The sequence below is a fragment of the Toxorhynchites rutilus genome, chromosome 3 (genome assembly GCF_029784135.1).
Source record: "Toxorhynchites rutilus septentrionalis strain SRP chromosome 3, ASM2978413v1, whole genome shotgun sequence".
Classification (NCBI taxonomy): domain Eukaryota; kingdom Metazoa; phylum Arthropoda; class Insecta; order Diptera; family Culicidae; genus Toxorhynchites; species Toxorhynchites rutilus.
Genome location: NC_073746.1, coordinates 115,124,590 through 115,701,305, shown reverse-complemented (window position 1 = coordinate 115,701,305; position 576,716 = coordinate 115,124,590). Strand labels below are relative to the sequence as shown.

The 576,716-nt window shown below is 37.8% G+C and overlaps 5 protein-coding genes across 7 annotated transcripts; 4 read left to right on the top strand and 1 right to left on the bottom strand.

Annotated features, from left to right (window-relative positions):
* Positions 1-31,450: 31,450 nt before the first annotated feature.
* On the top strand, positions 31,451-35,707 carry LOC129773445 (uncharacterized). Its single transcript, XM_055777052.1, has one exon. The coding sequence runs from the start codon at positions 31,451-31,453 to the stop codon at positions 35,705-35,707; it is 4,257 nt and encodes a 1,418-aa protein (XP_055633027.1).
* Positions 35,708-140,469: 104,762 nt separating this feature from the next.
* Positions 140,470-433,043, bottom strand: LOC129776734 (homeobox protein aristaless). 3 transcript variants are annotated; one of them, XM_055782554.1, is made up of 7 exons: positions 431,726-433,043; positions 411,064-411,099; positions 322,849-322,911; positions 218,798-219,233; positions 208,924-208,969; positions 142,985-143,247; positions 140,470-142,906 (listed from the first exon to the last, which is right to left on the bottom strand). In XM_055782554.1, exons 4-7 carry the CDS (start codon positions 219,106-219,108, stop codon positions 142,504-142,506), a joined length of 1,023 nt encoding a protein of 340 aa, XP_055638529.1. In that variant the 5' UTR covers positions 219,109-219,233; positions 322,849-322,911; positions 411,064-411,099; positions 431,726-433,043; the 3' UTR covers positions 140,470-142,503. The 3 variants fall into 3 exon arrangements, with proteins under 3 accessions (XP_055638529.1, XP_055638528.1, XP_055638530.1); XM_055782553.1 differs by lacking the exon at positions 411,064-411,099 and having other exon boundaries at positions 431,726-432,092; positions 432,561-433,043; XM_055782555.1 differs by lacking the exons at positions 411,064-411,099; positions 431,726-433,043 and adding an exon at positions 357,222-357,247.
* A 47,342-nt stretch (positions 433,044-480,385) lies between these two features.
* On the top strand, positions 480,386-482,245 carry LOC129773444 (uncharacterized). Its single transcript, XM_055777050.1, has one exon. It carries the CDS (start codon positions 480,386-480,388, stop codon positions 482,243-482,245), a length of 1,860 nt encoding a protein of 619 aa, XP_055633025.1.
* Positions 482,246-482,430: 185 nt separating this feature from the next.
* On the top strand, positions 482,431-485,565 carry LOC129773443 (uncharacterized). The gene is made up of 2 exons (XM_055777049.1): positions 482,431-482,983; positions 484,229-485,565. Exons 1-2 carry the CDS (start codon positions 482,431-482,433, stop codon positions 485,563-485,565), a joined length of 1,890 nt encoding a protein of 629 aa, XP_055633024.1.
* Positions 485,566-511,355: 25,790 nt separating this feature from the next.
* On the top strand, positions 511,356-524,360 carry LOC129773441 (uncharacterized). Its single transcript, XM_055777048.1, has 3 exons — positions 511,356-511,426; positions 519,771-520,127; positions 523,715-524,360. Exons 1-3 carry the CDS (start codon positions 511,356-511,358, stop codon positions 524,358-524,360), a joined length of 1,074 nt encoding a protein of 357 aa, XP_055633023.1.
* The last annotated feature ends 52,356 nt before the right edge of the window (positions 524,361-576,716 follow it).

Sequence of the window (576,716 nt, the reverse complement as noted above, 5' to 3'; positions counted from 1 at the left end):
TCTCCGTACAATTACCGGCACATGGTGGGGAGCCCACCCCGAAGATCTTATAATGTTGTATCGAACAACTATTCTCCCAGTGATGGAGTATGGCACTTTCTCCGTACAATTACCGGCACATGGTGGGGAGCCCACCCCGAAGATCTTATAATGTTGTATCGAACAACTATTCTCCCAGTGATGGAGTATGGCAGTTTCTGTTTTCAATCAGCTGCCAAAACACACCTCATTAAACTCGAGCGAATTCAGTATCTTTGTCTCCGTATTGCGTTGGGATGTATGCCCTCAACGCATACCATTAGTCTCGAGGTTTTGGCAGGCGTACTCCCACTAAAAGATCGCTTCAATTTATTATCTCTTCGGTTCCTCATCCGGTGTAAGGTTATGAACCCATTGGTGATCGGAAATTTTGAGCAACTGATCGAGCTAAATTTTCACTCTGGATTCATGAGTTCATATCATGAATTCATCTCCATGCAGGTTGTTCCTTCTTCGTATATTCCCAACCGTGTTTGTTTTCCTGACTACATCAATTCCTCTGTACATTTTGATCTGTCCATGAAGCAGGATATCCATGGAATTCCAGATTATCATCGATCGGGGATCGTTCCTACGATTTTCGAAGCAAAGTATGGGCGTGTCAATTGTGATAATATGTACTTTACTGATGGGTCCTCTATGAATGAGACCACAGGATTCGGAGTGTTCAACAATTTTTTTAGCACCTCACACAATCTTCAGTATCCTTGCTCAGTGTATATTGCTGAATTGGCAGCAATACACTGGGCGCTGGACAGCGTCGCCTCACGACCTGTTGAACACTATTACATTGTAACGGATAGTCTTAGCTCTGTCGAAGCTATCCGTTCAGTGAGGCCGGAAAAGCACTCGCCGTACTTCCTTGAGAGAATACGAGAAATTTTGAGTGCTTTATCCAGACGCTGTTATGTCATTACCTTTGTCTGGGTCCCTTCACATTGCTCAATTCTGGGTAATGAGAGGGCTGACTCATTAGCAAAGGTAGGTGCAATTGAAGGCGATATTTATCAGCGTCAAATCGCCTTCAATGAATTTTATTCTTTAGTCCGCAAAAATACCATAGTTAACTGGCAACGCAAATGGAACGAAGATGAATTGGGCCGGTGGCTCCACTCGATTATCCCTAAGGTTAGCCTCAAACCATGGTTCAAAAGTCTGGACTTGAGCCGGGACTTTATTCGCACCTTCTCCCGACTCATGTCCAATCACTGTTCGTTAGATGCGCTACTCTTTCGTATTAATCTTGCCGACAACAATCTTTGTGTTTGTGGCCAAGGTTACCACGACATCGAGCACGTTGTTTGGTCGTGCGAGCTGTATCTTGTCGCCAGATCGAATTTAGTAGTCACCCTTCGGGCCCGAGGAAGGCAGCCCAATGTGCCGGTGAGAGACGTGTTGGCTCGGTTAGACCTTGATTACATGTCCCATATATATGTTTTCCTTAAAGCTATAGATCTTCGTGTGTGATTGTCCTTATACCCTTAGTTTTTCCTTTTCCTTTTCCTTTGTGAGAGATCTGATCCCTTCTTAAGAATAAGATGAAATGTAAATACATATTAGATATAAGATAGGTTTAAGAATTGAGTGTGATGAGTGTGATTGAGAGTGTGAGTGTGATCATTGTCAACATATCCTCATATCCCCTCCTTTTCCTGAAGAAAATATGTCACCCTTCTAAACTCGAGTTGACCGCGAGTAATCGGTTTCCTATATTATTAACATTAGAATTAAGGAAAAATGTATATATACTAGTAACAATACAGTAAGGAGTTCGGCTCCTTTAAACCTATGTAACTGAGCCTGTAAAAATAAACGATTTAAATAAAAAAAAATAAAAAAAAAAGCTTTTCGGAAACGTGGAACTCCTGAAAATTTTCAAACGTATTTAGCCCTTGAGAATCAGTTCAAAAATTTGATCAAAGGGAAAGAACGTGCTTATTGGCGAAATATCGTGGGAGGTTTGTCACGAGAAACGTCAATGAAAAAATTATGGAAAGTGGCTCGAAACATGAGAAATCGCTCTTCAACGAATGAAAGCGAAGAATATTCACATCGATGGATTTTTAATTTTGCACGGAAGGTTTGTCCCGATTCCGCTCCCGTGCAGAAAATTGTTCGAGATATACCACAAGATAGGTGCGATCTTGTTTTCGATGGTAGAATTCTCTCTTGCTCTCCTTTCATGTAACAATTCTGCTCCGGGATCGGATAGAATTAAGTTCAACTTGCTGAAAAACCTCCCTGATGTGGCGAAACATCGCTTGTTGAATTTATTCAATCGGTTTCTGGAACATAATATTGTTCCAGATGATTGGAGACAAGTACGAGTTATAGCTATTCAAAAACCCGGAAAACCCGCGTCCGACTTCAATTCGTACCGCCCAATAGCAATGCTGTCTTGTATACGGAAATTGTTGGAGAAAATGATCTTGTTTCGCCTTGATCGATGGGTTGAAACGAATGGCCTACTCTCAGATACACAATATGGGTTCCGCAGGGGCAAGGGGACGAATGATTGTCTTGCGTTGCTTTCTTCAGAAATTCAAATGGCTTACGCAAAAAAAAAAAAAACAAATGGCTTCAGTATTCTTGGACATAAAGGGGGCCTTTGATTCTGTTTCAATAGAGGTTTTGTCAGACAAATTACACTCTCGGGGACTGCCGCCTCTATTGAATAATATGTTATATAACTTGCTTTGTGAGAAACATTTGAACTTTTCTCATGGAGATTCGACAGTAAGCCGGGTCTCCTACATGGGACTCCCCCAGGGCTCATGTTTAAGCCCCCTTTTGTACAACTTCTATGTAAGCGACATTGACAATTGTCTTACACAAAATTGCAGCCTAAGACAACTTGCAGATGATGGAGTGGTGTCTGTCGTAGGATCAAACGAATCCGACCTGCAAGAACCCTTACAAGATACTTTGAACAATTTTTCAACCTGGGCCATTGGGCTAGGGATCGAATTCTCCACGGAGAAAACAGAGATGGTGGTTTTTTCTAGGAAGCATAGACCAGCAAAACCAAAGCTTCAACTTTTGGGTAAACCGATCACTCATGCTATGTCATTCAAGTATCTTGGGGTCTGGTTCGACTCCAAATGTACTTGGGGGGCCCATATTAGGTATCTGAGTAAAAAATGCCAACAAAGAATAAACTTTCTCCGTACAATTACCGGCACATGGTGGGGAGCCCACCCCGAAGATCTTATAATGTTGTATCGAACAACTATTCTCCCAGTGATGGAGTATGGCAGTTTCTGTTTTCAATCAGCTGCCAAAACACACCTCATTAAACTCGAGCGAATTCAGTATCTTTGTCTCCGTATTGCGTTGGGATGTATGCCCTCAACGCATACCATTAGTCTCGAGGTTTTGGCAGGCGTACTCCCACTAAAAGATCGCTTCAATTTATTATCTCTTCGGTTCCTCATCCGGTGTAAGGTTATGAACCCATTGGTGATCGGAAATTTTGAGGAACTGATCGAGCTAAATTTTCACTCTGGATTCATGAGTTCATATCATGAATTCATCTCCATGCAGGTTGTTCCTTCTTCGTATATTCCCAACCGTGTTTGTTTTCCTGACTACATCAATTCCTCTGTACATTTTGATCTGTCCATGAAGCAGCATATCCATGGAATTCCAGATTATCATCGATCGGGGATCGTTCCTACGATTTTCGAAGCAAAGTATGGGCGTGTCAATTGTGATAATATGTACTTTACTGATGGGTCCTCTATGAATGAGACCACAGGATTCGGAGTGTTCAACAATTTTTTTAGCACCTCACACAATCTTCAGTATCCTTGCTCAGTGTATATTGCTGAATTGGCAGCAATACACTGGGCGCTGGACAGCGTCGCCTCACGACCTGTTGAACACTATTACATTGTAACGGATAGTCTTAGCTCTGTCGAAGCTATCCGTTCAGTGAGGCCGGAAAAGCACTCGCCGTACTTCCTTGAGAGAATACGAGAATTTTTGAGTTCTTTATTCAGACGCTGTTATGTCATTACCTTCGTCTGGGTCCCGTCACATTGCTCCATTTCGGGTAATGAGAGGGCTGACTCATTAGCAAAGGTAGGTGCAATTGAAGGCGAAATTTATCAGCGTCAAATCGCCTTCAATGAATTTTATTCTTTAGTCCGTAAAAATACCATCGCTAATTGGCAACGCAAATGGAACGAAGATGAATTGGGCCGGTGGTTCCACTCAGTTATCCCTAAGGTTAGCTTCAAACCATGGTTCAAAAGTCTGGACTTGAGTCGAGACTTTATTCGCACCTTCTCCCGACTCATGTCCAATCACTGTTCGTTAGACGCGCTACTCTTTCGTATTAATCTTGCCGACAGCAATCTTTGTGTTTGTGGCCACGGTTACCACGACATCGAGCACGTTGTTTGGTCGTGCGAGTTGTATCTTGTCGCCAGATCGAATTTAGAAAACTCCCTCAGTGCTAGAGGAAGACAGCCCAATGTGCCGGTGAGAGATGTGTTGGCTCGGTAAGACCTTGATTACATGTCCCAAATCTATATTTTCCTTAAAGCTATCGATGTTCGTGTGTGATTATCCTTATATCCTTATATCCTTATATCCTTTGCGTGCAATTGGTCCCCTTGCTACAAACAGTAGAATAAGTTGAAATGTAAATACACAATAGATATACGAATAGATTTAAGAATTGAGTGTGTGAGATTATCATTATTGTAACAATTTCCTTATATCCCATCCTTTTCCTGAACAAATATGTCACCCTACTAAACTCGAGTAGACCGCGAGTAATCGGTTTTCTACCTTACTTACCTTAGATTTAGAAAATGTTTATGTATAGTAATAAAAATATAATTAAGAATTCGGCTCCTTTAAACTTATGTAACTGAGCCTGTAAAAATAAACGAATTTAATAAAAAAACCACCAAAATATTCACTAGAAATAATTTATTTGGCAGAACAACGTGTGCCGGGTCAGCTAGTAAAATATTCATTTTTACTGTACTGAATTGTTATGAAGTGCCCAAAATAATTGATGCAAAACTCTCGTGAATCTATCAGAAAATGTCTGAGCAATAATTGTGAGTACAGGAGGAAGCTTGTATCTTCGATTTCGACCAATCAGAAGGAGGTATTTCCGTTTAGATGACGGTTCGGATTTTTTAATTGTTCGATAGTTAGTTTCGTGACATATATTATTTTATTCGGTGTAAAACATTGTTACGGAGTGTCGAAATCGATTGACGCAAAAATCTCACCAATCCAAATGACTGAGCAATAAGCGCTTGAAATTGGACATTTTCCACGATGCGATCGATTTTCGTTTTTTAATTTGTACCCCCAATATGTTCCCGAAAGACGTAATCCTACGTCAACAAAAAACGACAGGGTAATCACGAAATACTTTTTGAAGATGCAACACGATCGGAAAAATATTTACGGGATTTGTCAAATGTGAATTTCTGGATAAAAATTAGAATAATGCATCATTTTATGTTAGTGAATATTTGGAATAATCGCCCAAAAACAACCATCGGTAAACCGATTGTACAAAAATCAGCCGAAGTCAATATTGTTACTTTTTATTTCTTCTTATGAAAGCAACATTAAATTCAATAATAAAAATACACATTATTTATGACGCCTCGGTAAATTAGCTGCCGAAAGCGTAAAACGAAAGCTGCCACAAACTCGGGTGAGCCCATCCCAAATTCCACTCACACTCAAAAAAAAAGAAGGAATTTTTATTCGTCAACAACAGCGTTTAATTCAATAATGGAGCGGGGGATACAGATTTATGTTCGTGTGTTCAGTAAACGAAGCTCGCGTGAGGGCCTCATCATTCGAATGCAATCAGATTGGGTAATTTCATTTTAATAGACTGCACACCGCGCGATCGGGATATATGATTTCTATTTTCAGCAGTTGATTGAGGCGACAATATTTTCATAATCGCCATTAATCTTCCGCGGGAGAAAAATATCGTCAAACAGCGGGGTGTTCCATGGTACCATCAGACGCGACTTGTGGCCAATGTGGAAAGAGTTGTGACCACTGAGTTGTGATGGGTGTAAAAATTGGGTGGACATTGTCTCTCAAACTGTTTGCGTTTGGGGCCATAAATAAAATAGCTACAAACTATAATTTTACGGCTGCTTCAATAATCTTCAAGGTGACTTTTTAGTGCAAATGATGCTAGGTAGTATACGTTGATGTAAAGCGTAATGATAATTGTTCCCAAACGCACCGTTCGCTGGTATTCCGAAATGCATTTACGAGGAGTGCAAGGCAATGTATGCACATCACCATCGTGCTTAATCAGTAGCCCCACTCGAGAGCTACACAAAATGTAATTTTAGTTCCCATCAATCACTAATTAGAATATGCACCGTAATGCGCGCGCTCCGTTGGCCAGAGATGGATGCGCAGTTGCAGGCCGGGATCGGCGGAACCGGAGCCTCACATTACGCGATTCGATTTCAGCCTTTTTGCAACTGTATCCAAAGTACGACGGCTGAACTGGCGCTGCGGTAGGCAATTTAAAGTGTAATAAATTGCAATTCATTTATAATCGCGCGTCCGATATTGCCAGTCCGTTTGCCGGGTGCCAGCTGAGCTGAGGCCCCCCATCAAAGTTAGTTCGCAGCATAAAAAGCCCCCGGTCTCATTAAACATGGATCCAGCGTGGTTGGATGAGCGGGACTCCGGGAGAATAGCTCCCGCTTCTTCTTCAACTCACCGGTGTCCATAGGGAATGACTGATTCGATCATCTAAAGAGGATTACTTTCGTTTTTGTACCCTTCGTTGGCCGGCTGTCCCGCTGCTACCTTCATCACGGACGGAATAGAATGCTTCGCGGACAGGACTTCATCGCGCGATCGGCTGCTAAATTCAATTTGTTAGCATTGAAGTTGAAAGGCTGACATTTGATTGAGTAAGCAAAAACATTCATCATATTTCATTCACTGATTGCTGTTAATGTTCTTTTTATGCTGTGGTGTTGGTTTGACTTTTTGCTTCTTGTACCGTTTTGTCTCATATTCCGAACAGTCTCAAATTCCGAACACTTCATTTTTAAATGTAAATTTACTACACTTTAATGTTATAAATGATTGAATAATGGAAGCCCTGACATTCTTTGGGGTATAAGCTTCATTTTAACATCATTTGCAGGCATTGATATAGCCTATAATTTGAAATATTAAACATTTGCAAAAAAGTGACAGTTTTTTTTTTGACGTAGAACTACGTCTTTCATTAAGGGTGCCAAATCAGAAAACAGGTCACGTTTTTATGAAATAAAGTTAACATCAATAACTATTTTTGCCGCGAACGGATTTTGGCGATTTCCATACTAAACGAATCGGAAATTCCTTAAGATTTGTTTAATATGCTATACATTAGAATCCCCTAGTTTGTAAATGGTTAAAATTCATGAAAACTTTAAGCGTTTCCAATTTCCCATACATTTGTTCTGTCCATTTATGTACTTTCCCGAACAGAGCTGACAATAACGAGCAACTTATCGACGACCAACGGAGGGGAAATCGTAGGATTTAAAGTCTCCGTGAACAAAGGAAAAGTAGAAGAATGAAGGGGAACACTTGCCTAGAGTATAAACAGTGGATCTCGCTGAGGCAAACTTTCATTCGGCATCGGACTGTTGAGTAATCCAGTTCACTTTGCTTTCTCTGCGCTTCGATCTAAGATTGGACCCCACCAGTGGTAATCCAACTTGGATATCGTCGTTTGGTTTTTCTGTGTGTTTTTCTTTCCGCGTCATAATTTGGACGCTTCGCCTAGTGTGTGATGAGCAAGAAGAAGAGGAAGGCAAGCTCGAGCCCTGCAAAAAACGAACGCATTGCCAGGGGCAATAAAATTTCGAGGCAAGCGTCATCTATTGATGCACGCGATGTTGGTGCAGTGAAAAGCGCTCGCACTGAACCGAGCCTTTGCGAGTGTGAGACCGCATCGAACAACAGCGAAGTAGGCGATCTCCGCGCGTCGGTCGAAAATGTAACCGCCGTTACCCAGGCAGCAACCAAAATTAAGTTCCCCCCGCTGGTGATGAAAGTGGTCGCTCTTGACAAACTCATCATCAGCGAATTCGCATCGATGGGTGTTACAGCAGAGTACAAGATGTGTGGCATAATTCGGTCTTTTTCCAAGCAGTTAACATTGTTTATTTTCCGTCTTCATAAGAGCTTCGTTTGTGCATTTGAGAAAGCATTAATGCATTAAACTGACGTTATGGCGAAGCAGGCGTGCACCAAAAAATTATTTGGGAATCATAAGCATCTTGAATATCTTACTGGAATGCTATAAGTTATTTGGGTTCGCGTGCCAGTCGCAAAACTGCCTTCAACTAGGATTGCATTTGCGCTAATATTGATCATAATGAAGCATTGCTACTGTTTTCGAGGTTGTTATTAACAAAAAGAGTTTATTTCTCTTGTTAAGTCATCAAGAAAGTAAATGTTCTGGAATTTTGTATGTGATTAGGTTTTGCTTGCCAGTAGCAAAACTTCCTCCACTAAGGGAGACAGCTGCGCTTATCTCGAGCATGAGAAAGTAATGCAACTCTTTTCGAGGCCAGTAATATTAACAGAAGCGTTTCTTTTGATAGCGCAAAATGATGAGAAATGTTTATATTTCTAGTAGTTTCAAGCCACCAATGTATGGCTCTATATGCATACTATGGTGAACGCTTGGTTGGCGCTTGGTTTACTCTTAGTTTTTACGAACGATATCTAGAGGTGCGATTCCTTTGAGGCAATACTAAATAACATGTAGCATGATATTTGATACTTGCAAGTGTTGTCATTGTTGTTGTTTACATGCGGTGCCAAAGATATATTGATGTAGTTATCAGATATGGAATAATGGTGCTGGTGCAACATGTATATAATCGACTGTAGCCGAGTCTATGTCAATTTCGAAAAAGGCCACCGGAATAGCGTTCGAGGTAAATTTTCAATGCATTGACGTGAAATAAATTGCGACATACGATTGTTTTGCGAGGGCAAGAATGAATAATCAATCAATTATCGTCAACTGATTCTACAATGAAAAAATCATTTCAGAGATTATTGTACTAAGCAGTTGTTTCTAGAATTTCACAGTATTATAGAATAATATTCGAAGGTATAAACAAGCGACTTATATAAAATAACAGCGTAGTTCTACGTCAACAATGCGGTCGTATCTTGGACACAACCTCCTATAATTTTTTAAGCACCCATGTTTGTATATAAAACAGTGCTAATGCAGAAAAGACACAAGCGAATGATAAACAAGTGATAAGCAAGTGTCAATTAAGTTTGAAGTAATAGATAGTTCAGAAGAGAAGAGTAAAGGACAACTACTGGAATGGAGGAGCAACTGAGTCAAATTTTCTTTTGCTATGCAACTACAACAGAGTATGAATGCAACAGCGTAATGAACAGTATTCGAAAGCGATTACTTTTCAAGGAACACAAAAATACCATTCATTTATTTCAGCATTCCAGCATAATTTAAAATAAAATAAAATAGAAGTTAAACAATTTTCAAACTGTAATGAAAGTAAACAAAATTGTAGACATTTTGAAACAAAAAGAGATTCAAATAAAGAAAAATAGAAAGTCAAATGTGTTTGTAAGCGTAAAACCCGAAGAAGGAATGGTCCGATTTGAGCTGTCTTTATTTTGTTGTATTCGTCTCTGTCCGTAGATCAATGTTACGGAGCGAAAAATCGGAAAATTTTCGGAAAATTCTGAAGGAGTGTGGGAAAATTCGGAAAATTGAATATATATAATTTCATTATCAAATCTATCTACAGGTCGGACTCGATAATATACAGAGTCGATTATATATTAACTCGAATATATATGATTCTATTATATACAATTTTGGACTCAATTATATACCCTATGATCAGAAAGTACCGGAAATTTTTAAATAAAACAAAATAGAGTTAAATCTCAAGCAAATTTATTTTATCTGCTTCAAAATATGATCCATCTGAAGCAACATACATGTGTCAACGCTAGACCTAGTCCTCCATGCATCCCTGGTAGGCCGACGTAGGGATGGTCTTTAGCTCCCTCGTCGCGTTCTCTTCGATCTCCTCGATCGACTGAAATCTCTTTCCACGAAGTGGCAACTTCAACTTGGGAAACAAAAAAAAAGTCTCAGGGAGCACTATCAGGTGAATACGGTGCTTGCTCTATGGTATTCACTTGATGTTTGGTCAAATAATTCAATACTATGGTGCGATGGTGCGCTATCATCATGCAAAATCCTAACAGATGAGCGTCTTAAGGTCATAACAACATAAGAAAAAAAGTAAAAAAAAAACGTTTTAAGTTAAACGGTTTTATTGTTATAAAACATAATAATAGTACAGATAATGTACTAGTAGCAGCCTAATACAAACATACATACAAACAGGTAAAGTTGAATGAAACCGTTTAAAAAAGTAATTGGCTATTCTGTTACTACTGCCATCTTGGATTTGAATTTTCCATAAATAGCTGTGATCTCCTAGACAAGCCCTTTCATTTGATACCCATTCTGATGGGGTTTTGAGAAAATATGTAATACGCCACTATCTTTTAGGTTTTTCACTTCTAAAATGTTATTTAAATCCTGAATACGTTAATTTGTTTCACAACTACATCCTGTGGTAAATTTTCTCATCTTCCAAATGAACTTTCAACAGAATCCTACGTAACGCGCTTTTTGAAGTAGAATCGGTTTAAGGCAAACAGATCCCGGAACAATAAAGAAGTTCAATAACTATGGCATTGTTGAAATTGGAACATATGCGTAGGGGAATTTTTTGTATCAAATATGAACATCTATCACCCCCTGAGAGATTTTGGATATTTTTTTTTGCGAGTAAGGTGTTTTGTGACTTTAGGACTATGAATCAAAAATTAAATTCTTCTTTCACTTCTTTCACAACTTGATTGTATACAGTGAAAAGAAATCGGAGACTGTATATAATCAAGTCCGCCCTGTGTATAAAAATATGGTGTAACGATGTTCGTGGTCGAACTCCTCCGAAACGGTTCGACCGATTTTCATGAAATTATACTCAAAAAACTTGATAGGCATGAGAAAAGGTCGTAAACTATACGAGGTCTGTTCAGAAAGAATCACGACTTTCGACGCGGGTTACGTATATTCGATTCTAGTTTTTTTTTGTGGCATTATGTTGGTACTCATGTCTCTCACTTATGCTGACAATTAGGGCTTTTTTGAATGTTCAGTTAATTTTTGCCAACTGCTTTTCTTACATATGTTTTGGTTCATCTTCGATTTTAGCCTATGTGATCGTGATTTAATTATTTTTTATATGCAATATCCAACTAACTCAACCGTCGTTCGTTTTTCAAACGGATTTATTTACGATGTTAAATGACAGATTGCGCCACGACCACTTCATCGAACTTTTATCCACACATACGCAAGTAATATCAATTCGTCTACATACAAAAGTCAGGTGCATTGCCTGAATGGAAACTGAACGAGCACAATGAATTATTTAAATACTTGAAATCACACGAGGTTGGATTGCAAAATCATACTCACGCTATTGTTATTAATCGTGATAGTATACCGGCTGGAGAGTACGTGTGTAGTGCAATGTCTATGCTGTAGAAAACACTGCTAAAGTCACGGTAGACGACTGCACGGTCACGCGAGAAATTGTGATTCGAAGAAGAACTAATAATCTGGAGTTCATTGACGACACACTTCGTTCATACGACGATCTCCATCTTCTTCTCCATAACGTTCATAACGATCGCCATATCAACGTAGTATACCTTGTGTCAATTTCATTAGTACTTAGTTGAGAATTGTAAGTTAAATAACATACCTAGAATGTATTCAGAGTGACATTGTAGAGTTTTTTTAGAGTATGTGTGACTGAAGGGCAAGTCAGAAGAAATTTCAGAACAATTTTTTTCCGGTCGTTTTGAAGAGACAACACATATATTTCATGAACATTAAACAACGAGATATCGTTACAGATACTTTATTCATTATGATAATCATTTCTCACTTTGAACTAATAAACAAGAGAGTGGATGGATTTTCACACAATCAACAAAAGCGGAAGAATATATTCACTTGCGAGACGCTAACATGAGTAGCACTAACACAGCCTTTACTATTGCCATGCCAAAACGCATTACAGCACGTGTATTCAAACAAAAAATGAGTCTGCAAACCTGCATTATATTCCGTTTGATTCTGTACCACATCTGAAAAGCTCCCCACTCACGTGTTTTTGGAAGCAGCTAAAGATGGTTGATTATTGATTGATTCTTACCCTCACATGAACAAACCACGTTCACTTCAGGTGACGATATCCATTCAATTTGATTTTATCATTTAATTCTTTCACATCAGCAGGCCCGATAATCTGATAGATATTTCCACATCAAATAATATAGAATATTTCATATAATACAAATATTTCATGAACATTAAACAATATTTTCGTTTGTTATTCGATGATTAGTCAAGACGTGCCCTTAAAAGTGAAATTGCTCAGTAAAGAAATCCATGTCACAGAAACATACATGTTCAAGATTAGTAAAAAATAATATGATGCCTGTGAAAAATTGACCGTTCAATCGCTTTTTTTACTATGCCAATACAAGTCCGGCTGTGTTTCAAATTTAGAACACCAAAGTGAATTATCCTCGATTGATTGACATCGACAAAGTAACAGCAGATATAGATTTAGCCGTCCATCTTGGAAATGACATGCGTGGAATTTTCATCAACGAGACAATGATTGAACGAATTTTTGTTGATATTTTTTATTTAACTTTTCTATATTCCGACAAAAATATTTTATTTTTGTCACTTTACATTTCACTTTTATAAGATCCAACATGTCGGTGAAATACAGGGTTTTCCATTTCGGGCTTCCAAATGTATACAGCCCTGTGCTGACAACCGTTTGACATAGCTGTCAACCAAAGCGTCATATCGTTAGTTGAATGTCTGCCATTTTACAATATGGATTGTTTTAGCATCGCACAACGTGTTAATTTTGTTAAATTATACTATAAAAATGATGAAAAACCCGCAAATGTTTTTCGAGCATTACGGACGGATTTTGGTCGTCATGGACGGCCTACAGAGTACACAATCGCTAATGTAGTGCGTAAATTCGAACAAACTGGATCCGTAGCGGATATTGTGAAACCTGTACATCATCGTAATGTGCGTTCGGCCGAAAATATTGCTGCTGTTGTGTGGAGGATGACCCGAATGTTTCGATTCCACGGCGTGCTCAGCAATTGGGCTTGTCAAACACATCATTGTGGCGAATTTTGCATTTGGACTTGCACCTACATCCATATAAAGTCCAACTGGTACAAAAATTAGAGCGTGGTGACCATGGAATGCGTCGGCCTTACGTCGATTGGGTGAACGAACAACAGCAGCAAAATGCTGAATATTCGCATCAAATTTTCTTCAGCGATGAGGCACATTTCGAGCTCGGTGGCTATGTGAACACCCAAAATTTCCGTATATGGGGCTCAGAAAATCCACATGTGATTGTTGAGAGGCCATTGCATCCGCCAAAAGTCACTGTTTGGTGCGCATTATGGTCTGGTGGAGTCATCGGGCCGTATTTCTTTGAAAATGAGGACGGCGAGACGGTAACTGTGAATGGTGAGCACTATGGCCGCATGTTAACCGTTTTTTTTGCCACAAATTGAAGATATGGATACGGATGATATGTGGTTTCAGCAGGACGGCGCCACGTGCCACACAACACGACCGAACATGGCCATATTGCGAACGAAATTTGAGGGACGCATAATTTCGCGTTTTGGTGATGCCAATTGGCCGTCCAGATCATGCGATTTGTACCCGCTAGACTTTTTTTTCGTGGGGTTATGCGAAAGACCGTGTCTATGCCAACTCTCCGCAAACTCTTGAACATTTTAAAGACAACATTCGTGAAGTTATGACCGAGATACCGCCCCATATGTGCCGAAAAGTCATCGAAAATTACCTGTTCCGGATCAAGGTGTGCGAGGAAGCCCTAGGTGGACATTAGAATGATGTTGTATTTCACACATAATGGCATAAACCAAACTTTAATTTGAAATAAAAGTTTCATCGAAATTCGAATTCTAAGTGTGTTTTATTTCAATTTACTTTCGGAATTTAAAGTTGGAAAACCCTGTACATTGAATTAAGGAAAGTAATAGTTTGTGTTTTTTTTTAAATTTTTGTTGACAAACTTGCTTAGCGCTCTATTCCTCGGCATATAAAACAGAATGAACACAAGAGTTACGAACGTTTCACGTTTGATTATCGAATGACAATGCACACCATCATTTCAGGCAGCATAAACATCAAACTTTCGTTCAAATCGTTTCATTCGTTCTATTTCATCGATCACATTCGGTTAAAGATTGTTAAAATGTTTAAACACACTTACAATACATTAGTATGTATCTTGGGAGTGCTAACATTTAGCTATATTTTGCCGTACACCTTTTTTTATTGTTAATCATGCGTACTTTCTTAAAATCGAATCTAAAAACATTCATAGAAATAATTTCAACAGTTTCCAAAAATCCAAGTAAAAAAAAATATAACTTTTTGTCCATTATTTTTCCATCTGTGCAATAAATTTCATTTGTTGAGAAAATTGAGTTTTAAGTGTTATATAACCTAATACATTGCGGAAGACAATGGCCAGTCGAACCAACCGTTTCTAAGTTACCTTTTTTTTTTAAATATTCAAGCTATATTTTTCAGACATTTTTCATAAGTATGGCTAGAGTCAAAATGGAAACACAAATTGTCATTTTTGGTCATAAAGAATGCGTCTGTAAAATTTTAGCCAAATAAAAAAAAAATCGATCGTCAAACTCAAAAGAATCGCTCATAAGTTTAAAAAATTTGCTAAAAATAAATAAGTAACTACGTTGATATCTTATGGAACGGCGGGAAACTTGAAGGAAGCCGATTTAATTCGGGCAATTAGTAAAATCATGTCGAAAGAGAAAAATCGCATTCTTCCTAATCAGCTTATTTCGGCACGGTTCGCCGAACTTAACCTGTTGATACTGATAGCCTGCGGACTACTTCTCTACTGAAACAGCTAATGTGAGAATGACTAGATGAAAGCGAAACAAATACATGTTTGGGTCGTTTATTGTGCCTTTCTTAAATCATCTCAGTAATTGAATTTGAAAATAAAAATCCCAATTTCCAAACATCTGTGATCCTAATCAATTGATTGCGCAAATATCAAAACAGCAACATTGTAAGTCACAATTATTATTTCTTATTTTCATTGCAATTTGAGCGCAGGCATTCTCATCATTCGAGTGCCAGACATGCAGGTATTTTCGGCAGCATTCGGCTGGTCAAACATAATTTAATTAATCGCTCTTTCCCCTCCCCGTATAACTTTCTGATTCATCTGCTCGCGTTCGGCTGATCAACTTGTTGGTCCACTTTTAACAGTGTGTTTAACAAGCCATGAAACATTCAAATGCCGCCGAAGGTTAACTTTGACTAACGGGTTGAGTGTGGAGCTTATTAACGGGGGGAATTCCGTTTTCGAAAAGCCGCAACCGCGCAGAGACGAATCTTCAGCCCGGCGATAATATTCGTTGGCGCCGCTTGTTATTAGTGAATTATAGCGGAATGGGGCCAAAACGAAGCCGATGCCTTCGGGAGATTGGCTAGGATTTGGGATGTCAGTACACACATCCGATGTTATGCCAACTATAGCGATTTGTGTTTCTCTTCCCTGCTCATCATCATTACTTCTCGCATTGAAGTGCGTTAACAGAACTTAGGTATTCAGTCACGTTACCTTTCACCATCGTGACCACTTCGGTAGCGAGCCTTCAACAAAATCCTCAAAGCTGTCTTCCATCCCGAACAAACAGAGAAAAAAGGTCAAAAAGAAAAGTATTAATGTAATAAATAAAAGCGCTACATCGTTATCGAAATATAAAATGTCTTTAAAAACGCATTTAAATTAATTTACGCTATCTTTGCGACCATATTAACTACATTATGTATATTTTTGTCGCCGTTTTGTCCATTTGACAGCCTGCGCGTATCGCGTTTCCGTTCCGCCACTCTGCGCAAGTTTACGGTAACTGGTTGTTTAGTGGGCCCAGTGTCGCTCGTTCAACTGTTAGATGTTGATATTTGTTTTCACTCTTAGTTCATAAAATGTGACAAAATTTGAAACATACACTGTGTTTGAATGAGTTTCGAGAATCATATATATTCAACTATTGTGTTTTTGTATAAAGCGGTTACTCAAATATCACAATCCAGAAAGTTGGACCCATCCACATTATGTCGCGAGAAGTCACATGTCATTGACCCGATATTTTGCTCAACATCGCGTATGTGTACTAAGTTATAATACGTCGTATCCACCTGATTTAGCACTTTTCTCTATTCCCAAAAAATAAACCGTAAGAGAGATATTTTGATGACATTATGGTCATTCGACCATTCTTTAACATTTTTCGTATTTTCTACAAATCATTCATCGAGCCAAAGCACTAAATAACAAACACGTGTTCCGTCAATGCAAATAAGTATTGATTGGAAAACGTTGTAAGGTGTGTGTTTCATCAGGTTACAATTTATTACGGGCTTAAGATTTCACATAATCACGACAGTTTGTAATTCAATAATTTAATTCACTAGTATATTTCCTTCAACAATTCCAAATTTATTTAAATAGACGACCGGTTCGTCCACCATAATTCCTTTCACGAAGTAAAAGCTACGTGTACTTCCTTCGATTGTTCAAAGCCAAGAGACCCTTTTTTATATTCAATGCTATAACAACTCTTTCTAAACTCAACTATAATCATACTCTTTTTCGATCATTAAACGGTTTAACGTAAGACAGGCATAATATTCAGCGTTGCCAGACTTCTACCTTCCTACTTCTAACTATAACATAAACCGGCCACCTGAAATAGCTATTTCACTACTACATAAAGCTAAATTCATATACAAGGTATATCACACAAGTTCATCAATTAGTAAATATTGGTTTAGGCTGACGGTAGAAGGCACAACTTCGTCGCTGGTCGCTTCAAGAATCCAGTGGACGTCCGTAGTGTCACAACACGCACGATATTGTCAGGTCCGGGATGCAGTTCTACAATTCGTGCGAGAGGCCAGCGAGTAGGTGGTAGCGATTGGTCTTGCAGAACAACTATTTGACCAACGTGGAGGTCGGTTTTCGATGGATTAACTGCTGTCTGACGTTGAAGCTCCTTGAGATACTCATTCTTCCAATGTTGCCAAAATTGTTGAACCTTTCTCTGTATTAGCTGAAATCTGTTCAGCCGGTTGAGTGGTACTTCTCCTTCATCAGAATCGGGAACGGATTGCAAAGATGATCCCACAAGAAAGTGCCCTGGTGTGAGAGCTTGCAAATCATTGGGATCCTCCGAAAGAGGAACTAACGGACGAGAATTCATACAACCTTCTATCGGTGCCAGAATGGTTTCAAGATATTCCCTCAGTAGTATTGTGCTTCCAAGTTGGCGTACAAGGTGAGGTTTAGCCACCTTGACTGCGGACTCCCACAATCCGCCAAAATTAGGTGCGCGTGGCGGTATTGTGTGCCATTGAATTCCCTCCGTTGCGAGGCTAGTAGCAATACGTACGTTTTCATTGCGGTCGTTCAGCATTCGATAAAATGCATTTAATTCGTTCTTCGCACCGATAAAATTCGTGCCGTTATCGGAGTAGATGTGTTCCGGGCATCCTCTCCTAGCCACGAAACGACGTAGTGCACTTAGAAATGAGAAAGTCGATAAATCTCCTACTAGCTCTATGTGTACCGCTTTTGTGCAGAAACACACAAACAGCGCAATGTACGCCTTCATGGGAGCTGTTCGACGATTCGGAGACTTGACAAAAATCTGCCCACAATAATCAATTCCCGTAGTTGAAAAAGGTCGACTCGGGGAGATGCGGGCGGGGGGAAGTTGACCAACTGACTGGTTGACTAATTTCGCGTCAACGCGAAAACATCGATAGCATGTTCGGATTACGCTTCGAACTGCTCTTCTGCCGTTTATAGGCCAATACTCGTTACGAACTGTTGCGAGTGTAAGTGATATTCCTCCATGGATAAGTTTCAGATGTGTGGATATCAAGAGCAATCGTGTAAAGTGGTGGAAACCTGGTATCAAAACAGGATGTTTCAAAGTGTATGGTTGACTTGACAGTCTTAGCCGACCACCGACTCTTATTATGCCAGTAGAATCTAGGAAAGGATTCAACAGTTTCAGAGATGATCGATTCGATACCGCATTATCCCTTTCCAGTTGCCGAATTTCCGTACTAAAACATTCACGCTGTACTAATTTAATCAGAGTTATCTTCGATGTGTGTAATTCTCTGAGTGAGAGTACATCAGTTGTTTCCCTTTTCTTCCTCGTGCATTATTTATGAATCGTAAACAATATGCAATCGTGCGAATCATTATTTGATACGATGAAAATCGAGTTATCAGCGGATTTGGTGGCTGAGAAGTATGTATCACTAAGCTATGCGTTTTACGTTCCAGCTCTTCATCGGAGGCTTCAATGTTTATATCATTCTTCGGCCAATCATCCCCTCCCTCTCTCAACCAATAAGGACCGTGTTTCCACAGATCGCTTGTCAGTAACTGTTCTACTGTCAGTCCTCTGGAAAGCAGATCTGCAGGGTTACTTGCTCCTGGTACATGTTTCCAACTTCCGTGATGCGTCAACATTTGAATATCGGCTACCCGATTCGCTATAAATGTTCTCCAGTTTTGCGACGGGGAACGAAGCCAATGAAGTACCACCATTGAGTCAGACCAGAAATGAATTGACGAAAATCCATATCTAGTGCGGCTTTAACTTTGGTGAACAGATGCGCAGCTATTTGAGCAGCACATAATTCCAATCTGGGGATGCTGCGTTTTTTGAGCGGTGCCACTCTTGATTTAGACGTCAATAATTCAATCCTTATGCTACCATCCATTGCTTCCGATCGGGCATAAACACATGCGCCATAGGCCATAGTTCTGATGCATCTGCAAAGCAGTGTAATTGCACCTTTCCGGGCATAAATGCATATCGGTCGATACGAAAATTTGTCAAGTTTGGAAATTCTTCAATTAATCTTCTCCACTTCTTTCGGATTTCAAGTGGAACCTCTTCATCCCAACACAGTGAAATCGCCCATAGTTGTTGTAGCAATATGTTTGCACGTACTAATATTGGTGCAATCAATCCTAGAGGATCATACAAGCGGCGATACTCGACAGTATTTTGCGTTTCGTTATTGGTTCATTGTTGACGCTTGGATCAATGTCAAATTGAAATTGGTCGGACTTTGGATCCCAACATATCCCCAGAGTTTTTATCATTTCTTTCGAATCGAACGTTTGGCAAGATTGTGTAGCCAGATTCTCTTCTGGGATGCCATCCACAACCCCCGGATGATTAGAACACCATTTCCTCAAAGTGAAACCACCACGCTTAAGAAGATCATCCATTTGTTCGCGAAGTTTGATAGCTTTATCTATACTGTCTTCGCCTCGAATAAAGTCGTCTACGTAAAAATCTCTTTTCAAGGCTCTCGCAGCGAGAGTAAACGATTCGCCCTCATCTTCGGCTAGCTGGTGTAGTGTTCGTGTCGCTAGAAATGATGATGACGACAGGCCATGCGTCACAGTGGTCAGTTCATATTCACTGATCGGATCATCTTTATTAAACCGCCACAACAAACGTTGTAGAGGACGATCTTCTGGATGTATAGAAATTTGGCGATACATCTTCTCGATGTATGCTGTTAGTGCCACTTTATATTTGCGGAATCTGAGGATTAAACTCAATAATTCGTGCTGGACTACAGGACCGACTAACAGTGCGTCGTTTAAGGTATAACCTGTGCTAGTTTTCATTGAAGCATCGAATACGCTGCGTACCTTCGTTGTGGTACTAGAATCCTTCAGCACAGGATGGTGCGGGAGATAATAGACCACCGGTGGAATCGTTTCGTTCGTTGATACCTTTCGCATATGTCCCATCTCGATAAATTCAGCGATAAAATTATAATAATTCGTCTTCAGTTCGGGAGTTTTATCCAACTTTCGCTCAAGGCCTTCCATTCGTTGCAGGGCGTGGGAATATGATTCACCAAACAAGTTGGTTATATTGTCTTTCTTAGGATATTTGACTATATATCTACCAGTAGTATCTCTGGTGGTTGTTTCTCGGTAAAACTGCTCACAAATTTGTTCGTTCGGGGATGGGATAGTAGCATCAATGTCCTCAATCTGCCAGAATTTCTCTAAATTGCTGGCAATTGATTCGATCGTGGAAAAACAAAATGTTTGGCATGCGACAACAGGATTGGGATTTGCATTAACATTTCCTGTAGCAAACCATCCGATCACGCGGGTGAAGGATTACCAATTTGTATCCGGCTACCTTTCAGGAACGAGAAAAAATGTTCGGCTCCGAGGATAAGTTTAATGCCTTTGGACACGTGGAATTCGGGATCGGCCAGGTTAATATTCCTTGGGATCATCCACTCATTCGATGGTGTAGTATGAGTGGGTAAATTCGTGGTGATTTGGCGTAGTACTAAAAACTCAAGTGGGATAGAGAAATTGCTACATCATGAACGTATGTTGGTGGATACACTTCCGAGAGTTTGTGTTTGTGACGCTCCGATACCGAAAATAGGTTGATTTGGTCGTTTTCTAGCTAATCGTAATCTTCGACAAAGTTGCTCGCTCATCAGGTTGCATTGCGAACCCGAGTCCAGTAGTGCCCGAGCCAAATGTTCCATAACTGTCTTGTATCATTAGTGGAACTGTTGATAGCAGTACATTAGCGCCAGTTGATATCGTCTCGGGATTAGTTGATCGGATAGAATTCGCTGTCATGACATTCAAATCATCATTGAAACATGTCACGTTAGAGCTTGTGTTATGTGTCATTTGGGGCATTGTCGGCTCAAACCCAGGATGGAGCATAGAATGATGTCGTTTTTGACAGATTCGACAAGTGAATTTTCACGTGCATTTTCGAGCAAAATGATCATTTCTGAAACAATTGCTGCATATTTTCTTCACGTTAACTAGGTTGAGACGATCCTTCAGTTGCATCTTCTCGAAAGTGGGACTAAAAGGTGACGTTGATTACAAGCCAAACACTCTGGCGGAGTGTAGTCTGTTGATGCATAACTATTCACTCGTGAATTTGTAGGTGTGGAAATCCGCTTCAGTTGATTAGATTGTTTGATAGGCGACGACAGCTGCGCACGTTCCGAAGTTATTGATAACGATTCGAGTGTGCGTATTTTCCTGGTTAAATATTTAATTAGATTTTCGTAGGAGGGCTCTTCATCTCCGGACACAAAATCTTCCCACTCTTTCAGAGTTATTTCATCGATTCGACTGCTGAGTAATTGCACAAGCAAGCTACTCCATTGGTGGGTAGGTTCACCTAGTTGGGATAGTTGTTCGTGTTTGTTAATCATTATTATCCAATAGTTCTAGCAATGCTACATCTTCGAAAGGTTCCGTGTTCCTCATTTCCTTTCATCCATAGCGTTATTAAATTCAAATTAGGATAGTGTTTTTGCTGTACAAACCATTGTCTGCAGAGTGCTCCCGCATTGTTCAAAATTGACAACTATTCCTTTGAACCCTTATTCCTCAGCGATGTTTAATGAAGGCTAAAACTGGAGGAAGACGACTAACCCGAACCTCTGTTTTTTCAACCTCAGTCGGGTTATTAATTCAGTGTTGATGTGAATATTTACGTTGTCCTGCTAGAACATGAGCTTCGCGTTGGCTCCCCTCTGGATAATTGACTTGTTTTTGTGGATAGGATAGGGACCGCACAAAAAAATCGTACTGAACTTCACCAGTAGCTTTAAAAAATCGTGTTCGCTACACAATTTGAAAAAAAAAATTATGCGGTGGATAAGGATCGCATAAAAAAAGTTTCCTTGAGAAAATAACACAAATCCTAATGATTCTATTGGTGATCAACATTCGAGAAATGTATAGAAAAAGGAAAATTTATAGAAAAAGGAAAATAACAAACAAAAAAAGTATTGTAAATATTGAGGATAGATTTCAAAAGATAATTTTTTTTAAATGATGCACCTATCACCCAAAAGGAAACCCGATAATTAAAATCTCGGAAGCCTTGGTGGATAAATCCACCTCCAAGGAGGGGAACCATTCTTATACCAAATAACCAAAACTAAATGTAAATTGTAAATTGTAAATTTGGTATAAAGTGTGAATTGTAAATAGTTAATATTGTAAAATAAGGTAAAGTGATTAAACAAACTGAACGAAGTGTTTTTTTTTTCAAAATATTTTACCAGCCGAATGATTGAGAAGGAAAATCCAATCCGCAGGGCAAGAGCCCAAGACCCAGAGGAAAGCAAAGGGTTAGTTTCGTGAGATTTGATTTTGATTTGTCATTGGAAAAAATAGTTATTAAAATGAGGGGCTTAGAATACAAGGGATGTAAGAGATTTGATCGACTTCTCTTCATCAACTTTTTCTTTCGTGAATAACTCAGCGCACAAAAACGTTCCAATTTGATAGAAACCGATAATTGAGGTTCTGACCTATCGTCCACATTGTCAAATAAGCTTGGAATGTGTTTGCAGTTAAGTTATGATCAAAAGAGGAAGTCGATAAAGAGAAATCGATCAAGTCACTTACACCCCTTGCATTCTAAGCCCCTCAAATATAAACTGTGAATGAAAATTACCTTTTTTATAAAATTAATAGGTAGTTTTATTCCATATATGTAATATTGGACCCGCATTTTTTAGTTTTTCATTAGGGTGTCCGTTTACGTTTTAGGGTGGGTCGAAAAATCAATTCTTCTCTTCTTTTTTCCAAAACTGACTTTTTTCAAAAAATCATAATTTTTGAACTGTTGGACCGAATCGGATGTTCTTTATTTAAAATTGAAGCCAATGAAGTATCCATTTTTGAAGAAAACGGATTTTGTTTTCGTTATTATTTATTGTATTTGTTTTTTATAGTTGACTAGCTGACCCGGCCAACTTCCCAAAATTATTTTTTTTATCAATACCTTCAAACATTCACGATTTTCTTACTAAGCGCACGTTCATGGGTCCAATCGCAGAACTGTTCATTGATTAATCTTTCAATCGACCCTTTAAAATTACCTTTTGATAAAAAATTCCAAGTTCTTCTACCAAAACTCGTCATTTTAATATCAAATTATTTCACAATTCTCGTTCAAGATTTTTCAACCACTTGCAAATAACGTGTTTCTCCGTTAAATGGAATAAATGTTTGATATAGAAAAAATTATAGAATAAAGACAGCCCTCAATCGGACAATTCCTTTCTTGAGTTTTGCTCTTATCAACTCGGCGATCCATTTTTATTTATATAGATAGAAGAAGATATAGGGGTGCGTTTTATCACATTAAAATCCATTTCAACTTTCGAATAAAGATCAATTTCGCTAGCGCAAACATCAAATAGACTAACAATGCTTGTCACTATGTAATTGTAGAACTATGTGGAATTTTCCGAATTATCCCATTTTCCTTCAGAATTTTTCCGAAAATTTTCAATAGTTTGGTTGAAATACATTAATATTTTTATGGGATCCCCTCGCCATTTCAGTCCCTTAGGGGGAGGGGGAGGAGTGTCTATTTATCATAGCAACATTTCGTGCCTCCTAACACCTTCACATGCCAAGTTTGGTTCCGTTTGCTTGATTAGTTCTTGAGTTATGCAGAAGTTTATACTTCATTAGTATGGCATACAAATAAATAACGTTTTTCGGATATACTAATAGGGTAAGTGTACCAATTATGGAGGACATACACAGTGCATTCAAAGAGATTCAAAGAAAAAACGAGATACTCAAACGATTAGATATTAGTTTTCTACATATAGGCCTTCTCTTTCCACACACATTTTTGAATGTTCGTAGAGGTGTCGGAAGGCGCGTTTCAACTGCTCAGCCAGTATGGAGTCCATAATACGCGTCACATTTCGTTGAATGTCTGGAAAATCGTCAAAACGGTCCCCTTTCATAGCGTTCTTTGGCTTGGGAAACAAGAAAAAGTCTGCCGGGGTGAGGTCTGGAGAATAGGGGGGATGGGTGATGAAAGCCACCTTTCGTTTGGCTAGAAACTGCACTACCAAAATCGCGGTTTGCGCGGGTGCATTGTCATGAAGATAGGTACTGGTCGGGCCGCACGCGCCGTATCCGCGCTTCAGGACACTTTTGTATAAGACCACATTCACTGTTTGTCCTGGAGGCACAAAATTTGATTGCGGCTCTCTGCTCCATAATTAAAATTGTGACGCGACAAAAAATCACTGCGTTGCTCTTATCAGCCAAAACTAGCTACTGAATCGAGATAGCGGTTCACGGTAGGAACGGTAGCTGGCCAGAAGTTGTCGGAAAGTAGCTCGCGTGTTGGAGCAGAGATAGCGCCACTTGCCGATTTTAGCGAGCGGTAGTCCCGGAACATTTTGAATGCAATATGTATGTCACCAACATGCACAAATTAGCGAATAAATACTTTATTTTAGTTCAAAAGTATACAAAAGTATACTTTTTCTAGCAGTTTGAACTCTATTTTTGAAGATTCTTATTGATATTTCGATGATTAATTCACTAAATTGAATGAAGAACATGTTTGAAAATACCACTTCCATGTTCCCATTATGGTAATAGTGTTCCTGCAGTTTCGTAATAAGTGTACCAATTATGGTAATAGTCGGTGTCACATGGACAAAGTGTTAATAGGATTCAAAGAATACTTCAATAATATTTTTTAAATAAAACTATGCCTCTTAATCTTGTTCCTAGTATGCAATACTATGTCGTTGATTCTACACTCGACAAAAATAATGGGAACGGAGCTCGAAGTCGAGTTTTTACGTGATTTTAGAAATGTTGTAACTTTGTGAAAAACCAACACATGAAGATAGGATATACATTGTTTCAAAGCTTCATTTAAAATTTCAAGCTTTGAGATGTAATACTTCAGAGCTTCTATATTTTTGTGTGTAGGTGTAGTGGATAACAATACTGGAAAGAAAAAATCGATTTTTTCTGTTTCTGTTGTTTTAAGATTTTGTAGATTAACACAGTGTTGTATAAACCAAGTCAATATTAAATCCAATTAACCTCATCAATCAACATTCATTTGATTCCAAGAACGCTCCTGTAGGTCATTTTACTACAGGAAAAAGTTTTGATAGAATGAAAAATTTCCCTTTTTGTGATGGATACTTTTTCAATAATGCGATTATCCAAATCAGAAGGCAGTTTTGAAAATTCCAATAAATTCTGTACACGACTCATTATTTATTATTCATTATTCGGCATTTTTTGCCTAATTTTTGCTTCTGCTTTGATTGATTCTCTTAATTGACTTTCTCTTACGATAACAATAGCCTTCCAGACAGATTTTGTGCCACATAATTTCAATATGAAAATAACATCAACCAGTCATTTGTATTCAAAATTTTAAAAATTAAGAACTACCGGGGTGATAATCTGAGAGAGGGTACACTTAACTAATTACAAATAAAAAAAAACGAATTAACAAGCATTACAAGTCCCGGTTATGATTTATCTTCTGTTAATGAGAATTTTTTTTTTGTTGTTCTAATATCCGGTATCCGGCCTGAGACCAAATATTGACCGGATAGACAGGATACCGAATATACGTACCATCTCCAGATTAGACTGTTCCCGGTTGTGAAATAACTGCCTGCTCCTCGTTGCTAGGACTCTCTGCTAGCTGACAGGAGAATCACAAAGGCGTGAGAGTTGTTATTCAGTTTTCGCTTCTCTTCAGGAACTGAACAAAGGATATCTAACACACAGTCATTCCATGCCAAACCGATATAGGGGTTCTCAGATTTTCGTCAAAAGTGGTAATTTTGTTCTTTATCGCAAAACATTAGACTCGTATATTTTATTTTTCGAGGACTACGTCTTACATTAAGGGTGCCACATCAGAAAACAGATCACGTTTCTATGAAATAAAATTAACGTCAATAACTATTTTCGCTGCGAACGGATTTTAACGATTTGCATACCAATCGAATCGGAGATTTTCTATGATTTGTTCGATATGCTTTACATTACAATCCCATAGTCTGTATATGGTTTGAAATAGTGAAAGTTGGAAGCATTCCCATTTCCCCATACATTTGTTCTGTCCATTTGTGTGCTTTCCCGAACTCATGCAGCCGCTAGAATAAAAACAACGGAGGGGGATAGCGAAAAGAGAATATTTCTCAGAATCTTTCTGTGCCCGAAACAACAAAGGTCGCTTATTCTGCTCGTCTTGTGTGTTATGTTTCCTCTCGAGCAGTGAACGCTAGCGAATATTTCACATGAAGTGCATCTCTCATTCCATTTAACACAACCATCCGAGCCACGGCAAAGCAGGCGAAAAAAGAGAAGTGTGCAAATGATTATAGGTTGCTTCTAGCCATCAGTGTTTTGCTTTGTGTGGGTTGCTTGTTTTCGTTGCGCGAAACTTAGAACTTCATTTCCTGTACATGTGAATAGCATACCTTCGATAAATTTGGTTGCCATTCGTATTTGCTCTCGTGTGTATCGGCTCTGTTCTGATGCAACAAGCTCCTAGCTTTGTTGACGGCTTTGACCGAGAGTCGAGAAACTATTTTTCATAAACGGTCATTCTCGCGATGTTTCATTTTTATCGCTGCAACTGTGTGTATCTGTTAGACGCGTGTTGGATGCTTGCTGAATGGCGATACACGGAAGATGCCTCTCGTTAAATACTCAGTGCAATGCGTGCATTGATACAAAAAAAGACGGGTGGGTAATGTCGGGGACATAACCGGAGTGACGTAGGACTATACAAAGGGGACAGCTTTTGTTAAATATATATTTCAAATATATTGTTTTATTTTCTTCTCCTACGTGAATACCTACCTATCTACCTGAAAAATGGATTAGTTTACTGTTTAATCACTCGATATCCCCATCTTGTTCGGTTTCACAGTTGGAAAATTTCTTCCCATCCAGCTTGTGACATGTTGGTCAGTAAATTAAATTTAATGGCACGTCGCATTACCACCACTCAGTATCGGATTGGAGGTAATTTTAACCTGTAATTGAACATTTCCGATGACAGTGGTACAGTGTCGACTTTCAATGTGGGGTCATAATTTGGACCCCGAACTCTATGTTTACAAAAATGTCGCATTACAGATCCATCCAATTAGCTCAATGTCGAGCTAAATATAAATTACTGTACTTTCAATCTAGAAGCAAATTAAGAATTGGTGAAAATTGGATAATCGGGAAAGTCCCCAACCATCAATAAGCTCAGAACAACTGCCAAATTCACATACTCATCATATCCTGGCAAACAAATTATAAAAAAATCAATTTGTGTTTTATTATTATTTTGGATATTATTTTAGAATGCATTGAACTGTATTCCGTAAACTCTTTTTTGAAAGGTTTAATGGCCCTGATAAGCGCCGTGTTTTATGGAATGGTTCCAATTTAGAAAACTTAGTACTCGTGGTTTAAAAAAAAACCATTTCGAACGCCCTCGATGCCGCCTTGTTCTGGATTTGCCGCCAAAGCAGTTTGTATAAAGAACAAACTTTTTTCTTCTGCTACCTGATGCCGTTTTGCGATTGCGTTTGCCACTCGCCACTCGCTGCAACTGCCTGTTGTCTTGATGTCCACCGAACCGAATGTGTTCTGTTCCGAATGCAGGTTTTCTTATCGTCGCGAGCAGCTTTGTCAGCTAACTCGATCACTTCGGCGGCCGAAGCTATATAACGCCGGCTAGGTGGACTGGTACACTGGTACTAACGCGCTCGGCCTAGCTACCCTTGCGGGGAACTCCAGATCAACACGGTTCGAGCGGGATTTTGCCTTTCCCTTCACTTTTCCTCCTTTACCATGTCCAGGTATGGCTGCTTGGGTTGGTTTGTTGATGTGTTGTGATGCGAACCGAGTGGTGTACGGTTTGGATGAGAATGATCGTTACGGCAGCGGAGCGGGGATTTTTAAGCTGACTGGCTGGCTCGAGAATTACGCATGTGTGAGACTGCGACCAATGTTTCCCTCATTTTTTTCTTTTTCCTTTCCAATCGTGCTTCATTCTATTTCGCTGCTGCTCTGGTTGCCCGTTTTGGTCGGTACGATTTGAGGAGCACAAAATGGACCAATCAAAAATGGGCACATAGTGTATTTGGACAATGCTTGATATTTCACAATTATTCAATTATTTATCTCAAGAAAAATGAAATGTTATTCGTTATGATAGATGCGTAGATATATTTCCTATCAATTGATGCAAAAACCTTTGCGATCTATTGAGAAATGCTCGAGTTATAAGCGTTCCAAATCTTGCATTTTTTCCTACTTGTTCAGTGCCTAGATTTCCATTTCACCCCCTATATCTTCCGGTTAGACGTAGTCCTACGTCAAAAAAAACAAATTGCGGCATATGACCAATTAGTGTATTGTTCTCGCAAAGGCAAGAAAGAATCGTTGCTTCTCGAAATGATTCTACAAAACCACGCAACCCATTAAACCCTTTCAGGGTCCCCGGATTTTTACTTTTTACTAAAGAGTAATTTATGAAATTTCGACGTATTCGCAAATAATATCCAACAAATTAAAAAAATATATATTGCGCGGTCCTACGTCCTAAGCGGTCGTGTCTCGGATACAACCCCTCGAATTTTTTTTTATTAGGGTCCCCATTTCCATTGAAGGGTGGTCCGAAAAATCCATTATTTCCACTTTTTCCCCGAAAAATGCCTTTTTTTCAAAAATTCATAACTTTTGAACAACTTAACCGATTTAGATAATCGACATATCAAATTGATTTTTTGAGCTGAGCTGTTATTTTGTTAAAAAACATTGAACTTGCAAAGAAAATGGTTTTTGTTATCGTAATTATTGATTGTAGTCGTTTTTTATTGTTTTCATGGCTTTGGACTTGTGGTCGCTATATTTTTCTATATTTTTTTCTTGAAAGCTGATGATTTTTTAAGTTTTTTTCATTTTCGAGTTATGATTTTTCAAAGTTAATAAAAAATAACATTTTCCTCATTTTTTCCACTACGAAAACTCATAATTTTTGAGCTAATGGACCAATTCATATGATCGACATAGCAAATTGATTTTTTTTATTGAAAAATATTACTTTTGTGAAAAATTTGGATTTTTGTTTTTTTTAATTATTGATTGAGTTAGTTTTTCATAGTTTTATCGGTTTTCATAGTTTATAGAGGGTGTTAGAGAACGCTATAAAAACTAAATAGATTGGTGCTATCGGGCACATATAGCGGCAGGAAAATCGCGCTACTAGTGTATATTGAGAAATTCTCATTTAAAATCTCCCGCTCGCACAAATCATTGTAATCGTTGTATAATCAGAACAATAGTCAGTTGGGAAATATAGTTTGTACAGAAAGGACACGTTGTTACTCCCGATCTTCAACTGTTAATAAAGATAGTTTTTACATTTAATACCAAAAGTTGTTCCGCGTTGAAGAACTTCGGCTACCGGAAATCCGGAAAAAGTGGTCACCCCTGTGACAAACATTTTGGTCCTTCGAGCCGGATATATTAACCGGTGGACCTGGTGAATAGATTTCGCGTGGAACAATAAGTGTTGGGGATCAAAAGAAAGTGATCGATCAAAGGAAGCCATTGTACGTTGACAGTGTGGACAAAGGGATTGAGACGATTGGATCACTAGGAACGGAAGGCCATCGCTGTACATCTGTGGACTATAAGGATCACACGAAGCTTCGGAGGAAAATCCCATTTCCAGCATTTCGCAGGAGGAATTATTAGAGAAGTATTGATTGCATGTGAGTCGTGGTGAGACATTGCATGATTAGTCCACCATTGACAATTGGATTATCCAACAATTATTGAAAGGTTGTTGCATGTACCGCCGCCATTGTTGGATGCTGCATGATGTTGATTGCATGAAAATCAAATTGATTGAAAACCGAAATAAAGCGCTGCATGAAAGTTGAGGAAAGGTGTTGGATTTGCATTGATGAGCCCTTATTCCCAAATGACGGTTTCTCCGAACTTTGTTGGCATTTGTTGGTTGGTCTTTTTCGCCGAATTGAATATATTTATTTCACCATTGTAATTTTATACATATTCTGTCAAGAGGTCGCGCGCGTGAACCGGTCTGTCATAAGTGGTTCTAATAATACAAGATGCCTGAATCCACGTTGAGGGATCTTCAAAAGCAGGAGAGACAATTGGACAATACCCTGCAATCAATAAGGAAATTTGCGACGTCCTACAGCCATGAACGAGACCATATACAAATCGAGGTAAGGATGAATATGCTTGAAGATGCTCTGAGCAAATTTTATGCCGTGCGGAGACGTATTGACGTTCTAATGGATAATAGCGACGAAGAAACTGCAGGGGGCAGTCAGAAATCAACAACAGAAGCGGCACGGTGCAGCGAGAGTGCTCAATCGCTATGGAACTTTGAAGATTCTTATTGTGAAGTGAAGGCACTTCTAACTCAAATATGTAAACGAAATGAAACATCATCTATGTCAAGGTCAGTTTCCTCGATGACATCGCGAGTTAAGCTTCCGGACATTAAACTTCCTACCTTCAGTGGAAAATTAATGGAATGGATCACATTTCGAGATACCTTCCGGTCGTTGATTCACGATAACTCAACTTTATCAGAAATCGATAAATTTACATACTTGCGCACCACTTTAACGGAAGAAGCTTTGTCAGAAATTAGCTCGGTGCAAATCACCGCGGCAAATTATGAAATAGCATGGACTACACTTGAAAAACGATATGAAAATAAAAAAATTATATTGAAAGCTCATCTTGATTCTATTTTTTCTGTGGATCCTGTCAAAAGAGAAAGTTATGAGGCGCTCAATAATTTATTAACTACATTCGACAAAAACTTACAAATGATAGATAAAATTGGCATCAGAACAAGCGAATGGTCTGTTCTTATGGCATATATTTTGAGTTCCAAACTGGATACAAATACACTTAGAGTTTGGGAAACTCAACACAAATCAAATGAATATGTGAGGTACGAGGATATGAATGAATTTTTGCGTAGTCATTGCACAGTTTTGCAGTCGATTGCAACGAAGATGAATTATTATGAAAGACAATGCTTCAAGAATATATCAAGCCATTCAGTTTCAACGGAGTATCAGGGATGTCATTTTTGTAACGGTCCACAGCATAACCCATTCCAGTGTTCTACCATTCGTAAAATGAAATGTATCGAACGCGTTGCTGTTGCCCGAAAACATATGCTTTGTTTCAATTGCTTGAAGACGGGGCATAACATGAACAAATGTACGCGTGGATTCTGTACAATATGCAAGCGAAAGCATCACACCTTGTTGCATGAGCACTTTAACACATCCAGCCTCAACCAGTCAATCGGTTCACCCAATACGACGCGACCTCGAACTGCGAATCAGTGTCAGTTTCAACCACCACAAAGAAGGCCACAAGGTCTAAACCGTAACACGCTCACTCAATCCACACCACACTCCACACCCACACCGGATCAAAGCAATTCTGCGCAGCAAGATCAGCTCACCACAGATCACACGGCCACATGCAATCGATCCACAATTACAACTGAACACTTACGAGAAGTTTTATTGTCAACTGCAATTATTCGGATATGTAATCAACATGGGCAGACGTTATTTGCGCGAGCACTATTAGATAGCGCTTCTCAGCGAAACTTGATGACGAAGGAGTTCGCTCAGAAGTTGAAATGCAAACAGTTATCAGATTATCTCAAGGTTAAAGGAGTAGGGTCGTCAGAGTCAGTGTCGACAGTCGCAGTGGTTCCTATGGTTCACCCACGTTCCTTGAAATTCAATCAATTCGCTGAGTTGATGAAATTTCACGTGTTGAACAAAGTCACATCTAATCTTCCGTCCAAACACGTCACCATAGAGAGTTTAGGACTCCCAACGGATGTAAATCTTGCTGATCCACACTTCAATGTTCCCGGACCAGTCGACCTAATAATAGGGGCCGAGCATTACCATGATTTGTTGGTGGATGGAAGAATAAAGCTTCCTGGCAACGGCCCTACCTTGCAGAACACAGTTTTCGGTTGGGTCATCTCGGGAGCAGTCAATATAGATTCAACAAGAATACCACGCGTCATAGCAAGGGCATGCTCTGGAGGAATTGTATCAACTAATGATCTTCAGGATCAGCTGGCGAAGTTCTGGGAGTTAGAGTCATGCCACACAAAAGAAGCCTTCTCAGTTGAAGAAACCATATGTGAGCAAATCTTCAAAAAAAACACATTTCGCGATAACAACGGAAGATTCGTTGTCACTTTACCGAAAAAAGAGGCAGTTCTCTCCAAAATTGGAGAATCGAGATCAATTGCAATGAAGCGCTTTCTAGGATTGGAGAAACGTTTGCAGGCCAATCCAGAAATGAAGGCTCTATACCATGAGTTCATTCAGGAATTCATAAATATGGGGCATATGGTAGATGTGACAGAAGAAATAGAGCCGATATTGACATACTACATGCCGCACCACGCAGTGCTGAAGCCTGAGAGCACTACTACAAGATTGCGAGTAGTATTTGATGCATCATGCCCCACTTCTACCGGTGTATCACTAAATGATGCATTGATGGTAGGTCCAGTTGTTCAGCAGGATCTACTCTCAATTATTTTGCGCTTCAGATTCAATAGAATCGCGGTAGTCGCAGATATCGCGAAAATGTATAGAATGGTGGCTGTACAAATTTCTGATCAGGATCTTCAACGTGTACTATGGAGAGAGTCTCCAGGAAAATCTATCCGGACATACAAGTTGACAACAGTCACTTATGGAACCGCTTCGGCGCCTTATTTGGCAACAAGGTGCCTGCAGACATTAGCTGAAGAAGGAAAAAGTTCGCATCCCATCGCTGCAAAAACAATAACTGAAGGGTTTTACGTAGATGACTTATTATCTGGTGCTGATTCCGTTGAGAGCGCGCAGAAATTAGTGTTAGAAACCATTGATCTCATGGATTCGGCAGGGTTCATTTTACGGAAATGGAGAAGTAATGCTGATGAAGCTTTGAAAAATGTTCCGATACAGCTAAAAGATAACGGCACTGCAAAGGAGCTGGACTCTTCCAGTGCAACCATCAGAACCCTCGGACTTTTATGGGAACCATGCACCGATAATTTTCTATTCAATATACCCAACTGGAATATTGGGCCCAACGTAACAAAGCGAACTGTTTTGTCAGATACAGCTCGCATATTCGACCCACTCGGACTAATCACACCGGTGGTAATTACAGCTAAAATTTTTCTACAGGATTTGTGGAAAACGAAGCTTGCGTGGGATGATGAATTACCTACTGATATGTATCGCTACTGGATAGAATACAGAAGGGCCATGGCGGACATTGAGACCATTACCATTCCTCGCTGGATAGGATATCGGTACCAGCCAAACGAAATAGAGTTGCATGGCTTTTGCGATGCCTCCGAGAAGGCATACGGGGCATGCTTCTACATTCGAAATATCTGGGAAGATGGTACTAAAATGGTTCGGCTGTTGACGTCGAAATCGAGGGTAGCCCCGATCGAAGATACCAAAAGAAAGGCGAGAAAACAAACGATTCCTCGGTTAGAACTCGCTTCTGCACTATTGTTGAGTCATGTGTACAATAAGATAAAAAATGGATTTCCAACAGATGTACCCGCACATTTTTGGACAGACTCCATGATTGTCAAGTGTTGGTTAGAATCGAGTCCATCTCGCTGGCAAGCTTTCGTAGGAAATCGTGTTTCCGAAATCCAGCATTTGACTAGAGGAAGCGCGTGGAGTCACATTTCGGGCGCGCATAATCCTGCGGATATTATAACAAGAGGAATGAACCCAGCATTTTTGCGCGATTCGTCACTATGGTGGTGTGGCCCCACATGGTTGATTGAAGATAAATCCATGTGGCCACCAACAGTAAACTTAACCGCAGGAGACATGGAGATCGCACGCCAAGAGGAAAGGTCTTCGCTTACCTGTAGTCAACAAGTGGTGTTAACAAATGAATTTTTCTCACTACGTTCATCTCTACCCGCTCTTATTCGCATCACAGCACTAATATTACGTTTTGCCCACAATGCTAGGCGCATTAATCGAGAGAACAAACGCTTTGGATTCATCACACAAAGCGAACATGATGTTGCACTCATGAAACTCATTCAGCTGTCTCAGACGGAGTCGTTTCCAGAAGAAAGGGCGAGTCTTTTCGAAGGACACCAGGTGAAGGAATCTTCCAGGATGAACGCATTAAATCCAGTGTTATTAAACGGCATCATACATGTGGGCGGCCGGTTGAGAAATGTGGCCATTTCTACCGGCAGAAAACATCCAATAATTTTGGATCACCATCATCCCCTGACAAAATTAATCCTCCGATATTATCACCTCAAATACTTTCACGCAGGTCAACAGTTATTAATCTCCACTGTGCGAGAACGATACTGGCCGCTGAACATTCGACGAGCAGTGAGACAAATTATCCACGATTGTGTAGCGTGCTTCCGAAATAAACCGAAACTCCAGGACCAACTAATGGCAGACCTGCCGCAAGAGCGTGTGAACGCTGCACCTGCTTTTCTAAAGGTCGGTGTGGATTATTGTGGACCATTTTTGATGTCGTACCCAGGAAGAAAGGCCCGACCAATCAAGTGCTTTGTTGCAGTTTTCGTGTGCCTAACAACCAAGGCCATTCATCTAGAAATAGTCACAGATCTAACTACTCAGGCATACATTGCAGCGCTAAGGCGTTTCATAGCTCGCAGAGGAAAACCAACATTGATTATGTCCGACAACGCCAAAAATTTTGTCGGAGCGAGGAGAGAAGTTGGGGAGTTGTCGAAGTTATTTTGCAGTCAGCAATTTAAGGAGAGCTTAATTAAAGCAGCGATGGAGGATGGCGTGGAATTCAAATTTATTCCTGCCAGGTCACCAAATTTCGGAGGCCTTTGGGAGGCTGCGGTGAAGTCCTTTAAGACTCACTTCAAAAAAACAATCGGGCTTAGAGTACTTCGACACGATGAGCTCGAAACAGTTGTGTTTCAAATAGAAGCCTGCTTAAACTCAAGGCCGCTGACACCTTTAAGCAGTGACCCTAATGACTTGGAGGTACTAACTCCAGGTCATTTTCTCATCCAACGGCCACTCACAGCATTAGCAGAGCCAAGTTTAGACGGAATCCCGGAAAATAGATTGTTGATCTGGCAGAAATCACAAAACTTCGTACAACAGATTTGGAAAAAATGGTCAACGCAGTATTTGTCCGATCTCCACAATCGTACCAAATGGACCAGGCAACGGAACAACATATTTGTGGGTACAATGGTACTATTAAGGGAGGAAAACTTGCCACCCCTGAAATGGCAATTAGGTCGTGTGATAGAGGTACGAACTGGAGACGACGCCAACGTTCGCGTAGTGACTGTCAGGACGAAGGACGGCTGTTATGTGAGAGGAATCTCGAAAATATGCATCCTTCCTATTATCGATAACCAGTTAGGCAATCAAGGGAAGAATTAATTTCTTCTCCAACGGGCGCAGGAGCGCCGGCGGGGGTCGAGAGGCCTCCGCCTTTCAGATAAGTCTTTGTGTATTAATATTAGAGCAAAAAGTAATTTCCTATCTTTTTCTCTAGCGTGCTCCAGTTCACTCCAGTTGAATTAGAACTATTGCCGTATCATCCAACCTAAGGTCCGTATCCATCATTATCAGAAATTCAAATCCAGGACATGAACGATGAAGCTTAAATCCCATCTAAAACGCAATGAAAACATTCAAGTGCTGCACTAGAGTTGGCGCGCAAGGCGCCGTGGAGACGCATGGTCTCCACACGTTGATAAGCCAGTAATGCTTTTTATTTTGAATCGTCAGGTCACATTCTCCATGCCATCGGGCATCTCATCACGATGAGTCGTATTTCGTCGCAGTACAGTGACTGCGTAGTTCTTGCGAGCGATTTTGGACAGTTTGGCCAGCTGTCTTGTCATCACAACCAGGATCACCAGAACATTATATCATCCAAAATCAGGAGAAGGAATTCTACATCGTATGTCAAACATAGCAGCATAATTGAGTAGCACTGAAATAATCGCTACGGGGTAGCAGCAAGGGTGCCAGAGGCACTCGCGGAGGCCAGAAGGGCCTCCGCTTCAGGAAAGTCTTTTACTTTCAAAATATAACAGTTGAAAAAGCCGTCTCTCATATTTTTCAGAATAATCAGAACATCGCCAGGGATAGCATTCGGATCGGTCGCACAGAAATCCGAGAATAGGATATCGACATCGGCATTCATGGAAAGGTTGTTAATCATGCACAGTTACTGAATAAGCCATTCAGTGGAATGCAGCATAAAGCACAGTAAAGGAAAAGGAAATGTAATTAGAAAGAAGTATAGAAGAATATAGTATAAGGATTATATAAAGAATCGGCGGTTAAAAAAGAAATTGAATTGGCATTGAAAATTCTTTCAAGGCGGCCGGGATGTTAGAGAACGCTATAAAAACTAAATAGATTGGTGCTATCGGGCACATATAGCGGCAGGAAAATCGCGCTACTAGTGTATATTGAGAAATTCTCATTTAAAATCTCCCGCTCGCACAAATCATTGTAATCGTTGTATAATCAGAACAATAGTCAGTTGGGAAATATAGTTTGTACAGAAAGGACACGTTGTTACTCCCGATCTTCAACTGTTAATAAAGATAGTTTTTACATTTAATACCAAAAGTTGTTCCGCGTTGAAGAACTTCGGCTACCGGAAATCCGGAAAAAGTGGTCACCCCTGTGACAAACAGAGGGCGCTATATTTTTTTTATATTTTTTATGAAAAGCTGAGAATTTTTTAACATAACATATCTCGATATCAGAGATGCTATATTTTTCGTTTTTGAGTTATTATTTTGCAAATGTTAAAACATGTTTTAAGTCTTCGTTCAATATTCCTATGTGACTAGACTAGACCTATGCGACTAGAATCTAGTCTCCCCACGCATGTGATATTTTTTCAAAGAAGGTTAGCTTATTGGCTTCAATTTAATATGTCGATCATCTAAATCGGTTCAGTAGTTCAAATGTTATGAATTTTGGTAAAAAGTCATTTTTGTAAAAAAGGGAAAATGATTTTTGAACCTCCAGTCAACTTTGAAAAATCATATCTCAAAAACGAAGAAATAGCATCTCTGATATCAAGATATATTATGAAAAAAATAAAAAAAATATAAAAATCATGGCGCCCTCTAGTCCAAAGCCATGAAAACAATAAGAAACGACTACAATCAATAATCATGAAAACAAAATCCATTTTCTTTGCAACTTGAATATTAAATACTAGCTCATTGGCTTTAATTTGATATGTCGATCATCTAGATCGGTTAAATGGTTCAAAAGTTATGAATTTTTGAAACAAGTCATTTTTGGGAAAAAGTGGAACAAATTGATTTTACAGACCACCCTAAAATGAAAATGGGCACTCTAATAAAAAAAAAAAAAAAATGCGTGTCTAATGTTTTTGCGATAAAGAACAAAATTACCATTTTTGACGAAAATCTGAGAACCACTATATCGGTTTGGCATGGAATGGCTGACATTCACCTAAGATTTAATTTCCAACAGAGTGGACTAAACAAATATGCTTTGGTAGGACACGCATAGTGCTATTTCACAACACTGCTGAGCGCTCAAAATGTATGCAATTGCTATGATATGCAATTGCACAGCGTTAAAACGTGAGGTACAACCATAATAGCATAACAACCATAACATAACGTACAACCATAGTATGAACAGGGCAGCTTTCGATATTGCGATAATTGGCACGTGGATGTAAAATTGCACCAATTATGGTAATACAAAAATACATGTTTATTTCGATAAAATCTTATAAATTGGTCGAATCACAACATCAAGAAGGTTGTAATGTATGCGTCTACATAGTGTTTGCATCAAAATGGCCACTTCACAGCATGAGAATCTCATTATTTTGACCGCATATATTCCTTAGCAAAATGCTTAGAAGCAAGCATCAATGAGACACACTATTTTCAAACTAAATTTTTCAACAAAACAACAATGTTTTGTATGGAATCAAGTACCAAAATCGACGAAGAAAAGATTTCTAATGATTTTTAAACATATTAGAGCCTTAAAAAAAGATATGTTTCCTAAATTAAAAAAAACTCACTCGTATTACCATAAAATGTGCTATTGCGATGACCTACCCTACCCATGAACAATATTTTTACTATGAACACAACGCTCTCGTTCGACACATTACCTTTTGGCAGCCTGTTTGCGAATGGATACATTTTTAGCAAATATATGAAAAGCATGTTGACAATATGCAATGTAATGTTTCCAGCGCTTCATCAGATCCAAAGTAAACACATTTAGGATACAATGTATTTAAAATAAAATTGTTCGCAGTAAAAATTAAAAACAGAAGAGCATAATGTTAATATAACTTATTTATTTTGTAGAAGAAATTATTATTATCGCGATTGTATTGGTAGCCAGTATATGAAAAAAAATCCGCCTGTGGTGATGAATAGTTTTTTCTTTTACAGGCAAACCTGTTTTTGTGCGGTCCCTTTTCGCGTGATTCCCCGTTTGTGCGATTTTATTATGACATCGGGTCTTGAATCACACAAACTAATCGCACAAATAATAATATCGCACCACACACAAATGAGAAATCGCACAAAAAGCAACCGCACAAAAACAGGTTTTCCTCTATAGTGACTTTCAACACATTTTGGCTGGTTCGTAACTTTTGTTTCCATTTTTGGAATTTTTCTGTCGGTTATTGTAGACTATCTTCTTCGTTCGAAAAGGCTTGTAATCCGGCATCTTCAAACACAGGTTTCGGACGTTTCTAACATCAAAATTACCAGTTTTGAACTTTTTGAATTCAAAACATTGTAATCATAACGTTGCAATTTAAAATCTTTTTTTTTTTATCCCATTCGTTTATTTTAATGAGGCTAATTAGCATTTTAGCTGTCTGTTACAGACGGATTTTAATCGTGTATATGTCACATGTCTTTGTCGTATCTATGAATAGCACATTACACAGCTGCCATTTTAGTCGTAAGAGTATTCTTTATGTTCTTACATTGTTCAGTTAGACCACCGGACGGTGGAGACAGTTGATATGATTTTGGTTCTGTAGTTAATAGAACAACAGCCCGATGTTTCTTGCAGAGCAGAGCAGCTGTATAGATGAAAGGATCTCCATTCGACCGTGAATCGAGCTCCATCGCTGATGACTGTGGCGAGGACGTAGTTGTTCTGTTAAAACACAAAGATGGACAATGCCCTGAGTTTTGAACTCACGATCGATCGCTTACTAATTCAAAATCTTTATTGTGAATCAAAATTTGGTTTCTATTATTTGGATTACGTAAGAGGTGGTTGAAGGCGAAAACGAACGTTCGACGATAGCAAAATCCCAAACCAACGGGAAGACCATATTAAATTTTCAATCTCCGCCATGGTGGGTGATTGGGTGAAAATAAGCACCAGACGGCTACGATGGAAGAACTGAAGTACAGTTTGAAATGGTAGGAAAATGGAACGGTTGAAAGGGAATATTTTTGAAAGAAGGGGAAAAGGAGGTTCGAGAAAGGAATTGAGCTATCTTGGATTTCGCGGAAGCGTGCAAACCAATCGAACCTATCTAAGTTTCTATACAAGTTTTCGTTTTGATAATATCACGTTGTATCAACCGATTTGTTGAGCGGTGAAATCAACTGAAATAGCCCATAAACACCAAGAATCAGCGATAAGAGTGTGCCTGCCTCGCCCTCATTAGTCCCGTGCTGATACGGCTCACCACTATAAAGGAGCAACGCAAGCCTGTTGTCGCGAGTTTCTCGCCACGTTTCACTCGTTAATCGTCAAGGACGACACGGAGGAAGGGACCTTCCACTGGATCCAATAATCAGAAAAAATCATCACGACATAACCGTTGCCGAGCCTATTGCCGATAGTCCACACCACTCCGCCTAATTCCCACCACGCTGTAGCCGATCACCACCCCACCAGCCCGAGCGTTCCCACACAAATCACACGACGACCCTGAGACCCGAGGACCCAAAAGAGGCCTTTCGCGCCGACTGCACAGTCATAGTTAAGGCCAAGGGGCTTTGGTTGCGTTCCTTTTCGAAACCAGCAAAATCATCCTCGGGGGCTGATAGCAGTCGCACCAGAAAGTAATTCGCAGCAACATTCTGTTTCCGGACTCCGCCTAGGATCTCTATAGTAGGATGTCCGAAAAAGAACTTCAAACTATTGAGAACCAGAGCAGAGTGTCCAAAGCCCGTTAAAATGATGGTTGTAATTGCTATTGTCCATGGTTATTTGGTTATGAAAGATAATGTTTACATAATATTTGCCCTCTGTGAATCCTGATTCCACTTCTACTCATTAACACTTTAAGGACCGGGAAGAAATCTGTAAGACATACGCCTGAGACCGCACGTTTTGAATTGTGCGAAGTTGCTTGCTTTGCTTGAAAGTTTTTAAGAGGCTTTAAACTTTGAAGTTCGTTCGCCTCTATGTGTGAAGTTAGCGGATGAAAGTTTTTGTTGCGTGCAAGTTTATGTTCAACGTCTTGATGGATTTAATGAATAATGAATTATTTCAGTTGAAATAAATTGATTGTTTATCAAGTAACAACCTTCAAAATCATGCTCATTAGATAGAGAATTGAATCATTCATCTTTCCATATAATTCATTTTATTATTGATAGTGACAGAGAAAAGTTAGAGACTGAAACGTGAGCATGGGCCAAATTTCCATTGGTCGGAATAGGGTCTAAGAATAGTTATAGGCCATATCCTGTACAACTTGTGTGGATGAAATAATTTAATTTAAAGAAAATTGAAAAAAGATGTATGTTATTTTTCTACATACATCGAAAAACAAATTTCTCTATAAAATATTCCGTGTAAATCCATGTAAATTATGCTTTAAAATGATTTGTATCCCATCTCCATGCGTTGATATTTCACAATTTTAAAGCATTTCAAAAATCGCCTAAAAATTTCGACTTCGCACTCTGTTTCTTCATTATTTTTTTCGAGTGTGAAATAGTTCTATTTCCATTTTCGTTAATTTTATTAATTTTCCTCCTACAACTTGTATACATTTTGGCCCATACATTTTCTCAGACTCTTTTTCGGCCAACGAAAAATTGGCTGAAGATGGATAAAAGTATTCTCTATTCAATGAGTATTATCTCAAAAATGTGTTTTGGTTCCCTTCAAATAACTTTTTTAAATTTTCTTTAAATTAATTAATTTCCCCCATTCTTAGACCCTATTCCGACCAATGGAAATTTTGCTAAAGATAGATAAGAATATTCTATATCGAATAGGTAGGGTAAATGATCTTGGTTTGTCCAATTTGGGGTGTTTTAAGCAACTTGTAAATGCAAATCGATTTTTCTTCATGAAAATCACATATAATCGATACGAGTTTGGGTTTGTTGAAAAGCCCCAAGTCTAATGGTAATACTACCATAAAGCGTTGAAATTATTCAATTTTATATGTTTTTCAACGATTTTCCTCAAAGGGGAATCATGATCATGGTTTGACCACCTCTGATCATAGTTTGTCCAAAAAATGATCATGGTTTGTCCGGCTTTAGAAATCACAATTTTTGAATGAAAACATTCGAATTCTCAAGTAAATGTTGCATTTATGATTACTTGAGTTTACTGTCATCATATTGATCCATTCATAATTTCTTCAGAATATCGCGTTTTTTTGGGCATTTTAAAAGTGTTCACCTCAAGACACTCACCATAGAGAAACTTTATTTCTGCTATCCGCGAAGGGCACAATAAACAAACTGCAGCGCTCCAAGCGGTTGCCATTGAAATCATGTGGACAAAACAACATTATTGAATTGGACAACTCATGATCAGAATTGAGTTCATTAAAATGCGTTAATTTAATGGTTTAGCTATGTAAATCTGATACAAATGGTGTGCAAGAATGATGTTTACAATATTTGTAAATGTTATAATCCAGAAATGGTCTGAATACGTGCCAAATAATCATCTGTTGGTTGATTAAAAGTTAGCTCAAGTGAGGGGCGCATTGACACCAATAGAATGTGGATCTTATAATCCTTTAAAACATGTGAATCCGTAAAAAATATACTATATAACTACTGTAAATCATGAAGAAGACAATATTAAAGGGTGTGTCACATCAAATTGCATCACGGAAAAAACGCTGTAGAAATTTAATTTTTAGGAATTATATCTTTAGCTTTCGCTTATAATCAGATAAGAGTGTATAGATCACGTTGGCCATGCTTCATTGTCAATTTTTCGTAAATTTGGAAAAATGTCGTCGAACAAAAAAGAGCGTCGTGAATTAATCCTGTGCACTCATTTCGAGAATACGGAGTTGTCACATCGGGACATCGGTAAGATGCTGGGAATCGTCCAATCCACGGTCAGCAGAGTACTAAAACGATACTTCGAGAACCTAACCATCGACCGGAAGGTGAAGAACGGCAAAAATGGATGCTCCGTCAGTGAAAAAGATCACAAGCGCGTAGTTAAGCAGTTTAGACGTGATCCGAGAAGTTCGGTCCGGGATGTCGCCAATAAGCTGAATTTGTCAAGTTCATTCGTCCAGCGGACCAAGCAGCGGGAGGGCCTGCGTACATACAAGGTTCAGAAGGCTCCTAACCGCGACGAAAGGCAAAACATGGTGGGGAAGACGCGAGCCCGGAAGCTGTACACCGAAATGTTGACGAAGCCGCATTGCCTGGTAATGGACGACGAAACCTACGTCAAAGCGGACTTTCGTCAGCTGCCGGGACTGTTGTTCTTCTCCGCAGAGGACAAATTCAGCGTTCCGGAGGAGATTCGCAAGCAGAAACTATCCAAGTTTGCCAAAAAGTACATGGTGTGGCAAGCGATCTGCTCTTGCGGAAAGCGGAGCGCCCCCTTCGTGATGACCGGCACGGTAAACGAGCAGGTTTACCTTAAGGAGTGTCTACAGAAGCGCTTACTACCACTATTGAAGCAGCACGAGGGCCCGACCATCTTCTGGCCGGATCTCGCTTCATACCACTATTCAAAGGACGTGTTGGAGTGGTACGAAGCCAACGGGGTCACCTTCGTGCCAAAGGAAATGAACCCGCCCATCGCGCCGGAGCTTCGCCCAATAGAGAAATATTGGGCGATTATGAAGCAGGCCCTCCGGAAGAACCCAAAAGTTGTCAAATCGGAGGCGGACTTCATGAGAAAATGGATTTCTGTTCAAAAAAAACTACAACCTGACGTTGTACAGAACCTTATGGACGGGGTAAAGAGGAAGGTGCGAGCATACGGGCTTGGGCTCGAAGTATGAATAAAAAGAAAATGCCAAAAGTTGTTTAATAGTTTTTATTTTACTGTCTAAAATTTTCAAAAGGATAGGTCTACTGGGCGAATTTCTACAGCGTTTTTTCCGTGATGCAATTTGATGTGACACACCCTTTATTTATATGTTTTGAAATATTCGAATACCTAATTTGACACATGTGCGCTGAACTAGAGCATTCAATACAGTGGACAAACCATGATCGTATTTTCGCTGGATAAACCAAAATCATTTACCTTACTATCTCGAGAATGTGTTTTGGGTCCTCTATTCTACTCTATTCGAATAATTTTTTTTGGTTTTCAAAATTCTGTATTTTTTCCTATATTGACCCATGCTCACGTTTCAGTCTATAACTTTTCTCTGTCACGATCAAGAAAAAAATGGATTATGTGGAAAGATGAATGATTCAATTATCTATCTAAGGAGCATGATTTTGAAGGTTGTTACTTGAAACATGATCAATTTATTTCAACTGAAATAATTCATTATTCATTAAATCCAGCAAGACTGGCAACGCAAGTGGAACGAAGATGAATTGGGCCGGTGGTTTCACTCGATTATCCCTAAGGCTAGCCTCAAACTGTGGTTCAAAAGTCTGGACTTGAGTCGGGACTTTGCTCGCACCTTCTCTCGACTCATGTCCAATCACTGTTCGTTAGATGCACTACTCTTTCGTTTCAATCTTGCCAGCAACAATATCTGCGTTTGTGGTCAAGGTTATCACGACATCAAGCATGTCGTTTGGTCGTGCGAGGAGCATCTCGTCGGCAGATCGAATTTAGAAAACTCCCTTCGGGCCCTACGAAGACAGTCCAACGTGCCGGTGAGAGATGTATTGGCTCGGTTAGACCTTGATTACATGTCCCATATATATGTTTTCCTTGAAGCTATCGATCTTCGTGTGTAATTGTCTTTATATCCTTATACCCCTCTTTTCTTCCATTGCGAGTAATTCGTCCCCTTGCTATAAACAGTAGATTGAGTTGAAATGTAAATATACAATAGATATACGAACAGATTAAGAATTGAGTGTTCATCAACATTGTTACAATTTCCTTATATCCCATCCTTCTCCTAAAAAAATATGTCACCCTTCTAAACTCGAGTACACCGCGAGTAATCGGTTTTCCACCTTACTAACCATAGATTTAAGAAAATTATTCATATGTATAGTTTTAAAATTATATTTAAGAATTCGGCTCCTTTAAACTTATGTAACTGAGCCTGTAAAAATAAACGAATTTAAGAAAAAAATCCAGCAAGACGTTGAACAGAAACTTGCACGCAACAAAAAAATTTATCCGCTAATTTCACACAAGTCCGTAAAGAAGGAACGCGAAAACGAGAAATCTCGTGCGCGGTCCGTAAAGTGTTAACAACTGTCACTTCCATGATAACCGCAAGGGAATCACGCTATAGAGGCGACTGGTTCCATATGCATACACCTGGTACAAAAAACAAAATAATTAATCGAAAACCAAAACCCAAGAGCAAATATCCGCACGGTTGTTATCCCGAAAATATGCGTCGTACTATAAGTGATGTTCATCCCATTCATGAGCGAGGTATCTGCACTAACTGCTACCGATTATTGAACTCTCGAAGCGATGTATAGGTGAATTTTGTGTGCTAAGGACATCATAGGGAAAATGATCCGAAATTCAACCTCATTTATTGCTTTGGTATTTGGAAATGACAGACAGATTCCTGATAAAGTACTTCAAAAACCGTGATCATACTAGTGGGAATTCATCCCTGGCCACTGATTCGGGACTCAACATTTTTTTCCTTTCTTCCTCCCGCTGGTGCACTCCCGACCCCCAAGGAATTAATTTCTTAATGCTAAATGCATTCGGAATTAAAAATTAACGCACCGTAATTTTGATGGCGCTCCGAAACGGCGAAGTTCGGCAGCAATAGAAGTTTGAATGTAGGAGAGCCTCTCGCATTCGATGGCATTATCTAAATTTCACGCTCGTTTCACATCCCGCTTTGCGCCAGCGAAATTTCCAATGTGAGAAATGTGGTTCTGGGGAAGGTAAAAAACGGTATTTAACTTTTATTATTATATTTATTTAATTGATTCTTTACTTCGGCCGGTGATGTAAGCCTCGGGTAAGTGCATGAGTAGCGATTAAAAGGTGCCTTGGGTAATGGGACCTTTCGGGTCCCATTGGTGATCATTGGCGAATGTTGTTAAAGTTCACGATCGCCTTGTCGTTGGCCGCGCGATGGTTTCTACGTTTTACGCAGACATTTAAATTCGAACGATCATAAAATGGTTAATTTTATATTGGAAATGATAGCGGTTCATGCGAAAATAGCCATGCATATCGGCGAAGTGCAATTGGTATTTAAGTAATTTCTTAAACGCTCGGGATGTTATCGAAAAATCCTGCCGTTAATCCAAGACGACGGCAAGTGGAGGGTAATCGATGAAGTTGTACAAACAGAACAGATTTTGTGAATTTGATCTTCCACAAAGTGCGATTATGACCATGTTATTTGAGTTTCGAAAATGCTATTCACGTTTGCGGATGCGAGACATTTATGCGGAACCGAGCAAATCGAACTCCCTTTAATCAGCGTCTGGCCATTATTGAATTATCGTCGATAATTTATGTACATTATCCCTGTGCAGTCGAAATGATGAATTCTTTGATTCGTTTTCTGATTTTCTACCGAAACCGGAGATAATTTAATAAAAATGTTTCTTTGTTTTAGTTTACGGGCCGGTTCGAAACGAACCACGGTTGGAATCGGGATCCAAAACTCAAAATTTTGCGGTCCGTACCATACAATTACGCTAATTTAATATTTTTTCCGTAAATGTCCAGTCTTCCTGCGAAGTTCTTTGTTTCCCATTTTCCCTACGTGACTGTTGTTTTTGACCGGTCTTGGTACGTGATCCGTCGCGGATTACAGTTTCGACAAATTTTTCGTTTTTGCATCTTTCGAAATCAGGTTGACTAAATAAAATAAAATAATAATAAATAGAAAGCTTCGTGCAGCTGAATTACCTCTGACTGTCTCGAATTCTCCGGTCAGGTCGCAATGAGTCACCCTCGTCGTTTGGGGCAAACCGTAAAGAAGACAAACAAGCGTTAATTTCCTCTAATGTAGAACAAACGGCCGTTCCTGCGATAAGTAAATGTTTCCTATTAGTCTTATCTTAAGTCTGGTTTTTCGAAATTAGCTTTGACATATGTCTTCTATTCCTTTGCGGCGGTGTCGGTCCCAGAAGGCACGTGCACGATATCAATAACAGAAAAAAACAAAACCTCAAAAACGGAGGAATGCTTTGGGTTAATGATTAAAAGGCACTCAAATTTAAATGGATTATGAATAGTACTGATTCTCAAATTTAGTGTCCATTATTTTCCCATAAAATTCTTCTTTCCTCGGACACGATCGGTACATTAGCGGGCACTGAGGGCATTTCGTACCATAATATTCATCGGATGTGATGGGTTTTTGTTCGCTGAATAAATATCCCAATCACGACAACGCTTTCGAGTGGCTCACGATTTTGAAAACTAAAAACAAATCCGCGCCTCAAAACTGCCAATCTATCGATTCGAAGTTATCACTCCATAATTGTATCGTCAGTGCAATCGTTTGCCGTCCGCAAACGTATCATTTCAGATCTGGCTACGGATGGAACGAATCAGCACTCTCTTCTGATTTCGAAAATGCTGATTACATAGGATCTTCAAACATTCACATCTTTTCTTTCACGGCGAATGTAAAAACACATATGTTTATATCATTTGCATAATTTATTTATACTTCGGACGGAATCAAACTTCCACCTTTTGTTCGTTGATTAATTTGATAGCGTTTAATCATAAGTCGAAAACAGGTTTGTGATGGGAATAAATGCAGTTCGATGGAGAGAATTGGCATTCAACTGATTAGACGGAATTATCTCAGTGCGGGAAACGTTTTTGTGGTCGCAGCATTGGATAATTTTTTATGGCATTGGAAGGGTCGAATTCGATTAAGTGAACGACAAAGCAGATATTTGAATGTTTCTTATTGTGACGTGTTTTTGTTAGAAATAGATAAAGTATCATTTAATATATATATATTTTTTTATATTGGCTGTGTGAGTCTTTTTCCCTTTTTATATGAAATTGCAAATTCGCTTGCTCGAAAAAGAAAATAAATATTTGTTCAAAGTATGTTTCACCAGATCTACGATTCTTTTGCCTGGTGGAGTGATTGCCTTTTATAGCAATCCAATTGACAGTGATAAACATCCATGAGATCTTACTGCATCGCCCGGAACAAATGGTAATTAGATTTCACTGAATACATCTATTTAAAAAAAACTAGGAGAGGGTTATATCTTTGATATAACCGCAATGTGGACGTAAGACTAACGTTGACTTAGCAATAAATAAGTAACAAGCATATAAATCTTAGACATTTCATCTTTCGGATTAAGTGATTCTCATACAACTTCGTTTAGCGAGAAAAGAATTATTAACGCTCAAAGGAGGAATCGATTCCACCTCGGAAATACCCAGCGCGAATTGTACCCACTCCTCAAGCCCCGACAATTGGAATCATTGTTGATCCGGGGCAGGATTATTAACACTTGAAAAGGAATGGATTCCTACTCGGAATTACACAGTAAAAATAAGACCCTCTTCCCAACAACGTCGATCGATTGCAGCATTCGTAAACAAATAATTTTATAACGCTGCTTTCATAAATGTGATTTCTTCGATATGTAATATAATATCCACTACACCATATCATATCGTGTTTTTCATTATCAAATCCATAGTCAATAGCACCCATCGGAATCGGCATTATCATCGACACCACGATTTTCGCCAAATGCTCCTTTTAGTTCGGCCTCCTGCAGTGCCATAACCGCGGAACTTTTGAAGCGCAACTCGGTTTTGAAGTCCTGGACAATACCACGAACCAAACGCTGCAAAGGTAGCTTGCGGATCAGCAATTCGGTCGACTTCTGATAGCGACGAATTTCACGCAAAGTGACGGTTCCCGGTCGGTAGAGATGTGGCTTCTTTACACTTCATGGAGCTGGTACGCTATTCCGAGTTGCTTTCGTGGTGCCTTACCATCGGTAGATTTACGAGCTGTCTGCTTGGTCCCAATAGAACGAATCCTCTCGGTACGAGAGTTCAGGTAGAAATGAATGAAAGCAGGCAGGCAGGTGATGAATTATAGAGACTTTAAACTTAAAGGTCCTTGTCAAACTTTACTTGACTCCTGCACTACACTTCCAGCCTTAACGCCTTGAAAAAGTCACTCGATCCCTTGCCGTCCAGCTCGTCCAGCAACGATATTGTCCCGAAAGCAACTTTTTTTTTGACGTAGGATTACGTCTTTCGGGAACATATTGGAGAACAAATTGAAAATCGAAAATCGAGCGCACTGTGAAAATTGTCCAATTTCAAATGCTTATTGTTCAGTCATTTCATGATGGATTGATGAGATTTTTGCGTCAATCAATTTCGGCACTTCATAACAATTTTTTACATTGAATATAATAATATATGTCATGAAACTAACTATCGAACAATTGAAAAATCTCAACCCATATCCTAACGGAAATACCCACTTCTGATAGGTCGAAATTGACGACATATGCGGCAGGTCCCAAACAGAGACATCAAAACCAAGCTGCCTAGGGGAAATTGGCATTGCAGATACATGAAAGTAGAGGGAGCTTTTTTCCCACCGACATGTATTCCCTAACAGAGATTTCAAATCCATGGTTTCTGGGAGAAATCAACATGTAAAAACCCTCGATAGTTTAACTAACGACGCGTACAAATGGATAGTGCTCATTGTAACTAGCGTGGGCATTGCTGATTGCATACGTGCTGGCGAATAAGTTGGGAGCGATGAACAAGTGTTTTTTCGTTCCAATAAGAATCTTTCGATTGAAGAATGATGTTTCAATGAACTGAATAGTAACGGATAGTCTTAGCTCTGTCGAAGCTATCCGTTCAGTGAGGCCGGAAAAGCACTCGCCGTACTTCCTTGAGAGAATACGAGAAATTTTGAGTGCTTTATCCAGACGCTGTTATGTCATTACCTTTGTCTGGGTCCCTTCACATTGCTCAATTCCGGGTAACGAGAGGGCTGACTCATTGGCAAAGGTAGGTGCAATTGAAGGCGATATTTATCAGCGTCAAATCGCTTTCAATGAATTTTATTCTTTAGTCCGTAAAAATACCATCGCTAACTGGCAACGTAAATGGAACGAAGATGAATTGGGCCGGTGGTTTCACTCGATTATCCCTAAGGTTAGCCTCAAACCATGGTTCAAAAGTCTGGACTTAAGTCGGGACTTTATTCGCACCTTCTCTCGACTCATGTCCAATCACTGTTCGTTAGACGCGCTACTCTTTCGTTTTAATCTTGCCGATGGCAATATCTGTGCTTGTGGCCAAGGTTACCACGACATCGAACACGTTGTTTGGTCGTGCGAGGAGTATCTTGTTGCCAGATCGAATTTAGAAAACTCTCTTCGGGCTAGAGGAAGGCAGCCCAATGTGCCGGTGAGAGATGTGTTAGCTGGTTTAGACCTTGATTACATGTCCCAAATATATGTCTTCCTAAAAGCTATCAATCTTCGTGTGTGATTGTCCTTATATCCTTATATTCTCCTTTTCCTTTCCCTTCGCGAGAAATCAAATCCCTTCTTTAGAGGCGAATGAACTGCAAAGTTTAAAGCCTCTTAAAAACAAAGAAAGAAGAAGAAATCCCTTCTTACTAACAATAGAATAAGGTGAAATGTAAATACATGTTAGATATAAGATAGGCTTAAGAATTGAGTATGATGAATGTGAGTGCGAATGTGAGTGTGAACATTGTCAACATATCCTTATATCCCATCCTTTTCCTGAAACAAAATGTCACCCTTCTAAACTCGAGCAAGCCGCGAGTAATCGGTTCTCTACTTCATTAACATTAGAATTAATAAAAAATGTTTATATATACTTGTAACTATACAAATAGGAGTTTGGCTCCTTTAAACTTATGTAACTGAGCCTGTAAAAATAAACGATTTAATAAAAAAAAAAAAAAAAAAAAAAATGAACTGAATAGAACTTATGCTTAATAGAATATAAATAAAATTTAAATTTGGCACTTTTATTTTGGTTGCTTCGTAAAACTTTTAGCACAACTGTAAGTGTAAAATTGTGTATGGTAGCTATTGTTTTAAAATGACTTGAAATATGAAACGATTTTTTTTCTCCCAAGGAAAGCTCATGCGACGAGCAAAATTGGAAAAATGAAGGAATATTCGAAAAAGTGATTTCACATATGCTCTACATATCGTATTGGGTGCTGTTAGCCCAATTGAAATTCGCATTGAGGCATGTAGCATCGTGTTCCGTTGGATTTAAAGCGAAAAGGAGATGGGATGAATAAACACTCAGAAAATCAAAAATTATGAATGAAATTACTTTCCCATTTCAAATATATTTTCTCTATACTTAAGTAACACTTTTTTCTGGTGAGAAAAATTGGGTTAGATAATGATAATTATCTTATATTGCTTTGATGAGCTTTTTTTCTTTATTTAATACATATATAACACAGGCGCCATCTCGTCCAGGACCACAGAGGGCGGCTTTGGTACGTGATACGCACCATCTAATGACTAATCACCATCCTTCTATCATTATCACTCGGTTATGGACACTGGTGGAGTGAACAAACAATACCTAACAACCAGACAAAACGGACCCAAATCATTATCGAAGAGTTTAACAATGTAATTCTTCAAAAAATATCCAAAATCAGCGTGCAGCAGATTGCCTAACGGAATCCTACGTCAACTATGCGGTCGTGTGTTGGACACAACCCTCCTGTGACTTTTTTTACTTAAATTCTTTTTATTTCTTAATTTTGTTTACATTATAACATAATACTACATTTCAAGTGATCAAACCAGGGTTCTACATCTTGAAGTTGGAACGAAAGCAAAAGGAAGCGTCATGTTTTATACCTATCCGTTCGGTTCAACTGCAGAAGAGGAATGAAATTGGAAAAGAAGACCATAATGCATAGGCGTCTGAGTGCGACCGTCCTCATCTCACATCGCCGCATCAACTGAATGGAATTTCTGATTGTATGCGAGTTTATATACGGTTTCAATATCCTGTTTTCTAAGCAATTTTAAAACTATTGAAACAAGTGCTCGGGTCAATAACTAACAATCATATAACTCGTGGACATTTTGTCTTCCGAATGACATGATTATCATACCACTTCGTTTAACCGGCAAAGAGGTATTAACGTTCAAAACCTTGTAGTCCAGCGTCACTCTCTTGTTTTCGAAACTTCGAACTTACACCCCGTTACAGAAATGGAAGACGTAGTCCTACGTCAAAAATGTAGCTTTTGAACCGTTAGATCAGGGATTTTCAACCTTGTTTGCTCAATTCTCCCCTTTACGAGAATTAATCCCATTGCTTCACCCCTATCATTATTTTGTAAGAAAGTCTGTAGCATAACAGTAAGGTAATGTAAGAATACGAACGGTTTTCAAGTTATATTCGCAACAAACTTGATTTTATACTGTGGAGGCGATCTGGCGTAGTGGTAACATCCATGCCTCTCACGCTAAAGGTCAGTTCAATTCTCACTCCCGACATTCTTCCAAAAATGGAAGTAAAAGTGACGAACCAGCCAAATGAGTTGAAAGTCACTATAATACAGTTAAAAAAAAAAAATTGATTTTATACTTGTATCTGATTACAAAAAAAAAAGTATATTAAGTTTGGCAAGTCCGAGTGGCACGCCTGAACGATCTCCAAAAAAATCGTAATTCTTGAGAACTTTGTCGATGAGCACACCCTCTTGTCTTCGATATCCACTCTGTTACGGTGCTTTGTTCCCATCAGCAGCATTGTAGGAAATCCAGATTCACATAAATTCTACGCAACGGACAACAACACTCGCAACGCTTATTCCACATATCAGGATAAGAATCGATTATTCGTAGATCGATGATTTTGTTCTGAAATTGATCCGAATCTTTCGTCACAGCCAGTCGGAAGGCATTTCAAACCATGCCCAAATTTGTACTTTGGAAAAAAAAATGTTTCAAGTTTAACTTGTTGTAAAAACTCTCGACAAATGGTATACAATTTTCTTTTTATGGTCTTCTGTACTGTTTAGTCGTCTGTTCCATCACCATTCACTGACGAAAGTCTTTCAAACATTGCGAAGTTGTTCAATTCAACATTACATTTCAGGTTTGGAAATGTTTGCCGAGGATCGCAAATTTTAGTATATCCAATAATGTCATTGTCATCTTCCAAGCGAAGTAAATGTGCAATATTCCCTTGCACAATTCCCCCCTTTTAATGACCAAATTCCCCACTAGGGGGGAATTACCCACCGGTGGAAAAATCACTGCGTTAGATCGATCAAAGCGATTCCGTGGAAAATGTCTTACTGGATTTGAAATATTCCAGTCGAATCTTTTAGAACAATGTTTTTACGGTTTTTGAGATGCCTTCTTGAAAAAGCAAATTAGTAAGCATATCGTATCATAAGCGTACATTCTGTTTTTAGGTGACTATTCTATATTTGAATGGCTTTAGTTGTGATGGGGCTAAAGATATTTTTTAGTGTGTTTTATGGAAAAAAAAAATCATAATTGAGAAAGATATACCTTTCTATTTGAGTAGGTCTCTCTGATCTTACCATCTTAAAAAGCATGAAAAACATTTTGTAAACAATTTGCTTTGTATTTTTGAAATGCTGTTTGAAAGAATTCCAGCTTTCCAAAAATGATATAAATGATCTCTTTGTTCTCGAAGCCTAAAAAATGATTGAAAATAAATGTTTTTTTTTAAATGAATTTTGGACAAAGTTTATGTTTTAGTTTTAATGAAAGGTGCGGATTACGAAGCATCAATGTTCACTCGACCAAAACGTTGTAGTGAGACAAACACAACGACACGGCACATGTACCGTAAACCGAAGGCAAATTGGTCACTGAAAAATAAACAATGTGAATATTTCCTAATTTTTTTTTGTTAAAATTATTATTAGAACTGGTACTGATGCTGAAGTTAAAGCCTGTGTTAAATTTCGGACACCAAGATGATGCCAGTAAAACAAAAAATCACGTAATACAACAAAACCGATTGTTTATTTCAGTGAAATAGACTTATATCTAAAACAAGGAAAGCTTATTTCGATGTTAATTACGTTGTCTGTAAAAATTACAAACTTTTTGGGAACACCTGCCATTAGGTTCCGTACAGTATCCTCAGATATACTGGCGGCGGCGCTTTTCCATCTTCTCTTGCAATCATTAATGCCATTCGCTTTCTTCTTAGTTTCGAATAGTTTTCGTTTAATTAGAGCCCAGTACTTTTCCACTGGGCGAAGTTCTGGGCAAATCGGTGGATTGGCTGTTTATGGCACATATTTGACCTCATGTGCATTATACCATTCCAGGATGGATTTTGCATAGTGACAAGAGGCCAAATTTGGCCAAACCAACGCTGGAGAGTCGTGGCTTCTTATGAATGGTAGCAACCGCTTCTGGAGACATTCCTTCTCGTAGACATCTTTGTTGATAGTGCCGGTAGAGACGAAATATTTTGATTTTTGGCTGCATATGGCCTGCAAACCATGTACTTTTCGGGGAATTTAGACTGCTTCTTGGTCCGGAAACACTCGGCTACTCGCAATGCAGTATTAAAAGCGAGACCCGGAAGCTGTTTGAAGTCTTCGAGAACATAAGTTTCATCGTCCATTATGGTGCATGAACATTTTTGCAAAAACTGGGTATAGAGCACCTTAGCACGGCTTTTTGCAGTGAAATTTTGCTTATCATCACGATTGGGCACCTTTTTCATTTTGTACCCCTTCAGTCCATGCCTCTGCTTCACTTTTGTACAAAAGATTTTGATTTTAAAACCTTTCGAGCCACTAACTGAAAGTTTGGGATGTTTCTCAATAATTGCGACCATCTTTCGGTTCATCTGTCAGGAGCATACTTTTCGATTTGTTACGCTTCCAACCTTCCGATCCACGGTTAAGCGCTGGTCAAACGATTTGCACACACTAAACACGGTACTCTTCGGCAGTTTTAGCTTTTTGGCGAGGTCGCGTACCGACAGTGTTGGATTTTGCTGCCGTTCGCGCAAAATGCGTTTGCGTACTTCCACTTGATTCGACGCCATTTTACCAAACTGAAGAAGAAGAACACAAATTAATCTTATTAATGATGGTATTGAGTATACAAAGGACGAAGAAGTGTGTGAAGTTTTTAACGAATATTTTTCAAGCATCGGAACTCAACTATCTCGTGAAATTCCTAAGCGTAATAATGGTAATCCATCGATGTACACTCGTTATGTCCCAAACTCAATTTTTTTATATCCGTCAAATCCAGCTGAGGTGCTAACGATCATACAAGATCTGAACAGCAAAAAAGGTTGCGGATCTGATAATATCCCAGTGAATGTAATAAAAACGAACGCAGTTGCCTTTTCTAGAATTTGCTCGGAAATGTTCAACATATTGCTGTCTACAGGAAGATACCCAAATTGTCTAAAAATTGCTAGAGTCGTGCCAATTTTTAAATCCGGCGATTGTACGAATCCTAGCAACTATCGACCGATATCAACCCTATCAGTGTTTAATAAAATATTTGAAAAGCTCATTATTGTCAGATTTCTTGATTTTTTGAATAAAAATAACGTCTTCTACCAGCTACAGTACGGATTTCGGCGTGGCAGCAGCACTGTAACTGCCATCACTGAGCTTGTGGATGAGCTGATAGATGGAATCGGTCACAAAAAGGTAGTTGGAGCACTATTTCTTGACTTAAAAAAGGCCTTCGATACAATCGATCATAATGTATTACTAAAAAAATTGAATATCTATGGTATTCGAGGAATAGCCAACGACCTCGTGCAAAATTATCTCACCGATAGATACCAATATGTTGCATTGAATAATGCCAGAAGTATCTTGCGTCCGATAAATACAGGAGTACCCCAGGGTAGTAATATCGAAAAATATAAGAAAACAGCAGAAACAGCAGATTATGTACATTAATGATATAGGTAACCTTCCGTTGATAGGAACAGCTAGACTATTTGCTGACGACACTGCATTATTTTATCCTTGTTCTGAATCAAAAACCGTCGTCTCAAATATTGAAAATGATCTAAATGTTTTTCTTACTTATTTTCAAGACAATCTTTTGTTACTTAATCTGTCAAAAACAAAATATATGTTCTTCCACTCACCTAGGAAAAAAAATCATCGTTTGTCCCGACCCAAAGGTCGGGGATATTTCAATTGACAAGGTTAACCACTTCAAATATATTGGAATTCAGCTAGACACGACCTTATCATGGACACAACAAGTAAATTCTTTGGAGAGAAAGATTTCTTCACTCTGTGGTTTATTAAAGAGAGTATCCCATTTTTTGGCCAAGAAAGCGTTAATCAATTTCTACTTTGCATGTATACACTCACAATTGCAATATGGAATAATAGTATGGGGGCATGCATGTAAAACAAAACTAAAAAAATTACAAGTGTTGCAGAATAGATGTTTGAAAATCATATACAGACTACCAATTCTTCATCCTACTTCGGACTTGTACTCTGACGATTCTCATAGTATACTGCCTCTTATTGGACTGCGCGAATTACAGACTGTAAAATTTATTCACAGCGTTATAAATGACAATAATATCCATCACAACCTGACAATACCTACAGCAAATCACCAACACTCCACACGACAAGCCCAAAATTTAATGCGAAGTCGGGCAACAACCAATGTTGGTCAACAGCGCATTTTGTTTTATGGACCGTCCCGTTTCAATGCTTTGCCACCGGAAATCCGAGCAATAACACGTTCAGATCTTTTTAAAAATAAATTGAAGCTATACCTAAAATCGATCATAAGAGTTTTCCTAGTATAGATTTCGGTCAACCACAATAATCCACCTCAGTGTTTGGCTTTCTTATGTTTGTATACTTGCCAGTTTTTCTTATAATCTTGTACAATCTATGTTTTATATTCAAATTTTTGTTGTTTCTATTTATCTTTTTTACTATGTTGAATTCTTATATTACATTGGATCCCTTAAAAGAAATACTATTTTCACTGGGATCCATACATCTTTGCTTTACATGTTATTGTCCGCTCACCTCGTTCCTAAATATCTTATTTTGTCCTGTGAAATTGTAAATTGTCTTAAAAAAAATGTTTTTTTTTCAGCAAAAAATAATTGGTGCCCAACTCTAGGATTCTCGAATAAGAGTTTCTTCGAGATGGGGGTGAGTGGAGGGGAAAAAAACATGTTGAACATCGAAAAAAAGAGGAGGGTTTCAACTGTCATGTAAGTGAAATATTTCATTGATTAGTGAAATATTTCATAAACTACACTGAAAGAAAAGTGTCCGAAATTTGACGTAGACAGGCTTTACAAAACGTTTTGAAAATTCTCGTTGAAAAATTCCTTAAACGTTCGTTTCAAAAAAAAATCAGCAAAAAATTTCAAACCATATTTTCGGGGTGAAATTGATCAATCTATTTTTTCCTGATTTTCCTTGGTGATATGCACAAAAATGTATAGTAATCAACCGATTTCTTAACTTACAGTCATTTAAATGATAGTTCAAGGGTTTGATGATACAAAAACATGATTCAATCCACTCGAAGGTGTAGTCGTGCCTTTCCCATAACTCGATCCAAACATCATCCGGAGACCGTCCGGCTTTTCCTTATGTGGCTAGAACCCTCAACATGGTCACAAATGAGCTCGTTTTGATGAACCACGAAGTTCGATATGTCACATGATGGGATTCGGTTCTAGTCATATAGTGGTCACTTCACTCGAAACCCTGGTTCGGAACCTATCCTGGTTATGCCAATGAGATGATGTAGGCTTGAATTCATTACAAAAAAGCTAGTTTTGAAAAATCCATTTTGGGTATCAAATATGAATAATTTTGGGTAAACTTAATACTTGTGTAGTTTTGGGTACAAGTAAAAATAACTATTGTTTCCCGTTTATTTCTCTGATCACTAGCGTACCGACAGACTATTTGGGCCCCACAAGAAAAATATCCGAATAGCTCTAGGCGACGAACCTAATAATAGAAATTTTACCCTCTTCTTGTCAACACAACTTTATCTCTGCTATGATTATAATGCGTATTCCATTGTATTGAGAACCCAAAAAACGGCGGACTGCATATTTTCTCAAAATCCCATCAATATGGGTGTCAAATGAAAGGGCTTGACCAGTAGAACACAGTTATTTTTGAAAAATGCAAATCCAAAATGGCACCATATATATTTTTTTCTAAAGCCCCTCAATATGGGTGTCAAATGAAAGGGCTTGACTAGTAGAACACAGTTATTTCTGAAAAAAATGGACGTCGACACAAAATGGCGCCATATGTTTTTTCAAAACCCCATCAATATGAGTATCAAATGAAAGGGCTTGACTAGCAGTTATTTATGATAAATGCAAATTCAAAATGACCACCACCACAAAATGGCGCCATAAATATACTTTTTTTTAAACCCCATCAATATGAGTATCAAGTGAAAGTCGTCGAATATACAGTATATACAGACACTGGAACACCTCCAACGTCGAGTTTGTCTTGATAGAGGTAACCTGGCGCCAATAATATTGCAACACGACAACACTCGTTCACACACTTCGCGTGCAACTGAGATTCTGAGAAACCTGAAATTTGAATTAATTCCACCAATTCCCCGTATTCTCCCGATCTTGTGTCTTGCGATTTCTTCCTCTACTAGAAAGAAAGACCTTAAGGATAATCATTACAGCTCTGACAATGACGCTATGCCGTCCTGGATTCCAGAAAATCGGATGAATTTATCAGTGACGGTATGAAAAAACTTGTTACACGTTGGGAGAAATGTGTAATGCTTAAAGGGTGACTATGTCGAAAAGTAATACATGTTTTGAAGGTTAAGATTTGATTTTTTTACCCAATATTGCTATTGGTTTTTGTTCGTTTTCTACAAGCGTGTATGTGCATCATTTATCAGCCTACACCCGCATGTTATTGAAAAAATCCTTTTGCGTATATGGTCGAATTTCAACAATGACGGAGTTATTATAAAACTACATATTAACAATTTTCCTTACTCTATGGTTAGTAACAGTTCGGCTGAAAAGATCATAAGGTTGACGTCTAGATGGCGCCTCTTGCAAAAAAATACTTGACTATCACAAAGCATCATCTTTCAATGGATACGCGTCAAAATTTGACAGCAATCGGACGATTGGTTCGTGAGTTACAGCATTGAGAGTGAAGCAACTTTTGCTATTGTGAAAAAATGCGTATTTCGTGTGCAATTCATTAACAGCGACTATTTGCTGTTCGCAGACCTGAAGAGAATACTCGCTGGCAAGAAATTCAAGACCGATGATGAAGTGATTACCGAAACTGATATCGCTATAAACGCTGTATCGCCCTCGAATGCAATTATGATGAATAATAAAATTGAAATATGCAAAAAAATAATTTTACTGTGTTATCTTATAAACTTTTCAGCCGAACTGTTAAGGTGGAAAACCGATTACTCGCGGTGGACTCGAGTTTAGAAGGGTGACATATTTTTTGAGGAAGAGTATGAGATATAAGAGAATTGTTACAATGTTGAGAACACACTCAATTCTTAAATCTGTTCGTATACCTATTGTATTTTTATAGTTCAACTTATTTTACTGTATATAGCAACTTTTTTTTATACATTCGGCTGTAATTTTCCAACGAAATCAAATATCGAACAATTCTTTCAGGACAACATTTCTGAGGATATAAGCTTCCCAAAACAGCAAAAATGGCACGCCATTTCTGTGTGATTTTTGTTTGGCACGGCACGGCTCCTGTGTCAAATCGCACGCCTCTACTGGCCGGGTAAGGGAGTAAAAAGTACCCCCAAACCAAATCACTAGATGTTTGGCAAATATTGTATAGGATATTGAATAAACAATTTTTGACGGTTTATTTGAACCCCTATGTGGTTTAACATAGGATCTATAGTGAAAAACATACTGTTTCGTTTATTTCACGCCATTCTCAAATGCTTCGATATAAACATTTGAAAAAAATACTGAATGTGCATCTTACTGCGGTGTATTAAGAAAAAATATAAAAAAAAATCATCGAAAATTTTAGTACTAAAAAAAAAACAAATTTTGAGTTTTTTTTGGGGTTTAGAGATTCAGTACTACTCTAATTCATATTTAAATGTGTTTCTAAGGCTTATCTAGATATGTGTGATATTTTTCAGATTTTTTCCAGTGTTGCGTGGTACAAATTTTTTTTTTATATTTCCGAAGAGTATGGCTTTGTAAGGGAGTAAAAAGTCCCCCAAACCAAATCACCAGCTGTATGGAAAATATTGTATAGGGTACAAAATAAAACATTTTGGCAGTAGTCCCATATATTTGAGTCCTTATATTGTATACCATAGAATTTACGGTGAAAAATGCACCTTTTGGTTTTTTTCACGCCATTCTCAATAGCTTTGAGGCCAAAATATGAAGAAAAAAATACTTAAAGCACATCTTACTTAGGTGTATCGATCAAAATTTTCAAACAATTCTTTCATCAGAAAATCAAACACTTAAATAATTTTCAAATTAAGTTTTGTTTTTATTTTAAATAAAATTTTATTTTTTTTTGTTTTGATATTCAGTACTACTCTAGTTTGTATTCAAATTTGTTCCTACGTCTATTTTAGGTATGTGTGATTTTTTTTCATAATTTTTAGAGTGTTTTTCGCGGTACATAAAATATATACATATTTTTAGGCAATTTGAAATTTTGAGAAAAAATATTGCTCTGAGACCCAATTTTACTCTAATTTTTATTTAAATGCGTTCGTATGTGTTGTTTTTTTTCCGCATGTAACGTATTTTTTTCTTGAATTTTTAAGAGGATTGCGCGAAAAATATATTGTTTTTTGGCCTTTGGGCATTTTTATTTTATTTTGAATTTAGAGACCCATTACTGCTCTAATATTTTTTAAATTTTGTTTTCCATATGTCTAAATTTTTTCGGTATATTTAGAGTATTGCGCTGTACAATTTTTTTTCTCGTATCTTAGAATACATGAGATTATCTTTACATTGGATTTAGATGGTTTACTAAATTGATAGGAGTCAGCAGTCCGATAGAGCTCTGTGAGAAAAAAATAAAGTCCTTGTGGAAAGATCATTCGGATTAATGAGAAGAACACTTATCCGAAATCCGAATTGTTTTAATTTTTTGTTAATTTTAATCTTACAATTTAAAACCACGAAAACCAGAGTTGCCAACTATTTTTTTGAAATATCAGGGAGAATGAAAAAAAAATCAGAGAAAACCAGGATAGCTCATATTGGGTTGTCCGGAAAGTTCGTACCCATTTTTGAGAAAACAAAAGTATTATTTTTTTTTATTTTATATGCACAGTGTTGTTTTGCAATCAATTCAGGAAGTTCTGAAATCTTTCAGGTAGCCTAATAATTCTAAACATCAACTAATTATGGAAGCTAATTTGTCCTGTTGCGAGCAGTATTTGTGGGAATGTATCGACTGGTTGCTTGGTAGAAGCTCACAATACAGAATTCCTCTCCGATACCACCTGAATCAGATCATAATTTTTTTGACGTAGAACTACGTCTTTCATTAAGGGTGCCAAATCAGAAAACAGGTCACGTTTTTATGAAATAAAGTTAACGTTAATAACTATTTTTGCCGCGAACGGATTTTGGCGATTCACATACTAAACGAATCGGAAATTCCGTAAGATTTGTTTAATATGCTATACATTAGAATCCCCTGGTTTGTAAATGGTTAAAATTCATGAAAACTTGAGGCGTTTCCATTTTCCCATACATTTGTTCTGTCCATTTGTGTACTTTCCCGAACAGAGCTATCAATAACGAGCAACTTATCGACGACCAACGGAGGGGAAATCGTAGGATTTAAAGTCTCCGTGAACAAAGGAAAAGAAGAAGAATGAAGGGGAATACTTGCCTGGAGTATAAACAGTGGATCTCGCTGAGGCAAACTTTCATTCGGCATCGGACTGTTGAGCAATCCAGTTCACTTTGCTTTCGCTGCGCTTCGATCTAAGATTGGACCCCACCCGTGGTAATCCAACTTGGATATCGTCGTTTGGTTTTTCTGTTCGTTTTTCGCGTTATTCGTATCGTTTGTTTTTCTTTCCGCGTCATAAATTGGACGCTTCGCGTAGTGTATGATGAGCAAGAAGAAGGGGAAGGCAGGCTCGAGCCCTGCAAAAACGAACGCATTGCCAGGGGCAATAATATTTCGAGGCAAGCGTCATCCAATGATGCACGCGATGTTGGTGCAGTGATAAGCGTGACACCGCATCGCACAACAGCGAAGTAGGCGATTTCGGCGCGTCGGTCGAAAATGTAAACGCCGTTACCCAGGCAGCAACCAAAATCAAGCTCCCCCCGCTGGTGGTGAAGGCGGTCGCTCTTGACAAACTCATCAGCGAATTCGCATCGATGGGTGTTACAGTAGAGTACAAGCTGTGTGGCATAATTCAGTCTGTTTCCAAGCAGTTAACATTGTTTATTTTCCGTCATCATAAGGTTGTGCGTCAAAAAAATATTTGGGGAATACCAAGCATCTTGAATGTCTTACTGGAATGTTATAAGTTATTTGGGTTCGCGTGCCAGTTGCAAAACTGCCTTCAGCTAGGATTGCATTAGCGCTATGAAGCATTACTACTGTTTTAGAGGTTGTTATTAACAAAAAGAGTTTATTTCGCTTGTTTAGTCACCGAGAAAATAAATGTCGTTCTGGAATTTTGTATGTGGTTTCGCTTGCCAGTAGCAAAACTTCCTCCACTAAGGGTGATAGCTGCGCTTCTCTCGAGCATGAGAAAGAAATACAACTTTTTTTCGAGGCCAGTAATATTAACAGAAGCGTTTCTTTTGAGAATAGCGCAAAATGATGAGAAGTGTTTTATATTCCTAGTAGTTTGAAGCCACCAATGTATGGCTCTGTATGCATGCTAGTGCGAACGCTTGTTTGGCGCTTGGTTTACGTTGTACGAACGATGCCTAGAGGTGCGATTCATTTAAGGCAATACTAAATATACAATAACAGCGTAGTTCTACGTTAACAATGCGGTTGTATCTTGAACACAACCTCCTATAATTTTTTAAGGTGAAGACCGGGTCAGTCGGATTGTTTCAAATGACCCGTTTTCATCACCCGCCACGATTTGCTTTAAAAAAATGGACGCATAGATGAAACGCACAAGTCGTAACGATTTACGTAACCATGTTTCAACTGATGCACATGAATGGAGATTTTAAACATATGTAGTGAACCTGCTAATACATTTGTCGTGTCTCACGGATCATTCTTGCAATTTTTTGCTTTACAAACATTTTAATATATTCTTCAAGAAATAAAACACTTTTTAATAATAATTACATTTTAATAAAAAAAAGATGTTATACTTGGATGTTATTTGCTGCGAAAATGTAATGAAAACTGTATCGTTTTTATTTTACTGTACATAGTTTTTGGTCGCTAATATTCCTTTCATCGTTTCCGTTCCTATTCTGATTCTAATCTTCGTTTTATTGAGACTGAATTGCGAGAACTATCGGGCACATGATTCTTATAGATTATATTTCTTTCGCGTTAACTTCAAAATTTAAAAAATGTCAGCACTGTACCTTCGAAAATACGAACAGATAGAGTATAATCGAAAGAAAGAGTAAGCATTATATAAGCGCGGACCGGAAAGCTTTTTAATGTAGACTATTATAACAGTTCTCATAACTTCTTCTTAACGTTCCCTGTGGAACTTTTGCTGTCTCAACGTATGCATTAACTAGCGTCATTTATTAATACTTAGTTGAGATTTTCTAAGCCAAATAACACGCCTTGAATGTATTCCGAGGGGCAAGCTCTAGAATACGCGTGATCACAGTGCAAGGCGAAGGAAACTTCTTTGACGAAAAAATCCCCCGGCCAGAACGGGAATCGAACCCGAACACCCAGCATGATAATGTGAGACGCTAACCACTCGGCCACGGGTGCACCTCACCTCACCTCAGATCTCATAAACAACCAGCAAAACTCCCAGTATTTTTTTTGCTTTAGCAAAAAGTAGGAAATCAGGAAAAATCAGGATCATTTTATAAAAATCAGGGAAAATTGAGTGTTTGTCAGGTTATCAGGGAGCGTACCAAAAAGTCTGGGAAATCCTGAAAAATCAGGAAGGTTGGCATCTCTGACGAATACAATAAAATAATCGATTTTAAGAAAAAAAATGATAATGCAGACGATGAAGAAAATTATTTTTGTGTCTCGCATTGCTCTTAAAGATTCAGGAAAAATTACGCCACATGTGGAAAAAAAGACACAGGGTCTCATAGTTATATTTTTTCAAAATTTCAAAATGCCAGAAAATATATAAAACTTTTGAGGATGGCGTGAAATGAACGAAAAAGTACGTTTTTCACTATAGATTCTATGTTAAACCACATAGGGGTTCAAATAAATCGTCAAAATTTCTTATTTACCATCCTATACAATATTTGCCATAGAGCTAGTGATTTGGTTTGGGGGCACTTTTTACTCCCTTACCCGGCCAGGCCCATTAAGGAATTCAAGGGTGGAAGCAGTGAATCTCAAGAAGAATCATCAATGTGTGATGAGTTTTCATTGTAAGTCTGCGATGATGGATGTGAATCACGGAGACCTTTGATATATCCAGCAAGGGAGAAGAAACTAAGACTGTGTGAAACATTCGCAAAGTTCTATGGTCATGTGCTTATGAGAAAAGATTTTCTACCATAATATATATTAATTTTTTGTTTTATTAACCCATTAACGACCAAGCTGTATAAATTATTTTTTAGACGAAAGCCATTGTTGTATTTTCGATTATTAACGCTAAAGGAACTCCAATGTTCAAGAATTATTTTTTTCCCATCTTCCATTTTCCGGGAAATAACTGTTCGAAAAATCGAACATTGACCGAAACCCGCACTTTTTTTGCAAGTACAAACATACTGCGAACTAAAAGTCACTTCAATTAGCAAATATACGGTATAAATGCATCAATTTTGGATTCCTGGAAGAACAAGAACAGGATAATGGAGGTCTCTAAGTATAAATCCAAATTAATCCACCTAAAGTGAGATGTGGATTATTTCATAAAATTTTAACTTATTAATGACAGGCTTTTTCTTTCAAACGAAATCATATGCTGTTATTTTTATTGTTAACTGTGGAGAAATGTCAATGGTTAAAAAATAGTCTCTTCAATGATCCATTTCTTGAAAAAATTGAACATTTTCCAAAACCTTCAAAGTAACAGAGTACTGCTAAAAAACAATGGCCTAGAGGGTTGGGAGGTTATTATTCGGTCCGGCGGAAGAATATTCACACAAACAATATTATTAGAATCCTTGTTACACGAACTGATCATTTCATCCAGCTCCCCCACAAAAGAAACCCGTAGACCGCCATCACCTAAGATTGTTACGGACAAAAAAACATACAGATTTTCAATAATATTTGCTAAATTAACCGATATTTGCAAACATTCACAACTGAAAATGCAAGAATAAATGAAAAACCTTCCGTCTTCTAAAGTAAACAAATCAAAATGCGCAGCGGAGGTTAGATGTGTTGGTGTTGATTCAGCAGAAAAAAAAAGTTCGTTATGGCCAACGTTCGATTTTTCGAACACTCAATGACCCCGGCTGTTATTTTCTTGTATGCGGCTCAATCGAATGATTTTCGCTCTATATTACAATGTATGTTCTTTTATCAAAGCAATACTGTAGAAAACTTCACATATTTTTGTATTTTATTGAGGTTTTTAATTGAAATTGAAAACACCTTCCAAACATACTTGCTTTAAATCGAATTTATTATCCAATAAAGTTACTCAAAATTGAATGAAATCGATATAAGTGGTAGCTAATAAATTAAGATATCTTTTGGTGCAAAAACATTACCATATGGTTCCTGTCCAAAGACATGAAAAATTATCAAAGTTGCTGTTCGATTTTTCGAACGCTTGGCCTAAAATGGGTTAATACCAGCCATAATGGATTCGAGGCATCTCTAGATTAAAAGTTAGAATAAAAAATAACATTTTAAAATTTTCTATTCTGATGAGAATTCCAAGTATGGCTGGTTTTGAGTATACCCAGTTTGCTCATTTAGAATTATTATAGAATATGGGGTGACCGGAATAAATCGCCACAGTAAACAACTGCAACAGAAACAACCGCTTAGAAAAAGTGTAGTAGGCTAGAAATATTTGGCGCGGGAAAAACATCATGTGCCTCACATTTCTATTATAAATTTATTCTCTTGTTCTCGTTTTTCGAAATTTATTCTGAGGACAATGTAATGGGGACGAAGTCCCCATTTGGCGAGGATAAGGAATCGAGGCGGCCCATGCCGCCAAGATGACGCAATCCGAGTCCACCGCCGACCCGCCGTCGGAAGCGGCGGTGTCTCGCACGCAAACCTGGGATCCACTGATTGCCCGGTTAGTTTGAAACATAGGATACGATCCTTTAGCAATGTCCGACCGAGCTCTAGCGAGCGTCGGACGGTATACGTCTGCCCGGGGCGTTACGTTTGCCTGGGGCGATACGTTTGCCCGGTTAATTCTTGTTTTGAAATACAATACCGCGCCACAATATTTATAGCCTACTACACATTTTATAAGCGGTGGTTTCTGTTGCAGTCGTTTTCTGTGGCGATTTATTCCGGGAACCAGAATATGGATAATCCATGAAAAACGACAAAACATGTTATTTTGCCTTTCAAAGTTGCATCGACAAAAATCATCGAAACAAAGTTCCATTTTCACAACATTATAAGCATCCAAATTCCATTCAAGGAAATCGACTCCCTGCAAATCAAGCAAATGATCACGAAGTCAGCGTAACTGCCAATTCATAGTTTCACTCAGCTCAGCCCCAATCGGTGCCCGGTAGCTGCGGACGCTATCAGCGCTAATGTCCATTACGGTGGCCGTAAAGTTTTCCATATTGCGCAGCTACCGCACCTCCCCCATCCGGCAATGGGTTATGAGCGAGCGCTACAGTCAGCATCGTGTTTATGAATATTCATCACTCATAACTTCACCATCCCCTCGGATTGGTGCTGACGGCCCGAACCGGTGGCACTAATCGTTCACGAGGCGGAGCATGGATTGCGGGCCCTACTAGCGGCCTATGTTGGCTTATGTTGGTTTTGTTTTGCCTTCCGACAGTTTGCTTTTTTTCCTCGCTTCGCGTCTCGTTTCGGTGCCTGTTTTTTTTTTGTGTGTGGCTTCGTATGACTGAGGGTTTCACGTTACCGTTACTACGAGGCGTACCCCAGCGCGTTAGGTACAGCATACCGCACAGGGTTGATCGTGATGGCCTGATTAGCTGACTGTTGGTTGGATGTGTTGGAGAAGAACTAGACGGGTTAACATGTTGAGCAAATTAAACATTTCCAATCCGTTAGATAAAACTTTCGTTTGATCAAAAATACCAGCTGGTGTGCAGTCATATTGAAGAATCCCTAAATTATTCGAACTTCATATTTTCATTTGATTTTTTTTTTCAAACTTCATGAACAATACGGGGGAACTTCGATACAACGTACCCTCGATATAACGTCACTTGATATAACGTACATTTTACCTCGATGTAACGTACACATTTTCAATGGAGGGAGGCGATCTGGCGTAGTGGTAACATCCATACCTCTCACGCAGAGATCACGAGTTCAATTCTCACTCCCGACATTCTTCCAAAAAATGGAAGTAAAAGTGACAAACCAGCAATGTGTTGAAAGTCACTATAATAAAGAAAGAAAAAAATTCAATGGAGGACTTTCTAAGACGAGTATGCAGAACCATCTCAGATTGCAGTGATACGTTGTGGGTGTAAAGACATTGGTTATTTTAGCAATTGTGCAAGTATGTGCAAGTAAATCTCCAGAAAAAGATTATACTACTTTTGAAAAAAAAAATCCAACAACTTCTATCTCAAAAACTACCTACAAAATTTTGGTTAAAGACTAAAGTGTAGGAAATTATTCAATTCGTTCAGTATTTAAAAAAAGTTTTTGAGAAAAACGAATTTAAGTTTTAATAGTATTTCTAGTTGAAAACTTGTTTGCCATTTCTTAATAATACAGTAGAACCCTGATTATCCACGGAATAGTCTGGCTAGCACACCGTGAAAAACCTAAAAATGAGTTTCAAACACGAAGAAAGGATATTAGGGACTGTCCACATACCACAAAAGCACGATTTTAGACACCCCCTCCCCCTCCGTGGACAAGCATGGACATTCCTGATACCCCTCCCCATCTTGTCCACGTGGACATCCCTCCATTTTTTAGTGAGTGAGTTTTACTATTAAATGGTTTGTTCTCATTTGTTTTATTTTTTACCGAGCTCGGGAAGCTTTTTAGTTTTTTTTTTGTCTGATGTAGTCTATATGAATATATTACTCATGGATCTAATCCTCACACATTTTTATTAAAAGCCAATGCAAGTTTGCTGAGGTCTTTGAGTTTTCAATTCACTCGCAAGATTTATCATAGCTGTGATAAACTGCGGATCTGCTAAGTGGACGGCGTCAGAAATCAGGCACTGACTAACATCTATGAGTTTGACTAGCAATCCACCCGCAAAGCGAATTGAAAACTCAAATGCAAGATTAGTGTATTAATGTAGAATATTTTCTCTTCTAAACACTCACAAAACTTGGTTGGGTAGTGCATGGCGGCTACAATGAACCTAGTCAGAACTAAATACCTGCAGTATCATCGTGAATGATGATTTCATTAACCAATATTTTCTGTACAGCTTTCTTAATCGTGGGAAATATTTGGTTGCCCTGAAAACTCGTGCCGATTTTATGAAAAAATCAAAAGCATCATCTTTATAGACATGAATTTCTTCAATTATATATGCACCGTTTTGTATGTTTATGCTGTCTGGTGAGCCACAGTTTTTACAAGATACTGAACAAGTGATAATCTAAGGAAGGAATATCTGGTGAATATGGGGGGTAGCGTCCCAGCCAAACTACAAAACATGTTTGCCGAATTGTCAAACAGACATTAGATTTGACATTGTCCTGGAGGAATTCGACCCCCATTATATTGGATAATTCTTCGTTGATTTTTTTTTTTAGATAATTGTTCTTAAACTCACCTCAGAAGTGTTTAGGTGCCATGTAGGCCCTTGGACAGCTCTCCAACTGCACTGGAAGCTGAGATTTAGGCACTTCAACAGTTTCTTAAGCCAACTAACAATTGAGATATTAACATTTTCCGAGCAGGGGTGTAAGATAGGGGATTCCATCTGGGAGAGTAGAAGCTCGTAATATAGATTCTTTCCAATCCAATCAGACACAGTATATGCTTTTTTCGGAGCAAAACACGATACGTGTTTTAGTTTTGTTAATGTAGTGATTCGCAAATGGAGATGCGTTCAATCAAATGTTTTTGATCAAATAATATGTAACTCATCCTTTGCAGTGAATCTGTATTGCTAAAATTACTCAATTAAAAAAGAGTATCGTTGTTAACAACACATCTCCAGAGATATGGCTGTGTTGTTCACCTTCCATTCTCGCAAACCTCAATAAATAAAGGGTGTGTCACATCAAATTGCATCACGGAAAAAACGCTATAGAAATTCGCCCAGTAGACCGATCCTTTTGAAAATTTTAGACAGTAAAATAAAAACTATTAAACAACTTTTGGCATTTTCTTTTTATTCATACTTCGAGCCCAAGCCCGTATGCTCGCCCCTTCCTCTTTACCCCGTCCATAAGGTTCTGTACAACGTCAGGTTGTAGTTTTTTTTTGAACAGAAATCCATTTTCTCTTGAAGTCCGCCTCCGATTTGACAACTTTTGGGTTCTTCCGGAGGGCCTGCTTCATAATCGCCCAATATTTCTCTATTGGGCGAAGCTCCGGCGCGTAGGCACTCCTTAAGGTAAACCTGCCCGTTTACCGTGCCGGTCATCACGAAGGGGGCGCTCCGCTTTCCGCAAGAGCAGATCGCTTGCCACACCATGTACTTTTTGGCAAACTTGGATAGTTTCTGCTTGCGAATCTCCTCCGGAACGCTGAATTTGTCCTCTGCGGAGAAGAACAACAGGTCCGGCAGCTGACGAAAGTCCGCTTTGACGTAGGTTTCGTCGTCCATTACCAGGCAATGCGGCTTCGTCAGCATTTCGGTGTACAGCTTCCGGGCTCGCGTCTTCCCCACCATGTTTTGCCTTTCGTCGCGGTTAGGAGCCTTCTGAACCTTGTATGTACGCAGGCCCTCCCGCTGCTTGGTCCGCTGGACGAATGAACTTGACAAATTCAGCTTATTGGCGACATCCCGGACCGAACTTCTCGGATCACGTCTAAACTGCTTAACTACGCGCTTGTGATCTTTTTCACTGACGGAGCATCCATTTTTGCCGTTCTTCACCTTCCGGTCGATGGTTAGGTTCTCGAAGTATCGTTTTAGTACTCTGCTGACCGTGGATTGGTCGATTCCCAGCATCTTACCGATGTCCCGATGTGACAACTCCGGATTCTCGAAATGAGTGCACAGGATTAATTCACGACGCTCTTTTTCGTTCGACGACATTTTTCCAAATTTACGAAAAATTGACAGTGAAGCATGGCCAACGTGATCTATACACTCTTATCTGATTATAAGCGAAAGCTGAAGATATAATTCCTAAAAATTAAATTTCTACAGCGTTTTTTCCGTGATGCAATTTGATGTGACACACCCTTTAGAAGCGAAGGAGCGAAGGAGCGAAGCTGGAAAAAAGAGCGGAACCTAAAAAAATAATGTCGTGCTTTTAATACATTCGACAAAAAAAAAATTAGGTACAGAGTGTTAAGTCGATATTTTAAAATAATTTTTGAAATTACTTGAAAATCAGCGCATGAATAACACTATACAATAAAACACAAAAAACTGTTTTTGGAACTTTTAAAAAATCGATGCAAAAGAAAATAAAAACACATTTAGTTCGTTTTTCGTCGAATCAACGAATTAACTTTGCACACAATTTATTGGAGTTTCCAGAACTGCCTATCGATTAGCAGTGCGTTCATCATTTATTGAATTTTTTTTTGTTCCTATATTTTTATTCACTACATTCACACACAGCAAGATAAGAATGTGTCCGTTGTATATTCCAAAAATTGAAGCTTTGAAATATTGCAGTTTAAGTTTTGAAATGATGTATGTTGGATTTTGTTACAGCTGTTCAAAAATCGATTAAAATTTTCAACTTAACACTCTATTCGTCTAATTGCTTTGTAGAGTGTATTATAAAATTGTAACATTCTTCGATTGTGTCTTCATCCTAGTGGAATGCGTGATTCTCTCCTATCAATGGAAACAATTCGATCGCTCTCAGTTCATATGGATGAATTTCAGAATACACATTCCAGGGAAGAAGTCCAGCCATATGAAAAATAAGGATGTTTGACGCACTCAAGGAGCTCAACCCTTTTTTTTATAAACACAGAATACTAAGAGTGGGCGGAAAGTTCAATAGTTTTTGTACACCAGTAGATAGATAATGTGAAGGCCATGACCAAACCAAAAGTACATGAACCTATACCTCACCGACAAATTCCGGGAAGGTCTAAAAATTTACTATGGAACTCGCTGTCGCGAATAATCCGCACCGCGGTTCATCTGCTCGCGGATAATCGGGGTTCCACTGTACCTTGAACAATATCCTATATTTCATTATCCTGTTTCAAATTCTGTAGTTGTTATAGTTTTTGAGTAGGATTTTTTTGAAATTTTAAGTTTTTTAAACTTAAAAAAAAAAGTTACAAACTTAAAGTCTTACAAAATAAAATTACTCAGATAATTGAATATAGAAAATAATTTTATCTTCCATAAAAAATCCAAAAAAAAAATAACACTGAAAAAAAATACGCGTTTTTATCACGTCTCGTTTATATCACTCTCGATTTATTCACTGAAAATGACTCGTTCATATCACGTTTTTCGAAACATGAGAAATAATATGCAAATTTCAATTCATCGTTGAATTATTGATCCAAGAATGGGAATCAAGCAGATAAAATGATTCTTAGGTATTCATATCGCCTCTAGTAATCAGCCATATTCACGTTTCTTGCGAAATGTTTTTTTTACTGTGGGATTTGTAGCGAGTATTGCGTAATTCATTTGAAGCCCCTCGTACTACTTTCATATGCACAAAATCAACAACTTTATGCACGGGTATTATTTGGTTTATATTTTTAATAAACTAGTTCAATATGCTTTTAAGCTTTCTACTTTGGTACCAATTTGATTAAAAACATGAAAAAGTTATCGAATAAAATGCTTTTCAAATGAAGCGAATAAGAATCAAACTTCGGACACTAAATCAAATTTCACACACTTTATTTTGTAATTTTTTGGACGAAAATGACATTACACTTGATTATATTTTATAATCAACTGCGAAACACTTACCAAGCAATCACAGTAAACTGTTAACGCTGATGAGAACTGATGAAACACGGGAGAAATTTAAATATTTATGAACGGGTAAATTCTACGTGCTCACGCTAAGGAAACGTCAAACATAAACGATAATGAGTAGTGTTGTACGATTTCTGCCGATTATGTTATAACTCAAATGTAGTTCTCATATGAAATGATAGTGAAACCAAGAGATTACTCTAAAGAAGCAATTGTGATATTAATTAAGCATTTCAAGATATTAGAACAAAGTGTCCGAAATATAATTCAGAACGGTGCGACTTAAGCCGTTTCTCAAGTTTCATCCGTGAAAGAATCAGTAATACAGTATTCTATTTCGTCAATTATTAAAATTCCTTTCGAATGTAGCCGGTGATACATTTTTATGAGAGCTATTGGAAATTGAAGCTTTTATTTATTCCTTTGGAACGTCAAATAGGCGAAATGAAAAATCCTCCAGAACGTGAATCGAATCAGTGGAAGACTTGTACCGACTTGTACGCTATAGGAAGTGACCACATCTAAGCCAAAACTTACGTGACCAGAGAAGAAAGCTGGACATAAAAGATTATAAATTATTCAAGTTTATGAAACTAAAAAATGATTCACTTTGCAAGAAATAACCAAGAAATTTCTACGTAATTTTGGAGCACATGCAATATTCTAGTTTAGTAGTGTCTTAATTTTGAAAAGAGTTTCGCCATTCGTGGGCTTAAAATATTGTATGTGGCGGAATGTTCTCGGCCATGTTTCGGGTAATAGATAGCTTCAAGCAGGTATATAAATGCGACTAATCTAGTTTACATTTCAAAACCTTAAAACATCACATTAAGTCATTAGGAGAAAAAAAAAGTTGCAGGAAAATACTGGAAAAATCAAATAACTTTCATATCGTGTTCCTATCTCTCTGTTACTCTAAAACTGCCATTGATAATAATTAAAAGATCGAATAATCCTCGATATATCAAAGATTTGCCGCTTCCAATGTACTTCCAAAGTTCGTCAGTTTTTAACATAAAAAAACTACAACCTAAAGCCGTTTTGTTAATTTGGCGGATAATTGCACTGCGCACTATTGAGGCGATTAAATTTTCTCTGATAATAAATAATTATGTGTTTTTTTCTACAAATGCCGAATGCAGTTTTTATTGCTCAAACAACGGACTAAGGAACAATTCGGAATATAAAATTTTTCTACCGAGAAACGACAATAATCCTAAACTCAGAAACAATGAACAAGGCACTAGAGAACGCTGAACGGTGTATTATTTTGGATTTTGTTTTAACCATTCGAGTCTTGGCACCCTGTTTTATCAACCACAATCAACACATCTTGAAAGTGAGTAGGTGTGCTGCAGTTGATAATAAGGATTTTTTTTCTGTCCAACTTGTTTATAATAACTGCCCCTGAGACTCAAATAGTTGTACCGGTACTCGAAGAAGAAAGAATGTGTCACATTTTATCAGTATAGAGAATTGGCAATTAAAAATGAATGAAAATATTGATTTTAAGGAAGATGAAGAAGTAAGTGAGTGCATACAGATATCGAAATAGGAAATAGCAACTCTGAAATATGTGATCGAATATCAGCATGAGAAGGCAATTCACACACAATGACAGTAAATAATTCGAGTTTTAGGATTGAACGCACAGAACAAATCACTTTTTTTTTAGTTTGTATACTGTTTTTAAGAAATATACGAGAAATTGCTATGAGAAACGTTCTGCAACCATAATTTCGATATATTATGTTTCATAATGTAATACTATGTTGTATTACAGCTCGTAAGATAAATAATGCAATAAATGTTTTTCTATATATTATGTATGTCACACGAAAAAAAGTGTTCAAATTATACATATTGGAGAAAAAAAAATTTGTTATCATAAAACCAGCTGACTCGGCAAAAGTTGTTCTGCCATATACATTATTTCTAGTGAATATATTGGTTGTTAAATAAAAAATAACTAATGTATCGAAGGTATGTTTGAATTTTCTAATTGATGTAGGACACTAACCACTTGGCCACGGGAGCACGGAAGTTTTCTCAATCAATGTACCTAAAAAATGTAAAAATGTTAAATGTAGAAAAAACACGATCCCGAACCCGAAGCAATTTTGCATTCTGAAATCCATTCGACTCAGATTTGTGCATTTATTTTCAAAGTATTCAAATACTTAGAAGTCATACTCCTGACCCTGATTCAACTATTTCTCGATAAATTTCCTTGCATCTCAGTCAAAACATTATCAATAATGTAAAATCATTATCAGATACAATTTTCGTTCAACATTTTCCCCCACTTGCAGTGAATGTGTTTAATCTATAACATAGGGCACATACGGGATGGATGGATGGTGTATGAGATAATCCTCACGTTTGTCATTCAACTGTGTAATGTTTAATATGTGTAATGTTGTAATAAAGCTTATTAAAAACCGTTTGAACATCGTGCTGTAATGTCATGTGTATTGCGTTTTGTTCTGGCAACAGCAAAGGCTGTGTCGGCATTTCTCATGATCAGTGATGGTAAAAAATCACATTAAACGATCAATGAATAAATATATCCCTCTAGTCGGATGTTTTTAAATCACCCCCGGCAGGCGATGCTCTTTTATCCTTCATATGTACAAAGAGAGATTACTTAGAACGATGAGCTACCAAGATCTCAAAAAAGCAATATGAAAAAGGAATCCCTACTGCAAGCACTCTCGAAGCATTACTTCTACTACTCAAGGTTTGTCGTGAGTTCAAGCCACAAACGATTCCAATCCCATCCCATAGAGCGGATGATGAGTTCTTGATCGGAAAGTGTACAAGAGACGATCAACTGAAATCTTACGGCACTCATCGAGGGATTTTTAATTCTCTATTGCACTGGCCGCAGTTAGTGGCTGACTCAGTCTCGTGTCGATTTCATTTTGTTGTCGTCTCCCGCCCGATAAGCAGCAGACGGGTAATGGAAGCAATTGAATAATTTCATTACCAGCAGATTTGGGCGAATCCCATCCGGCCCGAAATCGTTTTTTAGATTCCAATAATTCTGAACATTCACATTTCTCTTCAAATATTTTTTCTAATAATAATTCAATTATTGATTTCACGAAACACTTTTCGAATTCAATGGAATTTAAGATCCTTTTGACGTAGGACTACGTCTTTCATTTCTGTAAAGGGGTGTGAGTTCAAAGCTTCAGAAACGAGAGAGTGACGCTGGACTGAAAGGTTTTGAACGTTAATACCTTTTTACCGGCTGTAATGGAGTGGTATAATAATCACTTCATCCGAAAGATAAAATGTCAACGAGTTATATGATTGTCACTTATTGGTCCAAAAAATCGTTTCAATAGCTTAAAAAATGCTTTGAAAGCAAGCTATTGAAATCATAACAATCTAGCTCATTGACGATGATTGGTGATCGCAATGTGTTCACGAACACGGACGCAAAATCTAGGCACCTGGAGAGACCGTCATAGCGGATACATGCAAGCTGTGATTTGTTTTGCTCGCTTGCCTGAGTGCTTGGGAAACCATAGCGGATATACGCAAGGCGTAAGTACTTTTACTCGCATCAGTTTCTGCTCTGCTTTCGCATGGAACAGTCATGAAAAATTGTTTGCGTGTGAATGCGTCCGAGCAAAGGAATATTCGCACCCATTTACTCATTCGGCTTGGTGTTCCCGTGATGCAATCTAATAGCATCAGTTTCTGTTCTGCTTTCGCATGACTGTTCATGAAAAATTACCACATCACGTTAAAAACGAAATGAATTTTATGCAAGATTATGAGACTTTATTTCGTTTTCACCGTGAAATGGCGCCCTCAGTTTCTATTCTACGTATGGAGTGATAATGAAAAATCTCGTGTTATTCTCATGAAAACAAAAATGAATCATGTATCAAACATCTTCAGTTGCTTTTACAAGGCCACTCAAATTCCATCGGTTCGTTTCGGGACCACCAACAAGTTCGAAAAAGTTGAATTTTTTGTTAATAACAATTCCATACTTATACTCATTCACCCACACACTAATAAGAAAAACATTCAGCAATCTTTCAAAATATTCATTCATTCATGCATTAAGAATCGATTCAGATCCAATTTCAAATAAATGATTACCGAGCCAACGATAGTCCTACGTCTACCTTGCGCTTATATCACAGATATAACCCACTTCTTGTTTTTTATTTTGTAGATAAAACGGATCACATATTTGATTAATTCAATTCTGTGTGGTTACGTTACAAATAAATGTAATGAATTAGTATGGACATATAATATGTTATTCATATATCGTGGACTTCCGACATATGTGGCAGTAGATGTTTTGTTTTTTTTTTTCATATCCCTCCAAACTTGTTGCATCTCTTCAGTGTACATACTGCTTTGTCCGCAGATTTGTTTGGTTGAATCTGGTTAATTTCAGGTATTCAATCTCCATATTGTCGAATAAATACTGTTGGAAAATCGGTATCGCAGAAAATATCCTACCTATAAGTGAACTGACGGCATTAGAATATATGCTTTGTGAGGACCACACAATTATACGGATAAACGTCCGACTGGAAGTCATGAACATCAATTTAATGTTCCCAAAATAAATTTATCCTTTGAAGGTCGTTAACCTTCCTAAAGATTATCAGATGGAATATATTCCAATGTCGTCTGGAATAACCGAACCAACACCTTATAATCGTGAGGTTGTTTTTGCTATTGTTCTGATGTTTCATAACACGGCACTCTATTGATTATTCGCCGAAAATGAATAAAAAACATCCTTGAGGTTAGCCTACGGTTTTAGTAGCAGTGCAATATGGTGAGCCAGTCTCAGGATAAGAAAACAGTTAAAAAAAAGCTTTTTTTTTTAATGAATCAGTAGTAAAACAATACGTCAAAAAATTTCTCAGCTTTGTGATAGCAAATAATCATTACCCATTTGAGTTGTATGAGTATTCCCCCCACAAACTGTGGATAGTCTATCTGCATACAAATTATGTAGAGTTCCAAAATCCAAAAATTTTATGAGTAAATATTTACGTTCATCTTTGGTCCTCTAGCTCGGACAGGGCTTAGCGTTCTAAATAAGCCGGAAGAACTAGTGTATACTCGACAGGAGGAGGCAGAGTTGTTTGATGAAGTATCGTAAATGAAGCGCTGGGCGGTCTTACGGAAGTTAGCCGGAACCTGAACCATGGCCGATGGAACGATGTATATCGGCGTATTATTTTACCTTTTCGTGGCTTTGGTGGTCGTCTGTCTCTCTATTCTGGCCATTCGCCCAAAAGTTTTCTATAGAGCGAAGCTGGGGAATGTTGGGAAGGTTGGTGGTCTTCGCGACAATGTATATCTCCAACCGAGCCATCCTCCAGTGATCTTTTGGTATAATGGGCTGATCCCAGGTTCAGCATAAAGACCACATCACCTTCTCAACTCTGGCAAGTACTTCGTACTATATATCTCACCGTTCACCATATGACTCGAAAGAAGAGCGGCTTGGACATTCCCTTCACGTCTGTCAAAGAAGGACCTTCTTCGAGAACTTGATGTGAATGATATATTCGACGTCATCGGATACCTGGGGAACGTAAAGTACCCGGTCCCCTGCCATTCGTTGAATTCTAGCATCAAGTACGTCTCGTCTTTCAATATGAGCACAAAAAGAAGTTTTTAGCTTCTTTCGCCGGAAAGAAGTTTTTTACCAGCACCTCAAGCTACCCCTTCTGTGTGATTGCCTGCTGCTCAGATGTGGGGTGGAGCTTGCAGTATGGAAAAATCATCAAGTTGCTTGACAGTGCTGCTGCTGCGAATCAACATCCTTGAATCATTTTCGTTGTAGACTTAATAAACGTATGATATAAATAAAATTTGTTCCCATAAATGATCTTTCATCGCTATCCGAAATTTTTTTTGAATGCATACGTTAAAATTAAAATCGATGAAAAATAAATTGGAATTTTCGAGCATTCCATTCGGTAATTTGAAGAAAATTGTAGAATTTGAATCGTGCTTGCCAGGCGTAAATGCTCTGATTGAGCGAGTGATTTTCGGGCGTAAACAAAATCTAAACCACCGGAAAATCACAACTGAGTGCCGATACTCAGAAAGAAATAACACTGATCAGTTTAGACTCGCTAAACTATGGTTTATGTTCACATAACGTTTTGTTTTTTGTGTCCCGCGTTAGACCTCTGACCATCTGGTCACTTTAGCCTTTGCCAATAACGCATTTACATTAACTCATAAAATTAGTGATTTGAGAGGGATTATTGTTTGTAGTCTATTGTAAATGGATTTAAACTCCATCTGAGAAATCCTCTGTGGAACATTTAACATTAATGTCGTCCTATCTGCTGAAGCGCATTTTTTCCTCACACAGTTTCATCAATGTAAACGCGCTCGGAGAGGAAAATTGAACGCCCGGACGAGAGAGCGAGAATCGTAAAGCGCACGCCATAGAGATACTCATTCCCATTGAGCAAATTATTATTACGAGATGTAAACAAAACGAGGAAGGAAAGTAACTCAATTATTCGAACTAGATTCAGTCTAGCAATACTTTGGTCAACTCAGAGTCACCAAGAGAAAATCATTTGGTGAGGATTAATCGTTAGTCGCAGTTTGCACAGATTGCGATCTGTGCAGTTTGCGATTAATCGTAAATCGCATCATGCTTCCTTGTTTTCCATCCTTGCTCATGATAGCGTCTCGCAGGTAAATGCATTATTCATCACGTCGCTCCTATTATTGTGCGGAATCGCAGTCGTTCACTCTCTAACTTTACATACATGTCGATCATGAATTGTTGGCTCTGCTCACGACATCGTAGAATTACAGTGTCACGGCGCGTCGAATCATCATGCGATACACATAAAAAGTCGTCAAGCTCTATCCACTCTTTTGTTTGTTTCGTCTCATCTGACTGCATGTTTATAAATATTTATTCAAAATAAGAAATAATGTTCCTAATAAATGAAGGTAGAACGACCGGGCGATTTTTCGTCAAGGAATTTTCTTCTTACTTGTACTGTGGTCACATATATTCTAAAGCCGGTCACTCAGGATATATTGAAGGAGTGATGCTTAGTATAAAAATCTCAACTAGATATTATTAAAAATGACGCAAGTAATACTACTTTGAAAAGGTGAACGTTAGAGCCATTGAAGAAGATGGTGAATAGCTTGGTAGGAACAGTGTTTGTCGCCGTTAAACTCCATATTATTGTTTTATCTTCGAATCACAATTTCTCGCGTCGCTGTACACCTACTATGATTCTAGCAACGTATTCAACAACATGCGCATTGGATCTGCACACATGCTCTCCAGTTAGTGTTTTATCAGGATTGTGGACAATAGCATGATTGTCATTCTGCAATTCGAGCATATGTAAATTAAAGAATTCAATAATTCATTGTGCTCATTCACATTGGCTCGCCGCCAATGCGTTTGATTTTAGGCGAATTGAGGTTGCTTACGCATGTGCAAATGGAAGTTCGATATAGCGAACGAAGCACTATTTGTCACGAAGCGCTATTTGTCATTGAACAACGTGAATGAATACGATCAGTTTGAGAAACGAACAAAATTATTTGGATATTGTTTATACAAAAATACTAAAATCACGATTGGTATTCTCACGCCTACCAAGTTTTTTGTATATATATATATATATATATATATATATATATATATATATATATATATATATATATATATATATATATATATATATATATATATATATATATATATATATATATATATATATATATATATATATATATATATATATATATATATATATATATATATATATATATATATATATATATATACACTATTTCCAATATATCACGTTTCAACCAAAACTCGACTATGCGACAGTGTGCATACCTCTATTTCTATAAAATAGATGCGATACAGCAAGGCGCTGTAATTTTGAAAATTGAACCAACATTGTCATTTGAATGATAAAAATGCTAAAGAATTTTATTCTTATTATCATACGGAGAAAAGTTTCAGAAAGAGTGTCGAAGTGGAATTTCTTTTAAGTGGATTCAAGCCAACAACTCATAAATGACCATGCCCTGTTGCAAATTAACATTAATCCGATGTAAATTCTACAATTACTCAAATGTGTGTTTGATATTTGCAAAAGTGCACACGAATAATTGAGAAAAAAAATCAGTGAAGTGCACAGGAACGCCAACAAAGAAAAATCCAATAAACCGAACACACAGTATACAATATATCAACCAACGAGGGAATGATTCATTTTCGCCGTATAACACCATTATATTCGCCGCTAAACTTGAGCTGAAAAATGATACAAATTGTATGTTTAAGCCACCTCGCCATCGCCGCTCGGAAGCTTCCCTTCCCCCATCCGAGAGCTTTACCAAAGCATCCCCGTAGGATAATTCCGCATCCAATAAAATGTTAAATTATTGAAAAAATGCTCATTAATTTGTTTATAGAGGCGAACAGAAAATCCAATTTGCAGTAAAGCATATTTTACCTTTATGCTCGTTTTGTAAGTCGACCACATATCGGACGGCGTCTGGAAGGAGCTACCGCCTCCGCCTCTCACACTGTTGACAATCCCAACCCAACCAAACCGGCAACGGGTGAGGAGAGACCGTGTGAGCCCAAGATATGATCCGCGAGGGAGCGTTTTAAGAATGAATCCCAGGGATGACGCGCGCCCGCGCTGATGCGATCGTAAACCATCCCGGTTAGGGTGGATCGACCAGATTTTTGCACTGTTGTTTGGAACACGCTTCTCGGAGGACCCTCTACCACCAACATACCTCCCTTTTCGAACAGAAGCATTTGCCGAAGAGGGCCCAGCTATGGTTGACTCGCGACTTGGAATGCAATAAATAATACGACTGATTTTTGTTTGTTTTGTGGATTTGCTCGTCTTCAATATTGCATTCGTTACGGTTCGTTATCGGCACCATCGTTATGGTTATAATCATCGCCATTGCCTTGCGGTCGGAAGTGCGAGTGCCGACCGAGTTAAAGTTTTGCGGTAAATGGACATATGTACTAAGAGCAGTCTAAGAGCAGAGAACAACGCAATACTATTCACGTGTGTTAAATATAGTAGAACGGGATACTTTTGGAATAGGTCTGTTTAAAAAGTATTGCCATTTTTCAATTTCTGAGGGTTACGTATTTTTATTTTTTCTTGTGGCGCCATGAACTTACTTATGTCTCTTACTGCCTGTGAGAGTCTTTCTCAGCCACTTTGAATATTCAGCTAATTTTATTTTTTGACAGCTTGTACGTGTTATAGCTCGTCTTCGACTTGATACTAATTCAACCTTAATGACAATGGTTTCAGAAGAAGATAAACTTTCTCATCTTCCTGACTGCATACTGATTTCTTGTCTGAAGAACTGCTGACCTTCGGAACGATCCACGAATTTACCCATTTTTTGCCTCTTCGGAAGTCATGCATCATTCCATTCAGTCATGCATCATTCCATTGAGGGTAATATGAACGACTTGTGCAGCATGTGACTCAGCGTTGTTGTATAGTTCAATTAATACCCAACAAACATTAAATCGTATAACTATCGTATATACAGCAACACATATCCCATATTTTGCGTGGTATATGAAGCGCCTAAGTGGAATGTACATGCAAAAATTTAGGTAATATACACTCATTACATGTCAAACCGATATAGTAGTTCTCAGATTTTCGTCAAAAGTGGTAGTTTTGTTCATTATCGCAAATTATTATACCTTTATTTTTAATTTTTTTTAGGGTGACCATTTCCATTTTAGGGCGTTCTGAAAAATCAATTTTTTCGCATTTTTACCAAAAATGACTTTTTTCTAAAATTCATAACTTTCGAACCAATTCAGATTGAAGATTAAAGCCAATTAGCTGATCTTTTTTGGAAAAATACTACAGTTGCAAAAAATTTGAATTATTTTTCCGTTATTATTGATTGTATTTGTTTTTTATAGTTTTCATGGTCTCGGGACCAAAGGCACTATATTTTTTATATTTTTCCTGGAAAGCTGAGATTTTTCACATAACATATCTCGAAACCACGGAGGCTTTTTTTTCGTTTTTGAGTTATGATTTTTCAAAGTTAACCAGTGGTCCGAAAAATTATTTTTTTCCCATTTTTTCCACTACAAAAAATCATGACATTTGATCTACTGAACCGATTCAGATGATCGACATATCAAATCAAAGCCAGTGAGCTAGTCTTGTTTGAAAAAAAATAATAAACTAATCAGGAATAAAGAAGGATTTTGTTTTCGTAATTATTGATTCTATTTGTTTTTTTTTTGGCATCGTTGGTCCCGAAACGATGCCGAAAAAAACAAATATAATCAATAATTACGAATATTTTTTATTTTTTATATTTTTTAATATTTTTTCCTGAAAGCTGAGGTTTTTTGACAAAATATATCCGAATACCAGTGGCACGGCTACAGAGAAAAAGCGTTTAACATGTTCTTGAAATAGAAAAAAAACAGTTTGCAGAACATGGAAATCGCGATAATTTACATACAAAAATGTTATGAGTAAATGAGTAAAATATAATTTTCTTAGAAAACATGAAAAAGTTGTTGTTAGAAAAATTTATTACCTGTAAAAGTGCCCATCTGCTATGTATGGTCTAATTTTTTTTTTCAATAATTCAAGTTCCCAAAGTTGCTTAAATTATCATTTTTTTACCCCCACAACACTGCACTGCTATCTGAGATGGTGTTGAGATGGTGCTCTTAAGAAGAGTTGCCATTGCTCCGAAATCATTGCTTCGTTCTGGGGAAAATACCATACAATAAAAACATGTAATACTGTTACTTAACATAGATATTTTATTAAAAGCAAAAACAAACTGGTAGAGATCGAGCTTAAACTAAAATAACATTATTTCATACACATGATAGACCGATCGTACTCGTTGATAAGTTTTGTTACTGTGATTAGATTATTTCGCAGATGCTCAAATTTATCTCTGGCCGGCTCGAATTGCTGCCACTCTTTATAGATATCGTTCTCAATGGCTTTGCGCATCGCCTCATCATCCCGCTTTCTTATCAACGATCTTTCGAGCATGACACACCTTTTCTTTATTCCATCGGTTACATCTGCTAGCTCCTGGTATTCTTTGGAAAGATCATCATAGATGGCTCGATATTTACGCCGTTGTTCCAATGAAGTTATCATGGTGAATTGAGCATCCGAATTCTGTCGCTTCAATTTGATTTGTTCATTCTGCTTTGTTTCTGACTCTGACAATTTGCTACATTTGTCTTCCAGTTGCTTCGAAGGTGCACGAGATTTCGAATTACTACTACTTTCTTCAGATTTATTCGAAGAAGATACCACCGATTGTTGATATTTCTTCTTATCACAATGGTCAGTGGTACGAGGTCTCTTTGCGGGTTGTACTACTGCATTTGCAGCCGTTGGTAGTGAAGTATCACTGTCATCAGATTTATTTGAGCTTCTCTGATTACAATGGGATAGTCGACGTTTCCTTGCGTTTGGAGCGGTCGGCTGATCGCTGGAATTCTGTTGTGTCGTATTTTTCGCATTCCCTACTTTGTGATCATTCAAAGCAGCATCTTTTGTAGTCGCAGAAGAAATGCGACATCTCTCGACTTTTTTCGATCTAGACATCGCTTTCGGTTCATTATTCTCCTTGCTGTAATGGGATACCCGAGTTTTTTTCGCATTTGGTATAATGCAATCGGTGGAGTGTTCTGTTGTGGTTGAAGAAGCTGGTCGGTTATTCTTGGGTGGCTCTGACGATACCGAGGTTGGAAAACTGTTTTTCATGTTTTGATGCGCTACACGAGGTTTTCTGGCATTTGGTACAGTAAAGTTATCGTCGTATCGCTCAAATGATAATCCTTCCACTGATTCCGTTGGTGATATAGTATTAGTGTTCGATAACACTGGTAGTGAAAACTCACCTTCGTTAGTCGGCTTCTTCCTTGGGACATAGCTACCAGGTGCTGTGAACGAGTGCACCCGAGTCGCCACTCCTGAACTATCAACGGACTTCAATGATGACTTTTGCTCCGGAAATTTATTCACTACCTTCCGACCAATATCCCTGTCGTTTGGTTTAATTTCCTCCACATATTTGGATCTCCTCTCTGTTATATCAGTCGTCATTCGATGGGTTGTTTTTTGGTAGACGTCTTCAGTGCCGTGTATTTGCACCTTGCGCTTCAGATTACCCATTTTTTGCATATTCATACCGTCGCTCTGCTTGATACACTCAACCTGGTCACCAATATCGTTGCCCGAGATGGTTAGATTTCCCGAAGGAAATGCTAAACGGCCCTCTCCATTGGGGAGAAACTGAATCGTGGGCTTCGAGGATGTCCGGTTTCCTTGTTGGTTTCGCAAATATTCTTCGACCATTTCCGGTGCCGAACCCGTCAGCTTTACGTAGACAAGCTCAACATTGGAGTCTTGTTGGTTCTGGATAATTTTAGTGTTTGGATTCATAGTGTTCTCCTTTTTCTTTCAAACTATATTATTTTCGAGGCTACTTTAGAGCTATAGCTATGATCGCACTGTTGTTGGTTCATTTATAAACTGAACTCCGAAAAGTTCAACTCGTTTATATATACTATCAAGAATTGCCCAAGAATTGCTACCCTCGGAAGAATATTGTGTTCTCATGAAGCTACCTGAGCAGGCAGATAGTTACTTTCATCACAATATTTTTAATTGGATGTTTTCCATAAAGTATCAGAGTTTCAGCGTTGTAACTGCAAAACAGTACAAGTAACGTTAACAAATTTTTCAACAGAAGCATTATTATTCCAAAATTAAAAAAAAAATCATTTTCAAAAATTCATTTGGTGCTATTTTTCGTTTGTAAGTTATGATTTTTCAAAGTTAACATGTTTTCAGTTTTCGTTCAATATTTCTATGCGACTAGACTGGATGTATGTGACTATAATCCAATTAATTATTTTTGACGTAGGACTACGTCTTTCATTTCTATACCGGGGTGTAACATCAAAGTTTCGAAAACGAAAGCGTTACGCCGGAGACCGAGATTTTGAGCGTTAATAGCTCCTAAACAACTGAACGAAATGGTATGATAAACACTTCATTCGAAAGATAAAATATCTACGCGTTATATACTTGTTACTTTTTGTTCCAAAAACTTGTTTCAACAGTCTTAAAATTGCTTTCAAAACAGGCTATTGAAATCAGGCATCATATAAGCGAGCGCCGCTCGGAAATCCACTCATTTATAATTGAACAGCGATTGGAGCATGTTGTCGCTGTTGTGGTGAAGCTCTTCATTTATCATGAAAGCGCGGATGAACGGTGTCACCTTAGGCCAGAAGGGAATCCATCAGGAGGAGAGTGATGCCACAAAGGGTTCCCCGGGAAGAGATCGGAGCAGCCGCCACACACACGCATACACGCGCGGAATTTTTTTTCGTTTGGATGCCATTCAGCATCGAGAAAATTCCGGAAAGATCAAATCGCTGCTGAAAAATAATCTGCCAGTTTCCCTGGGAATTGAAAAATACATTCATGCGAAAGAGTTTATTTTAATGTTTTCTAACCATATAACACAGCGACCAAATACATTTGATTTTGTAATTTTTCAATCAAGTGTAATAAGCAGGAAAGCTTCTGAAGATTATTCTTCCCCATCAGTAGGATATTTTCGTATCCAATATTGTGTGCATAAAACCTTGTACCTCCAAACAAATGATCACTAAATCAACGATAGTCCTACGTCACCATTGCGGTTATACCATAGATATAACCCACTTCCTGTTTTTTAAAAAAAGGCTAGCTTTAATTTAATATAATGATCATCTGAATCGGTCCAGTAGTTCAAAAGTAATAATTTTTTGAAAAAAATCATTTTTGGGAAAAAATGGAAAAATGATTTTTTTGACCATCGGGCAACTTTGAAAAATCATAACTTAAAAACGAAAAAAAACGCCTCCCTGGTTTCGAGATATGTTATTTGAAAAATCCTCATTTTTCCAGAAAAAAATATAAAAAAATATAGCGCCTTTGGTTCAGAGACCATGAAAACTATAGAAACAAATAAAATCAATAATAACAAAAACATAATTCAAACTTTCTGCAACTGTAGTATTTTTTTCCATAGGACCAGCTAATTGGCTTTAATTTAATATGTCGAACATCTGAATTGGTCCAGTGGTTCGAATGTCATGAATTTTAGAAAAAAGTCATTTTTGGCAAAATTTTTGGCAAAATGGATTTTCAGACCATCCTACAATGGAAATGGTCACCCTAACAAAAAATAAATAAAAAAATACGGGTCAAATATTTTTTCGATAAAGAACAAAACTACCGCTTTTGAAGAACATCTGAGAACCACTATACCGGTTTGGCATGGAATGGCTGCATACATATATGATAATTGCTTGCAAATTAGTGTGGATAAATATACGACTTAGATATGCATCTAGTACGACTATTGTCATACGTACGAGGGCAGTCCGATAAGTACTTAGCTTACAGAACAAAAAAAAACAAATATTTTGGAAAAGTGGCGATTTATTTCTCAACATAGTTTCCTTTTAGCTCGATACATTTGACCCAGCGATACTCCAACTTTCTTTAATCCATCTGAAAAATGGGTTTCTAGAGGTCTGCAAAGTATGCCTCCTTGGCGGCGATGACCTCCTCATTCGACTCAAATTTCTGCCCGGCGAGTGGCTTTTTTAAGTTTGGAAACAAACAAAAATCGTACGGGGTCAAATCTGGAGAATACGGGGCAGCAGTTCGCAGTGCAATTCGACCAACTTGGCCATGGTGACGGCGCTGTTTTCTTCGCCAAATGGGGCCTTTTTCACTGCAATTCGGCGTCGAATCGGCCCAATAATTCGGCATAGTAGAGCCCTGTGCCCGTTTTGTCCTTCTCAGGGTAGTCGATGTAGATCACATCTTTTTAATCCCAGAAAACGGTGGCCATCACCTTTCCGGTCGATAGGACAGTCTTCGCCTTCTCCGGGGCACATTCGCCGGGTGAAGTCCACTGTTTCGACTGTTCCTTGGTCTCTGGTGTGTACCAGTGGATCCATGTTTCATCGACGGCCACGAAACGACGCAGAAACTTCTTCGGATTGCACATAAACAGCATCAAACACTGCTCTGAAATGGTCTCACGGTTGCGCTTGTTGTTTGGAGTGAGCAAACGCGGCACCCATCGCGCCGACAGCTTTCTCATGCCGAAAATTTCATGCAGGATATGACCCACGCGGTCTTTTGAGATACCTACTGTTTCAGCTATCTCGCGCACCGACGTGCAACCACGTTAAAACTCGTTAAGCAAATTTTTGACGGTCGCCATCGAAGGAGAAGAGTCACCGTATACAGCATCTGAGTGCTCTTTGATTCCGCTGCGCGTTTTCCCTTCCAAAAAACATGAATCGAATCACCGACCGATATTGCTCTTTTTCCATTTTTCTAAAATCCGCGGACACGCCCGCTTCCACACACGGTTTTGAGTGTAAAGTAAAAATTTTGAAATTTTGACAGTAGCCGTTTACGAGAATGTACTACACGATAGTAATCTCTCTTGCGTTACTGACACCATCGGGTGATGAGGCTAAGTACTTATCGGACCGCCCTGATATGTACGATTTACTACAGGCAAGCAAAAACAAATGGCGGAAAATGTTCGTAAGGTTATAATTATTTTTCGCTTTCGCTTCACGAATCGCCATTTGTGTATATGACAACATTTATGTTTCTAAAAATAGGAACTATACAATTTACTTTTAGTGGGAGGGAGTATAAATATAATATTTGAAATGAGTGGTGGCGATGGTTAAGAAAATTTGTTCCTATGGGATTCAAGCTCCGGTTGTTTGGATGATAAGCAACAGCTATCTCGCACGTCCATCTGGAACATAATTCTAAACAAGTTAGAACTCGTACATATACATTGCTGTGTCAATGAATGTATGGGAACAAATCGACCCTAAAATTTCAAAAAGTTACCCTATACAAAATATTCACCACCTTGAAAAAACACCCTATGCAAAATATCAGCTCAATCGGGCTTTAGGGAGAGTGGCGCAAAGCGGTCAAAGTTTGAGCAATTATCTCAAAAAAAATTGTCAAAAATCGACTTTTCAGACAGAAAAACGACCAAGCGACAAAAAACAAAAAAATTTTCAAGATAACAGTAAATCTCGACGAGTAATGCAATTTTAACACTTTACCAACCGGCCGTCGATTATTCGACTTTTGCTCCACAGCGCTTACCGACCGGTTGTCGATTAATCGACTTTCGATCTTTCTGTTAGATTTGGTTAGGTTAGGCTGACAAGTAGCAAGCAGCAAGCATTTCGTATTCTTTATTCAGATAATCGGTGCTTTTCTCTAAACTCAAGCTTTAGCAAACACTTAGTAGTGTTTCGGACGATCTGCGGCTGAATGGGCGGTGAAAAGGGCATAGTATGTTCGAGCCGGTCGGTAAAGTGTTAAAACATTCGGCACTAACCTTTTTTTTTTTTGAAAACCTCGATTTTCGGTGATCTTTCGTTTTTCAAAAAACTCAAATTTTATCGTCTGCGACACTAGAAAATGAAGTCCGATTGAACTAATATTTTGCATTGGGTATATTATCGTGCGAATCAACATTTCGCCGCGAATTCCAAATGAAAAATCGAGATAACTATTTTTATCGGCACCCAAAACCATGCGTTTCGTCTCGTTCTCCGAATAAAAAGTCCCAGAGTGTCGATTTTTGACAAGAACTCGTATATCGACGTTTCAAGCAATTTTGAGACATTTGGCATAAAAAAAATCCAAAACACCCGATTCCCTTAATTCCCCCATTCGAGTGATTTTTCGATTTTCAAAAAACTCAAACTTTTACTCTTTGAATTCGAGATGACCATTTTTATTGGCACCCTAATATACATACATACATATGAAAAGATGCAATCGGATACATACTTCCTGGTCGTCTATTGTATTCTAGTAGAAATGCCTTGAAATTAGTATAGAAATGGTCAAGTAATATGAAGTACTTTGGCCTCGATTACGAATTTGATTCACTGTTGAACGATTTTCCACAGCATACAATACAATTTTTCGCAGTACTACATTGATTAATTTTATATGTTCATGCGACTTACAAACTGCATCAGCCTTTTCTGTATATATGATTTTGTATAAATCGATTTTACGATAGTGTAAATCATAAAACCGATGTGTGTTACACCGAATGGAGACTTAATCTGTACTGATGAATAAAATCCAGGTTATCGCATTTTATACGATTTTAGTTGTACACAATGCATCCTTTGATCGACATTTTACAGTATGCACAAAAAGTTTATCCACCCCCAGTGAAAAATCAGATTTCTTCCAAAAAAACCCACCAGAAAATTAAAACACGGTTAACTGTTGTTCAGTTCATTAATATTTATGTAAAAACAAAGCCAATTAATCCGAGATCAAAATAAAAAACAATTCCCGTGGCATTTGAGACATGATTAAAAAAAGTTAGAAAAAGTTGATGGGTCTGACCTAGGGGCACGGACGGGATCTTGACATAGGCAATTGCATTTGAATTGAGTTTTTTCATTGTTCAAAATCTGTATTTTTCCACTTTTGATACATCAAATGGAAGCCCAGAAAAAAAACATTTCCTGTATGAACTAGTATTCTTCAACGGGTTAGAATCCGGAAGCACGTTCGTGTAACTGCTGTAGTGAATTGATTTTATAGGGGGCTAAGTTCTGCTTATGTATAAGGAAAGGAAAGGAGAATTGGCATGTGCATTCGAGGAAATGAAGCGGGTTCCTTAGGAAGCTATATATAGAGAGCATAATATTAAAATCGCGACTACTCAAGCTATCATAATCCTCACGCATATCAGATTATGATATGCGTGAGTAGATTATGATATGCTTGAGTAGATACGGACGGGATTGTTACTGTATACCCTTTCGATCTTCTAAATCAGCAGTCAGTTAAATTCATTGATTGTATTTTTACATAACATGCTCGATATTATGACATCCTGGACCACAATTACATGAATTGTTAGTAGCAAGACCTACACAATAAAAACGTGAATTGAGCACGAATTGATTGGGTAACAATTACAATAACTGATAAATGTCAATTATCGGTAAATGGAGAATAATTCATTATACAATTCACATTGTGAGCGCAACGCCCGAATTCAGGCAAAAAGATTCCTCGTTGCGTCGAGGAGGAGTGCGAGGGGTAAGTGCAATCGAGAGAAAATATCCCCTTTTAATCGTCAAATGGTTAACTTATTTCTCTATATTCACAGTTCATGTTTTAAGCAAAAAAAAAATGGGTGGGTTATATCTATGATATAACCGCAAAGTTGACGTGGGACTAGCTTAGCTTAGGATTTCATCGAATTCAATATATTTGCTTTGTGAATAAAGAGATTGATTAAATACCATGTAAGGTCAACTCATGCATTGTGATAGTTCCTCGTTACAAATAAATTGACAAATAATGACAATCCTTTTACGTTTGAACGGAAGAATCATCAAACGAATATTTTATTTGCACTTTCATCTGAAGTTTGCATCTCTCAAGTGTACGTACTTCTCGAACCGCGAATCTGGCACTCAGTGCCAGAAATTTAATGAGCAGAAGATATGAAGGCATATCCTTCAATACAATCTTGAATAACCAAACCAAAGCGTTGTGTTCGTACCCATTTTTGTAATCCGTGTTAAGAAAAAACTTTTCGGAGTGCAAAAAAACATGCGGGTGCAAAAGTTCCCCCGGCTTGCACGAAGCAACAACTTCAACTTATACTTTTTATATTATAGAGCCTTTAAACTTGAAAGTTCATTCGCTTCTAATATCTGCAAGATTTTCCTAGGTTCCTAAGTTTAGAAGAGCATGTTAAGGAAACATATTCTAGTCTGCACAAAGGCAAGCAAGTTCGAAAGTACTCGCAGTTTGAATTTATTGGCAATGCCGATTTTCCCAGGCACCGTGGTTTAGAAGTCTGTATTAGTTAAACACATTTCAGTCGAAACAAAAATACCCCAGACCTGCATGAATTTGCAATGCCAATTTCCTCAGACACCTTGGTTCTGAAGTCTGTGTAGGGGAAACACATTTCAGTCGGAACAAAAATACCCCCGACTTTCATGTATTTGCTATGCCAATTCCTCCAACACTGCCAACACTGTTTCGGTGAGAACAAAAATCCCCATGCTTTCAAGTGTTTGCATTGCCGATTTCCTCAAAGCTGCTTAGTTATGATGGCTGTGTTGGGGAAACCGTAAATCGGGCCAATCAAAACGAGGTAGTTAGGGCGTTTAGATAACGCTTAACATTTTACAGTTATTTAATTGTTTATCTAATGAAAAATAACATTTTATTAATTGCGATAGATGCGTAGAAATATTCCCTGTCAATTGATGCAAACATCTTTCCGATCCAGTAAGAAATGTTCGAGTTATAAGCATTCGGAATCTTTCTTTTTTTCCTGCATGTTCTTTGTTTAGGTTTTCATTTTACCCCCCATATATTCCGGTTAGACATAGTCCCACGTCAAAAATGCTCGATAAATTTCCTGTCTAATGGTATATAACACAACATATGTCGCAATAACGTTTTTGAGTAATATGCGTTCGAAAACTCTTAATGAATCGTTATATTTTTCGTAGAGTGACCCCCCTATATATAAATCAAAGACATAGTCCTATGTCAATAACGGAAAAACTATATATCCACCCCTCTGGCTCACATAGTTTTAGTAGCTTAGCAGTTGTTTCCGGGGTGATTTTGTCTCATTCATTGCCGCAATTGATAGATGCATGTTGATTTTTGCTCCTGGAGCTCAATTTTCGAAATTGACCAGAGATGCTCGATCGGATTCAGATCGGGAGACTGTGCTGGCCACTCCATAGCCCTGCTACGCTTTTCCTTGAACCACTGCAAAACCAGCTTTAAGGTGTGCTTCGGATCTCCGTCTTGTTGGAACGTATATCTGCGCCTCAACTTTAGCTTTTATGCAATTGTTGGTAGTTCTCGCTTCAAAATTTCCAAATAAACCTCCTTGGTCATGATTACATCGATGAACACAAGTTCTCCAACGCCGAAAGTAGCCAAGTTATGCTATTATGTTAAAAAAATCAATGTTGGTAAAGTAACTCACCACCACCATGCTTGACTGTAGGCCGCAAACACTACTTTTTCAAACTTTAACCGATTTGCCGCCATTTTCTTGTGATATCATCAAACCCAAATAGCATTGCTTTCGTCTCGTCTGACAGAATCACCTTATTCCAGTCAGCAATGGTCCATAAAATGTGGTCCTGGACCAACGTCAATCTTTTTTGATATTTTTTGCGGACAACCATGGTTTTTTAAGTGCTACTCGGCCCTTCAGACCTTTCTTATGAAGATGTTTTCGTACGGATTGTGATGTCACTTGAATGGAAAACTCGCTTTCAATCTGTTTCGCAATTTTCGGAGCTGACAGTCCCCGGTCCAGCTCCGCCTTCTTCACGATAGCTCTGTCAATTCGGCCAGTTGTCTTTGAAGGACGCCTCGGTCGCTTAGCTGGTGAGATAGAATCACGCTTTTTGTACATCTGCACAATCCTAGCGATCGTATCTTTGTGAAGCTGGAAAATATCGGCAATACTACGGTAGCTTTTGCCAGTTTTGTGTTGTTCAATAATCAAATTTCGGAAGCTGATCGAAATTTGTGCATTTTTTGGTCATTTTGCAACGAATAACTTCCAATTTTAAACACGAAACTATTTTTTTTTTTAGCTCGAAAACTTTAAAAGCATTACATGACAGCCCGATACAATGTTTACATTCGAGAAAGTTGCTAAATACACACTAAATCTCTGTAAAACACACTTAAATCGTAGTATCCGTTTGGGGATGGATAAACTTTTCTTTGCATACTGCATATGTTAGTCATTTTTTGCTGAATTGTGAGGAAAAATGACTAGTTCAAAGGCTGATTCTCAGCCGAGACGAAAGACAATTTGTTTTAAGGACTTCGACCAAGATGGCGCACCTTGTAGTATGTATTTCGTTCTACGCAGAGGATAATGCTCGTTTAAACTCTTCCAATCACTCATACTGCTTGTAATCTGCATCTACTATTCGTACGATCACTCCTCATAAGTTTTTATAGGGTTGTGATCTGGTAGAAAAGCTAACCTGTCCAGAATCTGAAGCCCCTATTCATTAAACAATGCCATGACCTTCCGGATTACATGAATTGATGACAAATTAACCAACTTTCAGAATGTTTTGATGCAAAAACAGCAGTGAATGATTCTTAAATACACCGTTGTACTTCGGACTGTTCATTCGTTTTGATGGTAAGCTTTCTGAACCGGGCCTTTTTGAGAAAATTCTCCCCAAACCATTGAAATCCCATCTACAAAGCTGCGGGTCCAAAAACTAATGTGAAAGCTAATCTCATCGGTTTCACTATTTCAGGTGAACTTCTCTGATAGTATAAATCCAACTTGAATAGAATTTCTCCACAGGGCTAACGAAACGTGTTATGCCATTTTTCATCTCGTAGTATGAAGTATAAGATTCGTATAGTTCCTTGTTGTGTTGGTTGAGAGCAGAAATTTCTTAAATAATTCTTCAGTAAAAAGTTCCGGGAACCTTGAAAAGGTTTCATGGCTTGCGTGGTTTTGTAGAATAATTTCGAGAAGCAAAGATTCATTCTTAACTTTGCGAGAACAATACACTAACTGGTCATATGTCGCAATTTGTTTCTTTATATCAATGCACGCATTGCACTGAGTGTTTAACGAGAGCCATCTTCCGTGCATCGCCATTCAGCAAGCATCAATCACGCGCCTAACAGATGCACGCAGTTGCAACGATAAAAATGAAACATCGCGAGAATGATCGTTTATGAAAAATCGTTTCTCGACTCTCGGTCAAACCGTCAACAAAGCTAGGAGCTTGTTGCATCCGTACAGAGCCAATGCACACGAGAGCAGATACGAATGGCAACTAAAAGTATCGAAGATGTGCTATTCACATCTACAGGAAATGAGCGAATGTTCTAAGTTTCGCGCAACGAAAACAAGCAACACACACAAAGCAAAACACTGATGGCTAGAAGTGACCTATAATCACTTGCACTCTTATCTTTTTTCGCCTGCTTTGCCATGGCTCGGATGGTTGTCGTAATTGCAATGCCAGATGTACTTCAAGTGAAATATTCGCTAGCGTTCACAGCTCGAGGGGAAACATAAACTACAAAACGAGCAGAATAAGTTACCTTTGTTGTTTCGGGCACAGAAAGATTCTGAGAATTTTCCTCAGAGGAGATGCAGTACTTATACGCTACCGACAGCTTACTTACTATGCAAGGGTGGAGTTTACTTCCCAAAAATCCTTTTTTCGCTATCCCCATTCGTTGTTTCTATACTTCTTCTTCTTCTTCTTCTTCTTCTTCGTCTTCTTCTTCTTTATTGAATTAAAGAGACTTTAAAATTTTCAGTTCATTCGTCTCTAGTCTTCAAAAAGACCCTTGGGAAACATTCCTACTCGTTCACCATTGCCTTGGGAAAGACACTCGATCCCTCGCTGTCCAGCTCCCCCAGCAACGGTGTTGATTTCTATTCTAGCGGCTGCATAAGTTGCCCGTTATTGACACCTCTGTTCGGGAAAGCATACAAATGAACAGATTCCGATTCGATTGGTATTTAAATCGTTAAAATCCGTTCACAGCAAAAATAGTTATTAACGTTAACTTTATTTGATAGAAAAGTTACCTGTTTTCTGATTTGGCACCCTTAATGTAAGCCGTAGTCCTACGTCAATAAGAGTATCGCTGAAGGAAGCTCCGTAGAGCAGAAAGAAACAATAATACAATTTTTTCGATGCAGATCTCGACATTTTCCACATTTCAATTGCCATAGTTAACACGTTGACTACCACGTCAGTCATCGGTGACAGACACCGAGCTCGTTCAGGCCTCGTCAGTCACCGGTGACTGACAGTATAAAATATGATGATAAAGGTAGAAATTAATTTATTTTTTGACGTAGGATTACGTCTTTCGGGAACATATTGGGGTACAAATTGAAAATCGAAAATCGAGCACATCGTGAAAATTGTCCAATTTCAAACGCTTATTGCTTAGTCATTTCATGATGAATTGATGAAATTTTTGCGTCAATCGATTTCAACACTCCATAACAATTTTTTATATTGAAGAAACTAATATATGTCATGAAACTAACGATCGAACAATTGAAAAATCTCAACTCTATCCTAACGGAAATACCCACTTATGATTGGTCGAAATTGACGACACATGCAGCAAGTCCCTAACAGAGACATCAAAACCAAGCTGCCTGGGGGAACTCGGCATTACAAATACATGAAAGTAGGGGGAGCTTTTGTTCCTACGGAAATATATTCCATCAAAATCAAGCTGCCTGAGGGAAATCGGCAGTGTTTTTTCATATCAATGACCGATCGTGTATTGTGAAAAATTTGGCACAAGTGTAAGTGTAAAATTGTATAAGGTAGCATTTGTGTTAAAAATGATTGATATATGAAATGATTTATTTCAATTTTCATAAATAAAAACCAAGATATGTTCCCGCTCGAGAACGGGTCATTTGGTTTAAGCTGTTTGTTTTGTTGTGTTCATTTTCACCCAAGGAATGTGAAAAATTGGAGAAAAATTGGAAAAGTGAAGGAATATTAGATTCCTGTATGCTCTACATATATTTTTTTTTATTCTTTATTTGAGAGGCGTTCAGCCTCCTGGGCTGGTTCGCCTCTGTGCTCTACATATAGTATTAGGTGTTGTTAGTCCAATTAAAATTCGCATTGGGTTGAATAAACACCCACGAAGTAAAAATTATAAAAGAAAATTACCTTTTCAATTTCAAATATGTTTTCTCTATATTAAAGTAACATGTTTTTATTGATGAGAAAAAATGATAATTGTGTTGGGTATTGGTAATTATCTTATATTACATTGGTGAAGAGTTTAACGATGTAATTCTTCAAACATATCCAAAATCAACCGATATCCTAACGGAATCCTACGTCAACTATGCGGTCGTGTCTCGGACACAACCCTCCTTTGACTTTTTTTTCGTAGAAATTTTACTGCTTTCGAGCAGAAATATGGTCTTGCGATAAGAAACGATGGCCCTAATACGTTCAAAAATTTCCGTCGAGTAAATTCTAATTTTCCAGTATTGCGCCTCGCATTGTTGTACAACGATATCAGTGTGTGGCCTGATGGGAAAGTCGCTACAAAACCGCGTGGCACTCAACGTGTTAATGAATTTATCTTTGACCCATTTTGAGCTTTCAGTAGTTATTCGATAGTAAATTCGTATTAACCCATGTGAGTGTTTCTGTCAAAAATTCTGGTTTCAATAGCTGAATCATTTAATATTGCGAACCACTCAGAATGCACACCAAATTCTTCAACAATCCCTCCCTCTCTATTATGTTAGCCATGGGGGAGATCTCCGAGCGCATGGAAGTGTACGGAAGGATGGGAATGAAGGAAACAAGGCGGTCCAATAAAATCAAAATTTATTTACTTTTATAAAACGAAATATAAAATTAAATAATAAAAAGATAATTTATGTCATTTTAGGAAATTAGATAGACACTGAAATTATGACTCGGCTGGATGTTTCGGCCGGGAACCTTAAAGCGGCAACGGTCAGACAGTGGATGGCGAGGGTCTAGCGCGAGGGTAATTTTATTCGTCATCGCCAGTATTTAATTCAATAACGGCATGGGGCTTTTGAGTTAAAATTTATGTATTATCAACTCATTCAAAGCGTAAATATCTGAACGAGCTGGTAATTCATTGTGCTGCTTGAGAATGAGCCTTTAATGGCCCCGAACCCATACATTGCTGCTTAACTTGGGCAACGCAAATCACCGTCGAGATTCGACTTCGATTTGAATGAGAATGAGAAATAGAATTATAAAATGCATAAAAGAGTTCATTTCCGATCGGGACATAAATCTAGCCGGACAGTCATCTCAGGGGTGCCGTATGAGGACGAACGAGTGTCTATCGTTGTCATAACAGTGTGTACCCACAGTGGGCTTCAACGGGGGCGCCCCCGTCAGTTACCACGGTCTGCCCACGAGGGGTCATCAATAATCCGAAAATCGGCTTATCGATGACTTTTAACAGACTCTAGTTGGGTGTTAAATGAGGTGTGGAATGTCACTGGATAACCGAAAAACGACCGCTGCTTTCATCCCATTCTACCGTGTGTAAACCAAGAGTGTCTTCTGATCTCGACTTGTGATCCGCTCGACTCGACTCGCCTCCCAGCAGGTTGTCCGAGTTAATAGTTGTAGGTACACGTGATTCCCCTGCTGGCATTGCATTGGCGGTCCTCTGCGCAAGCGAAATCCCAGACCGAAAGAACGAAATCGATTTTATCTTTTGTGCTGAAGGAACTGGGCGTAGGAGATTTATGTCTTGATTTGTGGTTCAATATGTTTTTGACGCTACACATTAGCTTGAATAGCGTTCGAGAAACACACGGGTGTCTGGTACGAAATGATCGAAGAGTTATGGCTCGGTCGAAATTTATTGTGATCTGCATTTCCGGTGCAATGATTCGCCCGTCAATCTCGACGACCAAAAGTGCGATCGTAAAAATTGCGACTGAGATGCAAATTATAAGCAAGTGTGTTTTTGTTGCTTTGAACTCGATGAAGCGTGGGTGAGGTAAGTATAAGATTATAATTCATGTTTTGATTTCGTGCCCAAGAATATGTATCATCGTATCATCGTCTGGAAGGTTAGGAAAAAGCATTTTAAGAATTCCAAAAAAGAAGCATTTATTGAATTACGTTTTTGTTGTGTGCTGAAACTGAAACTGAATGTCAGAGCACCACAATAGATCAAACTAATGGTCATCATGATTCAACGCTCCTTCAGAAGAGGAATTGATTTCAGTATTTTTTTTTCATGGAATGAGTTTATCTATCACTATGTTAGGAATTATTACCATTAGTCATATTTAGGATTAAAGGAAATGTTCTGTAAATATTTATGTTAAAGTACCCAATTCTTCCAAAAATTTATGCAATGAACAATTTATACCTAATCTTTCAAAGTTTTATTGAGTAGTTTTTATACAGCCATTTTATTCTAAACCGATATAGTGATTTTCAGATTTTCGTGAAAAGTGGCAGTTTTGATCATTATCGCAGAATATTGGACCCTTATTTTTAATTTTTTTAATTAGGGTTCCCATTTCCATTTTAGGGTGTGCTCCCGTGGCCGAGTGGTTAGCGTCACACCTAACATGCCGTGAGTTCGGATTCTATTCCCGTTCTAGTCGAAGGGATTTTCCGTCAAAAAAATATCCTCTGACTTGCACTCGTGACCACGTATTCTAGAGCTTGCCACTCAGAATGCATTCAAGGCGTGTTATTTGGCATAGAAATCTCAACAAAGTACTAATCAAAATGACGAAAGTAATCTAACGTTGAGACAGCGCCCAAGCAACCAAAAGTTCGTATAACATTCTTCTTTTGAGTTTAATCAGCTCATCAGAGATCAATGAAGGGAATTCTATTCAGCTCAATTTTTAGGTAGTTAACCGAACTTTAAAGTTCACATTCACTGAATAAGCTGCTTATAGCATGCAAAACAACTTCTCTTGAAAACTAGAGAGTTCACAAAAAGTTCGCTTAGGCCGCTCTAGAGCAATCTAACAGTAGCTTTAAAGAGCGTTCCAAAAAATACGCCCAAAATAAATATTTTCCACTGATTATGACGATTTTAACGATTTTTGTGATTCTCTTGGTTGCCGAGTTATTTTATTTTGCTCAATATTTTTTACATTTTTATGACTGTACTTACCAAGCCTCGAACCTAGATCTTCCTCTTGAAACCCAGAATGCATACCTCTGCTCCACGCGAACAATATGAGTTATCATATAATTTTACTTCTTGTGTTGATGTCAAACATTATTGCTTTTTAAAGTAATCAAATCCTTTTTATGGAACTTTTCGGTACCTTAAAAATCCTCACTGAGTTCTTTAAGAACTCCATCTGAACTTGAAAGTCTCATGAAGAACTCCTTGTGAACATGAAAGTTTCATGAAGAACTCGTTATAATATTATGCGGAACTTCATGTGAACGTGCGTCATTTGACATTTCAGTGTTTGTTTTGATTCCCGTCGGTATATTTTTCCGAAATTTCATCAGTTCGCTTGAATTCCTGCAAAATTTCGCAAAAGTAATAAGTATGTACTTAAATTTGACTTAAAAAAGGGAAACTTAATAATCGAATGCCTTTTTCATCCAGACATGCCGTTCATCGTCGTGGAAACCGATAATGCTCAGGGCGGGAAGGAGCTTTCCGTCGTCCCGGGGAAATGTACACGGGATACCAAGAGCGGAAAAATCATTTTCTGGCCGAATGCGAAAAACATCGCTGAGCAGGAGAGATTGCTTCGGGATGAAAACAGCTGCCCGAAAAAGTCGTGGCTGAAATATAAGTGCACGGTAAGGCGCAGCCCGATGAAATCCTTTGCCGAAGCGAAGCGTTTATTGGAAATTAAAATTATACAAATTACAATTATACAAAAAAGTAAAGCGTGAATGTGAATAGAGAAAAAGCCATGAAATTGTTTATATTACCAGTCCGCGATCCATTTTCCTTTTTCCATTTTGCAAGCAGTTTGTTCCGATGATAATAGAATAAACCATTCTTTTTTTATTTCTTTCGAATAATTCATATTTTCTTTAAAAAGCTTGAAAATAGCACTGTAATGTTCAAACGTATGCACAACATTTGTTTTGAAAACAATAAAGTTGCTTAGAAAAAAATTGGTGACCTAATTCTGAACTAGAACATTTAGAGAACATTTAGAGCTCACACCGAACTTATTCGGAACTCACATTATTTTAATTCTATCAAGTTGTTATAAAGTACCCATCGGAACTTAAAGAATACTTTCAAGTTGGAAAATAGTTCTGACATAGATTCATTATGAACTTTCAAGCTGATTAAAAGTGCGAAAAGCACTTTCAATGGAACTTGCTGTTTGCGTTTTTTTTGAAGTTAGAATCGAGTACAATCGATACTTTTTTTTTAACTTCAAAGTTCCAAAGAAGTAGAACGAGAAACCAATATTGAACTTTCAAGTTTCTTTGAAAGATTGGCTGTACTTTATTGAGATTGAAGTTCGATATGATGTTGTTATATCTTATTAATCAGCAAGAAAGTTCCATGGAACTTCATTCGAACTATATGTGAACTTGTAAGTTCAGTTCTTAAGAAAAAAACGAACTTCTGGTTGCTTGGGCGATGTTCCTCTAGGAACGTTAGTTATTAGAACGTTATTCATAACTTTTGAACTACTGAAAAGATTTAGATGATTGATACTAGAGTTGCAGAAAATTTGAATTTGGTTTCGTTATTATTGATTGTATTTTTGTTTTTTATCGTTTTCATAGTCTCAGGACCGAGGGCGCTGTATTTTTTATATTTTTTTCTTGGAAAATTTTCTACATGACATATCGAAAAATCATTGAGACATATTTTTTTGTTCTTAAGTTATGTTTTTTTAAAAATTAACCGAATTTTTGCCACTTTTTTCACCACAAAAATTCATAACTTTTGAACTACTACAAATTGAATTCAATGAGCTAGACTTGTTTAAAAAAATATTAAACTTGAAAAAAATTGGATCTTGTTTCCGTAATTATTGACTGTGATTGTTTTTCATAGTCTGAATGGTTTCGGAACCAAGGGCAACATATTTGTTTTATATTTTTCTTGAAAGCTAAGTGTTGGCAATAGGCCAACGAGACGGTGAGGAAAAAGGAAAGTTTACGGGTAAACAATCTGTTCATCCATAAACAGGATTAGAAAATTCCTGCAATACATCCATTCTGGAACTAGAACTGGAAACTAATTCCCTGTTATTTACAGAAAAATTATAATACATCGCCCGAATATAAAATCCCCACCGTCTGTTTTGCAGCGTTGTTATTATTTTGGAAAATCTTTATCCGTGAATCTGTTGGCAAGGCCCAGTAGTTTTAGAGTTATGAATAAAGTCATTTTTGGAAAAAGAAAAAGGGGGAAAATTATTCTTCGTACCATCGGTTAAATTTTGAAAAATCATAACTCAAGAACAAAAAATTGCCCTTCCATGCCAAACCCATAGAGTGGTTCTCAGATTTGCGTGAAAAGAGTTATATTTGTTCATTATCGCAAAAAAAAAACTAGAACCGTATTTTATTATTTTTTTCATTAGGGTTCTCATTTCCATTTTAGGGTGTTCCGAGAAATCCGTTTTCCGTCGTTTTCCCAAAAATGACTTATTTCGAAAATTCATGCCTTTGAGCTACTGAACCGATTCAGGTGATCGACATATCAAAATAAAGAGAATTATTTGGCATAAAGGGTGTTAAATAAAAAATGAGAATTTTTTCAATATCTTTCAGTAACTCAAATAAAGAGCGTAAAATTTTCTTTCTCCAAGAAAATTGCTCTTTGGGCTCCCTAGAAACAGTAGGCGTATTTGGTTTTGCTAGTTTGAATTTAGTCAAAGCAAAGATGGCGTCGAAACAGCACGTGCTCCGCTAACGCATTGTACGGTTCTACGAAACGCATTTCCAGCAAGGAAAAAAGTTCACGGCGGCACATTTTAAGGAAGAAAATATACCTGTCAGTACGGTATATCGTATCCTGGGTTCCCTGAACGTAGAGCGGAAGAATGACGAAGCAGAGGAAGACATCGTTAAAGAAGCTGTTTGACAACAAGGACGCAACCAGCCTGCGTGACGCCGGTCGGAAATATGGCTGCTTCCACGTATTGATCTATCGGACCCTCAAGATAGAAGGAATCGTCTGCAGGAAGAAGACGAGGTCGCCGGAGTACACGGAGGAGCAGATTGAGACGGTTAAATCACAGTGGTCGGTGGATGACCAAAAAATACCGCGGGACGTCTTTCGTTCTGGACGACGAAAGCTATTTTCCGCTGTCCAAAACGCATATTCCAGGAAATGATAATTACTACTCCAGCGATAAGTCATCCACACCGCCTGAAGTGAAATACAAGTTCAAGCACAAGTTTGAAAAAAAGGTTATGTTGTACATCGCCATTTCCGACCGGGGCATTTCAAAGCCTTGGTTTAAGCCGAGCGGTCTGGCAATCAACCAACAAATCTATCGAGAAGAGTGCCTCGATAAAATCATGCTGCCGTTCCTGAACGAGCATCACGCGGATGGGAAGTACGTCTTCTGGTCGGACAAGGTGTCTTTCCATTACGCCAAGAAGACGCTGGCGTATCTTGAGGAGAAAAAGATACCGTTCGTGCCGAAAGATCGTAACCCAACAAACTTGCCCCAGTGCCGCCCACTAGAGGATTTCTTTGGCTCACTCAGTGCCCTAGTGTATAGAAAAAAATGGAGGGCCAAGGACACGAAGCATTGACAGTGAAGCATGGCCAACGTGATTTATACACTCTTATCTGATTATAAGCGAAAGCTGAAGATATAATTCCTAAAAATTAAATTTCTACAGCGTTTTTTCCGTGATGCAATTTGATGTGACACACCCTTTAGTCCATCATCACTAAAATCATGACAGACATAATAGAGACGAACACAAATTAAAAAACAAAAAATATAACATAAAAGAAATTTTTTTCAAAATTGCCTAAATAATATAATCCTTTTAAAACCAGCCTATCATTCTCAGAGCAATTAATAAAACTTGTTTTTGTACTGATTCTATTCGATTGGAGTGCAGTTCTTGATAGGGTTCCTATACAACACTGCAATATTCTAAAATAGATCTCACAAAACTTATATACAATGTTTTTATTGTGTATGGATCACTGAAATTGTAACTAAATCTTTTTATGAAACCGAGCATACTATTTGCTTTATTGATCATTGTATTGTAATGTTCGCCAAAAGTGAGTTTCGATATTTTTTGAACATCTTATAATGGCTTGACAAGTTTCAGAAAAACGTGTTCACTGAGAATCATTGATGATATTTCCCCCATATTTGGGATGTGGATGATTTAGGGGGACTAAGTGTTTTTATGTTATGGATAGTTAAAATAAATTTAGGGCGGGACGAAGTTTGCCGGGTCAGCTAGTGATCAATAGAATTATGTTTTATGGGAAATTTTTCCCATTAAATTATCTGAGGTAATGTTTTTGTAATTTTAATGCAAGCGTTTCTTCCTCATTACCAATTTACTATTCGGAAGCAGCTGTGCTCTCGTTGCCGAGTGGTTAGCGTCGAACCTAACATACCGGGGATTCGGGTTCGATCCCAGTTATGGTCGGGGGAATTTTTCGTCGAAGAAATTCCCTCCGTCTTGCACTGTGGTCACGCGTATTCTAGAGCTTGCCACTTAGAATGCATTCAAGGCGTGTTATTTGGCATAGACATCTCAACTAAATACAGGTCGGACTCGGTTATATACTGACTTGCTTAAATATGATTCGATTATATATAATTTCTCGATTATATACAGTTCGAACTTTTTAATATTTTATTTTTAAAATATGATTAATTTCGAAAAAAATGTAACCTTTCAACATTAAGGTGAAATTTAAGTGGCTATTATTATTACAGTGTGGTGAAAATCGTGAGCTTTTGAGTTTTTACCAGGAATTGTTTATATCGATATTGCAGCGAAATTAGGAAAGATAGAAGTTGGGTGTCAAAGAACAAATTGTAGATCGGTTAGAGAGCTTTAATTTGATTGATAGAAGCAATCAAGTTTAATATTAACTTTTGAGATGAAATGAATAATAACACATTAAAAGTTACTAACTTCTAAGTTTTTCACTTAGAAATGTTATTCAAATCCATTAATTTTGATGTTCCACTGCTATATTCTGTACTAATTTTTCTCATCTTTTAAATGAAAGCGAAAGAATCGTCTTACAACAGAGTCCGTAACGAAAAAAAAGTTCAATAACTCCGTCATTGTTGAAATTCGAACATTTTCGAATGATTTTTCACTATCACTTTCTGAATGATTCCGGATAAATATATTTTTTCCGTGTTAGAAAGGTGTTTTCTGACTTCTTCCTTTATATTCAGTAAACGAAAAATCTATACTTATAAATATGGATTTTTATTTGTCTTTCTGTCTTTACTGAACCGGTCGGCGTGAAAATTTGTATGTAGGGGTTATTGGGGGCCGGAGAAAGTTCCTACGATGATTCGAGACCCCTTCCCTTCTCTGAAGGGGAGACTGCCATACAAATGGAACACAAATTTCTGCATAACTCGAGCAACAATCAAGAAAATAGAGCCAAATTTGGAATGTGCCGGTTTTAAGGGGCCATAAATGTTTATATGGTGGTTCGACACGCATTATTTGGCCGCGGCCCAGACCGAGATGGATATACAATCTATCGCCAAATTGAGTGTACAAATGCTACTTGACGATACTTTCCATTTATTCGGTATGACATATTCTGAATACATTGATTCTTTTCATGCTTATTTATTACTCACACATTGACCTAGCTGTATGAGCAGTAAAATTCCGAAAAAGTTTTCTGCTAATTGTTTATTCCTAAAAATTGAAAACAATCTCTATTCTAGGCATCTCAAAATTGAGTGTACATCTTAAATTTCTTGGGCAGTGTTGGTTTTAATTTTTTATTGATGTTTGCACTTTTTTTTTATAAAAACGGCATGTTAGAGGAAAGAAATATATATTGTTACACGTGCAATGATAATAAATATGAACTGTCGTGGAAATACATTGCAGGAAATAGCAGATATAGTCGGAAGAACTCACTTTACAGTTATTTACTGTCATAAACAATCATAAACAAGTGGAAATACTAAGGAACCATGGAAAATCTTCCGAGTTGGAGACACAAACGTATCCTGTCTTCTGATGGATCACCTGTCAGCGTAGATACTGTCTGGAGAGCAGCATACAGGAACAATCTGAGAGGTCGTATTGGCCGTGAAAATTATTTCACCTCAAATGTGAATATGAAAAAAACGACTATAGTTTGCTAATGCATGTGTGAACAGACCTAAGGAGTTCTGGAACAAGATGTTTTATACGGATAAGCCGAAAACCAATCTCTTTGAATCGGATGGAAGACAGATGGTGTGGAGAAAACCAGTATAGGAGCTCCAGGTTCAGCATTTGTTTCCCACAGTAAAATACGGCTGCGGTAGTCAGATGATGTATGTGTGTGGATGGTGAATATAATCTTCCCTTTACATCTAATATATTCCGCTCGAAATGCGCAGCCCAATCACGCAGCACGAGTGCTCTGCCTCTTTCGTATTTGGACTGCGGACAAGGTAAGTTGTGTTCGCTGCGACCGTCTAAAACATCTCCAAAATGGCTGGAGTCAGAATGGTATAACTGCACAGTATGGTACATTAGCTGCTTCTGGATCTGGAACCATGAAGTTCCTCGATTCGGAGGCGGACAAAATGGCTTAATTGATCTTCCTGAAACGTAACCTGCAGTCTCCCATTCTGAAATTGGGTTTCCCTCGTGATTACTACTTTCAACAGAATAATGACCCGAAGCAAATTGGCCTCATCGCCCGGGAATACCTGCTCTATAATGTCCCAATCAACTCAAAACACCTCCGCAATCACCGGACTTCAACACTATTGAGTATTTATGGTGGGAAATAAAGTACAATCTGAAGAATAAAAATCCAGGGGACAAAGCGGAACTCAGAACGACGATTATGGAAATCTGGGATGCACTTCCGTCGTCAGTGTTCAGAAATTTCGACACGGCGCTTGCAGAAAGTGCTGGACCCCAAAGGGGGACCATACCAGATACTAGCGGATTTTTAAGAAAAACCTAAACTGTACACTCAATTTTGCCACGTCTTAAAATGGAGTTTTTTTGTTTGTGTTCGAAATATGAAGTAGAAATATGACAATTTCAATTTTTTCTTATCACTACATGAGAGTAAAATGGATCGATTTTATGATGAATATGTGTCGCATTTAATTATTTACTTTTTAACCCCGAAAAACTCAAAAATAACAAAGCCGCATGAAGTGTATACTTAATTTTGCTATAGACTGTGGATCTCCTTCGTGCTGGGAAGTGTTTTCTAGGAATAACATGTGAAAACACTTTCCAATTTCAATTTGTAATGAGATAAAATATTATCACGCTCCTCCCAAACAGCATCATTAGCTATGTGGATAGCGTGATCGAGTAAAACAGTCTTGCATTACAGCTTTCCATGGTTCGATTCCCGTTGACGTCGTTTGGACTTTTTTTTTTGGTGCAATCCAATGAGGTACATATGAGTTGGAGCAGTGGGCAGAGTATATTTGTATTGGTAAACAATATATGGTGTTGTCATTATTTGCATTCAATATGGTATGTATATGGAAGAGACGGAACAATATTTAAATAACTCACAATTTGATGATGTCACGAGAAAAAAGGCTCGTGAAATCTTGTAACTGATTGTTTTTTAATAACGGGTGTTAAATAAAAAATGAGAATTTTTTCAATCACATATAAAAAAAATTTTTTTTTCATCGATTTCAGTATTTTTTATTAATAACATAATGTATTTTCTTCAAAAAAATGTCAGTGAATATTTGAGTAAGGGCCGTGGTCTGCTGTTCGACGCAACTTTGTCGCGATGCTCTCACAAGAACGTTGTACGGCACTTGCGTCCATTTTCCGGATACAATTTCGGATTCTTGTAGTCAGTTGCTTCGTGTTCTTGGCCCTCCAATTGTTTTTATACACTAGGGCACTGAGTGAGCCAAAGAAATCCTCTATTGGGCGGCACTGGGGCAAGTTTGTTGAGTAACGATCTTTCGGCACGAACGGTATCTTTTTCTCCTTAAGATACGCCAGCGTCTTCTTGGCGTAATGGGAAGACGCCTTGTCCGGCCAGAAGACGTACTTCCCATCCGCGAGATGCTCGTTCAGGAACGGCAGCAGGATTTTATCGAGGCACTCTTCTCGATAGATTTGTTGGTTGATTGCCAGACCGCTCGGCTTAAACCAAGGCTTTGAAATGCCCCGGTCGGAAATGGCGATGTACAACATAACCTTTTTTTCAAACTTGTGCTTGAACTTGTATTTCACTTCAGGCGGTGTGGATGACTTATCGCTGGAGTAGTAATTATCATTTCCTGGAATATGCGTTTTGGACAGCGGAAAATAGCTTTCGTCGTCCAGAACGAAAGACGTCCCGCGGTATTTTTTGGTCATCCACCGACACTGTGATTTAACCGTCTCAATCTGCTCCTCCGTGTACTCCGGCGACCTCGTCTTCTTTCTGCAGACGATTCCTTCCATCTTGAGGGTCCGATGGATCAATACGTGGGAGCAGCCATATTTCCGACCGGCGTCACGCAGGCTGGTTGCGTCCTTGTTGTCAAACAGCTTCTTTAACGATGTCTTCCTCTGCTTCGTCATTATCGTCACCGGACGACCACTTCCGACCTTCCGCTCTACGTTCAGGGAACCCAGGATACGATATACCGTACTGACAGGTACATTTTCTTCCTTAAAATGTGCCACCGTGAACTTTTTTCCATGCTGGAAATGCGTTTCGTAGAACCGTACAATGCGTTCGTGGAGCACGTGCTGTTTCGACGCAATCTTTACTTTAACTAAATTCAAACTAGCAAAACCAAACACGCCTTCTGTTTCTAGGGAGCCCAAAGAGCAATTTTCTTGGAGAAAGAAAATTTTACGCTCTTTATTTGAGTTACTAAAAGGTATTGAAAAAATTCTCATTTTTTATTTAACACCCGTTAGATGATAATTGCCTTGTGACTTACTTCCATCATTTAAGGAGCAAAAAAGCTCAGAGAACAATATTATTCTCACTCCTCGGAAATAGCAGAATTTTCAATGAAATGTTGCTTAATTGTAAACTATTGTACTGGGAGCCTTCAAAATATCATCATATCACCGCGAAAATAACGAAAATTTGTTTGTTTCTATGAAAGTGAGAGAGTGAAAATGACGAACAAAAATATCACTTATATTCATCTTTTCCGACATCATTTCACGAATATCCACCGCACACTGTCACATTATATGCATATTCAGTGGGAACTCCACGAAAAGATCTGTTTTTAATTGATAACAAACTTGCCGAAAAAAAGCGTTTACATATGGATGTGGAAGGCAATTGTACTTAAACACAAATATCAACGACACAATGTTTGTATGTGCTTCCATACATACAAACATTTCAAAGCGTTGGGGGACATATGGCATTATTTGCCTATTTGACGCTTCAAGGCACGAAATGACATATTTTCTGTCGAAAATGAAATGCTTTCTGACAACGCTAGTTTGGGTGTACCATACAAATGATACACTAACTTCTGCATAACTCGAGAGCGAATCAAGCAACAGAGTAAGCGCAAAACTCGAAGAAGAAATCGTTAGATTTGAGATGTCGTCATTTTATTATATTTTCTGTATCAAACATTTATTCCATGTAAGGAAGAAACATGTTATTTACAAGTGATTGATAAATCTTGAACGGGAATTGTGTCGGAAAATAAATTGATGTTATAATGGCGAATGTTGGTAGAAGTACTAGGAAATTTATAGTAAAAGGAAATTGTAAATTAGTAAGAATACGTGAATCTTTGAAGATGTTGATAACAAAAAATAAAATTTTGACGGAACGAAGTTTGCAGGGGCAGCTAGCAAATGCATAAAAAACGAATAAAAAAACATTGTTGACTCAATTACAAACAGGATTCTATTATATACAGTGAAAAGAAATCCGAGACTGTATATCATCGAGTCGGCCCTGTACTAATAAAAATACGGCGAAGTTCCTCTAGAAACGTTAGTGCCATTGAAGAATAAGAAGGAGAAGTAGTTAGTTCTGTGGTTGAAGTGAAGAACTAGCGATTCTTGCTCGATAGTTGGCAACTGTTGGCAGGTAATCGCCTGTAATTCTCACGATCGGACACGAGCATGCATAGATGAAGAATCGCTTTGCGCTAAGGTGAATGTGTACCTTCATACATCGAGTGGAATCTTCCTATACACATTCGATCCGAAAAGTATCAGTCAAACACAAGTTTAGAACTAGAAATACTACAGTCAACTAAAGTCGCCCGAAACAATGAGCTCATTTCCTAATTTCGACAAATCCTCTTCCAAACATTCAGGATTACATTTACGATATTGGGTAAAGCGTATCGATTGAACAACAAGAAAAAATCACCTCACCGCCATTCACGGCCAGACTTGGACCCCAGCAAGGGGTCCAACGTTTAATCGCACAATCTCTTTAGGAACGGCTCTTTAATTCTCCCTCTTCGGGCAGTCGCGCCGACAAACGGCCAACCCGCACTAGATATACATTCTTAGACTCACTAAAATCATCTGTCAAAACACATAAAAACATGGAGAGAAAAAAGTTGAGGATGAAAATTTTAATGGCGCCATAAATTTTCATTAACAATTTTCTTTTCTCTTGCGGTTGGTTTTATGAGTGTTTTGAGAGCAGCACACCTTTCCCGTTTTGTTGAGCTTAGCGTATTTTTTTTTCGATTTCGAGCGGTTAATTCGATATACATTTTTTGCTCTTGTTAATGTTCGCAACCATTTGCGTGGCGTTCGATATTTGATCGATCTGATCGCTAGTCTTTCTTCACGTTAGGTCAATCTGCACTTCGGCGATCGACCGAACCGGGTCATTTCTAGCGTAACTAATAATTATCACTAATGAACGGCAAAAATATTAATTTGAATAATGATAGGCTTTATTCCACAGGTTCGACCCCCCGAAGGGGCAGCGAACAGAACCTAAACCTAAACAACCACAGGTAATCTCTTGCCCCGCGCGATTCATTTGTTTAAAAAAAAACAACCACAAGAAGTCAAGTGAAACCCATTCATTAATTACATCCAACGATTACTTAAAATTAGAAAAAAAACGATCCTACATTAGGGCGGTCGATGATTGATTCCGATAATTTCATAATATGATGATTGATGGCCCACAGGTTGGCAATTCATTAGCCGAATGTGTTGGGTAATAGGAGTATTTCGAGACTCGGGAGACATCAGCAGAAAATTACAAACCTTGGAGGTCAAATTGTGGTATTGTTAATGCAAATAACAAGTTCGAAATGGAAATGCACAAGCCGCGATGACACATCTGGAATGAACTCTGAAAAATGCATACGCTTTTTTCTGTATTTGTAAGAATTAGTGAATTTCGCTTTCGAACGAACGCTGCAACTTCACGTTCGCATCCGCAGCGGCTGATTATGGCGCCTCGGCGATCATTTATTATCAGCAACATCATTTGCTGTCAAAAAGCACCACGAGGAAAAAATCCAATTATGTTTTTCGGCCATTTTTTTCTCGCTTTCGCGTATTCATGTTTTTGTGAGAGTTTTGTGGAAGCGCAAACCTAACGAAACGGATTCCATTGAACACTGTTCACCTGCGTGTGATATTGTGGATCCCGTGGAAATGCGAGAGGCTTTTTTTTCTTCACCAAACAGTATTGAATAATTAATCAACAAATGAAACGATGCAAAATCATCGAGCCCAGCTAAGAAGCCAGCAATGTTTCCACTGATTGCAAGCGGTTTCGCGGTCTGCGCCGTTCCGCGAGCGAGTTCAGGTAATTAAACCTTCGACAGCCGGATCGTGACCGTGACTGACTACGTTAGAGCGAGATGCTGCCCCTAGAATCTATTATTGGGCCGTTAAGTACGAGCATTAACTGGGCAGACAGAGATTCATCTAGCTTGGAAGCCAAACGCTAATTGATTCTAATGGTAATTGCCTGAAATATGGGTAGAAAATTTGAAGCGTAGCTGTCGAGGATTCATTACTTAAATTTGATTTATTATCGTTAAATGGTCTGCCTATGATGGCTTAGAATATGTGTATAGCTATAGATCTGAAGTTTCGGTGATGTAAGTTGATGGCCTGTTAGGTATAACAACCTCAACCTTCCGTCGAGAAACACTTCTTCAATTTTGGATGCATGTTGTGTATTGAAATGGTGAAGATTACTAGAATAGTCATCCGTGAGCGTCTGATAATCTGCGTATCCTAAAGGTTAGCGGATTGTTCTTTATGAAAAATCAATTTTCTTCAAGCAATTATTATCTAATCTTTTATGTTATTTAATAATTCCATCTGTAAAGAAAAAACAATTCTCGACAGTTCTTATATCGGTCAATATTTTTCCTACAAGAGTCTTCTGCAGAGATCGAAACAAATAATTGTCAGGCGGTGCAAGGTCCGGGTAATACTTTGAATGCTCAAAAATTTTCAACCAAGCTCCTCCAATTTTTCAAAGATGTGTGTATCGTCAAAAAAGGGCGCGGTTGTCATGGTGGAAGAAAACACAATTTTCACAAAATCAATTGGTGGAACAAAATTCCTCTCAAACTGGTACAGCGTTTGTACAATATAATACCTAATAGTTACAAGATGGTGAAAAATCCTAGTAGCCCAAACTTGACGAATGTCTATAATTTATTTATTACAATAATCAACAGGCAGAATCTATGCCCTAATGATATTTAAAAGGGTTAATATTCTCTTAAAATTACGTTTAATAGCTACCCTACATAAATTGAAATCAAAGCCCTCTGCAACTCTGTTGAACATTCTGAGCAGACCGGATATACTACCGTAGGTCGCGTAATTTGTTCGCCGGACCGGTATACGCAGCAAATTTTTCTATAATAATTATATAAGAACCAGGCACTCACATAAACCCAGAAACGAGAGGAATAAGTGCAGAGCCGAATGAGTTTAGAGTTCCGAAAAATTTGGTCGTTCAGTCTGTATCGTACTAGTGTTGAGTTCAGAGTACTTTGAATAAACGCGCAATTTAAACTGTATTTCCTCATATTTAAAATTTCAATGACTCTGAAGAAAATTAATATCCAATAACTTATATATATGCCAAAGCAATATGAGAGCAATCCAGGAACCCAACGGTAGTGATCACTTGCCAATCAAAATTTCCATCACCATTGGGTCGAATTCTTCAGAATCTATAAACATGGCTTATGACCTCACATTGACTGGAAAAAATATGCGGACGCGATTGCTCTAGTCATCAATTCCAGAGATGGTTTGCCTCCATTGGGGGAGTACAACTTCCTTTATCGTTTGATCTATGACAGCGCGGTTCGCACTCAAACGAAACCCATCCCAGGTTCCACTATTCATCGAAGGCCTCCCAACCTATGGTTGGATGGCCAATGTTCCAAGCTATTTAAATAAATCGAATGCATTTAAAGCTTTTCGGAAACGTGGAACCCCTGAAAATTTTCAAACGTATTTATCCCTTGAGATTCAGTTCAAAAATTTGATCAAAGGGAAAAAACGTGCTTATTGGCGAAATTTCGCTTATCACGAGAAACGTCAATGAAAAACTTGTGGAAAGTGGCTCGAAACATGAGAAATCGCTCTTCATCGAATGAAAGCGAGGGATATTCACATCGATGGATTTTCAATTTTGCACGGAAGGTTTGTCCTGATTCCGCTCCTGTAAAAAAAAAATGTTCGAGATATACCACAAGATAGGTGCGATCTTGTTTTCGATGGTAGAATTCTCTCTTGCTCTCCTTTCTTGTAACAATTCTGCTCCGGGATCGGATAGAATTAAGTTCAACTTACTGAAAAACCTCCCTGATGTGGCGAAACATCGCTTGTTGAATTTATTCAATCAGTTTCTGGATCATAATATTTTTCCAGATGATTGGAGACAAATGCGAGTTATAGCTATTAAAAAACCCGGAAAACCCGCGTCCGACTTCAATTCGTACCGTCCAATAGCAATGCTGTCTTGTATACGGAAATTGTTGGAGAAAATGATCTTGTTTCGCCTTGATCGATGGGTTGAAACGAATTGCCTCCTCTCAGATACACAATATGGGTTCCGCAGGGGCAAGGGGACTAATGATTGTCATGCGTTGCTTTCTTCAGAAATTCAAATGGCTTACACCGAAAAAAAACAAATGGCTTCGGTATTCTTGGACATAAAGGGGGCCTTTAATTCTGTTTCAATAGAGGTTTTGTCAGACAAATTACACTCTCGGGGTCTGCCGCCCCTATTGAATAATATGTTATATAACTTGCTTTGTGAGAAACATTTGAATTTTTCTCATGGGGATTCGACAGTAAGTCGGATCTCCAACATGGGACTCCCCCAGGGCTCATGTTTAAGCCCCCTTTTGTAAAACTTCTACGTAAGTGACATTGACAATTGCCTTACACAAAATTTCAGCCTAAGACAACTTGCAGATGATGGAGTGGTGTCTGTCGTAGGATCAAACGAATCCGACTTGCAAGAACCCTTACAAGATACCTTGAACAATTTTTCAACTTGGGCTATTGGGCTAGGGATCGAATTCTCCACGGAGAAAACAGAGATGGTGGTTTTTTCTAGGAAGCATACACCAGCAAAACCAAAGCTCCAACTTTTGGGTAAACCGATCACTCATGCTATGTCATTGAAGTATCTTGGGGTCTGGTTCGACTCCAAATGTATTTGGGGGCCCATATTAGGTATCTGAGTAAAAATGCCAACAAAGAATAAACTTTCTCCTTATAATTACCGGCACTTGGTTGGGAGCCCATCCCGAAGATCTTATAATGTTGTATCGAACAACTATTCTCTCAGTGATGGAGTATGGCAGTTTCTGTTTTCAATCAGCTGCCAAAACACACCTCATTAAACTCGAGCGGATTCAGTATCTTTGTCTCCGTATTGCGTTGGGATGTATGCCCTCAACGCATACCATGAGTCTGGAGGTTTTTGCAGGCGTACTCCCACTAAAAGATCGCTTCAATTTATTATCTCTTCGGTTCTTCATCCGGTGTAAGGTCATGAATCCATTGGTGATCGGAAATTTTGAGCAGCTGATCGAGCTAAATCTTTACCGGATTCATGAGTTCATATCAGGAATTCATCCCCATGCTGGTTGATCCTTCTTCGTATATTCCCAACCGTGTTCGTTATCCTGACTACATCAATTCCTCTGTACATTTTGATCTGTTCATGAAGGAGAAAACCCATGATATGCCAGATTATCTTCTATCGAGGATCGTTCCTACGATCTTCAATGCAAACTATGGGCATATCAATTGTGATAATATGTACTTTACTGATGGGTCCTCTATGAATGAGTCCACAGGATTTGGAGTGTTCAACGAATTTTTTAGCACCTCCCTTCAGAATCCTTGCTCAGTGTATATTGTTGAATTGGCAGCAATACACTGGGCGCTGGACAACGTCGACTCACAACCTGTTGAACACTATTACATTGTAACGGATAGTCTTAGCTCTGTCGAAGCTATCCGTTCAGTGAGGCCGGAAAAGCACTCGCCGTACTTCCTTGAGAGAATACGAGAAATTTTGAGTGCTTTATCCAGACGCTGTTATGTCATTACCTTTGTCTGGGTCCCTTCACATTGCTCAATTCCGGGTAATGAGAGGGCTGACTCATTAGCAAAGGTAGGTGCAATTGAAGGCGATATTTATCAGCGTCAAATCGCCTTCAATGAATTTTATTCTTTAGTCTGCAAAAATACCATCGCTAACTGGCAACGCAAGTGGAACGAAGAGGAATTGGGCCGGTAGTTTCACTCGATTATCCCAAAGGTTAGCTTCAAACCGTAGTTCAAAAGTCTGGAATTGAGTCGGGACTTTATTCGCACCTTCTCCCGACTCATGTCCAATCACTGTTCGTTAGATGTACTACTTTTCCGTTTCAATCTTGCCAGCAGCAATCTCTGCGTTTGTGGCCAAGGTTATCACAACATCGAGCACGTTGTTTGGTCGTGTGAGGTGTATCTGGTCACCAGATCGAATTTAGAAAACTCCCCTCGGGTCCGAGGAAGACAGCCCAATGTGCCGGTAAGGGATGTGTTGGCTCGGTTAGACCTTGATTACATGTCCCATATATATGTTTTCCTTAAAGCTATCGATCTTCGTGTGTGATTGTCCCTATATCCCTATACCATCCTTTCCTTCCTTTGCGGGTAATTCGTCCCCTTGCTATAAATAGTAGAACATGTTGAAACGTAAATACACTATGGATATACGAATAGATTTAAGAATTGAGTGTTCACCAACATTGTTACGATTTCCTTATATCCCATCCTTCTCCTAAAAATATGTCACCCTTCTAAAATCGACTACACCGCGAGTAATCGGTTTCCCACCTTACTAACCATAGATGTAAGAAAATTGTTTATATATAGTTTTAAAATTATATTTAAGAATTCGGCTCATTTAAACTTAGGTAACTGAGCCTGTAAAAATAAACGAATTAATAAAAAAAAGACCCACCCAATGCACAGCATAACCTTCCTGACCGTTAGTCTGGAACTGTTTGAGCTGCTTCACCGCGTTTTGACCACGATCATTTTCGCAAATTAGTGTCGTATGTGAGCCATTTTCAATTCCAATCACTATCCGTTTAACCCTTTCTTTACGAGCGTCGTCTTTAGACGACATGAAATTCATACTGCTCTTCGATCACACCAGTGCGATGTGCATACTTTTCGGCGCAGTGCTCCTTACAGGGGTAGCACTTCGTAGGAGCATACTGCCGTAATGAAAGGGTTAAGAAATTGGTCGATTTCATGGACATCCAATTGAAGTTTTGCTGCTGGATGATATGAAGTAAGATCCTGGACGAGGTACAACCAAAAGACGACTCATCTGGGCAGGAGCGGGATCATCCCATCACCAGAAGTTGTGGTTTGATTGCAGCAAATTAAGGACGAAAAAAGAAATAAAGTTTTGATTAAATTGAATTGAGAATAGGATAACAATTTGATCTTTTTTGTGGTCGTTGTTTTTTTTCAATTTCAATTTGCCAAAAAATTGCGCCTCTTTATTTCGTTACAAACACTCACTTACAAACACACACATACTCAAGTTCAAGAAATATATGTGCACAGCTGTCGAAGCAGAATAAAACCGTCAACTCATATCAGCTCAGAATTATGAATAGCTCATATGATAAATTAGATGTTAAATAAAGATTGTAAACTGTGAAACTCCTCCAGAGTTTAATCAATGTAATCAATTTAGCACATACGAAATACTATCATCTAGAATTGAAGAGCCTCATAAAACCAACAATGTGGGTCTTCGTATACAAAAAAATTGATCATTTGTTGTGCTCAAACTACTAACGAACCAGTACTCATTAACATTCCAATGCGCACGGAGTCTTAATAATCTATTTGATTATTCTAGATACCTAATTGAATATTTCTCAAGACGAACATGATCTACATCAAAAGTACTTTCAAACGTGATCGCACTACATATCCTACATCACACTTCCTCCCATACGAAAACCCACTGATCTTCGGTCTTCCTCAACAATTCAAAGGCTATCAGAACCAAAACCAGTCCCTCGACTCGGATCGCTAACGTATATGGAAACCTGCCAACAGTAATTACCGCCGCACTCCAAATAGCAATTACGAGTTATTAATTTCGCAAACAAGCATCTCATCCGCGAGAAGGACGACAGAGTATCCGTTTGGGACACAAACGGGAACGGGCAGAAATCCAATTAGTATCAACCTTTTGAACTCATTCAGTTTTAATTAGTTCGCTGAGTGGCCCACGAAGTTGGGGCTGAGTACGCGCACCGGGTGAACAGGGGGGCGTCATCCATCTTTTTAATCGAATAAGCGTAACTTGCCAAGTGCCAGCCCGGTGAGCACTCGCAGAGAGGAGGCGTTTCGAGAGTCATTTTCTCGATGAGAACCTTCCTGTTGCAAAAGACGTACGGTGAACCGAATGCAGCATCAGCATCAGCAGCAACAGCAGCAACAACAGCAGAAGCGGTGGTAATATTGTGAGAGCTCTCTGTCAGCACCTCGTCTGTCAGATTCGCTTCCATTGGGGAAAATTCAATTAAAATTGTTCACCGGAGAATAATTGTTTCGAGTCTTCACTGTCAGAATCGATCATTCTACAATGGTAGGTCTACAATAAGATTTATTAGATTTACTTATGAGTGTAATTTGTTTGCACAGGACGAGAGACCAACCGAAGTCCAACCCAGCAAACGCCAATCCGGCAGTTAAAAACACACGCTTCCAGTCTCATAATTTCAATTAGCGAACCTCGCCGGAAAGGGGAAAAAATAAATTAATTTCATTAAAACAAGCTTTCCTTCAGTGAACGACGACGTCATCTTGATCCAGAATTCACACCCAACCCTTCCGCAGGTAAGGCTCGGAACGCCCATTTTCGTATTTGATTAAGAATGCTGCAGAAGCACACACATGCGCCTTGCTTCTCGCTCTCGCTCGCGAGGCTCACTCGAAACTGAGAGGGTAATTTGTTTTTTTTTTTTCTAAATATTCATCCCGGTGGAACTGTGATACTGTGCGATGGATACGATGGTGGCGAAGAAAGACCGGAATTGCATCTCGGTTGCATACTAAATGCTTGTTGATTCAGTTTGGGATTCTGGACCCATTTTGCCAATCTCATTCACAGCATGCTCCGGACGTCATTTTTTCCCTCATTTGTTACGTTCATCGAGGTTATTTATGGGTTTTGCTAATTAATTTTTGCAATAAATATTTTGTTCTAGCAACATGAAATGTATGGTCAGTAGCCCTTCTGTAAGATAAATAAGTTGTTTAACTGGTTTCCCATATTCTTAAATTGGTCGGATTACTACTCAGATGACAATTGATTGTTATGATGTAAAGTTTGTCCGGAATAAAAAAAAAACATCCACAAAAACATATCTTAAAAGTAGAAGGGTCTGAGCCTAGGGGCCTAGGTTCAGAACACTTGGTTATTTTAAATGTAATTCTTTTCATTGTTCAGAAATCTGTTAGTTTAACTCCTTTGAAGCTCTAAATAGTCATTGATTACCTTGAATATGAAATTTATGGCGGAGAAACTAAAAAAAATAAATTTGAAAATACTCACGATTTCGTGCTATTTTGAGGTAAAATACACATGAAATCATGATGTTGCTTTATTTTTAATGGTTAGCTATGATATTATGATTTCTTTCCATTGTCTTATTCTTATTATTAGACATTGGGAGCAGTAGATTTTTCGGTGAAATAATGTTCGTTTGCAGACTATCACAATCAAGTCGAATTGGTTCTACTGCTCAATCTACCATAGAAGGAATTGAGTCACTTGTTTTATTATTTCCACTATTGATGTCTCAGGCGAAAAATATGCTGGGGTAATTTGCCGTCTAACGCTATATATTATAACATATATCGTTTGAACGATTCTGCATAATATGCATTTGAAAACTCTTAATAAACGTTACATTTTTCGTAGAGTGACCCTCCTATATTGTGCTCCCTTGGCCAAGTGGTTAGCGTCATAACTAACATGCCGGATGTTCGGGTTCGATTCCCGTTCTGGTCGGGGGAATTTTTCGTCAAAGAAATTTCCTCCGACTTGCACTGTATTCGACTTGCGCGTATTCTAGAGCTTGCCACTCAGAATGCATTCAAGGCGTGTTATTTGGCATAGAAATCTCAACTAAGTACTAATTAAAATGACGCAAGTAATACTACGTTGAGACGGCGAAGTTCCTCTAGGAACGTTAGTGCAATTGAAGAAGAAAGAAGACCCCCCTATATAGAAATCAAAGACGTAGTACTACGTCAAAACTCTTCGGTATACTGAAGAGTGCACTGAAAGATCGAATTAAGGAACGCATTTCATTCACAAACAAAATGCAGCAGAATTCTTTTCAACGGAGAAGAAAGAATTAGTAGGACTAGAGAATTCTTTACACTAGAAAGACTGAAACTTTGTATGTACCTAGATTGTATGATGTGTAAGATGTTCATAAAGAATGTACATAAATTCGATTTAAATCAATTTTCTATATTGGTTTATATTATTTACAGTTATAAGATAAAATATTAGTAAATATAGGCTGTCAAAAAAGTCCTGCGGTATTTCCGCGAGGTGTCGTTGTAAGCGCGTAGTTCTAGTTGTATTCATTTTATCGAGTCATACTATAGCTTGTTGGAAAGGTATTTTTACGCGCTATAATGTAGTCCTTGACAGTGTTTTGTTTGGTTAAATCGTTCGTGAGTTATAGTGTCGCAAATATGGAGCAAAATAAAGAGAAAATCCGACATATTTTACAGTACTACTATGACAAAGGAAAAAATGCATCTCAAGCTGCCAATAAAATTTGTGCAGTTTACGGACCCGATACAGTTTTCATTTCCACCGCACAACGATGGTTTCAACGTTTTCGTTCTGGTGTAGAGGTCGTCGAAGATGCGCCACGCTCCGGAAGGCCTGTCGTCGAAAATTGCGACAAAATCGCTGAATTAGCCGAGAAAGACCGGCATAGTAGCAGCCGTAGCATCGGCCAAGAGCTGGGGATAAGTCATAAAACCGTTATCAACCATTTGAAGAAGCTTGGATTCACAAAGAAGCTCGATGTATGGGTGCCACACACGTTGACGCAAAAAAAACATCTTTGACCGTATCGACGCATGTAAATCGCTGCTGAATCGCAACAAAATCGACCCGTTTCTGAAGCGGATGGTGACTGGCGATGAAAAGTGGGTCACTTACGACAACGTGAAGCGCAAACGGTCGTGGTCGAAGCCCGCTGAAGTGGCTCAGACGGTGGCCAAGCCCTCATTAACGGCCAGGAAGGTTCTGCTGTGTGTTTGGTGGGATTGTCAAGGAATAACCTATTATGAGCTGCTTCCCTATGGCCAAACGCTCAATTCGGACCTGTACTGCCAACAACTGGACCGCTTGAAGGTAGCACTCATGAAGAAGAGGCCATCTTTGATAAACAGAGGCCGCCTTTGCTTCCATCAGGACAACGCCAGGCCACACACTTCTTTGGTGACGCGCCAGAAGCTCCAGGAACTCGGATGGGAGGTTCTTTTGCATCCGCCGTATAGTCCGGACCTTGCACCAAGTGACTACCACCTGTTTTTGTCCATGGCGAACGAGCTAGGTAGTTAGAAGCTAGCCACAAAAGAGGCCTGTGAAAATTGGCTATCCGAGTTTTTTGCCAATAAGGAAGCGAGCTTCTATAACAGGGGTATTATGAAGTTGGCATCTCGTTGGGAACAAGTCATCGAACAAAACGTCGCATATTTGACTTAAAACAGATGATTGTAACTAATTTTATGAACAAATGAAAATTTAAAAAAAAATACCGCAGGACTTTTTTGACAGCCTAATATATAGATGATTAGTTTAGGAAAAAAATTTGCTGTTTTTGCTGTTTAAAGTAATACTAAAGGACACAGAGAATGTTAATTTTGTTGTAGATTGGATCTCATTAACAAAGTTTCCAGAAGAGGAAAACGTCCGTTCAGAGTCAAATCATGTTGGGTAGAAGGGTTTCGAATACCATTGTCATGTCATGTATTTGCCTCTAATGCCCTCTGTACGAAAACTCTTGTCCGAAAGTTTCCATCAATCCGTTCATAGACGTTGATCTTGGGCTGGACGTTGATACCTTTGACTGTTGTAATCGTCGTTCAAGTTTGATGCTCCATGATGCTCAACTGTTCTGCAGGTTTCCCATTGTCCAGTGGATTTTTTTCCTCCTGTTGTCCAGCTACTGAATCAATATCATCATCGTCAAAGTTGATCAAGTCAGGAACAATTTCAAATGTATGCTTGATCAATGCAGTCCGCGACGTTTGATAGAAAACGCCAAAGTCTCCATAATTGTTTCACGGCCACGAGCAGAATGAGTATTCATATACAGGAACAAATCTGCATATACAAAACGTCCTTTTGCAATCCTTCCAATCAGGGCTTCAAGTTGCTGCTTCGAATTTTTTTATGATTGACTCCGATAGCTGTTCTAGCGTAAATTGCAATCTGACGTCAGCTTCAAAAAGGGTGAATTTCTTCCGCAATAACGACCAAAACTGGTTCGAGGGCATCAACCAATTCCTATATCGCTGTCAGTTCTTAATCGCTGAAGCTTATATTGTGTTTCGTTTTCAGATCTAGCAGCGATTTTTGAACTGAATTTTGGAGGTCGTAGAATCGGCGCAACACTGCCAATTATGTTTTGTCAATCTTATTTTTATACAGTAGAACCCCGATTATCCGCGAAATAGTCGGACTAGATCACCGCGTATAACGAAAATCGCAATAAAGGGCTAAAAATGAGGTACTAACACGAAAAAAAGATATTTTAGCATGAAAACTATGTTTTATCAATACAGAAATTGTTGAACTATCCATCTGTAAGGTCGTTTACATCATTGATCAGATAATGTGAAAGCCATGGCCAAAACAAAAGAGCAAGACTCTACCACTCACTGACAAATTTCGGGAAGTTTTATAGAATTACTAAGTAACTCGCATTCGCGGATAATCGAGGTTCTACTGTATTTCAAAGCGGCAATAAAAGCAACTATTATTTATGGTGTAAAAATAAAAATTACCGAAGTTACCGGTTATTGATTGTAAAATTACCGATAATTCGGTAATGGAAAATGACCCGGTATTACCGGTAAAACCGGTTAACAATCCCTACTATTGAGAGAAGAATTTCTGTTTTTATTTATATTTTGACATGCGACAGCTCTATTGAAGTACAGGGTGACTCAAAAGTCATTAAATTCTTCAAACATAAGATGACTATCAATACGGCATCTATAGTCAATAGTTATACCATCAAACAAGCAGGTGACCACTTTGCCCCCCTTGACCAATTTGCCCCCGGTTGAACCAGCCTTTGGCTGAAAATCTCTTTAATAAAGATAAAAAATTGCCCCCACTACCCCTTTTATTCTAGTGTAACAAATTTCCAGAAATTTGTTGGAAAGCTACTGTCATTGCGCGTCTTTTTTAGTATATGTCAAAAAGTTGAAGCGTAAACTACATAGTTTTTTGCCGCTTCGAATATGTCGAGTTTCGTACCAACGCGAGTATTTTTGCGTTACTTCTAATTTCAATATGAAGAAAGAAGCTGCGGAAAGTCATCGCATTTTGGTGGAAGTTTATGGTGATCATGCTCCAGCTGAGCGAACGTGTCAGACGTGGTTTGCACGTTTTAAAAGTGGTAATTTTGACTTGGAAGACGAAGAACGTTCAGGACCGCCAAAAAAGTTTGAAGATGAAAAATTGAAGGTGTTACTCGATCAAGATCCGTCACAGACGCTATAATAATTTGCAGATACACTTGGAGTAGCTCAGCAAACCATATTCGATTGTTTAACAGCAATGGAGATGATCCGAAAGATAGGACATTGGGTGCCGTATGAATTGAAGAAACCGGCCACAATGCGAGCAAAGACACGATAAAGTTATTTTGCAGCACGACAATGCTCGGCCCCATGTCTCGAAACCGGTCAAAACAAACTTGGAAATGCTGAAATGGGAGGTCCTATCCCACCCGCCGTATTCTCCAGACATTGCTCCTTCCGATTACTACCTTTTTCGATCGATGCAACATGGCCGGGTTGACCAGCACTTCTCCAATTTTGATGAAGTTGTATTGTTGTGACTAGCGATGGGCAATACTTTGAATATTAAATTAGTAACCTTTTTTGCAGAATAAAGCATTAATTTTTGAGAGAAAAACGAAGAAACTTACCGGTACTTACCGGTCATTCTCCGAAGAATGGTAGTTGTAGCGGTATATGGACGTATGAAATGGGAATATTCCTGAGGGTGTTCATTTTACCAACCCTACCACTATAGGAAATTAGAAGCTCCAATTTGAACCCTATTTTACCATATTGACTATTGAAAAGTTCATATTGATTTGTATTGCTATAAATTGTTAGGAATCGATTGGTGCCAAAATCCTACACCAAAAGACCGGGGTTGGGTAATGTCTTGTGCACTATCGCATAGTTGACGTAGGACTTCCTTTTGCTTCAGTAATCATTTGTTTGATGCTGAATCTGAATGAATTCTCAATCAATGGATATTTTAAAAGATTTCTGAAGAGTGCAAGCTCTGCTCTATGCTTCTTTTGTGCATGCATTCTGAGGTGAAATATTTTGCACGCCCGCCAACACGATAGTTAAAAAGAAACGGGTGAGCAAAATTGACCCATCGAACAATCATGACTTAGTAGATTTTCAAGCAGGTGCCCGCATTCATAATATTGCGCTATCAAAGTCATGTTTGAGCTGTTGAAACAATTTTTTGGAGTATTAACGGTATTAACGCTCAAAATCCTGCAACGTAACGCTCCCGTTTTCGAAACTTTTAACTTATACCACAGTATAAAAATGAAAAAAGGTAGTCCTGCGTCAAAAAAATTACACGACATTTTTTTCCGACCCATACACATAGATTGGTGGCCTGTTAGATTTTTTTTGCATATCTTTTTATGCACCAATTTCTTTTTTTGACAACCAAATTCGTTATTCTTGCATGAAATTCAAGTAAGATGTTTTGGTTTGTCCTGTTATGGTTCCAATATGCTCTGTTTTGTTGTATAATGAGATTTTAAAGGTCCAGTGGTCGACAGTAGAGATTTGAATTTAGTATTTGGCCATATGAAAGTAACTCATAATAAATAGTTCCTTTCAAGTCCCACCAAGTACACAGTAGAACCTTCCTGGCCGTTGGCTACCGTTTGAGCTGCTTCATCACGCCTTCACCAGGCAGTTATTTGCACGAGAGGCAATATATCCTCATCCAAAAAAGCTGATGAATTATTGAAATAATTCTAAAAATTATTCTAAACACACACATGCTCGGAATGCGAAGTAACAATCACGCCATTGTGGTCAATCCTGATAAAAAACCAGTTGGAGAACACGTTTGTAGAACCAATGCGCCATAGTTCCATCAATCATTAAGAACATAATTACTCATTTTGAATTAATATTTATAAACATGTGGTTGGAAGAGACGGAACAACATATACGCAAAGGTAGACAGCAAACGATTGCGATTCCTATGACACAATCAACAGAATACATTCACTTGTGAGACGCTATCATGAGCAACACCGGCACAGCCTTTGTTCAAACGACAGCACGTGTGTTCAAACAAAAGAAATGATGTCTTTAATGAGCTCCATTACAAAATTACACGTGTTTGGTCCAAAATGTTGCTGGATGTATTCGGTTGAATAGCAAAAGCAATAATTACTTTATACGCACATTTTTAGTTTTTAGGATACAGTGATTTTCTCAGGAATCCCAGATCCATCTACTAATCAACTGTTCTCCTGTATTCTGAAATCCGATCGAATCAGAATTATCTGTACGGAACGGAACTCAATTTCAATCGAGTTGTGCAAATGTGGCAGCCTTGTCATGCAATTCGACATTGAGCTAATTCTGTAAAGCGAAAATGGTAATGAATTCTTGGGTGAAATGAACACACTTTTAGAATAAAAATTATGAATTAAAAATCCCTTATCCCCATCCAAATCACACCTTTCAGTTCAGAATGAAATGTGTGGTCTACAACACAACGACAGACATCAGCATATACCAACTTACTGCATGAAACGCATACAAACGAATATGTGCATTAGAGTGCCAATGAATGTATGGGAAAAAATCGACACTAAAATTTCAAAAAGTTACCCCATACAAAATGTTCTCCATCTCGAAAAAAAAAACCATATGCAAAATTTCAGCTCAATCGGACTTGAGGAGGAGTGGCGCAAAGCGGTCAAAGTTTGAGTTTTTTTGTAAATCGAAAAATCACCCAAGGGGGAAGATAAGGAAATCGGGATTTCCAAAAACAAATTGTTGATGCCAAATGTCTGAAACATGGCATGAAACGTCGAGATCTAGTGTCATCTCGAAAATTATTTTTCTCTGTCAAAAATCGGCATTCTGGGACTGGGATTTCTTCGGAATACAAAACGAAAAGTATGGTTTAGGGTGCCAATATAAATAGTTATCTCGATTTTTCATTCGGAACTTGCTACGAAATGTAGATTTGCATGATAATATACCGTATGCAAAATATTAGCTCATTCGGACTTCATTTACTGGTGTCACAGACTTTAAAATTTGAGTTTTTTTTTGAAAACCGAAAAATCACCGGAAATCGGAATGGACTTATGTCTATCTGATTCTTATGGACTCGGAAACTACTAAACCGATCGACGTAAAAATTTGTATGTAGGGTTTTTCGGGACCGGAGAAGGTTTTTACGATAGTTCGAGACCCCTCTCCCTCTCTAAGGGGTGGCTACCATACAAATGAAACACAAATTTCTGCATAACTCGAGAATTAATCAAGCAAACGAACACAAATTTGGCGTTTGAACGTTTTAGAATGCAATGATATTTCTCTGCTGGATAGACACTCCTCCCCCCTCTCTAAGGGGGGCTGCCATACAAATGAAATTTCAGTATAACTCGAGAATTAGTCAAGCAAACCAACCCAAACTTGGCATGTGGAGGTTTCATGGTGCAATAAATGTTTCTATGCTGTATAGATACTCCTTTCCCATTTCTAAGGGGGGTTACCATACAAATGAAACACAAATTTCTGCATAACTCGAGAATTAATCAAGCAAACGAACACAAATTTGGCGTGTGAACGTTTTAGAATGCAATGATATTTCTCTGCTGGATAGACACTCCTCCCCCCTCTCTAAGGGGGGCTGCCATACAAATGAAATTTCAGTATAACTCGAGAATTAGTCAAGCAAACCAACCCAAACTTGGCATGTGGAGGTTTCATGGTGCAATAAATGTTTCTATGCTGTATAGATACTCCTTTCCCATCTCTAAGGGGGGTTACCATACAAATGAAACACAAATTTCTGCATAACTCGAGAACTAATCAAGCAAATGAAGTCGAATTTGGGATGTGAGGGTTTTTTGGGTACGAGAAATGTTTCTATGATGATATGACACCCTTCCCTCCTCTGGAATGAGGAGGAGATCCCATAAAAATATTACACATATTTCAACCAAACATTGAAAATTTTCGGAAAACTCTGAAGGGAAATGGGAAAATTCGGAAAATTCAATTACTATATGTTCTACAATTACATAGTGACAACCGTTGTTAGTCCATTTGATGTTTGCGCCAACGAAATTCATTTTTGTTCGAAAGTGGAAATGCATTTTAATGTGATAAAACGCACTTTCATATCTTCTTCTATCAACATCGATAAAAATGGAGCACAGAATGTGTTGATAAGAGCCAAACTCGAGGAAGGAATTATACGATTTAGGGCTATCTTCATTCTATCATATTTTCTGTATCAAACATTTATTCGATGTAACGGAGAAACATGTTGTTTGGAAATGATTGAATATTTTTTTTTGTGTCTGAAAATAATCTGATATTACATTGTCGAGTTTTGGTAGAAGTCCTAGGAAATTTATATTAAAAGTAACTTGTAAAAGGTCAATTAGAAGATGAATGGACACTTCGGTTGAGCTCATGCTATGATACAATATACAAAACAACTAAACACATCTAGGATTGTTGTTACAACATGATTGAAAAATTCAACTCAACCATGCAACCACAATGCGCCACAGCAAAGCGTGGCGGGGTACAGCTAGTCTATATAAATAAAAATGTAAGGCAAAATCTGTTGGTAAGCGGAAACCCCGAAGAAGGGATGGTCCGATTTTAGCCTCCTGTATTTTGTTGTATTCGTCTCTTCCCGTAGATAAATATAGTGGAGAGAAAAACCGAAAATTTTTCGGAAAACTCTGAAGGAAGGTCGGAAAATTCGGAAAACTGAATTCCCACATGTTCGAAAATTACATCATAATAAGCATTGTTAGTCCATTCGATGTTTGCACTATCGAAATTGATCTTTGTTCGTAAGTGGCAATGGATTTTCATGCGAAATAACGCATTTCCATATCTTATCTATATACTAGCAAACCTTTTTGTGTGCGGGGGATAGGGATCGCATAAAAAAAATCGTGCAAAACTTCACCAGTAGCTTTAAAAAACCGTGTTCGGTAAATATTTTGAAAAAAACTTTTTTTGTGCGGTAGATAGGGACCGCATAAAAAAAGTTTCCCCCAAGAAAATAACTCAAATCCACGCCGTTCTCCGTTCAATTTTCTTTTGTTTCCCTACTTTGCGATGGGACAGTTTGCATTTCGGTTGCGCGTGACTGTTTTGTTCTTTTAGTTACATGTCGAAACGTTCTGCTGTTAGATATCATGTCATGCAAAAACTTAGAAAAACTTAGAGCATTTGATGGGTGGAGGGGATTGATTTCAGAAGTGGATAATTGATACGAAAACATGCTTTTTTCGCACTGAAATGCATATGAACCATCGAAAAAAACTAAATGGACGATAACTTCGTCAAATATGCTTCTTTTCATTTACCGTATAAAAAAACAGCACAAAAAAATCGCACAAAAAAAATTCGCACGAAAAAAAGCCGCACAAAAACAGATTTTACTGTAAATAAAAATATAAGGCAAAATCTGTTGGTAAGCGGAAAACCCGAAGAAGGGATGGTCCGATTTTAGCCTTCTTTATTTTGTTGTTTTCGTCTCTTCCGGTAGATCAAAGTAGTGGAGTGAAAAACAGGAAAATTTTCGGAAAACTCTGAAGGAAGGTCGGAAAATTCGGAAAATTGAATTCCCACATGTTTGAAAATTACATCATAATAAGCGTTGTTAGTCCATTCGATATTTGCGCTATCGAAATTGATCTTTGTTCGTAAGTGGAAATGGATTTTCAGGCGAAATAACGCATTTCCATATCTTATATTCTATAAATAAAAATGGAAGGCCAAATGTGTTGGTAAGCGCAAAACCCGAGGAAGGAATGCTTCAATTTGAGTCATCTATATTTTGTTGTATTCGTCTCTTCCCGTAGATCAATATAGCGGAGAGAAAAATCGGAAAATTCGGAAAATTGAATTCCCATATGTTCTACAATTAGCTAAGCGTTGTTAGTCCATTTGATGTTGGCGCTAACGAAATTGATTTTGGTTCGAAAATGGAAAAGGATTTTCAGACGGAATAACGCATTCCTATATCTTCTATCAATATAAACAAAAATGGAAGGCCATATGTGTTGGTGTGCCCTAAACCCGAGGAAGGAATGGTCCGATTTGAGCTGTCTTTATTTTGTAATACTCTCTGTATCAAACATGTATTCCATGCAACGGAGAAACATGTTATTTCCAAATGCTTGAAGAATCTTGAACGAGAATTGTGTCTGAGAATAATTTTATATTATAAGGGTGAATTTTTGTAGAATTACTAGACAATTTATAGTAAAAGGAAATTGTAGAGGGTCAAAGGGTAATCAATCAATGAAGAGTTCAGTGATTGGACTCACTACGTTCACTTAGTAAGAAAACGTGGATGTTTGAAAGTATTCAAATCGAAAAATCTATTTTGGGCGGGACGAAGTTCGTCGGGTCAGCTAGTAATGAATAATAATTTAGAACAATTATCACAAATTATGGAAAATTCTAATTTTTGTATGCTGAAGGGTGAAACGAACAAATAATAGCCAATTTTTCAAGGGTTTTAAAGTGTTTGTATGGATGGGAGCAGACCTTTCTTTCTCTCAGGCTGAACGTCGGCTTGGAATTTTACCAGAAAAAAAGTTCAAACGAAGTCAGGCGTAGATCGAACAAAGGACGGCTGGAATGCAAGGCTGTTTAACACGACTGCGCTACCCACATAGCCACTGGTGCTGTTGTACAAATAAGTGAGAATATTACATTACATTTTGAAATGAAGTTGGATCTTAATAATATACATGGAAAGTGTTTTCTAAGAGTGGAAAGGAGAGCATAAACGTGAACCTGTATCCTTCTCGGACTTGTATGTGGCAAAGTATGCGAAAAGGGTTACTGCGTGCTTATTGGGAATGTGTCTCTTGTTCTGCTCTCTCATATTGCTCTTATTTTTTTTTATTGATTCGTTTATTTTTACAGGCTCAGTTACTTAAGTTTAAAGGAGCCGAATTCTTAAATATAATTTTAAAATAATATATATAAACAATTTTCTTACATCTATGGTTACTAAGGTGGAAAACCGATTACTCGCGGTGTACTCGAGTTTAGAAGGGTGACATATTTTTGAGAGAAGGATGGGATATAAGGAAATCGTAACAATGTTGATGAACACTATATTCTTAAATCTATTCATATATCTATAGTGTATTTACATTTCAACTTATTCTACTATTTATAGCAAGGGGCGAATTACCCGCAAAGGAAGGAAAGGAGGGTATAAGGATATAGGGACAATCACACACGAAGATCGATAGCTTTAAGGAAAACATATACATGGGACATGTAATCAAGGCCTAACCGAGCCAACACATCTCTCACCGGTACATTGGGCTGTCTTCCTCGGGCCCGAAGGGAGTTTTCTAAATTCGATCTGGCGACCAGATACAACTCGCACGACCAAACAACGTGCTCGATGTCGTGATAACCTTGGCCACAAACGCAGAGATTGCTGCTGGCAAGATTGAAACGGAAGAGTAGTGCATCTAACGAACAGTGATTGGACATGAGTCGGGAGAAGGTGCGAATAAAGTCCCGACTCAAGTCCAGACTTTTGAACTACGGTTTGAAGCTAACCTTTGGGATAATCGAGTGAAACTACCGGCCCAATTCCTCTTCGTACCACTTGCGTTGCCAGTTAGCGATGGTATTTTTGCAGACTAAAGAATAAAATTCATTGAAGGCGATTTGACGCTGATAAATATCGCCTTCAATTGCACCTACCTTTGCTAATGAGTCAGCCCTCTCATTACCCGAAATGGAGCAATGTGACGGGACCCAGACGAAGGTAATGACATAACAGCGTCTGAATAAAGCACTCAAAAATTCTCGTATTCTCTCAAGGAAGTACGGCGAGTGCTTTTCCGGACTCACTGAACGGATAGCTTCGACAGAGCTAAGACTATCCGTTACATTGTAACAGTGTTCAACAGGTCGTGAGGCGTCGCTGTCCAGCGCCCAGTAAATCGCTGCCAATTCGGTAATATACACTGAGCAAGGATACTGAAGACTGTGTGAGGTGCTGAAAAATTCGTTGAACACTCCAAATCCTGTGGACTCATTCATGGAGGACCCATCAGTAAAGTACATATTATCACAATTGATACGCCCATACTTTGCATTGAAGATCGTAGGAACGATCCCCGATCGATGATAATCTGGAATTCCATGGATTTTCTCCTTCATGAACAGATCAAAATGTACAGAGAAATTGATGTAGTCAGGAAAACAAACACGGCTGGGAATATACGAAGAAGGATCAACCTGCATGGAGATGAATTCCTGATATGGACTCATGAATCCGGAGTAAAAATTCAGCTCGATCAGCTGCTCAAAATTTCCGATCGCCAATGGGTTCATGACCTTACACCGGATGAAGAGATAATAAATTGAAGCGATCTTTTAGTGAGAGTACGCCTGCCAAAACCTCGAGACTAATGGTATGCGTTGAGGGCATACATCCCAACGCAATACGCAGACAAAGACACTGAGTTCGCTCGAGTTTAATTAGGTGTGTTGTGGCAGCTGATTGAAAACAGAAATTGCCATAATCCATCACTGAGAGAATAGTTGTTCGATACAACATTATTATTCTATTATGCAGAAGAAGTCAAGAAGTCATTATTTATCATTTTGGAACACAAGTCTTAACAACTGATCTCATTGACTAAGTTCTGGTTATGCATAGGAAAGGGAAAGGAGAATGGGCAAGTGCATTGGAGGAAGTGAAGCTGGCTTCAAGGGAAGACATATTTTGAAAATATTAAGATCGCGACTACCCAAGCTACCATAATCTGATATGCGTAAGTATACCCTTTCGAACTATTAAATCATCAACCAGTTAAATTCATTAATTGCATTTTTTACATAACCGAACAACATGCTCGATATTATGACATCCTGGACTACATGTTCTGCCATGCAAATGAAACACAAATTTCTGCATTACTCGAGAATTAATCAAGCAAATAAAACCAAATTAGGCATATGGAGGTTTTAGGGTGCAATAAATGTTTCTATGGTGGATTGACACTCCTTTCTCCTCTCTATAGATGAGGAGGGGAGGGTGCTGAACAACTCGAGAACTAATCAAACAAACGGAATTAAACTTAGCACATAGAGGTTTTAGAAATCGATAAACGTTTCTATGGTGGTTAGACACTCCACCCCCCTCTCTAATGGGAGGTTACCATACAAATGAAACACAAATGAGCTCCCCACCAGGTGCCGGTAATTGTACGGAGAAAGTTTATTCTTTGTTGGCATTTTTTACTCAGATACCTAATATGGGCCCCAAGTGCATTTGGAGTCGAACCAGACCCCAAGATACTTGAATGACATAGCATGAGTGATCGGTTTACCCAAAAGTTGAAACTTTGGTTTTGCTGGTCTATGCTTACTAGAAAAAAACACCATCTCTGTTTTCTCCGTGGAGAATTCGATCACTAGCCCAAAGGCCCAGGTTGAAAAATTGTTCAAAGTATCTTGTAGGGGTTGTTGCAGGTCGGATTCGTTTGATCCTACGACAGACACCACTCCATCATGTGCAAGTTGTCTTAGGCTGCAATTTTGTGTAAGCCAATTGTCAATGTCACTTACGTAGAAGTTGTACAAAAGGGGGCTTAAACATGAGCCCTGGGGGAGTCCCATGTAGGAGATCCGACTTACTGTCGAATCCCCATGAGAAAAATTCAAATGTTTCTCACAAAGCAAGTTATATAACATATTATTCAATAGGGGCGGCAGACCCCGAGAGTGTAATTTGTCTGACAAAACCTCTATTGAAACAGAATCAAAGGCCCCCTTTATTTCCAAGAATACGGTAGCCATTTGTTTTTTTTTTCGGCGTAAGCCATTTGAATTTCTGAAGAAAGCAACGCAAGACAATCATTCGTCCCCTTGTCCCTGCGGAACCCATATTGTGTATCTGAGAGTAAGCCATTCGTTTCAACCCATCGATCAAGGCGAAACAAGATCATTTTCTCCAACAATTTTCGTATACAAGACAGCATTGCTATTGGGCGGTACCAATTGAAGTCGGACGCGGGTTTTCCGGGTTTTTGAATAGCTATAATTCGTACTTGTCTCCAATCATCTGGAACAATATTATGCTCCAGAAACCGATTGAATAAATTCAACAAGCGATGTTTCGCCACATCAGGGAGGTTTTTCAACAAGTTGAACTTAATTCGATCCGATCCCGGAGCAGAATTGTTACATGAAAGGAGAGCAAGAGAGAATTCTACCATCGAAAACTCGGAATCAAGATCGCACCTATCTTGTGGTATATCTCGAACAATTTTTTGCACAGGAGTGGAATCAGGACAAACCTTCCAAGCAAAATTAAAAATCCATCGATGTGAATATTCTTCGCTTTCATTCGTTGAAGAGTGATTTCTCATGTTTCGAGCCACTTTCCATATTTTTTTCATTGACGTTTCTCGTGACAAACCTCCCACGAAATTTCGTCAATAAGCATGTTTTTCTCCTTTGATCAAATTTTTGAACTGATTCTCAAGGTCTAAATACGTTTGAAAATTTTCAGGGGTTCCACGTTTCCGAAAAGCTTTAAATGCATTCGATTTATTTAAATAGCTTGGAACACTGGCTATCCCACCATGGATAGGGAGGCCTTCGACGAATAGTGGTACCTTGGATGGGTTTCGTTTGAGTGCGAACCGAGATGTCATAGATCGAACGAGAAAGGTAGTTATACTCCTCCAACGGAGGTAAGCCATCTCTGGAATTGATGGCTAGAGTAATCGCGTCCGCATACTTTTTCCAGTCAATGTGTCTTGTGAGGTCATATGCCATGTTTATAGATTCAGAAGAATTCGACCCAATGGTGATGGAAATTTTGATTGACAAGTGATCACTACCGTTGGGGTCCTGGATTACATTCCACTTGCAATCTAACAATAGTGAATTCGAGCAAAGCGATAGGTCAAGAGCACTTGGGTTAGCAGGAGGTTTAGGTACACGTGTTGTTTCCCCAGTGTTGAAGCTGTTACAAAGATCATATATCAACAATGAACGATTGTCGTCGTACTGTTCCCCCCAGGCAGTTCCGTGAGAGTTGAAGTCTCCCAAGATCAATCGTGGCTCAGGAAGGAGTGAGCACATGTCAACAAGTTGCTTGCAGCTAACCGCAGCTCTCGGAGGCCAATACAAGCTGACAATACAGAGGTCTTTGCCTCTGATGTTTGCATGACAAGCAACAGCTTCGATCCCTCCAATAGATGGAAGGTCAATTCGAAAAAATGAGTGGCACCTATTGATCCCCAATAGTACCCCTCCGTATCTGTCATCACGGTCCAAGCGTATGGTATTAAAATCGTGGAAAGAGAGATCATCTTGCGAAGAAAACCAAGTTTCGGACAGAGCAAAAACATCACAATTGAAGTTATGAATGTAAAATTTGAATGTATCCAATTTAGGGATAAGACTACGACAATTTCACTGTAAAACAGTGATATGTCCGACCTCTGTATTTGAATTAGACATCAAGAGAGATAATCATTGCAAGGAGGGGCCATGTTTGCATAAATTGCTGCAAATTTGTCTTTAATACTGGAAGCATTGCGGTGACAATGGTTCTAATGGAGTCGGAAACATTAAAACACGTGAAAATTTGATCCACAAGGTCAAACAACTTTCAAAATCCCGATTGGGAAGTTGAACTTGACGGAAAAACAGGGACATTTGGGGTTTTTGATGTTCCCTCGAATGCTGGGTCGTTCGAAGGTGAACTATTACCACGGAAGCCAGGAGGAACCTGATTTTGCTTGTCCGCTGCACTCGTTTTTTTTAGGAAAACTAACTGGGGGTATCACCGGAGGGACTTGTGCTTGAACGTTGGGAGTGGTCACATTTTTGCGCCGGGGATTCCCTTGAGAAATAGGCGGCGTGCCCCCGTTAGCTGTATCCGCTTCCATTTCGTCAACTGGCAACGTGGCGTAAACATTATGTGTGCTGATTGGTGATCGTTGTTGTTGAGCCAGTGGAGAAGCGCCCTTCAAAATTTCCGCGAAAGTGCGTTTAGAGCGTTCCCTCAAAGAGCGCTTCTGTTTCACCCAGTGTGGGGTTCTCTCGCAATATGGACGCTTTTTTATCGTCGCACTGCAGGATTCGCCCACATGTTGCTCTCCGCAAGTGGCACAGCGTTCTTTATTGGCACAATAAGCAGCCGTATGACCAACTGACTTGCACTTTTGACAAATCATTGGCTTCGGAATAAAAAGTCGCACGGCTAACCTCAATTTCTCTACCATCACGTAGTCCGGGAGAGCTGAACCAGCGAAGGTGACTCGAAACGAGTCGGACGGCGTAAATTTGGTTTCACCCCCTTCATGGGAAACTGTTCCGAGCTGGCGGCAACCCAAGATCTTAACAGTCATCGAGGGCAGTTTCTTAAAACGGCCAGTACCTTCACTCGTAATGTATTCGCACGTCAGACCCGTTTCGGTTATCACACCCTCAATTTCAACTACGTGAGAGAGAATGCAAACCCGATACTCAATTGTAAAATGCTGGTCGACAACAATCTTGTTTGCGTCCTTTCGATCAGTCACGACAACTCGCAATTTGTTTGGTCTAACCTTCGAAATTTCCGACACGGAGGTATACCTTGCCAGATCTTTCGCAATCTGCATGACTTTCAAAGCTTTTCCATTTGGTTTGGGCCGAAAGAAAATAACCCAGTTCCAGATGCTTCTTCTGGATAGACCTTGACACGGGAGAGGAGGTAACAGAGGGGGAAGACGAGGTAACAGAGGGGGAAGACGAGGTAACAGAGGGGTAATACGAGGTAACAGAGGGGGAAGACGAGGACAAGGATTGAGTGGGAAGGGAGACAACATGGGGAGTAGGCGAAGGTAAGGATTGAGTGGTAGCGGAGATAACAGGAAGGGAACCCGAAGTCGAAGGTAGGGTGGGAGCGTCAAGAGGTGGAGAGGAGAGATTTGCGATTTTTTTATGAGGGGGCTTATTAGCATGAGCTGGTTCGTCCCCAGAAGAAACATCTTGCGATTTAGGAACACGTTTAAGTGTTTTTCCTTTTTTACCTAATGGGTGGGATTCATTGGTTTCATTGTCTCCGAATGATTTAATGTAATGTTTCGATATTTTGAAAAGTAAACCAGATTTGTCGTACCCGTACCCGATAATCAGTTGAAAGCTTACCACCACAAACAATATTTAGGGCTTACGAATTCCGAAACTCTTTTTGAAAATAAGGCACCACTTTATTAAAAAGACGCAGGTGCTCAAAGTTACGTTACAAGTTACGTATGAGAACTTAATAATGATTTTTTCTGTTTAATCCTCATTTTATGTTCAATAACTCAACGACGAATTGAATTTTGCATATTATTTCTTTTGTTTCGAAACACGATAAACGATAAACGAAATATTTGCAATGTTAAAATCGAGAGTGATATAAACGAGATGTGATAAAAACGCCCAGTGATAGAATCGAGACATTACTGTACTTCGAAAAATTGTGCTTTCTGAAAAATTTGTCTTATGATCCTTGGCCAAAACGGGCCCCATTCATAAAACCACCGCTAGGGATCACAGTGGTCAAAGAAAATGATCAAAATGCAGAAAAATTTATAACTCCTCAGGAATACTTTATAGAAACATTGTATCTTCTACAAAGTTGATCCTATGATCCCTGACCATAAGAGGAGCGCTGAGGTAATTTTTTTCCAAAACAATGAGAAAAAATAAAGAGAATTTTTTTTCATCTCATCTATTTATTAATAAAAAGCTCATTTAGCAATTCAGCTGTAACAGAGCGGAATCTATCGTGTACATTTTTTCTCATGTTGTATATTACCAATTAGCCATTTCTTTTCTTTCTTTCTTTGTTTTTAAGAGGCTTTAAACTTTGCAGTTCATTCGCCTCTAATTAGCCATTTTTAGGCGTAAGATTATTATACCTATCTTATCGATACACAGTTTACCTGTTACTGTTGATATGAGACTTCCATTGTTATGTTACAAATAGCACTAACTACCGATGCAGCAGACCGTAATGTAAGGGACTGGGATTACCGACACATGATGATTGTTGCGTGGACTTAGTAGCTAGAATAACACACAAAGATGGTCAGTTGAGGGTCCTGAGTTATGCTCATGATTGTTCGCTTAGTAGCGGACACGCAACCAATTAGGCTATGAAGACCCTCATAAAGAGAAATTGTTATAAATAAAAAATACTGTGTAAAATCCACAATTTGGATCTTTGTTTTTAATCTGTGTTGAAAAAGAAAAGAAAATGAAATAGGAGGAATATTCTTAAGTGATTTAATTTTATTTACTAATACAATGAATATAAAAATCAACAAATCAGTAATCAACTTTCTCAGTATTCTTCGGCATAGTTGCTCTGTTTGTAGAGAAAGCCACATGGGAAAGTCCACTACTTTTATCGCAATCCCACTTGTATGGAAGCTCGAAATCTATTTCAGTCAAATCATTTAGTAATCCGTTGTTGTTCAAGGCTTCAACACGCTTTACTTCCGCTCTCACTTCAGTATTTTTGATGGATTCCGAAGACAGATATGCTTTTTCTTTAGCCACAAGAATTGTGTTGATAAGGAAAGACGTCAGCATGATGATTTTTAGCAGTCGATCCAACCAAAGGATACTGAGCTTTGCTTAGATTCGCTTCAATAATCAAAGAAACACCTTCTTCAGGGTTCAGTTTTACAAGAAGAATAAGTTCTTAGTCGTACAGATGGCTGCCAACTTTTTGGATACGTTTAGTATCCAAAAAGTTGGCAGCCATCTGAGGATAATTGAAAGTGATAAAGAGTAGTTTTGAAACATGTTCCTCACCATTCAATATGAATTTAGTAGCAGCGACATGCAAAAAATCAACAGAAGAGTGCTTTTCTCGAAGCGTTTCAGTTTTCTGCCTTTTCGACCGAAATGTCGAATCCTCAAACGATATCGAAAGTCGATCAGCTTTAGTCCGCCACAGTTTTTTATCGTTCATAAAATTTGGAGGAAAAACGCGAAGTTTCCCTTTGAACAACAGTAGTTTCCAAATCCACTTTCCAATGCTTCCGGTTAACAAATTTCAAACACCACGTCTTGTAATAAACGTGAACAAAACAAATAATATAGGAGAAGTGTGTAATACGCACCCCTAATGGAGAATGGATTTATCTTGACAGTGCTCTTAAAATTTAAGGTAACAACTACGTCAGTACGTAGATTTGTTAACCCTCAGTCATCTGTAATCGTTTTGTATTTTAGATACTAAATAACAAAAGTGCTACGAATTTTATTTTGTAAGGCGCCCAAATTCTAAATTTCAAAACATACGGTGTTAAATGGTTATAATATGCCCATGAGTTGTTTCTCTCAGAGACTATGAAGCTCAGAAAAACAGCTTGTATGAATGAGAGATTCCATCAACCTATTCCCTTCATGCCCACCAGCGAAGAGAAGAAACCGTTCCTCCGGTGAGCGTGTTCTTCCAGTATTCGTGCATTAATTCTCCAGTCCGCGCTCTTGTTTTCCTGCATTCTCTGAGCACATAATAAAAATGCCAGATGTGAAGACATGTTTTCGTTTCGAAGACATTTAATTTCGTGAAAACATACTGAGGTCATTTCAAAGTATGTGAAAACAATTGTTTGTGTGATTTACCGAACATGATTTAGAAATATCGTGATGGTTTGCTCATTATGATTACATTTGAAGACATTTATTCGTGCCATGCAGAGATATTTGAAAAAATTATCCGGCATCCCTCACATACAAGCCATTTCTCTCGTGAGAATGTTTACGGTCGAAAGCGAGCAAATTGTCCCGATCGAGGGTATGCCATACTGCCCGATGGTTAGCTGATGCGGAAAATATCAAATAGAGAAGTCAATGAATCCTTTCTTACCATTTTCTTCATCTGAGATATTCACTGAGAACTCGACTCAATAAATATGACCCACAGTTATCGCCTCTGAATCGGTTTCAAGCAACAAAAACCTTATAGAAATGATGTAGAAAATTACATCGAAAATTGCTTCCAAAGAAAATTATTTTTCTTATTTTTTTGAAGCATGCTACAAATGTAAAACTTGCATGGTATGATTCTATCATTGACTAGCACGATTGCCTATATCCATTGCATTTCTATCCTTGCTGGTTTACGAGAAAATCAGGCGTGTCAAATTGCCCGGCAGGCGCGTTTTAGACACATCTCCTCTACAGCTGCTTGACTTGAGTCAGGCGCCTCGGTGCGCGCGATGCTTTGACTTAAGCGGTGCAGCAGGTAAACAAAATGGCAGTTGTGCCGTTGTGCGTCATACCATTTTTTCTTCTTTTTGATCGTATCATCGTTTAGGCGGAAATTCGTGATGACAGTGCGACAGTGTCGATGTCTGGTGGCGACTTCCAATTAGGGGCATAATTTGGGTCCCAAACTCGTTAGTGTAATCCCTATCAGACTAGAAGACAAAGAAGACACTTTTAAAATGTTAAAATTTGAAAGAATATTCTCACATCATGTTATTTAATTACTTGAAACATGTATTTCTGAGTTTTATTTGACCATTTGTCTATACATTTCCAAAATTCTTACTGAATCTTTTCATTATAATACAAAGTTGTCCTCGAAATCAATTTTCGTATGAAATTTTTTCACCATCTGCAAAAAAAGTGTTTCTCATTCAAATAAAATACTAATTTGAAACGGAAAAGTTAATTTTCATTCATAATTTCACTTTTAAAAATGTGTTCATTCCGCCTGAAAATCAATTATTTTGGACGCTCCTCTAAACTAGTAAACGTAGATCAATACCGTCAACGCGGATTGCTCAGGTCTTTTTCAGACCCTCTTAATACACTGCGTTTCATAACTATAGAACAATTCCATTTTTCTCAGTTTCCAGAGATATATAAGAAAACGGTTGAATTGAAGTATATAGTGTTCTCAAGATTAATTTGCTTGGTTTAAATAGCTTACCATCAACACGAATGAACAGTCAGAAGTGCAACGAAGTACTTCAGAATCATTTACTTCTGTTTTTGCTTCAAAATTATACTGATAATTGGGTAATTTGGTATCAAACCATAAAATCTGGAAGGTTATGGCATAGTTTAATGAATGGGGGCTTCAGATTCTGGACTGGTGAGCTTGTTTACCAAATCTAAACCCTGTCAGGAACTTATGACAAATGATCAGACGAACAGTAGATGCAGCTTACAAACAGTATGAGTCATTTGAAGAGCTTAAACGAGCAGTATCCTCTGCGTAGAACGAGATACACACTACAACATGGCGCAGCATGGTCGTAACTACTTCGAATGGGTTATTTGAACTGATTGAGAACTAAATATGACTTAAGAATTAGAAACTTATCGTAACGGAGTGAAATTTCTTCCATCTGGTTCTTCAATTATGAAACACTGGAATTTTAGTTTTTTGAATGTTTCGCCCCTGCACACAACAATAAAGTTGAAATTGTATTTGTATTATTGTATTTTACACTATATACTTCAATTCAACTGACTCCTTACATATTTCTGGAAACTCAGAAAAAATGAGTGGTTCTATAGTTGTGAAACGCAGTGTTCAAATCGAGTCTTTGTTCACTAACTATTCATGAAGGGTCACTCGACCCGCTATGGTTGGAATAGATATACATGAAACAACGATAGGTTTAGTATCGAAAGCTTTCCTTCTCATGTTACCTAAATATAATCTATGCCGCTTTTTCAGACGCATGAGATTTTCGGATTTTTGTTCTGTCGAGTGGTCGATAGCTCGCGGTTACATAATCACATCACTTACCTTAGTGAACACTAACAACTATCCCTTCCACGGTATTCGCTAGGGAACCACGCTATAGAGACGACCTTGTGGCCATACTAACATTCCTTCCCTCCCCCTGGTGACTGTAAGGATGTGGCCGATGTCGCTATTGACCTTTTAGAGCTCGAATCACAGAAACTTGCACAATGAGAATCATTTGCTACTCCCAAAGATCATTCAGTGTGTTCTTTGTGCAATTTCGCTGGTTCAGGTCAAAACGGAGAGCAACTACGAATTTTACCGTCTCCCCAAGCTCAAGCACTCAGTGTGACTAGTTAAAATGCAATAGGAAATCATGCCACTTATGGAGGTCGTTCATTTCCGGAAAACCTTCATGTATACTTATGTGCCATTTTTCATGGCGAAAGTTTTTGAATTGCGTTGTCCCGTTGATTAGATCAATTCGAATGAATTACAGTGTCGACAACAAAATGTCTGGTTAATGATAGCCAAATATGATGATGTCAAAGGATGTGATACTTATAAGAGTTCATTTCAAGCAATACACCACTTTCGATTGTTTCTCGGTTTATTAAATTTACGCCCGGCAATTTACATACGTTTCGCTTCCACTTCGATAAATTATCAATCAAGGTTCAATCGCCTGTATTGCTTCGAATCCTTACGCATAACTTTAAGCTAATTGCTGCTAAGTGTTTGGATGTGGGAAGAGAGCTCGTGGAGTTTTAAATAAATATTCCATAGTTGGTGTTAAAGGTGATATGAAAGTTATCAAATTCGTATATACTCCATTTTGTTGTACGCAGTACAATCTTTTCAACAACAGAGAGTCGCAATACATAAGTTGATGGAAGTTAGGTATCCTCTCTTGTATAAATGGTCATGAAATAATACAAATATTACATTTTAGTCACTTTTTCCCACATCCAATACGTTTCTCTTACGAACCAAATCCTAAGGGCTAAGGGGTTTATAAATTAGTGTTGTATACAATTGTTGCGTTCCATTGCATGTTTCTGTGCTGAATCCTGCTTACAACATTAAGCAATTTCTTTGAACTAATGTATGGGCTTACCAATAAATACTAATCGAAGAACAAAAATATCTACCAAAATATTTGTTCTCATACTATTTACAGTTTTATGCTATTCCGAGCCGTCTTATCCTTATTGACTCTCTGTCAGCGTGTTCGTGAGCACCGCAATTCTGAGTGTTTTAATTACATCCTGAGGCAGAGGTCACATGTTTTTTCATCTCTCTCCGCCCAAAGGCAGTGCTGCCAGTGTTTTGAGCTGCCGTCTCGCCTGATTAATCTCGCGTTGTCGATTAATGAAAACCTTCCCCCAACTCGTCGTCGTCATCGTCGCGTGCAGCAGCCGTTATTAGTGTCAGACCAGGGGAGCCGACAGTGCAAAAATAAACCTGTTCCATCGATCGCACTCTCGGCCCTGGAACCTACCATTAGGCGAGACATTTGCTGCCGCTAAGTATATGAATTAGGTGCAAAATAAGCAGAAAAAAAATGTATAAAATAAAATTAATCTAATTCGACCCGTTGCGTTTTCACCAGCAGCACCACAGCGCGCCTCTAATCGCATTTTGCCGTCGGACAGCGCAGCGCGGCCTTAATAAGCCTCTCACTCGGACCGCACGGGACTTCACCGACAGAAAGGCGGAGGAAGGAATTATAACTAAATGTATTTTTCCAGCTAATATGAGAAACACTGGGTTCCCGGTTTCTTCCCTCCGGCGGCAGAGATGAGGCTGTGGGTGTGTGTGTGTGTGTGTGTGTGTGGAAACGAAAATTAGCAGTTTCTCCGGGAGGCGAAAAACCAGAAGCTCTTTTGCAGCGCGTTCTGTCGCCTCCCCCCTCGGCCTTTGAGTTGATAATGATTATGGTGCTGATGCCTGATGCTTGCTTGATGATGGTATAAACCATTTTGATACTGTCCACGATTATGAGGAAGTTAACAGATATTCGGACGAAGGATGAAATGATCACCGATCGAATACCCTGATAAATTGGGACTCATGTCCGTTTGTCTGTGGGTCAAAGTTGCGTGTCACAGTGGTTGGTTACATTCGTATTCCTCGAAGCAGATTTCTTTTGGTCCGAAAATGGAAAGACAAAAAAATAAGCGAATGTCTCGCGCGAATTAGGCTAAATTTACGGTTGCCAAAACGACAGCACGCAACTGACACAGGTCGAAGTGAAAGCTGTGGACGCACCCTCCGGGGAATTCTTCATCTGCGCGTGACGTTTCGATTAATCAAAGTGACACGAGCGGAGCGACCTTGGCAGCACTGTCGCTAATTAGAAATCAAATTGACAGGAGCGTTGTGTTTTTTGTTTGCTAAATGTGTTTCTGTTTCTTTTTTCTGTGTAGTTTATAATAATTGTTTCTTTGCAAGGCACTATGTGTATATCCTAAGGCAATTGAGTCTTGCTAAACGCGCTGCGAGAGTGTGTGAGATAGTTGTTTTGCTGTTGCAGTGTTTCTAGATCAATAGTAATCAGTGTTTTCAGAAGGTGTTGAAAAGTTTAGGGTGTGTTTGTGTTTATCGAAGTACGGAGTGAAAGTAAAGTATCTAGGGTTTAATCTTAGCTAATGATATCACTGTGCCCATTTTGGCGAAGCATCTCAAGCCGAAGTTCGTGCTCCCGAGCCTTGAGACGAAGGGCGGCTATCGAAGAACTGCGTCGATCCTGGGGCGGAGTTGTAGACCCGGGAGCAGCTACAACGCCCGGACCCTGCGAAGGAACAACTGGTACTGAGGTGGGTGAAACCGGTGGAGACGCTGGCGTTGGAAGACTCGATGGAGGAGGTGGTCCCCCTTGCGAGAGGTAATCCGAACTGCTCACTCCACCCGGGGGCGAAGGTTTCGACTGCATTACCGGTGGTGCACGCTGGGCAGCGGAAATATTTGCCAACAGTGTCTGGAACGATGCTGATGGAGTGTAGAGAGCGCCAACTCCCGGCGGCAGCATCGGCGGTGGTGGCGTTCTAAAAGAAAACCGAGACAAAATTAGCTCCTCCAAAGTTCTGCGCTGTAGTCTGGAAGTCAATTACAATGATACCCACCGATGAAACTGATTGAAGTAGGCTGAAGGAAGCACATGACCACCTCCGAGCGTTGGATAACGGAACGCGGCCAGGCTTGCAGCGTCGAAAGGTTTCCTCAGATTGAAGCCCAAATGCGTGAACGGGTTCGGAGGTAGCGAAGGCGCAACCACCGTTGCCGACGGAACTTGAGCTCCCGAAGCCAGGTACGGATTGTAAGGGTGTCCCTGCGGGCCCACTTTCTCCTGCTTGCGCCACTTTGCTCGACGGTTCTGGAACCATACCTGAAATGAATAGAAAAAATGTTCTCATGAAAAACATCGTCCCAAAGATGTCCAGATCAAGCGCCACATGTGTCACATATAATTTTGATGATAAATTAATCCATTCAATCTGATCGGTCGTTGATATTTCGGGTTCGGGGTCGGTTTCATTTCCAACCTTTCCAACCGCAACCCGAGACAGAGGTCGCTGGCGGCCCCTTTTAGGAAATTCAAATTACGTGGCGGGAACTAATTGAGTTTAAGAATGTTTACGGAGACGTCAATTTATGAATCAGATGGGACAATTTCATTCCAAAATAATTGCCGAATATCGCACGATCAAGGCTCTCAGGTGCAATTGCACTGTTTCCAAGAATCCCCGGTTTCGCACAGGCTTTTTTTTGTGTTGGCGCACAGTGCGATCGGGGCATATCATCGAGATCTTCGGCAGACATGCAACGCGCGGCGACGACGATCGACAAACCGAACCCACTAACAGGTGATTAGCGGATCGTCACAAAGGCAAGCCCCCCTAGGGCGTATTAGATTAACAAAAGCGCCATGCTGGGACCAAAACACATTATTTTAAACATTTTCCGTTGTTGTTGTCTTTCTTCGGCGTTTCGGGTTTTGCCTTCCTTTCCCCTAGTTCCACACACACACACACACACACACAATCGGCAATCGGTTTCCTTGACCTTCTGCGCGAGGAGGTTCGGCCCTCTAGAACGCGCGTTTATCCTGGAAATGAGGTCTGGCCTGCTGCCCGAGTGTGTGTTTGCGCAAGAGATACGACGAGATCCCAGGCAGGCGGGTGTCCGCAAAAGGAGAACAGAACCTATTAATACTCAATCAATTCCTAATTCCCGCTCTATTCTTTACGGTCGCTGGGCGATCAGCGCGAGACGTTGCTTTTTTGTGTGTCAGTGTGAAACTGGCGTTTGGAGGCGATCTGACGCAGAGAACCCCGAGGAGACTAACGGGTGGGAGGGCATCTGCTTGAGGATCGCACGGTTATAACCGAGGTAGATGTTGATTTTTATGTTTGTAATAACTTTAGTTACGGATGGTTAGGAAATCCCGTTCCTGGAGCCTGTGTGGGTAGAATGAATGGTTCACTCGTCGGAACATATGAGGTGAGAATTGTTGTTGGGTTAAGTTGAAATGCCAAACAGTGAATTGGATGAACGAGAACATGATATGTGTGATGATAACCGCTCAGCCAAGGGAGTAGCCAAGAATTCTGGTCCTCGAAAACTCTGTATTCTGTATTCATAACGAATGCAGTTCTCAAAACTCGACACTAAAACACTGAGTTCCAAGTATTAGGTTTTTCAGTTTTAGCAAATTTACATCTCCATCGGTCGCAAAGAAATCATTCTCTAATAAATAATCGACAAATTATACTATGCACCTTATACAGAACGGCAACAGAAAATCCGAACCGAATCGATTGTGTCAGGGTTGCCAACCATAATTTTCTTAAATCAGAAAGAATGAAAATAAAAATCAGGATTGCTCTCTGGATAGGATTGTCTGAAAAGTTCTGCCGATTCTTAGGGAAACAAAACCATAATATTTATGAGCAGACATTTTTATTTTTATTTATTTCTATAAAATTCATAATACCTAATTATGGTTCTCAAAGTATGTATTATTACCGCTATCTATGACGAATCTAATCACATAAATACATTTACCATTTGAATTTATGGAATGAGGTTGTTGATTTGATCGTTCGTGGCAGGCTGTTCCATAGCCTTATTGCTCGATGTTCGAAAGAAACTCTCAAAACATTTGTTTCACATCTTGGGAGTAACAAATTATGGGTTCGTGGAAGTGATGACGCAACGAAAAGGTTTTCCAAGGATTTTGGGCCATTTCTTAGTATTTTAAAAGTCATAGTGCACGTTCGGTAATCCAAATATTCACTGTACCTACAGTTCAGGATTGATTTTGAAAATTCTGGGATATGGTCAAATCTATTGAGTCCATACACAAATCTGGTAACTGAATTAAAAGTCAATTGCAATTTGCGAACATTTTCGCTCATTGATTTGGCATAAAGTACATCTCCATACACAAATAGTGGAATGATTAATACTCGAACAAGTTTCAATTTGATATGCTGAGGGGTAAATTGTTTGAGTGCCACCAAGGTCTGCATCGCATGGTACACTTTCTGACACACAGCATTAGTCTGAGCTTTCCAGTTTAGGCTACTGTCCATTAAGATGCCTAGATTTTTCACAACTTCCGAGTAACTTATGTTCTTAGTATCCATTTTGACAGACGGAGTTCCATGTACATCCTTGTGTCTTGATTTAAAAATTAAAGCTTGAGTCTTACAAGCATTGAGGATAAGTCCATTGTTATTGCTCCAAGAAATAATATTTTCATTATCAATGTTGACCATGTTTACAACGTTCGTTAAGTCATTCAGCTTACCTGATAGGTATAACTTGCAGTCATCGGCATACAGGTGAACCATGCAGTAGTTCATATGGTTAGGTAGGTCATTTATGAACATGGAAAATAATAGAGGGCCTAAAATCGACCCTTGAGGTACGCCACTTTCAACCTAGACAATATCAGATTTTGTACCGTTAAAGTTAACATATTGAGAGCGGTTCGACAAATAGCTTGATGCAGCATAAAACAGCGTGCAAGTTTTTTGTAAAGTAACAAATGATTTATAGAATCAAACGCTTTACAGAAATCATGCAGCACTAAAACAGTTAACATCTTTTTGTCTAGAGCGCGTCGAATATCGTTATCATTTTTTATAAAGACGGTTGTGGTGCTGCAATTTTTACCACCGCCTGATTGAAAGCGACAAAGTAGTTCATTCCTATATAAATATTCGTTCAACTGGTTTGAAAGAATCTTTTCAAAAAGTTTAAAGATGGCTGGCAGTATGCTAATTGGTCGGTACTCTGACTCGTTTACAGGATTATCAACCTTTCCAATCGGAACTACTCTAGCAATTTTCCACATGCTTGGGAAAGTTGATATCGTGACACAACAATTGAAAAGATCAGTAATGTACGGTAGCGTTACTGAGAAAGACATCTTTAATATTTTTAGTGAAATTTCATCATTTCCAATCGAGTTACATGAAGCACACGCAGTTTCAGTAAGAACCTCATCTGTGGTAATACCTGGGAAAGAAAAATTTGTAGTAAAACTATTTTCTAATGGAAACTCGGTGAAAATACGCGGTACGTTATGAGAGATAAAAAGTTATTCAAACTCGTTGCTAAAACGTCAATTCTAGCTGATCCAGTTGGAGTTCGTTTGAGGCTTTATATCGTGCCATAATTTATTTGCTGGAAGGTTTGCATTCAGTTGAGAAGTGAAAAACTCTCGTTGAGATAAACGAATATGACGGTTTGTTATATTTCTCAATCGAACAAAAGTGTTCCATTTTGTTTCATTTTCTTTGTCTTGCCTCCAACATTCATAAGATTCAGATCTGTTCTTAAACAATCTTCGAATTTGGGAATTGATCCACGGGGCACAAGGATCATGAATTAGTTTTTTCTTAATTGGTGCATGTCTCCTAATCACTGCTAGGAGTGAATCATTGAAAACAGCCAATTACGCAGCTCAAAAATTCTATCCAAGAATATGCTTGCTTTCTCGTCGAAAGCTGTTCAGAGCATTTTTCATGCTGCCCATAAAGTCGAAGCTCTTGCACTTAAGTTTTTGGCAGACTTATCTCACTTCTTAACTAGGCGAACCTAGCCAGAATTTTCACCTGCCCCCGGGCTTCTGAATGCCAAAGGGGGACTAGGCTCTGCGGAATGCACGTATCTGCATGCTCGTGCTGTTTCAGTCCTGACCGAGAAATTGTCGGACAATCGCGCAGGTGCTAAGGATGACCGACTTTTGGATGCCGGCCAATTCCTTCTCCATGTTCAACACCTTTAGCGCTTCCAGAAGTGTCTTCGGGACAATTCCAGTTCCAGAGAGAACGACTGGAACAATTCTTGGGACCTCCCTTAGCCCCCACAGTTCCTTGAGCTCCACAGCCAATGGTCGGTACTTGCAGATTTTGCGACCGTGGGTCTCCTCCAGATTCTGGTTCAGTGGAAAAGCGACATCGATGATGGTGACTTTGCGGTCGCTCTTGTCGTAAACCATTATATCTGGCCGGTTGTGGTGGATCGAGAGGTCGGTCAGAACAGTGCGATCCCAGTACAGCTTGAAACGGTCATTTTCCAGGACAGGTGCAGGCAGGTACCGGTAGTTTGGTACGTTGTCTTCCAGTAGAGCACATTGGAGCGCCAGTTGTCGATGAACAATACGGGCCACGTTGTTGTGGCGCTCGGTGTAGGCTGCGTTGGCCAAAACGGGACAGCCTCCCATAATGTGCTCTATGTTTTCACCTGGTTGATGGCACATCCGGCAAATGTCATCAACGTCTTGATGCCAGACGTACCGCCTGCAGTTTCTCGTCGGCATTATCCTGTCCTGGATGGCTATCATGTCGGCTTCTACTACTGAAGAGAGTTCACCACGCGTTAGCCACAGATTAGATGCGGCCTTGTCGACGTGTGGCCGATCCAGTTGATGGGGGTGGGCACCATGCACTGCCTTCTGCTTCCAAGCTGCAATCTTCTCCTCCACTGTCTGCAGATTGCAGTTGAGTTGGTACTCCGCTTGCGCCAAGTGCAGAGCGCTGTATCCTCTGTCGGCGGCGCAGACAGCCCGGTATAGCGCGTTTTGGTTGGCGCGTTCTGCGAAGTACTCGCGCAGTTGTCGTACCTGGGCAACACACAGTGCAGATATGTCGACTATTCCAAGTCCCCCTTCTTTGCGTGGCAGTGAAACTCTCTCCAGTGCCGATTGAGGATGGTGCATTCCGGCCTCTTTAAATGCTTTCCTCATCCTCCTCTCAAGGTCCTCTAGGTCAGTTTTGCTCCATTTGACTACACCAAAACTGAAGGTCAGCAGGATAACCGCGAATGTGTTGATCCCTGCTGACCTTCAGGACACAGTTCACTCGACTCAAGAACTTGTCTCGCAGCTCCGTCTTGATGTCGGAGTGGCGAATCCCGGTGAGCTGTCGGAATCCAAGATATTTATAGGATTCGCCACGAACCATGTCTCTTATGAACTCGCCGTCATAGACCTCGTAACCTCCGGATTCGGTAAGCTGCCTTTTTTTTTTTTTTTTTTTTTTTATTCTTTATTTTTGAGACTTTCAGCCTCCTGGGCTGGTTCGTCTCAGCTTGCACTTAAGTGAATTTTGTAAGGACTTGAACCTGTGATAATCTGAAGGTGCAACATCATTTGTATGGGAGCCCCTCTTAAGAGAGAGGGAAAGAAGTGTCAAACCACCATAAAAACATTTATTGCTTCCTAAAACCTCCACATGTCAAATTTGGTTCCGTTTGTTTGATTAGTTCTTAAATTATGCAGAAATGTATGCTTCATTTGTATGGCAGTAAGAACCCCGTGTCCCCTGAAACCTTCGCTTGACAAATTTGGTTTAATTTGCTTGATTAATTCTCGAGCAATGCAGAAATTTGAGTTTTATTTGTATGGTACCCCCCCGTAGAGAGGGAGTGGAGTATCTTACCACCATAGACACATTGATTGCACCCTAAAACCTCCACATGCCTAATTTGGTTTCATTTGCTCGTTTGATAAAATTGTTATTAACATGAAATTCAACTATTGCGAACTTGTTGGTGGTCCAGAAAAGAACCGTTGGGTTTGCGTGGTTCTGCAAAAGCAATGATGAAGTTTGATTAGTAGTGTATCAAAAATTATTCTTAAACTTTCAAACATCAATATAAAACTGAAAACATTCAGAAAGTTTTCCTAAAAGCGAATTTTGTGAAATAATAAAAGGAGTACCGGTAAGTTTCTTCGTTTTTTTTTTTCAAAAATTAGTGCTTCAATATGCAAAAATGTTTACAAATTTAATATTCAAAGTAATGCCCATCGCTAGTCACAACTTTTTCCCATCTTTCTAGCAATTCACGGATCCCTTTGCGGGAATAATCGGCCGGTTTGTCGACTAACCATGAATCGATCCCATTTTAGACTCCATCAAAAAGGTAGTAATCGGACGGAGCAATGTCTGGAGAATACGGCGGTGGGATAGGACCTCCCATTTCAGCATTTCCAAGTATGTTTCAACCGGTTTCGCGATATGCGGCGAGCATTATCGTGCTGCAAAATTACTTTCTGGTGTCTTTGCTATATTGTGGCCGTTTTTCCTTCAGTGCACGGCTCAAACGTATCAATTGTCGTCGGTAGAGGTCCACCGTAATGGTTTCAATCAGTTTTAGCAGCTCATAGTACACCACACCCAGCTGGTCCCACCAAATAGACAGCATAACCTTCTGGCTGTGAATATTCCGCGCGGCCGTCGATGTTGATGCATGGCCGGGATATCCATACGTTGCCCGACGTTTTGGATTGTTGTAATGGACTCACTTTTCATATCCAGTAACGATTCGATGCAAAAAACCCTTTCTTTTATGCCGTTGGAGCAGTTCCTCGCACATGAAAAAACAGCCTTCGACATCTCGTGGCGTCGATTCATTCGGCACTCAATGTCCTATCTTTCGGATCATTCCCATTGCTTTTAAACGATCGAATAATGTTTGTTGAGCTACTCCAAGTGTATCTGCAAGTTCTTGTTGCGTTTGTAACCAATCTTGATCGAGTAAAGCCTCCAATTCTTCATCTTCAAACTTTTTTGGCGGTCCGGAACGTTCTTCGTCTTCCAAGTCAAAATTACCGCTTTTAAACCGTGCAAACCACGTCTGACACGTTCGCTCAGTTTTAGCATGGTCACCATAAACTTCCACCAAAATGCGATGACTTTCCGCAGCTTTTTTCTTCATAAATATATTGAAGTAATGAAGTAACACTCCCCGCAAAAACACTCTCGTTGGTACGAAATTCGACATATTCGAAGTGGCAATAAACTATGTTGTTTACGCTTCAACTTTTTAACATACACTGAAAAAGACACACAATGACAATAGCTTTCCAACTAATGTCTGAAAATTTGATTCACTGGAACAATAATCAAGTTACGCCATCTGTTGTAAAACCGAAGAAACTTACCGGTACACCTAATATTAAGTTTACATTGCTTACATCCATGATTTAGAAAAAATGATCTAACCTTAGATTTAACTCGTCTCATCAAAGTCTGCACCGTAGTCTTTGTGCACTTTCCGGACGCTACAGACTAATTCTTCTTGAACTGTGACATAATTTTAGACACTACACCTTCCTTCTTGAACTTGGCCTTGACAATTGCCCAGTAACGTTCAATTGGCCGCAGCTGGGGACAATCAGGTGGGTTGAGGGCTTTTTCGACGAACATGATGTTGTTTTCCGAAAACCATTGTGGAGTTGATTCGGAATAATGTGTCGATGCCAATAGAAGCCAGAATAGAAGAGGAACCTCGTGCTTTCTATAAAGTGGAAGCAATCTCTTCTTCAAGCATTCTTCCACATAAATTTGAGCATTTATAGTCTCTTTTGTGAAAAAAAAATTGTGATAGGCTGTATCTAGGACACGACCGCAGTTTCCGAATGTATCAGTTGTATCAGTTGCTCGTTATTGACAGCTCTGTTCGGGAATGCACACAAATCGGCAATACATATATATAGGAAAATGAAAAAGCTTCCAATTTTCATTAATTCATTAAATTTCATTTTCATAAACTGGTTTTTTGGTGTACAAAGTATCAGAATTTGTTCACTGTGAAAATAGTTATTAACGTTAACCTTATTTCACAAAAACCTGACCTGTTTTCTGATTTGGCACCCTTCCTGAAAGACGTAGTTCTACGTCAAAAGTTGACGATCGCAGACCACACGTGCAAATGGCTTGCTAAATGAGCACTTTTTGACCGAATTGTTCCATTGCAACAGTCGTATCCACAAATGGTACACTCTCTCCAATTGATTTGGTATAACATTGAAGTCCCCGCAGCATTCTGGGATCCTCTTTGAAGTATGTTTCGTCATCCATGAGAATGCACTGGTTGGGATTGTTCAAAATACGCTCATATAGCTTTCGAGCTCGTGTTTTAGCGCGATCATGCTACTCCGGTGTTTTTTTTTGCTACTTTTTGCTTTTTATATGTCTTTAGACCATGTCTCTGTTTAATCCGCTTGAATCATTCCAATACTGGTTTTGAACTTCATTTCAGTTAAGAAACGTTTTTCAGATGAACAATTCTTACTGGTTTTCGGAGACGGTCCACGAAACGAGAAAATTTGGTTGCAGTCCATTGTGGTATACTGTTATTAACCTTAAAAGGAAGATTGTTTAACTGATGAACGATTTTTGAATTTGAGTAACTTTATATACAGAGGTACCTTAAGGATACCTGACTTTAGGTACAATCTAGGCATAACGCAATTATTTTTGAACCCAACGAGGTGTATTTGTGTTCTTGGGATTTCAATTCTACTTTGAAAGCTGTTCATGTTTTGATTGTGTGGCACGAATGACAATTTAAAAGTTTGTTACAAGATTAACAAAAAATTTATTTTAGTATCGCTACGTTTTGTATTAACCCACATGTCTCTAATGTTTTTTAACGGAACTCCCAAACATATATTTTTACCATAATGATGTATTTGGAAAAGTTGTTCGAAATTATAAACAAATTCAAAAAAAATTACGAAAATGACGGTAAAACACGACGAACATATTGGAAAGGCCTATTTACTATTACAAAGACAATAATTTAGAAATATTTTTTTAAATATCTCGAGAATGGCTGCATTTAGAAGGAGATTGATAATGAGCTTTTTTTTTAAATCACATCAGGATTCATCATTTGTGGCTAAAAATGATTGTTAACATACAAGAATTCGAAGTTTCAAAAATTCATAAAAATTCCACCAAGTACGTCAAAAATAATTTTACCATCTTGGACTTATTTTTTTGAATGTATTTTAGATAATCCAAAATGAAGGTTTTTTTTGTAAATAAAAAACCTAATACTATTTTTTTTCTCAGTGTATATTATTTTCACGTTTGAACATCGATACTCTATAACTCTTTCTTAGACACTATTTCAGTAGTGTTCGAGACGACACTAAGAAAAATTCGCGAATTTCGAGTACGAGAGGAGATTTATCCAAAAGAACGACAAAATTCTAAATTTCTGTAATTCCAACGCTGGAAAAAGGAGCTGATCGAGAACGAGATGAAAAAACGATGTTGTTGCTTTGAGATATTTATTGAGACTGATTGTAATTACATCTGTGTGGTGACCGGCTGATTTAAACAATAGACATGAAATATTTTGTTCTGATGGCATATCTGGCTTATGTATTTGACAACAACAAATTTATTTGCTATAAAATGTATTTTACAGGTAGGACTCATAGTTTTTAAGATATGAATTATCAAAGATCTCTCTTATTAAAATCGATACCCCCTTTTCAAAAGTTGATCCCAATAGCTGTGGAAGACTCATATTTCCTCCAGCCCAAACGGAATACAAACTTTCATTCGAATCATAAATATATGTTTTTAAAATTTGTATTTTAGGACGATTTCAAAAAGGGAGGTGTAACAGGATTCGTGAGAATGCAACATAATTTTCCCATCATCTTATCAGTTTCTTTTAAACATTCAACTTATCCTGTGTGTCCCGATAATTGCAGCCAGCCTCCATTATTCGCTTTCATCATGGAGTCCGAGCTTTTGTGAGCTAGATTCCACGGAAAGCCAGCCCCCGAGTAATGGTTCCCCACCCCGTGATCATTCTCAATCGCACATTCCCGATGGCATCCCACCAGCAGTGTACAGAAATGCAGTGCCTTGGCTAAGTGTTGACGATAACCAGCCGGGGATCGTTAGCTAGTTAACGCCAGCCACGACCATTTCCGAGGCGATCTTCCGTGGCAGTACCGCGGAACGAAACTGCCCGCGGGCTCCCTGTTCAATTAACACTCTTCCGCGTGGTGGTTGTTTTCTTGGGAAGAATAAAAAACAGATCTTCCCCGATGGGACGAGGGCGAGGGAAAATGATCACCTTCAACATTCGCTCGCCGCGCAAATATTCGCCCGGTGAAACGATCCAATTTACCCCATCCTGATTTATGGCCTGTAAATCATAAAAAAGCAAACATTACACGTTTTATTGAATTTGCACTCGCCCCGGATGGGCGCCCAACGGGTTCGCATTCTTTGTAGTTTATTTCACCCCCGCATCCGCGAACACGCACACACCCACTTTAATACATGCATACATACACACGTATGCACCGAGCGCGCGGATTATAAAATCGACATAAACATATTTTGCATTATTATGATAATTGGGAGCGTTCGGTAGAATGGTAGAATTGTAGACGCGAAACGAGAAACCCATATAAAGTAGTAAATGGTATCCCATCGCCTCGGGCTTTCGGTGCAACGTTTTGTTGGACTATAGTTTTCTTACCTTTTCATCGCCCTAATGGGACGCGTTAATGTGTTTTTTGTTTGCACTAGTGCAACAGTGCCGGGGGAATAATTAGCTGAGACAGTGAATGAATATGTGAGATACAATCTGCGGCCTCAATGAATCTCGATCAGTAATTGTGCAACTTTGTCTAGGTATTCGCGTCAACCTTAGTTTCGCTAAACATTTTGAAATGATTTCTTCAAACGAATTCATCTCAGGACGTTTCTAAGAGTCAGCGATTCTTTTCTAAGGGATAGAATTTATTAAATATTATCGAAAACTAAAATGAACCAGCCGTTCAAGATAGAAGGTATGAAATCATATTGTTATAAGCGTCGAAATAAGAATCGAAATTCACACAAATAATTAAAATCTCCTCTAATTCAATTCAATACTAAAATAATTTATTAACAGATCGTCATGTAACAGTATTTCAGAAATTTGAAGAACATATCGTAAAACATCCTAAAACAAAACATGTTCTTTTCTATTTTCTTACTAGCTGACCCGGCAAACTTCGTCCTGCCCAGAATTTATCTTTCGTTATCACAACCACGTTTTCTTACTAAGCGCACGTTCATGGGTCCAGTCCATTTTTTTACCATAAAATTTCAGAACTTCTACCAAAATTCGACATTATTATTATCAGATTATTTTCAGACACAATTCTCGTGCAAGATTCTTCATCCACTTGCAAATAACATGTTTCTCCGTTACATGGAATAAATGTTTGATACAGAGAATATGATGGAATAAAGACGGCCCTAAATCGGACAATTCATTCCTCGAGCTTTGCTCTTATCAACACATTCGGCGATCCATTTTTATTTATATACATAAAAGACGATATGGGAGTGCGTTTTATCACATTAAAAACCATTTCCAGTTTCGAACGTAGATCAATTTCGTTACCGCAAACATCAAACGGACTGACAACGCTTGTAATTGTAGAACACATGCGAATTGAATTTTTCGAATTTTCCCATTTTCCTTCAGTGTTTTCCGAAAATTTTCAACTGTCATGTTTGGTTGGAATATGTTTGGTTGGAATATGTGTATTATTTTAATGGGACCCCACCTCCATTCCAGAGGACGGAGGGGTGTCATACCATCATAGAAACATTTCTCGTACCCAAAAACCCTCACATCCGAAATTTGGCTCGATTGGCATGATTATTTCTCGAGTTATGCAGAAATTTGTGTTTCATTTTTATGGCAGCCCCCCTTTAGAGAGGGGGGAGGAGTGTCGAGCTACCATAGAAACGTTTATCGATCAAAACCGACAAATGCCTAATTTGGTTCCATTTGCTTGATTAGTTTCCGAGTTATACAGAAAGGGCCTAGCCGGCTAAAAGAGTAAAAAGTGCCCCCAAACCAAATCACCAGCTGTATGGCAAATATTGTATAGGATATTAAATAAGAAATTTCGGCGGATTATTTGAACCCCTATGTGGTTTGACGTAGGATCTAAAGTGAAAAACGTACTTTTTCGTTTATTTCACGCCATCCTCAAAAGCTTCGAGATAAAAATTTGAAAAAAATACTGAATGTACATCTTGCTACGGTGTATCAAGAAAAATTATCAAAAAAATTTTTTATCAAAAATTGAAGTACTAAAAAAATATTGAAATTTTGAAAAAAAAAATTCGGGATTTATAGATTCAGTACTACTCTAATTTATATTTAAATGTATTCCTACGGCTTCTCTAGATATGTGTGATTTTTTTTCAGTGTTGCGCGGTACAAAAAAATATTTTTTTATATTTCCAAAGGGTCTGACTGGGTAAGGGAGTAAAAAGTGCCCTCAAACCAAATCACCAGCTGTATGGAAATTATTGTATGGAGTACTAAATAAAACATTTTGGCAGTAGTACCATATATATGGCTGTCAAAAATGTCCTGCGGTATTTCCGCGAGGTGTCGTTGTAAGCGCGTAGTTCTAGTTGTATTCATTGTATCGAGTCATACTATAGCTTGTTGGAAAGGTATTTTTGCGCGCTATAATATAGTCCTTGACAGTGTTTTGTTTGATTAAGTCGTTCGTGAGTTATAGTGTCGCGAATATGGAGCAAAATAAAGAGAAAATCCGACATATTTTACAGTACTACTATGACAAAGGCAAAAATGCATCTCAAGCTGCCAATAAAATTTGTGCAGTTTACGGACCCGATACAGTTTTCATTTCCACCGCACAACGATGGTTTCAACGTTTTCGTTCTGGTGTAGTGTAGATGCGCCACTCTTCGGAAGGCCTGTCGTCGAAAATTGCGACAAAATCGCTGAATTAGCCGAGAAAGACCGGCATAGTAGCAGCCGTAGCATCGGCCAAGAGCTGGGGATAAGTCATCAAACCGTTATTAACCATTTGAAGAAGCTAGGATTCACAAAGAAGCTCGATGTATGGGTGCCACACACGTTGACGCAAAAAAACATCTTTGACCGTATCGACGCATGTAAATCGCAGCTGAATCGCAACAAAATCGACCCGTTTCTGAAGCGGATGGTGACTGGCGATGAAAAGTGGGTCACTTACGACAACGTGAAGCGCAAACGGTCGTGGTCGAAGCCCGCTGAAGCGGCTCAGACGGTGGCCAAGCCCTCATTAACGGCCAGGAAGGTTCTGCTGTGTGTTTGGTGGGATTGTCAAGGAATAATCTATTATGAGCTGCTTCCCTATGGTCAAACGCTCAATTCGGACCTGTACTGCCAACAACTGGACCGCTTGAAGGTAGCACTCATGAAGAAGAGGCCATTATGATAAACAGAGGCCGCATTGTCTTCCATCAGGACAACGCCAGGCCACACACTTCTTTGGTGACGCGCCAGAAGCTCCGGGAGCTCGGATGGGAGGTTCTTTTGCATCCGCCATATAGTCCGGACCTTGCACCAAGTGACTACCACCTGTTTTTGTCCATGGCGAACGAGCTAGGTAGTCAGAAGTTAGCCACAAAAGAGGCCTGTGAAAATTGGCTATCCGAGTTTTTTGCCAATAAGGAAGCGAGCTTCTATAACAGGGGTATTATGAAGTTGGCATCTCGTTGGGAACAAGTCATCGAACAAAACGGCGCATATTTGACTTAAAACAGATGATTGTAACTAAATTTATGAACAAATGAAAATTAAAAAAAAATACCGCAGGACTTTTTTGAAGCCTAATATCTTCAAATAATTTGTTCATCAAAAAATGTAATTATAAAAAAAAATTAAATATGCGGTGGAAATTTTTTTTATTCAATTTTGAAAGAAATATTACTTTGAGACCCACTTTTGCTCTAATATTTATTTAGAAAAATACGGGTTTAATGTTTTGTGATAACGAACAAAATTACCACTTTCATGAAAATCTGAGAACCACTGTATCGGTTTGGCATGAAATGGATGTATATTAGGGTGCCAATGAATGTATGGGAAAAAAACGACCCTAGAATTTCAAAAAGTTACCCTATACAATATGTTCACCATCTCGAAAAAAACACCATATGCCAAATTTCAGCTCAATCGGACTTAAGGGAGAGTGGCGCAAAGCGGTCAAAGTTTGAGTTTTTGGAGAATCGAATAATCACCCAAGGGGGGAGTGAAGGAAATCGGGGTTTTCGAAAAAAATTTGTTGATGCCAAATGTCTTAAAATGGCATGAAACGTCGAGATCTAGTGTCATCTCCATTAAAATGCCAATAAAAATAGCTATCTCGATTTTTCATTCGGAACTTGCTACAAAATGTTGATTTGCACAATAATATACCCTATGCAAAATATTAGCTCATTCGGACTTCATTTACTGGTATCACAAACGTTAAAATTTGAGTTTTTAAAAACCGAAAAATTAGCGAAAATCGGGGTTCTTAAAAAAAATGAAGCCAAATGTCTTGAAATTGCATGACACGTTGAGATTTAGTTATTTTTTTTTTCAAAAATCAATTTTTCAGACGGAAAAACGACCAAGTTTTTTTGAGATAACTGTAAATCTCGACGAGTAATGCAATTTTAAAACATTTGGCATCCAAATTTTTTTTTCAAAACCTTGATTTTCGGTGATTTTTGGGTTTTAAAAAAAAACTCAAGTTTTAACGTTTGTGATACCAGTAAATGAAGTTCGAATGAGCTAATATTTTGCATAGGGTAATTATTGTGCAAATCCACATTTAATTTCAAACGGAACATGATTAAAAATGCTGATTCCCACGAAAAACTATCCTTTGCAAAATATTAGCTCAATCGGACTTGAAGGAGAGTGGTGCAAAGCGGTCAAAGTTTGAGTTTCTTGAAAATCGAAAAAAACACACAAGGGAACCGGAGTTTTCAAAAAAAAAAAATGATGCCAAATGTCTTCAAATTGCATGAAACGTCGACTCTCGTTTTTTGCGGAATACGAGGCAAACCGTATGTTTTAGGGTGCCAAAGAAAATAGTTATCTAGATTTTTCGTATGGAACTTCGTGCGAAATAGTGATTTACACGATGAAATACACAATGAAAAAAATTAGCTTCATTTACTAGAGTCACAGACGTTAAAATTTGAATTTTTTGAAAACCGAAAATCACCGGGAATCGGGGTTTTAAAAAATTGTTTCCGTGATTATTGATTGTATTTTTTGTTTTTTTTAGTTTACATGGTCTCGGGACCATGGCCGCTATATATTTTTTTAAATTTTTTTTCTTGAAACCTGAGGTTTTTTTACATAACATATTCAAAAACCAGAGAAGCGTTATTTTTTGTTCTTGAGTTATGATTTTTCAAATTTTACATGTTTTCAGTTTTCGTCCGATCTTCTTGAGTGATATAGTACAAATAATATTTCAATCAAATCATTATTTTTAGAAACATAACGGTTTTTTTTATCCCTTTTGTTTATTTTAGGCTCATTAGCATTTTAGCTGTAACAGAGCCGAATTTCAATCGTGTACATGTCACATGTTTATCATATCTATAATTAGCACATTACACAGTTGCCATGTTTTCGGCGTTAGAGTATCCCTTCTATACCATTGTATATGGTACACATTTACACAGTTGCCATATAGGCGTAAGAGTTTTCGTTCTGTTCTTCCATTATCTAGTTAGACCAGACAGCGGAGACAGTTGATTGATCATTGTTGAGTTATTTATAGAACAGCAGCCCGATGTGTCTTGCAGAGCAGAGCAGTTGTATGGATGAATCGATCTTATTATGCAACCCGTTTATAGGGAGCACAGAGAGCAATTCTCTCGGTGTGAAAAAAAAATTACGCTCTTTACTTTTTTTTACAGCAAGGTATTGAAATCTTTCTTATTTCTTATTTTTATTGAACGCCCGTTAGTTCGCTGAGGTATGCTTCATTGGAACATGATATCAATTCTTTCTCAGTGCATCTTCCGCTTGGATCGATATGTACATCGGAGGTTGTAGCCTTGCTTTGTTCAGCAACCTGTCCGCCTCAATGTTACCCCTACTACCCGCATGTCCAGGAGTCCAACAATATTACACAGATCCTTTTCGAGTCGTGGTTTCTACTTCTAGAATCCGAGGGAACTTAAATATACCACTTTCTAATGCTTAAGGGCAAGGAGTTGAGCAGCAAGAAGTAGTGAAAGCGATAGACAATACTTCGAATGACATGCGCGTATCTTTCCATCGATCCAATGATACCACGAACGGTGTTTTGTATTTTATTTTGCTTCAGTTCGTATGGTAAAACTTTCTAGTCCTACTCACCGCACAGCTTCATTGACAAGTCTCGCAACATCATTCCTTTGTCACACAATGTCTCAATAAACACCTACCAAGAGATGGAGGGTATAATCATTCTCTGGTATGCCAGAGAATCGGAATTCCACCGAAATGACTCACTTCCACTCGCAAGGTCTCACGAAGCGAACAAATTACATCCCAACGGAACGGAAATAAAACCCAGGCTAATAAAACGTAGGTGGCGCTATTATCGATGATTAATTACACGGCTAATCTAATAATGGAGGGGTTCAACATTTGTTTTCACCGGATTCGAGAAAGACGGACAGAGGTAACACAAAGTGCGAGGGCCTCAGATTTGGGCGTCTCTGATTCATCAGCAGCAGCAGCCGGTGCGGATCAACCAAGGCGACCCAGGTCGTAAAACATCTGATCTTCTCATTCTCTTTCTTTTTGGACCCTATTCCCAATGTTCTTACCGACGCACCAAGGTTCAACATCAACAACAGCTGACGAGTGAAGAAATATCCACTCGATATCAGTTTGCTGAGAACGACTTCGACAAATGCAACACCTTGCGGTCGGTTTATTCTGAGATTCATTTAGACCTCACCTATTCTGAGTTATTCAACGACTGCCATTGCTGACCATCACCACTGACACTGACTACATGATTTATGCGAACGCAGTTGCGCTCACAAGCGCAAATCACGCGGGTGGCAAAACATGTTCACAGAAGCACATGACAAACAGCATCACGAATGCAGAATGGGATTTGAAAACCGACGTAAAACATTTTGACAGTTGGTGTTACGGTACGGTTCATTTCTTATGCTTCGCTTCCTGATGGAACCACAAGTCTGCCAGGCCGTACCTGGGAACTCACCCCGAAGGCATCCAGCTGGGCGAACAATCGTGAAATCAATCTCCGATACCAGAGCAAATATTTGCCTACGGAATTATACGCTGGAATGCAGCTCCTTTCTCTGCCGGAGATGGTAATAGATCTCCTCCATTCACGGTGTCTGTCAAAAGTGGAACGAACATGAGAAGTGGGAAAGGGGGACCAGCGCTGGAATGACAAGCCATAAAATAGTGAGAAGAAATTAAAATTTTCGTAGATCATCAAGCTAAACGATTATGGATGATCACCGTGTCGTTTGGGATACCACAGTTTACGGGACCGGGCCGCGTGAGGCGCCCCAAGAGATTCGGATAAAAACAAAGGTCTGCAATGGTACCTAATGGTAATACGAGTGTGGCGGGACCACCCACTGGGGGCTGCGCGAGCGGCGCAGATTGGATGTAATCAAAGGTGAAACAATCTCTCCACCGTGTTGTGTTGTGTGCTCTGGCTGACTCGTTCGAAGCCCATCGTGGTGTTTGTTTTATTTTGGGTGGGAGACTCGTTTCCACGCTCGAGAGAAGGTTTTGCTATTTATACGAGGAGTTAATGATAATGACACCGGCTGATTGGGTTAAATATGAGAGATGGGTGCTGACAGATTGATATTTACGAGTCTGCGTCTGTGTGTATCCTCGGTTAGATCTGGACTGGCCGGGTAGTAAAGCGAATGTAACCGATAGATTTGATGATTATATTTTATATAAATTTTGTATATTTGCATTCAACATTTCAATCGATTTCACATTCACACAAATAAATTTGAGTGACTTTTTCGTCATTATTCTAACCTAACGCTAACTTTTATACTGTTCTAAAAATGAAACTCTACCTGTGAATGGCGGATCTCAATAGTAGCATACCCAGCTCAATTCCGGGTAATGAGAGGGCTGACTCATTAGCAAAGGTGGGTGCGATTGAAGGCGACATTTATCAGCGTCAAATCGCCTTCAATGAATTTTGTTCTTTAGTTCGTAAAAATACCATCGCTAACTGGCAACGTAAGTGGAACGAGAATGAACTAGGTCAGTGGTTCCACTCAATTATCCCTAAGGTTAGCCTCAAACCATGGTTCAAAAGTCTGGAATTGAGTCGGGACCTTCTTCGCACCTTCTCCCGACTTATGACAAATCACTGTTCGTTCCCGTTTCAATCTTGCCAGCAGCAATCTCTGCGTTTGTGGCCAAGGTTATCACGACATCGAACACGTTGTATCTAGGAGTATATTGTTGCCAGATCGAATTTAGAAAACTCTCTTCGGGCTAGAGGAAGGCAGCCCAAAGTGCCGGTGAGATATGTGTTGGCTAGGTTAGACCTTGACTACATGTCCCAAATATATGTCTTCCTAAAAGTTATCGATCTTCGAGTCTGATTGTCCTTATATCCTTATATTCTCCTTTTCCTTTTCCTTCGTGAGAAATCAAATCCCTTCTTACTAACAATAGAATAAGGTGAAATGTAAATACATATTAGATATAAGATAGGCTTAAGAATTGAGTGTGATGAATGTGAGTGTGAACATTGTCAACATATCCTTATATCCCTTCCTTTTCCTGAAGAAAATATGTCACCCTTCTAAACTTGAGTAGACCACGAGTAATCGGTTTTCTACATCACTAACATTAGAATGAAGGAAAAATGTTTATATATACAGGGTGGGCCATTTAAAGTGGAAGCATCTGGCAACCCCATAACTTTTGACAGAGATGTCAGATTAACAAATGTCATACCGCGTTGGAAGCGTCATTTCAGTACAATTTTAACCATGGAACAATACACACCTAAACAACGCGCTGAAATTGTTCAGCTGTACATTCAAAAAAACTTCTCAATTGTGTTAACTAAACGTGCGTGGAAAAATAAAAATAAAGTTAAAACATCGCCTGGAGACAACACTATACGTCGATTATATGCCAAATTTATATCGTCTGGTAGTGTTGGTAATGCCAGTCATCTGTCCAGACAACGACCAAGACGTTTCGACGAGAATATTGATGCCGTTCGAGCCAGTGTTGCAGAGACTCCATCGACATCAGGTCGCCATCGTTCGCAAGAGTTAGGCATCGCTCGAACCACTCTCCGACGCATAATTCGTGTTGATTTGAAAATGTTTCCGTATAAAATTCAAATGGCTCAACAACTTAACCCATCTGACTTACCACGTCAACTTGATTTTGCGAAATGGACCATCGAAATGGCCAAAAATGAACGTGGCTTTTGGCAAAAAATCATAATGTCTGATGAGGCGCAATTCAACTTGAATGGAGGAGTGAATAAACAAAATTGTCGGTTTTATGCTACTGAAAACCCTCAATTCATCGAAACGCAACCTCTTTACGACCAAAAAGTTACTGTGTGGTGTGGCATTTATGCCGATAAAGTCATCGGCCCGTACTTCTTTGAAAACGAAAATGGAGCAACGGTAACCGTTAATGGGGAGCGTTATCGGACAATGATAACCGATTTTTTATTGCCATTTGTTCGTGAAAATGAATTGGACAATTACTGGTTCCAACAGGACGGCGCTACATGCCATACAGCGGCTGCCACGACCAAATTATTGCGCGAAATGTTCCCCGGAAGATTAATATCGAAAAACGGCGATTATGACTGGCCACCGAGATCACCTGATTTGACGCCTCCTGACTTTTTTTTATGGGGATATTTAAAATCCAAGGTATACACTGGTAAACCAAGGACCCTGGCTGCGCTGAAAGACAATATTCGACAAGAAATTGCTGCCATATCGGCCGAAACATTGGGCAAAGCGATGGAAAATGCCGAAAAAAGGGCACATTTTGCGGTTAAGACCAGAGGCGGTCATTTACGAGATATCATAATCAAAAAGTAGTTAGAACAAATCTCCTTGGACCAAAATAAATGAATTTCAAAAAAAAAAATATTTAAAATTCCACTTCCTTACTTTGCTATTGCAAAAACAAATCCCCACCCTGTACTTGTAACAATACAGTGAGGAGTTTGGCTCCTTTAAACTTATGTAACTGAGCCTGTAAAAATAAACGATTAAAAAAAAAGATAGTAGCATGTCCAAAAAAGAACCTGAAACTATTGACAACCAGAGCAGTGGGCCCCAAAGCCTCTAAGGAGGATGGTCTTAAAACTTACGTCGCCCAGCGCGATTCGGTCGAGTTTCTTGCGGGCCTGAATTCTACTGTTGGTGCACTAGACAAATAAGCGGGGACGATGATAATGAATTCGGGTTCGATTCAGGACTACTTTTCTGTCGAATCCAAATGCCATCAACCGTCTGCTGATTAGAAAAGTTATAAAAATAATTTTTCAGTGAATTATACAGTGTTGCCAATCCAATGATAATAAAAAATGAAACTCACCGAACGTACTTGCTCTATATACCAGGGGTGGCCAAACTTTTGGTCGTTGCGGGCGACTAATAGTTCAAATATCACGTTGCTGTCTACCAACGTTGACTGTATCAGCGAATTATTAGAAGATGAATTTAATGTCGAAACCTTACTATTAAATATCGGAGAATGTTCGAATGAAATTAAAAAAAAAATACAGTCATGTAGAGTATTATATTAGTCAAGGTATGAGAACTATCGGAAATAATATGGCGTTGTTGGTACGATTGAAGATTGAATTTAAAAAAAAAAGGGGGAAATAGTCCCTTCTTCATCGATATAATGTCGATCGCAATAGAAAAAAAATATACGTATTTCCGTTTCAATTACATTCTTACGAAAATATAGAATTACTTCCTTTGGTACCGTCAACCGGGGACAAATTGATCACGATTTTTAGAAAAGTGTAAATATTTCTGATTTGTTTTTTGTTCAATTTATACCGAATTATTTTTAAAACCAGTACTGGTGCAAAACTCACAGAACGTTATGCAATGCTTTGTTGAAGAATTTCCTTGAACATTAGTTTGGAGAAGGATTAGCAGAAATTTTCAAAACATAGCTTTGGGGTGAGATTGATCAATTTATTTTTTCATTATTTTCTAGTGTCATATGCGCGAAAATGTATAAAACTTCTCTGACCGTTTATTCAATTTAATATAGTTCAAGGGATTTGAGGATAAAGAATCTGTTTTAACCCACCCAAAAATGTCGTCGTACTTTTCTGGTATCTCGACCTAATTTTGGATGCTGGTCATCCGGAGTTCATACGGGTTATCTTAATGTGTGTCCTAATGTAACTCTTGAAATGATCACCAATGAGCTAGTTTTGACAAATCATGAAGTTCGATATGTCGCATGATAGGATTTGGTTCCGGTCATAAAGTGATCTCTTCCCTAGGAAATCTGATCCGGAACAAATCCGGTTTATGTCTATGAGGTTATAAAGACTTGAATTCATCATAAATAAGCTTTTTCTCGAGAATCATGAAGTTCGATGCCTCCAATAATGGGTTTTGTGTAGTTATGGATTCTGTAAGTTATGTTCCGGTCATATGTCCCGAAAAATCTTATTTCCTAACAATATAAGACAACTATTGAGTGTTTTGGTCGAAAAATTATTCAAGATTACCTTAGCATGGGTTCCCTCTCATTGCTCGATTCCGGGGAATGAGAAAGCGGACTCGCTAGCTAAGGTGGGCGCTTTAGAAGGCACACTTTTTGAAAGGCAAATTGCTTATAATGAATCTTTCCACATTCCTCGTCAGTATACGCTCGTAAGTTGGCAGCGCATGTGGAGTGATGATGAGTTCGGTCGTTGGTTACACACGATTATCCCTAAGGTCTCGACGAGTGCATGGTTCAAGGGATTGAATGTAGGTCGTGATTTCATTCGCGTGATATCTCGGCTTATGTCAAATCACTACAACCTCAACGCGCATCTCTATCGCATTGGGCTCGCAGCAAACAATCTTTGTGATTGTGGCGATGGCTACCACGACATCGAGCATGTTGTCTGGTCGTGTATATGTCCCGAAAAAGTGGACCGATTCCGATAAAACTTTAAAAGATTCTTCTAAATGAAACTTGTAGCGTCTAATTCGGTTCAACCGTTTCCGAGAAAACTGGGGCGCAACATTGGTCGTCTGATTAAGAGAAAAAAATTGGTTTTTCGTCGTGCTGTTTTGTAAAATTGATTTTTCATTTGTCTCACTTGTGTTAGTAGTAATTGTTATTACAGGTCGGACTCGATTATCCGGAGTATTGATTTTTTTTCACTCCGGATAAACGAATCCTCCGGAGTTTCGAGTCAAAAAAAAATCTCTCGGTAAACGTATTATAATTATGATTCGCACTTATTTATTAAACGGTTTGATCTAGGTTGACCCGTTCGTATGTTTGTGACTTTGTAACTTTGTAACTTTGTAACTTTGGTTGAAGTGCTGTGCCACATTAATAAAAATTTAACCCCCTTCCTGTAGACCGATTGATCTGAAGTTTTGAACACATCTTTATCTCTGGTGCCATTATAAAACTGCTACAAATTGACGGATTACATATGTTCTCATATATATCAATATGGGTTTTCCCAAAACCCCATCAATCGAATGAAAGGGCTTGACCAGTAGAACACAGTTATTTATGAAAAATGTAAATTCAAGATGGCGGCCGCTACAAAATGGCGAATTACATATTTTCTCAGAACCCCATCAATATGCATATCAAATGAATGGGATTGACTAGTAGAACACAGTTATTTTTGAAAAATGCAAAACCAAAATGGCCACCGCCACAAAATGGCGCCATATATTTTTTGCCTATCCTCTTCAATATGGGTATCAAAAGGAAGTTCTCGACTAGTAGAACATGGCAGATCATGAAAAATCCAATTCGAAGATGGCCGCAGTCCCCGAACAACTAGTTACTTTTTAAAAGTTTTCATTTAGCTTGACCTGTTTGTATATATGTTTGAATTTTTTGTAGGGTTGTCCCATTTTAATAGAAAATTGAACCCGCTCCTGTTGACTGATTGATCTGAAATTTGGAAGACACATTTAATTCTACTGTCATTATCAAACTACGTATTCCATGATCTTGAAAAACTCAATTTGGCTATCACTAAAAAATGGCTGAATGACTTGACATGAAGAACACGAAATATAATAAACAACATAAATTCAAAAAGGTCGCCGCCACTGAATGGTTGACTTTGTATTTTTTTTGCAATTCCCTCAATATCGATATCAAAAGAAATGATTTGACTAATAGAATACAGTACTTCATGAAAATATTCCGAAGAAAATTAGGTAAGAAATAAACGTTGGATTTCCATTATCCACAGTTAGTTTTTTTCATTATATACCCCACAATTTTATGTTAGTCTCATCATTGCCCTAGATCAATGAAGGAACGGACGTGATAACTACTAACTGCTGCTTGCTGAATTATTTTCTAGCTCTTAGTACAGGGTTTTCCAACTTTAAATTCCGAAAGTAAATTGAAATAAAACACACTTAGAATTCGAATTTCGATGAAACTTTTATTTCACATTAAAGTTTGGTTTATGCCATTATGTGTGAAATACAACATCATTCAAATGTCCACCTAGGGCTTCCTCGCACACCTTTTTTTTCCCAAAATATATATTTTTATCAAGGCTCATATGGCGTTAGCCTCACGGGGCCGGAAGTCCAATACTTTGACAATTTTTCTTATTATCTATGTTAGTAATATGTAACCGATTACTCGCGGTTGGCTCGAGGTTAGTATTACAAGTGTTTTCGTAATTGGGATGTTGTTGTCTCCAATGCTCTGTACGTGTGCCCGACACGGGATACTTCCTATTGGGATGCAGCTGACCATTAATCAGCAACGCCCCCCCTAGTCTGTAACCCATATCTAGCGTGGTGCATCTTTCTCGACTCGAGGAATCCAGGATAGAATGGTCACTAGCCGGCGCAATCATCAGTTCGTGTAGAGTTGTCATGAGCGTTACAACCTTGATCCACCTTGATCCGGAACAGATAACTTTGGATGACTTTTCGGCACATATGGGGCATTATCTCGGTCATAACTTCACGAATGTTGTCTTTCAAATGTTCAAGATTTTGCGGAGAGTTGGCATAGACACGGTCTTTCGCATAACCCCACAAAAAAAAAGTCTAGCGGGTTCAAATCGCATGATCTGGACGGCCAATTGGCATCACCAAAACGCGAAATTATGCATCCTTCAAATTTCGTTCGCAATATGGCCATGTTCGGTCGTGTTGTGTGGCACGTGGCGCCGTCTTGCTGAAACCACATGTCATCCGTATCCATATCTTCAATTTGTGGCAAAAAAAATCGGTTAATATGCGGCCATAGCGCTCACCATTCACAGTTACCGTCTCGTCGTCCTCATTTTCAAAGAAATACGGCCCGATGACTCCACCAGACCATAATGCGCACCAAACAGTGGCTTTTGCGGATGCAAAGTCCTCTCAACAATCACGTGTGGATTTTCTGAGCCCCATATATGGAAATTTTGGGTGTTCACATAGCCACCGAGCTCGAAATGTGCCTCATCGCTGAAGAAAATTTGATGCGAAAATTCAGCATTTTGCTGCTGTTGTTCGTTCACCCAATCGACGTATGCCCGACGCATTCCATGGTCACCACGCTCTAATTTTTTTACCAGTTGGACTTTATATGGATGTAGGTGCAAGTCCAAATGCAAAATTCGCCACAATGATGTGTTTGACAAGCCCTATTGCTGAGCACGCCGTGGAATCGAAACATTCGGGTCATCCTCCACACTGGCAGCAACAGCAGCAATATTTTCGGCCGAACGCACATTACGATGATGTACAGGTTTCACAATATCCGCTACGGATCCAGTTTGTTTGAATTTACGCACTACATTAGCAATTGTGTGCTCTGTAGGCCGTCCATGACGACCAAAATCCGTCCGTAATGCTCGAAAAACATTTGCCGGTTTTTCATCATTTTTATAGTATAATTTAACAAAATTAACACGTTGTGCGATGCTAAAACGATCCATATTGTAAAATGGCAGACATTCAACTAATGATATGACGCTTTGGTTGACAGCTATTGCAAACGGTTGTCAGCGCAGGGCTGTATACTTTCGGAAGCCCGAAATGGAAAACCCTGTACTTCATATGAAATTGACATTATTTTGCAAAGGAGTGAGAGTTTTCCATCTGGTTCTATAGTTACGAAACACTGGAATTATAGTTTTTTTCTCAGTGTTTCGCGCCTGAACACAACAATAAAGTTCAAATGGCCAGTCTTTTAAATGAAGATAATTATTATATTCTTAACTATATACTTCAATTCAACCGACTTCTTTCATATCTTTGGAAACTCAGAAAAAAATGAGTGGTTTTATAGTTACGAAACACAGTGTATTACACCACATTATAAAATGAAGCTGGAAAATGTTTTCTAAGAGTAAGAATGAGAGCATGAACGTGAACCTATATCATTTGTGGTCTAGGCCGTGTATGTGGCAAAATATACGAAAACCTTTAACGCGTGCTAATTTGCAATATGCCTCTTGCTCGCTCGCTCATATTGCTCTCATATTGCTATGGCATATATATATTATGCAAATGCTGTACCAGTACGGGAGAGTAGCACATTTTTTTGTTATTTTAAGCTCATTTAGTGCTCATTTATGCTAAAAATTTATTGTGATTTTTTTTTTTTATTTTTTATTAGAGATTTATCAGAGGAATATCATAGCAAGGTCGAAGAAAAGGCATGGATGGAACAGCATGCCTCGATATCGGCGATACCAAAATCGTTAACATCACAAGAATATGAGTGCTTTATAGATTTGACATCGGATTCCAACGTGAGAAAAAGATTCAAATGCAAGAAATCATTGGAAGGGTTTTGGTGTCAGCAAAAAAATGAATTTCGAATTTTGTCCGTCAAAGCGAAACTAATCCTTTTACCATTTTCAACGAAATATATTTATTTAACTGAAATAAAGTGCATATTTTACTCGTAGAATGAAAACACAATAATCGAGAAGTAGATTTACTTTTATTACTACAGTTAACTCTCTCTAACTCGATATCCAAGGAGACTATCGAGTTAGGGAGGTATCATCGAGGTGCAGAACATTTCTTTAAATTTTTTGTCATAAATGTCATAAATTGCAAATATATTATATTAGAGTAAGTGTCCCAATTATGGTATGAATTTGAATTATTGATTCATCCCTTCAAAACACCTTTCTTACATGAAATTTTTTCCAGAACCTCTTAGGAGTTGATAGACGGTTATATTCGACGAAAAAAATCCTTCTACGCATATGTTCGAATTTCAACGATGACAGAAACATAGAACTTTTTTTTTTTTGTTTCGGACTCTGTTGCCTCAAACTGGTTCTGCGTTGAAAAGTACGCTACCTAATCCGATTATGTTGCTTTCATTTGAAAGATGGGAAAATTTAGTACAAGATATAGTAGTGGAATATCAAAATTAGTGGAATTGAATAACAATTTGTAAGCGAAAAATTTAGAAGTTAGTAATTTTTAATGTGAAATTATTGATTGTATCCCCAAAAATCATACTATACTTGATTGTTTCTATCAATCAAATTAAAGTTCTCTAACCTCTCTACAATTTGTTCTTTGACAACCATTCTATCTCTCGTAATTTCGATGCAATATCGAAATAAACAATTCCTGGTGAAAACTCAAGCAAAACCTTCAAAAATCGCGGTACTTTACTGTCAACATCAGCAAACTCACGGCGCATTCATTCTGCCAGCGGAATATCATCATCATTATTGAAGGAAAATTCGGTTTTCCTGAAGCAATTTTAAATAGCCTCAGATTTAATCTTATTGATCTTAGAGGATGAAGGTATTTCAATTGCACCCAATACCGGTATATCTGAAGGATTCTAGAGTGCATTCAAAAACAGTAAGAATGCTTGCAGTCTTCGTTTAACTAATCGAACTAATTAATTGATTGTCTTCTGCTATCCAATTGCATAATGGAGATTGAGTCGTTGAACTTGACTGTGCCGAATTATTCGCTAATTTCTCTTTCAAGAAGGAATTCGAACCGATAAAAGATTTTTTTTTAATTATTTTGGTATTCAAAATTTCAAAGGATTTCACATTCACACAAATAAAACAGAATGATTTTTTCTTCATACCTTTGACCTATTGCTAACTTTTACCCAATTGTTGTAAAACTGGATGAAAAAAGATCCAATGCCATTACTGTGTGAATCATGCCATGCCCGGATACTTTATGATGGTACAATAAAACAAATGATTTATGTTCTAACCCGTAGCCATTCATTACCTCGGACAACGATTTTTAATGTTTCATCTAATTTTCGATTAGTTTCCTAAATTATTTTGACAGGTTAATTAGCGCGGTCCGTATAAATTTTATCGCTAATCGATTCGAAAAAAAAACTTGACTCAGTCGTTTTTGCGAAGTTCTTCCACCTTTTCGTCCCCTTACAGCCGGGGGGCTGCTGGTGCCGCCAATCTCGATCACGGCTGGCCGGGGTCAAATATTTGCATATTAAATTTTAGATAACACATCCGACATTCTTCCCGATCTCCGACGCCCGAGACGCCCTCAAAGTGAAAAATAAATGCTAATTTACCAAAGAGTTATCATCAAACGGGGCAAATTTAATAACGTCCCATTCCAGTCTTCCCTTTGGGGGCAAACGTAGCAAAACGTTAGTCATATCGCGGAACGAGACTCGGTGACACCAAAGCACTTTTCGACTTCGACGACGACGACGACGCTGACACTTAATTGAATGCGGATTAAGTCAAGGCAGTGTGTGCTTCTTTCCATCGCTCGCAGTTCGAATCTCATTCCAGTGGTCAGTCACGAAACATTCAAAAGTGCTGCCGACGGCACCACTTGGAATCCAGCCGGGGCAGACGAGTCTGGAATCAATTGGTTGGTTGCCCGGCGGGGGCAGCGGCACTCTGGCACTCGAAAGTTGTCCACCCGTCTAGGCGAGACATTGGCGGGTATTCGGTGCCATAACCTATAATCAGTACTTCCGATTCTCGTGCTTTTGTTAATATTTTTCTTCTTTCTTCTCCAACTGGCCGATGGCTTTTGTGTGCTTTTGCGCAATACGCAGCCGGCGGAAAACGGAACGGGTGGTAATTCCCGGGAACCAGCCAAATTGCCGTGGAAAAAATTGGGATGACGATGTCGAATAAAATCAAATCAACAATACCAATAAAAATATGATTAAATTATATGACTGGGACTGGGCGGCCCGAGGAGCCGCGAATCGCAACAGCCAGAGCGCAGTGGTCAGCGTGTGTTTGTTGTCCGTCATAATCAACTTGATCGGTCTCTCGTTTGATGAGTCTAAAAACAAAGAAGATAACACCAAAATGTGGACTCGACGGAACCGAAGAAAAGACATAAAAATTTGTTTTTTTTCGACAGTCGTCGCACAGTTGTCGTTTGCGTTTTTATTCTTGTTCGCCCGCAGCACATAAGCTGGATCGCACGCAAAAAGTATTGCAATCCATTCGACCGGCTGGCGGGATTATATTGAATGTTTACTTAATAGTTGTCATCTTTCCACGGCGATCAATCATTGGGATTGTTGTGACAGAGGTTGTGTGAATCGAATGGTGACCCCGTGGTAGGAGGTTAATCGCGTGGAACAAGTGCATCCGACATGCCGCCCCCAGGGATGCCAGATCTATGAAAATATTCGTACGGATTTATTTAATTTTAACGAAAACGTGGATCCATTGGCGAAATCTACGGATTTTACTACAATCTCTACGAATTTATGTGCAGTTTTGTTCGAGTGTAGTCGAGTAACTCGACTGGACCTCAGTCACTTTCGAGTTAATCAAAATTTAACATTACAGGAGACCATTGTCATTGGATTGTTCACGATGTAGAATATTGGAGGCTGTGGAGAATTCTTTGTCATTTTTGATGAATCGGAATAGGGTTGCCAGATGCGAAAGAAAGTTTTAATGTTGAAAAGAAAAAAACAAAGATCGAATAAAGGTTTCATTCTATAGCTTCTTAATTTCTGTCTAACAAAAATAATCAACCGCGGTTTTTCCCAGTGCCGAAAACCTTTTTTTTTTTTCTGTATTATAGTGACTTTCAACGCTTCTGGCTGGTTCGTCACTTTTACCTTCCATTTTGGAAGAATGTCGGGAGTGAGAATTGAACTCGTGATCTTGAGCGTGAGAAGTATGGATGTTACCTCCACGCCGAAAACCTAAAATCGTAGCACCAGGTAGTTTTACATAAGTATCATTTTTTTCTTATTCTATCGGTATTATTTTTTTCAGAATATGATTAGATCGAATCAATATTTAGGTAATACTCCTTGGAATGGTATACAGTGTGAGAAATGTAAATGTGACGTATCATAATTATTTTTTCATCGATCATCAATGTTCATCAAAATATACTTAGTATGTATCTAGAATCGTATAAAATATTCAGATATACGACTTAAACCGACAATTATTCATAGAGTCGTATTTTAGCATTTTACACGCTTTTTGATTTATTTTTTAAATTGTGAAACAACTACGTCCGATACTTTATTCGTACAGCCCGTTACACCCCAAAGCGCGAAAAAGTTCGTGAGGTACTTCGTATCCGCCGGATTAGCCGATCCGGCATTTACAACATCCACTTTCTTCAGGAGAATAACGAGAGCGTTGAATGAAAGCCAGACTTTGATCGTCCAACAGTACTGCGCAACCGTAAAGTGCATCAGAAGCTAAAGAGTGAGATACAGAGTAAGGTAACCTCATCGTCGCGCGCATTGGGCCGGGAGGCTAAACCGGCTAAACTGTGAACAAGTTCATGGCTGAAATGGACATTGTTATGCGGAAGCGTCAGTCCAGGCCGGTCATATCTGAGCAGCAGGAAATCCTCTAGCTGTGACCGATAGAAAACTGCTGGACGAACCACAAACGGAGGATCTACTCCAATAATTTTGTGGTCAAACAGAGCAGCAGCTGATCGCCAAGGCCACGAAAGATCTGAAGAACATGCTGAAATTTACCTTTTATCGATCATGGCTAAGGTTTCGATCAACTACCTTAAGGCTGCCCGGCAAGGCGTCGAATAATATTTATGGAAGGCCTCATAAATGTATAATTCGAGGAAAATTTAGAATAAAAAAATATTAGAATATTGAAAAAAAAAGTGGAAATTAAAAAAAAATTCTCTAAAAATTTTTTTAATATTTTCGTGCCGCGTAGTTCCCGAAATTTTCTGAAAGAGAATCACAAATATCATGAAATGCATATGAACATATTTAAATATAGATTAAACTTGTATAGGGCGGACTCGATTATATACAGATTTTTTTTTGTTTTTTTTACATATACTATCTGACCCTGCAAACTTCGTCCCGCCCTAAATGTTTTTTTGTTATAAATATATTTAAACATACACGTATTCTTACTAAGCGAACATCCATAGGTTCAAACGCAGAACTGTTCATTGATTAATTTTGACCCTTTACGAATTTCTTCTACTATAAATTTCCTAGTACTTCTACCACAACTCGTCATTATAATATCAAATTATTTTCAGACCAAATTCTCGTTCAAGATTGTTCAATCACTTGCACATAACATGTTTCTGCCTTACATGGAATAAATGTTTGATACAGAAAATATAATAAAATGATGACATCTGAAATCGAACTACTCCATCCACTAGCATAAAAACCTCCCCCTGTCCCAAAAACCACTACAGACAAATTTTCACACAGATCGGTAGTTTCCCGACAGATGTATAAAAAAAAATCAGCTCTCAAGAAAAAATATATTAACAAATATAGCGCGCTTGATCCCGAAACCGTGTAAGCTATAAAAAATAAATACAATGAATAATTACGAATTAATTACGGTTAACTTTGATAAATCATAACTTTAAAACAAAAAAAAAATAGGAGGTTGTGTCCAAGATACGACCGCATTGTTGACGTAGAACTACACTGTTATTTTATATAAGTCGCTTGTTCATACCTCCGGATATTTATCTATAATGTTGTGAAATTTTAGAAACAACTGCTTAGTAGAATAATCTCTGAAATGGATTTTTCATTGTAGAATCAGTTGACGATAATTGATTGATGATTCATTCTTGTCCTCGCAAAACAATATACTAGCTGATCGTATGTCGCAATTTATTTCATGTCAATGCATAGAAAATTTACCTCGAACGCTATTCCGGTGGCCTTTTTCGCAATTGACATAGACTCGGCTACAGTCGATTATATAATCGAATGTTGCACCAGCACCATTATTCCACATCTCATAACTACATATATATATCTTTGGTGCCGCATGGAAACAACAACAATGACAACACTTGCAAGTATCAAATATCATGCTACATGTTATTTAGTATTGCCTCAAAGGAATCGCACCTCTAGGCATCGTTCGTACAACGTGAACCAAGCGCCAAATAAGCGTTCGCCATAGCATGCAGACAGAGCCATACATTGGTGGTTTGAAACTACTAGGAATATAAACACTACTCATCATTTTGCGCTATTCTCAAAAGAAACGCTTCTGTTAATATTACTGGCCTCGAAAAAAGTTGCATTACATTCTCATGCTCGAGAGAAGCGCAGCTGTCACCCTTAGTGGAGGAAGTTTAGCTACTGGCAAGCGAAACCTAATCACATACAAAACTCCAGAACGGCATACACTTTCTTAGTGACTAAACAAGTAAAATAAACTCTTTTTGTTAATAACAACATCGAAAACAGTAGCAATGCTTCATTATGATCAATATTAGCGCAAATGTAATCCTAGTTGAATGCAGTTTTGCGACTAGCACGCGAACCCAAATTACTTATAACATTCCAGTAAGACATTCAAGATGCTTGGTATTCCCCAAGTAATTTTTTGGCGCACAACCTTAACGCTTGCTTCGCCATAACGTCAGTTTAATGCATTGATGCATTCTCATAGGCACCAACGAAGCCCATATGATGACGGAGAACAAACTATGTTAACTGCTTGGAAAAAAGACTGAATTATGCCACACAGCTTGTATTCTGCTGTAACACCCATCAATGCGAATTCGCTGATGAGTTTGTCAAGAGCGACCGCCTTCACCACCAGCGGGGGGAGCTTGATTTTGGTTGCTGCCTGGGTAACGGCGTTTACATTTTAAACCGACGCGCCGAAATCGCCTACTCCGCTGTTATTCGATGCGGTGTTCCACTCGCGAGGGCTTGGTTCAGTGCGAGCGCTTTTCACTGCACCAACATCGCGTGCATCATTAGATGACGCTTGCCTCGAAATTTTATTACCCCTGGCAATGCGTTCGTTTTTTGCAGGGCTCGAGCTTGCATTCCTCTTCTTCTTACTCATCACACAATACGCGAAGCGTCCAATTTATGACGCGGAAAAAAACACACGATACGAATCACGCGAAAAACAAACAGAAAAACCAAACCACGATATACAAGTTGGATTACCACTGGTGGGGTCCAATCTTAGATCAAAGCGCAGCGAAAGCAAAGTGAACTGGATTGCTCAACAGTCCGATGCCGAATGAAAGTTTGCCTCAGCGAGATCCACTGTTTATACTCTAGGCAAGTAATCCCCTTCATTCTTCTACTTTTCTCTTGTTCACGGAGACTTTAAATCCTACGATTTCCCCTCCGTTGGTCTTCGGTAAGTTGCTCGTTATTGACCGCTCTGTTCGGGAAAGCACACAAATGGACAGAACAAATGTATGAGAAAATGAAAACGCTTAAAGTTTTCATGAAATTAAACCATTTACAGACCAGGGAATTCTAATGTATAGCATATTAAACAAATCTTACGGGATTTCCGATTCGTTTAGTATGTAAATCGCCAAAATCCGTTGGCGGCAAAAATAGTTATTAACGTGAACTTTATTTCATAAAAACGTCACCTGTTTTCTGATTTGGCACCCTTAATGAGAGACGTAGTTCTACGTCAAAAACGCCTCGCTGGTTTCGAGATATGTTATGTAAAAAATTCTCAGCTTTCCAAAAAATATATAAAACAATACAGCGCCCTTGGTCACGAGACCATGGAAACTATAAAAAAGAAATACAATCAATAACAACGAAACCAAAAATTCAAATTTTGTGCAACTCTGGTTTTCCAAAAAAGTTCAGCTGATTGGCTTTGATTTGATATATCGATGATCTAAATCGGCTCAGTAGTTCAAAAGTGATGATTTTTTTTAAAGTATTTTTTTGAAAAAAGTGGAAAATTTGATTTTTCTGACCACCCTGGAAATGGAAATAGTGACCCTAACAATAAAAAAAAAAAAAAAAAAAACGGGTCTAATGGTTTGCGACAAAAAACACAAAATTTCCACTTTCCGCGAAAATCTGAGAACCACTATATCGGTTTGGCATGGATTGGCTTTATATATATAGATTTTTAGTTCTTTGAATATAAAAGAAAAAAAATGAATCATTCTCCTAAAGTCATAAGATACCTTTCTCATATTATAATTCCGAATTCGTTCAGGAGGTGATAGAGGATCATATTTAATGAAAAAAAAAATCCTTCTACACATATGTTCGAATTCCAACAATGACAGGGTTATTGAACTTTTTCTCTGTTTCGGGCTCTGTTTGTCTTAAAACGGCTCTAATTTATAAACTACGCTACGTAGCACAATTCTGTTGATTCCAAAAGATGAGAAAATTCAATACAGAATACAGTTGTGAAACTTTCAGAATTAGTGGATTTGAGTAACATTTAAAAGTGAAAAACTTGAAAGTTAGTGGTTTTTAAGGTGTTGCTCTTAATTTAATCGAAAAAAAATCAATTCAAAACTTGACCTCTCTAACCACTTTACAATTTGTTCTTTGACACCCAACTTGTAAGTTTCTTATTTCGCTGCAATATCATTTTGAACAATTCCCGGTGAGTTTACAACTAGAATCTATATAAATCACGATTTTCAATCCTCTGTATTCATAAAAGCCAATTAACTTTCATTTTAACGTTGAAATATTTCATTTTCATTTGAAATAAGTCATATTTGAAATATAGATAAATGTATTTTTAATAGTATATAATTAAATCGCAAACAGCATCAAAAATGGAACAAAAAAAACAAAATCAATTTATAGAAATAATTGCTAAATGTAAGTAATTTGAACAGTGGCGAAAAAGAATAATTTTTTGAAGCCCCTTTAATGAAGCAAAAACAACAGCAACACGGACTAGAAAGCACCGAGTCGATATAATCAATCTCCTGGTACCTTGTGTCTAAAATAGAAGATATAAAAGAGCTCGTTTCGGGTAGAATGCAGAAGGCAGTAGCACGGTCCTTGCTGCGAGTGGCCATTTGCAGCTGTGACATTTCTTTTTCGAAGATAATCAGAAAATAATATTAATATGTCTACTATGGAAGGTAAAACAATAACGTCTTACGTCAATTATACGTGTATCGGACACAAAGCCCAATTTCCTACCGAAAATTGCGGAAAGCATTCGATATACTTGTCACGCACTTCGTCCATAAATGTCTTGTTTAGATATCACAATTTAGATGATTTTTCAAATGCTTGAAGTGGTTTATTACGCAGCTATTCAACGCCAAATTAGTCGATTTTGTCAAACCGCAAGGTAGTAGGTTTATTAGAATATTGTTCAACTCCACCCAAACTGCTTCGCGTGGACTGTATTCCAATGGGTGGACGAACATTCGTAATATCTTTCCGGTGTACGAAATTATCGCACAATTCAACGATTAAATTGAACGACAAATAAATGCCCGCGCACTTCGTAACAACAGCATAAATAACGTTTAATATATGACGAAACTGTACAAATAAAAACACTGGTGACTCGTGAACTGAACTGTCTGGACAAATCTTTCTCGGACACACCCGCTTCCACACACGGTCGAAACAAAACTACGGGTCCGATTCGGCTGAAATTTTGACAATCGTTGTGGAAACCGATAAAATCGTTGAAATCTCCCAAGTAGACCGACATGCGAGCACTCGCTTGATTGGCCAGGAACTGGGTATAGACCATAAACCCAAAGTTGTTTGGAATGGAATAAATGTTTGATTGGCCAGGAACTGGGTATAGACCATAAAACCGTTTGGAACTATTTGGAGCTGGATGTATAGGTGCCACACGAGTTGACGCAAAAAAATCTTTTATACCGAATCAACGCCTGCGATGCACTGCTGAAACGTAGCGAACTCGACCCAAAAAGTCGAAAAAAGTCGTGGTCGAAGCGCGGTGAACCGGCCCAAACCATCGCCAAGCCCGGATTGACGGCCAGGATGGTTTTGGTGTGTGTTAGGTGGGATTGGAAGGGAATCATCCACTATGAGCTGCTCAACTATGGCCAGACCCTCAACTCGGTTCTCTACTGTGAGCAACTTGACCGTTTGAAGCAGGCGATTGACCGGAAGCGGCCAGAAATGATCAATAGGAATGGTGTTGTTTTCCAGGACAGGACAACGCTCGGCCTCATACATCTTTGATGACCCGCCAGAAGCTACGGGAGCTTGGATGGGATGTCCTATTGCACCCACCGTATAGTCCGGACCTGGCTCCAAGTGGTTATCATCTCTTCCGGTCCACACAAAACGCTCTTGGTGATACTAAGTTGGCCTCAAAAGAGGCTTGCGAAAACTGGCTGTCTGAGGTTTTTGCAAATAAGGAGGGGGGGTTTTATAAGGGGGGGATAATGAAGTTGCCTTCTAAATGGCAACAAGTTTGCTAACAAAACGGCGCATGTTTGACTTAAATTGGATAATTTTAAGTATGTTAAATAAAGCGTCAAATTTCGATCAGAAATACGACATTTCTTATTCCCCAACCCAATACATAGGTGCTGTCCACATACCACGTGGACAGAACGATTCCAAACACCCCCCTCCCCTTCCGTGGACAAACATGGACATTCCTTATACCCTTCCCTTCTTTGTCCACGCGGACATTCCTTACTTTTTGGAGAAAAAAATCGAAGTTTGTTTCTATTTTCTGTTTTATGTTTTTTTTGAAAACCAAGAAAGTTGTAGGGTTGTATCCGAATCATGACCACATAGTTTATGTAGGATTACGTTACGATATTTGTTGTATGTTTATTTTGAATATTTTCGAACAAGATGAGATTCGAGATACGAACGACATCATCATGACGTAATCATGGGTCGAGATTATGTTACTTGTTATATTTTTGGGGTATGGCTTGCGTTACGTTTGGGAGGAAGGAAGTCCAAAATCCATATTTCTTGGCGTTATGCAATTTGTGAACAATGTCATAGTAGTGATTTATTCTCTATTCTTTCATTTCTTCAACATTACCCGGTTAGTTATGTGTATCACTCTTCAGTTTCTTGCGAACTTCATTTATACTGTTATGATTAACTTCTGTGCGTAAAAACAAAATAATACTATAACTGCTCCTGACAGTGTTGCTAATGGTCACCATCGTATGACTGTTCAAGGAGACGTATGTGCTGTGTCATTAATGAACATCATAAAATGAACAGTCAAACAACCGTCGAACTAAAAATGTCATATGACATTTCGGCTTTTTTTCGTCCAATACATTAGATATCCATCGCCCCGTAATTAAACAACAGTGTTCACTGGGAACGCTCACCGCTGAAAACGTTCATTCAACACATTCGCACTTGATAGGGGAGAGGAAGGAAGGAAGGTATTGAATTAGAGAGACTTTAAACTCTGAGAGTTCATTCGTCTCTTAGGGGAGAGTTCGACGGTTGCTTTGATATAGCAATCCGTCTGAATACCATCCATCGTGTATGGATGTGTGAGTGAGCAGGTGGATGTATATGTGCAGCTACGCTTGAATGCAAAATAAAGGGAGAAAAAGAATGCACACCACTGCAGTTTTAATGTCAAATGACATTAAAACTACAGTCATATTAGCCGGAATTGAGGGATGGTTATGAGCACGAATGGTAGAATGAAAACAGCATATTTTCATCGCTCTTCTGTGTACGGTCGACAGAAAGAGAAAACATATAAACGTTCAATTGATAGTCGTGTTTGCGGCTGTGCGTTTATTTCTGATGTGACTGTTAGAACCGAGCAATGCGTTCTTGGTTACATTCGCAATACATATTGAGCCGTAACTCTTGAGCAAGGGCAGTATGTGATGGTTGAGAGAAATGTCGACCGTTTACAACACTGGTTCCTGATAATGGGTATAGCATCTCAAAATTGTTCAGTCATTTCATTATGAATTTTCGAAATGGTCTGCAGTGGATTCCTCTACTCTCGTTTTTTTTTTTGCGAAGCTCCCATTTTACCAGCATCCCAAGATCAGAAAAGTCGCAAACCAACTCAACTCCTGATCACACATTCTTATAACTCACGTTAGTCGAATGTCTAAAAATGCTACAGTAAGGGTATTTGATAGGTTCGACAACACGGTTGTCGAGCCGTTCTACATTGCGAATCTCAAACAAGTTACATCACGCACATTCTTTACATGGAACTCAATATCCCGACAGCATTGCTGGTTCGAAAAGTCTCATCATGTTGTTCTAGTTATGAAAAAAGATGCTAGATTGATTGATGTAATTGTGGACTGCTCAACACCCGAGTTGCCACTCAATATCAAAGTCGTTAATCAGTGGTCACTTTCGGATCCCATTCACTTAGCTGATCCGTAGATTCACCCTCGCTTTTAAAGAACGCAAAACAAGCATGAGTAGTGTCTGGTGGCTTCAAGGAATCTTGTTAAAACATTACCCTGGCAGTAGTTTTGTGGTTGTAATAAGTTCAACTAACAATGCTCTTGATGGGTTCGCCGGAAAGCTCGTACCGATTTTGAGGAAAAACTTAAAATTATAATTTAAACTGGTTTGTTCCGCAATCTTTCATCAAAAAACTGTCATTGTGTTTCTTTATACTACTAGCTGACCCGGCAAACTTCGTCCCGCCCAAAATTTGTGTTTTTGTTATCAATACCTTCAAACATTCAGGTTTTCTTACTATGAGCAAGTTCATGGGTCCAATCGCAGAACTGTTCATTGATTGATCTTCTAATCGACCCCGTTGAATTTAACTTTTACTATGAAATTCCTAGTATTTCTAACAAAACTCATCATTATAATATCAGATTATTTTGAGACACAATTCTCGTTCTAGATTTTCCAACCACTTGCAAATAACATGTTTCTCCGTTACATGGAATAAATGTTTTATACAGAAAATATGATAGGATAAAGATAGCCCTAAATCGGACAGATTAATTCTCGAGTAATGCGGAATTTGTGTTTCATTTGTATGGCAGGGAGGGGGGGTGGAGTATCTAACCACCAGAGAATCATTTATTGCACCCTAAAACCTCAATATGCCTAATTTGGTTTCATTTTCTTGACTAATTCTCGAGTAATGCAGAAATTTGTGTTTCATTTTTATGGCAGACATTTCCACATTTCAATAAAGAGCGATAAAAGGTATCGCTGCAAGAAACCCTTCACCAGAGATACAACCCGTGCACCTTTTAAAGTATGTGTTGTTCGTCTTTCATTTTTGCAAAATCTCGAAGGCTCTAAAGATTTAGAAAAGAAGTGGTTTTTATAATGGACGGAAATTGCATCAAAACTCGCATCTAAGAAAACAATGTCGAACATTTTTAATATTACGGTACTAACGGCCTGTAGTGTTATCTTCATCCTGGAGAAATAAATTATCCTCTACTAATAATGGAAATAAATCAATCGCTCACAGTTTATGTGCATTATTTTCAGAATATTTATTTCAGCGAAAAAGATCAAGAGAGAAGTATGGATGTCCGGCTGGCACTCTCAGAGTCTCTTGACACAATGCCAGCAAATGGTGAATCTGTCGAACCGTTTAGAAACAAGTGCGAATCGGTTCTGAAAATTGTACTCTAGCTTCCTAAAGTTTTTTTTATATAATGGATTAAAAAAATAATGTGTCCACGTGGAAACTATCTATACCCCCTCTCCCCTCACCGTGGACAAGCGTGGACATTTTCGTAACCCCTAGCCACCCCCCCCCCCCCCTAAAGTTGTCCACGTGATATGTGGACAGGCCCTTATCGGACCGCCCTCGTATACAATTTATTCACTACTAACTGTACCCTGCCACGCTTTGCTGTGGCACATTGTGATTGCATGGTTGAGTTGAATTTTTAATTTTTTTATGTTGCAACAGCAATCCTAGATGTGTTTGGTTGTTTTGTATATTGTATCATAGTTTGAGCTCAATCTGTTCCGTACTTTTCGAATTTTTAACGGGCACATAAACGAACAGAATTTTTTTATATACAGTAAATCAAAAAATTGCCCGTACAGTTGCTGTTCTAATAAAAAATAAGCTTAAACACATATTTAATCAATCAACAGAAATGTCATATTTATTTCGTTTTAGAGTAAAACACTCCCTTATGCATATGCATAATTGAAAGCATGTTAGAATTCATTCCACTTATTGAAAAACGATAAAAACAAAAAATTGTTAAATAAAGACGCCAAAAAATTGTCCGTACATTTTGAAGAATCGTACCAAGTCGATCGGAAGTACCAAGTCAATACTTGGTATGGCCTCCTTTCGCAGCAATCACACTCTGTAGACGCCTTTTCATAGACAGTGCCAACTTTTGTGTTATTTCCGGAGAGATCTTCTGCCATTCTTGCATTAGAACCTCCTTCAGCTGGTTCTTGTTCTGAATCTGGTGCTCACGGATCTTCCGCTCCAAATGGTCCCACAAATTCTCGAATGGATTGAGATCGGGTGACTGGGGAGGATGAGGAAGTGTTGACTTAACGTTTTAGAGGAGCCATTCCTTGATAAGATGCGACGAATGTTTTGGATCAATATCTTGAACGAACTGAAAATTGGATCCATGACCTAACTTTTCCGCGCTAGCCTTCAAATGCGTCTTCAAAACGTCCAAGTAAACCAATCGATCCATAGTCGATTCAATAAACGTCAGGTTTCCAGGACCACTTGCACTAAACGCACTAAACGCAAATTTTTTGATTCCAATTCGGCATTCGGTTTACGCCACACTCTAACTTGTCCATCAGAACCAAAAATGTTAAACATGCTCTCATCCGTGAAAATCAGGTTCTTCCAGAGCTTCTCTGGTTTAACCACGTACTTCTGGGCATACTCCAGACGCTTCTTCTTATTTTTAGCTGATATGAATGGCTTCTTTCGTGCAACGCATGCTCGATACCCTTTGTCATGGAGCACATTCCGTATTGTTTGAGGGTTAACCTTGATGTTGGCGTTTTGTGACAAGCTGTCAGCCAACTTAGGAGCACTCAACTTTGGATTTTGTTTGATTTCCCGCAGAAGTATGCGATGGTGACGGTCTGTGGGCTTTGGCTTGCGTCCTCTTCCAGGAGTTGTTTCCAAAGAATTAGTTTTCTTGAAGTTCTGAAGCACATATTGAACAGACGATCGTGGTCGATTCACAACATCTGCGATTTCGGACAAGCTTTTGCCTTCATTTCTCAGATCCACGATCAGTTTGCGAATCTCAACTGGGATTTTACTGTGGGAAACGGCCATTTTTCTAAAAACAAACGTAGAAATCGTATTGTAACTTAAAATAAACACCAAATTTTGAAGATTGTACCGTTTTTGCAACTAAAAACACTGGAGCGCACTTCTTTGCTACGTAACGGATGCTGTTTGTGCTGAGTGACAGATTTACATTGCTTATTTTTGAAAAAGTCGTAACTGTACGGACAATTTTTTGGCCCAAATTGTTGAACTTTTTTAACTATATTACGATTTTATCGAGCTCAACATTTTTTTCGGTTATTTTGATGGCTGGGCAATAAAATAGACATATTTGTTTATAAAATGAAACAGATTAACTGCTGCATAGATTACATTTTATACATACATTTTAGTGCTGCAATATTTGAGGCACTGCTGTACGGATAATTTTTTGATACAGTGTATATAGAGATAGATGAGGGAAATCGATAAATGTTTAATCACTTCGAAACACAATTTCAGTTCATGATTTTGTCAAACACGTGGAAAAAAGATGTTTCCATCACATATTCATTGCTGAATAGTCGATTTTCATTAGAAGCTCAATTTCAGAAACGCATTCTGGTCATATATAAAATCTTTTTTCTTCCAATTTTCCAATTTTTTATGCCGTAACAACACTCCTTGAAGTGGGTTGTATATTGTGTACAACTTTAAGCTCAATTGGTTCCGTACTTTTCGAGTTTTTGACGCGTACACAAACGAACAGAACATTTTTATATATACAGGTAAACTTCGATATAACGTACATTTCACTTTCAAAATTGTACGTTGTATCGAATTGTACGGTATATCGAAGCATAATAAAGTACTCACAAACGTAGTCTATATTACATTATTGTGTTGCTGTTTTAGTAAAGTTAATAAATAACTTCAATCAGAAGACGAAGCCAGCCTTTCTCATGATGTTTCCCTTCGTAATGTTGATTAAAGATTGATTCATTTAGAATCCGGAATCACAAAACCAGCTGTCACAATAAAGATAATTCATTGTTCTATCAAAAAAAAATATTGAAAAAAAATTTCCCTTACACTTTGGAAATGTGTACGTTATATCGAGGTAAAATGTACGTTATAACGAGGGTACGTTATATCGAAGTTTCCCTGTATAGAGATAATACCATCTATGTATCATTACAGGGAATTTTTCAACAGTATACTTAACTTTTTATTCGTATTGCAATTTCGTATTATATGTATTGCAACACATGGGAAATTTATCGAAATCCATAGAATTGAAAAAGTCCAAAAATTTACATTCGATAAAATCTGGCATCTGTGTACGCCGCACAGCACTCGAAAGCCCCGGACAAATCGGAATGAAAGCGGCAGCAATCAACAAAATCGTACCGCCACAGATTGAGACGCTCGCCGCCGGATCGCCATGCCAGCGACAACGACATCGGTACGAAAGGAAGATCTCCAATCGAGATAAGCCCGGACTCTGTTTTGGTGGCGTTTTTTGTATCGATTGTCGTCCGGAATAAATCTGTTGCCGCTGACACGAGAGTGTCACATTAAGACAAGCGTGCTACCGAACGCATTAGTGTCACTTCCAGCAGCCAGACGGGGTTACCGGAGTCGTTCTGCGGTAGGTGCGGTTTAGTTTTTGTGAGAAGTTGGATTTCATGGCGGCGCGAGAGACTGCTGGTACGATATTGAACTTATATAGGAAATATGGAAACGCGCCAGACGTCAACCCACAATATCCGCGCTACCCAATCGAACTTCGCGGACTTTTCTTCATCACAACCACAACCGCAAAGTAAATTTACTCCCAGGAAACGCATTCGACCGCTGACGGGCCTCTCCATTTAAGTAAGTAGAGTTAATATCTTGTTATCCAATCACAACGAGTCGTAACACGAGATAAAAACGCTCCCTCAGTTTCCTCGCCAGCCAGAGCTCTGTGACGACTCGTTTTGCGGTTGATCTTGTTAACAGATGATCCTCCTTCTGCTGTCCCGCCCCGCCTTCGCGTTCCTTGAGCACAACAGAACACCAACGGAAATGAGATCCGATGGTTACGGAGAGGCGTGAATCGCAAACTCAACGACAGCCGCAGAAAAGAAACTGAAACAAGCGACGAACCCTCACCCCATCCATCGGTTTGCACTTCGAAGCGTTCCGAACGATTCGAGCAAATAAAATATGACCGAGTTAATTTATTTACTTGTTTTGCTTGTAGCGCTTGCTCGATCAACCTCGACAGTTCTCGGCTAGCAGTCTGTGAAACGAGTTGATAAATACGGGTTTATGAAAGTGACGAAAGAGCGAAAGCGGCGTCCGCTCCAACCCAGCCCCAAGGTTTGATCCCTTCTGGGGATCGATTCCTAGAACTTTCACCCAATCAACAACGGTCAGCAATCAGTCTCCCGTGTGACATAGTTAATAGCTTCACTGGAAATGATTTATGGCTGCTAATTGGGAATAGGATCTCCGAAAGCGGCATTCGCCGAATTTTCGACCGATTCGTTCAATTATCACAACCAAGGGTCCGAGAAGCCAACTGTTCTTCGGCAAGTGGCTGATGTCTCTGCATGCGAGAGAAAGAGAACCATTGGCACAGAACATACTTCCGCCCATTCGGAGCAACGCACAACATTTAGCATTCAGTGCGCACCATACCGCCCCTAGAGGAAACATGGACAAGGCCACGCAAGAGTCGGGCCCCATATCGGTCGGCCTAAGCGGACAAACTTGAATGAAAAAAGAAACCAAAAAAAAAAAACAACAACCCAAGAACATCGCAAAACTCGAATGTCATTTGCATCGGAATCGAATCAATCAAATGTGTTCTGCATCATTTACCGGTTTAATGTGATATTATTGCTTTTGGAAGTTTTGCGCGACTTGGATCGGCTGGGGCTGAGGGGCGCGCTTTTTGCGCTCACCCCATGCCGGATGCCCTCCGTTTTTTTTTTTATTCGTTGCCCTCTTCTTTCGGTTCCACAGAACCAATTAGCCCAGCCAAGGACAGGCGAGATAGCGAGTGCGGCGGTTGAGTGAATTGGCAGCACCGAATGGCTTTAGTTGAAATGTTTTTCGCAAAATGATTTGCCCGTTCCTGCAGCAGCATGAGCAACGGGATGAGTAGCGAGTTTGCAGCCAAGAGATGACTGAAGTGAGAATTTAGCGGAATGATAACATTTTTTTTTAATTCAATGTAGAATGAAGGTCACGATATTTGCAGATAAGTGTTTATTTTGAGGACACATATGAACGAGAGAAAATATAATTTATTTATTTATCTTTGGATGAAGTGAAATGGTAGTTCAAAACTTGTTCCAAATTTTCCGATTTATTGGGATTCATTTACTGGTTTTGTCCAAATCATGAGTACACCGACGGCTCTGAACGCTGCCCCTTAGAAGTCACCCAAGAATCATACAATTTTCTGATTGTTTTTCTTTTCTATTTAGTGTCTTACTTATTGAATTATCCGTACACCTAAACTAGCGTTGGCTGAAAACATTTCAGCTATTTTAAAAGCTTAAAAATGGTTTGTTTATATGTGAGCAAACATCTCTTTCCGTTTCCTTTCCTCATTTAATTTGGGATTGTAAAAAACAAGTTCATACGACGTCAATGGGGATCGAACCAAGGCCGGCTGGAATGCAAAGCTATTTCACACGGCCACGCTATCCATATAGTTGCCAGTGCTGTTATTAAGAAGCGTGATAATATTACACCTCATCATAAAATGAAGTTGGAAAGTGTTTTCTAAGAGGATAAAGAAGAACATGAACGAATATATCTTTCTCTGTCTGGGCCGTGTATTTGGCAAACTATACGAAAAGCTTTCATGTGCTTTCATTTAAATGTGTCTCCTGTTTCGCTCGCTCATATTGGCTCTAGCACATATACAGGGTTTTCCATTTCGGGCGGTGCCATACAAATGAATCACAAATTTCTGCATTACTCATGAATTATTCAAGTAAATCAAACCAAATTTGGCATGTGAAGGTGTTAGGGTGCGATAAATGTTTTTACGGTGGTTAGATACTCCTCCCCCTCTCTTAGGGGGGGGGTCTGCCATACAAATGAAACACAAATTTCTGCATTACTCCAGAATCATTCAAGCAAATGAAACCAAATTAGGCATATTGAGGTTTTAGGGTGCAATAAATGTTCCTATGGTAGCTAGACTCTCCACCCCCTCTCTAAGGGGGCCTGCCCTGCCATACAAATGAAACACTAACTTCTGCAGAACTCGAGAACTAATCAAGCACAATTTGGGATGTGAGGGCTTTTGGGTATGAGAAATGTTTCTGTAATGGTATGACACCCCTCACTCCTCTGGAATGGAAAGGGGTTCCCATAAAAATATTACATATATTTCAACCAAAAATATTCCAATCAAACATGACAATTGAAAATTTGTCAAGGAAAAAGTGAAGGAAAAAGTGAAAATTCGGAAAAGTAAATTCCCATATGTTCTACAATTACATAGTCCATTTGTTGTTTGCGCTAGCGAAATTCATCTTTGTTCGAAACTGGAAATGGATTTTAATGTGATGAAACGAACTCCTATATCTTCTTCTATCTATACGAAAAAAATGGCCGGATGTGTTGATAAGCGCAGAATAAGCGAGGAAGGAATTGTCCGAATTGGGGCTGTCTTTATTCTATCATATTTTCTGTATAAAACATTCATTCCATGTGACGGAGAAACATGTTATTTGCAAGTGGTTGAAAAATCTTGAACGAAACTTGAGTCTGATAAAAATCTGATATTCTAATGATGAGTTTTGTTAGGAATACTAGGAATTTTATAGTAAAAGGTAAAGTCAACGGGGTCGAATACAATGAACAGTTCTGCGATTGGACCCATGAACTTGCTCATAGTAAGAAAACGTGAATGTTTGAAGGTATTGATAACAAAAACCAAATTTTTGGCGGGACGAAGTTTGCCGGGTCAGCTATTATTAAATAAAATTACGGAACTGGGGGAATACGGACGGTTTTAGAAGAACTTCGCTTGTATCTGTAGAAGCTTACGTTTCCCAACACTGAAATGCAGTTTCTCATACTGTTCAATTTTCTGTTTTCCGATTGAAGTTGTCAAATGTGCACAGAAAAGTCTATTACAATGTTACAATTACAATAGAATAAAAACCAGATCGGAATATTGAACTTTTTGAGGTGCTGATGTAATGTACGAATCGTAGCGGTTTCTTATTCTTTTGCATTTGTAGGTAAGATTTGCTGTTCACTCGTCTCTGAATTGTAAAAGTTTATCGCTTGCGAGGGGAATAATTTTATTCGACTACGCGGGGCTTTTCAGATCTTATTATAAATATTTGACGGAGCGTCTACAATAATGAATAACTTAAAAAATCAATTCAAGTGTTCATTACATGTTGGAAAACTGAATTAATCCACCTTAAAATGGTATCGTGTATTTCTCATACCACAGAACATTATTTTCTCATATCTCCGGAACCTGTGAAGTGATTTTTACATCTGGCGATTAAATCTCCGCTTATAAACTATAGGTATTTCTTATGAATAGAATGAAAATATGTACCGAAAATGTTTCACTGTCCATCTTACTTCCACTGTCCGTTTCGCCCCATATCCATTTCATATCCTTTTTGATTGGATTCAATATTTTGATAAAACAATCTAGCAGGTTCGGATTAAATTAGTACATTCATGAAGCTACCTGCGAAATCAAAACATTTTTTGAATAAGAAGTTCGCAAAATACATTCAATAAACGAGGTTACGGAGAAAGAAAATAGTAAAATTGAAGCATTCCACCAATAGAAAGTCGAAATTGATTATTCCCATCAACTGATATGCAACTACTTGACGAATCCGGAAGAATGCGAACAAACTAAAATTATGCCAAGTAAACCTACGCAATCTAAGCATGAAATAATACGTATTGGTTCGAATTCATCAAAATCATACTTTCATCTTCTTACAGCGACAAATGATTGACTACAAGTCAAGACATTCTTCAATTTATAGCTTTTCATGTCATTTTTAGCAAAAAAAAAAAGTTCAACTTCAATAGTCCTGACGGATTTATTGGATTCTGGGTTGATTTACGGGAGGTGGAACTTCACTTCATTTGCGGATGGTAAGGGAAATTTTTGTGCAGCTATCCGCTATCCGCTCAAAATTGTTTTCGAATTCTTCAAAATAGATAGAAGGGTTACATTGATGGAAATAAAAAAAAACGTGAACGACAGGCACCCTTTGTTTCAGGTGCTGATTAGAAGCTGATTAGATTTTGGTCATTCATATATCACACAAATAAACTATATATTCACGCATACTCAAGCGGTAGAAATATTCTTCTGATAATCTGTTTATAATCGGAAAATAAAAAGTGAACAAGTCCTTTTTAGGTCGATCTCGTCCGAGTATTCAACAGATGATCTTGTTGTTTCTTCGACATTAATCGCCTTCCGTATCGCGGAAGTGTTAAAAACATCAAATGCCTTTGAGTTATAACAGTTCCTGTTCTAGGTGATGGGTTAAATATCAGTGGAAAATCGGAAAATATGATTGATTACCTTTGTTTCCTCTTAATCAAGTATGTCGATTGAAGAATAATTAAAAATACATACATACGAAATTGATTTATTTCTAAATGACTGATTATTGAAATATTTCCCTTGTGGATTTCAAGTCTCAGAGAACGATTTATGCCCATTTTCTCTTTCAAACCGTAACTCAAATCAACATGACAAGTCCGAATCATCGTCGGTATCTATTTCCAATATCATAAATTGACTAAACAACCTGAAAAGTAGCCACTGTAGGCGCATTTTCCAAAACCACTACCATTCCCATTGAGCCTTTCACTGGGAGCGAAATCCTTCCCCAATAAACCGAAACTCGGCAGCAGGTCAGTAGGATTGGCAGGGCCTGTGTTCGAAGCGGTGGGTTCGCAGCGCCGTGGATTGATTGCATATGATTGAGTGTAATCAAATTAATTAACGACCGGGCGAGAATCGTACCTCGGCCGAGTGAATTATGCAAATAATACCACCATATTCCCCTGCAAGGTTCGCGCGATTCCTGTTCCTCAATTCACTTTATTCGATTTCCGCCTCTCGAATTCAATCCAGTGCCGGATTGAAATGATACCTGTGCGTCAGATATCACTCGGTTCGGTGCTTGTTTCTTATATTTTTTCTGTTTTGGTTTTTGCATAGCTATCATCGATTGATTTCACTGGTTTTACTGGCGGCCTCAGCAGGTTCGTAAATAACGGATAGCTTTCAAAATGCAATTTGCACTAAATGATAACCTTCCTCAGTTGTAGGATAATTTCGCCCGAAACGGGCCCAATCGTGAATCGTTCATAACTGCAGTAATTCAGCGATAGATGGTTTGGGCAGCGAACTGTCAAAAATTGCGACTCAACAATCGTTACAATGGGAACAAATCGTGACCTGTCGAAAGGGAGTGCTTCCCAGCAGCATGAAAAAATTCTGAGCGTGTCAATAGAGAAGCGGAAATTAGTTTTATTTTCCTTTGGTATTGGCTTATTGTCATTGCCAGGATAACTTTTCCAGCCACAGCTCGTTCCGTTACAACAAGATTATTTTCAATAATTGCATATTATTAGAGCGAATAATTCCGTAGAACATAGTCATGAAACTAATTAAAGTAAACAAAGTCCGACGTGTAATGTACAACGTATTACCCAAGACGGTAGTAAATTTTAATTAAAAATCATAACCTGCACATGAAACCCTGCGTTTCGCTCTCTCTCCGCGCGGCTATTACCAATCATTAGGCGACCCTCGGTGATCAACTCCCTCCCGGTCACCGCCATCACACTTCGACTGCTCTGAGCGGGAAAATCGAACCTCGGTTATCACGAACCCTCCGGGCATTGGATCATAATTTATCGACACGCCAATCTATGAATTAGATCACGCGTAATTAAGCTTAATTTCTTTAGGGCCATTTACTGGGTTGTTTTCTATTAGCATAATACGGAATGATAAAAATGGAATTCAATTAGTCCATTCTGGGACTCCTCGGAGTTATGTTTTTTTTTGGGTAGAACTAGGTTTTTGAAGCCGTGCATCCGTCTCCGGTTTGTATGGGTGTTTGTATGCGTGATTCCGTGCAAAGTGTAAAATTGTAGGTCGTAAAAATGCTAGCTAATTAAGGCTATAAATTTAGGCTAACTCAACTCAAACTAATCGAGTTCCGAGAAAAGTAGCAGCGGGGTAAGTGTGAGACATTGGAGTGCGGAAGACGACAAAATGGCTGCGGAATTGGGCTGAAGAATTGTGACCGTGAAGTTCATTTGCTGAACGCGACAGTCGTTGCTGAAATTTATTTGGGGAAGTGGAGTCCGGTGAAAAGCAAAACCCTGAAACACAGTAGGTGCCACTAAGATAATTTAGCTGGCAATTAAGATCAATCTGATTTCATTATACTTGCGTATATTATGTATTATCGACTGAGCTTGTTGCTCGAGTTGGTTTGTACACTAAAAAGCTTTTATTTTCGACAACGACTGTTTGGAATTGTTGTTCAGCTCGAGCTTTTTTAATTCATACAACTAGCTGACCCGGCAAACTTCGTCCCGCTCAAAATAGTTTTTGTTTTCAATACCTTCAAACATTCCCGTTTTCTTACTATGAGCAAGTTCATGGGTCCAATCGCAGAACTGTTCAGTGATTGATCTTCTAATCGACCCTGTTGAATTTATCTTTTACTATAAAATTCCTAGTATTTCTAACAAAACTCATCATTATAATATCAGATTATTTTCAGACACAATTCTCATTCAAGATTTTTCAGCCACTTGCAAATAACACGTTTCTCCGTTGCATGGAATAAATGTTTTATACAGAAAATAAATCGGACAATTCTTTCCTCGAGTTCTGCTCTTATCAACACATTCGGCGATACTTTTTCATTGGTATAGATAGAAGAAGATATAGGAGTGCGTTTCATTACATTAAAATCCATTTCCAGTTTCGAACAAGGATCAATTTCGCTAGCGCAAACATCGAATGGACTAACAGCACTTGTCACTATGTAATTGTAGAACATATGGGAATTTAATTTTCCGAATTTTCCCTTTTTCCTTCAGAGTTTTCCGGAAATTCTCAATTGGCATGTTTTTTTAACACACTGATAGATATTTTTCATTATCTTCTCCTACACTTTAATCATATTCGCTGAACTAAATGTTAGTTTTTTTTTTCATATTTATTCTTTCTATTTTGGTCCACATGCCAAATTTGGTTCAGTTAATTTTAAGTTCATTTTAAGTAACAAATTATGAATGCTGATGTGATTTAAAATAAAGAAGAACTTTATCAATCTCCTTTTAAATGCAGCCACTCTCGAGATATTTAAAAAAATATTTCTAATAAATTTTTCTAAAAATAATCTTTTTCAATTTATTCTTTTTTTTAAATTTATATATGTATTTCTAATTTTTTTTTTCAATTATTTATATAATATAGAAGTCATGTAGAAAATTTAAAAAAATAGTCCAAGATGGTTAAACTATTTTTGACGAACTTTGTGGAACATCCAATTTTTATGAGTTTTCGAAACTTCTAATTTCTGTATGTTAACAATCATTTTTGGCCACAAATTATGAGTTCTGATGTGATTTAAAATAAAAAAAAGTTGTTTATCAATCCCCTTTTAAATGCAGCCATTCTCGAGATATTGAAAAGAATATGTCTATTTTATTGTCTTTTATAGTAAATAGGCTCTTTTAATATGTTTGTCATGTTATACCGCCATGTTCATGAAATTTTAAGAATTTGCTTATAATTTTCAACAACTTTTCCAAATACATCATTATGATAAAACAATATGTTTAGGAGTTACGTTGAACAACATTATCGCTGCGTTTTGTTTTTACCCACATGCCTTCAAATACGAACAGTTTTATAAGGCAATCACTCGAAGAGGAACCCTGTTACGGCTAATTTCAGATTCATATTGAACAGCAGTATGCGTTACGATTGATTCTCTTCAATACACAAAGAGGAAATAAGGGAACTTAGCTTAGCCTATAAATACGGACGAAAGATAAGACTCATTCTCTCTTATCATCACCATCGGTCATCGGCAACACATCAGTGAAAATAAATTGTGTGAGAAAATATCACCTGTTAAAACGCGTCTTTTTATTCGTTCGATTCACACGGGTCGCCGCGGGTTCTTGCACCCAGTTAACCTGGGAAAGCCCGGAACATTTTCTGGTCCTTCGAACCGGATCGCTCAGATCCGTGGGACCGCGTTTTCGACGCGTTCGAATAGTGTGCGCGTTGCCTTCAGTTAAGTGAAAAAATCGTTGAATTCCACAAACGAGTGGAAAAATATCGAAAGTATTTCTCGATGTCGCGGCATTCCTAACTCATAATCGTTGCGCAGTGAATATAAGGCGCACTTCCGGTGTTCTTTGCGTCCACGAGAATATTTAACGCGCGTGTTGGGACACTGCTAGAACTGCAGATATCGGTGATTTCACCATAGTGGAGTGTTAATTGCTGATTTTGTCACGGGATCCACATCGAAGAGGATTGACCATCGACTGGAGCAACACGAAGGATGTCTATTACAAGAATTATACTCAGCTAAGTACAAAGAGCGTGTGTGTGCGTGTGTGAGATCGAGTGGTTGAGGTGGCTTAGCTTGCATGATACGCTAGCCACAAAGAGCGCAATTTCTATGATACTGATTATTTAACGAAACAATAGCTGGTTTAAGTGAAGCTGTGCTGGACGATTTTGAGTTTCTCCGGTTGAGTAACGCTATGTGCCGATAGCACAATTTGATGATTGCTAAAATTTGTCCTTTATCACGATCGTTTGCAATTTACTACAATTCGTTTGGATGCTTGAGGTCTAGGGAGCAATCTATTATAAAATTTTGTTATAATTTGTGCTCTGTACTATTGCGCTGACACAATGCCGTCCACTGACTTGAGACAACTTGCGAAGCAAGAACGCCAGACAAGGGCATCTTTGGAGAATGTTGAAGAGTTCCTATCCAACTACCAGGAGGAACGAGATAGAGATTCGGTTGAATTCAGAATTAAAAGATTAGATGAAATCTTTGAGAAGTTTTGTGATGTGAGGTTACAAATTGAACTACTCACCGATGACCACGTTGCTGAAAAGGCAATGGATGATGATGAGCAGTCCAATGCGTTGTTAGATGAGACTCAATTGAAGAACGCTAGAATTTACAAGGAGTTTGAAAATCAATATTTTCATTTGAAGAAGGCGCTCAGTAAAAAATGTGAATCGCAAGGGGCGACAACTTCTGCTCAGCACACAGCAGCTGTTGAAGTTACACAGCAGTCTCGAACGAAATATCCGGAACTTAGACTCCCCACATTTTCTGGCAAACTTTCAGAGTGGATTAATTTTCGAGATAACTTTAAGTCACTCATTCACGATAACCATCAATTGAATGCGATGGATAAATTCAACTATCTGCGAGCATCGTTAAAGGATGAAGCATTATTTCAAATAAATCAAGTACAAGTTATAGCTGCAAATTATACTCTTGCCTGGAGCATTCTCGAAACGAAATACGAGAATCACAAATTGATTGCACAGGAACATTTGAGGGCACTATTTAATGTCTCTACAATGAGGTGTGAGAGTTTTCAGGGATTGAACACTCTAACGACTACATTTAAAATTCATCTCCAACAATTGGAAAAGTTGGGCGAAAGAACGGAGAATTGGAGCACGCTTTTAGCGTTCATGCTATCGCAAAAATTGGATGACGATACTCTCCGTCATTGGGAAACGCACTACAACTCGAAAAATATACCCAGCTACAATGCGATGATAGAATTTTTGGACAACCATTGTGCAATACTACAATCAACAACCACACGTAAGAGTATTGAAGCAAGAAAATATTGTAAGAGTTCAGCCATACATACTACTGTGACAACCAATAAAGGTTGTGTGATTTGCAATGTAGGATCACATATGGTGGAACAATGTCACCGGTTTAGCAAGATGAGAGTCATCGATAGGAAAATGCTAGTGAGGAAACATGGGCTGTGTTTAAATTGTTTAGTGGCTGGGCACTTCGCTACAGAGTGTTCGAAAGATATGTGTAAGAAGTGTGGACAACGTCATCATTATTTGCTTCATCTACCCACAAGTAACAGCGAAGACAAAGGCCAGATCACTAGTGATCATGCTCGTATCCAGTGGAGTCCTCGACGACCTCAAGCCGCGAATTCACCATTGCGCTCTCATCAATTAAATAGTCAGACACAATTCCGGATGAATAATACTCACCAGCATTCACAGCATACGCCAGTTTCACACAACACTCTACCACATGAGCGCTTGCCACCTCCCACTGCCACACCAACTACCATCCACCACACCGCTACATTGTACAACACTCAACGTAATCCAAACACTGCAATTTTGTCAACTGCATTGATCAAACTCAGTGATCGCAACGGAAACACAATTCTAATCCGTGCGTTATTAGACAACGGTTCTCAAATTTGTTTAATTTCCGAAAACATTTCCCAAAAGCTTGACTTCAAACGTTGTCGAGAAAATTTACCCGTTAAAGGAGTTGGAGATTCGCTAACAATAGCTAAACAAGCCGTGATAGCAAAGGTTCATTCACAAGTTTCGTCATTCACTACTACGGAGATCAAGTTCTTCGTACTGCCACGCATCACTCTGAAATTACCACAACATAGTTTCCATATTACTTCGTGGAATCTGCCCGATGGAGTATGTCTTGCTGATCCTTATTTCAATCAATCTAATACCGTCGACGTTATATTAGGTGTATCAATTTTCTATGAATTGTTGTTGAACGATCAAATAAAGCTTGATCAACACGGTCCTATTTTGAGAAACACTCAATTAGGGTGGATCGTAGCAGGAGAATTACCTTCAGCGAATACCTTCAGTGCTATAGTCGCCACTGTTTCTACAGAGGAAATTTATGAACAACTAGCCAGATTTTGGGAGTTGGAATCCTGCCGTACGAAGAGTTGTTTTTCAATTGAAGAATCGACATGCGAGAGAATATTCGAGGAAACCACAACTCGAGATACAGATGGAAAATTTCGTGTAAGACTACCTAAAAAAGAATTTATGTTGGATCGATTAGGAGAATCGAGAACTATTGCAACCAGACGATTTCTCACATTGGAAAAACGGCTAAATGTAAACCTCGAAATGAAGGCTTTGTATACAGAGTTTATTCGCGAGTACTTATCAATGGGACATACGATAGCGGTAGATGAAAATGAAAATGAACCACCACATGTATATTATATGCCACATCATGCTGTAATGAAGCCTGATAGCACAACCACTAAGCTGAGAGTGGTGTTTGATGCTTCGTGTGATACTGATTCTGGAGTATCACTGAATGACATTTTGATGGTGGGACCAGTCGTCCAGGACGATATTTTGTCCATACTCATTCGTTTCCGATTGCACAAGTTCGCAATAGTCGGGGACGTTGAAAAGATGTACCGCATGGTCAACGTACATCAACTGGATCAACCTCTTCAAAGAATTTTGTGGAGAGACTCAATCGATGAACCGATACGTTCATATCAGTTAACGACGGTCACATATGGAACGTCTTCTGCGCCGTATTTAGCAACAAAATGTTTGAAAAGGTGTGCCGATGAAGGGAGTATAAGCCATCCGACAGCAGCAAATGTCATCAAGCACAATTTTTATGTTGATGACTTGCTTGCTGGGTCTGATACAATAAACGAAGGATTAAAATTGTGCAAGGATGTTCACACTCTCCTCAGATCTGCAGGTTTCAACTTGCGCAAATGGCATTCAAATAACCCAGATATCCTGAAAAAGATACCAGATAACTTGAGAGACAATAGAATGTTACTCGATTTCGATGCATCAAGCTCTACTATTAAAACTTTGGGTTTATTCTGGGAACCTGCAACAGACAGTTTTCGATTCAAGACGCCATGCTGGCTTCCACGTGCACAAGTTACACACCGTACGGTATTATCGAACGCTGCACGACTTTTTGATCCATTTGGCGTAGTGGGTCCTGTAATAATAATGGCAAAGCTATTTTTGCAAGTTCTTTGGAGGCAAAAATATTCATGGGATGAGCCACTTAACGATGAATTAACCACACAATGGCTTACCTTTAGAAGTAACCTGAATGATCTTGAAAAAATTTCCGTACCCCGATGGATTATGTACGATCAAACCGTAGTCGAATGTGAATTACACGGGTTCTGTGATGCCTCAGAAAAGGCATACGGCGCCGCAATGTATTTAAGATGCGTTACAAATGATGGCAAAGTGACTGTTCGATTAATAATGGCGAAATCGAAAGTCGCACCTTTAGACGACATTGGTAGAAGAAATAAGAAACAAACTATTCCACGATTAGAGTTATCTTCAGCGCTACTTCTTGCTCATCTTTATGAATCAATTACTGATAGTTTGAACATATCAGCAAAAGCGTTTTTTTGGACTGATTCCATGATAGTCAAATGTTGGCTATCATCACATCCATCGCGATGGAATATTTTTGTTGGGAATCGAGTGTCGGAGATCCAGCATCTCACCAGAGGAGGAGTATGGAACCATGTGGCTGGAGTAGAGAATCCAGCTGATGTTATATCGAGGGGTGTGACACCCAATCAGCTACTTGAATCCACAATATGGTGGAATGGGCCATGTTGGTTGCAAGAAAATTCGAGTTCATGGCCAATTAGTGAGTACGCGGAACAACAATTTGATTCCGCTATCTTGGAGGAAAAATCAACGGTGTCTGCTGCTATCCAAATTGCACCTCGAAGTGAAATTTTTGCGTTACGATCTTCCTTGTTAAATCTTGTGCGGTTAACAGCATTACTACGCCGGTTTGCACTAAATTGTAAAATGGGAATCCAAGGGCCAAGAAAAACAGGAATCCTTACGGCAAGCGACCACGAGAAAGCCTTAATAGCACTAGTAAAATTAGCCCAGTCGGAATGCTTTCCCTCAGAGATTTTAGACCTCTCTAAAGGACAACAAGTGCGACCCACGTCCAGGCTGCACTCGTTGAATCCTGTCTTATTAGAAGGATTATTATGCGTTGGCGGCCGGTTGCGGAACGCTCCGGTGTCGCATAGAAGACGGCACCCTATTGTATTGTCTAATCACCACCCTCTCACCAAGATGATTTTGATCGATTACCACCATAGACTTCTACATGGCGGAGCACAATTAATTATCGCATGTGTACGAGAACGATTTTGGCCGATTAGCGTGAAAAATCTTGCTAGAAGAGTAGTGCAAGAGTGTGTCACATGTTTCAAAGTGAAACCACAAGTACATGGACAGCTCATGGGAGATTTACCGATGGAGAGGGTAACACCCGCACCCCCTTTCTTGAGAACTGGAATGGACTATTGTGGTCCATTCAATATTCAGTATTCCCAACGAAAGGGATCCGTTGTCAAATGCTACATTTGCATATTTGTTTGCTTAGTTGTTAAAGCTATTCATGTCGAGTTAGTAGCTGATTTGACTGCAGAAGCATTTCTAGCAGCCTTGAAAAGATTTGTAGCACGGCGTGGAAGACCTGAAATTGTGATGTGCGACAATGCTACAAATTTCGTAGGTGCCAGAAGGGAATTAAGTGAGTTGAATCGATTGTTCCGAGCAGAGCGATTTCGCGAAATAGTTGCAACTGAAGCAGCGAAAGATGCAATCAGTTTCAAATTTATTCCCGCAAAATCCCCAAACTTTGGAGGATTATGGGAAGCGGCGGTAAAATCCCTCAAAGGACACTTGAGAAGGATAATTGGAAACCGAACTCTTAGACACGATGAAATGCTGACTATTGTTACACAAATTGAGGCGTGCCTCAATTCGAGGCCGCTTACTCCAATCAGCAATGACCCACGAGACTTGGAAGCATTGACCCCAGGTCACTTTTTGATTCAGCGCCCACTCACAGCCATTCCAGAGCCGAGCCTCTGTGAAATCTCGGAGAATAGATTGAGCAGATGGCAGAGAGTTCAGAATTTTTGCCAGATTATCTGGAAACGTTGGTCATCTGACTACCTGTCAGATCTACACAATCGCAACAAGTGGACTAAACGAAGGGACAATGTCCACATTGGAACAATGGTTTTATTGAAGGAGGATAATGTGCCTCCTCTTAGATGGCATCTAGGACGCATCACAGAAATTTACCCAGGCACAGACGGGAACATTAGAGTCGTCTCAGTTCGTACCAAGGATGGAACATATCGGAGATCGATTTCAAAAATTTGTATCCTTCCTATACTGGATAATCAACCGGAATCAGCATCATCGCATTAAATTTCATATTTCTAGTTATTATTTAAATCAAGTAATTTAGCCCCCATTGGGGCATTTTTGGCAACATACGGTACTTCCTGCCGTAGAGGCCAGGGGGCCAACATTAAGGTTACGTTCAACCCTATCAGTTTGTTCCCGGAGCCTACTGCTTTCTTTTCTCCGACAGATTCATGAATTTCAATCATCTGTCTTGGATGTATGCCTCATCACCACGATACATTGACGTCAAACGGAATGCAAAGTTCGCTATTTGGACGACCGTTTTCTACAACACGTATAGATAAGTATAGCCCCCATGTGGGGCACTATTGGCCATTAACGGTGGTAGCAACGCCGTGAATGCCAGGGGGCGAAATTAAAGTTATGTTGCCCCAATTCAACATGAGTTCAGAACCCAATCGCCTTTTTTTTGTTCACAGTAGGATCGTAACCATCATTCCCCCTGGATCTACATTTCATCTCCTACAGCGGATATTCATCATCAACATGAGATGGCCCCGGTGGGGCATTTTGGCAGATAGCGGCATTTCCGGCCGTGTATGTCAGGGGCCGAAGCATAAGTTACGTAATTTATTTGAGAGAAAAAAAATGGAGCTCAATCGTTTCCTTCTCGACAGAGCAACCGTACCAATCATCTGTCAACGTCGAAGAAAACACCAAAGAACGTGGTCATGGAGCATCAGCATAACCAGGTGGACCGGAATCTCGACTTTCGGAGCGATGTTTGCCACATCTCTGACCAAGAAGGTTACAAAAAATGGACGAGCGATCAAGTGTGAAATAAGTCGTCGTCGACGCAGTATGGGACAAAGTTGTGAACAAAAAAAAAAACAAACAAACAAACAAACAATTGTAATCATTGTGAAAAAATAGCTTCAGGATTCTCAGAATGTTAGAATTTACACATTATGATAATCATTCTTTAGTTTATGTTGAGTGAACTCAAGGCGGCCGGTATGTTACGGCTAATTTCAGATTCATATTGAACAGCAGTATGCGTTACGATTGATTCTCTTCAATACACAAAGAGGAAATAAGGGAACTTAGCTTAGCCTATAAATACGGACGAAAGATAAGACTCATTCTCTCTTATCATCACCATCGGTCATCGGCAACACATCAGTGAAAATAAATTGTGTGAGAAAATATCACCTGTTAAAACGCGTCTTTTTATTCGTTCGATTCACACGGGTCGCCGCGGGTTCTTGCACCCAGTTAACCTGGGAAAGCCCGGAACAAACCCCAATCATGTTTAATTTTATTTGTTGCTGACCAAATTGCTTAAAAGTTTCCGTTCTGGCATTAGAATCTGGAATTGATTATTGCGACTGTCAAACAAATTATGATATACAATTTAATATTTCAGGAAGCAGTACACGATTATGAGTTTATTTGCTCTCAATATTCTTCAATAAGCAGGGGCGGACTCGATTGTATACAGTCTCCGAATTCTTTTATATATAACGTATATAACGAATAACGAATCCTGTATGTAATCGAGTCAAAACAAATTTATTTAATACTTTTTCATACATATATATATTTTTTTTAATTTAAAAGAAATATTTAATTTTTGACTCACCCCCTCGAAGTCAGTAAACACCTTTCTCACATGAAATAAATTTCCAGGAACTCACAGAAATTAATAGATGGTCATTAGGGTGGCATTGGATGTATGGAAAAAATTCATCATCGAATTTCAAAAACCGACTATGTACATTTTGTTTATTGGCTCAAAAAAATTATCTGTGCAAAGTTTCAGCTCAATCGAACAATCGGACATGACATGACCAATAAATAAAATGTACATGGTCGGTTTTTGATATTTGACATGACCATTTTCGCTGCCACCCTAATGATCACATTTGATAAAAACAATCCTTCCACACATATGGTCGAATTTCAACAATGACAGAGTTATTGAACTTCTTTATTGTTCCGGAGCTGTTTGCCTTAAACTGGCTCTACTTCAAAAAGTACGCTACGTAAGACGGTTCTGTTGTTTCCATTTGAAAGATGAGGGAATTTAGTACAGAATATAGCTCTGAAACATCTAAATTAGTGAATTTAAATAACATTTTGGAAGTGAGAAACATAAAGGATAGTGGTTTTGAAGGTGTTATTATTTTAACCCAAAAAAATATTACAGACTTGAATATTTCTCTAAGCCAAATTAACACTTTGAACGCCCCGTCACCCAGATGTGGGTGACACTTTTCTCATTCAATTTGAATAGGATTTTTAAACGGAATTTGATAGAATAGGCACTTGAATGTAAATATGGGTTATGTAGAATAATCAAAACAATCAAAAACATAAAAATATAGTTTCTATACTATACTTTTACACGGTTTTATTTAGCATTACCTACTGTAAATATCGGAGTTGCCGAATGTGTTATAGTTTGTGATGATTGTTTTCCCACAAAAGTGACATATGTTGTTAGTATGATATATTCACAGAATCTTCGAAACATGGATTGAACAGAATATTCCATATTCTCCAATAATTCCCCATTAGTACATTTATAGAGCAAGTACGTTCGTTTAAATTTCATTTTTTATTATCATTGGCAACACTTTACAATTGGCTGAAAAAATATTTTTATAAGTTTTCTAATAAGCAGTCAGTTGAATTCATTCGGATTCAACAGAAAAGTAGTCCTAAATTCATTATTATCGTTGCCCGCTTATTTCTCTAGCGCACCGAGAGTTGAATTTGGGCCTCGCAAGAAACTCGACCGAATCGCTCTGGGCGACGAAAGTGTTGAACGTGTGCAACCACACTTACAGAATTTAAGAGGCCGATACTACTTCACACGTGGAAGCTGCGTTTTATGACCAGCCGAACGACTTTTATAAATTTTGTGGCGAAGATTTTACTGATGAAGTTTTATACGAACGGATAATTTACTGTAGACAATTGTTTTGCAGTTTGTTTTAATATTTTCAATGAATCTGACGGAGTTAACGGATTTTATCATTTAGACTACTACATGGGCTGAAAAGTCCCGGGATTTTTCAACAGATGGCGCTACTAAAAATGAACAAGATTCATTTCGAGAGGTTCATACGTCACTAGCTTATGAGTGAAGTTTCATGACATTTCGTTAATTTGTTCACAAACCACGGTTGTTTAACACGTTAAGCCCAGCGTCGATCCCTAGGGACCGACGTTGAGCTCTTTGCTAGGGAAGTGCTGACTGACTGGGACTAACAGTTACAAAATAATAAAATAAAAAAATATACGGTTTGTTTTCAGATGTTTTACAAAATTTGACTACTTTCTGGTCGAATTGCTGACTATTCTCTATTTGTACAATAAGTATCTTTGGGAACTGGGACCGACACTGATATTGTGCAAACGCTCTTGATGCGGGCTGAATGGAAAGCGCAATAAGAAAAAATCGGGGCTTAACGTGTTTAGTGTCACTACGTGAGCATTCATATAGAAAATGGAAAAAGTATTTTGATCAAACAGTGTTTTTGATGGGAAGAACTCCTGAACCATCAATGCGGTGCTTGACGAAATGTTATTCCACTACTGCTCCTCCGAGAACAATGGTTCATCGGTGGTTTAGTGAATTTAATATGGGCCGTAAAAACACAACAGATGCACCTCGCACCGAAAGGTCAAAAGAGTCTACGAATCCAGAAATCGTAAAACAAGTGCATCGATTCGTTTTGAACGATCGTAGAGTGAAGTTACGCGAGTTAGTTGAGGCCGTAGGCATTTCAAAAGAACAAATAATTTTTTCATGACATTTTGGACATAAAACGTCTACAGAGTGACTGACAAGCCACGAAAGCCGGCCAAAGCGGCCTTAACTTATTCCTATTTGTCATGATTTTTTTTAATTTTGGCACTGAGAAAAGATCCTGAGATGTAGATTAAACAATTTCAGAATGTTTGTTCTGTTTGTTGTTTTTCTCAAAATAAAAACAGGTTTTCACATCTGAGGTCACTGATCATTCCGATGAAAAGCGACAGAAGTCTTTCCAGTCTACCGAAAAAAAACTAACTGTTTTTCTAAACTACTTGTAGTGGTTCATTGTTGATTTCAAACTTATGTTTCAACAAAATAACAATATGTACATACCGCTACTAGCACTGAGAAACATTTAGCCTCTTAATCATTATGTCCTTTTGTGAAACAAGTGTAATTCAGGCGCAATTCGTCGGCAAAATGACTCTTGCATGCAAAGAAAATCAACTTGGAATATCGAGACAAAACACAAAAACAACACCTTGGCTAGTGAAACTCTAAATGGAAACAGATGGAATATCTCGTGGAAGATGCAACTGGCACTCTTTACGCTCTCCCAAATTTTTAGTAACCAATAAGAATGTTTTTATTCAAAAACAAAATACATTAAAAAAATAAGAGTCGTCAACAAAATTGAATTTCCTATGAAAATCAGGACAAATGCTGGAATATGAAAAAGAATATTAGAATATTGTTATTGATTCACAATAAATGCATTCGCTGCCGAACATGACTCGTTCATCAGTTGTTTTCGCTCTTAACGTTCGTCAATTCATTTTAAGTTGAAGTGAGTGGTTGTTTCAATTGGGATGGCGAATGAATATAAATCTGCCTCTCCATTCAATTTGACTACTACCCCACCTCAACATGTACTTCGTTGCTCGCGTATAAAATCTTATTTGAACGTCCATATAGAGTGAAACAAAAACTTGATTTCTGATGCAAAAAAGTAGTTAGACCATTAATGGATGGTTCCATTTTGCACCTACCGGGAACTCATCTACAATTTGAAAATGAGAGAGAGAAACGAACAGTCCGAGGGGTCATTTCAAAATGCCGTGAAGTTCATTTGACGGAATAATTAAATGAACACGGACAAAGTAAAAGCAGATAGCATCGAAAGCTCCCGTATGATTTTTGATTTATGTTGACACAGAAGCTGATGGAAGAAGCAAAAATACATTTCCAATTAAATGCCGAGGGTAATAGTTTCATAATCCCTTGGCGACTTTCAGTTTAATATGACTTTGCCGTGCCCTGAATCCTATTAAAAAAAATCCAACACGGAGGAAAAGCCAAATATTTTACAACGTCTTGTATCACATGATGTCATAGCATTCATTAAAAGGTTGATAACGGGGTGCGGCTCAACGTGTTAATGTTAAATAGAGCTAGGAAAGGCAAGTTATAAACACGTACAATGAGTGCCAATGAAATAGAGTGTATCGAACAGAAAAATACGAAAATCCTTTCTCAAGGTTCAAAACACATTTCTTTTTTCTTATGATTGGAAAGCCTCCAGAGGGATGCTTGGTGGTAAACTTAAATTTTGCATTCTCTGAAACAATCTTTAGGGGTCAAATATTTCTAACCGTTCGAGGATTGAATACCAGATCAATCGGATTGAACTGAGACAGAAAGCGATTCGAGCACTCAAGCCGCAGTGCTTTGATCAGTTCCGTTATCAAATGGTGCTTCCCCCTTGCCGTGGACGATACTTTTGAGTCATCTTCGATCAATCGATGTATGAGTAATTTCGACGTCTTCGCATCTTCATCCAGCCTTCGGATTGATCTTACTGGACTTCACATTACTTCCTCCTTGACCGGTTTCACCACTTTTACAGTGGGTGCGGATCTTGGTCGTCTGCTACCCGGTTTCCGTGGACTTGGTTCAATAAGAAGAGAATGGTTCACGGGGTAAGTAGTAGCCAAATGGTGTCGTACAATCGCGTCAATTTGTTCTTACGGTTTTCGCGAGAAGCAAGCGGGTCACTACTTTTTTCTTTGCGTACATTCTACTTATGTAGCGTAAATTGCACCACTACATTGTTTACATCACTTGACAGCCAAACATGCAAAAAAAAGGGCAAAAACTGCCCATAAATGATTAAATAAAATTTTCGCATTTTTTATTGTATACTGTAGGGTAAATGATCTTGGTTTGTCCAATTTGGGGTGTTTTTACGCAACTAGTAAATGCAAATCGATTTTTCTTTATGAAAATCACACATAATCGATACGAGTTTGGGTTTGTTGAAAAGCCCCAAGTCTCTAGTTGCTAATACTACCATAAGGTGTTGAAATTATTCAAATTTTTATGTTTTTAACGATATTCCTTAAAGAAGAATTATGATCATGGTTTGACCACCTCTGATCATGGTTTGCCCAAAAAAATGATCATGGTTTCTCCGGTTTTAGAAATCTCCATTTTTGAATGAAAACATTCGAATTCACAATTAGATGTTGCATTTATCATTGCTTGAGTTTACTGTCATCATATTGATTCATTCATAATTTAGGCTTTCTTCAGAATATTGCCTTTTCTTGGGCATTTTAGGAGTGTTCACCTCAACACATTCAACACAGAAAAACCATACTTTTGCTATGCGCGAAGCACACCATAAACAAACTGCAGCGCGCCAAGCGGTTGCCATAGAAATCATGTGGACAAAACAACATTATTGAATTGGACAACTCATGATCAGAATTGAGTTCATCAAAATGCGTTAATTTAATGGTTTAGCTATGTAAATCCGATACAAATGGTGAGCAAGCATGATGTTTACAATATTTATAAGTGTTGTAATCCAGAAAAGGTCTGAATACGTGCCAAATAATCCTCTGGTGATCGATTAAAAGTTAGCTCGAATGAGGGGCGCATTGACACAAATAGAAGGTGTATTTTATAACATGTGACCATGTGAAGGCCACACAGGAGCACTGAATTAGAGCATTCAAAAAAGTGGGCAAACCATGATCATATTTTCGACTGGACAAACCAAGATCATTTACCCTACATGACACCAAAACAAAATCACTAATGTGTCAAAGCAGCATGTTCACCTTCACCTTGCGTATTCGAAAACTTTTCCCAATTTCCAGATTATTTCATCAAAAACTACAATAGTAATTTCATAAAATTGCATATTAACTATTACTCTTTGAAGTAATCAACAAGTTCTCCATTTTTGTTAGATTTCGTTTACTTTCTTACATGTTTCCTCAAAGTATGCAAATATGCGACGACAAAAATAAAACCCCACCCCTAAAAATACATTAAATATAAAACATATAATTTGATTCAAAACCTTTGAGTAATCCCTCTTTTCCTCGTGTTATGACAGGTAGGGCTGTGCGATATTATTTACAATTTTACAGTGATTCTGCTGACGCGATATTAACAAGTGTTGTTTACGTTCGCACATCAAAGTCGATTGTTGTTGCCTACAGAAAGAGTTTTCAGAAAAACATTTTCACGGACTGCTTCTCGACCTATTCCGAACTTCTCTGCAATCTTCCGCTGTGAAATCTGCTGCAAATGATCCTGAACAACAAGATTTCGGACTTGCATACTGATTTTCATTCCACCCGTTTTGATTTTGTTGAAAAATCTTTTGCAGACAACAACAGTCGACTTGTATGTGCCAACGAAAACAACACTTTGTTCATATCGCGTCAACTGAATCACAGAAAGGTTGTAATATCGCACAGCTCTAGCTGTCATAACATGTAGAAACGAGGTACTTCTCAAAGGTTTTGAGTGTTTTTTATATTATTTTTGGGGTGGGTTTTTATTGTTGTCAACGGTTACTTGTTAATTACAATTATAAATTTTTTTTGAGTTCTTTTGTATTGCGATTTAACAAAACTACAAAAATGCTACATTATGCAATTCCTGATTGAGAAATAATTGGTGGAAAGTGTATGTTCTTATACAGTGAAACCCCGACTATCCGCGAGAGCGAGTTCCATAGTGAATCTATAGGCCTTTTTTCATTATGCTCATGACTTTCAAATTACCTGACCACTGGTGTATACGACATTACGGACGGATAGTTTAATCATTTTTGTGGTGATAAAGTATAGTTTTCATGCTGAAATATCTTTTTCTCGTGTTTTCATCTCGTTTTTAGTCCATTATTCCGTTATCCGCGGTTTTGGTTATGCGCGGTGACCTAGCCCGACTATTCTGCGGATAACCGTGGTTCTACTGTATTTATGAAACCCAACCGGAACGGTGAGCCAATGCTTTGATTGGCCACAATTTTTCGAACACACAAATCGACGGTTCCATTTTACCCTATCTGTGTTAAACAACAAATCAATCCACATATCACAATACCCTCACACCCATTGCAGACTCATAAAATCTATATTTTCTCAACCCACCAGATGGGGATAGGCTAGAGGTGCCAATGTATGTCCTAAGTGCAGTGGACACACACACACATACACCCAAAGTGAGGCGTTGCGCTGCTGAGAGACCTACTCACTACGTATCCAAATTGGTGCTAAATTAAGAGTTAATCGCTTCGAAATAACATATTTTTGTGTCGAGACTGTGCGAGCGCTTAGAAACGTTACCGAGGCTGGGTTGGCTAATTAGTAGATATTGAGCCGATCGATCACATAACGCAGAGAGCAGGAGAAGGGATGCGCCAGCCGGGCGTTTATCGAGCGGTCCCTGCCAGCTCAGGGGGTTCAGTTCGGACCTAAGCCGCCCGGAGTAAGTGTATGAAATATGGATTTTTGATTGGGAACGAAAATGGCTAATAAAAACAAATTAATTTAATTTATACCTTTACGGACATGCCGTGGTGCATGCGAGCAGAGCGATGCCGTCTCCTGCTGGTGCTGCCCCTCACTTATTTTGAAAGAACGAAATGGAAGCGATGGACCGACAGGAAGGCGAATGATATTGTTTTCCCTCATTCCCGATAATGAGTTTGCGTGTTGGCGGGGTACTTTTTTTTCACGAAATTGTGTTGCTTTGCGTTTTTCAATCTTCTTTCGTCGCTTTGTGGGTGGGGTACAATTCAGTGGGAAGAAAACGGTCATTCCCGGAACTTACAAAACGATTTTCTCCGAAAACAAGAATTGCAACTAGCTGCACAAATAATGAAGAATGTCTACCAAGTGTGAACCGAACCTACCTGTATCCGAGCTTCGGTTAGTCCAATTTTCATCGCTAGCTCCTCCCTGCAAGTGAAATTAGAGAAAAAAAAACATTAATGAATTAATTTCCAAACAATTTTTCACAGCAAAGTCTAACCCAACACTGCCTTGGGTGTCAAACGCCATCAGAACGAGTTTCTTCCGCAATCCATCAACCCATTAAAAATCTCAACCGTGTGTTGGAAAATTTCCATATTCGATTGTATCAAAAATCAAATCACACTTAATCCATTAAGCACCACCAAGCGTCTGATTATAAATTCAAAGCCTATAAATTTGCCTAATGAGGTGAGTCCATCAATAAACTAATCGCGTCTCGTCGCGGAAAAAATGGTGCCTCCGATGGGCTGCTCTAGAGGACTCCGAAAAAAATTAGTATCGCCTCGAACCAAACCCCGAAAATACCATTATCACTATATTAAATGCGATATTCTTTTGCCTGATCTCGTTCAGAAATCGGAACTTGGTACGAAAGGGGGAATTATAAGATCACCTCAAAAAATATCCCATCCGCCGGTTATGATTGTGGAACAAAAGCTATAAAATTATGAATATTAAATTAAACGATGAAATTTATTAATCTTGAAGCGTGTTTCGAAGCACGAATCGCGTACTAAAACTTTGTCATGATTATTTTCCGCTAAAATCATTTGCTGGAGAGTTTGTCGTTTGTCGTGTTTAGCTGATTATTTATACCCCTTCAAAAAATTCACTAATCCTTTTATGGAACCATTTCTTTGTCATCTCCTGCAACCGGTTGACTGTTTTCACGCGTCATCAAATTAAAATTTGCGATTTGCTAATGCAAATAAATGCTGATCCCCGTCCTCTTGCCTGCCGGTTCGCCGAAACCCCTTGAAGAGGACCGGTACTAAATGATAGAGCATTGGCGAAATTTATTCGATTCCCTTTGGCGAGCCCATGGAACACTGCACGGAAAGTAATTCGAAATTACTATCATCGAGCCCACACCGCTGGCTGTAGGCTGTGGGTTTGTTCAGCAGACGTGAAAAGTCAGCCACAAAGTCATTCCGCCCGCCGTAGTCTTGCTGCTTCCAGGGCGACAAAATGCGGAATCCAGAGGGGCTACTCAGCGCTCTCACAATTTTTTGTCCGAGCGAACGCTTTTGTGGTAATAAATTTACCATCAGAGCATAAAATTGCCTACATTCGTACACCTTTCCGCGCATATATGGACGGCTAAAAATATACATTTGAATGGCACGTAACAACGGGAGCGCGGTTCAACTTGCAACAGCATATGTTAATGGTGGAATTATGCGGATCCATGCGCTGGTGCTGGAGTATACCAAGTATTGATTATTATGTGTTAATTAGTTATTGGTATGTTTGCATCTTATTATGTCACGAAGATTTTTGAATTGACGTATGAATTTATAGGGGAAGTGGGTCCTAAACCAACTCCCTAAGCTAAAAAGGTGATTTAGTACCTCATATATTTTTGGTGTTCGGCGGCTTCATGATTGGCATGTATAACAAGATAGGCTAAACCAGAAATACTTTATTGACGTGTTCGATAAGGGTGGTTCTATACTAAAGGGTGTGTCACATCAAATTGCATCACGGAAAAAACGCTGTAGAAATTTAATTTTTAGGAATTATATCTTCAGCTTTCGCTTATAATCAGATAAGAGTGTATAGATCACGTTGGCCATGCTTCACTGTCAATTTTTCGTAAATTTGGAAAAATGTCGTCGAACGTAAAAGAGCGTCGTGAATTAATCCTGTGCACTCATTTCGAGAATCCGAAGTTGTCACATCGGGACATCGGTAAGATGCTGGGAATCGTCCAATCCACGGTCAGCAGAGTACTAAAACGATACATCGAGAACCTAACCATCGACCGGAAGGTGAAGAACGGCAAAAATGGATGCTCCGTCAGTGAAAAAGATCACAAGCGCGTAGTTAAGCAGTTTAGACGTGATCCGAGAAGTTCGGTCCGGGATATCACCAATAAGCTGAATTTGTCAAGTTCATTCGTCCAGCGGACCAAGCAGCGGGGGGGCCTGCGTACATACAAGGTTCAGAAGGCTCCTAACCGCGACGAAAGGCAAAACATGGTGGGGAAGACGCGAGCCCGGAAGCTGTACACCGAAATGCTGACGAAGCCGCATTGCCTGGTAATGGACGACGAAACCTACGTCAAAGCGGACTTTCGTCAGCTGCCGGGCCTGTTGTTCTTCTCCGCAGAGGACAAATTCAGCGTTCCGGAGGAGATTCGCAAGCAGAAACTATCCAAGTTTGCCAAAAAGTACATGGTGTGGCAAGCGATCTGCTCTTGCGGAAAGCGGAGCGCCCCCTTCGTGATGACCGGCACGGTAAACGGGCAGGTTTACCTTAAGGAGTGCCTACAGAAGCGCTTACTACCACTATTGAAGCAGCACGAGGGCCCGACCATCTTCTGGCCGGATCTCACTTCGTGCCACTATTCAAAGGACGTGTTGGAGTGGTACGAAGCCAACGGGGTCACCTTCGTGCCAAAGGAAATGAACCCGCCCAACGCGCCGGAGCTTCGCCCAATAGAGAAATATTGGGCGATTATGAAGCAGGCCCTTTGGAAGAACCCAAAAGTTGTCAAATCGGAGGCGGACTTCAGAGAAAATGGATTTCTGCTCAAAAAAAACTACAACCTGACGTTGTACAGAACGTTATGGACGGGGTAAAGAGGAAGGTGCGAGCATACGGGCTTGGGCTCGAAGTCTGAATAAAAAGAAAATGCCAAAAGTTGTTTAATAGTTTTTATTTTACTGTCTAAAATTTTCAAAAGGATCGGTCTACTGGGCGAATTTCTACAGCGTTTTTTCCGTGATGCAATTTGATGTGACACACCCTTTATATATGAACAGTGTGGCATATGTATTTTTCCCTATATTGAAAATATCTGTATCGAATTTTTTATATCGAAAAATAGAAAATCAAAGCACGCTCATTTTCGACGTAGAACTACGTCTTTCATTAAGCGTGCCAAATCAGAAAACAGGTCACGTTTTTATGAAATAAAGTTAACGTAAATAACCATTTTTTTGTTTGAAGTGCTATTTACAATTCCCTGGTGTGTAAAAGATTACAATTCATGAAAACTATAAGCGTTTCCATTTTTCCATACATTTGTTCAGATGATTTGTGAGCTTTTTTACCCATGCCGTCAAAAACGAGCAACTTATCGTAGAGCAACGAAGGGGAAATCGTAATATTTAAAGTGAACAAAGGGAAAGAAGAAGAAGAACGAAGGGGAATATTTGTCAAAAGTATAAACAGAGGATCGCGCTGAGGCAAACTTTTTTAGTATCGTTCTAGATACGAAGCAATGAACATCGCTTGTTCTTCCTTATTTTGCGCCACCACATGTCTTCGTTTCGGACTGAGCTGGGGACGCGACCAAATTACTCACAAAATTAATGTTTCGAGCTACACAATTGTGTGGGGAATCATCAAGCTAGGCTATGGTCGGCTCGCCATGAAAATAATTGTTCTGGAATTCTGCCATTGATTTGGTTTCGCATAACGGTAACAAGACTCTTTTCACCAAGGATAACAGCTAAGCTAATCTAGACAGGCAATATTAACAGAAATGATTTCTGTTGAGAAGAGTGCAAAACGGAGATAAGTGTGAGTATATTTAGATGCTCCAAGCCATCGATATATGGATATTTGTGTGCGTACGTGCGGGCTTCATAACCCGTACGTAAAAATAGTCCATCTTCGCTACGCTGAAACCCCATTTGTATCTGCTCCCAGGTGCATTGGTGATGCAGCCGTAATGATAAATGTAAACATGGAGGGGAGATAGCGGGAAGGAAATATTTACGACAGGGTATTAGTAATGAATCTCTGCTGAGGCAAATATTCAGTCTTTTTCCAAGCAGTTAACATTGTTTGTTTTCCGTCATCATAAAGGCTTCGTTGGTGCCTTTGACATTGCATCAATGCATTGGACTGACGTTATGGCGAAGCATGCATTAAGGTTGTGCTCCAAAAATTATTTGGGGAATACCAAGCATCTTGATTGTCGTGCTGGAATGTTATAAGTAATTTGGGTTCGCGTGCCAGTCACAAAACTGCCTTCAACTAGGATTGCATTTGCGCTAACCCTGATCATAATGAAGCAATGCTACTCTTTTCGAAGTTGTTGAGATTAACAGAAAGAGATTATTTCGTTTATTTAGTCACCATGAAAGTAAATGTCGTTCTGAAATTTTGTATGTGATTTGGTTTCGGTCGCCAACAGCAAAACTTTTTCCACTAAGGATGGCAGTTGTGCTTATCTTGAGCATGAGAAAGTAATGCAACTTTTCTCGAGGACAGTAATATTAACAGAAACGTTTCTTTTGAGAATAGCGCAAAATGATGCGAAGTGTTTATATTTCTAGAGGCCACCAATGTATGGCAATGGTAATGGTCATCAATTAATTATCGTCAAATGGTTCTACAATAAAAAAACCCATTTCAGGGCGATCCAACCATTCTACTAAACAGTTATTTATAAAATTTCACAGCATTATAGAATAATATCCAAAGTTATAAACAAGCGACTTATACAAAAAAAGAGCGTAATTCTACGTCAACAATGCGGTGGTATCTTGGACACAACCTCCTATAATTTTTTTTGTTACTTTTTAAAGCAAATGCTCTAACTGCTCTCTAGGAGATCAGTTCACGGGTCCGTTATGCGAATATGTTCTTTCGCCGATAATCTTTTGCAATAAATCTATTGTGACATGTGCGATGTGGCATGTTGCACCGCCCACAACCACAACTCCTCTACATTAACGGCACTACATTATGGTTCATAGAAGTCAGTGATCATGGCTTTATAGCAATCTCCATTAGCTTCTACGTTCTTGCGACATCATATTTGAAGACTAAAACACATCAATAGTGCCTTCTCAGAATGCAACGGTCTTCCGACAACGGTACGAGAATTCTCTTCACTCCAAATGCGGCAGTTTTGCTAAATTACGTATCTCCGATAAACGATTATGTTCATGGTAAATTTAACGAAGATCTCTATAAGTTTATCGAAAGAAACTATGGTTTCTCATAAAAATTAGCACACGTTATAGGCATTGTTCAGGTGGTGAGATGATAAATCAAACTGACTTAACACAAGTGATAACGGCGACAAAAGTCAAAAGGTGTTGCCAACTTGAAATTCCATACTTTTTTGAAAACACCTTGACTACACTATTAAAATCGTTAAAAACGTTAATTGTAGCATCAAAAAGCTTATAGAATTATTTTTTTAAACAAACATGTTATCTCACAGTCTAATAGTTGGCTTATAATACAGAAATCTTCTAGCGGAACCCAACTACGAGATAATGCACTCACATCGTTCACATGAAGCTTCGAAATAACGTGAAGTTGGCGACCTGAGTAGGTAATCAATATAGGGGAGGTGGGGGTAAAACGGACATGTTAGGAAGAACTTCGAATTATATCTTTGGAAACTCATATTCCCCAAAACTTTGATACAGTTTCTTGCATTTCAATATACTGTTTTTCTACCTAATTGACCAAGTATTTTAACAAAAAAGTGTTTTTCAATGTTTTTTACTAAAATAAAGCAGACCGAAAAGTACAACTTTTTTTTCGATGCGTGTATAATTGACATGTAGTGGGGGTAATATGGACCGGTTTGTAATACATAAAGCGTAGAGGTTTATCGATCGCGAGAGGAATAATTTTATTCAACCAAGGTCTGAACCCATCCCGAATGTCCGTTAAATGATGGAAAAATCGAATTAATCCATCTAGAATTGATATCGTGCTTTTCAGCAGTATAAACGGACAGACCCTCAACAATTTTGCTTTTGGCTCCAGCCAGCTTCTAAACAGTCCACATTTGGCGATTTAATTTCCATTCATAGACGCAGGGCATTCCTTAGGAAAAGATTAAACAGACTTTTCACAGTTCATCTCACTCCCACTTTCAACTGTCCGTTTTACCCCACCAGTACAATTATTTCAATAATTTCAATTTTCCACTCAAAAATAAATTTACTTTTCCGAACATACCTGATATCACTTCTCTGCTAACTCACAAACCGAAATATAACCATTAGCTAATTGAATGTTGATATTAAACCACTGAAAATGCTTAATATCGAAGCAGCTAAAATTACATCCATACACGGAATCATGTATGATTTTGGGTTTTTGTTTCCCTTTTCCACTTTTGATCAGTATTCATTGACATAGGGTGGCTTAATTATTAAAGAATAACATGTAGAAGGTGTTCTCATTAACAGACATCTGAAATTCAAAATGTAACCATACAAATCAACCACCTGTCCATATTACCCCCACTGTCCGTATTACCCGCGGTTCCCCTATACGGTATAAGATCAGATAACTAAAAAATGATTTTAATATCAAAAAACGTCATAAGTTTTATTACATTTGATTTAAAATGTAATAAAAACCTCTAAAATACTCATTCAACATTTTTATTATTATTTTTCTTTTTAAATTTTGGGTTGGCTTTCTGCACTGAAAAAAAAATAAACTTAATAATTTCAATAAAATATTGAAAAAATTATTATTAAATAAACTTTTTTGTCTTAAATATGCACAAGTTGCAATGTATGGAAAAGTTGTAGGGCACATATTTATCTACCATTCATCTACTATTTATCTACCATTTTGAGAAAATAGACTTTTAGTTTTTAAAATCGATTTTTTCAGTTTCGGATTTCAAACAATTTTGTCAGTATTTTTTTCTGATAATTTTTTCAAATTAATAATAATTTTTTCAACAATTTTTTTAAAACACTTCCATAGATCACTTTTTGTAGGACTTACTTTTTTCGAGTAGAAAAATTTTATAAAAAAATGGTCAAAAATATTTGGCTCTTTCCATATGTTATTCTAGATAATTTATTGGAAAACAAAGTATGCCAAATTGCTTAATTAAGTAAGGTCTTTACGCTCAGAAAGTTTAAGTTCTGAGCGGGTCATGCCAGTCCCATAGACGAGTTGGCCCGAAATCCGTCTATTGTACCATATTATGTGTAGAATATTTCGCGATTGACAATTTAGCCATTTTGTTTAAGCACCGGTAGTGGAATGGATCTCTATTTCTAAATATCCTGATTCTCGAAATTGAAACCCATCGATATGTTTCTGCGTATGAAAACATTGATTTTCCTGAATATCACACATTAGATAACATAAGTTTATCGAGATACACTTTTTCGTTCCAGCTGCTATAATATAACAATCATTCCAACGAACAAATTTCATGCCAACTCGTCTTAGGAGTTGGCAGCACCATCTCAGATAGTAGTGAAACGTTGTGGGTGTAAAGACATGGGTCGTTTAAGCAACTTTGCATACTTGAAATATTCGAACAAAAATTAGACTTATTTTTGGAAAAAGACAAATGTGATACCTACAAAATTAATGTCAAAAGATGAAATGTAGGAAATTGCTTAAATTTTTACAAAAAAAATTATTTTTCTCAAAATCTATTTTTTTTAAATTCCCATATTTATTTTATTTTAAATTCCCATATTTATTTTTTTTTATATTCCCATATATATATATATATATATATATATATATATATATATATATATATATATATATATATATATATGAATAGCCCTAACAAGTTGTCCATACATCGGAAGATGGTCACTTTTACAGGGAAAAAGTTTTCCGAACAACAACTTTTTCATGTTTTCTTTGAAAAAAATACAACTAACCCTTATTTCGTTTAAAGTCAAGATAGCGATATAGTGTATTCGACAAAGTTTTAGATCTTGTTAAAATATAAACTTTTGTCGAAGACATCAACTTTCTATCTTTTATAGTTTTTGGAATATAAGTCATTTTTGTATGAAGACTCCTGAAAAAAATAATGTTTTGCTCGTAACATTTTTGTGTGTAAATTATCACGTTTGACATGTTCTTGACATATTTCTAAATAGCGAAAAGTTAGCAGAGCATGTAAATTGCGAGAATTTATACATAGAAATGTTACGAATTAAACATTAATAGTATTTTTTCAAAAAAAAAAAAATAGAAAAAATTTTGTTCGATTAACTTTTTCAATGTAAATGTACCCATCTTCCGATGTATCGAAAACTTGTTGGAAAATTTAAGGGCTATTTATATCTATCTTTTTACAGAATTTTAAAAGAATATGTTTTCGTGAAAAATGAATTATAATTTTCAAAATATTTTTTTTTCTATAATTTTTTTTTTCCAAAAAATTCTTCGATAATTTTGATGAAAACCAAAATAATTTCCTACATTCCATTATTTGATTAAAATTTTGTAGGTCCGATAGATTTTTTTGTAGTTTTTTTTTTAATTTTAAGTTTTTTCAACTTTTTTTGGAAAATCTTAACTAAAAAACTATAAGATCTACAAAAAGTTGGTCAGAGAATGAAATGTAGAAAATTACTTAAGTTTTCATTAAAAATATCAAAGAATTTTTTGGAAAAAAAATTAATTGCAAAAAAATATTTTGGAAATTATAATTCATTTTTCTCGAAAACATATACTTTTAAAATTCTGAAAAAAAATAGATATAAATAGCCCTTAAAATTTTCAACAAGTTTTCCATACATCGAACGATGGGCACATTCACATGGAAAAAGTTGTTCGAACAACAATTTTTTCATTTTTTTTCTTTGAAAAAATACTATTAAAGTTTATATTTTAACAAGATCGAAAACTTTGTCGAATACAGTATATCGCTATCTTGACTTTAAACAAAATAAGAATAAGTTTTAAAGTTTCAAAATAACTTTTTTTGTCAACGAAATTTTGTTTCCAAAAAGAAGTTGGTATGTTTTGTGAAAATTTAAATAATTTCCTTCATTCCATCCTTTGACAAGAATTTTGTAGGTATCATAGTTTTTAGATTATAAATTTTTGTAAAAAATTAAGAAAAATATTTGGCTTTTTCCAAAAAGTAGTGTAATTATTTTTCGAATATTTCAAGTATGTAAAGCAGCTTAAATGACCCATGTCTTTACACCCACAACGTTTCACTGCTATCTGAGATGGTGCTGCCAACGGCCAGTCGAGTTGACAAGAAATTCGTGAACGATTATTTTCATATAAGCATAATTTGAAGGACAACTCGCGCACCGAATCATTTTAATAACTCTCTTAGCAGTAGTCTAAACCACATTCATTCCTGTTGCATTATGTAGTTCGCGCGCAGTTCGTGCAGTAATACCGGAGCGCACACACACACACGCACACTTAATCCCCCTCAGCCGCAGATATGCGCGGAAAACAGGAAATTAATTTTCAAACGCGCTGAAAAAGTGCTAAACCATTAAATTACTTTAATCTCTCCTTCTGGTGTTGATTACAGTAAAAACAAAACGCGTGCACACTCACAGACTAACAGATTCTGGTTGGTGCTCAGAGGAAATTATAAAAAGTTGAATCGCTTCGCAGTAATAAGTCTCAACTGAGTGTGAGAGTGAGAGAGAGAGGGAAAACCAGTTAGTTACCGGAAAATCACGTGTTCAGGTAATTTTCTGCGTCCGTTTGGGTTGTTGGTCGGGAGAACCATACCCGATTGTGGCGGAATTGTAGGGCTGCGAGATAGAATAGCTGTTTCCCCCACTAAGTGATTATTAATGCAATTTAAACTTTATTTTGAACTCGTTCCATGGCGTTGTTCGTGTTCTGGCTCGCGATTGGTGGAGTTGGGGTGGAGCAAGTAAACCACGCGCAACTTCTCATTGTTGCTCTGCGGGACAGCGATTGGCGGAGGCACGATTAGGTGTTAAAGATTAATTGGATTTAGCTGGCGAATGATTCCGGGAGCTATGGGGAATCGTGAAGTACAGAAGCACTCACCTCGTGAACACATCCGGATAGTGGGTCCTCGAGAATGCCTTCTCGAGTTCCTCCAGCTGAAAGCTCGTGAAGGTAGTTCGGTATCTCCGCTGCTTTCTCTTTGGTGTGAAGTCATCGCCCCCGTCGTCACTGTGCTGATCCGACAGGGGGCTGTTCGGGTCTCGGCCGGGACTGCTCATCACATGGTGGGACGATGCGCTCGACGCCCCCGGTCCGATGCTGCCTCGCTCCAGTGGACTACCCTGGGGTGGCCGAGCCTCGTGGGGCATGTCCTCGGCTCCTAGCAGCTTGCCCTCATCCGATATGCCCATTGGTCGGTGACTACCGGGCTGATCTAGATCGGCAAGCCGTGCGATGTTGTAAATTTTGAACCGGTCTAACGCGCACTGTTCCACCACGAAAATACTACACAATTTACGATCCACCGGATTCTCAACTGAAAAATAAGCAGAAATACAGAGAAGAGAACAATCAATATCGTAATTTAACTAAATTTAATCAACTGATAAAAAAAAGATAATTTCCACAATACAGAATTAGCTGTAGAACGGATTCCGCTCTAAAAGCGTAATAATACCCTTTCGAGGCTGCTTTGACGTAATCGTTTCAATCGATGAATGAAAATTTGACGTTGAGCTTCTATCGCTAAATTTATCAGCCATTTATCACACCTCGAAACGCTTCAGCGAAGGATGTTTTCCATCAGATTCCCGCTTGCTTGTGATCATTATTGAATTTGCTCTAATTATGGGGTTCACCATAATATTCGGTCATTAAATTAATTTCGTTTGATTATAACTCTCATCTCGAACCCAACCAGATGCATCGAACTGATCAATTCGATAAGAAAGCTCGCAGCCCAATCAGGGATGCTCAAAAGCGACCAAGATGTGCCAACAAACAAATTAAAAATGTCATCCGGAATGGGTAACAAATTGTTAGAATTCACATGCTAAATTCCACGCATTATTTATGTCCGATTATTTGCCAAACGAAGCGAATCCAAATTCAGCCGCCACGAAAAAATAACCAATGCTCCGCATCGAAACAACAGCAAAAGACAGAAAGTTAATGAAATTTAGCACGACGTCGCGGCATTTTCACGTTTCGCCCCATCAACCGATTCTTCGGCTTGTTTTTTTTTGTTTTCATTTCTTGTTATCCTTATCCTCTTCGCAGCATTGCTCCGAACTCTTCACGTGATTCTATTTCGCGGTTCAACGAGTTTGTCGCTTCCCGTCGTGGAGCTGATAGTGATGCACGAGATCTCCAGAGCCACATTCGACCAAGAGGCTTGGAATGACAATCGAAAAGCGGAGAAAAAGGGCAAAGACGTGTAAGCAACAAAAAGAAAAAAAAAAGGAAAACGGACAAATATTTGGCTCGTTCCCGTGGTCTGATTTGATTTTGAACGTTATTTTTATAGGTTTTTAAATTGAACAAAACGTTTCTTTAATCACTCAATTTAGATTGGTCGCGCAGATAAAGATGTCACGTGAACGCGCGTATGTGTGGCTGTGTAGAAAGAGCGGGCAGTCAGCGATTATGTTTTTACCTGGCTTGTCTGTGAAAATGTGATTCGAATTCGAAATCGAATTGTCGAAGAATTTGTTTTTTTTCTTTTTCAAATTTAGTAACCGTGGGATTTATGGAGGAGTTCATTGAGACTGATCGTTTAAGAATTACTCAGAGCTAATTACTTCATCCATGACTTAGAAGTAGTCGTTAAAGTCCAGCTGCTGGAATATTTAAATTGCAATGCTTTGCTAATACCAGAACAATCGGGATATCGGGAAGGTCATTCCTGTGAAATCGCATGGAACTTGGTATTAGCAAAATGGAAAGAGAAACTAGAGTGCAAAGAGAATATCATTGCTGTTTTTTTGGATCTAAAACGCGCTTTCGAAACAATTTCTAGGCCCTTGTTGTTGAATACGATTAAGCGCTTTGGATTCACGAGTACTGCATATAAATGGTTCGAAAGCTATTTAAATGACAGAACTCAACGGACTATTTTTAATGATACAATTTCGAATCCCCTAGGGAATAATCTTGGAGTACCTCAGGGAAGTGTATTAGGGCCCCTTTTATTTATTATGTATATCAATGACATGCGAAGAGTTTTACGATTTTGTGATATCAATCTTTTTGCAGATGATACTGTGTTATTCATTGCAGCTCATGATTTAGATCAGGTCGTTTTACATTTGATTGGAGATTTACATTCTTTAAATAGATGGTTGAAGTATAAGCAATTGAAATTGAACATAAGTAAAACTAAATATATGGTAATCTCGCGAAATCGTTTAAATGAAAACGTCTCCATCGTTATTGATAATGAGACTATTGATCGAGTTCGGGACATTAAATATCTTGGCGTGATTATTGATGACAAACTCAAGTTCAACACTCACATTGACAATGTCATCAAGAAAATTGCCAAGAAGTATGGAATCTTATGTCGATTGAAAAACGATTTAACTATTTGCAGCAAAATACAGCTATACAAATCAATCATCTCTCCTCATTTAGACTTTTGCTCTTCCATTTTATTTTTAGCCAATGACACACAAATATCGTGATTACAGCGCTTGCAAAACAAAATAATGCGGTTGATACTAAAATGTAACAGATTCACTTCCTCATCTTTAATGTTGGACGCTCTGCAATGGTTATCTGTGAAGCAAAGAATTGTTTATTTAACTATGGTGTTCATTTTTAAAGTAATTAACGGTTTGCTGCCTAGATATTTGTGTGATCGAGTTGAAAGAGGAAGTGACTTTCATAGTTATAACACTAGAAACGCGAATGAAATAAGAACACTTAATTTCTTGTCATGTGCTTCACAAAATTCGTTGTTCTTCAAAGGAATAAATGTGTTCAACTCGATGCCAAGACATATTAAATGCGCAACAACACTTACAGAATTTAAGAGGCACTGTATTTCACATGTAAAAGCTGTGTTCTCTTAACAGCTGAACGAGTTTTTGTTTATTTTTATGACGAAGATCTTTACTGACGAAGTTTTATACGAACGGATAATTTAATGTGGACAATTTTTTGCAGTTTGTTTTTAATATTTTCAATTAATCTGACGAAGTTTTTTTTTTTGAACGGATTATATTATGTAGATTATTTAATTTTTTTTAAATCATCTTTTTTTAAATTTGTATTGATCTCTATTATGTCTGTCATGATCTTGGTGATGATGGACTATTTTTATTTTTATTTTGTCGTTCTTATAGTTGTATTAGTTTTTAAAAAAATAAAAGTAGTCTACAAAAGTTTGAGCGTCGCGCGCGAGACACAGATATAAAGGATATTAAATTGAAAGCTTTTTTTAAGTGCCGGTCTAGGAATTTTTCGTAAAGGAAATTTTCTCGATTTCTCTGAATGAGGGTATTCACAGTCAATCTAAAACAAGGCTGGCGGTTGGACTTGTGCTCTGGTGGACCACTTGGCTGCAAGGGCCTCGTCGGGACCGTATCGGCTATGTGGCGGACATGACTGAGTATTGGCTTTTTTGGACATTGCAATTTTTTGAACTTATATCTGTAAATAAAATCAGTTCGTTTTTCATGTTTGCTAAACTGATTTCAATGTTTTTTTCAAAAAATTTCAAAAAATTTCAAAAAATTAATTATCTTTTAGATAACTCGTCTTGCTCAAACCTCTGTAGGGGAAGGAGGCGGGACCATCATCATCATTAAAAAAAAAAAAAAAAACTTTTGAACATTGAATGTATAAAACCGCGAATCAAGCGACTAGAATTTTGATCTAGAATGTACTTGGGAATATGCCTTTTCTGGGTTATCCTTTTTCGTTCGTTTTCGGCACGCGTTCAGGACTTCATTTGTACCTTTTCATGAGATGGGACCCACTTTTATTTCACGCTCAAGCCATACTGTTCGACAATAGATATACAGATGCATACAGATGTTTTGTAAATAAACTTGTAGGATCATTCTCAATAGTTTTTGTGTTAGTATATCATCTGATATGGCAGCGAAGCGATATGGCAGGAAGGAATCCACGGTACCCTACGCGCCCATAACTTTATTCATATTCCATCTGAAAATCCATCATTATTTTCATAATAACGAAACATGAATCTCAATATCGTAACATTTTAGTTCCAATTAAAGAAATAAACTCCGGTTGGATAAACTTTTCAATCGATTTACGTAATTGATTTGTTCGTAATCGTAATCGAATCGTTCCAATTCTTGCAGAACACGGATACGTTGTCGATGTTGTTTTTTTTACCTTTATTTGATATTTTCAAAGGTATTCTATCATTCTAATTTGGCTGGAAAGAAAACTCAACGATATATAGACGACGCACATCTGATCAGCCGTTCTCCTGTAATGATGAGTTATACGTACGTGGGAAAAGCCTTGTTTTATATATTAGATGTCCATTGGCATTGCATGCCACAAGCCACTCGTGATGCTGTTTATTCATAGTTTTTTTCAAAATTTATATTGCATACCATCATTCAATAAAATTTTCGTGCGGCCACGACGTTTAATCAAATCTTTTCATTTTAAAACTGCGTAGCTTATTCCCGTTTTGATTATATTCAGATAGAAGTTGATGGGTCTGAGCCTAGGGACACGGACGGGATCTTGACATAGGACTGTGGTTGTGTGTAGTAATTACATTTAAATTGAGTTCTTCTGATACATCAAACGAATGCCCTGGAAAAACCGTTTTCTGTATGTGCTTGTATCCTTTAAACGGGTAAGATGACATAACGTGGTAGAATTCAGTACCGCATTCTGTTCAAAAATGTACACAAAAATACCATTAAAGCCATTACTACCCTTTCTTCTGTTTATTCAATCATGCAGAAGAAGACAAAGAGTCATCATGTATCATTTTTAAACACAAGTCTAAATAGTTAAGACCTACATAAATATGAGACTGAGTCAAATTAATCTATGACTACAAAAATATATTATATTATGGATAAAAATAGCTTATCTCCTTCGTTACCACGCTGTCCGGAACATTGTTTGTAATAACTTTATAGCCCTGTAAGATCGCGACTACTCAAGCTATCATAATCTGATTTACGTGGGTATACCCTTTCGATCTTCTAAATCAGCAGCCATTTAAATTAATTTATTGCATTTTCACATAACCAAACAACATACTCGATATTATGACATCCTGGACCACAATTACACAAATTATTAGTAGTGAGACCTACACGATAAAAACATGTATTGAGCACAAATTGATTGGACAACATACAATATAATATAAAAGTAAGGCCTATTATCGGTAAATGGAGAATAATTCATTTTACGCATCAAATCACATTACGAGCTAACGCCCGAATTTAGGCCAAAAGATTGCTCGTTGCGTCGGGGAGGAAGCGAGTGGATAGTGCAATCGAAAGAAAACATACCTAATTAAATCGTCAAGTTGAAAACTTTTTTTTGCTGTTCATTCAAAAAAAAAAAATCTGGATAAATTTCCTGTCTAATGATATATAACACAACATATGTCGCAATAACCATTTTGAGTAATATGCGTTTGAAAACTTTCAACAAATCGTTACATTTTTCGTAGAGTAGAGCTATAGAAAATCACTCGACAGTTGTTGATGAGTGAGGCATGGTAAGAACGTTAGAAACAAGGTATCGAAGCGCAGAAAATACGAACGAATTTTTCTTTTAAGGATTCCGAATTCGTTATTTAGATCTTTTAAATTCCCATCGTAGAACCCTGGAAACGCTTCTTATACAATGCAAGAAGAGAGAGAGAGAATGAGAGAGAAAGAGAGAAATAGAGAGAGCAGGTTAGTAACAGAAGCATACATGAAGCATAAATCTGTTCAAGCTTCACAGCTACATTATGTTTTGTTTTCATTCATACCAATAGATGCATCTCCAATGATTTCAAGTACAGGGAAACCTCTTTTAGTGCGTTTTTCTTTGTGCGGTTTTTGTTCTTGTGCGGTTTTTCGGGCTATGTTTTTACTAATATTAGTTCTGGTTTAGGTTAATTTTGTGTTCGAGTTACTTTTAAGTTGGATTTGTTTTGTGTGTTGTTTTTTATGGGGTTTTAATAGGGAGTATTACATTTACATTCCTTCTCGAGATGTGCGGATAGACGGCATAGTCTCTGACGTGAGCTTGAGTGTCGATGAACTGAAAAAAAAGCAACGGATTGTTTTAAAACTAGAGGTGGGTTGGATCTGTGATATAACCGCAAGGTGGACGTAGGACTACCGTTGGCTTAGTAATGATTTGTTTGAAGTTGCATCTGAATCAATTCACAATGAATGTATGGATGGTTTGAAAGTTTGCTGAACGTTCTTCTTGTAAATGTGTGAGTGGATGAGTATAAGTGTTGAACTACAATTGTGACGAAGAAGTACATAAAATTCAACTCTTTTGAAATTGATTACTGGTTTTAAAATTGATCGATAGTTGACTTTGTAGAAGTAACTTGTTCTCGTGAGAACAATACACTAGATGTATGTCCTTATTGCCAGTACGTATCCCTTCTTCTAGACATTTATCGCCTTCACACACGATTTTGTATTTACTCAAAGACCACAATTATACATATTTGTCAACGTATAAAACCAACAACCTTTACATGCGATTTAGTCCTCAAACTCGTGACACCTAACGGCATAACAACGATGTACAGAGCCCATTTGAGATTCCGCACCAATCTACTCAAAGCTTTCGTGATCGTTCAACAATGACACTGTTGTTCTTATCAAACAATGCGGTCTCTTTGATATGGTGGAATATACCCTATACTAAATGACAATGAATCTATTTGTACGCAATGTATAACGAATTATCATCGATAGTTCGTTTTTCAGTTCAGTTCCGATCAGTTCGACAGTAGAATAGATACGGGAAATCGTGCTTTGGTGAGTGAGTGAGAACATTCCACACCAGCTTCACAATTATGAGCAAATGGATTTCCGAGCGAGCACCCGCTTATATACAGATTTATGTGTTTTCAATAGTCTGTTTTCAAAGCTATTTGTACGCTATTGAAACAAGTTTATTGGGCTAATAAATAGCAAGCATATAACTCTTAAACACCGGAATCGATTCCTTCTCGGAAATACCCAGCGCAAATAATCGCTAAAGCCTCCGTTCAGTCCGGCGGCAGAAAAGAAATGGGATTGGGAGAGAATAGCATAGTGCTCAGACGGATGAGCGAGACCATTCTCCAATAGCTTCGCAATCACAACTAAATGGACTTCCAAGCGGACGCCAGTCTTTATACAGATTTGGGTGATTTAAATAAAGCATGTTTTCAGGTCAATAATTAACTAGTATATAACTCTTGGACATTTAGTCTTTCGAATGAAGTAAACATCATACCACTCCATTCAGCCGGCAAAAATGTAAAGGGGTAAATTGCATCACGGAAAAAACGCTGTAGAAATTCGCCCAGTAGACCGATCCTTTTGAAAATTTTAGACAGTAAAATAAAAACTATTAAACAACTTTTGGCATTTTCTTTTTATTCATACTTCGAGCCCAAGCCCGTATGCTCGCACCTTCCTCTTTACCCCGTCCATAAGGTTCTGTACAACGTCAGGTTGTAGTTTTTTTTTGAACAGAAATCCATTTTCTCTCCGCCTCCGATTTGACAACTTTTGGGTTCTTCCGGAGGGCCTGCTTCATAATCGCCCAATATTTCTCTATTGGGCGAAGCTCCGGCGCGTTTGACGGGTTCATTTCCTTTGGCACGAAGGTGACCCCGTTGGCTTCGTACCACTCCAACACGTCCTTTGAATAGTGGCACGAAGCGAGATCCGGCCAGAAGATGGTCGGGCCCTCGTGCTGCTTCAATAGTGGTAGTAAGCGCTTCTGTAGGCACTCCTTAAGGTAAACCTGCCCGTTTACCGTGCCGGTCATCACGAAGGGGGCGCTCCGCTTTCCGCAAGAGCAGATCGCTTGCCACACCATGTACTTTTTGGCAAACTTGGATTGTTTCTGCTTGTGAATCTCCCCCGGAACGTTGAATTTGTCCTCTGCGGAGAAGAACAACAGTCCCGGCAGCTGACGAAAGTCCGCTTTGACGTAGGTTTCGTCGTCCATTACCAGGCAATGCGGCTTCGTCAGCATTTTGGTGTACAGCTTCCGGGCTCGCGTCTTCCCTACCATGTTTTGCCTTTCGTCACGGTTAGGAGCCTTCTGAACCTTGTATGTACGCACCCCCTCCCGCTGCTTGGTCCGCTGGACGAATGAACTTGACAAATTCAGCTTATTGGCGACATCCCGGACCGATCTTCTCGGATCACGTCTAAACTGCTTAACTACGCGCTTGTGATCTTTTTCACTGACGGAGCATCCATTTTTACCGTTCTTCACCTTCCGGTCGATGGTTAGGTTCTCGAAGTATCGTTTTAGTACTCTGCTGACCGTGGATTGGACGATTCCCAGCATCTTACAGATGTCCCGATGTGACAACTCCGGATTCTCGAAATGAGTGCACAGGATTAATTCACGACGCTCTTTTTCGTTCGACGACATTTTTCCAAATTTACGAAAAATAGACAGTGAAGCATGGCCAACGTGATGTATACACTCTTATCTGATTATAAGCGAAAGCTGAAGATATAATTCCTAAAAATTAAATTTCTTCAGCGTTTTTTCCGTGATGCAATTTGATGTGACACACCCTTTATTAACGTTCAAAACCTTGCACCCCAAGTGTAATGCTCTCTTTTACGAAACTTTGATCTTATGCCCCGGTACAGAAATGAAAGACGTAGTCCTACGTCGAAAATTTTACTAATACATAAAATCGTACTAAAAATATTTTGTTCATTCATCTGTATTGACTCTTGTTCTTATCTTGATAGATTCAGTGTTAATATTTTGTTAATCAACAAGTTCATGAGCTACTCAAATTTTGAAGGATGTTTCAACGTTTCAATTTCCATTGATATGGCAACTGTTAGGTGTTCGAACCCGTTTTTTAAGGTTTCTCATCTTTTCCATGTGATGACACACATAATTGCTTCGACGATTTTAATGAACTTTTAAAATGAATCATTTCATTGGTTTCTTCGAAAAATAAAAGACTGTGATTATGTAGCCTTGATGAATAAATTTTATCATGTAATTAAACTAGTATCGAATAACATCGAAATGGCAACCTACTATTTCCTTTTGAAATACGCTATTCACATTTGAACAACAGAAAATCTATGTTCAAAACCTCATACGTTAAAAAACAAGACATCCCACTTAGTTTTTACGTAGGACTACTTCGATTTCTATATAGGGGGTCACTCTACGAAATTGCGGATTAGGCATGTAACGATTCATTGAGGGATTTCATGCGTATATTAGGTAAAATCGTTATTGACGAATTTCATGCCAACTCGTCTTAGGAGTTGGCACCAGCATTTCAGATAGTAGTGAAACGTTGTGGGTGTAAAGACATGGGTCATTTAAGCAACTTTGCATACTTGAAATATTCGAAAAAGAATTAGACTACTTTTTGGAAAAGCCAAATTTTTTTCTCTTAATTTTTTTCAAAAATTTATGACTTAAAAACTATGATACCTACAAAATTCTTGTCAAAGGATGAAATGTAGGAAGTTGTTTAAATTTTTGCAAAAAAAAATACCAAAAAATTTTTGGAAAAAAATTTCGCTCACAAAAAAGTTATCTAAAAAATTAAAATTTATTTTTCCCAAAAACGGTTTTTTTCTTACATTCTAATATATATATATATATATATATATATATATATATATATATATATATATATATATATATATATATATATATATATATATATATATATATATATATATATATATATATATATATATATGTGAATAGCCCTTCAAATTTCTAACAAGCCGTCCATACATCGGAAGATGAACTTTTACAGGAAAAAAGTTTTTCGAACAACAACTTTTTCATATTTTTTTTTGAAGAAAATACAACTTATCCTAATTTTGTTTAGAGTCAAGATAGCGATATAGTGTATTCGACAAAGTTTTAGATCTTATTAAAATATAAACTTTTGTCAAAGACGTCAACTATCTATCTTTTATGGTTTTTGGATTATAAGTCATTCTTTTATGAAGACTCCTGAAATAAATAATGTTTTGCTCGTAACATTTTTGTGTATAAATTATAACGTTTGACATGTTCTTGACATGTTTCTAAATAGAGAAAAGTTAGCAGAGCATTTAAAATGCGATAATTTATACAAAAAAGTGTTACGAACTGAACATTAATAGCATGTTTTTCAAAACAAAACATGAAAAAGTTGTTGTTCGAAAAACTTTTTCCATGTAAATGTGCCCATCGTCCGATGTATGGAAAACTTGTTGGAAATTTTAAGGTCTATTTAATAGTTTAAGCTTTTAACATTCTGAAAAAATATATATAATTTTTTCAGAATTTTAAAAGCTTATGTTTTCGAGAAAAACGAATTTTAATTTTCAAAATATTTTTTTTTCAATGAAATTTATTTTCAAAAAATTCTTTGATATTTTTAATGAAGTTAAAATAATTTCCTACATTCCATCCTTTGACATGAATTTTGTAGGTATCATAGTTTTGAAGTTATAATTTTTTTGTAAAAAATTAAGAACAAAAATTTGGTTTTCTCCAAAAAGTAGTCTAATTCTTTTTCGAATATTTCAAGTATGCAAAGTTGCTTAAATGACCCATCTCTTTACATCCACAACGTTTCACTGCTATCTGTGCTGCCAGCGGCCAGTCGAGTTGACATGAAATTCGTCTATTGTGATATACAGGGTTTTCCATTTCGGGCTTCCGAATACAGCCCTGCGCTGACAACCGTTTGACATAGCTGTCAACCAAAGCGTCATATCGTTAGTTGAATGTCTGCCATTTTACAATATGGATCGTTTTAGCATCGCACAACGTGTTAATTTTGTTAAATTATACTATAAAAATGATAAAAAACCGGCAAATGTTTTTCGAGCATTGCGGACGGATTTTGGTCGTCATGGACGGCCTACAGAGCACACAATCGCTAATGTAGTGCGTAAATTCGAACAAACTGGATCCGTAGCGGATATTGTGAAACCTGTGCATCATCGTAATGTGCGTTCTGCCGAAAATATTGCTGCTGTTGCTGCCAGTGTGGAGAATGACCCGAATGTTTCGATTCCACGGCGTGCTCAGCAATTGGGCTTGTCGAACAAATCATTGTGGCGAATTTTGCATTTGGACTTGCACCTACATCCATATAAAGTCCAACTGGTGCAAAAATTAGAGCGTGGTGACCATGGAATTCGTCGGGCATACGTCGATTGGGTGAACGAACAACAGCAGCAAAATGCTGAATTTTCGCATCAAATTTTCTTCAGCGATGAGGCACATTTCGAGCTCGCTGGCTATGTGAACACCCAAAATTTCCGTATATGGGGTTCAGAAAATCCACACGTGATTATTGAGAGGCCATTGCATCCGCCAAAAGTCACTGTTTGGTGCGCATTATGGTCTGGTGGAGTCATCGGGCCGTATTTCTTTGAAAATGAGGACGGCAAGACGGTAACTGTGAATGGTGAGCGCTATGGCCGCATGTTAACCGATTTTTTTTGCCACAAATTGAAGATATGGATACGGATGACATGTGGTTTCAGCAGGACGGCGCCACGTGCCACACAACACGACCGAACATGGCCATATTGCGAACGAAATTTGAGGGACGCATAATTTCGCGTTTTGGTGATGCCAATTGGCCGTCCAGATCATGCGATTTGAACTCGCTAGACTTTTTTTTGTGGGGTTATGCGAAAGACCGTGTCTATGCCAACTCTCCGCAAACTCTTGAACATTTGAAAGACAACATTCGTGAAGTTATGACCGAGATACCGCCCCATATGTGCCGAAAAGTCATCGAAAATTACCTGTTCCGGATCAAGGTGTGCGAGGAAGCCCTAGGTGGACATTTGAATGATGTTGTATTTCACACATAATGGCATTAACCAAACTTTAATTTGAAATAAAAGTTTTATCGAAATTCGAATTCTAAGTGTGTTTTATTTCAATTTACTTTCGGAATTTAATGTTCGAAAACCCTGTATGTTATGTTGTAGGATATAAGTTGATAAACGTAACTGTCTTTGCAGGACCTCCATTTGATGTATCAAAAGAATAAAAATTTCAGATTTCTGAACAACGAAAAAACTCAATCCTAATGCAATTACAACAAACAATCACAGTCCTACGTCAAGCTCCCTAGACCCAGACCCAGCTACATTTTTCATCATAAATTTGATCAGAACGCGATAAATTGATACTTCAGAAACATTCAACATTCAATACAACATTTGTTTTGCTAACACCAATTTTGTTTCATTAGTTTAGCAAAAGTTCTGCGAGACTTGAAACAGATCTCGAAAGTTCAAGCTTCTCGCTCGATACCTCTTTCTGCATCGATGTGGGAAACACGCTGTCACCTACAGAGCCATAATCTAACTTCTAATCGTTTGTAATTCATGAACTTTTGACAAAACACCGATGATAGGCAGACCGTCTCAGTCCATGGGCAGTCTTTGATAGTTGTAGCTAATATGAAGAAAAGTTTAGTTTTTTTTTTCTGAAGAACGCACATTGTAGCACGATTTCGCCACTATCGTATGAACCAAGTAAGAATTAAAGATAACTCTACACCCTAAATGCAGCAACTTAATCTCATCAACATGCGTCTAGCTTAGGGGCATGCGTCTTAGTAGGGGAGTTGCATTGGCATGCTCACAAATCAATTGATTCATTAACAGCCACAGCTAAGTGAAGTTAATGTTCGACCCGCTCTAGCGTCGACGGAAAAGTATGAAGCTATTATACCGGATGACGAAGGGAGCCGGGGGGGATGAAGCGATGTTACTGCTCACACAGCAATAAAACGAGAACAAATCAATGCTCATTAAGCTTATTAACACAGTCATCCATCTGACTTCGATCGCTATTTTATTGCTTGGCCTTGACATTCTCCGCTTGATTGCTGTTGATTCATCGGGGTAGAGCTTTCTCTATTTTTGCAACAACAAAATTGAAGAGCCGTAAGTATTCTCATGTGGTTAAATTTATTTCGTCGCGAATATCTATTATGAAATGGCGCCATAAATCTTCGACTGTTTAGCTACGTTGAGTTTTATTTGCGTTAGACATTTATTGGCATTTGAACCAGCTGGAAAATATCTCTGTCCGAGCGACAGCTCCGATGGATTATCAACGGAACAGACAAGTGAACATGACAGGTGAATCGTTCATGAAATAATTGCAGAACAATGAAGATTGGTTGCATCTGCAATTGATCTTAAGTATCTTTTATTTAAGAGCTATCAACTGCTGTTACTGTGGCAAAAACACGCCGTTGACATGCCTTGCTTGTTCGACACACTCTCGATATTTCACGCTTCACTTCGAATATCCTTCTGGCTTATTTCAATTCAAGTTACTTGAAAAATAATTTATTGCCCTCCCATTTACCGGGCTTCCCTTACCACAAGCGGCACTTTACCCACTAGATAAAGTGCAGCACCAGCGAGAAGAAAGAAACTTGACGAAACGCAGTCAAACAAATGGTACCCCTAGCCGGTCCAGATGGTTTGTTTCAATTCAAAGCATAAGATCGTGTTTTAATAAATGTGCTGCAGTATGCAGCTTAAGTTTGCTGTACGGGCGGAAAACCGATACCGGTAGCCCCCGACGAAATTCTGCGTGATCAAGATCAATGGTGAACAGGCATGAAAAGGTTAAAGGGTTGCTATTCGCTGTCACGAGCAACATGACTCGGTAGTCGTAATAAATTAATCAATAAATTCAATTAATTTTTGTTGTTACGAACACAATAATATTCGGCCGTCACGAGCCGAGTCACGAAAATGATTAATATCACAAGCCCTAGTCTAGGGTCCAATTTGGGCAGAGGAACAAATGATAAACACAAACCGGGGTTGATCAATACATTACACCGTTGCAATAAATCGATTTTTAATTTACTCGCAATTAATAAAGCTCCGTTTAAAGTTTCCAGCTCTCGTTTCGATCACAGCCTCCGGATGGGGAAAGACTCCAATCAGCGCTCTGGCGAGGAACCTTGCTTGCTGCTGCTGCTCTTCCCGCTTGCCCATTCCTTATTCAATATTTCGACGAGAAGTAATTTATCGATACCAAATCTGAAAATTGCTTCCACTTCCACTTGCGGCTCGCGCGCACACACATCAGCTCGATGCGAATTGACGAGAGCGATCCTCCGGTGTTCCGCAGACATCGTGTAACACAACCCAAGTGAGCCCCACATTTTGCTGCAGCCAAGTGGGACCGGAGTGATATGTTCATTTTTTAATTTATGGATATTTATAATAGGCCTCTGAATGAGAAGAAACAAAAAAAAGCTGACAATGAGAAGCTGTTGGAAGTATATTTGTCACATATACGACCAAAACACGTCGTCGTCCCGATCGGTTGTCGTCGATCGAGCCTGGTATCACAATATCGCATCACCGTTAAGTAATTTTGCTCCTTTATTTAATTTCCTGGTCGTCGATCGCCGCGCTGATCGACGGTTCGACGGTTGCCCCTTCCGTCTGCCGCGCGTAATATATTTGTTAAACGGAATGTGGCTTGGGACCCGGGGACCTGATTTGGTTGAAAATGCAAAAGCCGGACGGACGGTGGCATGAAAGTATGCGCATTTTTAGTCTTGGGTGATTCTCTGGAGAACTACTCGCAGCCTGTGCGGAATCGGAATGTGGATCTTATGGGTCCGTTCGAGTGCCTATCCGGCTTGACCACGGGACTGATTGAGATGAGTACTGCACATTCAACCAATGTGTTCAACGTGCGGTTTCTCCCAGCTATCTAGAGTCCCATGGGGCCCATCGATGTCATCGTTGCTTGTAACAAGCTTCAAATTATTCTGCTCGCACTGATCAAACTATCAATGAAACTATAGTGAACATGGAATGAAAATTTATAGAGTACTAGCTGACGCGGCAAACTTCGTCTCGCCCAAAATGTATTTTTCGTTATCACATCCACGTTATCATAGCGCACGTTAATGGGTCCAATCGCAAAACTGTTCATTGATTGATCTTTTAATCTACCCTTTAAAATTACCTTTTACCATAAAATTCCTAGTACTTCTACCAAAACTCGCCATTATAAAATCAGATCATTTTCAGACGCAATTCTCGATCAAGATTTTTTAACCACTTGCAAATAATATGTTTCTCCGTTACATGGAATAAATATTTGATACAGAAAATATGATAGAATAAAGACAGCCCTAAATCGGACAATTTCTTTGTCGAGTTTTTCTCTTATCAACCCATTCGGCGATCCATTTTTATTTATAGACAGCCATTCCATGTCAAACCGATATAGTGGTTCTCAGATTTTCGTGGGAAGTGCAAATTTTGTACTCTGTCACAAACCATTAGACCCGTATTTTTTTATTTTTGTGTTAGGGTGACCATTTCCATTTTAGGGTGGTCCGGAAAATCAAAATTTTCCACTTTTTTCAAAAAAAGACTTTTTTAAAAAAATCATAACTTTTGAACTACTGAGCCGATTTAAATGATTGACATATCAAATTAAAGCCAATTAGCTGATACCAGTTGCACGAAATTTTAATTTTGTTTTCGTTATTAAAGATTGTATTTGTTTTGTATAGTTTTCATGGTCTCGGGACCAAAGGCGCTATATTATTTTATATTTTTTCTTGGAAAGCTGAGAATCTTTTTACATAACATATCTCGAAACCAGAGAGGCGTTTTTTTCGTTTTTAAGCTACGATTTTTCAAAGTTTACCGTAATTATTTCGTAATTATTAATTGTATTTGTTATTTATAGTTTTCATGGTCTCGGGTCCAAAGGCACCATATTTTTTTTATATATATATATTTTTTTGGAAAGCTGAGAATTTTTTACACAACATATCTCGAAACCAGAGAGGCGTTTTTTTCGTTTTTAAGCTACGATTTTTCAAAGTTTACCGTAATTATTTCGTATTTTTTCTCGAAAGCCGAGTTTTTTTCACATAACATATCCAAAACTTAGAGAAGCGTACTGAGCATTTGGGCTCAGAAACGGTTACTATTCTGACCGATAGGAATGTTGAATCCTCACAATTTTTAACAATGGCGTCAAGCTGACCGTTGCATCATGGATTTAGTGCAATTGGAAACTCAAGAATTCATAGAATTTTTTTTTTATCCCATATATTTATTTTAGGCTCATTAGCATTTTATCTGAAACAGAGCCGAATTTTAATCGTGTACATGTCACATGGTTATCATTATCTATAATTAGCACATTACACAGTTTCCATTTGCCAGTATTCCTTTTATACCATTGCATATGGTACATCTACACAGTAGCCATTTAGGCGTAAGAGTTTTCTATCTGTTCTTCCATTATCCAGTTAGACCGGACAGCGGAGACAGTTGATTGATCATTGTTGAGTTATTTATAGAACAGCAGCCCGATGTGTCTTGCAGAGCAGAGCAGTTGTATGGATGAATCGATCTTATTTCGACCGTGGATCGATCTCCATCGCTGGTGATTGTTGCGTGGACGTAGTTATTCTGTAACAACACAAAGATGGTCAATGAGGGCCCTGAGTTTTGAACTCACGATCGATCGCTTACTAAGCGAACGCGCAACCAATGTGGCTACGGAGACCCCCCAATTCATAGAAATGTTTCTGGATAAATTATCTGATTTATCACCACACGGAATGTAGGAATGTGCAATAATTTGTGATTTTTCTGACGCAAGACGCTGTAAAAGGTTTTCATTGGGCAAACGCACAGTGCACTATTCACACATTTGCTATTTATTATAAGGATGACTTCAGATTTAAAGTTTAACAGTTTCACTGCAATCGCGGAGTCTTCCAAGCATAACCACGTTGCAGTTGGTTTATTCATTGTATGTTGTGTTAATTTTATCAAAAGGAAGTTGCCTGACCTTAAGAAAGTTCACTTTTTCTTAGATTGATCAGGTAGTCGGTACAAACATAAGATGACAGCCCTCAATTTGTGCCAAATGAAAAAAGAGTTTGGTATAGATGCGGAGTGGAACTTTTTCGCCACATGCCATGGGAAAGGTCCATGTGACGCTTTAGGAGGAGTTTTGAAGCGGAATGCTGATACTGAATCGTCAATATAAATTCTTTACTGATGTCTGGATACTGAAGTATTGGTGACATTAAATAGTTGCGTAATGTATCAAATAATTGTTGACATTATATTGGTCAAATAAATTTTGCATTCTTCATTAATAAATTGTTCAAAGGATGGGAAATTTTTGCAAAAATAGGAACAAGTTTCCTGTAGTAATTGCAGAATGCTACAAATCTTCTAGTCTCATCAGCATTGGATGGAATTGGATAATTTTTAATTGTATCATATATTGAACTATCTGGAAAAATACGTTTATCAGTTATTTTATGACCAAGATATGTTACTTCGGTTCTAAAAAACTTGCATTTGCTCAAATTAAGTTGGAGTATATAATGTCTCAAACGGTTAAAAACTTTCGTAAGGTTCAGTAAATGGTTATTAATAGAACAACCAATTACTATGATATCATCAATATATACAAAATCTAATTCAGGAGTTAAGCCTGCCATGGCAATTGTCATCATACGCTGAAAGCTATTTGGACTTATATTTAATCCAAATGGTAACCGTGTAAAATGATAATGACCGGATTGCGTAGAAAACGCTGTAAATTTTCTTGAATTTTCACTCAGCGGTATTTGGTGAAAACCAGACATTAAATCCAATGTGCTGAAGTATTTAGCTTTACCTAGCTGATCTAAAATTGTATCTATTCTAGGCAAAGATAATTTGTCTGCCAATATTTTCTTGTTCAGTTGTCTGAAATCGACAACTAAACGCCATTTCTTATTGTTTGTGTCCGATTTTTTCGGAACTAGTAAAATTGGAGAATTAAAAGGTGATACTGAATGTTCAATTATATTCTCACTCAGCATTTTGTCAACTTGTCTCTGAACTTCATCTGTTTGGGAATGTATCGTTTTATAGTTTGATATATAAATTGGACTATTATCCTGTAATGGTGTTTCTTGTTCACAAAAATTATTTACACTCAATTCATCATTCGGTAAACTGAAAATGTCCTCAAATTTTGTTATGAGGTTTCTTAGATTTCCTCTTGCATATATAGGTATATCAGAAAAGTCTATTTCACCTAAAATATCTTCTTGACGTTTTCTCTTGCTATCTTTGTTATTTATTTTCATAAAATAGTAATTGTTAAGTGGTTCAAATACTCGATGAAATTGCGAATTTAAAATATATACAGGATTATCTGTTGTATTTACAAACTTAACATAAGGATTTTTATTTGATATGATAGTGTTTCCACAGAAAACTCCGCACAATCCGAAGATTGTAGGTTCGAGTCCTGTCACGGTCGCCATCTAACAACTAACAACTAACATCTAACCACCTGGGCAATGTCAAATAACAACACTTATGAAATTTCACGTTTGCGATCAGAATCACAATATTTCTTACGTCTACATAGAATTTTTTTTAAAGGGAGGTGCTTCGATTATCGAATTGTCTATTTATTAGTTTCGGTTGAGGGTTTCGGGTTTTACAAATATGCTTCATATACACTTGAAATATGTACAGCCTATATATTGATGCGTAAGCGAGAATAACCGATTGGCCACTTGTGTCATGGGAACGATGCGCGGATGCGCGTATGCGCCCAGGCAAAAAATAGAGAGATCGAATTACGCCTCGCACTCATCGATTGTATGGGAACGCGTTTGGCTTTTTGTCGATAGGTGACGATGACATGGGTCATCGTCTCTGGTGAAATATAGAAAGGTTGGCAATTATTTTATTTGGAATGGTTTGCACTTGACAACAGTCGTTTGATTGTCAAGCCTATACCTACATTGGAAACATGATTCGAAATATTTTAACTCGAAGCATTTTTGCTCTGTGGGAAAACTAAACCATTCAAGTTTGTGAGAAATGATAGGGGTTTAGCTCTAATATGTTTTTCTGAAATTTATTGCATGCTACAAAAGCAAGTTTACAGGGTCATCACATTACAACTGCAAAAGAACTTAATACATGGGCAATTTCCAAAACAGATTCGAAAATGCACTATGGTTTTTTTTCAGAGACAAGTTATAAAGCAATGGAAAGAAAACTTAAAACCCGTTATAATCATGTGAAGCAAATTTTCGGAACTCAGTTATATCATAGTTTTGGACCGGAAAATGAAAATTATATTACCGTAGAACGATTCTCGTTCTCGGAAGAAGAACATTCTGTGAAACTGTAAAAGTAGCTTGAGGCATGCTTTATACGTAGAATAAAAAATATGAAAAATATAACAGCTGAATTTTAATTCCTACCCACTAGCCGTCTTTACATTTCTTGCCTTAACTAACATATCTTTACCTGATACATATTTTTCATTGTCCTTAATCTCTACCGATAACTATACCTATTCCTATTTTCTACCAATTAAACTACTTGCGCAAAAAAAACCATTTTAACTTTGAGAAATCATAACTCAAAAACTAAAAAAACGCCTCTCTGATTTTTGTATATGTTGTTGAAAAAAACTCTAAAAAACATAGCACCCTTGGTCCCGAAACCATGTAAGCTATAAATAATAAATACAATGAATAATTACGAAATAATTACGATAAACATTGAAAAATCATAATCTAATTAAAAAAAACGCCTCTCTGGTTTCGAGATACGTTATGTAAAAAATTCTCAGCTTTCTAAAAAAAAATAAATAAAATAATATAGCGCCTTTGGTCCCGAGACCATGAAAGCTATAAAAAACAAACACAATCATTAACAACGAAGCCAAAATAAAAATTTCGTACAACTCAGATATTTTTTCAAAGAAGAGCTAATTGGCTTTAATTTGATATGTCGATAATTCAAATCGGCTCAGGAGTTTAAAAGTTATGAATTTTTGAAAAAAGTGGAAAATTTGATTTTTCGAACCACCCTAAAATGGAAATGGTCACCCTAACAAAAAAAAATACTCTAAAGCTATTTTATCCTTCCTGTACGAATTTTAGTGCAATTCAGATAGAAGTAGAATGGAAAATTACCTAACACTAAGAGTTGGTCTCATAATTGAGTGTTCTCATCCTTCCTGTACGAATTTTAGTGCAATTCAGATAGAAGTAGAAGGGAAAATGACCTAACACTAAGAGTTGGTCTCATAATTGAGTGTTCTCATCCTTCCTGTACGAATTTTAGTGCAATTCAGATAGAAGTAGAAGGGAAAATGACCTAACACTAAGAGTTGGTCTCATAATTGAGTGTTCTCATCCTTCCTGTACGAATTTTAGTGCAATTCAGATAGAAGTAGAAGGGAAAATGACCTAACACTAAGAGTTGGTCTCATAATTGAGTGTTCTCATCCTTCCTGTACGAATTTTAGTGCAATTCAGATAGAAGTAGAAGGGAAAATGACCTAACACTAAGAGTTGGTCTCATAATTGAGTGTTCTCATCCTTCCTGTACGAATTTTAGTGCAATTCAGATAGAAGTAGAAGGGAAAATGACCTAACACTAAGAGTTGGTCTCATAATTGAGTGTTCTCATCCTTCCTGTACGAATTTTAGTGCAATTCAGATAGAAGTAGAAGGGAAAATGACCTAACACTAAGAGTTGGTCTCATAATTGAGTGTTCTCATCCTTCCTGTACGAATTTTAGTGCAATTCAGATAGAAGTAGAAGGGAAAATGACCTAACACTAAGAGTTGGTCTCATAATTGAGTGTCTCATGGCTTCTGTGGGCAAAAAATCTGCAAATGATAAGCGAAGATTGTATCTGCAGATGATGCTTGCTTTTGTGTCATGCTGTATATTTTTGTATTTATTTAAGTTTACAATAGACAATGTACCGTGTTGTCTCATATTCCGAACAGTCTCAAATTCCGAACACTTGATTTTCAAATGTAAATTTACTAAACTTTTATGTTATAAATGATTGAATAATGAAAACACAGACATTCTTTGGGATATAGGCTTGGTTTTGGCATCATTTACAGGTATTGATACAGCCAATAATTTTTAATATTACACATTTGCAAAAAAGTGACGGTCAAAACCAAAGATAAAATGTTTGCGTTAGCAAATTCCGTAAAAAACGAGAATAATTCATTTTTTATTTTTCGTAGTTGCTTCAACTATTTTGTTTGTTGTTTTCATGTTAAGTGCTAGAGAATGTAAGAATCTACAATAAATGGATGAAAAAAATATATATTTTTTATGCAGAAATTTTCATTAAAATTAGTACTGAAGTAGTGTTCGGAATATGAATCAAGTTTCTACGCATGATTCAAATTCCGAACACTTCATTTTCAAATGTAAATTTACTGAACTTTAATGTTATAAATCATTGAATAATCAAAACCCTAATATTCTTTGGGTTCATTTTAACATCAATTACAGGTATCGATACAGCATATAATTCATGATACTAAGCATTTGCAAAAAAAAATGTTACTATCAAAACCAGTGATACAATGTTTGCGCCAGTAGATTCCGTAAAAAAACGAGCATCGTTACCTTTTCTATGAAAAGCAAGTACAATCAATAATTACAAAAACAAAACACAAATTTTTGTGAGCATTATTACGAAAAAGACTAGCTAATTGCGGCTAGCGAATTCCGAACAGTCTCAAATTCCGAACACTTCATTTTCGAATATAAATTTACTTACCTTTTATGTTATGAATAATTGAATAATGAAAACACAGACATTCTTTGCGGTATAGGCTTCATTTTGACATCATTTACAGGTATCAATACAGCCTATAATTTATAATATTTAATTATAATAATTTACTGAACTTTAATGTTATGAATAATTTAAAAAATAAAACCTAGACATTATTTTGGTCATAGACTTCATTTCAACATCATTTATAGATATTGATACCGATATAGCGCCCTTAGTCCAGAAACCATGTAAACTATGAAAAACAAATACAATCAATAATTACGAAAGCAAAATCCATTATTTGCGAGTATAACTTGTTCCCAAAAAAGACTAACTAATTGACTTTAATTTGATATGTCGATTATATGAATCGGTCCAGTAGTTTAAAAGTTATGATTTAAAAAAAAAGCATTCTTGCTGTTCGGAATTTGAGTCAGTGACAAAAAATAGTGTTCGGAATTTGATACAAAAGTGATTGAACATATTTTTAGATTTTCACCATGAATGTGTATTTGTAAATCAATTTTATTGTAGCCAAATGAAAAAGAAGGCTCTATTGTATCCTAGAATCAATTGAATTTCGCGAAAAAGTACCATTTTGAGTAATGAGATACTGTTTAATGTTGATGGCCAGCTTAAGTGTTCGGAATTTGAGAAAAAACGGTATACAGGGAAACTTCGATATAACGTACCCTCGTTATAACGTACCCTCGATATAACGTCACTCGATATAACGTACACATTTCCAAAGTGTAAAGGAAAATTTTTTTCAATATTTTTTTTCTGGTAGAACAATGAATTATCTTTATTGTGGTGCTAAAACAAGTTTTGTACCTTCAATCAATTCTGAAATACAGCTGGTTTTGTGATTCCGGATTCTAAATGAATCAAGCTTTGATCAACAGTACGAAGGGAAACATCATGAGAAAGGCTGGCTTCGTCTTCTGATTGAAGTTATTTATTAACTGTACTAAAACAGCAACACAATAATGTAATATAGACTACGTTTGTGAGTACTTTATTATGCTTCGATATAACGTACAATTCGATACAACGTACAATTTTGAAAGTGAAATGTACGTTATATCGAAGTTTACCTGTATCGATCAAATAAATCCGTCCAGTAGCTCGAAAGTTATGATTTCTTTAAAAAGGCATTTTCGCTGTTCGGAATTTGAGACAAAAGTGTTCGGAATATGAATCAGAGGCAAAAATGTTGTTCGGAATTCGAGACAAATGTGGTTGAACATTTTTGTAGTTTTTTACCATAAATATGTATTAGTAAATCAATTTTATTGCAGTCAAATGAAAAATAAGACTCTATTGTACCCAACAATTAAATTAATTTCGCGAAACAGTACCATTTTGAGTAATGAGACACTGTTCAATGGCCATCAAATCTTAAGTGTTCCGAATAAGAGACAAAACGGTACAGAAATTACGATGTGTCAATACATTCATGTTTCAATTGCTCGGAATAAACGAAATACCGAGAAATGTGTGATCATTTCGATTTTGCGAAAATGTAAACCGCTGGTTGCTACAGAAACGAATAATTGAGTCATGCGACAACTCAGCTTCTTGGGAACACAGTTTAATCTTGCAGAGCTGTACCGTTTCATTTTACATTGAAACTGTTTTTCTCGGAAGCTTCATAATCCAAAATACTACTGAGAGCGGATATCTTTGCTCACGAGGAATACATTGTACTAGAAATTTCTTCCCACTTCATTTTTCTCTTTCCTATCACAACTGATCTTCGGACGGAAATGAAACTCATATCCTCTCGATGTTGGCGTTCATTGATTACAGAGTACACACCGCGTAACTATTCAACTTACCGGTAATCCAATAACCGCGTGGTGCTAAAATACCACATTAGCTAACTGACCAACCTGAAGATGTACATCGATGATACGACGCACATATCGACCAAGTGGAAGCTAACATCACATTATCACCGCCGGGATGCCGCCTCAACTTCCGTTCCTCACCTGGCCTCACAAAGCCCGATTCCAATAACATCGAGCACAGTAATAAGACGTGTGTTATTTAACGAAAATTACATTCATTAATATTTAATTTTCATTAAAAAAAATAAATTCAGCCATGTCCCACCGACACTTAGTGGCGTTCCCTGCCCAATTGGCAAAATGAAAAGATCCGGAGGGAAAATGATTGATCCCGAGCGACTGGCGAAGGCGACGAACCTTCCGGGCGCATCGACGGTTTCGCTCCTATCAGCAGCACTGACCATCATGCATCATGCTAAATCGTTGCGATGCGTTTTGCGAATGGTGAGCGACGACGATAATAATGATAATGATTATCGTCAATGTAATTTTTATAATAATTTAGTTTCACGCTTCCCATGCAAAAATCGACGACCCGCGCGTCAACAGAGAGACCAGCGTCGATTTCATTATGCGCCGATCACAGCGCACAGCATGGATTTCTGCTGATTGGAGACCATTTTTCCCCTTTTTTAACTTCCCACCACCGCCACCCCCCAACCGGAATGTGGACAATCTTCTACATATCGCGATGGGAAGAAGTGGCATCAATTACAACTACACTCCATAAATAATTAAGCCTGTAAATGAACTCAATCGCACGTTCGGATCAATAACCAGATCGAATATCTTAACGGCGCGCTTCGAGCCGCTGACGATTTGTGCGCGAGAGTACAAACTACAAGAAATAGAGTTGTAAGCTGGTAGCGAAAAAGGAAGGAAAAAATCCCCCCAAGAGCTGCTGCTGCTGCTTCAGAAGTACTGTCTTCGATATCAGCGATCGGAGTGGAGTGGTTTTTGCCTCTTTCCCTACTCGCAACTTGTTGAAATTCATCTCGTCGTCGGGTAGAACGCTGCGAGGGGGTGGCGAGGTTGTCGTTGAGATGGTCCAAAACAGGGCACAGGGAACTGCAGAACCAAGACCGAGCGCGCAAATGGGGACATGAGAGGGCCGCGGCTGGGATGTAGAACTTGTGCACAGTGATGTGTTTTTCTGTTGCAGCGGCAGGTTGTGCAAGCATGTCGGCCGTGAAGGAAAATTAACTTGTTGATTCTCAATGAGCTCTTGGGAAATGTTCCGAAGTATCGGTTCAAGAACATATGTGCGCTCGGTACTCGATACTCTAAGCGGATTCCAAGAAAAAAGCTGGAGCAGCAGTTCCCCTAGCTTGTAATCCAATGAGGGATCAGCTGTTTTTGGAGCACTTAGTTTTCCCCCAGATATTCAACGCAAAATCCTATCTCACAAAATGCGTCACACCGCTGCACTATAGACGATACAAGCAAGCGGACAAAATTATTTTTATCATTTTTCTAACACTTCTGGTATTTTTTCTACTTGTTATGACCGAACCAAGTTGCTTAAGATCATTCGTCACTGCATAATGGTCAAATTTTGATAGAGACTTGTATTTTTTCTATATATAAAAGGAAAATTTGGAAATTTGTTCGGAATTCAGCCCCTCCCCTTTTCATTGGCTGTTCCCTAGGGTGCCAATGAATGAAAAAATCGACCCTAAAATTTCAAAAAGTTACCCTATACAATATGTTCACCACCTCGAAAAAACACCCTATGCAAAATATCAGCTCAATCGGACAGAAGGGAGAATGGCGCAAAGCGGAAAAAAGTTTGAGTTTTTTGATTTTTCGTTTTTCAAAAAAACTCAAATTTTAACGTTTGTGACACTAGAAAATGAAGTCCGAGTGAGCTAATATTTTGCATAGGGTATATTATTGTGCAAATCAACATTTCGTAGCAAATTCCGAATGAAAAATCGAAATAGCTATTTTTATTGGCACCCGAAACCATACTTTTCGTTTCGTACTTCAAAAAAAAAACTAAGTCCCAGAATGCCGATTTTTGACAAAAAAGATTTCAAAATGTCATTAGATCTCGACGTTTCATGCAATTTGAAGACATTTGGCATCAAATTTTTTTTTTCATAACCCCGATTTCCTCCCTTGGGGGATTTTTTGATTTTCAATAAAAATACAGGAGATTGTGTTCAAGATACGACCGCATTGTTGACGTAGAGCTACGATGTGATTTTATCGCATATTTACAACTTCGGCTATTTTTTTATAATACGGTGAAATTTTATAAATAACTGTTTAGTAGAATGGTATGATCGCCCTGAATTTTTTTTTATCATAGAATCAGGTGACGATAATTGATTGATGATTCATTCTTGCCCCGCAGAACAATACACTAGCTGATCGTATATCGCAATTTGTTTCATGTCAATGAACTCAAATTTTACCTCGAACGCTATTCCGGTGGCCTTTATCACAATTAACATAGACTCGGCTACAGTCGATTATTTACATGTTGCACCATTACTCCACATCTCATAACTACATCAATATACCTTTGGCACAATAACAATGGCAATACTTGCATGTATCAAACATCATTGCTACATGTTATTTAGTATTGTCTCAGTGGAATCGCACCTCTAGACATCGTTCGTACAACGTAAACCAAGCGCCTAAAAAGCGTTCGCCATAGTATGCATACAGAGCCATATATTTAGCACTATTCTCAAAAGAAACGCTACTGTTAATATTATGGCCTCGAAAAAAGTTGCATTACTTTCTCATGCTCGAGATAAGCGCAGCTGTCATCCTTAGTGGAGAGAATTTTGCTACTAGCAACCGAAACCAAATCACACACAAAATTCAAAAATGACATTCACTTTCTTTGTGACTAAATAAACGAAATAAACTCTTTTTGTTAGTGTCAACAACCTCGAAAAGAGTCTTTGATTCATTATGATCAAGATTAGTGCAAATTCAATCTCCCCTATCTCCCCTCCTTGTTTATATTCATCATCACGGCTGCATAACTTGCACCACCAAACAATTGTGCGCTCTTTTCAACAGAAGCCCTTTCTGTTGATATTGCTGGTCTAGATTAGCATACCTCTCATCCTTTGTGGAGAAAGTTTTGCTACTGTCGTGCGAAACCAAATCACCGAAAAAACTCCAGAACATTTATTTTCCTGGTAAGCCGACGATAGCCTAGCTTGATAATTCCCCACACAATTGCCCAGCTCAAAACCTTAATGCAATGGCGTCAATATGATGCAATGATTGCAATGCCAGAGACATCAGCGAGTGAGTAATTTAGTCGCGTCCACAGCTCAATCCGAAACGAAGACATGTGATGACGCAAAACAAGGAAGAACAAACGATGTTCATTGCTTCGAAACCAGAATGAGACTGAAAATTTGCCTCAGCCAGATCCACTATTTATACTCCCCGCTAATATTTCCCTTCGTTCTTATTTTCCTTTGATCACGGAAACTTTAAATCTTACGATTTCCCCTTCGTTACTCGTCGATAAGTTGCTCGTTATTGACAGCCCTGTTCGGGAAAAAACACAAATGGACAGAACAAATGTATAGGAAAATGGAAACGCTTATAGTTTTCATGAATTTTAATCATTTACACACTAGGGGATTGCAATGTATAGCATATCAGACAAATCTTAGGGAATTTCCGATTCGTTTGGTATATAAATCGCCAAAATCCGTTCGCGTCAAAAATAGTTATTAACGTTAACTTTATTTCATAAAAACGTGACCTGTTTTCTGATTTGACACCCTCAATGAAAGACGTAGTTCTACATCAAAACTCAAACTTTGACCATTTTCATTGGCACCCTACTGTCCCCCCATCTCGACTACGAGCGCTATATTTTTTTATATTTTTTCTGGAGAGCTGAGTTTTTTTTACATAATATATCCAAAAATCGGAGATGTGAATTTTTTCAAGAAAAAATATAAAAAAAATATAGCGTCCTCTATCTTTAACCGAGAAATGAAAAACTAACACAATCAATAATAACAAAAACTAAAACCCAATTTTTTCGCAAATGTAATATTTTTTCAAAGAAGACAGGATCATTGGCTTTAATTTGATATAAAAGTTATGACTGGAAATAAAACTTTTTAAGTTAAAATGTTTAATTGTGATTAAACATAATAATGTACTAAAAGCTAGAAAATAATTAGACAAGTAGCAGTTAGCAGTTTTCACACCTCCCCTTCATTAGTCTAGGACATTGATAAGAATAAAATAAAATCATGGGGCATATGATGAAGTCACTAATTGTGGATAAGGGAAATCCAACGTGCCCCACGATTTGATTTTAGTCTAATCAATGCCCTAGACTAATGAAGGAGAGGTGTGAAAACTGCTAACTACTACTTGCCTAATTGTTGTCTAGCTTTTAGTACATTATTATGTTCAATCACAATTAAACTGTTTAACTTAAAAAGTTTTTTTTGCTTATTTTATTTTCTAGTTTTGAGTACATTATCTGTTTCATTAGAATATTTCTCTACAATAAAACCATTGTACTGTGTGTTCTATCAGTCAAATAATTTCATTTGATACCTATATTGAGTGGATTGCAGAAATTACATAGTGTGTTCTCCAAGTCAAGTTCGATCGTTTGATACACATATCTCAATCAACCTTTTTTTTTTTGATGCTATGGAATCAGCTATTTTGTAGCGGCGGCAAAATTGGATTTTTCGAGATAAGGGGTTTTAAAATGACTGCAGTGATAAAGCTGTTTTATAAATTCAGTCAGTTCCTATTGGTCAAATTTCTATTAATGTTAGACAACCCTATAGACATACAAACATACATACAAACAGTTCAAGCTAAATCAAACCGTTTAATAAAGTAATTTGCTATTTTATGATTGCGGTCATCTTGGATTTGGATTTTTCATGATCTACTGTGATCTACTATTCAAGCCCTTTCATTTTATACCCATATTAACAGGGTTTTGAGAAAATATGTAACCCGCCATTGGGTAGTGGCAGCCATCTTGGATTTGCTTTTTTCATAAATAATCGCATTCCACTAGTCAAATCCTTTCATTTGATACCCATAACAATAGGGTCTTGAGAAAATATGTAGTCCGCCATTTTGTAGTAGAAGCCATCCTAGATTTGCATTTTTCATGAATAACTGTGTTCTACTAGTCAAGCCCTTTCATTCGATACCCATATTGATGGAGTATTGAGAAACAATATATATATGACATTATTTTGTGGTGGCGCCCATTTTGGATTTGCATTTTTCATAAACAACTGTATTCTACTAGTCAAGCCCTTTCATTTGATACCCATTTTGATGTGGTTTAGGAAGAATCCATATTGATGAGGTTTTGATGAAATATGTGATCCGCCATTTCGTAACGGCCGCCATCTTGGATTTTCAAGATCATGAAATACGCAATTTTATAGTGACTACAGAGATAAAGGTATGTTCCAAATTTTAGAACAATCGGTCAACAGGAAGGGGGTCAGATTTATATTAATGTGAGACAGCACTACAGACATTTTACAAACATACAAACAGGGCAAGCCGAATAAAACCGTTTAGAAAAAGGAAAAATTTTGGATAAAAGGGAAAAAATTGATTTTGAGAACCATCGGTTAATTATGAAAATTCATAACTTAAAAACGAATAAAATCACATCTCTGATTTTTGAATATGTTATGTAAAAAATCCTCAGCTTTCAAGAAAAAATATGAAAAACATAGCGCCCTCTAGTCCAAAGCCATGAAAACAACAAAAACCCAATACAATTAATAATTACAAAAACAAAATCAAAATGGAAAGCGATATATCCATTTGATATTGATATACCGATAATCTGACTCGGTCTAGTGGTTCAAAAGTTATAAATTTAAAAAGTCATTTTTAGGAAAAAGGCGAAAAAATTTTTGGACCACTCTAAATTTGAAATGGGCACCCTAATGAAAGAATAAAAAATACGGGTCCAATATGTTGCCATAAAGAACAAATCTACCACTTTTCACGAAAATCTGAGAACCACTATATCAGTTTGACATGGAATGGCTGTATTGTTACTCACGATGGTTAAATTGTTTAATTTGTACTCGGGAACATATACCCGAAAACGTAATCCTGCGTCAAAACGTTTCTTTCAGATATTTTCAATCCTTAAAGCAAGAAGTTTCAAAGCAAAACGGATTTTCACGACAGTATGAGCGCATTTTTGAGATTCACATCCACTGTGCTATGGTAAGGAAAAGGATAGATAAAAAAAGAGTGTTATTTATTTATTATAAAGCTAGCCGATGAAACAGACTTTTACATCTTTTCGCCTTAGATGGAACATGAGAAAGGCTAGACTTCATGCTACATATGAATGTCAAAATGACTCTCATTCAGACTAATTCGAATGGTACATGAATACAATTGGTGAGATGGGAAAAATATTATTGACATCAATTCATAACAAATATTGTAACGTTATTTTTCAAAATCTGTAAATCTGTATGAAACTCAAAAAAATCTGTAATCTGTAACCTGTATAAATGCAGATTATTCTGTAGATATGGTAACCCTGATGGTCGATGCAACAATTTATGGTCGATATGTACGCGAAGGCGAACGACTGCGACTTCTACATACAATCAACAAAAGCGGCGTGAGGAAGCATACATTCACTTGCGGGACGCTTTCATGAGCAAAGCCGATACAGCCTTTGTTACTGCCAGGCCAAAACGCAATGCATCGCCATGACATTACAGCGCGTGTGTTGTGGAGAATCATTTGTTATTCATTCCCGAGAATTATTCTTGATCAACGTTTCGATTTGGTCATCATCTGAGGAGGCATGAACTTTCCAAACAACTTAATGTAGATTATTCATCATTCTTACTCCTAAACGATGTATGTAGATGTTATTTGATGCGAAATTTAACGGAAACCTGTATCTTTTTCATTTAGCCCTTCATATTTGTAAGTGGCTGACATTCCTTTCAATATTTTCGTTCCTAGTCTATTCTTTTAATCCTCGTTTTCTTAGGATTGAACTGAGAGAAACGTTGTTCAACCGATGTTGAGGAATGTGGACAAGTTCATTCATCGACCGAGGCCAAATTTCAAATAACTGACCATGAGCCAATTTTTGTTTACATTGAGAATTGACAGAATGACAGTGATGGAAATTAAGTAAAAATCAAATGTTGGAAATGATATTCTAAAGAAGCCATGTCTCAGCTTGTGTCAGCAAGCGTGGATTTTGCAGCAATGACTGGACATCTGAATGATAAAGCAGCTGTTCTAACTAATATTTCAAGACAGTGTACGAATAAATTAGTAGTTGAAAAACAAATTGATTTAAGCAATTCGAACAGCTGGTACTCATCGGATCTGATGCGCCTCAAACGCAAAAGAGACAAAAAGTACAACAAGTTTTTAAGAACTAGGGTAAATGATCTTGGTTTGTCCAATTTGGGGTGTTTTTACGCAGCTAGTAAATGCAAATCGATTTTTCTTCATGAAAATCACACATAATCGATACGAGTTTGGGTTTGTTGAAAAGCCCCAAGTCTCTAGTTGCTAATACTACCATAAGGTGTTGAAATTATTCAAATTTTTATGTTTTTTAACGATTTTCCTTAAAGAAGAATTATGATCATGGTTTGACCACCTCTGATCATGGTTTGCCCAAAAAAATGATCATGGTTTCTCCGGTTTTAGAAATCTCCATTTTTGAATGAAAACATTCGAATTCACAATTAGATGTTGCATTTATCATTGCTTGAGTTTACTGTCATCATATTGATTCATTCATAATTTAGGCTTTCTTCAGAATATTGCCTTTTCTTGGGCATTTTAGGAGTGTTCACCTCAACACATTCAACACAGAAAAACCATACTTTTGCTATGCGCGAAGCACACCATAAACAAACTGCAGCGCGCCAAGCGGTTGCCATAGAAATCATGTGGACAAAACAACATTATTGAATTGGACAACTCATGATCAGAATTGAGTTCATCAAAATGCGTTAATTTAATGGTTTAGCTATGTAAATCCGATACAAATGGTGAGCAAGCATGATGTTTACAATATTTATAAGTGTTGTAATCCAGACAAGGTCTGAATACGTGCCAAATAATCATCTGGTGATCGATTAAAAGTTAGCTCGAGTGAGGGGCGCATTGACACAAATAGAAGGTGTATTTTATAATCCTTTAAAACATGTGATTTCGTAAAAATATACTATCAAACTACTATGAATCATGTAAAAGGCAATTTCATTTATATGTTTCGAAACATTCGAAGGCCTTATTTGACACAGGAGCGCTGAATTAGAGCATTCAAAAAAGTGGGCAAACCATGATCATATTTTCGACTGGGCAAACCAAGATCATTTACCCTAATTTAGAAAACCATTGGAACATGTACACCTTAGCGCGGAACATATATCCACGGGCCTTGAAAAAGACTAGATGTGAATATATACAGAGGAAAATCGATGAACATCAAAATAATAGTAAAGGACTATGGAGAACATTAAAAACATTATTGAATTCGAAAAATAGTATACCGCGTTCCATAGTTTTCGGAGGGTCAGAAGAACAGTCAGACCAAATTATTGCAGATAAATTTAACAGTTATTTCGTTAATAGTGTTCTGCTGATCAACCAAAGTATTGCATTAGTCAGTGAACCTGACGAAATAATACAGCCGATTACTATCAATTGCAGACTAGATTGTTTTTCACCTATTTCATTGCAAAAATCGGCCGATAATGTCAACGCAAAAGTGATTCAAGATTGCTTTTGGACACGATCTGCTGGACCTGATAAATAAATCTTTACGAACTGAGCACGTGCCAAAGGATTGGAAGGAATCCCTTGTGATTCCAATCCCCAAAGTTAATGGGACGGATAAAGCCGAAGAGTACCGCCCTATTAACATGCTGCAAATATCAGAGAAGCTGTTAGAACTTGTTGTGAAAGGTCAGCTAATACATTTTATAGATAATTACAATTTGCTAATACCAGAGCAGTCGGGATATCGAGAAGGACACTCTTGTGAAACCGCGCTGAATTTGGTATTAGCAAAATGGAAACAGAATATCGAGGCGAAAGAGACTATATTTGCGGTAGTTCTGGATCTTAAACGCGCTTTTGAAACAATTTCTGGGCCCTTATTGTTACAAACATTGAAGCGCATTGGAATTGTAGGAATGGCGTACAAATGGTTTGAAAGCTATTTGTGCGACAGAACTCAAAAGGCTCGTGCAGGGAAGTGTTTTAGGGCCTATTTTGTTTATTTTATACATAAATGATCTGCGACGAGTCTTACGATACTGTGACATTAATTTGTTCGCGGATGATACTGTCCTGTTCATCGCAGCCAAGGATTTAAAAGAAACCGCGGAGCACATAGACGAAGATTTGCATTCTCTGGCTCAGTGGCTTAAATTTAAACAATTAAAGTTAATTATTGGCAAAACAAAATACATGCTCATTTCTATAGCAAACTTCAGTATTGACGTAAATTTTGAAATAGATGGTGAGACATTGGAACGCGTAAAAGAAATCAAATATCAAGGAGTTATTATTGATGACAAGTTAACTTTCAAGTCTCACATTAATAATGTCATCAAAAAGATCGCCAAGAAGTACGGCGGTTTGTATCGTTTGAAGAAAGAGCTGACAGTAAGCAGTAAAATTAAATTGTACAAATCTTTGATTCCACCGCATATAGATTTTTGCTCGTCGATCCTATTCCTTGCAAACAATACACAATTAACGAGATTGCAGCGTTTGCAAAATAAGGTAATGCGTTTGATTTTAAGATGTAGTAGATACACTTCCTTTAGTTTGATGTTGGACGCGCTACAGTGGCTATCTGTGAAGCAAAGAATTTATTACTTGACAATGGTATTAATCTTTAAAATATTAAACGGTATGTTGCCTCGATATTTGTGAGATCGAATTGAAAAAGCAAGTGATGTTCATAGATACAATACAAGAAACGCAAATGATGCAAGATCACCCAACTTCATGTTTAGTAGATCGCAGAATTCGTTGTTATATCTTCTATATATATATATAAAAATCTCGTGTCACGGTGTTTGTTACCGAACTCCTTAGAAACGGCTCGACCGATTTTGATGAAATTATACTCAAAATACTTGGTAGGTATGAGAATAGGTTGTAAACTATATATGATACCGGTAGGATACCGATAACCATACATTTAATACCGAATAGGGTGGCTCTATGCAGAAAAAAAGATCTGGATATTTTTTTTTTCAAAAATTTGACTTCATACCATACATATAACCTTAAATTTTGACCCCAATTCCCTATTTTTAATTGCGATTTTATTATTTTTGTGTCAAAAATATTCTAATAATTTAACCGTTGTTCGTTTTTTCAACAGAACGAATTCATTTAAGTTGTTCAATGACTGATGGCGTAACGCCCGCTTCAATGAACATCCATCTACAAATACACAAGTAACATCAATTCATCTACAGCAGGGAGCATCTCCGATGAGCTGGAAGCCTTTTTGAATGAGCACAATGAGTTATCGAAATTCTTCAAATCACATTTGCTCGGATTACAAAATGACAATCACGCTATTCCCATCAACCCTGATAAAACATCAGCTGGAGAGCACGTGTGTAGATCCAAAGCACAAGCGCTGCTGGAATCATGATAGCACGGTGACACGAGAAATTTAATGCGAAGAAAAAACAATAATCTGGAATTCATCGTTGACACACACCGTTCATACGACTCTCGCTATGTTCTTCTTATATGGCACTAACGTTCCCAAGGTTTGCCTTTTCAACGTAGTACTACTTACGTCATTTTTATTAGTAAATAGTTGAGATTTCTATGACGAACAATACGCCTTGAATGTATTCTGGAGTGGCAAGCTCAAGAATACGCGTGACTACAGTGCAAGTCAGAAGGGTTTCTTTAACGAATAATCTCTTGCATAAACATTAGACCAACGAGACCCCGTCACAGATACTTAATTCATTATGAACATCATTTCTCATTTTTATTTAATATTTATGAACATGCGACGAAACAAACAGAGGGCGCGCTCGGTGGATTTTTATGTTTATCATATGGTGATTTGACATGGTCAAGAAACGCCAATTCAAGATATCGTAAGTTGTGCCAACAATTTATGGTCGACATATACGCGAAGGTAGAGATTGAACGACTGCAATTCTTACTACACAATCAACAAAAGCGGTGCGAGAAATAATACATTCACTTGAGAGACACTATCAAGCCGACACAGCTTTAGTTATAGCCAGGCCAAAGCGCAATGCATTGTCGTGTGTGTTCAAACACAAAATGAAGTTCGATCGTATTCGTCCCCACATATTGTTGGTTGTATTCTGTTGAATGGAAAAAGCGCAATTTTGCATTCTGTTCAAGCTCAAGTCCAATCGAGTTGAGCAAATGTGACAACCTTGCCACGCAATTCGACGTAAACAACATTGGTCTCCATGTTCCATTTTTATGAAGCAAAAATAGTAATGGTTTTTCGGGTGGAATAAACACGCAAAGCATTTAGCATTCAAACACATTCAAAACAAATTTAGCATCCAAATGAAATCGAATAATAATTTTCATTCAAATTTCAACAATTTAGAATTATTTCCGGAATTATGCCGATCAGATAGAGAGTAAATTGAACCACAAATACGGATGACTTATTTTGACCATTGTTTCGCGACAAGGCGAACGAATTTAAGAGTGTAAAAGTCGATTTCGATCGAATTGTAAAATCCGATCACTCATATGCATGAGTATCATATGAATATTGAGTTCTACAAATCGGTGAAGAGTAATAAAAACATCCATGAATGATAGAAGCAATATGGCAGTGTTTCAAACTTAGATTACCAATGTGAATGCTCCTCGATTGAATGACAACGATAAAATAACGCGATTCCAAACAGGCCGATTAATCAGCTCCATTGAAGTTAGCTGGCGTATCGCTGTTTTCCAATTTATGAACGAGACCAAGTTGTTATAAACTAAGCCATGTTGAAAATCACATGCACGTATTTTCTAACAAGGAGACAGCAATAAATATTGATTTTTTATATTTCATTTTTTCTACTTTACGACAAACTTATATTACTTTTTTCAGTTGACGTTTAACTTTCAAGAGATCAAACATGTCAGTTACGTTAATGAAATACACCAAGAAACATCATATAACCTTTCGTTCAAATCATTCAATTCGTTTTTTTATCGGTCACATTCGATTTATTTTAAAGATCGTTAAAATATTCAAACACACTTACAATACAATACAATACACACCCAAAATATTCACTAGAAATAATTTTTTTGGCAGAACAACGTTTGCCTGGTCAGCTAGTAAAGGTATAATTTTCTTCAATTCGATGCCCAGAGAAATTAAACTTGCGGCAACAATGGCAGAGTTTAAGAAAATGTGTATTTCACACGTAAAATCTGTTTTGTAAACTGGTTTTATCATTTTTTTCCAAATAATTAATTTATGGTTCCAATTGATTAAAATTTTTGTGCAATTACATTTGATGAAATTTTTTGTTGTTGTTTTGTTAATGTATATTGTAAAAAGAAATGAGCGTTGTCTACGGAAGTTTGAGCCTCGCGCTAGTTTTGTGGGCCTGGATCATGTTAAGTGAACACTGGCAGAACACTGCTACCTAATGAAATTTTTATGTGGGATCTGAAGTGGAAACTGGAATGGGGATAGCTCGTTTAGAATTGTCGTAAACTATCTTTTTATCGGATGGCTATATCGAGTATTTCTGAATTGTGGAAGATCTCTATCACGTTCTAAGTAGAAACTTTTAGATATTGGGTTCAATTTCCAATCTGTCAAGGATCTTTCCGTGTTGGAAATTTTCTTGACATGTCTTGAAAAAACTTTGGCCCTGAAGTTGAGATTATTATTATGTTAATGTCGATACGGATAGGACCATTGTTTTTCTTTTGCAGATTTTTCCCAATTTATAATGTTCGAATAATAGAAATTCATGTCTGCAACAGAGTTAGTTCGCTTTGATTTTGGTTTTATAATACTGTTCTCTTAATTTGGTTAAACATTAAGATTAAGAGTCACAACGACATATACTCAAGGTGGTCTTATAGGAGTTGAACAGAGTGTATAAACACAGATCGATGCCAGTCAGTTCTCCGATTTTTTGTCCGCCCGAAAAACCATAGTGCGCTGTTGATAGCAGTCGGTGTTGGCGGCTCTGATCGACCGAATGTAAACACTCGCCGAGATGGACGGGTCTCAGAAGAAACACGACGAAAAAAAATTATCTATATGAGCGGAAATTGCAAATTGCTGATTACACAATTAGCGAATGATATGGATGGTGTGCAGTTGCTGTTTTTATTTTTTCTCGTATTGCCTATTCCCGCCGCGCACGTTTTACCCTTAGCATATTCCTATATTTACCGAACGGATCGAAAGCTTATGCTACAACCCGTAGTGAAGAATTAACAGCAGCAGCAGCACCAAGCCTATACAACTTTCGTAGTCCCGATAACTGTCTGATTGTGTGTTATTTTGCTGAAAGAACACGCTTCGGTGTAATTATGTACGGAAAATAGATTCCTCGATGTAATTGCACTCATAAACGTATCCGTGTGTCCCTCCCGAATACAATTTCCACGCTCACACGGCAAAGGCCAGCCGCAGCACTCATTTACAGCGGTAATGTGAAGTGGTGTTGCAAAGACGTTTCAGAGGGGCAGCAACGGTTTTGGTTTCGTTAAAACTGAAATATTCGAAGAACTCCATCAAAGCTTTATCTTTCCAGTACTTAACCAGAATGGCCCATATCAATTCCGGAGCCACGATAAAAAAGAAACTTTTTGAATTGTGCTAACGTTTTGTTGACTGCCATTCGAGCCTACTGTAGACCAATGTTGCACCTATCATAGTTTTTACTTCTTTCTGCCCCGGTGTTGAATTATGTAAATTATGATTTTTATTACCCTCCATATTTCCCCTTATCTAAGCAATTTCCAACGCAATTTCGCTGCGTATTACTTTCTAGGTGTTCCTGGCCCCTCGATGGACAACGAACGGCGGGAAAAGTGGCGAAGCCGCAGAGGTCGGGGAAAAGTGCATCGCAATCGGAAAAAGCCGTGTGCAGCGGCGGAAATTAAATTTTAATTTTTATAATCTAATTATAAGTTGCCGGTCGTGTAGTTGACGATTGTGTTGAAGGAGCGCGCGGTCTACGCGCCGTGTCTGGCGTTTAATTTCGCGGGTGCAATTACACGTGTACGTGTTTGTATGCGAATGTTTGTGGCCCGCTTTTTTTTGTTTGTTTTGTTTTTGCGTCCAATCGACGCAACGAAGAGACAAAGGACCCGCATCGCCGCAACGGTTGTAGGTTTTACGTAATACATATAGAGGTGCACGCAGAGCAAAACTTTCGTGAACATGCAATCCATTATGGCTTGATGTTATAGTTCGTCGAATCACATTGAGCTCTTTTATGAAAGGCTTTAATAAACATTGTAGGTTTGTGTTGTTATTATTTTCATAATCATCAAACAACACGAAATCTTCAAAGATCACATCTGAATCACTAATTTTGCTGAATTTTGTTTTCCACTTTTCAATCCATCATTAAGCCGACCTCAGTAAAGTTCTTCAGTACAGTAAAACCTGTTTTTGTGCGTTTTTTTTGTGCGATTTTCTGTTCCTGTGCGTTTTTTTTGTGCTGTGCATGAAAAGAAGCATATTTGACGAAGTTATCGTCCATTTAGTTTTTTCGATGGTTTATATGAATTCAGTGCGAAAAAAGCATATTTGCGTCTCAATTATGCACTTCTGAAATAAGTCTGCTCCTCTCATCAAATGCTCTAAGTCTTTCTAAGTTTTTGCATGACATGATTTCTAACAGCAAGACGCTCCGACATGCAACTGAAAGCACAAAACAGCCACGCGCAACCGAAAAGGCAAAGTGTTCCATCGCAAAGTAGGGAAACAAAAGGAAATAGAACGGTACATGGCGTGGATTTCAGTTATTTTCTTGGGGGAAACTTTTTTTATGCGGTCCCTATCTACCGCACAAAAAAAGCCTTCAACACTCTTCGCCTGACTGACACGGTGATTCTTTTTCATCTTTCCACCTCGGAACAAAAATTGAAAATAAAATAAGTAAAAAATTTTTTTTATGTTCAACGGTTTAATTGTGATTAAACATAATAATGTACTAAAAGCTAGAGAATAATTAGGCACGTTGCAGTTGGCAGTTATCACACCCCTCCTTCATTAGTCTAAGGCATTGATAAGACTAAAATAAAATCGTGGGACATATGATGAAGTCGTTAATTGTGGATAATTGTGGAAATCCAACGTGCCCCACGATTTTATTTATATCTCTATTATAGTGACTATCAACACGTTTTTGGTTGGTTCGTCACTTTTTACTTCCATTTTTGGAAGAATGTCGGGAGTGAGAATTGAACTCGTGACCTTTAGCGTGAGAGGCATGGATGTTACCACTACGCCAGATTGCCTCCACAGTACATTATTATGTTCAATCAAAATTAAACAAAATTAAAAAATTTTTTTTTACTTATTTTAATTCTAGTTTTTAGTACATTATCTGTTTCATTAGAATATTTCTCTACAATAAAACCATTGTACTGTGTGTTCTATCAGTCAAAAAATTTCATTTGATACCGATATTGAGTGGATTGCAGAAAATACATAGTGTGTTCTCAAAGTCAAGTTCATTCGTTTGATACACATATCTCAATAAACCTTTCTTTTTTTTTAAGATGATATGGAATCAGCTATTTTGTAGCGGCGGCCAAATTGAATTTTTCAAGATAAGCAGTTTTAAAATGAAATTCGGTCAGTTCCAATTGGTCAAATTTCTATTAATGTGGGTCAACCCTACATACATACAAACATACATACGAACAGTTCAAGCTAAATAAAACCCGTTTAGTAAATTAATTTGCAATTTTGTGATTGCGGCCATCTTGGATTTGGATTTCTCATGATCTACTGTGATCTACTATTCAAGCCCTTTCATTTGATACCCATATTAATGGAGCTTTGACACAATATGTAGTCTGCCATTTGGTAGGATTTTGATGCATTTGCATTTTTCATAAATAACGGTGTTCTACTAGTCAAGCCCTTTCATTTGGTACCCATATCAATGAGGTTTTGAGAAAATATGTAGTCCGCCATTTTGTAGTGGCGGCCATCTTGGATTTTAATTTTTCTTAAATAACCGTATTCTACTAATCAAGCCCTTCCATTTGATACCCATATTGATGGGGTTTTGGAAAACCCATACTGATGAGGTTTTAAGAAAATATGTGATCCGCCATTTTGTAGCGGCCGCCATCTTGGATTTTCAAGATCATGAAATGCGCAGTTTTATAATGACTACAGAGATAGTGTTCCAAATTTCAGATCAATCGGTCAACAGGAAGGGTGCCAAAGGGCCTGGCCGGGTAAGCGAGTAAAAAGTGCCCCCAAACCAAATCACTAGCTGTATGGCAAATATTGTAAAGGATATTAAATAAGAAATTTTGTCGGTTTATTTGAACCCCTATGTGGTTTGACGTAGGATCTATAGTGAAAAACGTACTTTTTCGTTTATTTCACGCCATCCTCAAAAGATCCGAGATAAAAATTTGAAAAAAAAATACTGAATGTGCATCTTACTACGGTGTATCAAGAAAAATTATCAAAAAAAATTCATCAAAAATTTTAGTACTAAAAAAAATATTAAAATTCTGAAAAAAAAATTTTTTTGGAATCTAGAGATTCAGTACTACTCTAATTCATATTTAAATGTGCTCTTACGGCTTTTCTAGATTGATAAATATCTTCAAGCTGCTTTTTTTCAAATATCTAATAATAAAAATAAAATAATAAAAAAAAATACACAGTACAAAAAATTATTTAAGATTTTCTGGCATTTCGAAATTTTGAAAAGAAAATATAACTTTGAGACCCACTTCTGCTCAAATTTTTATTTAAATGCGTTCGTATGTGTCTTTTTTCTACATGTGGCGAAATTTTTCCTGATCGTCTGCATTATTATTTTTATTTTCTTGAAATCGATTATTTTATTGTATTCGTGGTTTTCAATTGTAAGATTAAAATTTAAAAAAAACAAATCGGATTTGTAGTCTGAGAGTTATATTTTTTTTCAAAATTATATTTTTATTATTAGATATTTGAAAAAAAAAACAGCTTGAAGATATTTATCAATCTAGAAAAGCCGTAAGAGCACATTTAAATATGAATTAGAGTAGTACTGAATTTCAAAATCCCAATAATTTTTTTTTCAGAATTTCAATATTTGTTTAGTACTAAAATTTTTGATGAAATTTTTTTTGATAATTTTTCTTGATACACCGTGGTAAGATGCACATTCAGTATTTTTTTCAAATTTTTATCTCGGAGCTATTGAGGATGGCGTGAAATAAACGAAAAAGTACGTTTTCCACTATAGATCCTACGTCAAACCACGTAGGGGATCAGATAAACCGCCAAAATTTCTTATTTAATATCCTTTACAATATTTGCCATACTGCTAGTGATTTGTTTTGGGGGCACTTTTTACTCCCTTACCTAACCACTCTTTGGAAATATAAAAAAATATTTTTGATACCGCGCAACACTGAAAAAACTCTGAAAAAAATCACACATATCTAGAAAAGCCGTAGAAACACATTTAAATATGAATTTGAGTAGTACTGAATCTCTAAATCCCAAAAAAAAAAATTCAAAATTTCAATATTTTTTAGTACTAAAATTTTTGATGAATTTATTTTTTTGATAATTTTTTTTTGATACACCGTAGTAAGATGCACATTCAGTATTTTTTTCAAATTGTTATCTCGGGTCTTTTGAGGATGGCGTGAAATAATCGAAAAAGTACGTTTTTCAATATAGATCCTACGTCAAACCACATAGGGGTTCAAATAAACCGCCAAAATTTCTTATTTAATATCCTTTACAATATTTGCCATACAGCTAGTGATTTGGTTTGGGGGCACTTTTTACTCCCTTACCCGGCCAGGCCCTTTCTATTAATGTGGGTCAGCGCTAAAGAACAAACATGTTACAAACATACAATCATACAAACAGATTACAGGGCAAGCTAAATAAAACCGTTTAATAAAAAGTAAAATGTCTCCTTCATTTTTAATACACTTCGCGTCGAGTAAAACCTCCATGTGTAAGGCTGTTGGCGAAAACGGAGCTTCCGTTGCAATGTTACCCTTCTATTGCAATGCATTTGCGAGCGATTTACGGACAACCGATTTGCTCAATAAGCTTCGTTTCGTCGTCGTCATAATTTTTAGTAATATTCGTTTCCACGGCAACCTATCACTTGTATGCAACGTTGTCAAATCAACTCTCGGCATTAGCATGCCCTGTTCGCTGTCTAGAGTAACACTTGAACACTGAAATCGCGAAAAACGTCTTTTCTACTTGCTGCACAGGTGGAGCGCAAATTGAGCCTATCAAAACGTGGAATCTAGCGCGTTTGGATAATGCTTGGCATTTTAGAATTTTTCAACTTTTGTTTCAAAAAAATATAATTTCCATTATTGTGATAGATATGCAGAAATATTTCCAAGAATTGGTCGACTTATAAGCGTTCGAAGTCTTTCATTATCCCTTACACTATCAGTTTTCAGATTTTTGTTCTAAATCACCTGAATTCTTATTAAACGTGGTCCTACGTCAAGGTTTTTTTTTCTATTTTTTGTTTAGTCTATTCAGTGGCGAGATGCATGCTGTTCAAAATGGAAGTCAACAATCAGAAAATTCAGTATTTCTATATAAGTGAAAATGCAAGTCAAACAGCAGAAATTGTGAACAATGCTTTTGAATCCGATACTGTAACAGCTCATCAGTGTAATTTTAGTTTCGCGCAGTTCATTCCGATTTGTTCAAAAATAGATTGAAATCACTTGAATAAGGCTGGAAATATAAAGAAAATAAACCCCGTGTATAGAATTTTCAGCTCAGTAGCGCTACAAAATTGACGCATTCCTCACGTGATTGGTGACTAATGAAGAGACGTGTATTACGACAAAGTGAGCCTGAGCAAACGGTGACAAAGTCTCAATCGATTATAAGGAAGATTTTACTGTATGTTTCGTGAGATTGACAGGTAATCAGATTGACTACGTCTTTCAGTAAGGGTGCCAAATCAGAAGAAAGGTGACATTTCTGTAAAATAATTTTACGGTAAGAACTACTTTTTCGGCGAACGATGATTGATTTTCATACCAATCGAATCGAAAAATCTATACAATTTGTTTGATATACTATACTGATATATATACTTTACATCGAGGCATTGATATGTTATGGATTACTAGTCTAGTCTGCAAATGATTTTGATTGATGGAAATTAGAAGCATTCCCATTTCCCATATATTTGTGCTGCTCATTTGTATGCTTGCCTTCCCGTACAGTTAATGGGGAGCAACCAAGGATGCAAAATTTCGAAAGACTCATTTGAAATCGAAAAGCAATTTTCATCAGTGCAAAATATCTCCACCGATACTCTTCTCTTCTTTCTATCGCGGTGCCGCGCTGCTGGCTCACCATCACGTTTGTTTTGATATAGTTTTCGCTCCATCGACAGAAATATCAGTTCATTCTCGATGTCAGTGAATGCTCAAGCCGAAAATATCACCTTTCATTGCGTCCTGGTGAAATTTTCGTTGGTCATACACCCATAAACTCAGCACTCAAATGTGCCGTTGCCCATCGATGTGTGTGCAATAAGCGGCACAAAAATGGGACCGGGGCTAGAAACATACCAGGAAAACATACACACGAACACGCGTTTAAGCGTCTGACGCGGTGTCAGTGAGATGATACTTCTCTGGATGGATATATGTTCCCTTCCACTGTCAGCCGATCGAAGATGCATATGAAAAATTCGGGTGTTCATTCTCACTAAGACAGTGAAACGAATGAGTGTGGGGAATAATGCAAAAACCGAATGTTCCACGTGACGGAGTGTCGGTTGCATGTAATTAAGTTCGGTTCATTTGCCATGAACTGCAGGGGCATTGGTGATTGAATTTGATGTTGTCTCAATATCCTGCGCTGTCAGTAAAATGAGTGTGGGATTTTGCTACTCTTGGAGCAACTGCGAATACCAATGCGAATCAGTTGCACGTAAATCGATCACACGAAACTGTATACGCGACCGGACACTGTGGAGAGAGGAAATATTGCATTTAAGCCCCGCTCGATAACAACCAGAGTGGTAAAGCAGGGGATGTTCATTTTCTATTACACAGTCTAGCTCTTTCCAGTAAGCAGTCAGCATCGAATTCAAATGCTTGAGTTTATTTTTTAGATCAAACGCACTCTTCACTCCCTGAAGAAAAGCGAAAGCTGCATCGCAAGCCTTCAATTAAATCATTAGCCAGCAAGAAATACAAAAAATGTCTGCCCCACAGCAAAATGGATGGCAATTACGATTCGACGGTCGTCCAGCTAGCAACCAGTCGGCGGCGAAGGCGTCCAAAATGGCTTTTTTCGAGACCAGGAGTTTAGGATAAGATTCTTAACCCTTAATAAGGCCGTGGAAACTAGGCAAGAAATCTACTTAAACTTCAGAGAACATAATCCTTACATGAGGATGAACACATATTTTTTATTATTAGAGAAATTCATTCCCATTTGTTTATTTATTTAGCATTTAGCATTAGCATTTTAGCTGTAACAGAGCCGGTTTTTTATCGTGTACATGTCACATATTTTATCGTATCAATAAATTGTACATTACACAGAAGCCATTTTCAGGCGTAAGAGTATTCCTTCTGTTCTTCCATTGTTCATTTAGACCACCGGACAACGGAGACAGTTGGATATGATCATTGTTGTGTTATTAATAGCACAACAGCCCGAAGTTTCTTGCAGAGCAGTTGTATGGATGAATCGATCTTTATTCGACCGTGGATCGCTCTCCATCGCTGATGATTGTTGCATGGACGTAGTTATTATACAACAACCCAAAGATGATCAATTGAGGGCCCTGAGTTTTGAACTCATGATCGTTCGCTTGGTAAGCGAACGCGCAACCAATGTAGCTACTAAGACTCCCTGAGAACACATATTTAACTTTGATAAAAAATGATCTATTGAAAGAGTTGAAAAAAATGATGACAATATAGTTATCACTACCCGTTAACCCTAAAAACACTGTTTGCCGCTGCCTTGTAAGCTCGCTTTATTGTTTGGTTATGCAAAAATTGAAACAGAATTTATAGTTGTATATTTGTTTTATATAGACTTAAAAGGAAAAAAAAATTAAATTTGAATGTTTCATCAAATACACCATTTATTCTATTGAAAAAACTGCATGATCTCTGCGAATTCACACAGAATTTTCTACTGGTGCTCTAAAATCGTGGTTTTGTTATATAAAAATGACTCCAAAATTAATATCGTGCATTTTTAACAGCCCAAACAACGGTATTGCTAGATACCTTTAGAAGTTTTTGGTTGGTAGGAGGCGATCTGGCGTAGTGGTAACATACATACCTCTCACGCTGAGGGTCACCGGTTCAATTATCACTCCCGACATTCTATCGAAATGGAAGTTAAAAGTGACGAACCAGCCAAAAGTGTTAAAATGTCACTATAGTATAGATATAAAAAATGGTTAGGTAAAATATTGAAATAATATTCCAGGTGCAGCGAAAAACATAATTTCGTGAATGGAAATATAGTTACCCCGGCCTTATAAAGGGTTAAAGTGATATGTTCCGTTGCGTGAATCTCGTATAAAGCACTGTTTACCATGGTTGCCATCGTAAAATCCGTGTTTTTCGATCTAAAAAGATCATTTTATGTTAGTTCATTTTCAGAAAATCTGTATCAAATTTATAAGTCTTGCTCTTAGCCATAATTGAAGCTTTATCATCATTGATTGGCATTATTATTATTGATTTGACGATGTTGATGGTACCCGTGTAGCGTCATGTACACTGTTGTAAAAATACAATGCTCCATTGAAATATAATGGAAGATTAAACAGTATACGGGGTATGCTTGTCCGCAACGTAAATGTCCTCATTATAATATATACTGGAACACAAGCAAAAATGAATTGAAAGGTAGTATAATAAGGTGACAAAACTGGAAAATGAATATTAAAACGAATGATGAACTCACATTGAATTGATGTGACAGAACATAGTTTCATGATTCTAAGCTCAATCCACTGTTAGGATTCGTTTTTAACTTTGTTTCAGTTCCGTTCAATCATACAGTGAGGATCATCTTTTTGCGGATGAATTAAAAATTTGAAATGCTTTGAGCTCCAATATTCCTGAATTGAGTTCAACTTGTTTGTTTGCTTTGAACTGTGCCAAAGATATTTATAATTTTGGTATTGTATCTATCAGATCTATTACAGCGCTGACTCGATTATATACAGTTTTTGATTTTTTGACTGTATATAATCGAATCCTGTATATAATCGAGTAAATTTTTTTCTATTATTTGTTTTTTTGCATGTATTTCTTGTTTTTTTGAAAATAAAAGAGGAATTTGATTTTTTATTGATCCCCTTAAAGTCAGAAAACACCTTTCTCACATGAAAAAAAAATTATTTATCCAGATTCTCTCAGGAGGTGATAGACGATCATGTTTGGTGAAAAAAATCCTCCTACGCATGTGTTCGGATTTCACCAATGACAGAGTTATAGAACTTTTTTCTTGTTTCGGATTCTGTTGCCTAAAACTGGCTCTACATTAAAAAGTACGTTACGGAAGACGATTCTGTTGCTTTCATTTGAAAGATGAGAAAATTTAGTACAGGATATAGCAGTGGAACAACAGAATTAGTGGATTTTTATAACATTTTGAAAGTGAATATATATATATATATATATATATATATATATATATATATATATATATATATATATATATATATATATATATATATATATATATATATATATATATATATATATATATATATATATATATATCAATGGAGTGATGTCTGTTTGTCTTTTTGTCTGTCTGATTCTTATGGACTCGGAAAATATCGATCGACATAAACATTGGTATGTAGGGGTTTTTGGGGCCGGGAATGATTTTCGTGACAGTTTGAGACCCCCCCCCCTCTCTCTAAGGGGGGCTGCCATACAAATGAAACACAAATTTGTGCATTACTCGAAAACTAATCAATCAAAGAGAGCCAAATTTGGCAGGTTTTTGAATATGAAAAATGGTTCAATGATGGTACGACAACCCTCCCTCCTCTGAAATGTAGAGGGGGTCCCGTTAAAATAATACACATATTCCAACCAAACATATTCCAGCCAAACATGACAATTGAATTTTTTTTTATGTGATCAAACGCACTCCTATATTTTCTTCTATCTATATGAATAAAAATTGATCACCGAATGTGTTGATAAGAGAAAAACTCGAGAAAGGAATTGTCGGATTTAGGGCTGTTTATTCTATCATATTTTCAGTATCAAACATTTATTCCATGTAACGGATAAACATGTTATTTGCAAGAGGCTGAAAAATCTTCAACGAGAATTGTGTCTGAAAATAATCTGATATTATAACGTCGAATTTTAGTAGAAGTACTAGGAATTTTATAGTAAAAGGTAATTTTAAAGGGTAGATTAGAAAATCAATCAATGAACAGTTCTGCGATTGGACCTATGAACGTGCGCTTAGTAAAAAAAAAAACGAGAATGTGACAATAAAAAATAAATTTTGGGCGGGACGAAGTTTGCCGGGTCAGCACATATAATCGAGTCTGTATATAATCGACTCCGACCTGTATTAATATTTTACAATAAGCGCCCAATGAAGGGGGCTTCAATTCTACTCAATTCACTTTGTCCTGAAGAGACAAATCTCTATCCTGGTTTCTTAACATCGACCTTCAGGACCGTGTTAGAGAAATTCATTTCATGATCTAGGTAAGGTGGAAAAAAGAAGTATTGACATTAAGCCATGAAACATAATTAACGCAGGAACGGTTTTTATGACAGAAGTATCAAACGAGCAGAAGGGCAACCCTGTCCCTAAATCTTTTAGGCGTATTTAAAAATTAGGAGGAAAAAATATTTGGAAAATTTTCAAATACTCGATTATATAGCATTCGACGTTAAGAACAAGGCCACTGATTATAACAATATTGGAAGCGATCAATATTATCAATTTTCACATTATCGGCAACAAAGGGGTTTTTCGTGTCAAACAAAGGGGTTTGTGGGAAATTTTTCGCTGTTTCCAATTTGATAACTTTATTCTAATGCGTCGTTAAAAAATCCCTAGAATACATAGATACACATCATTAGAATCAGTTCATTCTCATCATTACATTCAATACATTCATTCATGTTACTACATAGATTACATAATTCACTTCATATTCATTGTCTTCATCACAATAAGCTGTATCAGATAAGTTTCAATTTTTCAGGATCACTACGTCTCATGTAAGTATATTTTTTCCAGGATCGCTATGACTCAGGCTATTTTCTAGTATTATTAATCATGATAATCAAACATGTATTCAAAAAAAATTCTTTCTTTTCAGGTTTATTCCTCGTCTTTGTTATGCAAAATAGTCAACTACTCACGTTTAATCTCTGGCTAAAATTCCCCAATTTATGCGGGTTGGGCTTCTAAGATTTTTGTTACATATAAAAGCTTTCCTTTAGAGAGTTTCAACAATGTATAGATATATACCTCTTACCTTTTTGGAAGGCTAAAATTGACTCAATTTATATTTGATTACTGTATTCAATTCACTCTAACTTGTATTTCTTTCTATCGATGTTTTTGTTATTCCTATGCTTCTCTTGTGACAATTCGCGATGCAATGTTATTCAAGTGAGGTTCGCCACACTCCGCAGGGGTGTGACAGGGTTATTAGTATTAGTTTAGGGTTATTAGTTTTCTATGTACATTTGTTAAAATCGATGTAAGAAACCCGAAGCATGCTGATCGTAACGTGGGACTACGTCTAACTGAAAGATATAGGGGGTAAAACGAAAATCTAGGCATTGAACATGTAGGAAAAAATGAAAGATTTCGAACGCTATAAGCATTTCTCGAGCATTTCTTGATCGATCGCAAAGACGTTCACATCAATTGATTGGAAATATTCCTACGCGTTTATCACAATGAATAAAATTTTATTTCAATAAGACAATTAAATAATTGTGAAACGCACAAAATTGTCCAAACGCACTATGTGCCTCATTTTGATTGGTCCATCTTGAGCTCCCCAAATGGGTCCGACCAAAAGGAGCAACCAGATTAACATCGGGATATGATTTGGATACAAGCAAAGGATTAGTGCATATTGTAAACCACGCCCCTTGTGGTTCTACCGTCTGTCTAATGAAATAAATTTGGCTATTGCTTCTCGTTTTCATTCATTTTTTTAACCGCGAAGCAGAGCTGATGTGCTAAGGCCATCGTAATAGCATGTAGTGGCCGGAGTGGCAAGAACGGCGACAAAAGTGGCAAAAGAAATTTCAATTTTGCTGCGCTCATACAAGAGCCTCCGCAGACTGCAAATTAACTTTTTGTTGTTTGGACAGTTTAGGCTAGTGAAAACACCCAACTGAATAGATGTATTGTTCGCAAATACATACCTCTCCTTACTGATTAAACTATTAGACGATAAAAAGTCTACAGTCTGCGGGGACTTCAAGGCCATTGTTCCACGAATAATATCAGCAATGACCAACGAGATTTTTCATCAAATGGACAACCGTAACCTATCGTTTCGTGTAATCGATCTGACACACCATTGCCTGCTTTCAGTTTGTCGAAAAAGGTGCATCGGTAAAATGAAAACGAACATTTCGACATCGCGAGAACAAGAATGGATCCATTGGCGCTTTTTAGGGCCACCCAACCTTCCACAAAAGAGTTATTAGACATTATTACGAGTTACAACAATACGATGCTTTCTAAATTGATATACGAAATAATAATACTTCACGCAGAAGAAGAAAATAAAACAATATACATATTTAAAAATATATTCAAGTACCCTTTGTGTAATCCTACGTTACTCCGGTTATGTCCTCGACATTACCCATCCGTATTTTCATCTGGGTCTTTTTATCACTGAGTTTACCGTTTACAGATATCATTGGTATAATCTATGCGCCAGATTGGATACGTATTGGGGTCTAATTGACACATACTTGATAGATATTCAGTATAAATGAGTGATCGTCTATTACCTTTTTCAATCTAACTTTCCACAAACCAAAATAGGGATAATTCGTGGATTCTTTTCATACGCTTACTGCAATTTGTTTGAACAAATATAGCTTTCCTGTTAAAACACACATGGAATCGCTTGGATTAGCGCCAACTAATCTGCAAAAAGATACGCGAACGCATGCCTTTCCATATTATTATCCATCATACACCGCACTTGTGCATAGTTTTTTTTTTTCTTTTCGCAGTTGCTCACGAACATCCCAGGTTTGTATCGCCGGGTTTCCGCAGCCCCCCTCGAAGAAAGCCTTCACACAGATGGGGCGCATAAGAATGATTCATGGGAATGAGCTTGAGGTGAAGTGCTACACGCACTCGGAACTGGACTGGCGAGCATGGACTCCGGGGACGCACGAAGAGCATCCAGGCATACAAGTGAAATGCTGAAGCACAGAAAAACGCACAGCAATGAGCAAAAAATATGTTATCGTTCCAATTCAGCAACAATGTTACTGTCATGTTTGTGACTGCACAGCTGATAAATGTTCGTCTTTCGGAAAGTTGTAACGTTTCTGGGAACTATCTACAGCTACCAACCTTCCAATTCAATCAATGTTAGAAATGCGGTAAATTACCATGCGTCTACATCTCAATTTAGTTTCTAAAATACTGTCATTAATAAAAAAAAATACCATTCGCAATCTCAGGTCGACCAATTACACCGCGGCAAACGTCGACACGCAGCGCCCTATCGTGTACCACCGCGAGAGGTCGATTGGAAAATCGATCGATTAAACCATTAGCTAATTACGTGAGATTGCAATTAGGAACCCGGTATGAGTTGTGCATAAATTGAATAAATATTGATCGAAACGCTTCCCGGTATGGAGTCGTTGTCTAGGCAAGCGCGATTCTAAGAATTCCCTCGCAATCAACCCAGCAGCCCTCCATTAGAAGAAGTGCTTATTCATTTTTCATCCTTTTTTACAGCAATTCTACCAAGCCCCACCATTTCGCAGTTACCGAGCCGACTATCAATTACCCACGGTTGCGGCTCATTTCCACGACAGAATAATTATCGACCACTCTTGCTGTTGATGTTTCCTCTCACTTCGGACAACCGGAGGAAAACTCACAAGGATAGAAACACAAAATCGACCTCTTCACCCGACCCGCCGCACTGGTTGTTTTGGTTTGTCACAGTGCGGAAACCGCATCAATTGCCCGTTCACATGGTCAACCATAGACAACCATCGGAACTGGGTCAAACCGCTTTCCACACTAGCAACGCCGGTCGCGGTCGACTTTTCCCAGGCGAACCTTACGCACTCACTTTTGCGCCAAACCAAACACCAAAGCGTCGCTTCAAAGTACCACAAAACTAGCGCGCTAAATGATTTTTAATTGCAATAATTATGATGGCACATAAATTGTTCGGAGCATGGCATAGCGTGGATGCGAGAGCAGTGCAAATCGAACAAGTGGGAAAGCCGAGGGACAGTAGCGTCACCCCACACCCAGACGGAGATAATATGTTTGATTTGTTTACTTATCTAAATTACTAATTTCATGTCGCCACACCACGCCACACACCGCAGGGAAGTCGAGGTACGGAACAACGATCGTGCGATCAACTCATTTGTCAGGGCCGACCGTCTGCGGTGACCTGCGTTTGGTTAACGGCCCGTGGCGAGGAGGGGTGCTCGAAATGTTTTTTTTTCCGCGAAGCTTGGCACATCTTGGTTGGAAGCAGGGCAAATGATCTTGGTTTGTCCGATTTGGGGTGTTTTTACGCAACTAGTAAATGCAATTCGATTTTTTTTCATGAAAATCACACATAATCGTTTGGGTCTGTTGAAAAGCCCCAAGTCTCTAGTTGCTAATCCTACCATAAGGTGTTGAAATTATTACAATTTTTATGTTTTTTAACGATTTTCCTTAAAGAGGAATTATGATCATGGTTTGTCCAAAAAATGATCATCCGGTTTTAGAAATGACCATTTTTGAATAAAAACATTCGAGTTCTCAAGTAGATGTTGCATTTATCATTGCTTAAGTTTACTGTCATCATATTGATCCATTCATAATATAGGCTTTTTTCAGAATATTGCCCTTTCTTGGGCATTTCAAAAGTGTTACCCTCAACACACTCAACACAGAAAAACTTCATTTCTGCTATGCGCGAAGGACACACTAAACAAACTGCAGCGCGCCAAGCGGTTGCCATAGAAATCATGTGGACAAAACAACATTATTGAATTTGACAACTCATGATCAGAATTGAATTCATCAAAATGCGTTAAATTAATGGTTTAGCTATGTAAATCCGATACAAATGGTGTGCAAGCATGATGTTTACAATATTTGTAAGTGTTATAATCCAGAAAAGGTCTGAATACGTGCCAAATAATCATCTGGTGATCGATTAAAAGTTAGCTCGAATGAGGGACGCATTGACACAAATAGAAGGTGTATTTTATAATCATTTAAAACATGTGATAATATACTGTAAAACTACTGTAAATCATGAAAAAGACAATTTTATTTATAAGTTTTGAAACATTCGAATACCTTATTTGACACAGGAGCGCTGAATTAGAGCATTCAAAAAAGTGAGCAAACCATGATCATCTTTTCGACTGGACAAACCAAAATCATTTACTTTACCTAATTTTGCAGGCCATATGTACTCGTGGCAAACGTAGTGAACCATTCGTGATCAAAGGCTCCGAAACTGAGTGCCTTCAAGAAATGCTTTAGCAGCCCGATCAACAACCGTTGTTTTGGCCCGATTTGGCCATTGCCACCACTCCATAACCGTTCAACCAAATAAAAATCAATGGTAAAATGATGAATGGGAATAGGGCTTATATATTTTCAGAACTTGCTACGACCAGGGATGCCAACCAAATTTTTGAAAAAGCTGTAAAATTTTTGAAAAAAAAACTGGAGAAAGCTGGAAAAAAATTGAAAAAACTGGAAGATTTTTTTTATTTTATTTTTTCTCAATTTTTTTATATTAACAATACAAATAAGGGTATACAGTGACAGTGTCATTATGTAGCATTGGTACTTACGTATTACTGCCACCGGAGCGTTATTTTCAATATGAATTTATTTTTTTCTTAGTGAAATTTATTGTGAGGCCAATATAATAACAAGTTGGGGAAACAGGTTTGCTTGCGAGAGGCCGCCGCTTCTGACGACGAGTCGGCGGTCGACTCGGATTGCGTCACCTCGATTAATTGGGGCCGTCTCTGATCCTTATCCTCGTCAAATGGGGCCCTCAGAATAAATTTTATAGCAAAAAAAAAACTCATAAAAAATTGAGCACCGTTGGCATTAAAACAAAAGTATAATGTTAAGAATGATCTTAAACAGATTTAGGAAATTTCAAAATGCTACGGTATTTTTGAAATTTTCTCAACCTGTTTAAGATCATTATTAACATTATACTTTTGTTTTACATTCTGTGTCATTCTTACTAACCCTGACTCTTCTTTTTGCATGCATACATAATTTTTGGAAGCTAGAATTCCGCGCATAGTTTTTGTTCCTGTTCTATTTCTTAGTTTTGTTTTGTTCAAATTGTATTCTGAAAACAATCGTTCAACGATTGCTGAGTAATGCGGCAAAATCAGAAATATTGGAATAATATTTTTCAATTTAGGATAAGCAAATTTATTGTCATCCTTGCGTTTGTTTACAGTGAAGTCAGTAAAATCCAGGTTTCGGATCTCCCCAAACTCGTTATCGATATCCTGAATTTTTTCGATTTCGATCGCAAATATTTGGAAGACTTTGTAGAAGGAGAACAATTGACATATGCTTCTTTATTATGACATTAGTTTGGATTTACATTCGTCATGTTGATAATCAAAGGATCATTGAACTTATATGCAAGATTTCACATGCGAACAAATATTCATTGATCAACAATTCAATCGCGGCACCTACATGAACGTTATCCAAACTGACATATTTTTCCTGAACGAACTGCACGTTGTTCAGATCGATTATATTTTTTATATCTGTCTCAAAAAAGTTATCCAAAAATATCCTGAACAATCTTGAAATGCTCGAATGCAAAGCAAATAGCTAAGAACTTCTGCTTTGAAATATTCTGGTAATATTGTGCACCATGCTTAGAGCATGAGATGAGAAGGTTGAATAAATTATCGTCGTAGGATTATTTAAACCGTCATAGATCGATCTTACTCGGATCTTCTCTACTTTATCACCATTCAAAATAAATTCAAAATTAATTCGGAGTGGTTCGTAACGTTTCAATATACGTATTATAAAACATTTTCTAATGAAATCCACCGCGTGGCTGACGGATGCAGCATTTTCAACGGTTTCAACTCTAAGAGAGTTTGAATTTCAGCAAACTTACTGTATCGTGAAGGACTACAGCTAAGATAGGAGTAGATATCCTTACACAGCTGCTCAATTCTCTCAGGCATGTGATTACATACATATATTGCACACAGAACCATACCATGGCAAACACATTTTAGTGTGAACGAACTTGGGCAGTATTTTTCTAGATACGCTCTTTATGACTTCACGGTACCGGTCATGTTACTAGCCCCTTCGGCAGAATATCGTACAAGAATATCCTGCTTGTATGGTATTCCGTCTCTATTAAAACAGGCAACCACAGTCTCGTAAAACGTTTCTGAGTATGTTTCGAGTAAGTCGTGGAAGCAGTCTTAACGATAGGGAGCATAAAACTTGAAAATGCCGAATAAATTAAAAAAAACTGGTTAAAACTGTGAAAATTTAAAAAAAAAAACTGGAGATTTTTGGGCTTTGGCTGTTTCGCTGGCATGCTCAAAAAAAAAACTGGCAATATACAGGAAAACTGGAAGATTGGCAACTCTGGCTACGACAGTTTAAACAGTGGGTTGAATAATTGGAAAGACCAATGACAAATGGTTTTTGTGTCAATTCAAGGGAATCCAACCACATAATTTTCATTTAAAGAGAGTCCAGATGCACAATAATCACTATTTAACATTCAGACCTAGCTCATTTGATTCTTTATCAATGGCAAGAGCATTTCGAACATGGCAACACTCAGAGATGCCAACCGTCCTGATTTTTCAGAATTTCCCAGACTTTCTAGCATTCTCCTTGATATCCTGATTTTTCTGAAATGATCCTGATTTTTCCTGATTTCTGTACTCTTTACATTTTTTTTTGTAATAAATATACTGGTTTTCATGCCAAAGCTTTCTGTCATGATAGTTCTCCGGTTCGCACTTGTATATATCTTACATGAGGCTAAGTTCTTCAGACGCATGGCTGTACTTAACTTTGTTCATCCCTACCCTCAATTATTTCGTGGCTTTCCAAAACAGTGCTAGAAAATTTCATGAAACCTGATTGTCTGACGAATTTTTGAAATTACAACGAGATTAAGTTTGAGGAACAACATTGCTTTAATGAGGATAATGTGTATGTAGATGTATCCCCAGAGTTATTAATGTAGGAATACGTTTCAGAGTGTAAAATTACTCAAGAGAAAATTCTTGAATCCATAGTCAATATAAAAAGATTTTATATGTAATTTGTTCGTCTGATTCAAAGTAGAATCAGCTTTAATGATGGGACTATGGTAAATATATCCATAACCGTACTAAATATCATAACATTAGGAAAAATTCAACAAGTCTACCACTGCTGATATGTCTTCCATGGATGATGGATGATGAATCCAGTGACAATTTGAGTATTGAGTTCTCTGCAATTGACTGTAGTGATGCTGCAGGTTTTTCGGAAAATATATAAACTATCAAAAAGTCAGGCGAAACATTAATACCAATACCATTAATACCATGCTTATGAACTCTTTTACATATCTGGTCTTCGCCCGAAGGAAGATATACTCTATTTCTGGTAGGATTTGGAATGGATTCTGTATTATGAGCTATTACCAAGCAACCTGTTTCTCACATGTATGGCTTGCAGCAGTTTTCGACGAGGAAGCAAACATGTTCTGGGAGGATAGAATATTTAAGCTGTGTGAAAGATTGTGAAACAGAACTATGGATATAAAAATGAATTATATTGCTTAGATTGAAAATGATGTTTTAGTTTTCCAAAAAATCGACATTAACTTTTCGGACAACCCAATATGAGATATTCTGATTTATCCTGATTTTTATTTTCATTCTTCCTGATTTTTTTTTAAATTATGGTTGGCAACCCTGGCAACACTTCCAAAATTGACCTTCTGCTGCCAGTATCTTATATTTGCCACAAATGCTCGTAAATTGTCTTGGAACTAATGCAGATTTGTTCGCTTGCCCTTTTTGGCTTCAAATTAGGCGACTTCAGATGCTGAAAAATAGGAAATAAATTATAAAAAATAAATAGAATGGTGTCCAAGACCGCATTATTACGGATTAGGTAATGGACTGCGGAAACACTGAGAATAAACATTATAGAAATTAACCCTTTCCAGTCGTTTGACTGCGCTCAGCCACCACAGCAAGAAATCATACTAAATACTTTATTCAACGATGTAATAGTTTACATTTTTTCTAAACGAATTTGAATGTCTAGTGAACTTTCTCACGAATGTATTATTAGCTTGGAAAGATAAGATTTGTTTCAAGGGAAATTAATTCCGACCGCAAAAGGTGAAAGAATGAGCTCTTTGGATAACTATTTTGTAGCATAAAACTTCGCAATGTAATGAAAAGCCAATAACATGTTCTATTGATTGCTGGCTATCTAGAGCGACACTGAAACACTGAAACGATTGAATAATCATGCATTTTTTCTGTATCTAAATATATATATATATACAGCTATTCCATACCAAACCGATATAGTGGTTCTCCGATTTTTGTGAAAAATGGTAATTTTGTTCTGTATTACACAACATTGGACCCGTATTTTTTTATTTTTTCGTTAGGGTGACCATTTCCATTTTAGGGTGGTTCGAAAAATCTATTTTTTTTTCCCAAAAATAACTGTTGCGACACATAAGTGGTCGTGTTTCAATTTGTGCAGGATTCCGCGACGGTCCCCTTTTGCTAGTAGCTTTTGTTCACTTCGCTATTTTGTTCCCCCAAAGTATGGGGTACTTTAGAGGTTGAATTTGTGAATTAATAACACTGTCAGCACCAATGACTCCACATTATATTTATTCTTTAAACTATAGACTAACAGATTATTACTACATTTAATTCAACTTAGTACAGAAATACATATATTTTTAACATCTAAGTTACGGTGGCCGAACTGCACTCTAACGGAGACAAAAAGCGATTAAATTCAAAAGTGTCCTAAAGCTTTTGCAAAGCACAATGCCTGCTTTATTCTATTGTACGCAATTATGATACGTATTGCGTATATATGCGCGCAACTATAGTGCATTTCAGTTGGATCTACTAAAACGGCTCACATCTCTCATTGAACACTATAGAAACGTCAACAATGTCTTTTTTTTAAATTCATAGCTTTTTCACCACTGAACCGTTTTAGATAATTAACATATCAAATTGAAGCTAATAAGCTAGCCTGAATATTGAACCAGCAAAAAAAAATGGTTTTCGTGATTATTGATTGTAGTCGCTATATTTATTTCTTGAAAGCTGAGGATTTTTTACATAACATATCTCGATATCAGAGATGCTATTTTTTTTTTGTTTTTGAGATATTATTTTTCAAATCTAACATATTTTAAGTATTCGTTCAATATTCCTATGTGACTAGACTAGATATATGCGACTAAAATCCAGTCTTCCCACATGTGTGATATTTATTCTAAGAAGGTTAGCTTATTGGCTTCAATTTAATATGTCGATCATCTAAATCGGTTCAATAGTTCAAATGTTATGAATTTTTGCAAAAAGTCATTTTCGGATAAATAAGGAAAAATGATTTTTTGGACCACCGGTCAATTTTGAAAAATCATATCTCAAAAACGAAAAAAATTGCATCTCTGATATCGAGATATGTTATGTAAAGAAATCCTCAGTTTTCAAGGAAAAATATAAAAAAAAGATAGTGCCCTCTAGTCCCAAGCCATGAAAACAACAAAAAAACAACTACAATCAATAATTACAAAAACAAAATTCCTTGTTTTTGCAAGTTCAATATTTTTAACAAAAGGCTATCTCATCGGCTTCAATTTGATATGTCGATCATCTAAGGCCTGTCCACGTTAAATTTCGGACACCAAGATGATGCCAGTAAAACAAAAATTCACGTAATACAACAAAATCGATAGTTTATTTCAGTTAAATAGACTTATATCTAAAACAAGGAAAGCTTACTTCGATGTTGATTACATTGTCTGTAAAATTCATGAACTTTCTTGGGAACATCTGCCATTAGGTTAATGATCTCTTGGAATCATTAATGCCATTCGCTTTCTTCTTAGTTTCGAATAGTTTTCGCTTAATCAGAGCCCAGTACTTTTCCACTGGGCGAAGTTCTGGACAGTTCGGTGGATTTGCTGTTTTTGGCACATATTTGACCTCATGTGCATTATACCATTCCAGGTTGGATTTTGCCTAGTGACAAGAGGCCAAATCTGGCCAATTTTTGCAAAAACTGGGTGTAGAGCACCTTAGCATGGCTTTTTGCAGTGAATTTTTGCTTATCATCACGATTGGGAACCTTTTTCACTTTGTTCGCCTTCAATCCATGCCTCTGCTTCACTTTTTGTACATATGATTTTGATTTCCAACCTTTCGAGCCACATTTCTAACTGAAAGGTTGGGATGTTTCTCAATAATGGCAACCACCTTTCGGTCCATCTGTCGGGAGCATACTTTTCGATTTGTGCCGCTTCCAACCTTCCGATCCACAGTTAAGCGCAGGTCAAACGATTTGCACACACTAAACACGGTACTCTTCGGCAGTTTCAGCTTTTTGGTGAGATCGCGTACCGACGGTGTTGGATTTTGCTGCCGTTCGCGCAAAATGCGTTCGCGTACTTCCACTTGATTCGACGCCATTTTACCAAACTGAAGAAAAATGTAAACATGTTGGACATCGAAATAAAGAGGAGGGTTTCAGCTGTCATGTAAGTGGAATATTTCATAAACTACACTGAAAAAAAAGTGTCCGAAATTTAACGTGGACAGGCTTTGAACCTTCATCTAAAAATAAAGCGTAGCTGAAAAAAACGGACAGCTCTATCAGTCGAGTTCTAACCGTGATAACGAAAACAGTGAAGCTACTCCTTTCAGAAGTGTGCGCGTTCAAAGAACGGTATCCCGCCGCGTTGAAAACGGACATCGTGCGGTACTTTGTGGACGCCGGATACGCCCGTTCCGACATCTACCACATCTTAGCCGATAAGAAACCCTGCGCGACAAGAAACTCCAAATGATGCTGAAGAGGAAGATCGAGGAGGTCGTAAGGTCGGTACAACCGGCCAAACAGTGAACAAGCACTTGGCGAACATGGACATACATGTCTGGAAGTGTTAGTCTCGTCCACTGGTCTCGGAGCTGCAGGCAATGACGCAGCGGCAGCGCCTAAATAAGGTGGTCAAGTCGATCTTTCCGGCGGATCGCGACGTGGCGGTGGTGATGGACGACGAGACCTATCTCACCCTGGTTGGCAACGACTGGCAGGGAACTTCCTATTTTACTTCCCCCACGAAGAAAGTGAGCTCCGACGTGAAGTTTATTTCACACACCAAGTTCCCCAAGAAGGTGCAGCTGTGGATGAAAATCAGCGAAAAAGGGATGTCAAAGCCGCTCTTTTTTAGCTCCGGAGTGGGCGTGAACGGGGAAATTTATAGTGCGAAGTGCCTGCCGGAAGTTGCGTCTTCATCAATAAATACCGAGCGAAGACACGGTATTCTGGCCGTATCTGGCGTCGACCCACTACTCGAAGTGATCGTTAGAGGAGATGGAGCGGCTGAATATCGATGAAGTACCCAAGTCGGCGTACCCACCCAACGTCCCCCAGCTGCGTCCCATCGAGAATTTCTGGGCAAACCTGTAGCGTACGATCTACTCCAACAATTTTGTCGCGAAAACTGGAAGGAATTGATAAAGAAAACGAAGAAAGAACTCAAAAGCGCTCGCAAGGGTATAGATTTTTTTGCGAGCAAGCTGATATAATAACCTTCTATTCGAAATTTATCAAACTCAATTATTTGTCTTAGTTTTTTTTTATCACCATCCGAAAAAAAAGTCCGTTTTCAATGCAAACGTTACAGTCAGACAAATATCATATTCTTAGTGCAGTTTAAATAAAGCTTAACAAATCAAAACATGGTCGAATACACGTTTCCACCACACCTTGGAGTTGAATAAACGTTTCCTAATTGACTTTAAACTGTGTCTAACGAACAATATTCGATATAACTCAATAATTTCTTATTTCAATAATTATTATTATTTCAATTTTGCGTGAACAAGGCTTGAATACAGGTTTTGATGACAAATAGTTCGCACATTATTAAGCATAGAGCTGAACAAAACTATCATAAAAACTCTGGAAATTCTCTCGACATGCCATGGAATAAATGCGTCAAAATGATGATTTAAGTATTTCTTTCGATCAGGAATCTATGCCTGTGATATAACCAGTTCATCTCTTTCTTGTTTTTTTCATTCAATACTGGCTGACCCGTCCAAAATTTGTTTTTTTGTTATCAATACCTTCAAACATTCACGTTTTCTTACTATGAGCAAGTTCATGGGTCCAATCGCAGAACTGTTCATTGATTGATTTTCTATTCGTCTCCGTTGAATTTACTTTTTACTATAAAATTCCTAGTATTTCTAACAAAACTCATCATTATAATATCAGATTATTTTCAGACACAATTCTCGTTCAAGATTTTTCAACCACTTGTAAATAACATGTTTCTCCGTTACAGGAGGGAGGGGTGTCATACCATTATAGAAAAATTTCTCATCCCAAATTGTGCTTGATTGGCTTTCGAGTTATGCATAAATTTGTGTTTCATTTGTATGACAGCCCCACCTTAGAGGGGGGGGGGGATTTGAGAGTCTGACCATCATAGAAACATTTATTGCACCCTAAAATCTCTATATGCTTAATTTGGTTCCATTTGCTTGATTAGTTCTCAAGTTATGCAAAAATGTGTGTGTCATTTGTAAAGCAGACCCCCCCCCCTTAAAAGAGGGGGGTGGAGTGTCTTATCACCATAGAAATATTTATTGCACCCTAAAACCTCCATATGCTTAATTTGGTTCCATTTGCTTAATTAGTTCACGAGTTATGCAAAAATTTGTGTGTTATTTGTATGGTAGCCCCTCTTAGAGAGGGGGACGGGTCTCAAATTATCACGAAAACCTTCCCCGGGCCCAAAAACCCCTACATACCAATTTTCATGTTGATCGGTTCAGTAGTTTCCGAGTCCATAAGAATCAGATATATATATATATATATATATATATATATATATATATATATATATATATATATATATATATATATATATATATATATATATATATATATATATATATATCATATATATATATATATATATATATATATATATATCATATATATATATATATATATATATATATATATATATATATATATATATATATATATATATATATATATATACTAGCTAACCCGGCAAACTTCGTCCCGCCCATTTACTTGATTAATTCTCGAGTAATGCAGAAATTTGTGTTTCATTTGTATGGTAGGCCCCCCTTTGAGTGGAGGAAGCACTGTCTAACCATCATAGAAACATTTATTGCACCCTAAAACTTTCACATGTCAACTTTGGTTTCGTTTGCTTGGTTAATTTCCGAGTAATGCAGAAATTTGTGATTCATTTGTATGGCAGCCCCCCCTTAGAGAGGGGGAAGGGGTCTCAAAATATCACGAAAACCTTCCCCGGCCCCAAAAACCCCTACATACCAATTTTCATGTCGATCGGTTCAGTAGTTTCCGAGTCTATAAGAATCAGACAGACAGACAGACATCACTCCATTTTTATATATATAGATATAGATATATAGATATATAGATATATATATATATATATATATATATATATATATATATATATATATATATATATATATATATATATATATATATATATATATAGGGAAGAGACGATTACAACAAAATACAGAAGGCTAAAATCGGACCATCCCTTCTTCGGGTTTTCCGCTTACCAACAGATTTTGCCTTACATTTTTATTAATATAGATTTCAGCTGGTTAGTTGTATAGTACAATAAATTTCAATATGAATATAATTATCAACAAAAGCATCATCATGATTTCATATAATGAATTATGTACTGTCTTTTGTGTGTGAGTGTATGCTTTTTTATTTTTACTCATTTTATCTTAAGACTATGGTGCTGATGGTATTGATTGTTTTTTTTTAATTTTAATTCAATTTTTCAATTGAATTTTAAAATATAAAATAATTGTGAAGTCTGCAATAGTTTGAGCCCGCACGCGTTGTCAAACATAGAAATACTTGTGATCGAGCATAAGCAAAAGTAGTTTATCGCGAATAAAATAAAAGCATTCCAAGGGGTTGTATTTGGAAACCGGAATGAAGCTACGGATGGCTCAACCGGAATACTCGTAAATAGATCTTTTCAACAGATAATTATAACGAGATTTTTCCGTGTTGTGGCGGATCTCATTGCAGATTCCAGGTTGATTCGTTTATACTCCATGGTGAATGTAGGACCTGAAGTATCGGCTGGAATGAGGCTTAGTTTTGCTCAGCTGCTTGAACTCGGAAACGATAGCATCGTGGCCGGGGATCTGATAAAGCGGGAATTCCCTTGTAAATTCGTGGCTCATACTGACATAGGTATTGGGTTCAATTCCCGATCGGTATAGGGTCTTTCCGGGTTGGAAATGCTCTCGACATGCCATGGAAAAAACGATCAGATAAGTGCTTATATTGTTCTTTCGATTAGTAATCTATGCCTGCGAGATGACCAGTCCGTTTTCCTTTCAATTTAATTCGCATACTGGTTAGATGATGAAAAATATAAATACCGTAATATAATAATTATCAATAAGATAACTCGTCCCGCTCAAACCTTTGTAGGGGAATAAGGTGGGACCATCATAATTTTTGTTAAAAAAAAAACGTCGCATTAATGCCGAATTGGAAATCGTTGGAAACTACAATTTTACTTTAAATGCTTTTTCTTCATATCTTGTTTTATATCAGTTATTAAGAATGTCATGAACTCGTACATTTTTTTCGAAAAAGTAGAACAACTAACAAGTAGATGTAACATTACCACGAAATTAGTACACTTTCAAAAAGTCGGAAATATCCAAGTGAGATCATCCTCTGTTGCAAAATCTAATCTGTAATATCTAATCAAGAGAAGTTCAATTAAAACTACAGAAAACATCTACCGCTGATTGCTCCATGATCCACAATCAAGCAATCGCTAATGAGATTAATCAAAACGGCTCAGCCCGACGAAGGGGTCTCGTTGAGGACAGTGACTAATCATCGCGCTTCAACATTGCGCGAGGAATATTGGAACCGGCAGCGATGGAAAATCGTTCCATCATCACCGGGTCCGATGGTCTTAGCTTGGTTTTGATCCGAGAGCGCTGAGGAAGAATGATGGAATAGGCGATGACAAATGACTATCACAACTTGTCCACCTGTCCTTCCCGCCAGTGTGCACGGAGTGCTGCCGGGGTGGGTTAATTAATATCGTCACCCAACGCCCGACGGCTGGATTATCCGGCTATGGTCGTCGTCATCGCCGACGAGAGATAGCTGCACACATCTGACGACGAAGGCTTTGAACTCAGCTTATCAGCGTGAGTTTTCTGATGCAAGTGTGCGGATCGTGTCACTAGGCCGGAGCAACATGCCCTCACAGGTGCCCGACTGTTACCCCGAGCACACGGTTCTACATAAACAAATTAATCATTCCAACTGGACACTTGCCCTCTAGAAGAGAATGACTTATTTTTCAATTTGTAACTTTGTATCAAGTCGTCCGGTCGCACTGGACCGGTTGATGCCTATATGACAGCTAAATTAGGAATCGTAAAGCCCCTCCAGGTGCTGCGAAATTATAGGCAATCCACGCCGAGGTCTTAAAGACCCTGCGGTGTTACGCAAATGAAACGATGACCCGTGCAATCGCATCGCGAGGGATAGTGCTAATTGACACTTCGGGGGAATCGCAGTAATTGAACCCCTTTGTATCGCGGACAGTTATAACCAGGAAGATACTATATTGCAACTCGTCAGTGTCGATCGAACTTGGGGACATGTTCGCGGATCTGAAGGGTGAAGATTCGAAGAATTCGACTTCCGGCGATTTCAACTCAACAAATTGAAATCAGAAAAAACGAGATGATTTTGCATGATCAATTCAGTGAAACCTCGTTGCGTTCTGCAACCTTATTGCAACCTTTCGCCGCCATTCAATTTCTGCATTACGTTTGCAGAATATGTTCGTCTTCCCTTCATGCGCACGAAACCGTGGTCATCGACAACGCAGCACGATGTTGGCCGGCGTCGCCGGCAGTGCATCAAAAGTTAATTCTCATCTTAATAAATCTAAATTCAAATTAACCCTCCCGACAGTGCTGCTGCTGCTGCTGCTTCAGCTGTTGTTATTGTTGTCGTCATCGTTGTGTTACGGTCTGTCTGCATTATCCCACCGAATTTGCTGGCCATTGAACGATCACGGCGCGCAAGGTGGGAAGACTTTTTCCATCGTCACGATGCACCCGCAACGAGATTTATCGCGAAAACGGAGAAGAAATGTCACTGCATCATGTAATTTAATTAAATATGAATTACCATTGGCGATCGGAGCCGACAAAGTTTACAGCGCGACTGCGGAGGCGATCGTCATCATCATCATCATGATCATTATCATCGCGGCAGCGGAAATCTCAGGGGTCCAATGACTACAGTAATGGTTATTGTCATTATTCATACTTCGTTATTTCAATACGTTAGTCGCAGCGAATGGGCGGCGAAAATGCCTCCCCATTATCTACTTGGGGTTGTGTCATTCCTGTGCACACTGTACTCGTGGTTGCCAGCGGAGTGGTTCGAGATGTGGAATTATTCAATAAATTATGTTAATTTTCAATTTCATTCAATTTAAATGTGTGTATGCAAATAGATGGAGCGAGGTGAGGTGAGAAAAATGCACATGTGCATAATAATGCAGCAGTCCTAGATTCCGCAGGTGATGATGACGATGATAATGGCGATGATTTGTGAACAGTGGGCATGATTGATGAAGGTAGAGTTCACAATTAGATGCAAGCAACGATGTAGTGATGGTTTCCGTGGGTGAGATGCTGGTGACGATTGCAAGCTTAACCGTGAGAAGCGTTCAACTAATTGCAGTCAAGAATTTGTATTTTATCTTATACATTACTTTACCCGTTGAATGGCATTCAATTATTGTTATAGTAGTCACTCGTTAGTTGTGGCGAGGATACCAGTTGATAATAAAATATTTTTTAATCATCCAACTTTGAGGAAACACACTTTAAATCAAATTTGTACGACAAACGTACAAAAATGTGAAATATAAAAGTCAGAGAATAATAAAATCAGTATTTTGCTTTGTGGATGTTGCTTGTTTTCGTTGCGCGAAACTTTGAATTCGTTCATTCCCTGTAAGGGAAGTGGAGGCATAGTGGTTACCCTAAGGAATGTGCCCATTTCCTGCGCCCACATACCGATTCAGTTCCCGTATCTCGAAGAATATTATAGTTCAACTCATTGTTCTTCAAGACAGCAAACGGCTTTTGCTATAAAAATTTCAAAATGGTACACTTTTCATCATTAGAACATGAGGTGAAAAAACGAACTTTTTTTGCTTGGAGGTAAAGTGGTCTAGTGGGGGCAAAGTGGTCACCCGCACATACCAAGCTAAATGGGACAGATTTATGCGTTTTTTTTCGTCCAAATTTGTTCAAATCATATTTGATATAGTAGGTACATGTATGAAATAAGCTTGGCCTGTTCACCTAGAGTCTCAATTTAAATTTTCTCTTGTATACAAAAACGTAGTAAGAAACACATAACGTTCCGCATAATGAGGCTTGGTTTAGTTGGAATGGCATATTTTCTTAAGGTCAAAGCCATAAAAGGAACCTCTTCAAGAGCAGAATGCGATGAGGTATAGTAAACAGCTTTAGTTGTAAATCGTTATACACCTATGACCACTTTACTCCCAAACATCAAAGTAATTTTATGCTAACTAATCGCTGATATTAAACAGAATATCTGTTCACCTCTCCTAGAATATGTGAACAGTCGTCCAAACTGATGATTTGTCCAATATATCAGATTGAATAAATATTCACGAGAAATTCCTTAGATACCATGCGCACAGAACTACGGCCGAATTGATATCGAAAGAGTAATTTCTGTTTTTATTTGTATTTTGACATGCGACAACTCTACTGAAGTACAGGGTGACTCAAAAGTCATTAAGTTCTTCAGACATATGGTGACTATCAATACGGAATGGAATAGAATACGGAATATATGGAATATACGGAATGGAATCAATAGGTATACTACCAAACAAGCAGGTGACCAATTTGCCTCCACTACCCCTATGTATGAATAGCGTACCTTGCTGCTTTCAGTTGCCATTCGTATTTGCTCTCGTGTGAATCGGCTCTGCTTCGACGCAACAAGCTCCTAAATTTGTTGACGATTTTGACCGAGAGTTCGAGAAACGATTTTTCATAACCGGTTATTCTCGCGATGTTTCTTCTCTATCGCTGCAACTGTGTGCTTTCTCTGTTAGACGCGTGTTTGGTGCCTGTTGAATGACGATGTACGGAAAATGCCTAGGAGTGCTATACCACAGAGGCAACAGTAAACATAATGAGGCATGATACTCGATAATTGCAAGTATTGCTGTTTTTGTTGTACCGTTCTGAATCATATTTCGGACGCTTAAGGCATATGATGCAGAAAACAGGCCTAACTTTATGCACATGTATTATTTGGTTGTTTTTTTTTTAATAAATTAGTTCAATGTGTTTTTAAGCTTTCTACTTTGGTACCTATTTTATTGAAAACATAAAAAAATCATCGAATGAAATGCTTTTCAAATAAAGCGAATAAAAATCAAACTTCGGACACCAAATCAAATTTCGGACAAATTGAATTCAAATTTCGGACACTTTATTTTGTAATTTTTTGAACGAAAATTACATTACACTTCATTATATTTTACAGTCAACTGCGAAACACTTACCAAGCAATCACAGTAAACTGTTAATGATGATGATAACTGATGAAACACGGGAGAAAATTAAATATTAGTGAACGGGTAAATTCTACGTGCTCACGCTTTGCAAACGTCAAACACAAACGATAGTGAGTAGTGTTGATAGATTTTTGTCGATTATGTTATAATTCAAATGTAGTTCTCACATGAAATGATAGTGAAACCAAGGGATTACTCTAAAGAAGCAATTGTGATATTAATTTTATAGTTATATCATCAGTACATTAAGCATTTTAAGATATTAGAATAAAGTGTCCGAAATATGATGTTGTCCGAAATATGATTCAGAACGGTATATATCTTCAGGTTGCCGAAGATATGCGCGGGGCTTAGAATGCAAGGTGTGTAAGTGACTTGATCGATTTGTTTTCATCAACTTTTTTTTCAGTTAATAACTCAACTGCAAAAACGTTCCTATTTGAGTTTGCTATAGAATCCGATAGATGAGGCTCTGACCTGTCTTCCGCATTGTCAAATACAGCTGGGAATGTATTTGCAGCTAAGTTATGACCAAAAGAGAAGGTCGATGTAGAGAAATCGATGAAATCACTTGCACCCCTTTCATTCTAAGCCCCTCATATTGAAGTGATGAAGTGATTGAATTCTAATGTATTTTTTTTTTAAACATTTTACTCAGTATAATGCTTAGTGGTTAGTATTCTTTTTATTGTGTACATTCGTACCTGTGGCGGAAATGCTGGCATATCGAGTATACTCGCGAGTAAATGCCCACTTCACCACGCTCATAACTTTTTTTTATTGAACCAGTGCTTCTATCGATAGTTCGTGGATCAAAATGAATTCAAAATCTAGTTTACCTGATTCACGAACATGTGATGTTGTATTCACAAATTGAGAGGTGAAATGTAAATTGGTTCACGAGATTCGAATCGTTATCATAGGGAAGTATCGGATTAGAAGTGTCAAATTTTTCTTCGCCAGAAAATCACCTAATTTCATTTCACCATATAGAAATCAGTATATTTTAAATATCAGAAATGTAACTTAGTGATTGATTGTTTTTTCATTGTCAATCCAACCAGTTCTGTGTCTAGTCAAATAAACAAACTCGTGAACGTAGCAAATGTGCATAAAGTGGGTATTTACTCGTAACTATGTTGCTAATGATCAGCACTGCAAAACAAAACAGTGCCGAGAGTAAACGTTTTCTTCGTTCTCATCCATGAATCAAAAAAAGATGTCAATCCTGAAACTGTAAGCAAAGTGTCTTCATCAATTTAAATATCAGAATAAAAACGCAAGAATTTCTGTTAACTTGAAGGTTTTTTTCAATGTAGAAGCACGAATTTCGGACGAGTTTCCGAGCTCTAAATTAATAAAATAAAGAATATTTTCACCATACATTCCTTTATCTGTTTCGTTATCTTTTAACAATACAACAAGAAATGAACGAAAAATAGAACAAATTCTGAGTCAGTAAGGATGCCGCTATAGTATGAAACTCGGACAAGTCGAAACAGTGGTCCCTGAGAAAATTTAGGCGGCCAAAACCTAAAAAATGAGGTTACATTAAAAAAATTCTATATTCTATGATGTTGTTCAAGGCATCTAGGATCACGTGTTTCGCCCCTTTCCGTGCCCTGACAATGCGATTAGATACCAATTCCGCGTGTGATTTTCTAACATGTGTTTTGGTAAAGTTTTTGAACCATTTTTTTTTGGCTCATTATGTTTCTTGAAGCATTTTTAATGGAGAATTTGCATTTGTTGTCAGTTTCAAAATTCAGTTGGTTGTGGTATGTGTTAACTCCACACAAAATAAGTACTATTTTGGGAGTTTAATTTTGCTTCGGATGGACTTATAAAAATTGCCCCGCATTTTCCAGCAGAACTTTTTTTAATGAAAGTGTTCCTCAAAGTGTTTCTTATCCCTCAGCACTTGAATTTTTTCTCGATATTAATCCGAAATGTCAATTAAAAATAACTGTTATTTGAAGTTATTTGCCTTTTCATGAATAATGTGAATATTTTTTTGCGGAGATGGCCTCCCAGTTATGTAATAAGAATTTACATATTTATTTATTTAATACATCAACAGGTTGCCATAGAACCCTAATGATACAATCCACTCTAATTTAATTTAATCTAATTGGGATTGACGTTGCTTAAGACGATTTTTCATCGTATATCTGGATAAATGGAAGTGCTAGCTTGTTCGACCATTTAAGAACAACTGGGCAAGAAATAACTGCCTCAACTCCCGTGAGGAATTCATTATACGGTTTCCTAATAGGCTCTAAAAACTAATTTAATCAACATTTCGTCAACTTTGCAAGCGCTTCTACGAAAGAAAATTGGGAGATTTGTTAGTAAATTAGTAGATAAATGGGGCTCTGCAAACAATATGGTGGACCGATTTTCAAATAAAGAAGATGCATGGTGGATGTTAGAATCTGTAATTCCTTCAGAAGCTGGTAATTGTAGTATTTTATTGTTCTAAATGGTGCTTAAAAAATATGTTATAGGTTACAATATTTTTTTATGTTATTTAGGAACTGCGGCACCGAGTAGTGAAAATGGTTCATCTCATGGAGGCCTGAAAAAAAAAATTACGAAGAATGTAAAAAAATGTAGATTTTGAACTTCCGATATAGTGGTTCTCAGATTTTCATGAAAAGTGGTAGATTTGTTGTTTATCGCAAAACATTACACCCGTATTTTTTATTTTTTCATTAGGGTGCATATTTCCATTCTAGGGTGGTTCGCTTTTTCCGCCCGCTTTTTTTTCCAAAAATGACTTGTTTCAAAAAATCATAACCTGATTTTTCGGACCACCCTAAAATTTCCACCCTAATGCAAAAAAAAAATGTTTTCCGATAAAGAACAAATCTATCAAAAATGTCCATGCTTGTCCACGGTGAGAGAGGTGGGGGTATAGATTATATCCACGTGGACACGTTAAATAGATATTTTTTAAAAATACATTCAGATTTATTCTCAAAAATAAATGACGCCTGTTCCACATTTTTAAGAACGTTTAAACTTTCCGCCCATATATATCCATAAAATGGTTAAGTCGAATATTTTACATATCAACGAACATCTTAACTGAAATATGTATTCTGAAAGAAAAATCACATAAACAGTGAGCTTCTGTTAGTAGGATTATTCTTTTCAACTTCTAAGCTACCTCATATCTGAACATAAGCTGAAATCAGTGTTCTAAGCCCAGGTCTACGCGAGAGTAAATTCTACATGTCGAACTGCTGATACAATCTTTTCTGCAGTCGGACTGGAATATTCATAGCATTTTCCAAATAATTTCATAAGGACGAATCGCGAAACGAAAAGATTGCTATCCAAATCTCTATAATATCTGTTCTAAAACAAAGATCTGTACTTATGTATTGGAAGAAGCAGATTCAGTGCACCTTTTCTGATGGGCAGAGCTCTCGTTGGATGTCTTTTCCAAATTCAGTGTCCATTTTGCGACACTATTTTTTATACAGCTAAGTTAGGTATGCTCAACATTCTTCGCAGATATTGATACCTGAACTAGTATCTCGCAGTTAAAGTTCAGTAAAAAAGTGTGCCTAAATCCAATGGTGGTTTCTTCATTTGAATTCTTTCGACACATTTTTTTAGTAGTACCTCGATTAGCTTCATTTTAAAACAATATTCGATTAAAAAACTATATAAAATCATTTCCGGAGTCTGCACAAAAACCCTTTTCGATAGACACGTTTCTCGGAGATTTTCTTGCCAAATAAGTTTCTTCAGATGTTATTTCATGCATCATTTGTTTATGGGTTATTGATTCAACTATGATTTTAGGGTTACAAGAAAAAATTGCTTAATCGCAAAGTTTTACTGATGTACATTCCTTTGAACTCAGCGAAGAAATGTTCCTAATTTCAGAAGGACTATTAATGGTGCAATCCCGATGTCGAATGGAATCAATTTTTAGGCTTTCGCCAGATATGCATTTGCGTTGGTTCTCTCAAATGTTCTCGAAAAGCGTTTTTGAAGCATTTTGGTCTTAATATCAGTTAGCATAGTGGGATTATTACATGATTGATTAAAAAGATTCCCATACGCATTAGAACAAAGGGGATGAAAAAGAAAGAATTTTTGTAAGAGAGGAGAGGAGTCATCAATAGTACATAAATAGATTCTGGAACAAACTGAAGAGCGATACAAATAGCTTCTGGACAATGTTAATGAAAAAATCAAAGAATAGAAAACAACCGCTACTACTAATAAAGCCTTTTCTGTAGGAGCCTTGAACCACTGTGACCATTAGTTTGATCTCTTATAGCTTATTTGCATAATTTTTTTCCAAAAAAAGGTCATTTGATTTAGGATTATAATCAGAATGTTGCAGGCCCCGAAAGAAAAGCAGTTTGCGTTGCATCGAAAAAAAGATGGGCTGCTTTATTCGAAAGTTCTTCTTCTTCTTAAATGATACTAACGTTCCTAGAGGAACTTCGCCGTCTCAACGTGGTGTTACATGCGTCATTTTTTTATTAGTACTTAGTTGAGATTTCTATGCCAAATAACACACACCTGAGTGGCAAGCTCTAGAATACGCGTGACCACAATGCAAGACGGAGGGAATTTCTTCGACGAAAAATTTCCCCGACCAGAACGAGAATCGGGCCCGAACCCCCGGCATGTTAGGTTTGACGTTAACCACTCGGCCACGGGAGCACTCGAGAGTTGCTTATTGTTATTTTGCCTCACGACCATTCCGGAAGTCATTTGGATATTCAATGCAGAATGGTTGGTGGAAATTTTTTGATAAAACATATTTTCAATGCGCTGGTGTTTTGTTTTTGTCGATAGATAGAATGAAACGCGAAATCTGAAAGTTCTCCAAATGATGACGAAAAGATTTTGTATTGCCTTAACAACAATAGCCAAGTTGAGATACTGAAGCTGGACAAGGTACAGTTAAAAGCTTTCGAACTTCTGCCTATATGAATTGCGGAGATGAATATATCGAATGATTTGTAGTCTCCGTTAATAGAAAAAGAATAACATGTTTTTTGTTCAATTGGTTTTTATCAATAAACACAAAATATAAAAAGACTAATTTAGAATTAAATATAAGCGCAATTCAATTATTTCCTTTTTTTTCAATCAAAAAATATGGTAGAATGTCCACGTGGACAATAGGGGAGGGGTATAGTCAATATCCACGCTTGCCCACGGAGGAGGAGGGGGGGGGTCTAGAATCGTGCTTTTTCTGTCCACGTGGTATGTGGACAGCCCCTTATATTATTATGGATCCCTTCAAATAAATATTATACACTGGTGTCCACATCTACATTTTTATTCCTCATGTTTTATCCACTCGCCTCGTACCTAAACGTATGTTTTGTCCTGTGTAATTGTTCTTTAATAGTGTCTTAAATGGTGTCCAACTCTAATTCTCAAGTAAAAGTATCTTCGAGATGGGAGTAAGTGGAGGACACATGGTAATTTAAAAAAAAAGGAAAACCGATCAAAATCAATAAAAAATAAGAAACAAAATCAATTAAAAATTTTACAGAAATCATCGATAGTGATGATTATGCTTCAGCATCAATCTCCAATCAATATTCTATATATTGATTGGAGATTGATGCTATATATTCTATACAGTTTTTTTTTTTTGAATAATTGAGCAAGTCTGCACTCGCTGCTGGCGCTAAGGCTTGTGCTGTTTTAGACATTTCTTTACTTTACATAATTTTGCAATTTGAATGAAAAATGGAAATGAAAGAAGACGTATCTTATCTTTCATGATTAACCTAGATTATCTTGGCCGCTTCAGATTGCGAAAAAAAAATTAATGAATTCAACATCGAGATCAGCTACGAAACACTTCAGCTCAGAAATGACAAACAAAAATCATACCCAATCGATAACCAATGATCAGACGGATGTTAATAATAAAATAATGAACCAAAAAAGAAAAATCACCATACGAACACAATCCGTTAGCCTTTTTTTGGGTAATGCTTTTATGTCTGTTCTCATCGAACCTTTTCAGGGCCACTGAAACTTTTCAATGAAGAGTTATTATAAAAATTTTATGCACTCTAAAATAATACTCAAAGCGATAACTGAATTTAATAAAATGACATCATAGTTCCACGTCAGCAATGTGTTCTGAACAACACCTATCATATAATATTTGATCAAAGTCCTGAAGTGTGACTCTCTACTTCTCTACGTAAACCTTGCTTTTTAAAACCGCCTCAAAAAGTACATTAGATATGTCGAATTAAATTTTATACTTCCGTTGCGTGGAATCGAATGGCTAGCAGATTCTGACTGCATATCACATCGTCTTAGTAAACATAAACATCTTCTATGTCTTTCTCATCATGTTCTGGGAAAAAGTCATTGATCAAACTCAAAATCTTCCGACACGTATAACCGTTACCTTTTGAGGAAGGGAAGGTTGTTCTCGAATATCACTAGTTTGTTTGACTGAAGTTTGTTGGCTCAAGTTGAACGATTCAACGAGATCCTCATTATTTCTTTCACAGTTTTCTTACCAGCTAGATCTTGGCAAATCACCAACATTATGCATTAAAAAACTAATAGCTGTTTCATTGAGACGTTTATACATGTCTGTATACCGAGAAGTTGTAATTTCAAATCTTCCTACTGAACTGAAAAATGTTCAGTTCATTTATCATTGTTTGAAGTAGGTACTACTATCAGTGCTCTTAATTTCAAATTTGTAAATTCCATTTTTCATGTTACTTTTCTTAAACGGTTAGGATTTAACAAAGTATTGTAGATATGATAATGAAAATTGAGATTTTTGGTAGCTTCCATCATTTGTATCAAGTTCCAATAAAATCGAAGTTTTTCGGCTGATTTGGTGTGGAATTGCTCCATAAGTTTAAACCAATGCATGCCCGCCGTTTATATAGTTTTCGATTGATTCTTTTTAGTTTATGGGAGTGAAATTAAATCTGTATATTTTCTACTCATACTGGAATATGGATTCTTTTGTCATTAACTTCTGCTGCCGTTCTGTTTCATTTTGGAAACAGAAGGTTTTATTGACGTTTGAAATGGGCTATGTTCATTATCATCGGCAAAGAGTTCCAGTTCGCATGTAAAAGATCGCTCGCAGCTTTTAATTGAAATCATCAATTCCATTTCGGCAAGGTGGATTGTCCCGGACCGTCTTCCAAAAAAGTGATATTAAAGGAGGCACAGGAAGGTACAACAATTACGTTTACCATGTTCATCACCGGCGATGGCAATTGATTATTTGTGCTGACTTTTTCCTCACCGTTCTCATGTGTTCCTGTGAGAATGTAATATAATAACGAAACTTTCATTGGAATATAAGCTGCTAGATGAAAAAGTCAATACGCTCTGAAAGGGACGATTGAAACCTTCACTTCAGTGGAATGAACGAAACAAATAAACGTGAAGCGATAGAAACCTGTATGAAGGAGGAGAGTCATATACACAGTGCACAGTGCGGGACTACCGCTAAAATCGAGAAGTGGCGCTATCTCTGCTCCAACACGCGAACTACTTTCCGACAACTTCTGGCAAGCTACCATGAATCGCTATCTCGATTCAGTAGCTAGTTTTGGCTGATAAGAGCAACGCAGTGATTTTTTGTCACGTCAAAATTTTAATTATGGAGCAGAGAGCCGCCATCAAATTCTGTGCCTCGAGGGCAAACAGTGAATGCGATCTTCTACAAAAGGTGTCCTACCGATCTGGAGAATGTGTTTCGGTTCATGACAATGCGCCCGCACACGCCGCGATTTTGGTAGTAGCGCAGATTCTAGCCAAACCAAAGGTAACTGTCATCACCCATCCCCCCTATTCTCCGGACCTCGCCCCGGCAGACTTTTTCTTGTTTCCTAAGCTTAAAAACGCTATGAAAGGGGACCGTTTTGACGATATTCCAGACATTCAACGAAATGTGACGCGTATTATGAACTCCATACCGGCTGAGCAGTTTGAATGCGCCTTCCGACATCTCTACGAACGTTCAAAAATGTGTGTGGAAAGAGAAAGCCTATATCTAGGAAACTAATATCTAATCTTTTGAGTATCTCGTTTTTTTTTTGTTTTAAAAAATAATCCCGGAACTTTTTTAAATGCAGAGCCAGCGTGAATGGGGTGCAATTTGAAATGCAGTATATTTTCAATTGTGATTTGTCAATGGAAGTGATTTTGTAAGCATGTATTTGTTCTCGTTACATGCAAAACAGAACAGGGATTCATCGAACCCATTTCCCTTCGTTTTGATTTTTTTTTCTTAGAGTGTGAACATTTGTGAATAGCTGCTTCAGTAAATCGAGCACAATTTGACCCTATCATTCACTTCGTTACTTTAGAATCGATCATTCCACTCTTTATATATTAAATCCAATGGAGTTAGGCCACCTGCTTCAAGTAATCGTTGTACTTCTGAAACATTTTTTTCTTCGAATTAAGATAGTTCCAATGTTCATTTCGAGAAAAAAATAAATTCACTTGACTCACTGCGAATGTAGGCTAGATATTGTTGTTTATGGAGTGAATGAGGAACCGCGATAAGGAACTATAATTTGAAAACTTGCAAATTTCGAATATAAAAATTGAACTTGAAATCATCAAGTGTATGTTTTTGTTTTGAAGTCCTACGCTGATGGCGAAACAAGTGGAATGGGCTGCTCTCATCCGGGAATTAGTGGTATGACCGAATGTAAAATTATTCCCTCTACACTTGTTTGTAGAATGGCATACATATTTTTTGGAAGGTTCCACGTAACGTTTGGAAGATTCCACGTAATGTTCCAGCCATAATTTTATTAATCGAAAAAGGGTATGAGGGTATGAGGGTAAAGTTATAAGCCAAGTTGTTTGGAGGAAATTAATTATGTTAGAAAAAATTTAAAAAAGTTATTTGAAAGGACCCAAAACACATTCTCGAGATAGTACTTATTCGATATAGAATATTTTCATCTATCTTTAGCAAAATTTCCATTGGTCGGAAAAGGGTCTAAGAAAAGTTATAGCCCAAAACCTATACAACTTGTACGGGAGAAATAAATTAATTTAAAGAAAATTGACATTTTCCAATTTGAACGGACCCAAAACACATTTTTGAGATAATACTAGTTGGATAGAGAATATCTTCAGCCAAACTTTCGTTGGTCGGAAAAGAGTCTGGGAAAAGTTATGGGCCAAAATGTATACAAGTTGTAGGAGGGAATTTAATGAATTTATCGAAAATAGAAATAGAACTTTTTCACACTCGAAAAAAAGTTAAGGAACAGAGTACGAAGTCGAAATTTTTAGGCGATTTTTGAAATGCTTTAAAATCGTGAAATATCAACGCACGAAGATGGGATATAAATCTCTTTAAAGCATAATTTACATGGATTTACACGGAATATTTTACAAAGAAATTTGTATTTCAATGTAAGTAGATGTAGTAGACAAAAATATCGAGAAGAAATGAGAAATCGATTTATTTCTGTTTTTTCAAAGATAGCAAATCCAATTAACGTTATCAACTATCTTTCATTTGATTTCTATAACGTTGTTGTGGATCATTCAGTACTGAGATATTATTGCATGAACGAAAAATTTCGAATTCGTATTTGATAATAAATAGTTCAATAAATAATAATCGAAAAACAGTTTTGAAAACTCTAATAAATTCTATAACCCCAGGATTTTTTTACGCAGGGGATAGAATTTTGTTATAATTTGTAGCGGTAAACCATAGTAGATGTACTTTGAGTATTTTCTCAAATTTTCATTTCCAAGCCTATCATAGTGTAAGATGCACTTTTAGTATTTTTTTCAAATTTTTTATCTCAAAGCTATTGAGAAGGGTGTGCTAAAAATTGAAAGGTACGTTTTTCATCATAGATTCTATGGAAAAGAATTCGAAAAATAGTCAAAATTTATATACAATATAAATTTTTACTTCCTTTTTACTTTTCACTTCCTTACCCAGCCAGACCCTTTCCCCCGTACAACTCGTGAACGTTTTGGCGGATCAATGAAAATTTATCTAAAGATAAAAAAATATTCTTTATCGAATGAATAGTATCTCGAGAATGTGTTTTCGGTCCTTTCAAATAACTTTTTTCAATTTTCTTTAAAATAATTATTTTTCTCCCATACAACTTACGTTTTATTAATTCGTTAATTTTTACAGGTTCAGTTACATAAGTTTTAAGGAGCCGAATTCTGAACTATATTTTTATAACTATATATAAACAATTTCCTAATTCTATGGTTAGTAAGGTAGAAACCCGATCACTCGCGGTTGACTCCCTCCCATACAATTGGGCCTATAACTTTTCTCAGACCCTTTTCCGATTAATCAAATTGTGGCTGGAAGATAGGTGAAATATTTCTCTATCGAATAACTTCGATAACTCTATTCGAACAACTTTTTTTGATTTTCAAAATTCTGTATATTTTCCTATATTGACCCATGCTCACGTTTCAGTCTGTAACATTTCTCTGTCACGATCAAGAAAAAAATGAATTATGTGGAAAGATGAATAATTCAATTCTCTAATGAGCATGATTTTGAAGGTTGTTACTTGATAAACAATCAATTTATTTCAACTGAAATAATTCATTATTCATTAAATCCAGCAAGAAGTTGAATAGAAACTTGAAACTCAACATAATTTTGTCGATAGAACTATTTTTTACTACACTTTTCAGGTTTTACTCGATGAAACTCTATTTAACGTGAAAAGCACAAGTAAGAAACTTAGAACAAAAGAAGATATTTTCCTATAAAAATGTTTTTTCGAATAAAAAATGTTCATTAATTATAACCTCAATTTTTAGTAAGCGACCTTAGACTTGCTGTATTGAGCACATTTACATAATCGTAGTCGTAACATTTCTACTCGGTTTATTCCCAGTGAATGCGCTCTGCCTGCTCAAACGAAGCCAACTCTAGCCTTTTTCCTTCACATGAGTTCTGCTGTGGGGCGTCCATCAAACCGATACGGTAGGATTAATTCACTATTCGCAGTGGCACCGCCTCGGTACATTTTAGTGTTTTATACCCCCAACTCCGGCCAACGCAAGCGGAAGCGCCTGCCGCAACGTCGCGAGCCCGCGTGGTTTGCGCAAATCCGATCCATCATCAACAATGTTGCACAATGTTGTCGGCGCGTTGTAAATAGCGCATCCCGCATTCTTTCCGGCTTTTAATTAAAATTAATAGCTGTCACTTTCAATCACATCTCGCTGCCCGGTCGATAAACTGCGAAGGTGCGGAGGTGGTGTGAGTCGCTCGATGCGATCGTCTTCGTCGAAGGGTTGGTTGGTTCTGTTCCATGGCTCTAAATTTCACCTGCCACAATCCTCACAAGCGGTTGCTGCCGAGCACTCGATTCGCATGACGGCCTTCATTTCGCTCGTTTGACTGGTGGCCAGTAATTTCCTGGAGAATCCTCCCAAAGCACACACACACACACACACGCACAAGTTGCACAACGAACCGAAGTGAGGATTTGAATTATAGTTATTATCTCATTTGTTTTTATTATTCTCCCTCCGACAACGGGTTGGCATTGAATTGCATTAATAATTACCTTTATTAGACGAACCAGTCTAGGTACAATTGACATGAATTCATCAAAATTCTGCAACATAGTACCGCAGCTGCATTCTTACGATGTGCCGCGGCTGGCAGTAAAAACAAATGTTACACCCATATTCTGGGTTGGCTCAGTGGGTTCATGTAGTCTGCTCGGAGGTTCCATCAAATTAGCGGTAACATTCAGAAGGGAAGTTCGCGGTGAAAAGAGGTGGGCTTAAGGTGGATAAATTAATAATAATAATATGCCTCTCTACGGATGTTTGCTGTGCAAATTTAATGCGAGAAATGAAGGTCAAGCCAGGGGAACTTGTATCGATATTGAAACTATTAGGGGGTTAAATTTTCAAAACACAAGTGTCATCTTAAAATAGTGTATAAGACCAATGATTAGGTTATTTCGAAATGCGTTAAACCTGGTACATAATAGTTCATAGTGTGAGCTACAAACAATAGGAGGATTTCACTACAGAGCAAGCAAAATGAAAGTCGTCAGGAAGAATCCGCCTTCGGTTTATCGACAAAAGCTCCAAAACACCTGGATGTACTGCGTTTTGTTGTACGTAGTCTAGAGTTTACGTAGGTCTCAACGTAGGTATTACTTGCATCATTTTTATTAGTAGTACTTAGTTGAGATTTCTATGCCGGATAAAACACCTTGAATGTATTCTGGAATGGCAAGTTCTAGAATACGCGTGACCACAGTGCAAGCCGGAAGAAATTTCTTCGACGAAAAATCCCCCGGAAGAACGAGATTCGAACCCGAACCCCCGGCATGATAAGGTGGGACGCTAACCACTCGACCACGGGAGCACTAATCGTTGCGCCTCCGTTGGGGCCTAATTGTACTCAATTGCACCAATGCTAATCAATTGTTTGTGTAAGTAAAAGTAAGGAAATATTACATATTTTTAGAAATATGTAATAAGAAAAATAACTATAAATATCTATAATGATATGTGTTGGCTCGGTTAGACCTTGATTACATGTCCCAAATATATGTTTTCCTTAAATCTATCGATGTTCGTGTGTGATTATCCTTATATCCTTATACCCTCCATTTCTTCCTTTGTGAGTAATTGGTCCGCTTGCTATAAACAGGAGAATGAAATGTAAATTCACAATAGATGTACGAATAGATTTAAGAATTGAGTGTGTGTGATTATCAACATTGTAATAATTTCCTTATACCCCATCCTTTTCCTGAGAAAAATATATCACCCTTCTAATCTCGAGTCCACCGCGAGTAATCGGTTTCCCACATTACTAACCATAGATTTAAGAAAATTGTTCATATATATATATAGTTTAAAAAATATATTTAAGATTTCGGCTCCTTTAAACTTATGTAACTGAGCTTGTAAAAATAAACGAAGTAAAAAAAAAAAAAATCTGTAATAATACTTATATTTTTTTAGTGACGTATTACCAGCCGCACGATCCACTGTTATTGTATTGCAAATGATTGCAAAACGTAATGTCTATACATTATACTAAAAGATGTATATAGAGCTATGACCAAATGATGACTTTTTTATGTGCAATTACCATTTGAAAAAGAGAAATCACTTTTGTACGATTTTTGTTATGTCTTATGTTCATGTTATTCTTATGATTTTCAACAAATAATGAAACACAATTCGTATCGTTTTATTCTACCATTATTTCTGAATATGACGAATTTCACACCAACTCGTCTTAGGAGTTGGCAGCACCATCTCAGATAATAGTGGAACGTTGTGGGTGTAAAGACTAGGGTCATTAAGGCAACTTTGCATACTTAAAATATTCGAAAAATAATTAGACTACTTTTGGAAAAAAGCCAAAAATTTTTTCTTATTTTTTACAAAAACTTATAACATAAAAACTATGATACCTACAAAATTCTTGTCAAAAGATGAAATGTAGAAAATTGTTTAAATTCTCACAAAAAAATACCAAACATTTTTTGGAAGAAAATTCGCCGACAAAAAAAATTTTTGAAATATTAAAATTCATTTTTCTCAAAAACGTATTGGAGGTCTTCGTAGCCACTTGGTTACGCGTTCACTTACCAAGCGATCGATCGTGAGTTCAAACTCAGGGCCCTCAATTGACCATCTTTGTGTTCTTATGGATTAACTACGTCCACGCAACCATCATCAGCGACGGAAATCGATCCACGGTGGTACAAAGATCGATTCATCCATACAACTGCTCTGCTCTGCAAGAAACATCGGGCTGCTGTTCTATAAATAACCCATCAATGATCAATATCAACTGTCTCCACTGTCCGGTCTGCTGAACAATGGAAGAACAGAAAGAATACCCTTACGCCCAAATGGCTACTACTGTGTAATTTACCATAATGTAATGGAACAGAAAACATAACGCCTAAATGACTACTACTAACTACAGTGTAATTTACAATTCATAGAAACATAAACATATGTACATGTACACGATTAAAACACGGCTCTGTTACTGCTAAAATGCTAATGAGCCTAATAAATAAATAAATGGGAGAAAAAAAACGTATTTTTTTTAATTCCCAAAAATACAATTTCCTTACAATTTCCAACAAGTCGTCCATACATCGGAAGATGGGAACTTTTACAGGGAAAAAGTTTTTCGAACAACAACTCTTTCATGTTTTCTTTGAAAAAAATACAACTTATCCTAATTTTGTTTAAAGTCAAGAGAGCGATAAAGTTTCAGATCTTGTTAAAATATAAACTTTTGTCGAAGACATCAACTTTCTATTTTTTATAGTTTTTGGAATATAAGTCATTTTTGTGTGAAGTCCCCTGAAAAAAAATAATGTTTTGCTCGTAACATTTTTATGTGTAAATTCTCACGTTTGACGTGTTCTTGACATGTTTCTAAATAAAGAAAAGTTAACAGAGCATTCAAAATGTGATTATTTATACATAAGAATGTAACGAATTGAACATTAATAGTATATTTTCAAAGAAAAACATAAAAAAGTTGTTGTTCGAAAAAATGTAAATGTGTCAATCGTCCGATGTACGGACAAAGTACTATTTATATCTATTTTTTCAAAATTTGAAAACATATGCTTTCTTTCGAAAAAAAATAATTTTAATTTTCAAAATATTTTTTTTTCAATGAAATTTTTTTCCAAAAATATCTTTAATAATTTTTAATTGAAACCAAAATAATTTCCTACATTCCATTCTTTGAACAAAATTGTTTAGGTCCGATAGATTTTTATGTGGGTTTTTTTTCAATTTTGAGTTTTTTTTCAAAAAAAAATTTCGAGAACTCTTAATTTAAAAACTATACGATCTACAAAAAGTTGGTCAGAGAATGAAATGTAGGAAATTACTTAGATTTTCACTAAAAAATATCAAACAAATTTTTGGAAAAAAAATTAATTAAAAATAAAATATTTTTAAAATTAAAACTATTTTTTCTCAAAAACATGTGTTTTGAAAAATTTGAAAAAAAATGATATAAATAGCCCTTTTTACAACTAGTCACCCATACATCGAAAGGTGGGCACATTTACATGAAAAAAGTTTTTCGAACCAAAAACTTTTTCATTTTTTTCTTTGAAAAAATACTATTAATGTTTAATTTGTAACGTTTTTATGTATAAATCATCGCAATTTACATGCTCTGCTCTGCTATTTGGAAACATGTCAAGAACATGTCAAACGTGATAATTTACACACGAAAATGTTACAAGAAAAACATTATTTTTTTCAGAAATATTCATGCAAAAATGACTTATATTCCAAAAACTATAACATATAGAAAGTTGACATCTTCGACAAAAGCTCCTATTTTAATAAGATCTAAAATGTTGTCCAATACACTACATCGCTATCTTGACTTTAAACAAAATTAGGATAAGTTGTATTTTTTTCAAAGAAAATATAAAAAAGTTGGTGTTAGAAAAACTTTTTCTCTGTAAAAGTGCCCATCTTCCGATGTATGGACGACTTGTTGGAAATTTTAAGGGCTATTCATGAATATATTTTTGGGAATTTAAAAAAAGATACGTTTTTGAGAAAAATGGATTTAAATTTTCAAAATAACTTTTTTTCCAGTAAAAATTTAAAATTTAAACAATTTCCTACATTTCATCCTCTGACATGAATTTTGTAGGTATCATAGTTGTTGCCGAACCCACTGTGCCGTTATCACCGGTTACCAAGTGAGTCCCGGTCACGCCCTTCACAAATGAAAGTTTAATGTTTATTGGAGATGAAGAAAATGATGAAAATAAACAATAGTTGGATTGAGTGAATTGAAGTTATAGAAAATTGAAATTAAAAGAAAGTTATAGTTTGAAGAAAGTAGAAAGTTTGTGAAAGTTTATTAACTAAAGAATTGAAGCAGATAAGGAAGAAATAAGTATAGACCGGAGGAATTAGGGAAAGAGACAGAAGAAAACCAAATGTAAGAATTACTTTATAGGAAGAATTGTTCATTAATCTAATAATTAATAAATTTTAGCTTAAAGCTGTGTTCATACAACGTCGCTAAAAAGAGGTTTTGGACTCGACATCCTCCCGAAATTCTTTATTTCTTTTCTTTAAACCATCTGACTCACACTTGGTCTTAATGATTTTCTTAAAACTAAACGACACTACTAAATCAAAATACAATGGTCCAACAAAATAAAATTCGTCCGACAACAAAAGTTTTTATGTTATACTTTCGTTTTTACGAGCATTTTCGCAAACCTCTGCAAATTCGCCGATTCAGCCCGGTATATGTTCTTTTCGCCGGTACTGAAAGGGTCAAGAACACAATGGAACGTCAAACGGCTTCAACCCCTTAGCGTATTATTTAATACGTTACACATCAAGTTATTTCACTACCCTGCTGAGCGTTCTAGTTATGCCCTATGTTATGCAAGTACACCACGGGCGATATCAGACAATGAGTCTTCAGAATCCGAAGACCTTCATTCAAAGGAAGAGAAAATTAAACTTAAAAAAGTAATTATAGGAATTATTATATGAGATTTTAATTGCATGCTTTACCAGGAAGATTCTCATGGTAGAATGAAAAATATCTGCAATGGCCTGAAAACTATAGTTTCATCTCTAAGCCTCTTCAATGTTGAAAAAAAGATAAAAGGAAATAACACCCAATTTTACGTAACGTTTCAAAGTCACGTCTGGATAGGATTTATTACTCATCTACTTCTATCGAAATGGTAACGCACATTAAACCGAAACTTTTCCGGATCGCCACAGTGTATGTTTAGCAAACAGAAAAAAAAGAGCAAGAATTTTTCAACATCCTTGGCCGCGACTATTGGAAAATAAACTTTTTATGTTAAAGCGTGTTAAGACCAAATAATGAAGTAAGAAATGCAAACCTAGACCGATTAACATGCTGCATTCGGATTATAAGTTGTTCACTAAAATATTAGGTTAAGGAAAAAGTAATCCATTATTTTGCGTGAAATTCAAAACGGCTTACAATACAAAACATTCTAATGATAGCTCCATAATGCCTGTCTCATAGAAGTATTGGTTCTTATTGGCGAAGAAATCTAGCAATCGATTTTTACAATCTCCACTTCTTTTATCCCATCTGTTTATTTTTATTATTAGGCTCAAGGGGGTCTCCGTAGCCGCATTGGTTGCGCGTTCGCTTAGTAAGCGATCGATCGTGAGTTCAAAACTCAGGACCCTCATTGACCATCTTTGTGTTGTTACAAAATAACTACGTCCACGCAACAATCATCAGCGATGGAGAGCGATCCACGGTCGAAATAAGATCGATTCATCCATTCAACTGCTCTGCTCTGCAAGACACATCGGGCTGCTGTTGTATAAATAACTCAACAATGATCAATCAACTGTCTCCGCTGTCCGGTCTAACTGGACAATGGAAGAACAGATAGAAAACTCTTTCGCCTAAATGGCTACTGTGGAAATGTGTACCATATGCAATGGTATAGAAGGGAGTACTCTAACGCCGAAAAATGGCAACTGTGTGATGTGCTTATTATAAATATGATAAACATGTGACATGTACACGATAAAAAATTCGGCTCTGTTACAGCTAAAATGCTAATGAGATAAATAAATAAAAATATGCTCATCTAGCAATTCAGCTGTAACAGAGCCGAATTTATCGTGTACATTTTTCTGCATGACATTTAGGCGTAAGAGTTTTCCTATCTCATCGATACACATCTTTATCTATTACACATTAGCCGTTTCGGCGTTAGAGTATTCCTATTCTATCGATACACAACACATGTCGCATTTTTCGGCGTAAGAATATTCCTATTGTTCGAATGTTCACAGTTGGACACAGCGGGACCGTTGCTTTCATTGTTGTGTTTATAAATAGCACCAATTACCGATGCAGCAGATCGATCGTATGTGGAGTGAGAGGCTGGGATCACCATCACATGATGATCGATGCGTGGACGTAGTAGCTAGAATAACACACAAAGATGGTCAGTTGAGGGCCCTGAGTTATAGGCTCATGATTGTTCGCTTAGTAGCGGACACGCAACCAATTAGGCTACGAAGACTACAATCTCCTCTTGATCCCAACTTCTTATCACTCCGGAAGTTTTGCTATGCGAGAAAAAGATGGTAATCGCTTGGTGCGAGGTCCGAACTATATGGTAGATGCATTAAAATATCCCAATGAGGCCCTCGGAGTTGTGTGGCCCAGTGTTGTCCTGATGGAACACAACGCTTCTTCTGTTGACCAATTTTGGACGTGTCTGGTCAATCACTAACTTTAAACGGTACATTTGTTGACAGAAGAGATCTAAATTTAATGTATTGCAATAAAACATTTTTAAGAAAATATTTTACGCGTATTTTACTGTTACAGTATCGGCACCATAAACACCATTCATAATTTCAGCCGCCTGGCTTGCATTTTCGCCTTTATAAAAGAAACGGTGTAAAATGTGCAGAATTTTCTATTTTTTGACCGCCATTGTTCAAAATTTTATTCAATGGTTTCTTTACTTTATTGTTTGCCATTGAAAGCTCAGTTCACCAAGGTTGTTCAATGAGTATGACGCTATTTGTTCTTTATATTGAACCTCTCGTTAGAATGATGAAAGAAAATGTGTCAGTTTGTCTCATTGACAATAACTTTGTTAACGTTATTCCATATACAGATGACATAAACATTTTAATTTTAAATAATCTTCAATTTATACCGTACTGAGAATTGTAGTGTATCTTAATATTTATTCAAAAATAAAACTAAAGGGTCTGGGTAAGGAAGTAAAAATCATCAGTTCAATGAAAAATGTTGTATAGGGAAGCAAATAAGATATTTTGACTATTTTTTGAACCCCTATGTGGATCACCATAAGATCTACGGTGGAAACCGTACTTCTCAATTATTTGCACGCCATTCTTAATACCTTCGAGAAAAAATACTGAAAGTGCATCGCACCAAAAAAAATTTTATCAAAAATTTTAGTACTAAAAAAGTACTTTTTAGATCATCATGTGAAATGATGATCTTTTTTTTTGGATTTAGAGAGTCAGTACTACTCTAATTCATATTTAAATGTGTTCCTACGTCTTTCCTAGATAACAGTTCGGCTGAAAAGTTTATAAGGTAACACAGTAAAACTACTTTTTTTTTTGCAAAATTCAATTTTATTATTCAACATAATTTTCTTCGAGGGCGATACAGCGATTATAGCGATCTTGCAACTTTTCTTTACCATTTTAATACTACTCTTTCGGTTTTTCCTCAAAATAAGCCTCAGTTTCGGTAATCACTTCATTATCGGTCTTGAATTTCTTGCCAGCGTGTATTCTCTTCAGGTCTGCGAACAGAAAATAGTCGCTGGAGGCCAGATCTGGAGAGTACGGTGGATGTGGAAGCATTTCGAAGCCCAATTCATGCAGTTTTACAATCAATACACGAAATTCGGATTTTTCCATTTTTTTTCACAATAACAAAAGTTTCTTCACCCTCAATGATAAGTCACGAACCAATCGGCTGATTGCTGTCAAACTTTGACACGTATTCATTGAAGAATGGTGCTTTGTGATAGTCAAGTAGATTTTTGCAAGAAGCGCCATTTAAACGTAAACCTTAGGAACTTTTCAGCCGGACTATTATGTGCGATTTTGTTCAGAATTTTCACAGTGTTGCGCGGTACATAAAATATATTTCCAAGTTAAGTTTTTTTTTTAAGAATGTTGATTGAGACTACTGGTTTAATTTATATTTGAATATGTTCGCATGGGTTTTTTTTTTGATATTTGTGATTTTTTTCAGGAAATCGTGCAACGAAAATAGAGTGGGAGGCGATCTGGCGTAGTGGTAACATCCATGCCTCTCACGCTAAAGGTCACGAGTTCAATTCTCACTCCCGACATTCTTCCAAAAAGGAAGTAAAAAGTGACGAACCAGCCAAATGAGTTGAAAGTCACTATAATACAGATAAAAAAAAAAGAACGAAAATAGCTAGAACATTTTTAATCATTAATCATTAATCTTTTTTAATTTTTATTGTCTCTATTTTTTTCTAATTCTTTTTATTTCTCAAAAATCTTCGATCGTATCATATTTGTGTATTCGTAAAATGAGCCCAAACTAGCCTTATGGAAAATATTGTATAGGGTATCAAATATAAAAAATAAAAATTTTCTAAATCCCTTCATGGCTCACTGTAAGAGCTATCATTTAGTAAGAATTAATAAGAGCTTCTTTTTTTCACGCCATTCTCAATAGCTGGGAAATGGAAATATAAAAGAAAAATACTCAAAGTGCATCTTACTATGATATACCACGACATGAATACTGAAAAACACGTACGAACACATTTCAGATCAGTAATGTGTCTCAAAACTTAATGGAAAATATCCAAAATCTCGAATTAGCAAAAAATTGTACCGCATAACGCTCCGAAATTCTGTCAAAATATCACATATCAAAAACAATTACCCGAATAGATACCCAAATGTAACATTTACCCGAATGCGACAAATACTCGATTACAACATTTACCCGAATAAAAAACAGGAAGTGGGTTATATCTATGGTATAACCGCAAGGGTGACGTAGGACTATCGTTGATTTAGAGATCATTTGTTTGAAGTTGAATCTGAATTCATTCTGAATGAATGAATATTTGGAGAACTTCGAAAACGAGAGCGTTACGTTGGAGCCACAAGGTTTTATGCATCCAATAATGGATACGGAAATATCCTACTGATGGGGAAGAATAATCTTCAGAAGCTATCCTGTTAATTGCGATTGATTGAAAAATCACAAAACCAAATGTATTTGGTCACAGTGTTTCATGGATAGAAAACATTAAAATAAACTCTTTCACATGAATGTAATTTTAAATTCCCAAAGGAACTGGCAGATTATTTTCAGTAACGATTAGATATTTCCACATTTTCCTCGATACTGGAAGCCCACCAGTGGTTAATGCCAACTCGATAACCACCTGTTAATAGCACTTGATTGAAACATATTTGGTCACAGTGTAACATGGATAGAAAACATTCAATTAAACTCTTTCACATGAATATATTTTGAAAATTCCCAGAGGAACTGGCAGATTATTTTCCAGCAATGATTAGATCTTTCCGGAACTTTCCCGATGCTGAATGGCATCCTAACGGAAAGAGTTCTGCGCGTGTATGTGTCGATCCTTTGCCGTCCACCTCCTCCAGCACGTTAGGCAACGATGTTGTCTTGTCGATGTCCTCACGAAAAATGAATGTGTCTCACCACCAGAATATCGCTTAAGTATGCTTTTTGTGTGTGATTGAATCGAGAGAAGGTGTGGTTTACGATGGCAATTTGGAAGGCAAACTAGAGGGGAATGAACTCTCTGAGCTCGGAACTTTCGGCGACTGAGCAATAATCGATTGCGGGCGCATACAATATTGGATACGGAAATATCCTACTGATGGGGAAGAATAATCTTCTGAAGCTATCCTGTTAATTGCGATTGATTGAAAAACCACAAAACCAAATGTATTTGGTCACAGTGTTTCATGGATAGAAAACATTAAAATAAACTCTTTCACATGAATGTAATTTTAAATTCCCAAAGGAACTGACAGATTATTTTCAGTAACGATTAGATATTTCCACATTTTCCTCGATACTGGAAGCCCACCAGTGGTTAATGCCAACTCGATAACCACCTGTTAATAGCACTTGATTGAAACATATTTGGTCACAGTGTAACATGGATAGAAAACATTCAATTAAACTCTTTCACATGAATATATTTTGAAAATTCCCAGAGGAACTGGCAGATTATTTTCCAGCAACGATTAGAACTCTTCCGGAACTTTCCCGATGCTGAATGGCATCCTAACGGAAAGCGTTCTGCGCGTGTATGTGTCGATCCTTCGCCGTCCACCTCCTCCAGCACGTTAGGCAACGATGTTGTCTTGTCGATGTTCTCACGAAAAATGAATGTGTCTCACCACCAGAATATCGCTTAAGTATGCTTTTTGTGTGTGATTGAATCGAGAGAAGGTGTGGTTTACGATGGCAATTTGGAAGGCAAACTAGAGGGGAATGAACTCTCTGAGCTCGGAACTTTCGGCGACTGAGCAATAATCGATTGCGGGCGCATACAATATTGGATACGGAAATATCCTACTGATGGGGAAGAATAATCTTCTGAAGCTATCCTGTTAATTGCGATTGATTGAAAAACCACAAAACCAAATGTATTTGGTCACAGTGTTACATGGATAGAAAACATTCAATTAAACTCTTTCACATGAATATATTTTGAAAATTCCCAAAGGAACTGGCAGATTATTTTCAGTAACGATTAGATATTTCCACATTTTCCTCGATACTGGAAGCCCACCAGTGGTTAATGCCAACTCGATAACCACCTGTTAATAGCACTTGATTGAAACATATTTGGTCACAGTGTAACATGGATAGAAAACATTCAATTAAACTCTTTCACATGAATATATTTTGAAAATTCCCAAAGGAACTGGCAGATTATTTTCCAGCAATGATTAGATCTTTCCGGAACTTTCTCGATGCTGAATGGCATCCTAACGGAAAGAGTTCTGCGCGTGTATGTGTCGATCCTTCGCCGTCCACCTCCTCCAGCACGTTAGGCAACGATGTTGTCTTGTCGATGTTCTCACGAAAAATGAATGTGTCTCACCACCAGAATATCGCTTAAGTATGCTTTTTGTGTGTGATTGAATCGAGAGAAGGTGTGGTTTACGATGGCAATTTGGAAGGCAAACTAGAGGGGAATGAACTCTCTGAGCTTGGAACTTTCGGCGACTGAGCAATAATCGATTGCGGGCGCATACAATATTGGATACGGAAATATCCTACTGATGGGGAAGAATAATCTTCTGAAGCTATCCTGTTAATTGCGATTGATTGAAAAACCACAAAACCAAATGTATTTGGTCACAGTGTTACATGGATAGAAAACATTCAATTAAACTCTTTCACATGAATATATTTTGAAAATTCCCAAAGGAACTGGCAGATTATTTTCAGTAACGATTAGATATTTCCACATTTTCCTCGATACTGGAAGCCCACCAGTGGTTAATGCCAACTCGATAACCACCTGTTAATAGCACTTGATTGAAACATATTTGGTCACAGTGTAACATGGATAGAAAACATTCAATTAAACTCTTTCACATGAATATATTTTGAAAATTCCCAAAGGAACTGCCAGATTATTTTCCAGCAATGATTAGATCTTTCCGGAACTTTCTCGATGCTGAATGGCATCCTAACGGAAAGAGTTCTGCGCGTGTATGTGTCGATCCTTCGCCGTCCACCTCCTCCAGCACGTTAGGCAACGATGTTGTCTTGTCGATGTTCTCACGAAAAATGAATGTGTCTCACCACCAGAATATCGCTTAAGTATGCTTTTTGTGTGTGATTGAATCGAGAGAAGGTGTGGTTTACGATGGCAATTTGGAAGGCAAACTAGAGGGGAATGAACTCTCTGAGCTTGGAACTTTCGGCGACTGAGCAATAATCGATTGCGGGCGCATACAATATTGGATACGGAAATATCCTACTGATGGGGAAGAATAATCTTCTGAAGCTATCCTGTTAATTGCGATTGATTGAAGAACCACAAAACCAAATGTATTTGGTCACAGTGTTACATGGATAGAAAACATTCAATTAAACTCTTTCACATGAATATATTTTGAAAATTCCCACAGGAACTGGCAGATTATTTTCAGTAACGATTAGATATTTCCACATTTTCCTCGATACTGGAAGCCCACCAGTGGTTAATGCCAACTCGATAACCACCTGTTAATAGCACTTGATTGAAACATATTTGGTCACAGTGTTACATGGATAGAAAACATTCAATTAAACTCTTTCACATGAATATATTTTGAAAATTCCCAAAGGAACTGGCAGATTATTTTCAGTAACGATTAGATATTTCCACATTTTCCTCGATACTGGAAGCCCACCAGTGGTTAATGCCAAATCGATAACCACCTGTTAATAGCCGCGCGTGTATGTGTGTGTAGCGATGTCTTCCCAGGGAACCGTTTGTGGCATCACTCTCCTCCTGATAGTTTCCCTTCTGGCCTAGGGTGCACAAACAGGCTCTTGGTGACACCGTTCATCCGCGCTTTCATGAAAAATAAAGAGCTTCACCGCAACAGCGACAACATGCTCCAATCGCTGTTCAATTAGAACTGAGTGGATTTCCGAGCGCCGCTCGCTTATATACCGATTGGTGATTTCAATAGCCTGTTTTGAAAGCAATTTTAAGACTATTGAAACAAGTTTTTGGATCAAAAAGTAACAAGTATATAACGCGTAGACATTTTATCTTTCGAATGAAGTGTTTATCATACCATTTCGTTCAGTTGTTTAGGAGCTATTAACGCTCAAAATCTCGGTCTCCGGCGTAACGCTTTCGTTTTCGAAACTTTGATTTTACACCCCGGTATAGAAATGAAAGACGTAGTCCTACGTCAAAAAAGGAAAAATTTCGACAAATCAGGTTATGAGTTTTGCCGAGTCTCCTGATAATAAATAAGCTTAAATCAGTACAACATGAGAGAGCAACAAAAATACGCAGTGAAATAAAAAATTGTAATTAAAAAATTTGAAAACGATGCGATACACCTAACTGATTCATTTTTAGAATTTAGTTTAAGCACAATTAATATGTCTTCTTCTTTCCTTTCCGTATTGCTCTTCAAGACTAAGAAATAATTTAAAAATGAACACGAGCTTTGGAGTATTTTTCGAAAATTTAGCAGGTAATTTTAACATGATCTAACCATTCGGGTAGTTGTCACATTCGGATATTTGTTACCTTCGGGTGATTGGAATTCGGGTAAATGTCTTTCGAGTAAATGTGACGCAATCATCAAAAACACGTACATTTAAATGAAAATTATGGTTTAGTGGATCTAAAAATAAAAATAAATCCAAAATTTCGAAATACCAAAAAAATACTTCAATTTCAAAAATTTTATTCTTAATACAATTTTTTATAATTTGAACTTTTGTGAAATATTTCATTTGTGATAAAATTTCTCAAATCGATGTATCACAGTTTCCCACAATATTTACCTGTGGCATAGATCGGAATCACATATAATCGCCACTTACTTACAAGGGTATTTAGAAAAGGGTAAATCATGTACACATAACCCTACCATTTACCGATTTTGTGCTATGCACATTGTTGCTGCGGTATTCATCCTCCATAAATGCTGGGACTACACAGATACGAGATTCCGTATAATCAATTATCCGCCGAGTGTTAATTCCAATCGTTGAATACCTGAATCTGGAAACGCGATCTCTCTCTCTCTCTCTCGTTCCACGGTTCCATCAATCTCGGTCCGCTATTCGTCATTCGCATTGTGGACCAATGCAATGACTTGTGATTCCAATTCTCGAACCTATTTGCTCGAACAACTCAATAAAAAGCAATTAATATGAGTTCCACAGGTTTGCAGCCGGGCCTCCGCACAAAAGCAGCGCTCCCGCGGAATAAAACATGAGCTGCAGCAGAGCTGCATCCCGAGCTGCATCTCCGGAGATCACACAGCCGGAATGCTGTCAGCTATTTCTTCGTTTTTGGTAATTGCCCCCGCTGTTTGAGTGTTTGGACTCGGCGCGGCCACCGGTCGGTGCCGGTGGTAATGAGCTTGATGACGCTACCGGGTGCACCCGGATTCAGCGATCGGATCCTGCGTTCTTTTATGGTGTCGATTAGCAGCAAACAACTCAGCAACGAAAAATGGAGGGGCGAAAAAAATCGCTGCTCCCGAACGGGACATCTTTGGGCCCTTCCTCGAACAGTCGAGGACCACTTTTTTTGAGCGCTTTGCTCATCATTCCCCGCTGCCTGTCTCCAAATTAGGGTTTGACTCATTCGAAGCTGCTGCACGGAGCCTACCGCCAAGGTATTTAATTTAATTAAACAGGAAAACGAGTAAATAAAAATATAATTTAATAACTGCGAGAAAGATGTTCCATTTTTTTGTTGTTGCTTCCTTCCCACCGCAACAAGATAACCAAAATGTGGCGATATCATGCAGCGTGATTGCCCTTTAGGGCAATTACAATGGGAAAAAAACATTCATAAGCACCGGTCCGCGTGTAATTTTTAACAGTGGAACGCCAGAGCTTCCAGATACGGACGAGGCGGGCGGATGGCCGAGTGGAGGGCGGAAATTAGTGACCAATCGACAGAAGAATGCCGATTTCGGTCATAAATGTAACTTTTTTTTTGTTGTTCCTGGCGATTCATTGCCGTGCACGAGTTTCGATGTGGCCGTTTTCGGAAGCTGCACCGGTGGGGAAAACAAACAATGCGAACGATAGATAGCATCCTGCAGGAAACCACCGCGGACGAGCGAATGGTAGTTCCATAATAAGTGAATGGATTCAACTGCAGGTGGAATGTGGTACAGCAATAATTAAGTAATTTGGAGGTAACTGCAAAACAACGTTGGGTCCTGTAGTTTTATTTGTTTCCCGAGATATTACTCCAATATGATGTGATAAATATGCGAAAGGGAAGGGATTGTGTCAGCAGTTGATGTCTGGAACAAAATGTTATTGCGAAGACAGGCCAGCGATGAGACTGTTCCACATCTCAATTACAAGTCTTATTGTGTGGTGTGTGCGCCGGGAGTGCACAATCCGATGCTGAAACCATGAATGGAAGGGCCGATTTGCAAAGTTGACCCGTATTTTTTTTTATTTTTCACTAGGGTATCCATTTCCATTCTAGGGCGGTCCCAAAAATCCAATTTTTCGCATTTTTGCCAAAAATTATTTTTTTCAGAAATTCATAACTTTTTAATTACTGGACCGATTCATATGATCGTCATACAGGGAAAGTTAGATACAACGTACCCTCGATATAACGTACATTTTCCCTCGATATAACGTACCCATTTCCAAATTGTAAAGAAATTTATTTTTTTAAATATTGTTTTCTTAACACTCCTATACTCGCGCATTGGTCTGTCAGACCGAGAAATCAATAATTCGTTCATTTCTCAGAAAATATCAACACTACGACTTTGCGATTCTCTCTACCTTCGTTATTCGTCGATCGTCATCGTTTAGCGTATCGCATGTGTTGGTACAAATGGAACGTGTGTCACGTTTTTAACACTTTCGGTCTGATACACCGACGCGAGTAACTTTTTCGGACAAGTGCCTTTTTTCATATTCTAGAATATTGTTGAATGAAATGTATAAATTAATGTTAGTGGCGTGGAATATTTATAGAATATAATGCATAAGATCATTACCGGACTTTTTTTTTTTGATTTCAGTTCCTTTTGTAAATGGATTGAACGGATCCATATATTACCTATTCCTCGATATATTCGTCGTTAGATTCATACGTTCAAAAGCAAAATATAAACGCAGTTATTGGCGACGATATGTCAATGGTTTGTCAAGGGAAACATCTATGAGTACCCTGTGGAACACAGCCAGGTGTTTGCGAAACAAAAACCATACAAACGAAAACCAAGAGTATTCAGACCGATGGATTCTTGATTTTGCCAAAAAAGTATGTCCAGATTTTGTCCCTGCAGAAGACATATCTCATAATACATCGTCTTCCAATAGTAATAACGAGACATTGTTTTCTATGACTGAATTCTCACTTGCACTTCTGAAGAACCTTCCAAACGTCGCTAAGAAACGTTCATTAAGGTTATTTAATAAGTTTATTGAGCAAAATATTGTCCCTATCGAGTGGAAACAAGTGAGAGTAATAGCCATTCGAAAACCGAATAAGCCAGCTTCCCATCATAACTCATACAGACCAATAGCCATCTTCCGTTGATTTCGATCTTTCTATGAAGGACGAAACTCGAGACATTTCAGATCAACTTCGATCATCGTTAATCCCTAATATTTTCGCTTCAAAATATAACCATATCAATTCTTCAAGAATGTTTTTCACTGATGGTTCAAGAATCAACGGATCCACTGGTTTTGGTATCTTTAATGAACATTACACTAGCTTTCATAAACTTGAAGACCCTTGTTCAGTGTATGTTGCCGAACTGGCTGCAATATATCATGCAATTAAGATCATTGAGTCCTTACTACCTGATCACTATTTTATTTTCACGGATAGTCTTAGCAGTATACAAGCCATTCAATCCTTGAAACAACCGACGAAAGCATCATATTTTCTTATCTAAATTAGGAATGCATTGAATTCTCTTGTTGATAAAAGTATTCGAACCACTTTCATTTGGATTCCTTCCCATTGCTCTATTCCTGGTAATGAGAAAGCGGATACACTCGCAAAGATGGGTAGTATGCAGGGCACAGTTTTTGAAAGACAAATAGCGTATCGGGAATTCTTCTCCATTTCCCGACAGCAGTCACTTACCAGTTGGCAAAACCAATGGAACAGAGATGACCTTGGGAGATGGCTATACTCTATTATCCCCAAAGTTTCAACGAAGGCCTGGTTTAAAGGGTTAGATCTTGACAGAAATTTTATTAGAACTATGTCCAGATTGATGTCCAATCATTCCGCGCTAAATGCGCATCTCTTCCGCATAGGTCTTGCTACTAACAATTTATGCAATTGTGGTCAAGGATATCATGACATCGAGCACGTTGTTTGGTCATGTAATGAATTTTGCAATGAAAGAATTAAACTGGTTGCCGATTTAGAGGCTCAAGGAGTACACTCACGCATGACAGTTCGCAATATCTTAGCTACTCGCGACCCTAATTTTCTGTTCCCCATATATGTCTTCCTAAGAAGCGCTAATGTTATTATTTAGGTCACATCTCCTACTACCACTGTCCATTCTCCCTTCCTTTCCTATTACACAAGCAGAACTTAGTACCCGTTGAGATAAGATCATTACAGGAGCTATTAACATAACAAGGAGGCACTCACTACCAAAGGATACCGTTGCTACATCAACTGGCGATGTAGTTGTTACGACCCACCACAGGCACTGTTCAAGACAAGGATAATAACGACGAGGCAACGAAGAAATAAATTATATTTTTTTTATATATTGCACTGTAGTTTTAGCTAATTAGACATAAGTTAATAATTATGTAGTTATCTTCTTCTTGAATGGCGTTAACGTTCCCTGTGGAACTTTTGCCGTCTCAACGTATGCATTAACTAGTGTCATTTATTAATACTTAGTTGAGATTTCTTAAGCCAAATAACACGCCTTGAATGTATTCCGAGGGGCAAGCTCTTGAATACGCGTGACCACAGTGCAAGTCGAAGGAAATTTCTTTGACGAAAAATCCTCCGGCCAGAACGGGAATCGAACCCGAACACCCGGCATGACAATGTGAGACGCTAACCACTCGGCCACGGGTGCACTCTAAGTTATAATATATTCAAATAATTTTAAAATGTATTGCTTGATGGTGGCTCTTTATCCACTTGAGCCTAATTAAATCAATAAAGGAAAAAAAAGCAAAATATAAATGTTTGACTTTCGTATAGTTATTCGCTAAATATAATGGACATACATAAACACACTTGTGAGAAAATTTCACTTGTGGAAGAACTGTAAACAGTTAACTATAAACTACTCGGTGGCTTGTGGTAATTTTTAACAATTACAGTGTTGGGGATATTTTTTTATAATGGACAATATCGACAAGAAAACAAGAAAAAGAAAAGGAAGTTACTAGAAATCCTTTTATATCATCTTTGTATGTCCCATCTAAAAAAAGGTATATTAGTTCTCAGTTTACCAAGAATACAGAGACAAAGAATATTAGACATATGCAAACTTTATATTCCAGAACCTTTATCATCTGGTAATTATCTAGAAGGTCGTTATACATTCTTCTCTTAGATAAAAGACCCGAAAATCATGCAACAACTGCATGAAATGTGCAAATATGTTTGTTTTGAGCATGTAGTTATGCAATGTTCGGATTCTTACTCCAATGAAACCACAATCGATTAATACGTTTTTATAACTCTTTATACTTCCATGAATTACATTCAGTTGCTTACTTTTAATTAATAACAGTGAAAAATTCGAATTTCGTTATTTGTGTTGGAGTATCAAAAATTACTCTGTTTTGAGGAGGCTGAATTAGATGACTATTAAAATATAATAAAGACGAAGAAAACATACTTTTTGAAGTTTTTTAATTCAATCAAACCATCTTCTTCAAATAAAAGCCTGAAAAATACACAATGGCAACATTACAGAGAAGTTCAATTTTCGGTCTGTGACACCGTGCGCGAGTATACGTGTTACGATTTTGCACGCGAGCACAAGAGGGTTAAAGAACAATTAATTATCTATATTGTGGTGCTAAAACATGTTTTGTAGCTTTGATCAATCCCGAAATACAGCTGGTTTTGTGATTCCGGATTCAAAATGTACCAAGCTTTAACCAACAGTACGAAGGGAAATATCATGAGAAAGGCTAGCTTCGTCTTTCAATTGAATTTATTCATTAACTTTACTTAAACAGCAACACAATAATTTATTATAGGCTACGTTTGTGAGTTCTTTGTTATGCTTCGATATAACGTACAATTCGATACAACGTACAATTTTGAATGTGAAAAGTACGGTATATCGAAGTTACCCTGTATTCTATTAAAGCCAATAAGCTGGTCTTTTTCAAAAAATACTACAGTTGCAGAAAATTTGAATTCTGTTTTCGTTATTATTGATTGTATTTGTTTTTTATAGTTTTCATGGTCTCGGAACCAAAGGCGCTATATTTTTTTATATTTTTTTCTGGAAAGCTCAGGATTTTCCACATAACATATCTCGAAACCAGGGAGGCGTTTTTCTTCGTTTTCGTGTTATGATTTTTCGAAGTTAACCGATGGTCCAAAAAATCATTTTTCCCTTTTGTCTTAAAAATGCCTTTTTTCAAAAAATTATTACTTTTGAACTACTGGACCGATTCAGATGATCGACATATCAAATTAAAGCATACTAGCCAACCTTAATAACACACTTCCCAATGAAATGGATTATAGTCGCATACTTCCAGTCTAGTCGCATGGAAATATTGAACGAAGACTGGAAACATGTTAACTTTGAAAAATCATAACTTAAAAACGAAAGATAACACCTCTCAGGTATTCGAATATGTTATGTAAAACAACCTCGGCTTTCTGGAAAAAAATATAAAAAAACATGGCACCCTTGGTCCCGAAACGATGTAAGCTATATAAAACCAAATATAATCAATAATTACGAAAACAGAATTCATTTTTTTTAGAATAGAATATTTTTTCAAACAAGACTCATTGGCTTTAATTTGATATGTCGATCATCCTAATCGGTCTAGTAGGTCAAAAGTTATGATTTTTTGTAGTGGAAAAAATGGGAAAAAATAATTTTATTGACCATCGGTTAACTTTGAAAAATCATATCTCAAAAACGAAAAACACGCCTCCCTGGTTTCAAGATATGTTATGCGAAAAACCCTCAGCTTTCCAGAAATTTTTTTTAAAAAATAGCGCCTTTGGTCCCGAGACCATGAAGACTATGAAAATCAAATACAATCAACAATAACGGAAAACAGAATTCAAATTTTCTGCAACTGTATGTATTTTTCCAAAAAAGACCAGTTGATTGGATTTAATTTGAAATGTCGATCTTCTGAATCGGTCCAGTGGTTCGAACATTATGAATTTAAAAAAATTATAGGAGGCTTTGTTCAAGACACGACCGCATTGTTGACGTAGAACTACGCTGTAGTTTAATTCAAGTCACTTGTTTATAACTGCGCATATTATTTTATAATGCTACGAAAATTTTTAAATAACCATTCTACCAGTTTTGTCGCCCTGATATGCAACACCAAACAATCGTCAATCATAGCATAAAAAATTAGGCGATTGTTGCATCGTTGCAGGGCCAATGCACACGGGAGCAGATACAAATGGGCCTTCAGCGTAGCGAAGATGCACTATTTTTACGTACGGGTTATGAAACACGCACGTACGCACACAAATATCCATATATCGATGGCTTGAAGCAACTAAATGTACACACTTATCTCCGTTTTGCGCTCTTCTCAACAGAAGCCCGTCATCTGTTAATATTGCCAGTGTAGATTAGCTCAGCTGCCATCCTTTGTGAAGAGAGTTTTCCCACCGTCATGCGAAACCAAAACACTGACAAAATTCCAATACACTTGTTTTCTTGGAGAGCTGACGATAGCCTAGCTTGATGATTCCACACACAATTGTGTAGCTCATGCAATTGCGTCAGTATGATGCAATGATTGCAATGCCAGAGACATCAGCGAGTGAGTAAGTTGATCGCGTTCATAGCTCAATCCGAAACGAAGAAATGTGATGTCGCAAAACAAGGAAGAACAAGGATATTCATTGCTTTGAATACAGACCGAGGCTGAAAGTTTGCCTTCCTTCCTTGCTTGAGACTTCTTCAGTTCATTCGTCTCTAACCTTCAAAAAGATCCTTGGAAAACTTTACTTTATCCATCATATTACTGATCCACCCCCATTGCCTTGAGAAAGGCATTCGATCCCTCGCCATCCAGCTCGCCCAAAAACCATGTTGTTCAGTAGATTTTCTCACGAAGAATGAAAGTTTTCCTCAGCGAGATCCACTGTTTATACTCGAGGCAAATATTCCCTTTTCGTTCTTATTCTTTTCCTTTGTTCACGGAGACTTTACATCTTACGATTTCCCCTTCGTTGCTCGTCGTTAAGTTGCTCGTTATTGACAGCTCTGTTCGAGAAAGCACACAAATGGACAGAACAAATGTATGAGGAAATGGGAATGGTTCCAATTTTCATCAATTTAAACCATATACAGACTATGGGATTGTAATGTATAGCATATCAAACAAATCTTAGGGAATTTCCGATTCGTTTGGTATGTAAATCGCCAAAATCCGTTCGCAGCAAAAATAGTTATAAAAGTTAACTTTATTTCATAAAAACGTGACCTGTTTTCTGATTTGGCACCCTTAATGTAAGACGTAGTTCTACGTAAAAAAAAGTCATTTTGGCAAAAATTCGGAAAAATGGATTTTTCGGACCACCCTAAAATGGAAATGGGCACCCTAATGAAAAATTTAAAAAATACGGGTTCAATATTTTGCGATAAAGAACAAAACTACCACTTTTCGTGGAAATCTGAGAACCACTATATCGGTTTGGCATGGAATATGTATGTATATTAGGGTGGCAGCGAAAAAGGTATTGTCAAATTCAAAAAACCGACCATGTACATTTTGTTAATTGGCCCAAAAAATGATGTGTGCAAAGTTTCAGCTCGATCGGACATGATTAGGGGTTTTGATCCTCGAACATCTTCCAAGGGGGGAGTAAGGGAAATTTAGAAAATCGAAATTTTTTTGGATGCCTAATGTCTTAAAATTACATTACTCGTCGAGATTTCCAGTTATCTCGAAAAAATTTTTTTGTCAAAAAATGTTTTTTTTGGCACTTGGTCGTTTTTCCGTCTGAAAAATTGAATTTCGAAAAAATTGATTTTTTTTTGAGATAACTGTAAATATCGACGTGCCATGCAATTTTAAGACATTTGGCATGAATTTTTTTTTTTAAAAACCCCGATTTCCGCTGATTTTTCGGTTTTAAAAAAAACTCAAATTTTAACGTCTGCGACACCAGTAAATGAAATCCGAATGAGCTATTTTGTATAGGGTATATAATTGTGCAAATCAATATTTCGTAGCAAGTTCCGAATGAAAAAAAAACGAGATAACTATTTCTATTGGCACCATAAACCATACTTTTCGTTTCGCATGCCGTAAAAAAACTAAGTCCCAGAGTGCCGATTTTTGACAAAAAAAATTTTCGATATGACACTAGATCTCGACGTTTCATGGAATTTTAAGACTATTGGCATCAACATTTTTTTTCGAAAATTCCAATTTTCCTTTACTCCCCCCTTGGGTGATTTTTCGATTTTCAAAAAACTTAAACTTTGACCGCTTTGCGCCACTCTCCCTTAAGTCCGATTGAGCTGAAATTTGGCATAGGGTGTTTTTTCGAGGTGATGGCATTCTTCTTATTTTTCTTCTTTTCCTTATCACTCGCTTAGTGAGCGGATGCGCTATCGCTTGACTGCGAAGACTAAATCAACAAAAAGAAATCATCGCAAACCAGTTCCATTGAATACTATGACAAGTGCCTGTGGGGAGCCTATGAAGATTCAACAATGTGTTAATAGATGTGCAACCTTGCTTTTTTCAGTATTCCTGACTTTGAGGTGACATTTATGAATCAAAGTAACCATTTATAGAAACTCTATATTAACCTTTCCAAACACGTCTGACGACTCTCGTAACATGGGAAGAAGCATTGTTTTGGTGAAAAATAAGTTTATCGTTTCTTTCACTGTTCACTAAGATGGTTTCCAGACAAATGTGCGTGAAACTTGAGTTCAAAACACATAAGTTAAAAAAATAATAATTGAATCATTTTCCATTAAAATTGATTCGATATGACAATCCATATTTTTTTTCAATTTTAGAATGAGACACAGATGGACAATTTTGCAGAATATTATAAGGTCATTGTTGTTTGCATGGTGTAATTTTGCATTCGGGTAATGTTTGTACAACATGTAAACTTTTTTGTTCTCGGAATCGTATAGAAATTGTGAGCAGTCTAAGAAGAGCTATCGTAATTTTTGGATTAGGATGTATCAAATATTCAAAAAGGGGGTCTTCGTAGCCACTTGGTTACGCGTTCGCTTACTAAGCGATCGATCGTGAGTTCAAACTCAGGGCCCTCAATTGACCATTTTTGTGTTGTTATAGAATAACTACGTCCACGTAACCATCATCAGCTATGGAGATCGATCCACGGTGGAACAAAGATCGATTCATCCATACAACTGCTCTGCTCTGCAAGAAACATCAGGCTGCTGTTCTTTAAATAACCCAACAATGATCAATATCAACTGTCTCCGCTGTCCGGTCTGCTGAACAATGGAAGAACAGATAGAATACCCTTACGCCTAAATGGCTACTACAGTGTACTTTATAATAATGTAATGGAACAGAAAACCTAACGCCTAAATGGCTACTACTTCTACTGTGTAATTTACAATTTATAGAAACATAAACATATGTACATGTACACGATAAAAAAAAACCCGACTCTGTTACAGATAAAATGCTAATGAGCCTGATAAATAAATAAATGGGATAAAAAAAGTACAGAAATAAATACCGTTGTAAATAAGTCGTGTTCACGAAGAAATTTAGAAAATTAAATAATAATGGCGAAGTGTGTCCTCAGAGAATTGAACAGTAACTTAAAACTTCAATATGAACAACATGAAGCTTCGTTGAGAGCTACAGAATAGTTAAATGCCTAAATTTAATTAAAAATCATATTCCAAAAGGGTAACATCTTGTGGGGTAAGACGGACAGTGAAGGGTTAGTGATGGAAAGAACTTTTTCCCTTTTTCTTTGTTTGTTTCGGTTGTTGAACCGACAAACATTGAGAGAAAAATTTAAAATAGTCCACCTGCGAGTGATAAATATTGCCTATCAGTTTTCGTCTCACCATAGAAGACTATAGTGTGAACCATTTAACCGATTTATGCGGAAAAAAACAGTTTATTGATCTACAAAAAAAAACAGTATTTATGTTGGAAAACGAAAGCTACCACTCATACAATCATTTTTTTTAACCTATCCGTGTCACCCCTTTTATCTAAATCAAAATCTTGATTGTTTTGGCCAGAGTCAGTCATTACTGTGGAATAATCAACAATGACTATTTCATTGCTTGGAGATCATTGAGAAATATTGATAAAGCAGGAAAAAAAAATTCAAAAACGATGTGAACAATTTGATCTATTTCTATTCAGTGCTTCAACTATTTAAAAAAGGGGTTTTTTTTTTTGGAAAGTAATCAACCATAATTTCCTATCAAATGACTTCATCTTGGCTGAAATTAGCGTGGTTGTTCTCGCCAATCACACAATCACTCATTCCATTGCCAGCCTAATGATACCCACCGATGTTCAACTTCCAATCCGACGCAGAGCGCATTTATAATTTTTATTCAATTATAGAAACATGACAAACGAATGCTTTATTTATTTATTTAAAATGTAATTAAGCGATGTAATTGCCGCGATAAGATTGCTTCAATCTAGACCCTATCTGTCCTGCACATCTGTTCTCGATCGTCCCGGAAAGCCACATCCAGTCAGACTCGGTAGATATATCTCAATCGCCGGCCTACGGACAGGTCGAGCCGTCGAGAGTCTCTAGAGTTCCCCACTCGAGTTGTTCGAAACTATCCATCTGTCGGTCCATCCCGAGCGTAACCGGCGCAAGACCTGTAAACTCACAGCTTGTATCACTCGGTTTGCATTTGCATTTTACACTACATAATGTTTGCCAAGCATTCATCACTCTCCCCTCCCCCCTCGCCTTCATCCATCCAGCAGTCCAGCAATCATCTGATCCTGAAGTAATGTTGCTTTTGTAGTTTTTGTAGCAATCGATCGAGTTATGCCCGAGCGGAGCAGAAGAAAATAATTTACATTCTTCTCTTATTACATTTTCATTAATTATGTTCGCTTTAATTACCGCTTCGATGCGCTTTGCACTCGCTGGCATCTACACCGTGTTCAATCTATCGATCCCTGCCCGGGGTAGAGATAATTATCGGAACCGTTTGCAATGCCCAGGGACCAGGCAGAAACAACTTCTAACTGATTGCCGGAAAAAGTGTGGCCGACATCAGAGTCACTTTGGCCCATAGTCCCTAACCGATGGACGGAAACATGAGCACACAGCAATCGATAAGATTACGATCACTCCGTTCCCTCGCCTCCCTCCGGGACGGCTCTCCTGCAGCCATTACGCTGTCGCTTAAAAGTGTCAATAATTGATTCGGAATTAAGATCTCAAATTAATTAGTTACGTACCTTGTTACCAGCGATGTTTGTTAATCCGGATGTGATTGCTGACGCACAGAACGTGGAACACAACTGAAATAGGGAAAGCGAGATGGAGAAAAAACAAACGGACATTAATATTAATGAGCAACCAACGGATGGGCCAAAGGCACTATTTAGAAACGAAATGCTCTTGAACAGCAAATAAAAAAATCAACAATTCATCAATGCAAATCGGCTTCAGCAGAACTTCTATAGCTAACAAGTCCGAACGCCACGTTCCGCACGCACCGATTATCATACAACAATATTTCCACTTTCCGCTTTTCGTGAAAATTTTCGCCGTTTGTATGGAAACAGTCGTAAAAAAAACGCTTGTTTAGCTGGAGCTTGTAAAGCTCGCTACTAATTACCGCATTCGTTTGCAAACCGTCTAATGTGTCGGCAGATCGGCAGATAGCGAAAATCTAACAAACCTCCCAACAAAACACCTGATGCCATGAGAATCCAAGAGCGCAATATTGCAATCGTTAATTAGAACCCATGGTGATGTTCGCGGGTTGACCGTGCTAATTACGCTGGGGGTCTTCCCCGCGGTCACTCCAGTTATAATCACACTTTTATGGGTGTGAAAGTTAAAAATAACTGATTCAATGCCTCAAATTAGCTTTATCACTAGTTTATGGCCGCAGATTAAGTTCTCCAAAATACCCCTAATGTGGATAATGCAATCAACGAGTTTGTATCGCTTCAGAAGCACCAGATCGACCCCGCGCAGGAATTCAATTATCGTAGCTGATCTATTTGTCGGCGCTAACTGGGTCTACGCGCGTCGTAAAATTCGTCTCCTGATTAGAGTGGATTCCTCACGCGGAATAAATGAATTATTTTATCATTCCGGCAGCTTTGAACTGCCCAAATAGCGCAGTTTCGCCGGTGTGCCTCCAGCTGCAACGGAAGGCACTGAACTAAATGAATTGTTGGACAAATTGGAACTGGAACGGGGGCCGGGGAAGTGTTAGGATGAATCCGATGACCATTTAATGAGGAAATGGCTTTTTAATGTGAATGTATTATTCATTGTATATATATATTTTTTGGCCAATGCAAACAGGAATGTGCTCGGAGAGCTGACCCAATATTATTGGATTATTTGTGATCTTTCGAAGAATGAACATTATAACCTCACCGTTGTTGAAGAAACCCTGTTCAAATATTTTCAAAACGCAAATTCGAATCAACTTAAAAAATAAATTGTATTAAACGACAATGTTTGTTCATTGATACATCAGTTCTGGAGATCATTCTAGAACAAACATCGAAAATAAATAACATAATAAAATAAATCATTCTCTCGATCACACCATGAGAATGTTGCGGAACGATGCGGTCTTTATTATCCCATATGCTTATAGAAATACATCGGCGTGTGTACGTAATATTATTTGCATAATTTTTATTTGTATTTAGCTGTGATTTCTGTGACGAAAAAGTGTAGAGCTCGATAATACGCATGTAAATTAGTGCAAGTGAGAAGAAATTAATTCGACGGTAAAACTCGATGGTGTGAACTGCAATCGAATCCGAAGCGCTCACGGGGACCACGAGGACTGACCTCAATTTTGGTGTGCACGGTAAATAAGATATAATAAATGACACACTTGAATTTATTGAAACTAGCAATAATAATATAAATTCCAAAATTATGAGCAGTCCTGATACTTGATGGCAGCATTTCTCTATAAAAATTTAACATATGTAACGTACTTTAAAAAAAAATCAACTTTTTTTCGAAATAGTTTTCAATGTACAGCGTGACAAATATATTTTGTCACAAACCAAACTTCAATATTATCAAGGAAGTAGTAGAAAAAGAAATACAGTTTTCAGTATTTTATTGAGTTATATACGAGTATGTTCATTTTCTATAGTCGGTTTTTAGGAATTACTCCACCTCTTACTGACCGTGCAAGTCTAAGTCGTCTGACGAAGTCATCAAACGCTGCGCGCACATGGTCCATCGCTATATCATCCCATGTTTTAGAGATAACTTTCTTAAATTGAAATAAGCTTCTTATTTTGTAGTCATCAAGTATTGAAGGCATGTACGACTAAGCAAAATAATCCAATTGGTTTAGGTCGAAAGAAATTTTATGGCACCATTGCTGTATGGGACGGATCACCATCTTGTTGAAAGCAATAATGTTTTTTTTTTATCAATTCGTTTATTTTTACAGGCTCAGTTACTTAAGTTTAAAGGAGCCGAATTCTTAAATATAATTTTGAAACTATATATATAAACAATTTTCTTACATCTATGGTTAGTAAGGTGGAAAACCGATTACTCGCGGTGTACTCGAGTTTAGGAGGGTGACATATTTTTAGGAGAAGGATGGGATATAAGGAAATTGTAACAATGTTGATGAACACTCATTTCATAAATCTATTCGTATATCTATAGTGTATTTACATTTCAACTTATTCTACTATTTATAGCAAGGGGAATTACCCGCAAAGGAAGGAAAGGAGGGTATAAGGATGTAGGGACAATCACACACGAAGATCTATAGCTTTAAGGAAAACATATATATGGGACATGTAATCAAGGTCTAACCGAGCCAATACATCTCTCACCGGCACATTGGGCTGTCTTCCTCGGGCCCGAAGGGAGTTTTCTAAATTCGATCTGGCGACCAGATACACCTCGCACGACCAAACAATGTGCTCGATGTCGTGATAACCTTGGCCACAAACGCAGAGATTGCTGCTGGCAAGATTGAAACGAAAGAGTAGTGCATCTAACGAACAGTGATTGGACATGAGTCGGGAGAAGGTGCGAATAAAGTCTCGACTCAAGTCTAGACTTTTGAACCACGGTTTGAGGCTAACCTTAGGGATAATCGAGTGAAACCTCCGGCCCAATTCATCTTCATTCCACTTGCGTTGCCAGTTAGCGATGGTATTTTTGCGGACTAAAGAATAAAATTCATTGAAGGCGATTTGACGCTGATAAATATCGCCTTCAATCGCACCCACCTTTGCTAATGAGTCAGCCCTCTCATTACCCGGAATGGAGCAATGTGAAGGGACCCAGACAAAGGTAATGACATAACAGCGTCTGGATAAAGCACTCAAAATTTCTCGTATTCTCTCAAGGAAGTACGGCGAGTGCTTTTCCGGCCCCACTGAACGGATAGCTTCGACAGAGCTAAGACTATCCGTTACAATGTAATAGTGTTCAACAGGTCGTGAGGCGACGCTGTCCAGCGCCCAATGAATTGCTGCCAATTCAGCAATATACACTGAGCAAGGATTCTGAAGACTGTGTGAGGTGCTAAAAAATTCGTTGAACACTCCAAATCCTGTGGACTCGTTTATAGTGGACCCATCAGTAAAGTACATATTATCACAATTGATACCCCCATACTTTTCATCGAAGATCGTTGGAGCGATCCTCGATCGTTGGTAATCTGAATATCCATGGATATCTTGCTTCATGGACAGATCAAAATGCACAGAGGAATTGATGTAGTCAGGGAAACAAACACGGTTGGGAATATACGAAGAAGGATCAACCTGCATGGAGATGAATTCATGATATGAACTCATGAATCCGGAGTGAAAATTTAGCTCGATCAGCTGCTAAAGCAATAATGTTCATCCCCGAATAACTCTCTTGAGCGAGGAAATGCGTTTTGCTTCAAAACTGTGTCGATGTAACACGCTGTATTGATTTTCATACCTTTATCAATAAAAATAAGAGGAAATTTTCCTCAAACCATGTATGATGATTGATTTTGATACCGTGACTCCTTCTGTTCATGGGCTGGTACATCCTCAATAATTGCACTCCATACACGATCATTTTGACGATTGAAAGGCTGCTCCAAAACTAAAAACTATTCATCAAAAAAAAAATTCCATCATATGTGCGCCGACGCGCGACAAATCTCGTGATCTTCGATATCTCTTTCGTTTTGCAGCTTCCCAAACACCATGAACCAAACGTTTTTTGTATGCTTTGAGTCGGATATCTCGCCGCAGGAGTAATTGGAGGGTTTCTCGATTGACATTGCAGTTCATAGCCAACTTCCAAACAGATAGGGGGACAGCAATATATATATTTTTTGTGGTGTTTAGACTCTCCACAACAAATTAAACACAATTTTCTGCATTACTCGAGAATTATCAAGCAAATAAAACCAAATTACGAATATTGAGGTTTTAGGGTGCAATAAATGTTTTTATGGTGGTTAGAATCTCCACCCCCCCTCTCTAAGAAGGGCTGCCATACAAATGAAACACAAATTTCTGCCTTACTCGAGAATTAATCAAGCAAATGAAACCAAACTAGGCATATTGAGGTTCTAGGGTGCAATAAATGTTTCTATGATGGTTAGACTCTCCACCCCCCTCTCTAAGGGGTGGCTGCCATACAAACGAAACACAAACTTCTGCATAACTCGAGAACTAATCAAGCACAATTTGGGATGTGAGGGTTTTGGGTATGAGAAATGTTTCTATCATACCATCATACCATCATACCATCTATCACACCCCTTCCTCCTCTGGAATGGAGAGGGGGTCCCATAAAAATATTACACATATTTCAACCAAAAATGTTCCAACCAAACATGACAATTGAAAATTTTCCGAAAACTCTGAAGGATAATTCGGAGAATTAAATTCCCATATGTTCTACAATTACATAGTGACAAGTGCTGTTAGTCCATTTGATGTTTGCGCAAGCGAAATTGATCTTTGTTCGAAACTGGAAATGGATTTTAATGTGATGAAACGCACTCCTATATCTTCTTCTATCTATACCAATAAAAAATATCGCCGAATGTGTTGATAAGAGCAGATCTCGAGGAAGGATTTGCACGATTTAAAGCTGTCTTTATTCTATCATATTTTCTGTATAAAACATTTATTCCATGTAACGGATAAACATGTTATTTGCAAGAGGCTGAAAAATCTGCAAGAAACTTGTGTCTGAAAATAATCTGATATTATAATGATGAATTTTGTTAGAAATACTAGGAATTTTATAGTAAAAGGTAAATTAAATGGGATCGATTAGAAGATTAATCAATGAACAGTTCTGCGATTGGACCCATGAACTTGCTTATAGTAAAAAAAACGTGAATGTTTGAAGGTATTGATAACAAAAACAAATTTTGGGCGGGACGAAGTTTGCCGGGTCAGCTAGTATAGAATATCCAGCGATAACAATCTATCTGTGCCCGTTCAACTTCACAAACACAATGTAAACTAAATGCACATGGATGCAACGCTGTCATTTTCTACAATAATGATTACCAGTGTTGCCACAATTTAAATCTGTACCAGTGGAGTCCAAAATCTTTCTCATCTGTACTTTTTTCTCCAAAAATCTGTACCATCGAAAATATTCGTTATAGAGAAAAAAAATATTTTAACAGCATGAAAAAATACTCATTTATTCTTGTAGCTTTTAAAATGATCTTCATATTTAATAGCATTGGACATTGAAACAACGTAAGATTCCTTACAGATATTAGTGAGAATGATCAACTAAAAATCATTCAAAACATACATCGCACCGTCCGACGCGAAGCCTTTCAGTCGATCCTTGTAAGGAATTTCGTCCTTATGAAACTGATCAATCGTTGCATTGTAAATGCTTTTATGATCAGCAGCACCAAGCGATACTGCTGCGTAAAAGTCGTTATGTACCTCTGTTTCTTGTTTGAATATTAAAGTATTCCACCATAACTTTCGCGACAATTGAAATTTTTGCGCAAATTTATTCCGAATACGAAAGTTGAAACGAGCGATTACATTTAACATTTATTTGAACAAATTTTTGCTACACTACATTTATTCAACGAAACTACTAATTTTACTTAGACTACATTTAATTTTACATTACTAAAGAAACAGGAGAATTACTACTTTTCACTTAGATTCTAGGATAAAGACTAAACTATAGGACTTTCAAAAATACATAATTAGCCGACTATTACAAAATGAACCTATTGTACGGTATATTCTTCGCAGCATTATTTAAATCGTAGCAAGGGATTGGCCATCGTACCTTATGCTATAAACTACTTATTTAAAGTTTAGTACACGTTGCATGCAGGCAACACCCTAACGCTCACTTCTACACTCTATTGGTTTTGAGTTCGCTTGTTTGTAAACAACCTCAATGTTGCTTTGTTCAAATGTAAGAAATTTCACGAATGGAAAAAATCTGTACCAATCTGTACCTTTTGACGAAAATCTGTACTCTGTACCGTACAGAATCTGTACCAAAAATAACGAAAAAACCTGTACCATTCCAGATAAATCTGTACGTGTGGCAACACTGCTCCGTGCTGATGAAGAAACAGACCAAACTATCAGTCGACATAAAGTCTGGAGTCTGTGGGGGCTCTTCGGGTGCCAAATCAGAAAACATGTCACGTATTTATGAAATAGCCGTACTAAAAATGCAGATTTTAAAAGCTTGTATTTTTGATTCGAACGAATTTTGTATTCCGTTTGGGTTGGATGAAATATGAGTTTTCCACAGCATTTGGGAATTTTTTGACTCAAGTGTAACGTTCGAAAAGGGCGTATCGATTTTAGTATGAAAAATCTTTGATTATTTATATCTCAAGAACTATGAGTCGTACCGAAATAGTGTCTTAGAAAGGGTATTGATGTTAAAACGTGAAAAAAATAGTACTTTTTTTTATTTACAAAAATAACCTTAGTTTGCACTATCTAAAATAATATTTATAATTTTTTTAAAATTTTTTTCATATAAATTAGAAGTCATGTAGAAAATTTAAAAAATGAGTCCAAGATGGTGAAACTATTTTTGACGAACTTTGTGGAACATCGATCGACACGGGCCGATGGTTGTGCAGTCCACTGATCATCCAGCAAGAGCCAAAGGTTGTACCGCTCATGACAACTCTACACGAGCTGATGATTGTACCGGCTGGTGACACTCAACACTGGATTCCTCGAGTCAAGAAGACGCACCACGCTAGATATAGGGTACAGACTAGGGGAGCATTGCTGATTAATGGTCAGCTGCATCCCAATAGGAAGTATTCCGTGTCGGGCACATGTACAAAACATTGGAGAGTACAACATCCCCATTATGACAACAAATTGTAATACTAACCTCGAGCCAACCACGAGTAATCGGTTACATATTACTAACATAGCTTATCATAAATATTGTCAAAGTATTATACCCCCGGTCCCGTTGGGCTAATGTCATATGGTCGGGGTTCTGCCAAAGCGAACCAAGCGCCAATTTTTTCAAAATTGAGATATGTACACCACTGGATGCAGAAAAGAACAATCTATCGACTAGAAAATGACCGTGTCATTCGGACAGTTTACAACAGTTACAAAATAAATAATATTATAATAAATATATAAATAAATTATTTATTTATATATTTATTTATTCATTTATTTATATACTTATTAATTTATTTATTGGTTAGGATAGTTAGTAATTATTCAAATATCAAAATTTAAATTCAAAAACTCACACTGAAACATTTACAGTGTACCTATACTAAGTCACAACCGAAAGTAAACTGAAAGATACTCCAGAAAGTATACTTAAGAGCTTAGATTTCCCATCCCACCTCCCTGGAGCTGGGCGAAAGCTCAATCGCCAAAGTTGTTCGGCCAATGAATGTCTGTACGCGCAGCGCTTACTTTCGTGGTCTTGAGTTTTGAATGGGAAGGTCGTATTCAAGGACGGTTAGTTGAAGCAAGATGCACACAAGGGGATGCTTTGGGGAAATTGTCTTCGGCTGAGCTTGAGCTCTGAATCGCGAGATACCCTGCGGTTTATCTGAGGACTACAATGTTCTTCGACCATTTTGCCAAGAACTGTACGACATCGCGGAACCATTGTGTGTTTTGTTCGCAATCGCTAATTGTAAGTTCTTTTTATATAACGTGTAGTCTTTGTGGTGATAAAGTTGAATTGTTTCAGTGCCATCATTTGTTCCTAGTTAGCAAACAAACGCTCAATAAAATTTAACGAGCAAAAAAGCGACTACGACAGGTACATATATTGTATAATTTAGGGTCATTTTTCCAACTGTGAACAAATTGCTAAAATAGGGAAATTCCTCTTGGCGAGACCCGACGAACCAAAACGTGTCGGAGAAAAGGTTGCGCCGTTACCATCGCGCCTTCAACAGACCCGCTGGAAACTAAAAATTTGTGTCCTCACCGCACTCCCCAGGTACCCTGTTTTGTCCATGTGCACATGTGATGTCCCCATAGTTTAAGCAAAGTTAAATGTACAAATAAATGTAGAAATATGTAAAACCATAGTCTGACCAAATGCAGAAAGTTTTGTAGTGTTGTCTAGGAGTAAAAGTCGCTATAATACATGTGATCCTGTGAACATTCAATTTATTTTTATTGAGGTTTCACGTTATCCGTGTTTCGTAGTTGATGTCTGGAGTTGTTTGTGGTCCGCCTTTGTTTCCCAGATGGCCGTGCCAGTCTGGTAATTTGTTAGAGTAACGTTGCCTGTGATGAGAAAACCCTGTAGTGGTTTTCCGTCGTATTCGGAGTGATTCTGGGTTGTTGGTCATTTTCTTGGAGTTTCCTGCGGGTGTCTTCTGTCAGCCTTCGCTGACTGGAATTCGTACAGCTCAATCGTCTCCCGATCCTTATAAAAGGACACCAATTAGGCCTGCGTGTCAGTCCTCTAGCTGGGCAACGAACGCGGCGATTGGTCCTCGAAAAAGGTAGCGCTTAAGCCAATCGCTTAAGAGAGATCGAGTGGGAAAGCTAACTTCTTAGCCTTCTTCGAGCTGGCCGTAGGTTCCGGGTTGTCTTTTGAAACCCGGTCCGCTACAAAGAGTGAACTATAAACCAACATCATGGCATCGGCAATAGTGATCGTTTTCTTCAAAAAGGCAGTTTTTCCTATTTATCCGAATCTCTATCAATTTTTTCTGTTTCTGACAGCTCTTGGGAACAGTTGTCGTCGGGATCTGGCAAGTAAGATACTCTGAGGGCTGCCCTGAAGTGTAAAATCGTGTTTTGAGGGCTGATCTGCATTTTTCAACATTGCGTTCAGCCATAATGAACCATGTACAATATATTTTCAATTTAATTTATTTTCATTTATTGAGATATTATTTTATCAAAAAGAGCAAAAGTGAGTCAATAGATGTACTATTTATCAAATTACTCAAGAGCCGTTACGAAATACTAATTTGTTGTGTGATAATATTATATTAATAGGTAGCATGTAGTTGGTTCGCTCTGGCTGCAAAGATAAAGAAGTTTTGCGTGTCCAGCAGCTACATAATTTTGTTTTTCACTTTATTAAAGATTCTCGATCCGAAATTAACAAAGATGGACTCACAGCATGGAATGGGGGGGGGTGTTATTGAGAAAGACTTGGTTATGGAGGATAGAAATTTAAGAGACAGTAATATTCTAGGTGACATTTTTTGACTTGGTTCACTTTGGCTGTACATTTTTTTAAATTTTCTCCGATAATAACACTTTAGAACAAGCAAGAAATAAAACAATTGAACAAATCTCGGATATTTATCAGGAGAACGTTGATCCGCCGCCGTGTCTCAAAAAACGTAAGCATGCAGATTCTCAATTTTGGAAGAAAAAACCACGTAAGCGTAATATAAATGCAGGCAAATCATACATCAACATAAGAGGGGTGGTAGTTGCGGCCGAGAAGATTCATGCCAATTACTTCTATTGTTGTCCAAAAATTGTTTATAACAAAATGTCTTTCGAGCAACGTCTGTGAAATTTCAAACAGTTTAACGAAAAAGCATCGTGAGGAACACAAACAGCATTTATTGCCAAATCAACTCGTGTTTCAATAGTTCAACGAAGGAACGTAACAAAACAAAGAAAAGTTAAAAATAATAAGCAACGATTTTTTCTCCACTGAAGCGTTGCTGAAGTTATTTATCAATAGAAAAAAGGATAAGAACAAAGACAATGTGAACTGTCTAAGTATGAAAGTAATTTTTGTGGTAAAATCGAAACCCGGAATACATATGTTTAAGTATAGTCACGGCCCAGATGATCCATTCTTTGGGTTTGACTTGAGGAAGAGATTAGGAGGCCCATCTCCTTTTTTAGTCAGTTTTTTTCCGTGCGAAGTACAACGACATCCAACATCTGATGAAATATGTAATTCAGTAAACCATGAATTCTTCATGAAGGTGGTTCCCGATTATCAAAACAATGTTGATATTGATTACGATCTGATCAGCGACGAAGAATCTTAAGTTTTTCTCAACCATTTTAATAGTATTATTTTAGTAATAATTCAGACTAAAAATACATCCAACCACACGGAACTGAAACCCATATTCTTTAACTTTTATTCTGCCAAAGTGAGCTGAGTGCATGCGTACCAATACTGAAAGTTTTTTTTTTGAATAATTATGCGTTATTTTACAGACATTCATAGTTTCAGTGCTTTGTAGACATCCTGCTTGTAACACTTGAGCGATAAAATAATAGATTTGATCAACTACGGTCAATTAGAGGGAGCCCAAACTTCAAATTGAAATATCTCAAAATAATGTTTTTGGCGCTTGGTTCGTTCTGGCAGAACCCCGACCATATAGACCTTAAAAAAATAAATATATTTTGGAAAAAAAAAATTGATTTTTTATGGATTTTCGAAACTTCGAATTTTTGTATGTTAACAATCATTTTTAGCCACAAATTATGAATTCCGATGTGATTTAAAATAGGAAAGCTCTTCATCGATCTCCTTCTAAATGCAGCCATTTCCGAGATATTTGAAAAAACATTTCTAATTTATTGTCTTTTTCAATTTTTTTTTCAATCTATACGTGTCACGGTATTTGTTACGGAACTCCTCCGAAACGGCTCGACCGATTTTGATGAAATTATACTCAAAATACTTGGTAGGTATGAGAATAGGTTGTAAACTATATATGATACCGGTAGGATACCGATAACCATACATTTAATACCGAATAGGGTGGCTCTATGCAGAAAAAAAGATCTGGATATTTTTTTTCAAAATTTTTTTCAAAAACCATACATATAACCTTAAATTTTGACCCCAATTCCCTATTTTTAATTGCCATTTCATTATTTTTGTGTCAAAAATATTCTAATCATTTAACCGTTGTTCGTTTTTTCAACAGAACGAATTCATTTAAGTTGTTCAATGACTGATGGCGTAACGCCCGCTTCATTGAACATCCACAAATACACAAGTAACATCAATTCATCTAAAGCAGGGGGCATCTCCGACGAGCTGGAAGCCTTTTTGAATGAGCATAATGAGTTATCGAAATTCTTCAAATCACATTTGCTCGGATTACAAAATGACAATCACGCTATTGCCATCAACCCTGATAAAACATCAGCTGGAGAGCACGTGTGTAGATCCAAAGCACAAGCGCTGCTGGAATCATGATAGCACGGTGACACGAGAAATTTAACGCGAAGAAAAAACAATAATCTGGAATTCATCGTTGACACACACCATTCATACGACTCTCGCTATGTTCTTCTTCAATGGCACTAACGTTCCCAAGGTTTGCCTTCTCAACGTAGTACTACTTGCGTCATTTTTATTAGTAAATAGTTGAGATTTCGATGACGAACAATACGCCTTGAATGTATTCTGGAGTGGCAAGCTCAAGAATACGCGTGACTACAGTGCAAGTCAGAAGGGTTTCTTAACGAAAAATCTCTTGCAACATTAGACCAACGAGACCTCGTCATAGATACTTAATTCATTATGAACATCATTTCTCATTTTGATTTAATATTTATGAACATGCGACGAAACAAACAGAGGGCGCGCTCGGTGGATTTTTATGTTTATCATATGGTGATTTGACATGGTCAAGAAACGCCAATTCAAGATATCGTAAGCTGTGCCAACAATTTATGGTCGACATATACGCGAAGGTAGATATTGAACGACTGCAATTCTTACTACACAATCAACAAAAGTGGTGCGAGAAATAATACATTCACTTGCGAGACACTATCATGAGCAACGCCGACACAGCTTTAGTTATAGCCAGGCCAAAGCGCAGAGCATTGCCATGACAATGCGCGTGTGTTCAAACACAAAATGATGTTCGATCGTATTCGTCCCCACATATTGTTGGTTGTATTCTGTTGAATGGAAAAAGCGCAATTTTGCATTCTGTTCAAGCTCAAGTCCAATCGAGTTGAGCGAATGTGACAACCTTGCCACGCAATTCGACGTAAACAACATTGGTCTCCATGTTCCATTTCTATGAAGCAAAAATAGTAATGGTTTTTCGGGTGGAATAAACACGCAAAGCATTTAGCATTCAAACACATTCAAAACAAATTTAGCATCCAAATGAAATCGAATAATAATTTTCATTCAAATTACAACAATTTAGAATTATTTCCGGAATTATGCCGATCAGATAGAGAGTAAATTGAACCACAAATACGGATGACTTATTTTGACCATTGTTTCGCGACAAGGCGAACGAATTTAAGAGTGTAAAAGTCGATTTCGATTGAATTGTAAAATCCGATCACTCATATGCATGATTATCATATGAATATTGAGTTCTACAAATCGGTGAAGAGTAATAAAAACATCCATGAATAATAGAAGCAATATGGCAGTGTTTCAAACTTAGATTACCAATGTGAATGCTCCTCGATTGAATGACAACGATAAAATAACGCGATTCCAAACAGGCCGATTAATCAGCTCCATTGAAGTTAGCTGGCGTATCGCTGTTTTCCAATTTATGAACGAGACCAAGTTGTTATAAACTAAGCCATGTTGAAAATCACATGCACGTATTTTCTAACAAGGAGACAGCAATAAATATTGATTTTTTATATTTCATTTTTTCTACTTTACGACAAACTTATATTACTTTTTTCAGTTGACGTTTAACTTTCAAGAGATCAAACATGTCGGTTACGTTAATGAAATACACCAAGAAACATCATATAACCTTTCGTTCAAATCATTTAATTCGTTTTTTTATCGGTCACATTCGATTTATTTTAAAGATCGTTCAAATATTCAAACACACTTACAATACATTAGTGTGTTTTATTCAACACCCAAAATATTCACTAGAAATAATTTATTTGGCTAATTCATTGTCTTTTTTATTTTCTATTCTATGTCTCTTAAGCTCTCCCAATATGTTTGCCGTGTTACAACGCCATAATTATACGAATTTGCTTATAATTTTTAACAACTTTTCCAAATACATCACTATGGTAAAACTATATGTTTAGGAGTTACGTTGAAAAACATTATCGCTACGTTTTGTATTAACCCACATGTCTTCAAATGTTTATTTCCATATACAGCTTCATATCCTCTGCGTACAGGGTCTTTTAGATTAAACGCTCACGCAAAAAAATCGAATAGCTCCTTATAAAAAAATGTTTCACTTCGTCGATGGTAACACTGCATTCCCCACGTCGGAACGTTAATATTCGGCTACTCGTTCAGTCTGATCGGATGGTTGTTAGTGTCAATATGTACAATTTACAAGAACGTGTATTTTTAGTGAAATCGTATTACTCGAGCAACCGAAGCCTCAATGCAACTTTGTTCTCTAATGGTATGAATTTCTCGTCGTCGATTACTTCTTCTGGGGGTACGTGAAGGACCGTTGCTATGTTAATAAGCCACAAAATTTGGAGGAACTTAAAGGAGAAATAACTCGGATTTTCAACAGTATCGAAGTCGTAATGTTAGAGTTGTGCATGAAGAATTTTGTTCGCCGTTTGAAACGCGTTATCGAAAAAAACGATGGTCACATCAAAAATGTCCTAAAATAAGCTTTCATCTCGTTTTTTAAAAATAAAAATCGGTTCACTTTTGTAGAAGTTATCAAAATTGGTTGCGTGAGCGTTTAATCTGAAAGACCCTGTAATTTAGTAATGCCACGTTAACGATACGGTCTCGTCTTGGACAACATTTTTTGCGGACATTTCAAATGTTGGTAGACTAATCCTTCTTTAGTATCCTACATCAACGACATATCGAATTGAAAATGCCATCGGCAGGAAATGCATTTTCAATTCGACAGTGGTTGTAAATTGAATGAAAATATCTTTAACCCAAAAAATGCAATTCCCAATCTAATCTCGGGAAGCATTATCGAATCTGTGTATCATTATCTTCGAATAACACCTTTGTATTTGTTCGTGTTGTTTTCAATTCACTATTCCTTTCGTTCAACACTCGGCTCAGAGCTTCATGCCATTGCAGTTATGATTAATAACTCTTTGTTGTGTTGGCCGGAGGAGTGATCAGCACTTGTGTGTGAATTTGTAATAAAACTCACTGAACCTGCGCAGAAATTGCTCGTTTCGTTTTTAATTCTGCAATGCGAACTTGTGAACGAGTTCGGTTCGGCTGATGTCCCTCTCGATTGTGTGCGGGGCGCGTATGTGTGTACGATTTGGCTGTGTAATTTTATGTAAAATAATTCCGTTCCGCTTAAACCTCCACCCGGAACCAGTGCGGCCCGGAGCCGGGTGTGTTATTTCATAGCTAAGATTTGCAACTCTAAGGCGTACTAAATAATAAATGAATGCACTTTTGAGTGATAGATGACTTAATTGCAATTTATTCCCTTTGACGAGATGTAATTAATGACGGGTTAATTAGAAATTCAGATTGTTGCCGTTTTTACTGCCAACTGCCAACTGTCGGCCTGCCGGTGCAAGGTGCTCTCGGTGATTGAGTTTCGATGGACACCTCGGAATCGAAGTTGTTTTTTTTTTCTCGTACCAAGATAAGCTCCTCTCGGAATGGTACTTCCCGGAGAGGGCGATAGATAATGAGCGTTTGAGTCTCGACAGTCTTCCTTCGCATCCCGCCCCGGCGACTCAATAGGAGGGCGAAACCGTGCCCATTGAGCCTAATCACATTACGAATGTTAACTAATTCATCTTCACTCCCTCATGCCGCAGGCTGTTGTTTTACTTCCCTCGCACAAAATAAATGCATGACGCACCGCCGGAGCGAACAAGATTCATTTGTTTGAACGACTCGGAAAGTACCACCCGCATGCGTTTGCTATGCATTTGCAGCGAATGATAATTATCGGAGACTGCTCAGGTAATTAATAACACAACTATTTTTGCCAGGTTTCGGGCCTAATCAAGTTCCTAATTGTTTCTAAAATGAGCTGAAGCCTATTAGAAAATGGCTACATTGTTGCAAACGGAACGGTAGCAATGGTTTACACGGCTATCCAAACTATTATATTATTAGTTGTTAGTCGTCGAAGGCTGATTTTCCCGATAGGTGGTTGTTTCTAATTGAGACACTCGGTTGTGTACCAAACAAATGTTAAACAAGTTAGAAAATTGCTTATTATCATCTTATTATGCACTAATTGACTTCATGAATATTTATTATTTCTATCATGGGAACCTTCAAGATTTACTCAAGTTCTTCGAACTTATTCTGAATTAATAAGTTTTTAGTATTCAAATGTGTATTTTCTGATTGTGCTTCTCTAAAAGCATTTTCCCCGAATCTTCTGATTTCAAAGGTAGTGATTGGTTAATTAAAAATGGGCATGAAAAATGCAGTTCCATCCTTCATCACTCCACGGCGAAACATTGGTGCATCTCGTCAGTCACAGTGCGCATTGGTGCATCCGTATTTATTTTCGCCCCATCTCACAACCCACTTCGTCACTGTTGGATACCCCAATACATAGCTGGAGGCACATCACTTTTCCGCAACACTCATAATGAACCATTTTTCAGACGAAGTACATATTGGACAAAAACCCACCACTCAGTCGTGGACGTCAGGATCCCGTCTGGAACAGGCAAAACAAATAAATTAACAGCAACTTGATTCCCAAGCAAAGATGCTTTGCGTGGACCACAACGGGGTGTGTGACAGGCAGCATTCGGGTCGGAGATCAGCACACTCCGAGATGCCGATGGGATACGATAAATCACCTCTCCTTTTCCGAGCCCATCAGGATCGTCGTGGAATTCTGTTCAGAAGCGAGAGTTTGGGATGCATCGAATGGCGATGGCGAGAAAAATGTGCACTGCAGAAACTGCAGCTCCACCAACTGATCTCACACTGTGCGTGTGCCTTAAAGGGTCAGCCGAGATCCGAGAGCTGAGAAGGTTTTTTTTGGGAGGCGAGAGGGCTTCGTTAAGAGGTTATGTGGGTGCGTCATCTCGGTGCGCTGCTGCGCTCAATGGAGCATAAATTAGAGGCTTCTCAAACGCGAGATATACGATCGGGGTGAGCTGCGAGCAAGAAGCTTCTTATTTGTCAGGAATGATAATACATGAACACAAATTAATAACACAATTTAATTGGGAAAAGGGGCTTTATGTGTTGCATTTTTATTTTTATGGGATAACTCGATCAGCTTTAATTGTGGAGATATTCATGTAAATCGATGGAACATTCCTGGTTTTTGTGTTATTGCCACTTGTTTTTGCTATTACTTCCACCTCGATACTTCCATGTTAATTTTCACCAACAAATTCGATGAAGTAATTCTTCCATAGTTCGACAGTGAAATCGACGCTTCATACTGTAGCGCGATGCATTCGATTGGTCGTTTCGAGAAAATCTGGGTCCTGTTTATATCAGAGTATTTTTCATTATCAAATCTGTTTTATTGGAATAACATTAAATTATGCAGGATGTCCAGAAAGTAGCAGACGTTTTGACTTGGCCGGTACCCGGTGAAAGGCGTGAACTCTGTGGAGTATACGGGTATGGATTAATGAGTTGAGGTAGAGTATAGCATTGGTAGATTAATTTTAAAAATTGCAGCACCAATGATCGCGACAAGGATCTAATGACTCACAAGTAGTTAGAATTTCAATTGCAGCGCACATTTGAGCTAGTCACAGTGAAAAAATAAGAATGATACGTACCTTGATGCGTACTGAACGTAGGAATCTTTTGACACCAAGACGGCTGTTCTAGCCCCGCCCACTACTGCGCTAGTCAAAAACGTCTGCTATTTTCTGGATAGTCCTCTTGTCATGTTATACACAGTGAGATCACGAAATAAACATTCTACAAACAATTCATCACTATCGTAATCTGTTTCAATACCTTCGCAAGCCTCTGCATTAAGTGGTTGTGGGATTGATCTTTGATTTTTCATCCTTTTATGTGCGATGGTTTTGTAAAACTGATAATGAATGAGTGGCCACTGCTTGGTCATTTTTTGACTGCACGAATAATGATTATCAAGCTATTGACAACTGGATGCGCAGATGCTGCCTGAAAATCGGTACTTTTCTGGCAGTGTTGCCACATTTTCATCTGTACCAAAGGGGCTAAAAATCTTTCCGTGCCATCGAAAATATTCGTAGCAAAAAAAATACTCATTTACATTCTACAAACACTACATTTATATTTGCAAGTCATTCGTATGTTTGATGATGCTAATACATAGTTTTTCCGAATCCATCATATATTAAAATTTTTCGAGCTGCCGCCACGACGTTTAATCAAATCTTTTGATCTCAAAATAGCGTTCATCGTATTGTTGCTGAGCCGACTTCGAAACTTATTTTTGTTCTGATTACATTCAGAAAAAAAAAGACGAGTGGGTAATGTCGGGGACATAACCGGAGTGACGTAGGACTATACAAAGGGGACAGCTTTTGCTAAATATATATTTTAAATATATTGTTTTATTTTCTTCTCTTACGTGAATACCTACCTATCTACCTGACAAATGGATTAGTTTACTGTTTTCTCTTTATGAACATGCTGGGGTTCTGAATAGAACCGTTGGTGTTGTGTTTTTGCGTTTTTTTTTTTACAAACTTGATTCTTGATTTTTTTTGAAGGCTTTGTACTTATTAAATGTTCAACCCCGGCATCTTTCGGCGTATGCACATATCGTACAATAAAAATGATGGCTGTGATAGGGATTGCACAGGTGGTCATCAGCTCATTCACTATCACATATTTCACTATTGAGCACATTACCGTACCTTAAACTGTGGTTTCGGAGACGAATGAATTGTAAGATATGTAGTCTCCGCAAACAAAGTAAATAAAAATTAAAAAGAACTGAGGTTTTGTAGACGAACTCTACGATCTGTCGAGAAATAAACGAGCTATAAGCGTTCTGAAAAACCAACAGTAAATACACGGACGGATGACCTTCGGAATAAAGTCCTTTAAAATAAGAACAGTGCAGCAGGAAATACATAGCTCATCATGTTGCTCTTTAGTTATGTTTGTATACAATGCAGATATAACGTCAGTCAATTTTCAACATCAGTTATCAACCAAAGAAAGCAGTTCTTGCTACCGAGAAAATTCGTTAATGCCCTCCTGCATACAATGTGTTGTAATTTGAAGCCACTTTTAATTCGGGAACCATGCATGGGTTTGTGAAAACTGAATGATCAAATTAAAAGACCCCAACCACCAATAAGTTCAAGAACAAGCATAAACAAAAAAATCAGTTTATATTATATGTCATATTATGTCACTTTAGAATGCATTGGTATTGTGAAAAACTTTTAATAACTCTTCTTTGAAAGGTTTAATGGCCCTGAAAAGCGCCGTGTTGTACGGTGGCTGGTTTTGCCACCAAATCAGTCTGTATAAACAAACTTTTTCCTTCGTCTACCTGCTGCCGTTTTGCGATTGTTTTTGCCACTCGCTGAAACTAGTTGTTGCCACCGAACCGAATGTGCTCTGTTCTGTAGGCGGGTTTTCTTATTGTCGTGAGCAGCTTCGCAAGCCAACTCGAGCTCTCCGGCGGCCGAAACTCTATAACCGCTATTAGGTATACTACTGGTGCTCCGGCACCAATCCGTTGATGCGATGTGATGTGAAACGATGCCATACAACCACCCTGATTTACGGTTTGAAAGAGAATGATATATTTTTCAGCGGATCCGCGCGTTTTGTACTTTAGCGGTACACGCTTACAGGATAGAGACAAATTGGCAAACTCAGCCAAAGGGGCGAGTCCAACGAGACGAACGAATGAGCGTTAAAAGGGAGCGATGGCATAAAAATACATGCATTACGATTTGTTCGCTCGTTGGATTCACATGCAGGCTAAAAAGGGTCCTTTTCTGGATCACAAAAATATCTTTAATCTAAAGAGTTTATTGTTTTGTTATCACTCGATATCCTCACATAAACCTTCCTGTTTAACGATTGCGTTTGCCACTCGCCACAGCTTTCACAGTTGGAAAATTTCTTCCCATCCAGCATTAAATATAATTTACTGTACAACATGTCACAATGCGACGTGCCGAAGCACCACTCAGTGTCGCATTGGAGGCGATTTTAACCTGTAATTAAACATTTGCGATGACAGTGGTACAGTGTCGACTTTCAATGTGGGGTCATAATTTGGACCCCGAACTCTATGTTTACAAAAAAGTCCAAATAAATATGTCACATTACAGGTCCGTTCAATTAGCTAAATGTCGACTGTACTTTCAATCTAGAAGCAAGTTAAGAATTGGTGAAAATTGAATAATCGGGAAAGTCCCCAACCATCAATAAGCTCAGAACAACTGCCAAATTCTCATACTCATCAAATCCTGGAAAACAAATTATGAAAAAATCAATTTGTGTTTTATTATTATTTGGGATATTGTTTTAGAAAGCATTGAACTGTATTTCGTAAACTCTTTTTTGGAAGGTTTAATGGCCCTGAAAAGCGCCGTGTTTTATGGAATGGTTCCAATTTAGAAAACTTAGTACTCGTGGTTTTGAAAAAAAAACAATTTCGAACGCCCTTGATGTCGCCTTGTTCTGGATTTGCCACCACAGCAGTTTGTATAAAGAACAACCTTTTTTCTTCTGTTACCTGCTGCCGTTTTCCGATTGAGTTTGACACTCGCCACTCGCTGCAATTGCCTGTTGTTGTCTTGATGTCCAACGAACCGAATATGGTCTGTTCTGAATGCGGGTTTTCTTATCGTCGCGAGCAGCTTTGCCAGCTAACTCGATCACTTCGGCGGCCGAAACTATATAACGCTGACTAGGTGGACTGGTGCACTGGTACTAACGCGCTCGGCCTAGCTACCCTTGAGGAGCAATTGTCGAATACACCTACGGGAAATTGCAGACCAACACGGTTCGAGCGGGATTTTGCCTTTCCCTTCACTTTTCCTCCTTTGTCATGTCCAGACATGGCTGCTTGTGTTGGTTTGTTGATGTGATGTGATGCGAAACGATGTGGTGTACGGTTTGGATGAGAATGATCGTTACGGCAGCGGAGCGGGGATTTTTAAGCTGACTGGCTGGCTCGAGAATTACGCATATGTGAGACTGCGACCAATGTTTCGTTCATTTTTTTTCTTTTCCCTTTCATTTTGACGTAGGACTACGTCTAACCGGAAGATATAGGGGGTGAAATGGAAATCTAGGCACTGAACAAGTAGGAAAAAATGCAAGATTTGGAACGCTTATAACTCGAGCAATTCTCAATAGATCGCAAAGGTTTTTGCAACAATTGATAGGAAATATATCTACGCATCTATCATAACGAATAACATTTCATTTTTCTGGAGATAAATAATTGAATAATTGTGAAATATCAAGCATTGTCAAAATACACTATGTGCCCATTTTTGATTGGTCCATTTTGTGCTCCTCAAATCGTACCGACCAAAACGGGCAACCAGAGCAGCAGCAAAATAGAATGAAGCACGATTGGAAAGGAAGAAGAAAAAAATGAACGAAACATTGGTCGCAGTCTCACACATGCGTAATTCTCGAGCCAGCCAGTCAGCTTAAAAATCCCCGCTCCGCTGCCGTAACGATCATTCTCATTCAAACCGTACACCACATCGGTTCGCATCACAACACATCAACAAACCAATCCAAGCAGCCATGTCTGGACATGATAAAGGAGGAAAAGTGAAGGGAAAGGCAAAATCCCGCTCGAACCGTGTTGATCTGGAGTTCCCCGCAAGGGTGGCTAGGCCGAGCACGTTAGTACCAGTGCAGCAGTCCACCTAGCCGGCGTTATATAGTTTCGGCCGCCGAAGTGATCGAGTTAGCTGGCAAAGCTGCTCGCGACAATAAGAAAACCCGCATTCGGAACAGACCACATTCGGTTCGGTGGACATCAAGACAACAGGCAGTTGCAGCGAGTGGCGAGTGGCAAACGCAATCGCAAAACGGCATCAGGTAACAGAAGAAAAAAGTTTGTTCTTTATACAAACTGCTTTGGTGGCAAATCCAGAACAAGGCGGCATCGAGGGCGTTCGAAATGGTTTTTTTCAAAACCACGAGTACTAAGTTTTCTAAATTGGAACCATTCCATAAAACAAGGCGCTTTTCAGGGCCATTAAACCTTCCAAAAAAGAGTTTAGGAAATACAGTTCAATGCTTTCTAAAACAATATCCAAAATAATAATAAAACACAAATTGATTTTTTCATAATTTGTTTGCTAGGATATGATGAGTATGTGAATTTGGCAGTTGTTCTGAGCTTATTGATTTTCACCAATTCTTAAATTGCTTCTAGATTGAAAGTACAGTAATTTACACTTATCTCGACATTTAACTAATTGGACGGACATGTAATGCGACATATTTAGTTGGACACTTTTGTAAACATAGAGTTCGGGGTCCAAATTATGACCCCACATTGAAAGTTGACACTGTACCACTGTCATCGCAAATGTTCAATTACAGGTTAAAATTACCTCCAATCCGATACTGAGTGGTGGTAATGCGACGTGCCATTGAATGTAATTTACTGTAAAATATGTCACAAGCTGGATGGGAAGAAATTTTCCAACTGTGAAAGCTGTGGCGAGTGGCAAATGCAATCGCTAAACAGAAAGGTTTAGCCGAACAAGATGGGGATATCGAGTGATAACAAAACAATAAACTTTTTAGATTGAAGATAATTTTGTGATCCTGAAAAGGACCCTTTTTAGCCTGCATGTGAATCCAACGAGCGAACAAATCGTAATGACTGTATTTTCTTCTACTTCTTCTTTTTGGCTTTAAGAGGGTTTAAACTTTTCAGTTCATTCGCCTCTATGAATGTATTTTTTGCCATCGCTCCCTTTTAACGCTCATTCGTTCGTCTCGTTGGACTCGCCCCTCTGGCTGAGTCTGCCGATTTGTCTCTATCCTGTGAGTGTGTACCGCTAGAGTATAAAACACGCGGACCCCAAAAAAATATCTTATTTTCTTTCAAACCGTAAACCCGTGTGGTTGTACGGCATCGGCATCGTGGACGTAACAAAGGAGGACAAGTTAAGCGAAAGGCAAAGTCTCACTCGAACCGTGCAGGTCTCCAGTTCCCTGTTGGTCGCATTCACTGATTGCTCCGCAAGGGTAACTAGGCTGAACGGATTGGTGCCGGAGCACCAGTATACCTAACAGCGATTATAGAGTTTCGGCCGTCGGAGTGCTCGAGTTGGCTTGCAAAGCTGCTCACGACAATCAGAAAACCCGCATAAAGAACAGAGTAGCTTCGGTGCGGCGCTCATCAAGGCAACAATTAGTTACAGTGAGTGGCAAAGTGTTTCTCCGGCACGTCGCATTAAATGTAATTTACTGAACAACATGTCACAAGCTGGATAGCAAGAAAATTTCCAACTGTGAAAGCTGTGGCGAGTGGCAAACGCAATAGCTAAACAGGAAGGTTTAACCGAACAAGATGGGAATATCGAGTGATAACAAAAACACAACACCAAAGGTTCTTTTCAGAACCATCAACATATTCATAAAGAGTAAACAGTAAACTAATCCATTTTTCAGGTAGATAGGTAGGTATTCACGTAGGAGAAGAAAATAAAACAATATATTTAAAATATATATTTAACAAAAGCTGTCCCCTTTGTATAGTCCTACGTCACTCCGGTTATGTCCCCGACATTACCCACCCGTCTTTTTTTCTTTTGTATTTCATTGTATTTCGCTGCTGCTCTGGTTGCCCGTTTTGGTCGGTACGATTTGAGGAGCACAAAATGGACCAATAAAAAATGGGCACATAGTGCATTTCAACAATGCTTGATATTTCACAATTATTCAATTATTTATCTCAAGAAAAATTAAATGTTATTCGTTATGATAGATGCGTAGATATATTTCCAATCAATTGATGCAAAAACCTTTGCGATCTATTGAGAAATGCTCGAGTTATAAGCGTTCCAAATCTTGCATTTTTTCCTACTTGTTCAGTGCCTAGATTTCCATTTCACCCCCTATATCTTCCGGTTAGACGTAGTCCTACGCCAAAAAACGTTCGACAGTTGCCGAGAAGTCAAAGAGGCATAGAGAGAACATTACAAACAAGACATCGAAGCGCCGAAAATGCGAGCGAACCGTCAATTGATTTTCGACATCCAATTTTTGTCCTCCAATCCTTCACAAGCTCGTTTTCTGAAACATTCCTTACGGAGTAATTTTATCTTTAGGATACGGAATCCATTCTCCAGATCTTGTATATTCCCTGGAAACGCCTCTAACACAACGTTAATGCTTGTCAAAATTGGAAAAGTTCTTGGGATTTAACATTGCCGCAAATTGCTTGATCAACTCCACGAAAAAACTTCGACAAATATCCTTAAAAATGATTTGCTTCTCGCTGTCCATTGTTTTGATAGTTTGTTCTGCTATCATTCCGACCTAAAAAATCTTGCCGCTTTTCTGATGATCTTCAAATTCAATAGCATTGGGCATTGAAAAAAAAAAATCGTTCAGCTCTCCATGTAGCATCGTAGCATTCAATCTGTTGATCAATATTCTGTAAGCAGTCTGACTTTTGTCACATTCATACTAAACGGTGGAAAACAAAATTAATTCTGAAAATCGTGAAATGCATCTCTTCACCACTGCCGCTAACGAAAGCCAGCGCGTGGCCGAAGGGTGTAGGATTTTAAGCGGCTTGTGTTATTATTTTTTGGGTTATTAGATATATAGGTATATATGTCCCTCAATAAATGCCATACAGGATCTGTACCAAAAATAACGAAAAAATCTGTACCTTTCCAGATAAATCTGTACGTGTGGCAACACTAAACACAACAATAATCATATCAACTGTCTCCGCTGTCCGGTGGTCTAACTGAACAACGGAAGAACAGAAGGAATACTCTTACGCCTAAATGGCTAATGTGTACCTGTGTACCTCAAATGGCCAATGTGTAATGTACAATTTATAGATAAGATAAAACATGTAACATATACACGATTAAAATCCGGTTCTATTACAGCTAAAATGCTAATGAGCCTAAATAAATGAACAAATGGGATAAAAAAGTCACAGAAGGGTTGTGTCCGAGACACGACCGCATATTTGACGTAGGATTCTGTTAGGCTATCTGTTGATTTTGGATATGTTTGAAGAATTACATCGTTAAACACTTTGATAATGATTTGGCGGCCCTTTTGTTTGGTTGTTGGGTATTGTTTGTTCACTCCACCGAGCGATGATGACAGAAGGATAGTAAACAGTCGTTGATGGTGCGTATCAGATAAAAGATACCGAATTGGAACGAGATATGATGAAAATCGCCCTCTGTGATCCTGGACGAGATGGCTCTTGTGTTATGTATGGACGAAATGAAGAAAAAAAAACTCTCCAATGTAATATAAGATCATTAACAATACTGAACACAATTATGAATTTTTCTCATCTGTAAAACATTTGCGTAACATGTTTTTACTGATGAGAAAAATAGAGAAAACATATTTGAAATGAAAAGGCAAATTTCATTTATAATTTTTACTTTCTGTGTGTTTATTCAACCCAATGCGAATTTTAATTGGACTAACAACAACTAATGGATGCATATGGCAAATCACTTCTTCTAGTATTTCTTCACTTTTCCAATTTTTCTCGCCTTATAAACTTTCCTTGGGTGAAAATGAACACAACAAAACAGACAGCTCAAACCAAACGACCCGTTCTCGAGCGGGAACACACCTTGGTTTTTATTTAAGAAAATTGAAATAAAGCGTTTCATATAGTAATTTTTAACACAACTGCTAACATATACAATTTTACACTTACACTTGTGCTAAATTTTTCACAATACACGATCGGTCATTGATATGAAATTTCACAAAGCAGCCATCATTGAATTTCCAAATTTAAATTTTATTTGCTAGAATTAATCGTATCACTCACTTTACTTGCAATATAAAAATGCCCCCGACTTTCATATATTCGCAATGCCGATATCTCTGTTAGGGAAAACACTTCGTTAGGAACCAAAGTTCCCTCTACTTTCATGTATTTGCAATGCCGATTTTCTCAGGCAGCTTGGTTTTGATGTCTCTGTTAGGGACCCATGGCATGTGTCGTTTTTTTACCAATCAGAAGTGGGTATTTCCGTTAGGATAGGGGTTGAGATTTTTCAATTGTTCGATAGTTAGTTTCATGACATATATAATTTTCTTCAATATAAAAAAATTGTTATGAAGTACCGAATTCGATTAACGCAAAAATTTCATCAATCCATCATGAAATGACTGAGCAATAAACGTTTGAAATTGGACAGTTTTCACGATGTGTTCGATTTTCGATTTTCAATTTGTACCCCAATATGTTCCCGAAAGACGTAATCCTACGTCAAAACTGATTAATAATGTGTATATGAGCCATTTTTACGAATGGCTTCAGTTAGAAGTGATTTCATGGGCAATACCAGTGTTTGAATGGTTTCCTGTGAGATCTTCTCCCAGCGAATTCGACATTGGAGCTGGTTTACGTTGTTAAACTGCTTGCCGTTTTTGTAAACAAGACGTGCAAACGACCACCACGACCACCAAAGGTTCTCAACAGATTCCGATGCGGAGAATAGGCTGACCACCCGCGAATTTCTATATTTCTATCAGCGAATCACTGTATTTTTTTCAGCTTTGATTTGTGAATTGCAGCATTATCTTGCAGAAAATAAAATCTCGAAAATCTTGACCCATTATTGCCTTACCATGTTCAATCAAACCAGCATTTCTGCGTGATCTTGCGATTTCATTTTGGTTATAATCCACGTGAACGGAAGCTTAGCTCGGAAGGAAAACCCACCCCAGCACATCAATGTACCACCACCAAAGTTCCTGCTTATCGCAACTTCCGGATCATTGCGCATATCGTGCCAGTAGTACTGTCACTCGTCTGGACCATCTAGGTTAAACTTTTTTTCATCCGGAAAAATGACATTCTTCCATTCATCGGTCCAAGAACCGCACTTTTTTCTTGCGCTTTTCAAATCGTTTACGCCACTCCAAGTTCACAAATCTGCACGTTCTGCACGAATTTGAGATACTGTTCTTTTCTGCTTCACGACAATTCCGCCAATTCTTCGTTTATCCTTCGGGGAGAGTTTGCCTGTCTTTCCACGTTTCTCGATGCGGTTATGTTAATAGTGACTCAGGTAGCTTCAATTTTACTCTCACGTGAACACACTTTGACTCAAATTATGTTAAAAACCAAAATTGACTACTCTGCCAAGGTGTTCTTTTTTATAAAGGTGGTGCTATTTTTATTCCGCACCGTTTTTTTTTTGTGATATATCAGGTTACAATGTTTGTATTTCACAAAATAACCCCCATAATGATTCGAAAAGTTGGGAAAGTGTAAACAGATCATTAAGTATAAGAAACTAGAATCGTAACCTAGAATATTGTAGAAAAAATGTAAAAAATTATAGAGGTTGTGACCAAGACACGACCGCGTTGTTAACATAGGTCTTCATTATTATTTTATCCAAATCGGTGTTCACTTCGAATATTACACTATGATCAGAAAGTACTGGGATTTTTTTTATTTAAACGTACCGTTCTGAATCATATTTCGGACGCTTAAAGCATATGATGCAGAAAATAGATCTCAACTTCATTCACAGGTATTATTTAGTTGATATTTTTAATAAATTAGTTCTTTTAAGCTTTCTACTTTGGTACCTTTTTGATTGAAAACATAGAAAAATCATCGAATGAAATGCTTTTCAAATCAAGCGAATAAGAATCAAACTTCGGACACCATTTATGAAAAAAAAATCAAATTTCGGACAGATTGAATTCAAATTTCGGACACTTTATTTTGTAATTTTTTGAACGAAAATTACATTACACTTGATTATATTTTATAGTCAACTGCGAAACACCTGATAACATGATAACGATGATGAAAACTGATGAAACACGAGAGGAATTTGAATATTGATGAAGGGGTAAATTCTACGTGCTCACGCTAAGCAAACGTCAAACACAAACAATAATGAGTGGATTTTGGATTTTGGATGGATTTTTTCCTACTATGTAATAATTCAAATGTAATTCTCAAATGAAGTGATAGCGTTTTTTTTTATCTTATGTTGGTATGACCTCTTAGACGCACATCTGTCAGGTTTTAGTGCCATCCGATCATAAATGTCTACCGGAAATGTGGGCCGACAATTTGGCTTTGTTGATGATAACGCGTCATCGTACGGAGTCCGAATTAAACTGAATCATTTGACCAAACATCAAGTAAACACCACCGAGCAACTACCGTATTCACCTGATATGGCCCCGTACAAGTTGAAGTTGCCACTTCGTGGAAAGAGATTTCAGTCGATCGAGAAGATCAAAGAGGATGCGACGTGCGAACTGAAGGCCATCGTCGGCCTAGCAAGGATGCATGGATGACTGGGTCAAGCGTTGGCACAAGTGTCTTGCTTCAAATGTATCATATTTTGAAGAAGATAAAATAAATTTGCCTAAAATTTAACTCTATTTTGTTTTATTTAGAAAATCCCGGTATCCCGGTAAATCCCTGATCATAGGGCATATCGCAAGGGGAACCATTCGATCCGGATTCTGATGTCTACGTTCGAAGTGTATCGAAGCATGCATCAGTTGATGTGGATGAATTAGAATGTGGGAGATTAAGTTGTGAGAGTATCTAGATTGATTGTACTGAAGTCGCTGAGAGATTGAATGCTGGACCTGGTAAATGAGGGTCATCCAGAGCGAACTAAAATGCAACAGAGACTTCGGTAAAACTGTTAGCCTATGCAGCGTCGGAAGCTACCTGAGTCACCACGGATAGATGTGGCAATCGATTTTCTCGAGTACCTTTCTTCTGGCGAATAACTACTCCATGATTATTTTAGTCGAAACGAAGAGGTATAAGTCATCAAGAAAACAACTGCATCTGAAAGGGATAATCGTCTGAAAAACGTTTTTCTGAGACTCGTACTATTACTCTGGACAATGGGCGTCAGTAATGAGTTCGATGAGTATTACAAGAGTCGAGCAATAATTCTCAATAGAACAGCACCTTACTGGCCTCAAGAGAACGGATTGGTCGAATGTCAGAATCGTTCTATGGAAATACGATTGAAAATTAGCCAATCATCGAAAAAATATTGGGGGCAAAACCTGCTCACAAGCTATCCATGTATTACTCGACAACTCAGAGAACTACAGGAAATACTCAAAAACAGGAAGTGGATTCTATCTGTGGTATAACCGCAAGGGTGACGTAGGACTATCGTTGATTTAGTGACCATTTGTTTTTAGTTGCATCTGAATCAATTCTGAATGAATGAATAAATGAATATTTGGGGGACTTCGAAAACGAGAGCGTTACGTTGGAGGCTCAATATTCAGCAAAAGAAGCAATCACACAAAAGTTGTATAATACATAATACGTTGCTTGTGTTGTGATATGATTTGTATTCCATTTCTAATAGACAAAATATCTGTTGCATCAAATCAGTCTACATAATTTTTGCGTTTGTTCATCCTTTCTCACAACACCCAACTCTCGTTTGAGAAACTGTTGAGTTGCCAGTGCGCGTAGTGGGCGAATCCCTTCTTAAGATTGATTGCACCTCTAATAAATTGCCGAATAATGTGGTCTTACGTTGATCGCACTTGATTGAAAGATCACAAAACCAAATGTATTTGGTCGCAGTGTTATATGGATGGAAAACATTAAAATAAACTCTTTCGCTTGAATGTATTTTTCAATTCCCAGAGGAACTGGCAGATTATCTTTCAGCAACGATGACATCTTTCCGGAATCTTCTCGATGCAGGATGGCAACCAAACGAAAAGAGTTCCGCGCGTGTATATGTGTGTGGCGGCTGCTTCGGTGTCTCAAGCGGAACCGTTTGTGGCATCACTCTCCTCCTGATGGATTCCCTTCTGGCCTAAGGTGCACAAACCGTTTATCAGCGGTTTCATGATAAACGAAGTTATCTTCACCACAACAGCGACAACATGCTCCAATCGCTGTTCAATTATAATTGAGTGGATTTCCGAGCGGCGCTCGCTTAAAGGGTGTGTCATATCAAATTGCATCACTGTAAAAAACGCTGTAGAAATTCGCCCAGTAGACCGATCCTTTTGAAACTTTTAGACAGTAAAATAAAAACTATTAAACAACTTTTGGCATTTTCTTTTTATTCATACTTCGAGCCCAAGCCCGTATGCTCGCACCTTCCTCTTTACCCCGTCCATAAGGTTCTGTACAACGTCAGGTTGTAGTTTTTTTTAAACAGAAATCCATTTTCTCTATAAGTCCGCCTCCGATTTGACAACTTTTGGGTTCTTCCGGAGGGCCTGCTTCATAATCGCCCAATATTTCTCTATTGGGCGAAGCTCCGGCGCGTTGGGCGGGTTCATTTCCTTTGGCACGAAGATGGCCCCGTTGGCTTCGTACCACTCCAATACGTCCTTTGAACAGTGGCACGAAGCGAGATCCGGCCAGAAGATGGTCGGGCCCTCGTGCTGCTTCAATAGTGGTAGTAAGCGCTTCTGTAGGCACTCCTTAAAGTAAACCTGCCCGTTTACCGTGCCGGTCATCACGAAGGGGGCGCTCCGCTTTCCGCAAGAGCAGATCGCTTGCCACACCATGTACTTTTTGGCAAACTTGGATAGTTTCTGCTTGCGAATCTCCTCCGGAACGCTGAATTTGTCCTCTGCGGAGAAGAACAACAGGCCCGGCAGCTGACGAAAGTCCGCTTTGACGTAGGTTTCGTCGTCCATTACCAGGCAATGCGGCTTCGTCAGCATTTCGGTGTACAGCTTCCGGGCTCGCGTTTTCCCCACCATGTTTTGCCTTTCGTCGCGGTTAGGAGCCTTCTGAACCTTGTATGTACGCAGGCCCTCCCGCTGCTTGGTCCGCTGGACGAATGAACTTGACAAATTCAGCTTATTGGCGACATCCCAGACCGAACTTCTCGGTTCACGTCTAAACTGCTTAACTACGCGCTTGTGATCTTTTTCACTGACGAAGCATCCATTTTTGCCGTTCTTCACCTTCCGGTCGATGGTTAGGTTCTCGAAGTATCGTTTTAGTACTCTGCTGACCGTGGATTGGACGATTCCCAGCATCTTACCGATGTCCCGATATGACAACTCCGGATTCTCGAAATGAGTGCGCAGGATTAATTCACGACGCTCTGTTTCGTTCGACGACATTTTTCCAAATTTACGAAAAATTGACAGTGAAGCATGGCCAACGTGATCTATACACTCTTATCTGATTATAAGCGAAAGCTGAAGATATAATTCCTAAAAATTAAATTTCTACAGCGTTTTTTCCGTGATGCAATTTGATGTGACACACCCTTTATATACCGATTGGTGATTTCAATAGCCTGTTTTGAAAGCTACTTTATGGCTATTCAAACAAGTTTTTGGATCAAAAAGTCACAAGTATATAACGCGTAGACATTTTATCTTTCGAATGAAGTGTTTATCACAGCATTTCGTTCAGTTGTTTAGGAGCTAGTAACGCTCAAAATCTCGGTCTCCGGCGTAACGCTTTCGTTTTCGGACCTTTGATTTTACATCTCGGTATAGAAATGAAAGACATTGTCCTACGTCAAAACTAAGCTACGATCTCTGCAAAACGTAATCACAGCGGCTTTTGACGTAGGACTACGTCTTTGATTTCTATATAGGGGGGTCACTCTACGAAAAATGTAACGTTTATTAAGGGTTTTCAAATGCATATCACGCAGAATCATTTCTACGATCTATGTTATAATGTATATCATTAGACGGCAAATTTATCCAGCATTTTTTTCGCCTGTGACATCAACAGCCGGAATAATAAAACAAGGGAGCAATACAACAAATAAAAGAGGTATTTTTTTTTTTGCTCTATTATAGTGACTTTCAAACACATTCCGGCTGGTTCGTCACTTTTACATCCATTTCTGGAACAATGTCGGGAGTGAGAATTGAACTCGTGATCTCTGCGTGAGAGGTATGGATGTTACCACTGCGCCAGATCGCCTATAAAAGAGGTATGTTTTGCGAGCGAATGCGGAGGTAAATCATGTATTATGCACTCTTTCTTTCAACTTCGTTCTCATGATGTTTTATGAAACACAAAATTGTGTGCAATAATTCGTTCAATGTCGAAGTAATCAGATGCAAGATTTCATGCACCACTCAAATTTCATGCAAGATTTCTATAAAGCAGCGACGAAAGTGTCACCCATCCAGCTACTGCTCCCGATGCCTTATAATTTTTTTACCCTATTTATTTATTTATTAGGCTCATTAGCATTTTATCAGTAACAGTGCAGGGTTTTTATCGTGCACATGTATATATGTTTATGTTTCTATAAATTGTAAATTACACAGTAGTAGTAGTAGCCATTTAGACGTTAGGTATTCTGTTCCATTACATTATGGTAAATAACACTGTAGTAGCCATTTAGGCGTAAGGGTATTCTATCTGTTCTTCCATTGTTCAGCAGACCGGACAGCGGAGACAGCTGATATTGATCATTGTTGGGTTATTTATAGAACAGCAGCTCGATGTTTCTTGCAGAACAGAGCAGTTGTATGGATGAATCGATCTTTGTTCCACCGTGGATCGATCTCCATCACTGATGATGGTTGCGTGGACGAAGTTATTCTATAACAACACAAAGATGGACAATTGAGGGCCATGAATTTGAACTCACGATCGATCGCTTAGTAAGCGAACGCGTAACCAAGTGGCTACGAAGACCCCCATCCGCCACGCCGTATAATAAGACGAATAATACGAATAAGAAAATGGAAAGAAATCAAAATCCATAGCTATCCATAAAAAATAAAGCAGCTTCATATTCAATGACGACACCCTGTTATGTGTCAGACTGACATTCATTAATCATTTTCAGTTAGACAGTTAAACTTCCTGCCAGAAGCTTATTTTCTTTTTTTTGTTCGTTACATAAACGCTTTTTTTGTACATATAACAAACGGCCATTTTCAGGACTACTATTTGGAGTTTCAAAAGAGTCAAACTAACAGATTCCTGAACAATGAAAAGAATTACATTTGAAAGAACAATTGTTCTGAACAATCACAGTCCTACGTCAAACTTTTCTTCCGTGCCCCTAGGCTCAGACTGTTCTACTTGTTTACTGATATTTCTGATCGTGATCAATCGACCAAGGGAAAAGTGAAAAGAACGAAAGGATGATCGACACAGAGCACAACCTTCAGGTCTTGTAGTCGGAGAAAAGGTTTTTGGTAAAAAAAAACTATTTGTAATAGGCCTATCAATCCCTTCAATCCTTTGATAGTGACTGCGAATGAAGGAACACGAGTTACTTTTGAAGACAATAACGGACGTGTTTATCAGAGGAACTTTAGTCACCTTAAGAAGCTGGATTCAGATCCAAATTATACAGATGAAGATAAATAAGGCCGGAAACGAATAGTCATTATCAAAGAGTGTGGCCAGGCGTCGTCTTGATAGAACACAATACTTTTACTGGACAATTGCTCCCTGCAGGTGGTCAATTGCTGATTCAAAATTAAGAGACCCATTTCCCACCATCAGTCACCATTCAGTTCTGAAGTGGATCGATTTTGCTATGATTTGCCGATGGGAATTCCATCCATGAGGTAATTTCTGCAATTAATCGTGTATAACCAGCCTTATATGAGTTGTGTTAAACGGTTTCTTGTGCAATTTTTAGCTCCCGGTGAATCGAACCAATGCTAACATTCCGTTCAACTTTGTTAATTTCTAGTGATTTCATTGAAAATTTCTGCGATGGAGCTACAAGAGAGACTATTGATTTCAATTAATAAACAATCGATAAAAACATTGAACAATAAGGTATAGCCTGTTGATGCAGCGACTCGGAAGTATCAGGATATGGTTTGGTGGACCCCACAGGATTGGTAGTGAGCCACCACTTCAACTTGGTCATCCACGGACCAAATTTTTCCACGTTCGAGAATTGAAGATGAAAAACATCGTGATAGATTTAGCTATTGACACCGACTGGTTTTATTTCTATTTCTCTTTGGGTTGGTACATTATCGAGTTCTATGTATTCAAGACTCGAAGGATTTAAACTACATTTGTATAGAATTTGTCGCTCTTACCACAAAATTAATTCTGCAGTTTGACTCTAGAGAAATGCTCGATCCTCAACGTAGATTTTTTAAAAACCAAGTGTCGGTAACCTTTCTTTTCCACATTTCTGTGTTGAAATGATTTTTTGTGACATTCCTGTTTGTAATAATGCAATGGTACAAACAAAACAAATATACAATGTAACATAATACAGCGAAGCGTTGCAGATTTGGAATCTGCAGCAGAACGCCAATGTGTGCCCTTCTTCGTTCGCAATTGCAAGGGAATAAGTAAACCTTAAAAACACATTCACGCAGCGAAAGAACGAAGCGCGAGTTCGCTCGAATACCTGGAAAATGGTCCATTACTTCTCCGAGATGACCAAGGTGAGTGTACGCTGCCCCTCTGATGATGCTCATAAGGTGGCCACCGCTCCTTATCCATACAGAATCAATAACACAAAAAGTGGTTGCAACATCTTTCATGAGCCCTTTTTCACGATTGTTTATCGTCTACATCACGTGCCGACTCGGCCTCATCATCTCTTGCCTTACATTTGCTTACGTTTATTGATGTTTTTGTTGAATTTTAAGTGTTCCTCATGCGAGCTGGGAGTCTTCCAGCTCTCCATGGGTAATTAATTAATTATCAATAATTTTAATTATCTACGCTTTCCTTCGCGCGGAAAAATTAAACGCTTTGCTCATGTTTTAGCCAAATGGAAGGCGTTTTTTCTTGCTCTTACGTCAACCAGCGGAATTTCAAAAGAGACGGCTAAGCGGCAACGGATATTGTTTCAAGAGTGGATGTATTTTTACAGGCTGGGTTTATACATGTTATTACTAATTCAGTTAAACGCATCACGCGCGGCGGGGTACCACTATGGGAAAGAGCCTTTTGAACGAAGGAATGAATCATCAATCTTCTCCGCAATATTTTGATGATTTTTTTCTCATGTAGATACAATCGAATTGAAGCACAAGTTGCCTAGTGCTATTCAGGAAGGCTATGATTCTAACCCAACTGAATGATTAATTTCTAAGCACTATAATTAATTACCGAACATGTTGTTAGAATGTATGAAACCGTTTAACAAACCACGAGACGCTAAATCTCTGTTGCCGTAAGTCTGGGTTCCACTCCTGTCATACCTGAAACAAACAGAAAAAGAAAACAAAATTTTGATGAGAGATTGTTGCATCGTAAAAATCTAATTAAAACTAAATTAAATCACCAAATTAGGTTGAACCCCAGCCTCCGAAATCGGACCGAACCACCCCAACTATCGGCGCATCTCAGAATAAAACTAATTTCACACAAATTTATCTTATGCCTGTAGGCCGTGACCAAAAACAAGAGCCCCGAACGATTAATCATACCAACCTCGAGCCAGCTCGGCTTCGGCGATTAGAAGGTATGATGGGCAGCATCTATCATCGGGTTCGATGTGATTTAATTTCGCTCCTCAAGTTTATCCGACGGAACGCTAGCGTTTCTGCGCCACTTTGCCCTTTCGGCACTCACTTAAACGCCGATCGGTAGTTAAATTTCCGTTTTATTTGATTTAAATTAAAATCTAATTTCTCCCGAATGACTTTGCACACACACACACACACACCGCAGATGAGAACCCAAAAAGGGGTTGTCGTGACTCTCATTTCGGGCCGATTGATTGATCAAGCACGGTCGAAAAAACGATCAGCAATGTAATCGAATTTGGTTCGGCTATACGTGATTCAAATAGAAAAATAAATATTTGTTCAATATAGAAGGTGCGGTTAAACTGAAGACTATTTATTTCAATTGAAAATGCTTAGCGTGTGATCGCTAGCTTAGAACTCTTCCATTCCACAATTATCCGAATTAATATCAATCATTACCGAAATTACCACAAATCCGAAGCGTAATTAAATTACAAGCCAATAACTCCTTCGTCGGATCTAATTTTTCAAACGCGCAGACTTTTCTTGAAACGGACGAGCCAAACGACAAACTTTTTGATTAATGCAATTACACTAACACGCCAAAATAATGTGTTTTGTTGGAAGTTTCACGTCGTCTGGTCGGAAGGAAAAAAATGCATTCTCCTAGCATACTGTAAAAGCTAAGAAAGCAACCTTTTTCCCGATCCTTCGCCTCGCAGTGCTTCAGCCAAACCAATTCTAAGCACGTTAAATTTGGCTAATCGTTAAACTAGTTTGCTTCGTAGTAAACTTAAATTACGTTCAGCTGGAAAGAGGGAGAAAAGTTTCTCCTGCAAACAATACCTAACTGCACGAACCAGCTGCAAGATCCTGCAGTTTCCACCCTGCAATAATCCTCGTGTTCGCTTCCACCTCACGGATAACCTTCAAATTGGTTCATGAAAACTGGAGTGCTCGGAACGACGGCGTAAAGTGCGACAACTGTATACTCTATGCCTGATTTAAAAATGGTTGCGTGAGATTTAAATCCAGCCCAATCATTGAAATGATTGGAAATGCTAGAACTATTTTTCTCAATTTGTAAAAATATAAAATAAAAATATTAAAGGACAAAATAAGAAAAAACGCTGTGGTTTTGAAGAGCTCCGAAATCTGCTATTTCAAAATTTCAAAGAAATTGATAAATCACCCAAGAGGGACATCGGGGTTTTGTAAAAAAAAAAATTGTGCCAAATGTCTTAAAACTGCAAAAAACATCGAGATCTGGTGTTATCTCGATCTTTTTTTTTATCAAAAATCGACACTCTGGGACTTTTTTTTTCGAATGGTTTTGTGTGCCAATAAAAATAATTATCTAGATTTTTCGTTTGGTGCCAAATGTCTTAAAATTACATTACGCATTGAGATTTACAGTTATCCGAAAAAAAAAATTAGTTCAAAATAAACTTTTCAGACGGAAAAACGACCATGTGCCAAAAAAAATTTTTTTTTACAAATTTTACACTCGTACACACAGCTCATCGCGCGGATGTCTTCTATAGACGACGCTCGTAGCAAAAGTCAATCACCTGGTCGTTTTCGAAAAAAATACTATACCTGCAGAAAATTCGAATACTGCTCTCGTTATTACTGATTGTATTTGTTTTTAATTGTTTTCATAGTCTCGGGACCGAAGGCGCTATATTTTTTATATTCTTTCTGAAAAGCTGAGGATTTTTCACAAAACACATGTTGAAACCAGAGAGGCGTTTTTTTTTCGTTTTTGAGTTATGATTTTTCAAAGTTAACCGATAGTCCAAAAAAATTTTTTTCATTTGTTTTCCAAAAATGACTTTGTTCAAAAATTTATTACTTTTGAGCTACTGGACCCATTCAGATGATCGATACATCAAATTAAAGCCAATTAGCTAGCTAGGTGATTGACTTTGATTTGATATGTCGATCATCTGAATCGGTCTAGTACTTCAAAAGCTATGAATTTAAAAAAAGATCATTTTTTGGAGAAAAAAGGAAAAAGTTGATTTTTCGTACAACTTTAAAATAGAAATGGTCACCCTACTGAAAAAATAAAAATATACGGGTCTAATGGTTTGCGATAAAGAACAAAACTACCACTTTTCACGAAAATCTGAGAACCACTATATCGGTTTAGCATGGAATGGCTGTATTTATAATTGCAATTGTTCATACCTTCAACTTCAGTATTGAATTGTTATTTTTCTTTTTCAAATGTATTCTAAATCTCGTCTCAGTGAAGCGCCACACAGTCTGATAAGTGAATTGATCTATTTACGTACGAAGATCAAAACAAACGAAACAAATTGCTCTTCTCTCACAAACACTATTACCCCATTTTTACACGTGATTTTACCTACACTTCTACAATGGCTTCCTTCCACCTTCACCATGTGCCACTCTCCCTTAAGTCCGATTGAGCTGATATTTGGCATAGGGTATTTTTTCGAGGTGGTAAACATTTTGTATAAGGTATCTTTTTGAAATTTTTGGGTCGATTTTTTCCCATTCATTCATTGGTAGCGCATATTTTTTATAAGTATTCTCAATTTTTATTTCTTCAATTTATGAATAATTTTTTTCTTTCCTAAACATTTATTTTAATAAAACATACACCGTGTCTAATATATTCTAGTACCCTTTCCTTGCTGCTTTTAATGAACGTAAAGTTCATATCGTTTCGAAGAAGAAACGGTTTGGAAGGGCAAATCTCCTACAATCACGACACAGTGGACAAGACTTTGTCTTTTCGGATGAAAAGTTAGTTGCCCTGAAACAGTCTCACATCGTTCAAAACGACAGATTGTGGGCCTACAGTTAGAGGAATATCCCAAATAGTGACAGAAACATTCCATGATTGCCGCATCCGTGATGTAGTAGCAAACACTACAAGCTACCATTTGTTCAAGGAATTTCTCGTGAAATTTAGTTTATTCGACCTCATCTTCGAAAAGATATTGTGTTCAATATAAGCGATTACGTCGTACAGCAATTACTTTGTTGTTTGGAGGTAACGACTGGATAACGACTTGCAAAGTTCTGGTTACTAAAGTTGATAGATTATATCAACCATGTTGTGGAGGCTCTGATAACGGCATCACAGGGAGATGGCCACCATGAAAGTGAAGGACAAGTTGGCGTTTGGCGTTCATTACTTTCAACACTCGAAACGGTGGAAGTTTTCATGGAAAATTATGAAAAAGAACGAGATTTCCCCCAAACACCAGTAAGACTGAAGCTACTCGACAAAGGCCTTACAGGACTATCTGAAAGTTCAATTTGAAATAGAAAGGATGGACAATGGAGACACCCCGTTAGTGAAAAATTTTCAGGAGTACCATCAATTCCAAAGTAGATACTGTGCAACCAAGGGGTGGTTGATGAACAGGTGTGTGTTGGAACTCAACTGTCAACGTCCACGATGTAGCCCCTGCACAACCTACGGTTGTCAAAAATAGATCTTTCGCTGTTTGACGGCGACCTTTACGTAACTTAAGGAATCTGCACAGGATCGACTTTCAATGTAATGTGAAGCCACCTGCGAAGCTTGGCGAGTTAGCAGAAACGTGGGACCACTGACGTGTATGTTTTCCTATAAAATGGACCCTGCTGTCCTCAGAACCTGAGATGAGTATAACGGGTGTTAAATAAAAAATGAGAATTTTTTCAATCACATATAAAAAAAATTATTTTTTTTTCATCGATTTCAGTATTTTTTATTAATAACATAATGTATTTTCTTCAAAAAAATGTCAGTGAATGTTTGAGTAAGGGCCGTGGTCTGATTTTCGACGCAACTTTGTCGCGATGCTCTCACAAGAACGTTGTACGGCACTTACGTCCATTTTCCGGATACAATTCCGTATTCTTGTAGTCAGTTGCTTCGTGTCCTTGGCCCTCCAATTGTTTTTATACACTAGGGCACTGAGTGAGCCAAAGAAATCCTCTATTGGGTGGCACTGGGGCAAGTTTGTTGGATTACGATCTTTCGGCACGAACGGTATCTTTTTCTCCTCAAGATACGCCAGCGTCTTCTTGGCGTAATGGGAAGACGCCTTGTCCAGCCGGAAGACGTACTTCCCATCCGCGTGATGCTCGTTCAGGAACGGCAACAGGATTTTATCGAGGCACTCTTCTCGATAGATTTGTTGGTTGATTGCCAGACCGCTCGGCTTAAACCAAGGCTTTGAAATGCCCCGGTCGGAAATGGCGATGTACAACATAACCTTTTTTTCAAACTTATGCTTGAACTTGTATTACACTTCAGGCGGTGTGGATGGCTTGTCGCTGGAGTAGTAATTATCATTTCCTGGAATATGCGTTTTGGACAGCGGAAAATAGCTTTCGTCGTCCAGAACGAAAGACGTCCCGCGGTATTTTTTGGTCATCCAACGACACTGTGATTTAACCGTCTCAATCTGCTCCTCCGTGTACTCCGACGACCTCGTCTTCTTCCTGCAGACGATTCCTTCCATCTTGAGGGTCTGATGGATCAATACGTGGGAGCAGCCATATTTCCGACCGGCGTCACGCAGACTGATTGCGTCCTTGTTGTCAAACAGCTTCTTTAACGATGTCTTCCTCTGCTTCGTCATTATCGTCACCGGACGACCACCTCCGACCTTCCGCTCTACGTTCAGGGAACCCAGGATACGATATACCGTACTGACAGGTACATTTTCTTCCTTAAAATGTGCAACCGTGAACTTTTTTCCTTGCTGGGAATGCGTTTCGTAGAACCGTACAATGCGTTCGCGGAGCACGTGCTGTTTCGACGCCATCTGTGCTTTGACTAAATTCAAACTAGCAAAACCAAACACGCCTACTGTTTCTAGGGAGCCCGAAGAGCAATTTTCTTGGAGGAAGAAAATTTTACGCTCTTTATTTGAGTTACTGAAAGTGTTGCGAATTGTAACCACTATTCACGCCTTTCCAAAAGGTTTTCCGATGAAGGGTTACCGAATCTGTGACAGTACCCTTTTCCACAAACTGCAGTAACTGCACTTTCTTTTCAATTTGAATAGGGGTCAGTTGAGGCCCTATTTTATCGGTTCACGTAAAGTGACAATACCACAACACAATTTTATCAGACACACAAAAGGTTTATTTTACTTAAACAATGCTTTCTTCTATTCTACTATTCTTAAAACTATACAAAAATTACATTTAAAGTTGGCCGATTTTCGGTGACCGACCAGTGCTCCCAATGGCTGAAATTCTAGCACTACTAACTCTAACATCGCTCACGTGCGCTATTTATCAATGAGCGCGTAAAGAGAGAGATTCAAATAGCGCTTTACAATTTTTCATTTACGCTCATTCCGTTTACGTTCAGGTACGGTATACACAGGCGGGGATATTCAGCTATCGCCGTCGCTATGATAGCCGAGGTCTAACCCAACTTGAATAACCTAGCTATCTTCCTATTAATATCCCACGTATCAATACTATTATTGCACCTATCTTATTCTGAATCTTCTCCGCTTATATCTTGTGTAAACATAGCCGGCCACCTAAATTTGTTCTGATAAATTTATAAACAAAAACAAACATGTGAAGTGAATTGTGATATACAAGTGATGAATTTAGCCTAATGCATACGTCTTTCACTTGTTGTGGGTGCTCTGAGATGTGGAATCTCCATTCAGCTGATGCTCTGCCAAGTTCCGGTCGAAGGGAAGTATAAATACTTTAGAAATTGGTCTTTTGTAGATTCCAGATTCTGTTCGAACTGTTACAACTCGTACGACGCCATCTTCTCCTGGATGCACTTGATGAATTCTTGCTAATGGCCAGGAGATTGATGGTTTGTTATCCTCCTGAAGTAGTACCATTTGGCCTGGAGCCACATTTATTTTGTCCAGGTGCTTCCTCCGGAGATGATTCAATTCGGTGAGATACTCCTTTTTCCATCGCATCCAGTGGTCTTGGATTAACTTTTGCAGCTGCTGATAGTGCTTCAAGCGATGCATTTTTGTGTTTGTGTAATCTGGATCAGGGATGGTGCTCAACGACTGGCCAATTAGAAAGTGTCCCGGTGTTAGCGCTTCCAGCTCGTTAGGATCCTCAGAGAGCGGTGTGAGTGGACGAGTGTTGAGGTTGGCTTCAACTTGTGTGAGCAGTGTGGCATAATCCTCATAGGATAGCTTTGCGTTGCCGATTGTTTTGACGTAGGACTACGTCTAACCGGAAGATATAGGGGGTGAAATGGAAATCTAGGCACTGAACAAGTAGGAAAAAATGCAAGATTTGGAACGCTTATAACACGAGCATTTCTCAATAGATCGCAAAGGTTTTTGCATCAATTGATAGGAAATATATCCACGCATCTATCATAACGAATAACATTTCATTTTTCTTGAGATAAATAATTGAATAATTGTGAAATATCAAGCATTGTCAAAATGCACTATGTGCCCATTTTTGATTGGTTCATTTTGTGCTCCTCAAATCGTACCGACCAAAACGGGCAACCAGAGCAGCAGCGAATGAAGCACGATTGGAAAGGAAAAATAAAAAAAAATAAACGAAAGCGCAGTCTCACACATGCGTATTTCTCGAGCCAGCCAGTCAGCTTAAAAATCCCCGCTCCGTTGCCGTAACGATCATTTTCATTCAAACCGTACACCACATCGGATCGCATCACAACACATCAACAAACCAACCCAAGCAGCCATGTCTGGACATGGCAAAGGAGGAAAAGTGAAGGGAAAGGCCAAATCCCGCTCGAACCGTGTTTATCTGGAGTTCCCCGCAAGGGTAGCTAGGCCGAGCGCGATAGTACCAGTGCACCAGTCCAGCTAGCCGGCGTTTTATAGTTTCGGCCCCCGAAGTGATCGAGTTAGCTGGCAAAGCTGCTCGCGACGATAAGAAAACCCGCATTCGGAATAGAACACATTCGGTTCGGTGGACATCAAGACAACAACAGGCAGTTGCAGCGAGTGGCGAGTGGCAAACGCAATCGCAAAACGGCATCAGGTAGCAGAAGAAAAAAGTTTGTTCTTTATACAAACTGCTTTGGTGGCAAATCCAGAACAAGGCGGCATCGAGGGCGTTCGAAATGGTTTTTTTCAAAACCACGAGTACTAAGTTTTCTAAATTGGAACCATTCCATAAACCAAGGCGCTTTTCAGGGCCATTAAACCTTCCAAAAAAGAGTTTAGGAAATACAGTTCAATGCTTTCTAAAACATTATCCAAAATAATAATAAAACACAAATTGATTTTTTCATAATTTATTTGCCAGGATATGATGAGTATGTGAATTTGGCAGTTGTTCTGAGCATATTGATTTTCACCAATTCTTAAATTGCTTCTAGATTGAAAGTACAGTAATTTACACTTATCTCGACATTTAGCTAATTGGACGGACCTGTAATGCGACATATTTAGTTGGACATTTTTGTAAACATAGAGTTCGGGGTCCAAATTATGACCCCACATCGAAAATCGACACTGTACCACTGTCATCGCAAATGTTCAATTACAGGTTAAAATTACCTCCAATCCGATACTGAGTGGTGGTAATGCGACGTGCCATTGAATGTAATTTACTGTAAAATACGTCACAAGCTGGATGGGAAGAAATTTTCCAACTGTGAAAGCTGTGGCGAGTGGCAAATGCAATCGCTAAACAGAAAGGCTTAGCCGAACAAGATGGGGATATCGAGTGATAACAAAACAATAAACTCTTTAGATTGAAGATAATTTTGTGATCCTTAAAAGGACCCTTTTTAGCCTGCATGTGAATCCAACGAGCGAACAAATCGTAATGAATGTATTTTTTTGCCATCGCTCCCTTTTAACGCCCATTCGTTCGTCTCGTTGGACTTGCCCCTCTGGATGAGTCTGCCGATTTGTCTCTATCCTGTGAGTGTGTACCGCTAGAGTATAAAACACGCGGACCCCAAAAAAATATCTTATTTTCTTTCAAACCGTAAACCCGTGTGGTTGTACGGCATCGGCATCGTGGACGTAACAAAGGAGGACAAGTTAAGGGAAAGGCAAAGTCTCACTCGAACCGTGCAGGTCTCCAGTTCCCTCTTGGTCGCATTCACTGATTGCTCCGCAAGGGTAACTAGGCCGAACGGATTGGTGCCGGAGCACCAGTATACCTAACAGCGATTATAGAGTTTCGGCCGTCGGAGTGCTCGAGTTGGCTTGCAAAGCTGCTCACGACAATCAGAAAACCCGCATCAAGAACAGAGCAGCTTCAAGGCAACAATTAGTTTCAGTGAGTGGCAAAGTGTTTCTCCGGCACGTCACATTAAATGTAATTTACTGAACAATATGTCACAAGCTGGATGGGAAGAAATTTTCCAACTGTGAAAGCTGTGGCGAGTGGCAAACGCAATAGCTAAACAGGAAGGTTTAACCGAACAAGATGGGAATATCGAGTGATAACAAAAACACAACACCAAAGGTTCTTTTCAGAACCATCAACATATTCATAAAGAGTAAACAGTAAACTAATCCATTTTTCAGGTAGATAGGTAGGTATTCACGTAGGAGAAGAAAATAAAACAGTATATTTAAAATATATATTTAACAAAAGCTGTCCCCTTTGTATAGTCCTACGTCACTCCGGTTATGTCCCCGACATTACCCACCCGTCTTTTTTACGAGTGTCGTTTTTGTTGATTTGACCGCTGCTTCCCAGAGGCCACCAAAATTAGGCGCTCTGGGTGGGATGAATTTCCATGTTATGCCCTGATTGCTACATTCATTGACGACTACTTGCTTGTGCTTCTCATTTTTTAACAAAGTGTACAGTTCAGTGAGTGTGTTTCTTGCTCCTTGAAAGTTTGTTCCGTTGTCGGAATGGATTTCTGCTGGTAGTCCACGACGGGCTACGAAACGACGCAAAGCAGCGATGAATGCTTCCGTTGATAAATTGCAGACCAACTCTAGGTGAATTGCTTTGGTTGCGAAGCAAATGAAGACCGCTATGTATGCTTTTTGAGAAGCTGCCCGGCGATGAATTGGTTTCATGTAAACGGGGCCGCAGTAATCGACGCCTGTTATTGTGAAAGGTCGACTTGGACGAACACGAGCTTCGGGCAATTGGCCGACAGGTTGATTAGAAGGGACAGGTTTGTGACGGAAACATTGTATGCAGTTGCGATACACAAAATTCACGAGCGCTTTACCACCTATGGGCCAAAATTCTTGACGTATCGAGGCTAGTGTCATGCGAGGACCAGAGTGTAGTATTTTGTTATGATAATGCGTTGCGATGAGAAGTGTTAATGGGTGCTTGTTAGGGAGGATGATTGGGTGTTTGGTTTGATAGCGTTCGGGAGATTGTCTGAGCCGGCCACCAACACGAAGAATACCTTCCTGGTCAATGAATGGATGCAAAAGTTTTAGAGACGAGTTCGATGGGACTGGTTTATTGTTTTTCAGCGCCTTCAATTCCTCACCAAATCGTTCTGTTTGCGCGCATTTTACTAAAATCTCCTTCGCCTTTTTCAGCTCAGACACCGTCAGCAATTGATGCTGATTCCGTTGGGACCTTTGTCGACAATTAGATGCGAATCGAACGATGTACGCTGTGATCCGGACCAGCCGCCAGAATGAGGAATACAACGTAAAAAGAAAACACGGATCAGGAGCTTGCTGAACAATGTTGACCACCTTTCGCCGTTCTAATGTGTCTTCAGATGGTAGGATTAAATTGGCGACCTGAGGCCATTCATCTTGTGGTTTTGATAGCCATGCCGGACCGGACAGCCATATGGAGTCTTCCAATAACTGTGCTGGGAGTAAACCGCGTGAGACATGATCAGCTGGATTGTCGACGCCCTTGACATGGTTCCATTTATGTCCATGCGATAGTTGTTGTATCTCAGTGGTACGATTGCCAACGAACGTTTGCCATGTGTTTGGCGGTGCACGTATCCAGTGCAGTGTGACCATGGAATCGGTCCAAAACCAGCAGGGAATTCCCTCCATCCTCAGCGCTGCCGATACTCTTGCATACAGTTTGGCCCCCAAGAGTGCAGCACATAGTTCCAGCCGTGGTAGGCTAAGCCGCTTCAGAGGCGCTACTCGTGATTTTGCGGCTGTGAGCTTCGTTGTATTTGTCCTATCCCTGCCGGTTGATCTAGTGTAAATACATGCACCGTAGCCAGCTTCAGAAGCGTCGCAGAAAACGTGAAATTCGACATTCACCCAGGATGACACAAGAATGTATCGGGACACCGAAAAGCGTTGAAGAAGTGGCAATTGCGCACAGAATTCCCTCCATCGACTATCAAGCTCGTCAGGAATTGGCTCGTCCCAGCCAACAGAGGCCAACCAGAGATGCTGCATTTGAATTTTTGCCCAAGAAATTACCGGTGATACTAGTCCAAGAGGATCATACAGTTGAGCGATGACCGAGAACACCTTCCGTTTAGTCCAAACACTATGGTTAGATGCTTCCCGTACTTCGATGCATAGTTGATCCAGCTTTGTTTCCCAAACAACACCCAAGGTTTTAACCCTGTGTTCCGGTTCGAATTGCAGCGTTGGAGAACTTTCTATGCTAGCTGGTGGTAGGTCGGCTAGTACCTCTGGTTTGTTCGAGTTCCATTTTCTCAGTTGGAATCCACCTTCCCGTAGGAGGGATTGTATTTGATTTCGTAACTCTTTTGCCTCTTCCGTAGATTGCGCACCTGACAAGAAGTCGTCCATATAAAAATCCTCCTTCAGTGCAGTGACGGCGAGAGGATAGTTGTGCCCGCAATCATCAGCCAATTGTTGGAGTACACGCGTTGCAAGAAAGGAAGAAGGAGAAAGCCCATATGTAACCGTTTGCAGCTCATATACCTTGATCGGTTCGTGTGGATTGAAACGCCATATGATCCGTTGTAAAGATGTGTCGCCAGAGTGGACTTTTATTTGCCGGTACATCTTCTCTACATCTGCTACCAATGCTACCGGATGTTTTCGAAACCGGAGCATCAAATCCAACAGCTCGTCTTGAATGACTGGTCCAGTCAACAAAGCTTCGTTCAACGAATGACTGGTTGATGTCTTTGCAGAACCATCGAAAACGACTCGTACCTTGGTTGTGTACTTGCTTCTTTGAACACAGGATGATGTGGAAGATAGCAAACATGTTGCTCCAATTTCGGCATTTCTTGAACGTTGTGGATCGATCGCATGTGTCCAAGGTCAAGGTATTCTTGCATAAAATCATCATAATGTTTCCGTAGGCTAGAATCATGTACCAAACGCCTTTCAAGCTGCTGGAACCTTCGCAGTGCTGCGGTTTTGGACTCTCCTATCAGCTCGTTATAGTTGATTCTCTTCGGATAGCGTACAATGTATCGACCAGTTTCATCTCGGGTTACAGTATTCCGAAAATGAAGCTCGCAATCTTCCTCTTCTTGCGAACGAGGAGTGCTTTTAGGTATTTCTTCTATAATCCAAAATTTTTCGATTGATTTTTCCAGTTTTTCAGCTGTCATCACATTGCAGCTAATTTTTGCAATGGAATTTCTTCCCAGAGCTTCACCTGCAGCCACCCATCCAAAAACAGTGTTGACGAAGACGAAGGTTTGGACCAAATTTTCGGAACTGCATCCGGCCACCATTAAGCAGATGAAAATCATAGAAATGCTGCGAGCCAAGGACTATATCGATCGGACCAGATCTGTGGAAATCAGGGTCAGCTAGCTTCATCCATTGTGGAGGTTTCCAACGTGAAGCATCATGTGAAGTATTTAGATGAGTTTCAGTTATTTGGTCTAAGACCACGAATTCCAATAGTGCACAATATTCATTGACTCTCGATGTTATTTCAGCGGAAACTTCATATGCTGTTTGCTGCCGTGTCTGTCCAATACCGCATATTTCCAAAGTTTTGTTACGAAGAGAGAGATTTAATAAGAGGCACAATCGTTTGGACATCAGATTGGCCTGCGATCCGGAATCCAGCAACGCCCGTGCTAGATGCGACCTTCCAAAACTGTCATTCACCTTTACCAAAGCCGTCAGTAGAAAGACGTGAGACTCCATGGACTCCTTTGCCAGATTAGAAGAAATTGATACCACCGAGCTAGAAACCAAACCACCAGAACTCGATGAATCACCAGATGTAGACGGAGTAGGAGTTTTATCGACAACCGCTGCGCTAGTGGCCGTCGAACCAGAACCAGGGAAACCAGGGTGTAGAAGGGTGTGATGTTTCTTATCACACGTTTTACAACGGAACTTTGAAGGACAGTCTCTTGCCATATGATTGCGTCCCAGACAGTTGCTACAGAGACGCTTCGAATTGGTAAACTTCAACCGTTTGTCTAGAGTAAATTTTCCAAATGTCGGACACCGTACGATGGCATGTTGTTGACCGCACGATGCACAGCTTGGACCCGTATATTCAGTCGCCGAGTTGACTGAAACCTTCATTGAACGTGCTTTAATAGCGCTAGGTGGACTAACTGAACCAGAAATGTGTTGATCTACCGACACTGCATCAAGTACCCGTGTTTGTTTTTTCAGGAACTCCACAAGCAAAGGGAAACCAGGATCTTCGTGATGTGTTGCTTGTTCCTCCCAATGCTTCTGCGTCGAATCATCCAGCTTTGAGATCATGATGTGAGTCAGCATTGCACCCCATCCGGCTGTTTTTTCACCCAGTTGATCCAATATTTTGGTGTTTCTCTCGAAGCAATCGATGATGTCGTGGATACCTGAAGCCGACTCCTTCTTCATCTTCGGATATTCTAGCAGCGCGTTCAGATGACGTTTCTTGAGTAGATAACCGTTGGAGAACCGAGCTACCAAACCATCCCATGCAACCCTATAATTCGCATCGCTCATCGGAAAGGAATCAACCAGTTTCAACGCATCACCTTTCAAAGAAGCTCGCAGATAATGGAACTTCTGGATATTGGTTAACTCAGCAGAGGAATCAATTAGGGCCCTGAATGTATCGTGAAATGGAAGCCAGTGCTCATATTTTCCGTCGAATTCTGGGAGATTTATTTGTGGCAGTCGTACAGAGGCGTGTAGTGTGTTAGTAGGTGGTAAAGCGTAGTTTTGTTGCTCGTTTTGTGTTAAAACCCGTGGTAATTTTGCCATCAACCTTGCCCTCACCTCGAAATATTTTTCTTCGAAGTCAGCCCTAACTCTCCGGTGCGCCTCGATGTTTTCTTCGTCTTCCTCTGCCTCCTCGATTTCATTTTCAATCTCCTCGAATTCGTCCCATTTGGTTTCCAATTTCTCCAAGCGGCCCTTCACGACGTTTTCATCGGCTTGTGCGTTGTCAGCAGCGTATTTCTCCGTACGTAGAAGAAAATCCACGATGCTGTCCCTCACGAAAATTTTGGGCTTTAGTTTCTATCCCATGACGACTGATGCTGGAGAGTGTGTTGAAAGTGGGAAAATTTTCTGCAACAGAAACAACGCACAAGAAAAGCACCTTTCGGAAGAAAATTTAAATGTTTGGACAGATTCTCACCTGGTGAGCCTGTCAAACAGGCCTTGAATAAAATTATTCTTCCGAATGTAATTTGTTCCTCTTTTTCTTTACTTTCAGCAGTTGCAGCAGTTGCAGTCAGCAGCAGTTGTCCACCAGAATCCAGAAGCCGAATTTGTTCAGCAGCGAGAGAAGCCGAGGAACGTAGCAGTCGAAATCCATACGATGTATATCAGCGTTAAAATTGTGAATTTATTTTTCTTGTGAGCCTGTCAATCAGGCCTTGAATAAATTTAATTGCAATTGAAGCTCCGTATTGCGTATGTAATTTTTGAATTGAATGTCCTATGGTCCTAATTTGCTTCAAATTCAATTCCACCTTGTCGTCCAGAAAAACTTGCCGAATGTGATCGGCCACCGAGATAATCAGCACATCCAATAACGTAGAACACCGAAAAGTAGAGATAGATGACCCGGTAGAACAGAAAGCGTTTTTAGAAACGTTGGACAGGTACTCACCGTATGAGCCTGTCAACTAGGCCTTGTATGAAAAATAATTCCAATCCAGAATCCGAATCAGCGAAAGTGATTAAACTATGGCGCGAAGTATTGAATACAGAATACAGCAATTGTAATGGCAGGATACAAAATCGCTATTCAAATTTCCTATGGTGGCGTATTCTCTATTCAATGATCCAATAATGGCGTGAATAGCCCAATTGTCCCTTTGAGGATAAATATCCTGGTCACGGCACCAATGTTGCGAATTGTAACCACTATTCACGCCTTTCCAAAAGGTTTTCCGATGAAGGGTTACCGAATCTGTGACAGTACCCTTTTCCACAAACTGCAGTAACTGCACTTTCTTTTCAATTTGAATAGGGGTCAGTTGAGGCCCTATTTTATCGGTTCACGTAAAGTGACAATACCACAACACAATTTTATCAGACACACAAAAGGTTTATTTTACTTAAACAATGCTTTCTTCTATTCTACTATTCTTAAAACTATACAAAAATTACATTTAAAGTTGGCCGATTTTCGGTGACCGACCAGTGCTCCCAATGGCTGAAATTCTAGCACTACTAACTCTAACATCGCTCACGTGCGCTATTTATCAATGAGCGCGTAAAGAGAGAGATTCAAATAGCGCTTTACAATTTTTCATTTACGCTCATTCCGTTTACGTTCAGGTACGGTATACACAGGCGGGGATATTCAGCTATCGCCGTCGCTATGATAGCCGAGGTCTAACCCAACTTGAATAACCTAGCTATCTTCCTATTAATATCCCACGTATCAATACTATTATTGCACCTATCTTATTCTGAATCTTCTCCGCTTATATCTTGTGTAAACAGAAAGGTATTGAAAAAATTCTCATTTTTTATTTAACACCCGTTACTGCAAATTCGAGAACGTTTGATCCGAAACATGTATCGAATTTCTCTACCAGCGAATACGGATTCTGCAAACAGAGATCATCAGTCATCAGAGATCTAGCTCTGTTTTCAAGCAGCACCTGCCAAGGTGCCTGGTTCCCATTCCCTCAGAAAGAAACTTTTCGCTACCAAAAGTTCGTGTCTATTCTAGCAAATGGTTATTCTAATTGACGTAACTAATGAATACAAATCTGCCTCTTCATTCAACTTGACTTCAATCCACACTACTACTCCCTCTGACATGAACCTCGTTACCCGCGTACACAATCTTATTTTAACGTCTCTATAAGATGAAACGAAAACTTGATTTCTGATGCAAAAAAAAAGTAGTTACACCATTAATTGATAGTGAACTCAAACTGGTAACCAACAGTTACCAGGTATGCTATAAAGATCCTCGCGTTAGTATTAGTAAATAGTGTGCAAAATAGCGTGCAGTTAGGGAGGAATTCTAAACAAAATTTTAGTTCACTTTGTGTCCAAGTTCAATTTTGTGAAAAAAACATACAGAAAAATGGGTTTATATATACAAAATTCCCAAATTTGTCAGTGTTTTTCGACACAACGCTGCACGCTTTTTTAGTATGTGTGAGTAATTTTCGTGTACGATACTAAACAAGAAATATAGTTCTCCTGTAGTACAGTGCGGACTCGGTTATATACAGTTTTGGAATTGTTTTCACTGTACATAATCGAATCTTGTATATAATCGAGTAAAAAAAAATTTTTCAATCGTTTTTTATGCATATTATTTTTCGTTTTTGAATATAAAAGAGGAATTTAATTTTTGATTCATTCTCTTAAAGTCAAAAAATACCTTTCTCATATAAAAAAATCCGAAATCATTCAGGAGGTGATATTTGATGAAAAAAATCCCTCTTCGCATATGTTCAAATTTCAACAATGACAGAGTTATAGAACTTTTTTTTTTGTTTCGGACTCTGTTGCCTCAAACTGGCTCTACATTAAAAAGTACGCTACAGAAGACGATTATGTTGCTTTCATTTGAAAGATCAGAAAATTTAGTACAGGATATAATTGTTAAAAATCTAAATTAGTGGATTTAGATTACATTTTAGAAGTGAAAAACTTCAAAGTTAGTAATTTTTAATATGTTATTATTAATTTTATCCTAAAAAATCATATTAAACATGATTGTTTCTACCAACTAAATTGAAGCTTTCTAATTGCTCTTCGATTTGTTCTTTCACACCCAATTTGTATCTATATTTATTTTGCTGCAATATCGATAGAAAAAAAATCTGGTGGCTTCAAGCAAAACCGTTTAAAATCTCGATTTTTACCCGACTGTACATACAAAAGCCACTTAAATTTCACCTTAACGTTAAAAGGTAACATTTTTTCTTGAAATAAGTCATATTAGAAAAATTAAAGAAAAAAAATTTCAAACTGTATTTATATAAAGTTTGAAATTTTTTTTTAAGTCCGAGTCGAGTCCAAAATTGTATATAATCGAGTCTGTATATAATCGAGTCCGTCCTGTATATATCAAACCACGTGGAACTCAAACATCGAACACATGCATACGTGATACAGCAGAGAGTGAAACGAATTCGTTTTGAGAAGAGTCACTTCAATATGCAATGAGGTTCTTTTGATGGGGTGAATGAATGAGATAGTCGAGTCATAGAGTGATATAGCAACTAAACGCCCGAATGACTGTTGAGTCATGTTGACGGAGAAACTGCTACAAGAAGCCAAAACTCATTTTTGTACTATAACAATTTTCAATAACCAATTTCTCCCAAAACCAAATCTCCAAATCTTTCAACCATCATAAATCATCAATTTTAACGTCACATTATTGAAACCCTCATTTATATATTTTCGCTAAAGCTTCATACTTCCGCAAGAGACATAATGAAAATAAAAGTGACGAAGCAACAGTGACATACATATTTACTGTGTCACTCAAATATTGAAACTTTAACTAGAACACTTGTGTTCACAAGCGTCGAAGTTAATTACTGGGTCAACCGATTCCCGTGTGCGCAGAAAATTTCATAGAACCCTCAGCGCATTATACAAGCACGTTTTTGTTTATTTATGGTTTCGCGACTGGCGTACCATTCGCGCATTTGATTACATAATTATATTTTGTTTGCCATCCATTTCTTCTAATTGAATGATTCGTAAATAAAAGCTTCAAAGACAACTCCCATTTTCTTTGATACATGTTTTGAATTGAAGTACCAGAGTTGAGCAATGCCTTTGTAATAAAAGTGCTAATAAATCGACTGAAAAAAAGATCAATAAGAGTTTAAGAGTCATGAAGCAGAGTCAAAAGAAAACTCTTGCTAAATTAAGTAAAAGTGGTTTTATTTTCCCTGTTCGCGCGAAAGTGATTGGTGACTTCAATTATAATGGAAACTATTCAGAGGGCAACCTCCAGTGTTTAAACTATTCAGATTTTCAACTGAACACGAAGGCGAATTTCTTCATAGATCCCTGAGGTCGAATACTCAATCTCATTACTGATATCGGTGAAACAACAGTGGCGGTTACCCAGTTCGTCGTCTCCGCCATCCACTCCAAGAGCTATAAACCGACTTTGCGTTCAACGTAGCGGGCTATACTGATCTATTGCTAGAAATTCAATAATTCCACGAGTATGTGCCTCGGCAAAGGATGTCTGGTGATATTCGAGACTGTCTTCGGGTGGGCTGTAATCGCTCAATGATACGGCACAGCTCCACTAATTTGTCCGGTGTGTCGTATCGTCCCCACTCGGACTCTGGAATCTATTCTGGAACGGTTCAGAGAGTTCAAAGCCTTACAGTCCGACCGAATCTATTCTGTAAAGGAGGCCGCATGCGATTATCGATATCAGGCTATATCAGGCTCTCTTCCAAAATCACAGGGTCCTTACTAGAGATGGGAAAAACGTTTCGTTTCAGTGAGCGGCTCAGAACCATGCGCTCAATGAAAAGAGCCGGCTCGGCGGCTCTTTTCAAGAACTGGTTTATTCGGATATATAAGGAATGGGAGACGTAAAAAATAAGGTTTAAAACAATAATCAGTGCAAAGAATAGTAAAAATATTACGGCTCGGCGGCTCTTTTCAAGAACTGGTTTATTCGGATATATAATGAATGGGAGACGTAAAAAATAAGGTTTAAAACAATAATCAGTGCAAAGAATAGTAAAAATATTACTTTACAGAAGGTTTTCTCTTATGTATTTCCATCACAATAATCTTCTTTACGTTTTTTATTAATAAACATTATCTTTTCAATGTTATCTGATGAAAGCCTACCACATCTTTCACTGCATACTTGTCCTGCTTTCGTTAAAACTCGCTCATATGTTACTGAAGTGGCCGGAAAGCATTATATTTAAAAAAAATGATAGAGCCGCGAAGAGAAATATTTCCTTCCATTCCACCAAAGCAAAGGGTCGCTTATTCTCAGCAAATGTGGTTCCTCTAAATATTTATCTACAATGGATATGGCAGCAGCTTCTGGATCATTTGAGGATTGCCAACCAATGCATCAAACTCCTCCCATACAAATGACCGCGCTTCACAACCAACGATTTGTGGTAGCTTCGTAGGCGTGTATTCTATGGATGTCATTTTTAGCGTCACTATCAACGGCTGGTGTGCATAGTTGTACTTTCTGTTATCCCCAAAACCTTTCTGCTTGAAGCTAGGATCTAGCAGTATTGGTTAGTGTGAGGTGCGTGAAAGACACAACGTCCTATCCCTCGCAGTTGACTGTATAACAGTGATGTTGATATTATATACTGGCAACACTAGTTAGCCATACATTGGGCATCATTTCCTCTCACAACAGACAACTGTCGAGCCGTTAAATCATACTCAATATTTATTCCCTGTGTCGGGTGATTTCACTGTAGGTTTATTCCGACTACATTGAGGAACCTGTACAGTAAATATATGAATGCTTCACAGTTAGGCTACTAATTCGTCTGACTCAAGATTTGTAAATCACTTTACCACTTCCGAAATCAATTCATTACAGAGCTTTTTTTATAATGACTAGAACTGATTTCTCTTGATCCATATAATATTAGTCATATTGAATTATCAGTTGGGAGAGTATAGCTGTTTTCGATAACGGCACAGTTTTCTCCCCGTTTTATATCCCAAACATTTTTTAAATGTTTCGAATGGAATGTTTTCATGATTAACTGTATTATATTGGTCAAATTATTTCATTCGATACCCAGATGCGTTGCATGAAAAAAAGCAATTAGCCATTTTGGATTAACATTTTTCATAAATAACTGTGTTCTACTAGTCAAGCCCTTTCATTTGATACCCTTATCGATGGGGTTTTGACGAAACTTATTATCTGCCATTTTGTAACGGCCGCCATCTTGGAATTCTATTTTGCATAAATAACTGTGTCCTGCTAGTCGAGTCCTTTCATTAGATACCCATATTTATGGGGTTTCGAGAAAATATGTAGTCCGCCAAAATAGCTAAATAAAACCGCCTCAAAAGCAACAAGGAAACATGTATTTCTTCCGCGCTGCCGCAGACCACGGTTCGTCAGACGAGCGTGCGATCCACGGTCCTTTACCAATAAGCCGACTCTTGAAAGAAACACGGTTCTATTGTGAATCGCGGTTCTTTTTTGAACCGTGGTTCTCAAATGAACGGCTTCTAAATAAACCACGGTTCTTTCACGAGCCGTTCATTTGAGAGCCGCGGCTCATTTCTAAAGAACCGTGGATCGTACGCTCTTTCTGACGAGCCGGCTCAAATGAGCGGCTCGTGAGCGCTCGCCCATCTATAGTCCTTACATCCAACTCGGTGAATCCCGTGCAATCGCTGGAAGACGTCTACGGCTCTTGGAACGATTACTTGAACGTGCCACAAAGTAACGTAAAGGAAGTCTTCCATATATATATATTGACGGATTCGCCATATGCGGCGACTCAAGGATCGGGTGGACAAATCTATAGACCACTACTACTTGCCATGAACGACAAAAATGCGTGTTTGATGCCCCCTACCATCATCTGGTGATTCCCTGAACGATCTTCTAATTGTTGGGTCAATCGTTTAGGCGATCTCTACACGTGCTTTCGTACTCGCAACCTCGCTCGCTACCGATGAAGGCGAGAACTTTCCGATGGCCAAGAATGCCGTCCTCGGAGACTTTCATGTAAACAACCTCATCAGCAATGTGTATACTCCTGAAGAATTCAGAAGAGTATTCAGGGTAACGAATCCGCCGACAATCAGTCCGCGTCTACACTCGGACTCATCTGGGAACCACAGTTCGATACCCTGCGGTTTCGAATCTAATTTACACCTCCTGCAGTTGAACTCACCAGACGAAATGTACGGTCCTACATTGACAAAATATACGACCCACTAGCCCCACTAGGCCACTGTGGGCATTGACGAACAACGATAGGAATTCCTTCGCTTGGGATACTTGAGACGTTTTGGGAATTCCAGCATTCCAGCAATATTTCTCTATTGGGCGTAGCTCCGGCGCGTTGGGCGGGTTCATTTCCTTTGGCACGAAGGTGACCCCGTTGGCTTCATACCACTCCAACACGTCCTTTGAATAGTGGCACGAAGCGAGATTCGGCCAGAAGATGGTCGGGCCCTCGTGCTGCCTCAATAGTGGTAGTAAGCGCTTCTGTAGGCACTCCTTAAGGTAAACCTGCCCGTTTACCGTGTCGGTCATCACGAAGGAGGCGCTCCGCTTTCCGCAAGAGCAGATCGCTTGCCACTCCATGTACTTTTTGGCAAACTTGGATAGTTTCTGCTTGCGAATCTCCTCCGGAACGCTGAATTTGTCCCCTGCGGAGAAGAACAACAGGCCCGACAGCTGACGAAAGTCCGCTTTGACGAAGGTTTCGTCGTCCATTACCAGGCAATGCGGTTTCGTCAGCATTTCGGTGTACAGCGTCCGGGCTCGCGTCTTCCCCACCATGTTTTGCCTTTCGTCGCGGTTAGGAGCCTTCTGAACCTTGTATGTACGCAGGCCCTCCCGCTGCTTGGTCCGCTGGACGAATAAACTTGACAAATTGGCGACATCCCGGACCGATCTTCTCGGATCACGTCTAAACTGCTTAACTACGCGCTTGTGATCTTTTTCACTGACGGAGCATCCATTTTTGCCGTTCTTCACCTTCCGGTCGATGGTTAGGTTCTCGAAGTATCGTTTTAGTACTCTGCTGACCGTGGATTGGACGATTCCCAGCATCTTACAGATGTCCCGATGTGACAACTCCGGATTCTCGAAATGAGTGCACAGGATTAATTCACGACGCTCTTTTTCGTTCGACGACATTTTTCCAAATTTACGAAAAATTGACAGTGAAGCATGGCCAACGTGATCTATACACTCTTATCTGATTATAAGCGAAAGCTGAAGATATAGTTCCTAAAAATTAAATTTCCACAGAGTTTTTTCCGTGATGCAATTTGATGTGACACACCCTTTATATCACCAAACTTCGAACTCGTTTTTCTCGAATTCATAAAAATGTCACATGGTCCGGTCTGACTTACACCGAGCTTCATAGATGTTCATTTCAACTTATGTTTTGTATATTTTCTTCTCGTCTAGCCCGGAGTATAATTGTTACAATTTTCTGATAAATGTCAGGTCTTAAAATAAGAATTATTTACGATTAGCAATTTCATTTTTTTCCTCACTTATATGTAAGTTTACCGTATATTATCCTCAAATAAAGGGTATTTCAATAGGGACGCTACAAAAATAGATCGATAGGGACAGCAAGCGACGCCATATTTTTTCCCGCTCTCTTGACGTTTCTCTTCAGTAAGGTTTGCCATTTCATAAGGAAAAGATATACGATCCAACAACAAGTGGAGATTATTAAAATTTACCACCGAAATTCAGAGTCAATGGCCTCAACTTTAAGAGCGCTACGTTCAATTTATGGTCGTCATAATCGTCCTGCCAGATCAACAATTGAGCGTCTAGTGGAAAAATTTGAATCCACAGGCACAGTACAAAATGCTCCTGTGCCAGTGAGACAAAGAAGGGCCCGAAGTGTCGAGAATATTGCTGCCGCTAGCGCATCAATTGAGGAAGATCAGTCTCTCACACGTCGTTCTCAAGCGTTGTGCATCTCTGTGACGTCGTTGTGACGAATTTTGCGAAAATATATTGGCCTGCATCCTTACAAGATCAAATTGACGCAAGAACTGAAGTCGCTTGACCACCAGAAGCGTCGCATGGTCGTGAATTGGGCTGAGCAACAACTTGAAAATGATCTGGATTTTCATCGAAAAATCATCTTCAGCGATGAGGCTCATTTCTGGCTGAATGGCTTCGTCAATGAGCAAAATATGCGTTATTGGGCACACGTACTCCATGAGTCACTATTGCATCCCGAAAAAGCTACGGTTTGGTGCGGTTTATGGTCCGGCGGCGTCATTGGGCCGTACTTCTTCCGTTACGGCACGTTACTGTGAATGGGAATCGCTACCGCTCAATGATAACCGAATATTTTTGGCCCGAATTGGATGATATGGACTTGGACAATATGTGGTTTCAACAGGACGCCGCCACAAGCCACAGCGAATTTAAAAATAGATTTATTGGAAACCAGGTTTGGTGAGCGTGTTATCTCACGAAATAGCCCAGTCAATTGGCCGCCTCGGTCGTGTGATTTGACGCCCTTAGACTATTTCCTGTGGAGCTACGTCAGGTCTATGGTCTATGCCAACAAGCCAGCGACGATTGATGAACTTCGTACGAATATCGAACGTGAAATTGCAACAGTATCGGCCGATTTATGCTTGAAAACCGTCGAAAATTGGGTTCAGCGTCTGGACATTTGCAAGCGAGCCCGTGGTGACCATGCAAAAGAAATCGTGTTCCATACATAATGGCATCAAATGTACTTTCACATGAATAAAAAAATTGCATTGATATCCAAAACCGTTTTTGTTTTATTTAAAAAAAAAACTTTTGTAGCGCTCTCATTGAAAACTTCGAAACACACCTGGCATTTTTTTACTTACATCGATTCTCAGTCATCGAATAACAGTTGACTGTCACGTCGTGAAGCTACTCTCGGAATCACCTTCAATTTTTTCACGTACAACACTGTAAACAGTATGTCGCTTCACAGAAACCACTTGTAATCGTTATATTTCTATTATAATCAACTGTCGATGTATAGTGTAGATAGAAAAAATAACATTCGGTTCCATAAAACAACATCAGAAGACCCAACCAAATAAATGCAAAGCGAAAACATTTGTTCATACCTTACCCCGAACTGTCATCGGTGGCATACAATGACAAATGAAATGAAATTTATGCTAATGTGTGTCATCCGATTCCTAGAATGAAACGCAATTACACACGCCATTAACTCGATCAATATTGGCAAATAATTTTGCTGCTTCTCTGTTTTTCCGATCATTCTGACCATGCTACTGTTTCCAGTCACGACTCGAATCAACCCAACAATTCGATGAGAAACAACAACAACAAAACAACAAAATAAACTATAGCAATCGTCACTCCTGTCTACATCTGTCAATATGGGAAGTACGGTTTTACACCACGGTGGGACCCATTTGGGAATCAAACCGTTGCTTTGTCCACATTTGAATATGGGATTCAACCCCAGACTACGAAACGATGAAAAAATGTATACAAACCAAGCAATGCATACGTATATCGAGCCGGTACTGCACTAAATTAAATTAAACCCATAACAAAAATCAATCAATTCGATTACGGAAACAACACGCTCGGTAGCACCGAATACTCTACCTCTGGCTGATCGAGATTGACGCGGAAAAGCTCTGAAAACTCGCACCTCGCTTTTCATTCCACTCGCTGCCAGTTTTCGTACGATTCATTTTGGGCCAACGAAAACAAAAAATGAAACTGAGGAAAAAAAAAGACAACCGATGGGGTGTGAAGTTTTGTATAAACAGCAGTTTATAAAATTTAAACGCACTGTAAATTGAATACCGTGTGGGCGGGGTAGGTGGAGAACAGGAAAGCCTCCTCCATTTCTCGTCCCAACCTGGGTTCAATAATTGCATTAAATAAAATTTAAAATCAAATCGAATTTTCGAACACAATTGATCGCCATGGGCTCATTCAACAGCGTGCTTCAGCGGTGCCTTCCGGTGGAGGTCGACGGTTCTTGGGCACCTGACGCATCAGTAGCGCACTTCAAGAGCCTCACGATAGGAGTAGGGTGTGGAAGCGGGAGGGCGGCACACGGGGACGGATATTTATTGCAACATATCAGCTGGCTGGGCCTCCTGACAGGTTCGATCGCGAGGGTTACGAGTGTTGGACGCTTTTTGGTGCAATTGAGAGGGGCGGCGGAAAAGTTTGGGCCTAGGACGCGCGGGGGCGCAGCTGTTTGGCACGAACGAAAATTGTTTAATCAATTTTCGCACGTTATTGCTCCGCGCACAGCAGAAACATTGTTTGCTTATTTGATTCGTTGGCAGTGCAATCGATCCAAATTTGAAGTGATGTTGAGTGTAAACAAAATTATTCGAACGAAGCATGAGGTGAAAGGGATTGATAATATAAGTCCCGAAATACGAAATGGATGACAACAGTACTTAAATGATCCGAACATAATGTTTCGTTCAAGGGAGGTTTGGGAAAGTGGAACACAGAAAAGCTCATTTCATGAATTTTGTTTTCTCTTCGTTTTTCACATATCTAGTAATAGTATAATATACATTCTGGTTGCCTCTTATGTGAAAAAAAAACAAGAGTCAACAAAAAAAACTATTCACACGCGCCCTTCAGACCCGCAACAAATTGTACCATGCCGCAACCCTCATTATAGCCCACTAGGGAACGGATCAGGAACAAACAACAACAACAATATTACGAGCGAATTTATTTTTATTTACCCAACACCTCGCCTTGCAATGAACACTGCTGACTGCGCTGATGAGTCCCTACTTTACAGCACCTGCCTCTCGAATCGATTTTTTTACATTCTGTTCATCCTGTCTTCATTAGAAGATTCTGTTGCCTTTGGTCGGTTTAGAATCGATCGTGCAAAGGAGAGATCGCAGACAACGCGCGCGTTCCAAGTTCCGCTAGTGACCGGTCGTAATTGAAGGTAATTCGAAGAAACGTATCCGCCGTAATAGGATCATAAAACGATGATTCAATGCTGATAACGTATTTCGCACATTGAGTGGTTGCATTCGATCGATAAGGATTTATGTGGTGTAATTGATGGGAGAACGATCATTTGAGACAAATTTATGAGCAAGTTGGAGAACATTGACCGACCACATTAATAGTTGTGTTTAATTAACCAATGGTTTTCTGTCTTCAGCGTCCTGTTTCACACAAAATGATTAGAGAAAAGTTTTTAAATCATATTTCAATCCGAGCACTTATCTATTTCGCATTTCCATTTTTTAATTATTCATTTTCCAATTCCTGAATAGATGAAATAGATTTTTTGTAGTGTCGATAGAATCAATAAAATATGCAATGTCGGACACTAAAACATGCGCAAAGTCACATTATTACGTTGTCAAAAATGTGGCGCTCACTGATTATTGAAGTTTAAAATATGTTAAGAAAAATACGTCAAAATGGGTTCTGAGGGCAGTATTCCAGTCTAGAAATTTAAAAAAAAATAAAAAATTAAAATCATATTTCGGCAGTTTAGGCATTCAAGAATATACCCTAGAAATAACTTATCGAAAATTCTATTATTTACCGAGTTATAGCCATTTTAGTGATGCGGTATCAAATCGAATACGGTCATAACAATAAACTTCAAAAGCGTTCTTCTCGAAACTAGCTTTTTGAAACTGGCGTACACGATATCTCAAGTTCTACTGAACCGATTTATGTCAAATGGATATTAATAAAATCTGTATGCATCTCTCTATCGCATGAACAAAAAATCATAATTTTGCATTTTTACTATTTTTTAAAAAACATAAAAAAAGTTTTAAACAGCATTTTTTTTTCATAGGACTATGTCTTTGATTTCTATATAGGGTCACTCTACGAAAAATGTAACGATTCATTAAGAGTTTTCAAACTCATATTTTCTTAAAATCCTTATTGCGACATATGTTGTGTTATATACCATTAGACAGGAAATTTATCTAGCAATTTTTTTGATTAAAACATGAACAGTGAATATGGTAAAAAAAGTTAACCAATTGACGATTCAAATGGGTATGTTTTCTTTCGATTGCACTAACCACTCGCTTTCCTCCCCGACGCAACGAGCAATCTTTTTGCCTGAATTCGGGCGTCAGCTCACAATGTGAGTTAATGCGTATAATGAACTATTCTCCATTTACCGATAATAGGCATTTATCAGTAATTGTATTGTTTGTTACCCAATCAATTTGTCCACAATTCACGTTTTTATCGTGTAGATCTTGCTACTAACAATTTATGTAATTCTGTAATGTTTTGTAAAAATGCAAAAAAAAAAATTATGAATTTAACTGCTTGCTGGTTTAGAAAATCGAAAAGGTATACTCACGCGTATCAGATTATGATAGCTTGAGTAGTCGCGATCCTAATATTATGTTCCCCATATATGTCTTCCTTAGAAGCCCGCTTCACTCCCCGAATGCTCTTACACATTCTCCTTTCCTTTTCCTATACATAAGCAGAACTTAGCATCCAATGAGATCAATTCACTACTACAGCTACACAAACTTCCCAAGAGAGCACACTTGACCAGAGATTACTCAATATACTATAAAGTTATTACAAACAATGTTCCGGACAACCTGGCAACTTCTTCGTGCTACTTTTTATCTACAATGTATTATTGTAGTCATAGACTTATTTGACTTAGGCTCATACTTATGTAGATCTCAACTATTTGGACTTCTGTTTAAAAATGATAAATGATGTCTCTTTGTCTTCTTCTGCATAATTGAATAAACGGAAGAAAAGGGTTGTAATGCTTTTAATGGTATTTTTGTGTGCATTTTTGAACATAATGTGGTTCCGGATTCTACCACGTTATCTCATCTAACCCGTTAAAAGGACACAAGTTCATACAGGAATGTTTTTTTCCGGGCTTCCATTTGATGTATCGAAAAAGAAAAAAATTGCAGATTCTGAGCAATGAAAAAATTTAGTTCAAATGCAATCACTACACACAATCACAGTCCTATGTTAAGATCTCGTCCTTGCCCCCAGGCTCAGACCCATTAACTTTTTTTTACATGGTCAAATAATATATTTTAGATTACTCCGAAGTTTATGCGATAGCGGCGTCTTTACTGGTTGAGAATATTTCAGTTTTTTTTGTTTCACATAATCAGAAGGGCTGTAATCGTGTACGCCATGACCCAACCTTTTTTTGAACCCCCTCACTTCATCAGCTTGTAACTATTCTAGTTATGAATATATTTTTTCCATTCAATTTTTGTTTTTTTTTCGGAGCTCGAACAAATGACCGAAATGCTTGCCTCTACACTAGAATACCCCCTTATCCTGAAACTTCTGAAGTGTCTGCCAATACTCCAACTCCAACTTTTTTTGGGCTGATTAAAAATGCACGGTATTAATTTGAGATCCATTTTTAAGTAACAAAACTACGATTCGATGAAAATGCAACAAATTGATAAGTTTTTCACTGTAAGCGTTCTTTTTTTCTGTATTATAGTGACTTTCAACACTTTTGGCTGGTTCGTCACTTTACTTCCATTTCGGAAGAATGTCGGGAGTGAGATTTGAACTCGTGACCTCTAGCGTAAGCGGTACAGATGTTACTACCAGGGCCCGAAACCTTTGAAGATGAAAAATGAAAATCGACTCTCCTCTCAGTAGCTTCATTTCGACTAGGACTACTTCGGAATTGAATTGACTAGAAAATGAATTGACGAGCGTTGAGAGCGAGGATGACTGATTAACTATTCTAGGCAATGATTATTCTAATTGACGTGACTAATGAATACAAATCTGCTTCTTCTGTCAACTGACTTCAATCTTTCTACTCCCCCTGACATGAATCTTGTTACCCGCGTACACTATCTTGTTTTTACGTCCATATAGAGTGTAGCGAAACTCTGATTTCTGGTGCAAAAAAAGCAGTTACACCATTAATGGACGGTTTATGGTAGACAATAGACCGTGAACTTAAACCAACTAACTTAAACCGTTATCAGGAATGCTGTAAAGGCCCTCGCGTTAATATTAGTAAAAAGCGTGAAGTTTGGAAGGAGTTCTAAACAGAATTTTAGTTCACTTTGTCTCCGTGTTCAATTTTGTAAAAAAAAAGACAGATAAATGATAACAACATTGCACGCTATTTTATATGTGGGAGTAATTTTCGTGTACGATTCAAACAAATCTAGCTCAGCTGTAGTATATATCAAACTCAAACATCGATACATGCATACGTGATACATGGGAAAAATCATGCAGTTTTTTGAATAAAATAATATAATATATATATGAACAAAATTTTTTTTCGCTGCACTAGAAATATTGTTTTAATTTTTGCGTAACCTAAGGCGCATTAAAAAGAGTTTAGGCGTCTTGCACAAATTTCCTAACGCGAGAAGGGCAAGAGGCGGTCGAGGTTGCGTTACTTAAGGTGGAAACAGAATGCCGCGTTGTGCGTTGTTTCTCATCAGCTGTCATTGCTTGCGTTTTGTACTAAAACATTTGCCCGACGCAGTCTGTTGATTTGCAGTCACAATCTAGCATTCGCGTCACCACTTTTAATGTGAACAAAAACAAAATAAAATTCGTATGAATAGCTTGTTCTTGTAGTGTCCACGGATCAGTTGAATGTTTTACAAAACAACACATTGCCATATCCGTGCTGGCGGCATTGAACTTCGTTCACTAGTTTAGGGGAGCGTGAAAGAATAGCTGATTTTCAGTCGGAATGAACACCGTTTTCAAAATTAAAATTATGAATGTAAATTAGCTTTTCCATATCAAACTAGTATTCCATTTAAATGAAAAACATTTTTGTTTGCAGGTGGTGAAAAAGTCTCATACGAAAATTGTATATGAAGACAATTCTATATTATGATGAAAAAATTCAGCAACAATGTTGGAATTGTTTAGCTATATGGTTGAATGAAAGTCAGAAACACGTGTTTCAAGTAATCAAATAACATGATGTGAAAATTTTCATTCAAATTTTAGAATTTAAATCCGGCTTCGTGTCTTCTAATCTGATAGAGATTACACTAACGAGTTTGGGACCCAAATTATGGCCCTAATTTGAAGTTGCCACCAGTCGTCGACACCATGCCACTGCCATCGATAATTCGGTGCAAGCAGTTTAGAACAAATGCTAGCGTTTAGTACAACGATGCTAATGACGCAACGCATTATTGTGTTTGACTAAATGGAAACACACATATTTAAAATGAAGTGTCAAAGCACAATTGTCGCAATGCGACGCATAGCGCGGCATTGTGGTCCCACCTTTACTGTGTATTAGAGATAGGAAATTGCGTTACGTAGTGGGGAGGGAGTCCCAAATCCGGAGCGTTACGTAATTTGTGCACGACACATTACAAGCCAGCGTCAAACAGTGTTTTTCGGGTAACTGGGTAACTGGTATGTGTTCTTTCTCATGTGTGGATTATGTTCTCTGAATTTTGAGTCGAAATGCTTGCTAGTTTCAACGACCTTATAAAGGGGTAACTAACAAAAACCACACAGAAACATTGTAGTAAATTTTATCTTAAACCGTTTCGCATTATTTGTTGTTGTCATGTTGCATGTTGTCAAATTTGTCAATCCTACATAGAATTCACTATCAGTATTGTCTAAAAGAATTGCATAACTATTCTTCAGAGTTTCAGATAATTTTAAGTGAGTTGTTTTTCTCGGTACGTACTAACCAATCTTCTGTATACAATGTATCCATGTATCCAAACAATCCATTTTGAATGTAGGATTCCGACTTTGGATTTCATATAAGGTAGTCATTCTATGAAATTGAAAATGATACATGTAACTGTCTGATTCTTATGGACTCGGAAACTACTGAACCGATCGACATGAAAATTGGTATGTAGGGGTTTTTGGGGCCGGGGAAGGTTTTCGTGATAGTTTATGACCCCTCCCCAACTCTCTAAGGGGGGGCTGCCATACAAATGAAATACAAATATCTGTATTACTCGAGAATTAATCAAGCAAACGAAACCATATTTGGCACGTGAAGGTTTTAGGGTGCAATAAATGTTTCTATGGTGGCTAGACACTCCACCCCCCTCTAAGGGGGGGTTGCCATACAAATGAAACACAAATTTCTGCATTACGCGAGAATTACTCAAGCAAATGATACCAAATTTGGCATGTGGAGGTTATAGGATGCAATAAATGATTTTATGGTGGTTAGATACTTCTCCTCCCTCTCTTAGGTGGGCTGTCATACAAATGAAAAACGAATTTCTGCATAACTCCAAAACTTATCAATTGGATTTTGAACTTGCGCTTAGTAAGAAAACGTGAATGTTCGAAGGTATTGATAACAAAAAACAAATTTTGGGCGGGACGAAGTTTGCCGGGTCAGCTAGTTTAATATATAAAATAGCTTTATTTTTCGATTTCACTTGCCGCTTGCGTTCCCCTACACTTCAATGCAGAGTTAAATTGAATGTTTTTAGTTTGTTTTTCACTCCAAAAATTACGATCGAAAAATTTGATTCAGTGTGATAAACAAAACGAATGAATGAGAAGCGAGAGAAGCGTACACGCAGGAGAAGAGATATTTTATATATTCATCGTGAAAAGAAAGTAGCAATATATTGAGTCAGCGTGAATAAAGTGAGAGAATTCATTCAGAGTCATTATTGTGTGACGATTTGTGAATGAGTGTGACTTTATTAAACCCTGATTGTGTGAGACATCCAAAATAAAGAAAGCCTTTGATCGAAACGAAATCCCTGTGGCCAGTTACCTATTGAAATATGATTTAAAATGACGGCGGTGGTCTTTTAATTAGCACTTAAAAAAAACGCGTTCATTTTATCTGCCTGTTCTCGCCTCATCAACGGTATTGGTAATACATAATTTATCTCACTTATCCCCTTAGAAGGGGTGACAATGGGTCAATATTGCTTTCTATTAAGAATTGTGTTTAGAAATCAATTTTTCAATAATTTCAAGATAATTTAACAACATTAAAGTGTCTTGAATGATTATTTGAATTACGAAAATGGTGTCAACCCATCTAGAAGAGCGATGGAAATGTTTATATACAGCCATTCCATGTCAAACCAATATAGTGGTTCTCAGATTTTCGTGAAGTGGTAGTTTCGTTCTTTATCGCAAAACATTAGACCCGTATTTTTTATCATTGGGATAATCCTTTCCATTTTAGGGTTACCCAAAAAAAATTTTTTTCCAAAAAAGATTTTTTTTTTAATTTATAACTTTTGAGCTACAGTACCGATTCGGATGATCTACAAATCAAATTAAAGGCAATTAGCTAGTCTCTTTTCGAAAAATATTATATTTGTAGAAATTTTGGATTTTGGTCTTGTAATTATTGATTGTATTTTTTTTTATAGTTTACATTGTCTCGGGACCAATATATTTTTTTTTATTTTTTCCTGAAAGCTATGATTTTTTTCCAAAAAAATATCCAAAACTCAGAGATGCGTTATTTTGTGTTATTGAGTTATGATTTTCAAAATTAACCGATGGTCCGAAAAATCATTTTCTCCCCTTTTTTTCCAAAAATGACTTTTTTTTCAAATTCATAACATTTGAACTACCGGGCCGATTCAGATGATCGATATACCAATTTGAAGCCACATGAAATACCACATGTGCATCAAAATAGGATTCTAGTCGCATAGATGTTGTCCAATCGCATATGAATATTGAACGAATGTTAACTTTACAAAATCATTCGAAACCGTAAAAAATACCTCTCTGATTTTCGGATATGTTATGTAAAAAACCTCAGCTTTCATGAAAAAATATAAAAAATATGGTGCCCTTAGTTCCGAAACCATGTAAGCTATGAAAAAGTATTACAATGAATATTTGCGAGAACAAAATCTGGTTTTATTTTCAAGTGTAATGTGTTTTAAATAAAACTAGCGAATTGGCTTCAATTTGATATATCGATCATCTAAATCGGTCCAGTAGTCAAAAAGTTATGGATTAACGAAAAAGTTCATTTTTGGAAAAAAAAAAACGGGGGAAAAGTTGATTTTTCGGACCGCCATAAAATGGAAATGGCCACCCTGATGAAAAAAAATACGGGTCTAATATTTTACGAAAAAATTGTTGAAATTCGAATGGAAAATAATATTTGATGTTCAAAATCAGTAATGACCCATCTGGCAAGACTTTAAAGTATAATTATATCCAATATTTACAATTTGAGTAGTTTTGTATAATGCTGGGCATGAGATTTTTTCTGAGGTGTTATTTGATGGCTATTTACACATTTGTTCCACAGTTAAGCATTATACATTAGAAGTTGTGGAAATATGTCTCCTATTAAACGGCTTACAGCTTTCAAAAATATTCGCTATATTTGTCAAGATATTACTTATAGTAACCATTTTTGTCCCAATGTCACGCCCATAACCCATTTTCACCCCCATCGACGGTACATTTGGGTGTTCATTCACGACAATGATCCAAAAAATACTTTTAAACTTGTGAAGCAATGGATTTTAAATTAGTATATCGATGATTTTCCAAGGCCACCTCCTAGCCCTGATCCCGATCCCATCGAGAGTTTGTGGAAGGACGAAAAGGAATAAAAATTGTGATTCTAGCTGATACTAGCTTAGAGTGGCGATCGAGATGATATTAGAGCAAGAGTTAAAAATCATTCGCGCCGTCATGGGAAATCCAATTGCGTTTCGCAGATGGATCGAGAAACACCTGTGAATCCATCATTATTTAAAAATTTTATTGTTTTAATCGACTGTACGACTCATATCTTTTGATCGACTGACAATTAAAAAAAAAGTACGGTTTCGTATGTAGAATAGTTCTATCCCGTCTAACGGGTTAGTACGAAACATCATCAATAGAGGGATATTGCACTTGAAAGTTTTGGTACCTTTTTGTGTGTTAAAATTGTTATGTGAAATTTGAAAATTCATTTCATGTAAGCACCTGCAGTCTCCGTAATTCCGCGGATTCAAATAAATGAGTTTACTTCTCTAACAAAACGCTAAATGTTTTCAAATGTTCACATCACCAAATTGTGTTACCATTTTGCCACAAACTGTGTATCGACCACCACGAACATTGATAATGAGCTTATTAAGATAAATCAGGCTCTTACATTCAGATAGTTTGGCTCAAAATATATTATGTTCATGAGCAATTGAAAAAGCGTAATAAATTCTCTTTGTTTCATAGCTTCCAAATCAAAATAATCCCCGGCGTGACATCTGTTCACAATCAAAATTAATCTACGGGTAACTGTCCCCAAGGTGGGGCCCAACCTGTCTAGATTTACTGCCATCCGTCATCAATGGGAAGGCAGTGGTAATCTCATTTTTTATTATCGACCATTCCTCCCCACCCCATCCGTCGAATGCGTTGCGGTATTTTAAATTAAATAATTAAATTAAATTTCCCCATTTAGTAGTCTCTCCTGCTCCCCCTTCCCACAAAAAAATGCTCTGAGTTTGGATTCGCGATAAAGTTTGATTTATTTATCGACGCTGCACACCCATCAACGCATGGCCAAGCAAGCTGTTTGTGTGAAGGCTGATGACTTCAGTTGAATGGTAAATTTACGATAATTCATTTTTAATTAGTAACGATAAGAATTCCACAAAATACGATCCGCGGGATCGGGGCGCAACGCAGGCGGTAAGTCGTAAATTTGGACTGGGAGACTTTCAGTCTGGGAACGCGTTATCGCGCCTCATTCAGCAAGGAGCAGCAAAGCAGGTAAGCCTTCATATCGCTGCGATAAGCGCGTCATCGGTTACCATCAGTTCACACGATAGCGGCAGCAGTTATTTGGAACGTTTTACTCCTATTTTGACGCAGTATGGAACAATTTCACCAACCTATAGCTGCGAGAAATGTGCATCGCAGCCACAACCCTTTCGTAGCAGTGAACTTGAGGCGAGAAACCTTCGCCACTCTCTTATCGCAAACCAACCGCCTGTTTGAGCGCTATCAAATGACTCAATTAGAAGTGCTGACAATTGATTCAATTTTACCAACAAAGCCTTTTTTCTAGATTGCAAATGCAAATGTTTGCCGAATGCAATTTGCGCAACCCATCGATACGCGTAAACTGAAAATGTAAATAAATAAAAATCCCATCGGCGAAGGACTTTCCCCGGGGTTTAAAGTAGCCTAGCAGATAGCGCACAGATAAGCAGACATGCTACTCGCGAACAAAGCAAACAAATTGAGCCAAACTGTCGACAGCACGAGTCTCAGCAATTAATTAATTCCCCACATGCAATTTGCTCATTAGTATGAGAAAGTTTATTCCCACCTCCAATCGCGATAGTTGCAAACATAAAATGCAACAGATAGCATTTTTCTATGCTGACTTGAGGTGAGAAATGTTCGCCGCTAATGAAAAAGGTTCCCTTGTCCTCATATGTTGCTTTTTTGTCTCAACTTAATTAAATTATTCAAACCAGAGACTGCATAATGTGTCCCACTCACTTTTGCAATATTAAGTTATGTTTGGCCGTCGAACCGTGCTCATGAACCGCCGAACTAATTCGATTATATGGTACCGCTTGTTTGGCTGTCAGCTCCTTCAGATTGTATCAGTGACCTTGGAGCTTCGGCGAGATGCCACCGATATTTCAACTGTTTTTTTTTTCTTTTCGTTTGATTCCAGTGCCAATATGTTGAACTTGACAGCCGCGACTCGTGTTCACTGTCTTGTTTCAACTTGTAGTGGCAAGATCGATAAAAGTGTGAAGAATTTATTAGGTTAATTGCTACTCTTCCTACTACCCATATAACTTCTGAAGTTGAGTGGGAGTATAAACTGTGTAAATAAATGGTTTGCAGATAGCAATCGGGGGGCGCATGCCAGCACCGGTAGCCGAGAAATTTATTGCTAATTGAGTTAGCGATTTCGTTGGGGTTGCGCCAGAGAGGTTAAGTGTTTTCCATGGGCTCCAAAACGAGGGAATAATAGCGCATAGCTGTTGCTTTGGATGAATTCACTTGTTTTGTTTTTCACTGGGAAGTTGACTACAGTTGGAAAGTAAATGGAACTACCAATATTTCACGAACCAGTTTTCAACCGTATTTATGAAGTACGGACGTCATGAGCCAATTAAGCGAATATTCAAATCAAAAATCAACAGATCTTAAACCGGCCTTATAACTGCAAAAATTGAATATACTCGAGAAACCAACATTTTTCGAACGAATGCACAAACAGTAAATAGCAGGGTAGAAAAACTGAATACTCCCCGCTTTAACAATGAAGACGTAACGAGCGATTGTTTAAACTTATGATAACCAAAAATGCCGAAGATCATCCAAAATCTTTATGAAAACGGAATTTGCCAACAAATAGTCCTAACTGATGTAATTCTCATCATAATGTATAATGGGAAACATTGCCTTGTTTTAACATCTAGCAAAAGATTTCCATTCAAGACGAAACAAGTTTTACTCTGCAGCATTGGGTTGAAGAACTTCGAACATGTCGTCTTTAGTGCGTGTAAAGATTGATTTGCGGTCAGTATTAACTTTCTACGCCCAAAATTAATTTTTAGCACATGTTTTGGCATCCTGATTTATAACATTAAATAAACCTAAAAGTAGCAATAGTGTTCTTTTTCACCGGTTGCGCTTGCGAGTGGAGCGAAGTTTAAAGTGGTGCGCGCTGAGGATCCAAATCAGACACATTCATCACACACGCCACACAGCCGCGGCAAGTAGAAATTTATTTTTCTTTTGTTTCCCTATCATTCCTTCTTCCTTCTGTGCACGATTTACACCATTGTTCAACTTTGTGTTAACCAAATCGGCAAACGTTGGCATTAGGGGTGATCATTATTTCTTATATACCGTTGAACTTTTATTGGAATTTTTTTTCATTTTATCATTTTATTTAACATAAAATAAATTGTATTTAATATTCGCATCATAACCCTATAAAAAATATTTTTTTCACTTATTTATTTATTTTGATTATCATTATATTCTGTTCATATCGAACAGTTGACCGATTTTTTTGATATGGCTGAGGGCGGGAAGGATCCCCCATCGACGCTATTGAATATTTCCGATACCGATCCTCCTCCTGAAGAGCAGGAAGATGAAGCTGAAGTTGAGGAAGAAACTTCTGTATATGAAGTTGGAAGTTCCGAAGATGAGGACATTGACGAAAAACAGGATTTTCGTCCAAAAGAATACCATGAAGGCTCCAAAGGCCCATTCATTGTATACTTTAGACGAAAATCTAAACCTCTCAATGTCATTCGTATCTCGAAGGAACTTACTCAGAAGTTTTCTGCAGTTACCGAGATTACACGGATGGGGCCAGACAAACTACGAGTTGTCGTCTCAAGCAGGACCCAAGCGAACGAAATCACGCGCTGCGACCTCTTTGCGATTGAGTATCGCGTATACGTGCCCTGTTGCAACGTCGAAATAGACGGCGTAATAACCGAAAAGGGTTTGACTCGAAAAGAGATTATCGATGGTGTCGGTCGCTTCAAGAACTCTTCACTAAAAACTGTGAAGATTCTTGCATGCGATCGACTGAAATCTGTGTCACAAAAAAATGACAAAAGGGTTCTCAATCGGACAAACTCTTTTCGTGTGACTTTTGAGGGTTCCGCCCTTCCAAACTACGTTGCAATAGGTGCACTTCGTTTACCTGTTCGGTTGTTTGTACCCCGGGTAATGAAATGCAACAAATGTATGCAACTCGGTCACACGGCCGCCTATTGTTGCAACAAAAAACGTTGCGCAGATTGTGGAGAGAGCCATGATGAGAATCCTTGCGCGAAAGAGCACAAGTGTCTTCATTGCGGCGGGACTCCTCATGATATTATTCAATGCCCGGTGTACAAACAACGAGGGGAAAAAATCAAGCGTTCCTTAAAGGAACGTTCCAAGCGGACTTATGCAGAAATGCTTAAGAGTTCCGTTCCAACGACTCAGGACAATACCTACTCCATTCTGCAGAACGACGAGCCTGTTGCTGACGCTCCCAATGCAGGAAGTTCCGGTACATCGCAGGGTGCCGTCAGGAAAAGAAAAATTACTTCTTTTCCTTCACTCCCCAGAAAGACGACCGAAACTTCCCAAGTTGGAATGAAAACTCGAATTGAACGTGCTGAGAATAGACCGAAGCAAGTACCTCCTGGTTTAAGCGGTTCTTCTACGCACCAGGGGTCCTCAGCACTTCTCGGAGCAGCACCCACCCGGTCTGTTCCATTTTCGCGGTCGAGGCAACAGCCACAATCTGGTTTGCTTGCGCTTTCTGACCTGGTGGACAACATTTTAAATGCTCTAAATATAAATGACCCTCTTAAAAGCATAGTATTATGTTTGCTTCCGATTGTGAGAACATTTTTGAAAGAAAAATGTGGTTTTTTAGCAGCGTTCATTTCCCTCGATGCCTGATTCAGTGCAAGAGGTCAAGGATTTGACCACTGTAATACAGTGGAATTGCAGAAGCATCATCCCTAAACTAGATCAATTTAAATTTTTAGTTCATAGTTCTAACTGTGATGTATTTTCCCTCTGTGAAACATGGCTTTCTTCAGCCGACGAGCTGAATTTCCACGATTTCAACATTATTCGCCTCGATCGAAATGACTCGTTTGGTGGCGTACTATTGGGGATTAAAAAATGTCACTCCTTCTATAGAGTCACTCTCCCATCGATGATAGGCATTGAAGTTGTCGCTTGCCAGACACAAATCAATGGCAAAGACTTCTGCATTGCCTCGATATATATTCCTCCAAGAACCATGGTCGGCCGCCATCAGTTTTTTGATATCATCGCGGCATTGCCGGAGCCGCGGCTAATCTTAGGTGACCTCAACTCCCATGGAACAGCATGGGGGTCACTCTACGATGACAGCCGTGCCACGTTGATTTATGATCTGTGCGACAACTTCAACATGACAGTTTTAAATACAGGGGAAGCAACTAGGATAGCCAACCCTCCTGCACGGGCAAGTATGCTAGACATATCACTTTGCTCTTCTTCATTATCCCTGGATTGCACGTGGAAGGTAATCCAAGATCCGCACGGTAGTGATCACCTGCCAATAATTTTATCGATCGCCAATGAATCAGGTTCTCGTGAGTCAGTCGATATTGCGTATGACCTCACGAAAAATATTGACTGGAGAAAATTTGCAGAAATAATATCTGAAGCACTTGTTTCAATGCATGAACTTCCTCCACTCGAAGAGTATAACTTTATATCGAGTTTGATTTACGAAAGCGCACTTCAAGCTCAAAAGAAACGTGTTCCTGCTACCACTTTCCGACGTCGTCCTCCATCACTTTGGTGGGACAAGGAGTGCTCAAAGGTCTACCTTGAAAAATCATCCGCTTTCAAAAAATTCAGGAAAACTGGATTAGTGGAATGGTTTCGAAAGTACCAAGCTCTAGAAGCCAAACTAAAAGGTCTGATTAAAGCAAAAAAGCGTGGATATTGGCGGAAGTTCGTCAATGGTTTGTCAAGGGAGACAGCTATGAGCACTCTTTGGAATACGGCTAGGAGAATGCGTGGCCGGAACCATACAAATGAAAGTGAGGAATACTCTGACCGTTGGATTTTCAAATTTGCAAGAAAGGTTTGTCCCGATTCCGTTCCTGCACAAAACGTCGTACGCGACATTCCGCTCCAAGGCGATTATGAGAATTTTTCGATGGTAGAATTCTCAATTGCACTTCTCTCATGTAACAATTCAGCTCCGGGGTCGGACAAGATTAAATTCAACTTATTGAAGAATCTTCCCGACTTGGCAAAACATCGTTTGCTGAACTTGTTCAACAAGTTTCTGGAGCTGAATATAGTCCCGCATGACTGGAGACAAGTGAGAGTGATAGCCATACGAAAACCCAACAAGCCGGCTTGCGATCACAATTCGTATAGGCCGATTGCAATGTTATCCTGTATTCGTAAATTGTTAGAGAAAATGATTCTACTTCGTTTGGACAAGTGGGTTGAAACGAACAATTTGCTGTCAAATACGCAGTTTGGCTTCCGCCGAGGTAAAGGAACGAACGATTGTCTCGCGCTGCTATCTTCTGAAATCCAAATCGCATTTGCTCGCAAAGAACAAATGGCTTCCGTTTTTCTCGATATCAAAGGGGCATTTGATTCAGTTTCCATGGAAATTCTCTCAGAGAAACTTCATAATCGTGGACTTTCACCAATTCTGAATAATTTCCTGTACAATTTACTCTCAGAAAAGCACATGTTTTTCAATCATGGCAGCTTGAAATCTTCTCGTTACAGTTTTATGGGCCTCCCACAAGGCTCCTGCCTAAGCCCCCTCTTGTACAGTTTTTACGTCAATGATATAGATGATTGTCTAACTAGAGATTGCACGTTGAGACAACTTGCAGACGATGGAGTTATTTCCATCACGGGTACTAATCCCGCCGTTCTGCAAAATTCCTTGCAAGATACCCTGAACAACCTGTTCACGTGGGCTCTCAAGCTGGGTATCGAATTCTCTACGGAGAAAACTGAAATGGTCCTTTTTTCTAGGAAGCACGAACCCGCCCAATTCCAGCTTCACCTATCCGGCAAAACGATCAAGCACTCGATGTTTTTCAAATACCTTGGAGTATATTTTGACTCTAAATGTACCTGGGGAATACACATTGCGTATTTGAAACAGAAATGCCAGCAAAGAATCAATTTTCTCCAAACAATAACCGGAACATGGTGGGGTGCCCATCCAGGAGACCTCATTCAGTTATACAAAACAACGATATTATCAGTGTTAGAATATGGCAATTTTTGCTTCCGATCAGCTGCCAGGATTCATATTCTCAAGCTGGAGAGAATACAATATCGTTGCTTGCGTATAGCCATGGGGTGTTTGCATTCGACACATACGATGAGTCTCGAAGTTTTGGCAGGAGTACCCCCGCTTACTCTTCGGTTCACAGAATTATCCTACAGATTTCTCATCCGTTGCAAGATCATGAATCCATTGGTGATTGATAATTTCGAAAATCTACTCCAACTGACTCCTCAGTCAAGTTTTATGTCTCTATACCATGAGTACCTTACCCATGAAGTGCACCCTTCACCGGGCATCTCCAACCAAGTTTGCTTCCCATACTTTTGCAATTCCTCTGTCAATTTTGATCTGTCCATGCGACAAAAGATCCATGGAATCCCAGATCATCTACGCTCCGATTACATTCCGGAGATATTTTCGGCAGAATATGGGAAAGTTAGATCTGATAAAATGTTCTTTACTGACGGTTCATGCATAAACGGGTCCACTGGCTTCGGCATCTTCAATGAAAATTCCAGTGCCTCTTTCAAACTCAAAGATCCTTGTTCCGTGTATGTCGCTGAACTGGGTGCGATATATTACGCATTAGGGATCATTGAAACATTGCCCATCGATCACTATTTTATTTTTTCAGACAGTCTCAGCTCAATAGAGGCAATCCGCTCAATGAAAGTTGATAAACGCTCATCTTATTTCCTAACAAGAATAAGACATCTATTGAGTGTTTTGGTCGAAAAATTATTCAAGATTACCTTAGCATGGGTTCCCTCTCATTGCTCGATTCCGGGGAATGAGAAAGCGGACTCGCTAGCTAAGGTGGGCGCTTCAGAAGGCACACTTTTTGAAAGGCAAATTACTTATAACGAATTTTTTCACATTCCTCGTCAGGACACACTCGTTAGTTGGCAGCGCATGTGGAGTGAAGATGAGTTCGGTCGTTGGTTACACACGATTATCCCTAAGGTTTCGACGAAAGCTTGGTTTAAGGGATTGAATGTCGGTCGTGATTTCATTCGCGTGATATCTCGGCTTATGTCCAATCACTACAACCTAAACGCGCATCTCTATCGAATTGGGCTCGCAGCAAACAATCTTTGTGATTGTGGCGATGGCTACCACGACATCGAGCATATTGTCTGGTCGTGTATCCGGTTCCATGCTGCTCGCTCTCAGCTCTCTAGAGCACTGAGAGCAAAAGGCAGACAATCGGATATCCCCGTCCGGGATATCTTAGGTAGCCGTGATCCTGATCTTCTGCTTCATCTATACCTGTTCCTCAGGAACGCCGATGTCAACGTTTAATGATTTTTCCTTCGTTGTGTCCCTGTTTCGTATCCCTCCTATTCGATCTATAAACTTTTACTTAGTCGCGGCAATACATACACACACTCTTTACAGATACACGGGCCAAAGGTTGTGCAATCCACTGATGATTCAACAAAAGCCAAAGGTTGTACCGCTCATGACAACTCTACACGAGCTGATGATTGCGCCGGCTAGTGACCCTTCTATCCTGGATTCCTCGAGAAGACGCACCACGCTAGATATGGGGTACAGACTAGGGGGGCGTTGCTGATTAATGGTCAGCTGCATCCCAATAGGAAGTATCCCGTGTCGGGCACAGGTACAGATCATTGAAGACAGCAACATCACAATTACGAAAACACTTGTAATACTAACCTCGAGCCAACCGCGAGTAATCGGTTACATATTACTAACATAGTTATAGGGCAAACATTGTCGAAATATTGAACTCCCGGCCCCGTCAGGTTGACGCCATATGAGCCTTAATAAAAATATATATTTTGGATAAAAAAAAAAAAAAAAGTAGCAAAACATGTGTTGTCCTCCCATACTGGTACAGCATTCATATAATATATATATATATTCCATAGCAATAAAAGAGCAATATAAAAAAACCACGTTTATACTCTCCTTTTTACTTCCAGAACACAACATTTTCCATGTAAACTTTTAAGATACAACTTTATTTTATAATGTGGTGTAATATTCTCACGTATTTATGCAACAGCACCAGTGACTGTATGGATAGCATAGCCTGGGTTCGATCCCTGTTTATCATCGTTTGGACTTCTTATCCAAGCTCATGTTAAGTCAGAGAGGAAGAGAGGTCTGCTCCCATACATACAAACGTTTTCAAACTCTTGAAAAAGATGCTTTTATTTGAAACCAATCATCATACTGTGAAGATTGGTTTCAAATTACGGCTCTGTTACAGCTAAAATGCTAATGAGCCTAATAAATAAATATATGGGATAAAAAAATGAAACGTTTAAATTTTCATGAAAAAATACCAAAATTTTATCTGAAAAAAAAAATAAAAATTGAAAATCATTTGTATCAAAAATTTCATTCTTCAAAATTCCCAAATAAAATATATGAATTGCCCTTACATTTTTCAACAAGTCATCCATGCATCGGAAGATGGGCACTTCTACTGGGAAAAAAGTTTCTCTAACAACAACTTTTTCATGTTTATTTTGAAAGATCCTACTAATCCTAATTTCATTTAAAGTCAAGATAGCGATATAGTGTGATCAAACAATGTTTTGGATCTTATTGAAATATGAACTTTTGCCGAAGACGTAAACTTTCTATCTTTCTATCTATCTTTCTATATTTTCTGGAATATATGGCATTTTTGTATGGAGACTCATTAAAAACTCCTCGTAACGTTTTGTGTGTTTTAACGAGTCGTAACGTTTTCAATTCTCGCGTTTGACATTATCGTTAAATAAAAAAAAAGTTTGCAAAATATTTCAATCGTGATAATAAACACACTAAAATATTACGAGTTAAACAATAGTATCAATAGTAATTTTTCATAGAAAACATTAAAAGGCTGTTACTGGGAGAACTTTTTCCTTGTAGCAGTTACTTCTTCCGATGTATGGCTACTATGTTGGTAATTGGGTTATGGGTTACTCATTTATATTTTATTCAGAGTTTTGAAAAAAAAAATTGAAAAAAATTGATTTTAATTTTCAAATTATTTTTTTTCAATATTTTTTTTTCCTAAGAATACGTTTAACCTTTTTTAATAAATTATTTATGTTTAATTTGCTACATTTCATTCTTTAACCAAAATTTTGTAGTTCTAATAGCTTTTAGGTGGGATTTCAAAAATCATAAAAAAAAATCAAACAAAATAAAAAAAAAACATTTAATTGAAACCAAATTATTTTGAAATTTGAATTTTTTTTTTCAAAAACATATATAATTAAAAAAATTTAACAAAAAATGTATGAATAGCCCAACAAGTCACTCATACATTGGAAGAAGGGCACTGCTACAGTGAAAAAGTTTCCCAAACTACATTTTTTTCATGTTCTCTTTGAAAAATGACTATCAATGTTCAAATCGTAACATTTTAGTGTGTCAATTATCGCGATTGACATATTCAGCAAAACTTTTTTTCTATTCAGTAACACGTCAATAACATGTCAAACGCGAGAATTTACACACAAAAATGTTACGAGGAGTTTTTAATGAGTCCCCTTATAAAAATGCCATATATTACAAAACCTATAATGGATGTAAAAGTAACGTCTTTGTCGAATTCACTATATCGCTATCTTGACTTTGAACAAAACTATAATTAATTGTAATTTTGGCAAAGCAAACATGAAAAAATTGTTGTTAGAAAAAACTTTTCCCTATAAAAGTGACCATTTTCCAATGTACCAATGACTTGTTGGAAATTGTGAGGGCTATTCATATATTTTTTTTTAATTTTCAAAATTACTTTTTTGAGAAAAATGAATTTCAATTTTCAAAATATTTTTTTCTACGTAATTTGTTTTTCAATCTGGCATTTTCCCATGAAAACTTCAACAATCTCCTATATTTAATTTTATTGACCAACATTTTGTAGGTATTATAGTTTTTAACCTGTATTTTTTGTTTGTTAAAAATAAGAAAAAAAAAACTTTGGCCCTTTTAAAAAATTAGTATAATTTTTTTTTGAGTATTTCAAGTATACAAAGTTGCTGAAATGACCAATGTCTTTACATCCACAACCAGTGTTGCCACACGTACAGAGTTATCTGGAAGGGTACAGATTTTTTGGTTATTTTTGGTACAAATTATGTACGGTACAGATTACAGATTTTCGTCAGAAAGTAGTAGAGTATACCTAAGATGGTATCAATGTTTTTTTTTGTGTTTTCTCTTCTGATAACAGTTAGTTACTTTGTAAATCTGCTTTTTTAAATGCAATAAATGATCTTTTTTATCAAACAAAATAATTGTGTTGAATTCATGAAAAAAAAATTTGAGTGAATGTTGGGTAAATTCGTGGATCCCTCCAATAATTTTAACTTAATTTCGCCGCTTCGAAAAAACCATGCTCTGTTGTTTTCAGCTTCTTAGATTCAATAAACGGTTTAGCACCCATGATCTACTACCTTCGAACCATCAATTTAATAGAATGTTGAGCGTAATCCAAATCGCGGAGAGAGGACAGCAATTTAATTTTATTTTTTTTTTACATTCATAACAGTTAAGAAATTGGAGAAGATAGAGACATATAATGTCTATATGCATGGTTTTAATGAATATTTAGTGCCAATTATGTTGTGTCCATTCTTTTCTAAATATACAGCCATTCCATGCCAAACCGATATAGTGGTTTTCAGATTTTCGTGGAAAGTTGTAGTTTTGTCCATTTTCACAAAATATAAAACCCATATTTTTTTTTTATTTTTTCATTAGGATGCCCATTTTTATTTTGAGGTGGTTCGAAAAATCAATTTTTATCCACTTTTTCCCAAAAATTCCTTTTTTTCAAAAATTCATATCTTTTGAAACACTGAACTTATTTGGATGATAGACATATCAAATGAGCCAATGAGCTAGGCTTTAATTGAAAAATATTGAACTTACAAAAAAAATGGATGTTTTTCGTAATTATTGATTGTAGTCGTTTTTCATTGTTTTTTTTTATTGTATCCCGATATGTTATGTGTATGTAAATAGCGATACGCTATATTTTTAGTTTTTGAAATATGATTTTTCAAAATTAACCGAAGGTTAAAAAAACAATTTTTCACTTTTTTCCACTACAAAAATCTATAACTTTTGAAATACTGGACCGATTCAGATGATCAAATTGAAGCTCATGAGTTAGTTTCTTTGAAAACATATTACTTTTTCGAAAAATTAGGATTTTTGTTTTTGTTATTATTGATTGAGTTAGATTTCCATAGTTTTCTCGATTAAAGATAGAGGGCGCTCTATTTTTTATCCTTTATCTTTTTTTTACATAACATATCCGAAATCAGAGAGGTGTTATTTTTCGTTTTTGAGTTATTATTTTGCAAATATTGTTTTAACATGTTTTAAGTCTTCGTTCAATATTCCCATGTGACTAGACTAGACATATGCTACTAGAATCCAATCTTCCCGCAAGCGTTTTTTTTTAAAGAAGACTAGTTTATTAGATGATTCAATTTAATATATCGATCACCTAAATGGGTTCAGTAGTTCATGAGTTATGATTTTTTCGCAAAAAATCATTTTTGGATAAAAGGGGAAATATTGTTTTTCGGACTACCGATTAACTTTGAGTAATCATATCTCAAATATAAAAAAAATAACTTCTCGGATATCGGGATATGTCATGTAAAAAATCCTCAACTTTCAAGAAAAAATATCAAAAATGTATAGCACCCTCTAGTCCAAAGCCACGAATACAATAAAAAACGACTACAATCAATAATTACGAAAATAAAATCTATTTTTTTGCAAATTGAATATTTTTTAATAAAAGGCTAGCTCATTGACCTCAATTTGACATGTCTATTATCTAAATCTGTTCAGTGGTTCAAGAGTTATGAATTTTTGAGAAAAAAAAAGTCATTTTGTCGTATTCGGGAAAATGTTCATTCGGGTAAATATCGCAATCGGGTATTTGTTACATTCGGGTAAATGTGCTTTGGGTAAACGTGTTTCGAGTGAATGGTATTCGGGTGAATGTTACACAACCTCCTTTAGTTTACGTAAAAAAGTTTCATGCTATACAAATTGTGGTTATAATTACACAAACAAACAATATAACGAATGAAATAGACATGTTTTTTTTAATATTACCTGGCGTTTGCTTTCATCCACAACACATCAAGTATCGGGTGCGCAACTTAATTCGTTCCACTTTTTATCATAATAATACATTTGTTTGAGTTATGAAATCTATTAATACATTATTGACCATCGCTAGCCATCACTTTTTCCCTCCTTTTTTGCAATTTACGGATTCCGTCGCGAGTGTTCATTTTTTGAAGCCAAAAATGAATCCACACAATTTTAGATACCCTGTTTTGATGTAGAGCTGGATGCTGGATTGTCATGATGAAATATGTTCATGCGATCTTTTGTGTTTTGGAGTTTGGTGAATTTACAAACCATTCTCTACAAAATCTTTCCGATGGTGAACAGTCAGAATAAACTTCCACAAGCAAACAACGCGCTTCAGCTGCACTTTTTTTCCAATGCACAATGGTCCAGGAGATGCATTTAAGTGGAAATAAGCATTTAGAGCTCGACAATTATTCTCTAGACAAAAACTGTCTTCGACAAAGTTGTTACATATGATAAAACGCTTATTTTGACGTTGTCGAAAATAGGGTGACCAATATTTACGATGAAATAAAAAATCTAACTTTCTTATCCTCATAGATAGAGGTAAACATAGTTCGAGAATGTTTTTTTTCTTCAATTCGTTTATTTTTACAGGCTCAGTTACGTAAGTTTAAAGGAGCCGAATTCTTAAATATGTTTTTAAAACTATATATATACAAACAATTTTCTTAAATCTATGGTTAGTAATGTGGGAAACCGATTACTCGCGGTGGACTCGGGTTTAGAAGGGTGACATAATTTTTCAGAAAAAGGATGGGATATAAGGAAATTATTACAATGTTGGTAATCACACACACTCAATTCTTAAATCTATTCGTATATCTTTTGTTAATTTACATTTCAACTTGTTCTCCCGATTAAAGCAAGGCGACCAATTACTCGTAAAGGAAGAAAAGCAGGGTATAAGGATATAAGGATAATCACACACGAACATAGATCACCGGCACATTGGGAGTTCGAGAATGTTGTAGTCCCAGTTATTTGAGACATCTTTGTAGAACAATGTTTTTGAATATGTAGAACTTGTCAATATCCTAATCCAACACAAAATTATTGATGGATTTTTAACCAAAAACTCAAAAAATAACAAAGTTTTGAAAATCACATATTATATAGAGTGAAATTTGTTCTTCCAAATTCTGTCAACAAACATTTTTTATGTTTGCCCCAGAAAGAATGATAAACAAACCGTGTTTTTTGGGAAGAAATATCAATAAATTTGAGTGAAGTTGAGATATTGACAAGTTCTGCATCGCAAAATGTTTGTATTAATAAGTTCTGTAAGTCTTTCGAAGACAGTTTGTATGTAGAATTTGAAATATAAAAGTTAAAACAAAAACAGTTTTTTTTTTCATGGTGACCCTAACGTAACTTGGAAAAAAGGCGCTATTGCGATTATTTCAAGAGATAGAAAAAAACTTTGTTCTACAAAGATGTCTCAAAGAACTGGGACTACAACATTCTCGAACTATGTTTACCTCTATCTATGAAGATAAGAAAGTTAGATTTTTTATTTCATCGACAATTTTGGTCACCCTATTTTTGATAACATAAAAATGAGCGTTCTATCATATGTAACAACTATGTCGAAGACAGTTTTTCTCTAGAGAATAACTGTCGATCTCTAAATGCTAATTTCCACTTAAATGCATCTCCTGGACCATTGTGCAATGGAAACAGAAAATCAAAACTTCCTGCAAATGGTGCTTATTCGAAACGAAACTTTAAATTTCCAACGCAGTAAAAATTGGATTTGTTGTGCAAAAATTAAAGACTTGTAAACGAGATTTGGTTAACAGACACCATTATCTTGTGTTAACGGAACAAATTAAGTTACACACTCAATACATTTTACATATAATTCAGACGTTAATTTGAAATGTATGGTTTTTTCTTCGTTCTAATACGTGTTTTTGTTTTTTCAAGCGAATCGATCGATTAAGATTTTTTTCATCTGTTGACAGTAGGCCAAATATCAGAAACAATGGACAATGGGAACAATTCGACTCGTGAGATTCGAGACTCGATTCGTGAGACTGATTTAGTGAGTTTAATGTTGATAGAAATTTTATTAGAATGATGTCCACGTTGATGTTCAATAGTTCTGCGCTCAATTCCCATCTTCATTGTGTATGTCTTGCTACTAACATTTTATGTAATTGCGATGAAGGATATCGAACTTAATTGATTGTCGATTACCGAGGCTTGGGAGGTATATCCATACATACCAGTTCGTTATATCTTAGTGGGTTCCCCATATATGTCTTCTTTAGAAATATACTTGTTTGGGGGAATGAAGTTAACCAGCTTCACTGCTTCCTGTTGACAATTTTTTCTTTGCCTAATTATATCGGAATGTTTCTATCATTTCAAATTTTAACAATCACGGTCCTACATCAAGCTTCTGTTCGTGCCCTTAGACGTAGACCCAGAGGAACTTCGATTAACCGGAGCGGATTTTCCGCGAACGCGCGAGCATCATGGCAATTTTGAGAGACATCCCGAAATTAGTTATAGGCTCTCACTCTTTTGTTTTGGTCATGGTCTTCACATTATCTCACCACTGGTGTATACGACCATACAGAAGGGTAGATGAATAATTTCTGTATAGATAAAATATTGAAACATGCTAAAAGATTTTTTGCGCATCACTTTAGGTGTTTTATTGGCTTCGTCCGTGATTTACGTTATCCGCGTTGACCCTGCCTCCTATTTCATAGATAATCAAGGCTCTACCAGGGCTTAAAAATTAAATTGAAAAAATCGGAGAATGTTTCTTAATAACAGATGTACGATGAGATGTCGAACGTTATAAGGCAGCACATTTTACGTTCCGTGTTTTATTTAGAGCTACTAAATTAGTTCTCACTATTCATCGTATACTCGTTGCACAAAGCTTGGGGTTAAGAGAACATGGCTGAATGCAACTCCCTACTCAATGGACGATACTCTCTAAACGTCAACATGTCAATGATCGCATGCTCGAAGGCGACATATCGCGATAAATGTTTCTTATTTGCTCATTCTTGGATAGATTCTACCAATTTATTTTCATCGTATCCACGAGGCAAACAACTCTTATCGATGAACAGGGGTTGATTAGAAGGTGCTAAACCATTCAAATGAACTGCTGAACAACACTCGTCAACAATCTGATGCATATTTGCAAGTCGCCCGCCATGCCATGATTTCGTGATGTTACGATTTCTGTGGTAAACCTGACAGAAATTAAATTTGTTTTTGCTATCAGTCAAAAACAGTCCCTTCCGGGAGGACGCCGTGATTGGATTGGTTGAATTTGACAGCAAGTTTCCAGGACTCGCTGCGGGATGAGGGAGCCGCTCTCTGGCTGGGCCCAGGGCGATAATTTGTTTCAGTATGCGTGCTACTGCTCTCCGTTCGGTGGAAAATGGTTGAAAAGGAAACCCCGAAAGGATTTGCATTTCGTTTAAATTACGTGTCAGATGAGAATTAGGTTGAGAGTGAATGCGATGATGATGGCGCTAGAGTGCTGAGTGCTACCAATTTAATGAAATGTCAAAATATTTTCCAGCAAATACAATGATGGTGGTGGAAGATGGCAATATGGTGGACGCCATACGATAGAGGGGGATTGTTTCCATTGTATTTTCCAGTTTCGCCGTGACTTTGTTGTGATGAACGCGTTGCTGAAATTAATTAGGCGTGTTTATGTGCTCGTTAGAAAATTGTTATTGCCTTCATGTTTGCTCGTTATGTTATCGCTTCTTTCAGGCGGCGCTTGACGAGACTTAGATCAGATGGCTATGGATTGGTTTAGCTTCTAATGATTGCGGCTCTGAGTGACACTAATGAATCATGATTCCCATAAAATTGGAATCGCTTACTCACAACTATAATTGATTCTTCGTTAGAACATCTAACACACTATCACAAGCATCATGGTATCAAATCTCAAGGATTTCTCGTCAGAACTTACTCACCCGTGTCGCATGATTCAGGGACCCAAAGTTCTTGCAGACGGGGAACAAATCTGCACTCAGCCGTAAGTAATCGGCTTAGTTTGGCTGAAATAATATCGCTTATTGCTCAAATCCAATCAATTTAGTTTTGTTCTGGTGCGCACACCTTTCCATCAGTTTCAAGCGCATCGCGATCCAAACGCTCGATCGGGCAAACTTCAAATAATATTAAAAGCGAACTTTTTTTTCCTCCACTGCTGACTACATGCTATTGTACGAATAAGGATGCAATTTATACCTCATTCAACGCAAAATAATCATAAAAATATCGATTTTATTGGCCGCGCCCGAATCGAACGCCGCGAAACGGATCGGCCCGAGAGGAGAGCAAGAAAAAATGTTATAAGCTCAATCCGGGCTCAATAGCAAAATTTATTGGGATTAATAGCGAAGCTGACGGGTTGGTGAGTCTGGGCAGCTTCAGTCCAGTTTATCATCGGAGAGCTAATCGTATGAGTTATTGGATTAGAATGCAATGGCGAGCCTTCGGCGAGGGTTTGCCCCGGCAGGTAAGAAACACGTGTCTCCAATAGACAGTTTGAAATATGATGGAATAATATCATGTGTTGGACATATTAGACTTTTAACGTAGAGGGTGTGCAAAAAATCATGCCGTTTTTGGAAAATGAGCGTCGGACAAAAAATTGTTTTCTATAGTGACACTGTTCTTTAGCATGATTCGTACTAAACTTACACAAATATCATCTAATATAAATAACGGTTCACTGTAGCGACACCGTAATTCAGACATTTTATAAAATGTAACATCCTCCAATACAGGGCGGACTCGATTATATACAGTTTTCGATTTCTTTTCACTGTATATAATCGTGTAAAAAAAATGTTTTAATAGTTTTTTTTGCATGTATTTTTCGTTTTTTTAATAAAAAAGAAGAATTTCTTTTTTTGATTCATCCCCTTAAAGTCAGAAAACACATTTCTCATATGAAAAAAAATATTCAATACAGATTCTCTCAGGAGGTGATAGACGATCATGTTTGATGAAAAAAATCCCTCTACGAATATGTTCGAATTTCAACAATGACAGAGTTCTATATTTTTTTTGTTTCGGACTCTGTTGCCTCAAACTGGTTCTACATTGAAAAGTACGCTACGGAAGACAATTCTGTTACTTTCATTTGAAAGATGAGAAAATTTAGCACAGGATATAGTACTGGAACATAGATGTGGATTAGTGGATTTCAATAACATTTTGGAACTGAAAAACTTAAAAGATTATAATTTAAATGTGTTATTATTAATTTTATCCTAAAAAATTATATTCAACTAGATTGTTTCTATCAATTTAATTGGAGCTCTCTAACTGCTCTATAATTTGTTCTTTGACACCAAATTTCTATCTTTCTTAATTTGGCTGTAATATCGGTATAAACAATTCCTGGTGAAAATTCAAGCAATCTCTACAACAATCACGATTTTTACCCCAATGTACATGTACATGTACACTTAAATTTCACCTTAACGTAGAAAGGTTACATTTCTTCTTGAAATAAGTCATATTTGAAATATAGAAAAAAATATTTTTCTCCAAATTGTATATATTCGAGTCCAAAATTGTATATAATCGAATCACATATAATCGAGTCAGTATACAATCGAGTCCGACCTGTATTGTTAAATTGGAATTTTGATTCTCCTTCTCCAATCAGACAGTCTTGACAGTAGTTTGAATAAAACACTTCAAACACATATGGCTCAATTTAATTAAATTAAAATAATTATATAGATATGTGCCTAAGGAAATCTTGACGTAGGATTGTAATCGTTTAAAAAAAGATTTTGAATTAAGTTATTCAGAAATTCGCAAATTCAACTACACTCGACAAAAAAAAATAGAGGAACATAGTGCAAGGTCGTAATTTTTAGGTGATTTTTGAAATGCTGTAACAACGTGAAAAACAGTCTTTAGAAAACATACGCTGCGCTGCGCTTGGGTTCAATTTGCATTCTGAAGACTGGTGAAAAATCAACGCATAAAGATGGGATGGGATATACCTCAATTTGAAGCTTCAATTTTGGAATAGTTTACGAATATATTTTTATCTGGGTGTGTGTGTGTGTGTGTAGATGAAGTGAACAAAAATATCGAGAAGATGAAATATCCATTTGTTTCTGTTTCTTCAAATTTCTTGTAGACTAACAAAATTTTTTGCAAACCACCTTATCAACTTATCATCCAGCCTTCATTTGATTCCTGGAACGTTCTTGTAGGACCTTTTTATACAGAGCTATTTCTGTTTGAATGAAAAATTACCTCTTCGTCTTTGATGATGAATAATTAAATAAACAGTGATGGCGTCGCAAATCGAAGAAAAGTTTTGAAAACTGCTACAAATTTTGGTTTCTGATTTATAGATTTAACGATAGGTGCAGAATACGCTCATAAAGCTACGTCTCTTCATCCTCCAGGGAACACTCATTGCCAAATTTATGAATTATCCGCTTCATACTTCCCGGTCAGATTTTTTTTTAATGTTTCATTCATTAGAACTGTGAAATAAACCGACGGCAGATCTACAGTGTTGTCGTCTAGTAGTGTTATCCATCAGATTACTAGGTCCGAAGGCGGTTTTAAATTTTTCAAATTTTAGATAAATATTTTTACTTCACCCTAAATAACCTTAATGCTCCCGTGGCCGAGTGCTCCCGTGGCCGAGTGGTTAGCGTCATAACTAACATGCCGGGTGTTCGGGTTCGATTCCCGTTCTGGTCGGGGGAATTTTTCGTCAAATAAATTTCCTCCGACTTGCACTGTGATCACGCGTATTCTAGAACTTGCCACTCAGAATGCATTCAAGGCGTGTTATTTGGCATAGAAATCTCAACTAAGTACTAATAAAAATGACGCAAGTAATACTACGTTGAGACGGCGAAGTTCCTCTAGGAACGTTAGTGCCATTGAAGAAGAAGAAGAAGAAATAACCTTAAAAGTAATTTTTTTTTGTTTCCGATTCGCTCCACAACAATTTTGCAAACGTAAACAAGTCACCTGCTGTTGACAAGTAAACAAAACATGCTGTGGATACACGTCCAGAAAATATGCATCCGGTTGTGAGTAGTACAGGGAAACTTCGATATAACGTACCCTCGTTATAACGTACCCTCGATATAACTTCACTCGATATAACGTACATTTTACCTCGATATAACGTACACATTTTCAAAGTGTAAAGGAAACATTTTTTCAATATTTTTTTCTGATAGAATAATGGAATATCTGTATTGTGATGCTAAAACAAGTTTTGTACCTTCAATCAATCCCGAAATACAGCTGGTTTTGTGATTCCGGATTCTAAATGAATCAAGTTTTAATCAACAGTACGAAGGGAAACATCATGAGAAAGGCTGGCTTCATCTTCTGATTGAAGTTATTCATTAACTTTACTAAAAAAGCAACACAATAAAGTATTATATACTACCTTTGTGATAAAGTACTCACATCGATATAACGTACAATTCGATACAACGTACAATTTTGAAAGTGAAATGTACGTTATATCGAAGTTTACCTGTATTACGACACCAATTAAGAGGGGGACTCCTGCCTGTAAGGTCAAAAAATAAAAATAAAATTGTTAGGAATCAAGTAAAGTCTCCGAGTTAAAGTTTATTTGAAAGTCATCAAAAAACGAAAAAATGAGATATTGAAAGACGGCTTTGTAACGCCCTAGATAATTCATATTTACGTGCTGAGAAAAGTACTTCCGCCAAATCGGTCGAGTTGATCCTAAGATATCGATACCACCGACTGAAAGAAAACATGGTTTCGAGAAAAATGAGTTCAAAGTTTCGCAAATCAATGCTATAATTTATTTGAACTGTTTTTGGAACATAGAGATCACATGCATTATGCATTTGTTGGAATTCAAATCCATTGACGTTAATTTTGTTAAGATGTAACAACGGTAAAGGAAGAGTAACATGTGGTTCTTAGGTATCAAAGTTATTTTTTCTTCTTTGATTTTTTTTAATGTTGCTGTACATCATTTCATCATTTCGACTGATACACCCAAACTAGCGTTGGCAGAAAACATTTCATCTTTGGCAGAAATGATGCCATTTCGTGTGCTGGAGAGTGAAATGCGCGAATAATGAGCTGTTTTAAAAACTTAAAAATAGTTTGTATGTATGCGAGCAGACATCTCTTTCTGTTTTCTTTCCTCATTTCATTTGGGATTGTTCAAAAAAAAGTCCATACGACGTCAATGGAGAACGAACCAACGGCGGCTGGAATGCAAAGCTATTTCACACAACCACGCTATCCATATATCTGCCAGTGCTGTTATAAGGAAGCGTGATAATATTACACCTCATCATAAAATGAAGTTGGAAAGTGTTCTCTAAGAGGATAAAGAAGAACATGGACGAGAATATATCTTTCTCTGTCTGGGCCGTGTATTTGGTAAACTATACGAAAAGCTTTCATATGCTTTCATTTAAATGTGTCTCCTGTTTCGCTCGCTCATATTGGCTCTAACATATATATTATACAAATGATATACATATATTGGGGAGTAGAACATTTTCTGTTATTTTTCAGCTCATTTCTTTCTCATTCTGCTCATTTTGTGTCATCTTCGTTTCCCCTCGAGCTGTAAACACGAGCGCGTGTTTCACTCGCTACGGATCTGGCGTTGCAATCAACACATCGAGCCGAGCCATGTAGGAGAATCAAGCTGAGCTATCATCGCCGGCTCACAAGGAAAATTATTCTTCTGCTGGAAATGCTTGGTCTGATTTAGTTTCGCGTTCCAGTCGCAAAACTGTCTACGCAATACGACCCCTTTCCGATGCAACGATCTTCCAGCAGCGTAACCGGTTTTGACCGAGAATTCGAGAAATGGTCATTCTGTTGTGTATGTCGAATGCGAAAAAGACCACTGGAAGCGCGATGAATACTCAGTGCAATACGTTCATAGACATGAAAATAAACTGCGAAATAAGGCAAGAGGCATTCGTTGCTTCTAGAACTGCTTCTACAAAGCCAAGGGTTAATGAATTACCCTTTCCAGGAACTAATCTAATAAACAGTGATTTATGAAATTTCTGCGCATTTATGAATAATATCCGAAATGCAAATAAAATTAAACGAATGCGTAGGTCCTATGCGGTCGTGTCTTGGATACAACCCCTTGTAATTTTTCTAGTCGTACGGATGGTAAAGTTCTTCTTTTTCTTCCTTAATGTACTGAAGGTCAACTTTAAAAATCTTTCTTCAGTTTTAGTTGGATGAAGCACAAAGAATATGTTGAGTTAAGTGTCGTGTTTTAATGTTTGAATTTTTTTGAAAATTGTGTTTTCAAAAAAATATGCTAAATGTCTTTAAATTGTATGAGACGTCTAAAAAAAATGTTTTTGTCAAAAATTGACTTTTCAGGCGAAAAAACGACCGAGTGCCTAAAAGTCTATTTTTGATAAAAAAAATTGGAGACATTTGGCATCAAAAAAATTATGCTGTCTATGGCTCAAAAATCATCTTCTAATTCAGATGAGATGAATAAAAAATCATCAAAAAGTTTATATGAAACTAGCTGACCCGGCAAACTTCGTCCCGCTCAAAAAAGTATTTTTTTTTGTTATCAATACCTTCAAACATTCACGTTTTCTTACTAAGCCCAAGTTCATGAGTCCAATCGCAGAACTGTTCATTGATTGATCTTCTAATCGACCTCGTTGAATTTACCTCTTACTACAAAAATCCTAGTATTTTCACCAAAACTCATCATTATAATATCCGATTATTTTCAGACACAATTCTAATATGATAGAATGAAGACAGACCCCTCCCCTCTTCTCCCCTTAGAGAGGAGTGTCTATTCACCATAGTAACGTTTCATGCCCCTAAAATCTTTACATGCCAAATTTGGTTTCGTTTGCTTGAAAAGTTCTCGAGTTATGCAGAAATTTGTGTTCCATTTGTATGGAAGACCCGCTCAGAGAGGGGGTAGGAGTGTCGAACCACCTTAGAAATGTTTCTTCCCCATAAAACCTCCACATGCCAAATTTAGTTCTGTTTGCTTGATTAGTTCTTGAATTATGTGGAAATGTATGCTTCATTTGTATGGCAGCCCATAACACGCGTCTAATAGATGCACACAGTTGCAGCAACAAAAATGAATCATCGCGAGAATGACTGTTTCTGAGTCGAATGAGTCGTTTCTCGACTCTCGGTCAAAACCGTCAACAAAGCAAGGAGCTTGTTGCATCAGAACAGAGCCGATGCGATCGCTATCCCCCTTCGTTGTTCCTATTCTAGCGGCTGCATAAGTTGCCCGTTATTGACAGCTTTGTTCGGGAAAGCACACAAATGAACAGAACAAATGTATGGGGAAATGGGAGTGCTTCCAATTTTCACCATTTAAAACCATATACAGACTATGGGATTGTAATGTATAGCATATCAAACAAATCTTAGAGAATTTCCGATTCTATTGGTGTGCAAATCGTTGAAATCTGTTCGTAGCAAAAATAGTTATTAACGTTAACTTTATTTCATAAACACGTGAAAAAACGTAGTCCTACGTCAAAAAAATATATTGTCCTTTAAAAATAACCAATCAATATGGCAACACAAATGTCGATAATTTTGGCATTTTGGCTAGTATGAGTTCCCGCTTTGTCATAAATAACACATGAAACAACTGTCATCAACATCTTTGGGGCTGTCGTAATAACGTGTAATAACTTATTCTGTCCAATTTTCGGTCTTATAAAATAGTTGCCCAAAGCCACGATAAAAAATCTGCGTTAAATTTTAATCTGATTTTCAAATACAATGTTTGCCTAAATTCTCCAGCATTCGATTTACGGAATTTCATGCTTCATAAATCTCGATCTCCTAGTCCCGTAACCATCAAATGTCATCCGAATTGTTGGACCCATATATTTTGGTGCTTTTTTCTTGGAAATTTTGAATCTAAAATACCTTCAACACGAAATATTCGACATCCCCCGAGAACGTTGGTGCAACTAAAAAAATAAAAAAGTTAAATTTGTGAAAATAACGATAACAACAAAGTCACATGACGGCGCCAGTGGTTGTATGGTTAGCGTAACAGCCTCACAATCCGATCGGCCTGGGTTCAATCCCAGCTGGCGTCGTTGGGATTTTCTGAGGCGAAAAATCTCTGGTTACGTCTTCCTTCGGAGCGGAAGTAAAAGAAGTTGGCCCGGCTCATGAGTTGTTGAGTCTGATAGGTAGGAACAGGTGGAGTCGCCTCCCTGATGTCGGTGATTGGCACTAAAGTGGCGGAAATAGGCCGACGAAAAATAAGCGAAGATAAAAAAAAAAATAAACAAAGTCACATCCCCACTCCTGCCCATTTGCAATTGAAATATTTCCGAGCACTACTAATTACTGCTGTCCCATTTGACTCACGCAAATTGCGAGAAAAACCTGGCGTCGGAAAAGAAGGTTGGAACGAGATTTGGAGGACGCCACACGCTCGAACCAATACAAGCATCTCTGTCGCCGTTTGCTTGTGAGCACGATCACAGCAAGAAGAAGGTCGACCTTTTTTTTTGCAATGTTTGTAGCTCTTAATTTGTCCGACTTTGCGATTCAATTAAACTAATTGTCATTGTTTCCGGTAATTTAATCATGCAATGGTAACAATTGTGCCCTTTGCGGTACGAGACAATGTATTTCCTGCGAAATGTTCCGTAGCTGTAGCTTAGATGAAAATTGAGTTTTCCGCTCATTTTACAATGTATTGATCCAAAGAAAACCACTCCAAACACTCTCGGTCACGAAGATGTGAAAAGGTCACCTCACCGCGTCTGTCAATTGGGAAGTATTGCCGATATATACAGTCTGCTTTAAATGGCTTTCCAGAGCAGGCGGACACGATCAGCTTCGCTTCGAGACCAACTCCGCTGATCCATTACCTGTCCACTTTGCCTGCTGTTGTTGTTGTTGCTATTGTTGCTGGTTGCTCCGGCTACTGCCGGTGAGCCTTAAAAGTGCGCTACTCGACCCCGCTTATCAATGCTTATAATGTCCTCTTAAAACGCATTTAAATTAATTTACGTTATCTGCCAGACCATATTAGCTCTGCCTGTTCCTGCCCCGAATGTCCACGCGGCCAAAGAGCACTCAGAATACACGCTTGACACATGCGAGTGAGTGGAGGAGGGGACGAAAGAGAGGCCCAGAGAGAAAGAGTGAGGGCGAAAAAGAAGGCCATGCCCCGAGAGGATACATGGAACCACTTCCCGGTGGAGACAGCGATCCGGCAGACATGAGCGCGCGACGCGAGCGCTACCGCTTCTGGTCGGGCCGGTGTATGCGAATGCCGGTTCCTTCTGCCGCTTATCAGCGATGTATTTTGTACTTTTGAATCTGTGGAATGCGTTTTCAGCCAGCGCATTGGTGAATTAACACCGTGCCCGGGGTACAGAGGCCACTTCTCTCGTTGGCGCATCGTAATTCTATATACCAGAAGAAGAAAAAACTCGCGTGAGCTTTGACGAATCCGGTGTGGCGCCTTGGGCTCGTGAGTATGTGTATTTACTATTTCGTTCTTGAATTTGATTACAATTCAACACAAGCACGTAAATTGAATTGCATGATTATATAAAACAATTCTACCAGCGAGGCAATGGGTATCTGGGCATGAAATTAGAAGTTTTTCTTATACGTTTATATTCAAACCTTATATTTAATCATTGGACAAATTTTATTCATAAAGCCAATCACAGCCAATAGCGAAACGCCACAAACACGTTTTTCGTACATGGTAGCGTGCAAAACTAACATTGCAAATACTGCTATGCTAATTTTTCACACCAAAACTGTATGTGATAAAAGGTTAAACAACGGCTACAGTCAGTTTGCCTGTTGCTGGACTATTAAAAGTATATAATAGAATTACTGTAAAGTACACACTTTATCGTACCTAGGACCTGTTCAAGCTTTTTCTCACCAGCATCAAGGGAAATATAAATTGTATAAGTTTCATACATGAAGTGCATGAAGTAGCAGCTAGTCAAAGTTAACATTTTCATTATCATATTTAACTCAACTTTAACTGCGACTGTTTTTTTTTTTCAAATGCATGATGAGAGTGAGAGAGCACGTAACGAGGAGCATTTACGCAATACCAATGTCGGTTCCAACACCCAAAGATGTTTTATTATAAAAGATGATAGTCAGAAATTTCACTCAAAGTAGTAACATTTTGTGATACATCTGAACACAAACCCTTCTTTTCTTAATTTGTAGCTGTCGGTACCAGTGACCAACTCTCTCTCTCTCTTTACAAAGTTTAATATCGGTCCACCAGGGAGGTTTATGTAGATAATCATCAATTCTAATCCAATAATCATAATTAACTCTATCGTTCATGATAAACCAAATCAATCCTCTCACATTGCTCCACGATTTGGTATACAGGTTTTCAATATTAAATTAAATTTTAGAAAAAAGTTTTCAGCGATGTATTCAAAACGTTATTTTGTTCCAGAAAGCTCTTGCCTCACCTATAACTTAGTCGAACACCATTTACTAAATGAACATCTTCATTTCGACTTATGATTTTTTGAAAACGAATGTGAATAGGGCCCTGACTGACTTTTGAAGTGGCAATCAAAATGGACTCTACGAAAACGAAAATTGTAATTTTACCTTATGCAAAAATCGGGTTTTTTTTTCAGCCAACTAGGAGTGGAATTTACCTGTCAATAATTTCATTATGGAAAATCACCATAAGTTCAATCCCTCATCAAAAATCAAGATGAAATTTCGTACTACTGTCATCGCGAATAAAAAGCACATTAAGAAGATGATTTTCAATCTGGTCGGATCAGAGTAAACGATGAAATTTCTCATTGAATGAGTTGCATAAGAGTACGCGGAATTAAGGGGGTATTCTAGTGTAGAGACACGAATTTCAGACGATTTCGAGCTCCGTAAAAATAAAACAAAGAATATTTTTACTTTCCATTATACACTGCGTTGCACAACTATAGAACCACTCATTTTTTCTGAGTTTCCAAGATATGTAAGAAGTCGGTTGAATTTAAGTATAAAGTGTAGGATAGAATAACTATCTTCGTTTGAAAGACTGGTCATTTGAACTTTATTGTTGTGTTCAGGAGCGAAACATTCAAAAAACCAAAAGTCCAGTGTTTCATAACTATAGAACAAGATGGAAAAACTCTCACTCCTGTACAAAATTAACGTCAATTTCACACTGATTACAATATGTTTCTTATTCATAGGTCATTTTTAGTTCTCAATCAGTTCAAATAACCCATTCGGGGTGGTTTTGACCAAGTTGCGCCATGTTGTAGTGTATATCTCGTTCTAGGCAGAGGATACTGCTCGTATAAGCTCTTCACTCAACGCAGTGTATCATTAATTGTTTAACAGTAAAACAAAAATTGAACGGAGAAAAAATATTCATCACTAGAATTGTTTCAAACTGATGAATTGAGAAGTTCAAAAGGAAGTTGTGCCATGGCGTACATGATTCCAGTCCTTCTGGTTATCTGAAACAGAAAAATCGAACAGATTCTGAATCAGTAAAGATGTGGCTATTGCATGAACCTCAGACAAGTCAAAAACATGTTTTTTGACAAATTGTCGGCCGCTTGGAAAACAAAATGCGGTTTAAAAGGATTTTTCTTACGTTTCCCGATTTTCAAAAAATATTAAAATTTAGAAAATATAATTTTTAGCGGCTCATGCCATAAAGAGATGCATACAGATTGTATTCATATAAATTCGACATGAATCGGTTCAGTAGAACTTGAGATATCGTGTACGCCATTTGGAAAAAAACTAGTTTCGAGAAAAACGCGTTTGAAGTTCATTGTTATGGCCGTACCAGGTAAGATACCGCTCCACTAAAACGGCTCTAACTCGGTAAATAATAGATTTTCTATAAGTCCTTTCTAGAGTCCATTCTTGAATGCCTAAACTACAGAAATATGAAGGATTTTTTTTATTTCTTTCGAATTTCTAGACTAGAATACTTCCTTAAGAGCAAAGTGTCCAGATTTAAAATCACGGCACAATGAAGAAATTTCTAAATGTTGATCAAATATAATATGATTTTGAGGACTTCTGTGATTCATAAGGCGTCGTGCACAAATTACGTAACGCTAAAAATCCAGATTTTGGACCCTCTCCCCACTACGTAACGCAATTTCCTATCTCCAATAGACAGTACGTAACGCAACTTCGACCCCCCTCTCCCCATCTTCTCGAATTACGTTATTTGTGCACGACACCCAACTTCCATGAAAGCCTTCTAATGCTATAGGAACGGTAATTTTTCATGCTATGATAGGATGCCAAATCAGAAAACAGGTCACGTTTTAATGAAATGAAGTTGACGTTGATAACTAGTTTTGCCGCGTAAGGATTTTGGCGATTTACATACCAAACGAATCGGAAATTTTCCTAATATTTGTTTTTTATGCTAAATATTATAATCCCCTGGTGTGTAAATAATTTACATTGATAAAACTAGGAGCATTTCCATTCTCCCATACATTTGTTCTGCTCATTTGTGAGCTTCCCAACTCGTGCCGTCAATAACGAGCAACTTATCGGCGAGCAACGAAAGGAAATAATTTCAAGTCTCCGTGAACAAATAAAAGATGAAGATTAAGAACGAAGGGGAATATTTGCCGAGAGTATAAATTTTGGATCTCGCTGGGGTAAACTTTCAGTATCGTTCTAGATACGAAGCAACGAATATTGCTTGTTTTTCCTTGTTTTGCGTCATCACATAGCTTCGTTTCGGATTGAGCTGTGGACACGACCAAATTACTTACTCGCTGATGTTTCTGGCATTGCAATCGTTACATCAAACTGACGCCATTCCATTAAGGTTTTGAACTACACAATTGTGTGGGGAATCATCAATCTAGGCTATCAACGACTCAACAAGAAAATAATTGTTGTGTGTGATTTGGTTCCGCATGACAGTAGCAAAACTATCTCCACCATCTCCACCGCAAATATATTAATTGAAAGGGCTTCTGTTGAGAAGAGCTCAAAGCGGAGATATGTGTGTGTATATTTAGTTACTTCAAGCCATCGATATATGGCTTTGTGTGCGTGCGTGCGTGCTTCATAACCCGTATGTACTAATAGCATCTTTGCCATGCTGAAACCCCATTTGTAACAGCTCCCGTGTATATTGGCCTTGTCGTGATGAAACAAGCACCAAATATTTTAATGCTATGATGAACGATTGTTTGGTGGTACAAATTATTCAGCGGCGATAATGAATATAAAGGTGCGATTGCACTGAGTCAATACTAAATAACATATACAAGGAAACTTCAATATAACGTACATTTCACTTTCAAAATTGTACGTTGTATCGAATTGTACGTTATATCGAAGCACAACAAAGAACTCAGAAACATAGCTCATATTACTTTTATTGTGATGCTGTTTTGAGTAGAATTTGAGATAATGATAACGAAATCCAACTAGAATTTGAAGCCAACCTTTCTTATGATGTTTCCCTTCATACTGTTGATTGAATACAAAAAATGACCGCTTACTTGTTAAAAAACTTTTGCCTTGTAACAGTACCCTTTTTCCGATGTCTGGGAGTCTTGTCGGTAGTTGTTTTGACTATTTATATAATTTTCGTTCATAATTTAAAAACAGATATATTTTTTAAAAAAATGAATTTAATTGTTTAAAATAATTTTTCTCCAGCGCAATTTTTATAATCTTTTTCTATATTCTTTATATTCTAGATTACTTTCTATATTTCATTCTACAATTAAAATTTGGTAGGTCCTTGGTAGGTTCGAAAAATAAAAAAATAACTTGAAATTTCAAAATAATTTCAATTTAAAAACTATAAGAACTACACATACTTTTGGTCAGACAATGAAATATAGAAAATGTTCAAGCGTTCATTAAAAAATAGCTCATTTTAAAAAAAATCATTCTACAAAAACATTTTGAAAATTTGAAATTTGTTTTTCTCAAGAACATTAATATATGAATATTCCATACAACTACCAACCAGTCTCCCATTCATTGGAAGAAGTACACTGTTACTTTAGGTAATTTTTATGGGAATTAAAAAAACAATTTTTGAGAAAAATTAATTTCAATCTCCAAAATATTTTTTTTTAAATAAAATTACAATTTATGTATTTTTTACATGAAAATTTGAACAATTTCCTTTTTCATTCTTTGACCAAAATTTTGTAGGTTTTGGAATTATAATTTTTTGTAGAAAATTAAGAAAAAAAAACTTTGGCTCTTTCCAAAAATCTAATTCTTTTCTCGAGATTTCAAGTATGCCAAGTTGCTCAAATGACCCATGTCTTTACACACTTAACGTTACATTGCAATCTAAGATGGTCCGGATTCGTCTTTGAAAATGTGTACGTTATATCGAGATAAAATGTACGTTATATCGAATGACGTTATATCGAGGGTGCGTTATAACGAGGGTACGTTATATCGAAGTTCCTCTGTATCATGATGTTTGATACTGCAAGTATGGTCATTGTTGTTGTTTCAATGCGGTGCCAAAAAAAGATTGATGTAGTTCTGAGATGTGTAATAATGGTGTTGGTGTAACAAGTATATAATCGCCTGTAGCCTAGTGTATGTCAATTGCGAAAAAGGCCACAGGAATAGCGTTCAAGATAAATTTTCAATGCATTGACATAAACAAACTGCAACATGCGATCTGCTTGTGTATTGTTCTGCGAGGGCAAGGATGAATCATCAATCAATTATCGTCAACTGATTCTACAATAAAAAACCATTTCAAGGCAACCAAACACTTCTACTAGACAGTTATTTCAAAAATTGCGCAGCATTCTAAAATAATATCCGAAGTTATTAGTGCGCGACTTGAACAAAACTCACAGCGTAGTTCTACGTCAACAATGTGGCCGTGCCTTGGACACAACCTCCTATAATTTTTTTACGTGGGACTACGTCTGACCGGAATATATGGGAGGGTGAAATGAAAACCCTACACAGAACATGCAGAGAAAAAGGAAAAATTTCGAATGCTTATAACTCGAACATTACATAATGGATCGGAAAGATAATTGCAACAATTGATAGGAAAAAATTGTACGCATCCATCACAATTAATGTTATTTTTCCCTAGATAACCAATTGAATAACTGTAAAATGTTAAGCGCTATCTAAACGCCGAACTGCCACGTTTTGATTGATCCGATTTAAGGTTTCCCCAACACAGCCATCAAAACCAAGGTGCCTTACATTACATGGCGTTTGCTTAAATTCTTTACTTACACAGCAAAATATGTGTGTTCAATTGAATTCGAAAATAGTTTCATTCCACCAATAATTTAATCAATACAAAGAAATGATTACTAATCCAACGGTAGTCCCACGTCAACCTTGCGGTTACATCATATCACTAAGAGGAAAAATATATATATAAATATCTCTGTGTTGATAGGTCCTACAGAAACGTTATAGGATTGAATGAAAGCTGATTGATAAGGTTAAATGGATTTGCTTATGACTTAGTTGGCCAAAAAATCTGTTAGTTCACATTTTTTTTTTTTTTTTGAAAAAACAAAAAGAAATCTATTTTGTTTGTTTCCGATATTTTTTGTTTGTTTGTTTCCGATATTTTTGCTCACTACATCTACATACACCAAAATAACAATATGTTCGTAAAATATTCTAAAATCTGAAGTATTCAGCTTTGAAATAATGTATATATCATCATCTAAATAGAATGTTTCGAAAGCTTGTTTTCGACTTTCAAAAGTAGTGAAAAAAGATCTACATGGTGGGGTACGAATTCCAGTTTCAGTCACTGTATAGTTCGATTTCTGTGCGATATATATATATATATATATATATATATATATATATATATATATATATATATATATATATATATATATATATATATATATATATATATATATATATATATATATATATATATATATATATATATATATATATATATATATATATATATATATATATATATATATATATATATATATATATATATATATATATATATATATATATATATATATATATATAAATGCGTAGGAAGATTCGCTTTTCTGCTTTGAACTGAAAGAAATAACGAGACGGGTGATGTTCAGTACACTATCGCATTGTTGGTGCAGAACTACGAAATAATTTCATTTTATTCGCTTGTTTATTATTTAAGAACGAAACGAAAATTGAGAATTGATTCTTTCGTAAGAATTTTTTAAAAAAGGTCAATAAGAAAATAAGAAACAACATGTTTCCAAAGTGCATTTATTAAATAACGAGACAGGCGTTGAACTGCTAATGTTAATGGAGAATCCTTAACTTGTTCCTTAAAATTTAAGAAATTCACCAAAAAAGCGAAAGTGAGAATTTACCGACGTGCTGTCATCATCGATACTTTGCTTTTCGCTGAAGCCTCCGTTCAGTCCGGCGGCAGAATAGAAACGGGATTGGTAGAGAAGAGCGTAATGCAGAGGCGAATGAGCGAAACCATCCTACTCCGCTATCACAACTGAATGGACTTTCGAGCGGGCGCTAGCTTATATACAGATTTGTGTGATTTCAATAGCGTTGCACTCCAAGTGTAACACTTTCGTTGTCGAGACTTTGAACTTACATCCAGGCAAAAAAAATTATAGACGTAGTTCTACGTCAATATGTTTCCAAAATAAGAGCGTTGTCACACACCGCGCGTTGCTGTATCTCATCCAATGATTTGCAACAACCGTTCACTCAATCATGTCTGATTTCTGTGATGACATTTGAATATACCGTTAACATAACAGTATCATTCTTATAATGATGCTAGATATACCATCTGTCTTAGAATACTGTTATTAATCAATTTTTGACATAGGACTACGTTTAACCTTTCAATATAGAGCCTATCGTTTGCTCAGTTTTGCTTGAGCGCGTGAAAAACATAAATACCAGCGAAAAAATACGCCATACTTCCCAGCCGGAAACTCATGCCAGACGATTGTGAATGTAAATAGAGTTTATGGTCCTGTTACTAAAACAGATAATAAGGCGCAATTTTAGTTGTGTTTTGCAATTGATTTGACGATATACTTCTCTTTTTTATCGAATGTTAAAAAATGAACATCGTCTAGTGCGAACGTCATGAAAGAATATTTCGATTGTCCAACAGCTAAACATCACAGAAAACGAACAGAAACACTTGAAAATTCTGGATACAAAAAAAGACACGAATTGAAGAAAAAAAACATCTGAACTGAATTTCCATCTGAGATTCGCTGCTCATTTCTGACGTGGATGATGACGGGTGGTAAAAAGTAGATCACTCACGATCAGAGATCAAAATGCTCGTCTACTTGAGAAGAAAAACATCTGTTTTCACCCACTGCGAAACATAGTTGAGAAGCGAGGGAATGTTATACGCTCACCTTAATTTTCACGAGAAACGCAATGTCGATTTTTGTTTTTCGGCGAGTTACGATTATCCGAAAAATGGTTTTGTTTTCAGGATCTTGTTTAGTCTTTCTTACACGCCAACAATGGTTCTGATTTGACGGATTAAGATGAACAGGCTAACGTTGTTCAAGTTAGCTTTGACTTTTTGCTGTGTGTTTCATTTTCAATATTTTCATCACTGAACGGGAGACGAAAAAGCAGTGTCGATGGACTTCAGGGAGAGAGAGAGAGAGAGAAAGAAAGAGAAAGAGAGAGGGAGAAAGAGAGAGGGAGAGAGAGATTTCCTGTACATATCTCTCTCTGAAAAATAACTTTCCGTGAAGAAGAAGAGACAAAAATTAAAAAAAAATTAACATTGCATAACTCATCAAGAACGAGATTGATTGACTGAATACTTCTCTCACAGCTGAACGAGAATTTCATCTCTTCTCACGATAACATCACCAATTGATACCAAGTGACTACCATTAGTTTCTGTCTCTGGTCCATCATGTTTCGGGTGAAAAATTCGTCTTAAAAGTAGCTTGTGGAATATTTTCCCAGATTTTATCTGTCGAAGGTTTCTATAACAGAAGCAAACAGTGCCTATTGGAGCTGAACCGTATCATTCCAAGTATGCTAAAAAATCTTGAAGTTTGCGTGAATTAATGGATTCCTATTCCCCGGACATGTTACATACATACTAAGAGCAACCTTGGTGATGAAGTCTGGAACTTCTTCATAAATTTTGCTTAAAACTCAAGACAATATCTGCAAGACCACTATTAAATTCTCTGTATTCTTCCACTATGTCCAAAAATGTTCCATCATTGGACATTAGAGATCATATGCCTAGACTAATATTCTATGCGATGGAATAATTTAAAGATCTTCTCAACACTCGAGAGTTTAAAAAATATAAGAGTTTCAAAACATCGAACATTGGAGGTATTCTCCGCCAAATGGTTGCGCGGCCTCTTTACTAACGAATAATCGTGAGCTCAATCCCAAAATTCTCCATTGGATGATTATTCATTTTTTTTTTTCAATAGAAAAACAAGATCGAATTATTTGTCGTTATCGCGATAGTTAGTTAACATGTGGCCAAACTCAATAAATTAAACAAGATGCAGCATAGAACGTATTTTAGTATGTAATACGCCGAAAAGTAGTAAATAAAAAGTTGTAGAATCTGCGCCTAGAGGCACGGACGGAAACTTGACGTAGGACTTCGAAAACAATTGCTTGTGAATAGTAACTGTTCAGAAATCCGAAATCCTCAAAATGGTGGCCCTAGAAAAATCGTTTACCTCAATAGAGTATATTAGTTGTAAGATTTATAAATGTACTGAAGAATACAACTCCATTTCATCTTTCATGACTCGATTAGTTTCAACTAAACCGGTTCTTTTGCAGCTATTTTTAAGCTGTAGGATTATTGGTGAGAAAATAATCCGTGGTTATATTTCGGCCTCGATGAAGATATGGTCCGGCTAACTTTAGAACTACAAATTCGCCCAAGGGTGTTGCAGTTCGCGTTTCATCCTTTCCTGTCTGAGGCAACCCATTTATAACGTATTTAAATTGAATATCTACTGCCAACCAACACTTTAAGCCAAATTTGAGCGGCTTATTTGGCATGTATTATGTGAATTTTGCAGCAAGCATTAGAAGGGAACAGTTGCTCGAACAGTTGAAATATTCTCGTGAGGTTTTTGACAGCATTGGCTATTGTATGTAAATTGATTCCATATTTTGGATATCATAGTAAAGTTGTTGCTGCGTAAATGTTTGGATCGTTCCGTTTTTTTTCATCAAATCGGACAAATCGAATGATTTGCATGAATTCTTCCAATCTCTTTTCAAAACCCGAAGTGCTTCTTCTTCAGTACAACTCTTCACATATTCTATCATGATTCTGCTTGCATACTTCCGTCAGATTCCAAAATCTCGATACCATCCTTGAATCACTTCATTTTCATCTTCATCAGAACCAGACATTCCTCACAAATACGAACTATGTTTTGCGACCTTTTATTTCCTTTTCTAGACATATTTAGATGATGAAAAAGGCCCTTTTATAAAAATAGTTCAAAATTGAGGTTCACAATAATATTACTAATTCAAAAAGCACTCTAGTGCTTTATTTTTCAATATCCAAACAACTGAAACCTTCAGAATCTCTTCGCTCTCTGACATCAATTGACATTCTCCAATTCCTTTTTTTCAATTGTTGCTTTTCGGCATCTGTTTTGTCACTAGGGACAATTTCAACAATGTTTTCTCCAGGCATATTATTTGTTAAATGACCAATTAAGAATGCTGGAAATACACGGCATAAGGTCTCCAAAATCAATGAAAACTAATTTTTTGGAAAAAAAAACTTTGCCTTTAATGACTACGAATGTGAGTTTTAATCAAGTATTGTTATTTTAATTAAGTAAAGTGAATTAATCGTACAGATTTCATACAAGAAATAGTGTCATGGATAGAACAACAATGAAGAGTGAGAAATTGAAAAATTCTAAAATTATATATTGGGCCTCGTTATGTTATGTTTTGCTGTTTAAGATACAGTCTGGTGAAAGCTGTCGGCATAATTATTCATGCTGTTTGGTTTGCTTGTTGCATTCCTGATCTATTGCTTTTGGAAACATTTCGGCAACACTTCAAAATATGCAATATTATAATGTTATAATCATCTTGGGAATATTTTTGTGGAAAATGAATGCTTTATGTGTTCACAAATGACAACTTTCTTAAAAAAAATCAACGATATTAATTAATGAAACTTTACAGAAAATAAAGTATTGCTTATCAATTTTTAGTAACCGTTTTTGGCGTAATGTAATAATGTATCATTGAATATTTCTTAGTATGACTTATGTTTTTTTCTCTAATTAACCCTCCAATACTCGAGAATGCGATCTCAGAGACCGAGAATAAATAGTTCTGTTTTGAGAAGACTGAACTGAGTGATTGAAGTTGAAGAAAAAATATTTTCTGGAGTTGTTTCATCTGATTATATCTTTTCTTACTTTAAATAAATACAAACAATAACCAAATTACAGAGACACGCACAGTCTGTGACACTGTGCTCGAGTTATGATTTTGCGCGCGAGTACAGGCTGGTATATAGACTCTAGAACTTTCTCTGGTTCTTGTATAATTGGCCAACGAGTATTGCTTGCCTTCTGCGCCGCGCCAATGTTGAATTAAGCTGTTTTGTTTTGATAGTGAATTGCCCTGCGCATAATTCATAATTCATCTACCAGCACACTCTATATGTCAACCGCGTATGTTCGAAGGTTTTCCAAGAGATGATGCATATCAAACGAGAAAAGTTGCATGCTCAAAAAACACCTTGCCGTACCGAAGGGATGACATTATAATGACTAAATATTTCCGAGACAATGGAAACGCAAAACATTCATTCCGGGAGTTACAGAGCTTAAGCTTAAACCATATCCGCTATTAAACCATATCCGTTAAGCTTAAACCATATCCGCTATTTTCGAGTTTTTTTTGGAAATTTAAATAGGTCAGACTTCCTCCTTTGTCAGTGGGATTGATTTTCATCATTGTTTCCAGTACGGTTTCAGAAATCAACATAGTACTGAGACTGCACTTCTGAAAGTACACGACAATATAGCACGAATAATTGACAAAAAACTATACTGCTCCTAATAGACTTCACATTGCAACATTCCTATTTGGTCGTGTTGTGCATTGAAAAAAAGTTACGCATATCAATTGTGTTCTATGATTTTTCGAGCTCAACTGGGTAACCTAACGGAAGTTATCAGACTGACAGAAATCGAGTTCAAGTATTTCAAGTTCAATTTCAAGAAATCAAGTTTTCTGCAATGGTTGTAATTACTGCAATTACTTTTAAACCGGTTCTCTCAGGAATGCCACAGGAATCGGTTCATGGATCCTTAGTTTTCCGTTTTTCATAAGAGATCTCTCACCGGGGGCAATCTTTTCTCCACACACCCTTTTTCCGATGACGTTCGAATGCAGATATCAACATGTAAATGTTCACCAAAAATGAGAAAAAATTATAATGATTTATTTCCTAGAAAGGCTGAGACGAACCAATCAAGAAGGCTGAATATCTCAAAACTAAAGAATAAAAAAATATTCCCAAGAAAAATTCACTATCGAAAGTTTTTTATTTTTTATCATTAAAGCCTTTGTTTGGTTAGGTTTTGATAAAAGATGATAAAAAAATAAAAAAAACTACCTCCGATCTCTTTCTTCACATTCTTATGCTCATGTAACATTTGTAAATCGCTTAAAGAATTTAGATGTTGTCTTTAGGAGTAATCTAGAGCAGTATGATCTCGAATTCTAAAAACCTAAATAATGTTTGAAGCATTGTTTCTATGAGGCAGAAGTTATCATATATGGTTGTTTAATCAACATCAATGTTTTGAGTAGATCACTCCAAATGTTTTGTGGGGCTCCCAAAGAATGTGTCCAATATGTTTATTTTCTGCCAAATTTTTTTTTTTGTTTGCCGTATTTAAAAATGAAAAAAAAGAAGTTTATTTTGCGTTTTCCTTCACATACAGATCCACTACAACTCTGCGTAACGTAACTCGATATAACGTAACTTTTTAAAAAGTAAAAATAAACAATACAGAAATAGTTTTTGGAGTATAGATTATTTCGAATAAATGTTTCTAGTTAGTTTTCAAACAAATTAGTACCGTAAAATGTGGTAGCATTGGTAGTTTTCCTTTTGGATCTCAATTTTATTTTTTGACAAAAAAGAGCATGTGGAAAACAATGTACAAATTGTTTTGTATTACAGTCCACGACAATTTTCTCTATGAAATACGCATGCTATCAACCTGATATTCTTAGGCGGCCTTTTCATTTGGTACTGTTATGGCATTTTTTGATCTTTTAGCATAACTTTGAACATGTTTCAAGAACAAAATTCAGAGGAATTTCAATTTGGAGATAAAGTAAATCACACATAGAAACTATGAAAGTAAACATTGATACTAGAGATGAAACGGATATCCGTCCTATTCGGCCAATATTTACTATCCGGCTGGATACGGGATATTGGGAAAAATCCGTAATTTCTCATTAACACAACATAAATAACGGACGGCGCCAGTGTTTATGTGGTTGGCGTAACAGCCTCAAAATCCGATCGGCCTGGGTTCACAGCTGGCGTCGTAGGGATTTTCTGAGGCAAAAGAATTCTGGTTACGTCTTCCTTCGGAAGGAAAGTAAAAGAAGTTGACCCGGCTCATGAGTTGTTGAGTCTGATAGGTAGGAACAGGTGAAGTCGCCTCCCTGATGTCGTTGATTGGCACTGAAGTGGTGATAACAGGCCGACAAAAAATAAGCAAAGATAAAAAAACAACATAAATCATTACAAAATAACTCATTAGCTAGCTAGCATGGCATAGCAAAACCATTTATCCATGATTAAAAATAAGGTTTGATTACTGAAATGCCAGATTTTTTGATAAATTAAATCAATATTTACTCATAACAATAATTTATTAACTGTACTCAAAATTACCCAGTGGTTATTATTATGATGAATAAATGATAAATTTTCGGAAGTTGTTGATGACAACCGATTACGCTTTGCTTCGTAAACCAGGCTAACTTCAGAGAACAGTCTTCGCTGTAATACGGACCACTTCTAGTTTTATAAGAAATCCTCAGTATTTTGGTAATTATGCTACGCAAGAAGCATTAATAGCATACTTTTGTCATTTCGAAACACCTTGCAACACTTGAGCGCACGAAATATCAAAATTGTAAACAAAACAGGTTTTCGTCTCTTGCGATTGAAAGCGATCTAATTGTGAAGGTAACTGCAAAAACTGTATATTCCGTTTGTTGCCAGTATCTCAGTCCCTCAGAAGATTGTTCCGGTTCTGCATGCATGAAAAGGTATGTGAAATATAATATAAAATGCGTGTGCAAAATAATGCAAAAGGTGCTCTGGGGGGAAGACGGACCATTTTCGACGGGGTAAAGGCGCCACACGTTGTGATATCAACACGTCTAATCGGAACCAGAAATACCTACTTCGGGATCATGAGGACTTCACCTGAACGGATTTTGAGAGATTTTAGAGCCACGTAGAAAATCGTCCGATAATTTGGTAAATTTTCTCACGCATGTTTTGAAAACTCTGCACATGGAATATAGATAGCCTTTTCAGAAGTTTGTGTGTAGTTTATGAACAACATTTAGTACCTTAGACAACACTGTTCCTGTAATTTTTACTAGACTAAACTGTTTGAAAATAGTATCGCTCTGTCTACCCCGCGGGTGGCCCTTCTTACCCCGCCAGCAAAATAAGAAGTGTTTTTTTATTATTTCAAAAATTAATGAAAAAACGCCGAAAAAAGTTAAAAACAGTTACACATTTTTCAGTAGTAGATTATTATATACTCAATGATATGCAGCACAACAAATAGGGGAAATCCTAAAGGACGTTTAACTGAAAATTGGTTTTCTTAGGGGAACAGTCTTACCCCGTCTTCCCCTACATATAAGCTTGATTCATGACGTTTTGAGTCAGCCCCAAATCGATCAGCAAATACTGCTATGACCATCTATTGCCAAACAGCAGGAACTAAGTTGCTGGCTTAGTACAATACAGTAATTTAATTAAGAAGTCAGGAGTTAGTTGTCACGACATAAAAGTATACGACTCAATCTGAAATGGAATAAAGTATAATCCATCCGATTATTATCACTTGTAGATTTGATTGCCTTTCGCTTTTGTGTAATGCAAAAACTTACTGTTATGTACAATGTTAACGCAATCACTTGAATTAGTTGATAACTTGAAAACTTTGAAAGATTGGTTGCCGGATAAACGCTAAAAGGATTCATAAGTTACCCTGGTTTAATCAGAAACCCCTTTGTTTTTTTCAAATTTATATTACTGCATTGACTGCATAAACTCTAACGTTAACAGCTGTTGTGAAAAATACGATTTGAATCCTAGTTGATCTGGCAATCTCAGTCAAATGTGTCTAAGTTCACCGCCCGTGAATACGGAATATGTTCGATTCATATTTCATAGAAACATGAACAAGTTGATTAATTTGATTTTAATGAGATGCAGGTGACTATTTCCGGTGTGACTGAATACCAAAAATCATTCCAGTTTTGGGCCATTTATAAAAGCAATTGAGGTTAGGTTAAACGTTAAAACGAAAACTGAAACAATAAATTTGAGAGGTACCATGTTCTGCCGAAACCCTTCGAGAAAGATGTATATTTTTTCGTTCACCACGAGTAACACAAAAATGTCGTAATTTGTGAAGCAATTACCATGAATGAAAGCGACCTTTCAACATATTGGATACATCACTTACACTAAAACTGTCTCTAGTAAATTTCGTTACGTTTTTGGATCCAATACTATTTTATAATGACAAAAATTATGAAAATTATTTCTATTGCCTTAAGGGTAGTGTTGCTTTTGAAACACATGAATTGCGGAAGCAAGCTTGATGACAATCGTATATTTCAATTCATAAGTACTATGAGTCCGGTAGTTGTTTACTATAAAACTATCGAAAATTATAAATTGCACTAGTTTCAATGAACAACAATTCAGTCCTCGAACAACATATGCTAGCCGACAGCTGTTCCGTCAATGTATGCTTCAGGTCTTTCATGTCAACAGCAGCAATGTCCAACATCTTAATATTTGCATGACATGCACAGGAATCGCAATAATACATGATGCCGTCGGCAATACTTACCTTGATGAATTAATTTATCTTCCCTCCGCTTGCTCTCACCACGGCTCCAATTCCAATCAACATAAACACACGGGACACTTAATTAGGTTTACAAACACTAATCCTTCTTCATGGGATAATTAACTGGCACCTGCTGTTAGTTTCACACACTGGTTTTCCTCAAAAGTTGAATCGCGTTCACTGCTTCAATAAGACGCAAAAAGTCGCACTTAGTTTCGCTTTTTAGCTGTTCAACTATACCAGACCAATTCGTGGGTTCTGGAATCTCCTTAAGTACTTTCCAATCTTCACTTTTTCCTACCCAAACGTGATCTAGTTATCACCCAAGCCGAAAGCGACTTGACTCGGTCGTTTCGCACCTCTTCAACTGAAACAATTGGTGTAAATGAGTCTCTGTGATCGGCAGCTGCTCGCAAACAGGCGCTAATGAAGCCCGGTAATAAAGCTGAACAACTTCAAAGGACCAAAGACGCGCCAAGAAGTTGCTTCCGCTGATGATGTTGCCGGATTTTGCAAACACTGCTAATGAAATTATCGATTCGTTCCCCCGCGAACAAAACTGCACACCACGTGCGAGATTCACAACGATCTTCGCCGCGGTTTGCCACTGTTTGATCCTACCGGTCCTGGGGCTGAGCGAGCGAGTGTTGTTTTGTTCAAGGTGTCACTTTTTCCCCTCCTTCCGCGACCCAACGGCCAACAGTGGTTTCCGAAGCCTTGGGTACGAACGAATGAAATTTTCAGTTGTCATCAATATCCAATTAATTCCACTGAAAGGCGTCGATTATTCATGGACACTCGGCACCTTGTTTTTTTTGTTTAGTTATTATCTCACCCGTCACTAGAAGCGCGAAGGCACCTTCGGTGAAGTCGTACCGTGGTTAATTGAGAACGAATTGAACGTTATTTTCGAGTCATCGACGGTGATGACGATCCAACATAACAACGGGGTGCTTCCCCCCGGATTCATGACAACAAATAAAATCGACAGGTCAAACGCTACAGTCGGCACTGGGGTTGCATATCTGCAGTTGCACTGTCTTCATGCCAGACTATATTGCACTGGGAACGGCACATGCGCGTTGTAATCTATGTCCATTTGTGACTGACACCGACGATTTCTCGCATCAATCGCAACGTCGCACAGAGATCAATATCGTGTTTCTGTTATCGTTCAGGTGCGCACTAGAGGGTGTAACGATCGCCGCAAAAAGTACGCTTGAAAACCAAATGCAACTGTCAAAACAATCAACAACAACAACAACGAATACCGCACAACCAACAGAAGCGCGCACGGAACCTCGCAGACTACGCCAAACGAACGTTGAACAAGAACTGAGCGGCCGCTATCGCAACGTGTAAACAACAAGGTGGACCAGGTAGGCTGGTCGAATACCTGTGTGCGGTCGTAAATTAAACCAACACCAGCGTCGAATTTCATCGCGGCTCTCGCTGCATCCGTGGTGGTGCTTTCGCGGGATCCAACCAACAAACAACGAGTGGAACGATTTGTCTCTTTCACTCAACCGTCGAGAGCTCTATGGTGCGCCCACTCGGAATTGCCCACCTGATTCGCTATCTCACAACACCACCACCTATCAATATTCCAAAAAAACCGGTCTGACGGTACTCACGAACGCGGTGTGTACTGAACGTCGCATAACAAGCGGTCGAGGTAAGAAACGGAATTGCCATCAATGAATTATTGGCCACGCCCTCTCATATTATACGACCACGCGCACGGACCAATCATGGTGCGGCAATGCTGAAGCGATCACCATAAATCAGTCATACTTTCGTAGGTGAAAACACAACCTCTCCCCCTTTGCGGGGACTTGTGTGCGCGCGCGACGTTGCGCTGTAATGAGGACAGGTGGAATGGGTTCACGAGAGAACGACCGGATTTATCTCTCCCCGTGCGTGGATAGTGCAGATATGTTAAATGGAGGAAGCCTTCGCTTAAGTGATATTCACTTATGCTATTGCGCGCGATCGAGGGAACTAACGGCCGCCTGCCACTGCCACTTTCGGTCCGAGATTTCTACGAGGGGGAATTTGTTACCGGAGGGTAATTAGGAATAATTGTCGTGGGATAGCTCTTTCGACAGCAGACGAATGACGGTTAGAATACGCACTAGAGGACCCACGACGTGTGAGTGATAGCGCTTAGCGCTTAGCGTGAGAGTCGCGTGAGAAACGCTCGGCCACCTCGAGTGATTTCTTATTACTGGTGTAATTAAGGCAGCACTCATTAGTCGTTGTCCAGCACCACCACGGGCAAATGAACCGTAATATGGAGATTTGTGAGAATTTTTCATCCCGAGGATGGGACGAATTTGTTGACCTATCATATTTTGTGTAAATTTCAATTTTTTTTATTTTTTTTAAATTTGTAAAATATTTGTAACATTAATCAATGGATATGTTTACAAGCACAGAACATACTTAAGTTAGAACCGGAGTGCAGGAAATCAATTCTATCTTGGAATACCTTCTATAGAATAAAATAGACGTTTGCTGAAAATAAAGGTTTTTTTCGCACTTTCAGAAAAAAAATTTAAAAAATACGATATATTTTTGATAAAAGTTGATGGGTCTGGGCCTTAAGGCACGGACGGGATCTTGACATAGGACTGTGATTGTGTGTAGTAATTGCATTTAAATTGAGCTTTTCATTGTTCAAAATCTATATTTTTTTCTCTGCTGATACATCAAATGGATGCCCTGGAAAATCCGCTTCCTGTATGTACTTGTATCCTTTAAATGGGTTAGATGACATAACGTGGTAGAATTCTGTTCAAAAATGTACACAAAAATACCATTAAAGGCATTACTACCCTTTTCTTCTGTTTATTCAGTCATGCAGAAGAAGACAAAGAGTCATCATGTATTATTTTTAAACACAAGTCTAAATAGTTGAGACCTACATAAATATAAGCCTGAGTCAAATAAATCTATGACTATAAAAATATACTATAAATAAAAATAGCATTACCTCCTTCGTTATCACGTTGTCCGGAACATTGTTTGTAATAACTTTATAGCCCTGTAAGATCGCGACTACTCAAGCTATCATAATCTGATTTACGTGGGTATACCCTTTCGATCTTCTAAATCAGCAGCTATTTAAATTCATTTATTGCATGTTTACATAATCAAACAACATACTCGATATTATGACATCTTGGACCACAATTACACAAATTGTTTGTAGTGAGACCTACACGATAAACACATGAATTGAGCACAAATTGATTGGACAACATACGATATAATGTAAAATTAATGCCTACCCACTCTACACTGTTGTGCCAAATCGGTCCCAACAAACGGTGTCGACAACGGTGCCGATATCGTGCCATCTTGCAATGATTTTGTCGACCCATCCTTCGTACTCGACAACCAATTATGAGACAACACTGTGCCAATCTGGCACCACGTCGACCGACAGAAAAATTGCTCGATCCTCATTATGGCACTATTCTCTTTTCAAAGAAATAGATATAAAAAGTGAAGAAAAAACAAACCGTTGATGGATATTATTTATTTCATTATAAATATATACAAATACATCATACATTACATTTGCTATTAGCAGCTAACAGTTTGAGCGCAACGAATGATCCCTGAAAATAATCAATGACCGATTTGTTCGCAGTCCACCTAGACATCAGATTTGGTCTTCATGTTGTATCACAGTCGAGCGAATCATCTCCGATCGCGATAATAACGCCACCCTCGCCAGTCCATCCATCAGCTCCATCGACTCCAAATCGGAGGAGGTATGTATGTGACGACCAACTATTTGGCGTTGCTATGTGAATATGTAGCAACATAATGTAGGCAGCCCACTCTGCTAAAACCATTTGAACAAGCTGAAAAAAGAGCAAAATACATGGAGGTTGTAATGAAACAATACATTGTAACTTAAAGGAAAAAACTTTTCATACCTACGAAATCTGATTCTCTATCCATTCTCTGTTTTGTTTTGAATGACAGTTCAGAGAGAAAGAGAAAAAACAATCACTGCAGTGATGCCATTTCGGTCAGTGAAAGTATCGAGTTCATTTATAGCTGCAACTATAGGAAATGGTGCCAGCGGGGGGCAAAGAGGAGCTAGATTCCAACACTTTTGTAGCACTTTTCGTCGCCCGACCGACGTGGTGCTTATAACCGCTTGAATATATTTGAAACTGGGTATTATCGGTAAATGGAGAATAGTTCATTTTACGCATCAACTCACAATATGAGCTAACGCCCGAATTTAGGCAAAATGATTGCTCGTTGCGTCGGGGAGGATACGAGTGGATGGAATCGAAAGAAAACATACCAAGTTAATTCGTCAAATTGTTAACTTTCTTTACTATATTCACTGTTCATGTTTCAAGCAAAAATCTGGATAAATTTCCTGTCTAATGATATATAATACAACATATGTCGCAATAACCATTTTGAGTAATTTGCGTTTGAAAACTTTTAATAAATCGTTAAATTTTTCGTAGAGTGACCCTCGTATATAGAAATCAAAGACATAGTCCTATGTCAAAATCGCGATGTTTTCATTGAACACCTTGTACAGTGATTTAGATCCGTAATCGCACTCCACCATGCAGATCTCTCTTCTCTTTTTTTTTTTGAAAGTCGAAAACAAGCTTTCGGAACATTCTATTTAGATAAAATTATAGTGTCATATGAGAGTTAAAAGGTTTGCTGTCTGTTTTCAGAATAATGGTTTTTATTTCTCTAAAAAAAGGCGAATGTATGTGCTAATGCAAGAAAATTGACTCAAACTCATAATCGTACGTTGGATGAAATCTCTACTCAATTTGGAAGGCGTTGGCTAATTTCCTAATTCCATCATTTTTATCCCTTGTTCATTGCAACTATCTTTAGCTGGCTTCAGCCTTATCTACGAGTTTTTTGGTGTATTCAGAAGGTATATTTATAATTTTTTTCATTAAGTGGTTTTTAAAATCGTTATTTTTAGAAATTTAATGGTTTCTAAATTCCCTACGCTGATAACTTCCTTACTTTTTTACTGGGATTGATGTCGGAAGATTGTGGAGGAATATCAACAACTTTTGAGTAATTTTTGGTGTATTGGGTCAGAATGTTTACTCGATCATCCTGAAGGAAAATATGAAGCAAAGTGTCAACAAAATGGGATAGAATTGAGGATTCAAGTTTTGCCAAGACCCAGAAGAGCTCACGACGTATGAAGTTCGCACATGGTTACATTACAATTACTTAAAAGTTATTGATATTCCTCCACAATCTTCCGACATCAATCCCAGTAAAAAAAACTAAAGGAGTTATCTGCGTAGGAAATTTAGAAACCATTAAATTTCTAAAAATAACAATTTTAAAAACCACCTTACGAAAAAATATTATAAATATACCTTCCGAATACACAAATCTCAAATCTACGAAAAAACTCGTAGATAAGGCTAAAGACAGCTAAATATAGTTGCAATGAACAAGGGATACCATAATAATGATGGAATTAGAAAATTGACCAACGCCTTCGAAATCGAGTAGAGATTTCAACCAACGTACGATTATGAGTTTAAGTCAATTTTCTTACATTAGCACATACATTTGCCATCTTTAGAGAAATAAAAACCACTATTCTGAAAACAGACAGCAAACCTTTTAACTCTCATATGACACTATAATTTTATCTAAATAGAATGTTCCGAAAGCTTGTTTTCGACTTTCAAAAGAAGGGGAAAAGAGATCTGCATGGTGGAGTACGATTACGGATTTGAGTCACTGTATATATTTTTGACAAACTGGACCCTTCCATTGAAGTACAACAGGAGTGTGGATCTGCTATATTGTCAGCCAATTTTGACCAAAACTGCACAGGATACTTGTGTATTTTTATGTATAGTAAATGTGTATTTCCAGGAATTCTTTCTCATAAAGCATAGAGCTCGTATTTTGATTTGAATCAAAACCTAATTTTTTTCTGCATTAATTGCTATATCAGGAGTTTTTCTTAGGAAATTTATTATTAAAAACATAGATAAATTTGAGTTTAGCTGGGACATTTCCTCGAACCGTTCCCACATGAAACTTTTGACCTGACATGTCCCAAAAATGCATTTTTTCTATTTTTTGAAAATATCCTACAAATAATTTTATACTCTTTTATAATTCATTCAGGATCTAATTAAGATTGTAATAATAATTTCCTCGCCAAATGACAGATCGGCAAACATTCAATGACTCCGATTTGAACCAAATTCTGCAAACAAATTTGGTTTAGGAGAAGATAGGAAACGCTTTTGTGCTCAAGAGTAACTTTTTGTATAAGCGTATACACCCAGGTTTCCTTGTACGCGGTTTTTCTTAAGCGGTACCCCGCCTCAACCTGAGCAATATTACTTCTCTTCCTCAGCTGAAGCCACTATAACAGTTCTGCTAAAAAGTTCATAAGGTTGACGTCTAGATGGCGCCTCTTGCAAAAAATCTACTTGACTATCACAAAGCACCATCTTTCAATGGATACGTGTCAAAATTTGACAGCAATCGGTCGATTGGTTCGTGAGTTACAGCATTGAGAGTAAAGCAACTTTTGTTATTGTGAAAAAAATGGAAAAATTTGGAATTTCATGTATTGATAAAGCATTGCTTTCTGATGGAAATAAAATACAGTGCAAACCAAAGCATGGCTTGACAAACGTTATCCGGACTCTTCTCCAGCTATTGTAACTGTGGAATATTACCGAAATTACCGAAACTGAGGCCTATTTTGAGGAAAACCCGAAAGAGTACTATAAAAAGGGTATCAAGTTGCCAGATCGCTATAATCGCTGTATCGCCCTCGAAGGCAATTATGTTGAATAATAAAATTGAATTTTGCTAAAAAAAAGTAGTTTTACTGTGTTACCCTATAAACATTTCAGCGGAATTGTTAATAGTGTACCTGGTTTATAACACATTATTTTTGCTTTTCAAATGTTTTTATTAGAAATTTACAAAAATTTTACAGAAAAAACCATCTCACTTCGTCATACTCCCCTAAAATCACTTATCTCATGCGTTACAGCAAATGAAATATATTCATGATTTCTTGGTTGAGCAAAGAAGTTTTAGCTATAGGAATCATGAAAGCGGGTTTTAATGGTGAATCAGAGCATATGACGGAAATTAGTGACGCATCCTATCACGATTCTCCCGTGGATTTTCAGGTGATCTTGTTTTTTACGTGGATTTTCAAACTAACGCGGTTTTAGGCCGTTTTTTATGGGATACGTATCCCCCGCGTGAAAATACCTCGGTGTACTTAAATTTAATTAAATATAAGTTATAGCTCAGAAAGCCTCGGTTGTATAGAAAAACTATCTTAAAAAGTAAGAAAACCTTCTTACTTTGTAAAGAGAAATACAGCGAAGGAAAAAAAATCTAACAAGAAAAAAATTACACTAATTTTTGCATAAATCGAACATCAATTTTTCATAATTTCAATCATTTAACAAGAATACTAAAATTGCGATTCAAAAATAGAGGACGGAGGTAGAATGGTGAATATATATATATTTTTTTTGGGAGGAGGGGGTTGCTTTAGGGATTCAATACTACTCTAATTCGCATTTAAATGTGTTTCTGCACTTTTTCTAGATATGTGTGATTTTTTTGAGATTTTTTCTAGTGTTGCGCGGTATAAAAAAAAAATATATATATATATATATATATATATATATATATATATATATATATATATATATATATATATATCTTAATTTTGATTTTTTTAGAATTTTGAGACCCATTACAAGTTTAGTTTATTTTTAAATGTCATTCGTTTGTGTATTCATTATATGTGTTGATATTGGTGATCTTCTTTCAGAATGTTTCGAGAACTGCGCGGTTTAAAGTCTATATAAATAAAAATGTAAGGCAAAATCTGTTGGTAAGCGGAAAACCCGAAGAAGGGATGGTCCGATTTTAGCCTCCTGTATTTTGTTGTATTTGTCTCTTCCCGTGGATCAATATAGTGGAAAGAAAAATCGGAAAATTTTCGGAAAATCCTGAAGGAAGGTCGGAAAATTCGGAAAATTGAATTCCCACATGTTTGAAAATTACATCATAATAAGCGTTGTTAGTCCATTCGATATTTGCGCTATCGAAATTGATCTTTGTTCGTAAGTGGAAATGTATTTTCAGGCGAAATAACGCATTTCCATATATTATATCTATAAATAAAAATGGAAGGCCAGATGTGTTGGTAAGCGCAAAACCCGAGGAAGGAATTGCTCAATTTGAGTCATCTATATTTCGTTGTATTCGTCTCTTCCCGCAGATCAATAAAGCGGAGAGAAAAATCGGAAAATTGAATTCTTATATGTTCTACAATTAGCTAAGCGTTGTTAGTCTATTTAATGTTAGCGCTAGCGAACTAGATTTTTTTGACGTAGGACTACGTCTTTCATTTCTATACCGGGGTGTAAAATCAAAGTTTCGAAAACGAAAGCGTTACGCCGGAGACCGAGATTTTGAGCGTTAATAGCTCCTAAACAACTGAACGAAATGGTATGATAAACACTTCATTCGAAAGATAAAATGTCTACGCGTTCTATACTTGTTACTTTCTGATCCAAACACTTGTTTCAATAGTCTTAAAATTGCTTTCAAAACAGGCTATTGAAATCACCAATCGGTATATAAGCGAGCGCCGCTCAGAAATCCACTCAGTTCTAATTGAACAGCGATTGGAGCATGTTGTCGCTGTTGTGGTGAAGCTCTTCGTTTATCATGAAAGCGCGAATGAACGGTGTCACCAAGAGCCTGTTTGTGCACCTTAGGCCAGAAGGGAATCCATCAGGAGGAGAGTGATGCCACAAACGGTTCCCCGGGAAGATCTCGAAGCAGCCGCTACACACACACACACACACATATATACGCGCGGAATTCTTTCCGTTTGGATGCCATTCAGCATCGAGATAGATCCGGAAAATAATCTGCCAGTTCCTCTGGGAATTTAAAAATACATTCATGTGAAAGAGTTTAATTGAATGTTTTCTATCCATGTAACACTGTAACCAAATATGTTTCAATCAAGTTTCAATCTATTAACAGATGGTTATCGAGTTAACATTAACCACTGGTGGGCTTCCAGTATCGAGGAGAATGTGGTAATATCTAATCGTTACTGAAAATAATCTGCCAGTTCCTCTGGGAATTTAAAATTACATTCATGTGAAAGAGTTTGTTTTAATGTTTTCTATCCATGTAACACTGTGACCAAATGCATTTGGTTTTGTGATTTTTCAATCAATCGCAATTAACAGGATAGCTTCTGAAGATTATTCTTCCCCATCAGTAGGATATTTCCGTATCCAATATTGGATGCATAAAACCTTGTGCCTCCAACGTAACGCTCGCGTTTTCGAAGTCCCCCAAATATTCATTCATTCAGAATGAATTCAGATTCAACTTCAAACAAATGATCTCTAAATCAACGATAGTCCTACGTCACCCTTGCGGTTATACCATAGATATAACCCACTTCCTGTTTTTTTCGAAAGTGGCAAAGGATTTTCAGACGGAAAAACGCATTCCTATATCTTCTATCTATATAAACAAAAATGGAAGGCCAATTGTGTTGGTGTGCCCTAAACCCGAGGAAGGAATGGTCCGATTTTAACTGTCTTTATTTTGTAATATTCTCTGTATCAAACATGTATTCCATGCAACGGAGAAACATATTATTTCCAAATCTTTGAAGAATCTTGAACGAGAATTGTGTCTGAAAATAATTTTATATTATGAGGACGAATTTTTGTAGAAGCACTAGACAATTTATAGTAAAAGGATATTGTAAAGGGTCAAAAGGTATTCAATCAATGAAGAGTTCAGTGGGCGGGACGAAGTTCGTCGGGTCAGCTAGTATCTAATAAATTTTTAATACATTTTTTTATTTACATTCTCTTGTGATTTTCAAGCATTTTTAAAATTTTCCATAAATTTATTATTGTATTGTTTTCGTGTATTCGTAAAAAGAGCCCCGAATCTTATCACCAGCGCAAATTGTTGCAAATTTAAAAATTAAATAATTTTGCTGAATCCTTATATGGTTCACTATAAGAGCTATGGCTTTCTATTTTTTACGACACTCTCAATAGCTTGGAAAAGAAAACACCGTTTTGTCTCATATTCCTCATTACTCAAAATGGTACTCTTTCTCGAAATTGATTTGATTTTTGGATACAATAGAGCCTTCTTTTCCATTTGACTACAATAAAATTGATTTACAAATACAAATTCATTGTGAAAAACTAAACATATTCCGAACAACATTTTTGTCATTGACTCATATTCCAAACACTTTTGTTTCAAAAACCCGAACAGAGAAATGCAATTTTCTTCTAAATCATAACTTTTAAACTACTAGGCCGATTCATATGATCGGTATATCAAAATAAAGTCAATCAGCTAGTTTTTTTTTGGAAAAATGTTATGCTCGCAAAAAAATGGATTTTACTTGTGTAATTATTGATTGGTTTCGGGACCAAGGGCGCTATATCGGTATCGATACCTGTAAATGATGTTAAAATGAAGTCTATAACCAAAAAATGTCAGGGTTTTGAATATTAAATTATTTATAACATCAAAGTTCAGTAATTCACATTTAAAAATGAAGTGTTCGCAGCTTCAATCATACATAGAAACTTGATTCATATTCTGAACACTAATTTTAATGAAGATTTCTGCATAAAATATCTTTTTTTTTCAACCATTTATTGTAGGTTCATACTATAGAATGCACTTAACATGAAAACAACAAACAAAATAGTTGAAACAACTACAAAAACTGAAAAATGAACGATGCTTGTTTTTTACGGAATTTGCTAACGCAAATATTTTATCATTGGTTTGACTGTCACTTTTTGCAAATGTCCAATATTATAATTATAGGCTTTATCGATACCTGTAAATGATGTCAAAATGAAGTCTATACCTCAAAGAATGTCTGTGTTTTCATTATTAAATTTTTTATAGTATAAAAGTTTAGTAAATTTACATTTCAAAATTAAGTGTTCGGAATATGAGACGAAACGGTATAGAAAAAATACTCATAGCACATCTTATTATGATAAAATTACTATCGAAAGGTCAAACAATTACTATCGAAAGGTCAAACGGAATTTGCTAACGCAAATATTTTATCATTGGTTTGACTGTCACTTTTTGCAAATGTCCAATATTATAATTATAGGCTTTATCGATACCTGTAAATGATGTCAAAATGAAGTCTATACCTCAAAGAATGTCTGTGTTTTCATTATTAAATTTTTTATAGTATAAAAGTTTAGTAAATTTACATTTCAAAATTAAGTGTTCGGAATATGAGACGAAACGGTATAGAAAAAATACTCATAGCACATCTTATTATGATAAAATTACTATCGAAAGGTCAATTTTGGCATTTCGAAATTGTGTGTATACAAAATTGGATAATTCTATAAATAGAACAGATGTTGATATCTTTAGTCTAATGAATACAAATTTACGATTTTAATAATCATTGATTTCATGAAAAAAAGCAGACGGTGAAAATTAGGAAAACATTTTAATATAATTTATTTACTGCAAGCTTATGTTACTTCTACTCAGTCTTTTAGCAAAGATGCAGAAGCTTTGTTGGGAGATGCTCATGCAGTCCGGGCCTGACTTCAAGTGGATACCCCCTCTTAGTGACTTTTTAGCAAGATTGTGGAAAATAATTAAGTATTATTTTTTTTATAAATGTTGTAACATTCGTCCGTGTATAGGTGTTATATGATATTTGATGTTTTAAATGTTTGTTGTCCCACAATTTTCACCGCTCCACTATCACAATTGAAAATATTCTATGTTTCGAGTTTTGATTTATTTTGATGATGATTCTCTCTGTACACTAGATATGTAATACATTCTGTGAAATTTATACCGGGAATTTGTGTTTTCAAGGAAAATACTTTATTTATCGTCTAAATTTATATCATCGCCTTCAAAATATGTCCATTCTGAATCAATATACTTTTTCCAAAGCAAAATCCATTTTTTATAGCTGACTTCAGGGTTGCCAACCTTCCGGTTTTTCCTGTATTGTGCCAGTTTTTTTCTAGCTTGCCAGCGAAATAGCCAAAGGCCAATAACATTCCTAATATTTTTTATATCCATAATATTTTTTTTTAAATTTCAACAGTTTTATAGTTTAGTATTTTTTTATTTTTTCGAGATTTTCAAGTTTTTTACTCCCCAAAATTACATTCTTTTCTTCCAGTTGTGAGAATGCTACTCCGCATCACTACTTTTGACCTACTAGTCCGATTCAGATGATCGACATATCAAATTAAAGCCAATCACCTGAATACTATACCTGCAGAAAATTCGAATTCTGTTCTCGTTATTATTGATTGTATTCGTTTTTGATTGTTTTCATAGTCTCGGGACCAAAGGCGCTATATTTTTTATATTTTTTCTGAAAAGCTGAGGATTTTTCACATAACATATAATCTTGTTTGGGACGGCGTGTTTGAGATTTTAAAAAAAGATATAATTTATTTTTCACTTTATTTAAAACGACGAACGACGCGCGACACCGATACAGGATATAATAGAACTGAAACTGAACACGGGTGAAGGTTCTGCTGTTGTATTTATTGTGTAGATTTGCTGATGCGGCTGGAATCGTCTCCTGGCTGGCTATTGGCTGACCTCGATCGTCCGATATTAGGAATGTGCTGATCGAGGTCCTTCTGGTCACGTAATTCATCGGGGGGGTGAAAAAGTGTCATCCTCGGCACTTGGGTGGTCATTTTGGGTACTTGATGATACGTTCTTCTTTTGGTGTTTATGTTTTCGGTACTGTCTTTGCTGGATGGATTTTATATGATAATAGATCAATACCAAGATGATTATTAAAAGAGTTGAAGATAGAGATGTTCCTCCTACTAGAGTCCATTTCCATTTTTGGTCGGTTTCTTGTTGTAAGGATACTTCATCCAAATGTTTCCTGTTTGAAAGCGCTACTTCTTCTATTTTTGCAACGTCATGTTTTCTTATGGTTTGTTTGTTGATGAAAAGTTCATGGAGAGCTCCTTGGATTGTTTCAGTTTCGCTAATTTTCTCCTTCGATGTAAAATTGTGTCCCATGTAGGTGATTGTACAATTCGAGAAGGATATTACAAAATTTCCAGAAAGTAGCCTGTTACTTGGTCCGCAATCTGAATGCAATTCATAATTATTCGCGTTAGTGATTAAAACTTTGTTATTGGTTATCAGTTTTGCTGAGGTTCTTTCATTCTTTTCCATGAGGCAGTGTGGTTCGTTGCCCATGATGAGTGGGTAAATACAAGAGTCTTTGAACTCTCTTGTGTACGTGTTTAATTGTACGTAGTTTTCTGGTTTTGATGTAGTTAGAAGTTGTCTGCCTTGCTTTATTACGAATTGAGGGTAATCTTTTATGACGGTGTCGTTCTGATTCAACGGGTATATACGGATAACTGTAGATTCTTGTGGTTCTAATTCTGGGACATGCAGAATGTAGAGCAGAGTGTTCTCACTGGTTGCTATCTTTGGAGTCACAAGGTTAAGTGTTTCTTCTGGAATCTCCGTCTGTACTCCTTGGTTGTTAAGGATAGTTTTAATCAAGTACATTTCTTTGCTAGATAATATTTTACTATTCGTAACGCGCATTTTTGAAAAAAGTATCGCTTCTTGAATGTTGATGAGGATTTTGTTGAGGGTGTCGATATTTAGAATAGTTGTGATTATGTCGATATCATCAAGAATGATTTGATTGATGTGTTGTTTTTCGATTATTTCATTGATGGCGGATGTTAGTTCCGAAATGCTATTGCCAATTTGTTCGTTGATTTTGATTTGGTGGTTGTTCTCTTCGACTAATTGGTTCAAGCTTCTGTCGATTATTCGTAGGTCTTGGGCGTCCGGGCTCCCGGCTATCCATTTCCATGTTGTACCGATGATGTCCCATCTCCTTGTTCTCTTATGCGTCGTTGGTTTAATGAGTAGAAAATTAGAGTACAATTCGCGTATTTTGTGTTTGCTAATTTGGTTAAGTACATTGTTCTGTTTTTGTTTGTGGTATACTAGGTTCGTAAGTTGATTGATTGTAATCTCTAGATCTGTTAAATTAATTGGATGGACAATCCTAATGTTCCCTGTCTGGATCTTACAAGGGTTTATCTTGTGCATCAAGATGAGATCTTTATGGAGATTTCTAATTGTGAGTTCTTGACATGAGGTTTTCGAGAGTACGATGATTCCTATGATTCCTATGTATGAGAGGAACATCTGTAATACATAATGAGATAAAAGTTACATTATAATTTCTTCGGTCTTTTGATTTTATTTTTATGTCGTTTCACTCCATTGTTGTTTTTAAATGTGTGGTCTGTTACCGCATTGGCGTTGGTTTTGTTTGCTCTTGCTTGTTTTTTGGTTCGAATATTTGGTGTGACGAAAACTTCTTGCCCTTCGTTTATATTGGGTGGATCTTCTTTCTTTACATTCTGGTTAATAACATGTTTCTGTGACTTCTCCATATTTACTTTAGCTTTGATGAACAATTCTTGTGCATCCCTTAAAATTTCTTCTGGGTTGACAATATTATTTTGGTTAAAAAGAATCTCGTTTGGTGTGTATTGAGTGGAAGAGTGCACAGTATTATTGTACAATGCTACAGATAACTTGACAATTGATTTAGTTCCCATGGTTCTGAATTTATGTTTATTGGTGTTAAAGATTTCTATAATAGTTGAGTGTGCACGTTCAATTTGTCCGTTAGACTCAGATGATGCTGCGTAATCTATTAGTGTTCCTAATTGAGCGAGAAAATCTTTAAGTTGGATAGACCTAAAAGTAGTTTCATGGTCCGTTATGATTTGTTTAGGCACTCCGAAGTTACTGATGTATTTTCCCAATGCTTTCTGAACATGTATTAAATTTTTTGATTTAAGGAAAATCATTTGCAAATGTTTTGAAAACGAATCGATTAAAGATAAGAAGCAATGTTTATCTATAATGAATATGTCCATGTGGACTCTATCTAACGGTTTTTCAGTGATTGGTCTTGGGGATACCTTTATATTAAATGGTTTCCTCTCGTACTTGTGCGTGTTACATATTTCGCAGGAGTTTATAAACTTTCGAATTTTCATGCACATGTTGGGGAAGAAATACGATCTTTTAATTTGTGCTTCCACTTCCGAGATACCACGATGTGCCCTCTCGTGTTCTTTTACTATTATTTGATCTTGTCCGTTTTCGTTTTGGACATCTTCTACCATTCTGTCAGTAAATACAAAGTGTCCCTTTTGACTGAAATTTTCTTTGAAAGATTCCTGAATAGTTTGTATGAGGTTCTCCGGGGCCATAAGTGCTGTTTGTTTCCCGTTGTGAAAGATTTTTAGGAAGTGGGTTATTTGATCTTTGCTGAAGGAAGGTTGTGATACGATTGTCCTGTGGTAGTTTTGAAATAATGTTTCTTGAATGACGGTATCCAACCTTGAAATTCTGAAGATTATCTGGTTGCGGAAGTAATTTAGTGGATTCGTTCTAATGATATTGTCAATTTCTTTCTCGGATATGTTCTCCGTAGGTTTTATCGGGAAGGGGGAAATAGTTTCAAAGTTGTTAACGGTTAATTCAATTTTTGGTAAATTCGTGGGGTTTTTATATGCGGAAACGATGTTTATAGTAGTTTTATTGTCTTGCGCTCTATAGAGTCCAGGTTGAATAAAGGTCTTCTTATAAAGTTTTTGATATGTGGGAACTAACCAGTCACCGTTGTTTTTGGTTTCTATTGTTACGGAATGATTATAAAGTTGTTTTGAAGGGTGGAATTTCGCATATGAATATTGTTTATCTGATAGTGTTAAGGTTTCATTTTCGTAGTTTATGTGAGCTTTTAAGTTTGCTAATGATTCTGATCCTATCAGACCGTCGAAAAAATAATGGAATTTCAATATGTAAAACGGAATCGGTTTGAACGCGCCATTGAAAAGGTCTATTCGTCCTTTTTCCTTCACACTGTTGGTTCCGCAAACACTTTTGATTTTTGTGTCTGGTACTGTACTAGTTTTCCGTAGGATACCTGGTGCAATGATATTCTTGTTTGCTCCAGAATCTATAAGGATGTTTAACAACTTTTTGGTTTGTGGATGTTTCAGTTTTAGATAGGGAAGATAATTTAAGTTAGATCTTGATTTGTGGACCCCGAGTGAAAATTTAAGTCTAGGTCATCATCTGATTCGCTATCTGATTTGAGATTTTCTGAGAATTCGTCGCCGGAGTCGATTTTCGTTACTTCGTGGTTGTTTATAGTTCTCTTATTTATTGTTAATTTACTGCGTGTGGTGCTTGTATCCATAGGTTCGATTTCATTTCGTTCTGGTTTTTGATTATCGAATTTGAATGGTTTAAAGATTTTATTCTGTTGGAAGGGTTTATTATTAGCCTTGTTTTCGAAATCTTTGTTCTCGTATTTTCTATTGAAATTACCGGGTGTCATAGTGTGAGCTGTTATTTCTTTAGACCTAAATTTACACAGAAAAGCATAGGCGTCTTCTATGTCCTTTGGTCTCGCTGCTTGGGCGTAGCCAAAGTAAGGTTCGGATAAACCAGCAATAAAAGCTGCTAACCCGTCCTCTTCAATGAATTCGTTAATAATTTCCCAATTTATTCGGTATCTTTCATTCTGTTTGGCTAATGTTTTTATGTTTTGAATTATTCCCTTCGATTTGTTGTAATATTTGGCGAAGCTCATATCTTTGGTCATCTTGCATTGCCATAGCTGGCATTTGTATGTAGAAAGCTCTTGACGATCACCAAGAGCATTCTTCAGTACTTCTGCTATACTTTCAAAACTGTCAGGGTTACCTGCAAGACATATTATGTCTTTTGCTTTCCCCTGTACTTTGTTGATTACAGCGGTGGTGTACATTTTGTATTGTTGTGGCGTAACAAGGGATCGAAAAGCATCTAGTGTTTCGTTCGCTGTTGTTAGCCATGCGTTTAATTGTTTCTGGTTGCCGTCAAAAGTCGGGATCATTTTTATTGGGTCGGGAATCTTGCATAACATCTCGAAGCTGATGGCTTGATTTTGAATTTGTTCCACGGTTGGTTGTACAAAAATGGGTTGTGCAATGGTAGCTTGATCTACCTGCATTGGGTTATTTAAGCGTGTTTCGATTTGTTGGAACATTCTGTCATGTTCTTTTTGTTTAGCAGAGAATTCATCCATCATTTCTATAACTTTCTGCATTTGCGTACTAAATTGTTCCATATTTGGGCCTTCGTTTAGTGAAACTTTGTCAATGGATGGAACTTCTTTGATTGGAATGTGGGCTAAATCCCCTGAATCAATAGAGGAGATGCTTTCTTCAGAATCTGAAGGTTCGCAATTACTGCGCCTCACGTTTCTAAGAAAATCGCGGGTTTTCTTCAGAGCAGTTTTTGTCTTTGGCATTAATAAGGCCGTTAAATGTGAAACAAATTAAAGCACACACGTTCTCTTAGAACTCGTGTGGCTCCAGATTTGTCTGCAATTGTGTTATTTGAAAACGCACACGTTCTCTTAGAACTCGTGTGGTTTCTAGAATTGTGTTTCTCTTAGAACACCACAATTCTGGATGGAGTAGGATTTTGCTTAGAACACTCCTTCCTCCGGGCAGTTAGTGACAATTGAAAATTATGTCCGAGTCTCTCTCTTAGAACGGACTCGGTGCACAAAAAAAAATATGCCACTGACCGCGGCAAGTTAATTTCTTTATAGCGTAAGGGGGATTTAAAGAAGAGAAAAAAAACTTACCTTTGCAATCGTGTTTTGTGCGGGGTTCCTGGTTCTTCCAGCGGTGAGGTGCGGTGCGCGGCGGAGACTCAACTCGAATGTCACTGCGCGAGCGGCGCTCGATGCTATCACTTAAACAAGTTCGTTTTTCGTAAATCGCAGACTCACTTTAGCTGGATTTACCAATCCTAGCTTTTGCACTGTTTTAACGCACACGTTACTTATTCACACACTGGAACCGCACGGCTGCGCCAATCTTGTTTGGGACGGCGTGTTTGAGATTTTAAAAAAAGATATAATTTATTTTTCACTTTATTTAAAACGACGAACGACGCGCGACACCGATACAGGATATAATAGAACTGAAACTGAACACGGGTGAAGGTTCTGCTGTTGTATTTATTGTGTAGATTTGCTGATGCGGCTGGAATCGTCTCCTGGCTGGCTATTGGCTGACCTCGATCGTCCGATATTAGGAATGTGCTGATCGAGGTCCTTCTGGTCACGTAATTATATGTTAGAACAAGAGAGGCATTTTTTTCGTTTTTGAGTTATGATTTTTCAAAGTTAACCGATGGTTCAAAATTTTTTTTCAATTTTTTCCCCTTTTTTCCAACACAAAAATTCATAACTTTTGATCTAATGGACCGATTCAGATGATCGACAAATAAAATTAAAGCCAATTAGATAGTATTTTTTGAAAAATATTAGACTTGCGAAAAAAAAAATAGATTTTGATTATATATTTATTTAATATATTAGTTTTTTGTAGTTTACATGGTTCGGGGCAAAGGATGCTATTTTTTTATATTTTTTATTGAAAACTAATGTATTTTTACATAACATATCTAAAAACCAGAGATGTGTTATTCAATATTTCTATGCTACTAGACTGCATGTATGAGACTAGAACTGAATTAATTGGCAAATGTTCAGTTCTAGTCACATAAATTAAAGCCAATTAGCAAGGCTAGCTAATTGGCTTTAATTTGCTATATCGATCATCTGAATCGGTCCAGTAGTTCAAAAGTAATAAATTTTTGAACAAAGTCATTTCTGGAACAAAAAAAAAATGATTTTTTGAACCATGGGCTAACTTTGAAAAATCGTAACTCAAAAAAAACGCCTCTCTGGTTTCGACATATGTTATGTGAAAAATCCTCGGCTTTTCAGAAAAAATATAAAAAAAATATAGCGCCTTTGGTCCCAAGACTATGAAAACTATAAAAAACAAATACAATCAATAATAACGACAACAGAATTCGAGGTATAGTAGGTATAGTATTCAGGTGATTGGCTTTAATTTGATATGTCGATCATCGGAATCGGTTTAGTAGTTCAAAAGTTATGAGTTTTTGAAAAAAGTCATTTTTGGAAAAAAAGGAAAAAGTTGATTTTTAATTTTTTTAAATTTTGTTTTGAATTTTTGTAGTGCAATACACTAAATTCAGATCTCTACTGTCAACAAATGGACCGTTTGAAGCTAGCGATTGACTAGAAATGTCCAGAATTGGCCAACAGAAGAGGCGTTGTGTTCCATCTGGACAACGCAAGGCCACACAATTCCGAGAGCTTGATTGGGATATTTTAATTCATCCACCATACAGTCTGGACCTGGCACCAAGCGATTAACACTTTTTTCTCGAATTGCAAAATTTCCAGAGTGAGAAGAAATTGTGACCAAGAGAAGATTGTAAAAATCTATTGCTAGGGTTTTTCGTTATTAAGAAACAAGACTTCTATGATAGAGACATTATGAAGCTACTTTTGGAATGGCAACAAATTTTACAACAAAACGGTGCAATCAGAGCGCAAATGCAAACCGGACAATCCGAAGCATATTAAAAATAGTTTTGAGTTTTACCCAAAAATAATGGATTACTTTTTCCCCAATCTAATATAATGACGCTCGAGAATAATGAACTTGACCAACTTCAAGTGAGCACCTGAAATGATCGTGCGTTAATATTTTACTCGAATTGAAGCTTGAATTGGCACTTGAATTCTACGTCAATAAAATGGAAAGTGAAATAAATTTGGACAAATATATTGAAGGACAATAAGGAGGCACTACTTTACATATGTATATCGTATCGCAGAAATGTATTTGTAATAGCGTTGTCGACTTGTGTACCAACATAGTCTTGCTGTGACTTATACTGTAATTTCGATTTTTTTTGACATATGTTGAAGTACACCATAGCTGAATGCACTTTGAGTATTTGAGGATGAGGATAGAATCGGAATGACTTCGGAATTCAAGAATTGCTTTGTGAATTTTGATGGGGAAAGTTTGCACAAGCCAACTCAAACAATATCCAAGCATTTGTGGAAAAGATTGGAAATTGGTGCCGAAAGATCAGTTCTGAATATATTGGAATGTTCGAGAAGCTCCGCAGTGTAACTGTCAAACAAACAGATGAGCTAGATTCGGATGTTAAAAAAAAATATTGCTCACCTCTACATAATCACAAGTAGAATTAGTGCAAAATTTCCCTGAACCCTGAAAGAAGATGCTAGTTTTAGTTTGTCACGTACACGAAGTTCACCTCAAAATCGCCTCGATTGTATCGAACATTCTCAATCCGTTTGTCTCTACGTGAGAGACATGAGTACCAAAATAATGCCACAAAAAAGAATCTAGAGTCGATTATACGTAACCCGAAAAGTCGCGATACTTTTTGAACAGACCTCGTATATACAAGACTTTTTTCTCTAGATTAAAACTATAAGTGAGTGAGAAGATCTCCTTTTGTTATTTAGATAACCGAAACATCGGTTAAATGGGTAGGCATTTGGTGCATGGATTTTTTCCCTTTTGTTTTTGTGGCCCTATGCCTCTTTCGCCCTCTTTGATGTTGATGTTTTCAAACATTCAATTCACGAATATATTTGGACTAGGGTGCCAATGAAAATGGTCATCTCGAAAATCTAGTGTCATCTAGAAAAATCTTTTTTTTTTTGTCAAAAATCGAAACTCTGGGACTTAGTTCTTTTTCGGTATACGAAACGAAAAGTATGGTTTTGGATGCCAATAAAAATAGTTATCTCGATTTTACGATAATATACCCTATGCAAAATATTAGCTCATTCGTACTTCGTATATTGGTGTCACAAACGTTAAAAATTTAAGTTTTTGAACGCTTCATTTGTTCGGATTCCACGAATGAGATTGTTTCCTCCGATGTGGATGAGACGAAGGCGAGCCATCGGTAGGCCTTGTTAGATTCTTGGCAAACCAAGGATTTAACCTTCAAGTGTAGAAAACACAAGTTATTTCATGATCCATCCGTAACAGACGGAACACGAAACACGAGAAATCTCGTGAGCGGTCCGCAATGTGTTAAAATTGCATCACTTGTCGAGATTTACAGTTATCCCGAAAATTTTTTTTTTGTCAACAAAAAATATTTTTTTGGCGCTTAGTGATTTTTCCGCCTGAAAAATTCGATTTTTGACAACATTTTTTTTTTTAGATAACTATAAATCTCAACGTGTCATGCAATTTTAAGACATTTGGCATAATTTTTTTTTAATACCTCGATTTTTCAAAAAAATTTCAAAAAACTCAAATTTTAACCTTTGTGACACCAATAAACGAAGTCCGAATGAGCTAATATTTTGCATATGGTATATTATCGTGCAAATCATTCCGTAGTAAGTTCCTAAGAAAAAATCGAGATAACTATTTTTATTGGCACCCAACACCATACTCTTCGTTTCGTATACCGAAAAAAAACCCAGAGTCCCAGAGTGCCAATTTTTGACAAAAAAACATTTTGAGATGACACTAGATCTCGATCTCATTTCATGTCATTTTAAGACATTTAGCATCAAAAAAATTTTTTCGAATTCCCCGATTTCTTTTACTCCACCCTTGAGTGATTTTCCGATTTTCAAAAAACTCAAACTTTTACCGCTTTGCGCCACTTTTCCTAAAGTCCGAATGAGCTGATATTCGGCATAGGATGTTTTTTCGAGGTGGTGAATATTTTTTTTAAGGTAACTTTTTGAAAATATTCGGGTCGATTTTTTCCCATACATTCATTGGCACCCTAATGTGGACCCAATATAAATTTACGCTTCAAACATTCAGGAGACTATTTTTATGCACTAGAAGCAGTCAGCTTCTGTTAATGTTAGATGTACACTTAAAACGATATAGTGGTTCTCAGGTTGTCGCGAAAAGTGGTGGTTTTGTTCTTTATCGCAAAATATAAGAACAATACCAATGAAGCCAATGAGTTGGTCTTCTTTGAGAAAATACCACACTTGCGAAAAAAAAAAATAGATTCTAGTCGCATAGGAATATTGAACGAAAACTGAAAACATGTCAATTTTGAAAAATCATAACTCAAAAACGAAAAAACACCTCTCTGATACTCGGATATGTTATGCAAACAAAACTTTCAAGCTTTCAAGAAAAAATATAAAAGAATACGGCACCCTTGGTCCCGAATCCACGTAAGCTTTCAAAAACAATATTTTATAATAATAAGTATAATATTTTTTTTAAACAAGATTAGCTTATTGACTTTAATTTGATATGTCGATCATCTTAATCGGTTCATTAGTTTAAAAGTTATGAACTTTTTAGGTGGAAAATTGCTGAAAATCAATTTTTCGGACCATCGCTTAATCTTGAAAAAAACATAACTCAAGAACAAACAATGACGCATCTCTGATTTTTGGATATGTTATGTTAAAAATCCTCAGCTTTCAAGAAAAAATATAGCGCTATTGGTCCCGAGGCCATGTAAACAAATACAATCAATAATTACAAAATCAAGACTACGTTTTTTCAAGTATAATATTTTTTTCGAAAAACTACAAGCTGATTGACTTAAATTTGATATGTTGATCATTTGAATCAGTTTTGTAGTTCAAAAGTTATGATTTTTTGAAAAAAGTCATTTTTAGAAAAAAAAAAAAAAAAAAAAAGAGGGGGAAAAATCGATTTTTCGGACTACCCTAAAATGGAAATAAGTACCCTAATGAGAAAATAAAAAATACAAGTCTAGTATTTTGCGATAAAGAAAAAATATACCACTTTTCACGAAAATTTGAGAGCCACTATAGTCCGGTTTGGCATGGAATGGCTGTATAAACATATAACAATTGATACATTTGATGACTTCATATTAGATCAATCAAGACAGGAATATTCCTTGATGGAGTTTAGTGAGAAATTCAAAAATTGCACAAAGCATCGGAAGTGCAACGTAACACCGAATGTTTTTTCATGAAAAATTCATCAAAAATTAATCGAAATCATGCAAGTGTCTCAAATCATCCGCTGTAATCACCTGATATGTGCCTTTTTATCTTTTGTAAAAATTAAGGTAAAATTAAGGATCAGTCGGACGAAGCGTTGAATACCATTTCCCAAAATGATCTAGAGCACACTTCATTCACTTTTGAATCAATTTAAAAAGTATTCGGAGGAATCCACTTTAAAATAAGCCAAAATAACTTAATCTTTATGCTGCCTCTGGGATAAACGTTAGTTTTAGAATGTAGGCAATAAGATTGGCTCTCCTGAGCGGTTTGGTTTTCGCAGAGGGCACTCTACAACGCAACAGCTGTATTGTATTGTTACAGTGATTGAAGATAGTAAACGAGTTGCCAAATATATTTAATACTTTCTTAGGATGTCTTCTGTTTCGTATAGGACAATGTTCCGACTTCTGATATCGCCCTAATTACATTGAAATCACTTGAAAGCCTTCACTCGCTAGTTGCTGTTTCTTGTCCCAATCAATGACCGTTTTAAATCTTAACAGTCCTCCCCCCTTGTTGGAAAGCTACAAGAATGAGCTAAAGTCAACAAAAGATCTCCAAACAGCTCCCGTATCTAAACAAAACTGATTGCCTCAATCGCTTGGGGTAAAAGGTGCAATGAGTGCTGCTTTTACCCTGTGCGATGATCAATCGATCGGTTCTCGATCCCAATTCATCGGTTTCGCTCAGCACAAATAGTGATCCGTTTAGCTACGGCGCGCTGTGATGATCGAGCCGATCTTTTTCGAAATCGAGTCCCATTCCGGCGAGTCATCTTGATAATGATGTTACTCTACGCACTTCTGCACCTTAACCCCGGACTCTCGTAGCGCGGATGCTGGCGTTGAATTTTAATGATTATTAGTTTAGCACAGAGGAAGAAAAAAGAGAGAGCCGGAGCATGCTGCAGATTTGTTTTGGCTATGTGTTGAGTCGAGATGCTCGCGGTAACTAAGATTGGTACGGACGCTGAATAGATTCCCAATTCGTTTCGCACGTTTTGCGTCCCACTGGGACCGGTCGGCGCCAACCAAGCTGAGCCGGTGCTGAGCCGAGCTGGCAGAGGGCGAATTGGACAAATCTTTGGGCATTAGGTTGTACCAACAGAGACCCGTTTTAAAAAGAGGCTGAACCGTTTTTAATCGAATTGGATTGAGATGAAACTGCAATTTCTCAGAGGCTGCCCGACTATTGGCTAATCAGGAAAGAATATATTGGAGCAGATTTTGTGGTTACTGTTTCTCAAATTAGAATTGTATATGTATGTTAAGGACTGGAAGGACTGATTGAACGATTACCGCATGGAAACAGGGGAAGTTTCTTGTGGTTAGTGTGGCAGGTTCAGCCAGAAAATAAAAAACTGACAAAACAACTCAATCAATATTCTGAATGCCATACTCCGCAATCGTTTCGCGGCGGGGCCATAAATCATACCACTGATTGCATAGTTCAAACAACTTAATCCTAATAATTGGACCATATGTTATCCGATAATGCTGTCTGCGTCTCCTGCAAGATAAGCGTCTCCGGTGAGCAAACAACAGTGGTTTAGTTGGCGTATAATACCCCATTTGTGTAACTTACCGTATGTGCAAAGGAGAAGCAAAGATGCTCATTACCTACCGAAAGAAGCTAATTTAAGTTAAACGGTTATTGTTGGCTAACAATTATAATTTGTTTGCATTCTTGGGCAGCTCCACGGGTGCGAAATGAATGCAGATTTATTATCGACATGCTTTTTTCAACAGCGGCTGTTATATTTGCACTTTCGGGAACTTCAAACGGTAATGATGAGAACGGGTACATTCATTCATCAAGTCGAGGCCTTTCCTTCATTAAATTATACTCAATTTTGCTAACAATGCAGTTGGGAAATAATCACCGGTAGAGCGATACAAAATCCGATACTTCGGGTTGTTCGTTTCATGATTAGTGTTTCATATTTCACTGTCATGTGTATTCCAGATATTTGGACCGAATTCACAGCGAATATCGTTTTCGTGAATAGCTTTTCCCGTAAATCCCATTTTAATGATCATTTAACTGTCTAATAACATAGTCTGTTTGTTTATGAACAACTCGACGGACTCGATTATATAGTCTCCAAATTCTTTTCATTTTATGTAACCGATTTTTTTTATTTGTGTTATATGCATATATTTTTCTTTTTTGAATATAAAAGAATTAAATTTTTGATTAATCCCCTTAAAGCCAGGATAGCCCTTTCTCACATAAAAAAAAGTTACATATATCAGGAATCTTTAAGAATGTGATAAAGGATCATATTTGATGAAAAAAACTAACGAATATATTCGAATTTCAACAATGACAAAGTTATTTAACTTTTTTTGCTTCGAGCTTTATTTGTATATAGTTGTATAACATCTAAAATAACATTTTGGAATTGAGAGACTTAGCAGTTAGTGATCTCAAAAGTCTTTTATTCAGTGTATTTACCCTAAAATGCATGTTTATATGATTATTTCTACCAACCTAATTAAAGCACTTTCACTCATCTACAATTTGTTCCTTGACACCCAACTTCTATTCTTTATATATTTGCTGCAGTATTAAACAATTCCTGGCGATCCTGCAATTAAAATATTCAAAAATCACGATTGTTACTTTTAATTTTTACCCTAACCTTGAAAAATTTAATTTTTTCTAAATAAAGAAATATATAAAAAAAAGTAACAAGTTAGTAAAGTTGTCCGAGACACGACCGCATAGTCGACGTAGGATAAAAAATGATGATGATGGTCCCGCCACCTTTCCCTACAGAGGTGTTGAGCAAGACGAGTTATCTAGAAGATATTTTTTTTCAGCTTTGAAATCAGTTTAAAAAAAATCGAACTGATTTTACCTACAGATATAAATTCAAAAAATTTTATTTTAATACATTATCAAAAGAGAATCCAATACTCAGTCTTGTCCTCCACAGAGTTGATACGGTCCCGACAAGGTCCTTGCAGCCAATTGGTCCACCAGAGCACAAGTTCAACCGGCAGCCTAGTTTTGGATAGACAATGAGTATCCCCATCCAGAGAAGTCGAGAAATTTTCCTTTACGAAAAAATCCTAGACCGGCTCTCACTTTTTTTTTCACCGGCTCAAAACTTTTATTTTATATCCTTTATATCTGTGCGACGCGCACGAGGCTCAAACTGTTGTAGACTACTTTTATTATTTTTTAAAACTAATACAAAAGAAAACAACAAAATAAAAAATAAAAATAATCCATCATCACCAAGATCATGACAGACATAATACTGATAAATACAAATTGTAAAAAAATTATAATAAAAAGGAAACAAATTCTACACTGTATAATCCGTTAAAAAACTTCATCAGGTAAAGTATTCATTGAAAAAAAAATAAATAAAATCTGCAATAAACTGTCCACACAAAATTATCCGTTCGTAAAAAACTTCGTCAGTTACTATTCTTCGTCAAAAATTTAAAAAACATTAACTCAGCTGTTAATAAAATACAGCGAATTTTGTGAAGCACATGTCAAGAAATTGGGTGTTCTCAATTCACTCGCGTTTCTAGTGTTATATCTATAAAAATCACTTCCTCTTTCAACTCATCAATAATCACGCCAAGATATTTAATTTCCCGAACGCGATCAACAGTCTCATCATCAATTACAATAGAGACGTTTTCATTAGAACGATTTCTCAAGATTGCCATATATTTAGTTTTACTTATGTTCAATTTTAGCTGCTTATACTTCAACCATCTAATTAAAGAATGTAAATCTCCATTCAAATGTAGCACGATCTGATTCAAATCATTAGCTGCAATGAATAGCACAGTATCATCTGCAAAAAGATTGATGTCACAAAATCGTAAAACTCGTCGCATGCCATTGATGTACATAAAGAATAAAATGGGCCCTAAATTCTCTTTCCATTTTGCTAACACCAAGTTTAATGCGGTTTCACGGGAATGACCTTCCCAATTGCTCTGGTATTAGCAAAGCGTTAAGATTTAAATATTCTAACAGTTAGCCTTTAACAACTAGTTCCAATATTTTCTCTAATGTGTGCAACATGTTGATGGGAAGAAACTCTTCGGCTTTAATCGTTCCAGCAACCTTTTGAATAGGAACTATTAGGGATTCTTTCCGCGCTAGAGGTACATGCCCAGTTAGTAACGATTTATTAATGAGGTCCAGCAAGATGAAAGCAATCTTGAATAACTCTAGCATTAACATTATCTACTCCAGTCGTCTTTCCTAAAGAGAAAAAAAATAGTCCTAAGTTCGTTTAATGTAATAGGGTGAAAACTTTCAAATCTACAACTACTATTAACCGGCTGTTTTATTTCATCAGGTTCATCGACCAATTCAATAGATTGATTGATCAATGAAACACTATCGACAAAATAATTGTTAAACTTAGCTGCTATCGCCTGTTCAGATTGTTCAAGAGTGCCATTGAAGGTTATGGACCGCGGTTTGCTGTTACTAGGTCTCAATAAAATTTTCAAAATTTTCCATAACTCTTTGCTGTTGTTTTGATGCTGATCAATTTTCCTCTGACTATATTCACAACGAGTTTTCTTATTCGATTGTGAATATATATTGCGCGCCTTCGTGTACATATTCCAATGATTTTCATTACTAGTTCTACGAAACTTATTGTACCATTTGTCTCTCTTACGTTTGAGGCGTAAAAGATCCAAATTGTACCAGCTGTTCGAGTTTTTCAAAGAAACTAACTTTTGCGTAACTATTCGATTTGTACACGTTTTCAAGGCATTAGTTAGAACAGCTGCTGATACGTCTAAATAACCAGCCTCGAGTGAAAAATCCAGGCTTTTCACCACAAGATTCGAAATAGCATATTTCGGATATTTCCTCCAGCACTTTAATTTCACGAAATCGTCGTTATCAACATCATGATCTACAACATTGATAACTAAAGTCTCATGATCGGTTATTTTCAAAATTGGAATAAACATGATCAATTAAAGTTTTACTGTGTCTGAAAATACGCGTAAATTCATCTACTGATTGTTTTAAATTAAAGAAATCTACTAAATGCCTCAAATGGTTTGAATTGTGCTTATCCCGCCAATTAATATTGAAATCACCAGCTCATATATTCAATTTGCTACAATCAAGGAATATTTCGAGCCAGGTTTCTAAAACTTCAATAAAACGCTGGTCGCTAGAGCTGGGAGAGTGATATAAAACACCATAGTTGCCCATCTTCATGCCACGTTCAACTGTAATGCCCAAGAACCAGTTTCCTTCAATAACTTCGTTGAGGGCAAGATTGAATTGAACTGATTCTTTGACATAAATAGCAACACCGCCAGTATGTCTAGAATGTGATAGACAGGCAGCAACATTATATCCCGGAATACTATACTGATCAAACGATTCTATTTCAACGATGTGTGTTTCCGACAAGAGGACTAAAAGTGGACGCTTTTCTTCAACAATCTGACGTAAAGCTACATAGTTTGTTGACAGTTCCGCAATATTCAAATACAAAATATAATATTGGTTCACAATTCTTCTGGAACATGGTTGCTATTTATTGAAACGCAAGCTACTTTTCTTCAACTCAAAAAATCTTTGATAAACTGAACATTCTGAGCTAAATGCGGCATGGTTGACGTCCAAATTCATTTCACATTCTCTATTCATTTTCAAACAATTAACACATTTCAATACAGTTGACCTGCACTCAGATGTCTTGTGATTCTGACTACACCTAGAGCACGTCTCACAATTATTGCAAACCTTGCTCTTATGTCCAAATTCTCCGCATTTGAAGCATCTTAACACAATAATCATCGCGCTCAATAAACAATTTTATGTGTCAACATCTACTTCAATTATAGCGTTATACTTGTTGTACGTAAAGCGTGGATTTTCGAACATGTATAAAACTTTGACGTCTTTTATTGTGATGTTTTCATTTTGACTTTTTAAATAGTCAACGAAAACATCGGAAGAATACTGATCGCTCATGCCCACAATTTTTAATCTCGGCACCGATGTGGGAACAACAGCATAGTATTTTTCACCCAGATTACTTTTAATATAATTTTTTACATCTTCAATATTTGCTCCAGTTGCACACTCAACAATGATGGAGCCATCTCTACCATTCCTAAAATTACTAATTTTGTGTGTTCTCGGATCTAGTTTTGTTTTCAAATGCTTACGAGTTTCCTGGCAAGCTTGTTTGGACTCTTTGGGTTTTATTACAATGACCGACTGAGTCTTACTATTTTTTTTGCTTGATACTATTACTTGTTACAATGATACTATTACTTGTTACAAAGATAACAATGTTTGAACCTTTAACTATATCCACGAAACTTATGTTATTTTGAATGACATCAGCATTCTCATCGTTTTGAAATATACGTTTCTTTCGTTTAGGAATATTTTGGTGCGATTCAGAAAGAATTGTACCAGGTTCAATGAGCGAATTATTCTTTGCAGCTAAATTATTTTGCGCGTTAATTGTCAAAACTGAACTTGTCATTGAATTCAATTTCTCACATATCAATCTTTCAAGAGACCCATTCAAATCCTGTCTCAATTCTTCCATACCGCACTTTAGCGCGCTGTCTAACTGAACAATAATGTGATCCCGTATATCCGTAAGCGAGTCCGAGAGTGAGGATAATTTCATCACCTCTTTCTCTATCTTTCGTATATCCGAGATTACATCACTTTGTTCACCACAATGCTGGTCTGATAGACAGTCAATACATTTGAAAAATTAGATTCCATTAAACGCTGAATTTGTCCTCTGCGGAGAAGAACAACAGGCCCGGCAGCTGACGAAAGTCCGCTTTGACGTAGGTTTCGTCGTCCATTACCAGGCAATGCGGATTCGTCAGCATTTCGGTGTACAGCTTCCGGGCTCGCGTCTTCCCCACCATGTTTTGCCTTTCGTCGCGGTTAGCAGCCTTCTGAACCTTGCATGTACGCAGGCCCTCCCGCTGCTTGGTCCGCTGGACGAATGAACTTGACAAATTCAGCTTATTGGCGACATCCCGGACCGAACTTCTCGGATCACGTCTAAACTGCTTAACTACGCGCTTGTGATCTTTTTCACTGACGGAGCATCCATTTTTGCCGTTCTTCACCTTCCGGTCGATGGTTAGGTTCTCGAAGTATCGTTTTAGTACTCTGCTGACCGTGGATTGGACGATTCCCAGCATCTTACCGATGTCCCGATGTGACAACTCCGGATTCTCGAAATGAGTGCGCAGGATTAATTCACGACGCTCTTTTTCGTTCGATGACATTTTTCCAAATTTACGAAAAATTGACAGTGAAGCATGGCCAACGTGATCTATACACTCTTATCTGATTATAAGCGAAAACTGAAGATATAATTCCTAAAAAATAAATTTCTACAGCGTTTTTTCCGTGATGCAATTTGATGTAACACACCCTTTAATATTTCTTCACTTTTTCAATTTTTCTCGCCCTATAAACTTACCTTGATTTTCACGAACACAACAAAACAGACAGCTTAAACCAAACGACTCGTTCTCGAGCGGGACCTTGCTTGCAATTTAAAAATGCCCTCGACTTACATATATTTGCAATGCCGATTTCCCCCAGGTACCTTGGTTTTGATATCTCTGTTATGGAATACATTTCGGTAGGAACAAAAGCTCCCCCTTCTTTTACGTATTTGAAATGTCGATTTCCCCCAGGCAGCTTGGTTTTGATGTCTCTGTTAGGGAACCCATTTTGGTAGGAAGCAGGTAGGAAGATTCCTCATACAGTTGAATTGAGGATTGCTGAAGGTATTGAGAACGGGACCTTAAGATGTCCATGCAGAGTAGGCACAAACCGATGCAAACACATAGCTGCATGCCGTTAGCATCTAAATTCGATTCATACTAAAGTCCCGTTCTGAATCATATTTCGAACACTTCGTAATAATATCTTGAAATGTTCAATGCCCTGATGATATAACTATAGAATTGATATCTAAATTCATTCATGAGAGTAACCCATTGGTTCCACAATTATTCTATATGTGGCTTACATTTGGATTATAACATAGTAGGTAAAAACTAACAGCACTACACATTATTATTTGTTCGCTTAGAGATGTCTAATTTTTTCGTTTATTCGATTATCGAATCATCGTGGGGCCCATTTTTAAATATTCGATTCATTCGAATAATTGTCTTTCATTATTCGATTAATCGAGCGAATATTTATTTAAATACTAGCTGTACCCTGCCACGCTTTGCTGTGGCACATTGTGCTTGCATGGTTTAGTTGAATTTTTCTTTTTCTTTTTATGTTGTAACAACAATCCTAGATGTGTTTGTTTGTTTTCTATATTGTATCATAGTTTGAGCTCAATCGGTTCCGTACTTTTCGAGTTTTTGACGCGTACACAAACGAACAGAACATTTTTTTATATATATATATATATATATATATATATATATATATATATATATATATATATATATATATATATATATATATATATATATATATATATATATATATATATAGAGATAGATGAGGGAATCGATAAATTTTAAATCACTTCGAAGCACAATTTCAGTTCATGATTTCGTCAAACACGCAGCAAAAAGATGTTTCCTTCACATAAAACACATATTCATTACTGAATAGACGATTTTCATTAGAAGCTCAATTTCAGAAACGCACTCTGGTCATATATAAAATCATGTTTCTTCCAATTTTACATTTTTTTATGTCGTAACAACACTCCTTGAAGTGGGTTGTATATTGTGTCCAACTTTATGCTCAATCGGTTCCGTACTTTTCGAGTTTTTGACGCGTACACAAACGAACAGAACATTTATATATATATATATATATATATATATATATATATATATATATATAATAAATTTTAAAATAAACATGGTGCAGAATAATGGTTTTTGAATGGAATGGTATTTTTGCGGACGATTGAGAAAAGAACTCATCATGAAAATGATGCACAATATTTCTATTGCACCAACATACAATTTATTTCTGTTCAAAATTGCCTATTCTTCGAATGTTGTTGAAATAGCAGATTTGTTTGAAAATTTCTGCTAGGTCCCATTCTGAATTTGAAACCACTTTAGTACGGGAGCCGGGACCATCAACTTCAATCCCCCCTTTTACTCCTGCAGACGCTGAATTCTACTTCCCAGTTCCCTCCATCACCAGGGAATTATTTTTATGCTTCTATCGTAACTAGTTTAGCTTATTCGATGAATTTCGACAAAACACCATGACGGTTAAACAAATTTTGCTCTGTATTTTTCGAAAAAATGGTGATTACTGTGATAATTATTCGATTTATTCATATTTAAATTTTTCATTATTCGATACAAAATTACTCGATTAAAATTGCAGATGTTCGATTATTTGAATTAATCGAACGATAAACCGACCATTAATACTTAAATTTCTCTTGTGTGTCTTCAGTTCTCATCGTCGTTATCAGTTTACTGTTATTGCTTGGTAAGTGTATCGCGGATAACTATTAAAAATAACCAAGCAATATTTTTTCTTCAAAACAGTTAATGGGTCTGGGCCTATGGGCACGGACGGGATCTTGACACAGGACTGTGATTATGTGCAGTAATTGCTCTTGAATTGATTTTTTTCTCTAGTCATACATCAAATGGAAGCCCTGAAAAAAACCGTTTCCTGTATGAACTTTTACTCTTCAAACGGGTTAGATGAGATAAGGTAGTAAAATCCGTAACCACGTGCTGTTCAAAAATGTACACAAAAAATGTATACAAAAATACCATCAAAGCCATTACTACCCTTTTCTTCTGTTTATTCAATTAAGCAGAAGAAGTCAAGGAATCATTATTTATCATTTTCGAACACAAGTCTAAATAACTGATCTCATTGACTAAGTTCTGGTTATGTATAGGAAAGGGAAAGGAGAATGGACAAGTGCATTGGAGGAAGTGAAGCTGGCTTCAAGGGAAGACATATTTTGAGAATATTAAGATCGCGACTACCCAAGCTATCATAATCTGATATGCGTGAGTATACCCTTTCGAACTTCTAAATCATCAACCAGTTAAATTCATTAATTGCATTTTTTACATAACCGAACAACATGCTCGATATTATGACATCCTGGACTACATGGTCTGCCATGCAAATGAAACACAAATTTCTGCATTACTCGAGAATTAATCAAGCAAATAAAAGCAAATTGGGCATATAGAGGGTTTAGGGTGCAATAAATGTTTCTATGGTGGTTTGACACTTCTTTCTCCTCTCTAAAGATGAGGAGGGGAGGATGCTGAACAACTCGAGAACTAATCAAACAAACGGAATCGATAAACGTTTCTATGGTGGTTAGACACTCCACCCCCCTCTCTAAAGGGAGGCTACCATACAAATGAAACACAAATTTCTGCATAACTCGAAAACTAAAACACACTCCTAAATCTTCTTCTATGTATAGAAATAAAAATGGATCACCGAATGTGTTGATAAGAGCAAAACTCGAGAAAGGAATTTTCCGATTTAGGGCTGTCTTTATTCTATCATAATTTCTGTATCAAACATTTATTCCATGTAACGGAGAAACATGTTATTTGCAAGAGGTTGAAAATCTCGAACGAGAATTGTGTCTGAAAATAATCTGATATTATAATGACGAGTTTTGGTAGAAGTACTAGGAATTTTATAGTAAAAGGTAATTTTAAAGGGTAAATTACAAAATCAATCAATGAACAGTTCTGCGATTTTACCTATGAACGTGCACTTAGTAAAAAAAACGTGAATGTGAGAACGAAAAATAAATTCTGGGCCGGACGAAGGTTCCGGGTCAGCCAGTGTTGAATAAAGACGTAGAACCTGCGAAGAAGTTGATTGAACTGACGAAGCGCCAAAACCTTGAGAAAATGAAGAGGAAAACTCAGTTGAAACGGAAAGAAAAAGAAATCCAAACATTAGCTAAGTTGAAGAAACAAGAAGAACGGATAAAGCAGAAAGAAAAACTTGATGAACTGGAGAAGGTAAAAAAGCTGCAAATTTGAAAGCGAAATTGATACAAAACGATAAAGACGAAATAGATTAAACTATTAAACCACAATTAAGAATCAAGATTCAAGCTATGTGGATAACGTTGAATTATTTTATTAATTTGAACAACAAATAACTTGAATTCAAATTTATAATTATCATTTAAGCAATATAACCCTAACGGTGTTTTAAACCATGAAGCTACAACATAAGTGGTCCCCATGGCCTAGTAGTAAGCTTTGTGCTTGCCAAGATGGGGGCTTCGGGTTCGATTCCCGTTCAGGTCAGAAATTCTATCGTCATAGAGCGTTTTTTCTGGCTTGCAATGGTAAAGGGGAACTGTCTAGGGTGTGGTGGGATGAGCAATTGGGCATTGCCAGTCCCCAAGAAAAGCCACAAAAACCCGGAAACAACTCCTCTAAACGAATTGACGCCGCTATAAGCGTCTCTGCCCAGTCCTGGTGGTAATCGGGACGTAAAGCAGTAGTATCACGATGGTCCTCCTGCGAGATAGTGGGGTTGGTCGCAGCCCTTGCAAGCCGCACCACCAAAAAACACCATGCAACGAACGATACACAAAAAAAATGTGAATCAGGCCATGTTGTAAAGACGTTAAGCCAAAATAAATAAATAAATAAGCTACAACATAAAGAAACATCAATAAACGACAGGCATTTTGGAGGAAAACAGAGGAAGGGGTAAATGGTGCAATTATCACAAAACAGGTTGTTGGAAATTATTTCGAGTTAATTGAAAAAACAAATGGTAAAAGTTCTATTACAAGTTGATAAGCCATCAATGGTTGTAGATGACTTTAAGACAGGCTAAATCGTTGTTGTTTTCGCATGTTTGATCATTTTATTGCATTAGTAACTGTACAGAAACATAAATTGAGCTTAAAACCACAAGAAACCCTTATGTAAACAGAGTGTCCGAAATTCATATTCACCCTGTCCGAAATTTGATTTTCCTATAAATAGTGTCCAAAGTTTGATTCTTATTCGCTTCAATTGAAAAACATTTTTATTCGATTATTTTTTATGTTTTCAATCAAAAAGGTGTAGAATCAAGAACAAGAATTCATCTGTTGCATTTTCATTTGAAAACTTTTGTTTGTAAGTATGTAGGGTAGGGCGGGGCTAGTTGGTCATTTTTGAATAAATTTGGTTATAACTTTGTAGTACGAAGTTTTGCGTTAGAATGTTATGTACAATAATGATGCTTACCTTTTGCCCTTTCAATGAAAAATAACCAGAGAATCAATTATTTGACATTTTTCTTTTATTTAACGTTTTTCTATTTCAGAATATATTGACCAACTAACCCCACACACGGGGTAAATTGGTCAATAATAGGCACGTTATTTTTGAGCAAATGATAAGCGTTTTTCCATCAGAAGTTTCCTTCATTATGAATAAATTAATTGAATCAAAACAAAAACAGTTAACTAATATCATGTAGTAAGTTTATTTTATTTATAATGATACTACATCCCATTGAGAGATTAGATCTTCTTCACAATTTTTCGCCAATAGTCCCGATCCATGGCTGCAGTTCTCCAACTCCCGGCTGCACCGATTCTTGCCAAGTCCTGCTCCACCTGGTCCAACCACCTCGCTCGCTGGGCTCCTCTCCTTCTTGTTCCTACCGGATTCGATGCGAACACCATCTTTGCAGGGCTGCTGTCCGGCAATCTTGCAACATGCCCTGCCCATCGCACTCGTCCAGCCTTGGCGACTTTCTGAATGCTGGGTTCGCCGTAGAGTTGCGCCAGTTCGTGGTTCATTCTCCTTCTCCATACTCCGCTTTCCTGTACACCACCGTATATTGTTCTGAGCACTCGGCGTTCGAAAACTCCAAGCGCTTGTGAGTCCTCTTCAAGCATCGTCCATGCTTCGTGCCCATAGAGAACAACCGGTCGAATTAGGGATTTGTACATGGTACACTTCGTACGGGGTCGGAGTTTGTTGGACCTCAAGGATTTGCGGAGCCCATAGTAGGCACGACTTCCATTGACAATGCGTCTTCGAATTTCACGGCTGTTGTTGTTGTCAGTTATTATCAACGAGCCAAGGTAGACAAATTCCTCTACCACCTCGAGCTCGTCGCCGTCGATCACAACACTACTACCAAGAAGAACTCTGTTGCGATCAGTCCCTCCAGCTAGCATGTATTTAGACTTAGACGCATTGATCCCAAGCCCAATCAGTCCTGCTTCGTGTTTCAGTCGGGTATACAAGTCGGCTACCGTCGCATGTGTTCTTCCGATTATGTCCACGTCGTCGGCGAAGCAGATAAACTGACTAGACTTGTTGAAAATCGTGCCCCGCATGTTGAAGCCCGCTCTCCGCATAACACCTTCCAGCGCCACGTTGAAGAGCAGACAGGAGATTCCATCGCCTTGTCGAAGTCCCCTGTGAGTCTCAAATGATTCCGACAGCTCACCTGAGATCCGCACACCGTTCATCGTTGCCTGAATCAGTCTTGTCAGCTTTCGGGGAAAGCCGTGTTCGTCCATGATCCTCCATAGCTGTCGTCGGTCGATTGTATCATATGCGGCCTTGAAGTCGACGAAGATGTGGTGTGTAGGGACCTGATACTCGCGGCACTTTTGGAGGATCTGCCGCAGTGTAAAAATCTGGTCCGTCGTCGAGCAACCGGGCATGAATCCGGCCTGATAACTTCCCACAAATCTACTTACTATTGGCGATAGGCGGCGGAAGAGGATCCGAGACAAAATTTTGTAGGCACCATTCAGGATTGTGATGGCACGATAGTTCCCACAATCCAACTTGTCGCCTTTTTTATAGATGGGGCAGATTACCCCGTCCTTCCACTCCTCCGGTAGCTGTTCTGTGTCCCAGATCCTGACTATCAACCGGTGCATACACTCTACAAGTTTTCTCGGACCTCCCTTGAAGAGCTCCGCTACGAGGCCATCCTTACCAGCTGCTTTGTGGTTCTTGAGCTGATTAATGGCCTCCTTAACTTCACCCATCGTCGGGGGTGGTACGTCGTCGTTGTTCATTGCACCGGTGTAGTCCTCCTCAACGCCGTCTAGGTCTCCTGTCTGCGCGCTGTTCAGGTGTTCATCGTAGTGCTGCCTCCACCTTTCGATCACCTCGCGTTCGTTCGTCAAGATGCCTCCTTCCTTGTTTCTGCGCATTTCGGCCCGCGGCACAAAGCCTTTGTGCGAGGCGTTTAGTTTCTTGAAGAACTTCCGCGATTCTCGAGAACGATAAAGCAGCTCCATCTCCTCACACTCTGTCTCTTCCCGGCGGCGCTTTTTTTCCCGAAAGAGATGTGTTTGCTGCTTTCGTTTCAGTCTGTATCGTTCCACGTTTTGTCGAGTCGCTCGTTGCAGCATGGCTGCGCGTGCTGCATCCTTCTCGTTCAGGAGCGCTCGACACTCGTCGTCAAACCATTCGTTCCGTTGTCCTCGTTGTTCATACCCGATGACGGTCTCTGCTGTGCTGCTAATTGCTGATTTTAAGGAGTTCCAGCATTCATCGAGGGGAACAGCATCCAGTTCGTCTACCCCCGGTAACGCAGCTTCAAGACGCTGCGAATATGTTGCAGCAACGTTCGGCTCCTGTAGTCGTCGTAGGTGGTACCGTGGTGAGCGCTGGTGTCTTATGTTATTGACGACTGACAGTTTAGAACGCAGTGTGACCATCACCAGGTAGTGGTCTGAATCGATGTTAGCGCCACGATAGGTTCTGACGTCGATGATATCCGAGAAGTGCCGACCGTCGATCAAAACGTGGTCAATTTGTGTTTCTGTTTGCTGTGGTGATCTCCAGGTGTAACGGTATTGGAGGCTGTGCTGGAAGAAGGTGCTACGTATGGCCATGTTCTTGGAGGCAGCGAAGTCGATAAGTCTTAGGCCGTTTTCGTTGGTTCGCTGATGGGCGCTGAACCTACCAATTACCGGTCTGAATTCCTCCTCCTGGCCGACCTGAGCGTTCAAATCACCGATGACGATTTTGATGTCGTGTTTTGGGCAGCGATCGTATTCACGCTCTAGCTGAGCGTAGAATTCTTCTTTATCGTCATCGGTGCTAGCTAGATGGGGGCTGTGGACGTTGATAATGCTGATATTGAAGAAATGGCCTCTCATCCTCAATCTGCACATTCTTTCATTGATCGGCCACCAACCAATCACCCGTTTTTGCATCTCCCCCATCACGATGAAAGCTGTACCCAGCTCGTGTGTGTTGCCGCAGCTCTGATAGATGGTATATCCACCATGGAACGATCGCACCATCGAACCTTTCCAGCACACCTCCTGCAGCGCTACGATGTTGAAATTGCGGGCTCTCAATATTTCCGAAAGAATTCGGGTACTCGCAAGAAAATTGAGAGACTTGCAGTTCCATGTTCCGAGTTTCAAATCTCTAGTCCGTGTTCTTTGCGTAGGTCTAGTCCGATTGTCCTGTCTCGAATTTCTTTGTGAATTTTCCTGTGCGTTTTATTTTTACGGATGGCTTGCAGGGCCTGCACCAACCCCCTGTCTCGCCGGAGGACCGTCGTGCACAGCTCTTTTTAGAGTCCCCGCTGGCACGAAGACAGTGATCAGCCGCCCCTAACATGGGGATCAGACGCTGTTTTGAGCCGCACCTCCATGGTGAACAGACGCTCGGATAGGCCCCCTTCCCTGTCAGCATACGACCAAGATCCCTCCGGGGTTGGTTACCCGATCTTCACTATGGTTACTCGTACCCCAGCCGGTACCACGGGGAGGTAGGGATAGGAGTTACTGGACAGGAAGCTAAGGACCACGAATGGGGTCTATTTTATGCCTGCAGGTACGCGAAGTACCGATGGTACGCTTAGTCCAGTCCAACCAAGTAAGTAGTAATGTTATAAAACAAATTAATGAAAATTTCAAATTATCATCGTTGAAAATTACTCAGACAATCTTTTCTAGCGATTTCGTCTCTCTTCCACTTTGTGGCGAACCAGAGATGCCAGGTTTGAGGGCATGTCTTCATTTTGAAGACATTTGATTTTGTGGAGACACTTTGAAGACATTATGAAATATGTGAAGAAATTTCAGTATGATAGCGTACGTGGATTTTTTTTAATTTTTTTTTTTAATAAATCGTTTATTTTTACAGGCTCAGTCACATAAGTTTAGAGGAGCCAAACTCCTGTCTGTATTGTTACAAGTATATATAAATATGTTTCATTAATTCTAGTGTTAATGAAGTAGAGAACCGATTACTCGCGGTTTGCTCGAGTTTAGAAGGGTGACATTTTTTCAGGAAAAGGAAGGGATATAAGGATATATTGACAATGTTCACACTCACATTCGCACTCACATTCATCATACTCAATTCTTAAGCCTATCTTATATCTAATATGTATTTACATTTCACCTTATTCTATTGTTAGTAAGAAGGGATTTGATTTCTCGCGAAGGAAAATGAAAAGGAGAATATAAGTATATAAGGACAATCACACACGAAGATCGATAACTTTTAGAAAGACATATATTTGGGACATATAATCAAGGTCTAACCGAGCCAACACATCTCTCACCGGCACATTGGGCTGCCTTCCTCTGGCCCGAAGAGAGTTTTCTAAATTCGATCTGGCAACAAGATACACCTCGCACGACCAACGTGGATTTTTAAAAGATATTATTTCCATGAAATTCTAACTATTGACAGAAAATATCGTCAAAAAAGTAGGGCTTTAGTCTCAGCGATCGAAGCGGTCTGAATACATATTCTCTCTAGAAGACATGAGATCATTTGCGCTCGAAAATTCGAATGATTTTGACATTAAATTTCTATTATTTTGGCCCTACTATACAATAGATTAACCTAGATCTTTCAAACGACCACTCCATAAATCGAAGGTCTTCCGGTTACATGCCTTTTCTACAATTAGTTTCATGGATATGGTTTGAGTTACAACCAAAATTTCAAAGCTGAAATAAACAAATATAGTTATCACAGTTCCGTTTTCGTGTGAAGAACTTTCCTCCGATATTATGATGAAGACATTTATTCGTACTATGTCAAGACTTTTGAAAAAAATTACCTGGCATCCCTGCGACGCACAACCGCTTGCATTTGTTTTGATGACATTTGTACCGTTCGCCCCAAAGTATATAGAAATAGCCTCCAGGTATGCTACATTACTCAATGCATTATTGTGAGTTCTGATATTCAATGATAGTGTTTATTATATTTAATGAAAATTTTACAACAAAAAATATAAATATGACAATTATATTGCAAGTGATTTATGTGGTGGCTGTCTCGTTTCAAATACACTGGGTTTAGCAGTGAAACATATGCCTTCTATATTTGTTTATAGCTTGCGTAATGAAACACAGCATACCTGAAAATTTTGTATGCGTTGCTCTCAAACGATCAATTTGTGTGACCAACTAGCCTCTCTATATATGAAAAAGAATATTCATGAAAATTCAACGAAAATAATTTTAAAAGCGATTTTCAGTAACACTTAAAGCTAATACGTACAATAAAGCTTTGTTTTACGTTTGAGCCGATTTTTTTCATGGTTATTAACCAGTTTTAAAACACATTTTATAATGCGCAAACCGTGATTGATTATTGGCGAAAACGGAACCATGTCCGTATTTTTTAACCTACTTAATAAAAAGTTTTTCTGATTTGCTTATTTTTTTGTATCAGCGATTCGCTATTTTTCATCCATAGATCGCTAATTTTTTGGACGCTCTGATTCCAAGATATCGTCACTGACCAACTTACTCATATGACCAACTAGCCCCGCCCTACCCTACTGTGTACAGAACAGCTGTCCATGTCCCATTTATAGATCAACTTCGCTTTGTTAGCTTAGTTATGTGCAAGGTTTCAACAATACTGTTAACTGTTGAGTTAACCAGTTCCTGAGTGTCCACCATTGCTCCGAAACCGAAATATTTTTCGGAATGACTTTATTATTTAGTTGTTTCAGGACATACAGACTAGGAAATCAAATGATTCACCACCTCTCGAATCGCAATATATTTCCGGTCCGTCATATTCAAGTCTACAAAAAGAGCCAGTGCTTGGGCAGGCGTTAAGCACTTGTTGTTATCTTCATTTCGTTGGAAAGTTACAACAATATATATGGAGTCATCTCGAGGGAAGTAGCATTGCTGTACGAATTTTTCAACGCGTTTTTCTCGAAACCATACTCCGTAAGGAAATTACAATTTCAGAAAACGAGAATTTTTTTCTGAATATAGAACAAAAATTAGTTTCGAAATGGCTCAGCAACGATACGATGAACGCTATTTTGAGATCAAAAGATTTGATTAAACATAATAGCTATGTATAAGCATCATCAAACACACGAATGACTTGCATATGTAAATGTAGTATAGACGAATTTCATGCCAACTCGACTGGCCGTTGGCAGCACCATCTCAGATAGCAGTGGGACAATGTGGGTGTAAAGACATGGGTCATTTAAGCAACTATGCATACTTGAAGTATTCGAAAAGTTATTAGACTATTTTTTGGAAAAATCCATTTTTTTCTAAATTTTTTACAAAAATTTATTATTTAAAAACTATGATACCTACAAAATTCTTGTCAAAGGATGAAATGTGGGCAAAAAATTATAAGATTTTTTTTTTATATTTTAACAAAAAATACCAAAATTTTTTTGGAAAAAAATTTCGCTGACAAAAAAGTTATTTAAAAAATGCAAATTCATTTTTCTCAAAAACGTTGTTTTTTTTGAATTCCCAAAAGTATATATATATGAATAGCCCTTACAATTTTCAACAAGTCGTCCATACATCGGAAGATGGGCACTCTAACAGGGAAAAAGTTTTTCGAACAACAACTTTTTCATGTTTTCTTTGAAAAAAAACAACTTATCCTAATTTTGTTCAAAGTCAAGATAGCGATATACTGTATTGGACAAAGTTTTATATCTTATCAAAATATAAACTTTTGTCGAAGACATCAACTTTCTATCTTTTATAGTTTTTGGAATATAAGTCATTTTTGTATGAAGACTCCTGAAAAAATAATGTTTTGCTTGTAACATTTTTGTGTGTAAATTATCGTTTGACATGTTCTTGACATGTTTCTAAATAGAGAAAAATTAGCAGAGCATGTAAATTGCGATAATTTATACATAAAAATGTTACAATTTAAAAATTAATAGTATTTTTTCAAAGAAAAAAAAAATGAAAAAGTTGTTGTTCGAACAACTCTTTTCATGTAAATATGCCCATCGTCCGATGTATGGAAAACTTGTTGTTTAAGGGCTATATCTATTTTATCTATTTTTTTCAGAATTTCAAAAGCATATGTTTTCGAGAAAAATGAATTTTAATTTCCAAAATATTTTTTTTCAATGAAATTTTTTTCCAAAAATGTTTTTGATGATTTTTAATGAAAACCTAAGTAATTTCCTACATTTCATTCTCTGACCAACTTTTTGTAGATCTTATAGTTTTTAAGTCAAGATTTTCCGAAAAAATAGTTGAAAAAACTCAAAATTTAAAAAAAAACTACAAAAAAATCTATCAGACCTACAAAATTTTAGTCAAAGGATGGAATGTAGGAAATTATTTTGGTTTTCATTAAAAATTTTCAAAGAATTTTTTGGAAAAAAATTCATTGAAAAAATATATACAAATATGAAAATTAAAATTCAATTTTCTCGAAAACATATGCTTTTAAAATTCAGAAAAAATAGATATAAATAGCCCTTAGAATTTCCAACAGGGTTTCCATACATCGCACGATGGGCACATTCACATGGAAAAAGTTTTTAAAACAACTTTTTCATTTTAGTTTTCTTTGAAAAAATTCGATTAATGTTTAATTCGTAACATTTTTATGTATAAATTATCGCAATTTACATGCTCTGCTAACTTTTCTCTATTTATAAACATGTCAAGAACATGTCAAACGATAATTTACACACAAAAATGTTACGAGCAAAACGTTATTATTTTCTTCATGCTAAATTTACTAGACTTATATTCCAAAAACTATAAAAGATAGAAAGTTGATGTCTTCGACAAAAGTTGATATTTTAATAAGGTCTAAGTTTTTAAATAATAAATTTTTGTAAAAAATTAATGGAAAAAATTGTTGCTAGAAAGATGGGAAAGTTAGAGGCTAGCGATGGCGAATACTTTGTATAATATATCAATTCATTTTATTATTCAAATAAAGTGTTTTTCGTGCACGAAAAATACGAAACGAATTAAGTTACACACTCAATATAATCTGCTACAATTACTAAAATTGATTGCAATTGCTTATCAATTAAATATTTTAACTGGTGATCTTAATACGATTCCACTCCATTTACCCTACCCCCACATTGTTTTCTGGTGGACCGAACTGCTATTAAAATTTGCACAACCATCTTCGAACTGGTAAGGTGAAAGTTTAATTACCAACCCTTTATACGGAGATCCAAATCATCAATCACTCTGACACTTTCCCCCAGCTTCTGCCCCTCATGCGATTAAAATCTCGCATAACGGATCGATGAACCGAGAGCTCTCTGTTAATTTTCTGTGATCTTTTTTCCTTTGATTTGCAATCCGCCATATCGGAATCCCCCAATGCATGGACCCACTAACCGACGGCATGTATCGACCAATTTTCTAATTAAACCAGGCTTCTGGTCGTGGCATCATCCACTTATTTTCTCATTAATATCACAAGCGGAAAGGCCAAACCCACTCCGTCGGAGCGTCGGGGAAGAGCTTGGATGCAGTGATAGTGATCGCATCGTCGATGAAGCAAACGGGTAAACACAGAGCAGAAAAAAAAACAGAAGCCGGTGAGTATTAAAATTCAAAAGCACTGTATATAATTAAATCCCTCTTTCTTCCATTGTGGGGCTACCGAGGTCTAACACAATTTATCTCCTACTACCGAGCATTCCCCGAGCGCCGAGCGCCTGTTGCTTACAGAGAGGGGGCCAACCCAGTCGATGTTTGAGATTTCGACCTATCATCATCATCATCATCACCGCCATATCACCATACCCCGAGAGGTGAACCCACAGCATCCGAAGAGCAAACAAACATCGAGGATCGCGGTGTGAGAAGCAAATGCGGAGAGAGCAAAACAATCCTAATCGGATTGATAATCGAAAAGCCAAATATTTAAATTAATAATCCTTTTGTGGCATGTTTGTTTGGCCTCCGGTTTCTCGAAACGGTGCACGCTGTCTGTCAGCTAGAAAAGTTCAGAGCCGCTGCCGCGAGGAGATCTATCTCAGCTTTAATTGCTTTAATGATCGAATGTTTTCTCGATGTAGCGTCCGATACGGTGTGAATAATGGTGCGTGTGATGTAGCCAATTTGTGCGGACTATCGATTGGTTTTGAAGCATTTCTCGCATTTGCGTATGCCGTCAGCGGCTTTTGGCCCGGTTTCGATTGCCTCCAGGGATCCCGGCCTGGTTTGATAGTGGAACTAATTAAACCAAAAATTAGATGCGGTTAGATTAACCCCCGGTGGAAAACGGAATGGTCCGCTGGGCTGTGGCGTTAATTAACAAAGGTTCAATTTGATATTATTAGTTTTTGGTCATTTTTAACAGCGCATAGAATATAATTCGATCCAATTCGTCTGACGTGTTTGAAGAATAGAAATTGATACATAGCGTAGAAACAGCACTTAGAAAAGTATAGTTTTAAAATCATATCTTATTTTTAATGGCCTCAAAGTGGTTTTTAATCATCAGAAATCTCTTCTTCGTCGATTTTGGCACCTGATTTCAGGCGAAACATTTTCCTTCCGTTGAAAAATGTAGTTTGAAAACAGTGTGTTCCATTGATGCTTGCTTCTTAGCTTTTTGCTAAAGATAATGAGACCAAAATAATGAGATTTTCATTCTGTTGAGATGCTGTTTTGGTGCAAATACAGTGTAGACGCATGCATTGCAACCTTCTCGATTACACACGGTTTTATCGAAATAAACTGGTATTTTTTATATCACCATGATTGGTTTAATTTTACATCTATGCAGAGATGCAAACCTTCCTGATTTTTCAGGAAGTCACGTTCTCTGATATCCTGACAAACACTCAATTTTGCATGATTTTTCAGAACTGATCCTGATTTTTTTTGATTTTTGTACTTTTCCTTTATCAGAGTGAAAATAGTTATTGATGAAGAAATTCGTTTCAGAGTCGTAATATTTCTCAAGATAAACTTTTTGAACTGAAATTCAATATAACACGATTTTATACAACATTTGTTCGTCAGATTTAGAGTAGAATATACTTTAATGGTGAAACTGTAGTAAATATATCTATAATCGAATCGAATATCATCAAAATTAGAAAACATTCAACAATTTATCTTCTGCTCAGATGCTTTCCTTATTTAGTTAGTAAAGATTGATTCCAAAGTTTGGACGATGAATTCAGAGAAATTAAGTATGAATATCGATTTCTTTGCATTGCACTGTAGTGATCAGAACTTGGGAACATTGAGCTTGTTAAGTAATATTGAAAATAGATTTCTAACAGTGTAACGCGTTTATTTTGCTTATCGATGCTGCTGTCATTCATCCGACGTCCAAATTTTCAAATTTACAACTGTGTTCATTCGTATTCGTTTTGTGCTATCTGAGCTTTCATTAAAGCTCGAGTTATGAGAATTCATTCACATTTATTCATTGCCATTGAATTGTCAGTAATGTTGAGACTGTTAATTTTCAATAACACGATAAGTGTGTGATTTTCTCATTGAGACAGCGCCTTGCTTATTCAGTTATTTTTGAAGATACTCCGAAATGGCAACGCAAATCGGTGGTGCAAGCGGAAATGGATGGCGATGAAGCATTCTAAAATATCGATTCGAATAGTTAATTGGCGCTGGACCTCGTTCCTGTTGAATGATTGATCTGAAATTTGGAACATACATTTAATTCTACTGTCATTATAAAACTGCGTATTCCGCGATCTTGAAAAATTCAATTTGGCCGCCGCAAAAAAATGGCTGAAAGGCTTGATTTGGAGAATACACTACACTATGAACAACATAAATTCGAAAAGGTCGCCGCCACAAAATGGTCGACTATGTATTTTTTGCAATCCCCTCAATATTGGTATCAAATGAAATGATTTAACTAATAGAATACAGTACAGGTCGGACTCGATTATATGTGATTCGATTATATACAATTTTGGACAGTTTGGAAAAAATATTTTTTTTTATATTTCAAATATGACTTATTTCATGAATAAATGTTACCTTTCAACATTAAGGTGAAGTTTAAGTGACTATTACATGTACAGTGGGCTAAAAATCGTGATTTTTTAAGATTTTGCTTTAATTTTCACCAGGAATTGTTTATATCGATATTGCAGCCAAATTAAGAAAGATAGAAGTTGTGCGTCAAAGAACAAATTGTGGAGCGGTTAACGAACTTCATTTTAATGGATAGAAACAATCTAGTTCAAAATAAATTTTTAGGATAAAATTAATAATAACACATTAAAAATTATTAACTTTTGAGTGTTTCACTTCAAACATGTTATTAAAATTCACCAATTTAGTTGTTCTACTACTATATCCTGTACTAAATTCTCTCATCTTTCAAATGAAAGCATCAAAATCGTCTTCCGTAGCGTACTTTTTAATGCAGAGCCAGTTTGAAGCAACAGAGTCCGAAACAAAAAAAGTTCAATAACTCTGTAATTGTTGAAATTCAAACATTACGCATATTTTTCATCAAATATGATCGTCTATCACCTCCTGAGAGAATCTGGATAAATTAATTTTTTTCACGTGAGAAAGGTGTTTTCTGACTTTAAGAGGATAAATCTAAAATCAAATTCTTTTTTTATTTTCAAAAAACGAAAAATATATGCGAAAAAAGCAAATAAAGAAAAAAAATTGTTTTGACTCGATTATCCGGAGTGAAAAAAATCAATGCTCCGGATAATCGAGTCCGACCTGTATTTGAAAAAAATGAAGTCATCCGTCATTTATTTTATTTTTTCTATATTTGATATGTGTTTCATCGCTCTACATGGGACTGTGTTAGTTAATTCGCATTATCATGTTTTGTTTCGTTTATTTTTATGATTTTATGATCTGCGCAAGTGAGTAGGCCACTTATTAAAGTGAAAAAAGGAAATCGAATGTTGATCACGAATGGAATCATTAGGATTAGGGTTATTTTCTTAAGGAAACTTTTTTTATGCGGTCCCCATCAAAAAAAAAGTCATTTCAAATTCAAATTGAACAGAGAGCGTTCTATTTATTCTCATCGGGAATAGAGAACCAAGAATTCCGCCAGGATGACACAAAGACACTGTACGAGAGTTGCCAACTCTTTTTTGATTATGGCAGATAATTCGGGTATTTGGCAACACGTTCAGCATCCACAATCATCGATGATGACAGAGGTAGAGCTAGTATATACATGTATTGGTAGCGCATAGAATGTGATAACAATATTGGCAATTGTCAGTGGAGCAGATAATTATCATGAAATAGGGGCATAGAATTCAAATTAATGTATTCAACCTTTTTTGTTCTGTAAATCATAGTTAGATGTAAGTCCAATAAAATTTGTACAGTTCGATGTTAACCGTGGAGAATAAAAGTTGTATAAATCACTAGTAGTCTCGTGTTCAATTATTACGTGGATTGGTCCTGTATTTCTTCGAAGTGTTGGCCTGCTGGATCGACGAAGGTATTCATCGAAGGAAACCCGCCAGGAACCGGAAACCCAGGAAGTCGTGGTTCAGTATCCCAACATTTTTTGGTCCTTCGAACCGGATTGGCCGGTCATCATCAAAAGTCATCAAGATTTGGAGATTTGTGCATTCAATGGGCGTATTGTTTGCCATCGCAAAGGAATTTCAATCCATTATCCGGAAGTATAGAGGCCATAAGGAATCAACTTCATCGCGTTTCAACGCTGGGCAAGTTTGCTGTACTTTTTTCAAAGGTAAATTTTAAGTGCAGTATATGTCCAGCCGAATCGAAACGCAATATACTTACACCACATTTCGACTTTCATCTATTGTTCTGCGGCGAACGAGGATAATCACCAGCGGACCCACAACCGTCGACGCATAGTCTTCGACCACCTAATTGGCGGACACAATCATCCGAGCGAATAGGCGGACGAATTCAATCAGCGCACCACACTACCGAGCGTTGGAAATAGAAGAGCCCTACAAAAATAGTTGTCCAGGTTAGTGAACAGATGGTGTATGTCCTAAGAAGCTAGGACGATCAGAAAATACACGTTGAAATTGAATTCCTCTTCGAATTATTCATCAAATATTTTGTGAAGGTCAGTGCTGCAGTATATGCCCAGCCGTGGCCAGGTTATTTTGCATACTACATATATTTTCCCTTCGAACACCCATTGATCAATCACATCATCAATTTATGCTGAGCGTTGGACTGGTTCGCAACAACATTTAATCATATATTTTGGATTGCACTGACGCGCCACAACCTGTTTTTTCAGGTAAACAACATAGTATATGCCTAGCGAAGCTAGGTCTTACTGCACTTACTACACCTGAATCCCAATTTCCGTTACGTCATCATGCCGAACATATCTGCTACCATAAAATCAGCTTCGTTGAAGCGCCTCATAGTCTCTATGAAGGATGCTCAATCAAGTCTTAACGACATCTGGAGATTTGTGGAAGGTTCCAAGAACGTCGAGAATGATATCTGCCAACTGGAAGTACGTTTGGAGAAACTAGATATTGCGTGGGAGAAGTTCTCAGAAACTTTAATCGACATCAAATGTCACGATGATTTCGATGACGAGGAAGATTTTTATGAAAAAGAGCGAGTTGAATTCAGTGATCGTTATTATCAGGTCAAATCATTTCTATTGAGTAAAGTTAGAGAGAGACAGGAACAGTCATCATCAACACAATCCATTCCAGCTAATGTTACCATGCAACATGGAACATTAGAACATGTCCGCTTACCACAGATCAGATTGCAATCATTCGATGGCAACATCGATCAATGGTTGAGTTTTCGAGATTTATACACCTCACTCATACACTGCAAAACTGACCTGCCAGATGTGGAGAAATTCCACTATCTGAAGGGGTGTTTACAAGGGGAGCCGAAGGCTCTCATTGATCCACTACCGCTCACGGGAGCAAATTATGAAATCGCCTGGGATATGTTGCTTCATAGATACAACAACAGCAAGCTGTTAAAGAAACGTCAAATTCAATCACTTTTCCAACTACCCACAAACACTAAAGAATCTGCCAAGGAATTGCATACACTCTTAGACACATTCGATCGAGCTGTCAAAACCCTGGATCAAATTGTGAAACCAGAGGACTACCGTGATCTGCTGTTAGTAAATATTTTAACAACACGGCTAGACCCTATTACACGACGCGGCTGGGAAGAACTTTCGGCAATCAAGGAGCAGGAGACTTTGAAAGATCTCACTGATTTTCTACAACGCAGAGTGCAAATGTTGGACTCACTACCTTCACGGATCGATGATCATAAAAACAACATTTCTTTCCACCCACAACAAAAACATAAACAAACTTTATTCAAAACTAGTCACTATGGAACACAATCAACAAGCACTAATTGCCCTGTTTGTAAGGAAAAGCACTTTCTTTTCCAGTGTAATGCATTCCTCAGGAAAACTGTCCCAGAAAGAGATGCAATTCTAAAAACACACTATCTCTGTAGAAACTGCTTCAGAGCAGGTCATCACGCGAAAGTATGCCAGTCGAAAAACTCCTGCCGAAATTGCGGCGGTCGGCATCATACTCTGGTCTGCTTCAGGAACGAAAACAGGAACTTCCGCGCTGTATCCTCCTCTGCATCCTTGGAATCTGCTCCAATTCCGTCGACATCTGAAGTGGCGAACATAGCAGCCACTGATGTTTTGGTTTCCAGTGCTGCTCACTGTTTTTCATCGCAGGTTCTATTGGCTACGGCTGTTGTCATAGTTGTTGATAAACACGGCAATCGGTACCCAGTTCGGGCTTTGTTAGACTCGGGATCGGAAAGCAATTTTATTTCCGAACGAATCAGTCAGAAGCTCAAGGTGTATAGACATAAGGCAGACGTATCTGTTGTGGGCATTGCAGAATCCACCTCCAACGTTAAACAAACAATAGATGCTACGGTAAAATCACGGGTGACGGAATTTTCACTCACAACAAATTTCCTGGTATTAGCGAAAGTGACTGTAAATCTACCAACGGCAAATATTAACACTAAGGGATGGAATATACCAGAGGGAATACAATTAGCTGATCCTTCGTTTTGCCTATCTCAAGCTGTGGATATGATTCTGGGAGTGGAAGCATTTTTCGGGTTTTTCGAATCTGGACGAAAATTATCGTTAGGAGAGGATTACCGGTTTTGGTGGAGTCTGTTTTTGGATGGATTATTTCTGGTGAAGTAGCCCGTAGAGGGCGCTCGGTGCAAGTCAATTGCAATACTTCTACATTAGAGGATCTCAACAATTCAATTGCTCGGTTTTGGTCATGTGAGGAAATCGAAACAGCGGTTAATTATTCACCGGAGGAAGCACGTTGCGAAGCAGAAGATGGACGGTATACTGTTTCTCTACCCAAAAACGAAGTTGCCATGGTTAAACTTGGAATCTCAAAGGATATTGCACTTCGTCGTTTGCATGGAACAGAGAGACGATTAGCTAGGGATAATAATCTAAGGGAACATTATGTGGAATTCATGCAAGAATATTTACGTCTGGGTCACATGAAGAAGATCGAAGACATGATTCAAGGTTCGGTTAAGCGGTGCTTTTTACCGCATCATCCAGTGGTCAAGGAGGATAGTACCACTACTAAGGTTCGGGTGGTCTTTGATGCTTCGTGTCCCACTTCTTCAGGAATATCTTTAAACGATACACTTCTATCGGGACTGGTAATTCAAGAAGATTTACGGTCAATTATTCTTCGTTCCCGAACAAAACAAATTATGTTGGTGGCCGATGTTGAAAAAATGTTTCGGCAAATCTACATCGTACCGGAAGAAAGACCATTACAGTCAATACTTTGGCGATTTTCGGAATCAGAGGAGATAGGAATCTACGAGCTGAGTACGATTACATACGGAATCAAACCCGCTCCGTTCCTGGCAACGAGAACTCTTAAACAATTCTCATTGGATGAGGGAGGTAATTTTCCACTCGCAGCAAGGGCTGTGTGTGAAGACACATATATGGACGATGTTATAACGGGAGCGGAACATCTTGATGATGCGGTCAATTTAAGAATTCAATTGGAGAAAATGATGATGGAAGGTGGTTTCAAGTTGGAAAATGGGCGTCGAATAATTCAAAGGTTCTTGAAGGGATTCCCGAGGATAATTTGGCAATACGAGTGACCGAGGAAGTTGACCTCGATCCCGATCCAGCTGTAAAGACACTTGGGCTAATTTGGATGCCTAATTCAGATACACTGAAATTGAAAATCAATATTCCAACTATGAACGACAACGTAACTCTAACGAAACGTCGAGTTTTATCAATCATTGCTACATTATTCGACCCACTGGGACTTGTTGGGGCAACTATAACAACGGCTAAGATATTCATGCAGCTGTTATGGACTATAGAAGATGAAACGAGACAGATAATTGGATGGGACCAACCATTGTCTTCGACGGTGGGTGAGCTTTGGCGAAATTTTCAAAATCAGCTACCTTTATTAAACCACATTCGGATTGAACGCTGTGTGATTATTCCAAGAGCGATTCGTATGGAAATTCACTGTTTTTCCGACGCGTCAGAAAGAGCTTATGGTGGATGCTTGTATCTTCGTAGTCTGGATGCAACAGGAAATGTTATGGTTCGTTTGTTAACTTCAAAATCCCGAGTGGCACCCCTCAAATGTCAAACTATTCCTCGTTTGGAGCTTTGTGGAGCGCTTTTAGTGTCTCAATTATTCAAAAAGGTGAAAGAATCTATAAAGATGAATATCGACGCTTACTTCTGGACAGATTCTACATGCGTTATGCGCTGGATTAAGGCATCACCTACTTGTTGGACCACTTTTGTAGCGAACAGAGTGTCCAAAATCCAAACAATCACAAACGGATACACCTGGAGGCATGTTCCGGGCATTCACAATCCGGCAGATCTTATCTCGAGAGGAGTAATTTTGGTGGAATGGTCCAGGCTGGCTTGAGCTGGAACAGAGCAAATGGCCAGCTTCTAATGAAGAAATTCCTAAAAGTGCTGATATAGAGAAACGGCGAACGGTTGTTGCAAATCCGGTATCACCGGCAACGGAATTCAACAAATGGTTCATTTCAAAGTTTTCGTCGTATTCTGATCTTTTGAGAAAGACGGCTATTTGGCTGCGGTTGATGAATTTTCTAAACCGAGAAAACCGAATCACTGGTTTTATATCCACCATAGAATTGGAACGGGCGGAATTGATTTGGATCCGACGAGTTCAGCAGGAAGTTTTCCCAGAGGAATTGAAGGCCGTGGCTAAGGGCGATGCAGTTCCAAGACGGTCGCCATTGAGATGGTTTAATCCATATATTTCTGCGGACAATATTTTGAAGGTGGGAGGCCGATTGAGGCATTCGAATGAAGCGGAGGATACTAAACATCCCTCAGTATTACCAGCTCGGCATACACTAACCCGTTTAATATTGAAGCAATATCACGAGCGTTTACTCCATGCTGGACCTCAGCTAATGATGAGTGCAGTTAGACTCAGATATTGGCCACTTGGCGGAAGAAATGTAGCTAGAGAGATTGTCCACAAATGCGTGAAATGCTTTCGTTCCAAACCCACACTAGCACAGCAGTTCATGGGTGAATTACCAGCTGCAAGAGTTAGAGTATCTCGTCCATTCTTGCATTCAGGAGTAGACTATTTTGGACCAGTCTACATACGTCCCGGTCCCCGACGCCAATCTCATAAGGCATACGTGGCTGTGTTTATTTGTCTCTGTACAAAGGCAGTCCACCTGGAATTAGTTTCGGACTTAACAACGGATCGTTTCATACAAGCGTTGCGTCGATTTGTTGCTCGTCGTGGAAAATGTAGTAATTTGTACTCCGATAACGGCACGAATTTTGTTGGGGCTCGTAATAAATTAAAGGAATTATTGATTATGCTGAAGGATCAACAACACAGAGAGCAGGTGTCCAAGGTGTGTGCCGATGAAGGTATGCGGTGGCATTTCAATCCCCCCAGTGCTCCCCATTTTGGAGGTTTATGGGAAGCAGCAGTGCGATCAGCGAAACACCATCTATTAAGGGTTATTGGAGAGAATCCTGTATCATTAGAGGACATGAATACCCTTCTCATTCAGGTCGAAGCATGCCTGAACTCAAGACCCCTCACCCCAAATGATTTGGAGCCGTTAACTCCCGCTAACTTCTTGGTTGGTGAATCATTACAAGCTATCCCAGAACCGAATCTTGAGGAAATTCCCCTAAACCGTTTGAATCAGTGGCAGCTTATTCAACGCAGACTCCAAACGTTTTGGTCTAGATGGCGAAAGGAATATTTATCGCAACTACAAGCACGAACGAAACGATGGCGTCCAGCAATTAAAATCGAAGTAGGAAAATTGGTAATAATAAAGGACGACAATTTGCCACCCATGCGTTGGAAGCTGGGCAGAATAATTGAAGTCCATCCTGGTGCCGATGGCATCGTCAGAGTGGTCACTCTTAAAACGGCGAATGGCAATCTAAAGCGTCCAGTGGAGAAAATCTGCATCTTACCTGTGTAGGAAATTACTAAGCAGCATAACCAATCATGATGAATCAGCACAACCAATGAGTGATCCTTTCCCCGCCCTTTCCTAAATGTTCGAAGAGAATTCTATCTTTTCAGAAATTATACATCGTCAATTTCTGGGTGGGTGAGGATGTACAAGAGTTGCCAACTCTTTTTTGATTATGGCAGATAATTCGGGTATTTGGCAACACGTTCAGCATCCACAATCATCGATGATGACAGAGGTAGAGCTAGTATATACATGTATTGGTAGCGCATAGAATGTGATAACAATATTGGCAATTGTCAGTGGAGCAGATAATTATCATGAAATAGGGGAATAGAATTCAAATTCATGTATTCAACCTTTTTTGTTCTGTAAATCATAGTTAGATGTAAGTCCAATAAAATTTGTACAGTTCGATGTTAACCGTGGAGAATAAAAGTTGTATAAATCACTAGTTCAATTATTACGTGGATTGGTCCTGTATTTCTTCGAAGTGTTGGCCTGCTGGATCGACGAAGGTATTCATCGAAGGAAACCCGCCAGGAACCGGAAACCCAGGAAGTCGTGGTTCAGTATCCCAACAGACACAAAGAATTTGAAATTTTGTAAATATCACGACTTGGATGTGGGTTTCGATTCAGCTTTCGCTTTTGACGACGAAATTGTTTCGTTTCTATTTTTCGAGAATTCCCAAAGTTTCCCGAAAATGAAAGGTGAATGACAAATTCTTTCATGGGTGCAAAAGCCGTATCTCTGGTTATGTGTTTCTTGAAGTGGTGTTTATCTTCATTGATACCTGGTAATTTTTGTAATGCGCTTTTATTTGGTTGTCTCGAAACCTCGTACTGCTACCGATGACAATGATTTCGAGACATGATGAAACATGGGTACGAAAAACGCTACAATATATGGATTACATATTCACCCATATTCCAGAACTCGATTGGACTGACATATTGTGGAACAAAACGAATAAATAGAATAGAGTCGGCTTAATTCTTTTGGACAATATTTACCATGATTTAAGTATAAAGAATTATAGGTACAGCAAAACCTGTTTTGTGCGGTTTTCTTTGTGCGAATTTTTTTTCGCGCAATTTTTTTACGTAGGACTACGTCTAACCGGAAGATATAGGGGGTGAAATGGAAATCTAGGCACTGAACAAGTAGGAAAAAATGCAAGATTTGGAACGCTTATAACTCGAGCATTTCTCAATAGATCGCAAAGGTTTTTGCATCAATTGATAGGAAATATATCTACGCATCTATCATAACGAATAACATTTCATTTTTCTTGATATAAATAATTGAATAATTGTGAAATATCAAGCATTGTCCAAATGCACTATGTGCCCATTTTTGATTGGTCCATTTTGTGCACCTCAAATCGTACCGACCAAAACCAGAGCAGCAGCGAAATAGAATGAAGCACGATTGGAAAGAAAAAAGAAAAAAATTAACGAAACATTGGTCGCAGTCTCACACATGCGTAATTCTCGAGCCAGCCAGTCAGCTTAAAAATCCCCGCTCCGCTGCCGTAACGATCATTCTCATTCAAACCGTACACCACATCAGTTCGCATCACAACACATCAACAAACCAACCCAAGCAGCCATGTCTGGACATGGCAAAGGAGGAAAAGTGAAGGGAAAGGCAAAATCCCGCTCAAACCGTGTTGGTCTGGAGTTTCCCGCAAGGGTAGCTAGGCCGAGCGCGTTAGTACCAGTGCACCTAGCAGGCGTTATATAGTTTCGGCCGTCGAAGTGATCGAGTTAGCTGGCAAAGCTGCTCGCGACGATAAGAAAACCCGCATTCGGAACAGAACACATTCGGTTCGGTGGACATCAAGACAACAGGCAGTTGCAGCGAGTGGCGAGTGGCAAACGCAATCGCAAAACGGCATCAGGTAGCAGAAGAAAAAAATTTGTTCTTTATACAAACTGCTTTGGTGAAAAATTTCATTTTTCTTGATATAAATAATTGAATAATTGTGAAATATCAAGCATTGTCCAAATGCACTATGTGCCCATTTTTGATTGGTCCATTTTGTGCACCTCAAATCGTACCGACCAAAACCAGAGCAGCAGCGAAATAGAATGAAGCACGATTGGAAAGAAAAAAGAAAAAAATTAACGAAACATTGGTCGCAGTCTCACACATGCGTAATTCTCGAGCCAGCCAGTCAGCTTAAAAATCCCCGCTCCGCTGCCGTAACGATCATTCTCATTCAAACCGTACACCACATCAGTTCGCATCACAACACATCAACAAACCAACCCAAGCAGCCATGTCTGGACATGGCAAAGGAGGAAAAGTGAAGGGAAAGGCAAAATCCCGCTCAAACCGTGTTGGTCTGGAGTTTCCCGCAAGGGTAGCTAGGCCGAGCGCGTTAGTACCAGTGCACCTAGCAGGCGTTATATAGTTTCGGCCGCCGAAGTGATCGAGTTAGCTGGCAAAGCTGCTCGCGACGATAAGAAAACCCGCATTCGGAACAGAACACATTCGGTTCGGTGGACATCAAGACAACAGGCAGTTGCAGCGAGTGGCGAGTGGCAAACGCAATCGCAAAACGGCATCAGGTAGCAGAAGAAAAAAATTTGTTCTTTATACAAACTGCTTTGGTGGCAAATCCAGAACAAGGCGGCATCGAGGGCGTTCAAAATGGTTTTTTTCAAAACCACGAGTACTAAGTTTTCTAAATTGGAACCATTCCATAAAACAAGGCGCTTTTCAGGGCCATTAAACCTTCCAAAAAAGAGTTTAGGAAATACAGTTCAATGCTTTCTAAAACATTATCCAAAATAATAATAAAACACAAATTGATGTTTTCATAATTTGTTTGCCAGGATCTGATGAGTATGTAAGTTTGGCAGTTATTCAGAGCTTATTGATAGTTGGGGACTTTCCTGATTATTAAATTTTCACCAATTCTTAAATTGTTTCCAGATTGAAAGCAAAGTAATTTACAATTAGTTCGACATTTAGCTAATTGGACGGACATGTAATGCGACTTATTTAGTTGGACATTTTTGTAAACATAGAGATCCAAATTATGACCCCACATTGAAAGTCGACACTGTACCACTGTCATCGCAAATGTTTAATTACAGGTTAAAATCGCCTCCAATGCGACACTGAGTGGCGCTTCGGCACGTCGCATTGAATGTAATTTACTGTACAACATGTCACAAAGCTGGATGGGAAGAAATTTTCCAACTGTGAAAGCTGTGACGAGTGGCAAACGCAATCGCTAAACAGAAAGGTTTAGCCGAACAAGATGGGGATATCGAGTGATAACAAAACAATAAACTCTTTAGATTAAAGATAATTTTGTGATCCTGAAAAGGACCCTTTTTAGCTTGCATGTGAGTCCAACGAGCAAACAAATCGTAATGAATGTATTTTTTTGCCATCGCTCCCTTTTAATGCTCATTCGTTCGTCTCGTTGGACTCGCCCCCTCTGGCTGAGTCTGCCGATTTGTCTCTATCCTGTGAGTGTGTACCGCTAGAGTACAAAACGCGCGCTGATGACCACCTATGCATTCCCTATCACAGCCATAATTTTGATTGTACGATATGTGCATACGCCAAAAGTTGCACTCACATTCTTTGTGTGGACACCGACTGAACAACATCGTTGCTGGACGAGCTGGACGGCGAGGGATCGAGTCCCTTTCTCAAGGCAAGAGGATGGAGGTGGTAGCGCTGGAGTAGAGTAGAGTAGAGTTTTCAAAGGGCCTTTCTCAAGGCTAGAGACGAATGAACTGCAAAAGTTCAAAATCTCTATAATACAATACCTTCCCTTCCAAAAGTTGCCCGGCGTTGATAAGTACAAAGGTTTCAGAAAAAAATCAAAAATCAACTAAAAGATAGTGAGAAAAAATGAGAAAGTATGTAAAAAAAACAATATATTTAAAATATATATTTAACAAAAGCTGTCCCCTTTGTATTGTCCTACGTCACTCCGGTTCTGTCCCCGACATTACCCACCCGTCTTTTTTTTTGTGCGGTTTCTGTTCTTGTGCGGTTTGTTTTGTGCGGTATATGAAAAGAAGTATTATAGTATAGAAAGTATTTGACGAAGTTATCGTCCATTTAGTTTTTTTCGATGATTTATATGCATTTCAGTGCGAAAAACCATATTTGCGTCTCAATTATCCACTTCTGAAATCATTTCCTTCCTTCCATCAAATGCTCTAAGTTTTTCTAGGTGTTTGCATGACAAGATTTTTAACAGCAACACGTTTCGACATGCAACTAAAAGCACAAACAGCCACGCGAAACCGAAAAGGCAAACTATACCATCGCAAAGCAGGGAAACAAAAGGAAATTGAACGGCGAACGGCGAGGATTTGAGTTATTTTCTTGGGGGAAACTTTTTTTATGCGGTCCCTATCTACCGCACAAAAAAAGTTTTTTTTTCAAAATGTGAACACGATTTTTTAAAGCTACTGGTGAAGTTTTGCACGATTTTTCCTATGGGAAGGTTTGCCTGTAGATGAAATCATCGTTTACGATTATACTTGGGGTGTTTTGTTTTGTCTAGGATCATTGAAGCCGCAAGGCACTACGCAACCTGTAAAAGCAGAAGTACATTGCTGCTTTTTATTCTCAAAGTGTGGTTAATTCACCAATCCATTGTCATTATCTATCCCCAAAAGCAAAGCACAAAGCTTAATCCATATTAGGCCAAGTGTTCGATGAATCGAACAGCAACTTTGATAATTTTTCATGGCTTTGAAAAGCAACCGTATGGTAAGGTTTCGAATGATGGCTTAGTTTGTAGCTACCACTTGATAGTAGGTATTTCATTCAATTTTGTACAACTTTAGCAATAAATTCGGTTTAAAGCAATTATGTGCGGAAAGTACATAACCTAATATAACCTAACAAAAAACAAAACCTAATAAATGCAAAAATATGTAAACTTTTCTACAGTTTCTACAGTTTTGTTTGTCGATTTTTCGACTTTTTGTCATTTTCCGGTAGACGGAAGAACGGAAAAAGTAATTCTTGAAAATTGAGGCTAACGGCAATTCATTTCCAAGCGCTGGTAATGATGCTGCATATTTTTTGGAAAAAGATAAACGATCAAAAGATTCCTTCAAAATTACATCAGTCACAAAAACTTCATTCGGCTCCGTTGAACTTAAGTAACTGAGCTTGTAAAAATAAACGAATTAATAAAAAAAAAACTCTGTGGTAAGCAAAAAAATACATAGAATAGTTTTCGACGTGTAAGCAAACATGTTCTTGGAGCAGATAATTGATAAAGCTGGAAAGATAGCGAAAGATTGCAGAACAAAACTGTACACAAGAAATTGAACAGATACAAGTCTGTCTATAAAAATGATGTTTAGGTTTTCTCAAAATTCGAACCGAATATGAGCTATTCTGATTTCTCGAATGTAAAAATTTCACGTTCATTCGTTTCGTTTTGAAAAAGTTGTACAAGAAGTATTTTTTTTCTTAAAAAGCAATCAATTATCTATGATTGGTATAAAAACATTATTTTTTTTTACTTTCTACCAACCCCGAGATACAACTAGTTTTGTGCTTCCGGATTCTAAATGAAGCAAGCTTTGATCAACAATATGAACATCATGAGAAAGGTTGGCCTCTTCTTCTAGTTGAACTTTTTCATCATTATTTACTTACCTTACCCAAACAACAACACAAAAAAGGGACATAAGCTATGGTCCTGTGTTCTTTATTTTGCCTCGATATAACGTACATTTCGATATAACATACAATTTTGAAAGTGGAATGTACGTTATATTGAAGTTCCTCTTTACAAGGATCGTGATTACGAATGATTCGAAATTCGAAATATTTTGGAAACGCCGGAATTGTAATGCTTGTTATTTCTTTTTGGATTTATAGTGAAGTAAGTGTAGCCACTCTTAAATTATCATCCCTGATGTTCTTAGTTTTGAAATCTTTCATACAAATAATTGTTTGATGTTCTTTGCATATTTAACTTCGAAGTCATTACTTTTATTCGTCCAGTATTAAAATTTTTTCAACGTATCCACAAAAATATCATGTTGGTAGTAGAAAATCATTATCAGAAAAAATCCATTCAATATCCTTTGCAGAAAACCATTATTCTCTACTAAGCATTTAAATTTTTGAAATTGAGTAGCATTTAGAAATATAAAAAAAGCTTTCTAGACACTATAGAGTAAGGCTAGTGTTTTCAAGATTCTAATTGTGAGCTAAAAACAGAATAAGGAAAAAACCATTCAACTCAATCAACTGCCAACTCAACTGGCCGTTGGCAGCACCATCTCAGATATCAGTGAAACGTTGTGGGTGTAAACACATCGCCCTTTCAAGCAACTTTACGACCAAATTTTCTTTTTTTTTTTCGAAAATTTCGATCTCAAAAGACTTACAAAATTTTAGTTTTTAACAACAACACAAAAAAGGGACATAAGCTATGGTCCTGTGTTCTTTATTTTGCCTCGATATAACGTACAATTCGATATAACATACAATTTTGAAAGTGGAATGTACGTTATATTGAAGTTCCCCTTTACAAGGATCGTGATTACGAATGATTCGAAATTCGAAATATTTTGGAAACGCCGGAATTGTTGGATTTATAGTGAAATTCATATAAAAGATATTTAAAGAACTTTTTTTTTTTAATTTACAAAATTTTTTTTTCAAAAATTAAAATTTATTTTTCTTAAAAACGTATTTTTTTCAAATACTCAAAAAAGTTATTTGAATAGCCCATATAAGTATCAACAAGTCGTCTATACATCGGAAGACTGACACTTTTACAAGAAATTTTTTTTTTCTAACAACAACTTTTTCACGTTTTTTTTTTTTGAAAAAAATACAACTAATCCTAATTTTGTTAAGAGTCAAGATAACGATATAGTATATTCGACAAAGTTATATACTTATATGAACTTATATGAATATGAACTATCGCCGAGGACTACAACTTTCTATCTTCTATAGTCTCTGGAATATAAGGTTTGAAGACTCCTGAAAAAAAATCTGTTTTACTCGTAACATTTTCGTTTGTAAATTCTCGCGTTAGACATGTTCTTGACTTATTCCTTAATAGGAAAAAAAATCAGCAGAGCATGTAAATCGTGATAATTTACATAAAAAAAATGTTAAGAAATTACTTACAATTCTATTTATTAATCTAATGTCTCCTAAAAAAATTTAATGTAGGAGGAGCAGCTTTATTACCAGCACATAAAAAATCACTATAATGTATAAAATTTGATATACCTTTATTAATTAATAAACTTCGTCTATCTATCCGCTCATAAGAAATATTTGCAAACCAAATAATCCTGAAGAACATAACCAGTGCGCAATTATTAATGTGTAAGATCCTCTTAATCCTCAATAAGTTATTGTTATTAAACCCCCTAAAACAATTCCTATGTATGCAACAGCAACAAGAATAAGCGATTAATGCTTTAAATCCATTTGTCGTAAACAAATTAATCTTAGTAACACTCCTTCTATTAAACTAATTCTAATTCATCAATAATTAAACTAAAATTTGCAAAAATGAAAACACTAGTAATAAACCATAATCCCCTAATTTTAATAAACCTCAGCTAAAATTATAGACCCAGAAATAGAAGCTTCAACATGTGTCTTAGATAATCATAAATGAACTAAAAATATAGGTATTTTTCCTAAAAAAAACAACAATTATACATAAATATAAAAATTTTAAATTATAATATTTTGATTAATTCAGTATAACTAAATTTATAGTATTTAAATCATTGCTAATAAAAATATTCCAATTAATAATGGTAAAGAGGCTAATAAAGTATAAAATAATGAATAATCTCCCGCTTGTAAACGTTCTGGTTGATAGACTCATCCTAAAATCCCAAATAAAGTAGGAATTAATCTTCTTTCAAAAAATAAATAAAATTTAAATATACTTAAAGAACTAAAAGTAAATACTAATATCAATAATAATAATAAAATTATAAAAATAAATAATTTTCTATAATTCAAAATACGTTAAATTATTTCTCTAGCTATTAAATCAGAATTCAAAAACTTAATATAATTAATCCATAAGAAATTCGTTCATTCAAAATAATTAGAAGTCCCACAAAAATAATTTACTATTTCAATATTAAATATACATATGGCTCTTCCTAAAAATAATAAAGTTTGAACCATTCAATAATTTATTTTTTATGATAATAATAAACAAATAATAAAAAAAAAATTTTAACATTGCAAAAATTGATAATCTTTGAAAATAGTCATTCCCGTGTGTTCGAACTATAGAAACTAGAATAGATAGTCCTAATAAACCTTCACGAACAAAAAAAGGAAGAAAAAACATATTCTAAAATACTTTTCATTTTCCACATGATTAAAAAAATATTATAAATAATATTAAAACTATAAATTGTATTGTTAATAATATACACAATAAATGTTTTCGTCTGGAAATAAATACAAAACATTTAATCATAAATATTATTATAATAAATAATAAAAATAAATTTATAACTAATTTAGTTTTAATAGTTCAATTAGTCTTGTAAACTAAAAATAAAATTTTTTTTTAAAGAAAAAAGAAAATCCTTTTTCAATAATTCCCAAATTTATTATTTTAAATAAACTATGTCTTGATATTTTTATAACTTTTATTTTCTTATCTTCTCTAATTAGATTAACTTTTACACAAATTGATCATCCTTTAGCTATAGGATCAATCCTTTCAATTCAAACATTTGTAAATTGTATAAATTCAGGAATTTACATTCGAAGATTCTGATATTCATATATTTTATTTTTTAATTTTTATATGAGTAATATTAGTTTCATTTTCATGTGTAACTTCACTTTCTTCAAAAGAAATATTTTCATTTTCAATGAAATTATCAATTATTTTATATCTTATTTTAATTATCTGTTTAACAATTTTTTTTATATAGACAAAATATAAATTGAAACATTTGTTAATAATTATAAAATAAATTTTGTACCAAATTTTAAATCTTTATACACAGAAAATATTTTATCTTTGAATAAAATATATATTTTTCCTACAAACATCATTACCCCACTTTTGATTAACTAACTATTTTTAACATTACTAGTTACAATGTAATATCTCGAAGAAAAACATGAAAAAGTTGTTGTCAGAAAAACGTTTTCCTTGTAAAAGTTCCCATCTTCCGATGTATTGATGACTTTTTGGAAATTATATGGGCTATTCATATCTATTTTTTCAGAATTAAAAAAAAACATATTTTCAAAAAGAAATTTTTTTTAAATATTTATTTTTCAAAAATTTGTTTGATTTTTTTTAATGAAATCTGAATAATTCCTACATTTCATTCTTTGACTAAAATTTTGTAGGTCTGACAGATTTGGTGTAAATTTGCCATTTTTCAAATTTGAATTTTGTCGAACGCGAAAATTTACACATAAAAATGTTATTTACACATAAAAATGACCAATATCTTCACACTCTATTAAAGGATATTGACACTAAACGGAAAATGTAATCATTGTTCATGATTTTTATGTAAAAATGTGTTTATTTCTTCCTTAAATGTTATCCTTGTAGTTTTTTTGTCTGTTTCGTGTTAAATAAAGAGACGAATATCCGGTTGTCGGATATTCGTCTCTTTATCTGGTCGGATGGATGAATATCCGGTTGTCGGATATTCGGCCATCCGACCACGTAGCTTGTCGGATATCCTTTAACAACAATAATTCTCGCGTAGCTTTTGAAAATGACATATCTGCATTGATTAATTCTCATCATCAACATTCTCTTTCGTTAATAACTCAGCAGTAAAAGCATTTCCTGATGAGTTCGATATCAGAAGTGTAGAGAGAAACCTCGTCTATCAAAATTTATGGCGCAAAATCTGTGTCTGCAAGACCGTGGTTATCGTAAGAGAATGTCAATGAAGAGAATCGATCAAAGCAGATAGGACCTTTTCAAGTGTTAAGCAATATTTGCCGAATAATGAATAATGACAATAGTTATAAATAATGAACCTTGTACAGAATTTATTGGAGTTTTCAAAACTGCCTTCTGATTTGGGAATAATCGCTTTATTGAAAAACTCTTTATTAGAAAAAAGAAACTATTTCATTCTATCAATTTTTTTTCCTGTAGTGAAATGACCTACAGGAGCGCTCTTAGAATCAAATGAATTCTGATTATAAAGTTGATAGGATCAGTGCCACAAATTATCAAAATTTATTCACCAAGAGAGGAATTAATTGTTTCCCCGTGTCGGATAAATTCTCTTCAGTTGAAACTCAACATCATATCTGTCATAATGAGTATAGCACAAGAGTCCAGACACGTGAACTTTGTCTAGTATATTGAACGAAAACAACACGAATGAATTTCATAAAGCCTGCGTTCAGGCACTTTCCTTACTGTCCATAATTTCAGATGATTATCACGAAAGCCAAATTGATCTCTTGGCGTGAATTTTTATTGAGAACGTGTTTTAATTCCATATTTAGAAAAAAAGAAAAGACCAGAGCGTTGACCGTTGTGCGGCGGTGAGCAGTTGAGCGCCCAAAATAGCATCTGAGTACGATATTCGTATTCTTTTCACCCATCGCTCATATGTTTGGGGTGTATGTCATTTCCGGACAACCGAGGGTAGTTCATAAAACATAGTCAAAAAATTATACAATACATTTCAATGTCGATGTCACCAAAAATATGTATTTTATGTGATGAATGGCCTTCCCTTACAATTAATCGATTTAACTCTCAATTGGTTGATGTTGAATTTTGTTCTTTGATTCTCACTAACACGCAGTGATCTTCAATTTCGACGTTTCGACGAAAATGAAGATACAAATGAAAAAATGAACTTCATGGCATGTTGATATTGATGTTCATCCCACTCGTGTTCATTGATAGTGTTGTTTCATATTTATCGACTCTCACTTGAGCAGAAGGTTATCAATACAAGGTAGGCTGAAATTCACCGTATTTGAATGTCGTGAACGTGAATATTTTCGGCACTGGATAGGATTTACTATTGATTTGGTTAATAAAATACTGTGTTCATCGACAATATCTTTAAAAAATGTGGAGCCGATCTGGCGTGGAGGTAACATCCATACTTCTCACGCTCAAGATCACGAGTTCAATTCTCACTCCCGACATTCTTCCAAAATGGAAGGTAAAAGTGACGAACCAGCCAGAAGCGTTGAAAGTCACTCTAATACAGAGAAAAAAAAAATCTTTAAAAAATAGAAAAAATGGTTTATGTTTCTTCCCAATATTGTTATCCACTACACCTACACACAACAATATAGAAACATTCAAGTATTACATTTCATAACTTAAAATTTGAAGAATCAAAATGACGTATATCCCATCTTCATGCGTTGGTTTTTCACGAAGTTTCAGCATTTCTAAAATCACTCAAAAATTTCTGTTCCTTTATTTTTTTTTTTGTCGAGTGTAGAATTAACGACAGAGTATTGCATACTAGGAATAAGATTTAGAGGCATAGTTTTATTTAAAAATTAATATTTTACTACTACATGAATCATATTAACACTCTTCCCATGTGACACCCACTATTACCACAATGGGTACACTTATGACGACACTCCAGGAACACTATTATCATAATTGGTACATGAAAGTGGCATGCTCAAGTTTGTTATTTTTACAATTTTTACAATTTAGTCGATTAATCATCAAAATATCAGTGAGTATCTTCAAAAACAGAGAAAAACAAACTGTTAGAAAAAGTATACTTTGGTTAACTTTTGAGCTGAAATGGAGTATTTATTCGCAAATTTCTGTAAGTTGGTGACATATTTCCTTCCTAATTGGTACACCTATCCTACACTAATCAAATTGTATCGAAAGAACACGCTCCCGAAAGCTAATATTTTAGGTTATATTTTTTAATGAAGTCTGTGTAATTTATCAATGATGTCAAAAGTTATATCACAATCATATAGATGTTCACCAACTGAAAAGGAATTTTACTTTAGTGTTCCTTTTTTTTGGGATATTTTCGAAATTATACATTGTTTTGTAGGCATTCCAGCTAATTGCGTACTTATAGTAACATGCCCAAACATTTGTTTATGCGTGTAATAAACTGACAGCAGAATTCAACAAACAATTTATAAAATTTGTTATCGTTTATTGCCAATCGATTGAACACGACATGTTTTGACTACAATATCATCAGCCTGACGAAACGAAGTTGAAGACAGCCAATCGTGTGCCATATCTCAAACCAAGCACAATATGCAGTATCAAGGTGAATCAACAAGTTGTGCTCGGAATAATTAATAAACATAATTCGTGCTTCACGCACGCATATATGCGACGAATTTTCGAGTATCATTGCAAGGAGTCCCCAACTTGTATGCAATAAATAAATATTCGCGAACTTCGCGAATATCGTATAAAAAAGCAATTAAAAAAGTTAAAAAGTCATTAACTTTTTTTTTTCTCTCTCTCTCTCGCTCTACCCATATTCCTGAAGCTATTGCTCCACCCAAGCTTATGACTTTCGATTCTCTAATTGCCTTTCGTCATGCTCTCCAATCGGAACAACCTTCACTTGCTAACAGGTAATAACTCTCGTTTTACTGTCACCAGGATCCACCCTCCGGTTTTCTGAACAAACCGTCTCGTCATCAATGGGCAGATAAAGTTCAGCTAAATGGGTTATCCCAAATGGGTGAAACTTTATAATTAGAACCACTAATTGTGTTGTGGTGGCGCACTTCGGGGCGAGGTGACCGCCACCAGCCAGAAACAACAAAAGCACAAAGCAAACACAACGGCCGCCGGTATTTGCATAAAACATAATGCAATTTGCATTTTAATTAAAATTTAATTAAAACCTCTTATCGATCTCGGTGCCCCTCTCGCATGCCCCTTTTGCATGACGACGGGAGGGTACGAAGAGATGACAGAGGCTGTCATGGAGGAACCCCTCGTATCATGTTCATATGCAATATTCGAGGATGTTAACTCATGTTCGAGTATTACTTTTATAAGATAAATAAACGCGAATTAGTGATAAAATCCAGTGTTCCGGTGTTTTTTACAATATTACCAGCACCCGTTTAGTGCGGTTAAGTGCAGGAAAAACAGCACATGATCACAGCGGCGAAGATAACAGGGCGTTTTCACGACGACATGCCATAATGGACATTACACAAACCGGCAAAGGTGGCTTCTTGTTGCTGACTCTCACTTTCTACCTTCATTTTGGATCGTTCGGTTTTTTTGGTGAATAAAATAACGCCATAGATCGAATGACATTATCAAAAAGAGCGGAATATACAAGATGTAAGGCTCAGAATCATAAAGGTGATAGAGGATCGTATTTGATAAAAAAAAATTCTTCTACGCAATCTCCACTATGACAGGTTTATTGAACTTTTCCTGTTTTGAGTTCTGTTCGCCTACAACTGGATTTAGTTCGAAAAGTGCGTCACTTCAAACGATTCTGTTGCTTCCATTTGAAAGATGAAACAATTTGATGCTAAATATGATTACAGAATTTGTGAAGTTAAGTGACACTTAGAAATTAAAGAATGCTTTTTAGGCACTATAGAGTAACACTAGTGTGATATCCTACATCTTAACCCAACTCCACTCGAAGAACAACTTCCAAAACAAACCCTCACATACGTTTTCTTTTATATTTGCTTTCATCTCGCTTACACACTCCATGTTACTCACGTTGTATTGTGTAAACATTCTGATCAGGTTACCACAACAAGGACCAAATGTGGTGGATGATTCAGAACGGTACTCAGTATAAAGAATGGATTATTAGCATGGGAAGATAAGAGGATAGTTACAATGCTGAGTAACTACGACACATCGGAAATAACAACTATAATAAAAAGGATGAATCGAGGCGGCACTGTCAACATAAGCAAATCAAATTTTATTATGAATTACAATATAAATATGTGAGAAGCACGAAAGTTTGTATCAAAATTGGTGGAACGAATTGTAGATCATTCTCGTGAGACATACACGAAAGAGAATGATGAAATATATGTTTCATATAAAAACACATTTGAACACATTTTTCAGTACATGCATTTCTAGAATTCATAAAAAATAAACAGATCTCACTTAGTTTTCAAGATCTTTCATGATACATGCAGAGATACATCCTCTTTTAGGGGCAAATAATTCCTAACACTACGACATTCATATAAAAATTTAAAACGCCCACAGAGGGTTATGGGAAGTGGGGGCATAATGGTCACCCTAAGAAAGATGCCCATTTCCGGCGTACACATACAGGGAAACTTCGATATAACGTACCCTCGTTATAACGTACCCTCGATATAACGTACCCTCGATATAACGTACACATTTCCAAAGTGTGAAGGAAATTTTTTTTAAATATTTTTTTTTCTGATGGAACAATGAATTATCTGTATTGTGATTCTAAAACAAGTTTTGTACCTTCAATCAATCCCGAAATACAGCTGGTTTTGTGATTCCGGATTCTAAATGAATCGGGCTTTAATCAACAGTACGAAGGGAAACATCATGAGACAGGCTGGCTTCGTCTTCTAATTGAAGTTATTCATTAAATTTACTAAAACAGCAACACAATCATGTATTATAGACCACGTTTGTGAGTACTTTATTATGCTTCGATATAACGTACAATTCTATACAACGTACAATTTTGAAGGTGAAATGTACGTTATATCGAAGTTTACCTGTACCGCCTCAATTCCCGTTTCTCGAAGAATATTATAGTTCAACTCATTGTTATTCAAGATAGGAAACGGTTTTTACTATAAAAATTCACAACAGTAGTACACTTTTCATCATTAGAAAAAGAGGTGAAAATAAGAACTTTTTTTTTGCTTGGAGGTAAAGTGGTCTCTCGCACATATCATGCTTAATGAAATAGATTTATGCGTTTTTTTTTTCGTCCAAATTTATTCAAATCATATTTTATATAGTAGGTACATGTATGAAATAAGCTTGGCCTATTCACCTAGAGTCTCAATTTAAATTTTCTCATGCATACAAAAACGCAGTAAGAAACACATAACGTTCCGCATAATGAGGCTTGGTATAGTTGGAGTGGCATATTTATCCAGGGTCAAAGCCACAAAAGGATCCTCTTCAAGAGCAGAATGGGATGCGGTATATCAGCTTTAGTAAACAGAACATTGTAAGTTGTTATTCACCTATGACCACTTTGCCCCCAAACATCAAAGTAATTTCTATGCTAATTAATCTCTGAGATTGAACAAAATATCTGTTCACCTCTCCTAGAATATGCGAACAGATATTTCACGATAAATTCCTTAGATACCTTGCGCACAGAACTACGGCCTAATAGCTATCGAGAGAGCAATTTCAGTTTTTATTTATATTTTGACATGCGACAGCTCTACTGCAGTACAGGGTGGCTCAAAAGTCATCAAATTCTTCAAACATAAGGTGACTATTAATACGGCGTCTCTAGTCAATAGTTATACTACCAAACAAGCAGGTGACCACTTTGCCCCCACTACCCCTAATATTTTTACTATGCCGCATTCCTCGGCAATCGTCATGCGTTTCCTGATTATAACTACAACAAAGCTATGCTTTTAATCAATGCGATCGTCAAAGAGACGATCAATGCGATATTGAGTTTGGGAAATTTGGTTTGGGAAAACAGCCTAGGTAACTAGGATATGATTGGTCTAATTCGTGCTCCTCAAAAGAATCCGACCAAAAGGAGCAACCAGAGCAACAGTGGAATATAATTTGAATGCCAGCGGAACATTGAACCGTAAGTTTCTCCCCTTGTGACTCTACCGCCAGTCAAATCAAATAAATGTGGCAGTTGCTTTCTGAAAACATCATTCATTTCCTAACCGCAAAGCAGAGCTCATACGCTAAGACCACCGTTCCATGTATAACCACGAATACACTCTGTCCAACTTCTATAAGACCAGGTGATGATCTTGCTGCTTTGTGTCATTGTAAACAAACAACACTTCAATTTATGTTCTAGTGTATTTGCATTGGTAACTATCATACACTGCATGATTTTCATATGTGTGTGCAAGTTTCTATAAGACCAGCGTTACATTTTCCGTTGTTTTTAATTAGTTTGATTAATAAATCAGGAAAATGCCGACAGGAAAAGTGTTCACAGATAGAGAAAAAGGACAAATCGATATATTTCACCAAGAAAATTTCGGAATTAGAGAAATTGCTCGTCGGATTGGACGATCCCATCAAGTAGTTCTAAATTATTTGACGAATCCTCAAGGATAAGGTAAAATGAAGATAGCTCCACGTAAATCGAAGCTCTCTGACCGGGATAAGCGGGAAATAGTTAGAACAGCTTCGAATACTTCAAAATCGTTGGTGCAAATAAAGCAATCTTTGAATTTAAATGTTTCACGAAAGACGATTCGTCAAATTTTGGTAAAAAGTTCTTACATAAATAGGGCTAATAAGGTTAAAGCTCCTAATCTTACACCAACTCACATAGAAAGACGTCTGAGTTTTGCCAAAAATCACATGAATCAACAGTGGGACATGGTATGTCATGAGGAAGAACGTTTTCAGGAGAATAAATTTTGCTATATACCATAACGAAAAGTTCTTCAGTTTTGTTTTAACATTTAACTTTGCTAGGATATCTTCAGTGACGGGAAAAAGTTCAATTTGGATGGTCCTGATGGTTTCAACGGGTACTGGCGTGATTTACGCAACAGTATTTTTCAACCAGGAATTTTGGTGGAGGCTCGTGCATGGTTTGGGCGAGATTCAGTGCAACCGGAAAGCTCAAGACAGCTTTCACATCATTTAAGGATTGCATACATGTTCTGAAATCCTCTCTTCTATCGTTTTTGCGTGGATATCGTCACAAAAAATCACATTCCAGCAAAACAATGCTACTATTCATACCAGCAAGAAAACTAAACAATGGATTAAGGACCAAAACTTAATTGTTTGGACTGACTGGCTCGCTCTCCGGACTTAAATCCTGTTGAAAATCTTAGGGTGATCCTTGTACGCAGAATATACACCGATGGAAAGTGGTACACCCGATTGAAGAGCTCATGGTCGGTTTCCATTTCAGAAAAATGGAGAAAATATCGTGAAATCCGTTCAGCAGAATTTGGTAAATAGTATTCCAACACGAATTTTCCAGGTTATTAGCCGAAATGGCAGGGTTGCCAATTATCGACATGTAAATCAGGCAATAGTTTTGTATTTTTCATTGATATTACTTATGAATTTTAAATGGTCTTATAGAAACTGGACAGCTGAAATTATCATATTTAAGAACAGTAAATAAACAAACAACTCTTTTGAACGAAATTCACGTTAAATATACTTCATTCTAAGCATTCTACAATGTATGAATGTGTCTTGTTGAAATTCTAACTGTTTGTGTTGCAACGAAATATAATGAGGGTGGTCAGAGTGTAGAGTGTATCATTATCATTATTAGTAGTGGGTAGCGGAGGCAGTGGCCAACGAGTTCGAATTTTGTTGTCATCCGACGAAAAACCGCAGAATTACTGACAAGCTGCGTTCAGTTTGTCTAGAAGGGTGCACTAGCGAAATAAGGACACAAATTTCAACAACAAGAATGAATCCATTGGCGCTTTTCAGAGCCACCTAACATTTCACTAAAGAGTAAGTTTAAAACGGTTCTATAATACAAATCAATGCAACAGTTCGGTGCATTCTAAAGCGATATCCTAAATGATAGAAAACAATAATTTCTGTTAGATTGGGGAGAGGTTGTGTGAATTTGGGAATGTTTTTGGGCTTAATTTTGGCGTGGCGCGTTCGAGATGGAATTTTGCTATTAGGTACAGAAAAACTACACGGATATTCTAAAAGTTTTTCAATTTACAGCCCTTGCAACGAATATTTTAATAGTACAGATTCCGGTACAGATTTTTGAAATAAAAAGTACAAGTTAAAGAGATTTTTAACCCTACCAGTACATATGAAAATGCGGCAACTCTGAAAATACTGACAATTTGGATGTATTGTGTCATTTTTCCTGCTTTCCTGCTCCGTTGTTATTTAACACGCTCGCCCAGGCTTTGAAAACAGGTTAATGAAATCACACGAATCCGTATATAAGCTGACGCCCGCTCCGAAATCCATTTAATCGTTTTTACGATTTGAACCGGGGAAGGTCGCACTAACACGGCCATGTATTGTACTTTTATCTTCCAATTCCATTCCTTTCTGCAGCCGAACTGAACGGAGCAGAGCATTTAGCGAAAATCGAGGTATCGATGTTCATTCGATACCAATGGGTGCTATTGACCATGGATTTTATAGCGAAGAATACAATATGTTTGATATGATTTCGAAGAAATTACATTGATGAAAGCAGCGTTATAAAATTACTTGTACACGAATGCCGCAATCGATCTTGGTTTCCAATTGTTCGGTGTGTACCGAAAAAAAATGTCAAAAATGTAAATGTAAAAAAACCTCATATTTCAAGAAAAAAATATTTAAAAAAATTATAGCATCCTTGGTCTCGAAACCATGTAAACTATAAAAAACAAATACAATCAATAATTACGAAATCAAAATCCATTTTTATTCGCAAGCCTAAAAAAGAGGAAAAAATTGATTTTTCAAACCATCAGTTAACTTTGAAAAATCATAACTCAAAAACGAAAAACGGCTCTCTGAATTCGACATATGCAGAGAATTCGAATTCGCAGGTAAAGTATAATACCAGGTGATTGACTTTAATTTGATATGTCGATCATCCGAATCGGTCTAGTAGTTCAAAAGTTATGAATTTTTGAAAAAAAAAAACAGGAAAAAGTTAATTTTTCGGACCACCCTAAAATGTAAATGGTCATCCTAATGAAAAAATAAAAAATACGGGTGAAATCTTTTGCGATAAAGAACAAAACTACAAAATTTCACGAAAAACTGAGAGCCACTATATCGGTTTGGCACGAAATGGCTGTATATCAGGGTGCCAATGAAAATGGTCATCTCGAATTTTAAAAAGTTACCTCATAAAAGAATGTTTACCACCTCGAAAAACACCCTATGCAGAATGTCAGCTCAATGGGACTTAAGGAAGAGTGGCGCAAAGCGATCGAAGTTTGAGTTTTTAAAAATCGAAAAATCACCCAAGGGCATATACGTGTTTTAGATATTGCAAATAAATTTTTTTTTGTAAATAAAAATAGAGTGCTAAATACATTTGGCATCGAAATTTTTTTTTTTTTTTTGAATCCCGATTTCCGGGGTTTTTTCGGTTTTCATAAAACTGAAATTCTAACGTTTGTGACACTAGAATGAAGTCCGATTAAGCTAATATTTTGCATTGGGTGTATTATCGTGCAAATCAACATTATGCAGCAGTTTCCGAATGAAAAATCGAGATAATTATTTTTATTGGCACCCAAAACCATACGTTTTGCCTCGTATTTAGATAAACAATCCCAAAAGTCCCAGAGTCCCAGAGTGTCGATTTTTTTACAAAAAAAAAATCGAGATGACAGCAGATCCCGACGTTTCATGAAATTTTAAGACATTTGGTCTTTTACTCCCCCTTGGGTGATTTTTGATTTTCAAAAAACTCAAACGTTGACCGCTTTGCGCCACTCTCTCTTAAGTCCGATTGAGCTAATATTTGACATAGGGTGTTTTTTCGAGGTGGTGAACCTTTTTTATGAGACAACTTTTTGAAATTTCGGGGTCAATTTTTTCCATACATTCATTGGCACCCTACTGTCGGTGTTCAGTCAGACCGAACTTCGTTACTTAGTTTTATATAAATTAGTGAATAGTAGAAAACAATCAACAATCTCTTAACCTACATTCAACTTGTATCAGATCACAACTAGGTTGCAACCAGCCTGGTTTAGGGCATAAATTTATTTTGTTGGATCAGCATGAATTGACAGTAGTATGCAGTCAGAGTGGACCAAGTGCATGCCACCATAGCGACTAGAGAGAAGCCACGTTTTTCTGACAAACAGAGAATGAAAGGAATTTCAAATTAAATACATATTGGATTTCTTCGCATCATCCCTTCCCTTCGTCCATCAATGAGCACGGAAAAGTAACTCATATTGAAGCAAAATGTATTTGCTTTTCAGACAATTCATAGTTATTGATAAGGTGATCGAATATATTATTATATCTTGTTCAGACAGAGTGGCTCAAGTGTCAGAGTGCAATATTTTTTTTTATAATAATTTTATTTGTCGTTTGTATGATTAGTTAAAATTATTTACATAATATTAATCTCCGACATCAAAATAAAATTTTAGTTCATCAATATCTATCCTATCATTACATCTATCAATGAAGGTGATATAAGTCAACAATAATTTCAATATCAATGTTCTCTCATTCGCTGCTATCCCCTCCAGTGAGGGCCGGAGAAGATTATCTGGATGGAGAACGCGTCGCCTACCAGTTATCACTAGCAGCTTTTGTTGTAGTAGATCGTACGCAGCCCGTACTCTAGGGCACCCAAAAAATTTGTGTTGTATTGTCTCGATGGTGGCAGAACAGTGCAGACAACTCTCATCGTTTGTTCTCCACATTACGTACATTAGTCGCCGGTGTGAAAATGTTTCATTTGTCCACATATAAAGGGTGCTGCGTTGCGAAGGCAATAAGTTCCGAGCAGCTATATTCATCCACAAACGTGGCCAATTGATTGCAGGATTTGCTGTTTCGACCTTCGGTTTGGCTGTTTGTTCGAGGAAAAAGTGATGGATGAGGTTGGCGGAAGGTTGTTGTCGGATTTGGAAGGGGAAATTTGGGATATGGTTTAGGATAAGCTTTAGGCAGGGGATATCTGAAGGAGGAACATTTGTGTGGGAAAGGAAAGAACGGTAGTAAGGAAGAGAGACGATTTCTTGCAGATGTCGATTGAAGAGCAGCGCCTTACATTTGAGCGCTGGCAGTTGTAGATTTAGGCCACCATCCTCCCGTCTTCGCGCTAGCTGCTCCATAGGAATGGTTGCACATGCACCACGAAAAAGATAGCTTCGCATAGTGGCTGTTAATTTCGCCACGTGTACTGTAGCCGGAAGCAGATTTGCTGCCATGTACCATATCCTTGATGATACGAAAATGTTTAACAGCGTTACCTTTTGGTGCAAAGAGTTCTCCGTTCGAACATTTTTGGGAGCCAGTCAAAACTCCATGAACTCGGAGCACGTTCTCCAGCCGCTGTTTTAGAACACGTGATAATATTTTGTAGTCATAGTTGATTAAGCTTATTGGCCGGTAGGAGCGTGCGCTGTCCCCCGTCCCTCGTTTTTTCACTAGCACGATCACCCCATCGACGAACTGAGGTGGGAAATACGACCTGATAGCGTCGTTAAGCACCAAATTCAATTCACGGTGTATTACATCAAAAGTGCTTAAATAAAATTCTTTCGGCAGTCCGTCGGAGCCTGGTGATTTTCTTGATGCGCTCGTGCGGATAGCCGTAAGAATTTCAGCCGTTGTGATGTCATCCATGCACGCTCCATTTACGTCATCTTGTTCGGGTATAATTCTCTCGCACTGAAATGCGCTATTTTCTTCTACATGTCCGGCTGTATATAGATTGATGAAGTAGAATCATCCATAACTTCGTCTCTCTCATTTCTCAGCCGCTCGATAGTGGTTTTCCGGCGCACTCGCTCGCCCAGCTGGTAGGTCGATAGCGGCTCACCAGCAACGAGGGTTTCGTTAATTCGCACGAACATTTCGAAGAAAGCTCGCTGATGTGTTAGCATCTTTGCTTTTATCCGATTGATAAGTGGTAAGCATGGCACGGTTGTTTTGGTAGCCATCGTACGCATGCCGTAGTAGCTGATATAATCGTTGTTGTTCACGATGGAAGATATCAAATGCTGTTCTAGACTTCCATCGGAAAAAAGACTTGATTTTAGGTTTTGCGCACGACAGCCACCATTCCATCCATGAACGGTAATTTTGCCGTTGACGAGTCCAGTACTGCCACCTTATTTGTAACTCGTTTATATTTTCGGCGGTGAGTAGATGTGGACGTAGGGACCAAAAGCCACGACCATGCGCTCTGTCGGGGAGAGGAAGGAAAATTCTTGCGGTAACTGCTTTGTGATCCGAGACACAGCACACATGGACAGCTGTTGATCTCAGCTGTTCTCGGAGACCATTGCTCACGTAGAGTCGATCGAGCCTGGACGATGAATTGTGTGTGATGTATGTGTATTCCATCTCTCGTGGACGGAGTTGCTGCCACACATCAAACAGACGTAACTGCTGAACGGTGGCTTGAAGAGCGGGACTCGAATTTTGACCAGTCGCATCGCATTGTCGGATAACGCAGTTGAAGTCGCCTCCTAATATGATGTGATCGGAGTGATGACGAAGGTAGTATGCGATGGTGTTGTTAAAAAATCGTTCTCGTTCGGCACGTAGAACGGAACCCGATGGGGCATACACATTGCACAGCGTGACATTATGAACACGCAGGGCATCTAATCTACCGTCCAGGCTCTTCTCTACGTGTGTGAATTTTATATGTTCTTTCAGAGCAATTGCCGTTCCTCTCCTCGTATGGTCGACATTGCAAATAACGTTGTAACCGGGCAATACAAGTTATTCGTTTTCAACCTCCTGCAGAAATACTATATCTAGCTCCATTGAGCGAACGAATGTGCGAAGGGCGTTAATCTTTTTTTGGTTGGTGATGGTGTTGATATTTATCGTTCCAATATTACAGCTTACGTTATCCATTTCTAAATGCATTCGTCGTCAGAAATTGTCACGAGTTCATGTTCAGTGGTGATGGTGTTTTCTCCAGAATGGCGCATTTTCTTGCCCGGCGGTTGTCTTCGTGAGCGTCGGCTGTTATTCGAGGTCTGGGAGGTTTGTGAGCAATCGGTTTCATTGCCATCAGGCCTGCGATGCGATGTGATCGCGTTCGGAACAGAAATCGGCGAGAGCTGGATTACAGCTTGCGATGTGGTGGGTTTCATTGTCGCAGGTGTTGCGGGGGGTGGCATAGTGTGTTTCTTGTTGGGTACTGGAGTTTGCATCTCACTTACTCCAAGGAGACTTGGGTGTTGACCCGCAATATCGTTTAGTCCGATTGTACGCGGACCTTTTGTCGGTTTACTTGGATTCGTTTGTTTTTTTCTGTAAGGGTTCGGACGGTTTACTTTTCGTTACGCTAGCGTACGATTGATCTGCTGCGAGCTTCTGTACCAGCAGTTTCTTGTTTTGTACACATGGAATGCCTATGTGTACAAACTCATGGCAGTGTAGGCAAGTTTGTCGTTGTCCTTTGTACCTCAACGCAGTTTCTTCGCCCTGGATTGTAACGAGAGAGGGAATGTTCTTGGTGACTATCATTCGAGCAACACGAGCTCCGGTTTTTACACCACCAAATTCGCTGAATCTGTCATCCCACAGTAGGTCACGAATGCTAATGACTTCGCCGTATTCTGCGAGGAAATCGGTAATCTGGTCGTTAGTGACGCTCTCGGGTAGCTCAAGCAACTTGACTTCTACCGAACCGTCCTCCATCGTAATTCGTATCTTGTAGGTCTTTCCATCAAATATGAAATCGTGTTTGTTGTCGTGCTGTTGCACTATCTTCTCGGCAAGTTGGAAGTCGTTGACCTTAACGAAGGTACATCCAAGTCGTCTGCTGGGCTGGAGTTGGAGAACATTTTCTCTCGTAAGACCAAGTTCTTTCCTAATGAACTTATGGATCTCTTCATGGTAGAGTAACTTCGGAAACTGCGAATAGTCAACGCGAAACGTATTTTCGCGGCGCGGCATCGCGAGGTGTCACGTCGCGGAAAACGTTAGAAGAATAACCGATAAAAAAAAAAACATATTTAGTAGTCCGTGAACGACTTCCGAAATCTGCTTGTCTAGAAACGTCGACTGATCAGCTCGGAAGTTGAGCGCTAACTGAAAATCGTAAATACTAAACTTTTGCTGATTGAATTAAAATCCAACTGTGGTCTTTCATTGAATGCAAGTACTCTTTTTGAAAATCACCCTGACCCGTTTCTAAGTATATTTTTCTTAGAAAATCAAGAATTGTACTTGAAAATACATTCTAATCGATCATTTTTGGTGAGTGAAGTACTGTTTCAAGCCGTAGACCGGTTTATTTCATTGGGTAGGTTTACTGAATACATCATATGATTCATCATAAAATTGTTCATTCATAGTGGAACAAATCTATCAAAAAAAATTGTTTTTATAATAATACCATTATACGACCTTACTAAAGAGTACTTAGAGTAACTAGCTGTAGAAAAACAATTGGGGAAAATGATTGAGGGCTACTAAAACCGCAAAGCTCCATACTTTAAGTACGATTTACTCGAAATCATACTTATGTTATTTAGTCCGGTCTGACTGAACACCGACCTTATGTCTAAATATTAGGCTGTCAAAAAAGTCCTGCGGTTTATGAGCGAGGTGTCGTTGTAAGCGCGTAGTTCTAGTTGTATTCATTGTATCGAGTCAAATATAGCTTGTTGGAAAGGTATTTTTGCGCGCTATAATATAGTCCTTGACAGTGTTTTGTTTGGTTGAGTCGTTCGTGAGTTATAGTGTCGCAAATATGGAGCAAAATAAAGAGAAAATCCGACATATTTTACAGTACTACTATGACAAAGGAAAAAATGCATCTCAAGCTGCCAATAAAATTTGTGCAGTTTACGGACCCGATACAGTTTTCATTTCCACCGCACAACGATGGTTTCAACGTTTTCGTTCTGGTGTAGTGTAGATGCGCCACTCTCCGGAAGGCCTGTCGTCGAAAATTGCGACAAAATCGCTGAATTAGCCGAGAAAGACCGGCATAGTAGCAGCCGTAGCATCGGCCAAGAGCTGAGGATAAGTCATCAAACCGTTATTACCCATTTGAAGAAGCTCGAATTCACAAAGAAGCTCGATGTATGGGTGCCACACACGTTGACGCAAAAAAACATCTTTGACCGTATCGACGCATGTGAATCGCTGCTGAATCGCAACAAAATCGACCCGTTTCTGAAGCGGATGGTGACTGGCGATGAGAAGTGGGTCACTTACGACAACGTGAAGCGCAAACGGTCGTGGTCGAAGCCCGCTGAAGCGGCTCAGACGGTGGCCAAGCCCTCATTAACGGCCAGGAAGGTTCTGCTGTGTGTTTGGTGGGATTGTCAAGGAATAATCTATTATGAGCTGCTTCCCTATGGCCAAACGCTCAATTCGGACCTGTACTGCCAACAACTGGACCGCTTGAAGGTAGCACTCATGAAGAAGAGGCCATCTTTGATAAACAGAGGCTGCATTGTCTTCCATCAGGACAACGCCAGGCCACACACTTCTTTGGTGACGCGCCAGAAGCTCCGGGAGCTCGGATGGGAGGTTCTGCGATACAAATTAAACACTGCCATAGAAATGAAGCATACATGTCTGCATAATTCAAGAACTGATCAAGCAAACTGAACCGAATTTGGCATTTTTAGAGGGCAAGAAACATTTCTAAAGTAGTTCAACACTCCTCCCACCTTTCTGAGGGGGGGGGGGTAGGGGGTCTGTCATAGAAATGAAACACAAATTTCTGCATAACTCGAGAACTAATCAATCCAAATTAGGCATATGGAGGTTTTAGGGTACAATAAATGTTTCAATGGTGGTTAAACACTGATAACCGTAGTTCGTGCGTGACAACGGTATTTGAAGAAATTTGTGAGACCTCAGATTTCTTTGCTGAATGTTGAAATTCTGTAAAAGTTCTGAGCAATCAATGTGCGACAGTAACAGGTCAGAGATGAAGCAAATTTTGGCCACGTATCGACGATTAGACAAAGAATCCAGTCCGATGAGTTTGCAGCGATCTTTGTAACTGGGGAGGTTGTTGGGATCACTCCAAGGTAGATGCCGTAAAGCAAATTTGACAAATTTGCGTTGGATAGTTTCTAAACGTAGGATGATGTTTTGGTAGTATGGCGACGAAACAATCGTTGCATATTCGAGTATCGAACGGACCAGGGAACAACATACGGCTTTTATACAGTGTATGTCCCTGAAATGTTTTGTGGTACGAAACATAAATCCAAGCATTTTAGATGACTTCGTTGTAGTATATGCAATGTGTTCACGAAAAGTAAGCCTAGAGTCGAGCATAACTCCTAGGTCCTTGACACAACTGACTCGTTGTAATATACGATCCCGCAGCTTATACTCGAAGTGTACTGCAGTGCGTTTACGCGAGAATGATATGATTGAGCATTTGGTGGGATTGAGAGTCATTCTGTTTTTATCACACCACGCAGCAAAGGCGTCGATTTGGGACTGGAGAAATGCCGCGTCTTGTACACTGTGGATTAAATGGTACAGTTTATAATCGTCCGCGTAAGATGATTTTTGGCAATCCAGAACAAAATTGATGTCATTCAGGAAAAGCAGGAAGATGTATGGTCCTAAGTGACATCCTTGTGGAACGCCAGAAGTAACACCAAAAGGCTTGGAGATAGAGTCACCGATTTTGACGGACATCTGCCGATTTACCAAATAGGATTGGAGCCAACTAAGAAAGGAGCCGTTGAAACCAAGACGATTAAGTTTTGCAATGATTATCTGGTGATTGATGGTATCGAAAGCCGCCGAAAAATCGGTGTAAACTGCATCTATTTGATGACGCGACTGTAGAGCACGAGCAATAAACGATGTATAGACAACTAGGTTTGTGGTTGTGGATCGTTTCGGAATGAATCCATGTTGTTGTTCAGCTATGTAACTCTTGCATGTATACGAGATATAATCCAAGACGATGAGTTCGAATAATTTGGATATTGCACATAAGCAAGCGATCCCTCTGTAATTCTGGACCTCTTTCTTACAGCCTTTAAAAACTGGAAATACATAGGCTTTCTTCCATATTTCGGGAAATATGCCAGAATTTAGGGAGCGGTTGAATAGTAGACTCAGTGGGTAAGACAAACTTTCAGCACATTTTTTTCAAAATAACGGAGGGGATACCGTCCGGTCAAGGATTGGAAGAGTGTTTCAGTTTATAGCAAGCGTTTATTCCAAACGGAGAAACATGTCATTTGCAAGTGGTTGAAAAATCTTGAACGAGAATTGTGTCTGAAAATAATCTGATATTATAATGATGAGTTTTGTTAGAAAAACTAGGAATTTTATAGTAAAAGGTAAATTCAATAGGGTCGATTAGAAGATCAATCAATGAACAGTTCTGCGATTGGACCCATGGACTTACTCATAGTAAAAAAACGTAAATGTTTGAAGGTATTGATAACAAAAAACAAATTTTGAGCGGGACGAAGTTTGTCGGGTCAGCTAGTGATATCTATTTCTTAAAATTTGGAAGCTCAAACTGCGCTTGGAATCAACCTTTGCAAGTCAAACGTGTATATGACATATTGCTTCATGATAATGTTTCATCTCATCTCAAACACTATGGTACACAGGCAATTCAAACCAGGAACGAATTTCCGAGGACCGAAAAAAGAACAACGAGCTCTGCGGTTCAATCAACATTAGGCTGCAGTTTTGTTTGTTTTTCAAATTTATTTTCGCTGTTGGCACTCTCGCGCCGATGCAAAATTAAACTCATATTTCCTCCGATGTCGATGATCAGAATTTACGATTCCAATCTCCGGAACAAACCAAGCGCGCTGCACCTCGTTTTTGGCCCGCGCAGGATCTGCTAGCTGGGAAGAAGGGCTGCGAGCGGAGGCCAATTGGAAAATTAAATCCTGTCTTAAATTTGCATAAACGGTTTCCATGGGCCGGAACGACGACGACTCCACGAGACAAAGTAAACAAATTAGATAAATTATTTCATAAAAAATCTCATTTATTTATTTGTTCATTTCGAGATCCTCCACTTCACACGGATTTTTATGGCCAGCTCGTGATCGAGCTGTAGGTTCCGCGGCAATTTTGTGCGCCGCATACAATGTTCGGGTGTTGCACACACTGCTTACCAGGCTTTATGGCATTCTGATGAGAGTTATTTCTGGTACGGAACCACCATTCGAATCATGCAGATTACCTGTTTAACCTGTGATTGGAAGCGCAGAGCGCAGAGCGCATACACACGAGAAAAATCTAATTTAGCTCTGGAAGTTTATTGATTTAAGCACCATAAATTTCCCGTTCCATGGCGAGCAGCTTCGGGAGAGAAAGAGGATCAAGAACGGGATAAACGCAGCCAAAGTATGATTGCTCGTGAAGCTGAAAATGAGTCGCTTGTGCCTCTGCCTCTTCCTGGAGGATGCTGTTTGTTTCAAAAGTTGGAGGGTGAAAAAAGGATACCAGCAATCAGCACAAGAAATATGACGAATGCTTTTTCTTACTCAATCAAATGTCAGTCTGGTCAGTTGCCTCGTCTGTAGAACAAATCGAATTTAGCAGTTGATAATGACCGTGCAGCTCCACGGTGTCTGGACGGAGACTGATGGCAAAATAAAACTACAACGACAAACAAAAAAAACGAGGTGGGCCTCATTTAATCCTTTCTGTTGTTATCGAATGATGCGTTCAAAATGCTGAATCTCGGTGGTTTTTTAATGTCTCATCGGCGGTTAGTGCCGCCGACGGTATTACATCGGCATGTTGGTATTTCCTTCGTCAGTCTTCATTCAGCTGAAATGGATTTATTGGACATGATTATTAATGAACTGCAATTTATTACACTTTGAACTGCCTACCGCAGCGAGAACAGAAGTAAAAGCAAATTTTGCATCAATTGAAATGAAAATAATAAACGCAACCGGAGTGGTTTGTGAATTTGGTGATCGTAAAATAGCACATTCCCAAAGTATTCATGTTCTCAAAAACATGTGTTCGGACCAGGGCTATGCGACGGGAATACTTTTACCTGTTGATTGAGGTGACTGCTCCCGGGAGAGATCAACTCGTGCGTCGAAAAAGATGCTGTCGATTGGTCTCCTGAGGGCGGGTTCCAGATGAAACTAAACATTCAGAAGAATGCGAGCGTCAGAGCGAACGATACACCAACAGCAAAAACGGTGGACAACATTCCATCACGTACCACGCAGTCAACGATTGCAAGAAATCAAACTATGCGGATTCGATTGTGGAATTTCCATATTAGCTTCAACATTTGGAGTGATTTCGGAAAGCATAAATTAATTTAAACAATTTTCACCTCATAACGAAAGCTGGTTTCCAAATCAAGCGTTAATTGGTACACGCTTCGGATAAAGTTATGACGTGATATTAGTATACGTAGTTCTCGCAACTCTGTAATAACGTTACACAAGTTGCGTTCACCATGATGGTGTTTCCGAAGGTTTTTTATATGTTATGAAAAAATACATAAACAAATTGTTTTAGGGATTGTGTCACATTTACCCGAAATCCACTCACCCGAATGCAACAATTGTCCGAATGTAACAGTTACCCGAATCAAACATTTACCCGTAACGAATGTAACATCTACCAGAATGTGACACTTACTCGAAAGAAGAATCTATTCGAATAACAGGCAAATATTATTATGAGGAAGTATTTGTATATTTATTTCTGATCAGTGTTCATTTCCATTCAAGAACTGCCGTAATCTCGCAAAGTGACGCAAACGCCAACATTGACATTTTACTTTTTTTGTTATAGATCGATAAAGAATACCAAATCCTTCCAAACAACTGTGAAAATTTACAGAAATGTGAAAAAATTACCCCGTGAAAGCTTGAAAACGGAGTGGCGCATTTCCACTGTGGTGGGGCCATTTTCCCTATGTTGTGACGTAATTTGAAAGTGATGCGATGTGATTTTTTTATCTGTTCTGATAGAGTACGATGAACGAGCAGGGACAGCAAATTTCACATAACAACATCCTCCGTAATGAACGTTTAGCATAATAAAAGATACTTGGCTTCTTTCTTGTAAAAAACACATTTCCGAAAAGCTTGTCATGCCAAATATTTTAATCAAAAACAGTCCATCCCCATGTAATGTTACTTTTATAATAGCAATTTTGTTTCAGAATTACAAATCATGTACTAGGAAGCTCACAAAACCATGTACTTTAAATTCATAAAATCAAACTCATCTTAAAGTAAAGTTTATCCTAGATTGAAGTGCTGTTCTCACATATAGTTCATAAAGATTAGAACTAAATAGAACTAAAAATTAATGAGTTTGAACATTAATTTAATTGTTGATTACAAGGATTCCCTAATATGTAGTGTCTTTTTTCTTCAGGCATCAAGTGACAAAGGTTCTTGACGATATTTACTTTCCTCGTCTGTTCAATTTCTTTATCGGATAAATTGAAGCTGAGTGTTGCTTGAAGGGTAAATGTCGGATTTGGTGAACAGCTGCACTCTTCTAAATGCTCCAAACGAAACGAAACACATCTTGTAACAAAACTCAAAACATCCTCTCGTAAACTGTATCTGTTTTACTTCGGATAATTTCGGACGGCATTATGCTATTTAACACGGATGGTTTCAATTGCATTTTGAATTCGAAAAAATCGGTGCTGTCCATAATTATTACAATCGGGTTCTCAATTACGTTAACCATGCTACAAAGTTGGGAAAGTGTGTGAATTTTTCTCCCTGATGCTTCCTGATGCTTCGCTCAACGGCAGCATGTTGGAAAAAATAATTGGAAACAGATTCTCACATACTTTGATGGATGAACGCCAATCGGTTGTGGAAACAGTGATTTAAATATGCTGTTTCCACAACTAACTGGCGTTGGTAGCATAGCTTAAATAAAACTGCTTTTTTTTTCAAAAATCAAACCGATGGCAATGTTTTTCCATGGTGGAGGCGATCTGGCATAGTGGTAACATCCATGCCTCTCACGCTAAAGGTCACGAGTTCAATTCTCACTCCCGACATTCTTCCAAAAATGGAAGTAAAAAGTGACGAACCAGCCAAATGAGTTGAAAATCACTATAATACAGATAAAAAAAAAAATGTTTTTCCATCAACAATTCACATTTTGTACAGATCAGATTTTCGTAATGTACGCGTATGCTGATTATACATGCAATTTTACAAAAAGCCCCGTACTGAAAATTCTTACCTCTGGCGCTTGCGTCACTTTGCGAGATTACGGCAGAGAAGTATGTTCGTGGGTGCAATTTTAGAAATAGTGGCGTTGAGCAAAATCCTTTTCAAAATAATGAAAGAAATCAAAAATATTGATAAGAAAAGAAAGAATGCAGTTTTATAACGTATTATGAAGTTTGTTCATTCATATGGATGGCGCAGCCAGTTTACTTAAAAAAATTTGGTACATACGTATTATGGCACTGAAGTGGAATTTTAATTATGAATTTATTTTTCCGCAATTAAATTTATTCTGAGATCAAAATACATGACATGTATGATTAACCGGGCAAACGTTATGCACCAGGTAAACGTATGCCGTTCGACGCTCGCTAACGCTCGGTCGGACCTGACTAAAGGATCGTCTCCTATGTTTCAAACAAATCGGGCAATCGGTGAAACACAGGTTTGCTTGCGAGAGGCCGCCGCTTCCGATGGCGGGTCGGCGGCCGACTCAGATTGCGTCACCTCGGCGGCTTGGTGCCGCCTCGATTCCATATCCTCGTTGAATGGGCACTTCGCCCTATAGATGGGCAAAACGGTTCGTTTCAGTGAGCGGCTCAGTGACGTGCGCTCAATAAAAAGAGCCGGCTCATTTGAGCGGCTCGACGGCTCTTTTCAAGAACTGGTTTATTCGGATATGTAAATAATGCAAGACGTAAAAAATAATGTTTAAAACAATAATCAGTGCAGAGAAATGTAAAAATATTACTTTACTGAAGGTTTTCTCTGATATATTTCCATCACAATGATCTTCTTTGTTTTTTTATTTATAAACATTATCTTTTCAATGTTATCTGATGAAAGTCTACTACATCTTTCACTGCAAACTTGTCTTGTTTTCGGAAAAACTCGCTCACATGGTACTGAAGTCGCCGGAACACATAATATTTTCAAAAAAAAAAAGATAGAGCTGCGGAGAGATAGATTTCCTTTCATTCCACCGGAACGAAGGGTCGCTTAGTCTCAGCAAATGTGGTTCCGCTAAATGATTATCTACAATGGATGTTGCAGCAGCTTTTGGATCATGTGAGGATCGAAGATTGCCAACCAATGCATCAAACTCCTCCCATACAGATGACAGCGCTTCATCACCAACGATTTGTGGTAGTTTCGTAAATGTGTATTCTATGTATGTCATTATTAGCATCCTTAACGACTGGTGTGCATAGTTGTGTTTTCTGTTACCCCCAAAACCTTTCTGCTTGAAACAAGGATCTAACAGCATTGGTTAGGCTACTAATTCGTCTAACTCAAGATTTGTAAATCACTTTACCAGCTCAGAAATCAATTCATTACACAGCTTTTTTATAATCACTAGAACTGATTTCTCTTGATCCATATAATGTTGATCATGTCAAATTATCAGTCGGGAGAGTATAGCAGTTTTCGATAAAGACACAGTTTTCTCCCCGTTTTATATCTCAAACGTTTTTAAAATATTTCGAATGGAATGTTTTCATAATTAGCTATATTATATTAGTCGCATCATTTCATTCGATACAGAAGAAATGTAGTCTACCATTTAGTAACGGTCGCCATTCTGGATTTACATTTTTCATGAATAACTGTGTTCTACTAGTCAAGTACTTTCATTTGATACCCATATTGATGAGGTTTTGGCAAAATATGTAGTCTGTCATTTTATAACGACCGCCATCTTGGATTTCCATTTTACATAAATAAATGTGTCCTACTAGTAAAGTACTTTCATTAGATACCCATATTGAGGGGGTTTTGAAAAAATACATATTTCGCCATTTTGGATTTATATTTTTCATAAATAACTGTGATCTACTAGGCAAGCCCTTTCATTTGATACCCATATTGATGGAGTTTTGACGAAATTAGTAGTCTGTCATTTTATAACGGCCGCCATCTTGGATTTCCTTGAATGGCGTTAACGTTCCCTGTGGAACTTTTGCCATCTCAACGTATGCATTAACTAGCGTCATTTATTAATACTTAGTTGAGATTTTCTAAGCCAAATAACACGCCTTGAATGTATTCCGAGGGGCAAGCTCTAGAATACGCGTGATCACAGTGCAAGTCGAAGGAAATTTCTTTGACGAAAAAATCCCCCGGCCAGAACGGGAATCGAACCCGAACACCCGGCATGATAATGTGAGACGCTAGCGTCTTGGATTTCCATTTTACATAAATAACTATGTCCTACTAGTCAAGTACTTTCATTAGATACTCATATTGAGGGGGTTTTGAAAAAAAATACATGTTTCGCCATTTTGAGGTGGCGGCCATTTTGGATTTACATTTTTCATAAATAACTGCGATCTACTAGTCAATTCCTTTCATTTGATACCCATATTGATGTGGTTTTGGCAAAATATGTAGTCTGTCATTTTATAACGGCCGCTATCTTGGATTTCCACTTTACATAAATAACTATGTCCTACTAATCAAGTCCTTTCATCCCATATTTATGGGGTTTCGAGAAAATATGTAATCCGCCAAAATTTACAAACATACAAACAGTTAAATGAAACCGCTTAAAAAACAGCACGGGAAACATATATTTCTTCCGCACTGCCGCAAGCCACTGTTCGTCAGAACAAGGGTCCGATTCACGGTTCTTTATCAATATGCCGGCTCTTAAAAGAAACACGGTTCTTTTATGAACCGTACTTCTTTTTTGAACCGTGGTTCTAAAATGAACGGCTCTTAAATGAACCGCGGTTCAAAAAGAGCCACGGCTCATAAAAGAACCGTGGGTCTTTTTTGAACCGTGGTTCATTCAAGAGCCGTTCATTTGAGAGCTGCGGCTCTTTTTTAAAGAACCGTGGATCGTACGCTATTTCTGATGTACCGGCTCAAATGAGCGGCTCGTGAGCGCTCGCCCATCTTTACTTCGCCCCCATTACATCGATCTCAGAATAAATTTCATCACGAAAAAATTTACTATAATAATTTCATCACGAAATAATACTATAATAAATAGAAGTAGATAATAAAAGAGCCGCGAACACGAGGTTCGACCTCTTTTTCCGATCGCAAGTCAAAGTGTATTATCGAGATGTATCAGGCCAATAGAGACAAAACAGCTGATCTGATCTGAAGAGACTTAAAGAGAATTTTGTAACCATGTACCATCTATAATTATGTCATTCCAGATTGTGCCTCGCGACGAAGGGGCAAGCAGACTTACGAATACATGATTTGAGACAAAATCGTGTAATAATTCTTCCATTAGGACCAGCAAGGATTAGTCACAGTTATTTGAGGATTGTCCATCCCATTGAGTTAGACCCCATCGAAGAAGTTGTAAATGACCTTTTCACAAAAGTTCAAGTAATTGTAACGCAAGATCAAATATTAAGTCCCATGTTAGAAGCAAAAATAGAGAAACTCATGTTAACGTTCAAAAAGCTTAGTCCAATGAACAATAGAACAAAACGATGGGATAGTTTAGGTAGGGCCTGGAAATACATTTCTGAGAGGCCTGACGCTGACGATGTAAGAGCAGGCTTGTATGCGGGGACCGTCATTGACACAATTTTCATAACGTTCACCGCCTTTTGTCACCTACGTTCTTGAATACGAGTTCATTCGACATTCCTGTAAAAAAATGTCATATAACACACGACATTTGTATTTGAGATTTATTTGAGACGCCACATCATCAAAAGCATTTTTCGTTCAATACTCGTTCACAATTCGCGAATAAACAACAAACAGAATACATAATCGATGCGGAAAAGTTCATTCTTATTCATAATTTTTATTTTAAAAGTGTGTTCATTTCCCCTGAAAATTTATTATTGTTATTGTCACTTCCCAAACTCGGAAAACGAAGCACAATGTCATCAACGCGAATTGGAGAGACAACTATTATGGTGGTAATCAGTGTTGCCACATAATCATCCTTACTGGGAGGGTTAATAATATTTTCAGTTTTACTCTTTCCTTCGAAAATCTGTCGTTGCTGAGCCAATTTAGAAGCTTAGCGTTGTTGTTGTTACAATCAGCTTGACGATTTCCGAGAAGTCAAATATAGTAAGAATATTGAACACGAGCTATCGAAAATGCGAACAAACCGAAAATAATATGATTGGATTACGGAGTCATTTCACTTTTAGAGCACGGTATTTGTTTTCCAACTCTTGCAAATTCTCATCATAGAAACCTAGAAACGCTTCTAATACTACCTCGATTCTTGTTGGATTGTGAAAGTTTCTGGAGTTCAACATCGCAGCAGCATTGAGTGTCGAATTATTGAAATCGCATCTTTTACTTATTTGATCGACCAATCCCACCTGTCATAAACATTGAAAAAATCAGTATCAATCAGTACTTTAGGACAAAAAACTGTAATCTGCACCTTCATGAATAAATTATTTCAAAAAAAAATTTAAAAATCTGTAGCTTTTCAGATAAATCTGTACTTGTGGCAACACTGGTGGTAACGACAAACGCAGATTATCTTTCATCGATGCTCTTCCTGAATAAAATCGACCGTTTTCTAACCGCTGAGCATTGTTCGTAAAGTTGAATTCTTAAACTAATTCGAAAGATTCTCAAATATGGCGACATCCGGAGAGAAGAAAAACTTCAGGAGTATTTTAAAAGAAGTGTGTACAGTGTTTGAAAATGGATTTGTGGTTTGCTCGATTGATGCATCGCTAAATTGCAAATATCGGCAGGCGCAGCAAAATTTTGATTCAGGAAATTTTATCCGTCACATTAGAACTGAACATCCCACGCTTGCGAAGGTTCGGGGTTTGTTCAAGGAAGATACCGAAGTGCCATCGAAGAAGCGTAAAATTTCTAGGAAACTGGTGGCCATCGACCGACAAACTGTAATCGAGGCAGTTATCAAACTCGTTACTGTGCACCATGTTCCACTCAGTTGCGTGGAATGGGATGGTCTTAAATTACTACTTAATCCACTTTGCAATGCTTTAAATATTAACATTAACCGGGCCAAACTTGTTGAACATTTGACCACAAGTGCAGTTAAAGTACGTGAGGCCATCAAGATTGAAGTTAGGGGAAAACTGGTATGTCTGAAAATAGACTGTGCAACGAAACATGGACGCCACATCTTAGGAGTCAATATACAATTTTTTGATCATGAACGACAAGAAGTAATAATAAGAACTATCGGTAAGAATATTTGAGTGGTTATTCGAGTACATCTATACTACAAACAATATCTTACAGGAATGCTGGAAATCACGGAAAGACACACTGCAAAGGTTCTGAAAACAAAGACCGAGGAGATGCTGGCAGAATACGAAATAAGTGTGGATCAAATCTTCACAGTTACCTGTGATAACGGAAGCAACATGATTGCAGCCGTTAAGCAGTTGCAATCATATCTGCAAACGATGCCTTTTCCGATCGATGATGGAGAAGACGAAGATACAGACAATCTCCAAGATTGGTCTGATGCTATGGAGCGAGAATTTTATAACAGCATTACTTTAGTAAGATGCGCCGTGCATACCTTGCAGCTCGCTGTCATGGACGTGATAAAATTCAATGATGCTGAAATCCGGTCGTGCACGATGGTTGCCAAAAGTTGTCAAAAAATTCAGTATAAATCCGTTTTTGAGCTCCATAAACAACCACTGTCTCCTCTTTACTCGAAAACACGTTGGAACGGCGTCTTTCAGATGATAGAATTTTACAGTAAGCACGAAGCTTTCTTCCGTGACCTGGGTTCGCAATACCCGGAATTGAGTATGACCGTTGAATTTGAAGCATAAATATATCCTAAAATTCATTATAACTTTCAGATCTTGCGGAACAATGAGGATTCATTCACGAATACGTGGCAGCATTCGCACCCGTTTCCGAGGCTACCAAAAATATGCAAGTTGTGCATACATCGCTGCCGGACTTTTACCTAGTGTGGATCAAAACTGTAATGGAGGTCGGAAAAATAAAAGAAAACCGTTTCACAGAGTCATTGTCCATGGCATTATTCAGCCGGTTAACCCAACGAAAGGAAAGCATGATCTTTAAAGCAGCTCTATTGATTGATCCACGCTTCAATTACCTCAACTCTTCATTGTTTTCCATCGACGAAAAATAAGAAGTTCGAGTGAGTAAAAATAATGAACATATCATGACTCCTATGTGTAGATTTGAAGCTTATTCTTTACATTCTTTACAGATTCATCGTTGCAACATGGAACAGATTGAACAATACTTGAAACCAAACCATGAATCAGATAGCTGTACCGGTTAATGTTCAACTGCCGAGCAACCAGGATGATCCAAATATTAATGTCGACGCTTTCCTAACAGAAATGTTCAGAGGTTCGCTTCCTGAGCCAGGAGCCTCGCAAACATCAGAAAACTCCTTCCTTCGACAGCTCAGTGCCTTGGATTTTGAACCGCATCAGAACCATTCCTTTGATCTAAGAAAACATTGGCTCTCACGTTGAGGAACACATCCTGAACTGTATGAAATTGCAATGCTTTTACTCTCAGTACAATCCAATCAAATCTCTGTGGAACGCTCTTTCAGAGCGCTGTGTTTAGTACTGTCAGATAAACGCACAAAGATGAGCGATGACCACCTCGAAGATATCTTGCTCATAAAACTCAACAGACAGCTTCTTGATAAAATTATACCTAATCTCTATAATTGGTATAAGAGGAACTATAAGCAGCCAGTTATGAACAAGTATTTTATATGTTTCACACATGCAGAAATGTAACATTTTTTTAGAAAAAAAAAACAAACCGATCAATATGTACATATCTAACAATAATTATATTCTTATTTTTTTAAAAATAAAGTATAATTGAACACATAAATAATACGGTATGCAGAATAAGGCGGCAGCTTCTGCTGGAAATTGTATTTACAATACAGCACCCTGCTAGTGGCCTCTTCCTATCAGCTCGGATGATGCCAACATCACAGGGTTTAAAAATTAGAAAAGTACCTACATCTCAGCTGACGCTACTGTTAGTAGGGTTCAGAGCCAATCAAACCGAAACATTTTTGGTTGCGTTCACAGTGATGAACCGGCTCTGACATGATATTTTTGGTATGCGTGAACGTCACCGAAAATGTGGACTGTTTACAACTCTGTGTAAGAACAATCAATTCGACAATCAACAATATTGTCAAAGAAGAAAATAAGCAAATCAAAATAAATACAGGAATAGATTCTAAAATTAGGAATATAACTAGAGCAATTAACGTTCTGATATCCAATCACGAGAACCTGACATCGAAGATCAACAAAGGATTCAATTCAGTAAACTTGCTATTCAACATAGACGAGCTAACGCAGCAAATCGAAACCATCGAGGAAGCAATAACTTTGGCCCGCTTCAACATTCCTAGCAGTCGTTTAATCAGCCTTACCGAACTAACCGTTGCACGAAATGTCCTAAGAAATCAAGGAATCGACGTGACTATGGCAGAGCAAGTATTAGAAATCGCAAAATCGTATGTCTTTACCATTGAAAACTCGATTGAATACACTCTGAGGATCCCAATGCTAGTGAACGAAATCTATAGCCTTTATCAAGTCGAATCAGTCATTTCAAACGGAGCTAGGATTCACCTTCAATACAACTGTTATTTGAACGGAACAACCCCATACTCTTCGAAAACGATGTGTGACCGGAAAATGGAGCATTTCATATGCTACTCCTCGCAATTAGAACCCCCAACCAAATGTGTAGAAAAGCTGATGAGTGGTTCTTCGGCACAGTGTTCTATGGAGAAAGTCTAACAATTTTTTTCTAATAATTTTCTAACAATTTTCTTTATTTCGTCAAACTATTACATATTACAAACAAATTACATACATTACATTACAATTACAATATACTTAATGAATAATTTATAGCTATATTTATGAAAATCAATTATAAGAGGTATCATGTCTTTAGTATTAATAATAAATTACGAACTGCAACGCAGCAAACATGTATGACAAAACTGTAATTCACGAATACAATGATCTTTCAGTCAATGACTTTTTCAATAATGTTTTCGTCATTGTCACATCAATTACATTACTGTACTTATTGTACGTTCTCATCATTCTAGTAAGTGGACCATTCATAGCATATAAAGTTCGAAACGAAGTTGGTTTGAACATATTCCGTGCTCGCAAGGCTCGTGTTGGTGCATAAAAATTTAGATTTTCAAGTTAAGTTTTCAGAGCTAATCCTGTGTGAAACTAAGTCAATTAAACATGGAATTGTGGCATTTTTCACATACAACGAGCTTCATATGGGGGAAGGGGAGATGTTGTCCAGCCTAGCTAGAAAGCAAATAATAAAAATTGTTTTTGTACTGATTCTATTCGATTGGAGTGCAGTTCTTGATAGGGTGCCCATACAACACTGCAATATTCTAAAATGGATCTTACAAAACTTATATACAATGTTTTTATTGTGTATGGATCACTGAAATTGTAACTAAATCTTTTTATGAAACCGAGCATACTATTTGCTTTATTGATCATTGTATTGTAATGTTCGCCAAAAGTGAGTTTCGAACCAAGAATTATACCTAAATCTCTAATTTTGACGCATCTCTCTACAGTTTCAAATCCTAGAGAACATATGAAGTCATAAGTTTCATGTTTTCGCGTATACGATATAATATTACATGTTTTCACATTAATATCTAAAAGACTTTTCACACGCACCATTCGAAGAAAACATCTACTTCTTGTTTGAAGATCACAAGGTCACTACATTTGGTTACTTCCATGTACAATTTCATATCATCAGCATATATTAGAATGTTGAGGTTAGTTAATACTAGTGACACATCATTTACGAATAGGATGAAAATTAAAGGGCCTAAGTGAGAACCTTGTGGAACTCCGGATGTGACATTCGCTGGATTAGAGATTTTTCCTCTAAAGCGAACAAACTGTGTTCTATTGGTGAGGTAAGATTCTACCCACTTCAATAAAGTTCCAGTTACTCCCATACGTTGGAGCTTGAAAATAAGCATTGGAATATCTACTCTGTCGAAAGCCTTGCTGAAGTCTGTATAAAGAGTCTCGACAACGTTGCCTCTATCCATTACCGCAAGAGAATAGGATACAAATTCTAACAGATTTGTGGCAGTAGATCTTCCTTTATAAAAACCAAAATTGTTGTTAGAAAAACTTTTTCCCTGTAAAAGTGCCCATCTTCGGATGTATGGATGACTTGTTGGAAATTATAAGGGCTATTTACATATTTTTTCTGAAAATTTAAAAAAGACATTTTTGAGAAAAATTAATTTAAATTTAAAAAAAAAATTTAGTTTTATTTTTTAAATTTTTTGGAGTTTTTTATTGCAAATTTAAACAATTTCCTATATTTCATCCTTTGACCAGAATTTTGCAAATATTATAGTTTTTGAGTTTAAAAAAACAAGAAAAAAAATTTGGCCCTTTTCAAAAAATAGTCTAATTTTTTTTCCAAAATTTCAAGTATGCAAAGATGCTTAAATGACCAATGTCTTTACACCCACAACGTGTTACTGCTATCTGATGCGATGCTGCTAACTTTTAAGACGAGTTGGCATTAAATCCGTCTATTGCTCTAGCCAGCGAGCAGTCAACAACATATGTTAAGGTTGAAAACTAATTTAAAAATTTAACAAAATGGCTTGTTTCCTCACCGCTGCACCTTCAACACCTGGAATCGGAATACGTCGTGCAGCTTCCTCAGCTTTTCTCATTTCACTGGCGCGATTGTCCATTCACTGGCGTGCGCAAATTCGAGATATAACACATAAAGGGTGGTAGGGTAGGGCGGGGCTAGTTGGTCATTTTTGAATATATTTGGTTATAACTTTGCAGTACGAAGTTTTGCGTTAGAATGTTATGTATCACAATGGAAAGTAACCAGAGAATCAGTTAATTGACATTTTTCTTTTATTTGAAGTCTCTATATTTCAGAATAAATTGACCAATTAACCCCACACACGGGGTTAATTGGTCAATAATAGGCATGTTATTTTTGAGCAAATAATAAGTTGATTAATTTATAATGAAGTTTCCTTCATTATAAATTAACCAATTAAATCAAAACAAAAACAGTTAACTAATATCATGTAGCAAGTAAAAAAACAAATTAATGAAAATTTCAAGTTATCATCGTTGAAAATTAGTCAGACAATCTTTTCTAGCGATTTCGTCTTTCTTCAACTTTGTGGTGAACCAGAGATGCCAGGTTTGAAGACATGTCTTCATTTTGAAGACATTTAATTTTGTGAAGACATTTTGAAGACATTATGAAATATGTTAAGACATTTCAGTATGATAGCGTACATGAATTTTTAAAAGATATTATTTCTATGAAATTCTAACTATTGGCCGAAAATATCATCAAAAAAAGTAGGGCTTTAGTCTCAGCGAACGAAGCGATCTGAATACATATTGTCTCTAGAAGACAGTAGTTCATTTGCGCTTGAAAATTTGAATGATTGTGACATTAAATTTCTCTTATTTTAAAGATTAACTTTCAAACGACCACTTCATAAATCGAAGGTTTTCCGGTTACATATCTTTTCCACAATTAGTTTCATGGATATGGTTTGAGTTACAACCAACATTTCAAAGCTGAAATAAACAAAAAGAGTTATCACAGTTCCGTTTTTGTTTCGTATAACTTTCCTCCGATATTATGATGAAGACATTTTCTCGTAACATGTCGAGACTTTTGAAAAAAAATTACCTGGCATCCCTGCGACGCACAACTGCTTGCATTTGTTTTGATGACATTTGTACCGTTCGCTCCAAAATATATATAAATAGCCTCCAAGTATGCTACATTACTCAATGCATTATTGTGAGTTCTGATATTCAATGTCAGCGTTTATTATATTTAATGAAAATTTTACAACAAAAAATATAAATGACAATTATATTGCAAGTGGTTTGTATGGTGGTTGTCTCGTTCGAAATACACTGGGTTTAGCAGTAAAAACATATGCTTTCTATATTTGTTTAAAACTTGCGTAATGAAACACGGCATACCTGGAAATTGTATATGCATTGCTCTCAAACGAACAATTTGTGTGACCAACTAGCCCCTCTATATATGAAAAATAATATTCACGAAAATTCAATAAAAATAATTTTAAAAGCGATTTCCATTAACACTTAAAGCTAATACGTACAATAAACCTTTGTTTTAAGTTTGAGCCGATTTTTTTTATGGTTATTAACCAGTTTTAGAACACATTTTATAATGCGCAAACCGTGAATGATTTTTTGGCAAAATCGGAACCATGTCCGTATTTTTTAACCTACTTAATAAAAAAGTTTTCCCAATTTGCTTATTTTTTTGTATCAGAAATTCGCTATTTTTCATCCATAGATCGCAAATTTTTTGGACGCTCAGATTCCAAGATTTCATCACTGACCAACTTACCCCTATGACCAACTAGCCCCGCCCTACCATACTCTTCGTAACGAGCGTCATGTCGGTTCTGTCATCCATAATGACGGCGACGTTGTACATCGCCTGAAAAAATGTTCTTACCAGCACCTTCAGTCGTTCCATCTGGATTTTATGTAGAAGGCATCATAAACGCAGGTTTTGAGGAAAATTGAATTATCTTTTCTAGTTTGTTTTTATCGTCATCCGAAACTAGTCTAAAGGGTGTGTCACATCAAATTGCATCACGGAAAAAACGCTGTAGAAATTTAATTTTTAGGAATTATATCTTCAGCTTTCGCTTATAATCAGATAAGAGTGTATAGATCACGTTTTTTTTTTCTGTATTATAGTGACTTTCAACTCATTTGGCTGGTTCGTCACTTTTACTTCCATTTTTGGAAGAATGTCGGGAGTGAGAATTGAACTCGTGACCTTTAGCGTGAGAGGCATGGATGTTACCACTACGCCAGATCGCCTCCACTATAGATCACGTTGGCCATGCTTCACTGTCAATTTTTCGTAAATTTGGAAAAATGTCGTCGAACGAAAAAGAGCGTCGTGAATTAATCCTGCGCACTCATTTCGAGAATCCGGAGTTGTCACATCAGGACATCGGTAAGATGCTGGGAATCGTCCAATCCACGGTCAGCAGAGTACTAAAACGATACTTCGAGAACCTAACCATCGACCGGAAAGTGAAGAACGGCAAAAACGGATGCTCCGTCAGTGAAAAAGATCACAAGCGCGTAGTTAAGCAGTTTAGACGTGATCCGAGAAGTTCGGTCCGGGATGTCGCCAATAAGCTGAATTTGTCAAGTTCATTCGTCCAGCGGACCAAGCAGCGGGAGGGCCTGCGTACATACAAGGTTCAGAAGGCTCCTAACCGCGACGAAAGGCAAAACATGGTGGGGAAGACGCGAGCCCGGAAGCTGTACACCGAAATGCTGACGAAGCCGCATTGCCTGGTAATGGACGACGAAACCTACGTCAAAGCGGACTTTCGTCAGCTGCCGGGCCTGTTGTTCTTCTCCGCAGAGGACAAATTCAGCGTTCCGGAGGAGATTCGCAAGCAGAAACTATCCAAGTTTGCCAAAAAGTACATGGTGTGGCAAGCGATCTGCTCTTGCGGAAAGCGGAGCGCCCCCTTCGTGATGACCGGCACGGTAAACGGGCAGGTTTACTTTAAGGAGTGCCTACAGAAGCGCTTACTACCACTATTGAAGCAGCACGAGGGCCCGACCATCTTCTGGCCGGATCTCGCTTCGTGCCACTATTCAAAGGACGTGTTGGAGTGGTACGAAGCCAACGGGATCACCTTCGTGCCAAAGGAAATGAACCCGCCCAACGCGCCGGAGCTTCGCCCAATAGAGAAATATAAACCACACTAAAATACATTTCCACTATTGAACAAAACTCAATTTCGTTAGCACAAACATCAAATGGACTAACAACGCTTGTCACTATGTAATTGTAGAACATCTTCTTCTTCTTCTTAAATGGCACTAACGTTCCTAGGAGAACTTCGCCGTCTCAACGTAGTATTACTTGCGTCATTTTTATTAGTACTCAATTGAAATTTGTATGCCAAATAACACGCCTTGAATGCAGCCCCCCCCCCCCCTCTAGAGAGAGAGGAGGAATGTCCATTCACCTTAGACACGTTTTGTGCCCCCTAAAACCTCCACATACCAAATTTGGCTCGATTTGCTTGATTGGTTCTCGAGTTATGCAGAAATTTATGCTTCATTTGTATGACAGATCCCCCTTTTAGAGAGGGAGGGGGAGTGTCTATTCACCATAGAAACGTTTCGTGCCCCCTGAAACATTCAACTGCAAATCTTGGCTCCATTTGATTGATTAGTTTTCGAGTTATGCAGAAATTTGTATAGTGGCCTCCCCTTAGAGAGGGGGAAGGAGTGTCGAACCACCATAGGAACGTTTATCGATCCTCGAAACCTCTGTGTACCAAATTTGATTCCATTTGCTTGATTAGTTCTGGAATTATTCAGTCCAGAACTATCAAACCACCATATTATTCAGGAGTATCAAACCACCATAGAAAAATTTATTGCCCCCTAAAACCTCCACATGCCAAATTTGACTCTATTTACTTAATTAGTTCTAAAGTTATGCAGAAACTTATATTTCATTTGTATGGCAGCCAGCATTTTCTTAAAATTTTTATCTCGAAGCTATCAAGAATGGCGTGAAAAGCATTGAAAAGTACGTGTTTTTTTTACCATAGATCCAATGTTGAACCTCATACGGGTTCAAAAGATTAGTCAAAATATCTTATTTAGTACCATATACAATATTTTCCATAGAGCAGGTGATTTGGTTTGGGGGCATTTTTTACCTGCATACCCGAGCAGGCCATTTGCAAAATAATAACTCAAAAACGAAAAATAACAACCTCAGCATTCCAGAAAAAAAATATAGCGCCGAGAAAACTATGAAAAACTAACTCAATCGATAATTTAAAAAACGGAAATTGGTTTTTTTTCATTTTTTCAAAGAAAACAAACTCATAAGTTTCAATTTGATATGTCTATCATCTGAATCGGTTCAGTAGTGCAGAAGTGGTGGAAAAAAGGGGGAAAATGTTTTTTCGAACCATCGGTTAACTTTGAAAAATCATATCTCAAACACGAAAAAAAAAGCATCTCTGATATCGAGATATGTGGTGCAAAACAATCCTCAGCTTTCAAGAAAAAATATAAAAAATATATAGCGCCCTCTAGTTCAAAGTCATGGAAACAATGAAGAACCATTACAATCAATTTTTTTTAATTCTTTACTTTTGAGACTTTCAGCCTCCTGGGCTGGTTCGTCTCAGCACTACAATCAATAATTACGAGAAAAAAATTTTTTTTACAAGTTTCAAAAATTTTTCAATAGAAGGCTCATTGGCTTCAATTTGATATGTCGATAATCTAAATCGGTTCAGTGGTTCAAAAGTTATGACTTTTTGAAAAAAAAATCATTTTTGGGACAAAAATGGAAAAAATGATTTTTCGGACCACCTTAAAATGGAAATGGGAACCCTAATAATGAAAAAAAATACGGGTCTAATGTTTTGCGATAAAGAACAAAATTACGACAAAATTTGACATGGAATGGCTGCATAACTTCCTCGCATAGCTTTCGTTCCTGTTCGACTACCGTTTTGTCTCATATTCCGAACAGTCTCAAATTCCGAACACTTCATTTAAGAATGTAAATTTACTACACTTTAATGTTATAAATAATTCAATAATCAAAGCCCTGACATTCTTTGAGGTGGATGCTACATTTTAACATCATTTACAGACATTGATTCAGCCTATAATTTATAATATTAAACATTTGCAAAAAAGTGACAGTCAAAACCAAAGATAAAATGCTTGCGTTAGCAAATTGTGTAAAAAACAAGCATCGTTATATTTTCAGTTTTTGTTTTTGTAGTTGTTTCAACAATTTTGTTTGCTTTTTTTCATGTTAAGTGCTAGAAAAGGTAAGAATCTACAATAGATGGATGAAAAAAAAAGATATTTTATGCAGAAATATTCATCAAAATTAGTATTGAAGTAGTGTTCGGAATTTGAATCAAGTTTCTATGTAAGATTCAAATTCCGAACACTTCATTTTAAATGGTAATTTACTGAACTTCAATGTTATAAATGACAGAATAATAAAAGCCTGGGCATTCTTTGGGTTATAGGATTCATTTCAACATCATTTACAGCTATCGATATAGCCTATAATTTATAATATTAAGCATTTGTAAAAAAGTGACTTTCAAAAACAATGATAATTTTTTTGCGTTAGCAAATACCGTAAAAGACAAACATCGTAAATTTTTCAGTTTTTGTAATTTTTTCAACTATCTTCTTCTTCTACTTTGTTTTTAAGAGGCTTTAAACTTTGCAGTTCGTTCGCCTCTAATACAACTATCTTGTTTGCTGTTTTTATACTAAGTGCTAGAAAAGGTAAGAGACTATAATAAATGGATAAAAACAAAATGATATTTTGTGCAGAAATATTCATTAAAATTAGTATTGAAGTAGTGTTCGGAATTTGAATCGAGTTTCGACGTATGATTCAAATTCCGAACACATCATTTTAAAATGAGAATTTACTGAACTTTAATGTTATAAATAATTGCATGACAAAAACCTTGACATTGGTTTATAGGCTTCAGTTTAAAATGATTTACAGGTATCGATCCTGTCTTTAATTTATAATACTAAGCATTTGCAAAAAAAAATGACTATGAAACCCAATGATAAAATGTTTGCATTAGCAAATTCTGTAGAAAAAAAGCATCGTTAATTTTCAATTTTTGTAGTTGTTTTAACTATTTTGTTTGCTGTTTTCGTTCGGTAAGAATCTCGTTACGAATCTACTATAAATTGTTAAAAAAAATCGTTTATGCAGAAATCTTCATTAAAATTAGTGTTAAAGTTTTGTTCGTAATTTGAATCAAGTTTCGACGCATGAATGAAACTCCGAACAGAAAATGTTTGAACACACTATTTTCAGGCAAATACAACGATAGTTCACAAATTGGGGTACAAGGACAGTCCAATTCTGGAGCAACAATATAAAATATATTGTCTTGTTGTCTGGTCGTGTATCCGGTTCCATGCTGCTCGCTCTCAGCTCTCTAGAGCACTGAGAGCACAAGGCAGACAATCGGTTATCCCCGTCCGGGATATCTTAGGTAGCCGTGATCCTGATCTTCTGCTTCATCTATACCTGTTCCTCAGAAACGCCGATGTCAACGTTTAATGATGTTTCCTTCGTTCTGTCCTTGTTTCATATCCCTCCTATCCGATCTATAAACTTTTACTTAGTCGCGGCAATACATACACACACTCTTTACAGATACACGGGCCAAAGGTTGTGCAGTCCACTGATGATTCAACAAGAGCCAAAGATTGTACCGCTCATGACAACTCTACACGAGCTGATGATTGCGCCGGCTAGTGACCATTCTATCCTGGATTCCTCGAGTCGAGAAGACGCACCACGCTAGATATGGGGTACATACTAGGGGGGAGTTGCTGATTAATGGTCAGCTGCATCCGAATAGGAAGTATCCCGTGTCGGGCACACGTACAGAGCATTGGAGACAGCAACATCCCAATTACGAGATCACTTGTAATATTAACCTCGAGCCGACCGCGAGTAATCGGTTACATATTACTAACATAGATAATAAGAAAAACTGTCAAAATATTGAACTCCGGCCCCGTCAGGCTAACGCCATATGAGCCTTGATAAAAACATATATTTTGGAAAAAAAAATATAAAAAGACCATTTGTTAACAAATAAACGCTTTCCTTGCAAAACGCGGGTCGCAGGCGCAAACCAACGAGAGTAAAATTGATTTTCTCAATAAGGTTTTCAACTAAAACTACAATTACAAAACCGGGGTCCTGAAGTAACAGGTCGGACTCGATTATATACTGATTGGATTATACAGTTATATTATACAGTACTATATTGGATATATATACTGATTGGATCCATGCCAACTCGATATAGAAGTTCTCCGATTTCCGCGAACAGTGATAGTTTTGTTCTTCATCGCAAAATATTAGACCCGCTTTTATTTTCTTTTTTTTTTTGGAGGATGACGATTTTCATTTTAGATGGCCCAAAAACTCATTTTTTTCTCATTTTTTTTCCAAAAATCATCGACATATCAAATTAAAGCTAAATCTTTTTTTGAAAATATGCCATTGCAGAAATTTAATTTAATTTTCGTAATACGAATTTGTTTTCTTTTATAGTTTTCATGGTCACGAGACCAAGGGCGCTATATTTTATTATATTTTTTCTTGAAAGCTTGTCACCTCCTTGCCCGGAAGCGCATGAGATGGAGACAAAAAAAATTATAAATTGTTCGGGCGTCGCGAAGAACCTGGTCACTCGACCCAGGTGCCCTCTTCGAGACGACGTCCAGGTTCGAAGTCTAGGGAACCGTTGATGATTTCCTACGTCACTCCACACAAAAGGGAAAGCTGTGCGATACCATACAAATGATGACAAGGGTTTTAAATGTACTTACAATATTTATTTGAAATTCATGTAAAGTGTATCAGTGTATGTATGTCTGTGTAGTGTGTCTCCAATCGGGCTGGGCTGGGTATGTGATCCTCTCTTCGATGAACGGAACGGAACGTGGCCAGGATGGAAGAAGGCTGATGTTAGCTGGTCAGCCATTGGGTGCGCGCGCAGCATGCCGGTTTTTCCAATTTTGATCCAGCAAATAAGAGAGCTCCTCTTTCTACACTGGCTCCGTTTATATCCACGAAATTGAGTGACCAGCTTCCTTCTTGGGTTCCAGTTCTCTAGAGAGAGTAGAGAAGATGAAGTTATACCCACTGACCACTACTGATTCTCTTCCCAGCTTGCCCCAGCCAAGGTATGTTCTGTTCTGTTGTTCTGTTGTGTAAGTGTGATGTACTTATATGGCAATCGACGGACTTCCTCAATCTGTCGCCAAGGAACCTGGAAATCAGGTTACAAGCTTTTTCATAACATATCCAGAAATCAGAGATGTGTTCTTTTCCGTTTTTGAATTATAATTAATCAAAGTTAATCGATGGTCTAAAAAATAACATAACTTAACTTTTGAACTACCGAACAGATTTGGATGATCGACGTATTAAATTGAAGTCAATGAGCTAGTTGCCATACAAATGAAACACAAATTACAGGGGGCACACAAACACAAACTTCTGCATAATTCGGGAACTAATCAAGCACAATTTGGGATGTGAGGGTTTTTGGGTATGAGAAATGTTTCTATGATGGTATGATACCCCTCCCTCCTCTGGAATGGAGAGGGGGTCCCATGAAAATATTACAAATATTTCAACCAAAAATATTCCAACCAAACATGGCAATTGAAATTTTTTGGAAAACGCTGAAGGAAAAAGGGAAAATTTGGAATATTAAATTCCCATATGTTCTACAATCAAATAGTGACAAGGGCTGTTAGTCCATTTGATGTTTGCACTAGCGAAATTCATCTTTGTTCGAAACTGGAAATGGATTTCAATGTGATTAAACGCACTCCTATATCTTCTTCTGTCTATACAAATAAAAGAGTATCGCTGAATGTGTTGATAAGAGCAGAACTCAAGGAAGGAATTGTCCGATTTAGGGCTGCCTTCATTCTATCATATTTTCTGTATAAAACATTTATTCCATGTAACGGAGAATCATGTTATTTGCAAGTGGTTAAAAAATCTTGTACGAGAATTGTGTCTGAAAATAATCTGATATTATAATGATGAGTTTTGTTAGAAATACTAGGAATTTTATAGTAAAAAGTAAATTCAACCGTGTCGATTAGAAGATCAATCAATGAACAGTTCTGCGATTGGACCCATGAACTTGCTCATAGTAAGAAAACGTGAATGTTTGAAGGTATTGATAACAAAAAAAATGTTGGGCGGGACGAAGTTTGCCGGGTCAGCTAGTATACTATATATAAACTGGAATCCTATTTGCATAGATTTCGTCTAGTCGCATAGGAATAAGACTAAATCATGTTTACTTTCAAAAATAATAACCCAAAAAACGATAAAAAAACACATCTCTGATTCTTGGATATGTTATGGAAACGCACACAATCAATAATTACGAACACAAAATCCAATTTTTTGCGAGTAAAATATTTTTCAAAAAAAATTAGCTAATTCGCTTTAATTTGATATATTGATCATCTGAATCGGTCCAGTAGTTCAAAAGTTATGAATTTGAAAAAAAATGCATTTTTTCTGTTCGGAATTTGACACAAAAGTGTTCGAAATATGAATCAATGACATAAACAGTGTTCGGAATTTGAGACTAATGTGATTAATGTTGTTTTTAGTTTTTCACCATGAAAATATATTTGTTAATAACTGTTTTTGAAGTCAAATGAAAAAATCGAGGAGTTGTATCCGAGGCACGACCGCTTGGGATGTAGGACTACGCAATCTTTTTTATTGAAATTTGTTAGTTTAATGGTTGGTTTAATTGGTTTAATGGATCGCGTGGTTTTGTAGATTTATTTCGAGAAGCAACGATTCTTTCTTACCTTTACGAGAACAATACACTAATTGGTCATATGTCGCAATTTGTTTCTTTATATTAATGTACGCATTGTACTGAGTATTTACCGAGAGTCATCTTCCGTGCATCGCCATTCAACAAGCATCAAGCACGCGTCTAACAGATGCACACAGTTGCAGTGATAAATTTCAAGTGAAATATTCGCTAGCGTTCACTGCTCGAGGGGGAAACAAAAAAAACACCAAACGAGCAGAATAAGTGACATTTGTTGTTTCGGGCGTAGAAAGGTTCTAAGAGTTTTCCTCAGAGAAGATGCAATACTTATACGCTAGCGACAGCTTACTTACTTCGCAAACATTCCCTTTTCGCTTTCCCCCTTCGTTGTTTCTATTCTTCTTTTTCTTCTTCTTCTTTTCCTTTATTTACGGAGACTTTAAATCCAACGATTCATTCCTCTCCGACTGTTTATATTCTAGCGGCTGCATAAGTTGCTCGATATTGACAGCTCTGTTCGGGAAAGCACACAAATGGACAGAACAAATGTATGGGAAAATGGAAATACTTCCAATGTTCATCAATTTAAACCGTATACAGACTATGGAATTGTAATGTATAGCATATCAAACAAATCTTAGAAAGTTTCTGATTCGATTGGTATGCAAATCGTTAAAATCCGTTCGCAGCAAAAATAGTTATTAACGTTAACTTTATTTCATAAAAACGTGACCTGTTTTCTTATTCGGCACCCTTAATGTAAGACGTAGTCCTACATCAAAAAATGCTCTGTTGTATCCAAAAATCGAATTAATTTCGCGAAAAAGTACCATTTTGAGTAATGAGACACTGTTTAATGACCTTAAGTGTTCGGAATTTGAGACAAAACGGTACTTAATTTTGTTTTGTTTTGTTTGTATTTCGAAAACTATCATTCATCGATTGCTGAGAAATTTGTCGGAATCATGAAAATTGTAAAACTTATTCTTAATTTGGGAAAAGCAAAATTAGTGTCATACCCGTTTGGGGTAAAAATTTACAGTAAAAATAAAAGAAAAAATTAGGTTTCGTGACATTGGCTTTACCGCTGGCACGATTGGAAAACTGGCAATATCCAGGACAAAACGGATGGTTGGTAACTTTGGTATGGAGAAGGATAATGAATCATTAACTGGCGCAACACTCCACGGCGAACTCATTATCCAGGAGGCTGGACGAGTGCGTTAACGGGACATCATGTCAGGGATGCGAGATGGTTAGATAAAAAGAGTAAATTATAAAATCGTTCAAAGTTATGTTATTACATATTGCAACATTATAATGCGTTTTCCATATCCATTCGCTGTTGTATCCGACATAGTTTGACTTCGCACTTTGGCATTACAAATTCGGCACCTTCACCTTCAGTTCCCGTTTTAGTTCGGAAAACACCACCAATCCAGATACCTATCTCGAAGCGCTAATGACGCCCGACCGGATCCAATCAAATCGACAAGTCGACCCGTCATCGACACGTCCTCATTAGACGATTCCGACGGATGATTTATAGCGCGAGTGGAAATATCACCATCTTCTCATCCATCCATATCCCAGCATCGCATGTTTAGCTTGATTCCTTTTTTTCGATTGTGCGAGATCAGGCTCTGGACACATCAAATTTCGTGGCGTTGCCACGGATGAGACGGCAAACATCATAAATTTGGTTATAACCCCTCACCCTTCTACTTGGTGGGTGGTCGTTTGGTCTACCTTTTTTTTTTGGCGCCTTCTTGGTGGCTTAAGCTCGGGGTGAGATGAAATGGTTCACACGGTTCCGTGACATCGCGTGAATTCTATCAGTTCTGCAGTTGTCGATTCGAACGCGATAGATGAGTTGGTGTTTTGGAACACAAATATTTATTGATGCTGTCTCATCGTTCCAGGTTTCCTACTCTTCAATTTTATAGTCAATATTGTGTTATTGTTGCGTTTATTCAATGGCTCCTCTGAAAGAGTCATTCGATTTTTTTTAAATAAATTTGCAATTTCTTCACAGCTCTGCTCATATTTCACGCCTCGTTCGCTTCATTTTTTTAATCGGCGCTTCAGTTTAATCGCTCATCGCGCTGATTTAGCCGAACAGCAATTGAATTACACCAAATCGAACGTGAAACGAAATGACTGAAACACTATCTATCATTTTACCATCACATCCATTCAGCAGGCAAATGTAGTTAACGAAACAACACCGTGTTTGCGCTATTTTGCTTATTACCCTCCGAAAGGTATACTCGCGTTCATGGCTCGTGAAATCGGAACACATGAATGCAAATTTTCCATCTATTTTCCCCAATTGTGGCATGCTTCTTGTGTGCATATGGGTAACTGAAGACCGCTTCATGAGTTATTTTATTATTGGATATTATAAGCATAGAAACTCACGTTATGCTACATTTCGGCACCGCGTTCCCTCCTTTCCGCCTTGCGCGCCATCGAGCTTTCCGGACAATGATAAATCAATAGGAAAATTGGAACTGGAAGCCGAGCGCACGAATTGAACAGCTTTCATCGTTTTGGGGTGTGTATTGATTGGATATTTTCCACGCTCCTCACGAATGGCGTATGTGGATTGTTTCGTTCGCATAGCGAAGGAAAAGTCCGACCCAATAACGATCGCACTTCGGAAATCGAAAATTGAAATCATTATAATTCACAAATTTGTTTACTTCCACGAACTGAAACATTGAAGGTGAACTAATTTTGACGTGCATTGAAGTATGGTTGTTATCGTGGTCGATGCGCAACGTTGATATATTTTGGCATTGATACACTCTCTCTCTCTCTGAACGATTTTTCCTACACCTTATATTTAATAAGGCTCATCGGGAACATTTTTTCAGCAGCACCGCCGATTATAGCTATCAAAATTCAGCCAACAAGAACACCATTCATTCTATCAGGTTCACGAAATTGTTTCTCGGCTTGATACCGCCACTGAGAAGTTTAATTGAAAAAAAATCATAAAATTACATCCCAAAACGGCATATATTTTTTTGCAGGGCCAACAAACAACAGCCACAGAAAAGGGCAATATCTCCCCGAAAAAAAAACCAGGATTCCCGCGAGGGCACTCGCAAAATTGAGTGCATGCGATGGCATAATTGATAATAAACGCAGCTAATATCAAACCTGACGTAAAAGTTGCTGAACTCCGCGTCCCGCTCGGTACCGTATAATTTTCGTCAATTTTTATAATTTTTAATACTATAATCATATCCCACAAGCGACTGTTTTCGGGTCAATCAAGCCGCGGCTCACCGAGAGCAATCGGTCCGGTTTAAATGAAATTTTAAATGAGTGAATTAAATTTACACAGTCTCATCAGAACCGACCGCTGGCTGCTGCTGCTACTTTCGACCATCGTCCGGACTCCGGAGTTCGGGTGCTGACAGCCCCCGGTTGGGAAAACTCATCATGGCGAAAGGGTGCAGATCCTGCGAAACTATTACGCTTGATTATATTTAATCATGTTTTTTCACAGCTTTGCTGGTTTAAGAAAATGTGTAATTTCCATCCCGGGCAACGGAAGCGAAGCTAATGCTGTGCCCCTGGATAGAGGTGAGCGGACTTAATTCAGTGGCTCGGTGATGAAAGTTTTTAGCTGAAGAAAAGGTGTTGCAAAATAACAGGTGATATCATCGGCCGACCGTTTACCGGGCATAAAGCAACATGAAATTTAAATAGATTACGATATTAAATTATACGCACAAGAAAAAGTTCAATATTACGTCTTCGGTGGAAGGTGTTTTTGGTCCTGAAAATATAATGCTTCGGCTCATTGCCACTTTCGGTTAATAGAGAGTGTGTAATAAGGTACATTCTGGCTCATCGCGAACGAGAGTAATCTATATGTGTGGCTTAAAATGCTTGCGTCCATGGTGTGCCCGGAGGCTTAATTCAAATCGACTTCTGCTTTCAAAACATTATATAAGAATGACTCGATGGAAAAAAATTGATAAACATAAATTTCTAGAGTCTTATTTTATAAATTTAACTAGAGTCAAAACACTGGTGGCACTACGTCAATGGTTATAACAAAAAAGACTAACTAAAATTTTCAACATAAAAATTCTAACAAATAACTTTTCTTACGATTAATCTTGGGAGACTTCAACTCTCACGGAACTGCCTGGGGGGAACAGTACGACGACAATCGTTCATTGTTGATATATGAACTTTGTAACAGCTTCAATATGGCCGTTTTGAACACTGGGGAAACAACACGTGTACCTAAACTTCCTGCTAACCCAAATGCTCTTGACCTCTCGCTTTGCTCGAATTCACTATCGTTAGATTGCAAGTGGAATGTAATCCAGGACTCCAACGGTAGTGATCACTTGCCAATCAAAATTTCCATCAAAATTGGGTCGAATTCTTCTGAATCTATAAACATGGCATATGACCTCATAAGACACATTGACTGGAAAAAATATGCGGACGCGATTACTCTAGCCATCGATTCCAGAGATGGTTTACCTCCATTGGGGGAGTATAACTTCCTTTCCCGTTTGATCTATGACAGTGCGGTTCGCAATCAAACGAAATCCATCCCAGGTTCCACCATTTGCCGAGGGCCTCCCAATCCATGGTGGGAAGCTTTATGTAGAAAAATCGATGGCATTGAAAGCTTTTCGGAAACGTGGAACCATTGACAAATTTCAAACGTATTCAGACCTTGAGAACCAATTTAAAAACTTAATCAAAGAGAATAAACGTGCATATTGGCGAAATTTGTTGGGAGGTTTGTCACGAGAAACGTCAATGAAAAAATTATGGAAAGGAGTTCGAAACATGAGAAATCGCTCTTCATCGAATGAAAGCGAGGAATATTCACATCGATGGATTTTTAATTTTGCACGAAAGGTTTGTCCCGATTCCGCTCCCGTACAAAGAATTGTTCGAGATATACCACAAAACAGGTGCGATTTTTATTCCGAGTTTCCGATGGTAAAATTCTCCCTTGCTCTCCTTTCATGTAACAATTCGGCTCCAGGATCAGATAAAATTAAGTTCAACTTGCTGAAAAATCTCCCTGATGTGGCGAAACATCGCTGGATGAATTTATTTAATCAGTTTCTGAGGCATAATATTGTTCCGGATGATTGAGACACGTACGAGTTATAGCTATTCAAAAATCCGGAAAGCCCGCGTCCGACTTCAATTTGTACCGCCCAATAGCAATGCTGTTTTGTATACGGAAATTGTTGGAGAAAATGATCTTGTTTCGCCTTGATCGTTGGGTTGAAACGAATGGCTTACTTACAAATACACAATATGGGTTCCGCAGGGGCAAGGGGACGAATGATTGTCTTGCGTTGCTTTCTTCAGAAATTCAAATGGCTTACGCCGAAAAAAAAACAAATGGCTTCAGTATTCTTGGGCATAAAGGGGGCCTTTGATTCTGTTTCAATAGAGGTTTTGTCAGACAAATTACACTCTCGGGGTCTGCCGCCTCTATTGAATAATATGTTATATAACTTGCTATGTGAGAAACATTTGAACTTTTCTTACGAAGATTCGGCAGTAAGTCGGGTCTCTTACATAGACCTCCCCCAAGACTCATGTTTAAGCCCCCTTTTGTACAACTTCTACGTAAGTGACATCGACAATTGCCTTACACAAAATTGCAGCCTAAGACAACTTGCAGATGATGGAGTGGTGTCTGTCGTAGGATCAAACGAATCCGACCTGCAAGAACCCTTTCAAGATACATTGAACAATTTTTCAACCTGGGCCATTGGGCTAGGGATCGAGGAATTCTCCACGGAGAAAACATAGATGGTGGTTTTTTCTAGGAAGCATAAACCAGCAAAACCAAAGCTTCAACTTTTGGGTAAACCGATCACTAATGCTATGTCATTCAAGTATCTTGGGGTCTGGTTCGACTCCAAATGTACTTGGGGGCTCATATTAGGTATCTGAGTAAAAAATGCCAACGAAGAATAAACTTTCTCCGTTCAATTACCGGCACTTGGTGGGGAGCCCATCCCGAAGATCTTATAATGTTGTTTCGAACAACTATTCTCTCAGTGATGGCGAATGGCAGTTTCTGTTTTCAATCAGATGGGATGTACGTCCTCAACGCATACCATGAGTCTCGAGGTTTTGGCAGGCGTACTCCCACTAAAAGATCGCTTCAATTTATTATCTCTTTGGTTCCTCATCCGGTGTAAGGTCATGAACCCATTGGTGATCGGAAATTTTGAGCAGCTGATCGAGCTAAATTTTCACTCCGGATTCATGAGTTCGTATTATGAATTCATCTCCATGCAGGTTGATCCTTCTTCATATATTCCCAACCGTGTTTGTTTCCCTGACTACCTCAATTCCTCTATACATTTTGATCTGTTCATGAAGGAGAAAATCCATGAAATTCCAGATTATCTTAGATTGGGGTTCGTTCCTACGATCTTCAATGCAAAGTACGGGCTTATCAATTGTAATAATATGTACTTTACTGATGGGTCATCTATGAATGAGTCCACAGGATTTGGAGTGTTCAACGTATTTTTTAGCACCTCCCACAGTCTTCAGAATCCTTGCTCAGTGTATATTGCTGAATTGGCTGCGATACACTGGACGCTGGACAGCGTCGCCTCACGACCTGTTGAACACTATTACATTGTAACGGATAGTCTTAGCTCTGTCGAAGCTATCCGTTCAGTGAGGCCGGAAAAGCACTCGCCGTACTTCCTTGAGAGAATACGATAAATTTTGAGTGCTTTATCCAGACGCTGTTATGTCATTACCTTTGTGTGGGTCCCTTCTCATTGCTCAATTCCGGGTAATGAGAGGGCTGACTCATTAGCAAAGGTGGGTGCGATTGAAGGCGATATTCATCAGCGTCAAATCGCCTTCAATGAATTTTATTCTTTAGTCCGTAAAAATACTATCGCTAACTGGCAACGCAAGTGGAACGAAGATGAACTGTGCCGGTGGTTTCACTCGATTATCCCTAAGGTTAGCCTTAAACCATGGTTCAAAAGTCTGGACTTGAGTCGGGACTCTATTCGCACCTTCTCTCGGCTCATGTCCAATCACTGTTCGTTAGATGCGCTACTCTTTCGTATTAATCTTGTCGACAGCAATATCTGTGTTTGTGGCCAAGGTTACCACGACATCGAACACGTTGTTTAGTCGTGCGAGGGATATGTTGTTGCCAGATCGAATTTAGAAAACTCTCTTCGGGCCAGAGGAAGGCAACCCAATGTGCCGGTGGCTCGGCTAGATCTTGATTACATGGTCCAAATATATGTTTTCCTTAAGGTGAAGGTGGAAGCTAGCCACAAATGGCTGCCACAATGGCGCTCATTTCTTTCATCTCACTCCCTCACCTCTCGCCCGAAAATCAATAATTTTGCGAAACAGTGTGAAGAAAATGATCGTTTTCGCACACTTCCCATCAAGTAATATCAACCAAACTCTAATCGATTACTCACAAGATATTAAATTTTCATCTGCTTTCGCACCGTATAGTGAAGAACGTCGGAAAACTCGAGCAAGTGCTCTGAAAGTTAAATTTTCGTTTTTCAATCTTCTGCAATGGTTTTGTTTGTATTGGTGGAAGCATCGTTATTTTTTCGACACTGATGCCAAACAACATCATCGAAACAGCTATAAAAACCACTCAATAAAATGTTATTCCGGAGTCATAGCGTCCCATGTCATGAAAATCAATAGAATAAAATTGTGTTGATATCAATACAATTATTATTTTTACGTTTAATGGGTCTATAATGTAAGTTTTAACAACTTTAACATTGGGTAAGAAAATTTTATTATAAGTGAATTGATCTATTTACGTGTGCTTTGCTCTTCTCTCTCAAACACTATTACCCCATTTTTACACGAGGGTTTACCTATACTACTACAATGGCTAGCTTCCACCTTCACCTTAAAACTATCGATCTTCGAGTGTGATTGTTCTTACATCCTTTTCCCCTCCTTTTCGTCCTTTGCGAGCTATCGGTTCCCTTCCATTAGAATAAGTTGAATTGTAATACATATTAGATGTAACGATAGTTTTAAGAATTGAGTGTGAAGTGTGAACGTGAATGTGAATGTGAATGTGAGTGTAAACACACATCTGCTTACATCCCATCCTTTTCCTAATGAAAATGTGTCACCCTTCTAAACTCGGGTCGACCGCGAGTAATCGGTTTCCTATTTTATTAACCATTGAATTAAGGAAACATGTTAATATATGCTAGTAGAAATATAGTTAAGAGTTTGGCTCCTTTAAACTTATGTAACTGAGCCTGTAAAAATAAACGATTTAATTAAAAAAAACTATATAGATAAAAATAGATCACCGAATGTGTTGATGAAAGAAAACTCGAGAAAAGAATAATAGAAATCGGATAAATTGGCTACGTTCTGCAATGAAAAGTGAGATCGAAAGAAATTATTACGCATTTGTTTTACAGTTCTATAACACATTTATTCTATTATAAATTAATGTTTTTTTTTTAATCTGTATTATAGTGACTTTCAACACTTTTGGCTGGTTCGTCACTTTTTACTTCCATTTTTGGAAGAATGTCGGGAGTGAGAATTGAACTCGTGATCTTCAGCGTGAGAGTTATGGATGTTACCACTACGCCAGATCGCCTCCACATAAATTAATGTTGACAACATTGAGACTCATGTTTCGCTGTTTTGAAAATAACAATGGATTTTCAAGTGGACTATGCGTATCTTGTCTGAAAAAGTAAACAAACCGATCGTTCTGTTATTTTGTTCCATACTAATCTGTTTTTTTTTATGTTCAACGCTGTTTTAACGTAATCATTCAACCTCGTCGCACTCACCGTTAACCACTGCACTGGAATACTATCGAGTATCATCATCCGAGCTTCGATTTGGCATCTAATTATGTGATTTTGTGTTGGATTTAAGTTGACCTAATCAAGGCAATGGAGAAAAACAACATCTGTTTCTCGTGTGCCAGTGAACTGCAGGATGTCGACGCAATTGTGTGCAATGGTTTCTGTAAATCTTCGTTCCACTTGAAGTGCGTTAATCAGACCTCCGCTACTCGTGACATCATTAATAATTCCTCTCAGCTGTTCTGGATGTGCAAAGGGTGCACTAAAATGATGTCGATCGCTAATTTTCGGCAAACTATATCATCCACCAACACATGTGGAGGCGATCTGGCGTAGTGGTAACATCCATACCTCTCACGCAGAGATCACGAGTTCAATTCTCACTCCCGACATTCTTCCAAAAATGGAAGTAAAAGTGACGAACCAGCCGAAATGTGTTGAAAGTCACTATAATAGAGAAAAAGAAAAAAAATCCACCAACACAGTAATGCAACTTGTCAATGAGGAGCATAACAAAATGATACATGAACTTCGGGAGGAAGTTTAGCTGAACTCAGTAAAAATGAATTCAATATTTAAAAACTAACCCAGAGTTCACTACACCAGCACCAAGCGTCGACATTCAACCTGCAGGACAGGTTTCACGTAAACATCGTCGTTTTCGAGAAGAGGAAGATACCAGCGCTAACATAGAAACCAATGTCGTGAAATATGCGGCAGGAATGAAAGCAATATACAGTCCCCCCACAATTATGGGTCACTCAGCGAATTGGCTTACCATATAATAGATTATTATTGGATGTTCATTGATATTTTTTTCGGTAAAAATGTCCACTTTGACACTTAAACACATACTTTTTAGTATCCCATTGATATTTACTCAAATTTATTTGATAAACTTCGCTAATGAATGGAAAAGTTCGGAGTTAGCAAAAGTCACAATTATGGGTCAGTTTTCCCCCTGTAACAATTATGGGTCAATTTGATACCTAATATGAGTCACTTGTTGATATGGAGTCCAAAGCGATAAAATAACGTGTTTATTACAACTGTTTACAATATTTTGTACTACAGAAATTATCTATGAACCACGTTGACTCGTTTTAGAACATTGGATAATATGGAAAGATATGATATCAAATCCGATTACCACTCTTCTAGTATTATTTTCCAACACACATAAAATGAACTAAATTTTCCATACGTAGGAACAAGTGAATTCAGTATACAGAAAAAAATAGCCCTTTAGGCAGCGTACACAAATTATGTAACGCTCTTAGGAGGGAGGGAGAGTACCTATCATCGTCATTACAAAGCAAAATCTCCCATGAAAAAAGCGTTAATTAAGGGAAGGGAGGGGGTCTAAAATTTCCAAAAAAATTGTTACGTAATTTGTGTACACTGCCTTACATCATACAACTTTTTTGATGGTTTAAAAACAATAATAAACCTTTTTTGTACATAAAAATAGCTTCAATAAAAGTCTACCTAAATATTGATTGATTAATAGTTGGTTGACAAAAATGGATAGTCAAACCCGTGCCAGCATGATGCCAAAAAGAAAGGGTTAAATAAACACTACTAAGCAAAAGATGTACATACACGAAATGGTCGAGAAAACTTATTTTTTAGAGAAAAAAAAGGTTAAATGTAACAGAAATTTCTTAATGTTCTACCCAAACTTAAAGACCTTTTTTTAAGTGAAGTTTCTGTTATGAATAATAGAACAACTTAAGACGAAAAATCTCTTGGACTATCGTTTTTTTCATTTAAACAGAAAAAAGCATAATTCTGGATTTCGTATTGATGATTAACTTAAAATCAGTTTAAGGTTAAAATTAAAAATAAAAAGTGGAAGAAAGACTTAAAGTGCGCGTCGTTTACATTCTTGGAGGATTATTCTCCTTTTCCTGCTTCAATTTTTGCTTCTGAAGTTTTTCTTCCTGTCTTTTCTTCTTCTTACAATCTTTCTCCTTTTCTTTCCAGATCCAGAGAATCCAGATTCGGATCAGTTTTCGTTCTTCGGCCTTAGCTAGTTTTGATTTCTCCTTTTGTTTTTTCTCGTCGTCCTTTTTATCATACCATTTTCGCGATCTATTACTGGTTGCGACCGATGGTACGTGTTCTTGTCGTCTTGATTTTGAATCGTTACTTTTGTCGTTAGCTTTTGGCCAAATTAAAATACCGTCAAATGGATCTTCTTGTACTGCATCTTCCGGTGTAATGGCAGCAGGAGTCACTACGTCTTCATTGGCTTGATACGATTGTTCGTTACTTGTTTGCTCGGATGATTCATCTAAAAAATATTATGTGAGAATTAGCAATTATTCCATCTACCTACTTCTAATTGAGCCATAGCGGATACATCCCAAGGGCAAAAACCACACAGTTTAAATGCTTTTTTCAAACATTCCTCGGAGTTCGTGAAATTATCCAGCGCTGTTTTCAATAGTGAGCAAAAGTTCAGTTTAGTAACTTTTGCGTTACTATTCGCCAAAAGATGCTGCCGTAGAACTTTATTCCAGATCTGTTTGAAAGGCCCGAAAAACTTCCTGTCGAGTGGCTGTAGAATTCGCGTAGAGTTATGAAAAAGAGCGATCATTATTATTTCGTGAGCCGCACAAAATTCAGTTAGTTCATTGCTGATATGGCTTTTATGACCGTCCACAAACACGTTGATAGGGAACTCTGTTCCTTTTTCTAGCAGCCACTTATAGAAGTCATTTGTTATGTACTCATAAAATGTCTTCGACGTCTGCCAGCCTTCATTAGAAATACCAACAGACCAGCCTTCCGGAGTGTTTTCAACAATATCGCGCGTCATTCTTTTTGCGGGGTATAAAACCATCGGAGGTGTCAGCTCTCCAGCAGCATTACCTCCGAACAGTACGGTATAGCTGTCTTTATCGCAATTGTTGTGAACAGCATAAGTATTCTCAGCATCCTGTCCGCAAATTGCTACAAACTCCTTTGGTACGAGTTTAAACCCAGATTCGTCAAATTTGAAAATTCTTCTCGGGTGATCAAAAATAGTTAAGTCGATGCTGTCTTCCTGAAGGGTATTTTCAATTTCCAGAAACCAGTGACGGATTTGTTCCTCCGTAAGGAATGCACCAGCTTTGGAGAGTCTCGTAGTGCGCTTCTTCTTGAACTCCGGGTCCCTTTCCAAAAAACGTCGGGTCCAATTTCTGCCTAATTATTACAAGAATGGAAGAAATGGTTAACTTCTAAAAATTGATTGAAGAAAACTAAGTCTTACATGGAAAAGTTTTTGGAATGTCGGTTTTCCGTATCTTCGCTGCATAATCGATGACTGCATTAAGAACGTCTGTAGCACTCAATGGAAATCCAGCCTTTGACATGTACAGAATCCATGCTTTTATCCGCGATTCTTCTTTCGCCGTTAAAACCGTGCCCGGACCAGGTTTCTGGCTCTTCGGAGGAGTTCGCAGGTACCGCTGAAGGGTCGAAAAAGGAACCTGATTTTTTCTTAGCTGATCTTTGCACTTTTCCGGTCCTTCTCGCATCATCGATAGCTCGCTCCAAATCCTCTTGAGAATATTGTTTTCGGGGAGAGGATTTCCGCTTGCAGTCACTAGAATTATGCATATCCCCGATTAACAATCTCTATGATAGTCATGAGTGAACATGACCCATTATTGTGGGAAATTTGGTTGTGCATGGTACAAGCAAGGGTCATTTTTATTTTCGCTCGAATTTCCCAAAAACTCGAAGATAACACATGTTTTTCATTTGGAGAATGTAAATAATATCTTTTTCGTGAAGCTGGAACCATTTTTCGGGCAAAAATCAGTATAATTACAGCTAGGAAGGCTTACGAATAAACGACGCGCACTTTAAGATGTTTACAACAAGAGCGATAGTTTGACAGGTGAAAACACAGCTCAGAAGAAAAGGCTCAGAACATGTTCTTACGCATGTTCCAGCATGTAAGTGACTTGTCAAGTGTTACACAACTAGTATATCTAAAAATAAAAAAATGTTATTTTTTTCTTATAAATAATAATAAAACGGGAACAAACAGTTAAAGTAAAAAGTGACTAACAATTGTGACTGACCCATGATTGTGGAGGGACTGTATGCTGACGTTGTGCTGATAGCTATCTCGCAACGAGAGCAAAAATTCCATTTATATCTGTCTGGTTTTTCTACTCAATCAACAGTGGATGAAATTTCCCAACTCGTGAAAAAAAATTTGAACACTGATGAGGCTGTGGACGTAGCGAAGCTGGTTCCAAAAGGTAGAAATCTTTGTGAACTCACCTTTGTCAAAGTCTTCATTAGTTTGTCCCTCAAGGATCTGGCCCTCCAAAGTTCATCGTGGCGGAAAGGAATAGTTTTCCGAGAATTCGACTATGACCAACCAGCAAGGAATAATTTTCGTGCACGATCCGTCTCGACCAAAGATTCATAGTGCTGAAATGATTTCATTAGGACGTGATCCGAAAATCCGAAATTTCGAACTGATCATAGCAAACAATCACACATCCGACATCCTAGCCCCTCGATCACTAACGATTTATTACCAAAACTTTAGAGGACTACGGACCAAAACAAACGATCTTTTCATTGCTCTCTCTGCCGGTGACTACGACGTCGTTGTTTGTACTGAGACCTGGCTGAAAGATGATATACTTGACTCGGAACATACAACTGGCATTCAGCAACTGAGTTCGTCAGCTAAAGAGCATGATAAAATAATTGTTTTAGGAGACAACAACTTGCCAAATTTATGCTGGCGATACGACCACGATATGTATTGCTTCTTGCCGGTTAATGTGCGATTCACATAGCACGTTACGGAGAAGAACGTCTACGTTCCGTCAATGTCTCCACCAATTCACACATGCAGTCAATGTTTCCACCAGCACCGTCACGTCAAATGCCAAACGAATGATTCAATTAATTTTATTCATGGTGTCGCCACCTACAACAATTTTGAATTGCAATGCACTCTTTCAAATCAGCATGCCTAAAATCAGTTTCGAATTTTGGAAAATTCAATGGGAATCATTGAATTCAATTATTTAAATGCTTAAACCCCGTAGTCCGACCCTTATTCAACAATAATAATAAATAGAATAATTCTCTCAACTAGTCGCGAATGATTTTCACTCCGAAATTTGGAGCTAAGCGATATGTTGGCATAAAAAGTACAGTAAGTTACTTATAATGCGATATGCTGAGGCACCACTCAGTGTCGTATTGGAGTCGATTTTGATCAGTAATCGGCCATTCGCGACTGTTAGTGACTTTCAATGTGGGGCCATAATTTGGGCCCCGAATTCAATATTTACAAAAATGTCCAATTAGAGGTAAAAATGTCTAATTAAACGTGTTGCATCACAGATCGGTTAAATTAGCTTAATGTCGATTTAAATGTAAATTACTGTACAACCAAATCAAAACAAAAGCCGAGACACAAAGCCCAGACAAAAACCGTCCGTCTCCGTCAATTATTCTTTTCTACAAATCCTGCCGGTCGTTTTCGTTGAACGTATGCTGACGGGTCGTTACGTTGCTGGTGTATGTGAATGTTTTCATGGGAATTGCATGGTAGAATCATTGACGTATCATGACGTGACGGGACGTGAACGTGACGTGTATGTTGTATGTGAATCGCACTTAATGCGTCTACCGAGTCCGAACCCGACTGAATCTAAGCTTGTAAGCGGATTACAGCAGCAAAATCATTTTATAAACGACAACGGAAAATTACCCGACTTGGTTTTAACAAATAACTTCGCTTATGCAGATCATAAGCCGTTCGTCGTAAAGCATACTAGCATATACTCGACGAGGAGATTGACTGCTATGATTTCAGTAGGTGTGATCTTACTACCCTGGATGGGAAATTTCGACAAGTTGACTGGAATCAAATACTGGAAGAAGGATCGGTTGACGACTGCCCATTTTTTATGACGAGCTTTTTCGGATTATAAGAACCAGCGTACCAATGAGAAGAAGGAAAAGAAAATTTGACAAAAACCAGCCGTGGTGGAATGCGGACCTACGAAATCTCCGAAATCGTCTTCGCAAGTCTAGGAAACGATTTTTCAAACGTAGGAACGAGTTACGAAAAACAGAAATGCATCAAATAGATGCGCAATACAACTCTTTGAATGCACAATGTTTTCGTGACTAAATTCATCGCGTCGAAGATAGTGTGAAAGAAAACCCGAATTATTTTTGGAAATTTATAAACGTCCGGAAAAAGATCAAAGCAATACCACAAAACGTACGATACCGAGAAATCACCGCCGATACGTCAAAAGAATCTGCAGATATGTTCTCGTCTTTTTTTCAAAGTGTATCAAGTAACAACTCACCACGTTTGTCTGAAACCTACCTGAACAGTATTCCGCAATATGATGTCAACGTACCTCGGATGAGTTTCTCGCCCCATGAGGTGCTGCTAGAACTACAATCCATCGATGGATCAAAACGCCCTGGTCCTGATAAACTGCCTCCGTTCTTCGTTAAACAATGCGCAAATTCTCTAGCCCTACCCGCAAGTATTTTCAGCAATTCCAAATGAAATAGTCCTAAAAATGCAGATTTTAAAAACTTGTATTTTTGATTCCAATGAAAGTGTGTATTCCGTTTGGGTTGGAGGAAATATGAGTTTTTCACAGCAATTGGGAATTCTTTGACTCAAGCGTAACTTTTTAAAAGGGTGTGTCGATTTTAGTAAGAGAAATTTTTGATAATTTATATCTCAAAAACTATGAGTCGTACCGAAATAGTGTCTTGGGAAGAGTTATAGAGTATTTTTTTTTGTACTAAATTTATTTTCAAATGGCTCAGCAACATTAAGTAACAATGAGCCGTGTTTATGAATAGGGAAAAGCCTCTTTGAGTAGAACAATGCCATTGTTCTTTCTCAAAAAGGCATAAAAACCCTATTACCTTTTCGAAAAATGTTACAATATGGACAAACAATATGACAAAATTCACAATAAGATAATATTATAGGCTTCTTGTTTAAGCTTCTTGTTGCAGAGATTACCATCTCCTAGGAACTAGTTATCTCCTTGGGACTAGGGAAGGGATGAAAATCTGCTCACTTTTCGAATTCTGAAGAAAAAAGTTGAAATAGAGAAAAGGAAACGCTAATAATAAAAATCAAAACAATAAAGGAAAACTAAACATATATATTCATATTTGAAAGTGTATGGATTTGAGAAAATCATAAATTAAAGAAATAGCATCAATATTACGAGTAGCCAGAACGTCGCGAATCGGAAAATTAGGTGGCATTCCCTTATTGCGAAAATTTTCTATTAAAGAAAACCTGTCATTTTGAAACTCAGAACAAAACCACACAATATCCTGATATCCTATACCACACACGCATAGGTTACTATCACTGATGTTAATTCGAAAAAGATGTGCATTCGAAGAATAATGGTTAGACATGAGTCTACACACTACCCGTATAAAATCCCGAGAAAAATTATATCCTTTAAACCATGGTTTGAGAGAAACCCTAGGAATGATAGAATATAGCCATCGGCCTTTATCACTACTATTCCAACTTGACTGCCAAGATACAAGTGCCCGTTCACGAGGAAAATGAAGATATTCATCGAAAGTAATAGGCCTATAGAATAAGTCTCCTTCCATAGTGCCCTTCTTAGCAAGAAAATCTGCTTTCTCATTTCCAGGTATCGAACAATGAGACGGAATTCATACGAAAGTGATATTAAATGAACTAGTAATCAGAGCACTTAAAAGTTGATGGATTTCAGATAAGAAATACGACGTATATCTAGTTCTCACTGAACGGAGTACCTCTAAAGAGCTGAGACTATCAGAAAAAATGAAAAAGTGACCTGGGGCCAAGGTCTGAATATGGAGTAAGGCCATGTATATTGCAGCCAATTCTGCAACAAACACCGAACAGGGTAAACTAAGCCTACGAAAAGTGAAGAAGTTGATATTGAATATACCAAAGCCTGTGGATCCATTAAGACTAGATCCAACAGTAAAAAAAAGTTTTGGTTGGGTCAATATGTTTATACCTTGACAGGAATATCGCAGGTATAACTAAATGGCGGAGATCATCTGAAATATTATGCACATAATCCTTCATTGACAGGTCAATAGTAATAGAGGAATTGAACAAAATTGAAGGAATGATCTGGAAACCAGATAAAGCAGATGGACTTTCCAAAGTCATAAATTCATGATATAGAGACATTCGCCTAGATCGAACGCCTGAGTTCAACATTTTTTCTAAGTTTGCTATCACCTTCGGATTAAGTGTTTCACACCGTATTAAAAAACGGAATGATAACTCGAAAAAATGTACGGAAAGAGGAAGTATGCCAGCTAGAATTTCTAGGCTCATTGTATGTGTTGACTGCATACATCCTAGAGCAATACGCAAACAGCGATATTGAATCCTTTCCAGATGCAAAATATGGGTACAGGCAGCGGACCTGAAGCAAAAACTACCATACTCCATAACAGATAAAATGGTTGTTTTATACAACCTAATCAAATCCTCAGGATGAGCTCCCCACCAAGTTCCTGTTATGGATCGAAGAAAATTTATTCTTTTCTGACATTTTTGTTTCAAGTAGCCTATGTGTTTACCCCATGTTCCTTTGGAGTCAAACACAACACCTAAATACTTGACTGACATCGAGTGACGAATAGGTCTATCCAAAAGTTTAAGCTGTATTTGTCCAGGATGGTGTTTTCTTGAGAATACAACCATATCTGTCTTCTCAGTAGAAAATTCAATAATCCAATCTACAGGCCCAATCAACCAAATTGTCAAGAGAATCTTGCAAAGGATTATGAAGATCGGTGTTGTCTTTGCCTATTACCGATACAACACAATCATCTGCAAACTATCTCAAAGTACAATTTCCCGATAAACAAACATCAATATCATTTACATAGAAGTTGTAAGGAATTGGACTAAGACATGAGCCTTGAGGAAGACCCATGTAGCTAATGCGTAAAACTGACGAAGAACCATGAGAAAAACTCATATGTTTTTCACGCATTAGGTTAAACAGAAAACTATTTAATTTCTGGGAAAACCCATTTAGACGAAGTTTTTGAAAAAGAACTTCAATGGAAACAGAATCGAACGCACCTTTGATATCTAGGAACACTGATGCCATTTGTTGCTTACTACACAAGGCAAAGTCAACCTCTGATGAAAGAAGCGCAAGACAATCATTGGTTCCTTTGCCTCTACGAAACCCGAACTGCGATGGCGAGAGAAGATAATTAGATTCAACCCAGCTGTCTAAACGATGGAGAATCATTTTTTCTAGTAGTTTGCGAATGCAAGATAGCATTGCAATTGGTCTATAAGAATTATAATCAGAAGCAGGTTTACCAGGTTTCAGAATAGCTATAACTTTAATTTGTCGCCACTCATGCGGAACAATATTCTGCTCAAGGAAAGCATTGAACAGTTTCAACAAACGTCTCTTCGCATTATCAGGTAGATTTTTCAACAAATTAAATTTGATCCTATCTGACCCTGGAGCCGTGTTGTTGCAAGAAAGAAGGGCAAGAGAAAATTCAGTCATGCTGAACGGAGGCTCAACATCATCAGATGTCTCTAAGAAGGGAGAAGGTGCGGGGGCAGAGTCTGGACATATCTTCTTGGCAAAGTCAAAAATCCACCTTTCTGAATATTCAACTTCTTCATTTGTCTGGCAACTCTCCAAAGAGTGCTCAAGGAAGTCAAGGAAGTCTCAAGGAAGTCCAATTTTCGCCAATCCTTGAACGCATTCGATTTATCTTTATAGAGATTTGTACATTCTTGGTCCCACCATAGATTAGGAGGACGTCTACGAAACGAATTACCAGAAAAGCGCTTCGTCTGAGCATCAATAGCACTGTCAAGAATTAAACCAGTTAGAAAATTATATTCTTCCAGCGGGGGTAACTCATGAACTAATGCCACCGATTCTGAAATAATTGAAGAGAATCTCTTACAATCAATGTTTCTAGATAAATCATGCTGAATATTTGTTGTTTCAGACGATTTTGAATTATTTGAAATGGAAATAGTGATTGGCAAATGATCACTTCCATGTGGATGTTGGATGACATTCCAATTACAATCTAAAGAAAAAGAGGAAGAACACAGAGAAAAATCTAAGCAACTAGCGCGACCTGAAGATGGAGCGATTCTTGTTACATCACCTGTATTCAAAATTGCCATGTTGAAGTCCTCGCAAAGATCATAAATCAAATTGGCCCTTCGATCATCAAAAGACTCACCCCATCCAATTCCATGAGAGTTGAAATCTCCCAAAATAAGATTAGGTTGCGGTAACAGTTCAACTATATTCACAAGATTTCTATAATTAAGAATAGTTCTTGGAGGAATATAAATAGAAGCAATGCATAAATCTTTACCCTTGATACGTACCTGACACGCTAGAATTTCAATTCCTGAGACTAAAGGCAGGGGAATCCTGTAAAATGGGTAGCATTTTCTAATACCTATGAGAACTCCTCCATAGCAATCATCGCGGTCTAAACGGATAATATTAAAATCATGGATGTTTAACACATTGTCCGAACGAAGCCATGTTTCAGAAAGAGTAAACGCATCACAATTCAAAAAATGGAGCATTTGCTTGAAAGAATCAAGTTTAGGAAGAATACTTCTACAATTCCACTGCAAAATAGAGGATTTACCTGAATCGTCCAATAAATTAGACATCGAAATTAATGAACGAGAGGAGGGGCCACTTTGAAGTCATTTGTTTAGCTATCTGGCAGATAGAAGGAAGCCAAGCAAAAATGATACCTTTCATTGAATCTGATATTCCGAAAAAATCAAGAATCCATTGAACAATTGATGAAAAGTAAATACCTCCTGAAAAAGATGAGGGATCAGGAACCGATTGAGAAGTAAATTGAGAATGGCTTGACAATTCAGGGAAATGAACGTCATAATTTGAAGATCTCCAACCAGGAGGGTTATTCTTGGGTAGAACAGAATAATTTGAAGATTTTGGCTTGTTAGAGATCAATCCTCTTTTTTTAGATGGCTTAGAGGAAGAAGCAATTTTCCTCTTCCTGACTCTTCCTGTCCGAATCCGAATCATCATCCTCTGATAAAACAGAGAAAGGATTTTCTGAAGCCTCGGGTACCTGAGGTGAAGCTGCCTTGAGCATATCAGCGAAGGATCGATTAGAACGATCCTTAAGTGATTGCTTGAGTTTCATCGAACGTAATTTGTATTTCGGACAATCCTTAATTGTATGAGGAACATCTCCACAAAACATACATTTATCAGCATCTTTGTTACAAGTGACTTCGTCATGGTCGTCACCACATTTTGAGCATTTCGTTTTATTACAACAGTAGGTTTTAGTGTGACCTAACTGATTGCAATTTAGGCAAGTCAAAGACGAAGACGAAGTTTGTCGATAAGCACATAATTTGGAAGTGCTGTGCCTTCGAAGGAAATTCTAAAAGAGCCAGATGGATAATCCTTTTTTTCTGTACCCTCAGATATCAAAGAGTTCAGAGATCTCACCTCCAAAACTTTAATATGTGGAATATTTGCATTGTGAAAGATACCCTTAGCTTTTACAAAATCTTGAAGTTGAAGAGATTTTTCCGTAACTACACCATCGATTTCAACAATGTGAGCCGGAATATAAACTCTATATTCATTAGTGAACAAAGAGTTTTTCACTATCGCGTTGGCATCTTTGTAATTTGAGAGCACAACACGAAGTTTATCTTTATTGACTTTCGTCATTTCTAAGACACCTGAGTAGTTAGACGTCAGGTCTTTGCAAATTTGAGATACTCTTAGAGGTTTCCCTTTGGGACGGAAGAATACCACCCAGCGGTTTTTCGATGATGCCGGGGCGTTCTGGTATTGTCTAATACGTGGAAGTTGAGCAGAGTTAGGCAGAGATTGTGTCGAAGAGCGGAGAACAGAGTCACTATTTGGTACAGACGAAGAGTTTGACTGCGATTGTTTTTGTTTTTTTCCTACAGAAACCGTTAAACCATCTGGAGGAGGGTCTGAGACCCTCATTTCAGCATCGGAGGGTTCATTACCCTCCATTTTTCGTGAAAGAAAAATAAAACGAAAACTTATCTTAAATGTATCTAGATGAATGTCAGAGAACTTCTAAAATCCTTGAAGCGGGTCCAATGGAAGCTTCACACTCCAAAAAACACTTGAAAAATAATTCCGACTTCAAGAAAAATCCTTTCTATTCAGTATATCGTCCCGGCTTCTTTCGAAATTCCGTCAAAAAAAGTTTTGAATATTGAATATCTTCAGAAATTCTGCTCCGAGGGTCAAAACAGCGGGAAGTACACAACTTCTTCCGGAAATAGTCTTTCAAACACTGAAATGGCTTACAAGAAAAAGTCACAAAGAAAATCTGCAATATTCGTTATGATGAAAATTATACGTCACCCTTATTCCACGGCTTGCTGATGTATGAAGAGTTATAGAGTATTGATGGTTGAAAATGAAAAAGATGTACACTGAGAAAAAAAAATTATATTTTTCTCAATTTTTTCATATAAAATAGAAATCATGTAGAAAATTAAAAAAATGGGCCCAAGATGGTAAAACTATTTTTGACGAACTTTGTGGAACATCAAATTTTTAGGAATTTTCAAACTTCGAGTGTTTGTATGTTAGCAGTCATTTTTAATCATAAATTATGTATCCTGATGTTATTTAAAACAAAAAAGGTTATTATCAATCTCCTTCTAAATGTAGCCATTCTCGAGATATTTAAAAAAATATTTGTAATTTATTGTCTTTTTAATAGTAAATAGGCCCTTTAAATATGTTTGTCGTGTTATACCATCATGTTCATGAGAATTTTATGAATTCGCTTATATTCGACTACAAAATGGGAAACACAATTTTAAAACGTACAATCACAGTAAGGGACCTTGGAATACTTGTGGACAGCAAATTGAGATTTACTGAACACATCGCCGCAGTAGCGGCCTAAGCGTATTCCATACTTGGATTCTTGAAGCGCACCTCAAATCACTTCAAGGACGTGTATAGTTTGAAAACGTTGTACTGCTCACTTGTGCACAGTGTATTAGAATATGGAGTGCAGGTTTGGACTCCGTATCACGCTGTTCACATCAACCGGATCGAACGGATTCAAAAGCATTTTGTCCGATATGCTCTAATGCATGTTGCTTGTTGATCGACCTACCGACACTATCAAGCAGACGAATACTCCTTCAGCGTATGCTCATATTTGATGTTCTGATAAACCACGTCGATTGTGTTGACATACTTGGGAAATTACGCTTCAACATTCCTCTTCGAGTGACGCGTCAAATGGATTTTTCCGTCGTTCAAACCATCGCACCTTATATGGGATGAATAATCCTCTGGACGTCTGCTGCAATCGCTTCAACGAGGTTTCAGATTTCTTTGACTTTGGAATGTCCAAAAATTTGTTTAAAATTAGAACTAACTGATAAGTTAGGCCTGTGCGTTACATTCCTATAGCGAAGATGAATGAATAATAATAAATATTTAAAAGAAAGATTTTCCCACGTACATATAACTCATATTCGCAGGAGATCGAATGATCAGACTTGGGACTTATTTATATCGTTGTGTTTGTCTCCAACCAAATTAGAATGATTTGCATAACTCGAAAACTAATCAAGCAAACGGATCGTAAAATTTGTTGGTAAGCGCAAAACTCGAGAAAGGATTCGTCCGATTTGAGGTGTCTTCATTTAGTTTTATTTTCTGTAACAAATATGTATGCCATATAACGGAGAAACGTTTTATTTGCAAGTGATTGAAAAATCTTGAACGAGGATTGTGTCTGTAAATAATTCGATATTATGAGGGCGAGATTTGGTAGCAATTTTATAGTAAAAGGAAATTTTAAAGGATCAATTCAATGTCCTGGAAAAAAGGTAATGAAGATGGTAGAGTTTCGAACGACATAGCATGCGCTGCCATAACTATTTCTCCAATGGTGACGTCAGTCGTTGTGTTTATCTTTGATTGCCCACCGCATCCATGTGAAAATGCTATTTTCAGGAAGTAATTTATCAATCAAGACGTACATTTTTTTAGAGTTTCTGCTGAATTATGTGATAATGTGATAGCGTGCAATGAGTATTCGTAAAATCACGTCGAAAAAGACAGATAAAAGTGATATTTCCATGTGCCACTTTCACTCCCACACGTTCATAGAAACAAACGAAGTTTCATTATTTTAACGTTACGAAGTTGATGTTCCGAAGGCTCTCAGTGTCGGTGTGTGTGTGTGTTATTAAAGAATAATCGCCAATTAATCCAAATTTCCCCGGAAATGTTACTGTTTTCGTGAACTAAGCATACGACTGCTCTCTGGACCTTTTTATCACATAAATCATCGAAATAAGCCACAATACAGTTGTTATCTGTTAAGAAGCATACAGTTGAATAATTTCATGAGCATTTTGGCTCAAATCATCACGCAACCGTGAGTACTTTGAACATTGTTTTGATTCTTCCATATACATTCTATATTGAATGCAAATAATTACGACACGATATGTTGCTTGCCAATACAGATATACTTTGCCTACTGCTCCACCTCGATATGTACCTCATTGGGGTCAATTAGAGGATCAATCAATAAACAGTTCTGCGATTAGACCCATAAACGCTCGCTTAGTAAGAAATCGTGAATGTTTGAAGGTACTGATAACAAAAATCCACCTTCTTCTTTAGGAACATTGAACCACAGCTACCATTATTTTGATATATTGTGGTGAAACATCCATTTGGGACGGGACGAAGTTTGCCGGGTCAGCTGGTATAACATATTTTCTTATTTTTTTCTCTAATTTTGTATTCAAGGCAGTTGAATTTAAACCAATTAAAGTGTTGCAAAGTATTGAGTCAAACAAACCTGAAGTAAAATGCAGGTGCAATTAAATAATTTCTTGAATGTATTCCATATTTTTGTGATTAAAAAACATCCAAGAAATTATTTAATCTTTCCCTTTTTAAAAAATTAAACTTTTTCATCATTAACAACGATGCCGGTGATCAGATTGATTGTAGCAGCATTTTTTATTGGTTCAATCGACAAAGAGATGTGGAAAGGTTTATTCAGATTAAATTTGGAAAAACAAAATATATTCAGTAGTACTTGAGATATCGTGTAGGCCAGCTTGAAAAAGTATTGTGCCAAGGCCGTACTAAATTTTATAGCGCATTACCAAAATAGCTATAAATCGGGAAATAATGGGATTTTCGAAAAGTCCTACTCTCGGATGTTCAAACTTCAGAAATATGATAAGATTTCATATTCAGATTTTTTTAAATTTCTAGACTAGAATAACTAGAATAATCAAACGACAGCGCCATCGGTCGAATGGTAGTGAAGAAACTGCCATCATCGAAATCCGTCGACATTTTAGGAGCGATAGTTCGGATGCACTCGTTGACAGCACCTGCTTGTTATGTTCCAAAGAAGAAGCCCGTCAACAAAAGAGAGTTTTCGCTACCAGTATTGTTAAGCAATAATTGTATATTGTGATCGGAATCAGTGGAATGATAACCAATAGAGCGGTATAAATATAACTTTAGTATAACAAACACTAGAAAGCCTCGTGTAGCACATCAAAACACAAACAACAGTCGTCGTGCAATCTCTACAACAGCGAAGTCCGAGGAAGGTCACATTTATTCTTCAGCTGTGATGGAAGACTACAAACCGAAAAATACGACACACCAGGATTCCAGCAACCAAGCTTTCGAACATCAAGCACAGGAAAATGAATATATAGAAAGTGACTCTTCATCTTCATCAATAACAGATACAGTTGAGCCATACGCAAAAAGATCTCGTACATCGCATCACAATCAAGACAATTGTCAACAATCTGTGGAATATACCTCAAACAAATCGGAAAGGAGTAACAGGTATTCTGCGAAAGCGAAATCTAGCGTACCTTCGGAACAACTGGAAGGCACATCTAGCGGATCGATGGGGGCGAAAGCAGAGCACAGTGAAAACATCAAACAACAGAATCCGATCATTGATTTCCCCGAAATAACTACACTCGAACAGCGGCATGGATATGTAGCTATCCATAGCATCCTTTTCGAAGAACGTCGCAATATAGGAGAAAACATCGATGGAATGAAGCGAAGGGGTGTTATGCTCGAAAGATCGTGGATACGAAAGCGTGATGATGAGGCGTCGCGTGAAGTCATTTTCGATGAGATGGTCAGAGAATTTAAGCAATTCGAGTCGGCCAGAGAGAAAGTCGAGAATTTGGAAAGCATTCTAGCTCCAATCACGAGGCGTGTGAACGAGTTCGACTTGTCTATTATGGGTAACGAATAAGGTTATTTTATTTTTCAATGCTTTTCGGACGAGAACTTTCGTACAGTATTCAATAAATATAAATATAACAAAAAAATTGTGTATGTCTAAGTTTCTAATAATCATTTCTTCACTCGGGACTGATTTGTTCTATAACTTAACTTTTCTACAGAGGAAAAGATGCGTCGCAGCTGGTTTCGTTGCTAGAAATGAAATTACGGAACACAAACTGCACAAAGGTGAAGTTTGACCCGACAAATCACATCATTTTCCGGCACTCTTCAGGGAGAAGTGGCTTGAAAGCGCAACAATAATATGACAATTAGTGTGAACCTCGATATGACGAATTTCATGCCAACTCGACTGGCCATTGGACAAAAAAAGAAAATTGTCTCAGCTGTTTCGTAATATTTTTCTTTTCTTGCTATGATATTCTAATTTGGGTGCAACACAATGACATCTGATTTTTTATGACTTTTCAAAGACTGACATACTGACGTTTTTTAACCATTTTTTGAAGGAAAGTACCGTTCTGAATCATATTTCGGACGCTTAAGGCATATGATGCAGAAAACAGATCTCAGCTTTATGCACAGGTATTATTTGGTTGATATTTTTAATAAATTTGTTCACTATGCTTTTAAGCTTTCAACTTTGGTACCTATTTGATTGAAAACATAAAAAATCATCGAATAAAATGATTTTCAAATCAAGCGAATAAGAATCAAACTTCGGACACCATTTGAGCTTGGGCTTGAGCTTGGGTAGACTGTACAATTCGTAGTTGCTCTACGAACGCTTGGGACTAGCAAATCATTCTCGTTGTGCAATTTTCGCTGGTTCGAGCTTTAAATGGTCAATAACGACGCCGGCCACGTCCTTACAGTCACCAGGGGAAGGAAGGAATGTTAGTATGATATTCGCCGCCCGAAGGCCAGAAGGGTCGCCTCTATAGCGTGGTTCCCTAGCGTTTATCATGGAAGGGATAGTTGTTAGTGGGAATGGTTTGGAATAATCAGGATTCACTGTGGTAAGTGATGTGATTCTAAAAACGTAAACTCTCAACTATACGGCGAAATGAGATTTGAAGAAAATATACATTCTTATCGGACCGGTCATGCATTTCGTTATTCATCGTGCGTAGTACATAGATATTTTTCCTGACCTGAAAAGGCCATAAAAAACTCCTTCTTCTCTCGTTCTATATATTTTTATTCACTCGCGGAGACCAAGGTTATTTTGGCAACCTGAGAAGGTCGCAAAGAAGCGCTTGTTTCTTTGTTATTATGTTTCAACATATTTTCTAATAACGACGGTAAAGTTTATCTTTGAGCAACATGAGAAGGTTGCCGAGAGACTCCTGCAAAATTCAGTTAACCGACGAAATATTATTCAACCTGAGAAGGTCAACCAGAAAATCCCCCTGAAATTACTCGAATCGACAATATATTTAGTGATTCATTACTCGTATCATGTTTTAAAATTATTTGAACGCAGTGGCTGAGATTATCTCTGGTCAACCTGAAAAGGTCACCGATGAAACTTTTTACAGGGCAGCCAAAAAATTCTATTTCCGGAAAAACGAGAACACGTATATGTTAGTTATATTTTATCACGCGACGGCTGATTCAAGCTTAAATTTAAAATCTGGAAATAAAAATGTGAAATGTAATCTGAAAAATCTTTAAATGTAATGTAAATATATATAAATGTAATGTGAATAGCTGAAATTAGAAATAAAACATTTTTAAAATCGGAACTGCCACTCATCACCGGAATTCGAGTCCAAAAATTCCAAGCATCATCTAGAATCCTTTTCTGCATGTAGATTCCATCTCTGAAGTGGATTGATGTATTGAGTTCTGTCGCCGCTAGCTGAAATCAGCTGTTAGCGTTCGTTCAATTTTCCTTCCACCAGCTGTAAAGCGACAATATGAGCGCGCTGCCGTGCCACTGACCGAGCGGGGGATCAGATTACAAAGAGCTGATTCATTACGCGCACGCGTTCGCGAGTATGGATATAAGTCAGTTGTGCTAGGATCAGCAATTAGATTTCGTCGCGGTTTAACCTAACCAGCGACTGGAAGAGAACATACTGTATAAAAAGTATAGCATGGACACATATTCCCGATTCGAAAGGGATACCGAATTTGAACGCCCTTTGCTTCCCGGGTGGCAAAATATTATTGAATGAAATTGTAACTCCTTTCACACTGGGAAGCAAGGGGCATCAAAATTGCTGACAATCCATTATCTTAGTATTTAAGAACCCACAAAGCATGTAAATAATCAGTATCAATAAAGTATCCAAAGAGTATTCAAGTAGTACGTTCGGGTCCTCTACATCCGAAAAAGGTTTTCCTCCGGCGTGAGGAAGTTTACTAAGTTGCATCTTTCACTTCGCTACAAATCCTGAGTTACTCTGTTTCACTTGTGCTGCAAGTGGAACATAGAAACTTACAAACAAACTTGGAATTAGAATTGGCCTGTACTGCAGGACGGTTCTAACCAAACCTCTCCCTTGCAAGGAAGTTATCATTGGAGTTCTCGTTACGCGGGATTTTCATTGTCTAACTTCTGGTTAAGTCTTGGACGGTCTGTTCAGCAGAACGTCGAATACTGACCGGCAACCCAACTCGCGTCGTAAGGTCGGCGTGTATCGATCGCCGACATATGGTGGCTCCAGAGAGGACTCGTTCGAATTAAAACGCGACGCGAAGTTAAAACTCGTAAACCGAATCACTAAAGTGAAGATACTCCGGGACCGGTAACAGTCTCGTTAACGCGAAGTGAAAGAACAGAACCACGTAATCCGAAGAAGCATGACGGAATACGTGAACAATCCAAATGGACACTGCCGTTTGTGTACGGCAGAGGACACTTCGGACCGGACTATGGCCGAGTGCTCCAAGTGTAAACACTGGTTCCACATCACTTGTGTGGGACTGAAACTTAAGCCCTCCAAGAGGGAAGCATGGAACTGTCCGCAATGCGTCAAAGAGATCAACGAGCTCCAGCAACTGAGAAAGGAGATCGAAGATTTAAAGGCGAAGCAACGCAGTCGTCCAACGGAGCAACCAACAGTAGCAGATCCGCTCGAGATAATTCGTCGCCAATTTAAGTCTCAAATGGAGAGTCAAAAGAAGAGGGACGAAGCCTACCAAAAGGCAATGCAGGATCTGGTATCGAGCCTGGGATCTGGAGGATCCAGCACAAAAACAGAGGTACCAGCGGGCACGTTAGCCCCAACGTCGGTAACCCTACTGACAGAGTTAACCAACTTGCTGCGGAAACAAGCAGCAACATCTTTACCCATGTTTCATGGGTCATACAAGGAGTGGCCGAACTTCAAACGTTTGTATGACGAAAGCAAACAAACAGGAAACTTCAGCGATGCTGACAACGTGAGCCGTCTGATGGCTCAATTAGGAAAAAGGCCAAAATCATACGTCAGCGCCCTAATGATGGACCCTGGCAACGCAAGGCAGATCATCGAAACACTATCAAGTATATACGGCCAACCAATGGCGATATACAACGAACTGTGGGCAGACTTAACCAGGTTGAGGAACCCAAGAATGGAAAACCCACAAACAATGATCGAGTTTGTGGTCACACTAGGGAATTTAGTGTGCAACATGAGGATGATAAACCAAAGATCATACCTCAACAACCCACTCCATCTGGCAGAAATAGTAGGAAAGCTTCCCTTGAACATCAGAGAGCAGTGGGCCGATAAAGAAACTAACTGTCTTATGCCCATAGAAGGGCAAGAACCAATCAGATTAACATTGGAGGATCTGTACAACTTTTTGGTGCCACAACAAAGAAAGGCGACGCTACTTTTGGCCCAAAGAGTGAATTATGAAAAACCTTTGCTGAGAAACGAAAATCAAGGCAGAACGAATGTCCACAATGAAGGCATCAAGCAAAATTGATCCCACTGCTCCCAACAGCATAGGATAAACATGTGTGAAGCTTTCAAAAAGCTCGATAGCAAGAAGAAACAGCAAATAGTCCAAGATAAACGGTTATGTCTCAACTGTCTTGGTAAAAACCATCAAAGTAAGGACTGCAAGTCCACCCGAACATGTGCAGTGGCGGGATGTAAACGTCGACATCACACGTTGCTGCATGAACGATCTACTTTGAAGGAGGAACCGGAAGCTAAGAAGGTTCAGAATCCAGCGGAAAGGGAAACATCAGCCAAAAACACAAGACAAGAAAGAAAACCATCAACGTCAAAGGACATCGAAGTGGAAGAGGAAAGGACAAACCTGCATGCCGTGAGGAAGAACAAAATATACTTCCAAGTCATTCCAGTAACATTATCAGCAAGAGGGAAATCCCTCGATACTTTCGCCTTTCTCGACCACGGTTCCTCGAACAGTTTGATTCTAAAAGATGCAGCTGAGGAACTTGAGTTACAAGGACCATCCTCACCCCTTAAAATGTTGTGGACCAACGAATCGGAATATTCTGACCCAGAGAGTCAGCTGGTGTCGTTTGGTATCAAAGGTACTAATAATATAACCCATTCGATGAGAAACGTCCGCACAATCAGAAAACTCTCCTTGCCGAGACAAACACTGGATTACGATGAATTAAAGGAAAAATACCGTCATCTAAGAGGACTTCCAATCCACGGATATCAAAACGCTAAACCGACCTTGTTAATTGGGCTAGATCATCCCTTATTATTGACACCAACGAATCAGCGTGTCAGCAAAGAAGGTCCAGCAGCGGCTAAAACACCACTGGGATGGACCATATACGGGAACGATAAATTGGAAACAGACTCAATCTTCACGTGTATTCAAATGGAGACAGAATCTCTAAGAGAAGAAATTCAAAAATTCTTCTCTACGGAAGAATTTGGCGTGAAAGTAACGACGATAGACGAACGTAGTACCGAAGAAAAACGAGCAGCACAAATAATGGAACAAACGACCTGCAGGCCAATAACAACCACGGAAGAGGTGAAAATATTCAAGATAGACCAAATACCCGATGTAAAATTGCAGCTAAATTGGTGTTCAAACTGGCAGAGATTGCGGAAAGCCGTAGGATATTGGATCTTCTACGTCCGAAAACTCCAATCGAAAGTGCGAGGAAAACCATACCGAAACTTTGTAACGGTCAGCGACTACAGAAATGCCGAAATATTGATCATAAAACAAACACAAAGAGAATCATATCCACAAGATTTAATCACGCTAGAAAACAACGGAAGGGTTGAAGTGAACAGCTCCATAGCTGAACTAGAACCAACACTTGACAGTGATGGGGTAATAAGAACTACCGGTAGATTGGACAAAGCAAGATCACTACCATACGCGGTCCGACACCCAATAATAATTCCAAATAAGCACCACGTGACCGACCTCATTACGAAGGATCACCACGAGAGATTCCTCCATCGCCAATTGGAAGCAGTAATTGCAGCGATCAGACTAAACTTCTGGATAGTAAACACCCGCAGTGCAGTTAAACGCGCATTCGCGAAATGTCAGTGGTGTAAAAACCAAAAATCCACCCCGCAAGCACCTCAAATGGGATTACTTCCCGAATGCAGGACTAGCCCTTCAACGAAGGCCTTCATTCACACTGGAATCGATTACTTCGGCCCCATGGAAATTACAGTCCGCCGGTCAACAGAAAAACGTTGGGGCGCATTATTTACTTGCATGGCTACCAGAGCTGTACACCTAGAACTAGCAGACGATCTTACCACAGACGCTCTTATTCGATGCATCCTCACTCTACAATACAGACGTGGCCAAATAAAAGCTATTTACAGCGACAACGGCACAAATATGCAAGGAGCGAGCAACCTCTTCAAGGCATTGGAAAAAAGAACCGCAAGCAAAGGGATTGAATGGCATTTCATCCCACCCTCAGCACCACATTTTGGCGGTGCTTGGGAGAGAATGGTTCAAGAAACCAAAAAACTGCTCAAGCAAAAACTATGGGGAAATTCAAAACCCAATGAAAGTGAATTGAGGCTTGCACTCACGGAAATAGAGTACCTGTTAAACAGTCGCCCATTAACACATATACCGCTAAACGTGGACGACAACGAACCGCTGACCCCCAATCATTTCCTAATGGGTGCTGCTGATACACCGTACCCGTCATAAAGTGACGTTAATAAAGCAGAAGCGAGCAGGAGTCACTGGCTCAAAGTTCAGCATGCCACACAAAACTTCTGGGAACGTTGGACCACAGAATATTTACCAAAGCTAATGAAACGCGAAAAATGGAGAAAACCAATGGAACCTCTACAAAAGGATGACATAGTTGTAATGGTCGACGAACAATTCCACAAGGGAATAATCACCGAAACATATCCATCATCAAGCGGACAAGTGCGATCGGTGACAGTTAAATTCGGAAAGAACCAATTAGTTAGGCCGGCCGTTAAACTTGCAAAACTCGATGTGAAGACGCCGAGTACAACCGTCTTCACAGGACATATCAACCTAACAACACTGCCCGATGAGCCTAAGAGAATTAAACGAATGCAAGAGATCGGCCAAGACAACTTCCAACATTGGGCAAAAAGGCAAAAAATTGATCTTGACAAAGTAAAGGAGCTAGCTAGTCGGATACCTAAGGCTAAACCAAAAAAGCCGATAAGAAAATCCAAACCTAACATACTGGCAAAATTCCTAACAGCGACTGCACTCCTCTCCGCAATTCAACCAAGTAATACGATAACCATCAACCCAATAAACAATCCAGGCATACTTTTTGACCATGATGGATCCTACATGTTAAAACGAGGCATCTGATACACAAACGTCGATACAAATCTTTCGCCGATGGAGGACCTAACCACAATTAACAGAATTTATGAAAATATAACCAATGCTCTGACGAAATTCAGACAAACGGTTCGCGATGACTCCATATTAGAAATGAAAACTTCTATGGAACAACAGAAAATGGTAACCACGCAAGAATTGTTGGCCCTCAAGAGATATAAAAGAAGCAAAGGAATATTCGGTTTTCTTAAAGATATTCTATTCGGCGGAGACATTTCGGAGATATTATAGATATATTCACTTATAGATATATTCACCATAGCCCCATCATTATGGATTACTCTACTTTGAATCAGACGAACAAATTACAGGAAGGTTGGCATCTCTGGTTGTGACTACATAAAAAAATTTAGGTAAAAACATAAGCTTTCAAATGAACACTGTCCGCTGTAGCGCAAATTGTCGTTTTAGTGAGAAAAGCGATAGCAATTTTTTTTATTATATTTTTTCAATATTGAAATTTTACCTAAGATTTAATAGAATAAAATAAAAAATAACAATAAAAAAGAAAATGGAAATAATGAGTCAAGGGATAATGATGAAAGACAGTAAAATCATTGTTTCATTCTCATTATACTTCACAACGATTGATGGAAAATGCGTCAATTCCTTAACAAATACAAATTCTTCACAACGCTGCTATGCTTGTAAAGTTACAATATCGGAGAAATATGAAGTATGATTCATATTTCATGTCGGCTGAAATTCAACCAATATTTCTATTGAAGAAAACAATTATTGATTCATAAAAAGATAACGATAAATTAGATCACAGGTATGAAGACGTAGAAGAAGGAGAAGATGATCATTGTTTTAATTTGTAATCTAAAAAATCTTTAATATTTATAGCAGAATTTGCTTGATTTCAGGGGTCGTCCATAAACTACGTGATCTTTTTTCTCAATATAGAGGACGCCCAGTAGGGTTGCTTGTAATTAATGATCATAAAATTATATAAAAAGACACAGGAGGGTAGTTGTTGGGTACCGTTCTGTCTCATATTCAGAATTGTACTCTTTCGCGAAATTAATTTGATTTTTGGATACAATAGAGCTCTCATTTAGATACAATGAAATTGATTTACATATACATATTCATGATGAAAAACTAAAAACTTTTGTATCAAATTCCGAACAGCAAAAAATTTTTTAAAAATCATATCTTTAAACTACTGGACCGATTCACATGATCGATATATCAAATTAAAGTCAATTAGTTAGTCTTTTTTGGAAAAATGTTATACTCGCAAAAATAATTGGATTTTGCTTTTGTAATTATTGATTGTAAGGTTTCTTATAGTTTACATGGTTTCGGAACCAAGGGCGCTATATCGGTATCGATACCTGTAAATGATGTTAAAATGAAGGCTATAGCCCAAAGAATTCCAGGGTTTATTCAGGGCTTGGTTATTCAATTATTTATAACATTTAAGTTCAGCAAATCAAATTAAAAAATAAAGTGTTCGCAAATTACGCAATCATGCGTAGAAATATTCCAAACACTAATTTTAATGAACATTTCTGCATAAAATATCATTCCATTTCGTCCATTTATTGTAGATTCTTACCATTTCTAGCACTTAACATGAAAACAACAATCAAAATAGTTGAAAAAACTACAAAAACTGAAAAATTAACGATGCTTGCTTTTACAGAATTTGCTAACGCAAACATTTTATCATTGGTTTAGATTGTCACTTTTTTGCAAATGTCTAATATTATAGATTATAGGCTGTATCGATGCCTATAAATGATGTTCAAATGAAGGCTATAACCCAAAGAATTTCAGAGTTTTTATTATTCAATTATTTATACCATCAAAGCTCAGTAAATTTATTTATTTGAATCATGCATAGAAATTTGATTCATATTCCGAACACTACTTCAATATTATTTTAATGGAGATTTCTGCATAAAATATCATTTTTTTCACCCATGTATTGTAGGTTCATACATTCTCTAGCACTTAACATGCACACAACAAACACAATAGTTGAAAAAACTACAAAAACTGAAAAATGAACTATGCTTGTTTTTTACGGAATTTGCTAACGCAAACATTTTATCATTGGTTTTGATTGTCACTTTTTGCAAATGTCTAATATTATAAATTATAGGCTGTATCGATACCTGTAAATGATGTCAAAATGAACCCTATACCTCAAAAAATGTCTATGTTTTCATTATTCAATTATTTGTAACATAAAAGTTTAGTAAATTTACATTTAAAAGTGAAATGTTCGGAATTTGAGACTGTTCGGAATATGAGACAAAACGGTATTGTTTGTTCACTCCCTCAGTGGTTAGCACCGAGTGATGATGACAAAAGGATGGCGATTAGTCGTTGGATGGTGCGTATCACGATAGAAGATACCGAAGTGGAATGAGATATGATAAATCAATAATAATAGTCACGATGTTCGTGGTCGAACTTCTCCGTAACGGCTCGACCGATTTTCATGAGATTGTGCACAAAAACAGGAAGTGGGTTATATCTGTGGTATAACCGCAAGGTTGACGTAGGACTATCGTTGATTTAGTGATCATTTGTTTGAAGTTGAATCTGAATCCATTCTGAATGAATTGATAAATGAATATTTGGGGGACTTCGAAAACGAGAGCGTTACGTTAGAGGCACAAGGTTTTATGCATCCAATATTGGATACGAAAATATTCTACAGACGGGGAAGAATAATCTTCAGAAGCTTTCCTGTTAATTGCACTTGATTGATAAATCACAATACGAAATGCATTTGATCGCAGTATTCTATGAATAGAAAACATTAAAATAAACTCTTTCGCTTGAATGTAATTTTCAATTACAAGGGGAACTGGCAGAATATTTCTCAGCAACGATAACATCTTTCCAGTTTCTTCTCGATGCTGGATAACAACCAAACGAAAAGAGTTGCCCGCGTGTATGTGTGTGTGGCGGCTACTCCAATTTCTCAAGCGTAACCGTTTTTCGATGCTGGTACTTTCTTGGTCGCCTTCTCGGTGGCATCACTCTCCTCCTGATGGATTCCCTTCTGGCATAAAGTTCACAAACTGGCTCTTGGTGGCACCGTTCATCAGTGCTTTCATAATGAACGAAGTTAGCTTCACCACAACAGCGACAACATGCTCCAATTGCTGTTCAATTATAACTGAGTGGATTTCCGAGCGGCGCTCGCTTATATACCGATTGGGGATTTCAATAGCATATTTTGAAAGCAATTTTAATTCTGTTGAAAAAAGTTTTTGGATCAAAAAGTAACAAGTATATAACGCGTAGACATTTTATCTTTCGAATGAATTGTTTATCATACCATTTCGTTCAGTTGTTTAGGAGCTATTAACGTTCAAAATCTTGGTCTCCGACGTAACGCTTTCGTTTTCGAAACATTGATTTTACACCCTGGTATAGAAATGAAAGACATAGTCCTACATCTTGTTAGGCATGAGAATGTGACGTAAACTATACGTGATACCGGTAGGATACCGATTACCGTATGTTTAATACCTATTAGGGCGACCCTATGCAGCAAAAAATTCTAAATATTTTTTTTGTTTCTTAAATTTGGCATAAAAGTACATATAACCTCAAAGGTGCACCCTCATCTCCTATTTTTAATCGCGCTTCTAGTATGTTGCTATAAATAATATGCAAATAATCGACCCGTCTTTCGTTTTTCGCAAAGAACAAAATTATTTACATTGTTAAATCACAAATGGCTCTAAGTTCGCTTCATCGAACTTTGATCTACATATGTGCCAATAACCTCACTTCAATGCGTATGTTGTTGAAAACATTGCTGGTGTCATGGTAGGCGACTGCACAGCATCGCGAGAAATTGTGATTCGAAGAAGAAACAATAATCTGGAGTTCATCGTTGACACGACCAATTAAAAGGCCCTCTCCATCTTCTTTAATGGTACCAACGTTCCTAATGTTTCTAACGTTCACCATCTCGACGTAGAATTACTTGTGAACGATAGAGAGGTAGAGAGCGAACGACTGTGATTCTAGACTATCAGAAGTAGTGTGAGGAAATATACACTCACTTGCGAGACGCTACCATGAGCGACGCCAACACATCCTTTAATATTTACAGGCCTAAACGCATGCATGTCATGATATTACAGCACGTGTGTTCACACAAAAAAAAATATAGTAGGTTGTGCCCAAGATACGACCGCATTGTTGACGTAGAACTACGCTGTTATTTTATATAAGTCGCTTGTTCATATCTTCGGATATTATTCTATAATAATTTTGCAGGGCTAGAGCCTGCCTTCCTCTTCTTCTTGCTCATCACACACTACGCGAAACGTCCAATTTATGACGCGGGAAGAAAAACACACGATATGAATAACGAATAACGAACAGAAAAAGCAAACGACAATATCCAAGTTGGATATTGGATTGCTCAACAGTCCGATGCCGAATGAAAGTTTGCCTCAGCGAGATCCACTGTTTATACTCTAGGCTAGTATTCCCCTTCGTTCTTCTACTTTTCCTTTGTTCACAGAGACTTTAAGTCTTACGATTTCCCCTTCGTTGCTCGTCCATAAGTTGCTCGTTATTGACAGCTCTGTTCGGGAAAGCACACAAATGGACAGAACAAATGTATGGGAAAATGGAAACGATTATAGTTTTCATGAATTTTAACCATTTATGCACCATGGGATTGTAATGTATAGCATATCGAACAAATCTTAGGAGATTTCCGATTCATTTGGTATGCAAATCGCCAAAATCCGTTCGCGGCCAAAATAGTTATTAACGTTAACTTTATTTCATAAAAACGTGACCTGTTTTCTGATTTGGCACCCTTAATGAAAGACGAAGTTCTACGTCAAAAACTATTTCAGAGATTATTCTACTAAGCAGTTGTTTCTAAAGTTTCACAGCATTATAGAATAATATCCGAAGGTTTTTTCTTTTTTATCTGTATTATAGTGATTCTCAACTCATTTGGATGGTTCGTCACTTTTTACTTCCATTTTTGGAAGAATGTCGGGAGTGAGAATTGAACTCGTGACCTTAAGCGTGAGAGGCATGGATTTTACCACTACGCCAGATCGCCTCCATATCCGAAGGTAAAACAAGCGACTTATATAAAATAACAGCGTAGTTCTACGTCAACAATGCGGTCGTATCTTGGACACAACCTCCTATATTTTTTTTTCTTTTCCTTTGTTCACAGAGACTTTAAGTCTTACGATTTCCCCTTCGTTGCTCGTCCATAAGTTGCTCGTTATTGACAGCTCTGTTCGGGAAAGCACACAAATGGACAGAACAAATGTATGGGAAAATGGAAACGATTATAGTTTTCATGAATTTTAACCATTTATACACCATGGGATTGTAATGTATAGCATATCGAACAAATCTTCACGGCAAAAATAGTTATTAACTTTGACATTATTTCATAAAAACGTGACCTATTTTCTGATTTGGCACCCTTAATGAAAGACGTAGTTCTACGTCAAAAATGAATGAAATGAAGAATGAGCTTCATTACAACATTACACGTATTCGGTCCCACGCCTTGCTGGATGTATTCGGTCGAATGGCAAAAGCAAGGATAACCTCATATGCACAAAATACGCCCTGAGAAAATCGATAGTGTAATTTTCTCTAAAATTTCAGATGCGTCTATTGATCAACTACTCACCTATATTCTGAAATCCGATCGAGTCAAAATTATCCGAATCGATTGCAGTAACGCATTCTGTCGTCCGTTCGACTTCGATGGATTGTGCAAATGTGACAACCTTGAAATGCAATAAAATATAGACGTCATTGAGTTTCGTGTTCCATTTCTGTGAAGCGTAAATTGTTATGAATTTTCGAGTGAAAAAAACGCGCTTTTAAAACTTAAATTATAAATGAAATTTGAGTCAATTATGTTCGAGAGAAAAGACATGTCAGATTCGTTAATAAAATAAATCGAATTAACAAATGGAATGGTTTGTTTTTTTTTGTCGGTAAGAATCGCTCTGTTCTTCGGTATGTCAAACACAAACATGAACACAAGAGTCACGAACGTTTCACGTATGTGTAGATCATTAAAACATATAAACACACATACAATACATTAGTTGTTTTTTATTTAACAACCAACATATTCACTACAAATAATGTTTATGGCAGAACAACGTTTGCTGGGTCAGCTAGTAAAATTATATAAATAGTCCATACAATAACGAACAAGTCTCCCATACATCTGAAGATGGGCACTTTTACAGGGAAAATGTTTTCCTAACAACTTTTTCATGTTTTCTTTGAAAAAAATTACAACTGATTCTAATTTTGTTTGAAGCCAAGATAACGGTATAGTGTATTCGACAAAGCTATAGATCATTTTAAAATATGAACTTCTGTCACAGACATCCACCTTCTATCTTTTGTAGTGTCTGGAATATAGTGCATTTTTGTATGGAGACTCGCGTTTGACATGTTCTTGATATGTTTTGAAATAGAAAAAAGTTCGCAGAACATGGCAATCGCGATAATTTGCATACAAACGCTCATTCAACACACTTCCACTGGAATTCCTTTTCTGATGTCGTATGCGATATCCTCCGCCGGACTTCGAAGGCACACACGATTGCCAACGTACAACAATAACAAAAATCTGAGCGTTTGAACACTATTCCAACTGTACTACACACTTCTCACTGGAGCAGATATGATGATGATGAATCTCAACGTAAATCACATTTAACTTCTCTGATATTAAGTCTTCTGAAATCTTGAACCTGGTCATGTAAGGTGAGAATAAATCAATTTCTATTGGTATCAATATGCTTAAATCATTTGAAAACGATCTCACTCTGTTGAAAGAACGGATGAATTCCAATACAATCATAAATGTTTGTAGGATTTTGTGATACAACAATAAATGAAGATTTCAACATTCTGTTACAACGCTTAACTTTGCTACTTTATGGAAAACATGCCGTCAAAAATATTGTGAAGAAAGAACCCGTCTGCCTGCTTATTTTGTTACCCCTTCTCTAGCTGAATGTATGTTGAACAGGTAGACTCAGGTAGCTTAATGAGAACACAATATTCTTCCGAGGGTAGCAATTCGTAGGTAGATAGTTTGATAGTATATATAAACGAGTTGAACTTTTCGGAGTTCAGTTTACAATTGAACCAACAACAGTGCGATCATAGCTATAGCTCTGAAGCAGCCTCGAAAATAATATAGTTTGAAAGAAAAAGTAGAACACTATGGGTCCAAACACTAAATTCATCCAGAACCAACAAGACTCTAATGTTGAGCTTGTCTACGTAAAGCTGACGGATTCGGCACTGGAAATGGTCGAAGAATATTTACGAAACCAACAAGGAAACCGGACATCCTCGAAGCCCACGATTCAGTTTCTCCCCAATGGAGAGGGCCGTTTAGCATTTCCTTCGGGAAATCTAACGTTTTCCATCTCGGACAACGATATTGGTGACCAGGTTGAGTGTATCAAACAGAGCGAAGGTATGAATATGCAAAAAATGGGTAATCTGAAGCGCAAGGTGCAAATACACGCCACTGAAGACGTCTACCAAAAAACAACCCATCGAATGACGACTGATATAACAGAGAGGAGATCCAAATATGTGGAGGAAATTAAACCAAACGACAGGGATATTGGTCGGAAGGTAGTGAAGAAATTGCCGGAGCAAAAGTCATCATTGAAGTCCGTTGATAGTTCGGGAGTGGCGACTCGGGTGCACTCGTTCACAGCACCTGGTAGATATGTCCCAAGGAAGAAGCCGACTAACGAACGTGAGTTTTCACTACCAGTGTTATCGAACACTAATCCTGTATCACCAAAGGAATCAGTGGAAGGATTATCATTTGAGCGATACGACGATAACTTTATTGTACCAAATGCCAGAAAACCTCGTGTAGCGCATCAAAACACGAAAAACAGTTTTCCATCCTCGGTCTCGTCAGAGCCACCCAAGAATAACCGACCAGCTTCTTCAACCACAACAGATGCGATTGGACAACACTCCACCAAATGCATTATACCAAATGCGAAAAATTCTCGGGTATCCTCTTGTAACAAGGAGAATAATGAACCGAAAGTGAAGTCCGGATCAAAAAAGGCCGGGCACATTTCTTCTGCGACCAGGATAGATGCTGCGATGAATGATCACAAAGTAGAGAATGCGAAAAATACGACAAAACAGAATTCCAGCGATCAGCCAACCGCTCCAAACGCAAGGAAGCGTCGAATCTCCCATTGCAATCAGAGAAGCTCAAATAAATCTGATGACAGTGATACTTCACCACCAACGGCAACAAATGCAGTGGAACAACCCGCAAAAAGACCTCGTATATCTCATTGCGATAAGAAGACATATCAACAATCGGTGGTATCTTCTTCGAATAAATCTGAAGGAAGTCGTAGTAATTCGAAATCTCGTGCACCTTCGAAGCAACTGGAAGACAAATGTAGCAAATTGTCAGAGTCAGAAACAAAGCAGAATGAACAAATCAAATCGAAGCGACAGAATTCGGACGCTCAATTCACCATGATAACTTCATTGGAACAACGGCGCAAATATCGAGCCTTCCATGATGATCTTTCCAAAGAATAC

Excerpts from the sequence above, each read along its gene's own strand:
- LOC129773443 (XM_055777049.1), top strand. The coding sequence starts at position 482,431 with ATGGTTAAACTTGGAATCTCAAAGGATATTGCACTTCGTCGTTTGCAT. Across the intron at positions 482,984-484,228 it reads ATTCTCATTGGATGAGGGAG|AATTGGAACGGGCGGAATTG; the intron begins GTAATTTTCCAC and ends TATCCACCATAG.
- LOC129773444 (XM_055777050.1), top strand. The coding sequence starts at position 480,386 with ATGCCGAACATATCTGCTACCATAAAATCAGCTTCGTTGAAGCGCCTC.
- LOC129773445 (XM_055777052.1), top strand. The coding sequence starts at position 31,451 with ATGAACAAATGTACGCGTGGATTCTGTACAATATGCAAGCGAAAGCAT.
- LOC129776734 (XM_055782554.1), bottom strand. The coding sequence starts at position 219,108 with ATGGGCATATCGGATGAGGGCAAGCTGCTAGGAGCCGAGGACATGCCC. Across the intron at positions 143,248-208,923 it reads TAACCGAAGCTCGGATACAG|GTATGGTTCCAGAACCGTCG; the intron begins GTAGGTTCGGTT and ends TATTCATTTCAG. Across the intron at positions 142,907-142,984 it reads TACTTCAATCAGTTTCATCG|AACGCCACCACCGCCGATGC; the intron begins GTGGGTATCATT and ends GTTTTCTTTTAG.
- LOC129773441 (XM_055777048.1), top strand. The coding sequence starts at position 511,356 with ATGAAGCAAATTTTGGCCACGTATCGACGATTAGACAAAGAATCCAGT. Across the intron at positions 511,427-519,770 it reads ATGAGTTTGCAGCGATCTTT|ATTGTGCCTCGCGACGAAGG; the intron begins GTAACTGGGGAG and ends ATGTCATTCCAG. Across the intron at positions 520,128-523,714 it reads GACGATGTAAGAGCAGGCTT|AACAATCAATTCGACAATCA; the intron begins GTATGCGGGGAC and ends ACTCTGTGTAAG.